Consider the following 576,716-nt stretch of genomic DNA (forward strand, 5'->3'; position numbering starts at 1 on the left):
CAAGAATATCATTTAAAATAGAAGGGGAAATAAAAATTTTTCCCAACAAACAAAAACTTAAAGAATACAGCAACACAAAACCCAGGTTCAAGGAAATATTGAAAGGGCTTCTCTAAACCAAAAAGAAAGGAAGGAAAGGGAAGAAAAAAGAAAAGGAAAAAAAAAAGAAGAACTAGGACTGAGGAAACCGCAATCAGAGAGCAGTCAATCAAATAAGCCAGCATACAGATTTAATCATGAACATGCTTCAAACAAAATAAAATTAAAATGAAAAAAAAAAGAGTCATCAAAATCATAAAATGTGGGCAAGGGGGGCAAGGGATGTTAGGAAATAAATAGAACCTTTTTTTTGTTTGTTTGTATGTTTCTCTTCTTAATTTTATTATAGTAATGGGGTGTTTGAACTTACAGGATCATAAGGCTAAAACACACAATTATAGGAAGGGGTTAGCATACTTAAAAAACAGGGCAACCACAAGCCAAAACAAAATATTGCATTCGCAAAAATGTAAAAAAAAAAAAAACCACTCAAGCAGATAATAACCAGAGACCATCCAACCAAAAAAAAAAAAAAAAAAAAAAAAAAACAAAGGAAGAATGGAGAACCATAGAATCAACTGGAACACAAGGTTCAAAATGGCAATAAATCATCATCTATCAATTATCACCTTAAACGTCAATGGACTGAAGGCCCCAATCAAAAATCACAGAAGGGCTGAGTCGATAAAACGGCAAAAACCTTCAATCTGCTGCCTACAAGAAACTCACCTTAGGAGAAAGGAGACATATATATTGAAAGTGAAAGGGTGGGGAAAAATATTTCACACCAATAGACATGACAGAAACGTAGGAGTCGCAACACTCATATCAGGCAAAATAGACTTTAAAAGACATAAAGAAAGACAAAGAAGGACACTACTTAATGATTAAGGGATCCATCCAAGGAGAGGATGTTACTATCGTCAACATATATGCCCCAAACACAGGAGCACCCAGATACATACAACAAATATTAACAGACATAAAGGGAGATATTGATGGGAATACAATCATAGTAGGAGACCTTAATACCCCCATCACATCAATGGACAGATCTTCTAGACAGAAAACCAATAAAGCAACAGAGAGCCTAAAGGAAACAATAGAAAAGTTAGACTTCATTGATATCTTCAGGACACTACATCCAAAAAAAGCAGAATACACATTCTTCTCAAACGCTCATGGAACATTCTCAAGAATCGACCCCATATTGGGACACAAAGCTAACCTCAATAAATTTAGGGGCATAGAAATTATCTCAAGTATCTTCTCTGACCACAATGCCATGAAATTAAAAATCAACCATGGGAAAAGGAAAGAGAAAAAACCTACTACATGGAGACTCAACAACATGCTACTAAAAAACCAATGGGTCAATGAGGAAATCAAGAAGGAAATTAAAAACTACCTTGAAACAAATGATAATGAAGACACGACCTCTCAAAATCTATGGGATGCCGCGAAAGCGGTGCTCAGAGGGAAATTTATTGCAATACAGGCCTTTCTCAAAAAAGAAGAAAGATCCCAAATTGACAACTTAACCCTCCACCTAAACAAACTATAAAAAGAAGAACAAAAAAGCCCTAAAGTCAAAAGAAGGAAGGAAATTATAAAGATCAAAGAAGACATCAATAAAAGAGAGATTCAAAAAACAGTAGAGGAAATTAATAAAACCAAGAGCTGGTTCTTTGAAAAGGTAAACAAAATTGACAAACCCCTGTCCAGACTCACTAAAAAGAGGAAAGAACCCAAACAACTGAAATTATAAGTGAAAAAGGAGAAATCACAACGGATACAGCGAAATACAAAAAAAAAAAAAAAAATAAGAGAATAGTATGAACAACTATATGGCAACAATTTTGACAATCTGAAGGAAATGCACAATTTTCTAGAATCTTACAGCCTTCCAAAACTGAATCAAAAAGGAAAAGACCAATTGAACAGACCGACCACTAGAAATGAAATTGAAGATGTCATAAAATCACTCCGTACAAATAAAAGTCCACGACCAGATGGCTTCACATGTGAATTCTATCAAACATATAAAGAGGAACTGGTGCCCATCCTCCTTAAACTCTTTCAAAAGGTTGAAGAAGGAATACTCCCAAAGACATTCTATGATGCCACCATCACACTCATTCCAAAACCAGACAGAGATACCACCAAAAAAGAAAACTATCACCCAATATCTTTGATGAATTACGATGCAAAAATTCACAAAAAAATCTTAGCCAACCAAATCCAACAACATATCAAAAAAATTATACATGATGACCAGATAGCGTTCATCCCAGGTTCACAAGGATGGTTCAACATACACAAATCAATCAATATCATACACCACATTAACAAAAAAAAAGTCAAAAATCATATGATCACCTCAATAGACGCAGAAAAAGCATTTGACAAAGTCCAACATCCATTCATGATCAAGATACTTGCCAAAGTGGGTATAGAAGGAACATTCCTGAACATAATCAAAGCCATTTATGATAAACCCACAGCAAATATAATACTCAATGGGGAAAAACTGAAAGCCTTCTCACTCAAATCTGGAACAAGACAGGGATGCCCACTCTCACCACTGCTCTTCAACATAGTTTTGGAAGTCCTAGCCACAGCAATTAGACAAACAAAAGAAATAAAAGGCATCCATATAGGAAGAGAAGTGATACAACTGTCACTGTGTGCAGATGACATGATACTATACATAGAAAACCCGAAGGACTCAACCCAAAAACTCCTTGAACTGATTAATCAATTCAGCAAAGTAGCAGGCCATAAGATTAACATTCAGAAGTCAGTTGCATTTCTGTATACCAGCAATGAAATATTAGGAAAAGAATACAAAAATACAATACCTTTTAACATTGGACCTCACAAAATCAAATACCTCAGAAAAGACCTGACCAAGGAGGTAAAGGACCTATATGCCGAGAAGTATAAAACTTTAATCAAAGAAATCAAAGATGATGTAAAGAAATGGAAAGATATTCCATGTTCCTGGATTGGAAAAATCAATATTGTAAAAATGGCCATACTACCCAAAGCAATCTACAGATTCAATGCAATCCCTATCAAATGACCCATGACATTTTTCACAACACTAGAACAAACAATCTAAACATTTATATGGAACCACTAAAGACCCAGAATTGCCAAAGCAATCCTGAGAAACAAAAACCAAGCAGGAGGCATAACTCTCCCAGAGTTCATGCAATATTACAAAGCCACAGTCATCAAAACAGTGTGGTACTGATATCAAAACAGACAGACAGACCAATGGAGCAGAATGGAGAACCCAGAAATAAACCCTGACGCCTATGGTCAATTAATCTTTGACAAGGGAGGCAAGAACATAAAATGGGAAAAGGAAAGTCTATTAGCAAGCATTGCTGGGAAACCTGGACAGCTGCATGCAAAGCAATGAAATTAGAACACACCCTCACACCATGCACAAAAATAAACTCCAAATGGCTGAAAGACTTAAATATATGACAGGACACCATCAAACTCCTAGAAGAAAACATAGGCAAAACACTCTCTGACATCAACATCATGAATATGTTCTCAGGTCAGTCTCCCAAAGCAATAGAAATTAGAGCAAAAATAAACCCATGGGACCTCATCAAACTGAAAAGCTTTTGCACAGCAAAGGAAACCAAAAAGAAAACAAAAAGACAACTTCCAGAATGGGAGAAAATAGTTTCAAATGATGCAACGTACAAGGGCTTAATGTCTAGAATATATAAACAACTTATACAACCCAACAGCAAAAAAGCCAATCAATCAATGGAAAAATGGGCAAAAGACCTGAATAGACATTTCTCCAAGGAAGATATACAGATGACCAACAAACACATGAAAAAATGTTCAACATCGCTGATCATAAGAGAAATGCAAATCAAAACTCCCACGAGATACCACCTCACACCAGTCAGAATGGCCATCATTAATAAATCCACAAATAACAAGTGCTGGAGGGGCTGTGGAGAAAAGTGAAGCCTCCTGCACTGCTGGTGGGAATGTAAACTGGTACAGCCACTATGGAGAACAGTTTGGAGATACCTTAGAAATCTATACATAGAACTTCCATATGACCCCGCAATCCCACTCTGGTCATCTATCCGGACAAAACTCTACTTAAAAGAGACACATGCACCCACATGTTCATTGCAGCACTATTCACAATAGCCAGGGCATGGAAACAACCCAAATGTCCATCGACAGATGATTGGATTCGGAAGAAGTGGTATATATACACAATGGAATACTACTCAGCCATAAAAAAGGATGACATCATGCCATTTGTAGCAACATGGATGGAACTAGAGAATCTCATCCTGAGTGAAATGAGCCAGAAAGACAAAGGCAAATACCATATGATATCCCTTATAACTGGAATCTAATATCCAAATGAACATCTCCTCAGAAAAGAAAATCATGGACTTGGAGAAGAGACTTGTGGTTGCCTGATGGGAGGGGGAGGGAGTGGGAGGGATCGGGAGCTTGGGCTTATCAGACACAACCTAGAATACATTTACAAGGAGATCCTGCTGAATAGCATTGAGAACTATGTCTAGATACTCATGTTGCAACAGAAGAAAGGGTGGGGGAAAAATGTAATTGTAATGTATACATGTAAGGATAACTTGACCCCCTTGCTGTACAGTGGGAAAATAAAAAAAAAATAAAGTCATTAAATTTGAAAAGGAAGAGGTAAAATTTTCTATGCTGATGACATGATCCTATATATAGATAATCTCAAAAAATTTACAAAAATAATACTAGAGTGAACAAATGAATTCTGCATAGATGAAAAAGTACAGTATTAATACAAAAATATTTTGTATTTCTGTATAGAAATGAGGAATAAACAATATGAAAAGATTAATAAAGATTAAGAAAGAAATTTTATTTACAATAGTATCCAAATAATAAAATACCAAGGAATAAATAAGATAACAACAAAGCGGAAATACTTGTGAACTGAAAATAAAGCATTGCTGAAAAAAAATTAAACCTATATAAACGGAAAGGCATGCTATGTTTATGAAATGGAAAACCTAATTCAGTTAATACGTCACTACTACCCAAAACAATGCACAGATTTACTGCAATCTGTGTCAAAAATCTCAATAGTTTTTTTTTCCATAATGTGAAAAGCTTTTAATAAAATGTCTATGGAAACACAAGCAAACCTGGATATTCAAAACAACTTTGAAAAAGAAGAACCAAAGTGGAACCTTCACAACTTAGAATGTCAAAATTACCTCAAGGCCATTATAATAAAAAAAATGTGGTATTGGCATTAGACCAGACGAATAGAATAGAATAGAATAGAAATGAGAGTCCAGAAATAAGCCCACCTATCAAATATATAGATATAAACCATAAAAATTTATTTATTTTATGGTATACTTTAAATTGTTATAAAATATACATAAACTTACAATTTTAACCATTTTAATTGTACAATTCAGTATCATTGAATACATTCAAAATGTGCAACCATCACCACTATACAACTCCAGAATAATTTTATTATCCTGAATTGGAATTACGTACAAATTAAAAGTAACTTCATATTATAATCTCTTCCTTCCAAACCCTGGTAACAATTATAATTAGTAACCAGATAATTCTCTTTTGTCTCTATGACTGACTCTTATACATATATCATATAGGTGAAAGAATAGCATATTTGTCTTTTAATGTCTAGGTTAGTTTTCTTAGCATTATTATTTTCAGAGTTCATCCATGTATGATGCACACAAATTTTATTCCTTTTTAAGACTAAAAGGTAATTTATTTATATATGTACCACATTGTTGTTTATCCATTATTTCATTGATTCAAAATTTGATTTAATAATATCCTGTTGTGCTTATAATAATTTTGCTATGAACATGGGTGGGTAATCATTTTTGTTCCCCCACTTTCAATTTTATTGGCTATCTATATAAATTCAAATATAATTGATGTATCATATGGTACTTTATGCCTTACTTTTTGAGGAACTCTTATACTGTTTTCCAGAAAAGCTGAACATTTTATATCCCCCTCAACACTGCATAAAACTTCTAATTTTCCACGTCATCAGTAACAGTTGCTATTTTCCATCATTTTTTTATAGTAGCTATACCATTGGTCATGAAGTGGTACCTCATTGTGGTATTAATTTACATTTCCCTAATGTCTGGTGATGTTCAGCATCTTTTCATGTTCTTATTGAATGTTTGTATATCTTCTTTGGAGAAATATATTTTCAAGTTCTTGTCCATTTAAAAACTTGTGTTGTATACTAGTTCACTAAGGATAACGTTACAAATACTGCAGACTGTGTGACTTAAACAATAAAATGCATTTTCTCACAGTTCTGGAGGATGGAAATCCAAGATCCAGTTATCAGTAGAGTTGATTTACTCGAGGCCTCTATTTTTAGTTTGTAGGTAGCTACCCTCTCTTACTCTCTTCACATTCACTTTTCTTTATGTGTCTTTTTTCTAATGTTATGTTTTATGAGTATATCAGTCCAAAAGCCTTCCTTTATCTTCATCCTTTTTAGTCCAAGCTGACAGTAATTATGCTAGTATAATTCCATTTTTGTTCTTGCCTTCTGCTGAAATGGATTTCATTCGTAAGTCTCAAGACTACAATCTCTTCAGCAAAGGTTGTGTGAGCAAAGCATTCTTTTTAATTTGTCTGCACTATATTGTAGGCTACAGGGAGGCTGAGCGATTTCCAAATTTTCATTTATGTTCCTTTTTGCTTAACAATTTCTCCCTGACTTTGGTTCTTTTCTCTTCCAGTTTGCTATAAGTACTAGGAAGGAGAAAGCAGGCCATACATATAACACGTTGCTCAGAAATGTTTTCAAACCAATGTCTAATTTTATCATTTAATGTTTAATGTCTTACAAATTAGAACACAATTTAGCCAAGTTATATTTGTCACTTTATAATAAGGATCAAGTTTCCTGGTTTCCATTAACATGTTCTTCATGTTTGTCTGAGATTTAACCAGAAGCATTTTCATTCCTCTTTTCCTTTCTGACCTTTCCAGAATCACCTAGAAAGTTCACACTTCTACCAATAGATCCTTCAAAGGCAATTATTTTACTTTAATTACCTCTTTAAAGGCCCTATTTGCAAATCCATTCTGAGGTAAGGGGGGCTAGGATTTCAATATATGAATTTAAGAGGGATATGATTCTTTATCCAATTTTGCGTGTTGTCTTTTTATTATGTTCACAGAATCCTCTTTGTACCAAAGTTTTAAATTTGTATAAAACCTATTTTTTTCCTTTTGTTGTATATGCTTTTATCATCATATACATAAAACCATCACCTAATCCAAAATTATGAAGATATACCCGCAAGTATTCCTTTGAGAATTTAAGAGTTTGAGCTTTTATGTTTTGTCTTTGATCTATACAGTATAAGAAAAGGGTCCAATTTTTGTGTTTTGCATGTGGACATCCAGTTTTCCAAGCACTATTTGTTGAAAGTATGGTCCTTTTCCTATTGAATGGTCTAAACACCCTAGGCAAATATTATTTAACCATATATGTGAAAGTCTTATCTCTAATCTCTAAACTATTGGTCTTTAAATAGTTCCTTTTTCCTGTGATACATTGTTTTGATTACTATACATTTGTAGTAAGATCTGAAATGTCTAAGTGTGAGTTCTACAACTTTTCTTTTTCAAGATTGTTCTGGACAATAAATGTCTCTTGAGATTGCATATGCATTTTAAGAGGGGTTTTTCTATTTCTGCCAAAAATTTTGGGATTTTGATTGAAGTTGAACCAACCTGAAAGTTGCTTGAATGATACTGACATTTAAAAAATATAGCCTTCCAGTGTATGATCATGGAATTTATCTTCATTTATGCATTCTGTAATTTCTTTCAAAAGTTTTGTACTATTCATGGTAGAGGTCGTTTGCTTCTATGGTTAAGTTTACTTGTAAGCACTGTATTGTTTTTTATATATTTCATTTTTTATTAAAATATGTTTGATTTGTAATGTGCTGTTTTCTACTGCACAGCAAAGTCACCCAGTCATATACATATATATAAATTACCCCTCTTACACTATCTTCCCTCAGGTTCTATCCAAAGAGAATGGACATAGTTCCCTGTGCTATACAGTAGGACATAACTGCCTATTCATTCTATTTTTAAAGTTTTTTTAAGTAACATTTATTTCTTAAAAGTTAACATGTGCATAATAGGAAACTGAAAAACACAAGCAAGTAGAAAATAGAAAGCATCCATAATCAAGCAGTTTGCCATTTGATGTTTCCTTCTAGATCCATTTGTGTCCAGTAAGATCACATTCATTCTAAATGTAATAGCTTGCTTCTACTAACCCCAAACTCACAATCCATCCCATCTCCCCCTTTGCAACCACAAGTATGTTCTCTGTGTCTATGGGTCTGTTTCTGTTTTGTAGGTAGGTTCATTTGTGCCATATTATAGATTCCACCTATAAGTGACAGCATATGGTATTTTGTCTTCCTCTGAGGTTACTTAGTATTAGACTCTAGTTGCATCCATGTTGCTGCATGTGCCATTATTTTATTCTTTTTATGGCTGAGTAGTATTCCACTGTATATTAATATCACATATTATTAATTCATTCATCTGCTGATGGACGTTTAGGTGGTTTTCATGTCTTGGCTATTGTGAAGTGTGCTGCTATGAACATACAGGTGCGTGTAATTTTCAATTGCAGTTTTGTACAGATATAGGCAAAAGAGTGTGATTGGTGGATCTATACTTGGTTTTCTGAGGAACATCCATATTATTTTCCATAGTGGCTATAATGTTTACATTCCTACTAACAGTGTAGGAGGATTTTCTTTTCTCAACATATACTTTAAGATTTGTTATTTGTAGAATTTTTGATGATGATCATTCTGACTTGTATGAGGTGGTAACTCATAGTTTTATTTTTCATTTCTCTAATAATTAGTGATGTTAAGTATTTTTTCATGTTTCCATTGGCCATCCATATGTCTTCTCTGGAGAAATGTTTATTTAAGTCTTCTGCCCATTTTTAAATTGGGTCATTTTGGTTTCTGGTTGTTGAGTTGCAGGAGTTGCTTGCATATCCTAAGCCACAATAAAGCTCTTGTGGTTTGCATTGTAGCAACTATTTTCTCCCATTCCATAGGTTGTCTTTTTTTATGATTTACATTTTGTGCAAAAGCTTGCAAGTTTGATTAGGTCCAATCTGTTTATTTTTTATTTTATTTCTATTGCTTAGGGAGACTGATCTAAGAAAACATTTGTACAGTTTATGTTTTCCTATGTTCTCTTATTGGAGTTTTATGGTATCATGTGTTATGTTTAAGTCTTAAGCCATTCTGAGTTTATATTTGTGTGTGGTGTGAAGGTGTGTTCTAGTTTCATTTATTTAAATGCAGCTGTACAGTTTTCCCAGAACCACTTGTTGAAGTGACTATCTTTTTCCTATTTTTTTTTTTTTGTCTTTTTGCCTTTTCTAGGGCCACTCCCATGGCATATGGAAGTTCCCAGGCTAGGGGTCCAATTGAAGCTGTAGCCGCTAGCCTACACCAGAGCCACAGCAACGTGGGATCCGAGCTGCATCTGCAACCTACACCACAGCTCATGGCAACACCAGATCCTTAACCCACTGAGCAAGGCCAGGGATCGAACCCACAACCTCATGGTTCCTAGTCGGATTCATTAACCACTGTGCCACGACAGGAACTCCCCAATCTTTTTCCTGTTTTATATTCTTGCCTCTTTTGTTGAAGATTAATTGACTATAGGTATCTGGGTTTATTTCTGGGCTCTCTATTCTGTTCTATTGATCTGTATGCTTTATTTTAGTACCACTGCCACAGCATCTTGATTACTGTATCTTTGTGATATTGTCTGAAGTCTGGGAGAGTTATGTCTGCTGTTTGGTTTTTTTTTTTTTTTTCCCCTCAGGATTGCTTTGTTAATTCTGGGCCTTTTATGGCTCCATATAAATTTTTGGATTATTTGTTTTAGTTCTGTGAAAACTGTCATGGGTAACGTTAAATCTGTAGATTTCTTTGGGTAGTATGTCCATTTTAACAATATAAATTCTTTCAATCGAGGAGCATGGAATATATTTTTATTATTTTGATCCTCTTTATTTTCCTTGTTTAGTATTTTATAATTCTCAGCATATAAATATTTCACCACTTTGGTCAGGTTTACTCCTAGGTATTTAATATTTGGGGGGTGATTTTAAAAAGCATTGTCTTTTTATATTCCTTTTCTAATGTTTCATTGTTTGTATACAGAAATGTAACTGGTTTCTGAATTTTGATCTTGTGTCTTGCTACTTTACTGAATTTGTATATCAGTTCAAGTAGTTTTTGTGTGGATTCCTTAGGATTTTCTAGGTATAGTATCATGTCATCTGCATATAGTGACAATTTTACCTCTTCTCTTCCAATTTTGATATGTTTTTTTTTTATGTTTAAGTGGTGTGGCCAGGACTTCCCATACTATTTTGAATAAACGTGATGAGACTGGGCATCCTTGTCCTTTTCCTGATTTTAGTGGGAAGGTTTTCAGTTTTTCTCCATTAAGTATTATATTGTCTGTGTATTTGTCATAAATGGCACTTATTATGTTGAAATATGTTCCCTCTATACCCACTTTGGTAATAAGAGTGTTTTTTTTTATCATAAATGGATGTTGAATTTTGTCAAATCGTATTCTTTTTCTATAAGTGAAGTTATTTTCTGAATTACCTTTTTGGAGTGGCAATTGTTACTATACAGTACCAAAAAAACACAATTACAAAAAAACACAAATATTTTTGAGAGTTAAATTTGTGTCATGTATCTTTGTTGAATTTGTTTCTTAGATTTTTTTTTGTCTTTTTGCCTTTTTTCTAGGGCTGCTCCAATGGCATATGGAGGTTCCCAGGCTAGGAGTCCAATCGGAGCTATAGTCACTGGCCCACACCACAGCCACAGCAATACCAGATCTGAGTCACGTCTGTGACCCATACTACAGCTCATGGCAATGCCAGATCCTCAGCCCACTGAGCAAGGCCAGGGATTGAACCCACAATCTCATGGTTCCTAGTTGGATTCGTTAACCACTGAGCCACAACCACAACTCCTATTTATTAGATCTAACAGATATGTGCCCCAATTTTTTAAGGTTTTCTTCATAAATATCAACAATTCTTTAACAAAGATAATTTAACTTCCTCCTTTCTAAACTATATGCCTTTATTTTATTTTCTTACCTAAATTCTGACTAGAATTTAAAAAAAAAATTTTTATGTAAGTAGTGAATCTGAATATTCTTGTCTTGTTCCTGATTCAGTGAAACAGCTTTTAGTCTTGCACCATTGAGTAGAATATTATATGAAGGTTTTTCTCACATGAGAAATTGTTGTACTATTCCTATGTTGTTAAGCATTTCTTTTTTATTTAGGGCCACAACCTTGTCATATAGAAGTTCCTAGGCTAGGGATCAAATTGCAGCCACAGTTGCTGGCCTATGCTACAGCCACAGAAACGCTGGATCTGAGCCACTGCTGCCACCTACACCAGAGCTCATGTCAATGCCAGATCCTTAACCCACTGAGCAAGGCCAGGGATTGAACCTGCATCCTCATGGATGAAAATGGGCTTTGTTAGCACTGAGCCACAATGGTAACTCCTGTCTGAAGCATTTTTTTTTATCATGACTGGGTATTCAATTTTGTCAAATGCTTTTTATACATCAACTGAAGTGATTTTTTTCATTCAGTTAATATTTGTACTTCATTGATTTATTTTCATATTTTGACCCCATCCTGTGTTCCAGAAACTAATCCCACTTGGTCACAATAGATAATACTTTTAATATATTTCTGAATTTAATGTGCTAGTATCATTTGATTGTCTTTGCATCAATATTGAATTGGACTATTTGTTTTTCTTGTAGTGTCTCTCTTGCTTTAGTATTGGGGTAAAGTGGGCATGATAGATGAAGACTTATTCCCTCTTCAAGTTTTTGGAGGAATTTGAAAATAGCTAATATTAATTCTACTTTTTATGTTTGGGACCACTTATCTGTGTAGCTATCTGGTTCTGGACATTTTTTCTGATTATTTATTCAAACTCGTTACTAGTTAAACATCTATTCAGATTTTCTACTCATGATCAGTCTTGGTAGGTTGTTTGTTTCTGAGTTTCTGTCTATTTGATCTAGGTTATCCAAACTGTCGATATATTTTTGTCCAAAGAACCCTCTAATAATCCTTGTCATTTTTTTAAGTTGCAGTTAATGAGAGCACATTAATTTCTAATTTTAGTTATTAATCCTTGTTTAATTTTTTCTTAGTCAATGTAGCTAAATTTTTGTCAATTTTATTTATCCATTCAAAAGACAGTATATATTTTTGTTGATTTGTTTATGTTATTTTCTATTACTTATTACTTTCTTCTGTTAGATTTGAGATTAGTTTGATCTATTTTTCCTAGTTCCACAAAACGTGTCTTAGTCAATTGGGGCTGCTATATTACAATACCATAGACCATGTGACTTATAAACAATATAAAATAATTTCTAACAGCATTGAAGTCTGTGAAGTCCAAGATCAAGTTGTGCACAGGATAGCATGTCTGAAAAGCTCCTGTTTATTGGTTCATAAAGAGTTAAATGTTAGCTGTGTCCTTACATGATGGAAGGCATTAGGGATCTTTGCAGTGTCTATTTTATAAAGATACTAATTCCATTCATGAAGGCTCCACATTTATGGACTAATCACCTACAAATATTCCACATCTTGCAACCATTGTATTTGGGGTTATAGCTCAACATATAAATTTTAGAAAAACACACAAATATTCAGTCAACAGAAAGTTATTAAAATTAGATTGTTCAATTGAGATATTAAATATTTTTAATTAAAGTTGATTTTCTCAGTTGTATAGTAAAACGATTCAGTAATGAATATATATATATATTCTTGTTTCAGGTTATTTTCCCTTATAGATTAATACAAATTACTGAGTATAGTTCTCTGTACTATACAGAAGGTCCTTTCTAGTGCCTATTTTATATTTAGTAGTGTATATATATTAATCACAAACTCCCAATTTATTCCTCTCCCCACCTTTCTCCTTGAATAACCATAAGTTTGTTTTCTGTTTGTGGATGTATTTCTGTATCCTATATAAGGTAATTTGTATCCTTTTTTAGATTCCACCTATAAGCCATATCATCTGATAATTTGTCTTCGTGTGGTAAAATTCACCTAGAATGATAATCTCTAGGTCCATCCATGTTGTTGTAAATGACATTATTTCATTCTTTTTTATGGAGTAATTCTCAGCCATAAAAAATATAAACATCATATGATATGCCTTATCCATTCTTCTGCTGATACACATTTAGGTTGTTTTGGTTATTTCTATGTCTTTGTTACTTGTAAATAGTGTTCCAGTGAATATTGTGGTGCATGTATCTTTTTGGTGTTTTTTTGGTTGTTTTTTTTATTGTTTTTTTTTTTGTTTGTTTGTTTGTTTTTTTTTTTACTTTCCCCCTGTACAGCAAGGGGATCAAGTTATACACATTATATTTTTTCCACACCCTTTGTTCTGTTGCAACATGAGTATCTACACATAGTCCTCAGTACTACTCAGCAGAATCTCCTTGTAAATCTATTCTAAGTTGTGTCTGCTAAGCCCAAGCTCCCGATCCCTCCCACTCCCTCCCCCTGACATCAGACAGCCACAAGTCTATTATCCAAGTTCATGATTTTCTTTTAAGTGGAGAGGTTCATTTGTGCTGGATATTAGATTCCAGTTATAAGTGATATCATATGGAATTTGCCTTTGTCTTTCTGGCTCATTTCACTCAGGATGAGATTCTCTAGTTCCATCCATGTTGCTACAAATGGCATTATGTCATCCTTTTTTATGGCTGAGTAGTATTCCATTGTGTATATATACCACTTCTTCTGAATCCAATCATCTGTCGATGGACATTTGGGTTGTTTCCACATCCTGGCTATTGTGAATAGTGCTGCAATGAACAAGCGGGTGCATGTGTCTCTTTTAAGTAGAGCTTTGTCCGGATAGATGCCCAAGAGTGGGATTGTGGGGTCATATGGAAGTTCTATGTATAGATTTCTAAGGTATCTCCAAACTGTTCCCCATAGTGGCTGTACCAGTTTACATTCCCACCAGCAGTGCAGGAGGGTTCCCTTTTCTCCACACCCCCTCCAGCATTTGTTATTTGTGACCTTCTTAATGATGGCCATTCTGACTGGTGTGAGGTGGTATCTCATGGTTGTTTTGATTTGCATTTCTCTTATAATCAACGATGTTGAGCATTTCTCCATGTGTTTGCTGGCCATCTGTATATCTTCCTTGGAGAAATGTCTCTTCAGCTCTTTTGCCCATTTTTCCTTTGCTTGACTGGCTTCTTTGCTGTTGGGTTGTATATGTTGTTTATATATTCTAGAGATTGAGCCCTTGTCAGTTGCATCATTTGAAACTATTTTCTCCCATTCTGGAAGTTGTCTTTTTGTTTTCTTTTTGGTTTCCTTTGCTGTGCAAAAGCTTTCCAGTTTGATGAGGTCCCATGGGTTTATTTTTTGCCCTAATTTATATTGCCTTGGGAGACTGATCTGACTGACCTGAGAAAATATTCATGATGTTGATGTCAGACAGTGTTTTGCCTATGTTCTCTTCTAGGAGTTTGATGGTGTCCTGTGGTATATTTAAGTCTTTCAGCCATTTGGAGTTTATTTGTGTGCATGGTGTGAGGGTATGTTCTAATTTCATTGCTTTGCATGCAGCTGTCCAGGTTTCCCAGCAATGCTTGCTGAATAGACTTTCCTTTTCCTATTTTATATTCTTGCCTCCCTTGTCAAAGATTAATTGACCATAGGTGTCAGGGTTTATTTCCAGATTCTCCTTTCTGTTCCATTGGTCTGTCCGTGTTTTGATACTAGTACCACACTGTTTTGATGACTGTGGCTTTGTAATATTGCTTGAAGTCTGGGAGAGTTATGCCTCCTGCTTGGTTTTTGTTTCTCAGGATTGCTTTGGCAGTTCTGGGTCTTTAGTGGTTCCATCTAAATATTTGGATTGTTTGTTCTAGTTCTGTGAAAAATGTCATGGGTCATTTGCTAGGGATTGCATTGAATCTGCAGATTGCTTTGGGTAGTATGGCCATTTTTACAATATTGATTTTCCAATCCATGAACATGGAATATCTTTCCATTTTGTTACATCTTCTTTTATTTCTTTGATTAACATTTTATAGTTCTCGTCATATAGGTCCTTTACCTCTTTGGTCAGGTGGATTCCGAAGTATTTGATTTTGTGAGGTACAATTTTAAAAGGTATTGTATTTTTGTATTCCTTTTCTAATATTTCATTGCTGGTATACAGAAATGCAACTGACTTCTGAATGTTAATCTTATATCCTGCTACTTTGCTGAATTGATTAATCAGTTCAAGGAGTTTTTGGGTTGAGTCCTTAGGGTTTTCTATGTATAGTATCATGTCATCTGCACACAGTGATAGTTGTATCACTTCTCTTCCTATATGGATGCCTTTTATTTCTTTTGTTTGCCTAATTGCTGTGGCTAGGACTTCCAAAACTATGTTGAAGAGCAGTGGTGAGAGTGGGCATCCCTGTCTTGTTCCAGATTTGAGTGAGAAGGCTTTCAGTTTTTCCCCATTGAGTATTATATTTGCTGTGGGTTTATCATAAATGACTTTGATTATGTTAAGGAGTGTTCCCTCTATACCCACTTTGGTGAGGGTCTTGTTCATGAATGGATGTTGGACTTTGTCAAATGCTTTTTCTGCGTCTATTGAGATGATCATATGATTTTTGACTTTTTTTTTGTTAATGTGGTGTATGATGTTGATTGATTTGCGTATGTTGAACCATCCTTGTGAACCTGGGATGAACCCTATCTGGTCATGGTGTATGATCTTTTTGGTATGTTGTTGGATTCGGTTGGCTAAGATTTTGTTGAGAATTTTTGCATCAATATTCTCTGTATATACACCCAGGAGTGGGATTGCAGGATCATATCATAACTCTAATTTTTATTTTAAGGAATATTCATACTGTTTTCCATAGTGGCTGTACCAATTTACATTCTCAATAAAAGTGTATGAGTGTTACTTTTTGTTCAAACACTCTCCAGCATTTATTATTTTTAGACATTTTGATGATTGCCATACTGACACCTGGGACATAACACCTCATTGTAGTTTTGATTTACATTTCTCTACTAATTAGTAATATTAGTATATTTTCATGTCTCTTTTGTCCACTAATATGTCTTCTTTAGAGAATTATCTATTAAGATCTTCAGCCCATTTTTTGATTGGGATGTTTGTTTCTTTGAAATCGAGGTGTATGAGTTGTTTATATTTTTTACATATTAATTTTTTGTCATTGTCATTGTTTGTGAGTTTATTTTTGTGCATGGTGTTAGGGAAGGTACCAATTTCCCTCTTTTTCATGTAGCTCTCAAGTTTTCACAGCACCACTTATTGAATAGACAGTCTTTTCCCTACCACGTATTCTTATTTCTCTTATTATAAATTTATTGACCATTGGTGTATGAGTGTATTTTTGAGCCTTTTATCCTCTTTCATTGATCTCTATTTCTGTTTATGTGCTAATACCACACTCTTTTGATTACTGTAGCTTTGTAGTAGAGTCTGAAATCAGGGAGCCTGATTCCTCAAATTCTGTTTTTCTCACTCAATACTGCTTTGGTTATTCAGAGTCTTTTGTATTTCTACACAAATTTTAATTTTTTTTTCTAGTTGAGTGAAGAATATTATTGGTAATTTGATAGTTTTTTCATTTGTTTTGTATATTGCCTTGGGTATTATACACATTTTGGTGATATTGATTCTTCTATTCCAAGGACACAGTGTATATTTCCATGTACTTGTCTCATCTTTGATTATTTTCACCATTCTTATATAATTTTTGGAGTACCATTCTTTTGTCTCCTTAGGTAGGTCTTTTATGCTTTTTGATACAAGGGTAAGTGGACTATTTCCTGTAATTTATTTTTCTGATGTTTGATTGTTAGTGTGTACAAATGCAACACATTTCTCTGTATTAATTTTGTATCATGAAACCATAAAATGCATTGATAAGCTTTAGTAGCTTTCTAGTGACAATTTTACTTCTTTTCTAATTTTCATCTCTGTTATTTTTTCCTTCTCTGATTGTCATGAGTACAACTTCCAAATTTATGTTGAATAAAAGTGGCAAGAGTGGACATCCCTGTCTTGTTTCTGAGTTTCGGAGAAATGCTTTCAGCTTTTCACAATTGAGTGTGATGGTAACTGTGAATTTGTCATATATGTCCGTTATTACGTTAAGGTAGTTTTCCTCTATTTCCACTTTCTGGAGTGTTTTTATCATGAAGGTTGTTGAATTTTAACAAAATATTTTTTGCATGTCTTTATATGACCAATTATTATTCATCAGTTTGCTAATAGGTGAATTATACTGATTTTGGATATTGAAAAAATCCTTGTATTCCTTGGATAAATACAACTTGATCTTCATGTATGATACTTGTAATGTATCATTGGATTAGTTTCTCTAGTATTTTGTTATGAAATTTTGCATCTATGTTCATCAGTGACCTTGGCTTGTAATTTTATTATCTCATGGTATTTTTGTATGGTTTTAGAATCAAAGTGATGGTGGCCTCCTAGAATGTGATTGGATGTGTGACTTACCCTGCCATTTGTTGGAAGAGTTCATGAAGAATAGGTGTTAACTCTTTTCTATATGTTTGTTAGAATTAATTTGTGAAGTCATTTCATCCCAGACGTTTGTTTCTTGGGAAATTTTAGTCATAATTTCATTTTCAGTACTTATATTTTTTCTGTTTTTATTTTCTATTTCATTGTACTTCAATTTTGGGAGATTGTACCTTTCTAAGAATGTGTTCATCTCTTCTGATTTGTTCATTTTATTGGTATTTACATGCTCTTAATAGTCTCTCATGCTTCTTTGTGTTTTTGTGGTGTTGGTTGTAATTTCTTATTTCATGTTCAATTTGGTTTCTTAGGCCCCCTCTATTTTTTTTTTTGATGTCTGGACAAATGTTTATAAATTTTGAGCATCTTTTCAAAGAATCAGCTCTTACTTTCATTGATATTTTCTATCATTTTGTTAGTCCCTATTTCATTTATTTCTGCTATGACTCTTTACTAACTTTGGGTTATGTTTGTTCTTTTATCTCTAGTTACTTTACTGGTAAGTTTAGGTTGTTTATTTGAGATTTTTTTTGTTTCCTGAGGTAAGCTTTTATTGCTATAAATTTCCTTCTTAGAAGTGCTTTTGCTGCATTCCATAAGTTTTGAATTATTATGTTTTCATTTTTATTTGTCCCTAGTTATATTTTGATTTTCTCTGATTTCTTGGGTGATCCACTTGTTGTTTAGTAGCATATCATCTATCATCCAGATATTTGTGGTTTTGCAGGTATTTTTTCTTACAGTTGATTTCTAATCTCATAGCATTGTGGTTAAAAAGTGCTTGATATTATTTCAATATTCTTAAATTTACCAGGCTTGCTTCGTGGTTCAGCATATGATCTATCCTTGAGAATGTTCCATGTGCACTTGAAAAGAAAATGTACTCTGCTCCTTTCAGGTGGAATGTTCTATAAATAAAAATTAAGTCTGTTTCACCTATTGTGTCACATAAGGCTACAATATATGTTTTCTTATTGATTTTGTCTTAATGACATGTCCATTGATGTGCAAGTGGGGTGTTGAAATCCTCACTTCTGTTGTCTAACTGCTAACTTGTCCTTTGAGGTCTGTTAACATGTGCCTTATATACTGAATTTCTCCTATGTTGGGAGCATATATATTTACAATTGTTTTGTGTTCTTGGATTGATCCCTTGATCAATATGTAGTGTCCTTCTTTGTCTCTTGTAATAGTATTTAAAGTTTATTTTATCTGGTATAAATATTGCTACTCAAACTCTCTTTTGATTTCCATTTGCATGGAATAATTTTGTCCACCCCTTTACTTTCAGTCTCTATGTTTCTTTAGATTTGAGTTGGGGCTTTTGTACACAGCATACACATGGATCTTGTTTTTGTATTCAGCTCATCTATGTCTTTTGGTTGATGCTTTTAATCTGGGACCTTGGTGTTAACGGATGCAAACTATTGCTCTTGCATTGTATTTACCATGAGATCCTACTGTGTAGCATTGAGAACTATGTCTAGATACTTACATTGCAACACAACAATGGGAGGAAAAAATTTAAAAAAAACTTTATTGGTATTCCCTTTTGTGTTATGTGTTGCTTTTAATATACTGTTTTAGCCTAATTTTATATTTTGATTTGAATACTCATAGTTTGCAAATTGTCTTTTTAATGTGTGCACTACAAATTTTACTAGTTATTACTCTGATTATTGGTTTACTTATATTATTTATGAACTTTTTTTTTTTGCTTTTTAGGGCCACATCTGCAGCTTATGGAAGTTCCCAGAATAGAGCTCAAATCAGAGCTACAGCTGTTGGCCTACACCGCTGCTCATGGCAATGCAAGATCCCTGACCCACTAAGTGAGGTCAGGGATCAAACACACATGCTCATGGATACTAATTGGATTTGTTTACATGGTGCCACAATGGAAACTCCTATTTATGAACTTTTGACATTTTATGGCATCAGAAGTGGAATCCAAAAGAGAGCCTCAGTGTTTCCAAGTACAGTGAGCAAAGATGCATAGTGATACAGGCATTCAGAGACCATTGAGATCACCGAACTTTATTTGAGAATAAATATCTTTGGATGTAAGCTCTTCTCATTGTGTTTGACTCTCTAATCTTATTGTTCATACCTGTATTTTCTTTGTTAAGTGTTATTGTTAAATCTTCCTATTCTACTAAAGGAGCAAAAATATGATTCCCTGTGTTTAGGCACAGCTGGTGGAAAACATATCCACTCATAACTAATATGTATTAGGAAATCTAAATGCAAAAATGGGTTCCAGCTTATCTATTCAAGAGAATGCTATGTCCTGTGGAAAATGGGTGAAAAAAATGAAATTATAGTGGTTATTTTGGGTAAATTTTAACTTAAGCCTACCTTAAGTGGCACCTAAATCATGAATATATTTATAAATCTTATAACTTAATAAGTACATTACTGTATGATAGAGAGTTCACAATTGACTCTTTCCTAGTTCCAGGAAGCTGGCAACAACACTGCCACTGTGACATCATAGGCAGCAGCCTCATGTACTGCCCACACAATCCAAAAGGCCAACACTAGCCTCATTCCCTAAAGCCCCTTAGCCAGATATCCCAGGACATAGCTGCACACACTGGTGAGATGGTACCAATCTAAGTTCAAAGAGACCCAACATCCAGCTACTCCTGGATCCAACCCTTCATACCATTAGACCAACACATGTACTAAGACCTACATATGCAGTGTAGTCAGCTACTCAAAGACTAATCTACACTGACAAGAAAAGCAGGACTATCCCTACTATGCCTAGATTGTTTAGCTAGCTCTTTTGAGACACATGCCCACCCTCTAGCAAAAAAGCTCCAGTCCTGGAACCCCATGGCCCTCATAGCCAGCCTTACCAGGACCCAGCCATATCCATGAGCAGGCAGGCAGCCACTGAAACAGGCAGGGCTTGGCTGTCAAAGGTACTACTGGTAACCAGTCCTGCCAGGTAGCATGCACAGTCAAACTCTACCACAACATAACACATAAAATCTACATTAGAGCACCACTAGACTATATAGCTCAGGTGATAAGAAATTAATGTACAACTGGGCTCCATAGAACATTTCCTAATATAGGGGAAATTTCCTAAGATTTTGAAATGTTAACCAACATACCTAATATATATATATCATTATAAAAAATGGAGTCAGATGAATATATTACAAGCAAAGAAATAAGACAATACTACCAAAAGCACTAAGAAATGTGCAATATACTTAATAAAGAGTACAAGATAATAATGTTCAGTAAGCTGAGGGGAAGAATGGATGAACACAGTGAGAATTTTAACAAAGGTTTAGAAAGTATAAATATAAGTCAAACAGAATGCAATAAGTGAAATAAAAGTACACTAGAAGGAATTGACAGTTATTACATAATATGGAGGACAGTTATTATATAATATGACAGTTATTACATAATATGAAGATTTGTCTGGAAAACAGTAGAAGAAATCACTCAAGCTGAACAGATAAAATAAAAATAAATTTTAAAATATGACAATATTATGAGTCCTATGAGACAATTGTAAGTTTAGAAAATACACATTTAAATGGTATTGGAAGGGTAATTGAGAAAGAAGGGGACAGAGAACTTTATTAAAGGTATAATAGCTGAAAACTTCCCTAATCTGAGAAAGGAAACAGACAACCAGGTATAGAAAAACAGAGAGTCCCAAAGGAGAGACAAACAAGTTCCACACAAAGACACATTTCAAGTAAATGGTAAAAAAAAATAAAAATATAAAATCTTAAAAGCACCAAGATGAAAGAAATGAATCACTTGCTCCCTTAAGACTATGAGCTGACTTCTCAGAAGAAATATTTCTAGCCAGAACAGAGTGATATCATATATTCAAAGTGATAAAAGGACAAAACATACAAACAGGAATATTTTACCCTGACAAGCTATGAGACAGATTTGGAAAATCTTTACAGACAAGTGAAAGCTCAAAGATCTTAGCATCACCAAACTGGCTTTATAAAATATATTAAAGTGAATTCTCTATTTGGGAAAGTAAAACACAATTAGAAATTTGAAAATGGTGAGAGGAAAATTTTCTCAAAGACAATCACACTGAAGAGATAAATTAATCATTTATAAATCTAGTAGGAACATTAAAGGAAAAATATAGTATATTTATATCCACAACAAATAGTTAAGAATACACAAAACAACAGGATCAAAAATATGATGTCAAAAATATTAAAAGTGTTGGGAGTGAGTAAAATACTGAGTTCTTAGTATGCATTCAAACTTGAAAATTTACCATTTTAACATAATTATATAGGTAGATAAATTATATATTATTTCATGGTAATTATAAACCACAGTTCTATAATAATACACAAACACACACATGTATACCAAAAAAAAAAAAATGGAAAGGAATACAAACCATAAAGATCGTGATCAAATCATAATGAAAGAAAATGAAGAAAAATAGGAACAACAAAAAACTACACAAACACTTAGAGAACAATTAAAAAGTAGCACTAAGCAGAGTTCCCATTGTGGCACAGTGGTTAACGAATCTGACTAGGAGCCATGAGGTTGCATGTTCGATCCCTGGCTTTGCTCGGTGGGTTAAGGATCTGGCATTGCTGTGAGCTATGGTGTAGGTCACAGACATGGCACATGCCCTGTGTTTCTGTGGCTGTGGTGTAGGCTGGCAGCAACAGCTCTGATTAGACCCTTAGCCTTGGAACCTCCATATGCCATGAGTGCAGCCCTAGAAAAAGCAAAAAGACAAAAAAATAGCACTAAGTACATACCTATTCATAATTACTTAAGTTGGCACAAATGCTCCAATAAAAAGACATGAAGTGAATGAATGTTTTTTTTTAAAGACAGATATATTTACTCCTTGCAAAAGACTCAATTCAAATCTAAAGACACACACAGACTGAAAGTGAGAAGATCAAATAAATATTTCATGTAAATTGAAACAGAAGGATGGGATAGCATTAGTGACAAAATATACTTTACAACGAAGACTATAACAAGAGACAAAGAAGAATATTACATAATAATAAAGTGATAAATTCAATAAGATGTAACAATTGTAAATATACATCCACTCAACTTTGGAATATGTGAACACATAAAATGAATTAAATAAACATAAAGTGATAAATTATTAGTAAAACAGTAATAGTAAGGAACTTTAATATCTAATTTACATCAATGGACAGATCATTCATACATAAATCAAAATGGAAATACTAGCTTTAAATAGCACATTAGCCCATAAAATCTTAATACATAAAGACCATTCCATCCAAAAGCATCCGAATACACATTATATTCAAGTGCATATGGAATTTGTTCCAGGAGAGATAACATGTTAGGCCACAAAACAAGTCTCAACAAATTTAAGAAGATTAAAATCTTATCAAGCATCTTTCCTAACAATAAGATTATGAGACTAGAAATCAACTACAAGAAAAAAAAAGAGCTGTAAAAGAACAGAAACATGTGCAGATGAAATGATATGCTACTAAACAATCAGTGGGTCAGTGAAATATCAAAAATGTCGAGAGACAAAGGAAATTGGAAAAAGAATATCTGTATCTAAGCGTTACACCAAAAACAGTTCTAAGAGAAAATTTTATGGCAATACAAGCCTACATCAGGAAAAAAGATAAAATTTGAAAAAAAACTAACCTTACACATAAAAATGTTTTTCTTTTTCTTTTTTTTTTTTTTTTTTTTTTGGTTTCCTTTGCTGTGCACAAACTTGTCAGTTTGATTAGGTCCCATCAGTTTATTTTTGCTTTTATTTCTGTTGCTTTGGGAGACTGACCTGAGAAATGATAATGTGAGAAAAAAGAATGTATACATGTATGTGTAACTGGGTCACCATGCTTTACAGTAGAAAAAATAATAATAATGTATTGGGGAAATAAAAAATAAAAATAAAAACATTTTTAAAAAGAACAAACAAATCTAAAGATAGTAAATAAAAAGAAAAAATAAAGATCAGAGCAGAAATAAACAGAGACTAAAAAGTCAATGAAAATGTCAATGAACTAAGGGCAGATTCTTTAAAAATTAAGACAAAATCCTTTTCTTTTTTTTAATGACCACTCCCATGGCATATGGAAATACCTGGGACAGGGATTGAATCTGAGCCACAGCTCTGACCTATGGCATAGTTTCAGCAATGCTGGATCATTTAATCCACTGTGTTGGGCCAGGGATTGAACATGTGCCTCTGCAGTGACTCAAGTTGCCGCAGTCAGATTCTTAACCCACTGCACCACAGGAGGAACTTCACACAATTAACAATTCTTTAGGCCAACATATCAAGAAAAAATAAGAAATGACACCAATCAATAAAATTAGAAACAGGAAAGAAAAAGTTACAACCAACACTACAGAAATAAAAATGATCTTAACATATGACTACAATTATAGGCCAACAAATTGAACAACCTACAACAAATGGATAAAATCTTAGAAACATACACTTTCCCAAGACAGAATCAGGAGGAAATTGAAAATTTGAACAGACCAATTACTAGTAATGAATTTTAATCAGTAACCAAATGTTGCCAACAAACAAAAGTCCAGAACAGGAGAGTTTTATGGATGAGTTCTACCTAATATTTAAAGGAGAATTAACACATATTTTTCCTCAGGCTAATCAAAAAAAAAAAAAAAGCAATGAGGAAGAAAAGCTTACAAACTCATTCTGTGAGGCCAGAATCACATTTATACCAAACTGTGACAAAGACACCAACAAACACACACAGAAATGTGCATGCCAGAGTTTTTGTAGTGCAGCAGAAAGGAATCTGACTACTATCCAAGAGGATGGGGGTTTGATCCCTGACCTCACTTAGTGGGTCAGGGATCTGGTGTTGCTGTGAGCTGTGGTGTAGGTTGCAGATGTGACTCAGATCACACATTGCTGTGGCTGTGGTGTAGGCTGGCATCTGTAACTTTGATTCAACCCCTAGCCTGAGGACCTTTATATGCCATGGGTGCAGCACTAAAAAGCAAAAGAAGAAAAAAAATTGCAGGCCAATATTACTGATGAACATAGATGCAAAAATCTGCAACAAAATTTTAGTGAACTGAAATCAAAAATATATTTAAAGAATCATACACCATGATGAAGTGGGATTTGTACTTATGATGTAAGAAAGTCAACTTTCTCAAATCAGTCAACAATTTACCGCATAAATTTTGAACAAAAAATGATCATCTCAATGAATGAAAATGAATATTCTGACAAATTTAAACTCAATTCATGATTAAAGAAACCTCTCAGTAAAGTTGATAAAAAGGGAACTTTATTTTACTTTTTATTTTTTATTATTCAATGAATTTATTACATTTATGGTTTTACAATGATCATCACAACCTAATTTTATAGGATTTCCAACCCACACCCCCAGCGCATGTTCCCACCCCCCCGTCTCCTTTGGTGACAATAAGTTTTTTCAAAGTCTATGAGTCAGTAACTATTCTGCAAAGAAGTTCATTGAGTCCTTTTTTTCAGATTCCACAAGTATGTGATAGCATTTGATGTTGGTGTCTCATTGTATGGCTGACTTCACTTAGCATGATAGTTTCTAGGTCCATTCATGTTGCTAAAAATGCCGGTATTTCGTTCCTTTTAATGGCTGAGTAATATTCCATTGTGTATATGTACCACACCTTCTTGATCCACTCCTCTGTTGATGGACATTTAGGTTGTTTCCATGTCTTGGCTATTGCAAATAGTGCTGCAATGAACATTGGAGTACATGTGTCTTTGTGAGCCATGGCTTTCTCTGGATATATGCCCAGGAGTGGGATTGCTGGATCAAATGGTAGCTCTATCTTTAGTTTTCTGAGGAATCTCCATACTGCTTTCCACAGTGGTTGCACCAATTTACAATCCCGCCAACAGTGTACTAGGGTTCCTTTTTCCCCATGCCCTCTCCAGCACTTCTTTTTTGTAGACTTTTGATGACAGCCAATCTGGCTGGTGTAATGTGGTACCTCATAGTGGTTTTAATTTGCATTTCTCTAATAATGGGTGATGTTGAACATCTTTTTATGACCATCTGTATGTCTTCTTTGGAGAACTGTCTGCTTAGATCTTCTGCCCATTTTTTAATGGGGCTGTTTTTTTTTTTTTTTTTTTTTGGTATTGAGCTGTAGGAGGTGTTTATAAATTTTGGTGATTAATCCCTTGTCAGTCGATTCACGTGCAAAGATTTTCTCCCATTCTGTGGATTGTCTTTTCATTTTGTTTAGGGTTTCCTTTGCTGTGCAGAAACTTTGAAGTTTGATTAGATCCAATTTTTTTATTTTTCTTTTTATTGTCATTACTCTAAGAGGTGAATCTGAGAAAATGTTGCTGCCATTTATGTCAGCGAGTGTTTGGCCTATGTTTTCCTCTAAGAGTTTTATAGTGTCTGGTATTATATCTAGGTCTTTAATCCATTTGGAGTTTATTTTTGTGTATGGTGTTAGGTAGTGTTCTAATTTCATTCTTTGCCATGTGGCTGTCCAGTTTTCCCAGCACCACTTATTGAACAATCTGTCCTTTCTCCCTTGTATACTCTTGCCTCCTTTGTCATAGATGAGTTGGCTGTAGGTGTGTGCATTTAATTCTGGGCTTTCTATCCTGTTCCACTGATCTATATCTCTGTCTTTGTGCCAGGACCATATGGTATTGATGATTGTTGCTTTGTAGTATAGTCTGAAGTCCGGGAGCCTGATTCCTCCAGTTCCGTTTTTCTTTTCAGGATGTCTTTGGCTATTCTGGGTCTTTTGTGCTTCCAAACAAACTTTAAAATATTTTGTTCTAGTTCTGTGAAAACAATCCTTGGTAATTTGATATGTTTTGCATTGAATCTGTAGATTGCCTTGGGTAATATAGAACTTTTGATAATGTTAACTCTTCCAATCCATGAGCATGGTATAGTTTTCCATCTATTTGTGTCATCTTTGATTTCTTTCATCAGTGTTTTAGATTTCAGAGTATAGGTCTTTTGTCCTTTGGTAGGTTTACTCCTAGGTATTTTATTCTTTTGGATGTGATGGTAAACAGGATTGCTTCTCTAATTTCTCTTTCCATTCTTTCATTGTTAGAGTATAGAAGTGAGTTTGATTTCTGTGTATTAATTTTGTATCCTGTGATTTTGCCAAATTCATAGATGAGCTCTAACAGTTTTCTGGTAGTCTTTAGGGTTCTATAGGTATAGTATCATGTCATCTGCAAATAGCAATAGTTTTACTTCTTCCTTTCTGATTTGGATTCCTTTTATTTCTTTAACTTCTCTGATTGCTGTGGCTAGGACTTCCAAAACTGTCTTGAATAGTAGTGGAGAGATTGGACATCCTTGTCTTGTTCCTGATCTCAGCAGGAATTTTTTCAGCTTTTCACCATTAAGAATGATGTTGGCTGTGTGTTTGTCATATATGGACTTTATTATGTTGAAGTAGGTTCCCTCCATTCCCCATTCCTGAGGGTTTTTATCAGAAATGGATGTTGGATTTTGTCAAATGCTTTTTCTGTGGCTGTTGAGAGGATCATGTGGTTTTTATTCTTCAGTTTGTTAATGTGGTGTATCACACTGGTTGATTTGTGGATATTGAAGAATCCTTGCATCCCTGGGATAAAACCCACTCGATCATGATGTACAATCCTTTTAATGTATTGTTGGATGCAGTTTGCTAGTATTTTGTTGAGGATTTTTCCATCTATGTTAATCAGTGAAACTGGCCTGTAGTTTTCTTCTTTTGTGGTATCTTTGGTTTGGGTATCAGGGTGATGGTGTCCTCATAGAATGAATTTTGGAGTATCCCTTCCTCTGCAATTTTTTGGAATAGTTTCAGGAGGATAGGTGTTAGCTCTTTTCTAAATGTTTGATAGAATTCTCATGTGAAGTCATCTGGTCCTGGAGTTTTGTATGTTTGAATTTTTTTAATCACAGTTTCAATTTTAGGACTTGTGATTGGTCCATTCGTCTTTTCTCTTTCATCTTGGTTTGGTCTTGGAAGATTGTAATTTTCTAAGAATTTGTCCTTTTCTTCTAGGTTTTACGTTTTATTGGCATATAGTTGCATATAGTAGCTTCTTATGATCCTTTGTATTTTGTGATGTCCATTGTTATTTCTCCTTTTTCATTACTAATTTTAGATATTAAAGTTCTGGGATCCTATGCAGAGGACGGAAGCCCTTTGGCTGGTTGGAGAACTCCTACCATGTATAGAACACTTGGGAAGCCTTAACTATGCTTCTGTGTAGTGGCTGGCCACCAAGGAAAGGCAGAGAGATGTTTGCTATAGGAACTACTGAGTATCCTATAACTAAGTCACTACAGGCTTCAGCCTGAACCAAGTGAATACTCCAAAACCACTCCATCTACGTTACAGTACATAACTACATAATGTGAGTTCATGACCTGGAAAAAGACTTGATCTTTGAATGTAGAAGCAATGTAGTCCTGGGCTGGATCCTGATGGGGCAACCACTGTTGGATGCTTCAGAAGCCATCCAGCTCTCTGACAGTAGCCACTCCACCACAGCTCAAAATATAATATATGCAGGTCCTGCCCATACTGTGCAGTGGCTACACAACGAGATGGGAGTGGTGAAGGCTGGGGAGAGTGGTCAGCTGTGATGGACAAAGTGAAATTTCACCTAAGGCTGAGTTTCATCAGAAACACAGCTATTTATTCAGGCAGCAAATTGGACTTCTGACTGTTCATGAATCCCACTGTCTTGAGAATTCTGCTCCACTTGGTTAAATGTCCCAGTGCAGGGAAAGGGAAAAACACACAAAGGAAACCGAATAGCTTAGGTCTGAACCTTGGGCTTTGGATCCAGCAGCTTGGGATCAGACCTAACTTCAACGGGTGGTGATGGCCACTGAGAAGGTGGGAAGTTTCACTTCACACAGAGTGCTGGATACAGCTCCTCCATATCTAGCCCTACCAAGGTGATAGCTGCCAGCACACACTGAGGAAAAACATGACTGCATCCATGTAAAATCCAGATCTCCCACCAAAGGCTTTTGACACACAAAACCTATAAAGGGATGTTCCCACATTAAAAACACCCTTTGGAACCCACAATAAGAAACTGTTTCACCTAAATTCATAGAGAAAAATAAGTTAAGCAAAATGAAAAGGAAGAGGACATATTCTCAATTAAAATAGAAAGAGAAAACACCTGCAAAAATTATTAATGAAACAGAAAAAAACACCAGATAAAGAATTAAAAACACTGGTAATAAAAATGTGAACTGAATATGGGAAAACAATCTAAACAATGATTTTTTTTTCAATTTTTAAAGGTATATTGAAATATAGTTGATTTACAATGCTGTGATAATTTCTGCTTCACAACAAATGATTCAGTTGTACATATACTCACATCTATTTTTTTCAGATTTTTTTCCAGTATAAGTTATGACAGAATCTTGAGTAGTGTTCTCTGTACTATAGAGCTGGACGCCACATGATGACCAGTTATTGATTTCCTTCAAGTCAAACCGGTGCACTTCATCACCTCTTCTTTTCTAGTACCACCTTTCTGCCTTTCTGGGAAACTGAGTAATAACCGGGTTCCTGGCAAAAACTTGAATTTTCCTCTGAAGATCAGAACAAGGTGCTTTATCTGTGTAGTGCATCCCTCTGGGTGTTCACATTCATATTTCCACATTTTCTTAGATGACCACCAGTTTTCTACTACCAGTACTGCTCTTTCCAGACCTGCTGTCTTTGTTCTTAGGGCAGCTTCAGTGCATATACCCTTTCTACCTCCATTTTTCCACCTTTTCAAAGTTTCCTCTTCCTGGACCATGCTTACCAACATATCCTCTCAGATGTCCACACTATTGGAACATTAAAGTCACTTATTCTTCACTGACCCACATTTCTCAAATATTTTTTATTTTATTTTATTTTATTTTTTTTTTGTCTTTTGTCTTTTGTTGTTGTTGTTGCTATCTCTTGGGCCGCTCCCGTGGCATATGGAGATTCCCAGGCTAGGAGTCGAATCAGAGCTGCAGCCACCGGCCTATGCCAGAGCCACAGCAACGCGGGATCCAAGCCGTGTCTGCAACCTACACCACAGCTCACGGCAACGCCGGATCGTTAACCCACTGAGCAAGGGCAGGGACCGAACCCGCAACCTCATGGTTCCTAGTCGGATTCGTTAACCACTGCGCCAGGACGGGAACTCCTCAAATATTTTTTATTGGTCACCAATTTCTTCCTCCATATAATGCAAAAGAAAATTACCTATCTCCCTATTTATTATTTAGAAATATTTGGGAGAATTTTCAGAATGTGAGAAGAAAGAAAATCCAGTAAACATAAGAGTGTACCTGAAGCTGAAGAATTATATTTTGATTTTATTTTTTTTTCCCTTATTGGGCTTGCATAAGTTTACTTTATTGGCAGTTTTTTTCTAGTGTGCTTAGACTACAGATTAAGGGATTCTTTTAACTAATGGTGAAGAGTTAATTTACAACATTGTGTAAATTTTTGCTGCATAGTGACACAGTTATATATATATATAACTATATTGGCTATTGCGAATAGTGCTGCAATGAACTTAGGGTTACATGTATCTTTTTGAGTGGAAATGTTATCCATATATATGACCAGAATGGGATGGCTGGATCATAGAGTAGTTCTATATTTAGTTTCCTGAGGAATCTCCATACTATTTTCCATAGTGGTTGTACCAATTTACATTCCCACCAACAGTAAATGAGGTTTCACTTTTCTCCACACTCTCTCCAGAATTTGATATTTGTTTACTTGTTAAAGATGGCCATTCTGACTGGTGTTATGGGGTCATTTAATGCAGTTTTAATTTGCATTTCTCTAATAATTAGTGATGTTGAGTACTTTTTCTTGTGCCTACTGGCCATCCATATATCTTTGGAGAGATTTCTATTGAGGTCTTCTGCCTATTTTTTGACTGCATTGTTTTGTTGTTGTTGTTGTTGTTGAATTGTATGAGTTTCTTGCATATATTGGAGATTAGGCTCTTGTTGGGTGCATCATTTGCAAAGATTTTCTTCCATTCTGTATATTGTGTTTCCATTTCTTTTATGGTTTACTTTGCCATGCAAAAGCTTTTGAGCTTAATTAGGTCCATTGGGTTTTTTATGTTTTTATTATCATTATTCTAGGAGATGAATCAAACAAGATGTTTCCTTGATTTGTGCCAAAGTATGTCTACCAAAGTTTTCTTTTAGAAGTTTTATAGTATTCAGCCTTGTATTTAGGTGTTTAATCTATTTTGTGCTTATCAAGTGATTAATATTTTGACAGGGAACAAGAAAATATGAAACAAAAGTCATAATTAGAAATGAAGAATTCAGGAATTCCCATATTGTCTCAGTGCAAATGAATCTGACTAGTAACCATGAGGTTGTGGGTTCATTCCCTGGCCTTGCTCAGTGGGTTAAGGATCTGGCATTGCCATAAGCTATGGTATAGCTCATAGATGCAACTTGCATATGGTGTTGCTGTGGCTTTGGTGTAGGTCAGAAGCTTTATCACTGATTCAAGCCCTAGCCTGGGAACTTCCACATGCCTCACCTGTGGCCTTAAAAAGCAAAAGAGTGGAAGAATTCAGCAGATTCCCAAATATGATGGAGTAGCAGGATGTGATGCTCACCTACTCCCACAAATACATTGAGAATACGACAATATGTGGAACTATTTTCACAGAAATTTTGTGAAAAAATGAAAAAATATCTCAACATTATGATAGAGAAAGGAACGCTTTACAAACCAGATAGACAAAATAAAGAAGAAATAAGAACGGGAGAAAAAAACAGCAAAAGAAATTGAGACAGGCCCTCAGGAAATGCACAGGAGGGAGCTGGAAAGAATAGCACCTACACCCCAGGGAGTTTCCCCATGGGTGACGTTTCCCCATGGGAGATAAGCCAAAAATGGAGGAGTAACTCTAGACAAACAGTGTGAAGTAGTTAAAAGGAGACAATTATATACAAACGATAAGTGCTACAGGCAACAGGCAATGGTAGGTGGGTTGCCAGAAAGTATTGGGAAGTAAAACTCTGGGCTTAGAGATCAGATCAAAGAGGGATCTGGGGCTGGATATGTGGTACAAAAACAGGGCTGACCATGTAGAAACAGCCTGGAGGTACTTGAGTATAGAGTGATCATAATTGAGAGCAGCTAACCTGGGACTTAATAGACTAGACACTGTTGTTTGGAGGTACTGGAAGGAAGGGGCAGGATCCTCCACCACAGCATGGATCCCTGTGTTCACTGTCTCAAGCACTGCCTGGTTCATCTCTGGGAACAGCAGCAGCAGCTGTCTACCAATGGCTGGGAAGCAGTCCCACCCTTATGTCTTCAGATTTCTTGGAGAAAGTGGAGTGACTGCCTGGAGGAATAACACAACTTTCTGGTTCCTACCAGTGGCCCCCACACTAGTGGAGCCCAAAATGTGCCAGAGGAGCTTCCAGAAATGACAGCCATTCCCCAAGAGATCAGGAAGCTGCTCAATCATGGAAAACACAGGCTCCTTGGCTCCATCCAGAGATTCTGCAGGAGCTCATGCTAGTGGCAACCAATTAGTGCCAGAAGACTTGCCAGCACCAGTTCCAATTCCCTGCAAGAGGTCCTCTGCTTTGCCCACTCTCTGCCAGAGCCTTTGGCTGTCCAACTGGAAAAAAAACACAAGATACAGGGCCCCTTTGAGTGGCCCTGTGAGAACCCATATTAGTGGCACTTATTCTATACCAAAGGAGCTGGGGGAGGCCCATTAACCCACATTCCAATACACAGTAGCTACAGAGAGCACTCCCACCAGCATCAAGGTTCGGGGGAGGGTACCACCAGAAACACACATACTTAACCTACAGAGAGAGCCTTTTAACAATAGGGAGAAGCCCCCCACCCATGGGACTTTAGAGTGGGATCCCTGCAGTGGCCAAGCAAGTAGAGTGCTGGCAGAAGAGCAACACCTACTCCTATAGACTGCTACAGATAGCAGTCCCTAGAGACTTCCTGGCAAAGGGAAGGGCAGCAGGAGAAACTGTTGACATTACAATCTACAGAAAATAGCCATGAAAACTACCTGGTAGCAGGTGGGGCTGCAGGAGACATTGCTAACTGCTTGAGCTACAAAAGCAATCCTATGAATGGTGAGTAACTGCCACCTGCCTCACAGACTCTACTCCTAGCAGTCACCCAGCTTCAGGAAAGGTAGTGTGATTCTACTATTTCCAATGTGCTCTGGGTACCCATGAACTTCTACCACCCCTGAAAACTCCAGGACTGGGACCATGCTTTGATATCTACATACTAACTGTCAAGGGCGTACTAAACAGAAAGGTACACACTATGAGATGACAAAGAAGCAGCTTTCAGACAAAGGAACAAGACAAAAACAACAAAAACAAGTAAATGATGGGGAGATAGGCAATCTACCTAAAGAAGAATTCATATCAGTAAAGATGATCCAAGATCTTGGTAAAAGAATGGAGACACAGATCAATAACTTCAAAGAAATGTTTAACACAGCTAGAGGATTTAAAGAGCAAGATGAACACATTAGGTGAAATGAAAAAAATAATCTAGAAGGAAACATTACAACGTTAATGGAGGCAGAAGAACAAATAGGTGAGGTGGAAGATGGAGTAGTAGAAATCACTGCTACAGAAAAGAATAAAGAAAAAAGAATAAAAAACTGATCAGAATCTAAGAGACCTTGGAAAATATTAAACATACCAACATTCACATTATAGGGGTCCCAGAAAGAGAAGAGAGAGAGAAAGGACCATGTAAATTATTTGAAGAGCTTATAATACAAAATCCCCCAAATATGAAAAAGGAAACACTCAAATTGAGGAATCATAGAGAATTCCATGCAAAATTAACCTAAGACAAACACAGAAAGACACATAATAATCAAGCTGACCAAAATTGAGCTCAAAGAAAAAATATTAAAAACACAAGGGAAAAACAAAAAATCACATATAAGGGAACACCCATAAGAATAACAGCTGATCATTCAGCATAAAATTTACAAGCCAGAAGGGAATGGCAAAATATATTTGAGGTGATTAAGAGGAGGAACTTAGAACCAAAAATATTCTACCCAGAAAAGCTCTCATTCAGATTTGATGGAGAGATCAAAAGCTTTATAGACAAGCAAAAGTTAAGAGAATACAGCACGTCCAAACCAGCTTCACATAAACTACTAAATGAAATTCTCTAATCAGAAGAGGAAAAGCAACAATTAGAAACAAGAATATTACAAATGAAAAATCTTGATAGTAAAGGCAAAGATAATACAGAATTAAGAAATCACCCACTGAGAAATATGATATATAAAATAATAAGTATAAGAAAGAATAGAGGACAAATGCAGAACACTGAAAATTCATTTGAAATTGAGACCAAAAAGCAGAAATAATGCTGCACACATATAGATGGATATATCAAAATATAATGGGAACTTAAAATCAAATAACTATAAAGGTCACACATATAAAAAAGAAAAAGCAAGTCAAACAAAACATTAAATATGGTCAGCAAGTCACAAGAGAAGACAACAAAAAGTGGAAGGGAAAAAAAAAAGATCCAAAATAGTAATCCAAAAAAAATTTAAGTAAATTAAGATAACTACAAACTTATCCATAATTATATTGAATGAAAAATGATTGCATGCTCCAACTAAAAGATACAGACTGGCTGAATGGATTAAAAAACAAGACCCATATATATGCTGCCTATAGGAAACCCACCTCAAATGTAAGGACAACTACAGGTTTAAAGTGAAATAGATGGAAGAAAATAGTACATGAAAATGGAAACTATAGAAAACAGGAGTAGCAATACTCACATCAGACAAAATAGATTTTAAAATAAAGGGGTCACAAGAGACAAGAAGGACATTACATAATGATAAACCCAAGAAGAAGAGATAACAATAGTAACTATATACACACCCAATATAGGAGCAGCACAATATATAAGGCAAATACTAACAGCCATAAAAGGAGAAATTGACTATAACACAATAATAGTGGGGGAATTTACCACTGCATTTATGGTAATGGACAGATTATCCAGAGAGAAAATCAACAATGAAACACAGGCATTAAATGATATAATAGACCAAATAAACTTAAGTGATACCTATAGAACTTTTCACCCCAAAGCAACATAATATAATTTCTTCTCAAGGGCACACAAAACATTCTCCAGGATATATCATATCTTGGGCCACAGATGAAGCTTTGGTATTTTTTTTAATTGAAATTATTTCAAGTATTTTCTCTGATCACAATGTTATGAGACTAGAAATCAACTACAATGGGAAAAAAGCAAAAAATAGAAGAAACTGAATGATATTCTACTAAACAACCAATGGATCATGGAAGAGATCAAAGAGGAAATTTAAAGACACATAGAGACAAATGGCAATGAAGATATAGCAATCCAAAACCCATGGGACAGAGCAAAAGCAGTTCTGAGAAGGAGGTTGATAGCAAAAGCAGTTCTGAGAAGGAGGTTGATAGCAATACAATCTTACCTCAGGAAAGAAGATAAAACTCAAATAAACAACCTAAACTTACACCTTGAAGATCTAGAGAAAGAAGAGACAAAGCTCAAATTAGTAGAAGGAAGGAAATAATAGAGATTAAAGCAGAAATTAAAATTTAGAGACAGGAGTTCAGGACATGGCGCAGTTGGAAATGAATACAACTGGGTGCCATGAGGTTGCAGGTTCAGTCGATGGCCTTGCTCAGAGGGTTAAGGATCTAGCATTGCCATGATCTGTGGTGTAGTTTGCAGGTGCAGCTCAGATCCTGCATTGTGGCTGTGGCATAGGCTTGTAGCTGTGGCTTTGATTTGACCTCTGGCCTGGGAACCTCCATATGCAACAAGTGTAGCCCTAAAAAGCAAAATAAATACAAACATGCTTATATACTTAGATACAAAGAAAACTATAGAGATGATCAATGAAACCAAAATTTGGTTCTTTGAAAAGAACAACAAAATTGATAAAACTTTAGCCAGACTTATCAAGAAAAGAAGGGGGAGGGTTCAAATCAATAAAATTAGTAATGAAAAAAGAGAAGTTACAACTGACACTGTAGAAATACCAAGGATCATGAAAGACTACTATAAGCAACTCTATGCCAATAAAATGGATAACTCAGAAGAAATGGACAGATCCTTACAAAGATACAACCTACCAAGACTGAACCAGGAAGAAACTGGTGATATGAATAGATGAATCATAAGTACTGAAACTGAAAATCTGATTTAAAAATTTCCAACAAAAACGAAAGTCTGGGGCCTGATGGCTTCTCAGCTGAGCTCTACCAAATATACAAAGAAGAATTAAAATCTCTTATGAAACTTTTCCATAAAATTTCAGAGCAATGAGCATTCCCCAGCTTTTTCTGTGAAGCCAAGATCACCTTGATACCAAAACCAGATGAAGCTACAAAAAAAGAAAATTAAAGGCCAATATCACTGATTAACATATATACAAAAATCATCAACAAAATATTAACAAACTGCACACATATATATATTAAAAAAGGCCATACACTATGATAAAGAAGTGTTTATCCCAGGAATGCAAGGATTCTTCAGTATCTGCAAATCTATCAATGTGATACACATCCACAAACTGAAAAATAAAGACCATATGATCATCTCAATAGATGCAGAAAAAGTTTTGACAAAATTCACACCCTTTCCTGATAAAAAAAATCTCCAGAGAGTGCATGGAGGGGAAGTACCTCAATATAATAAAACCCATTTTTGACAAACCCACAGCTAGCATCATTCTCACCTGAAAGCATTTTCACTAAGATCAGGAATGAGACAAGGCTGTCCTATTTTAAGAATGTTATTCAACATAGTCTTAGAAGTCCTAGCCATAGCCATTAGAGATGTAAAGGAAATTAAATGAATCCAAATTGGAAATGAAGAAGTGAAAGTATCACTATTTGAAGCTGACATGACACTATAAGTATAAAATCCTAAAGAGACTACTAGAAAACTATTAAAGCTCATCAATGAATTTGGTAACGCTGTAGGATACAAAATTAATGCACAGAAAATTGCATTTCTATATACCAATGAAAAATTAGTAGGAGAAACTAGGGAAACCATCCTTTTTAACCATTGCATGAAAAAGAATAAAATACCTAGGAATAAACATACCTGAAGAGACAAAAACATGCGCTCTGAAAAGTATAAGGCACTGATAAAAAAAATCAAAGAAGAAACAAATAGATGGAAAAATGTACAATACTCTTGGATTGGAAGAACCAATATAGACACAATGGCAATATTACCTAAGACAATCTACAGATTCAATGTAATCCCTATCAAATTACTAATGACATTCTTTATAGAACTAGAACAAAATATTTTAAAATTTGTATGGAAACACTAAAGACCTTGAATCACCAAAACTATATTGAAATGAAAAAAAAAAAGAACTGGAGGAATCAGGTTCCTGGATTCAGACTCTACTACAAAGCTGCAATCAGTAAAATAGGATGGTACTGGCACAAGAAAAAGAAATATAGATCAAGGGAACAGGATATAAAGCCCAGAGATAAACCCAAGCACCTATGGTCAGCTAATCTATGACAAATGAGGCAAGAAAATACAGTGGGGAAAAGATAGTCTCTCAGTAAATGGTGCTGGGAAAACTGGTCACCCAAATGTGAGAGAATGAAATTAGAACATTTTCTAATGCTACACACAAATATAAACTCAAAATGGATTAAAGACTTAAATATAAGGCAAGATACTATAAAACTCCTATAGGAAAACATAGGGAGAATACTCTTTGATAAATCACAGCAATATATTGTTTGACCCACCTCCTAGAATAAAGACAATAAAGACACAAATAAACCAATGGGGCCTAATTAAACTCAAAAGCCTCTATACAGCAAAGGATACTGCCAAGAAAACAAAAAGACAAACCAAGGAATGGGTGAAAATCTTTGCAAATGATTCAAGCGACAAAGGTTTAATCTCCAAAATGTACATACAACACATACAGCTCAACAAAAACAAAACACAACCCAATTAAAAATGGGCAGAAGATATAAATAGACATTTCTCCAAAGAAATACAGATGGTCCAAAGGCACATGAAAAAATGCTCATCATTAATTACTAGATACATGAAAATATAAATGGCAATGAGTTACCACCTCACACTGGTCAGAATGGCCATAATTAACAAGTGAACAAACAACAAGGGCTGGAGAGAATATGGAAAAAAAGGGAACCCTCCTTCTCTGTTGGTGAGAATGTAAATTGGTACAACCACTATGGAGGTTCTTCAGAAAACTAAATATAGAAATAACTTATGATCCAGCAATCCAACTCTTGGTCATATATCTGTCAAAAATTATACATGGCCCAGTATGTTCATCTCAGTTATTCACAATAGCCAAGACATGGAAACTACCTAAATGTCCATTGAAAGATGAATGGATTAAGAAGATGTGGTACATATATACAATTTAATATTATGCAGTCACAAAAAAGACAAAATAATGTCATTTGTAGAAACGTAGATGGAACTAGAGACTCTCATACCAAGTAAGAAAGAGAAAGACAGGTGCCATATATTATCACTTATATGTGGAGTCTGAAATATGTCACAAATGATCTAGTTATAAAACAGAAACAATCATGGACATGGAGGACAGACTTGTCTTTGCCAGGGGGAGGAGGAGGGAGTGAGATGGATTGCGAGTTTGGGTTAGTAGATGCATACTATTACATTTTGAGTGGACATACAATGAGATCCTGCTCTATAGCACAGGGATCTATATCTAATCACTTGTGATGGAACATGATGTAGGATAATGTGAATAAAAGAATATATATATATATATATATACACACACACATAAAACTTGGGTCACTTTGCTCTCTATCAGAAACTGACAGAATGTTGTGAATCAACTGTAACAAAAACCATAAAATAAAAATCAGGGAGCTGAAAAAAAAAGAAATGAAGATTACAAGAGCTGAGATAAAAACACCCGAAAAGGAATATATAGCAGACTAAAAAATACAGAAAAATACATAAATTATCTGGAAACAGAGTAATAGTAATCACACAATCATAACAACAGGAAGAAAAAGTACATTTAAAAATAAAAGCAAGCAGTGGAATACTACTCAGCCATAAAAAAGAGCAAAATAATGCCATTTGCAGCAACATGGATGATACTAGAGACTCTCAACCTGAGTGAAGTAAGTCAGAAAGAGAAAGACAAATACCCTATGATATCACATATCTGGAATCTAATATAGGGCAGAAATGAATCTTTCCACACAAAATAAGATCATGGATTTGGAGAATAGACTTGTGGTTGCCAAAGGGGAGGGGGAGGGAGTGGGGTGGTTGGGGAGCTTGGGGTTAATAGATATGAAGTACTGCCTTTGGAATGGATTAGCAATGAGATCCTGCTATGTGGCATTGGGAACTATGTCTAGTCACTTACGATGGGGTATGATAATGTGAGAAAAAGAATGTATGCATGTATGTGTAACTGGGTCACCATGCTGTATAGTAGAAAATTTACAGAACACTGTAAACCAGCTATAATGGAAAAAATTCAAAATCGTTAATATAAAAAAATAAAAGCAGGGAGTTCCCATCATCACTTAGCAGTTAATGAACCCAGTTAGGATCCATGAGAATGCAGGTTCAATCCCTGGCCTTGCTCAGTAGTTTGGGGATTCAGCATTGGTGTGAGCTGTGGTATAAGTCACAGACATGGCCTGAATCCAGCATTGCTGTGGCTGTGGTGTAGGCCAGGGTCTAGTTCTGATTCCACCCCTAGCATGGGAACTTCCATATGCTGCAGGTGCAGCTCTAAAAGCAAAAAATAAAAATAAAATAAAAAATAAAAGCAATTTAAAAGATTTATGGAATAACGAAGTGCTCCAGAATTCATATCATAGAGCTCTCAGAAAGAGGAGAGAAAGCAATCAAAAATGCATTTGAGGTATTTATGACTGTAGAATTCACAACCCCAAAGAAGGATACAAATATTCAGGTACAGCAAACTAAGTGGGTCCCAAACAAGATGAATCTAAACATGTCCACATCAAGATATATCATAAATAAAATTGCAAATATTAAAGAGATAATTCTAAAGACAATGAGAGAAAAAAAGCGTATATACAAGGGAACCCTCATAGAACTATCAGCTGATTTTTATGCAGAAACTTTGCAGGGCAGAAGGGAATGGAATGCTATATTCAAGGTGCTGAAAGGAAAAAAACCTGCAACCTAGAGTACTCTACCCAGAAATATTATCATTTAGAATAGAAAGAGAGATAAATAACATCTCAGATAAGCAAAAACTAATAGAATTCAAAGATATTAAATGAACTCTGAAATAAATTTTTGAAGTCTATTCTCCAATGCTGGAGGACAGCTCCAGCAGCCAGGGCATTCCTGCAGGGATGGATGGTGTCTGCATAAGAACATGGAGACAGCCTCTTTGTCTCTTTTTCAGAGTGCTGGACTGCTTGATTTTTATTGGCATAGGTGAGAGTTTATATAGACAGCTTAATTGTAACTCACATAACAGTGCTTAGATCATATCTTTAAAGGATAAACTTTTAGATTTTGTTCCCTGATTACACGGTACAGCAGATATACATTGTGTTCTAAGAATTTTAACTAAAAATAATGGGTACAACACATCATGTGAAACTATAATGGGTACAAAACATCATGTGGAAAAAACATCATGTGAAAACGAAGTGATTCAGTACAAAACGCTTTAGCAAGTACCACCCGCTATTGTTTTAAGCCAAGCTTTAATAGCTCTAAAGGTCACAAGTATAAGAATCTGACATTTACAAAAATTTGTTTTTTAGATCAAAGCCTAAAGTAATGATTTTAAAGTGTTATGGCCAAGGGATAGCATGAGAAAATATTTTTTATATCAAAGCAACTTAATCTGCTAAAACTTAAAAGCCTCCTACAAGATTTATTAAAAGCAAGATTATTATTTTATTTTTTCATCATGAATAATGTATGCCAAACCTATTTTAACCTATTGTACATTCCACAATTACCTAACTCTGAGACCTAATTTTACTTGTAACAAACTAATGAATACTTTATTTTTAACTAAATTAGATTTGAATGGGGGGGATTCCACCAAAGTGAAGCTCTTATTATTTTATTATTGTTCCAATTTTTTGCTGTTCTAATTTCATTGAGTCACAAATCAATATAGAGGAATAACAAAGAATAACAAACAAATAACAGGAAAGACTGAATAACAAGCAAATAACATATGGAAGCTCTATTTTTAGTATTTTGAAGAACCTCAATAATGTTTTCCATGGTGTCTGTACCAACTTACATTTCTACCAATAGTATAATGGGGTTCCTTTTTCACCACCCCTTCTCCAGCACTTATCATTAGTAGACTTTTTGTCTATGGCAACTCTGTTCAGTGTGAGGAAAACATAGGCAGAAAACTCTGGCTTAAATCAGAGGAATATCTTTTAGGATCCATCTCCTGCATCAGTGGGAATAAAAGCAAAAATAAACAAATTGGACCTAGGTAAACAAATGATTTTTCACAGAAAACAAAGAAAAAAGACAAAATTACAATGTTTGTAAATATTTTCACCCTACGGAATGGGAGAAAATATTTACAAATGATGTGACTAACAAGAGATTAATCTCCAAAATATATAAAAAGTGCTAAATATTAAAAAAATAAACAATCCAGAAAAAAAAAACAGGCAGAAGATCTAAATAGGGATTTCTCCAATAAGACATACAGATGGCCAATGGGTATATGGGAAAATGCTCAATATCACTAATTATTAGAGAATGTAAATCAAACCTACAGTATATTATGTTTTTGTTGACAATTTTTTAGTACTCTTTAGTTTCCACATTATTATAAACTTTCAAATTTTCTTTAATTTATAGTTTCTTACCATTGTGGTTGGAAAAAATAATTGCTATGACTCCAATAATTTTAATTTTGCTAAAGTGTGTTTTGTAGTCTGCCATTTTATCTATCTTTGAGAAAATTTCATCTGTTCTTGAGAATATTTAATATATTCCTTTAGGATAGGATGGCCTATAAATGTAATATTCAAGTAAAATATGTCCCAGTTGATTTTCTGTCTCAGGAAATCTATCCATTGTTTACAGTGGGGTATTTGTATGTACCACTATTATATTATTGTTAATTTCTCTTTTCTGTTGTGTTAATATTTGCTTAATGTATTTAGGTGATGTAACAGTGGATATATATATATATATATTAGGACCACAAATGTAGCATAAGGAAGTTCCCAGGCTAGGGGTCAAATAGAAGTTGCAACTTCTGGCCTTACACCACAGGCACAGAAACTTCAGATCCAAGACACATCTTACACTTGCATAGAAGCTTGCAGCAATGATAGGTCCTTAACCCACTAAGCAAGGTCAGGAATTGAGCCTGTATATTCATGGATACTAGTCAGATTCTCAACCTGCTGAGCCACAATGGGAATTCCTATATTTATAATTTTTAAATCATCTTTTATTAGTATTTCCATTTACTTTTAGTTTACACTTGCATTGAATATATTTTAATATCCCTCACTTTAAGCCTATGTGTGTCCTAAATCTGAGGTTATGCTTGTATAGACAGCATATTTGTGTCTTGTTTCTTTATCCATCTAGCTAAATTTGTGTCTTTTTATTTTCCACCTAGAGAAGTTCCTTTAGTATTTGTTGAAACCTGGTTTAGGGGTGCCGAATATCTTACCTTTTGCTTGTCGGTAAGGATTTTGAATTCTCCTTCAAATCTAAATGAGAGCATTGATGAGTAGAGTGTTTTTGGTTTGAGGATTTTTTCTTTCATCACTTTGAGTATATTGAGCCACTCCCTTCTGGCCTGGAGGGTTTCTACTGAAAAATCAGCTGATAATCTGATTGGGGTTCCCTTGTATATTATTCGTTGCTTTTCTCCAGCTGATTTTAATATTTTTTCTTTGTTTTAATTTTGAGCAACTTGATTAATATTGTCTTGGAGGGTTCCTCTTTGGGAGTATTTTTTGTGATGTTGGCTGTGCTTCTTGGTTTTGAGTGAGTGATTCCTTTCCCCTGGCAGGAAAGTTTTCAGCCATTAGCTCTTCAAATATTTTCTCCAAGCCTTTATATCTTCTCCTTCTGGCACCCCTATAATGTGAATATTGGTGACTTTAAGTTGTCCCAAAGTTCTCATAGACTGTCCTCATGGATTAGCAATGAGATACTGCTGTGTAGCACGGGAACTATGTCTAGTCACTTATGATGGAGCATGATAATGTGAGAAAATAGAACGTGTATATGTATGTGTAACAGGGTCACCATGCTGTACAGTGTAAAAAAAATCATATTGGGGAAATAACAATTTTAAAAAATAAAAAATAAAATAAAAAATAAAGCTTTAAAAAATTTTTTCTACTTTAGTTGATTCACAGTGATCTGTCAATTTCTACTGTACCAGCAAAGTGACCAAGTCATATGTATATATACAATTTTTCTCACATTATCCTCTATCATGCTCAAATGACAAGTGACTGGATTTAGTTCCCTTTGCTATACATCATGATCTAATTGTTTATCCACACCAAATGCAATAGTTTGCAACTATTAACCAAAGACTCCCAGTCCATCTCACTCCCTCACCATCTCCTTGGCAATTAGAAAGCTGTCCTCCATGTCCATGAGTTTCTTTTATGCGGAAAGGTTCATTTGTGCCATATATTAGATTCTGGATATGTGATATAATATGTTATTTGTCTTTCTCTTTCTGATTTACTTCACTTAGTATGAGAGTCCCTGGTTTCAGCCATGTTGCTATGAATGGCATTTTTTATGGCTGAGTAGTATTCCATTGTGTATATATACAAAATCTTAATCCATTCATCTGTCAATGGACATTATGTTTTTTCCATGTCTTGTCAATTGTGAATAGTGTGCAATGAACATGAGGGTGCATGTGTCTTTTTCAAGGAAAGTTTTCTCTGGATATATGCCCAAGAGTGAGGTTGCTGGATCATAACATAGTTCTGTATTTAGTTTTCTGAGGTACTTCCATACTGTTTTCCATGGTGGTTGTAGCAATTTACATTCCCACCAAGAGTCTAGGAGGATTCCATTTTCTCCACACTCTCTCCAGCCTTTGTTATTTGTTGACTTGTTAAAAATGGCCATTCTGACAGGTGTGAGGTGGTACCTCATTGTAGATTTGATTTGAATTTGTCTAATAATAAATGATGTTGAGCATTTTTTCATGTGCTTGTTGAACATCTGTATATCTTCTTTGGAGAAATGTCTATTCAGGTATTTTGCCCATTTTTCAATTGGGTGGTTGGGTTTTCTTGCTGTTGAATTGTACAAAAATATACATTGTCTGTATATTTTACAGATTTAGTCCTTGTTAGTTCCATCATTTGAAACAATTTTCTACCAGTGGGTAAGATGTGTTTTTGCTTTTGTTTTATGGTTTCTTTCTCTGTGCAAAATATTTTCAGTTTGATTATGTCTCATTTGTTTAATTTTGCTTTTATTTCTGTTGCCTTGGAAGACTGGCCTAAGAAAACTTTTGGATGGTTGATATCAGAGAATGTTTTGCATATGTTCTCTTCTGGATTTTGATGGTGTCTTGTCATATTAAAGTCTTTAAGCTATTTTGAGTTTATACGTGTGCAATCTGTGAGGGTATGTTCCAGTTTCATTCATGTACATGTGGCTGTCCTCTATTCCCAGCACCACTCGCTGAAGAGATTTTTTTCCCATTTAATATTCTTGTCCCCTTTGTCAAAGTTTAATTGACTGTAGGTGTCTGGGTTTATTTCTGTGTACCATATTCTATACCACTGTTCTGTATATCTGTTTTGGTAACAGTACCACACTGTCTTGAATACTGTAGTTTAGTAATATTACCTGAGGTCTGGAAGAGTTATGTCTCCTGCTTGGTGTTTGTTCCTCAGAATTGCTTTGGCAATTCTGGGTATTTATGGTTCATATAAATTTTTGGGTTGTTGTAGTTCTGTAAAAAATATCATGGGTATTTTGATAGGGAATGCATTGAAACTGGATGGCTTTGGATAATATGGCCATTTTTATTATATTAATTCATCCAACCCAGGAGCATAGAAGATCTATATAATTCTAGAATTCTATTTAATTTCCTTGATTAATGTTTTATAGTTCTCAGCATAAGTCTGTCACCACCATGGTCAGTTTTATTCCTAGAGATTTAATATTTTGGGGTGAGATTTTAAAAGTTTTTGTATTTGATATTCATTTTCAAATATTTCATTGTTAGTATTCAGAAATGCAACCATTTCTGAATGTTGATCTTGTATCATGCTAATTTGCTGAATTCGTCAGACAGTTCATGTAGTTTTTAGGTGAAGTCCTTTCAGTTTTTTATATATAGTATCATTTAATCTGGATACAATGACAGTCTTACCTCTTCTCTTCCAATTTGGATATTATTTATTTCTTATGTTTGTCTGACTACTGTGCCTAGGATTTCCAATATTATGTTGAATAAAAGTGGTGAGAGTGGGCATCCTTGTATTGTTCCAGTTTTTAGAGGGAAGGAGTTCAGCTTTTATCCATTAAGTATTATATGGGCTGTGGCTTGTCATAAATAGCTTTGATTATGGTAAGGTATGTTCCCTCTCTACCAACCTTGGTTACAGTTTTTATCATGAATAGATGTTGGAGTTTGTCAAATCCTTTTTCTGACTATTTCAATGACCATATGGTTTTTGAGATTTCTTTTGTTAATGTGGTATAAGACACTGCTTTGTGTATGTTGAACCATCCTTGTGAACCTGAGATGAATACCTCTTGGTCATGGTGTATGATCTTTTTATAGGCTGTTGAATTCTATTGGCTAAAATTTTTTGGATAATTTTTGTGTCTGTATTCATTGCAGATATTGTCCTATGATTTTCTTTTTTGGTAGTATCCTTGTCTGGTTTTGATATTTGGGTGATGGTGTCTTCATAGAACGTCTTTGGGTGTGTTCCTCCTTCTTCAAATTTTTGGAAAAGTTTAAGGAGGATGGGTATAAGTTCCTCTTTGAATGTTTGGTAGACTTCACTTGTGAAGCAATCTGGTTCTGAACACTTGTATGTAGGGAGTGTTTTTATTACATGTTCAATTTCATTTCTACTTATCAGTCTGCTCAGTTGATCTATATCATCTTGATTCAGATTTGGTGGGCTGTAAGTCTCTAGAAAGTTGTCAAATTTGTCAGTATATAATTGTTCATAATATTCTCTTATTTATTTTTGTATTTCTGCAGTATCCCTTGAGATTTCTCCTTTTTTATTTCTTATTTTGTTTATGTGGTTTTTTTCTCTCCTATTCTTGGTGATTTGGGGCAGAGGTTTGTCAATTTCATTTACCTTTCAAAGAACCAGATCTTGGTTTTATTGATTTTTTCTATTGTTTTTGAATCTCTATTTTACTGATTTCCCTCCTGATATTTATGATTTCCTTACTTCTGTTGACTTTAGGTTTTGTTTGTTCTTCCTTCTCTAATTTTTAGGTGGTTTAAGTTGTCGATTTGAGATTTTTCTTCTTTCTTGAGGAAGACCTCTATTGCTATGAATTTCCCTCTAAGCACTGTTTTTGCAGTGTCATGTAGAATTTAAATGGTTGTGTTTTCACTATCATTTGTACCTTTTTTAAAAAAATTTCTTTTTGATTTCCTCATTGACCCATGGATTTTTTAGTAGCTTGTTGTTTAGTCTCCATGTAGTCAGAATTTTTGCATTTCTTCTCCTGCAGTTGATTTCTAGTTTCATGCTATTGTGGGCAGAGAAGATACTTGAAATCATTTCTATAATCTTAAATTTGTTGAGGTTAGTTTTGTGCCCCAGTATGTGGTCAGTACTTGAGAATGTTCCATGTGCACTTGAAAAGAATGTATAGTCTGATTATTTTTGGATGTAATATCCTGAAAATGTCAATTAAGTCTAATTTTTCTATTGTGTCCTTTGGGACCTCTGCTGCCTTATTGATTTTCTAAGGGATCTGTTCATTGATGTGAATGGTTCATTAAAGCCTCCTACCATTATTGTATTCCTATTAGTTTCTCCCTTTATGTCTGTCAGTATTTGTTGTAGGTATCTGGGTGCTCCTATATTAGGGGCATATATATTGGTGATTGTAATTTCCCCTGCTTGAATGGATCCTTTAATCATGAAACAGTGTCCTTCTTTGTCTTTCTTTATGGCCTTCATTTTAAAGTCTATTTTGTCTGATATGAGTATTGCAACTCCTGCTTTCCTGTCTTGTCCATTGGCATGAAATATCTTTTCCCATACCCTCACTTTCAATCTAATGTGTCATTTGCCCTAAGTTGTGTCTCTTGTAGACAGCATATTTTAGGCTCTTGCTTTTTTATCCAATCTGCCACTCTGTGTCTTTTGATTAGTGTATTCATTCCATTGAGATTTAAAGTAATTATTGATAAATATTTATTTATTGCCATTTAAACATTGTTTTCCGGTTGATTCTATGTTTCTCCTTTGTTCCTTTCTTTTTTTTTTTTTTTTTTTTGGTTGGATGATTTCCATTTATTTTATGCTCGAGTACTTTTTAGTTTTTGTGAATGTAATCTTTGGTTTTGTTTTTTGGTTGCCTTTTTTTTTTTTTTTACTTTTTTTTTTTTTGGTCTTTTTGTCTTTTCTAGGGCTGCATCCGCGACATATGGAGGTTCACAGGCTAGGGGTCTAATCAGAGCTACAGCTGTTGGCCTAAACCAGAGCCACAGCAAAGAGGAATCCAAGCCATGTCTGTGAGCTATACCACAGCTCACAGCAATGCTGGGTCCTTAACCCACTGACCAAGGCCAGGGATCGAACCCACAACCTCCTGGTTTCTAGTTGGATTTGTTAACCACTGAGCCACAATTCGAACTCCCTGGTTGCCTTGTTTTTTAAGTATGGTAATCCCTTCCTATATCTGCTTGCTTTAGCCTGACAGTCATATAGGCTTGAACACACTATTGTAAAAAGAGTCAGGATTTTCTTACTCTCCTTTCACACATTCGAATATTTTCGATGTCCTTTTTTAACATCTTCGTATTTGTCCTTTTGCTGTCTCTTGTGTTTATCATCACTTTTATACAGATTATTTTTTCTTTTATATCACTATACTGGATTTTTAATTGATTACTTTCCAAGTGTGATTTCCTCCATGCTATTTCTTCTTAATTCTATTTAAATTAGAGATGCTCTTTCAGTATTTCCTTTAGGATTTATTTAGTATTGCCATACTCTTTTAGCTTTTGTTCGTTGGAGGATTTCTTTATTTCTCCTTCTATTTTAAATGATATTCTTCCTGGGTAAATGTTTTCCTTTTATAACTTTGAATGTATCTTGCCACTTTCTTCTGACCTATAGTGTTTCTGTAGAGAAATCAGCTGGTAGTCTTATAGGGGTTCCCTTATAATTAATGTTTTGTGTTTCTTTTGCTGCCTTTAGAATCCTCTCTTTATCTTTACCATTAGCCATTTTCATTATAACATGTATTGATGTGGGCCTGTTTGGGTTCACCTTATTTGGTGCCCTCTGTGCTTCCTGTATCTTGATATCAGTATCCTTTAGATTTGGAAAGTTTTCAGCTATAATTTCTTCAAATATATTTTCAATCCCCTTTTGTTTTTCATCTCCTTCTGGAATCCCTACTATGCATAGATGGCCCACTTTATACTATCCATATATCTCTTATATTGCTGTCATGTTTTTTATTTGGTTTTCTGCCTGCTATCCTGATTGTTTGATGTCCATTATTCTGTCTTTCAAGTCACTACTTCTTTCCTCTGCATTATTCACTGTGCTCTTCTGTGCCTTAACTTCATTTTGCATCACTGCAAATGAATTTTATATTTTTTCTTGGTTTTTCCTATTATATTCTACTTCCTTTCTAAAATAATCTGTTACTGTTTATATCTTCTCTTAATTACTTCATATCCACCCTTAATTCCTTCATATTTTCACTCTCTCCCTTTCAAACTCAGTGTCTGTTAGACTGCAGAGGTCTGTTACATGGTTTTCTGTTGCAGCTAAATTCTCCTGTTCTTTTAATTGGGAATGGTTCCTGAGCTTCTTCATTTCATTTATATTTTCCTTTTTCTGTGAATTTAGCAAAAGCAGCTACTGTGGTCTTTGAGTACTATTTCTATGCAAGAGCACCCATTCATATTTTGTGGGTGGGTACTATTTATTTTTGGCATGGGAGTTTTGTATTTATTGTCTCTTTCTTCAGTGTAAGCAGCATGTCTCCTTGATAGAGTTATGTGTCTTTACAGGGAGGAGGAGACAATGGGCAGGGTTAGTAGTCAATGGTTGCTGGGCTCCTGACAGTAGCAAAGATCTGCAGGAAGGTGACACTGACTACTCTAAGTTGCAGGGCCCTGGGAGCTGGTAATGAGCCTCAGGCAGATATAGGCAGTACCTGGAGCATTTGGAGTGGCAATGGCACTTTGTGTGAATTCCCAGGGAAGTGGGAGCAACAACAGGTCATTTTTGATCATAATTCCCTCCTCCATGGTGGCCTCTGATGTGATTGGGCCAAAAGTATGCCTGTTCATGGATCCCTAGTGGAGGCTGGTCATGCCCACCTCTAAGTCAGAGATAACTGCAGTGGTGTGTGCCCACCACCTATAGACAACACAAGAAGCACCCAATCCTGCTTAGCCCATGCATACGGTGCTGCACAGGCTGTTCTTAGTTGCAGGGTCCTGTGAAGTGACAGTGATCATGCATGTGTAGGCTCTGTCTGGAGCATTTGGCAGTGTCATCAGCAGGTCAGATGTGTTCCCAAGGGAGTGAGATCATCAATGGGTGGTGCTCATTTGCAGTTCCCTCTTTTTTTGCTGACATCCGAGGTGATTGGTGCCACAGGTAGAGCCTGTTCACAAACCACTTGTGGTAGCAGGCTACACCCTTCTCTGGTTTCTGAGATGACTGCTGTGGTATTTCCCACTGCTTGTAATTCATCCAAGAGGTGACTCATCCCTCTTACCTCCCCACCTCTGCTCTTAGCCCACCAAGAGTTTCCCAGTCTCCTGTAGCCTCCACAAGAGGTGCCCAGTCTCCAGTAGCCCAAGCAAGTGGTCTCTCACACCTGTAGCCTGCAGTACAGGTTCTCCTTCCTCAGACAGCCTGCACATGTGCAGAGAACGTGATTCCTATGGTGGTCCATCCCTCCTCTTCTTGCCCTCCCCCAAAATGGCACCTTGCTTCTCCTATAAGCCAAGACCTCCTCTCTGATCCCCTTGGCTGTGGTTTTCTGCTCCCCAGCCTGTTTCACACTGCTCCAGAGCCATTTCCCCCTTCTCTCTGAAAACACACTAGGCATCCTGGGGATAATAGCCTGCACACACCAAAGAAAGAGACAGCGAAGATTCAAACTCCCACACCAAAAAAATAAAAAGTAACCCCCCCAAAATATACAAAGGGGTAGTCTTGCATAGAAATAGACTTATAAGACCACAGTTTGCATTTGAAGAATTCACAGAAAAAAAAAACAAGCAAGATGAAGAAGCTCAGAAACCATTCCCAGTTAAAAAAACAGAAGAACTCACCTAAAGCAGTTAACAAAGAAACAGACCTCTGCAGTCTGACAGACTTTGAGTTCAAAAGGGAAATAGTGAAAATACTGAAGGAATTAAGAGAGGATATGTAGAGTAAGGCAGATTCCTTTATAAATGAACTAGAAAATATAAGGAGGAGCCAAGAAAAACTAGAAAATTCATTTGCAGAGATACAAACTGAGCTAAAGGAAATAATGACCAGAATGAATAATGTAGAGGAATGAATTAGTGACATTAAAGATAGAATAATGGAAATCACTCAAACAGTACAGCAGACAGAACCAAATGAAAAATAAAACAATATAAGAGACCTATGGGATAATATAAAGCAAGCCAATCAACACATAATAAGAATTCCAGAGGGAAAAGAAGAAGAAAAGGTGATTGAAAATATATTTGAAAAAATTATGGCTGAAAACTTTCAAAATCTAAAGGATACTCATATCAAGATACAGGAAGCACAGAGGCCCCCAAACAAGGTGAACCCAAATAGACCCACACCAAGACATATTATAATAAAAATGGCAAAAGTTAAAGAGAGGATTCTAAAGGCAGCAAGAGAAAAGCAAAGTGTTAATTATAATGGAACCCCCATAAGGCTATCAGCTGATTTCTCTATAGAAACACTCAGGCCAGGAGGGAGTGGAAAGATATATTTAAATTTCTGTAAGGAAAAAAATTTGCAGCCTAGAATACTCTATCAAGCAATAATATCATTTAAAATAGAAGGGAAAATAAAGAATTTATCTAACAAACAAAAGCTAAAAGAGTACAGCAATGCAAAACCCATTATAAAAGAAATACTGAAAGGGCTGCTCTAAATTAAAAAAAAAGGAATATCTAGGATGGAGGAAACCACAATTGTAAATCACAATTTAAATAAGCCAGCATACTGATCCAAACATGAAGATGTTAACATAAAAAGAAAAAAAAGACATCAAATTCATATAATGTGGGCAAGGGAAGTACAAAAAATTAGATTGTTTTTCATTTTTTTTTAAGGATGTGTTTGATCCTATATGATTATCAGGCTAAAGCAAGAAGATATCAGAAAGGGTTAACATACTTAAAAAACAGGGCAACCACAAATCAAAACCTAACATTACATTCACAAAACTGAAAAGAAAAGTATTCAAATATAAAATAATTACAAATAATCCAAGCAAAAAAAGAAAGGAAGAAAAGAGAAACAAGGAATCAACTGGAAAACAAAGTTTAAAAAGGCAATAAATACATATCTCTCAATAGTCGCCTTAAATATCAATGGACTGAATGCTCAAATTAAAAGACCCAGAGTGGCAAATTGGATAAAAAAGCAAAAACCTTCAATATGCTGCCTACAACAGACTCACCTTAGAGAAAATGACACTTATAGATTGAAAGAGAGGAGAGGGGAAAATGTATTTCATGACAATGGACAAGACAGGAAAGCAGGAGTTGCAATACTCATAACAGACAATATAGACTTTAAAACGAATGCCATAAAGAAAGACAAAGAAGGACACTATTTAATTGTTAAAGGATCCATTAAAGCAGAGGATATTACAATCATCAATATATATGCCACTAATTTAGGAGCAGCCAGATACCTACAACAAATACTAACAGGCATCAAAGGAGAAATTGATGGGAATACAATCATAGTAGTAGACATTAACACCCATATCCATGGACAGATCCTCTAGACAGAAAATCAATAAAGCAACAGAGATTCTAAAGGAAACAATAGAAAAGTTAGACTTAATTGACATTTTTAGGATATTACATCCAAAAAAATCAGAATATGCCTTCTTCTCAAGTGCACATGGAACATTCTCAAGAATTGATCACATACTGGGGCACAAAGCTAACCTCAATAAATTTAAGAGTATAGAAATGATTTCAAGTATCTTCTTTGGCCACAATGGCATGAAACTAGAAATCAACAACAGGAAAAGAAATGAGAAAAAACCTACTAACCAAAAAAAACCCATATCTTTGATCAATATAGATGGAGACTAACATGCTACTAAAAAACCCATGCGTCAATGAGGAAATCAAGAAAGAAATTAAAACATACCTCAAGACAAAAGATAATGAAGACAAAACCACTCAAAATCTATGGGATGCTGCAAAAGCAGTGCTCAGAAGGAAGTTCATAGCAATTCAGATCTTCCTCAAAAAAGAAAAAAGATCTAAAATCGACAACATAACCCAACACCTAAGTGAATTAGAGAGAGAAGAAGAAACAAAACCTAAAATCAGCAGAAAAATGGAAATCATAAAGATCAGAGAGGAAATCACTAAAATAGTGATTCAAAAATCAATAGACAAAATTAATCAAACCAGGTGCTGGTTCTTTGAAAAGGTAAACAAAATTGACAAACCTCTGACTAGATTCACCAAGAAGCAGAAAAAACCCAAATAAACAAAATAAGAAATGAAAAAGGAGAAATCACAATGGATACTAAGAAATACAAAAAAAAAAAAAAAACAGAGAATACTATGAACAATTGCATGCCAACAAATTTGACAACCTAGAAGAAATGGACAACTTTTTAGAGACTTGCAGCCTGCCAAAACTGAATCAAGAAATAGATCAACTGAACAGAACAATCACTAGAAATGATATAGATTATTTCATAAAAACTGTCCCTAGAAATAAAAGTCCAGGACCAGATGGCTTCATAGCCAAATTATACCAAACATGCAAAAAGGAGTTATACCCATCTTCCTTATACTTTTTCAGAAGTTTGAAGAAGGAACACTTCCAAAGACATTCTATGCCACCACATCACCCCACTTCCAAAACTAGACAAAGATACCACCAAAAAAAACCCATGTCTTTGATCAATATAGATGCAAAAATTCTTGACAGAATTTTAGCCAACCAAATCCAACAACATAAAATGTTCATACACCACCACTAGGTGGGATTCATCCCAGTTTCACAAGGATGTTTCAGCATGCACAAATGAATCTATGTCATATGCCACATCAAGAAACGAAAAGTCAAAAACCACATGATCATCTCAATAGATGCATAAAAACATTTGACAAAGTCCAACATCCATTCATGATCAAAACTCTTCCAAAGTGGGTATAGAGGTAATATTCCTTAACATAATTAAAGCCATTTATTACAAACCCACAGCAAATACAGTACTCAATGGAGAAAAGCTGAAAGCCTTCCCACTGAAATCAGGAACAGGACAAGGATGCCCAGTCTCACCACTCTTATTCAACATAGTATTGGCAGTCCTAGCCACAGCAATCAGACAAACACAAGAAATAAATGTCTTCCAAATAGGGAGAGTAGAGGTAAAATTGTCACTGTACACAGATGACATGATACTATGTATAGAAAACCCTAAGGATGCAACCCAAAAACTATTTGAACTGATCAGCAAATTCAGTAAAGTAGCAGGATATAAGATTAGCATTCAGAAATCAGTTGCATTTCTTTATACTAAAAAGAAGTGTTTTTCCTTCTATTTTAAATGATATTCTGCTGAGTATTCTCTGCTGCAATTTTTTCCCTTTTAGAAATTTGAAAATAATGTGTCATTGGAAAAAAATAAAATTTTTTATGATATATTTACTAGGTTTCCTAAATTTCTTTGGCAATTTACATCCTTAGAGTTGTGCAAAGTTAAATTAAATGATGGGAATTCAGTGAATGTCTAGGTCACTTCCAGATAAGGTAAAATAGTGAAATATTAATTGTTAAAAAAGTCTTAGTTTATATACTTTTTTTTTATTTACAGTATTTATTCCTTTCCAACGCTTTCTTTTCTTTCTTTTTTTTTTTTTATTTTCCCACTGTACAGCAAGGGGGTCAGGTTATCCTTACATGTATACATTGCAATTACAGTTTTTCCCCCACCCTTTCTTCTGTTGCAACATGAGTATCTAGACATAGTTCTCAATGCTATTCAGCGGGATCTCCTTGTAAATCTATTCTAGCTTGTGTCTGATAAGCCCAAGCTCCCGATCCCTCCCACTCCCTCCCCCTCCCATCAGGCAACCACAAGTCTCATCTCCAAGTCCATGATTTTCTTTTCTGAGGAGATGTTCATTTGTGCTGGATATTAGATTCCAGTTATAAGTGATATCATATGGAATTTGCCTTTGTCTTTCTGGCTCATTTCACTCAGTATGAGATTCTCTAGTTCCATCCATGTTGCTGCAAATGGCATTATGTCATTCTTTTTTTATGGCTGAGTAGTATTCCATTGTGTATATATACCACTTCTTCCTAATCCAATCCTCTGTCGATGGACATTTGGGTTGTTTCCATGTCCTGGCTATTGTGAATAGGGCTGCAATGAACATGCGGGTGCATGTGTCTCTTTTAAGTAGAGTTTTGTCCGGATAGATGCCCAAGAGTGGGATTGCAGGGTCATATGGAAGTTCTATGTGTAGATTTCTAAGGTATCTCCAAACTGTTCGCCATAGTGGCTGTACCAGTTTACATTCCCACCAGCAGTGCAGGAGGGTTCCCTTTTCTCCACACCCCCTCCAGCACTTGTTATTTGTGGATTTATGAATGATGGCCATTCTGACTGGTGTGAGGTGGTATCTCATGGTTGTTTTGATTTGCATTTCTCTTATAATCAGCGATGTTGAGCCTTTTTTCATGTGTTTGTTGGCCATCTGTATATCCTCTTTGGAGAAATGTCTATTCAGGTCTTTTGCCCATTCTTCCATTGATTGGCTTTTTTGCTGTTGGGTTGTATAAGTTGCTTATATATTCTAGAGATTAAGCCCTTGTACGTTGCATCATTTTAAACGATTTTCTCCCATTCTGTAAGTTGTCTTTTTGTTTTCTTTTTGGTTTCCTTTGCTGTGCAAAAGCTTTTCAGTTTGATGAAGTCCCATGGGTTTATTTTTGCTCTAATTTCTATTGCTTTGGGAGACTGACCTGAGAAAATATTCATGATGTTGATGTCAGAGAGTGTTTTGGCTATGTTTTCTTCTAGGAGTTTGATGGTGTCCTGTCTTATATTTAAGTCTTTCAGCCATTTGGAGTTTTTTTTTGTGCATGGTATAATTGTGTGTACTAGTGTCTTTGATTTCCCTGAGGATGTCCAGTTTTCCCAGCACCATTTTCTGAAAAGACTGTCTTTTTCCCATTTTATATTCTTGCCTCCTTTGTCACAGTTTAATTTACTGTAGATGTCTGGGTTTATTTCTGGTTCTCTATACTGTTCCATTATTCTGTATGTCAATTTTGGTACCAGTACCACACTGTCTTGATTACTGTGGCTTTGTAAAATTGCCTGAAGTCTTGGAGAGTTATGCTTCCTGTTTGCTTTTAGTTTGTCAGGATTGCTTTTGTAATTCTGGGTCTTTTATTATTCCATATAAATTTTTGGATTATCTTTTCAAGTTCTTTGAAAAAAGTCAGGGGTAATTTGATAGGGATTGCATTGAGTCTGTAGATCACTTTGGGTAGTGTTGCCATTTTTTAAATATTAATTTTTCCAACCCAGCAGCATGGAATATTCTCCTTCTTTGAATACATTTTAAATTCCTTGATTAATGTTTTATAGTTTTTAGCATATAAAACTTTCACCTCTTTGGTCAGGTGTATTCCCAGGTATTTAATTATTTTGTGTGTGATTTTAAAAGGTATGTTATTGTTTATTCCTTTTCTAATATTTTATTTTTTGTATAGGGTAATGAAACCAATTTCTCAATGTTAATCTTATATCCTGTGACTTCACTGAAATTATTAATCAGCTTGAGTAGTTTTTTGTGGAATCCTTAGGGTTTGCTATACATAGTATTGTGTCATCTGTATAGAGAGACAATTTTACCACCTCTTCCAATTTGGATATCTTTTATTTCTATTTTTTGTCTGATTGCTGTGGCGAGGACTGCCAATACTATGTTGAATAAGAGTGGTGAGACTGGGCATCCTTGTCTTGTTCCAGATTTTAGTGAGAAGGCTTTCAGCTTTTCTCCATTGAATATTATATTTGCTATGGGTTTATCATAAATGGCTTTGATTATGTTAAGAGATGTTCCCTCCATATCCACTTTGTAAGATTTTTGATCATGAATGGATGTTGGACTTGTCAAATGCTTTTTCAACATCTATTGAGATGATCATATGGTTTTTGACTTTCCTTTTGTTAATGTCGTGTATGACATTGATTGATTTGCATATGTTGAACCATCCATGTGAACCCGAGATTAATCACACCTGGTTTGCTGAAAGATAATTTTATACGTTGTTGGATTCAGTTGGCTAAAATTTTTGCATCTATATTCATCAATGATATTGGGCAATAGTTTTCTTTTTTGGTGGTATCATTGTCTGGTTTTGGAAGTAGGGTGATGGTGGCATCATAGAATGTCTTTGGGAGTTTTCCTTCTTCAACATTTTGAAAAAGTTTAAGGAGGCTGGGTTAAGTTCCTCTTTGTATGTTTGTTAGAATTCAGCTGTGAGGTCATCTGATCCTTGACTTTTGTTTGTAGGGAGTGTTTTTATGACATTTAATTTCTTTTTTTCTACATTTTTATTTTTTATTTTTTTATTTCTTTTATATATATATATATATACACATATATATATATATTTTATTTTCCCACTGTACAGCAAGGGGATCAGGTTATCCTTACATGTATACATTACATTTACATTTTTCCCCCACCCTTTCTTCTGTTGCAACATGAGTATCTAGACAAAGTTCTCAATGCTATTCAGCAGGATCTCCTTGTAAATCTATTCTAAGCTGTGTCTCATAAGCCCAAGCTCCCGATCCCTCCCACTCCCTCCCCCTCCCATCAGGCAACCACAAGTCTCTTCTCCAAGTCCATGATTTTCTTTTCTGAGGAGATGTTCATTTGTGCTGGATATTAGATTCCAGTTATAAGTGATATCATATGGTATTATTTGTCTTTGTCTTTCTGGCTCATTTCACTCAGTATGAGATTCTCTAGTTCCATCCATGTTGCTGCAAATGACATTAATGACATTTAATTTCATTTCAAATGATCAGTCTGTTCAGTTGATCCTTTTCCTCTTTATTCAGTTTTGGAAACTTACAGAATGGGAGAAAATAGTTTCAAATGATGCAAATGACAAGGGTATAATCTGTAAAATATACAAACAAGTTGTACAACTCATCAACAAAAAAGGTAACAACCCAATTAAAAAATGGGTAGAATACCTGAATAGACAATTTTCCAAGGAAGATATACAGATAGCCAACAAGCACATGAAAAAATGCTCAAAATCCCTGAATATTAGAGAGATGCAAATCAAAACCACGATGAGATACCACCTCATCTCAGTCAGAATGGCCATCATTCATACGTCCACAAATAAAAAATGCTCAAGAGGGTGTGGAGAAAAGGGAACCCTCCTGCACTGTTGGTGGAAATGTAAGCTGGTACAACCACTATGGAGAACACTATGGAGGTATCTTAGAAATCTATACATAGAACTACCATATGACCCAGCAATCCCACTCTTGGACATATATCTGGATGAAACTCTACTTAAAAAATACACCTGCTCCCATATGTTCATTGCAGCACTATTTACAATAGCCAAGTCATGGAAACAACCCAAATATCCATCAATAGATGATTGTATTAGGAAGAAGTGGTATATATACACAATGGAATACTACTCAGCCATAAAAAGAACAAAATAATGCCATTTGCAGCAACATGAATGGAACTAGAGAATCTCATCCTGAGTGAAGTAAGTCAGAAAGAGAAAGACTAATACCATATGATATCACATATCTGGAATCTAATATATGGCACAAATGAACCATTCCACAGAAAAGAAAATCATGGAGTTGGAAAATAAATGTGTGGTTGCCAATTCGACTGGAGGGGGACTGGGGTGTATTGGGAACTTGGGGTTAATAGATGCGGACTACTGCCTTTGGAATGGATTAGCAATGATATCCTGCTGTGTAGCACAGAGAACTAAGTCTGGTCACTCATAATGGTGCGTTATAATGTGAGAAAAAATGTGTACATGTGTGTGTAATTGGGTCACCATGCTGTACAGTAGGTAATTGACAGATCACTGTAAACCACTTCTAATGGAAAAAAATAAAAATCATTATACAAATAAATTTAAAAAATAAAAATTAACAACACTGAAATACATTTTGGTATAGTTCCAATGCCTGCCAATGCTCAATCTCCAGTATTGAACTCTTTTATGAATTCTGGTCCTGCATTTTTATTAACTTCCAAATTATTTCCTTCTTTCTATTTTTTTATGATCACCATCATTCTGTTTTGTCATCCAAGCTCAATATCAACAACTACTTATCTATAAACAGTCTCACAGATCCATTCTCACAGAGTGCTTCAATCCATACCCTCTTCTCCATTCCACCATTTCTTCCCTTTTCCAGACCCTTATTACTTCTCACATGCATAATTACTATTGTCTTCTAAGTAGTATTCTGGCTTCCAAGTTATTTCTACTTCAATCTATGCCATAATTTCCTGCAAATAAATTCTACTAATTAATTGCCTTAGTCATGTTTACTCTATTTTTATCTAAAGTCTCTCTGTGATTTTTTTCCTGCTTACTTAATAAAAACCTAAATTTTTATCAACTTTTGAAATTCTACAGAATATAAATTAACCTTGTTTTTTCTTTTCCAGTTTTATCTTCTACCACTTTCCTTCAGGTTTCCTCCACTCTAGCTCAATTGGAATACTTGCTATTTCCTGAATAGCCCCTAAGACAACATGGTCCCCTTCCAATTGAGTACTGTCTCTCCTATTTCCCTCATCTAAATGCTCTCAACTGTTAAAAGTTCATATCAAATGTCACTTTATTTACATTATTCTTCTATAGCCTAAGTAATTTATCTTGCCCCTGATTTCCCAGAATATTTTTTGTTTTGTTTTTACCTCTCTGTGTAATATATTACTTTTGTCACTGTGTTAATTATTTGCAAAATTTTCATGTTTTATTCTTCTAGTAGAAAGTAATATCCTTGAAGCAAGTGAACTCAATCTTACATGTATAGGTATATTTCACAGCAGAAATAATATTTTTATAATTAAGAAGATAGCATTTTAATTCCTAGTAAATAAATATTTATTAAATAATTTTGTTATTGATATGCATTAATAAATCATTTCAAATATTCTGTCTTTCTGTGTTGAGGTTTAACTGATGTCTATCAAAAATGTTTCTTTAATTGGGTTGTAATAAATCATACACTCAAAAATTATTAAAAGTTTGCTTACTCTGTCTCTTACTTTGAATTTCCCCTACTTTAAAATATTACCAATATAAATACCTTTTTTCTCCTTTTCCATGCATTTTCTATAAAACATTTATCTAAAATAAAAAAATAATTTGAATATCAAATAGAATTAAAGGCACAAATCCCCCTTTTTCTTAAGAAAAATGTTTTTTTCTTATATCAGAAAGTTGAGTGTAGAATATTAAATTTTAATTTTAGCTATCAATTTTTGTATTACTCCATTTCCCTAATTATCAAGTGTTATGTCAATATGTCAAGTCTTTATCATTGTAATTCATTTCAATAATAAATGAATTTCATGTTCTTGATCTTCCACCAAGATAAAAATTTATGTTGTTTTCTTAGTTGAGTGTGTACTTTATATTTTCATAAGTGTGCTTCTATTTCAATAAAAGTGGTAAATCCCACCATATAATTTCAACTGTTCAATTACTTTCTGTATTTTGTTCAGTGAAATCCAAATAAGTCTTCCCCATGTTGCATGTGCTTAATCTTCAGGGCCTATTTGCATTTCATTGCAGTGTGACAGCAGGAAAAATGCAGCCAAATGTAAAAACGCTAAGCCACATTGTCAAGCAGAAGGTTTAACTTAATTTTTTTAATCATAGGAAGAAAAAAAAAGAGCGGAAAAGGGAAATACAAAATATTTCTTCTTCCTAAATCAAGCAGAATTCTAATAGTTAATACTTTAAAGAATAAACTTGTGTACATATTCATTTATACAAAGCACAATCTTATTTTAAATTTAAAACCCTCAGAAACCCAGAGCACTGTGTTTATAACAGAAGAGTAGCAGACAGACTTGCCCTTCACTGGAGGGCATGTCGTATAGTCCTTGCCTTCTCTGCAAAGCCATCAGGCTGGCAGTAGTGACAGATGAACAGCTTACCATTAATTTTCCCTCTTTCATGCCTTCAATCCAAACTGCATATTCTCCACAGGGAGGAATCAAGGTCTTTGCCTTTACTTCTCTTGCATACTCACACTGACTTATAAATCAAGTGTAGATAAGAAAAAGAGCAAATATCAATCTTATTTTTTTTTCTATCTTGGCCTGTGCCCGCTGGCACACTACTGAGCTTTGACTGAAAGGTTCTTGAAATTGTCCTTTGATTTATAATCTAGGGAGTTCACAGTGATGACAATACAACAAAGGAAATATGGGAGAGAGAATTTGTAAATCTTGGCTTATAAATTAAGAGATTTGTGATTACTGTGTTTTAAAATTTAGTTACTTAAATTATGTGTCTAAGATGTTGTGATGGTGGGAAAATATGGAATATAAAACCATCTGCATTATTTTAGCATGACTAGGGAGCAGTATTCTGTAAAAAGTTTCTTTAGTCTTATTTTTCTCCTTCATTGTAAGGAGGTATTTCTACAAAAAACTTGAAAAATTATCCAAAAACAGACCCTCTGTTGTGATTGGTTTGCTATTTTTGATTGGTACGTTTTATAATAGCATTATGAGTGATGTGTTTCATAGAATATATTTGAAGTTTATGGTTATATATACTGATGACTTAGCATATGACTGCTCATCATTTGTATAGCTTTTTCAAATTGAGCATGTACCTAGTACAGAGTAAATACTTAATAAATATATTTTTGATGCTATAGTATTCCAAAATATTGGTTTGATTTTTAGTGATGGTTATTTTATACTAATATTTAAGGTGGTTGTTTATTTTTAATTTCCTTTGAATAAATTACACTCTACTTCCTTTGAAAGAAATATTTTCACAGCTTTGTTAGTATATTAAGAAGAGGGAATGTGCTTCTGAGGAAAGAGTGTGAAAATTCTTCGACTTGTAACAAATCAATCTTGTACTAAAAGTACGTTCAAAACCACTGGGTGATGCAATATGATTTTAAGCTACCAAAAGCTGATATTGTAATCATCTACAAATTATAATATTATTTTCTTGCTAAGCATGAAGTGTTAATGCTGTTAAATGACTGCAAATGTTGATGTTTAAGGTAGACTGCTGGCCTTTTGCAGGTGACATATCTAGGGATTCAGAGCTACTCCATCTTCTACCCTTTTTTACTTAAGGGTGCAGGCCCCATCTATAAATTATAACTGATGACAAAAGTGGAAGCTAACAGTGGCAAAATTAGGCCCAAAAGCAAAATAATTATATATACAGCCTTCAGCAGTGAGGGAGAGAGCCATCAATCAGCCCCCAATTATTCACTAGTTAATCAGCTCTGCCCTTCCTTTATTGAAGGGTTACAGTGTAATTAAGTTGGCAGCATCCTTTTAATTCATCAAACATACAACACATGGCAGTGTTTGCTGCAACTGAGGGGAAGCACCTTTGTTAGTTTGACCCCTAGCACTACTGCTTACAGATGAGAAAAACTTCAGAGGTAAGAGAGAATATTTATGCAATGGCATGACACTTGGGTGGTGGGTTGTAGGCTTAAAACAACTAAGAGGATGGACTCTTTGAGCACATTCAAATCTATAACACAAAGCTTAGATATGTAAATGAATGCACATGACTGTGTGTATTTATGGATGTGTGTGTAAATGGCATATATCAAAGATATGACAATTAAGAGAAAGAGCAGATTTCTAACACAAAACAATACTGACACCTTCATAATGCAAGCAGTGAAGGATACACTGTTATTCCAATGTGATTGTCAATTGCACAGACCATTTTGGAGGGGTATCTTATAAACTTTCTCTCAGAGCCAGTTCATATGGAACAACAGAAAATGAGATAAGTGGCATTATGATCACATATACTTAGTGTTTTGTTTTGATTTTTGTTCCTAAACATATTGTTACAAAGTAAACAATTTGTTTCCAAGTAAATTTAGTCTGTTTCCAAAAATGTATTCTTCCAAAACTTATTCCTATTGAGAATTTCTACAAAACCTGACAACAATCCCTAATGATTACAATGGCTATGTTATTGCTGTTCACATGGAGCCTCTTCCCTTGTGGATTATAAAGTGAATGGCATTTGGATATCAAGATATGATATGCTGTTTTTTACAGTTGCTACAGTTTTAGATTACTTTGCATCTGTTTCAAAAGCTGAAATTGAACATCTTTTATAAAGAGTAGTTCACAGATGTTTTATTTCATAACATTTTCTAAAATATCTATTCATGTATATATATATTTGTAACCCAACCATATTGAGTATAGAAAATATTTAATATGAAATGACTCAATGAAATATCAGGAAAACTGACATATATCATAAAGTGGGAATCTTGCAAAGTACACATAAAGCATGCACACACACACGCAATGGGAAAATACTTAAAATTGCTAATAAAATAGCTAAATTTAATACCAAGTTTAAATTATCCATGCCACTGTGTTATGAAACATGAACATTTTAGGATCTTAAAATCAAAGATCAATTGTCTTTAAAAAGGTATTCTAAGTCCTCACCTTGTATTTAATTTGGGTATTGCTATTTGACTGCCCCTATGTTACTCTATTAACTACACTGTAAAAAATTTGAAGACAAGGATTTTTATGATGCTCCCGTCCTAATCTCTGGTATTAGCATGATATCTTGCACATAATATGCAAGCCAAAATCTTTCATGAATGCACGAATATAGAGAATGTGTGTGAAACAACTGTTTCAGCAGCTACTAATAATAATGTAAGGATTCACTTAGATTGATGATTACATTGCTGATGTACACACTCTAAAAAAGATTAAACTTCAGAATTCAACAAAATTAATCATGCAAGAGGAAGAGATGGAAAATAAGCCTCAAATTTTTTTCCTGTCCAAAAAATATGTTACATATAGATCAAAAATTTAAATTCATAGCAGAATTTTATTCCTAAATTATCTCACCTTAGTCCCTATGATTTAATTGAATTTTGCCTATTTGGCCAATAATATTTCTTTCTTTTTTTTTTCCTTTTAATTTTATTTTCCCACTGTACAGCAAGGAGATCAGGTTATCCTTACATGTATACATTACAATTACATTTTTCCCCCCACCCTTTGTTCTATTGCAACATGAGTATCTAGACATAGTTCTCAATGCTACTCAGGAAGATCTCCTTGTAAATCTATTCTAAGTTGTGTCTGATAAGCCCAAGCTCCCGATCCCTCCCACTCCCTCCCCCTCCCATCAGGCAACCACAAGTCTCTTCTCCAAGTCCATGATTTTCTTTTCTGAGGAGATGTTCATTTGTGCTGGATATTAGATTCCAGTTATAAGGGATATCATATGGTATTTGCCTTTGTCTTTCTGGCTCATTTCACTCAGTATGAGATTCTCTAGTTCCATCCATGTTGCTGCAAATGGCATTATGTCATTCTTTTTTTATGGCTGAGTAGTATTCCATTGTGTATATATACCACTTCTTCCTAATCCAATCCTCTGTCGATGGACATTTGGGTTGTTTCCATGTCCTGGCTATTGTGAATAGGGCTGCAATGAACATGCGGGCGCATGTGTCTCTTTTAAGTAGAGTTTTGTCCGGATAGATGCCCAAGAGTGGGATTGCGGGGTCATATGGAAGTTCTATGTGTAGATTTCTAAGGTATCTCCAAACTGTTCGCCATAGTGGCTGTACCAGTTTACATTCTCACCAAGAGTGCAGGAGGGTTCCCTTTTCTCCACACCCCCTCCAGCACTTGTTATTTGTGGATGTATTAATGATGGCTATTCTGACTGGTGTGAGGTGGTATCTTGTGGTAGCATTTGACAAAGTCCAACATCCATTCGTGATCAAAACTCTTATCAAAGTGGATATAGAGGTGACATTCCTTAACATAATTAAAGCCATTTATGATAAGCCCACAGCAAATATACTACTCAATATGGAAAAACTGAAAGCCTCTCACTCAAATCTGGAACAAGACAGGGATGCCCACTCTCACCACTGCTATTCAACGTAGTACTGGAAGTCCTAGCCACAGCAACTAGGCAAACAAAATAAATAAAAGGCATCCATATAGGAAGAGAAGTGATACAACTGTCACTGTGTGCAGATGACATTATACTATACCTAGAAAACCCTAAGGACTCAACCCAAAAACTACTTGAACTGATTATAAATTCAGCAAAGTAGCAGGCTATAAGATTAACATTCAGAAGTCAGTCGCATTTCTGTATACCAGCAATGAAATATTAGAAAAGGAATACAGAAATACAATACCTTTTAAAATTGCGCCTCACAAAATCAAATACCTGGGAATACACCCGACCAAAGAGGTAAAGGACCTATATGACGAGAACTATAAAACGTTAATCAAAGAAATAAAAGAAGATGTAACAAAATGGAAAGATATTCCATGTTCATGGATTGGAAAAATCAATATTGTAAAAATGGCCATACTACCCAAAGCAATCTACAGATTCAATGCAATCCCTAGCAAATGACCCATGACATTTTTCACAGAACTAGAACAAACAATCCAAACATTTAGATGGAACCACTAAAGAGCCAGAATCGCCAAAGCAATCCTGAGAAACAAAAACCAAGCAGGAGGCATAACTCTCCCAGACTTCAAGCAATACTACAAAGCCACAGTCATCAAAACAGTGTGGTACTGGTATCAAAACAGACAGACAGACCAATGGAACTGAATAGAGAACCTGGAAATAAACCCTGACACCTATGGTCCATTAATCTTTGACAAGGGAGGCAAGAACATCAAATGGGAAAAAGAAAGTCTATTCAGCAAGCATTGCTGGGAAACCTGGACAGCTGCATGCAAAGCAATGAAACTAGAACACACCCTCACACCATGCACAAAAAGAAACTCCAAATGGCTGAAAGACTTAAATATACGACAGGACACCATCAAACTCCTAGAAGAAAACATAGCCAAAACTCTCTCTGACATCAACATCACGAATATTTTCTCGGGTCAGTCTCCCAAAGCAATAGAAATTAGAGCAAAAATAAACCCATGGGACCTCATCAAACTGAAAAGCTTTGACACAGCAAAGGAAACCAAAAAAAAAAAAAAAAAAAAAAACACACAAAGACAACTTCCAGAATGGGAGAAAATAGTTTCAAATGATGCAATGGACAAGGGCTTAATCTCTAGAATATATAAGCAACTTATACAACCCAACAGCAAAAAAGCCAATCAATCAATGGAAAAACGGGCAAAAGACCTAACAGACTGTTCTCCAAGGAAGATATACAGATGGACAGCAAACACATGGAGAAATGCTCAACATCATTGATTATAAGAGAAATGCAAATCAAAACTACCAATAATATTTCTATTATTTCCTCCTAATTTAATGAATCAATTTTTCTAATACTTCATGGATATTCAAATTAATCCTACAGTTTCCTGGTTATTAATCCAGATGATTAAATAGATGATATTCAGTTTGTATTTTCAGCTTATTTAAGTAATTATTTCTCATGTCTTCCCCTTCTTTATCCTGCATTTTCCTGTTTTTAAATTGCCTCTTATGATAGGTGGTTTACTTTTTTTTCTTTTTTTTTTTTTTTTTTGCTATTTCTTGGGCCGCTCCCGCAGCATATTGAGGTTCCCAGGCTAGGGGTCGAATTGGAGCTGTAGCCACTGGCCTACACCAGAGCCACATCAACGCAGGATCCGAGCCACGTCTGCAACCTACACCACAGCTCATGGCAACGCCGGATCATTAACCCACTGAGCAAGGGCCGGGACCGAACCCGCAACCTCATGGTTCCTAGTCGGATTTGTTAACCACTGCGCCACGACGGGAACTCCTACTTCTTTTTTATATGTAGAAAGAGAGATTCTTAAAATAAGCATTAAGAACCATTTAATTTTAGGAATCACAAAACTGATTGAAGGTATGATTTCATGGAAAACATTTCCCCTAATATTTTCCTTAGTCCTAGTAAATTTCAGGAAATGCTTCTCCTAATGACTTTCACAAGTTGATTTCTTATATCTGGTTTTGACTATTTGATAATTGCCTTCACTGAATTTCATGGTAGATTAGATGAACTGTCCTACTTGTAATTTTTTTTTTTAATTTTCTATTTATTTTAGTTTCCTGTCTCTTTCTGAATGGAGTTCAGTTGACAAATCATTGTCAAGTTATTGTCATTATTTTATAATATATTGTTCAGAATATATGTGAAAAGTAACACATTGATCTCGTTTTTTAATGTCTTGGTCACCATGAGATGGAGTTTATAGTTAAAAACTACATAATTTTTTTTCTAAATTCTGAATGGAAGCATTTCAATTTTTTGTATAGAACATTTTTTCCATTTTTTGTCCAAAAATGTATACCTCCTGAATCCAATGTAACTTCTAAAAACTTATAAGGTTGACTTAAAACTGTCTTAAAAAGCTAAACAAAAAAAATCACCATAAAGTGGAGTGCTTAAATATAAATATGTCTCAAGAAAATATAATAAAATAGGATTTAATTTTTCCTGGGTAATTCAAAATAAGGCAGACTTTCTTTTTGATCAGTTTTTCTTTCTTGAGCAGACTCACTTGGAAGGCCACAGTTTCTTGCTTTACTTAGAAGTTAACTAAATCAAGGCTAAACGTTTTGTATGAAGTCCCATGAGAAACCAAGACCATGTATTAAATGTGGTTGCCAAGAGTAGAGTTATTTATAAATGGACATTAATGAGGACATGGTCTACCATATTCTGCCAAATATCATGACTCATTCATTAACTTACAAATATTGGCTTCTTTTATTTTTTTAATTTTTTTTTTATTTTTTGGTCTTTTTGTCTTTTCTAGGGCTGCACCCATGGCATATGGAGGTTACCAGGCTAGGGACATAATTGGACTTGTGGCAGCTGGCCTATGCCAGAGCCACACCAACTCAGGATCCAAGCCACATCTGCAACCTATACCACAGCTCACAGCAATGCCGGATCCCCAACCCACTGAGTGAGGCCAGAGGTCAAACCCACAACCTCATGGTTCTTAGTCTGATTCGTTAACCACTGAGCCATGATGTGAACTCCAATATTGGCTTCTTTTATACAAAAGAAACTGTAGAACACACTCCACAGGATTTCCATCTCCATGCTTCAAAATAAGTTTCATGATTGAAACACTTTATGTATTTAATTTAATAAAGTGTAGTTGATTTACTATGTGCCTTCAATTTCTGCTGTACAACAGCGACCCAGCCACCCATACACAAACATTCTCTTTGTTTTATCCTCCATCATGTTCTAATCCAAGAGGCCAGCCACAGTTCCCTGTGTGGTACAGAAGCAGCCCATTACCCATCCAATCTAAATGTAACAGTCTCTATCTATGAACAGAAAACTCCTCATGCATTCCCCTCTCTCCCCCCTCCCCCCTAGAAAACATAAGTCTGCCCTCCATGTCCATGGTCTGGTTCTGTTTTGTAGATAGATCATTTGTGCCACATTTTAGACTCCACATATGAATAATATCATATGTGTTTTCTTTCTCTTTCTCACTTCACTTGGTAAGAGAATTTATAATTCCATCCATATTGCTGCAAATGGCATTATTTTGTTCTTTTTTATGGCTGAGTAGCATTCTGTCATATATATGCACTTCTTCTTAACCAATTCATCTGAACATGGACATTCGTGTTGTTTCCATGCCTTGGCTATTGTGAACAGTGCTGCAGTGAACATAGGGGTGCATGTATCTTTGTCAAAGAAATTTTTGTATTAGTATATGCCCAGGAGTGGGATTGCTGGATCAGCAATATGGTAGTTCTATATTTAGTTTTCTGAGGTAACTCCATACTGTTTTCCATAGTGGTTGTACCAATTTACATTCCCACCAACATTGAAGGAGCATTCCTTTTTCTCAACAGTCTCTCCAGAATTTGTTGTTTAGTGACTTGTTAATGAAGGTCACTCTAACTGGTGTGAGGTGATACCTGACTGTAGTTTTGATTTGCATTTCTATATTAATTACTGATGTTGAGCATTTTTTCATGTGCCTGCTTGCCATCTGTATATCTTCTTTGAAGAAATGTCTATTGAGGCATTCTGCCCATTTTTTGATTGGGTTGTTTGTTTTTTGTGATTGAGTTGTTTTTATATTTTGGAGATTAAGCCTTTGTCTGGTGCATCATATGCAAAAATATGCTCCCATTCTGTGGGTTGTATTTTCATTTTTTTAATGGTTTCCTTTGCTGTGCAAAAGGTTTTGAGTTTAATTGTGTCCTGTTGGTTTATTTTTGTCTTTATTGTCCTTATTTTAGGTGGATCAAACAAGATGTTGCAGGGATTTATATCAAAGAGCATTTTGCCTATGTTCTCATCTAGGAGTTTATAGTATCTGGCACTACATTTAAGTATTTAATCCATTTTAATTTTTTTTTGTGTGTATGGTGTTAGAGGATGTTCTAAAATCATCATTTGACATGTAGCTGTTCAGTTTTCCCAGCACCACTTATTGAATATACTATCTTTCCTCCACTGTGTTCTTGCTTTCTTTGTCATAGATTAGTTGACCATATGTGCTTGGGTTTATTACTGGGTTTTCTGTCCTGCTCCATTGGTCTGTAATTCTGTTTTTGTGACAGTACCAGCCTGTTTTTATGACAGTAGCTTTAACTATATTCTGAAGTCAGGGAGCCTGATTCTTCCAGGTTTGTTGTTTTTTTTTCTTTTTTTTTTCTTTTTTTTTCTTTTTGCTTTTCAGGGCTGCACCTGTGGCATATGGAAGTTCCCAGGCTAGGGGTCAAATTGGAGCTATAGCTGCCAGCCTGTCCCACATCACAACAACAGCCACAGCAATGTGGAAACCAATCTGTGTATGCAACCTATACCACAGATGATGGCAATGCTGGATCTCTGACCCACTGAACAAGGCTGGGGATCAAACCCACATTCTCATGGACACTAGTCAGATTCATTTCAATTGCACCACAATGGGAACTCCATCATTTTTTTCTTTTCATTATTGCTTCGACTACTCAGGGTCTTTTGTATTTCCATAAAAATTTTAAAGTTATTTCTTCTAGTTCTGTAAAGAATGTCATTGGTAATGTGAATGGGAATGGTATGGCACTGAATCTGTTGATTGCTTTAGGTAGTATTGTCATTTTGACTATATTGATTTTTCCAATCCAAGAGCATGGTATATCGTTCCATCAACTTGTGCCTTCTTTGATTTCTTTCATCAGTGTCTTATAGTTTTCAGAATATAGGTCTTTTGTTTCTTTGGGTAGGTTTATTCCTAGGTATTTTAATCATTTTGATGCAATGCTAAATGGGATGGTTTCCCTAATTACTTTATCTGAATGTTCATTGTTTGTACACAGAAATGCAATTGATTTCTGTGTATTAATTTTGTATCCTGAAAAAATTTTCAAATTCATGGGTGAGATCTAACAGTTTTATGGTATTTAATTTAGGATTTTCTAGGTAGAGTATGATGTTGTCTGCAAACTAAGACAATATCTGAAAACTATTTCATGATAGTTTTAATTCTTCATTTCCAATTTGGATTCCATTTTTTTTTTCTTCTCTGGTGGTTATGGCCAAGATTTCCAAACCTATGTTGAATAATAGGGATAAAAGTGGAAAACATTGCTTTGCTCCTGATCTTAGTGTAAATGCTTTCAGGTTTTCACCATTGAGAATAGGGATAAAAGTGGACAACATTGCTTTGTTCATGATCTTAGTGGAAATTGTTTCAGGTTTTCACCATTGAGAATGATATTACCTGTAGGTTTGTCATAAATAGCTTTTATTATATTGAGGTAGTTCCCCTCTGTGCCCCATCTGTAGAGATTTTTTTTAATCAGGAATGGGTATTGATTTTGTTGAAAGCTTTTTTCTGCATCGATTGAGATGATCATATGGTTTTTATTTTTCAGTTTGTTGAAGTGGTGGATCACACTGAAAGATTTGCAGATTTTGAAGAATCCTTGAATCCCTGGAATAAATCCTATTTTATCATGGTGTATGATCTTTTTAATATATATTTTGTACAGTTGGCTAATATTTTGTTGAGGAATTTTGCATCTATGTTCACCAGTGATATAGGTCTGCCATTTCTATTTTGTGGTATTTTGTCTGGATTTGTTATCAGGGTGATCATGGCTTCATAGAATGATCTTGGGAGTGTTCCTCCCTTTGCAATTTTTTGGAAGAGTTTAAGAAGAAACAGTGTTAGTTATTTTCTGAATGTTTGATAAAATTCACCTGTGAAGCCATCAGGTCCTGGACTTTTTTGGGGAAAGTTTTTTATAATAACATTTTCAATTTCAGCATTTGTGATTGGTTTATTCATATTTTTATTTCCTCCTGCTTTAACCTTCTTATGTTGTGCCTTTGTAAGAATTTGTCCACTTCTTTTTGTTTGTCCATTTTATTGGCATACAATTGCTCATAGTGGTCTCCAATGCTCCTTTGTATTTCTGTGTGTCAGTTGAAAATTCTTTTGAATTTCTAACCCTATTTTTTTGAAACTTCTCCTTTTTCTTGATGAGTCTGGCTAAAGGTTTGTCAATCTTGTTGGTCTTTTCAAAGAGTCAAATTTGTGTTTCATTTACCTCTTTTGTTTTCTTTGTCTTTATGTTTATTTTTATAATATCTGTTATAATTTTTATGATTTATTTCCTTCTACTAATTTTAGGCTTTTTCTGTTTTTCCTTCTCTAGATGTTTAAGGTGTAAATTTAGGTTGTTTATTTGAGGTTTTTCTTCTTTCCTGAGATAAGTGTGTATTGCTGTAAACTTCCCTCTCAGAACTGCTTTTGTTGTGTCCGTAGGTTTTGGATTGTTGTATCTTCATTTTCATTTGTCTCTAGTATCTTTTAATTTCTCCTTTGATTTATTCAGTGTTACATTTGCTGTTTAGTAGATATTGTTTACCTTCCAGGACTTTGTGTTTTTTGCTGTTTTTTTTTTTTCCTCGTAGTTGATGTCTAGTCTCATTGCATAGTCTTCAGAGAAAATGCTTGAAATAATTTCAATATTTTTAAAGTTTACCAAGACTTGATCTATGGCCCAAGACATGATCTATCACAGAGAATTTTCCTTGTACACTTGAGAAGAAAGTATATTCCACCTATTTGGGGTGAAAAATTCTATAGATATGAGTTAAGTCTATTTGGTCTAGTGTATCATTTAAGGCCTGTGTTTCCTTGGACACTTTCTCTCTGGATTTTCCGTCCATTGCTGTAAGTGGGGTGTGCCAAACATTGGGTCCTAGCCTCTAATCCAAACTGGGTTTCCTCTGCTTACACCCTCAATGGGGTCTGCCTTTACTCTAGTCACTGCAGCCTGTTTGCAACCCCATTTTTTTCCTGTGTAGTCAGCACCTGTCTCTCTTTGAGTGTGAGTTCTAAAGACAAATTTTTGTTTCCTACTCCTGCTGACACCCACATATGATTGCCTATAGCACTGACCATTTGTGGAGTATTGTTTTTAACTGCTTCACACTGGGTGCCTAGAGTTCCTCCTTTATCTTGCCTGATCTCCTCACTGGTGGGGAGAACCTTCCAGGGTGCAGGAGCTTTTCGTCTTTCCATCTCCCTCCTAAGGGTGTCTCTCTTCCTTTCATTTCTCTTTTTTTTTCTTCTTTCTCTTGTTGTATCTGGTTTCATGAGATTTTTCCTGCCCTACCATAATCCTGAGGTCTTTTGTTAGTTTTTAGCAAATTATCTGTGTGAATAGTTCCACAGATAAAGGCATTCTCAATGTACTGGTGGGGAGTAGTTGAGCCTCATGTCCTACTACTCTGCCATCTTACTCATCCCCCAATTGATATACATTAATTGCACTTTTTGCACAAGAACTACTGATACTCTCTTGAAACTCAAGAAGTTTTTGATCCCTGAAAACAGTATGTTAAGGGAAATAATCCAGACACAAAACAATACATATTTATGAGTCTGTATAAATGAAATATCCATTATAGGTAAATAAATAGAGATAAAATACAGATTAGTGGTTGCCAGGGACTGGGGAATGAGAAAAATAAATCACTGACTAATGCATTTGAAATTTACTTTTAATGTTTGTGAATGAGTGCTTGACTTCCACAGTCATGCAGGGCAATGCAAAGAGATTCACTTCTTTCTTCTTCCCATAATATTGAGGTACACTCCACAACTGAAACCAGGGATGGTTTGAGAGAATAGAAGTCGTGAATTAAAACTGAATGTGTCAAAGTGATGTGGATCCTATTGATCACCTTGAGGACTCCATCAAGAAACCTACCAATGAACCAATGAATGCTTCACTTGGGGATACTCAACACTACCTCACAGGTACCCCAGACCTCCACATGCCTCACCCACACACACCACCCCATGGCCACCTCTCAGTGTGCCCGAAGGTAGAAAGTGTGAGTCTTTACAGCTGAATAGTTACCACTTACAGAAAACCAACACAACTCTGTAGGATTGGAAAAGATTACACAACTTCAGCACTGCTCTAGAGAAAGCAATTGTGACATGGTCAGTTCCTAGCCTGCCTTTGAAGGATAAGGAGAAGGCATAACATCTTAAGAAATAACTTTCAAAATGGAAGAAGTAGTGTGGACCAGGCATATTGATAGAGAATTTTTAAGGAGCCTCAGAATCCCTAGAAGGGTAGAAAGTTTTTTTCTCCTGAAGCCAGCCAACAAAGACTGGAGGCTGTGATTTCTCCTTCAAATGCAAAGAGAGCCCACACATGACTTCAAGAAACATGAAAAATCAAAGAGACATAATACCACAAAAGACACAAAATAAGTTTTCAGGAACCAACCCCCCAAAAATTATGATATGTAATTCATGCAATAAGGAATCCCAAATATTTTTTAAAAATAATGTCTGTGAGCTACAGGAAAGTACAAAGAGAATTCAATGAAAGCAGGAAAATAGTACAAAACAAAATGAAAAGTTTAGAAGAGAGATGGAAGTGATAAAAAACCAAACAGAAATTATGTAATTGAAGAATTAAAATGAATGAAATTAAAAAATTAATAGAGATCATCAACAGCAGACTGAATCAAGAAGAAGAAATAATCTGAGATTAGAACATAGAAAACTTGAAATTATTCATCAGAGGAGAACAAAACAACACAAAATGTATGAAATAAAATTAGGAGAATCTGAGTGAATTATGGGATGTCATTAGAGAGAACAATTTATGCATAATTGGGGTTCCAAAATTGAAAGAAAAGGAGAAAAGGATAGAAAGCTTATTTAAAAAAATAATAGCTAAGAACTTCCAAAATCTTTGTGGAGACATTTGAAAATTGAAGTTTACGGAGCTCATAGATCCCCAAAGAAAATCAACTCAAAAAGATACAATCGGAGTTCCCGTCGTGGCGCAGTGGTTAACGAATCCGACTAGGAACCATGAGGTTGCGGGTTCGGTCCCTGCCCTTGCTCAGTGGGTTAACGATCCGGCGTTGCCGTGAGCTGTGGTGTAGGTTGCAGACGCGGCTCGGATCCCGCGTTGCTGTGGCTCTGGCGTAGGCCCGTGGCTACAGCTCCGATTCAACCCCTAGCCAGGGAACCTCCATATGCCGTGGGAGCGGCCCAAGAAATAGCCACAACAACAACAACAAAAGACCAAAGACAAAAAAAAAAAAAAAAAAGATACAATCATAGACACATGATAATAAAGCTGTCTAAAATCAGAGACACAAAATGACATTATAAAAGAAAAAAAAATGCCTCACATAAAAGGGACACTCCATAATGTTGCCAGATGATTTCTCAGCAGGGGCATAATACGATGATATATTCAAAGTACTGAAAGAAGAAAGCTGCCGACCAAGGATACATTATTTGGCAGAGATGTCCTTTAGAAAAGAAGGACAGGTAAAGACTTTCCCAGAAAACCAAAAGCTAACTTGTACACTTTAAATGATTTAAATGATGAAGTTTATGTCTTGTGAATTTCAATGATAATTAAAAATAAATGCACAGTTAAATCTTTCTCAATGGTGAAAAGCTGAATACATTGCTGCTAAGATCAGGAACAAGATAAGTTACCATAATTTTGCAAGCCTTGGCTATGGAAAACAGAGAAAAAAAGGGAAAAAAAGAATATAAATTGGAAAGGAAGGAAAACTATCACTGTTTGCAGAGGATAAGATACTGTACCTAGAAAATCCTAAACACACTACAGGAAAACTATGAGAGCTCATCGATTAATTTGATAAAGTTGCAGGATACAAAATACACAGAAATATATTACATTTCTTTATACTAAAAATGAAATCTCAGAAAGAGAAATTAATGAAACAACACCATTCACTGTCACATCAAAAGAATAAAGTACCTAGGAATAAAACTAAGGAGGTAAAAACTTTACTCTGAAAGCTATAAGACACTTTTGAAATAAACCAAGATGACACAACTGCAAAGATATATCATGCTCTTGGATTGGAAGAATCAGTCTTCTCAAAATGACTATACTACCCAAGGCAATCTACCCAATTCAGTGCAATTCTTATCGTTATCAATGATGTTGTTCACATAACAAGAACAAAATATTTAAAATTTATATGGATACACAAAAGACCCTGAATAGTCAAAGTAATATTGAAAAGGAAAAATAGAACTGATGGAATCAGGCTCCCTGATTTCAGTCTATACTAAAAAGCTACAGTCATTAAGAGAGTATGGTCTAGGCACAAAAACAAAAAGACACATCAGTGGAACAGGATAGAAAACCCCAAAATAAACCCAGTTATCTCTGGTAAACTAATCTATTACAAAGGGGCAAGAACATAGAGTGGAGGAAAGACAGTTTTTTCAATAAGTGATGCTGGGAAAACTGGACAGCTACAAGTAAAAAAATGGAATTACAACATTTTTAATAGCCTACATAAAAATAAACTCAAAATGAATTAAGGACCTAAATATAAGACTGGATACTATAAAAGTCCTAGAGGAAAATATAGGTAGAATACACTGTGACATAAGTCACAGCAATACCTTTTCGGAATCCAGCACATAGAGTAATGCAAATAAAAACAAAAATAAACCAATGGGACCTAATTAAATTTAAAAGCTTTTTCACTACAAAGAAAACCATAAAGAAAATGAAAAGACAACCCACAGAATGGTAGAAAATATTTGCAAATGAAGCAGCCAACCTGACATTAATCTCCAAAATATATAAAGATTTATATCAAAAAACAAAAATCCCAATTAAAAAAATAGGCAGAATATCTCAATATATATTTCTCCAAAGAAGACAGATGATAAAAAAACATGAAAAAGTGCTCAAAATTAATGCATGTCAAAATTACAATGAGGTATCACCTTACAGGAGTCAGAATGGCCATCAGTAAAAATTCTACAAAATTAAATGCTGAAAAGCATGTGAAGAAGAGGGAACACCCCTATACTCAGTGGAAATATGACTTGGTGAAACCACTGTGGAGGACAGTATGGAGGTTCCTTAAAAAACTAAATACAGAACTGCCACATGATTCAGCAATCCCTCTTCTGGACATATATCTGGAAAAATCATAATTTGAAAATTTTGATATTCATTGCACCACAATTTACAGTAGTCAAGACATAGAAGCAACATAAATGTCCATTGATAGAGAAGTGGAAAAAGATGATGTGAATTAATGTGAATGAACGTGAAGAATGAAACAATGCCATTTGTAGCAACATGCTAGAATCTAGAGATTATCATACTGAATCAACTAAGTCAAACAGAGAAAGACAATTATTCGATGATATCAACCATATGTGGGATCTTATAATGATACAAAAAATTATTTATAAAATAGAAACAAACTGACAGATTTCAGAACCAATCTTCTGGTTACCATAGGTGAAAACGTTGGGAGTAGGGAAGAACTGGGATGGTGGGGATAACATATACACACTACTGTATAAAATAGATGATTAAAGAGAATCTACTGTTTAACACATGAAAATCTACTCAAAGTTTTTAAATAAGCTATATGGGAAAAAAAAGAATTTATATATTTGTTGCAAGACATGTTTCCTTGAAAACTCCATCTTGTCCTTCTTTACTTTATCCCATCTTCTTGTCTTACTTTATCCCATCTTCCTTCTTGGAAAAACAGTCACAGTGCTGGTAAATGACTTAAGCTTAAGAGCAAAGACCTAAAGGCATAAGTGACTTAAGTTTAAGAACTGTTATGTGCCTAGAGGTCAAAGTAAGAGCTTAACCCTTTACCACCTAAGTGGCTTTCTAAACAAACCCTGTATCATCCACCCATAGCCACTCCTCACTTAATGTCACAATAAAAGCAGTGTGGTTTCTTGAGGCAGTGCTCTTGGTCCCTGAGATCTGGAGTTCCCCAGTGCTCTTGGTCCCTGAGACCTTGAGTCCCGGCTCCCACCTTTACTTAAGATAAATGTCTCTGTGTCTTGTTTTATGTTAACTATTTTTCCTTAAGTTCCACAGCACCCGTTCTTCCCCATCCTGCTGAGCTGGCCCCGGCAAGTGGCGCCCAACGTGGGGCAGGCTCACAAACAGGCAGGCACGAGGAACGAAGGACCGCGACTACAGTGGAAATTTTATTCACTGGAAGTGCTGTGGAGCCCTGAGAAGAAGGGAGGAATTTTGTGTGGCCACGCTAGAGAAATCCTGCAGATAAGTTCCCTTTCTCAGGTATTTACGGGGTAAAATGGGAAACTATAATCCTTACATTTGTTTGTTTGGACAACTCCTTAAAAAGGGGGGTGCAAAAACAAGTGAAAGTAAGCTTTTGGAACTTTTTCAGACTATTGAGAGACATTGTGATTGGCTTTTTACATCAGAAACATTATATTTAAAGATATGGGAAATGGTAGGAATGGAACTTAGGATATTGCAGGATGAGGGCATTCAAATTCCTGTGTCCATTTGGAGTACTTGGAACTTAATTAAATCAGTTTTAGAACTTCCAGAGACCACAGAGGACTTAGAGGAAGAAAGGGAGTTTACACCTTTGTTGGAAGAATCTAAATATGCAGTCCCTGAACAAAATTATCATAAAGAATATTTGGCTCCTGAGCCTTTGGCTCCAATTGTTGATTCTGATATTCCTCAATCACCTCCTATTAGGAGTAAGGTGACGAGGACTCTTCAAGCCTCTACTTCCAGGGTTGTAAAGAAAGTGAGCGCTATCCCTGAACACCACCTATCATCCATTCAACAGGGAATTTTACAGGCTCAAAGGGAAGGTGATTTGGATGCCATACATTTAGCCTTTCCAGTAACTGTCAGGGAGACAGTGGCTCCAGGCATTGATCCCACCAACCCTGATGGAGTTTACGAGTTCATTCATGAGCCCTTTCCTTTTAAAATTCTTAAAGAATTAAAACAGGCCGTTCAAAACTATGGTGTTAATTCTCCCTTTACAAAAGGAATTGTGCAGGGAGTAGCTGAAGGAAATCGTATGATTCCTGCTGATTGGCATAGCTTAACCCGTGCTGTGCTATCACCTAGTGAATATTTACAATTTAAGTCTTGGTGGCAAGATCATGCCAAAATTACTGCTAATCGTAATCAGGTTCGAAATCTTCCAAATACAATGGAACAATTGTTAGGGATTGGTCCTTGGCGTAATCTTCAAGATCAATTAAGAATGAATGATTTGGCTATTGAACAGATTAGACAATGTTGCTTAACGGCATGGGATAAAATTGAATCTATGGGTCAAATAAATATTTCTTCTCAAAAGATCCTACAAGGCCCTAAGAAACCTTATACTGAATTTCTAGCTCATTTACAAGAGGCATTAAAACGACAAGTTACTAACTCTGAGGTGTCTGATACTATTTCAATTGTTAGCATATGAAAACGCAAACACTGATTGCAAAAAGGCCATAGGATTTTTAAAAGGACAAGCTAACATAGCCGAATATATTAAAGCCTGTCAGGGAGTGGGGACGGAGTCCTTTAAGGCCTCAATGCTAGCCCAAGCAATGGCTAATTTAAAAGTTAAAGACAAATTTTCAGGAAAATGTTTTAATTGTGGTAAGACAGGACATATTAAAAAACAATGTCGCGCTCTTCCACGAGCCCGACCTTTCTTTCACGGAGCTTCAGCACCTTCTAGCAACAATAATAAACAGCCCAGACTATGTCCAAGATGTAATAAAGGAAATCACTGGGCTAACAAGTGCCGGTCCATCTTTCATAAAGATGGAACCCCCTTGTTGGGAAACTACCCTCGGGGCAAGCTTCCAGCCCCGTCAACCAAGGAAGCATTCCCCATTCAGAACAAGAGCCAGATTCCCTGGAACTACGCTCTGCACCAAAGTTCGACATCACAGTAGATCTCCCTAGTTTACAGGATTTAATTCTCCTTCCTAGCGAAACTCCTACTTCTATTACAACCAAGTTGGAAAATCCATTACCATCAGATACAATAGGATTGATAATAGGAAGGGCAGAGCTAACAGAACAAGGAGTTCGAGTTCATACCAGGATATTGGATAATAACGGGGATGATAAAGTACAAGTGATGGTTTCCACTGTGATTCCTTGGAAAATTAAAAAAGGGGATCGGATTGCTCAAATCTTAATTTTACCTAGAGTCCAGAAGAAAAAAGACAGGAATAATTTTAGACAGAAGAGATTCAATACCACAGGAGGGGCAGGAGTGTTTTTATCAGAAAAAGTCCTAGAGGAACGACCCACTTGTCAAGTTATCATAAATGGGAAGTCTTTTAGAGGATTGATTGATACTGGTGCTGATGTTTCAATCATTAGCCATTTACATTGGCCAGACACCTGGCCTCTTCAGCCAGCTGATATTGAAGTCACTGGGTTAGGAAAAGCAGAGGGTCTCAAAAAGAGTGCCCAATGGCTTAATTGTGAAGGACCAGATGGGCAGCCAGCTAGATTGAGACCTTATGTTGCTCAACTCCCTATCAATCTATGGGGAAGAGATTTATTACAACAGTGGCGTGCAGAAATTTACTTACCGCCAGTAGATCTATATAGTCATCAAAGCCAAAAAATGTTGCAGAAACAGGGTTACATTCCCGGATTGGGATTAGGAAGACATCATCAGGGGAGAGTGGAACCTATTGAATCTGAGATTAAAATGGACAAATCTGGTTTGGGATATCGGCCTTTTCATTAGTGGCCACTGCTTGTAAAAATAATTATGTTTCTCCTGAACCTATTCGACTGAAATGGACTACAGAAAAACCAGTTTGAGTTGAGCAGTGGCCTCTTTCTTCAGAAAAATTAAAGGTTTTAAGTGATCTTGTCCAAGAACAATTAGAGAAGGGCCATATAGAAGAATCAAACCATATCATGAGCAAGCTTGTGAAGGATCCCTTGACTCCAGACCCCAGAAGGAGGATGATGAGGGCTCATCTTCCTCATCTTCCCACTTGAGGTCAGATCAAACATCTAACCCGAGAAGCTGAAAATCTACTAAGAAAAGGAAAGCCTCTCACTCCAAATAATTTGGTCCTAGCTCTCTTTACTTTAGTTTCCTTCGCAGTGAGTATTCTTACAACTGGCATAGAAATCATTTTATTACTTGTATAGTACAGGAATTAAAAGCCTCATGAGTAAAACCCATTAAAAACTATTGAAGGTTTAACAAGAGAGTCCATCAGCTTTCTTAGCAAGACTCAGAAGGGCATTGAGAAAACATACAAAGGGACCCAGAAACAATGGAGGGCCAAATAATTCTTAAGGATAAATTCATAGCTCAGCCAGTGCCAGATATATGGAGAAAGCTCCAAAAAATTGGCTTTTGGCTGTGATCAGGATCTGGAGCACCTCCTCAGAGTATGTTATAATCGGGGCCAGGAAGAATGAAAGGAGAACAAGAAGAGAGACTGAGAAAAGGCTGAGGCTCTAGTTATGGCGCTACAGGGAGTCAACCTGGGAGTTTCAAAGGTGAGAGGACTAGGGCAGAGACCTATGCCCGAAGTCTGTTTCCTCTGAGGAAAAAAGGGACCCTTTAAATGGGAATGCCCCAAGACTCAGATCACTGGAAGAGGGATTGCCCCTGAAGACGAAGGTCTCTGTGGTTGACCCCTCAGGCCCAGGATCAAGACTGATGGAACATTTCCATAATGGCTCCTGTCCTTATCACCACTCAGCCCTGGGTGACTCTAAATGTAGGAATACAGAGCCACTTTTCAGTCCTCCTCTCCAATCCTGGGCCCCTCCCTCATGAATCTGCCACATTTATATTTCTGGCAAGCCGGTTACAAAAATTCTTTACACAACCTTTGAGTTGTGACATGGAATCTGTTTTCTTTTCTCAATACCTTTCTGATTGTTTCAGAGTCCAGATCCTCTTTTAGAAATTCTTAAAATATGGAAGGTAACTACATACACATTGTTACAGTTGTCAACATTAGGTATAATATCTTATCATACCTAGGTTTAACAGAAGTCAAATGAGACACTGAAACATCAGCTACTAAACAGAAACTAAAGGTCTTTAGAATGATGAAACAATATGATCAGTGCCACCTTGAAATGGTCTCTATAAGAAAAACTTGTTTTTAGAAATTATAAAAGTCAGTCCGTGGTTGCTTTAGAAAAGTAGGATATGAGTGTTTTCAATATAGAAGAAATGAGGAATGGAATTGCATCTTATTAAGGCAGAAGAAAGATAGTCTGTCTTCAGCTGATTGCTCTACTTGGAAAATAAGGGACAGACTAATATGGATACAGAAAGTGATACAAGGTGTGTGGCAAGTGGACATTGAGAAGAGAATTTTGAACATGGTGGGGACCGTTTAGAATATATCTGAGTATGTTACCTGTGCTACATAAGGTAGCTGTCCATTGCATGCTGACCAAGGCATACAAATGTTTCATAACCAGACAGAGAAATCAGAAGAATCATATGAGTTACCTGTGTTATTATAAAATCTAAATGTTGTATTCCTGATTGTTCACAGAATGTGTCTAATTCCCTGCTAGATCATCACCAATAGATCCATGAGCTGTCCAATCCAGCTCCAGTTTTTGGAGCTGCCCTGTGGAACCAGCTGACCTCCTCCTCCTGGTGAAAATATTTCTTTGAGATATCCAAAGCAATGTATCAAAGCTCACTTGACCATTCCATGAGTGGAGACCTAACTGCTTTCCCTAACGACGCCCCTTTTCAGCAGGAAGAAGTTAGAGCGGTCGTCGCCCCTTTTCCCACAGTTAGAGTCTCCAACTCAAAGGGGGGAATTAAGGTAGATTTTTAACTCAGGTAGTCAGTGTAGGGATATGGGCTTTGATACATTCTTTGTGGCTATTTATTAACATTTGTAAACTGAGGGTCGCATAGCAAGCCCAACTGCTATAAAAGTTGCGGGTATTGCCCCATGGATCCATCACATCAGAGTGAAGAAGGTTGCATCCGCTGCTGACATGGACACCAGGGAGGCTGTACAGCACCTCGAGAATCTTCATGGTCAAGTTCCAGAGACTCCTTTTGCCATCATCAGTGCTAAGCCCTGCTCTGGCCACCCGTGGAAGCTGGTCAGTCTATGCACAGCAGAAGCCCAAGGAGTTCCACGTGAGACTTAAAACTTGAACTCTGAGACTTAACTTGGACTGTGTTCTAAGCGAATAATTCAAGAAGAAGTGAAAAAAGTTTCAAGAACTATTTTTGTCTTCCCACAAAAACAAAAAGGGGGAGATGTTGCAAGACATGTTTCCTTGAAAACTCCATCTTGTCCTTCTTTACTTTATCCCATCTTCTTGTCTTACTTTATCCCATCTTCCTTCTTGGAGAAACAGTCACAGTGCTGGTAAATGACTTAAGCTTAAGAGCAAAGACCTAAAGGCATAAGTGACTTAAGCTTAAGAACTGTTATGTGCCTAGAGGTCAGAGTAAGAGCTTAACCCTTTACCACCTAAGTGGCTTTCTAAACAAACCCTGTATCATCCACCCATAGCCACTCCTCACTTAATGTCACAATAAAAGCAGTGTGGTTTCTTGAGGCAGTGCTCTTGGTCCCTGAGACCTTGAGTCCCTGGCTCCCACCTTTACTTAAGATAAATGTCTCTGTGTCTTGTTTTATGTTAACTATTTTTCCTTAAGTTCCACAGCACCCGTTCTTCCCCATCCTGCTGAGCTGCCGTATTTATATGTAAGACAGATCCACTTTGCTGTACATCTGAAATAAATATAATATTTTAAATCAAGTATACTTCAATAAAATTAAATATTAAAAGAGAATAAAGTGACATACAGGAATCTTTATAAATTCACTATCAGGAATAATAAAACTCATTTCAATTTTTTTCCATTCATTTCAGTATCAGTCTTCTTTACAATAAAATAATAAAAGGAAAACTAAGGTAATAAAATATATGTAAAAGAGATTCAAAACAGTTTTTTCCACAAATTCTCATTCAAAAACATGTGTGTGTGTGTGTGTGTTAAACTTAGAGAAATTATTCTTAAGGAGTCATTGAAAGTGTATCATTAAACTCCCCTGATACTATAACTCTAACACAATTTTGGGAAAGTTTTAAAAAGAACAATGCTTGGTATGATTGATATTGTCTATTTTTTTTTGAATCTATATTTTATTGATTTCCTCTTTGATCTTTATGATTTCCTTCCTTCTGCTGACTTTAGGTTATGTTTATTCTTCTTTTTCTAATTCATTTAGGTGGTGGGTTAAGTTGTTGACTTGAGATTTTTCTTCTTTTTTGAGGAAGGTCTGTAGAGCTTGTTCTATGAAAAGGTAAACAAAATTGACAAACCTCTGGCTGGACTCACTAAGAAGAGGAGAGAAAAAAACCAAAAAAAACAAAATAAGAAATGAAAAAGGAGAAGTCACAACAGATACTACAGAAATACAAAAAACCATAAGAGAAAACTATTAACAACTATATGCCAACAAATTCGACAATTAGAAGACATGGACAACTTTCTAGAGACTTATAGCCTGCCCAAAACTGAATCAAGAAGAAATGGATCAACTGAACAGAACAATCACTAGAAATGAAATTGAGTATGTCATAAAAATAATCCCTACAAACAAAAGTCAAGGACCAGTTGGCTTCACAGGCAAATTCTAGAAAATATACAAAAAGGAATTTATACCCATCCCCCTTAAAATTTTTCAAAAGGTTGAAGAAGAATGAACACTCCCAAAGACATTCTATGATGCCAACATCACCCTCATTCCAAAAACAGACAAAGATTCCACCAAAAAAGGATACTATAGGCCAATATTTTTGATCAATAAAGATGTAAAAATTCTCAACAGAATTTTAGCCAACCAAATCCAACAACATATAAAGATCATACACCACGACCAGGTGGGATTCATTCCAGGTTCACAAGGATGGTTCAACATAGGCAAATCAATCAACATCATACACCACATTAAAAAAGTCAAAAACCACCTGATCATCTCAATAGAGGCATAAAAAGCATTTGACAAAGTCCAACATCCATTCATGATCAAAACTCTTATCAAAGTGGATATAGAGGCAACATTCCTTAACATAATTAAAGCCATTTATGACAAACCCACAGCAAATATAATACTCAATGGAGAAAAACTGAAAGCCTTCCCACTAAAATTGGGAACAAGACAAGGATGCCCACTCTCACCACTCTTATTCAACATAGTACTGGAAGCCCTAGCCAGAACAATTGGACAAACAAAAGAAATAAAAGTCATCCAAATAGGAAGAGAAGAGGTCAAACTGTCACTGTATGCAGATGACATGATACTATATATAGAAGACCCTGAGGACTCAACCCAAAAACTATCTGAACTTATCAACAAATTCAGAATAGTAGCAGGATATAAGATCAGTATTCAGAAATCAGTCACATTTCTATATACTAACAATGACATATCGAAAAGAAATACAAAAATAGAATACCTTTTAAAATTGCACCCCTAAAAATAAAATACCTTGGAATAAACCTGACCATGGAAGTGAAAGACTTATGTACTAACAACTATCAAGGAAATTAAAGAAGCCATGAAGAAATGGAACAATATTCCATGCTCCTGGTTTGGAAAAATAAATATTTTGAAAATGGCCATACTACCCAGAGCAATCTACAGATTCAATGCAATCCTTATCAAATTACCCAGGACATTTTTCACAGAACAAGAACAAACAATGCAAAAATCTGACTGGGAACCATGAGGTTGCACGTTCACTCCCTGGCCTTGTTTAGTTAGTTAAGGATCCAGTATTGCCGTAAGCTCTGGTGTAGTTCACAGATTTGTCTCAGAGCAGGTGTTGCTGTGGCTCTAGCATAGGCCATCAGCAAATGCTCCGATTAGACCCCTACCCTAGGAACATCCATATGCCACAGATGTGGCCTTAAAAAAAGGACAATGAATGAAGTATATATATATATATCTCCACTAAAAAAAAAAATTACAATAGCAATATGAGGCAGCATTGGCATGTTCTAGATCCAGACAGTCACAAGAAATAAATGGAAGCTCCAGTGGGCTACATTACATGTAGAATTGTAAGTCCAAATATTTTCATGGGAAAACTGGCAAAATAATAAAGACAAACATCATACAGCAGAGAATGATGGACAAATATCATATAGAAGACACTAGTGTTTTTGTTTTGTTTTGTTTTGTTTTTTTGCCAGTCTCTAGTGCAGAAACTTCCAAGAGCTAGAAAGTTTTACAAGCTTTATTCTAAGCTCTTCTGGTGGATTTTATCATGAATGTGCACTATATTTAACTGAATATGTTTTCTCATTAATTTATATTTTCATTTTGTTTTTCTTCTTTAGGCTGTGGATCTGCTCTATTACATTGATTAATTTTAAAATGTTGAGCCATCTTTGAATACCTGGAATAAATCCTACATGATTGTGGTATATTATTCTTTTTTATGTATCATTGCATTCAATTTCCAAATATTTTGTAAATAGCTTTTGCTTCTCAATTTGTTAGATATATTGGTCTATATTTTGCTTTGTTTGGCTTGTTTTGTATTTGTCTTGTTTTCACATCAAGGTATTAGCTTTATAAAGTGAGTCAGACAATATTCCTTTTTCTTTTCTTCAAGTAATTGTGTAAAATTCATGTTTATTCTTGAAATGCTTGACAGAGTCCTCCAATAAAATCATTTGGACATAGATATTTCTTTCAGGGTAGATTTTTTTTTAGGTTATAAGTGCAATTTTTTCAGTAGCTTCAGGATTATTCAGATTATTTCATCTTGATGAGTTTTGACAATCTGTGCTTTTTTTGTCTTTTGTCTTTTTTTAGGGCTGCACCCACAGTATATGGAGGTTCTCAGGCCAGGGATCCAACTGGAGCTGTAGCTGATGGCTGCTGTGGCCACAGCCACAGCAACATGCTATCCTAGTCACATCTGTGACCTACACCACAGCTCACAGAAACACCAGATCCTTAACCCACTGAGCGGGGCCAGGGATCAAATCCGTGTCCTCATGGATACTTGTGGGGTTCATTAACTGCTGAGCCATGATGAGAACTCCTGACAGTCTGTGCTTTTTAAGGAATTGGTCTATTTCTTCTATGTTGTCATATTTATGAATAAAAAGTTTTTGTAGTATTCCCTTATTTATTTAATGGTTATAGGATCCTCAGTAATAATTCCTATTGCAGTCCCTATATTAGTAACTTTTCCCTCTCTTTTCACTTTATCAATTTTCTAGAGTTTTATCAATTTTATTGTTTAAATACCACCATTTGTTTAATCAATTTTTATTTTCTTACTATAACTTTCTTGTTTCTAGTTTTATTAATTTCTGCTCTTATACCTATTAGTTCTCTATTTATGCTTTTGTCTACATTTCTTTTATTGTTCTACTTCCCAAAGGTAGATAATTGATTTGAAATTTTTCCACTTTTTTTAATATAATGTTGGTCATATGAATTTTCCTTTTAGAATAGCCTTTGATATGTTTTATTTTCATATTCTTTCAGTTGTATGTATGTTTTAAGTTTTTTGAGACTTATTCTTGACACAAGAGTTATTTTGAAATGTACTGTTTAGTTTCCAAGTGTTTGGAGATATTTCTGTTTTCTTTCTCTTACTAATTTGTCATTTGATTCTATCATGGTAATAAAACACACACGTATAATGTCAATTCTTTTCAATTTTTGAGATTTGTTTTATGGTTAGTTATGGTTGATCTTCTTGGATGTTTCAAGGATACACATGTAAAAATGCATATTCAGCTGTTATTGAATATGATGGTCTATAAATGTTGATTTGTTCCTGTTGTTTGATTGTATTATTAAATCCTTCTCTGTTGAAAATTTTTCTGTCTGGCAATCCTATCAGTTTTAGTGAGTGAGGTGTTGAAGTTCTCAAGTGTAATTAGATCTATGAATCTATTATATCCATTTTTGCTTCATGACCTGAAGACAATTTTGTACTTTTGTGACACAGGATCATTAAATTTTCCTACAGCATATTTGAAGTTTCTCCAATTATTCATAATACAGATCCACAAGTTTTTAGAAATATATAGGAACACTATCAACTTGAAAAAGAGTATCTACAAAGAAACTTTAGCTGATACCGTAATTACTGGTGAATGTCTGAATACTTTTCCTAAGTTTGAGAGCAGGTTATATAATAATATACTACTATTTTCAGTGTTTTAGGGGATGGCATAGTGACAATAAGACATCAAGAAATAAAGAAATTTCCTATCACACAAATTGATAGGAAAGCAATAAAACTAACTTTATTTTCAGATAACATGATTGCCTACATAAAACACTCCTGAGAAATCTATAAATAAAACTCATGCTTGAGATGTAAGTTTAAGATGGTCACAGGATACAAGATCAACACAAAAATAAATTATATTTCTATGTACTAGTGATGAACATGCAGAAATTGAGACTAAAACCAAGATATCATTTAAAATTATTCCAAGACAGCCACAAAGATAAAGAAATACTTAGGTATACAATTAACACAAAATGAAATAACATGTTTATTAAAAATTGAAAATTCTGGGAGTTCCCTTCATGGCTCACTGGTTAATGAATCCAACTAGGAACCATGAGGTTGCAGGTTCAATCCCTGGTTTCACTCAGTGGGTTAAGGATCCAGCATAGCCATGAACTGTAGTGTAGGTTGCAGATGTAGCTCAGATCCCATGTTGCTGTGTCTATGGGGTAGGTCAAAGGCTACAGCTCCAATTGGACCCCTAGCCTGGGAACCTTCATGTGCTGTGGGCGTGGCCCTAGAAAAGACAAAAAAAAGAAAAAGAAATACAAATTCAGTTGAAATTTAAAATAAAGACCTGCATAAGTAAAGAGACAAACCAAGCATATGGATTAAAAGATTCAAAATAGTGTAGATATCAATTAACCACAAATTAATTATAGGTTTAGTTTAATTCCTATCACAATATATGCATTTTTTTCTTATAGACATAGACAATCATAAAAATTTATGTGGACAGGGGCTCCTGCTGTGACTCAACAGGATTGGTGGCATTTTGGAAGCACTGGAATGCAGGTTTGATACCCGGAATGGCACAGTGGGTTAAGGATCCAGCATTGCTGCAGCTGAGGTTTACATCATGACTGTGGCTTAGGTCTGAATCCTGGCCCAGGAGCTCCATATGCCATGCAGCAGCCAAAATGAAAAAAAATATATGTGGACAAACACATAAGTAAGAACAGCTGAAATAGTCTTTTTGCAAAAAATTAGATTGAAGGAACTATTATATCAATATAAAATCAAGTAACTATTAGGCCTTAATATCTAACTATAGTGATCAAAGAGTGCTGCATTCTTAGAGGAGTAGACAAATAAATCAATGGAAAGAATAGAGATCCCAGATAATGACCCACATAAATATACCCAAATGATTCTTTTTCTGGTTTTATTGATACATATTTGACATACATCACTGTAGAAGTTTAAGATATAGGTGACAGTGTAATGATTTGACTTGCTTATATGGATGAATAATTGCTGCTATAAGTTTAGTTAAATTAGCATAATTTCTTTCATATTTATACAGTAAAAATAAATCAAAACAACAGAAAAACCTGTTTTCCCTTGTTGTGAGGAGAACTCTTAGGATTTACTCTCTTAACCATTTTCATATATATCATGCATCATTATTAAAATTGTATCCCTAGTACTTAGGTAGCTTTTAACTGAAAGACTGTAACTTTTGACTAATTTTCTCCTATTTCCCCCTCTCTCCCATTTGTGGTAACCACAAATTTAATGAATTTTTCTATTAGTGTGTTTGTTCATTTGCTTTTAGATTCTACATATAAGTGAGATCATACAGTATTTGTATTTCTCTGTCTATTCACTTAGCACACCTTCTAGGTCCATCCATGTTGAAAATGGCTGAATAATAATCTTTTATATATATATATATATATATATATATATATATATATATACCATTAGTATCTACACCAATATTGCTGATAATGTAGATGCAAAAGTTCTCAATAAAATACTATGTAATATACATAGGCATATACATATATAAATGTATATATAATATATATATGTAATATGTATATGTAATATATATATATATATGTAATATATGTGTATATGTTTACTATATAGTATATATATGTTATAGCTTGTATATAAATATATAATATATATGTAATATGTAATATACATAATATATGTTATATATGTGTGCATGTAAAGTATATATACACATATATACATATACTATAGCTTATGTATTCATTTCTCAATGGGTTCAGGTTTATTCCATGTTTTGGCTATTTTAACTAATGCTGCAATAAACATGGGGGTACAGATATCTTTTTGAATTAGTGTTTTTATTTCATTTTGGATATATGTTAGAAGTTGAATTACTGGATGATATATCATTTCCTTTGTTAATATTTTGAGGATCATCAATAGTATTTTTCATGGTGACTATACCAGTTTGTTTTTTTTTATTTACCTGTTTTTATTATGATTTTTTTCATTGTTATTTCCCCAATACATTTTTTTTTCAACTGTACAGCATGGTGACCCAGTTACATATACATGTATACATTCTTTTTTCTCCCATTATCATGCTCCATCATAAGTGTCTAGACATAGTTCTCAATGCCACATAGCAAAATCCATTCCAAAAACAGTGTGCATCCATTAACTCCAAACTCCCAATCCATCCCACTCCCTCCCCCCTAGGCAACCACAAGTCTATTCTTCAAGTAAGTCCATGATTTTCTTCTCTGTGGAAAGGTTCATTTGTGCCATATATTAGATTCCAGATATGTGATATCATATGGTATTTGTCTTCCTCTTTCTGACTTACTTCACTCAGGGTGAAAGTCTCTAGTCCCATCCATGTTGCTGCAAGTGGCATTATTTTGTTCTTTTCTATGGCTAAGTAGTATTTCATTGTGTATATATACCATGCCTTCCTAATCCAATCATGTGTTGATGGACATTTGGGTTGTTTCCATGTCTTGGCTATTGTGAATAGTGCTACAATGAAGATGCAGGTGCAGGTGCCATTTTTAAGGAAAGTTTTGTCTGGATATATGCCCAAGAGTGTATTTTTCATTTAGGCCTGCACCTAGGCAATATGGAAGTTCCCAGGCTGGTGGTTGAATTGGAACTACAGCCACAGCAACAACAGATTTGAGCCGTATCTATGACGTGTGCCACAGCTTACAGCAATGCTGGATCCTTAACCCACTGAGCAAGGCCAGGGATTGAACCCTTATCCTCTGTATATCAGTCAGGTTCTTAACCTTCAGAGCCATAATGGGAACTCCCAAGTACCAGTTTATAATCTCAACAATAGTGTAGAAGGGTTCCTTTTTTTTTATTTTCCCATTGTATAGCAAAGGGATCAAGTTATCCTTTATCCTTACATGTATACATTTTTTTCCCCACTCTTTGTTCTGTTGCAGCATGGGTATCTAGACATAGTTCTCAATGCTACTCAGCAGGATCTCTTTGTAAATCTATTCTAAGTTGTATCTGATAACCCCAAGCTCCTGATCCCTCCCACTTCCTCCCTCTCCCATCAGGCAGCCACAAGTCTATTCCCTTTTTCTTTATATCCATACCAACATTTGTTATCTATTGTGTACTTCATGAGGGTCATTCTAAAAGCTTGATGAAACATTTCATTGTGATTTTAATTTGAATTTTCCTAATAATTAGAGATGCTGAGCATCTTTGCATGTATCTATTGGCCTTTCATATATATTCTTTGAAGAAAGATTTTTTTCAGGCTGTTTGCCTATTTTTAATTGGATTATTTTGCTATTGTACTATATGAGTTCTTTATATATTTTATATTTTTATCCCTTATTGGATTTATTTTTTGCAAATATTTTTCTGTTCTTTCAATTATTTTTTCACTTATTGATTATTTCTTTTTTTTTTGCAGAAGATTTTTAATTTTATTAGTCCTACTTATTTACTTGTGATTTTGATGCTTGTGTTTTAGGTATAATACCCCAAAAAATATTGTCAAGATTTATTTCAACATTTTTTTTCTATATGTCCTTCAAGGAATTTCCTGTTTTATTCAACATAATAGTGAAAGTCCACAGAACTTATAGAAGATAAAGAAATAAAAGGAATCCAATTGGAAAAGAATCAGTAAAACCATCAGTTTGCAGATGACATGATACTAAACTTAGAAAATCCTGAAGATTCTCCCCCAAAACTACTAGAACTCATCAATGAAATTGGTAAAGTTGTGGGATATAAAATTAGCACACAGAGACCTGTTGCATTCTATAAACTTACAATGAAATATCCAAAAAAGAAATTAAGGAAACTACCCATTTACTATCACACCAAAATTAATAAAATACCTAAAATTAAACCTACCTAAATAGGCAAAATACCTGTACTCTGAAAACTACAAGACACTGATGAAAGAAATTGAAGACTACGCAAACAGATGGAAAGATGTCCTATGGTTCTGGATTGGAAGAATCAATATTGTCAAAATGACTATACTACCCAAGGGTATCTGTGGATTTAATGCAATCCCCATCAAATTACCAATGAAATATTGATAGGAATTGCATTGAATTTATAGATGTTTTTTGGCAGTATGGACATTTTAACAGTACTAATTCTAATCCATGAACACATCTTTCCATTTACTTGTGTCTTCTTCAATTCCTTTCATCAAAGGCTGTTAGTTTGCAGAGTAAAGACCTTTTACTTACTTGGCTAAGTTTATTCCTAATTATTTTTATTGTTTTTGATGTTATTGTAAAATGATTTTTAAATTTTGTAAAGTTTATTTTCTGTATATAAAAAACTAATTTTTATGTTGATTTTGCATCCTGTAAACTTATTTGTTGATTAAATCTCGCAATTTCTTGGTGCAGTGTTTAGGATTTTACATATATAATTATGGTATTTGCAAATAAAGAACTTTTTACTTTTTTCCCAATTCTGATATATTTTATTTTTTTCTGGTTTGATATCTCTGGCAAGGACTTTGAATACTATGTTGAATAATAGTAGTTAAAGTAGATACCCTTGTCTTGTGACTGATCTAAGAGGAAATGCTTCCAAAATTTCACCACTGAGTATATTAACTGTTGGTTTATCATGCATGGCCTTCCTTGTGTTGAGATATATTTCTTCTATACTTATTTTTTTAGAATTTTTATCACAAACAGATGTTAAATTTTGTCAGATGCATTTTCTGTATCTATTGAGATGATCTTAAGATTTTCTTCATCTTATTAAAGTGACATATGACATAGATTGATTTGGATATGTTGAACAATCCTTTCATCCCACTTGATCTCTCTTGATCTTGGTGAAGGATTTTTTTAATGTGTTACTGAATTTAATTTGCTAGTATTTTACTGGGAATTTTTATATTTACCTTCATCATGGATATTGGTGTGGATATTTTTATCTGATAGTATTATTTTCTGGCTTTTGTATCAGTTTGATACTGGCTTCACATAAATAATATGGGTAGGTTCCCCCATTTTTTATTTTTAGGAAGAATTTGAGTCGGATTGACATCAAATATTTACAGATTTGATAAAATTTAGACAAATTTTAAGTCTTCTGGTTCTGGGTTTTCTTTGGGAATATTTTAATTCATAATTCAATCTTATTATTAGAAATTAATCTTCTCAAACTTTCCATTTCTTCCTTATTTAGTCTTTGTAGTTTGTATGTTAAGAATGTTTTTATTTTTATTTATTTATTTTTATTTTTGTCTTTTTGTCTTTTTAGGGCCACACCTGTAGCATATGGAGGTTCCCAGGATAGGGGTCTAATCAGAGCTACAGCTGCCGGCCTATGCCAGAGCTACAGCAACACAGGATCCAAGCCACATCTGTGACCTACACCACAGCTCATGGCAATGGCAGATCCTTAACCCTCTGAGCAAGGCCAGGGATCAAACCCACAAACTCATGGTTCCTAGTCAGATTCGTTAACCACTGAGTCACGATGGGAACTCCAAGAATGTTTTTATTTTTCTATGTTTTTCACTTTGTTGGCATATAGTTGTTCATAGTAACCTCTTATGAGTCTGTGTATTTCTGTGGTATAAGTTGTAATGTCTCTTGTTTAATTTCTAATTTTGATTTTGAATTTTTCCTTTTTTCCTTGGTTCAGCTGAATAAATGTTTGTAAATACTGTTTTTCTTTTCAAATAATCAACTCAGTTTGGTAAATATTTTCTATTGTTTTCTGTTCTCTATTTCATTTATTTTTGCTAGAATATTACTACTTCCTTCCGCTAACTTGGAGTTTAGTTTGTTCTCATTATTTGATCTCCTCAAGGTGGGTATTTTTTGTCCTCATGTAGGTTTTTATGTTATTAACCTTGCTCTTAAAACTATTTTTTCATTTGTAAAATTTTATTGAAGTACAGTTGATATACAATGTTTATAATTTTTGCTGTATAACAAAGTTATTCAGTTATACATATGCACACATACATTAGTTTTAAGATTCTTTCCCCAAATAGATTATCACAGAATATTGGTTAGTGTTCCCTGTGCTATATAGCAGGTCCCCATTGGCCTGTCATTCCATTTACCACAGTGTGCATATGCTAATCCCAAATCCCCAATTCATCCCTTGCCGAACCTATTCCTTTTGGTAACAGTAATTTTGTTTTCAAAATCTGTGAGTCTGTTTCTCTTCTACAAATAAATTCATTTATATCACATTTTTAGATTCCACATGTAAGTGATATCATATATTTGTCTTTCACTGTCTAACTTCACTTATTATAATAATCTCTGGGTCCATGCATGTTCTTGAAAATTGATTATTTCATGTTTTTTTATGGCTAAAATATTCCACTCTTTATATGTACCACATCTTCTTTATCCATATCTTTGTTGATGGACATCTAGGTTGCTTCCAAGTCTTGGCTATTGTAAATAGTGCTAATATGAATATTGGGATGGACTTATTTGTTTCATCCCATAAATTTTAGTATGTTGTTTTCATTTTTGTTTGTCTCAAGATACTTTTCAAATATCCTTTTGAATTCTTCTTTAACCTTTTGATTGTTCAGAAGAGTATCATTTAATATTTATGTGTTCATGAATTTTCCAGTTTTCCTATTGTTTGAATTTCTAGTTTCATACATTTATGATCAAGGAAAATCCTTGGTATAACTCTTCTTGAATTTGACATCATTCTATTTTTTGTGGCCTAATATATAGTCTATTCTAGAAAATTGCCATGTTCATTTGAGAAGAAACATAGTCTGCTGTTGTCAAGTGTAGTTTTCTAGCCTTCAAATTCCTTGCAGAGCAATCAGCCAATAGCCTTATGAGAGGTCCCTTGTAAGTAACTCTTTTCTCTTGAAATCTTTAGAATTCTCTTTTTCTCTAACTTTTGTGATGTTAATTATGATATGTCTTAGTTTATGTCTGTTTGAGGCCCTCTGCTTTTTCTTTACTGGATATCTCTTTCCTTCTTTAGGTTTTAGAGGTTTTCAGCTGTAATTTTCTCAAAAAGATTTTTGATCCTCTTCTTTCTTCTCCTGGAAATATGCATCAGTTGTCACATTTTATGTTATCCCATAGATCTCCTGACCCCTTCTCTGTCTCTTGCTTTCTTTTTTATTTCTTTTTTTCTACCAAATTGTGTGGAGAGTTTCTTGCCCTTTTTGGAGTTTTAAGATCTTCTGCCAGCATTGAGATGTTCTGTACAAATCATTCTACATGTAAATGGCTTTTTTAATGTTTGTAGTAGAAGGTGAGTGCCCCGTCTTACTTCTCCACCATCTTGATCCCTCACTCCCATAACTTTGTTTTCTATGAGAGTCTGTTTCTCTTTTATAAATAAGTTCATTTATATCATATTTTAGATTCCACATATTTGTGATATATATTTGTCTTTTTCTGACCTACTTCACTATGTATGATGATTTCTTGTTGCATCATGTTGCTGCAAATGACATTATTTTGTTATTTCTTTATTGGTGAATTGTGTATATGTATCTCACATTTTCTTTATCCATTTATTTGTTTTTGGACATTTGGATTTCTTCCATCTCTTGGCTATTGTAAATTTTAGCCACTCTGTCTTTTGATTAGTGAATTCAATATATTTATATTTTGGGTCATTACTGATATATGATAACTTAGTACTATGATTTTATCTGTTGTTTTCTGGTGGTCCTATATATTCATTGTTCTATTTTTGTGTTTCTTTCTGTCCTTTTAGTTTGTTAACTTTCCATGATGTTTTTCTCAGTTTCCTCTTCTTTTTTTGTTTTGTGTCTCTGCTCTAGATTGTTTTTGATAGTATACATGAGTTATGTATAAAATGTCTCATAGATAAAATAGCCCTTTCCACTGATATGTTTTTTTTATATACCTACACAGATTCTTTCATTTTTATCTTCTAATTTTTATGTTTTTGCTATCACAAATCCCTTTTTACATTGTGAATTTGTTATCAAGTAGATGTATGTATAATCATTTTAATGCATTTTCTTGTTCTGTTTGTCACCTTATTCAAAGTTTTGTGTACAATTGCTTTTGTTTCTAGTAAGAGAACTCTTTTCAGCATTTTTTGTAAGGCAAGTGTAAAGATGATAAGCCCCCTCAGCATTGATTTGTCTGAGAAAAAAAAATTTTTTTCATATCTGAAGAATAACTTTTCTGGATAGATAATTTTTGGCTGTCAGTTTTTATCTTTCAATATTTTGAGTATGTCAGTTCATTCTCTCCTGATTTATGTAGTTTCTACTTGCAAATCTGCTAAGAGCCTAATGGGGCTATCTTTAGAGATTATTGTCATTTTCCTCTGCTACCTTTATAATTCTTTCTTTATCATTGCCTTTCAGTAGTTTTATTAGTGTCTTGGAGAAGGTCTTTTTGTTTTGAGGTGATCATATATTCTCTTAGCTTCATGGACTTCTATATTCAGTTTCTTCCTCAGGTCTCAGAAGTTTGCTGCTTTTATTTCTTTAAGCTTACTGCTCACCTTTTCCTCATTTGTCATTCTGGCATAACCATTGGCCTTATGTTTCTTCTTGTGTTGGAGTTGAATAGTTTTGTAGACTTCCTTTATTATAAAAAAAATCTTTCCTTGTCTAACTGATTTATTTCTAGATTTCTATATTTGAGCTCACTAATTTTCTTTTCCAAATAATCTGCTATATTTCGAATACTTTCTAATGCATTCTTCATTTATTTAGTTCTTCACCTCCAGAATTTGATTTTTTTGGTATTTATATGTCTTTGATAAAGTATTCCTTCTGTTCATTAATTTTATTCCTGAGACCACTGAAGTGCCTTTCTTAGTTTTCTTGTAGCTCATTAAATTTCTTCATCACAGCTATTTTGGATTCCCTATCAGTTATATCATAATCTTCCATTTGTTTCAATTTGGTTTATGGATAATTCTTATTTTCCCTTCATTGATATTGTATTACCATGGTTATTCATGGTGCTTGATGAATTTTTCTCCTTCCAGAATATTTCCTATTTAGGTAAAATTTTTGTTTAATTTTAACAATTGAAGAGGCTTGTAATTAGAGTTCTTCCTTTTATTTTATATTCAGTGGTAATATAGCAAGTGTTTGCTTTTCTCTTATATGAACTGCCTCTGCCTATATTTGAGAATTGTCACTTTTTACCCTACACTATCTCTGCCAGAGATATTGCTGATGCCCTTGTAATCTCCACTTGTTTGGTCAGGTGCCTTTTTCACTGCTGCCTTGCTGCTGACAATGTCACTGCTATTGCTGGTTTTACCACAAGGGTCAGAGGCACTATGACAGTAGGTATTTCTGCCATATCTAGGGTTGTCTGGGTCAGACTTACTTCCATTACGACAAGGAGAATAAGAAGATGGTATCAGAACTTGGGTATAGATACATCCATGGTGTTTGAGGTGTTAGCTTTGTGGGGACTGCGCCAAAGTCAGGCAGATCAGAGTTTCAGGTGCTGCTGAAGCTGGGAGGGATATGTCTGTGGAGTCTTCCAACATAGTTTTCCATTTCCCTATGGGCTTAGATACCACCCTTACCAGAAGGCTGGTACCATATGTGCTGCCTCATCCACTGCTTCCAGGTTCTCTGGGACTGCAGACTTAGCCACAGACTGCAGTCTGTGGCCAGTATTGCAAGCACTGCTTCCCATGCTTCCTTAGTTACACCTCCTCTATATGTTCCAATCCACATACCTTCAGATATACAGATATGTGAATTTCTCTGGCATTTTCATTTTCTTAGTATATATATATTTTAATTGAGGTATGGGTGTTTACTAGTTGTACACTGAAGGGAGAGAAAAAGAAAAAGTTTCAAGCCACAATGATGCCAATGCCACTATTCATTAGAGGGTTTAATTATTTGACATTTAAGGTTGTTAAGTATATGGTTAGATTTATATCTGTCACATGTTTTATGTATGTCTCAAATATTTTTTTGTTCTTTTTTTGTCTTACTTTGTAATTGGTAGACTTTTTTAGGTAACATTTACTTCCCTTAATAATTTTAATTATATTTTTATTTTATTTCATTTTATTTGTTGTTTTTAGAGCTGCACCTGTGGCATATGGAATTTCCTAGGCTAAGCGTCAAATCAAAGCTGTAGCCGTCAGCCTACACAATAGCCAGAACAATGCCAGATCTGAGCTGACTGTGTCCTAGACTTCAGCTCATGGCAATGCCAAATCCCTAATCCACTGAGCAGGGCCAGGGAATCAAATGCATGTCCTCACAGATACTATTCGGGTTCATTACTGCTGAGCCACAACAGGAACTCCTCAATCACATTTTTAGATTGTAAACTGAGTGTGTCCGTGGTTGCTTTAAGGCTTACAATATAACATCTTGACATTTCAAAACATATTTCAGATTTAAACTGACTCAGTTCCAGTAAAATATGAATACATCAAACGTAACAAGGTCTGCTTTATCCTTATTTTTTGTGCTATTGTGCAAATAAAATGCTCGTGATGTTATACAATGGTATAACTATTGATATAATTTTATGTATTTAAACAAAAAAGGCAATTAAATATATATTTATAGAGTTCTTTCTATTAAAATTCTTATTTACCTTTTTGCATATTTTAAAAGTTTTTCCTCATAATTTCAGTTACCACCTGGTCTCATTTCATTTCTCCAATATATCTTTGTTCCCAATGTCATATTTTGTGATGTTATTGACAAGTATATTACAATTCTTTTACTTATAAATCATCAAAATTATTATGTTCATATCATTTTAAGAAATTGCTTTCTTAAGCCGGTCAAACAAGAAATATGCAATTGTATTTATTTAATTATTTCTACATAATTAACATTTACTACCATGTTTATTTCTATTAGTGTATGGATTTGAATAACTGCTGTCATTTGTTTTCAGCCTGAGGAACTTCCTTAACTATTTCTTATATGGTGAGTCTCTTAGTAAATAATACTCTTTTTTAAAAAATAAATATTTAGAAATGTCTTTACTTTCATTTTTGAAAGTTAGTTTTTCTGGGTATAAGATTCTTGATGTACATTTTTGGTGTTGTTTTGTTTTGATAGTCAGTATTTTAACTGGGTCATTCTACTTCCTTCTGGCCTTTGGTTTTTGACATCAAGATATCTGTTACACTTATTTTGTCCATTTATTTGTGACAAGTCACTTCTCTTAGTGTTTTCAGGATATTCTCTTTGTCTTTGATTTTCAATGTTTTTGTCCTTGTGTCTCTGGGTATATATGCTTTGTGTTCACCCTAATGGAGAGCTGTGTAAATTCTTGGATGTATAATTTTTTATATCAAATTTGTTTAAGTTTTTAGTCATTTTCTTTTCCAATATATTTTCTAACATTTTGTCTCTGCTTCTTCAGGAACTTCTTAAATGTAACTTGGTGCAGTTAATGGTGCTCATCATTTCTCTGAGACTTAATTTTTCATTTATTTCTATTTTTTAGATTGAATAATATCTATCAATTTGACTTTCCTAGATTGGATTATTTTTTTCTGCAAGATAAAATTTAGTGTTCACCCTCCTTGTAGTAAATTCTACATTTTTTTTTGTTATTTTACTTTTAAACTCAAGGTTTTTCATTTGGCTCATTTGATATTTTTACATGATAATACAATGTCTTCATACTTTCAGTTAATTATTTAGGCATTTTTAAAGTTATTTGGATATATTAATCATAAATGCTTTTCATTCTTTTTTTACAGACTTTACCATCTAAGCCCTTTCAAGTGCACTTTCTATTACTTGATTTTTTCTTGTGATTTAGTAATACTTTTCTGTTTCTGTGAATGCCATGGTATTTGGCCAAAATTTTGACATTTAAAATAATGCACTGTAAATAATTCTAGATTTCCATTTACCTCCCCCCCCCAGGATTTTGTTTTTGTTGTTTGCTTTGTCATTTATTTATTTGTTTTATGACCTGAATGAAGTAATTATTTTCCTCCATTAATTTGCAGACTCACATTCTTGCTTATATGTATTTCCCCATTTTTTTTATCTTTTAGATTTTTTAGCTGAAGGTTGCCCCTGTGTTGGCATAATTGACTTAGTGGTGAGTTTTTCCTAAGTCCTATGTTTCAGTGACATTTTTATTCTTTACCATTGGATGAATGCATAGATTTAAATTTGTGGTGCAGTTCAAGAAGTTGATATATTTTTGTTTTACATTCATCTAGTCACTAGTGGCTTGTAAATTCTTTATTTCAACACTTCTAAGAGAGTGAATGTTCAAACAAGTGTCCAGTCTTCCAGATTTTCAGTAATTACTGTAATATTATATTTGAGACTGGCTTATTAGGAGTTGGAATTGGCTCAGAGTATTTTACTGTTCAGTCAAACGTTTTGTTTAAACTCATTTTGCCAATGAAGTTACAATTCTGTGCTAATGGGTGTGCTAGGCTTAGGGAATGCTCTCAGCTCTGCCCCATAGCTTCCTTTGATTTCATTTGAGTGGGTGTACCCATAATTGACTGAGCTCCCAGGAAGACACTTTTTGATTGTCTTTTTTTCTCTGATTATTCGGAATATATTTTTGATGATTTGTCATTTTATTTGTATCATAGTTGCTGGCTTCTTTTTAATTCTTCTTAACCAAGATCTCTATTGATATTCATAACAGAATTAGGCATGGAATTCTCCACTCAATTCCAAATAATTTCAGTTCTTTCAGAAAAATATGTAGAGCTTCCCATCCTTATGAACAAGCTTTCCTCATGGCAAAATGTCAGGATCATCACATGGTATCTGTGGTGGCAACCTATTTTTCTGAATAATACCCCCACTTTATGAGTAGGTATTGAGGGGAAATGAAAGTACATGTTCCTCTTGACTTTCTCTTCCACCATAAGATAGGGTGAAACTGTCACCCTATGATTTATCAGAGGCATGAATGATAAGAGCTACAGTAATCTCAGCCTTCAGCATTAAGTGTAGACCATCAACCCTATGAAATATTGGAGTAAGAGATATCCAGCCATCTCAATGTGATTGTCAGGAACAGAGCTTTTATAATACAGGACTGGGAGAATATAACAAATGCTATCTGTCTGCCTCTCTTAGGAGAAAACTGTAGCCCAGATATGGATCCAGAAGAAAAAAAAAAAAGGGACAGTCTTATTGACTGCATAAACCTGGAGTATAGCTTCTTTAATATAATGTTTTTTGGGGAGAGGCTTAAGTGCTACTATATCTTGCTATTCTTATAGAGATTTAATAAATGTTCTTAAATGAATAGTTCTATTTTTGCTATATTCCTTTAGGACAACCTATAAAGATTTGAAATGATTGATTTTTAAATTACTTTCACAAGTTAAATTGTTGTTATACTAAGAAGAAGGTTTGTTGAACTTCTTATTCTATCATTACAAAAGTCTCAATTCTAGTTTTCCCATTTCTTATAAAGCTATAGTATTAACATACCATCAAGCAATCAATGGTGTTAGATATTTATTCAACTTTCTTGAAAATGTATACCCATTTAAAACACTGCACCAAAATTCTTATAGCAACTTTATTTAAAATTGCCAAAAAAATGGCAATATAAAATAGATCCTTCAATAGGTGAACAAACAGATAAACTGGAGGCAAACAAGATGTACTTAAATGGGTGAATAAGCAATAGAACATAAATCTGCGCTTTAACAAATGAAATATCAGTTCATGCAACAAAATGGATTAATCTTAAAAGCACATGGGTAAGTGTGGAAAGCCAGACTTAAAGCTAAATATTGTGTGATTCCATGAATATAATATTTTGAAATAGACAAAACTACAGAGAGAATAACTAGATTAGTGATTGCCAGGAGACTTAGAAAGGGGAATAGTTGACTAGGTGAAGTGCAGAATATTTTTTAAAGAAAGTAAAAGTATTTTGTATTATACTGTGATGGAGACCTGACACTATGCATCTGTGAGAACCTGTAGAATATTCAAGCACAAAGAGTGAAGTAAGATATGTAAGTTAAAAAAAATTAAAAGTCCAGAATATTATAGAATTAAATGGATATTGCAACAGAATAATCCAACTGTGTTACAAATTATGAAATATCCTGATTGAAGGGGATGGGGGAAAATTATGTTGATCTAAGTAACTAGGTAACAGTTAAAGTAAAATAAATTATACTTAAACACTGTACCTTAGCTAAGAACTTAATTTGTCTTGAAAGTATCAATAAAAAAATTTAAAACACTATACATGTATACTGTAATCAAACAATTAAGTAAATGGATGGTGGATAATGAATGTTAGAAGCTAGATCTTTAAATGTTGGAGTGGAAACTTCACATGAGCAAACAGAGAAGTCTAGAATGGTACATCTGGTGATGGATTAGAGTAGCAGATATATAAACTTGTTTTTAGCTTAAGATACATACAGATGGCTATGCATATAAATATTTACAAATATGTAACATATATAAGTTAATGTAAGAAAATAATAAGGAGAAACCACAATTAATTAGAATTGCAATACCAGAAAGGGGAGGACTCACACCCTGTGATGATTATCGGAGAACCACCAGAAGATCCCTCTTTTTTCCCCCTGACAAGGACTGAGCCAATAAAAGACCTTGGACTCTTGGTATACTATAACACTCCCAATTTTCTTTACCCACTCTAAGAGCATTCTTCTTCTCTTGCTATGTGGGAACTTGCCCATGGTTCACCACTGAATTGCAATTCTCTGTTGATCCCAAATAAACCTATCTTTGCTGTAAAAATATCTACATTTTGTGTATTTTCAGGTCAACATGTTGGTGCCCCATTGTGGGAACCAGAGAGGACTCATAACATCTCTGGAGCTGGTGAGAAAAAATGAATGATATCTATATCCGTCAACACCAACTGCTTTTCTTGCTGACCCTGGAGTGTGAAGTTACATTTTTCTTCTGTATATGCGCTCATACCCTCCTTGTGTTTTAAATGATTCAAGCTTAATTATATTTAAAGATTTTGTCTTTGTGGTTAAGCCATTGCTCCACATGCAAGTACTCATTTGGCACTTCAGTCTGATCTTGAGATCAGACTATTTCAACTAAAGCTTGCTGAAAATGCCTTCAGACCAATTCCTTTGGGAAGGTTGTGCTTCAAATAAAACTGTGCTGGTTTTTAGCTTTCAGTCAATTCCTTTTGAAGGCCTGTCCTCTGGAGATTGGTTAAAAATAAGAAAAAAAAAAAAAAAAAAAAAAAAAAAAAGGCCTTCAGCCTGGTTCCTCTGGAACCAAGCTCTTTTCTTAGTACTGGCTGATATTGCTTTGTAAGATGTTTGAATTGAGTCATTTGTGCTATAAGCTATATAAACTGTTTGAAAATTTTTCTTTATTATAGGAGAAAAACCTCTCAGAATACGGATCCCAGTCACCTAAGTATATTGAAGGTGCCCTCCCCATAGGTACTTTGCTCAAGTCTATGGGTAAAAACAGCAGTCTTACATCATGTGCATTTCTAACTAAATGGACTGACCAAACCAAAGGCAATTCAGAATATCAATAGCCATTATGAGGAACTTTTTGAAATCGTCAACCCAAGTTTCCTTAAAACCGATTTTCCTTAAAACTGAATTTGACTAAAATATTTCAAATATATCCAGAACTGAATGACTGAATGAAATGCTTATTTTGATTGGTATTTTGAGACTTCACAATGTAATCAGGACTTTAACTCCCTGCAAAACAAAATTTTAAGATTAGATGAAGAAAATTAAAAATAAAAAGACCGATGGAGGCAAATAAAAGGATTCATGAAACCTCAAGCTCTCCTTTCTTGGATTCTGTCTCAGGCTCCACCTTTAGCGGCATTGTGTCTCTCTCACAGACTCCACAGGCTCCATTTCCAGTGTTATTTTCCTTCTCTTTTCTGAGTCACCTATGTTTCCTCTATACCCTATATTTCTCATAATAATTATGTCACTGAATTTTCCTTTTTCCCTGAAACTTACCCCACTCCCTTTTCATGTGCATTTGTCAGAAACTGTACCTTTAAAATGAAGCCCTTGTGGCACAGTGGGATAAGGATATGGCATTGTCATTGCAGGGGCTTGGGCTGACACTGTGGCTTGGGTGCAATCCCTGGCCCAGGAATTTCCATATGCTGTGGGCACAGAAAAATAAAAATAAATGAATAAATAAATAAATAAAATTATATCTTCTGATTATCCAGTGGCTAAATTCTTAACATTTAAATTCCTGAACTAAAGTTAATCTGTGAACTATAGCCAAAGATTTTCTCAACGTAAACAAAGATCCTCACAGATTTGCTGAATAATTTAATATAGTCATTCAAACTCATCAACCTTGTTTCTCTGACTTATATCAATCAGTTTATATTTTTGTCAATGAAGGCCAGGCCCAGCATTGGATGAAAACTGTTCTTTAGTAAAGTTCTGAAAGTTCTCTAGAATTACAAGCGTTATACCATTCCACTAAATTACCTTATAATCAAGATTAAGAAACCACTAAGCAACTTCACTAAAAATTCCAGAGCTTTTTCTTTTTTTGTTATTTTTCTTTTTTGTCTTTTGTCCTTTTAGGGCCACACCTGCAACATGTGGATGTTCCCAGGCTAGGGGTCTAATCAGAGCTGTTGCTGCCAGCCCACACCACAGCCACAGCGACACCAGATCTGAGCTGTGTCTGTGACCTACACCACAGCTCATAGCAGCACTGGATCCTTAACCCCCTGAGAGAGGCCATGGATTGAACTTGTTTCCTCATGGATGCTAGTCAGATTCATTTCCACTGAGCCACAGTGGGAACCCAGGGCTTTTCAAGGCCTGCTGATTGGAACAAAATTCAAGCTTCATACAAAAATCTGAGAGACCTGTTAATGAATATTACAAGGCCTTTTTTTCTTTTTATGGCCAAACATGTGGCATATGGATGATTTTGGGCCAGGAGTCCAATCAGAGCTGCAGCTCTATACCACAGCCTTGGTAACACTGGATTCATGTCACATCTGCAACTTACACCACAGTTGAAATGCCAAAACCTTAACCCGTTGAGTGAGGCCAAGGATGGAATCAATCCTCACAGATAATTTGGGGTACTTAACCCATTGAGTCATGACTGAACTCTCTTAAAAATGTTTTTAAAGAAAATTCTTGTGTTCCTTTAGATGTGAATTCCACCTGAGTAGTTTTGAACTTTATTTTTATTAATGGACTGAATCGGGATTTATCATTTCCAGTAAAATATACTCAGATGAAATGGAAAAATATGTTCACTATAGATTTAATTAGTCTAGCAAATCAGCACACTTTATTTGTGAGATTTTTATTTTTATTTTTTGTTCATAGTTGATTTACAATGTTCTGTCATTTTCTTCTTACAGCAAAATGACTAAGGCATATAGATAGATAGATAGACAGATATATACATAGATATAGATATATATACTTTTTTTCACATTATCCTCCTTCATGTACCATCACGAGTGACTAGATATAATGCTATACAGCAGGATCTCATTGCTTATCCACTCCAAATGCAATACTTTGCATCTGCTAACCCCAAATTCCCAGTCAATCACGCTCCCCCCACCTGGTTTCTTTTGTGTAGATAGGTGGATTTGTGCCATATATTTGATTCTAGATATGTGATATCATACGGTATTTGTCTTTCTCTTTCTAACTTATTTCACTTAATATGAGAGTCTCTAGTTGCATCCATGTTGCTGCAAATGACATTATTTTGTTCTTTTTTATGGAATAGTGCTGCAATGAACATAGGGGTGCATGTATCTTTTTCAATGAAAGTTTCTTCTGGATATATGCACAGGAGTGGGATTGCTGAATCATAGGGTAGTTCTATATTTATTATTTTGAGGTACCTCCATACTGTTTTCCATAGTGGCTTTAGCAATTTACATTCCCACCAACAGTGAAGGAGGGTACCCTTAAATCCACACCCTTTACAATATTTGTCATTTGTTGACTTGTTAATGATGGCCATTCTGACAGGGGTGAGGTGGTTACTCATTGCAGTTTTGGTTTGCATTTCTCTAATAATTAGTGGTGTTTTTCATGTGCCTGTTGGTCATCTGTATATCTTTGGAGAAATTTCTATTTAGGTCTTCTGCCCATTTTTCAATGTATTTTTTCTCCTTTTTTTTTTTTTTTTTTTGCTGTTGAGTTGTATAAATTGTTTGCATATTTTGGAGATTAAACACTTGTTGGTTGCATCATTTGAAATTATTTTCTCCTATTCCACATTTTGTGTTTTTGCATTTTTTATGGTTCCCTTTGTTATATAAAATATTGTAAGTTTGATTAGGTCCCTTTTGTTTATTTTTTATTTTATTTCTTAGGGAGACTGACCTAAGAAAATATTTGTATGGTTGATGTCAGTGAATGTCTTGCCTATGTTCTCTTCTTCATACCAAGTTTTATGGTAGCTTGTCTTATGAATAAGTCTTTAAGTAAAGTGGGCATAGAAGTAACATACCTTAACATATTCAAATCAATTTATGACAAACCCATAGCAAATATAATACTCAAAGAGAAAAGCTGAAATCCTCTCCACTAAAATCTGGAACAAGACGAGGATGCCCACTCTCACCACTTTTATTCAGCAGAGTATTAGAAATCCCAGCCACAACAATAAGACAAAAATAAAGTGTATCCAAATAGGAAGAGAAGAGGTAAAATTGTCACTCTATACAGATGACGTGATACTATATATATAGAAAACCCTAAGGAATCCCCACAAAAACTGTTCAAACTGAACAATGAATTCAGCAAAGTAGCAAGATACAAGATCAACATTCAGAAATTTGTTGCATTTCTGTATATCAACAATGAAATATTAGAAAAGTAATATAAAAACACAATACCTTTTAAAATCACACCCCAAAAATTAAATACCTATGAATAAACCTAATTTGGTGAAAGAGTTATACGATGAGAATAATAAAATATTAATCAAGGAAATTAAAGAGAATTTAAAGAAATGGAAATATATTCCATGCTCCTGGATTGGAATAATTAATACCATTAAAATGACAATACTACACAAAGCAATATACCGATTCAATGTAATCTCTATCAAATTACCTATGACATTTTTCACAGAACTTGAACAAACTATTGAAAAATTTATATGGAACCATAAAAGACCCAGAATTGCCAAAGGAATTCTGAGGAACAAACACCTAGCAGGAGTGATAACTCTCCCAGACTTCATACAATATTACAAGGCTACAGTAATCAAGACAGTGTGGTACTGTTACAAAATCAAACAGAGACCAATGGAAGAGAATAGAGAACCAAGAAATATACCCAGGCACACCTATGGTCAATTAATCTTTGACAAAGGAGGCAAGAATATAAAATGGGAAAAAAATCTCTTCAGCAAGTGGTGCTGGTAAATATGGACAGCTGGATGTAAATCCATGAAAGTAGAGCACATCCTGGCACTGTGCACAAATCACCTCCAAGAAGACTGTCAAAATTTTCAGTCTTCAGCTCTATCAAATGATGTTTCCAAATGAATGCAAAGTCCCCCAGTTTTCTATTATTGCAAAAAGCTATGATATTGGAAAATAGATTGTTACAATTTTAGTATTTTAGGCACAGTTAACCTTGCAATAAGCCTTTCCAACTTTTTTCCAATTCTCAATGATGGGGCTTCAAGGAACTTGGGCTCTTACAAATTATCTCTCTTAACTGTGTTGGAGAAATATTTCTCCAGATTAGGGATGAATCTCTCTTTGACCTAAGTGATACCAGAGCCTCAATCTATTTGCTGAACTCTGCTACTATTAAGCAGCCTCTGCCTTGAAGTTCTGAAACAGTTCAAAAATGAGGCTTTCTAATGCACTTCAAGAATTCCTGTTCATAAACCTATTCATATTTTTTTAGGTTCTTTGAAACTTTTCTCCTTAGTTCCTCTCCCTTTATCCATTTATTACAGCAAGACTTAGAAAATTATTGTTCTGTAATTGATTTCTCCCAAAAGGAGAAACTACTTTTAGAATATGACAGTAGTCATTAAAGTAACTGACCAGAATAATTAAGTGATTTTTTGGCATCTTTTATTTGTTTAGTCTCTGATAGTACATGAGAAAATTCTGGAAACACTGATCATTTATCCATATTGAATCAGCTACCACTTTCTTATGGGAAAAATTTCCAACTTATGTTGATAAAATTTCCAGGACACCTCCCATAAAGTAAAACCTCCAAAATATCTTCACAGAATAATCTACACCCTATAAGAAAAGAAGTCCATTAAGGCCTAAATACTGTAATAGAAGATTGCAAGTCTGGAGACCTTCTTATCCCTTGCACTAACCCCTGTAACATTCCCATTTTATCATTGCAAAAGCCTAAAGGCTGAGGTTAGAGGTTTGTTGAGGACATATGAACACAATAAATTCTATCTTTATTCAACACCTTGTCCCTAAATTTCCTATGATACTAACATCGATTCCCAACAAAATAAAGTAATTGATGAATGTAATGCAGTCTTTAGCATTCCAGTTGAAGAAGCTAGCCAATACCTTTTTACTTTTACTGAGGAAGAAAACAATCCACTTGGACAATAATACCTCATGGTTTTACTGGAAGTTGTCTTTATTTCTCAAAAATTCCTGAAGGCAGAGCTAATGACATAAAGTACTCCAATGTTTCTACTTTGTGTCAATGTATGAAAATTTTTCTTCTTTGCTCTTCTTTTCAAGCCTTCTTTCAGGCAGACAGAATCTACTTGCTATTGCTTTTAGCCTTAAAGGGACACACCATCATGAAAAAAATAATTGGTTACCCAAATTGAGTTTTGGTATTTAAGATATCTGCTATCAGAACAAGGGCTATACCTAGACCCAGATAGATTTCATGGTGTCATAATTTTCCCAACACCCAAAAGTTTTCTCAGGCTAGGTGGCTACTACCAAAATTGAGTTCCAAATTTCTCTCCTATAACTAAACCTCTATATGTTTTACTCAACATTAATAACACTGACCCAATTTTATAAGATGAACTTGACAACATATCCTTCACAATTTTAAAGGAGAGTTTAATGAACCCACCTGCCTTGGGCATCCCAATTATCAGATTTCCTTTTTTTATTTTTATTTAATGAAAAGGAAAGAAATGCCCTTTGTGTGCTTACTCAAAGAAATAGGAAAAGGAAAAGAAAAGCCCTTCAGGTTGGGTGTTCACTCAAAAAAAATGGGAACTATCATTGATCCATAGTTATCCATAGCCAATAACTGCATCCTGTGGCATGAAGATACCTTCCTTGTCTTAGAGTCATTATGGCTACTTCAATTTTCATTAAGACCACAAAGATAGCTGCTGTGGAATCCATTTAAAAATTCATGTACCTCATGCTGTAGAAGCTCTCCTATATTCTCATCACATTCAATATTGCTCATCCAGCTGCTTCATTTCTGGACACCCTTTTGTTAACTGTCCCTCAAATAATCCTTTTACGTTGTAATAGGCTTAACCTGGCTACTTTTTTCCCTTCTGTCACCAACAAGGTCCCTCACAGCTTGTAATGCTGGCAGATTGCTTCCTGACTCTTCATGTTGATCCATGGAAAATTCCACTGGGTAACATTGTTTTTTCATGGTTCACTTATAGTTCTGATGTAAAAAGTGACAATAACAAATGTTCTAAGTATGCTATTATAACCTCTACTTATATTGTTGAGGTGGAATTTTATCTATGGCTACTTCAGCCCATCAGGCTAAATTTTAGTTTGCATTTTAGCTAAGGGAAAAACTGCCAATAATCATGCTGACAGTAGATATGCTCTCAGAGTAGCTCAAGATTTTGGAATATTGAGAAAACAACATGGTTTTCTTACTTCCAGTGGGAATTAAATTTAAAACACCTCTGTATTCTAAAATTATTGAATGCAATACTTTTAATTGCCATATTTTCTATCATTAAGATGTTGGTATGTTCTAAATTCCTTTCTCTGGAAGTTGGGGAAATCTCCTTGCTGATAATTTTTAAAGTGACCAACTGCTCTAATGGTCCAAAGTGATATTTCCTTAAGGGATAATTGCCGAGGTCCAGCCTCAGCAGCCAGGGAGTGTCGAAGGAGAGGATGGGCTACAAACGGCGCGGAAAGAATTGGAGCCAACTCCTCAGCTGCATGCTGCAGATGACCCAATTTATTAAATAAAAATCATCAGTTTTTATACCATTTCACAATCAGATTTCATGTAAGATTTAACATTAACATTTGATTTAAAGCCTTTTTGTTTCCTCCACCCGAGATACAAAAAAGAAGGTTAGTTAAAACATGTTCCTTTCAACTTCAGATTTTCCTTCAAGATTACAAACTTAAAGTTTCACACTGTATTTTTCTTAAAAGGGCAACAACAGTAGCTATTCTATTCTATATTAAGAACAAAGCTTTAATAAGTAATAAACTATGATACCTAACATTCTTTAACTAAAGGTGTATGTGGTTAACAAAACGCATGAAAGCCTTGGGCTCATGGCATTCTTAAAACCACGATTTATTTGGCACCAGCAAGCTAAGCATTTAACCTATTGTGCTGATTTACGTAAGTTCCAAACCACCAATTTCAATAGAAAGGAGTATTATACCCAAAAATTAACAAATGCCCCCATAAGGGATGAAAGTTACAAGTGACACTGTTAAAAAATATATCTATTATAGAAAATAGCAATTTATAGGCCAAACAACATTTTCCCAGCCCCAAACTTCTTTTTAAGTAAAGGGAATGAAATCATAAGTTTCCCCTGTATACTCTCACAAAATAGGTGCCATAAATTGTTACTCCAAAACAAAGGCTTTTTCCATTACATTGTTTAAACAACTTCATTCTGTTTTGGTTCAAGTGTTTTATGTACCCAGGGCAAATCTTTAGCAGTAAGAAAGCTGTGAATAGAGATAGAAAAGGAAAGATAAACACAGAAAAATAGATTAACATATTTTTTAGGGGATATCATTTTTATTTTCCTGGAACCGATGTCTTTCAAGGGATTGCTCTGCAATCCTTCTTCTTTCTTCAGCTTGTCTGTAGCTCTGCTAACCAGACAAGCCCCATGCATCCGCAATCCTTCTTCTTTCTTCAGCTTGTCTGTAGCTCTGCTAACCAGACAAGCCTCATGCAGGTGCTGACTGTGGCTTTGCTTTCTTTACTGGAGCAGCCTTATGGCTCCTGACAGATAATATATATATTTTTTTTGTTTAGGACCCACCCTACATACAGCATATGGAATTCCCAGGCTAGGATTTGAATCAGAGCTATAGCTACTGGCATACACCACAGTTATAGCAACACCAGATTCAAGAAATGTCTGTGACCTATAACAGAGCTCATGGCAATGTCATATCCTTAACTCACTGAATTAGGCTAGGGATCAAAAGAACGTCCTCATGGATACTAGTTGGGTTTGTTTCCACTGAGTCACAATATGATCTCCTTTATTTATTTCTTTGTTTATTTTTTCAATTTATTATTTATTTATTTATTATTAAGCATTTTTTATTACTCAAATGAATTTATCACATCTGTAGTTGTATAATGATCATAACAATCTGATTTCACAGGATTTCCATCCTATAACCCAAGCATATGCCCCCACCCCCCAAACTGTCTCCTCTGGAGACCAAAAGTTTTTCAATGTCTGAGAGTCAGCACCTGTTCTGCAAAGAAGATCCGTCTGTCCTTTTTTCAGATTCCACATGTCAATGAAAGCATTGGATGTTGGTGTTTCATTGTACAGCTGACTTCACTTAGCATGATAGTTTCTAGGTCCATCCATGTTGCAAAAAATGCTGGTATTTCGTTCCTTTTAAAGGCTGAGTAATATTCCATTGTGTATATGTACCACCTCTTCCGGATCCACTCCTCTGTCGATGGACATTTTGGTTGTTTCCATGTCTTGGCTATTGTAAATAGTGCTGCAATGAACATCAGAGTACATGTGTCTTTGTGAGTTGTGGTTTTCTCTGGATAGATGCCCAGGAGTGGGATTGCTGGATCAAATGTTAGTTCTATGTTTAGTTTTCTGAGGAATCTCCACACTGCTTTCCACAGTGGTTGCACAAATTTACAATCCCACCAACAGTGTAACAGGGTTCCTTTTTCTCCACACCCTCTCCAGCACTTCTTTTTTGTAGGCTTTTGGATGATGGCCATTCTGGCTGGTTTAGGGTGGTGCCTCAGAGTGGTTTTGATTTGCATGTCTCTAATAAGGAGTGATGTTGAACATCTTTTCATGTGTGTGTTGGCCATCTGTGTGTCTTCTTTGGAGAACTGTCTGTTTAGATCTTCTGCCCATTTTTGGATGGGGTTGTTTGTTTTTTTGGTATGGAGCTGCAGAAGCTATTTATAAATTCTGGAGATTAATCCCATGTCAGTCAATTCATTTGCAAATATTTTATCCCATTCTGTGGGTTGTCTTTTCATTTTGTTTAGGGTTTCCTTTGCTGTGCAGAAACTTTGAAGTTTGATTAGGTCCCATTTGTTTATTTTTGTTTTTACTTTCATTACTTTAAGAGATGGATCTGAGGAGATGTCGCTGTCATTTCTGTCAGAGAGTGTTTAGCCTGTTTTCCTCTGGGAGTTTTAGAGTGTCTGGTCTTATATCTAGGTCTTTCATCCATTTGGAGTTTATTTTTGTGTATGGTGTTAGGGAGTATTCTAATTTCATTCTTTGCCATGTGGCTGTACAGTTTTCCCAGTACCACTTATTGAACAAGCTGTCCTTTCTCCATTGTATATTCTTGCTACTTTTGTCATAGATGAGTTGGCTGTAGGAGCATGGGTTGAATTCTGGGCTTTCTATCCTGTTCCACTGATCTATATCTCTGTCTTTGTGCCAGGACCATATGGTATTGATGACTGTTGCTTTGTAGTATCATCTGAAGTCCGGGAGCCTGATTCCTCCAACTCCAGTTTTCATTTTCAAGATGTCTTTGCCTATTCTGGGTTTTTTGTGCTTCCAAACAAACTTTAAAATATTTTGTTCGAGTTCTGTAAAAAAATGTCCTTGATAATTTGATAAGGTTTGCATTGAATCTGTACATTGCCTTGGGTAGTATAGTCATTTTGATAATATTAACTCTTCCAATCCACGAGCATGGTATAGCGTTCCATCTATTTGTGTCATCTTTGATTTCTTTCATCAGTGGCTTGTAGTTTTCAGAGTACAGGTCTTTTGTCTCTTTAGGTAGGTTTACTCCTAGATATTTTATTCTTTTGGATGCGATGGTAAATGGGATTGCTTCCCTAATTTCCTTTTCTGCTCTTTCATTGTTAGTGTATAGAAATGCCATCAATTTCTGTGTATTGATTTTGTATCCTGAGACATTGCCAAATTCGTGGTTGAGCTCTAACAGTTTTCTGGTAGAGTCTTTAGGGTTCTCTAGGTATAGTATCATGTCATCTGCAAATAGGGATAGTTTTACTTCTTCCTTTCTGATCTGTATTCCTTTTATTTCTTTACCTTCTCTGATTGCTGTGGCTAGGACTTTCAAAACTATGTTGAAGAGTAGTGGGGAGAGTGGACATCCTTGTCTTGTTCCTGATCTCAGCAGGAATTCCTTCAGCTTTTCACCACTGAGAATGATGTTTGCTGTGGGTTTTTCCTATATGGCCTTTGTTATGTTGAAGTAGTTTCCCGCTATGCCCACTTTCTGAAGGGTTTTGATCAGAAATGGGTGTTGGATTTTGTCAAATGCTTTTTCTGCGTCTATCGAGAGGACAATATGGTTTTTATTTTTCAGTTTGTTAATGTGGTGTATCACACTGATGGATTTAGGGATATTGAAGAACCCTTGCATCCCTAGGATAAATCCTACTTGATCATGATGTCCAATCCTTTTAATGTATTGTTGGATGCGGTTTGCTAGGATTTTGTTGAGGATTTTTGCATCGATGTTCATCAGTGAAACTGGCCTGTAGTTTTCTTTTGTTGTGGTATCTTTGTCTGGTTTTGGTACCAGGGTGATGGTGGCCTCATAGAATGAGTTTGGGAGTGTCCCTTCCTCTGCAATTTTTTGAAATAGTTTCAGAAGGAGAGGTGTTAGCTCTTCTCTAAATGTTGGATAGAATTCACCTGTGAATCCATCTGGTCCTGGACTTTTGTTTGCTGGAAGGTTTTTAATCACAGTTTCAATTTCAGTTCTTGTGATTGGCCCATTCATCTTTTCTATTTCTTTTTGGTTTAGTCTTGGAAGATTGTACTTTTCTAAGAATTTTTCCATTTCTTCTAGGTTTTCCATTTTATTGGCATATAGTTGCATATAGTAGTCTCTTATGATCCTTTGTAATTCTGTGATGCTCATTGTTACTTCCCCTTTTTCATTTCTAATTTATTGATTTGAGACCTCTCTCTTTTTTTCTTTATAAGTCTGGCTAGGGGGTTATCAATTTTGTTGATTTCTCAAAGAACCAGCTTTTTGTTTCATTGATCTTTTCTATGGTCTTCTTCATTTCTATTTCATTGATTTCTGCTCTAATCCTTATGATTTTTTTCCTTCTACTAACTTTAGGTCTTGTGTGTTCTCTCTTGAGCTGCTTTAGATGTAAAGTTAGCTTGTTTATTTGAGCTTTTGCTTGTTTGCTGAGGTGGGCTTGTATTGTTATAAACTTCCCTCTTAGAATGGTTTTTGCTGCATCCCATTGGTTTTGGAGTGTTGTATCTTTGTTGTCATTTGCTTCTGGGTATTTTTTAATTTCCTCTTTGATTTCTCCAGTTATTCCTTGGTGGTTTAGTAGCATGTTGTTTACTCTCCACGTGTTTGTGTTTTTTGCAGTTATTTTCTTGTTGTTGATTTCTGGTCATGTAGTGTTGTGGTCGGAAAAGATGCTTGATATGATTTCAATTTTCTTAAAGTTACCGAGGTTGGATTTGTAGCCCAGGATGTGATCAATCTTAGAGAATGTTCCATGTGCACTTGGGGAGAATGTGTACTCTGTTGCTTTTGAGTGGATTGTCCTATAAATATCTATTAGGTCCATCTGGTTTAATGCTTCATTCAGGGCCTGTGTTTCCTTATTGATTTTCTGTCTGTTTGATCTGTCCATTTCTGTTTGTGGGGTGTTAAAGTCCCCCACTGTTATTGTTTTACTGTTGATTTCTCCTTTTAAGGTTGTTAGCAGTTGCCTTATATATGGTGGTAAACCTGTGTTGGGTGTGGATTGATACTTTGATGATTATGTAATGTCCTTCTTTGTCCCTTGAAATATTTTTCACTTTAAATTCTATTTTGTCTGATATGAGTATTGCTACTCCAGCTATCTTTTGATCCCCGTTTGCATGAAATATTTTCTTCCATCCTCTCACTTTCAATTTTTGTGTGTCCCTAGAAGTGAAGTAGGTCTCTTGAAGACAGCATATATATGGGTCTTGTTTTTGTATCCATTCAGCAAATCTATGTCTTTTGGTTGTGACGTTTAGTCCATTCACATTGAAGGTAATTATTGATATGTATATTCTTATTGCCATATTATGAATTGCTTTGGATTTGTTTTTGTTGCTCTTTTTTCTTTCCTTCTTCTCTTGATCCTTTCTGTCTATAGAAGTTCCTTTAGTATTTGTTGTATGGCTGGTTTAGTGTCGCTGAATTCTCTCAGCTTTTGCTTATCTGTGAAGGTTTTGATTTCCCCTTCAAATCTGAAGGAGAGCCTTGCTGGGTAGAGTAATCTTTGTTGGAGGTTTTTTTCCTTTCATCACGTTAAGTATATCATGCCAATCCCTTCTGGCCTGCAGAGCTTCTGGTGAAAAATCTGCTGATAACCTTATTGGGATCCCCTTGTATGTTACTTGTTTCTTTTCCCTAGCTGCTTTCAAGATTTTCTCTTTGTCTTTAATTTTGGTCGGTTGGATTAATATGTTTCTCCGGGTGTTCCTTCTTGGGTTTATTTTATATGGTACTCGTTGTGCTTCCTGGATTTGAATGAGTGATTCCTTCCTCATGTTAGGGAAGTTTTCGGCTATTATCTCTTGGAATATTTTTTTCTGTCCCCTTCTCTCTCTCTTCTCCTTCTGTCACCCCTATAATACAGATGTTGGTGCGTTTAATGTTGTCCCAGAGTTCTCTGAGACTCTCTTCATTTCTTTTCAGTCTTTTTTCTCTTTTCTGTTCTGCATCCGTAATTTCCACTAATCTGTCCTCCACCTCAACTATTCATTCTTCTGCCTCCTGTATTCTGCTGTTGGCTGCTTCTAGTGAATTTTTTATTTCATTTATTTTATTTTGCATCTCTTCTTGTTTCAGTTTTATATCTTGTATCTCTTTGCTCATTGTTTTCTGTAAGTTATCCATCTTTGCCTTCAGTTTATTTCCAATGTCTTGCATCATCTTCAGCATCAACCATCTAAAGTCTTTTTCCTGGAGGCTGAGAATATCTTCTCACTTAGCTGTTTTTCTGGGTTTTTTTTCTTTCTCCCTCATCTGAGTTACAGTTCTCTGTCTTTTCATTTGTATAGGTTTTTGGTGTGGTGACCTTTTTACAGATACTAGAGTTGTAGCCTCTCTTACTTCTGATATCTGCTCCCCTGTGGCTGAATTCAGTATGGGGGGTTTGCTGTAGGCTTCCTGATGGGAGGGGTTGATGCCTGCCCACTGGTATGTGGAGCTGATTCTAATCCTTTTGGTGGGTGGGGTTTAGTCTCTGGATGGGATTAGAGGAGTGTGCCTGAGGCAACTTTAGGTAGCCTTTTTGCTGAGGGGTGGTGCTGTGATCCCACCTCAGTTGTTGTTTGCCCTGGGGCTTCTCAGCACTGACAGATGGGTGTGGCCATATTTTCCCAAAATGGCCACTTCCAGAGAAAGGCAGCTGCTGAATATTCCTGAGAGCTTTGCCTTCAATGTCCTTCCCTCACAACAAGCCATGTTCACCCCTGTTTTCCCAGGATGCCCTCCAAGTTCTGCAGTCAGGTTTGACCCAGATTCCCATGGAGACTTTGCTTTGCCCTGGGACCCAGTGCACGTGAAAGTCTGTCTGTGCCTTTTAAGAATGGGGTCTCTGTTTCCCCAAATCCCATGGAGCTCCTGCACACAAGCCCCACTGGCCTTCAATGCCAGATGCTCTAGGGCTCTTTCTCCCCGTGCCAGATCCCCACATGTGAGAGTTTTATGTTTGGCTCAGAGCTCTCACTCCTGTAGGTGAGTCTCTGTGAACCAGTTAGTTTCCAGCCTGTGGAGCTTCCCACCTAGGAGGTATGGGGTTGTTTATGTCACAAAATCGCCCCTCCTACCTCTTGATGTGTCCTCCTCTTTTTCTTCTAGAGTGGGATATCTTTTTTAAGGTTTCTGGTCCATTTGGGTGAAGAGTGCTCAGTCTTTAGTTGTGAATTTTGTTATTTTTAGGAGAGAAGTTGATCTCCAGTCCTCCTATTCTGCCATCTTCTGTTTATTTATTTAATTATTTTCCCAGATGATAATTTAGGGGAGAAAAGTCTAATGAAATAAAAATTGGCCTCATAAAAGGGTAAACATGATTGAAATTTTGACAATTAATGGCTACATTAAAGATTAAATCTCTGATTTTGACCACATAATAACCCAGGCAAAAATTCTCACTTTTCACCACTGAACATGTATTAAGGTATTGATATAGTAGTAAAATGATAGCCTTCATGAATCAGTACTGGTGGGGAAACGTTAAACCTTTAAAAGTATATAACTCACTTGTCCCAGTTATCCAAAGTAAACCCAAGGAATTCTGTTCAAATTGCTCCTAAACATTTTAAATTGCCTAGTGGACTATACAAGTTCTGTCTAATGGTTTTTGTACAACTTTTGTCTCATAGATATAAATATGTTTTAATTGTGCTCTGTATGTTTTAACACTGCACTAAGACCTTTCCTTAAGGACAGGATACTGTCTCTTCTGTGGCTAAAGTTTTTTGAAAAAAATATATTTGGAGAACTCCTCTTGAACCCTATAGTGATTGTGGAACCCATTTTAATGTCCAGGTACTTTGAAAAGTCTACATTTGGGGGCTGGTTTTATAACACTTTCACCATGCTGAACACCTTAAATCCTCTAGTGTAGTCCAATGAATTGACAGAATTATTAATACTCAATTGAAAAAAAATTTGAAGAGTCCTCCAAATGTCTTGGCCAAAAGCATTGCCATTTTTCCTTCTGTATTTCAGATATATCCCTTTTGGAACTCACAAATGTTCACACTTTGAGACAGTCAGATGATGCCCAATACTCTAGTCTCTGGCTTATTTTGACTGACAAATTCTAAAAGGTAAGACACTCCAATACTGTACATGCCTACTTGTCCCTATTTAAAAAATAATCATTGTTTTTGTAGACCAGTCTCTTAAAATATTCAAGAGACAAAGTTATTGAACATCAAACCTTGCAACACAGAGGTTTTGTTTATTGGTAAAGATATCTACAGAAAAAACTTTTTTTCCACCTCACTGGAAATGCTTCTATCAAGTATTGCTTATCCAAAATTTCTACCACCAACCTCTAAGGAATTGAGGATTGAATACTCACAACTTATCTAAAAAAAATTCTGAACACTGACTGCAGCTGCATCTCATCTGGTGAAGTTAAAATAAAGATTTCTTGGAATTGAAACAGAGGATATCTGATGAGACAACTTTGCAAAATATCCTGATGAGGCCTGCTGGAGGTTATTTATTTTTTTCTGAACCTTTGATGACATAATGCTTCAGATGATTTCCAATGTCTATAATCATGATAAAATATTGGCTTTAGGTAAGAAGTGACCGAACGTTTTCCCTCCTACTCCTATCTTTAACTAGAATGTAACCTTAATCAATTTCCAATCTGTACATCTTCTCTCCAATGTTAGACTTGATACCCAGGAAAGGTTTTTCCTGACATTGATGGACAAAAACCCCTGACACTAGAAAACCTGACTCCTTTTTGCATTTTTTTAAATTAAATTTTACTACAGTATAGTTTATTTACAATGTTGTATTAATTTCAGGTGTACAGCAACATGAATAATTTTTACAAACACATATATCACTTTCTTTTCAGATTCTTTTCCCTTATAGGTAACTACAGAGTATTGAGAAGATTTCCCTGTGCTGTATAGTAGGTCTTTGTTACTCATCTATGCCATATATGGTAGTGTATATATATCAATCACAACTTCCCATTTTATCCACTCCCCCAGTGTTGGTAATCATAACAATAAGTTTGGTTTCAATAAATTTGAATCTGATTCTGTTTGTTAGAAAATTCCATGTATTATTCTTTATTAGATTCCACATATTAGTGATTTCATATATATTTGTCTTTATCTGTCTGAATTAACTTAGTATAATAATTTCTAGGTCCAGCATATTGCTGCAAATGGCATTATTCCATTCTTTTTTATGACTGAGTAATATTCCATTGTATATATGTACCACGTCTTCTTTATCTATTGCTCTGTTGATGAACATTTAAATTGCTTCCATGCCTTGGCTATTGTAAATAGCACTGTAATGAACGTTGGAGTGCACATATATTTTAAAATTATGATTTTCTTGAGATATATGCTTATAGCGTTTTACAATACCATGCATAAAATTAAACTCAAAATGGATTAAAGACCTAAATTTGAGGTTGGATACTATAAAATTATTTGAGAAAAATATAGGCAGAGCACTCTTTGACACAAATTACAATATTTTCGGGAGGGTCCATGGCCTAGGGTACTGATAATAAAAACATAAATAAACAAATGAATTCTAATCAAACTTAAAAGCTTTTCCATCACAAAGGAAGCCATAAACAAAATGAAAAGAAAATGGGAGAAAAATCTTCTCAAATAAAGCAACTGACAAAGGATTAATTTCCAAAATAAAAAAAAAATGCTCATGAAGCTCTATAGTAAAAAAATAATAATAACACAAAACACAAACAACCCAATCAAAAAATGGGTGGTACATCTAAACCCATATTTCTACAAAGAAGATAGACAGATGGCCAAATGCCCGTTAAAAGATGCTCAACATTGTTAATTATTAGAGAAATGCAAATCTAAACTACAATGAGGTACCATCTCATACCAGTCAGAATAGCCACCATAAAAAGTCTACACAATAAATGCTGGAGAGGCTGTGAAGAAATGGGAACCCTCCTAAATATTGGTGGGTATGTGAACTGGTGTCACCACCAAGGGGAACAATATGAAGTCTCTTTTAAAAGCTAAAATTAGAACTACCATATGATGCAACAATCCCACTCCTTGGCATCTACTTAGAGACAACCATAATATGAAAAGATATGTACACCCCAATGTTCATTGTAGCACTATTTACAATGGCCAAGACATGGAGGCAATCTAAATGCCCATTGACAGAGGAAAGGATAAAGATATTTTACAATATATACAATGGATTATTATTCAGCCACCAAAACACATGAAATAATGCCACTTGCAGCAACATGGAAGGAACTAGGGATTATCATACTAAGTTAAAGTAAGTCAGAGAAATAAAAATATCATATGAGAATATATGAGCATATATCAGTAGAAAACCTGACTCCTCATTAGTGATACTTTCAGGCAAAAATCTTGATCTAAAGGGGGGAGTATAAAAAATTAATAAACAGAAGCCTCAGTTAAATTGAGAGATCACAAGAGGGAACTCTTAAACCCTGTGACGTTTGCAGAGCCCAACCCAAAGTTTAATGACTCCTCTTTGTTCCTGGCAAGGACTTAGGCTATAAAAATCTACAGAGTCTTTGTTTATTAAAGACTTCCACATGTTCAGTTCTTCTCTATAAAATATTCTCCTTCCCTTGTCGTTCAGGGACTTGCATTTAGATCACCATACTTGTAGATTCCAAGATGCAATTATCTACTCATTCTGAATAAACCCATCTTTGCTGGAGAAATATCTGGAAGTCTATTTGTTTTCAAGATGACATTATACAAATTTATATTTTCTTGCTCTCTCAGCAGAGAGGGCCTAGAAAAAAATGATACTTCAGTAGAAATATTCATACTAATCAATAAATTTTATGTTCTAATATCATGCTCCAGTTAAAAAAAACAAGGAGTCCTTAGACAAAGGACTGATTCAGAATTTAAAGTTAAGGCAGGAAATATGGAAGATAAGCCTGAATATTTTTTATAAAATATAGAATTAGAAACTAAGAAAAATAAATAAATATAGAAATAAAATATTCCTATATTTATTTATTTCTAAATAAATATAGAAAGAAGCTAAAACATAAAAAAATTGTATATATGTGTTTTACTATAGAATTATAATTTTATGTTTATATATCATAGATAAAATTTAAGCTTATATTATATATTTATATATAATTAAAACAGATCTTTTATATTTATCTATCTACATGCATGATGATGGGGATATGTTAATTGGACACATGAGCCACCTGAAAGACTTCCCAGTGGACAAATCTGGGAGAATTTAGGCAGTAAAAACATAACATACTACTTTACTGTAACTCAAAATATAAAATAAATATCCATGAAAGATAAGCCTCCAGAAATAATGGCTTTGAAAGCTAGTGGGATTTATACTTGAGAGAGCCAGAGGTCTGTGGGAAATAGACTTGACACTTAATGGGTGTATGAAAAATCTTATACACTCCAGGAACAAGGACAAAAGCAAGAAATAAATATGGAAAAAAACTGAGTCAGACACATACTTATCTTGGAAAGCCTCCAGGAGAGGCAGGAGGAAACTGGAGATCACCCTGAGGACATTGACACTGATGACAGCAATTTTGAGTATCATGTTCTACCACAAAGATGCTGGTGTTGGAAAGCAGAATTTTGAAACACTCCCTGAAGTTTATTAGTGAAGGAACCTAACCTATCTAACAGGCCTGTTGAAACAAATACTTGGAAGCCTCAGGCCAAACAGTTAGCTGGTTGGGGACATAGCCCCACATGCTATCATGCTAGCTACCTTAAGACCTCCTGAGCCCATATCTACCCCAGGACACATCCCTTTCCACCAGATGGCAAGAACTAGACCTGGGTCCCTCAAAAGTCCCACAACCAGCTGTTAGTTCTTAGCCCAAAATATCACCAGCTATGGGACTCTCAGAGGTCTGCAGCCAGAGATCCCAGCACACAGCTCTGCCTAAAAGTTAGCCATAAAATATCTCCAAGACACCTGGGCCTTGGTCCCACCAATAAGTGGGCCAAAACCAGATTCAGGAACCCTGGATCCTACACCCAGAAACCACAAGACCTGGTTCCACCCACTGTTTGGCCAGAAAAACCACAGGACATGACCTCCCTCACCAGTGGGTAGGCACAAGTCTTAGGATCCTCTGAACCTTGGCTCAGCCCACCACTGAACAGATGATATCCCCAGGACCACTTCAGAAATTCAGCCTGCTATGTCATGACACAGCTCATTCACAAAGAGGCCAGCATTAAACCTCAACCCCATGGGGCTTGGAACTGCCCGCTAGCATGCTGATAACAGCTCCAGGGAACTTTGGGCCCCTCAGCCAGCTCCTCCAGAATCCAGTTACACACACCAGGAGGCCAACATCAGATTCTAAACCCATTGCACCACTCAGCCAACCACTCTGGGATCCAGTTCCAGTCACCAGAGGGTGGCCATCAGTTCTTAGACAGCCCAGATTCAGCAGCTTATCATACCAGAAACTAGCCTCATCTACCAGCTAGCCAACACTATATCTAGATGGCCAGCCTTAAAACCACCCATGCTGAAACAGGCCTCAATCCACCAGTAGACCAGCAGTAGCCCCAGGACCCTGCACTCAGCCACCTCATGACACAACTCTGACCAAAAGCAACAGTCTTCATACAAAGGAAGCCCTGACAATCAACCATATTAAGGACCAGCCATGCCTGCTAGACTATCCACAGTAGTCACCTAGCAAAAACAGAAGGTCATAAGAATCCAACATAGGGTACAAAACTAGACAACATAGCTCTGTTGTCCAGAGATGAAAGCACTTCTAGGATGTGTAGGATATCTCCTACAACAGGCATCTTCATCAAGGTCAGTATACATAATCAACACACCAAATACACAGAAATATAAAGAGCAATAACAGTATAATGAGGCAATAACAGTATATATTCAAAATGAAGGCAATAACAGTATATATTCAAATGAGGCAATAACAGTATATATTCAAAATGAAGGAACAAGATAAAATCCAAGAAAAAGAACCAAGTTATGTGGGATAAGCAATGTACCTGATAAAGAGTTCAAGGTAAAGATCATAAAGATGGTCAAAGAACTTGAAAAGACATTATATACACAGAGTAAGGAGTTAAAATTTTTAAACGAAGAGATAATACAAATAAGACTTAACAGAAATGAAGACTACAATAATTGAAAATAAATATTACATTAGGAAGAATCAACAATAGATTAGATATAGAGGAATGAATTAGCAAGGTGGAAGACAAAATATAAATAACATTAGCTGATTATGAAAAATAAAAAATAAAATGAAGATGGCTTAAGAGACTTGTGGGACAACATCAAGCACATTAACATTTGCCTAATAGGAGTCTTAGAAGGAGAAGAGAGACAGAAAGTGACATAGAATATATTTAATAATATAAAAGCTCTACATTTTTCTGAAATCGAGAAAGGAAACAGACATGCAGTTATAGGAAGAACAGAAAGCCCAAATAAGATCAACCCAAAGAGAAACTCACCAAGACATATTATAATTATTAAAATGATAAAATTTAAAGATAAGTATGGAACATTAAAAGCAGCAAGGGAAAAGCAACACATTACGTACAAGGAAACTCCCATAAGGCTATCAACTGACTTTTCAATAGAAACTCTGCAGGTAAAAACATATATTTATGTGATGAATGAAATTTAATATGATATATTTAATGTGATGAAAGAAAACAAAACTACAACCTACCTGACAATGTTTCATTCAGACTTGATGAAGATATCAAAAAATTTAGAGATAAGCAAAAACTAAAAGAGTTCAGCATCAACAAAGTACATTTAAAAAACTGATAAAAGGACTTCACTTATTTAAAAAAAAGGGCTACTACAAGAAATATGAAGCTCAAAAAAGGGAAAATCTCATGGGCTATGGCTAATATACCATAAAGGTAGGAAATAAACCACATATAAACCTAGTAGAAAATTTAAAAGGTAAAAGTATAAAATTATCTGTAAGTACAATAAGTAATTATGGAATACACAAAACAAAAAATGTAACATGCAATGTCAAGTACAATGAACATGAGAAGAAATTACAAGTGCAGGGTTATTAAAATGCATTTGAATTTAAAAGATCAGCAACTTAAAGTAATTATACCATGTAATAACTACTAATCAAAGAGATATATTAGATACACACTGAAAAAAGTGAATGGAATCAAAATATAATCATAATTATAAAATCACATGGAAGGGGAGCAAAATAAGAAAGATAAAAAAAAGTGCTACAAAACCAAACCCAAAACAATTAACTAAATGGCAATAAATACATTGCAAGCAATAGTTACATTAAATGTAAATGGAATAAATGTTCCAATCGAAGTGGCAGAAAGGATACAAAACAAGACCATGTACATACTGTCTACATAAGACTCATTTCAGCTCTAAAGAAAAACATGACTGAAAGTGATGGGATGGAAAAAGGTTTTCTATGCAAATGGACAGAAAAAGAAACCCAGGATAGCAATACTTATGACAGACAAAATAGACTTTAAAACAAACACTGTATTAAGAGACAAAGAAGGACAATACATAAGAATCAAGGGATAAATCCAAGAAGAATATATAAAAACTGTGTATGCATGTATATAAACATATATATTTCTAAACGAGGAAAACATAGATACAAAAAAACTATGAATAGAGATAAAGGTGCAAATTAACAATCACACAATAATAGTAGTGGACATTATGCCTCGTTTTCATTAATGGAGAAATCACCCAGACAGAAAAGTGTGTTAAAGGACATATTAGAAAAGCAGCAGACTATAGATTCTATCTATCACATAGCAGCAGAATATACATTATTTTAAGTGCACATGGATCATTCTTCAGGATAGGTCACATGATGCTAAGCCACAATTTAAAAATTGTAAATTTAAAAAATCAGTAAATTTAAAAAATCGAAATCAAATCAACTAAATTCTCTGACCAAATGCTGTGAGATGTGAAATCAAAACAATATGCTAGTAAATAACAAATGGCTTATGGAATAAAATTTAAATGAAATCAAAAAAACACTTGACAAATGAAAACAAAAATGCAAATATCTGTTATGATCATTAAAAAAACAATAATAATAATAACAAAATAAATAAATAAAATAAAATAAAATTAAAATATAGGGCATCCAGAAAAGGTAGTTCTAAGAAGGAAGTTTAAAGTAATACAAGCCTACCACAGGAAACAAGAAAAAAATATCAAATAAATAATATTAGGTAGCACAAACAAATGAGATAATGAGTAACAAAGAAAGGAGTAATAGATCAGAAGAGAAACAAATAGAGACTAAAAAATAGGAAAAGTAAATATTAATACAACTAAGAGCTGGTTTTTGAAACCATAACAGAATTGAAAATCCTTAGCCAGACTCAACAAGAAGAAAAAAAAAAAGAGAGGGCCTAAATCAATAAAATCAATTATGACAAACAAGATAAAACAACATTACAGGAATAAAAAGGATTATAAGATATTACTATGAATAAATATATACCTTATTTGGTATTTTATTTAATGGATAACATAGAAGAAATGGAAAAACTCCTAGAAATATACAATCATCAAAGAACAAACAGGGAAGAAATAGAAAATATGAATAGACCAACTACCAGTAATAAAATTGAATCAGGAATGAAAAAAAATAACCTCAACAAACAAAAATCCATGACCAGATGGAATCACAGGTGAATTCTAACAAATATTTAGAGAAAATATAACACCTATCCTCTGAATATTCAAAAAACTATAGAGGAGGGGCCACATCAAAGTTGCAGCTTTAGGCCTAGGTCACATCATAGCAACAGCCAGATTTGAGTCACATCTGCAACCTAGACCACAGCTCACAGCAACACCAGATCCTTAACCCACTGAGGGGTGTCAGGGATGAAACCCACATCCATATGTATACTAGTCAGGTTATTCACCTACTGAGCCACAGCAGGAACTCTATTTCTTAACTCAATCTATGAAAGCAACATCATAATGATATCGAAATCAAAGATATGACAGGAAAAAGAAAATTTCAGGTCAGTATACTAATGAACATAGATGCCAAAATCCTCACCTTAACATTAACAACAGGAATTTCACAATACATTAAAAGGATCATGCACCATAATCATGTGGGATTTATCCCAGGAATGTGAAGACAGTTCAATAGCTGCAAATTAATGTGATATTCCACCTTGACATAATGAAGAGTAAAAATTACATCAACATCTCAATAGATGCAGAAAAAGCTTTTGACAAGATTCCACTTCCATTTATGATAACATCTCAAAACTAATTGAGTATAGAGAACATACTTCAATATAATAAAGGCTATATATAACAGGCTCACAGCTAATATCATCCTCATTATTGAAAAGATAAATATATTTCTTTTAAGATCAGGAGCAAGACAAGGATGCCTGTTTTAACAACTTTTATTCAGAGTAAAATTGGTAGCTCCAGATACAGCAATGAGACAAGAAAAAGAGGATCTGGTTTGAGCCACTAATTGAGGGCACCAATCCTGGTGTATTGCAAAGGATGGTAAATAGTATTGGTTGGTTGGCGGTCTGTTGGTGCTAACAGGATGGTTCTGGGAAGCCAGACTCTGATTCTGAGAATGTAAATGCTTGCTTGCTCCTGAAGCTGGGTGGAAAGGGTGGATTAAATCCATGCATGGGCCAACTTGTTTCCTGCTACCACCCCTGTTTACATTCCAGGCAAAGCCAAGTGAGCCCTCAAAATGTTTGAGGCAACATTTGCCTCAAATCGCAGCTCCACAATAGAGCAATGGTAACCACAACTGAGGAAGAAGTTCAGCTGTGAGAGGCTATGAAACCTCACACTCTAAATAGCATCTGAGCATGGATAGGGCAGCCATTTCTGGTGATTGTAAATATGACCCATTAGAGGCATATTAGATGTCTGACAGCATCCAGCTGGACACACACAATGCTCTGACCCTTGGTGAATTCCCACACCAGCCCCTCTTGCTCTAGGATTGCTCCCCTCTGGGGCTGAGTGTGCAAGTGCTATATGGGGAAGAGCACACAAATAAAGGGAGCTGAGCCAGTTTTAATGCAACTCTCACGGATTTTACTATAGGAACTTTTGGTCTGTCCCCACCCATAATGAGGAACTGACAGTTACTAAGCATAGGGGAAGCCTAGCCTAATACTCAGCTCTGGATCTACACCCTCCTCTCCCAGCCCCATCTCCTTCAAAGGTGATAGCTACAAACAAACTCTGAGAATGCCAACATTCACATTACAGAGGTCCCAGAAAATGAAGAAGAAAGAGAAGGGTGTCAAAATATATTAAATTAAATTTGGCTGAAAACTTCCCAAGCCTGAAGAAGGAAACAGATATTTGGGTAGAGGAAACATAAAGGGTCCCAAACAAAATGAACACAAAGACCCACACCTAGACATATCATAATTTAAATAACAAAATTTGAAAATAAAGTTAATTCTAAGAGTAGAAAGAAAAAACGGAGTCATATAAAAGAGAACCCACTAAGGCTAACATGATTTTTCTACAGAAATATTGAAGGCCATATTTAAACTGCTGGAAGTTTATTTTTATTGTCTGATTTCTTTGATTAGGACTTCAAATACTATGCTAAATAGAAATATGAGTGTGGACATCTGTTTTGTTTCTGATCTTAGGAGAAAAGCTTTAAAATTTTTACTGTTGCATATTATATTATTATATTTTTACCATTGCATATTATATTATTATATTTATATTAGCTGTGGGGTTGTCATACACAAACTTTATGGCTTGTATGTTCCCTCTGTATCAACTTTCTTGAGTTTTCATCATGAATGGAATGTGTGCTTTTGCCAAATGTTTCTTCTGAATTTATTGAGATGATCTTGTGTTTTTTATTTTTCATTTTGTGAATGGGGTGTATTACATTGTTTGACTTGCATATATTGAAACATCCTTGTATCTGTGGGATAAATCCTACTTGATCATGGTATGTAATTCTTTTAATGTATTGTCAAATACATTGCTAATATTTTCTTGCAAATGTTTGCATTTATCTTCATCATGGATATTAGCTTGTAATTTTCATTTTTTTGGGGGGAAGCTAATGTCTTGTTGGGTGTTAGTATCAAGATAAGCCTAGACTCAGAATGCATTCGGGAGTTTTTCTCCTCTTCAGTGTTTCTGGATCATTCTAGAAGAATAGATATTAATTCTTCTTTAAATGTTTGGTAGAATTCTCCTATGTAGCCATCTGGTCTTGGACTTTAACTTCTTGGAGATTTTTTTTGTTATTGATTCAATTTCAATACTTGTAATTGATCTTCTCAGATTATCTATTTCTTCCTGATTCAGTCTTGGAAGATTGTATGTTTGCGTGAATTTGTCTATTTCTTCTAGTATGTATAAGTTGTTGGCTTTTAACTGTTCTATTCTCTTATGAGTGTTTCTATTTCTGTGATATTGATTTTAGCTCTTTCATTTCTAATTTTGTGTATTAGGGTTCTCTCTTTACTTTTAAATGAACATGACTAAAAACTTATTGTTTCTTTCAAAAAAACAGTTGTTGGTTTTATTTATATTTTCAGATTGATTTCTTCAGTTCCTATTTTATTGATTTCTGCTCTGATCTCCATTATTTCCTTCTTTCTTCTGACCAAGCTTTGTCAGTTCAGCTTTTTCTAATTTCTTGTGGTTTATATTAGGTTTATTATATGATAATTTTCTAATTTCTTGAAGTAGGCCTATAACACTATAAACATCCCTCTTAGAAATGCTTTTGCTGTATCCCATAGAATTTGGAATGCTCTTCATTAATTTTCACATTTTGAATACTCTTCTTAATCAATGTTTATTTATTTGTCCCATTAGGTATTAATAGCATCTTGTTTAGTTTTCATAAATTTGTATTTTTTCACATTTTATTCCTATAATTGATTTCTATTTTTATAACCAATATACTTTAAAAAGTTGCTCATAAAATTTATATCTTCTTAATTTTTGAGACTTGATGTGTGGCTTAGCATGTGACATATGCTGGAGAATGTTCTATGTTCACTAGAAAAGAATGTGTATCATGTTGTTTCTGGATGGAATTTCCTATAGATAACTTGAATCCATCTGGTCTAATGTGTCAATTATGGTCAGAGTTTCATTATTGAATTTCAATTTTGATGATATAATATTTTATTAAGTTGGGTGTTAAAGTTCCATGCTATTATTATACTACTGTCCATTTCTCCCTTTACCTGTTAATATTTTCCTTATATATTTAAGTGTTCTTCAGCAAAAGAAACAATAAAAAAAAGACAACCTACAGAATGGGAGAAAATAATTTCAAATGATGCAACTGACAAGGGCTTAACCTCTAAAATATAAAAACAACTTATATATCTCAACAGCAAAAAAACCCAACAACCCAATTGAAATGAATAGACATTTCTCCAAAGAAGACATACAGATGGCTAACAAGCACATGAAAAAAATGCTCATCACTGATTATTAGAGAAATGCAAATCAAAACTACTATGAGTTAACACCTCACAACTGTCAGAATGGTCATCATTAACAAGTCAACAAATTACAAATTCTGGAGAGGGTGTGGAGAAAAGGGAACCCTCCTACACTGATGGTGGGAATATAAATTGGTACAACCACTAAGAAAAACAGTATGAAGGTACCTCAGAAAACTAAATATAGAATTACCATATGATTCAGCATTCCCACTCTTGGGCATATATCCAGACAAAACTTTCCTTGAAAAAGACACATGTACTTCTATGCTCATTGAAACACTGTTCATAATAGCCAAGACATGGAAACAAATGTCCATCAACATATGAGTGGATTAAGAAGATTTGGTACATATAAGCAGTGGAACACTACTCAGCCATACAAAAGAACAAAATAATGTCATTTGCAGCAACATGGATAGAACTAGAGACTCTCATACTGAGTGAAGTAATTAAGAAAGAGAAAGACAAATACCATATGATTTCACTTATACGTGGAATCTCATATATGGCACAAATGAATCTTCCCACAGAAAAGAAACTCATGGACATGGAGGACAGATTTGTGGTTGCCAATGGGGAGAGTGATGGAGTGGGATGGACTGGGAGTCTGGGATTAATAATTGCAAACTCTTATATTGAAATTTATAAGCAATGAGATCCTACTGTATAGCACTGGGAACTATATCTAGTCACTGGTGATGGAACCTGATGGAGGATAACGTGAGAAAAAGAATGTATATATATGTATGTATGACTGGGTCACTTTGCTGTACAGCAGAAATTGTACATATATGTGTGTGTGTTTGTGTGACGAAGTCACTCTGCCGTACAGTAGAAAATTGACAGAAAACTGTAAACCAACCATAATGGAAAAAAATAGTCATTAAAAAATTTAAATCCTGTTACATTAGTGCAATGTATTTTCACAAATGATATATCCTCCTCTTACATTGATCCTTTCATCATTATTAGTGCCTTTATCTTTTATTATATACCTCCTTTTAAAATATTCTTTGTCTGATATGAGTATTATTACCCCAGTTTAATTATCATTTTACTTTGCATGGAATAGCTTTTCCATCCCTTCACATTTATTCTGTGTCTGTGTCTTTAGCTCTGAAGTATGTATTTTGGAGGTAGCATATACAGGGGTTTTGTTTTTCTTATCCAATCACCCATTGTATGACTTTTGATATGAGCATTTATTCCTTTAATACTTAAAGTGATTATTGATACATAATCACTTGTGCTTATTGCCATTTTGTTACTTGTTTCCTTGTTATTTTTGTAGTTATTCTCTCTTCTTTTAGTCTCTTGCCTTGTGATTTGATGAACTTCTTTAGTGTCATGTTGGGTTCCTTTCTCTCTAGTGTTTGTTTTTCTATTATAGGATTTTAATTTATAAATTATTATTGTTATTGTTGAGCTAATATATATTGACTTATAACTATATCTATTTTTATTAAACTGATAAGTCATTTACATTCACATTCTAAAAGATGTGATTTTTTATAATGATTTTTATTTTTTCTGCTATATCTGGCTTACAGTGTTCTGTCAATTTTCTACTGTACAGCAAAGTGATCCAGTTATACATACATGTACACATGTTTTTTCTCACATTATCATGCTCCTTCATAAGTGACTAGACATAGTTTCTAATGCTATACAGCAGGATCTCATTGCTTATCCATTCCAACTATTTCCTTTGGAAGATGTGCATTTTTAATCCACCCCAGCATTTTGTGTTTTTGATGTTATTTTTTACACCTGTGTTCATATCCCTTAATTGTTTATTTTATTTATAGTTGATTTTACAATTTTTATATTTTAACCTTGGTATTTTAACCTTTACTATATATTTACCTTTTCCTGTAGGATTTTTCCTTTCCTATATTTTCTTAATTCTTGCTGTAGCCTTTTCTTTTTCACTTAAATAAGACCCTTTCATAGTTCTTGTAATGTTAGTTTAGCAGTGGTGAACTCTCAGTTTTGGCTTACCTAGAAATCTCTTTAGCTCTCAGTCAACTCTGAATGATAACCTCTGTGTAGAGTATCCTAGATTGGATTTTTCTTTCATTATTTTAAATATTTCATATCACTCCCGTTTGGCCCACAAGTTTTCTGCTGAAATGCTAGGTGATAGTGTTAATGGAGTTCCCTGATATGTGAATGTTTCTCTCTTACTGCCTTGAAATGTTATTTTTTTAATCTTTAACATTTCCAATTTTAACTATCATATATCTTGGTGAAGATCTATTTGGTTTTGCTTGTTTGGGACTTTCTGTGATCCCTGTACCTAGATATGTTTATTTTTTCAGATTATGGAAATTTTCAGCCATAATTTAACCAAATTCACTTTGTATCACATTCTCTTTCTTTTTTATTTCTGGGATACTTATAAGGAAAATGTTAGTAAGCTTGATGTTGTCCCTGAAGTAACTTAAAATATCCTCATTTATTTTTCTTTTTGCTGTTCTGAATAAGTAACTTCTACTATTCTAGCTTCTAGATATATTAAGTATTCTTCTGTATCATCTAATCTACTGTTAATTCCTGTTAGTGTATGTTTTTATTTCAGTCATTGTGTTCTTAAGCTTTTACTGATTCTTTTTTAGATTTTCTAGTTCAGTGTTAATGTTCTCATTCTGTTTATCTACTTCAGTTATGTTAGCATTTTTACTACAAGTGCTTTGGACTCTTTGTCAGATAAATTATTTATTTTTATTTTTTCTGGTTTTTAGCTTTGTTCATTGGTTTGAAACGTAATCTTCTGTTTTCTCATTTTGCTTAAATGTCTTGGTTTCTTTCTATAAAATTAGGTGAAACATTTACCTATCCCTGTTTTGAAAGCAGCTCCTTATGTGGGAGAATTTGTATACAGTCTACATGTGCCAAGTGGCTTTCATGCTAGAGCTGGGTTCAAAGCAAGCATAGCCTACATTTTCCCCTGGGATGCATAGGCAGCTATTGCCTTGGGATGTAGGCCTGGATTTGTAGTGCCTGGATCCAGGACAACATGTTTTCCAGAGTTTTTCCTAGGCACAATGGTGGTTGCTTCCCTAGTGAGTGTTTGGCCAGGGCCAAAGGAGCAGGAGCATGAGCCCTGAAGGAGTTGGGTTTCCTTCTGATGTGATGGCAGTCTTTGCCATAGTTGGGTTGCGACCTGGGTCCAAGAGCCTGGGGATGAACTTCTGAGCTGGTTCTCCCCTATCCCTGATGCCTTGTTTAGGTGCCCTATTTATGGCAGAAATGTTGTAGCTGCATTATTGAGCTCCTTCCCTAGGGTACATGCACACTCGCAATGGTGTATCCACCTTGGCTATAGGCAGAGCTTGAGCTGACTCTGCTCCATTTAAATGCATACTCATTGGCAATTGTGGTCTTTTCCTTAGTGGGAAGCAGTACTAGAACAGGAAGTGCTAGAGTAAGAGACTGGTGAGGGCGGAAATGTATTCTAAGTCAGTCCTGGCAAGACAGCCAGAGCACCTAGCAGTTTTCAATCTGTTATGTCCATTTTGAGACTGAGAGCAAATCTGTGCATGTACTCTTCAAGAGTGGAGTCTTGGTTTCTTACAGCCATACAATAAACTGCACTCATTTTCAAACTAGATAAGGGAGCTTATCCTCCCAGTTGTGGAACCCAGGGCAAGGATATCCCTGTGATATCCCCCTCCTCTTCTGAATAACTCTCTAGTAGTGTGGGTATTGACCAGATATTCTTCTTACCTTCCTACTACTCTACCTGTGTTTCTTTATAGCCTTAATTATAAAAGAGCCATTCTTCTGGAAATTAGGTCATTCTTAGTGAGAGTTTCTGCATATGTAGTTGTAGTTTTGATGTATTTGTGAAATGATGTAGGCTCAGGGTCTTGATACTTTACCACCTTGACCCTGCCTCTAGAGATGTTATTTTAAAAGACTCAGGAGTTCCATTTTAGGACTTATCCTAAAGAAATGATCAGAGTTGTACACAAGTACCTATGTATTGATAATCATTGCAGCATTATTTATAATTATACAATAGTGGAAATACCCTGAGGGTATCAAATTATGTTTTTATTTAATGAATGATGCAAAATCATGATAGAACACTGTGTGGTCATTTTATATCATATTTTATGATATTATGATATTTGAAATTCTTATGATAAATCATTAAGTGGAATATCAAGATCAAATATGACACATACAAAATTACCTCCTTATTTTTTAAGGGGGAAAAGATGCAACCTATAACAGTGCCATAGTCAAAAACTTAGTATTTTAGAAACAGAAATATCAGGGACTAAAATTTTGTGCCACTTTGGGGCCTAGATAAATCATATTTTCTCTGAGCTTCATTTCCTTACATGTAGAATGGAGATAAGAATATTTACTCCTTATTTTACAAAGATTGATGCTAGTTAATGTATAAAGCACAGCACAACCTTAGGGGTTCAAAAGTGACATTTGAATTAATGTTTGTGAAATGTTCCTTTGTCAAATAAAGAGTAACCAAGGTTGTTTTTAGTAGAATTAGTGCCATCCAGTTTTACATAACACACATATTTTCTAAATCATTTTACATGTTGCAGCTAATTCTTGCTGACATGATTTCTGTCTAATGTTTCTATAAGATAATTTTGTAAGACACACATTATCACATCACAGATGAAAATAATGCCACTTATGTTTTGATATCACAGACTTCCTGATTTGAAAAAAAAGCAGGAACTCCAAAGAGTATCCCCAAATATTATAACAGCTGCTTGAACACAAATGTGTAGCTTAATCTGTTATTTAGTAGGAATTAATGTAAAACTTTATTTTTAGGTAATGTCTTTGGTTCAACCTTTGACAAGTATCAAGAACACAAATGCCTCTTTTTCTTTCTCAAATATTGTTATATATCTTATGTATAAAATTGACTCAAAATTTGCTTCATCCGGAAAGAGTGTATGATTAATTCAAGTTTATTGTTGACAATGGCCATTACCATGGAGTGTGTTGGGGAGGGCACAGGCTTCCATTGAAAATGTAGAAGAAATACATATCAGAAGAACTGTACTTAATGGCAAAACCACATGCAGCCTCTTCTTGGAGCATAAAGCCTACTGTCAGCTCTTCAAAATCTCAACTTGCTACACTTTTTAGAGACTCACAGTGCAGAGTTGTCAGGCAGAATTTGGCCTAGAGTATTTGGATTAGTAGTAAATCTACTAACCCAACTTAATATCCAAAGGGCTATTGCTAAATCTGAGGGGTCATAAATTTGCATCATCCTTTCATCATTTGGGCCTCAGATGGCCTTAAATGGGCATGAGGCACAATTCAATCTAGGAAGACATTATTATATTCTTAGGTCAAATTTTCAGCCAAATCTTTTTTTTTTTTTTTCAGGCTGTAAGGGATGATTCCCTTGAAGTGCTAATATTCACCATTGATTGACTCTGCAGACTTCTTTGAAAGCTCACAGTATTTACTTTAGATATGAATAATGTTTTTGATAGCCATTCATGTGGAAATTCACCTCAGTTTTTGCAATAAAGATAATGTCTACTTTTACCACAGTTTATATTTAAAAATATATTTAACAATGAGAAGACAAAATATAAACTATATCACAATGGTCACTGAGTGTTGTCAATGCAACCTTAAATTATGAGTTTTATAAATGGTCCTTTTGAAGCCAGAAAATTTTAAGAAAACAAAATAGAACAAAGTTTGAAATGTGTGCTTGGTTTATACCCCTTCCACCATATCTAGCTGAGGATACAGGTGGCTGAACACAAGAGTTCCTGCCAATTTCTAAAGTTACACTTTTATCCACTAAACAAGCATCCTGATCTGGGTTACCAAAGAGGGCACTCAACAGGAGTCCCTAAGTGAGCATATTAAATGTCACTTATGCCTCTACTTTGGCAATCCACTTTAAGAAATATTTGATCTCAGTCTGCTTTGTCATTTTCCTGCACTTTCTGGCTTTGGGTAGTGAACTTTCCCTAGAGACGTTTCTCAGAAACGATTTTCATGTAAAAGAGTTTATGCACATGCTTCTATTTTAAAAACCACATGTTTAGCATGTTTGCTTTGTGAAATGGAATATGGTTTAACTTTGTTACAATAAAAAAGAGAGTTTGGCTGGAAGGACTTATGTCAAAGGGCATACGGTTTTATACACAATATTTTTTTTCCTTATTCTTCCTCATAACTGAGAGGGAGAAAATAATAAAATTTAGTCTTTGCCATAAGAGAAATTTCTTTCTTATATATGGATGAATTTACAAGGCAGTTTGTTATGAAAGCATCATCCTTTCATTCATTTTGGTTTCAGCTGATTTATTGTAAGAATCCCATCAAGAAAATCAGCTCTTGCCTCTACTATGAAACTTAGTATACATTCACATTAAACAAGCTCAATATGTGAATTTAATTGATCATATTAAAGGCTAGATCTTGGAATAAATGTCCTGTTATATCAGCATAGTAACCAAGGAGTTCTACTTTAAAAAAATAATTCACCTCACTATTCATAGTCAATGACATGTACATCTGAATATGGAAAAACAATGTCAAAAATAATATATGATATAATTAAGATTTAATAGTTTATTTCTAAATCATACTATTAAATCATGGTCAATAACAGCCTAAGAACCCTTGTCTCTGACATTGTTTTATAAAATTTACATTACTCAATGCCAGCTTTAAGTGTTGAAGATTGACTTCTTAAGGAAAATAAATAATTCTGACTCTTTAGATTCAAGAATCATGAGTCAATATTCATAAATGTTTGTTGATTTCTTTTGTTTTATTTAAAACTTCATCAAAGTAGTTTGTCTTCATTTCTTTGCCTTTAATAAAATAAAAATAATGTATTGAGTATTCACCTTATTCAAGGTATAATAGTGAAATCTGTGAATGGTATAAAAGAAACAGACATATCTTCATATTCTTGAAGTTTTCTTTACAATTTAGTTAGGAAGACAAGAGAAGACACATGTAATAAGCAGTTATAAATAAATATAAAGTGATATATTATAAGATATCCTTGTGCAAGGACCCAAGTGTTATAAGCTGTAATAGTAGAATTGTTGTTTACAAATTATTAATTTATCAATTGTTTGAGTACTTTTTTTTTGCTTTTTGCTTTTTAGGGCTGCACCTGTGGTATAAGGAAGTTGCAGTCAAAAAGGAGCTGCAGCTGCTGGCCTATGCCACAGCCACAGCAATGTAGGATACTTAACCCATTGAGTGAAGCCAGGGATCCAAACCACATCCTCAGGTATACTAGTTGGGTTCATTTCCACTGAGCCATGATAGGAACCCCCACTGAGTACGTCTTAATCTCCCAGACACTGCCAAGAACAGACCTTGGGGAAACTTAATAATAATAATAATAATAATAATAATAATAATAACTTGCTCTGCCTCCTTTATGGGCTACTTGTGAAGTATCAGTGAGGAAATAGTTTTAATTACACAAATACATAATGAACAATTGCAAAAAAAAGTGAAGTGGCAGATTTAGGCCAGGTTTATATTTTATAGTCCCAAGCTGATTTATATATGAAAATAATTTCTCACAAATCTTTCAGAAGTTATTACTATAATCCACCAATTGTTATATTTTGTAGCTATTTATTTTCAATTTCTATCTTAGTTAACATACCATAGACTGGGTGATTTCAACAAACATTTGTTGTGCATAGTTCTGGGGGCTGGGAAGTCCAAAATCAAGGTGCCAGCAGATTCAGTTTTTTGGTGAGAAACCTCTTCCTGCCTTGTAGATGACTATATTCATATAATGTCCTCAAATGGTAGAGCAAGAAAAGAATAGCACTCTTCCTCTTCCTATGGATACTAAGCCCATTATATATTACCTCCCAAATATTCTGGCTCCAAAAACCATCACATTAGAGCTTCAACATACAAATTTGTGGAGTACACAAATACTTAGCCCATAGAAATGAGTGATATTTTGCAGTATCTGTCAGCCTACTGAATGCCAGAATTAAGGTGGATGTCCCCTTTCTCATTATATCAAAAATATATCTTGGTGAATTGATATTGCTTTCTTATAAGGTAAAACATTTCATAATACAGTCCATACATTCTGTTCTCTTCCCTTCTGCTCTTTATATTTTCTTTCTTCTTCTTGTATAGAAGATTTTTCAGTCACCATTGTTAGTGCTATAGCAGTAGTTAAAACTGTCTTGTTATTTTGTCTGTGGTATTTTCCAAACAAATAATAAATCACACCCACCTAGACTAAAAGTAGTAAAGGTTACAAGGGGAAGTAATTAGATTCAATCTTTCTAACTTAAGATTACACTGGCATCAAAAGATTTTCTTGCACACTTGGGAGTGCATTTCGTTGCTTTGATAGGCATTTTCTGCTTATAAAAATAATACCATGTGATAAGGAAAGAAAATATAAATCATGTTACAGAGGTCATCAAAAGTCTTTCATAAAAAAACACATCTAAAATTTGGGAATAGATTTTGAATCTTTAATAAAAATACTTAGAGTACACTAATTATGTGCACCAAATATGTTGTTTTCCTAGACCATCAACCCTGCTGCCATATGATAGGTTTGGGGTTGTGAGAGTTTGAGTGCTAAAGAGCATCAAGCCAGTAATTGGTAATTTTAAATATATTTAGAGCATTTTGGGAAAGGATTAGCAATGAGATTCTGCTGTGTAGCACTGGAAACTATGTCTGGTCACTTATGGAGCATGATAATGTGATAAAAAGGAATGTATACATGTATGTGTAACTGGGTCACCATGCCATACAGTAGAAAATTGACAGAACACTGTAAACCAGCTATAATGAAAAAAAATCATTGAAAATATTTTAAAAAATTTTGAGGAGAGTGAGATGGAGGTGTCACCAAAATCTATAAGATTCTCGAAAAGGCATGACATTTTCTCCAGAAAAGCATAAATACAGACATATTATATACAAATATAGGGTGCCATAGAGGAAGATAATAGAGCAATTAAAGTCTCTTGCTATTCCTGTATTTTACTTTTTTATTTTTTTATTTTAGTTTCCCACTGTACAGCAAAGGGGTCAAGTTATCCTTACATGTATACATTACAATTACATTTTTCCCCACCCTTTGTTCTGTTGCAACATGAGTATCTAGACAAAGTTCTCAATGCTATTCAGCAGGATCTCCTTGTAAATCTATTCTAAGTTGTGTCTGATAAGCCCAAGCTCCCGATCCCTCCCACTCCCCTCCCCCTCCCATCAGGCAACCACAAGTCTCTTCTCCAAGTCCAGGATTTTCTTTTCTGAGGAGATGTTCATTTGTGCTGGATATTCGATTCCAGTTATAAGTGATATCATATGGTATTTGTCTTTGTCTTTCTGGCTCATTTCACTCAGTATGAGAGTCTCTAGTTCCATCCATGTTGCTGCAAATGGCATTATGCCATTCTTTTTTATGGCTGAGTAGTATTCCATTGTGTATATATACCACCTCTTCCGAATCCAATCATCTGTTGATGGACATTTGGGTTGTTTCCATGTCCTGGCTATTGTGAATAGTGCTGCAATGAACATGCGGGTGCATGTCTTTTTTAAGGAAAGTTTTGTCCGGATAGATGCCCAAGAGTGGGATTGCGGGGTCATATGGAAGTTCTATGTATAGATTTCTAAGGTATCTCCAAACTGTTCTCCATAGTGGCTGTACCAGTTCACATTCCCACCAACAGTGCAGGAGGCTTCCCTTTTCTCCACAGCCCCTCCAGCACTTGTTATTTGTGGATTTATTACTGATGGCCATTCTGACTGGTGTGAGGTGGTCTCTCGTGGGAGTTTTGATTTGCATTTCTCTTATGATCAGTGATGTTGAGCATTTTTTCATGTGTTTGTTGGCCATCTGTATATCTTCTTGGAGAAATGTCTATTCAGGTCTTTTGCCCATTTTTCCATTGGGTGATTGGCTTTTTTGCTGTTGGGTTGTATAAGTTGCTTATATATTCTAGAGATTAAGCCCTTGTACGTTGCATCATTTGAAACTATTTTCTCCCATTCTGGAAGTTGTCTTTTTGTTTTCTTTTGGGTTTCCTTTGCTGTGCAAAAGCTTTTCAGTTTGATGAGGTCCCATGGGTTTATTTTTGCTCTAATTGCTATTGCTTAGGGAGACTGACCCGAGAAAATAATCATGATGTTGATGTCAGAGAGTATTTTGCCTATGTTCTCTTCTAGGAGTTTGATGGTGTCCTTCTTATATTTAAGTCTTTCAGCCATTTGGAGTTTATTTTTTTGCATGGTGTGAGGGTGTGTTCTAGTTTCATTGCTTTGTCTGTGGCTGTCCAGGTTTCTCAGCAATGCTTGCTGAATAGACTGTCTTTTTCCCATTTGATGTTCTTGCCTCCCTTGTCAAAGATTAATGGCCATAGGTGCCAGGGTTTATTTCTGGGTTCTCTATTCTGTTCCATTGGTCTGTCTGTCTGTTTTGGTACCAGTACCACACTGTTTTGATGACTTTGGCTTTGTAGTATTTCTTGAAGTCTGGGAGAGTTATGCCTCCTGCTTGGGTTTTGTTCCTCAGGATTGCTTTGGCAGTTCTGGGTCTTTAGTGGTTCCATCTCAATATTTGGATTGTTTGTTCTAGTTCTGTGAAAAATGTCATGGGTCATTTGCTAGGGATTGCATTGAGTTTGTAGATTGCTTTGGTTGAGTCCTTAAGCTTTTCTATGTATAGTATCATGTCATCTGCATACAGTGACAGTTTTATCTCTTCCTATATGGATGCCTTTTATTTCTTTTGTTTGTCTGATTGCTGTGACTAGGACTTCCAAAATTATGTTGAAGAGCAGTGGTGAGAGTGGGCATCCCTGTCTTGTTCCAGATTTGAGTGAGAAGGCTTTCAGTTTTTCCCCATTGAGGATTATATTTGCTGTGGGTTTATCATAAATGGCTTTGATTATATTCAGGAATGTTCCCTCTATACCCACTTTGGCGAGGGTCTTGATCATGAATGGATGTTGGACTTTGTCAAATGCTTTTTCTACATCTATTGAGATGATCATATGATTTTTGACTTTTTTTTGTTAATGTGGTGTATGCTGCTGATTGATTTGCGTATGTTGAACCATCCTTGTGAACCTGGGATGAACCCAACCTGGTCATGGTGTATAATTTTTTTGGTGTGTTGTTGGATTCGGTTGGCTAAGATTTTGTTGAGAATTTTTGCATCTGTATTCATCAGTGTTATTGGGCGATAGTTTTCTTTTTTGGTGGTATCTCTGTCTGGTTTTGGAATGAGTGTGATGGTGGCATCATAGAATGTCTTTGGGAGTATTCCTTCTTCTTCAACCTTTTGAAAGAGTTTCAGGAGGATGGGCACCAATTCCTCTTTATATGTTTGATAAAATTCACCTGTGAAGACAACTGGTCCTGGACTTTTATTTGTAGGGAGTGTTTTTATGACCTCTTCAATTTCATTTCTAGTGATGGGTCTGTTCAGTTGGTCTCTTTCTTTTTGATTCAGTTTTGGCAGGCTGTAAGATTCTAGAAAATTGTCCATTTCTTCCAGATTGTCAAACTTGTTGCCATATAGTTGTTCATAGTATTCTCTTATGGTTTTTTGTATTTCTGCTGTGTCCGTTGTGATTTCTCCTTTTTCATTTCTTATTTTAGTTATTTGGGTTCTTTCTTTCCTCTTTTTAGTGAGTCTGGACAGGGGTTTGTCAATTTTGTTTACCTTTTCAAAGAACCAGCTCTTGGTTTTATTGATTTCCTCTCTTGTTTTTTGAGTCTCTATTTATTGATTTCTTCTTTGATCTTTATAATTGCCTTCCTTCTGCTGACTTTAGGTCGTTTGGTTCTTCTTTTTCTAATTCGTTTAGGTGGAGGGTTAAGTTGTCAATTTGGGATCTTTCTTCTTTTTTGAGAAAGGCCTGTATTGCTATAAATTTCCCTCTGAGCACTGCTTCCGCAGCATCCCATATATTTTGAGAGGTTGTGTCTTCATTATCATTTGTTTCAAGGTAGTTTTTAATTTCCTTCTTGATTTCCTCATTGACCTATTGGTTTTTTAGTAGCATGTTGTTTAGTCTCCATGTAGTAGGTTTTTTCTCTTTCCTTTTCTCATGGTTGATTTTTAGTTTCATACCATCGTGGTCAGAGAAGATACTTGAGATAATTTCTACGCTCCTAAATTTATTGAGATTCGCTTTGTGTCCCAATAGGTGGTCGTTTCTTGAGAATGTTCCATGTGCACTTGAGAAGTATGTGTATTCTGATTTTTTTGGATGTAGTGTCCTGAAGATATTAATTAAGTCTAACTTTTCTATTGTTTCCTTTAGGATCTCTGTTGCTTTATTGGTTTTTTGTCTAGAAGATCTGTCCATTGATGTGAGGGGGGTATTAAGGTCTCCCACTATCATTGTATTCTCTTCAATATCTCCCTTTATGTCTGTTAATATTTGTTGTATGTATCTGGCTGCTCCTATATTTGGGGCATATATGTTGACGATAGTAATATCCTCTCCTTGGATGGATCCCTTAATCATTAAGTATTGTCCTTCTTTGTCTTTCTTTATGTCTTTTGTTTTAAAGTCTATTTTGTCTGATATGAGTGTTGCGACTCCTGCTTTTCTGTCACGTCTATTGGTGTGAAATATTTTTCCCCACCCTTTCACTTTCAATCTATATGTATCCTTTGTCCTAAGATGAGTTTCTTGCAGGCAGCAGATTGAAGGTTTTTGCCTTTTTATCCACTCAGCCAGTCTGTGTCTTTTGATTGGGGCCTTCAGTCCATTGACATTTAAGGTGATAATTGATAGATGATGATTTATTGCCATTTTGAACCTCGTGTTCCAGTTGATTCTATGGTTCTCCATTCTTCCTTTGTTTTTTTTTTTTTTTGTTTTTTTTTTTTTTTTTTTTTTTTTTTTTTGGTTGGATGGTCTCCTGTTATTATCTCCTTGATTATTTTTTTTTTCATTTTTTGCAAATGCATTATTTGGTTTTGGTTTGTGGTTGCCCTGTTTTTTAAGTATGCTTACCCCTTCCTATAATTGTGTGTTTTAGCCTGATGGTCCTGTAGGTTCAAATACCCCATTACTATATTAAAATTAAGAAGAGAATCATACAAACAAACAAACAAAAAGGGTCTATTTATTTCCTAACATCCCTTGCCCACATTTTATGGTTTTGATGACTCTTTTTTTCTTTTTTCTTTTTAATTTTATTTTGTTTGAAGCATGTTCATGATTAAATCTGTATGCTGGCTTATTTGAGGGACTGCTCTCTGATTGTAGTTTCCTCAGTCCTAGTTCTTCCTCTTCTTCTTCTTTTTCTTTTCTTTTCTTTTTTCTTCCCTTTCCTTCCTTTCTTTTTGGTTTAGAGAAGCCCTTTCAGTATTTCCTTAACCTGGGTTTTGTGTTGCTGTATTCTTTTAGTTTTTGTTTGCGGGAAAAAAAGTTTTATTTCCGTTTCTATTTTAAATGATATTCTTGCTGGATAGAGTAGTCTAGGTTGTATAATTCTTCCTTTCAGCACTTTAAATATATCTTGCCATTCCCTCCTGGCCTGTAGTGTTTCTGTAGAGAAATCAGCTGATATTCTTATGGGGGTTCCTTGTAGGTAACATTCTGCTTTTCTCTTGCTGCCTTTAGGATCTCTCTTTATCACTAACTTTTGCCATTTTTATTATGATGTGTCTTGGTGTGGGTCTATTTGGGTTCAATTTGTTTGGGGACCTCTGTGCTTCCTGTATCTTGAACCCAGTATCCTTTAGATTTGGGAAGTTTCCAGTGATAATTTCTTCAAATATATTTTCCATTCCCTTATCTTTTTCTACTCCTTCTGGAATTCCTATCATGTGTAGATTGGCCTGCTTTATATTATCCCATAGGTCTCTTATATTGCTTTCCTCTTTTTTGATTTGGTTTTCTGTCTGCTGACCTGATTGGGTGATTTCCATTATTCTATCTTCCATATCACTGATTCATTCTTATGCATTATTCATTCTGGTTTTTACTGCCCCTAGTTCAGTTTGCATCTCTGCAAATGAATGTTCTAGTTTTTACTGGCTCCTCCTTATATTTTCTAGTTCCTTTCTGACGGTATCTGCACAACTGTTCCTATCTTCTCTTCATTCCTTCAGTATTTTCACTACTTCTCTTTTGAACTCCAGGTCTGTCAGACTGCAGAGATCTGTTTCACTGTTGACTGTTTCGGGGGAGTTCTCCTATTGGTTTGACTGGGGGTGGTTCCTCAGCTTCTTCATCTTGCTTCTTGTTTTCTTTCTCCTGAGGGAGTTGTACTCTCCGTTATCGGGCAGTGTTTGCCTTGTCACTGCCATGGAATGTTTCCTGAGGGCTGGCATTGTTGGTCAGTCTTTTTTGAGGCAGTGTGGCTTTTCTGGAGTGTTGATGGGGCTAACAGGGTCTCTTTGAAACAAAGGAGGTCTTCCTGAGGGCAGACAGGACTGGGAGGTCCACACCATGATGGTAGCAGACTTCACTCGGTCAGGCAGCGCTTGCTCTGGTGTTTCTAGGCTGTGGGGTTCTTGCAGGGGGTTGGCAGTGTTGGGCAGCTGTTCCTCAGGAGTGCAGCACCCCATGGGGGCTGGAGCACCTATTTGGGTCATTGAGAACCTAAGAGGCTCTTCCCTAGGGCAGCCCAACTCAGATGGGCGACCTGAGAATATAGGCAAATCTTTTCACAGCCTGGCCAAGCTTGTTGTAGCTTTTCTGGGCTGAAGGGGGTCCTGCCTAGAGCTGGCAGTCCTATGCAGCTGATCCGTTATAGCTCGGCACCCCCTGGGGGCTTGGGCAGCTAGCAGGGCCGCTGGAAACCCAAGAGGCTCCTCCCCAGGGCAGCCCAACTCAGAAAGACCGTCTCAGAATTAGGCTGATCTTTTCACGGCCTGGCTAGGCTTGTTCTAGCTTTTCTGGGCTGCAGGACTTTTCTCGGGGGCTGGTGGTGTTTGGTGCTGCTCTGCGGAGGTGTAGCCCCTCCAAAGGGCAAGCAGACCTACGCAGGGACAGTCCCTGTAGTGGTAGGCTTCAGGCAATTGTTGCGGCCAGCCCTCCTGGATGGCAGGCAGCCCCAGGTCCAGCAGGAGCATAGGGGGTGGCGGGGGTGGGGAGAGGGGGTGAAGTGGGAAGTACAGCTTTCTGCTAGCTAGTGGTCCTATAAGCTTGCTGTGGCATGGGGGGTATTCTATGGGGACCCACCACTTCTTCTCTCCCCTCAGCACGGGTGCAGACCAGGCTGCTCTTCTCCCAGGTTCCCTCTGATGTGGCTTTCCACTTCCCCACCCCTAGACTATTGCTCCCTTCCTCTGCGACAGCTTTGTTTTCTAGTCTCCCAGGCAGTCTCTGCCCCATCAAACTTGACAGGTTTCTAGACCTCCCAAGCAGTCTTCACTCCACCCGGCCCCCCAGCCCTTCCTGGGAACTAACCTCCGGAGCCGAGGTCTCAGTGCCCAGCCCCCACCCAGGCATCTCAATTTTTGGTGACTGTGCCTGTAGTTCAGATCGTCCATTCAGTTCTTGATCAGCTTTCCGTACTCCAACTTACTGCTACACTCTTCTCTGCATCTGGAGATTCCTCCGTTTGTTTGATCTTTCCCATGTAGTGACTTCCAGGTGCGGATCCTTCTCCTCCGCAGTTCCTTTGGAGCGCCCGTCCCGCTTGGATTCACCTTCTCTCACTCTCCTCTTTTCTCCCATTCTTCCCAGTAATGTCACGAACTTCTTGCCATTATTGGAGTTTAGGTTCTTCTGCCAGCGATTGGTTGCTGTTCTGTGCAAGTTATTTGTTCTGTAGATGTGCTTTTTTTGTTGTATTTGTGGGAGAGGGTGAGCATGTCCCCCTACTCTTCCGCCATCTTGTCCACCTCCTTCTTAGGTGATTCTATCCAATTTCATGACTTTTAAACTCTGCTTAGACATTAATGAGTCCAAAATTTATATTTTCAGTTTCAACTTTCCCTTGACCTTATTTCAAATACTATTTGACATTTCCATCTGAATGAGTAATAAGCCTCAAATTTAGCATGTTCAAAAGTAAACTCTTGACTCATACTTCACCTATAATAAAAACTCCCATATCTGTTCTAGTCTTCCCCATTTCAGTAATATTGCCATTCACCAATGGCTTAGGTCCAAAACCTAATAAGCCTTCTTGACTTCTCTTTGTCTCTCAGATCATTTATCTAGTCTGTTAGTAAATTACGTTGGCTCTAACTTCAATTAGACCATTCAACACTTCTATTGTCACTACCTCGTTAAAACCACCATCCTCTTTTGCCTAGACTACTGTAATATCCTCTTAATTAGTCTTGCTGAAAATTATTTTACTTTCCTGCTTAAAATTTGCATGATATTCTACCACTTTTAGAACATTATACAGAGTAAATGCCATAATATTTCTTACACCATCTGGACTATGGCTACATTAGTGCAAATTTCTTCAGAAATACTGTAATTAAGAAATTTTGTTAACTTGTATAATTTAGCACATCTAATATTTACTTCACCATAAAATAAATTTTCTACCCCAAGAATACTTATTAACATACTACAGAACTATTTTTCTGTGAAAATTTGGAGAACTCCATTTATGTTGTATTGGAATTAGAAATATGGGATACATTCTTTGGGTGAATTGTCTTTTATAATCTGATTTTCTACTATTTTGTTACTGTATCATTTACATACAATTTAGAATATGTATGAAGTATCAAATTTCAACAAATTAAAATTTGGTTTTGACAATTTAAATATTTGCCATAAATTATGTTTCAATGGTTAATGCACATGCCAAACAGACATATATCTCAGAAAAGAAGAAATACAACTTTACCTCAGTTTCAAAGTAGGTTGCTATGTCCACCAAGGTAGTTGTAAAACATGTGCTAAATAGAATTTGTTTTAAACATACATATTTTTTCCTACTTCAAGAAATAACTTATGTAATCCAAAGTTTTAATTAGTTAGCTATTATGAAGTTCAAGAAATTATGATATAACATGACAGTAGGAAGGCAGAATAATAAGAATTAGAGATACCTACAGCAGGTGTGGGTGAGATTTAAGATTTGGACCTAGCTCTGTCATTCAAAAACCATGAACTTTTCAATTCCTCTCTCAAGCCCTCAGTTTTGGTAATGTAATAAACAAATTTGAGGTGTAGAGCTGGGCTTCAAGTCTCATTTTCCCTGAAATTTAAAGGATTCTAGCTAAAAGAAGTAGAATTCCTCATATTCCTGTTTGTAAGATAGAATTAACAAAGGTTTATAAAATTTCTCAATGGAGCAACTATAACAACAAAAGTCTCCTTGACATTATGGAAAATTTCACTGGGCATCATACAATGCATTTATTTGATTTTACATATATATCAGTTTTCCTTTTGTTATGTCCTTTATATATTACTTGCTAAGTCCAGCAATAATAATGTAGTTAACCCTAGTCCACTGTTACCACATATCACACACGGCAGTTTTATTATTCCATCAATTATGGTTGAATGCAGAGTCAATCTGGCTGAGACATCTGTCACCACATTGATCCCCCAGAGGTGATTTGAATGATCAGATTGGTGAAGCAGTTTGCCTCTTCCTATTTTACTGTCTTATGTATATAAGCTCTCAAAGCTTCCATTGTTGGAAGGGGATGGCCAACATTGATAGAGGAGGGGTCAATGTCTGGTCAGGGGTAGAGGAATAGAGGTACGTAGTTATGGGTTTATTTCCTTCTCCAATCTCTAAACAAGCTCTTTTTTTTTTTTTTTTTTTTTTTTTTTTTTTAAACAAGCTCTTGAGTTCAATTACCCATGACTGCTATTTACTTTACATTCAGTCACCCTCTCTCTCTGTAGTCTGAGGTAGTCTCAGAATAAATGGGAAGAAGAAGTAAATAGGGCTTCTCAGAAATATGGAAAAATATATTTATTGGTCCTTGCCTACATTTTTGATAATTAATTAGATATGCAACTAAAAACCACATTAAACTAAGCTGCCTGTGTTAACTTTGAACTATCCTGTTAAATATTTGGTCAATTTTTCATCTAAATGCCAGATTGATTTGAACACTGATGTATTAATTCAGCCAGAAATCAAACTAATGTATTCATGTAGACCAATATTGAAATAAATCATCAAATAATTCAAACAATTCAATAAACATACTAGTTTTTTTTTTCCTATGACATGACTTATTTTTTGACTCTATTGATAAAATTAACCCAGCTTTTGGAAGGCATATATTGTAAATGTGGGATTTACCAAGTAGCTTATGCATAAGTAAATAAGTAAATGATGCTATATGCCATAGAATTCAACTCATGTGAGTGACATTAATTTTTGTCAGAACTTTTAAAGGGGTGTGACGTCCTTAATGGTAAGGAGCATAGCTGGTGTATATATTTAATAAAAGGAGAGGTTAGAAATATTATTGATGACCTGGGAGAATTTATTATTTTTAAGAAGATATGTAAGAGAAGATCTTTAGAACTTTGGATTACCCAAAGGTTAGACACAACATCAAAAGAAGAATCTATAAAAGAAAAAATTAGCAGGACTTCAAATATTTTATTCTGTGAAATACACTAAGAGTATGAAAAGACAAGCTTCAGACTTGGAGAAAATATTAACAAACATATTTTACAAAGTGCATGCATCCAAAACATAACTAAAATACTCAAAAACCAATAATAAGAAAACAAAGTACCAAATTTATTTTTTTAAAGTGAGAGGAAATTCATAAGACACTTCTCCAAAAAGGAAATAAAGATCCCAAATAATCACATTAAACTGTGTTTGACAACTTAATCACCAAGGATATTCAAGTTAAAACCACAATGATATACTTATAAATACCTAATAGAATGGACACAATTCTTTAAAAAAATCTCAAAAAAACATGTTCTGACAAGAATGCAGAAAAACTAGAACTCTAAAACATTGCCAAAGAAAATTAAAATTAGTAAGTCACTTTGGAGTGTCACTTGGACATTTGTATAACCTTAAAGACAAACTGTACATATAACTTTGCAAATATATGCCTAGATATATACTCAGGTAAATAAATTACTTATGTTCATGTGAATATCTATACATCAAAATAGCATCTCTATAATTACCATAAATTGTGTGTGTACATGGATAACTGAATCACTTTTTGTACAACAGGAATTATCACAACATTGTAAATCAACTATACTTCAATAAAACTTTAAAAAATAAAAAAAAAATAAAGTATTCTGAAACAAGACAAGGATGCCCACTCTCACCACTGTTATTCAACATAGTACTGGAAGTCCTAGCCACAGCAATCAGAAAAACAAAAGAAATAAAAGGCATCCAAAGAGGAAGAGAAGAGATACAACTGTCACTGTATGCAGATGACATGATACTATATATAGAAAACCCTAAGAACTCAACCCAAAAAATACTTGAACTGAAAAACAAATTCAGCAATATAGCAGGATATAAGATTAATATTCAGAAATCAGTATCACTTCTGTACACTAATAATGAAATTTTAGCAAAGGAATACAGAAATGAATACCTTTTAAAATTTAAAAATCAAATATCTGGGAATACAGCTGACCAAGGAGGTAAAGGATTTATATGCTGAGAATTATAAAACATTAATCAAGGAAATTAAAGAAGATGCAAAGAAATGGAAAGATACCCCTTACTCCTGGGTTGGAAGAATTAATTTTGTAAAAAAGGCTATACTACCTAAAGCAATCTACAGATTCAATGCAATCCTTATCAAATTATCACTTTTTCTCAGAACTATAACAAACAATCCAAAAATTTATATGGAACCACAAAAGACCCAGAATTGCCAAAGAAATTCTGAAGAACAAAAACCAAGCAGGAGGCATAACTCTCCCAGACTTCAGGCACTTTTACAAAGCCGCAGTCATCAAGACAGTGTGGTACTGGTACCAATACAGACATACGGACCAATGGAACAGAAAAGAGAAGCCAGAAATAAACACAGACACCTATGTTCAATTAATCTTTGACAAAGGAGGCAAGAACATAACATGGGAAAAAGTTTTTTCAGCAAGTATTGCTGGGAAACCTGGACAGCTACATGCAAAACAATGAAACTAAAACACATCCTCACACCACGCATAAAAATAAACTCAAAATGGCTTAAAGACTTAAACATAAGACAAGACACCATCAAACTCCTAGAAGAGAACATAGGCAAAACATTCTCTGACATCAGCCTTACAAATGTTTTCTCAGGTCAGTCTCCCAAAGCAACAGAAATACAAGCAAAAATAAACCAATGGGACCAAATGAAACTGACAAGCTTTTGCAAAGCAAGGGAAACCAAAAAGAAAACAAAAAGACAACTTACAGAATGAGAGGAAATCATTTCAAATGATACAACTGACAAGGACCTAATCTCTAAAATATGCAAACAACATATACTGCTCAACAGCCAAAAAGCCAACAACCAAATGGAAAATTTGGCAGAGGACCTGAATAGACATTTCTCCCAGGAAGATATACAGATGGCCAACAAACCCATGGAACAATGCTAAACATCACTGATTCTTTACTAATTTTATTACCTGGCATTTTGTGGACATGTCATAAATTATTATTGAATGAAAGATGATATAACACTTTGGGTCCTTTTCTCTTACTAAATTGCATTGTTTTATTTAAGATGTGTCTTCCAGCTACATCATATAATCACAAAATGGTTATTCAGTGCCAATATATAAACTCAGTGATGAATATGTGTACATAAGTTAATTCACATTCTGTCTCCAAGAGCTCACAGTCTAGTTAAAGAAGAGATTACAATAATAAAAGTAATAACTACTCAACACTTTTTGTGCCAGAAATCATTTTCTTAAAAAAGATTTTAAGGAAAGTTCTGTCCAGATGTACACCCAAGAGTGGGGTTGCTGTGTAAAATGGTAGTTCTGTATACAGTTTCTAAAGTACCTCCATACTGTTCTCCATAGTGGTTGTACCAGCTTACATTCCCACCAACATGGCAGGAGGGTTCCCTTTTCTCCACACCCTCTCCAGCATTTGTTATTTGTGGGCTTATTAATGATGGCCATTCTGACTGGAGTGAGGTGGTATCTCATCATAGTTTTGATTTGCATTTCTCTAATAATCAGTGATGTTGAGCATTTTCTCATGTGATTATGTAGCACTGAGCTATGTCTATTCACTTATGATGGTGGATTATAATGGGAGAAAAAAGAATGTATGTGTAACTGAGTCACCATGCTGTATAGTAGAAAAAATTATATTGGAGAAATAACAATAAAAAATTATGTATTAGTTAATTTAATCATGCCAACAATCTTTTAAATTTTCAGGACTATTTTAAAGATGAGGAAATTTATTTATTTATTTTGACTTTTTAAGCCAACTTTAATATTTGAGTGAAGGAGAAAAAGATACCTTTTATTGCTTTGCCAGGCTTGCATTGTTTCTCAAAGCTGGTGTTAGTTGCCCATGGGCTGGTTCTGGTGGTCCTCCTTTCTGGAATGGAGAATGGTTCATGAAGTAGTTAACATCTTCCATTTCTTGAGGTTTTAATTATTGAGAAGGATTCAAATATATTGTTTATATATATATACCTTGAGAAAGAGCCAGGACCCTGCCCCAAGGGTGTACTATTTTATTTTCTCAATGATTTTTAAATGTGTTTATTACTAATTGAACTTCAGTGAGAATTGATCAAGACTGGTGAGCATCAAAGAGGTGGGAAACAGCTGACCTTCTAGTCTCAGACCTCTTACTGTGACAATTCCTTCCTAACAACTAAAGAATATATATAATATAAAATAATGTTTTATATGAATTATTTAAGGAGAGAGTATGTACTATTGAGAATTGTATTTTAAATGGAAATCATTCAAGATAAAACTCAAAACCAGAATTTTTAAAATAAATCTGTCTCTGAATTTCCATTATATAATTTTCAGTGCATTTGAGTAAAAGAAATCTGATTAACACTATAATTTACTTAAAAGAGCTGTAATACTCAAACTATTGTTAGAAGGAGATTTATTCACAGAAGTAAATAAAATAATTATGAACCTGATGAAATGACTACATAAACCATTTTACAAGAGGGATATATTTTTCCTTCTTTTCAATGAATGTTTAAAGCTTTCCTTCAAGTTCTTGGTAAAACTTTTTTTTTAAGTTTTTGTTATTGTTTTTTAATAGTTATTTCCCCAATACATTTTTTTCTACTGTACAGCATGGTGACACAGTTACATATACATGCACACATTCTATTTTCACACATTATCATGCTCCATCATAAGTGACTAGATCTAGTTCCCAGTGCTACACAGCAGGATCTCATTGCTAATCCATTCCAAAAGCAATAGTTCATAACTATTAACCCCAAGCTCCCCAACCAACCCACTCCCTCCCCCTCCCCCTTGGCAGCCACGAGTCTATTCTCAAAGTCCATGATTTTCTTTTCTGTGGAAAGGTTCATTTGTGCCGTATATTAGATTCCAGATATAAGTGATACAATATGGTGTATGTCTTTCTCTTTCTGACTTACTTCACTCACTATGAGAGTCTAGTTCTATCCATGTTGCTGCAAATATCATTATTTCATTCTTTTTTATGTTTGAGTAGTATTTCATTTTGTCTTTGCATCCCCTCCCTTCCTTGATTAACAACTGTTTGAACCTGCCCTTTGGAACACAGGACAGGCCATAGAGGCTGAAGCTTACTTCCTAAAAAAAAAAAAAATGGAGGACACAGGAAGGGATGTGTGCCCAGGAGCCCCACAGGGCCCTATCTCAGTTACATTATCTTCCATCATGGTCTATCAAAGAGATTGGATATAGTTCCATGTGCTATAGTGTAGAACCTCTATGCTTATCCATTCTAAATGTGATAAGATTGCTTTTTAAATCTGTACTGACTTCCTAGATTATGTTAATACAATATATAGTGGTAAATAGAGCATATTTTGAAGTCAGAAAAACTTTAAGTCTGCATTGACCACATGAAGACAACCTTATGAAAACCATTTTACCTTTTTACATCTTTGATTCTCATTCACAAAAGGAGGATAGTAACAGTACATATACATAAAAAAGATAAATATAAAAAACAATAAAAATCCTGGTAAAATAAATTTTAAAACTGATGATGATAATGATACCTTTGTAGTTTTTGCTACTAGGTGACTGTGTCACATAATATAATTCTAAATCTTCCTAATCCTCCTTCTTCCAAAGCTGGTGGTTGAGAGACACTTCACTGTCACATTGAGAAAATATGACTCTCTGGGAATGCTTTAACTCATTAAGCCAATTTTTTTTAGGCCCTCATCAGTTAGCATGTTTTTTTGCAAAAACTGTCACTAAATTTTATTTTAATTTTTATTACATTATAGTTGATTTACAATGTTCCTTCAGTTTCTGTTGTATAGCAAAATGACCTAGTCATCCATACACTTTTTTTTGTTTGTCTGTTTGTTTTTTCTTTTTCATCTGGTTCTTACCCAAGAGACTGGATACAGTTCCCTGTGCTGTATCACAGGACCCCATTGCCCATCCATCCCAAATGTAAAGTCTAAAGCTACCAATCCCAAACTCCCTGTCAGTCTGCTTATCTCCCCCCTACCCCCTGGCAAACACAAGTCTGTCTTCTGTGTCCATGATCTGTATCTGTTTTGTAGATAGGTCATTTGTGCCATATTTTAGACTGGACATATAAGTGATATCATATGGTCTTTGTCTTCCTCTTTGTGACTTACTTCACTCAGTATGAGAGTACGTAGTTCCATCCACGTTGCTGCAAATGGCATTATTTTGTCCTTCTCATGGCTAAGTAATATTCTACTGTATATATGTACAGTATCTTAACCCATTCATCTGTTGATGAACATTTACATTGTTTCAATGTCTTGGCTATTGTAAATAGTGCTGCGATTAACACAGAGGTGCATGTCTTTTTCAATGACAGTTTTTTTTTTCTTGAATATATGCCCAGGAGTGTGATTTCTGGATCATATATTAGTTATATATTTAGTTTTCTGAAGAACTTCCTCAGGGTTTTCCATAGTGGTTGTACCAATTTACTTTCCCACCAACAGAAAAGGAAAGTTCCCTTTTCTTCATATCTTCTCTAGCATTAGTTGTTTGTTGGCTTCTTAGTGATGGCCACTCTAACTGGTATGAGGTGGTACCTCATTGAAGTTTTGATTTGCATTTCTCTAAAAATTACTGAGGTTGAGCATTATTTCTTGTTCCTGCTGGCCATCTGTATGTCTTCTTTGGGGAAATGTCTATTGAAGTCTTCATCCCATTTTTCAATTGGGTTGTTTTTTGTTGTTGTTGTTAAGTTGTATGAGTTTTTTTCTGTATTTTGGAGATTAAAACTTCCTTTTTTTATTTTTTTTTACCTTTCTTATTACTCAAATGAATTTTTCACATCTGCAGTTGTATAATGATCATAACAATCTAATTTCACAAGATTTCCTTTCCACAGCCCAAGCACATCCCCCCACCCCCCAAACTGTCTCCTCCAGATACCATAAGTTTTTCAATGCCTGTGAGTCAGCATCTGTTCTGCAAAGTTCAGTCTGTCCTTTTTTCAGATTCCACAAACTTTCTTGGTCAAATCATTTTCAAAGATTTTCTCCCATTCTGTGGGTTGTCATTTCTAATGTTTATTAGTTTCCTTTGCTATGCAGAAGCTTTTGAGTTTAATTAGCTCCCATTAGTTTGTGTCTTTTTTTTTTTGTCTTTTGTCATTTTAGGGCTGCACCCGTGTAAGGCATATGGACGTTCCCAGGCTAGGGGTCTAATAGGAGCTGTTGCTGCTGGCATACACCAGAGCCACAGCAATGCCAGATTCCAGCCCCATCTGCAACCTACACCACAACTCACAGCAATGCTGGATCCTTAACCCACTATGCAAGGCCAGGGATTGAACCCACAACATCATGGTTCCTAGTCAGAATCATTTCTGCTGCACCATGATGGGGACTCCTATTTGTGTCTTTTTCATCATTATTCTAGGAGGTGGGTCAAACAAGATGTTGCTGTGATTTATGTCAAAGAGCATCCTGCCTCTGTTTTCCTCTAGGGGTTTTATAGTATTGGGCCTTACATTTAGGTATTTAATCCATTTTGAATTTATTTTCATGTATGGTATTAAGAAATTTCGTAATTTCATTCTCTTACATGTGGTTATACAGTTTTCCAAGTATCATTTCTTTATTTTTTCCTTTTTATTATTATTGATTTATAGTGTTCTGACAATTTCTGCTGTACAGCAAAGTGACCTAGTAATATATAATATATATATATTATTTTTCTCATATTATCCTCCATCACATAGAGACTATCCTTCCTCCATTGTACGTTCTTGCCTTCTTTGTCATAGATTATTTGACCATAGGTGCTTGGGTATCTTTCTGGGCTTTCTATCTTGTTCCACTGATCTATCTTTCTGTTTTTCTGCCAGTACCATCCTGTTTTGATGATTGTGTCTGTGTAGTAGAGTCTGAAGTCATGAAGCCTGATTCCTCCAGATCCGTTTTTTCTTTCCAATATTTCTTTGGCTATTCAAGGTCTTTTGTGTTTCCATACAAATTTTAAAATATTTTTTCTAGTTCTATAAAGAATGTCATTGGTAATATGATAGGGATTGCATTGAATATGTAGATTGCCCTATGTAATATTGTTATTTTGACTATATTGATTTTTCAAATCCAAGAGCATGGTATATCTTTCCATCTACTTGTGTCTTCTTTAATTTCTTAAATTAGCATTTTACCTATTTCAGTGTATAATTCTTTTGTCTCTTTAGGTAGGTTTATTCCTTTATATTTTATTAGTTTCGATGTGATGGTAAATGGGATGATTTCCCTAATTTGTTCCTCTGATTTTTCATTGTTAGCATATAGAAATTCAGTACATTTCTGTGTATTAAGTTTATATCCTATGAGTTTACCAAATTCATTTATGAGCTCTAATAGTTTTCTGGTAGTGTCATTAGGATTTTCTAGATATAGTATCATGTCATCTGCAAACAGTGATAGTTTTACTTCTTCTTTTCCCATTTGGATTCCTTTTATTTTTTTTTTCTCTGATTGCCATCACTCAGACTTCCAAGACTATGTTGAATAACACTGGTGAAAGTGGATACTTGTTCTTAATCTTAGTGGAAATACTTTAAGTTTTTCACCATTGAGAATGATGTTAGCTGTAGGTTTGTCATGAACAGCTTTTATGATATTCAAGTAGTTCCACTCTAAGCCCACTCTCTGGAGAGTTTTTATCAGGAATGGGTGTTGAATTGTGTCAAAGCTTTTTCTGCATCTATTAAGATGATCATTTTTTTTTTAGTTTGTTGAAGTGGTGTATCACATTGTAGATTTACACATATTAAAGAACACTTGCATCCCTGGAGTAAATCTTACTTGATCATGGAGTATGATCTTTTTAATATATATTTGCATGTGTTTTGCTAGTACTTAGTTGAGGGTTTGGCACCTATGTTCATCAGCAATAATGGCCTTTAATTTTTGTTTTTGTGGTATCTTTTTCTGGTTTTGGTATCACTGTGATGGTGGCTTCAGAGAATGAGCTTGGGAGTGTTCCTTCCTCTGTGATTTTTTGGAAAAGTTATAGAAGAGGCTTTAACTCTTCTCTGAATGTTTGGTAGCTCTCAGATGAGAAGTCATCACTTCCTGGACTTTTACTTTTTGAAATTTTTTTAGAGCACATTTTCAATTTTAGCACTTGTGATTGGTCTTGGCAAGTTTTCTATTTCTTCCTGGTTCAATCTTGTTAGGTTGTACCTTTGTAAGAATTTGTCCATTTCTTCCAGGTTTTCCATTTTGTTGGCATACAGTTGCTCATAGTAGTTTTCATGGTTCTTCATATTACTGCTGTATCATTTTTACCTTCTCCTTTTTTCATTTCTAATATCATGGATTTGAACCTGCTCCAATTTTTTGATTAGTCTTCCTAATGTTTATCAATTGTTTGTTCTTTTCAAAGAAGCAACTTTTTGTTTCAGTGATCTCTATTGTTTTTTCTCTATGTTTTTAATTTCTGATATAATCTTCAGGATTTCCTCCCTTTTACTAATTTAGGGCTTTTTCTGTTCTTCCTTCTCTAGATGTTTAAGGTATAAGGTTAGGTTTTTATTTGAGTTTTTTCTTCTTTCCTGAGATAACATCATATTGAAATAAACTTCCCTCTCAGAACAGCTTATGCTCTGTCCCATAAGTTTTGGATTGTTGTATGTTCATTTTCATTTGTCTCTAAGTATCTTTTAATTTTATCTTTTATTTCTTCAATTATATATTGGTTCTTTAGTAGGCTATTGTTTGGATTCCAGGAATTTGTGTATTTTTTGCTGTTTTTTTTTTCTTGTATTTGATTTCTTGTCTCATAGCATTGTGATCAGAGAAAATGCTTGAAATAATTTCAATTTAAAAAAAATTACCAAGGCTTGATCTGTGGCCCAAGTTGTGGCCTATCCTGGAGAATGTTCCTTGTGCCCTTGAGAATAAAGTATATCCTGCTGGTTTCAGTTGAAAAGTTCTAGAGATATCTGTTAAGTCACTTTGGTATAGTTTATGATTTAAGGCCAGTCTTTCCCTGTAGAATTTTTGTCTAGATTATCTGTTCATTGCTGTAAGCATGTTGCTAAAGTCCTCCACTATTATTGTGTTACAGTCAATTTCTCCTTTTATGGCTCTTCATAATTGCCTTATATATTGTGCTGCTCCTATGTTGGGTGCATATATATCTACAATTGTTATTTCTTCTGTATCGATCCTTTAATCATTATGTAATGTCCTTTTTCTCTTGTAACCTTGCTTATTTTAAAATCCATTTTATCTTTTTTTTTGTCTTTTTGCTATTTCTTGGGCTGCCCCTGCAGCATGTGGAGGTTCCCAGGCTAGGGGTCGAATGGGAGCCATAGCCACAGCAACGCAGGATCCAAGCCGCATCTGCAACCTACACCATAGCTCACAGCAACACCAGATCGTTAACCCACTGAGCAAGGGGAGGGACCGAACCCGCAACCTCATGTTTCCTAGTCGGATTCGTTAACCACTGCGCCACGACGGGAACTCCAAAATCTATTTTATCTAATATGACTATTTCTACTCCTGCTTTTCTATAATTTCCTTATTCCTGTAACATTTTCTTCCATCCCTTCACTTTAATCTGTATGTGTCCTTAGATACAAAGTGGGTCATTTGCTCTATACAATAGCCAAGACATGAAAACAACCTAAATGTCCATCAACAGAGGAGTGGATAAGAAAATATGGTACATATGCACAATGGAATATTACTCAGCCATTAAAATTAAAGAAATTACAGCATTTATAGAAACATGGATGAACCTAGAAATTATCATGCTAAGTAAAATCAGACAGTGAGACACCAACATCATATGCTATCACTTACATGTGGAATCTAAAAAAAGGACCCAATGAACTTCTTTGCAGAACAGATACTGACTCACAGACTTTGAAAACTTATATTTTCCAAATGAGACAGGTTGGGGGATGCACTGGATGTTTGGAATGGAAATGCTACAAAATGTGTTCATAATACTCACTGTACAACTATAAATGTAATAAAATTCATTGAGTAATAAAAAAATAAAACCTGGGTCTTTTGTAGGCCTCATGTGTATGGGTCTTGCTTTTGAATCCATTCAGCCTGCCTGTATCTTTTAGTTGTAGCATTTAATCCATTTACATTCAGTGTAATTATGTAGAAGAATGTACTTATTGTCATTTACTTAGTTTTTTTGGATGGCTATTTTTGTTCTTTTTCTTCACTTCCTCTTTTGTTGTATACTCTTGTGATTTGCTGATCATCTTTAATTTTATGTTTGGCTTGCTTTTTCTTTTTTATGAGTGTGAGCTTTATAGTTATTTGGTTTTTGATTCCCACTATATTTTGATATATCCATCTATATGTGTGAAGAATTTTTCTGCTTGCCGGTCTCTTCATTTCCAGTGCAAGTTCAATGTTCTGCCTCTGTCCTCTCCTCTTCTCATTCTTCCTAGTTTTGATATCATATTTGTCAATTGGTAATGTCTTACTTTTATATTATTCTTGCCTTTACCAGGGAGCTTTTCCATTTGTAATATTCTTGTTTGTAATTTTGACTTTTATTTTTGTGCTTAGAGAAGTTCCTTTAGTAGTTGATGGAGAGCTGGTTTGGAGGTACTGAATTCTTAGTTTTTTGTGTCTATAAAGCTTTTGATCTCTCCATCAAATTTGAATGATAACTTTGCTGGGTAGAGTATTCCTGGTTCTAGGTTCCTCCTCTTCTTCACCCCAAATATATTTTGCCACTCCCTCCTGACTTTTAGAGTTTCTGCTGAAAAGTCAGCTGTTATCTTTATGTGTTCCCTTATATGTGATTTGTTGCTTTCCCCTTGTGTCTTCTAATATTTTTTCTTTGAACTTAATTTTTGTCATTCTGATTAATATGTATCTTTAGGTGTTTCTTCTTGGGTTTATTTTATTTTATTTTATTTTATTTTATTTTATTTTATTTTATTTTATTTGCTTTATAGGGTTCTACTCTCAGCATATGGAGTTTCCCAGGCCAGGGATCCAAATTGAAGCTACAGCTTCTGGCCTACACCACAAGCATAGCAATGCCAGATCTGAGCCACATCTGTGATCTACACCACATATCACAGCAACAGTGGATCTTCAACCCACTGAGCAAGGCCAGGGATCAAACCTGCACCCTCATAGTTCCTATTGAAATTTGTTTCCACTGTGTCATGATGGGAACACCCTTGGGCTTATTTTATATGGAATTATCTGTGCTTTCTCCACCTCAGTGAATGTTTCCTTTCCCATATTTGAGCAATTTTAGTTATAATCTCTTCAAATATTTTCTCTGGCACTTTCTCTCACTCTTATCCTTCTGGAACCCCTATGAATGTTGGTATATTTAATGTTGTTCCAGAAGTCTTTTAGACTCTTCTCAGTTTTTTCACTCCTTATTCTTTATTATTTTCTGTAGCAGTGATTTCCACCACTCTGTCTTCCACCTCACTTATTAGTTCTTCTGCCTCCATTAACCTACTATTAATTCCTTCTAGATTATTTTTTATTTCAGCTATTGTGCTATTCATCTTGCTCTTTAAATTCTCTAGTTCTTTCTTAATTTTTTTAAAGTTCTTATTTGTGTCTCTCCATTCTTTTTCTAAGACTGTGGATCATCTTTACTATCATCACTCTAAATTCTATTCCAGGTAGATTGCCTATCTCCTCATCATATAGTGGTTTTTGTGTGTTTTTGTCTTGTTCCATTGTCTGAAATATGCTTCTTTGTCTTCTCACAGTTTCTACTTTTCTGTTTGTCATCCCCTTGATGGTTGGTATGTAGTAATAAAGCAGATTCCAATCCTGGTGTTCTCAGGTGTAGTAGAAATTTCTGTGTACCTAGAGCCCATTTTGGAGCAGTGTTATCACACTTCTCCTGGAGCTGGGTGGCTGCTAGGGATGTGGTCTGTGAAGCAGGTGGTAGTTATTCACCATTCATAGGATTGCTTTTGTAGCTTGCACAGTTATCAGTGTCTCTTGCAAACACTCCTGCTACCAGATAGCTTTCAGAGGTATTACCTGTAGCTTGCAATATCAGTGTTTGTCCTGCCACCCCTCCCTTTGCCAGGAAGGCTGTAAGGTCTGCTCTTTGTAACCATAGTGGTAGGTGCCATCATTCTTCCAGCACTCCCCTTTCTTGGTCACTCTAAGGATCTCTCTCTAAAGCTCCAGGGGTGGGAGGCTTCTCCCCACTTGTTGCCAAAATGCTCTCTCTGTAGCTGGAATATATGTGTTTCTAGTGCTTCCTCCCTCTGTCTGGCTGCTAGTAGGAGTGCAGACTGTAGCCACTGAAGATGGGAATGTGGGTTAATGGTCTTCCCATGCCTCCCTTGGTGTGGAATGAGTGCCACTGATGTGGGCCTTTGCAGGGCCACTAGCAGGGCCCTGTAGCTTGTGCTTTTCTCCAGTGGTTCAAACCACAGCTCTTGCAGGGAATGAGCACCAGAAGTCCTCTCTTGTCTCTTTTTGGTGCAGGTTGGGCACTGCTCATGTGAGCCCCTGCAGACCTTCTGAGTGGAGCCGTGGTGCCTGTGTTTTCCCTAACTGAGCATGTTTCTGATCTTGCAAGGAATGGGAACCACTCTCAGAAGCTCTTCTGGTATAGGTGGGCAACACTAGCACAGAGACCACTGGCAGAAACCAGGAACTTGTGTTATTCTCACAGGAGGTTATACCACCTGCTCCAAGAATTCTATATCCCTAAGAGTGTGGCTGCTTCCCAGCTGTTTCTAGGCTGCTTCTGCTGCCAAGTGGTTCCCAGAGCTGAAGCAGGGAATGTCCTGCAGCTTGAGACAGTGCACTCAGGAAACAAGTCTATAGTGTTGGATCCAGCCCCTTCCTTCCAGCACCCCCAAACAGTTGCATCTATTCTCTAAGCCCCACTGGGTTTCCCCCATTTAGATTCTCTCAGTAGTGGACATCCTGTACTCTAGTACCACCAGGCTATTTCCACATGGCCAAGCATGTTTTTTTTTTCCACATAGCCAGTCCCAGCTCTCTTCTTGGGTCTGATCTCTAAGGCCAGAGTTTTAGTACTCAACATCTGCTAGTACCTGCAATTAGTACTGACAGTTTTTGGAGGATTGTTTCTATTTAACTGCTTCACACCATTTGTCTAGAGTTCTTGCTACATTTGTGGCTGATCTCCTCACTGGTGGGTGAACTTCCTCGTTCTAGCTCCCTCCTGGGAAAACAGGTCTCATCTCTCTTCCTTCTGCTTTTACTCTTGTTCTTTTTATTCTCCTATCTTGTTTTGTGAAGCTTTTCTCAGTCTATCAATATCCTGAGTTCTTTTGTTAGTTTTTCACAAATTTTCTGTGTGAATAATTCCACATATAGGTGTATTTTCAATGTATTTGTGGGAATAGGTTAGCCTCATGTACTGCTACACCACCATCTTAGACCTCCTCCTCAGAAATATTTTTTTTTAAAAATGGATACCACCCACATTAAGCAGTAGCATTGATAAAGGAATCTTAGTATACCTGATTCAAACACTCCAGGGAAGCATATTCTGTGGTTTTAGTTTCTACTACTAGCCCTTGGTACTCTGTGGATTTTAGTTCATATGTCTGCTTATAAGGAAATAGGCACAAGTATTAAAATGCAGTATGTGAATAGTTTGGGAATTGATTTTCACTGCCATGCCTAAGCATTATGATTCATTATAATTTTGTTTTATGCCCTAGTCTCTAAACATGTTAATTTAATACTAAGAAAAACAGAGGACAGAGATTTCCATTTCTCAATATGATTGAAAACTGTGTATGAGGACAACACTTCTAATTAGAATAAGCACAGAATTTGGAAAAAAAAGCCATCTGTTCAATATAATCAGAGAGCAAACAATGCAACCAAAACATGAGATACAAGGATCCCAAGACAAGGAGAAAACAAATAAAAGACTCTGATATTTTATCAATTTTCCCTTCAGGGAATTTACTGATTTCTAGGTGGGCATGAACTGAAAGATGAATAGAGGGACACATCTTGAAGTTTTGACATTTTCAGATGGTTTAGGAGACAAAAAAAAATTAGAACAATGAAAGTAGCCAAAATTTGAAGCACACTATTTTAAGATATTAAGTATTTATTAGATGGTTGCACAGGAAATTATCAAAACATACATCAAGATTCATGTCGTGGAAGATAAGTCACTACATCAGGTTTTAGTGTACATATTAAAACACAAAGATCATGAAAAATACCAAAACCATGTTAGAGTAATATGGGAAATGGTAGAGAACAAAAGTAATATATAAGTAATTGGACTGCAAGCAGAAGGAAACTGTGAAGTTGAATTATTACAGGAAGTTAATTTCTAAGTACATATGTAAATGAGAAATTTTCAAAATTAAAAAAAGAAAAATATCAAGCCACACATTAAAGAAGCATTTCAAAGAACAATCAAGAGAAATATGAAAAACAAAACAAAAAACACATTAAAACCTCTTAGTAAAACTGATGAAAAACTAAATAAAATACAAAAATTGATAAAAAACGATCAGAATATTAAACATATTATTTCGAAAGGAGAAAAAACAATAAGAAATTTCAGAATGAATGATCAAGATGGAAGATCAATAAGATGTCATGCTCACCTTCTCCCACAAGCATATCAAAAAAATACAACTACAAGTAGCATGATTCACACACAACATTTACTGAACGCTGGCAGAAGGACTCCAAAAAGGGCAAGAAACCTCCACATAACTGGGTAGAATAAAAGAAAAAAGAGAGAAAGAAGAGGAATAAGGACAGGACTAGCACTCTTTAGAGGGAGCTGTTAATGAGAAAAGTAACCTACACCCTGAGAAGCCACCTGACAGGGAGATCAGTTGAGACAAAGGGACTTCAGAGTTTCTAAGAAAAGCACAGCAGCTGGACTGAGGAGGGCAAAGCAGTGTGAGACCTGCACAAATAATCTGCATCACTGCCACTAGACACCACATCCTGAGATGTTCTGCTCAGAGAGGGGCTGTGAACTGAGACTCAAGCTCCAAGGGCAATTCTGGGGTGACAACTAGGATTGGCTGTGTGGAGATAGACTGAGGGGACAGGGAGCAGTGTGCAATAGTTTGGGGAGTGGAATACCAGAGCTGACAGTACACAGGAGGAGGTCCAGACCCTCAGGAGAAGCAAGGAGCCACTTTTAGGGAGGGTGAGAGGAGGAGGGGTGGACCACCATAGCAATCTCTTTCCCTGAGCAGGTGATGACTCTCAGAGGACTCGGCATCACTGGTGCAGGCTACGGGTGGCAAGAGGCCACTTGCTGGGGCTACAGGATACTGGATGCCTCCTATACAGGCTAAGGGCAGTGGGCACTAAGTACAACACATGAATCTTGTGTGATTTACAGGCAACAGGAAGAAAACACAGCAGTCATCTCAGAAACCAGAGGGGGGTGGCATAGTCTGCCACCACAAGGATTCTGTTAATACTCTCCAATGAGGCCCCTTTCACCTCAGAGGTAGGCAAAAAAGAGCATTCAACCCAACACTACCCATTGAGCTCTCACTCCCCTGAGAACACACCACCCTGTTGCTGCTGTGACCCAACATTCCAGGCAATTGCCACATATTGCCTGATCACTGTCACTTACCAGGGCCCTGCTATTAGGAGGACCCTGTGCATCACCTTCTGCATGGACCAAGTGGGACAGGGTGCATCATGCATGGCCTACAGGTGATGGGGGCAAACCACCACAGTTATCTTGACTCCAGAGGTGGGTGTGGTCCACCACAACTAGGGGTCCATGAACAGGTACCATTTGCAGCCCCAAATCAACTCAGAGGGCACCACAGAGGAGGGCATTATAAATGAGCACCACCTGTTATTGCTTTCAATCCCCTGTGAATTCACACACATTGCCACTGCCACTGCCAGTGCAAATGATCCAGGAACTGTATAAATCTGCCTGAGGCTCATTACCACTTTCTAGGGCACTGCTAATAAGAGTAACCTATGCCATCTTCCTGCAGGTCCTTGCTACTGTCAAGAATGCAGCAAACAGGCCCTGACTACTAGCCCTGCCCATTGCCTCTTTCTCCCTGGAAACATACTCAAGTGTTTAACAATCTGCTCACACTGAAGAAAGAGACAGCAAATATCCACACACCCATGCCAAATATAAACAGTAACACCCCACAAAATACAAAGGGGTACTATTGCATAGAAATAGCCACCCAAGACTACAGCAGTTGGTTTCCTTAAGTTCACAAAAAAAGAAAAATATAAGTGAAATGAAGAAGCTCAGAAACCATTCTAGTGTAAAAGAACAGGAGAATTCACCTGAAGCAGTAAACAATTAAACAGACCTCTGCATTCAAATATACACTGAATTAAAAAGATAGATCTTGAAAAAAATGTAGGAAATAAGGCTGAATATGAAGAAATTAAGAGAGGATATTAACAGTAGTGCAGATTACATTAGAAAGGAACTAGAAAATATAACAAGGAACCAAGAAAAATTAGAAAAATCATTTGAAGAGATGCATACTGAGATAAAGGGACTAAAAAGCAGAATAAATAATGCAGAAGAATGAATTAATGACTTGGAAATGAGAATAATAGAAATCAAATCATGCAATCAGGACAGCAGATACAAACCAAATGAAAACACATGAAAGGTATATAAGAGGTCCATTGGATAATATAAAGCAGGCCAATCTACTCATAATAGGAATTCCAGAAGGAGAAGAAAAAGAAAAGGGGATTGAAAATATATTTGAAGAAATTATGTCTGATAACATTCCAAATCTAAAGGAAACAGATGTCAAGATTCATGAAGCACAGAAGACCCAAACAAGGTAAACCCAAATAGGCCCACAAAAAGTCATATTATAATAAAAAGCACAAAAGTTAAAGATAGAGGATTCTAAAGTCAAGAAAAGAAACATGAAGCATTAATTATAAGGGAACTCCCATAAAGCTATTAGCTGATTTATCTACAGAACACTACAGGCCAGAAGAGAGTGGCAAAATATATTCCAAGTTTTGAAGAGAAAATTTTGCAGCCTAGTATACACTACCCATCAAGAATATCATTTACAATAGAAGGAGAAATAAAGAATTTCTCCAACAAACAAAATCTAAAAGAGTACAGCAGTACTAAAACATTCTAAAACAAATAATGGAAGGGCTTCTCTAAATAAAAAAGTAAGAAATAAGATGGAGGAAATCACACTTGGAAAAAAATCACATACATAAGCCAGTATACAGATATAAAAGCAAAAAAATGTAATAGTGATGATAAGCACAAGGAACAGAAAAGGAAAAACATGAAGATGTTAAAAAAGGACTTCAACATCATAGAATGTGGGGAAGGAATGTAAGAATATCGGGACTCCTTTTTTAAATAATGTGTTTGAAACAATATGAATATCAGGCTAAAGTAAGCAAATATAGTAAGTTGTTAAAATACTTCAAAAACAGGGTAACATCAAATCTAAAGCAAACATTACATTCACAAAAATTAAAAAGAAAAGGACAAAAAAGAAAACCATCCAATGACAAAAAAGAAAGGAACAAAGGAGAAGCATAGAATCACCTCAAAAACAAAGTTTAAAATGGCAATAAATACATATTTATCAATAATTACCATAAATGTCAATGGATAGAATGCTCCACTAAAAAGACACAGAGTGGCATATTTGATAAAAAAGCAAGAACCTACAATATCGTCTCTACAAGAGACTCACCTTAGGGCAAAGAATATACACAGATTTAAAGTGAGAGGATAGGAAAAGATATTTCATGCCAATGGACGAGACAAGAAAGCAGGAGTTGCAATACTCAAAGCAGATAAAATAGACTTTTAAAAAAGGCCATAAGGAAAGACAAAGAAGGACACTTTAATGATAAAAGGATATGTTCAAGAAGAGGATATTACAATCATCAATATAAATGTCCCTAATATAGGAGCACCCAGATACCTAAAATAATACTAACGAATATGAAAGGAGAAATTGATGGGAATACAATCATAGTAGGAGACTTTAACAACCCACTCACATCAATGGACAGATCATCTGGACAGATAATCAATAAGGCAAAAGAGATCCTAAATGACAGTTTAGAAAAGTTCCACTTCATTCACATTTTCAGGATAATACATCCAAAGAAATCAGAATAAGCATTCTTTTCAAGTGCACATGGCACATTCTCAAGGATTAACTACATACTGGGGCACAAAACTATCCTCAACTCATTTAAGAGTATAGAAATTAATTCAAGTATCTTATCTAAAAAAATGGCATGAAACTAGAAATCAACCACAGGAAAAGAAATAAGAGAAACTGGCTACATAGAGACTCAACAATGTACAACTGAAAAAATAATGGGTCAATGGGGAAATCAAAAAGGAACTTAAATAATACTTGGAGACAAATGATAATGAAAACAAGATCATTCAAAATCTATGGGATTCTACAAAAAGCAGTGCTTAGAGGTAAATTCATAGCAATACAGGCCTTCCTCCAAAAAGAAGAAAAATCTCAAATTAAAAACTTAAACCAACACCTAAATGAATTAGAAAAAGAAGAACAAACAAAATCTAAGTCAGAATAAAGAAGGAAATCATAAGATCAGAGAGGAGATCAATAAAATATAGATTCAAAAAACAATAGAAAAAAATCAAGAAAATCAAGATCTGGTTCTTAGAAAAGGTAAACAACAATGAAAGACCTCTGGCCAGACTAGCACAATGAGGAGAGAAAAAATCCAAGGCAACAAAAGAAGAAGTGAAAAAGGAGAAATCTCAGCAGATACTGCAGAAATACAAAAAAAAGAGAGAGAGAGAGAGAGAGAGAATACTATGAATAATTATATGCCAGCAAATATGACAACCTCGAAGAAATGGACAAGTTTTGAGAGAATTACAGCCTGCCAAAATCTGATCATGAATAAATAGATCATCTGAACAGAACGATAACTAGAAATGATATTGAATATGTAATAAAAACACTCCCCACAAACAAAAGTCCAGGACAAGATGGCTTTATGAGTGAATTCTACCAAACATACAGATAGGAACTTATACTCATTCTTCTTAAATTTTTCCAAAAGTTTGAAGAAGAAGGAATACCCCAAAGACATTTGATGAAGCCACCATCACTCTAACAATAAAACCAGAAAAAGATACTACCAAAAAAGTAAAATTATAGGCCAATATATTTGATGAATATAGATGCAAAAATTCTCAACCAAATTTTATCCAACAAAACCAACAACATATAAAAAAGATCATACACCATGGCCAGGAGGGATTCATCCCCAGTGTACAAGTATGGTTCAACATCTACCAATCAATCAACATCATATGCCACATTAACAAAAGGAAAGTCAAAACCAGATGATCACCTCTATAGATGCAAAAGAAGCATTTGACAAATTCCATCATGCATTCATGAAAAAGACTCTTACCAAAGTGGGTATAGAGGGAACATACCTTAGCATAATAAAAGCCATTTATGAAAAATCCACAGCAACTATAATAGTCAATGGAGAAAAGCTGAAAGCCTACACACTAAAATCTGGAACAAGGCAAGTATGCCTACTCTTACAACATTTATTCAGCATACTATTGGAAATCCTAGCCACAGGAATCAGAGAAACAAAAGAAATAAAATTATCCAAATTTTAAGAGTAAAACTGTCACTGTATGCAGATGACATGATGCTATATATAGTAAACTCTAAGGACTCCACACAAAAACTACTCGAACTGATCCATCAAATTCAGGAAAGCAGTAGGATACAATATGAATATTCAGAAATTTGTTTCAATTCTGTATAATAACAATGAAATATTAGAAAATACAAAAATATAATACTTTTTAAAATCTCACCCCCAAAAAATAAATACTTAGGAATAACCCTAACCAAGTATATGAAATACTTATATGCTGAGAACTCTAAAACAAATAATCGAGGAAATTAAAGAGGTTTCAAATAAATGGAAAGATATTCCATGCTCCTATATTAGAATAATTAATACTGTTAAAATGGCCTTACTACCCCCAAAAATATACTGATTCAATGAAATCCATATCAAATTACCTATGACATTTTTCACAGAAATAGGAAAAACTATCAAAAAATTTACGTGGAACTACAAAAGAACTGGAATTGCCAAATAATTCCTGAATAACAAAAACCAAGCAGGAGGAGCAACTCTCTCAGACTTCAGGAAAGATTACAGAGCTATGGTAATCAAAACAGTGTGGTACTAGTACTAAAGCAGACATACAGACCACTGGAATAGAATAGAGAACCCAGAAATAAACCCAGGCACCTCTGATCAATTAATCTTCAACAAAGGAGGCAAGAATACAAAATGAGAAAAAGACTCTCTTTTCAGCAAGTGATGCTGGGAAAACTGGACAGCTGCATGTAAATTAATTAAACTGGAGTACACCCTCACACCATGCACAGAAATAAATTAAAAATGTCCTATAGAATTAAAGGTATGACAAGACACCATCAAACTCCTAGAAGAGAACATAGGCAAAACATTCCCTGACATGAACATTACAAACATTGTCTTATTTTAGGCTCCCAAGGCAATGGACATAGAAGCAAAAATAAACCAATGGGACCTAATCAAACTTACAAGCTTTTGCACAGCAAAGGAAATTATAAAAAAGACAACCTATGGAATAGGATAAAATGATTTCAAATGATGCACCTGACAAGGGCTTAATCTCTAAATTATACAAACAACTTATACAACTCCACAGCAAAAAGACAGTGATGCAATGGAAAAATGTGCAAAAGACCTGAATAGACATTTCTCCAAAGAAGATATGCATATGGCCAATTGGCATAAGAAAAAATGCTCAACATCACTAATTATTAGTGAAATGCCGATCAAAACTACCATGAGGTACCACCTCACACCAGTCAGAATGGCCATCATTAACAAGTCAACAAATAAGAAATGCTGGAGGGGTTTTGGAGAAAATACTGTTGGTGGGAATGTAAATTGGTACAACCACTATGCAAAACAGTATGGAGGTACCTCAGAAAACTATAGAACTACCATAAGATCCAGCAATTCCACTCTTGGGCATATAACTAAACAAAACTTTTCTTAAAAAATATACATTCACCCATATGTTTATAACAGCACTATTCACATTATCCAAGACATGGAAACAACCTAAATATCCAATGACAGATGATTGGATTAAGAAGATGCAGTATATATACACAATGGAATACTATTAAGCCATAAAAAAACAAAATAATATCTTTGCAGCCACATGGATGGAACTAGAGACTCTCATACTAAGTGAAGTAAGTTAGAAAGAGAAAGAAAAATACCATATGATGTCACTTATATCTGATATCTAATATATATGGCAGAAATTAACCTTTCCACAGCAATGAAACTCATGGATTTGGAGACGAGACTTGTGGTTGCCAAAGTGGAGGGGGAGTGAATGGGATGGTCTGGGAGTCTGGGGTTAACAGATGCAAACTATAGCATTTGGAATGGATATACAATGTGATTAGGCTCTATAGCATAGGGAACTATATCTAGTCACTTATAATGGAACATGATGGAGGATAATGTGAGAAAAAGAATATATATATACATATATTTATATATATATATATATGTATATATATGTGACTGTGTCACTTTGTTCTACAGTTGAAATTGACATAACACTGTAACCCAACTATAATGGAAAAAATAAAAATCATAAAAAATAAAAAGAAATTTCAAAGACAATAATGGAAGACAGAATGGCTTCTTTAAAGAGCTAAAAAGAAAAAGCCACCTAAAAATTCCACATCCTTCAGAAATATTTTTAAAATAAAGATTATTTTGAAATATATAAAACTGACTTAATATATTGCCTATGACACATGGAAAACTAAAAAATTTCCTCAAATAGTATAGCCAGGAAAACTGTCCCAACACCCCTTAGTCATAGACAGGAAAAATACGCAGAGTGCTGACTTGGCAAGGAACCTACAGAGGAGAAAAACTCTTAAAATCCAGTCTTTCTAAGGGAATATTTCAGCATGACGGTGGATTTAAAAAAAGTGTGAAAACACTGGACAGGGTAAGAGAAATTTTGCCAACACTGGCCATTTCCTAAGGTGACAAAATGTAGGGTTGTAATAGGTAGCAACAACCTATACAAAGTGGAAAATAAGAGTGATGGTTGAGTACCAAGTTACCCTAGCTGTGTGGGAGGCTGCTGGAAAAACCTATTTCACTCCACCACAATCCAGAGTACTGAATTGATACTTTGAAGACTAGGAAAAATGAGGCAATTGGGAAAGTGGCAGATAAGAATATCAAAAGTACGTAAAAGGATGTGGTTACTGCTCACACTATCAAATTCAAATGGACTGTTTTATCTGTAATATTTTTCATGTAAGCCTAATGATAACCACAAAGTAAAATCCTAGAGTAGATTCTAAAAAATAAGGTAATCAGAGTATACCATACTTAAAAAAAAAATCAGTATACAAAGAGAGGCAGTTACAGAAAAAAAGAAACAGAAATATGAAACTATCAGACCTAGAAATTAATAGGATGGCATTAGTAGGTCCTTATATATAAATAAGTACTCTAAATATAAATGTATTTAATTCACCATTTGAAATGTACAATTGCTAGATGGATTAATAAAAGTCTCAACGATATGCTGCCTACAAGATACTCACTTCCAATTTAAGTGCATTCAGGCTCAAATGGATGGAAAATATATCCTACTCAAGTGGAAATATAAAGAAAGCAGAGGTATCTGTTATTATATCATACAAAATATACTTTGAGCAAAAAACAGAAACAAGAGAAAAAGATAGTAATTATATAATTATTAAGAGGTCAATTCATCAAGAATATATAAAAATTATAAATATATATACACTCAACATAAGAACACCTCAAAATATTAAGCAAATACTAACAAGTCTGAAGGGAGAAATAGACAACAATATATCAGTAGTAGGGGACTTAAATAGAGTAGTTTCAGCAATGATAGCTCATCCAGGGAGAAATCGAAAAGAGCATGTTTTACCTGAAACACATAGACAAATTAGATCTAGCAACCATTTATAGAAAATTTCATCCAACAGTAGAATACACATTCCTCTATAGTGCACATGGAACAGTCTCCAGGATTGATCATATGAGATGCCACAAAACAAGTCTTAGCAACTGAGGAAAATTTAAATCATACTAAGTAACTTTCTGATCACAATGGTATGAAATAGAAATCAACAAGAGAAAAACCGGAAATTTTAATAGCTTATGGAAACTATACAATACACTCCTGAACAAAGAATGTATCATAAAATCAAAAATTGAATAAAAATATATTTCTAAGGAGATGATTATTGAAGCACAACACACCAAAACCCATGGGATATTGCAAAAGCAGTTCTCAAAGGGAAGGTTGCAACAGTAAACAGCTACATAATATCTTGAATAAAGAACCTAACTTTTCACCCCAAGGAACTAGAAAAAAAATAAAATAATGCCCAAAGTTAATATAAGGACTTAAATAACAAATATAAAAAGAGACATAAATAATAAAAAGATGAGAAAAAAACAATAAAAAGGTTTCATAAAGTTGAGGTGGCATTCTGAAAAGATCAACAAACTTGACAAAATTTTAGCTATTCTAAGAAACAAAAAAGAAAGAGAGAAGACTCAAAGTCAGAAATAAAATGGAGACATTACAACTGATACTACAGAAATACATAGGGTCATATAAGACTACTATGAGCAATTATCTGTCTTATATGCCAACAAATTGGATGACCTAGAATAAATGGATAAATTCCTAGAAATTGACAACAAAGCAAAAAGAAACTAGAAAGCCAGAATGCACCAATAACAAGTTGGGAATCGAATCAGTAATCAAAAAGCTATCAACACAGAAAAATCCAGAACTAGATGGCTTCACTGCCGAATTTTACCAAACATTTAAAAAGAATTAATACCAGTCCTTCTCAAACTCTTCCAAAATTTTGAAAAGAAAAAAGCATTTACAAACTCATTTTACAAAACCAGCATTACCATGATACCAAACCATATAAGGACACTGAAAACAGGAATAACAATAAAAAAACCCTTAAACCTATAGACCAATATGCCTGATGAAAATAGATGAAAACTTTTAAACAGAGTTTTAGCAACCTTAATTCAGAATATATTAAGAGAATTATACACCATAACCAAGTGGGGTTTATCCCTGGGATGCAAGGGTGACTTGACATATACAGATAAATGAATTTTATACACCAAATTAATAGATTAAAAATTATATGATTATTACAATAGATAAAAAAAAGCATTTCACAAAAATAGCTTCCTTTCATGATAAAATCTCTCAACAAATTTTGAGTAACAGGAGCACTCAACATAAAATAAAGTCATATATGATCTCAACCCAGAGCTGACATCTTAGTTAATGATGAAAAACTAAACCTTTTCCCTAATATGAGGAAAAACACAAGGATGTTCTCTCTCACCACTTATTCAACAAAGTACTGATAGTTCTATCATGGCAAGTAGACAAGACAAAAAGTCCTCCAAATTGGAAAGGATAAAGTAAAATAGTTATTTGCTAATGACATGACCTTATATATAGAAAATTCTAAAAACTCAACTAGAAGCTGTTGCAATTAATCAATGAATTCAGGAAAGTTGAAGGAAGTAAAATGAACATACAGAAATCAGTTGTGTTTCTATATACCAACAATAAAATACCTAAAAAATAAATTAAGAAAAGTATCTCAGTCACAAGAGCATCAAAAAACTAACAAACAAAAATACTGAGAAATAAATTAAATCAAATAAGTTAAGGAACTTTAAATAAAAACTCCAAAACTTTGATGAATGAAATTGAAAAAGACACACACAAATGGAAATTTATCTGAGTTTATTGATTAGAATAATTTCTTTTATCGAAGTGTCCATACAACTCAAAGCCATCTATGAATTCAATGCAATCTCTATACTAATTTTATTGATTTTTCACAGAGGTTGAAAACTACAATCCTAAAATTTGTATGGAACTTCAAATTATGCCACATAGCCAAACAAATCATAATAAAAGTAAAGCCAGAGGCATCACAATTCCTGATTTCAAACTATACTACAAAGCAATAATAATTAAAACAGTATGGTACTGGCATGAAAATAAAAACAGACAACAATACAACAGAATAGAGGGACTGGAAATAGTATTCTAAATATAAGGTTAACTCATATTTTGACAAACTAGTCAAGAATACTCAATGTGGAAATGATCATCTCTTCAACAAATGGTCCTGGGAAAACTGGATAACTGCAGAAAGAAAAAGAAAGGAAGGAAGGAAGGAAGGAAGGAAGGAAGGAAGGAAGGAAGGAAGGAGAAGAGAAGAGAAAAGAAAAAAGAAAAGAAAAGAAAAGAAAGGAAAAGAAAGAGAGGGAGGGAGGAAGGAAAGAAGAAAGGAAGAAAGGAATTTATATCCCAATATTGTACTGCTCACAAAAATTGACTTGAAATGAATTAAAAACTTAAACATGAGAGTAGACATTGCATAAGAGTAGATATTTCTACTCCTAAAGAAAATATATGAAAGAGGCTTATTGACATTGATGGTAATGCTTATTTGGATATGACACCAAAAGCACAGCAACAAAAGCAAAAAAAAAAACAAAAAAAAAATCAATGGAACTACTTCAAACTTAGAAGCTTCTGTTCAGCCAAATAAATGATAAGAAAAAGAAAAGTCAACTGTAATATTGTAATTCATTTTAAGAAATGTATGCTTGCATTTAGTCCCTATTTCTGGCACAGAGTTCCTAAAACCCTTGGAATTTCCTATGTGATTAGAGCCATGTCATTTGTTGTATTAACAAGGTAAGTTTTGGGGACCACTTTATATTCAGAGGAAATGAAAACAGGATATTGAAAAGATATTTGCACTCCCATGTTTATTGCAGCATTATTCACAATAGGAAAACTATGGAAACAACCTAAGTTTCTGCAAATTGATGAATGGATAAAGACAATGTAATACACACACACACACACACACACACACACACACACACACACATCATTACACAATAGAATATTGTTCAGCTTTGAAAAATAAGGAAATCTTGCCATTTGGGACAACATGGATAGACCTTGATGACGTTATGCTTAGTGAGATAAGTCAGACAGAGAAGAACAAATATTGTAAGATATAACTTATATGTAGGATCTAGAATAGCCAACCTCAGAGAAACAGAGAGTAGAATGGTGATTACCCCCAAATATACGCTGCTTCTTGAGTTACATATTTAATAATGGACACAGAAACTTTGAAAATAGTGTGTAAAAAAACTATATACCATGCAAACACTAGCTAGATGAAAGCTGGAATAGTTTTCCTGCACACAAGAAAAAAAATTTGTACTCAAGAACTATGACTAGAAAAAAAGAAAAATACCTTATAAAAATAAATGGATCACTCCACCAGGGAGGTAAAATAATTTTAATTTGAATTATTCTCATTCCATAGCTTCAACATCTCTAAAATAACAGTTGCGAGAATTCGAAAGAGAAATAGACAAATAGATTTTAAACACTTTATCTCAGTATGTGATAAATCAAACAGACCAAAATTCAATAATAGACATTTCAAATTACATGAAAAACTTGGGGTGTATAAAAATAAACTTAATACCCAACATCTGATAAACTTGATCATATTCTGGATATTAAAAAAATAAGCCAATTTCAAGTTACAGAAACCATAAAAATTATATTCTATTACTTCAGAATAATTAAGATAGAATCAATAATTTTAAAAAGTGATTAGAAAATGTCGTATTACTGTAAATGAAGAGATATGATTCTAAATAATTCATAGGTTAAAAAATAAATTACACGGAAATTTTAAAACAGAGCTGATAAGCCCCTAGCAAAACTGATCAAGAAAACAGTAACAGTACCAACAATAGCATCTATGATGTTAGTTAATGCCCCTGAACATATTAAGCATTTAATATACGCTAGGTTCTATACTAAAGCCTTTATGTGTATTATCTCAGAATTTCTCAACACTGGATACCCATTAGAATCACGTAGAGAGCTTTTTTAAAGTAATGTTCAGACTACATTTAGACTAATTAAAAATATCTGTGAGTAGGTAGCTGTCATTGACATTTTTTGTAAAAGGTCCTTAGGTGATTTTAATATGCAGTGTGGATGAAGAGCTATTGCATTTTGCATTACATCATTCAATCATTGCAGCAACCTTATGAGATATTACTATTATCATTGCTCTCATTTCATAATGGAAAACTGAGATTAAAAGAGGCCAAATCACATATTCTGTGTCACACAGCTAGATAAGGTAATTAGTTAGCCAATTATTTTTCCCCAAATTGTTAGGAAATGCTGTGGTCTCTCCACCCTCTGATAGTCACATAGCATTGGAATCACGATTTTGAGCTGCCTTATTCTTGAGTTACACCTGGAATTCCACTGAGTGACACCTAAAACTTCTCTGGAGTTTAGGATAAAGGCCAGAATTTTAATAAAATCAAGCCATAACATACATCTAACTAACTTCTCACCAATCTCTGTTCTCTGTACATTTTTGCCAGAATGAAAATTCCCTCCAGCTTAATGAAAACTTTTCTGAAAATGTCCCAGTTTTAACCACACACTCTCTCATTTGGTGCACTGTATAGTTAAGACTTCTGTGATATAAGCTCCTTGAGGACAGATACTACATGACATTTGCTTTACTATCCCCAAAAGTTTGTTCAATGTTTGCCACACAGTAGGTGCTTAGTAATGGTGAATGAATGAATAGATGAATGTGAAGGGAGCTTCCCCTACAATTAATTATCAATGGCATGAGTCTTACAGCTTCCAACAGATTTCTCTCTTCATCTTTGACAAATGACAAATAAAGCCACCCTACAATATTCTCAAACTCAAAGTGAAGGAATATTGCGTTAAGGTAAAGTTGTGTTAAGACTAAGTGTGATATTGTGTTAAAATTTGTTATTGTGTTAAAGTAAAGTGAAGGGATAGTGTTATAAGGTAAAGTTGTCCTCCTTGATATAAATCTCAAATTTAGGAATGTTTCCCAAACTTCTTCAGTTGGCTGCTGGCTTCCTATAGCAGCTAACATTTATTTGACTTACTATATTCTGGGTTATTTTTATTTGAATTCAGCCTCAGAACAACTTCATAAGTAGTTACTATTAATATCCTCATTTTATAGATGAGAAAACTGAATTTAAGAGGCTAAATTATTTGCCCAATGTTACCTAAGGGTGCAGCCATATTTATTTCTATTTGAGCATTCCATTATATTTCTATTTGATTATAAGATGTAACTCATTAAAAAAGTTGTTCCTGTTGAGGCACAGTGGAAACAAATCCAAATAGTATCCACGAGTATGTGGGATCCATCCTTGGCCTTGCTCATTGGGTTAAGGATCCAGCATTGCCATGAACTGTGGTGTAGTTTGCAGAAGCAGCTGAGATCCTGCATTGCTGTGGCTGTGGCTGCAATTCAACCTCTAGCCTGGGGACTTCCATATGCCATGGGTGTGGCCATATAAAGAAACAAAACAAAACAAAAACACTAAGGAAGTATAGGCTTCATTGCTTCTCAAATATTACTAAGAACTAAATCTAACATATCTTGAGAACACATCTGCCTGGCACTCTAAACGGTGATCACATATATGATTTCACTTACTTCTCACAAAAAAAAATAATATGTACTGTTATTATCACCAATTTTTACTACTTACAAATCTAAGTTTTAAAGTTACTAAATAAGTTTTCCAAATTCACCCAGACCACTTTTGCATACTCGTCTCATTTCATTCTCCTTTTTCACTAACCTCAAACTGCAGTGATAGTATAGTAAGTACCACGGGTCCGGGTACAAGAAGTTTTAATTATTGTCCTATATAGAGTGCCTAGCAAGTAGAAGTCAGTCAGAAAATACATGTTGAGGCTTTAAATTATAAATTCCCAAACACTGAACATGAACTCCCAATCACTAGTTAACTAGTGCCTCTGTAAATTATCTTCTCAGCCTAAGTTTACATCTCAAGGCAATGGGTCTCATAAGATTTATTTATTAGATCAAAAAATATTTATTTTCATTTTCCCTAGTTACCATATTTTCAAACAGCAAAGGAAGCTTCTTTATTCTACTTTATCAGACTTAGTTGGGGGAAATAATCTATTTTTCCTCTCTGTATCCTTTGCAGGTTTGTGGATCTGGTAACTTTTCTTATCAGTACTCATATTTCCAGATGGGAGAATTCAAATTATTTAAATTTGTCCTGCTTAAGTTTGCCCCTCAGCTTTCTGTTTCTGATTATTTTAGAGTGGTATTTTATTTTGGACTGTCTTAAGAGATGAACTCAATGACTAAAATGACATTCCAATAAATGTTATCAAAAGTAGAATACTTAGATAATAGTAAAAAATTAGAAAATAATACACCTTGACTAGAATATACATATTAATTTGTAGCCTTGGTTAGTGTTCCTTTATGAGTATGCCATGTCAGTTATCAAAATAAATTTAACATTTATACATTTAACAACATTTATAATACAGTTGTTAGCCCATTCTTTTGTAAACCATCACTTTCAGTATTTAATATAGTTTGGAATTTATCAATAAACCTTCATTGCTTCTAAAGTTTACTTACTTTACTTTCCAAAAAGATGCTAAATAAGAATTTTTAAGAGACATATAAGCATCATCTGCTAAGAACAAAGAGATTTGGTTCATTGCATTCTAAACAAGGAAAGGCCATTTTAGTTGGAATTACTGTTTCTTGGTGTTTCAAAGAAAATGTGAAGCTAAGATGACATTGACAAATTGCCACTATTTATTTTAATGGTGTAATGCAATCTACTAGTAGTTCTACAATCTGAGTTTTCAGTCAGTTGACATAACCAACTAATGCAAACAAATTAGCCTCTTGGGAGCTACTTGTATTCTATAGGCAATTAAATATAATAATCTAACACTATTTGATATACAAAGTCTACTATTTTTAAGCATCTTACTGAATGTGAATGGTAAACTTATAACATGTCTTTGTGAAGTTCAGTGGCAATAATTTCTATAAAATTCATGCTCCAAATATGTTTAAATTTCAAACCAAAAAAAAAAATGTGTAAGCATCATAATGATTCCCCTGGATAATTATCAAAGTCCTTTTCACTGCTTCAAAAGAGTTTACTTTTGAAGCTCAAATATGAGTCATTGATCTCCATTGACATATATATTTATGTTTCTATTTTATAAATTAAGTTCAATTCTAAGAAGAAAATCAGTAACCTAACAAGAGGCCATGAGTGATAACCATTCTTTACTTGTAAGGATTATTTAAAATTGGGACTAAAGCTTTTCTATCTAGCATGCTAAAGTGAACAAAATCAATTTACATGTATGCATTTTTTCCTTCCTGATTGTCAAAAGGCCAATTACCAAGCAGTAGCTTGTCCACTGAAGAGTCAATTCCATTCAGTCCCAGTTACATTTGGCTTCTCAGCGATCAACCTACAAATGATTGATGGAAATGATAATGATGAAATCTGAAAATCAATTTTTCAAAGGTCCAGTTTTCAGAATATTTATATAACTACGGCTCAGGTAGAGAACATGTATTTAACAAAGCTGTTAAGGCCTCTAGATGAATAGCTTATGAGGAAAAAAGAAAAGTACTTTATGAGGAAAAAAGGAAAGTTTATTGCTTGTATAAATCCAACAATATGAATAAACATGTTGTTTGAACATATTTTTTCTTGAAAACTTTTTTTGCAGAAAAATGTGATTATTGTTAAATATAATTATCCTTTATTTATTTTAATAGAAATTTTGTATGTTGGTAGAGTTTTTTCTTTTGGAATAATAATTGTATTTTCCAAAGCAATTGAATGCTATAAGATTTTATCACTTCCACCATGACATAAATTTCAAATTTGTTTCAACCTGTAATTTAACTCAGCACACTTATTAAACACATATTATATACAAATGATTGTATTAGGACTGATGGAGGATAACTTCTCAATTTCTACCCAGCAAGAATTTACAAATATTGGGGATGTGGAAAAGTATATGTACATATGTTTATATACAACTATAATATATGGCTATCTAAAATGTTAAACAAATAGCCAAAAGGTTTTATTATTTATTATAAAAGGCTTCTATGTACCAAATGCATTGCTAAGGTTTTATGTTAATGTCTTCACTTTATTCTCACAATTATCCTATAAAAGTCAGACTAATTTTGAGAATAAACATAGAAAATTATATCCAAATCTTAATTATTCATGATTTTTATAAAAGCAAGGGAGGAAAGTGGCACAATTCAAGTATCAAAAATTGTCAGTTTTGAGAAGAGACTTGAAGAAACAATTTATTTTCTCTACAGGAGGGTATTGTGAAGATGGAAAATCAAGAAAATTTATGGTATTTTTCAGAATGCCATATATAGAGAGAGTGACTAAGAATATGGGCTCTGGAATAAGAGTGACAGGATTGGAAATCTTGCCATTATCTTTGTGACCTTGGGAAAGTTACTTAACTTTTCTGGATATCATCTGATTCATCTGTAAATGAAACTTGTTCCCCCACAAACCCAAGGAAGCATTATCTGACACCTTAAGGCTTGGGTAGGTGCCCTGTCTGTGTTTCACTTACTGGAATTTTTAAAAGTTTTATTTTATTCAAGCTTAGTAGATTTACAATGTTGTCTTATTTTCTGCTGCAAAGCGAAGTGATTTTGTTATACATATATATTCATTTTCTTATTCTGTTCCACTATGGTTTATTACAAGATATTGAATATTGTTCCCTGTTCTATGTAGTAGGACCTTGTTGTTTATCCATCCTATATATTCTAGTATGTATCCACTAAATCCCAAACTCCCAATCCATCCCTTCAACCCCTTTTCCTGCTTTTCAACCACAACTGTCTTCTTTATGTCTGAGTCAGTTTCTGTTTTATAGCTATGTTCATTTTGTGATGTTTTAGATTACATATAAGCAATATATGATGTTTTTCTTTCTCTGTCAGACTTACTTCACTTAGTAGGATAATCTCTAGGTCCATCCATGTTGCTTCAAATAACATTATTTTGTTCTTTTTTGTGGCCAAGTAATATTCCATTATATATTGTTATCACATATTATTTATCTATTCCTCTGCTTATGGACATTTAGCTTGCTTCCATATCTTGGATATTGTAAATAGTATTAAAATACACATTAAGATGCATATGTCTTTTCAAGTTATGCTTTTCTTCAGATATATGCCCAGGAGTGGGATAGCTGGATTGTATAGTAGTCCTACTGTTAGTTTTTTAAGGAATCTCCAAACACTTTTACAAATTTACATTCCCAACATTATAGGAGGGTTCCTTTTTCTCTACAATATCTCCAGCATTTACTATTTGTAGACTTTTTGATGATGGCCATCCTGATTGCTATGAGATGAAACTTCATTGCAGTTTTGACTTGCATTTCTCTAATAATCAGTGATGGTGAGCATCTTTTCATGTGTTTTTTTTTTGCCATCTGTTTGTTTCTTCAGAGAAATGTCTATTTAGATCTTCTGGCAATTTTTTGCCTTTTTTTTTTAATATTGAGCTGCATGATCTCTTGTATATATTGGAGATTAATCCCTTGTTAGTCACTTTGTTTGCAATTTTTTTCCCCATTCTGTGGATTGTCTTTGGTTTGTTATGGTTTCCTTTGCTATGCAAAAGCTTTTAAATCTAATGGAGTCCCATTTTTTGTTTGTTTTTATTTTCATTACTCTAGGAGGGGGATCAAAGAAGATATTGCTGCAGAGTGTTCTGCCTATGTTTTCCCCTAGTAATTTTATAGTTTCCAGCCCTACACTTAGGTCTTTAATCCATTTTGAATTTTATTTTTGTGTATGGTATTAGAGAATGTCCTAATTGCATTAAGTTAAATGTAGCTGTCCAGTTTTCCTAGCACCACTTATTCAAGAGACTATCTTTCCTCCAATATATTTTTTGCCTCTTTTGTCATAGATTAGTTGACCATAGGTTTTTGGGTTTATTTCTGGAGTTTCTATCCTGTTCCACTGATCTATATTTCTGTTTTTGTGCCAGTACCATACTGTTCTAATGATTTTGGCTTCATAGTATATTCTGATGTCAAGAAGCTTCATTCTTCAACTTTTTTTTTTCTCAAGATTGCTTTGGATAGTTTCCATATAAATTATTTTTTCTACTTCTGTAAAAAATGTTATTAGTACTTCAATAGGGATTGAATTGAATCTCTATATTGCCTTGTGTAGTATAGTCATTCTGACAATATTGGTTTTTCCAGTTCAAGAACATTGTATATCTTTCCATCTGTTTTTGTCATCCTTGATTGCTTTTATCAATTTTCAAAGTGCAGGAATTTTGTCTCTGTAGGTAAATTTATTCATAGGCATTTTTTTTGTGTGTGTGAATGGAATCATTTCTTTAATATATTTCAGATCTTTCATTTATAGTGTATAGGAATTCAAGAGATTTCAGTGTTTTAATTTTGTATCCTGAAACTTTACTGAAATTATTGATGAGCTCTAGTAGTTTTCTGATGGTTCTTTTAGAAGTTTCTTTTTTTTTCTTTATTTAATTTAATTTTATTTCATTTTTATTTTTAGGGCCATACTTGTAGCCTATGGAAGTTACCAGATGAGGTGTTAAATTGGAGCTGCAGCTGCTGGCCTACACCACAGACATGTCAATGTCAGATCTGAGCCATGTCTGTGAACCACATCACAGCTCATGACAATGTTGGATATTTAACCCACTGAGCAAGGCACCCTCGTGGATACTATTCGGGTTCATAACCCACTGAACCACACCAGTAACTCCAGAATTTTCTATGTATAGTGTCATGTAATCTGCAAACAGTGATAGTTTTATTCTTTTTTTCCAATTTGTATTCCTTTTATTTATTTTTATTCTCTGGTTGTTATGGCTAGATCTTTCCAAACTATGTTGAACAAGAGTAATGAGAGTAAATATTCTTTTCTTGTTCCTGATCTTAGCATAAATTCTGCTGATTTTTAATATACTTTGTCTTTAATTTTTATCAGTTTGATTTATGTATGTCTCAGTGTGTTCCTCTTAGAGTTGTCCTATATGGGATTCTCTGACCTTCCTGGATTATTTCCATTCCCACATTTTGGAAATTTTTGGCTATACTCTTTTGAAATATTTTCTTATGATCTTTATCTCTCTTTTCTTCTGGGGCCATTATAATGCTTTTTTGGTGTGTCTAATGTGGTTTCAGAGATGTATTCTCATTTCTTTTCATTCCTTTTTTATTTTTTTTTCTCTTCCATGGCAGTGATTTCCACCACTGTCTTCCAACTCACTTTTTTGTTCTTCTGCTTCATTTATTTTACTATTGATCCCTTCTAGTGTATATTTCCTTTGTTATTGCATTGTTCATCTTTTTTTGTTTGTTCTCTAAATTTCTTATAACTGAGTCTGTGCCTCCATTCTTTTTCTGAGATCTTGCATTATCCTCACTATAGTTATTCTGAAAAACTTTTTCAGGTAGACTATCTCCTTTTCATTTAGCTGTTTTTGTGGGCTCTTATCTTGTACCTTCTTCTGAAATATATTTCTCTGTCATTTCATTTTGTCTAACTTTCTGTGTTTTTTATCTCCATTATGCAGGCTTCAGGATTGCAGTTCATGTTGCTTCTGGTGTCTGCCCCATGATGGATAGTGGTGGTTAAGGGGTTTGTGCAGGCTTCCTGGTAGGAGGGACTACTGTCATTACACTGGTGGGTGGATATGTGTCTTGTTCTTCTGGTGTGTAGGCCACTGTCAAATATTGTCTTTAGATGTTGCTGTGAGCCTGGTACAAATTTAGGTGGTCTTTCAGTGTTTAACTTGTGTGTATGTGTGTGTGTGTGTTGGCTAGATTTAGAGTGGATGTGCTTTCCACCTCTTTCTTCAGTGTATGCTGGCCATTATCCCCTTTTTAGGAGATCTGAGTGATGTATTATGACCAGAACCTGCACTGGATATTGAGCGAGGCCTCCTCTTTGGTCTGTAGCTGTCACTGCCCTGTCTGGGTCAGGGTCTGCTCCCTATATATGGAGTAGGAGCCCCTATATCTGTTTCTGAGCTGTTTATCTGATCTGTGGTGTGAGGCAGGCAGGATTGGATTTCTTCAACTAAGAGAGGAGCCACTGAGTATTCCTTTGCTGCAGATGTTTGTCTCCTAGTGTGACCTGTTGTGTTACCATTCACCTGTTGGGTAGACTCATAAAGTACATTGTTGTTGACAATTCTCTCAGCCCTTTCTTAACAGTGAATATGCCAGCAATTGGTCCTGGTGTCTCTTGATATTGTTTTCAATAGGTCACCAGCACAGTTCCACTGAGGTCAGGACCCAGTACTACAATAGTCATATATCTGGACCCACTGTGGAGCCATGAAGGCAGCTCAGACTCTTACCTGATCCAACCCCCATGCATATGTGACTGCAAAGCCCACAGCTGCCAAAGTCAGACAAGTCTCAGCTGCAGGAGCATTTGTTCATTTCAATGTTCCACAGTAACTGAATTTACAAAGCTGGTAGTGGAAGTGTAAATTGTGGCTTTCAGATACAGGAGGGAATATTTCAGCTCTTCTTCCTTAATCTCAGGACCCCTGGGGCTTATTTGTGATTTCAACCCCATTTCTGTATGTGGAAAACCCACTGGCATCTTCTTCAAAGGCAGCAGGAGTATAGGAGCCTATACAGATGGGAGAGAGGTGGATGGAGGTTGAGCTGTGAGAATTTTAATTGTGCATTCCATACATGGTCTTTTTTGAAGTAAAGGAAATTAATTCATATAAAATTATTAAAATAGGCATTGGCACAGAGTAAGTAATTAAATATCATTTTATTAGTATCAGAGGTGCTGAGTATCCTAAAGGGTAAGCATAAAAATATAGAAAAAAATCTACTAAGTTGTAAGTGTACTTTCTACTGTATGCCCTTTTATGCTCTAGCACAGAGTTGATGTAGAACTACATTGACCTGTTCTCCCTTGGAACCCCTATTGCTTGATTTTTCCACATAAGATACCCTCCAAATACTTATTTTTTCCACAGTCCCTCCATTTAAAATTGTCCTCCCCTCTATGAAATCTTATTCTATGAAATAACTTGGGCCAATTTTTAAGACTTATCAAGTTTTCTTTTTTTTGCTTTGTACATTAGTTATTACTCCAAAGAGACCTGTAACTCCTAGACACTAGAGAATATGTCTTATCTAACTGCAGAGTTCCTCCAGCACTCAACATGTTATATAGTCAGAGTTATTTCTTAAGCATACTAGTTTCCCATGGGTAAATTTTATAGTTTATTGGTAACACTTTATTTTTAAAATACTGGTAGTTTCCATTTATTAGGTACATGCTATATACATGTTAAGCACTGTACTTTATTCCCATATATCACCAATTTTCACAACAATCATAAAAATCTAGATGATGGTAATAGATGGTAAATTGGAATAAACTTAAAAGCAAAAAGAGGTAACTGTAATATGGAGAATTATCTGAAATAAATCTATGTTCATATCATGAAGGGACAATCATTACAAGATTAGTGCTTCTTAATATTATATATCCACCCAAGATTGTCTTGGTTCATATTCATCTTTTATGGACTGTCTTTGTTATTGACAATTCTTTTCCCAACCTCAAACAGACTCCTTAATCTACACAGAACTTACAAATTTTTAGTACCTATTAACTAACTCTGTTAATATTAGTTCTAGTCTTAAGTTGAAATATTCTATCTCATTTACATAACTCTTTATATGAACACTTCGCTGTTTATTCTAAGTGTCTGTACATCTTTTTTACTGAAATATAATTTACAATATTATGTTAGTTTCATGTACACAGCATAGTAATTTGACATTTAAATACATTACAAAATGATCACTATTCTAAGTCTATTAAACATCCATCCACATGCAAAGTTTTAAAATATTATTTGCATATTTCTAATAGTATTAAGACTTACATCACCATGCCTTATTTGTTTTATAACTGGAAGTTTATACCTCTTAATCTACTTCACCAATTTTACCTTACCCCCAATCCCCTTACCTCAGAAAAATACCTGTTATTTCTCTCTATGAGTCTATCTTCATCTTATTTTGCTTGTTTTTTTTTTTTGTTGTTGTTGTTGTTGTTCTTTAGATTCAACACGAAAGTGAAATAAGGCAATATTTGTATTTCTCTGTCTAATTTCACATAACATGATACCATCTAATACATGATTGTTATTGCAAGTGGCTAGATTTTATATTTTTTATGGCTGCAAAATAGTCATATATGTGTATATATATTTTCCCACACACTTATTGTTGGAAACTTAGATTGTTTCCATTATCTTAGCTATCATAATAAGGATGCAATGAATATATGGGTGAATATATCTTTTTGAATTAGCAGTTTTTATTTCTTTCAGGAAAACTCCCAGAAGTAAAATTCTAGGATCATATAGTATTTCTATTTAAACTTTTTTGAGGAGCATCCATACAGTTTTCCATAGTGGCTGCACCAAGTTGCAATCCTAACTACATCAAAATTCTCCACATACCTATCAGCACTTTCTTGTTTTATTTTATTTATTTTTTTATTTTTTGTTTTATTTTTGATAATAGCCATTCTGAAAGGTATGAGGGGATATCTCATTTTATTTTTGATTCACATTTTCGTAATGATGAGTGATATTGAAACTTTTCATGTCTGTTGATCTTCCTTATGTCTTCTTTGTAAAAAATATCCTTTATGTCCTATGCCATTCTTTAATAGGGTTATTTGGTTTTTGGTAGGGAGTTGTATGAGTTCTTTAATATTAACCTCTTATTGTACATATTGTTTGCAAATATCTTCTCCCATTCAGTAGGCTGCTTTTTCATTTTGTTGATGATCTCCTTCACTATGCAAAACCTTTTCAGCTTGATGTAGTCCCATTTGTTTGTTTTTGCTCGTTTGCCTTGATCTTGAGACATATCTAAAAAAAAATTGCTAGGACAGATGTCCAAGAGTGTAGTGACTGTTTTTTTTTGGAAGTTTATGGCTTCAGGTTTTATATTTAAGTCTTTAATTAATTTCAAGTTTATTTTTCCATACAACATGAAGAGTTAGTCCACTTTCACAATCTTTCATGTTATTGATCAGTTTTCCTAACACCATTTATTGAAGGGACTCTCTCTTCTATGTTGTATATATATTCTTTCTTCCTTTGCCATAGGTTAATTGATCATATATATATTGGTTTGTTTCTGGGTGCTTTACTTTTTCCCATTGATCTATGAGCTTTTGTTTCAGTATGAAACTGTTTTGCTTACTATAGATTTTTAGTATACTTTGAAATCAAGATATTTGATATTTAATTATTTTTATTCTCATGATTGCTTCAGTTACTAGGGATCTTTCATGGTTCCAGACAAATGTTAGGATTATTTGTCCTAGTTCTCTGAAAAATATCATTAGTATTGTGATAGGGATTTCTCTAAGTCTGTAGATACACTTAGGTAGTATAGACATTTTAAAAAGTTTTCTTATCAATGATCATAGTATATTTTATAATTTGTGTTGTCTTTGATCATTTTTGCCAACGTCTTATAGTTTTCAAGGTGGAGATCTTTCACATCCTTTGTTATACTTATTCATAGATATTTTATTCTTTTTGATGCAATTGCAAGTGGTATTATTCCTTAATTTTTTTCTGATAATTACTTGGAAGTGTATATACATACAATAGATTTATATATTTTAATTTTGGGCCCTGCAGCTTTAATAAGTTCATTTATTAGGTCTAGTAGTATTTTGATGAAATCTTTAAAATTTTGTATACAGTATGTCATGTGCAAACAGTGACAGTTTACCTCTTCCTTTATAATTTGGTTTCCTTTTATTTATTTTTACTTGTTTGTTGAAACTAGTGCTTCCAATATTGTGTCAAATAAAATTGGCAAGAATGGACATATTGGTCTTAGAAAAAAGCTTTCAACTTTTCACTGTTTAATAAGATGTGGGATATAGATTTGTCATTTATGGCCTTTAGTATACTTAGGTATATTCCCTCTATATCTATTTGGTTGAGAAGTTTGTCATGGATAGATGTTGAAATTTATCAAAAACTTTTCTACATCTATTGAGCTGATCATGTGATTTTTGTCATCATTTTTGTTAACATCGTGTATCCCACTGATTGATTCACAAATATTGAATCATTCTTTCATCAATGGTATAAATCCTATCCCCTAAAATGTGAGTGCTACTTTTAACATATTGTTGAATTTGTTTTAATATTTTTTGAGAATTTTTTCATCTATATTCATCAGTGATATTGCTCTGTAATTTTTGTTTATTGTGTGGTGCCTTTGGTTTTGGTATTAGGGCAATGCTGGCCTTGTAGAATAAGTTCAGAAGCGTTCTTTTCTGTTCAAATTTTTGTACTAGCTTGGGAAGAATGGGTGTTAACTCTTTTTAAAATGATTAGTATAATTCACCTTGGAAGCCAATTGGTCCTATATTTTGGTTTGTTGGTAATTTTTCTTTTTATTATGTATTACTAAATCAATTGTATTACTGGAATTGGTCTGTTCATATTTTCTATTTCTTCCTTTTTCAATTTGCTCTTTAATTTCCTTTATTAATGTATTATAGTTCAGCATATGCTACCTCCTTGGTCAGTTTTATTCCTAGATGATTAACTTTTTGGTGTAATTTTAAAATGTATTATGTTTTTATTATATTCCTCTTCTAATATTTCATTGTCAATATAGAGAAATGCAACCAAATTCTGTTTTTTTTTTTGTTTGTTTTTTTAGGGCAGCACCCACACCATATGGAAGTACCCAGGCTAGGGGTCGAATTGGAGCTACAGCTGCCATGCTATTCTGGAGTCACATCAGTACTGGATCTGAGCTGTGTCTGCAACCTACACCACAGTTCATGGCAATGCTGGATCCTTAACCCACTGAGCAGGTCCAGGGATCGAACCTGCATCCTCATGGATCCTGGTGAGGTATGTTAACCGCTGAGCGAAGAAAACAACTCCCTAGAAATACAAACAATTTCTGAACGTCAATCTTGTATCCTGCTATTTTGCTCAATTTATCAGTCTGAGTAGTTTTTGTGATTAATCCTTAGGACTTTCTACATAAAGTGTCATGTTTTCTGCATATAGTGATAACTTTACTTCTTCTCTTTCAATTTAGATACATTCTTTTCCTTTTGTTTGTCTGATTGCTGCGGCTAGGATTTCCAATACTATGTTTAATAAAAGTGGTGAGAGTGGACATCCTTGTCTTGCTCCATATTTTAGTGGGAAGGCGTTCATCTTTTCCCTGATGCATAATATGTTGGCTGTGTTTTTGTCATAAATGGCTTTTATTATGTTCAGGTACATTTCCTATGCCTGCTTTCTAAGAGTTGTTACCATGAATGTATGTTGAATTTTATTCCTGCATTTATTGAGACAATTGTGGTTTTAGACTTTTGTTTAACATGGTGTATTGATTATATTGATTGATTGGTGTATGTTGAACAAGCCTTGTGAAACTGGGATCATTCCCACTTCATCATGCTTAAAATAATTTCTATACTTAAAATTCCATGAGGTTAATTTTGTGCCACAGTTTGTGATCCATCCTGGAGAATGTTTCATGTGCACTTGAAAAAAAAAATGTGTTTCTGTTTATTTTTGGATGTAATGCCTTGAAAATATCAATTAAGTCTGTTCTATTGTGTCATTTTAGGGCCTCTATTGCCTTATTGGTTTTGTCTATAAGAACTGTCCATTGATGTGAGTGGGGTGGCAAAGTCTCCTACTATTATTATAGTGCTATCAATTCCTCCCTTTATGTCTGTTAAGCATTTGTTTTACTTATTTGAATGCTCCTTTTTTAGGGGCATATATATCAATGAGTGTAATATCCTCTCCCTGAATTGATCCTTTTATCATTAAATAGTGCCCTTCTTTGTCTTTCTTTATGGCCTTTGTTTTAAAGTCTATTTTGTCTAATATTAATATTGAGACTCCCACTTTCCTTCCTTTTCCATTGTCATGAAATATCTTTTCCATCCCATCACTTTCAATATATGTATGTCCTTTGCTTTAAAGTGGGTTTCTTTTAGGCAGAATATTGTAGGTTCTTTTTTAATACAGTCTGCCACTCTAAGTCTTGATTGAAATATTCAATCAATTGACACTTAAGGGAGTGAGTGGAGGTAGAGCAAGATGGCACAGAAGTAAGAGGTCACGCTCACCTTCTCCCACAAACACATCAAAAAAACACATCTGCATGTAAAATGACTCACACAGAACATCAACTGAATGCTGGCAGAAGAATTTAAACCTCTAAAAAGGGCAAGAAACTCTTGACATAACTGGGTGAACAAAAGAAAAAAGAGATAGAGTAAAGGAATCAGGATGGGACTAGCATTCCTGAGAGGGAGCTGTGAAGGAGAAGAGGAACCCATATCCAGGGAAGCCACCTAATTGGCGGAAAGATCAGCCAGGTCAGCAGGAACTCAAAGTCGCTGAGAAAATCACAGAAGCTGGACTGAGGACAGCAAAGCAGAGTGAGAGCTGCACAGATCATCTGAACCAGAAGCCTGGACACCACAGCTTGAAATGCTTGGGTGGGGACTGGCACTGAGACTCAGGCTACAGAGATCAGTCCTGGGGAGAGGACTGGGGCTAGCTGTGTGGGGACAGCCTGAGGGGCTAAGGAGCAGTGTGACACGGGTGGAGAAATTGTACACCATGGGATGGGAAGGGGAATGCCACAGCAGAGGGAACTTGGGAGAACTTCCGAACCTGCAGGAGAGCCAAGGCATCATTGCTGGGGAGGGCAAGAGGAGGAGAGGTGGACCTCCATAGGAAAATCCCTGTGCCTGAGTGTGTGCATGCCCACAGGCTCTCAGAGCACAGTGCAGCTCTGACACAGTCTATGGGTGGCAAGAATTTTCTTGCTAGTTTAGCACAGATTGGGTTCTTCTTGTGCAAGCTACTGCTGGCAAGGCATCTCTTGTGTGGGCCAAGGGTATCAGGGGGCTAAGTGCAATGTGGTGCCTCTTGCATGGCAGGGAAAGATTGTGGTGGTAATCTCAGAGGCCAAAGGGAGGTGTGGCTTGGAACCATTGGGGTCCTGTGAGTGGGCCCCACCTGTGACCTCAATCACCTCAGGGGTTGGCAAAATGAAAAAAAGAGGGCACTGCAACAAAGCACCATATGCTGTTGCTCTTGCTCCCCTTGGAAAACACCCATCTGACAGGTGCCACTGCCAAACACTCTGGACAGCACCCAGACAATTGGTCACTGTCCCTTCCCAAGAATCTACAACTAGAAGCAGATAGTGCAGTCATGGTATGCAGGCAGCAGGGGCAAACTGCTACAATTATCCCTAATTCCAGAGGTGGGCATGGCTCAATGCCACTGGGATACCTGAACGAAAATCACTTGCAGCCCCATTCACCTCAAGGGTGCCACAGAGGAGGGCATTGTGATTGAACACCATCTGTTGGTGCTTCCGCACCCCTGGGAAAACACCTGCGTCATGGCTGCCACTGCCAAATTTTCTGGGAAGTACCCACATGCCTGATCTCTGTCACTTCCCAGGATCCTACAACTAGGAACACCCTGTACAGCACCTCCTATGTGGGCTAAGTGACATGGGTTGATTCATGCATGGTCTAGAGATGGTGGGAGAAAACCACTGAAGTTATCACTGACTCTAGAGATGGTCATGGCCCACTCCCAATAGGGTCCCTGAACAGGAACCACCTGTGGTTCCCATCTCCTCAGAGGAGGGCATTGTAATTGAACACAAGCTGTTGTTGCTCTCACTACCCTGGGAACTCATGCACCCTGCTGATGCTACTGCCAAATGCTCTGGTCATCTTGAAGATCTGCCTAGAGCTTATTACCACATCCCATAGCCATGCAACTAGGAGTATCCTGTGCCACCATCCTGCAGGTCTTTGATTCTGTTGAGAACCCAATGACCAGACACTGACTGCTGGCCCTACCCATTGACTTCTTCTCCCTAAAAACACACTGAGCATCCTGGGGAAAACAGCCTGCTCACCCCAAAGAAAGAGACAGCAAAGATTCAAACTCCCACACCAAAAAAAAACCAAAATAGTAACCTCCCCCAAAATACAAATGGGTATTCTTGCATAGAAGTAGCTTTACAAGACTAGAGTTTGGTTTCCCAAAAGTCACAGAAGGGAAAAATAGAAGTAGGATGAAGAATCTCAGAAGCCATTCTCAGTTAAAGGAAAAGGAGAATTCACCTAAAACAGTAAACAATGAAACAGACCTCTGCAGTCTGATAGATATTGAGTTCAAAAGGGTGATAGTGAAAATACTGAAGGAATTAAGAAAGGATATGAACAGTAATGCAAATTCCTTTAGAAAGGAATTAGAAAATATAAGGAGGAGCCAAGAAACACTAGAAAATTCATTTGCAGAGGTACAAGCTGAGCTAAAGGCAATAGAGCAGAATGAGTAATGTAGAGGAACAAATTAGTGACATGGAAGATAAAATGATGTAAATCACACAACCAGAACAGCAGACAGAAAACCAAATGAAAAAAAAAATGAAAGTAATATGAGACCTATGGGATAATATAAAGTGGGCCAATCTACACATAATAGGAATTCCAGATGGAAAAGAAGAAGAAAAGGGGATTGAAAATATATTTCAAGAAATTATGGCTGAAAACTTTCCAAATCTAAAGGATACAGGAAGCACAGAGAGCCCCAAACAAGTTGAACCCAAATGGGCCCACACCAAGACATATTGTAGTAAAAATGGCAATGTTAAAAATAAAGAGAAGATTGTAAAATCAAAAGAGAAAAGCAAAGCATTAATTATAAGGGAACCTCAATAAGGCTATCAGCTGATTTCTCTACAATAATGCAACAGGCCAGAAGGGAGTGCCAAGATATATTTAAAGTGCTGAAAGGAAAAAAATTTTACAACCTAAAATACACTATTCAGCAAGAATATCATTTAAAATAGAAGGGGAAATAAAGAATTCCTCCAACAAACAAAAGCTAAAAGAGTACAGCAATACTAAACCCATTCTAAAAGAAATACTGAAAGGGCTTTCCTATATTAAAAAGAGAGAGAGAGAGCAAAAGAAAAAAAGAGTTAGGATGTAGGAAACCACAATTGGAAAGAAGTCACTTAAATAAGCCATCATACACATCTAAAAATGAAGACGTTAAAAAAAAAACATCGAAATCATAAAATTTGGGCAAGGGAAGTAAGAAAATATAGATTATTTTTTTTATTTTAATGATGTCTTTCAGCCTATATAACTATCAGGCTAAAGCAAGGAGATATAGGAAGGGGTTAAGATACTTAAAAAACAAGGCAACACAAATCAAAACTGAACATTACATTCACAGAACCAGAAAAGAGAAGTACTCAAGCATAAAATAAATGAAAACCACCCAACCAAAAAAGAAAAGAAGAAAGAAGAAACATAGAATCAACTGGAAAACAATGTTTAAAATGAAAATAAATACATATATATAAATCATCACCTTAAATGTCAATGGATGGAATGCTCCAATCAAAAGACGCAGAGTAGCAGATTGGATAAAAAAGCAAAAACCTTCAATATGCTGTATACAAGAAACTCACCTTAGGGCAAAGGACACATATAGATTGAATGTGAGGGGATGGGAAAAGATATTTCATGCCAATGGACAAGACAGGAAAGCAGGAGTTGCAATACTCATATCAGACAAAATAGACTTTAAAATGAAGGCCATAAAGAAAGACAAAGAAGGACACTATTTAATGGTTAAAGGATCCATTCAACCAGAGGATATTACAATCACCAATATATATGCCCCTAATATAGGAGCACCCAGATACCTCCAACAAATACTAACAGACATAAAAGGAGAAACTGATGGGAATACAATCATAGTAGGAGCCTTTCACATCCCACTCACATCAATGGATAGAAACCTCTTGACAGAAAATCAATGAGGCAACAGAGATCCCAAAGGACACAATAGGAAAGTTAGACTTAATCAACATTTTCAGGACATTACATATAAAAAAATCAGAATATACTTTCTTCTCAAGTGCACATGGAACATTCTCAAGAATTGATCACGTACTGGGGCACAAAGCTAACCTCAACAAATTTAAGAGTATAGAAATTATTTCAAGTATCTTCTCTGACCACAATGGCAGAAAACAAGAAATCAACCACAGGAAGAGAAATGAGAAAAAAACTGACTACATGGAGACTAAACAACATGCTACTAAAAAACCCATGGGTCAGTGAGGAAACCAAGAAGGAAATTTAAAAATACCTCAAGACAAATGATAATAAATACACAACCACTCAAAATCTATGGGATGCCACAAAAGCAGTGCTCAGAGAGACATTCAAAGCAATAGAGGCCTTCCTCAGAAAAGAAAAATCTCGATTCGACAACATAACACAACACATAAATGAATTAGAAAATGAAGAACAAACAAAACCTAAAATCAGCATAAGGAAGGAAATAATAAAGATCAAGAGGAAATCAATAAAATATAAATTAAAAAATAAATTAAAAAATTGATAAAACCAAGAAAAACTTTGAAAGGTAAACAAAATTAACAAACCTCTGTCCAGACTCACCAAGAAGAGGAAAGAAAAAACCCAAATAAATAAAATAAGAAATGACAAAGGAGAAGACACAACTGATACTACAGAAATACAAAAAAAATATGAGAGAATACTATGAACAATTGTATGCCAAAAAATTTTATGACCTAGAAGAAATGAACAATGTTCTAGAATCATACAGCCTGCCAAAATTGAATCAAGAAGAAATAGATCAACTGAACAGACTGATCACTAGAAATTGAATAGGTCAAAAAAACACTCCCTACAAATAAAAGCCCAGGACCAGTTGGCTTCATAAGTGAATTCCAACAAAATACAAAGAGGAAGTTATAACCCATCCTCCTTCAAATTTTTCAAAAGGTGGAAGAAGTAGAAAAACTCCCAAAGACATTCTATGACACCACCATCACCCTAACTCCGAAACCAGACAAAAATACCACCAAAAAAGAAAACTATAGGCCAATGTTTTTAATGAACTTAGACACAAAAATTCTCAACAAAATTTTAACCAACCAAATCAAAAAATATATCAAAAAAATCATACACCACGACAAGGTGGGATTCATCTCAGGTGCACAAGGATGATTCAACATAAGCAAATAGATCAACGTCATACACCACATTCACAAAAGAAAAGTCAAAGACCACATGATCACCTCAATAGAAGCAGAAAAAGCATTCAAAAAAATTAAACATACATTCATGATAAAAACTTTTGCCAAAGTGGGTATAGAGTTAATATGGATTATCATAATAAAAGCCATTTACAACAAACTTGCAGCAAATATAAGACCGAATGGAAAAAAGCTGAAAGCCTTCCCACTAAAATATGGAAGAAGACAAGGATGCCCACTCTCAACACTGTTATTCAACCTAGTATTGGAAGTCCCAGCTACAGCATTCAGGCAAACAAAAGAAATAAAAGACATCAAAATAGGAAGAGAGGAGGTAAAACTGTCATTATATGCAGATTCCAGGATACTATATGTAGAAAACACCAAAGACTCAACCCAAAAACTACTTTAACAGATCAACAAATTCAGCAACGCAGCAGGATGTAAGATTAACATTCAGAAATCAGTCACATTTCTGTATACTAACAATTAAATCTTAGAAAGGGAATACAAAAACACAATACCCTTTAATACCACACCCCAAAAAATCAAATACCTGGGAATACACCTGACCAAAGAGGTCAAGGACTTATATACCAAGAACTATAAAACATTAATCAAGGAAATTAAATAAGATATAAAGAAATGGAAAGACATTCCATGCTCCTGGGTTGGAAAAATTAACCTTGTAAAAATGGCCATACTACCCAAAGCAATCTACAGATTCAATGCAATCCAAATCAAATTGTGAATGACGTATTTCACAGAACTTGAACAGAGAATCCAAAAATTTATATGGAACCACAAAAGAAACAGAATTGCCAAAGCAATTCTAAGGATCAATACCCAAGCAGGAAATGTAACTCTCCCAGACTTCAGGCAATATTACAAAGCCATAGTCATCAAGACAGTGTGGTACTGGTACCAAAACAGACAGACAGACCAATGGAACATAATAGAGAACCCAGAAATAAACCCAGACACCTATGTTCAATTAATCTTTGACAAAGGAGGCAAGAACATAACATGGGAAATAGAGTCTTTTCAGCAAGATTTGCTGGGAACCCTGGGCAGCTGCATGCAAAGCAATGAAATTAGAATACACCCTCACTCCATGCAAAAAAGTAAATTCAAAATGGCTTAAAGACTTAAATATAAGACAAGACAACATCAAACTCCTGGAAAAGAACACAGGCATAACATTCTCTGACATCCACCTTACAAATGTTTTCTCAGGTCAGTCTCCCAAAGCAACAGAAATACAAGCAAAAATAAACCAATGTGACCTAATCAAACTGACAGGCTTTTGCACAGCAAAGGAAACCATAAAATAAATAAAAAGACAACCTAAGGAATGGGATAAAATAGTTCCACATTATGCACCTGACAAGGGCTTAATCTATAAAATATATGAAAAAGTTGTACAACTCAACAGCAAAAAAGTCAACAATCCAATTGAAAAATGGGCAAAAGACCTGAATAGACATTTCTCCAAGGAAGATATACAGAGGGCCAACAAGCTCATGAAAAAAATGCTCAGCATCACTGATTATTACAGAAATGCAAATCAAAACTACCAGGAGACACCACCTCATAGCAGTCAGAATAGCCATCATTAATAAGTCCACAAATAACAAAAGCTGGAGGGGGTATGGAGAAAATGGAACACTCTGTACTCTTGATGGGAATGTAAGTTGGTACAAACACTATGGAGAACAGTATGGAGGTACCTTAGATGTCTATGCATAGAAGTACCATATGACCCAGCAAACCTGCTCTTGGGCATATATCTGGATAAAACTTTCCTTGAAAAGACACATACACCTGCATGTACACTGCAGCACTATTCACAATAGCCAAGACATGGAAACAACCCAATGTCCATCAACAGTCAACTGGGTTAGGAAGATGTGGTATATATACACAATGGGATACTACTCAGCCATAAAAAAGAACAAACTAAATCCATTTGCAGCAACATGAATGGAACTAGAGACTCTCATAGTGAGTGAATTAAGTCCAAAAGAGAAAGACAAATACCATATGATATCACTTTTATCTGGAATCTAATATAGGGCACAAATGAACCTTTCCACAGAAGAGAAAATCATGGACTTGGAGAATAGACTTGTGGTTGCCAAGGGGGGAGGGGGAAGGATTTGAATGGATTGGGAACTTGGGGTTAATAGATGCAAACTGTTGCCTTTGGAATGGATTAGCAATGAGATCCTGCTGTGCAGCACTGGGAACTCTGTCTAGGCACTTATGATGGAGCATGATTATGTTCAAAAATAGAATGTATGCATGTACATGTAACACCATGCTGTACAGTAAAAAAAAATGTATTGGGGAAATAGCAATTAGAAACATTTTTAAGAAATGTGAGTGAGTGATATATATGTATTTATTGCCATTTTAACATTTCTTTTTTCCAGTTGATTGTGTCTCTGTTTCTTTCTTTTTCTTTTTTTTGATTGAATTGTTTCCTTTTATTTTACATTTATTTCCTGTTTTTGTTTTTTGTGAAACTATCATTTGCTTTTGTTGGGGTTGTTCTGTTATTCAAGTATCTAAACCCCATACTATAACTGCTTGCTTTGGACTGATTTGCATATAGTTTCAAACATATTTTAAAAAGTAGTCAGTATTTTCTTAGTCTCCTTCCCCATATTTTATGAATTTGATGTCCTTTTTACATCTTCATATTTATCCTTTTGCTGTTCCTTGTTTTTATCATTGCTTTCATTTTTCTGTTGTTTGTTTTAATATTATACTGGCTTATTAAAGTGATTACTTCCCAATTTTGATTTCCTCCATGCTGTATCTTCTTAATTCTTTCTTTTTTAGAGGAGACCTTTCAATATATCTTTTAGGATAATTAATATTCCTGTATTCTTTTAGTTTTGCTTGCCTGAGAAGTTATCTCTATCTCCTTCTTTTTCAAATAATGATCTTGCTGGGTAAAATATTTTTCCCTTTTAGAACTTTGAATATATCTTGCCACTCTCTTCTGCCTGTAGTGTTTCTGTAGAGAAATCAGCTTTTAGCCTTATGGGGGTTCCTTTAAAATAACTCTCTGTTTTTCTCTTGCTGCCATTAGAATCCTCCCCTTATCTTTTCTTTTGCCATTTTCATTGTAATATATATTGGTGTAGGTCTGTTTGGCTTCAGATTTTTTGATCCTCTGTGTTTTCTGTATCTTGGTATCTGTATCCATTTTTAGATTTGCACAATTTTTTATGTGTAATTTCTTTTTTTTCATTTTTTTATTACTCAAATGAATTTATCACATCTGTAGTTGTATAATGATCATAACAATCTGATTTCACAGGATTTCCATCCCACTCATGTGTAATTTCTTCAAATATATTTTTAAGCCCCTTTTCTTTTTTTTTCCCTCCTTCTAGATTCCCTCTTATGTGTTCATTGCCACACTTTATATTATCCCATATGTCTCCTATATTGCTTTCATTGTTTTTAATTTGGTTTTTTGTCTGCTGTACTATTGAGTGATTTTCATTATTCTATCTTCCAAATCACTTATTTGTTCCTCTGCATTACTCATTCTACTTTTCAATGCCTTTAACTTAGCTGAGATGAAAGCTAAGTCATGAGAGTGGGCACCAGTTGACAAAAAAACATCCAAACATGATAAAAACTCTTACCAAAGTGGGTATAGAGGGAAAAATCCAAAATTAATAAAATCTATTTATGACAAACCCATAGCCAATATAATACTCAGTGGTAAAAAGCTGAAAGGGGTCCCACTAAAATCTGGAACAAGACAAGTATGCTCACTCTCACCACTTTTATTCAACAAAGTATTGGAAATCATAGCCATAGCAATCATACAAGAAAAAGAAATACAATATATCCAAATTGGATGATAACTGGTAAAATTGGTAAAATTGTTGCTATGGATAGATGACATGGTACTATATGTAGGAAAGCCTAAAAAAACTCCACCTCAAAACTACTAGCACTGATAAACAAATTCAGCAAGGTAGTAGGATACAAGATTAAAATTCAGAAATTAGTTGCATGTCTTTAAACTAATAATGAAATATCACAAAGGAAATGTAAAAAATATGCAATATACTTAGGAATAAACCTGACCAGGGAGGTTAAAGACATATGGTGAGAAGTATAAAACATTAATAAAGAAAATTAAAGATGATTCAAAAAATGGAAAGATATTACATGGATATCACATGGATTGGAGGAATTAATACCATTAAATGGCCATACTAACCAAAGCAATCTATGTGTTTAATGTGATACCTATCAAATTACCCATTACATTTTTCACAGAACTAGAACTAATAATCCAAAAATTATATGGAACCATAAAAGTACCACAATTATCAAACCAATTGCCAAAAAACAAAGCAGGGTGCATAAACCTTATAGATTTCAGACAATAATACAAAAATACTGTATTCAAAATAACATGGTAATGGCACAACATGTATGGATCACTGGAACAGAATCTAGAGCCCATAAAGAAACCCATACAACTACTGTCAATCAATCTTGGACAAAGGTGGCAAGAATATAAAATGGCAAAAAATACAGACTCTTCAGCAAATGGTTTTGTGTAAAGCTCAACAGCTGCATGTAAATGAAGTTATAACTATGAGATTATAATGCACCCTCACACCATTCAAAAAATAAACTAAAATAGCTAAAATATTTAAATGTAAGACATGATACCATAAAATTCCCACAAGAGATCATTGACAAAGTCTATGATATAAATCTTACCAAAGTTTTTTTTTTTTAGGCCAGTCTCCCAAGGCAATAGAAATTACAACAAAAACAAATAAATTGGATATAATAAAACTTACAAGCTTTTGCACAGCAAAGGAAACTGTAAACAAAATAAAAAGACAACTTAGAGAATGGGAGAAAAAAAGAATGGGAGAAATTACTTGCAATATTGCCAACAAGGGATTAATTTTCAAAATATAAAACAGCTCATACAACTCAACAAAAACAAAAGACAACAAAACCCAATCAAAAAATGGGAAAACACCTAAATGGAAATTTCTCCAAAGAGGACATACAGATGGCCAATAGGCACATGAAGAGATGTGCAACGTTGTTAATCACTAGGGAAATTCAGTTTGATACCACAATGAGGTACTGCCTCACACCAGTCAGTCTGGCTATCATTCTACAAATAACAAATGCTGGAGAGTGTGTGAGAAAAGGGAACCCTCCTACACTGTTGGTGAGAATGTAATTTGGTGCAGCCACTCTGGAAAACAGTAAGGAGTTTCCTCAGAAAACTAAAAATAGAGTTACCATATGATTCAGTAATCCCACTTCCAAGCATATATCCAGACAAAATTTTAATTCAAAAAGATACATGGGCACATATGTTCATAGAAGCACTATTAATAATAGCCAAGACATGGAAACAACCTAAATTTCAATTGACAGATAATGTACAGAGATGTGGTACATATATAAAATGGAATACTACTCTACTATAAAAAGAACAAAATAATGCTATTTGCAGCAACATGGATGCAAATAGGGATATTTTTACTAAGTGAAGAAAGTCAAAGATAAATACCATATGATATCACCATAGGTAGAAGCTAACATATGACATAAATGAATTTTTCTATTCAAGAGAAACAGATTCACAAACTTAGAGAACAGACTTGTGGTTGCCAAAGAATGTGGGTGAGGGGAGGACTGGACCAAGATGTTAGGGTTAAAGATATGCTATTATATATAGAATGGATTAAAATAAGATACTACTGTATAGCACAGGGAACTATATTCAATATCCTATGATAAACCATAATGGGAAAGAATTTTTAAAAAGAATCTATATTTATGTAAAGGTGCATCATTTTGCTTTACAGCAGAATTTAACACAACATTGTAAATCAACTCTACTTCAATAAAAATAAATAAATAAAGCCCATAAAAAAAGAAGCAAATCTACACTAACTGGAGTGATACCATTTCAGATTATGAGTGATCTCATTTAATGAGATTTAATTAAAATTTATTAAAGTGATCATATGTTAAATATGTATTCCTTACATTAGACCACTAATAGTTTTTTAAAAGTGCATCAAGTATAGAAATTTGTTTGTCATGATCTTCCCAGAAGAAGGCATAGGCTGTGTTAAGAATTATGATTAAGATTAAAATAACACTAAAGTTGTGGCCTAAGGTAATCCAATCCTTTCTATTCTATTCACAAAGCAAATATCACCCTCTATTTCAGAATTATAAAATGAAACAACTGCATCCTAGCTATTTGGGGTTTTTTTGTGTGTGTGTCTTTTTTTAAAATTGTTATTTCCCCAATGCAATTTTTTTTTCTATTGTACAGCATGGTGACCCAGTTACATATACATTTATACATTCTTTTTTCTCACATTATCAGGCTCCATCATAAGTGACTAGACATAGTTCCCAGTGCTACACAGCAGGAACTCATTGCTAATCCATTCCAAAGGCAATAGTGTGCATCTATTAACCCTAAGCTCCCAATCCACCCCACTCCCTCATTCTAGCTATTTGTAAACTCCTTACGGTTCTTGTTTCCATGCGGACCCTCAGAATACTTGAAAAAATTAAAACATGCTCTGAACTGTGTTTTCCTCACTGCTGGAAAGATAGAACCATTCTTGGAATAAGTGAGACACATAAAATTTGATGACTGAACCTTTGTTCCTTCTTTTGGTCTTGTATTTTACCTTCCATCATCTCCTCAACACATTTTGTTTCAAGTGATCAGAATCATTAATAATTTGTTTCCCATCTCTCTAAGCTATATTCATGGTAAGCACCTTCATTTATATTAAGGTTACAAGGAAATGCAAACTATGTGACTGATATTTAAATGGGAATTCTCTTAAACTAAAATATTGCTGGTAGCATTAAACTATTAATCAATACAAGTAGTAAGAAGTTGGTATTGGTAGACTCATTATTGCCCTTCAAATAGCACTAATCATGTCATTGGATACTCATACTGTCATGGGAGGGATTTCTTTCAAACTAGACTGTTTTTGAAATTTTTAGGTGCTTAAGATTCTGAAAAATAGGCATTCTATTCCAAGCAAACTCAATTTTACTCTATTAATTTCACAAAACAAATTTATAATTCTTAGATCTGAAGATTGGAGTTAACACTTGTAACAGAGTTCCCCACTGGGTCAATATCAGCTGTTTATATATAAGAATCCTACTGTAGCAGTGCAGGTTGCTGTAGGGGCACAGGTTTGATCCTTGGGCTGGCACAGTGGATTAAAGACCCTGCACTCCTGTGGCTGTGGCATAGGTCAGCAGCTATGGCTCAGATTTTAATCCCTGGCCTGAGAACTTCCATATGCTATGGTGCAGCCATAAAAAAAGTTTTTTTCAAATTCTTATATATAAACAACTGATATTTATTTTATAAGGTTATAATGAGGAAATTATTTTTGCTAATTTCCCATCCTTTTTATTCCTTTTTTCTTCTTTTCTCTCTCTCTTCCTTTACGGCCCACCTTTCTCCTTTCCTTCTTTCCTTCTTTCTGTCTTCCTTTCCTTCTTTGTTTCCTTCCTTTCCTCAGCCAGTAAACATTTATTGAACATCTATAACATACCCAACAATGTGCCAGATGCAACATAGGAATGGGACACATGAGAGACACAAAATGAATAGATGCAAAATTGCAAAGTAGTGATATTAAATACTATTTGAAAGAAATAATCAGTGAAACTACAAATTACCATTTCTACATTAGGAAATCAGAACCTCAGGTTACCATGACAAGAATATGATATCATTCTCAAATATAGAAAGTAGCTAAAAAGTATTTTAGATACAATAAATTTCATACACTTAGCACATTAATTTTGAGGTTTTTTAACCATTCTGGAAGGGTCTGCATTTACTGAATATTGACTGTATGAAATGGCACTCTTTGCACAATTTAGTACATGGAAACAATTTTCAGGAGTATCTCTATTTCCATTGTCTGTGCGTTTTGATAACTCCCCTCTATATGCAAAGCAAACATCTCACCTCACTGAATTCTAACCATATGCAGCCCAAAGGTGGCTACCAAATCCAGAGAATAAATAAGGAAGAAAAATCATGCACTTCAATGTAATGAAATCATAATAATAAAGACTTTTACATAGGAATGTGCAAAATGTCTATAGCTCAGAGCAGTAGTAAAATAAGCACTAAATTTGCATGCATTTTATGAAACTATTTATTTGACTCTTTTACTCATTAAAAATGGAAGTACTTACTATTACAACTGTCATCATTACCTTATGCTAAAATTGTGATTAACCCTAAGACTTTCAGTCTTTTTGAAAAGAAAAATATTCAAGCACCAAGTGGATCATGTTCGTTTAAATTCCAAGGCCCTGGTGAAAACAGCATCTTAAAGACACCCTGGCCAAATTCTGGCATAGCAGTGCCAACAATAGTTTACTTTGTGAATGCATAAAACTGGTGAAAGGTGACACAATACAGCACACTCACCAGCAGAGAAATAATCATGGTCTCCTCTCCTACTTAGAGAAGTCCAATCCTACTAATTCACACTACAGAGCAGAAACACACCTCAAAAACAGATATGGTTGCTCCTACCCCAACAACTAGGGAGGTGACCCTGACCCTGACAGGTTAGTGACAACCACAGAGCAAAGAGGAGGCCCCACTCAATATCCAGTGAAGGCTTTGATCAAGTGGAAAAAAGGTCAGAGTACACTGAGGAAAGAAGTGGCAGGCATCTATATTTAAAACAGACCTTTTGTCAAAAAATAGTACACACAGACAAAAAGCCTAAAGTCATCCTGAATTCACAGCCACCTCTAAACACACTCATTGACATGACTCTATCAGTGAGACAAGACTCAGTTCTATCCACCAGTAAATCAAAATTGTCTTCTCCAAAGAGGAAGCCATACAATGCCCTGGATCAGCTTCAACCACCAGGGAGCAGACACTAGATTCAAGAGGAAATATAATCCTGTATCCTGTGGAAAGAAGACCACAAACACTGAAAGGTAAACAAAATTAAATGACAGAAAAATATGCTTGAAATGAAAGAACAAGATAAAAACCCACAAAATCCACTGAATGAAGAGGAGACAGACAATCTACCTGAAAAAATTCAGAGTAATTATAGTAAGTATGATTGAAATTCATGGTAAAATACTTGAGACAGAAATTGAGAATCTATAAGAAATATTTAACAAAGATCTATACTATTTTAAAAAAAGCAAATAAATAAGCATAACACCATATATAAAATGAAAAATACACTAGAAGGAAACAAGAGCAGGATATCTGAGGCAGAAGAATGAATAAGTGAGTTGGAAGACAGAGTGGTGGAAATCACCACTACAGAAACAAAAAAAAGAAGGAAGCATGAAAAGAATTGAGAACAGTCTAAGAGACCTCTGGGACAATATTAAATGCATCAGTATTCACATCACAGGGATCCCAGAAGGATAAGTGTTGCGAGACATGTTTTTATTATATTTTCTTAGCCTCTTTGCAGAAAACTCCATCTTGTCCTTCCTTACTTTGTCCTGTCTTCCTGCTTGAGAAACAGTCAAAGTGATGGTAAATGACTTGAGGATTCTCCAAAATGCTATGCATAAATGGCTAACTCAAATGCTAATGATTCTTAAATGCCTATAGTTTAGAGTAAAAAGTTTAACCATTTACCAGCTAAGTGACTTTTAAAATAAATAATAAAAATCCTATATCCTGCACCTACAACCCCCTTTTCGCTTGACGTAATCCTCAAGAGCACAATAAAAGCAGTGTGGTTTCTTGAGGCAGGGCTCTTGGTCCCTGAGACCTTGAGTCACCCGGTTCCCACCTTTACTTAAGATAAATGTCTCTGTGTCTTGTTTTATGTTAACTTTTTTTTCCTTAAGTTCCATTAGCACACATTCTTCAGCCCCATCCTGCTGAACTGGTCTTGGCAGATAAGACAGAATGAAAGTGCAAGAGAAAATATTTGAAAAGACTATAGCTAATATGGGAAGGAAACACTCCCTCAAATTAAGAAGGCATAAAGAATATGATACAGGATAAACCTAAGGAGAACACACTGAGACACACAGTAAAAATGAACAAAAAGTAAATACATACAGAAAATATTAAAAGCAAGACAAGAGAAGCAACAAATAACATACAAGGGAAACCCCATAAGGATATAAGCTTATTTTTCAGCAAACCAGAAGGAATGGCATGATACATTTAAGGTGATGAAGGGGAGGAATGTAGAACCAAGAGTGACCAGAAAATCTCATTCAGAATTGACAGAGAGATCAAAAGCTTTTCAGACAAGCAAAGGCTAAGTGAATTCAGCACCACCAAATCAGCTTTACAAAAACAAATAAAAGTACATTTTAGAGAGAAGAGAAAATGCCACAAATAGAAACAATAAATTATAAATAGGAAACCTCAAAGATAAAAGCAAACATAAAATAAAAAGTAGGAAATCACACAATGACAACTATGACATCAAAAGTAGCAAGTGTGAGAAGAAGACAAATGCAGAAGTTTGAAAATGTATTTGAAATTAAGAGATCAGCAATGAAAATCAATTCTGTACATATATAGAATGCTATATCAAAACCTAATGGGAACTGCAAACCAAAAACTACAATAGATATACATATTAAAAAATCAAACCAAATATAACACTAAAGATATCAGCAAATAAAAAGAGAAGAGAACCAAAGAAAAAGGGAAGAAAAATACTAAAAATAACTATTCTGAAACAATTAATAAAAAGGCAATAAGCACATAGATATTCATAATTACATTGAATATAAATGGATTAAGTGTTCCAGCCAAAAGGCATAGAATTGCTGAATGCCCCTCCCTTCTGGCCTGCAGTGTTTTTGTAGAGAAAGCAGCTGATAGACTTATGGGGGTTCCCTTATAATTAACACTTTGCTTTTCTCTTCCTACCTTTAGAATCCTCTCTTTATCTTAAATTTTTGCCATTTTTATTATAATACTTCTTGGAGTGGGCCTATATGAGTTCAACATGTTTGGGGCCCTCTGTGATTCCTGTATCTTGATATTAGTATCCTTAGATTTGGAAAGTTTTCAGCTAAAATTTCTCCAAATTTTATTTTCAGTCATTGTTTCTTTTCTTTTCCTTCTGGAATTCCTATTATGCATAGATTGACCTGCTTTGTATTATCTCAAAAGTCTCTTATATTGTTTTCATGTTTTTTTCATTTGGTATTCTGTCAGATGTCCTGATTGTGTTTTTTCCATTATTCTATCTTGAACATCACTAATTCATTCCTCTGCATTACTCATTCTGCTCATTATTGCCTTTAGCTCACTTTGCATCTTGGCAAATTAATTTTCTAGTTTATTCTCTGACATCAATCTTGCGAATGTTTGCTCAAGTCAGTCTCCCAAAGCAACAGAAATAAAAGAAAAAATAAACCAATGGGACCTAATTAAACTGACAAGCTTTGGCACAGCAAAGGAAACCAAAAAGAAAACAAAAAGACAACTTACAGAATGGGAAAAAATAGTTTCAAGGATGCAACTGAAAAGGGCTTAATCTTTAGAATATAAAAGCAACTTATACAACTGAACAGCAAAAAGCCAACAACACAATGGAAAAATGGGCAAAACACCTGAATAGATATTTCTCCAAGGAAGATATACCAATGGCCAATAAGCACAAGAAAAAAATGCTCAACATCACTGATCATAAGAGAGATGCAAATCAAAACAACCATGAGATACCACCTCACACCAGTCAGAATGGCCATCATTAATAAGTCCACAAATAACAAATGCTGGAGGGGGTATGGTGAAAACAGAACCCTCCTGCACTATTGGTGGGAATATCAGCTCATATGACTCCTATGGAGAACAGTATGGAGGTACTTTAGAAATCTAAACTTAGAATTAACATATGACCAAGGAATCCCACTTTGGGGCATATATCCAGGCAGAAATTTCTTTAAAAAAGACACATGCCCCCAAATGTTTTTTGCAGCTCTATTCACAGTAGCCAAGACGTGGATACAACCCAAATGTCCATCAGCACGTGATTGGATTAGGAGGATGTGGTATATATACACAATGGGATACTACTCAGCCATAAAAAAGAACAAACTAATTCCATTTGCAGCAACATGAATGGAACTAGAGACTCTCATAGTGAGTGAATTAAGTCAGAAAGAGATAGACAAATACCATATGATATTACTTATATCTGGAATCTAATATACGGAACAAATGAACCTTTTCACAGAAAAGATAATCATGAACTTGGAGAATAGACTTGTGGTTGCTAAGGGGGAGGGGGTGGGAGTGGGATGGACTGGGAACTTGGGGTTAATAGATGCAGGCTATTACCTTTGGAATGGATTAGCAATGAGATCCAGCTGTGTAGCACAGGGAACTATATCTGGTCACTTATGATGGAGCATAATAATGTGAGAAAAACATTTATACATGTATGCATAACTGGGTTGCCATGCTGTACAGCAGAAAATTGACAGAACAGTATAAACCAGCTATAATGGAAAAATATAAAAATCATTATATAAAAAAAGAAGGGTGAATGGATACAAAAACACGGCCCATATATATGCTGTTTACCAGAGACCCACTTCAGTCCTAAGGACACATAGAGACTGAAGTGAGGGGATGTAAGACAGTATTACATGGAAACAGAAATCCAGAGAAATTTGTAAAAGAAATATTCATATCACACACAATAGAATTTAAAATAGAGACAGTCACAGGAGACAAAGAAGATCACTATATAATGATCAAAGGATCAATCCAAGAAGATGATAAAACATGCACCCAACATAGGAGCAATGCAATATATGTCAACCGCTAACAGCCATAAAAGGAGAAATTGGCAGTAACTCAAAATAGTTGCAGACTTTAACACCACACTTATATCACTGTACAGATCATCCAGACAGAAAAAAAAAAAAATAACAAGAAAACCTAGTCCTTTAATGACATCTTAGACCAGATAGAATTAATTGATATGTATAGAATATTCCATTCTGATATGCAGCAGAATATACATTCTTCTCAAGTTACCATGGAAAATTCTGCAGGATCAATCACATATTGGGCCAAAGATCAAGCATCTGTAAAATTTAAAAAAAATGAAATTATATCAAGCATCTTTTCTGAACACAGTGCTTTGAAACTAAAAATCAACTAAAAGAACAAAAGCAAAAAATACCAACTCCTGGAAGCTAAACAATATAACACTAAACAACAAAAAGGCCACTGTAGAAATCAGGAGGAAATAAAAAAAATAGAGAAAAATGACAATGAAGACATGATAATCCAAAAGCTAAGAGACACAGCAAAAGCAATTCTGAGGGTAATTTATAGCAATACAATTTTATCTCAGAAAAACAAAACATGTAAATAAACAACTCAAACTTACATCTAAAACAATTAGAGAAAGAACAAAGACCAAAGTTAGCAGAAGAAAATAAATCATAAAAATAAGAGCAGAAATAAATGAAATAGACAAGGAAAATATAGAAGATCAATGAAACCAAAGATTGATTCTTCAAAAAGATCAACAAAATCGATAAACCTTTAGCCAGACTCATCAAGAAAAAAATGAAGAATACTCAAATCAGTAAAATTAGAAATGAAAAATAAGTTACAGCTGACACCACAGAAATCAAAGGATCATAAGATACTACTATAATTAAATTTATGCCAATAAAACAGACAACCTAGGAGAAATGAACAGATTTTTACAAAGATATAACCTTCCCAGACTGAACCAGGAAGAAATATAAAAGATGAATGAAGAAAACACAAGTACTGAAATTGAAACTATGATTTAAAGACTTCTGAAAAATAAAAGTCCAGGACAGGATGGTTTCACAGGCATATTCTATCAAACATTTTGAGAAGAGTTAACACCTATTCTGAAACTATTCCAAAACATTGCAGAGGAGGGAACAGTCCCAAGCTCATTCCATGAGGCCACCATCACCAAATACCAAACTAGACAAAGATACTACAAAAAAAAAAAAATACAGGCCAATATCACTGATGAGCATAGATGAAAACATCCTCAACAAAATATTAGAAATCCAAATGCAACTATAAATTAAGAGCATGATACACTATGATCAAGTGGGATTTATGCCATGAATACAAGGATTATTCAATATCTGCAAATCAACCAGTGTGATGCACCACATCAAAAAACTGAAAAATAAAAACCATATGATCATCAAAAAATATGCAGAAAAAATTTTTTACAAAAATCAATACCCATTTATGATAAACTACCCAGGAAGCTGGCATAGAGAGAATCTACCTCAACATAATAAAGGCCATACAAGATAAACACACAGCTAACATCATTCTCTCTTTTTTTAAATTATCTATTCCTCCTTGTGTGAATTTTGGTATATTTTTATAGTATTTTTATTACTCAATTACATTTATAGTTGTACAACAATCATCACAACCAAATTTTATAGCATTTCCAACCCAAACCCCCAACACATTCCCCCCACACTCCAAACTGTCTCATTTGGAAACCATAAATTTTTCAAAGTCTGTGAGTTAGTCACTGTTCTGCAAAGAAGTTCAGTCTGTCCTTTTTTTTTTAAATTACACATATGTGATAGCATTTGATGTTGGTGTCTCACTGTCTGACTGACTTCACTTAGCATGATAATTTCTAAGTCCATCCATGTTGCTGCAAATGCTGTTATTTCTTTCCTTTTAATGGCTGAGTAATATTCCATCATGTATATGTACCACATCTTCTTGATCCACTTCTCTGTTGATGGGAATTTAGGTTGTTTCCATGTCTTAGCTATTGTATATAGTGCTGCTGTGAACATTGGAGTACACGTATCTTTTCAATTCTTAATGATGAAAAACTGAAAACATCTCCACTAAGATCAGGAACAAGACAAGGATAACCATTCCAAACACTGTTATTCAACACTGTTACTAGGTTTTGAAAGACCTAGTCATGACCTTTAGTTTAGATAAAGACATATAATGAATCCAAATTGGAAAAGAAGTAAAATTAGCACTCTGCAGATGACCTGATACAATACATAGAAATTCCTAAAGATACTATCAGAAAAATATGAGAGTTCTTCAATGTATTCAGTAAAGTTCCTGGATACAAAATTGATACATAGAAATCTATTGCATTTATATATAGTAACAATGAAGTATCAGAAAGAGAATTTGGGAAAACAATCACATTTACCATTGCATCAAAAATAATAAAATACCTAGGAATAAACCTACATAAAGATACAAAGTTCCTGCACTCTGAAAACTGTAAGATGATGACGAAAAACTCAAAGATGACACAAGCAGATGTAAAGATATACCATGTTCTTGGGTTGGAATAATTAATATTGTCCAAATGTCTATATCATAAAAGACAATCTACAGATTCAGTGCAATCCCTATGAAATTACTAATGGCATTTTTTACAGAAATAGAGCAAAAATATTGTAATTTGTTTGGAAACCCTAAAGACCCTGAATAGTTAAAATAATATTGAAAAAAGAAAAATGGAACTGGAAAAATCAAGCTCCCTAATTTCAATCTATACCTCAAAGCTACAGTCATCAGAACAGCATTGCACTGACACAAAAAAGGAATACAGATCAATGGAACAGGATAGAAATCCCAGAAATAAAGTGAAGCACCTATGGTCAACTAATCTATGACAAAGGAGGCAAGAATATATAGTGGAGGAAAGACAGTCTTTTCAATATGTGGTACTGGGAAAACTGGACAGCTACATGTAAAATAATGAAATTAGTACATTCTCTAATACCATATGCAACAATAAACTCAAAATGTACTAAGGAGTTAAAAACGGCCAGAATCTCTAAGAATCTTAGAAGAAAACACAGGCAATACACACTTTGACATAGATTGAAACAATATCTTCTTTGATTCATCTACAAGAATAGTGAAAAGAAAAATAAGTTGAACCTAATTAAACTTTAAAAGCTTTGGATAGCAAAGGAAACCATAAATAAAACAAAAAGACAACCCACAGATTAGGAGAAACTCTTTGCAAATGAAGTGACCAACAAAGATTAATCCCCAAAATATACAAATATCTTATATAGCTTTATGTCAAAACCTCAAAAATCCAATAAAAAAATGGGCAAAAGATATAAATTGACATTTCTCCAAAGAAGACAGTCAGCAAAACAAACAAACAAAAAACACATGAAAAAGATGTTCAACATTGCTAATTATTAGAGAAATGCAAGTCAAAACTACAATGATGTATTACCACATACCAGTCAGAATGGACATCATCAAACTTTCTACAAACAATAAGTGCTAAAGAGGGTGTGTGCAAAAGGGAAACCTCCTGCTGTATTGGCGCAAATATAAATCGGTGCAACCACTATGGAGGACATTATGGAGGTTCCTTAAAACATAAATATAGAACCACCATATAATACAGCAATCGCACTTCTGGGCATACAACTGGAGAAAACATAGTTCAAAAATATATATGTTCCTTAAGGTGCATTGGAACACTATTACAATAGCCAAGACACGGAAGTCACTCAAATGCCCTTCAACAGAGGAATGGATAAAGAAAATGTGGAATAATATTCCATATAGTGAAATAATACAATTTCCAGCAACATGGATGGGCCTAGAGATTATCATAATGAGTGTCTTGAATTCAGTTTTAAGTTACTTGCTATATTTCATTAAATATGCTTCTCACTCACAGTTTGTGTAATATTTTATTAGGAAGTGAAAGGAATTAAGATGAAATCTAACATGGCACTGTATTGCACATAAAAGGGTCAACACACTAAGAACTGAGAGTCTCTGTAAATTGAACATAATCGGCACAATCAGGAATTCAGGGTATATAGTCCTGATGCATGGCACACTAGGCTATTGATGGTATTTGAATTTCTTTGTGCTCCTTAAATCTCATTATCTATAAGTCACTGTGTCCTCTGTCCATGTGGAAGACCTCAGACTATAAGAAAAACAGATATTAAGCCTTATTGAATTTCCCTGATGGAGAGAAGTGATTCCCTGCTTCTCATTTGTCCTCTCAAGAGGCAACTGCAGCATTCTAATCAAACTCTATATGGTATTTGGGCAACACTGGTCCAGGGCTATGACATTTTATAGCTCTGCCTCTAGATCCTGAATGATGAGGAATATGAGGTCACAATTGGGCTAAGAACTTTCTGAAAAAATTGCCGTTTTTCCTATTGTTTGGAATCAGGGAAAATGCAATCTGTAGTTTTTGCTTATAAGAAAATCCTAATCTAATAGTATGATAGATTGATTCCAAAAAAATAAAAGCTCACTTATTCAGCTCTCTCTATATTCCTGCCCTTGGCAGTTAATTTTGCCTTAGTTTTCCTCTAATGATGAAACCTATTTTTCCATTCATTAATCTGAGTTGGCCTTCTGACTTAACTTTGGTCAACAGAATGAAACAGATAGAGCAAAGTGTCAATTCAGAGCCTAGGCTTTTTGTACACTTATTTTCTCTATCTTGAAACCATGAATTTTCAGGAGAACATAGCCAGGGTAATCTGATAGATATTGAGAGACCATGTGAAGGTCTCTAGACAAGAACAAAAGTGACCTGCATGATGACTGAAGACATAGGATCAAAGCCAACTGAGATCACTGAAATCTGTCCCTGAACTACCTAGCCAATCTATAGACCAATGAAAAGTAATACTTTTTTATTGCTTTAAATCACTAAGTTTTAGGATATTTTCTTATGAAGCAATAGCAAACTGATGCAAATATCTTGACCATTATTAAAACCATTTTACCCAGGAAAGATAAAACATGTGCACAAAGTGAGAAATATACAATCACTGAGAAGTTGCTTTATTTCCAGTTCTTTCTTCCACAGGTGCTAGAAATAGTCAGTTGAATAATTTTTTCTTTATTACTCTCTTGTGACTCAAAGGAAAATAATCAGAATTAGAAATTGATTTTTTTTTTACTCATCTTCAATAATTGGTTCCCTGGAAAAGAAAGAAAGGAATCCACATTATACAGTAAATGGCTCTCTATAGTTCTTGGCATAAAATAGGTGCTCAATAGATCTTTAAATGTGTGAATGAATGAACAGATGGAGTAACAAGTATCTGAAAACAGAAGTGTCGGAATAAATTGGTAATGTTCAGAATAAAGGATATAATATTGGGGGATAGCAATAATTTCCTGAAAATATTTTCCAGATTTCCATGGGAAAACTCATATAAGTTCTTGGTAGCAAGGAGTTAATAAGTGGTAAGCTCATTACTATTACTATTAGGTGTATCAAGCAGAAACTCAGCCATCATCCACTAGAGCTTCTGTTAAATATCTTCATTGGATTGAAGGTTTAATTTCAGAGGATATTTCCCACTTGAAGGTGCCAGTCCTCTGTTAGGAACACCATATTCAGTACCTAGTGCTCGAATTAGAATGTGTGAAAGACTTTTTGCCTTGCTGGCTGCAGCATTATGAGAAGCAGTTCAATGCATCATGATAAAGCCCAATAGGGTTTGATTTAAGATAAACCTGGGCTCAATTTCTGGTATCCTACTTTAAAATAACTTAGACTATTTAACCTCTCAGAAATCATTTGTCACATCTATAAAATGGCTATGATAGAAATTGAACTTATGACAAAGGATTATTAAATGTATAAAACATTATTCTCAAATAATAAAAGCTCAATAAATATTAGCACAAATTCTATTACATGTATTTTGATTATCATCATAGCCTGCACATTAAGAAAGACCAAGTAAAGAGAATAGGGTGAGAGACATTGGGGCATCTATTTTCCAATTTGATGTGGATTGCCTCTATTCACATAAAGGCACCTGTACATGCCTTTGTGGACTTGATTGTGCATAAATTTCCCTTAAATACTTTATAGTTTATCATGTCTCATAAGAATGGAACTATCTGTTTTGAAGAGTGGCTTCAAGAGTATGGGGGAAGTGTTGATGAGAATCTCATTTAGCCTCATTAGAGGTGAGTTTGTTCTGTTCATTGATTGTGAGACAGGGATCCCCAGCTTACCTGGGTTATACAGAAGTCATGTGGTAATTTTGGTCAATAGTGACTACTATCTGACAAGTCATCTAAACATCTTCGTAGGTTTTATGAGCAATAGACTGACATTGGCTTTTTTGTTTGTTTGTTTTTGTAAAAAGGACTGAAAGACCTACACTGAGATTCCTAGCCTCTACTCACCATCAACTCTGCATTAGGGAAAAACCCTACAGAAAAAATATGTCAAATAGAAGTGTCTTTACCAAGACACATTATGCCCCCCCTTTTCTCTCATATTCCTTGTTTTCTACACACACCATCTCTTATTTCTGCAACATTTCCATTATGTCTTGCCTTAAGCATACTGGCAACAATTCAAAAAAATGTAAAAGAGCACAAATTTCCAATATCATAGCGTTATAGTAAGAGGTTTTGCTGATATAACTCCTCAAGCCTGGAGATCTTAAGTCGATCAGAGATGGGAGGGGCTTGAGAGATTTTATTCAGGTGCCTCAAGGTATCATAATTGCAGGAAGATGGTAGAGTGTGACCTAAGAAAAATAGTGTAGATAACTGGAGAATGTATATCTTGTCAAATAACATTCACTTGTTTAAAAAAAAAAACTAGTAAGACCAAATGAAATTCTTCCGAAATCTAGATTCTACTTGCTTGGCCCTGGCTTGTGGTGCTGCAAAGCCCAAATGAAAGTCTCTCTAATATTGCAGCCCTAGAGCCTGTGATAGCTACTGTTAGGATAACTTGGGACTGAAGGATCATTTGGACTCACTTTGAAGACTCCTCAAAATTTTACCATTGGACCTGGATATCATATTCCAAGAATTGTATTAGAGATCATCATAGTTGGATCATGATTAAATACAATTTTCTAAGGGATTTCCTTTTTGTGTGTGTCTTTTTTGCCTTTTCTAGGGCCACTCCCATGGCATATGGAGGTTCCCAGGCTAGGGGTCTAATTGGACCCATAACTGCCAGCCTACACCGGAGACACAGTAATGAGGGATCTGAGGTGTGTCTGCGACCTACACCACAGCTCATGGCAATGCCAGATCCTTAACCCAGTGAGCAAGGCCAGGGATAGAACCTACAACCTAATGGTTCTTATTTGGATTCGTTAACCACTGAGCCATGTCGGGAACTCTTCCAAGGGACTTCTTAAAGACTCTCCCTTCCTTGCCATTTCCAAATTCATTGCTGATTCCCAATACTCCACACAAATGTAATTTATTTATTAATCTTGATTGCAGAGTATAATGTGAAACTCTTCAGGGAGGTGACTGACATCAGTTAGGCCTCCAGCTGCTTCCTTCAGAACCATGCCCTTTGAAGCTCTAATTTAAATAAACTGATGGGGACTTGTTTCTCACTGATGCCTAGATGCACTGCTTCTTGACCTCTCTGACCCCTGCAAAGCCTTCTTGTGTGGATGTGTAGGAGTAGACAGAGGGGAGATTAAAAATTAAATACTTTAATTTTGCTTTTGGTAAGATAGCAGTCAGAGCCATTGTCTTCTGTCATGCAGAAATGCACATTTCTCTGGAGTTTTCTTATAGCACAGTGAGTTAAGGATCCTACATTGTCACTGCAGTGGCTCTGGTTGCTGCTGTGGTGCAGGTTCAGTCCCTGCCCCAGGAACATCTATATGTCACAGGCGCAGCCAAGAAAGCAAGAAAGATTCACATTTTCATAATGCCTGAGTCCTTAAAAACTGGGCCAGGGACAGCATAAAAACTAAAATTCAAGGAGATATAATGCAATTGCACTGGGATTCAACATTTTTTAAAATGCCACTAATAAAGACTGGATTTCAGAAAAAATAGAAAGGCCCAGATGTTTTTCATCAGCCCAGAGACACAGCTGGTTACAAATTGGCACTTTGTCTCATTTGGGGACAGAGACCTTTGTAAACTGATTTGTAATGATCTTGCTTCCATCCTACTAAGCTAAATCTGTCAGTCAACATGAGTTCACTGCATTCCTATTGCATTTCCTGTCCTGAGTTTAGTGGTGGGGAGAATACCAAATAGAGAAGATAAACTTGTCATTCTTGTGAAGGTCACAACCAGGGAAGTAGACAAGAATAATGCACAACGAAAGATAATTTTCACTCCTATTCCAATGGAGTTCTACATTTTTTTTTGTCTTTTGTCTTTTCAGGGCTACACCTGTGGCATATGGAGGTTCCCAGGCTAGGGGTTTAATCAGAGCTGTAGCCACCAGCCTCCACCACAACCACAGCAACACAGGATCCAAGCTGCATCTGTGACCTACACCACAGCTCATGGCAATGCCAGATCCTTAACCCACTGAGAAAAGCCAGGGATCGAATCCACAACCTCATGGCTCCTAGCTGGATTTTTTTCCACTGTGCCAGGATGGGAACTCCTGGAGTTCTACATCTGACAATGCTTCTATTAATGTATAGATTCATTAGATTTTCCAGAGACCCTAGGGTGGGGGCATGTCCTAATTTAGTGATGCAGGTTATCAATAAATGTTATAGAAGAATCTGTTACAGTGGTGTTTCTGGATCTCTCCAAAGAATGTGCTCTATTATAATGAACCCAAAGAGTGTTAGTGTGCAAAGCCAATGACAGTGCTTGAAGTAAAATCTGGTCATCTGTGTGCTTTCCTACCAGGCATCAGTATAGCTGACAATCTATACAGAAAGAGATGTCAGGAACATTTATATGGTAGCTGCATTCCCTCCAGCTCCACTGATGCTCTTATTTCAAGAAAGTGTCAATGCATGAGCATCAGTTTTAGGGCTACATTTTCTCGTGTGTAAGTACTGGCTAAAATAGAACCATAAAAAGGATGAAGGCTCACATTCTTCAGAAAGAATTTGAGTTTTGCCTTCTAGATTTAGAAGGGCCACTTTACTTTTATAAGATTCAACTTTGCATACAAGTTAATTTGATGGTTAACTGTTTGGCCTGATTGGAGATAGAACAAGAAATCACTCTTCATTCCTAAAGGCTTGAAATGTTGTCACTAGCAAGTTTTTCTTCTCTATTCCTTTTGTAACATTGTGACTCTCCTGTGTTTAAGTTTTCCCCATTACCAAAATCAGGACAGGATATATGGTAGGATTGCAGTGAATCCATATTGTTTGACTGATATTGCTCAGTGGAATGCAAGGGAGAATATTACACATCAGTATAAGAAGATCTGTGGCCCCAAGTCAGATAAAACACAAAACATCAATTAATTGCAAGCTGTGTTTCTGGGCTGATGATGAACATCAGACTTTTTCTAATATTCCTTGGATTTAGTGCTGGTTAAAAGTCATTGAATGGTATCCAAAGATAAATTTAGCTGAGTTCTTTGTCTTTATTTTTAAACATTTCACTGACTAGGAGAGGAGAAAATTATTGAAATAACTACAACTCAATCAATCTGATAACTTTTTCAAAAGTCATAAATAATACTCTCAAAGGCCAGACATGTAAGGTAAGCTAATTAGTAATAAAATGATAGAGAGCTGTGGGGATTGTGACCAAACATAAGTCCTATCTGAAGGCTTCAAATTTATAATTATTTTAATATGCTCTACCTACCAGTATATTGCTTTCACCTGCCCAGGACATCAGGACACTACCTCCTTAGAAGAAATGAGTCTATAAGCACTAGGGACAGAGATGGATACACAGAAAAGTAACACCATGTTGATAGCTGCACCAAGCCAAATCAAATTGAGTTTGTAAGAAATAAATGTATTTACAATAGATCTGAATATTTATATAATGGGAATAGATACTATGTATTTACTAAAATTATGTTTTTAAAGAATATTTAATAACCTGGGAAAATTATCATATGATGAAGATTGAAAAGGTCCTGATAAAACTCGATATGTTATAATCCCAATACATGGACACACTCATAGAAAGTGAAAGACTTAGGAAATATACTAAAATATTTTCATTAGTTTATTCTCGGTGGTAGGTTAACTAATGTTATTTTGTTTTTTATGTTCTTTCACAGGTCTGCAATAATCTATATTTTGATCAAAATTAGTAATTATACCAAAGTGGGCATGCGAAATCTGAAGAATAAATAAAGGGATTTTAATAAAAGTAGGGGAATAGACAGACTACTATCAATTGTGAGCCCATTCTAGGTGGCTTATGCTAAAATGTATGGCAACTACCAGAACTTAAACCCAGTTTTATTGTCAAAGAATGTAATCCAATTTTACCTAATGATTTGCCAAGGCTCTCCCCTCTCAGTGCACTGGTACACCTAGCTTCAATTAGAAGTGTATTCTTGGAGTTCTTGTCGTGGCGCAGTGGTTAACGAATCTGACTAGGCACCATGAGGTTGCGGGTACGATCCCTGCCCTTGCTTAGTGGGTTAACGATCTGGCATTGCCGTGAGCTGTGGTGTGGGTCGCAGACATGGCTAGGATCCTGCATTGCTGTGGCTCTAGAGTAGGCTTGCAGCTACAGCTCCAATTAGACCCCTAGCCTGGGAAACTCCATGCTGCAGGAGAGGCTCAAGAAATGGCAAAAAGACAAAAAGACCAAAAAAAAAAAAAAAACAAAAAAAGAAGTGTATTCTTGATGACGTGTGTGTGTATGCATTGTAGACTGTTCTGTAGGTATAATACTATATTTAGTTGAGTACCTCCTATGCCAAATACTATGCTAAGTGTTTTCCACAGTTTCACTTAATCTATACGACAGATTAGAAAAGTATGTACTGTGTTTTATGTTTTACAGGTAAGAAAACTGAGACTCTAGGACCTTAAATTAACTGCTCAAAGATGTTTATATAGTTTAGGAGTGGCAGAGTTGAATCTCAAATTCACCACATTCTGGCCAAAATATGTTCTTATTTCACTATGTACAATTGGCCTAAGTTTTGTCACCCAACCTCTGAAACTTGGTTTCTTTATATTTAATATGAAGAGATGACAAGATAAAAACATAGAACCTTTCGGGCCTAACATTTTATGAATTTGCAATTACAACCAGTTTCATAGATTTGTTGCGTGAATTTTGTGCAAGTTCCATAAAAAAGGACAAGAGTATGATACAAAGTCAAGGTGATCTTTTGTTAAATCGATTCCCATTTTCCCATCAACTCATATTAAAATATCAGAGCTGCTTTATTATTATTGCCAACAGTTTATTCCTAAAACTCATGCTCTAATTTTCTCAGGATCCGGATAAGCACTGAAGCTGTATGTGTGGGATGTGTATGTATTGAAAGATGTGAGGTACTTTAGGAAATGGAATAATCTTTTTGTAGTGTGAATAATCAGCATCTAATTCAATTTTGGTAGATGATGCATTTTTGTAGTTTCATTTGTTTTTCTAAATAGAGCCTACTTGAAGTAGCATGGAATACAAATAGATAAATCAACCAGAAGTAAATGAAATGTTACTTTTCTTTGTAAAGATTCTTTAAGATATCTTTAAAGTATTACCATTGACATAGTGCTATAAGGAATTTACATTCACTTTGTGCTTCCATCTGGACTTTGAAGCAGATTTTCAATGAGTTAATTAAAAATGGATATCCTTTTCATAGGTATTTCCTACCTTTCCCCAAACTCAACCTCCCTACGGTGTTAACCAAATTGTAGAATACCAAAAGCCTTTCATTACTGAATTTCTTGTACTAATTGGGCACAGAATGCTTTCTTGCCTGTGTAAATGGCTTACATATATAAACTCTGATTCAGCAAGGTTTAATTAAAGACCACATACAAAAACATAAGATGGTCTTCTGCATTGTGGGCTACATTTTTTATTCTTTAAAAAATATATATTTAAATACACATACAATGTATACTTTATATAAATTATATATATATCTATGCATATACATATATGTGTATAAATATATGCATTTGTTTGGAGTAACCATATTTTACATATTTGGGGAAGAGGAGGAGGCAGGTGTGCTCTTATGGACATTCTAGGAAAATCACTTTGAACTATTCATTACTTAAATCATATAAAAATATTTGTTGTAACAGAATTTTGAAAAATCAAAGAAATATCCTGACAAGAAGTTTCAGCATGAGAAATTGGAAATAAGTAATCTCTAAAATAAATACTAGTTCAAAAAATAGGATGGCTGTGGCACATGTTCTTTGTTAAATTGAATGGATTTGATTAATGATATTTTAGGGTAAGTTTAAATCATGTATTATGATGATGTCATCAACTGTTATCTTTTAAATCAGCAAATGTATAATTTTACATGAGCAAGAATATTTTTTATTTCACTTTGTTTTAGTTTGCTGCTAAAAGCAATATAAAGAGTTTAGATGAAATAAATTTGAGTACATAATTATATTCCTAGAAGTAACTGATTAAAACATGTTTAGGATTTAGGATAATATCTTTTTTCTAAGCTATTGATCCATACTAATCATATTTTTAAGAAAAGTAATGAGTTGTCCACATAAATGTCTCTGCTACTCTTACATAGATTTTCTAATGCTAATATCTGAAAATTTTGTTAGTTTCATATAAGGAATGGTGAAATTTACTAACATTTGTTTTGAAGGACAAGGATGGAAATTGCTCTTCTTTCAGCCATTGTGCAAACTATTTGATATCTTTTCAATTCAAAAATTCAAGTATTGTCAAAGAAGAGGACTTTGTTCAAATTCATATTAAAGGCATCTGAAATTTTCAAAATTGTAGTCTATAGTCAGTAATACCAACTGAAGGTAAACATAGCTAAGCTCAGTTCCTTGGAAAACAAGTCATTTGTGTATTGGCACTGCATTATTTTAAGTCTCACCACAGATACTCTGAGGGACTTTTATGGCTCTATTATATCTTGTCACTATGACCTGACAAAAATAGCAAGTAGTAAATAGACAAATAAAAATAAAAGTTCTTAACATACTTGGACATTTGCAGTTATTTAATTTCATGTTTCCATTTGTTTTAATTGTATATACAATTTTTTGGTCTAATGGATTGGGAGAAAACTGCCATAGAAAGTAAGGGTTGTGTTCAGTTTATGTGGCTCTCTTTAGATTAACTATATAGTAACTAGTTTACTTTTTACTTTCTTTCACAGCTAAACAGTGTAACTGTCCTTTTGAAATGATGCAGTACATTTCAGAAATCCAGAAACCACAAATATTTTCCTAGCCAAGTTATATTAATTGTGATAATACCATAAATCTGTTACTGTCACATTCTTTAATTGTAGCAGTTGTCTTAAAAATGTATTAGGCAGAAAGAGAAAGACAAATACCATATGATATCACTCATATCTAGTATCTAATATACAGCACAAATGAAACTTTTCACAGAACAGAAAATCATGGACTTGGAGAATAGACTTGAGGTTGCCTGGGGGGAGGGGAGGGACTGGAGGGGATTGGGAGTTTGAGGTTAAGGGATGTAAACTATTGCTTTTGGAATGGATTAACAATGAGATCCTGCTGTGTAGCACTGAGAACTACGTCTAGACACTTACAACAGAGCCCAACAATGGGAGAAAAATTGTGTATATATGTATGTGTAATTGAGTCCCCATGCTGTACAGTGGGGAAAAAAGTGTGTTGGGGGAAATAACAATAAAAAATAAATGGAAAAAAATTGTATTATAGGGAAAAAGTAAATAAATAGAAACTACTAAACCAAAAAAAACCACACACAAACATTTTCGATAATTTGATTTGTTTTAATATTAACTACTTAAAAATAATTGATTACTTTAAGAGAAGCATCCTGATCAGTTCCCCTTGGATTGCAAAATACAGCTCAACTACTACTTGAGGAAATAAAGTACAGATGCTCTGTAACAAAGGGAGCTGGGATCATAATCAGCTTTGTGACCTCTTACAAGGTAAGTCATTTATGTGAGACATACACCTGGTAGTAATGATGAAAATGTGCTGGAATATTTAAGATCTCATCATGCTGACATTCTCAGCAGAAAGTGTACAACATACCCTGGGATTGAGGATAAAAGAATTGCTACATTTGAGTTCCAGGTGTGAAGGAGATTTATGACACTCTATTGTTTGCAATTTTTAAGGCCTATAATCCCTACAATAATTCATCTGAAGGACCTAATAGCACAGTGATAGTTTACTGATATACAAGAAAACTTTGTTTCTGAGTGCATTAACTGTACAGATAACTGTAGTTATTAAGTTGTATGTCATGCTTATGTTTGGGGATAAGGCTAAATGACTGCTTCTCTGCTTCATGTTCTCTGATCCCTCCTACTTCCTTAATTTTTGTTAGAAATAAAAGAGAGGTGGCTTATTATTTCAATTCACCTTTTATACCCCCCCATTCTCTCTTAAGGTTAATATATATGCATCAAACATGCACATTCAGAGCCCATCAGACTATGTTGTTTTAAAGATGTATAAGCACAATTTATCTGTTTGTATTTTGAATTTAGCATTGGAAAGCTTCCATCTCCAGATAAATGTTAAGTCCAATTTTCTTGAATTCTAAGTAGAATATTATTTTGCTTATATAAAACACTTAGGGAAAATTCTTCTGACTACAACACTGGTACTCCCTTCATTATACCTTCTGATCTCAAATGAAGAGTGTATTCATTAAAGGGATACTAAGTCTGCTATAAATTAATCACCAATTTTAAGAGAGAATACAGAATTATAGATGTTATGATCATAAAAATATTTTAACAACTCAGCCTCCCTCCCTTTGCTCATGTATTCTAAACATCTAAAATCTCGTCTTCTCTTTCTTATGCAAATTCTACCCATCAATTGAGAATCTCAAGTTCTACTTATCCTTTGAATATTTTTGGCTCTTTCACTTTAAAATAGTATTTATTTTAAAGAAATATTGCCTATATAATGTTATGCATTACCTTATTACATCTCTATTGCTATCTTGAACCATTGATTCAAATTCTGTGTTATGTAAAATTTTACTTGTTTGTCTTCTGCCCCCATTACACTGTGAACTTTTTTTTGGTAAAGGGATATATTATTATGAAACTTAGTGAGATTTGAACATTTAAGGAATGCACACTCTGTGCCAGGTACTTTGCTGGGGGTTTTCCAAGCATTAACTCATCTTATTAAAATGCTTAGTCTAGTATATGAAACTCACATACTTAGTATATCATAGGAAGTACTAGATACCTATACTACTATAGAGTGATGATTAAGAGTCAGCATTTTTAGTCAGACATTCCTAAGAACAAATTCTGGTTCTGCTATTTGTTTGATCAAGTAATTTACACTTACAGGTATGTTAAATTGTGTAATGCATTTCAAGAGATTAGCAGATTGGTATAAATATCCTATGGGCTTAAGAAATAGTAGCTTCTTATTAAAATTATGTTTTAGCCAGTGCAAAACTCAGACCACCACTCTGAGCATCAATTCTCAAAGGGCAGAGTTCCCATTATGGCACAGTGGTTAACAAATCTGACTAGGAACCATGAGGTTGCAGGTTCAATCCCTGGCCTTGCTCAGTGGGTTGGGGATCCAGCGTTGCCATGAGCTGTGGTGTAGGTTGCAGACGAGGCTCGGAACCCACATTGCTGTGGCTCTGATTAGACCCCTAGACTAGGAACCTCCACATGCCGTGGGAGCGGCCCTAGAAAAGGCAGGGAGACAAAAAATAAATAAATAAATAAATAAATTCTCAAAGGGCAATTTTAAAAAATTGAGATGAGTTATTATTTTAGTAGCTTCTTGCTGGTGGTGTTCATGAAACTTGGCCTTTATCCTCCAGTGCTGAATAAAAACGCAGAAACAGAACTTTGAGTGAAGCAATAAAACACAGCTTTTATTACTTTGCCAAGTAAAGGAAGCCACAGCGGGCTAATGACTCAAAGAATGTACTCTCCCTTGGAGAAGAATTTTCTGGAGTTTTATAGTCTAAAAGGAGAAAAACAGGGTTTCAGATAAGAATCAGGGTTGGAGCAAACATGCATTCTTCTTTCTTTTGGGGAATCTTAGCCCTATAAACTGGTGTCAAGATGATGGAGCATGATAATGTGAGAAAAATGAATGTATACATGTATGGGTAAATGGATCACCATGTTGTACAGTAGAAAATTGACAGAACATTGTAAACCAGCTGTAATGGAAAAAATAAAAAATATAAAAAAAATTTTAAAAAAGAGATCTCAGCATGATCTTGGTGGTGGTCTTCTAGGTTATGGCATCTTGACTTTTCCTAGAATAACTATACTTGGGCACATTGATCCAAGATTAGATCAAACTAGGAAAGTTCCTGAAAAACATCAGGTGCTTAGCACAATCTTTAAATCACAGTCAAATATGCTCAGGGTACATAGTCTTTAGCTCACAGAGGATTGTGTTTAGGGTGCAATCAAGTGAGGGATAAACACAGTAAGGGCTCCAAGCTATTCAATTCTAAACTATTCATTTTTAAGTTGTTCATTTCTAAAAGAAGTGTATGGAGTATAACTTTTCATTTAGGTGTATAACATGCATACATCATTATGTGTATCCATTGATGGGGAACAAGGACCCTGCCCCAAGGCTGCAGTATAATTTCTTGACTTTCCCTCTCTCATCTTTTTATCCCTGCCCTTCTTCATCAGCAACTGTCCAAACCTGTCCTTTGGAAGTCAGGGAAGGCAATGGAGGGTGAATGAGGATTTTTTTCCTAAAAATAAGGAATGGGAGACTCAGAAAAGTCTTTTGTGCCCAGGAGCCCCATAGGGCCCTGGCTCAGTTTCAGTGGTATGAAAATATGAATCCTGAAGATAGTTTTCATATATGTGTTTATCTCTTTCTCACAAAACAACATATTTGAGTGTTAAATTTAAAAAAAATTTCTCCCTCAAGGAAGGCATTACTGGCATCAGAAATATTTTTGAGCTCTAATTTTAAAAGGTACCTCAGATTTGCAGACATATCTGCAGTATTATTGCAAAACACCACATTTCCCTACATCACTGAGCACAGGGAACCAAGAAAAGTTCAAGATTCTGAAAGTAACATATAGGTAATTTGATTATTAATAAAAACAATAAAGTGAAAAGAATTAGCAGGCTGGTAAACTTTCAGGTTCTGAACATTATTTAGTTAAACTCTCATTCCTCCCCCTTAAAAAAATTGTCATCATGATGCATGTCACCTATAAGACTTCTACATTTCAAGTGTATGTGTGGGTGTGAGAGAAAGACAGAGAGAGGATCCTTCTACATAGTTTACTTTACTACTTAATGACTTAGCTTTAACCTATGAAGACAAGTAACACCAAAGTATTTCTGGTTGCTTGGCAGATCAAAGAAAAGAAAAACAATGCAAGACTGAAATGTCAAATCTCTGTTTTTTTTCCCTTCACATGTGTGTTTCAAAACAAAAACTGGGCTTCCAAAATAGGGGGATTTTGTAAGTTTCCTGTGTGCTGCCATTGTCCTGTTTCAGGCATGTGTTTAGATTGGTTCCAAATGCTTCACTGACAGATATGGGGCACATCAAAATTGTTGCTTCTGGATAAAGTTATTTACATTGATGTTTAACCCACAAGGGCAACAGAGAAGCTAAGTACCCTGTGTAATACTAACAGGCAAATCTACTTTGCTCCTGGTCATTTAGATTTTTTAAAAAAAATGTTCTGATAACTTCAACATTCCTTCACCCAGCATGAATGCTAGTTTCCATGAAAATAGAAACATGAAACATATCTTTTATATCAAAACATAAAGAAAGAGGACCTTAGCATTTGGTCTCTGTCTCAAAAACTTTCAACAAAATTGGCCACATAACATTATGTAATATAGTTTTAGGCCAACAAGGTCACCCAATATGCAGGAAGCAGAATCATTATTTCATTGGTAAGCTCAGTTTTAAAAAGAAATTTTGGAATTAGGCTGCAGGGCGGAAGGATTTGATTTGGTCAGCCATATGTGTGCTCATCAAATAGAAATAAGCTTGTGTAACATGTATTATACTATATGTGTTTGTTCCCAATCCCTTACACATTGTGGTGCAGAAAGTATCTGGATTGTGAGAATATTTTCTCAGTTTTTCTTGGTTTTATTTATTTACAACTTTTGAATTAACCATAGGTTTAAATTCTTAATATTTTAACAAAAGTTTTAGGAAGGGGTGGTAGTTGAGGGGAGATCTTTTTTTTCTTAGTTGTTGATATAATGTGAGATTTTAGAGAAAGGCTTCATGGAGCATGGGGCATTTAAAAAATACCATATAATTATTTATATTTCAATACAATAAGATATCATACAAGTCCAATAATATGTGAAGAAAGGAAAGACCATTTAAAAATAATATTCAGGATACCTTCCTTGTGCACGAAAAGAATTAGCCTCCTGTAGTTAAACAGTAACACAGAACTCTTTTCCATTCATCATTTCATAGTAAAATTGTTCTTGTTGTTATTCAAATGGAAAAAGACAGCCTTGAAATCTGAAGGACAGCCCTCCCAAATATATACACTTTTGCAAATGAGCCTTCATACTGCTGCAGTGAATAAATGCTTGCCTTTGATGCTATACATGTGATTCAAATTATTTGACAGAAAATGTGTTTTAACAGTTGTCAGTTATCTACAATGAGTACCTCCTTACTAAAGACAAACCTATAATTTGGTAGTAGGAGATATGTTAATATTATAAACCATGATGTTCCCTTTGTTTACCTGTGGTGGCAATAATCTTTGAATTATAGCTGTGCCATTGATCTGAATTGCTGCTCATTTTACCAAGGAAATTAGTGTTTATAGGAACTTAATACTAATGTGAAGTTCAATCTGAGACAAATCAGAGAAAGTTTATAAAATGAGGTAAATTGATGCTAATTTTTTATTGGGGGTTTTGAAGGAGAAGAAATATTATTATATATTTGAAACAGGAAAGAGGGAAGAGACAGGATTTCTTCGCATAGCCAGAAGCAGAGAAACAACTTCATTCCAAGCCCAGTGCCCTTTCCAGTGCACTGTAGTTGTCTAACAAGTATGTGAGGAGAGTGACTGAGGAAGGAAAGTATTCCTTCTTGCTTGGTAGAATAATATGTTGCATAAATTTCTTTCTTAAGGAGACCAAGACAAAGAAGAATGCACAACTAAAATAACATTAAAGAAACATTTAAAACAATTAAATTCTTTTTCTTTTACTTCATTAAGTGTTGTCATTCTTTACCAACATGGAAAATTTATCTTCTTGGCTAGGAGGCAAGATGGTGGAAGAGTAGGGGGACACGCTCGCCCTCTCCCACAAACACAACAAAAAAAACACATCTACAGGATAAATGACTTGCACAGAACAGCAACCAATCGCTGGCAGAAGAACCTAAACTCCAATAATGGCAAGAATTTCATGACATTACCAGGTAAAACATGAGAAAAGAGGAGAGTGAGAGAAGGGGAATCCGATCTGGACGGACACTCCTGAAAGGGAACTGTGGTGGAAAGTCACCTAGATTGACGGAAAGATCAACCAAACCAGAGGAATCTCCAGATGCAGAGAAGAGTGTAGCAGTAAGTTGGAGTTCTGAAAAGCAGAGGAAGAACCAAACAGATCATCTGAACTATGGGCACAGTCACCAAAAATTGAGACACCTGGGTGGGGGCTGGGCACCGATACCTTAGCTCCAGAGGTTAGTCCCCAGGAAAGGGCTGGGGAGGGCATGGAGCAGAGACTGCTTGGGAGGTCTAGAAACCAGTCTGTCAAGTTTGATGGGGCAGAGCCTGCCTGGGAGACTAGAAAGCAGAGCATCACAGGGGGAGGGAGCAATACACTAAGGGTGGGGAAGTGGAAAGCCACATCAGAGGGAACTTGGGAGAAGAGCCATGTCTGCGCCAGTATTGGGGAGGGGAGAGAAGAAGGGGTGGGCCCCCATAGAATACTCCCCACACCACAGCGAGCTTACCAGCCCCACTATCTATCAGAAAGTTGTGCTTTCCAGTGCATTCTCCCCCACCCCCACCACACCCCATTACGTAGATGTCAGACCTGGGGCTGCCTGCCATCCAGGAGGGCTGGCCTCAACAATTGCCAGATGCCTACAACTGCAGGGGCTGTCCCTGCCCTGGGGCTGTCACTGCCATGGCCTTCTTGCCCTTTGGAGGGGCTACACCCCCATGGAGTAGCACCAAACACCGCCAGCCCCTGAGAAAAGGCCTGAAGCCCAGAAAAGCTAGAAAAGGCTTGGCCAGGCTGTGAAAAGGTCTGCCTAATTCTCGGCCAGTCCTTCCAAGTCAGGCTGCCCTGGAGAAGAGCCTCTTGGGTTCTCAGTGACCCAGAATCTGCTCCAACCCTGGGGGAGTACTGCACTCCTGTGGAACAGCTGGCCAGCACCACCAGCCCCCTGCAAGACCCACAGCCCAAAAACACCAGAGCAAGCTCTGCCCAGCTGAGTGAAATCTGCTCCCATTGTAGTGTGGATCTCCCAGTCCCATCTGCCCTTAGGAAGTCCTCCTTTGCTTCAGAGAGGCCGTGTTAACTCCGTCAACACTCCAGAAAAGCTGCACTGCCTCAAAAAAGACTGACCAACAATGCCAGCCCTCAGGAAACATTCCACGGCAATGACAAGGCAAACCCTGCCTGGTCACAGAGAGTACAACTCCACCAGGAAAAAGAAAACAACAAGCAAGATGAAGAAGCTGAGAAACCACCCCCAGTTAAACCAACAGGAGAACTCACCTAAAACAGTCAACAATGAAACAGACCTCTGCAGTCTGACAGACCAGGAGTTCAAAAGAGAAATAGTGAAAATATTGAAGGAATTAAGAGAAGATATGAACAATAATGCAGACACACTCAAGAAGGAACTAGAAAATATAAGGAGGAGCCAAGAAAAACTAGAACATTCATTTGCAGAGATGCAAACTGAACTAAGGGCAGTAAAAACCAGAATGAATAATGCAGAAGAACAAATCAGTGATATGGAAGACAGAATAATGGAAATCACCCAATCAGGTCAACAGACAAAACCAAAAGAAAAAACATGAAAACAATATAAGAGACCTATGGGATAATATAAAGCAGGCCAATCTATGCATAATAGGAATTCCAGAAGGAGTAGAAAAAGATAAGGGAATGGAAAATATATATGAAGAACTTATCGCTGGAAGCTTCCCAAATCTAAAGGATAATGAGTTCAAGATACAGGAAGCACAGAGGGCCCCAAACAAATTAAACCCAAACAGACCCACACCAAGACATATTATCATAAAAATGGCAAAAGTTAGTGATAAAGAGAGGATCCTAAAGGCAGCAAGAGAAAAGCAGAACCCCCATAAGAATATCAGCTGATATCTCTACAGAAACACTACAGGCCAGGAGGGAATGGAAAGAGATATTTAAAGTGCTAAAAGGAAAAAATATGCAACCTAGAATACTCTATCCAGCAAGAATATCATTTAAAATAGAAGGGGAAATAAAAATTTTCTCCAACAAACAAAAGCTAAAACAATACAGCAATACAAAACCCAGGCTAAAAGAAATACTGAAATGGCTTCTCTAAACCAAAAAGAAAGGAAGGAAAGAAAGGGAGGAAAAAGGAAAAAAAAAAAAAGAGGAAGAGGAAGAACTAGGATTGAGGAAACCGCAATCGGAAAGCAGTCACTCAAATAAGCCAGCATACGGATTTAATCATGAACATGCTTCAAACAAAACAAAAAAAAAAAAAAAAAAAAAAAAAAAAAAAATTAAAAAGCAAAAAAAAAGATAACAATGCAAAAAAAAAAAAAAAAAAAAAAAAAAAAAAGAAAAAAAAAGAGTCATCAAAATCATAAAATGTGGGCAAGGGATGTTAGGAAATACATAGACCCTTTTTTTATTTGTTTGTTCGTTTCTCTTCTTAATTTTAATATAGTAATGAAGTGTTTGAGCATACAGGACCATCAGGCTAAAACATACAATTATAAGAAGGGGTTAGCATACTTAAAAAACAGGGCGACCACAAATTGAAAGCAAACATTGCATTCGAAAAAATGAAAAAAAAAATACTCAAACAGATAATAAACAGAGACCATCCAACCGAAAAAAAGAAAGGAAGAATGGAGAACCATAGAATCAACTGGAACCCGAGGTTCAAATGGCAATAAATAATCATCTATCACTTATCACCTTAAATGTCAATGGACTGAAGGCCCCAATCAAAAGACACAGAGAGGCTGAATGGATAAAAAAGCAAAAACCTTCAGTAAGCTGCCTACAAGAAACTCACCTCAGGACAAAGTATACATATAGATTGAAAGCGAAGGGGTGGGGAAAAATATTTCATGCCAATAGACGTGAGAGGAAAGCAGGAGTTGCAATACTCGTATCAGACAAAATACTTTAAAACAAAAGACATAAAGAAAGACAAAGAAGGACACTATTTAATGATTAAGGGATCCATCCAAGGAGAGGATGTTACTATCATCAACATATATGCCCCAAACACAGGAGCACCCAGATACATACAACAAATATTAATAGACATAAAAAGAGAAATGAATGGGAATGCAATCATAGTAGGAGAATTTAATACCCCACTCACAACAATGGAAAAATCCTCTAGAAAGAAAACCAATAAAGCAACAGAGATCCTAAAGGAAACAATGGAAAAGTTAGACTTAATTGATATCTTCAGGACACTACATCCAAAAAAAAATACACATTCTTCTCAAGTGCACATGGAACATTCTCAAGAATCAACCACATATTGGGACACAAAGCTAACCTCAATAAATTTAGGAGCATAGAAATTATCTCAAGTATCTTCTCTGACCACAATGTCATGAAACTAGAAATCAACCACAGGAAAAAAAATGAGAAAAAACCTACTACAAGTAGACAAAACAACATGCTACTAAAAAAACCAATGGGTCAATGAAGAAATCAAGAAGGAAATTAAAAAATATCTTGAAACAAATGATAATGAAGACACAACCTCTCAAAATCTATGGGATGCTGCAAAAGCAGTGCTCAGAGGGAAATTTATAGTGATAAAGGCCTTTCTCAAAAAAGAAGAAAGATCCCAAATGGACAACTTAACCCTCCATCTAAACGAACTAGAAAAAGAAGAACAAAAAAAGACCTAAGTCAGCAGAAGGAAGGAAATCATAAAGCTCAATGAGCAAATCAATAAAACAAAGATTCAAAAAAACAACAGAAAAAATCAGGAAAACTAAGAGCAGATTCTTTGAAAAGGTAAACAAAATTGACAAATCACTGGCTAGACTCACCAAGAAAAGGAGAGAAAGAACTGAAATAAACAAAATTAAAAATTAAAAAGGAGAAATCACAGAAGATACTGCTGAAATACAAAAAAAAATATGAGAACACTATGAAGAACTATATGCCAACAAATTTGACAATCTGGAAGAAATGGACAATTTTCTAGAATCTTACAGCCTGCCAAAACTGAATCAAAAAGAAACAGACCAACTGAACAGACCGATCACTAGAAATGAAATTGAAGATGTCAAAGAAACACTCCCTACAAATAAAGTCCAGGACCAGATGGCTTCACAGGTGAATTTTATCAAACATATAAAGAGGAATTGGTGCCCATCCTCCTTAAACTCTTTCAAAAGGTTGAAGAAGAAGGAATACTCCCAAAGATATTCTATGATGCCACCATCACCCTCATTTCAAAACCAGGCAGAGATACCACCAAAAAAGAAAACTATCGCTCAATATCATTGATGAATATAGATGCAAAAATTCTCAACAAAATCTTAGCCAACCGAATCCAACAACATATCAAAAAAATTATACACCATGACCAGGTAGGGTTCATCCCAGGTTCACAAGGATGGTTCAACATATGCTAATCAGTCAATCTCAAACACCATATTAACAAAAGAAAAGTCAAAATCTAAAAGACAATCTCAATAGATGCAGAAAAAGCATTTGACAAAGTCCAACATCCATTCATGATAAAAAATCTTACCGAAGTGTGTATAGAGGGAACATTCCTGAACATAATCAAAGCCATTTATGATAAACCCACAGCAAATATAATCCTCAATGGGGAAAAACTGAAAGCCTTCTCACTCAAATCTGGAACAAGACAGGGATGCCCACTCTCACCACTGTTATTCAACATAGTACTGGAAGTCCTAGCCACAGCAATCAGACAAACAAAAGAAATAAAAGGCACCCATATAGGAAGAGAAGAGATACAAATGTCACTGTATGCAGTGACATAGAAAAGCCTAAGGACTAAACCCCAAAACTCCTTGAACTGATTAATAAATTCAGCAAAGTAGCAGGATATAAGATTAACATTCAGAAGTCAGTTGCATTTCTGTATACCAGCAATGAAATATTAGAAAAGGAATACAAACATGCGATACCTTTTAAAATTGCACCTCACAAAATCAAATACCTTGGAATACACCTGACCAAGGAGGTAAAGGACCTATATGCTGAGAACTATAAAACTTTAATCAAAGAAATAAAAGAAGATGTAAAGAAGTGGAAAGATATTCCATGTTCATGCATTAGAAAAATCAATATTGTAAAAATGGCCATACTACCCAAAGCAATTCACAGATTCAGTGCAATCCCTATCAATTACCCAGTACATTCTTCACAGAACTAGAACAAACAATCCAAAAATTTAGATGGAACAACAAAAGTCCCAGAATTGCCAAAGCAATCCTGAGAAACAAAAACCCAGCAGGGGGCATAACTCTCCCAGACTTCAAGAAATACTACAAAGCCACAGTCATCAAAACAGTGTGGTATTGGTACCAAAACAGACAGACAGACCAATGGAAGAGAATAGAGAATCCGGAAATAAACCCTGACACCTATGGTCCATTAATCTTTGACAAGGGAGGCAAGAACATCAAATGGGAAAAAGAAAGTCTATCAGCAAGCATTGCTGGGAAACCTGGACAGCTGCATGCAAAGCAATGAAACTAGAACACACCCTCACACCATGCACAAAAATAAATGCAAAATGGCTGAAAGACTTAAATATACGACAGGACACCATCAAACTCCTAGAAGAAACATAGGCAAAACACTCTCTGACATCCACCTCATGAATATTTTCTCAGGTCAGTCTCCCAAAGCAACAGAAATAAGAGCACAAATAAACCCATGGGACCTAATCAAACTGACAAGCTTTGACACAGCAAAGGAAACCAAAAATAAAACAAAAAGACAACTTACAGAATGGGAGAAAATAGGTTCAAATGATGCAACCCACAAGAGCTTAATCTCTAGAATATAAAACAACTTATACAACTCAACAGAAAAAAGCCAATCAATCAATGGAAAAATGGGCAAAAGACCTGAATAGACATTTCTCCAAGGAAGATATACAGATGGCCAGCAAACACATGTGAAAATGCTCAACATCGTTGATTATAAGAGAAATGCAAATCAAAACAACCATGAGATACCACCTCACACCAGTCAGAATGGCCATCATTAAGAAGTCCACAAATAACAAGTGCTGGGGGGCTGTGGAGAAAAGGGAACCCTCCTGCACTCTTGGTGGGCATGTAAACTGGTACAGCCACTATGGAGAACAGTTTGGAGATACCTTAGAAATCTATCCATAGAACTTCCATATGACCCCACAATCCCACTCTTGGGCATCTATCCGGACAAAACTCTACTTAAAAGAGACACATGCACCTGCATGTTCGTTGCAGCCCTATTCACAATAGCCAGGACATGGAAACAACCCAAATGTCCATCAACAGATGATTGGATTCGGAAGATGTGGTGTATATATGGATACTGAATACTTCTCAGCCATAAAAAGGAATGACATCATGCCCTTTGCAGCAACATGGATGGAACTAGAGACTCTCATCCTGAGTGAAATGAGCCAGAAAGACAAAGACAAATACCATACGATATCACTTATAACTGGAATCTAATATCCAGCACAAATGAACATCTCCACAGAAGAGAAAATCATGGGCTTGGAAAACAGACTTGTGGCTGCCTGATGGGAGAGGGAGGGAGTGGGAGGTATCGGGAGCTTGAGCTTATCAGACACAACTTAGAATAGATTTACAAGGAGATCCTTCTGAGTAGCACTGAGAACTATGTCTAGATACTCATTTTGCAACAGAACAAAGGGTGGTGAAAAAAATGTATACATGTAAGGATAACTTGATCCCCTTGCTGTACAGTGGTAAAAAATATATTAAAAAAATTATCTTCCTAAACTGACAAGCTTTTGCATAGCAAAGGAAAACAAAACAAAAACAAAAACATACAAACAAACAAAAAAGAACAACTTACAGAATGGGAGAAAACAGTTTCAAATGATGCAATAATAGATGAGGGATTAATCTCTAGCATATACAAGCAGCATATATAACTCTGCAGCAAAAAAGCCAATAACCCAATGGAAAAATAGGCAAAGGACCTGAATAGACATTTTTCCAAGGAAGGTATACAGATGGCCAACAAACACATGAAAAAATGCTCAACATCCCTGATTCTTAGAGAAATGCAAATAAGAGCTAGCATGAGATACCACCTCATGCCAGTCAGAATGGCCATCATTAATAAGTCCACAAATAACAAATGCTGGAGGGGGTATGGAGAAAACGTAACCCTCCTGCACTGTTGGTGAGATTGTCAGCTGATGCAACACCTATGGAGAACTGTATGGAGGTACCTTAGAAATCTAAACTTAGAATTAACATATGACCCAGGAATCCCACTTTTCGGCATATATCCAGACAAATTTTTCCTTTAAAAAGATACATGCACCCACATGTATATTGCAACATTATTCACAATAGCCAAGAGATGGAAACAACCCACATGTCTATTGACAGATGAGTGGATTACAGAGATGTGGTATATATACACAATGGGATACTACTCAGCCATAAAAAGAATGAAGCAATGACATTTGCAGCAACATGGATGGAACTAGAGACTCTCATCGTGAGTGAAGTAAGTCAGAAAGAGAAAGACAAATACCATACGATATCACTTATAACTGGAATCTAATATCCAGCACAAAGGAACATCTCCTCAGAAAAGAAACTCATGGACTTGGATAATAGCCTTGTGGTTGCTAAGGGGGAGGCGGATGGAGGGGGGCATATTGGGAACTTGGGGTTAATGCAAACTATTGCCTTTGGAATGGATTAGCAATGAGATCCTGCTGTGTAGCACTGGAGACTCTGACTAGTTACTTATGATGGAGCATGATAATGTGAGAAAATAGAATGTGTACATGTAAAAAAAAAAAGAGAATTTGAGTAGCTATTTACAGGTATCTTCAAGTTCTTGAAATAATCTCAGTGCAATACAACTTCTTGCTTAATAAAGCAACACTTTTTGTTCAAATGTTAGTAGACTTAGATAAGTAAATATTGAAAACTCTCAATCTAAGAACTAAAAAAAAAGAAATAGCAACATAATACAAATGCTACTGTACATTTCAAGTATCCCTGAGAAACCAGATAATGTCAATCTTCTCAAATTTTGAGATTGTTTTTTCCATTCCTGTGGGGTATTGAAATATTTAAATACTTTCTTCACCAGAAATAGTAACAGGAAATATAACTTTCTGTCCTTTCTCCTCTGAAGATCTAATTTATTTCAGTAAAAAGTAGTAAGCAGATTTATATGTGAGTATAAGAATATGTTTATTATATTTCTCGTTGCAAACTCAGAAAACCCTAGATCCACTAAAAGTCATAACCAAATAGTAAATCCATAGAGAGAGACAATTTATTCCACTTAGAATAGAAGAGAGATTTCTGAGGATTTTCATCTCAAAGCTAATGCCTACACATATGAAAATAAAAAGATTTTAGAAGGTTAGACAACAAAATATTGACACTAAATACTTTTATATACTTCTTTGTACTTGGTACTTACCTAAATTTCCTACATTTTCTACAATACATTAGTAGCATAAGCAAAAGTTTTATTTTATTTTATTTTTATTTTTGTCTTTTCTAGGGCCACACCCATGGCATATGGAGGTTCCCGGGCTAGGGGTCAAATCAGAACTACAGCTGCTGGACTACACCACAGCAAAACAGGATCTGAGCCACATCTGTGACCTACACCACAGCCCATGGCAACACCTGATCCTTGACCCACTGAGTGATGCCAGGGATTGAACCCACAACCTCATGGTTCCTAGTCATATTTGTTTCCACTGTGGTACAATGGTAATTCCAGCCAAAGTTATATTTTAAATTGTTGGTCTGGTATTACCATATGTTCATTTTCTTTCTTTATATAGGCATCCCTTGATCCTTTTAAAATTTATCATTCTGATTTACAATTTTTAAAATAGTGAAACAGTAAGTAGAAGAGAATCTTTAGGTATTCTTCCATATTTCATTCTAAAACACATCACTATGTTAGCTGCAGAGTGAAGTCTAAAGTTGAAAACAGCATAGTTTCTTACCTTGAGGAACCAAAAATGCTAAATGATTTTATAAATAACTGTAATAGTCATATGTGATGAGCTGTTGTGCTGCTTAGTGTTATAAAAAAGTCCATGAATAGCATGTGAGAAATTTGGTTTTTATCTTATAAGTAAAGAGGAGAGACTGAAGTTTTTTAAGTGAAGGATATGATAAAAATTATGCCTTAAAATTATAAAATGTCTGGCCATATTGTGCTGCATTAAAATAGGTATAATCTAAACGCAAATGGCTACACAGAAGGCTATTGCAATATGAGGAACCAGAATTACAAAAGTGCTGTCAGTGGGAAAACACTGAGAAAAAAAAATCTATCAATTTCAGTGCTTGATAGCATTGTAGGGTAAGACTGCAGTAAGGAAGGAGTGGGGGTACTGGCTGGCCACAGAAACAAAATCATCTCTGAAGTTTTTAACCTTGAAAGACTAGAGAAATATTGTTAATTGATAACAACTAAAATTCAATGCACCCATAGATGCATAGGGCTGCTGATGTGTCTCAGTCTTAGGAAATTTTACAATTAAAGAAAGTTAAAACAAATTCCACAAATTCTATCACTTGTTGATGTAGTTTAACAAAAGGACCCAGGCTAAGGGATTAGGAGCTTAGGGTCATATTTGTAGCCCTATCACCAGCTACTTCTCTATGCCTCCTTTTCTCTCTCAGTGGACTGAGTGTAACCAAGCTTCTCTCACAGGGATATTCACTAAGAGGTGGGAGCAAGTGATTAGGGATCCTTAGAAGGAAACAGACATAGAAATCCTAGCTTCATTATGTTCTCCTCGATAATAACCGACTCACAGGGAAACAATGACAATGGTTGAAATATCTGGGAATCAGTGCCTGGAAGAAACAGAACAAGGCTCTTTTGTGAGAAAAAAAAAAAACTGGTCTTTTGAAGAGGAGAGAAGAGTAAAATCAAAAGGCCTTCTTAGTGCCCTCTTGGAGATCTCAAGTTCAAAAATAGTTAATGCCATGTCTGTAAGCATCTTTTTTTTTCTTTCTTTTCACTCCCTAGACTGGTTAGACCCATAGAAATATTACGGGAGGTGACCTGATATTCAGAGGTACCTGGAGCATGGGGGGTGGGGTGATGAAAGAAAGAAGAAAAATCTAATTACATAATCCTTGCAAATAGACTTCTAGAAGAACTGCTTGAACTTTTATCTTTAATAAAATTAAGCCTATATTTTTCTCTATTGATAATCCCTTTTAAATTTTTTAGTTGGTAAAAAGAAAAAATAATTTTTTATCTTCTAAAATGTAATTTAGAATTTACATTAAATTTTAAATAGCAAAATCGAGTGGGAAGTAAAATTTTTTTGTACAAGGACCAAATGAGGCACTAAGATTGGAGACTTTTCCACATTCCTCTTGTCATATATTTATATTCAGTTATTGATTTTTATAAAGCAAAAGTAAGCTGCTGCAATTATATACCCAATCAAAAGTATAAAAAAGTCAGATTTGATCCAAAAGATGCCTTTTTAACTGAAGTGTTTATTTTTAAAATAGATGCCAGGTTAGACTCATATTCTATATTTTAATCACCAAATAACTCAACATTGTTACAATTTACCAAAATAGAACTAAAAGTATATGTGATTTCCAAATAAGAGCTGTCAAGTCAAAGTGACTGAGAAATCCAGATGAAATCTGTTTTCATCAACTTGTTTCTCATGATGATGAGGAAAATGGAGGATGGAAACTTACAATTTTATGACTGGTTTATCAGATCATAAACCAATTTAAAACTCAAAAATAAATCCACAACATAAATTGAGGGAAACTAAAGCTTATTCACTTTAAAAACCAAAAAAATTGTGAGTAATATATGAAAATTGAAATGGAAAATACCTGAGAGAGGATTAAGATTGTGGAATAGAAGGACTGGAGCTCAACTTCTCTCCTAAAAACAGCAAAATTCACAACTAAAGTCTGAGCAGTCTCCACCCAAATGGACCAGAAACCTTAAAAAAGATACTCTAATCCAGAAGAAAAAGAGGAGGGCACATCAATAGGTAGGAGGGGCAATTTCACCATATAAACAACCCCATACCTCCTGGGTGGGAAGCTCCACAGACTGGAAACTAACTGGTTCACTGGGAGTCACCTACATCAGTGAGAGTTCTGAGCCCCACATCAAACCCCCACATCCGGGGATCTGGCACTGGGAGAAAGAGCCCCTGGAGCATCTGGCATTGAAGGCCAGCGGGGCTTGTGCGCAGGAACTCCACGGGACTTAGGGAAATGGAGACTCCATTCTTAAAAGGCGCACAAGGACTTTCACGTGCACTGGGACCCAGGGCAGAGTGAGGTCTCCATAGGAATGTGGGTCAAACCTGACCACAGTTCTTGGAGGACATCCTGGGAAAACAGGGGTGAACATGGCTTGTTGTGACAGAGGGAAATTGAAGGCAAAGCTCTCAGGAATATTCAGCAGCTGCCTTTCTCTGGAGGTGGCCATTTTGGGAAAATCTGGCCCCACCTGTTGGTCAGCCTGAGAAGCCCCAGGGCAAACAACAACCCAGGTGGGATCACAGCCCTGCCCCTCAGGAAACAGGCTACCTAAAGAGCCTCAGGCACACAGCTGCCTCTAATCCCATCCAGAGACTAAGCCCCACCCACCAGAGGGATTAGAATCAGCTCCACCTACCAGTGGGCAGGCATCAGCCCCTCCCATAAGGAAGCCTACAGCAAGCCCCCATACTGACTTCAGCCACAAGGGGGGGCAGACACCAGAAGCAAGAGAGGCTACAACTCTAGTATCTGTAAGAAGGTCACCACACCAAAAACCTATACAAATGAAAAGACAGACAACTATAACTCAGATGAGGGAGAAAGGAAAAACCCCAGAAAATCAGCTAAGCAAGGAGGAGATTCTCATCCTCCAGGAAAAAGACTTTAGACTGTCGATGCTGAAGATGATGCAAGACATTGGAAATAAACTGGAAGCAAAGACGGATAACTTACAGAAAACACTGACCAAAGAGATGCAAGATGTAAAACTGAAACAAGAAGAGATGCAAAATACAATAACTGAAATAAAACATTCACTAGAAGCAGCCAACAGCAGAATACAGGAGGCAGAACAATGAATAAGCGAGGTGGAGGACAGACTACTGGAAATTAAGGATGCAGAACATAAAAGAGAAAACAGATTGAAAACAAATGAAGAGAGTCTCAGAGAAATCTGGGACAATGTTAAACACACCAACATCCATATTATAGGGGTGCCAGAAGGAGAAGAGAGAGAGAAGGGGACAGAAAAAAATATTCCAAGAGATAATAGCCAAAAACTTCCCTAACATGGGAAAGGAATCACTCACTCAAATCCAGGAAGCACAACAAGTACCATATAAAATAAACCCAAGGAGGAACACCCCAGTACACATATTAATCAAACTGACCAAAATTAAAGACAAAGAAAAAATCTTGAAAGCAGCTAGGGAAAAGAAACAAGTAACATACAAGGGAACCCCAATAAGGTTGTTGGCAGATTTTTCAACAGAAACTCTACAGGCCAGAAGGGAGTGGCATGATATACTTAATGTGATGAAAGGAAAAAACTTCCAACCAAGATTACTTTACCCAGCAAGGCTCTCATTCAGATTTGAAGGAGAAAGCAAAACCTTCACAGATAAGCAAAAGTTGAGAGAATTCAGCAACACTAAACCAGCCTTACAACAAATACTCAAGGAACTTCTCTAGGCAGGAAAGAAAAGACAGCAACAGGAAACAAAAATTCCACACATGACAAGGCTCATCAGTAAAGGTATATATACAGTAAATATATGAAATCATCCATGCACGATTATACCACCAAAATCAGAAATCATGAGAAGGGTGGGTACAATTGCAGGACACTGGAGATGAACTTGCAATTAAGAGAACAACAACTTAAAACAATCTCATATACATATAGACTCATATCAAAACTTCAGAATAACTGCAAACCAAAAATCTACCATTGATACACAAACCAGGACTCTCTGGAGAATAAATATATCTTATAGTAAATAAGTGCATAATCCACCATGAAGGGGGTCATTTAACATCATGCTTGAAATGCTGAAGTCCCCTTAGATCTTATTCTGATTTCCTCTCCATCAAAGAATTTATGATAATTATAATTCCATAATACAACTGTACAATTAAATAATACAGTTCTACAATTGTATTATTAACAATCATTTCTCTCCATGGTACAATGTAAGGTCTGTAATGTCTTGTTTATCACATCACTTAGAATGGTGTAATGCCTATAGTGAAGAATCAATAAGATGTAACAAATTGTGAGGACATGTTTACATAGTTACACTGTTTTTTAGCCAATTTATGCATTTTATATTTTACTTATTTTCAGGGGGTGTATTATTTTTGTTATTCTTACCAGTTAAGTTATTCTTTTTATTATGCTATATAAGATATTTAATGGTATATAAGGCTTTCTTCTTTATAAATTTTAGTTTCATAATATACACAATTTTAATATAATGCTAATTTTTAAAGAAAAATTGAAATGTAATGGATAATACTAAATGGTAAAGATGAAAGCCACACAAAATGGGATAAAGTATAGAATAAACTTCCTATTTGTCTCAGCATATTTTCCATTCCACTTCTCCAGAGGAAGTCACTTAATCTGTTTCTCAAAATCCATGATACCATAATCTATTGAATGTAATTGTGTTTAAATATATGTATTTTATTCTGTAAAAAAATAAAAATAAAATTTAAAAACAAAAACAAAACAACAAAAAAAGAATTGGAAAATACCTGAAGAGTCAAAATGAGAAGACAAATCAGAAAAAAATTCAATTTAAAGCATTAAAATTAGTGTTAGAGTAGATAATTTGCACAAAGTAGTAAAAAAAGAAAATACACTATTTGAGGTTTTGAAAGTGTTAATGCATATAAGAAGGGAACTAGAAATCACTCATCAACAACAACAAATCTGTTTATATGTTATAACAGGTTTGTTTCTCTTTATTTCTCTCTTCCTCTCTTTCTTTCTCTCTCTCTCTCTTTCCTTCCTCCCTTTATTCCTTCCTTCTTTCTTTCCTCCCTTCCTTCCTCCCTCCCTCCTTTCTTCTTTCCTTCCTCCTTCCTTCCTTTCTTCTTTTTCTTTCTTTCTTTCTTTCTTTCTTTCTTTCTTTCTTTCTTTCTTTCTTTCTTTCTTTCTTTCTTCCTTCCTCCCTTCCTTCCTTTGATCTTAGAAGTAACCAAATTGAATCTTCCTTAGAATAATGAATAATGTAACACAACTAAGAAAAATATGAACATGGAAATACATTTTGGGAGAACATTTTATTTTGGTCGGTTGGACTGGATTCAAGAAGGAAAAGTCACTCAGACCATTGTTGCCATTGTTGAGACTCATTTCATTACCTAAATAAAAACACCTCTAGATTCAAAAGACTCAATTATAATGTCTGAGATAAGGCTGATCATAAGGGTGATAACGATTAAAATATTCTCTCTGGATATTACTTCCCCTTACCAAAAAATACATGATTCTATTTCTCTGAGAAAATGGTACACATGCATTGCAAAAGAAATAGCTTTTTATTTCATAGGGAGTCAGTCAAAATGAGCTCTGATTGCACAGCTGCTTGTTAGAGCAACCAAAGTAGTGTTTCAGGGACTAAGGAAGTTAGGCTCATTTCTTTAAATCACACTGTCCTTTCCACATCTCAAAATAGCATCTAGGGTTCAAGGTGTTCCATTTAGCAGTATTGCTAAATCATTTCCTTTTCTCTATGCTCCCACTTAACAAATGTGGAAAATAGTAAACCAGTTTAAAAAGTGACCTAAGCTACAGATATTTTAGAAGGCATTTAAATAGAAAGTATTTTTTAAGTGCTAGTGGTGACTAAATAAGTGGAATCTAATGCTAAAGAGAATGTTTATTTTATCTGGTGGCAGTTTCTGTGTGTGGTGAGTGGTGACTAAACATTCCTGCACCCCTGAGTAGAGGCAGAGTGGACTTACTTTAGGGGACTTTGGACTTATTTTAGGGGACTTTTACTTAGGCCAAGGGAATGCAGTCCACTTCTACCCAGATAATTTCCCAGGACCCATTGGCACTCAAAATCTTGATCATGAACAGCAAAGTTTTGGTGACTGTTGTGGCTGGTGTGTGTGTGTGTGTGTGTACATGCACATGCATGCATGTGCACATGCATGCACATGCACACAAGCACATGTGTGTGCTCACAGACATGCAGTAGGTTGTGTGCCCATTTCACCTTGGAGCCAGGCAATCATTAGGCAATGATGAGAACCAAGGAAGGAGAGAGGGACACTCATTTATTCTATATAGCCCAGTGGACTTCTGATTTATCAACAGTGTTCCAACCAAAAGTCAGAATCAGTAGGAGAGCTATTCTCTCTAGGACTTTGTTTCTCTGAGTTTAGCAAAGTATAGGAAGTACAAGTGAGAGACATAATTTTTCTGTTTCCTTAGAGCACTGCTGCATGATGAAGCAAAATATGTTTTGATTTTTTTTTGAGATTCTTAGCCTCTGATTTAAATGTTTCTTCATTTCTTACAGAGCTTTCGTTCCTCTTACCTAATCCATGTTGCCCTTATTTCCTGTTGCTTCTCAATTAATTTCTATTAAAGGAGTATCTGATAATGAGGAGTTATTGGTTACTAAATATGATCCTTTCTAGAGTAAAATAGGAAAGTGGAGGTAATTAAGGCCTAAACAATGAGGTAGTTATTATTTGAGGGCCCTCAAAAATTACTTCTCATAGGCATAAATGCCTGATTGATCCATATGCAAGATAGGACTTAAAATAATCTCTTTTGATGGGGCAGACTGCTACAGCTTGTAGATAAAAAGAGAGATGAATGAATTCTTGCTGACTTGAATTGACTTTGCCACAGACCAAAATAAAAAGTAGTAGCCTTCTTAAGATTAGCTGTAATTTACAGAGTAAAACTCATGTTATGACTGATTTCTAGACATCGGCCTTAAGGACATAAAGACACCATGCAATACACACAAATTAATCCATATAGCTATCCTCATGGCAGGGGCCCCATTTTGACATATTTTTGACATGGTTTGATGATTAGGCAGTGCCCCAAATCACCAAATTTTTATCTATGTCTCTGGTCAATGGTTCTACAAAAGCAAAATTATTTCTATTAATTTCTATTATCTGGAATTTTGGCCATCTTTATTGGAATTTTTTAAATTTCTCTATTTTTTCTTATCTAAATAGTTAAAGGGCAAAAGAAAGGATGGGTAAAAGGATGAACTAGTTACAAAATTTTTTTTCTAGTATGTTCAGTACCAGCATTCAAATGTTGCCCAGAAATTTTGAGAGAACTGAGGAGATGGAGGTCAAGAAAATTATTTGGATTCTGCTCTATGTGAATATCTATCATCTATCTATCTATCTATCTATCTATCTATCTATCTATCTATCTATCTATCTATCACCTAACCTCCTTAATAGATATGCTCTTTCCATCATTTATGTTTCCAAAAGATTTTTTAAAAGTATGAAAATTGATTTGTATAATCTATTTAAAGCCTATTAAATAAGTTCAGTGCTTTAAAAAAGAATAAATCAAGTCACATACCATCATTTGAGAAAGTGCCTAATTAGGTCATTCATTGGCTCTCATATAATTTGCTTTTCAAGTATCCAGAAGAAATGAAAATGAAAAGCAAGAAGACATAGGCTGAAGCCTCATGCCCATGGCAAATTTATTTATATACAAGAATTTTCTTTGATACAATTGTATTCCTCACATCAAACCACAATAAAATATCAGTCTGCAGACTGAGAGGGAATGTTAAAAGAGTAAAGACAACAATGACAAATAGGGTGAAATGCAATAAATAAATAATTTGACTGTTATCAAAATGGGTTATGTGTTTAGGGAATATTATTTATCTCCAAATAGAGGAGACTTGGCTTGAACTTCCACTGTCCATATTTAGTCATTCTCTCCTTGGACACTCAAGGGTCAGTCAATCCAAATTACTCATCTTAAAACGGCTCTCTCTCAGTTCCCGGCTTTTTGTTAGCCTATTCATTTCTTATACAAAGACCAGCCTATAGAAGGAGTGGCTTGATGGTGCCTGGAGGCATCTCATAACAATGGCTTTGAGTCCTCCATTTAACTCTTCAACTGATTAGTATTCTGTGTAGCCAGAAGCCAGCCTGACTCAGGGCCTTGGCTTACAGAGCAGATGGATTATGGCCACTGCTCCTCAATTGATTCATTCTTTAGGCCATTAATTTTCTCTTCACTGAAAACATCTGGCGTCTGATGCTTGGGGATAAACAGATATTAGCTGCAAGCAAGTTTAATAACAGGTTCATCATCTAAGATTGCAGGTTAGATTGCATCTAAGATTTCTATAGATACGAGTTCAGAAAGTTTGCAACTAATTCAAAAGAACGGACACTGTACAAGCTGCTTTGTTAAGTAACCTTCTCAGACAAAAGATTAATTTTGTTTTATTATTTTAAATAAAACTCTATTCACTTTTTGGCAATGTATCATTGCCAATCTTATTAAATGAAAGAATAAATATTAAAGAACTTTGCATAATGTGAAGTATGACAAAATATTAATTTGAATTATAATTGTTATTCCTGACTTAAATTACATTTTATACAAGGTGGTAATAGAAAAGAATATCATTATTATTTTTAGACTATAGTATTACTAATAATAGATTAAATATATTTAATTTTTATATCCTATAATATTCCATGTTTATTGTTCAGATTCTTTCTACATCTAGATACTAGGAAATCATATTTTTATCATTAACTTGACCCTACCAAAATAGCTGGAGAGTTCCTACTACAACTCTATTACCCTTTCTTTACATTTTTCTTTCTGAGACTAAAACAACTCCCTTTTTAATATCTCAACAGTTTTACCTATCAAAAACCCATCCTGGGGAAAGTTTCTACTGTTAGTCATTTATGTCTTAGTATAAATGTGTTCTCTCTTCTTTAAGGGATTTGCAATAAAGACTAATATGTCAGAGTGAAGTGAAAGGACTCCGGCAAAAGAGCTTGATTGTAAAAAGATAAATACACATGTATACACACATATGTGTATATTTATTCATTCATTACTTCTAATCATCCCTGAAAACGCACTTTTACAGGGTGGCTTGTTATTCTGCTTCTGTGACTAGTTGCCTGTATAGCTGCAGGCATGTGTTTGGCACCAATCTATAGGAAGTCAAATGCCCATACTTGTTGCCAAAAACAACCGGTTGTGTGGGTAGGCCAAGCAAGACATTCACAACAGACATCTGGTTTGGACCATCCCTGTGGGCTATAGCTTCAGTATGTTTCCTTATACCACTCCTCTGTCCCATGTAATGTCTGGTGGAAAGCTGCCAGAAGATGAATTTGCTAAGATGGATGAATGAGGCTTCAGTGATCAGCCTCAGATCTGTAAATCATCACTTCCCTCAACTGCTAATTCAGTGGAAGCTGTGAGTCAATGATAGGAGCTATTTACTAAGCTAGTAAAGCCCTAATAGAAATGACTAGTTACTTTAAAATGTCTGAATTCAGAGCACATAGAAAAAGGTATTTCAATTTAATCAAAGCCAAATGGACCTTTATCTCAAATCTCTTTGTGCAGAGATAAAGGGGTTTTTGCTTTCCCCATCTCCCCACAGTTTCTTTCCTTCTCTCTTATGCTTTATGTTGCGATAGATTTTTTTCTTCTCAAGAAGAAAATAGACCAACATATATAATCCTTTACCATGCATGATGCAAGTTAGGGTTGAGAACTACATTTGGCTTTCAGGGCTAATGTCCAAAGACAGATATTTTAATGACCTTTCAAAGACTGTAACAACCAAGGTGATTTTCTGAGGTACAAGTTCAGTTATTTGGCCATTCCAGTAGTTTTCCTTCCCCAGTCCTTTAGTCCACTGTCTACCACTCAACACCTGATTCCCAACCCTACCACCACTTATGAAATTTTCAGACTTGATGAATTGCTTTAGAATTGTGGAGAAGATGGGGTTCCCATCGTGGCACAGTGGTTAACGAATCCAACTAGGAACCATGAGGTTGGGGGTTCGGTCCCTGCCCTTGCTTAGTGGCTTAACGATCCAGCGTTGCCGTGAGCTGTGGTGTAGGTTGCAGACGCGGCTTGGATCCCGCGTTGCTGTGGCTCTGGCGTAGGCCAGTGGCTACAGCTCTGATTCGACCCCTAGCCTGGGAACTCCATATGCTGCAGGAGCAGCCCAAAGAAATAGCAAAAAGACCAAAAAAAAAAAAAAAAAGAATTGTGGAGAAGAGTGGTTCTTAGATTTAGCAATTTCATGGACTGTTCAGCTGCAATAAAGATTATCTCACCAGCGCAAACCTGAAATGCTGCCAATTTTTTCATTCTACCAAAAACTTACACATTTAAAGCTATATTGTTACTTGATATAAGAAACATTATTTTAACACAAACAAAATGTAATATGTACAAAATTCAAAGTTTAAGAAAGTGTATTTATTTGCTTAATTATTTTTATTTTTATTTTTATTTTTTGTCTTTTTGTCTTTTCTAGGGCAACACCCATGGCATATGGAGGTTCCCAGGCTAGGGGTCTAATCAGAGCTGAAGCCATCAGCCTATGCCAGAGCCACAACAACACCAGATCTGAGCCATGTTTGTGACCTACAACACAGGTCATGGCAATGCCAGATTCTTAACCCACTGAGCAAGGCCAGGGATCAAACCTGCAACTTCATCGTTCCTAGTTGGATTTGTTAACCACTGAGCCATGATGGGAACTCTCAATTACTTATATTTTTAATTGCACTGTAACATATGTCTTTTGTTATTGTGATGAGAATTGGCATTTGGAACCACTTTTGTAGACATTACCTGGATTATCAGTGGGCAGATACATATAAGTCATGAAATCTATGCCTATTATTTTTACATTCACTGTTTGCTTAAAAAAATGCTGTATTGGCAGCTAAACTCAAAAGGACTTAGCACATGTAATTATTATTAACAAGATTGATTTTGCTCATGAAACTTCATAAACTTGTATGTTTTGTGATTTAAGGAGTATTGTGGAAACTTTTCTATTCTTGATTACAAAGTGTCCTTATTTAAATTCTTCCATTAAGCATTCAATTCTTGGTGCTAAAATGTATTAAGTAAATATTCAAGTACCTCTGAAAAGCCAATCTTATACTGTATATTGTTATCAATTGCTTGTACTTTTACATCAAATGCTTAAATTCTTTCCTGCTAAAAATTGCTTTGCTTAAAGACATTGAAAGAACAAAAGATTTAAAAGGCAAGATCTTATTGTATGAGTTAACATCAGTTCCTATCATTTATTTAGCCATAATAAATAAATAATCAACTTATTAAAAGTAAATTCTATGTCTCACGTGAAAAAAAACTCTAAGGATAAAGTTGAAGGACTGAATGGTAATTATGGAACATGGAAGAGAGGGGCAGAGTTATGAACAAGATATCCTTAAAATTTAAGTATTCTAAGCACCTAGAAGGAAAATTATAAGAGGTATCAGAAATGGGAAAGTTTTTATCTAAATTATAATTTTGCCTATAGCACTACAACTAGGTTAAATGTTAAATTCCTCATTTTTAGAGTATTCCACTCCCATTATTCATTCTATTTGTCATACTCATACTCAAATATTCACTGAATATGTGATACTAATGAGTAGTATTCTTTGTGGTAAAATAATGGTTCTCTACCTACAATATAAGGAGATATGCATAGTTAATTTCAGTTCTATTTAACGAACCTGAATGAGGATTAGCCTAATTTTGGATATGATAGCTCTTAAGGTCACCAAATACTTCTGTGTCCCATGTTAGTTTTCATTTGTATAGAGATACACAACAAATATGTTATAACACTGGAAGGGAGGGATTGAATTTCTTGTTAAATTTAACCTCTTTTATCTGCTAGACTTTACGGTGGGAGAACATGTATTGCTCTCTAGCCAAGATCAGTGAATGCAGTATGCCTTGTACCTGGCTTTAGCTTCTTGATATTTGGCCATATGTATTACTATGAAAAATGACTGTTCACCAAGATGAGAAACACACTTTTAGGTCTCTCAAATGTTCCCTTTTTATTCTTCCCAGAAATTTAAGAACCTGTGGATTTCCATGACTTCTTGGTTTCCTGAGATGAATAAGTATATTAAATCACACTATGACCCCTGGTTGTATTCATTAAGTCTTATTGGGCACAGGGAATATCTTAATATATTATCTATTATAATTAGTACCTAACATATTGTTGACACTCATTATATGTCTGACACATAAGATGAAAATAAAGATTACACTCATTTTGGTCTGAGGCAATACCCTATGCAGTTGGAAAGAGAAAACATAGTCACCTAGATACTATGTGGTATAGTAGTCACTTGCACTTAGTACAAAATGAAGCATTGCTTATCACATTATTACTTCATAGTCTTCAGATTTTACTCAATAATCTGACAAAAAAAAAGAGAAAGGGATGTTCCTTTTCTGGTTGAAGTTGACTCTCCAAAAAATGTGGAAAAATAACCTGATAGAACAAAAGTTGCAATCATTGTTTATCCTCAAAATACTTTTCATGAGCTTCATCATTACTTCACTGTCCATCAAGGACTATGGTTGAGCTCTCAATTTCCAATTCTCAAACTAAAATATGATCTAATTTTCAGAAATGAAAAGACAACAAACAGAAGGGGAGAAAATCCTTGCAAATGAGGCAACTAACAAGGGCTTAATTGCCAAGATATAGAAACAACCCATACAACTCAATAACAACAACAACAACAAAATACCCAATCAAAAAATGGGCAGAAGATCTAAATAAATATTTATCCAAAGAAGACAAGTAGATGGTTAATAGGCACATGAAGAAATGCTTAATTTCATTAATTATTGTAGAAATGCAAACCAAAACTACAATGAGGTACCACCCCACACTGGTGAGAATGGCCATCAATAAATCTACAAATAACAAATGCTAGAAAGGGTATGAAAAAGAGGGAACACTCCTTCACTGTTGGTAGGAATATATATTGGTACAACCACTATGGAAAACAGTATGGAACTTCCTCAGAAAACTAAATATAGAGCTATCATATGATCCAGCAATCCCACTCCTGGACATATATCCAGATAAAGTTATAGTTTAAAAAGATATTTGCATCCCTATGTTCATTACAGCACTATTCACAATAGCCAAGACATGGAAACAACCAAAATGTCCATCCCTAGATGAATGGATTAAGAAGATGGTACATACAATATATGTATACAATGGAATACTACTAAGCCATATAAAATAATGTAATGTCATTTGCAGCAATATGGATTCAACTAGAGATTCTCATACTAAGAGAAGTCAGAAAAATAAAAATACCATGTGATATAACTTATGTGTGGAATCTAAAATATGACAATCTACAAAACAATCTATAAAACAAACATAGACTCACAGACACGTGGAAGAGTCTTGGGTGCTGGAGGCAAGCTCCGGTGGCCAGGGAGTATACACTTTCCTGATAGGAGATGGACAGCATCGGTGAATGTACATATGGAGACAGCCTCTTTGTCCCTTCTTTCAGGGCGCTGGACTGCTCAAACTTTATTGGCATAAGTGGTTGATATTATATAGACAGCTTTTTACTACAGATTACATCACAGTGTTAAAAGTACATTGGTTAACTATTACATGGTATAGCAGCTATACATCCTGTTTTAAGATCTCTACCTTAACTAAACTTAGTGAGTACAATTTAAGGGCAATTAGGTACAATACATCATGTGGAAAGGAGGAGACTCAGTACAAATCATCCCATGGCCAGCCAGTCTTTACAATTTGAAGAAGTCACAGACACAAGAATTTGGCATTCACAAATCTTGTTTTTAGACTGGTGCTTATCTTTAAAGCATTATGGCAGGGAGACAGTGTAACAAAATATAAACCAACTTAACTATCTTTCACTTAAAAGTTTTTAAAATCAGGGACTGCGGGGAGTTGAGAAAATGCAGGGACTCAAAAAAAGGACCTTGTCTGATGGCAGAAAAACCTAAAGACAGGTCCTAACCAGGGAAGGGAGCTCACCTGAATGGTACAAGACGAAGGTGGGCCTCTGGACAGGAAAAAAGCCTGCCTGAAACCTACATGCTGAAGGTGGGCATCTGGTCAGGATAAAAGCCTGCCTGCATGGTACAAGCCAAGGGCAGGCCTCAGGTTACACAGCTCTCATTTTGATGTTGATGGGGAAGAATTGGGGCTTTCCTGGGAAAACAATTTTCATGTTTGCATCAGAGAACATGGATTGTTTCTCCAGTGACCTAGTCTTTCCTGTTGTTTTCTTATTCAGTTTTCCTCAGTCTGTCCTGATTATTTACTTATTATTCTTATTTCCCATTCTTATTTTCCTGTGGTGATTTGTGATTTAACAAAGTTACAACAATAATATAATAAGAATTTCATCCTGAAAGACTTTCCCCTATTTAAATCCAACTTAGTTAAAACATAGTGTTTATCTATTAACTAGTTATATAGTAAACATTAGAGTTAGGAGCTTAATGAGGTCCATAGAAGTTAGCCATATCTTATCCAAAATACCTAGCTGTGAGTTTTGTCTTTGATTTTAAAAGCTTTTTAGTGATAGCTAGTTTAATTAAGTTGGTTTATATTTACTTACACTGTCTCCCTGCCATAACACTTTGAAGATGAGCATCAGTCTACAAACAAAGTTTGTAAATGCCAAATTCTTGTGTTTTATGGCCTCTTCAAAGTACTCACTAAGTTTAGTTAAGGTAGAGATCTTAAAACAGGATGTATAGCTGCTATACCATGTAATAGTTAACCAATGTACTTTTAACACTGTGATGTAATCTGTAGTAAAAAGCTGTCTATATAATATCAACCACTTATGCCAATAAAGTTTGAGCAGTCCAGCGCCCTGAAAGAAGGGACAAAGAGGCTGTCTCCTTGTTGTACATTCGCTGACGCACGTCCCTCTCCAAATGGGATGTGTACTCCCTGGCCACCGGAGCTGGCCTCTGGTGACAAAGGACAAAACTCACAGCTAGGTTTCTTGGATAATATATGTCTAACATCTATGAACCTCATTAAAATCCTAACTCTAATGTTTACTATACAATTAGTTAGTAGATAAGCACTATGTTTTAACTAAGTTGGATTTAAATAGGGGAAAGTCTTTCAGGATGAAATTCTTATTATATTATTGTTGTAACTTTGTTAAATCACAAATCACCACAGGAAAATAAGAATGGGAAATAAGAATAATAAGTAAATAATCAGGACAGACTGAGGAAAACTGAATAAGAAAACAACAGGAAAGACTAGGTCACTGGAGAAACAATCCATGTTCTCTGATGCAAACATGAAAATTGTTTTCCCAGGAAAGCCCCAATTCTTCCCCATCAACATCAAAATGAGAGCTGTGTAACCTGAGGCCTGCCCTTGGCTTGTACCATGCAGGCAGGCTTTTATCCTGACCAGAAGCCCACCTTTGGCAAGCACCATTCAGTCAGGCTTTTTAACCTGACCAGGAGCCCACCTTCGTCTTGTACTGTTCAGGTGAGCTCCCTTCCTTGGTTAGGACCTGCCTTCAGGTTTTTCTGCCATCAGGCAAGGTCGTTTTTTCGAGTCCCTGCATCTCCTCGGCTCCCTGCACTGGGGGTTGCCAAAGTGAAGGGGGGAGGAATTGGGATGGACTGGGAGTTTGGAGTTAGTAGATGCAAAGTATTATATTTAGAATGGATAAGTAGTGAGATCTTATGTACAGCACAAGGAAGTATATTCAATCTATTTGGATAAAACATAATGGAAGATAATATAAGAAAAAGAATGTTTATGTATACATATGACTCAGTTACTTTTCTGTACAGCAGAAATTGGCACAACTTTTTAAATTATATATAGTCTTCTTTTATATAATCCAAAAAACAAGTCTTGTAACAATAAACTCATTAGTCTAGTTAGGATTGCCAGACAAAATACAGGACATTATGTACTTTTATTTGCTAAATATGGCCACTGTAAAAAGGAAAAATATGTGGTAGTGTAGCATAACATTTAAGAATATAGGTTTCAGTGTCTGACAAACTCCTGTTCATACCCTAGCTTTGATATAGAGTAGTTACATAATCTTAGTAAAAATCACTTAATTTCTCTAAGATTCATATCTTCAACTATAAATGGAAATGATGATTATATTTAGTTCATTGGATTTTCTTATTTAGATCATCCATGTAAATTGTTTGGTCCAATGTACAATAACTTTTTTTTTGTTTTATTTTCATTGAATGTGTTGCCTCATAATAACTGGTTTAGGAGTTCCCATCATGGCTCAGCAGTAATTGAACCCAACTAGTATACATGAAGTCACAGGTTCAATCCTTGGACTTGCTTAGTAGGTTAAGGATCTGGCATTGCCATGAGCTGTGGTGTACGTCACAGATGAAGCTCAGATCTGGCATTTCTGTGGCTGAGATTTAGGCTGGCATTTACAGCTCTGATTCAACCTCTAGCCTGGGAACTTACATATGCTGCATATGTTGATGTGTGGTCCTTAAAAGCAGAAAAAAAATCAGGTAAATAACTAGTTTAGAGGGCCATTCCAAAAAACAAACAAACAAAAAACCAAAAATAATAATCCTGAAATAAATGAGACAAAAAGAATTGAGGAACCTTAAGAAAGAATTCAGTGATTGCTGCTCTTGGAATGGCTCTGCTAACTGGCTAACTGAGTTTATAACAAAGGAAGGGTAACAGTGTTTATTCAGTCTTAAGGACAGTTTTTAAGCATGTGAATTAGCCAAGTACAGGTATACCTGGGAGATATTGTGGTTTCAGTTGCTGACTACTGCAATAAAGCAAATATTATAATAATGTGAGTCACATGAATTTTTAAATTTCTCAGTGCATATAAAAATTATGTTTACACCATACTATACTATGTTAAGTATGTAATAGTATTAGGTCTAACAAAACAATGTACATACATTAATTAAAAAGAGTTTAAGAGTAAACCAAAATGGCAGCATAGCAGGATGTGCTCACCTGCCCCCACAAACACATAAAAAATATAGCTACATATGTAGCAATTTTCACTGAAAACAAACTGGAGACTGACAGAAAGACTCCTATACATTTAAGACTTAGAAATATTCAATTGGAATTGGGTAGAAATGGAAGAGAGAAAAACAGGCTGGGACCTGTACCCCCTGGATGGGAATTACATGGACTTGAAGATTGTCCTTGGGGAGTGAGCAGTTCAAACATGTTGGACACATCAGCCATGGGGATCCCCACCAGAAAGGGTAGTCCACTTAGCTGGTTTGAAAAACACTTGGGCTAATATCAGGGTTGTAAGAAACTTAGACTCTGCTCATGAAGAATGTATACATATTACTCAGGCTGCCTCAGCTCACCTCAGTGATACCTTCTCCTCCCACCTAGCCCCAGCACCAGTCCCCAACCCAATGAGACAAGATGGAAGAGTAGAAGGACTCGAGTTCACCTCCTTTCAGGAGAAAAAAACAAAATTACAACCAACTACAGAACAACCATAAATAAAATAGACTGAAAGCTACAAAAAAGATATCTTACACCCAAATAAAAGAAGTCACACTGAGATTGTAGGAGAGACAGTGTCACAGTATAAGCAATCCTATACCCACCATGTGGCTAATCTACAGACTGGAAAATAGCTATATTGTAGAAGCTCTCCCACAGGAGTGAGAGTTCCAAACTGCATATCAGGATCCACAGCCTATGGGCCTCATTTTGGGAGTAGACGCCCTCAGAGCATTTAGCTTTGAAGTCCAGCAGGCCTTGAGCACACAAGATCCATAGTACTTGGGGAAACAGATACTCTACTCCTGAAGGGTGAACACATGGTTTCAATTGCACTGGATCCCAGGATGGAATCCATAAGAATTTTGTCCAGGCCTACCTGTGGGTCTTAGAGGTAGGGAAAGAAGGGGTTAGCTATGGCTCACTGTGGGTACAGGATATTGGGAACAGAAGTACCAGGGAATAATTATCTTCATGAGCACCCCTGAAGGTCACAATTTTGGAAAACAGCACCCTACCCATCAGGGCTGAGAAGCCCAGGCCAAACAATAGAGTGGGAACACAAAACCATCCATCAGCAAGCAGCCTGCCTAAAGTCCTCCCAGGCAAACAGCAGCCTTTAATCACACCAAGAGACAAAGCCCCACCCAAAAGCTGGACAAGACTCAGCTCCACCTACCAGTCCCTCCCATCAGGGAGCCTGCCACAAGCCCCTGTATCACCTTCAGCCACAAGGTGGCAGACACCAGAAGCAAGAGTGGCTACAACCTGCAGACTGCAAAAAGGAGACCACAGAAAAAGCTGTACAAAATGTAAAGACAGAGAAATATGAGCCAGCTGAAGGAACAGGAAAAAAACCCATAAGAAAATAAGTTAAATAAAGATAAGAAACCTGCACGAAAAAATACTAAGAGTAATGATAGCAAGGGTGATCCAATCTCTTGGGAAAAAAAGGGGGGGGAGGCAAAGATCAGTAAATCACAAAAGCTTTTAACAAGTAAAATATTTAAAGAATAAACAAGCAGAAATGAACACAATAACCAAAATGAAAAATTCAATAGAAGGAAACAATAACAGAATACAGGGGGCAGAAGAACAAATAAATGAGGTGGAAGATAGACTGGCAGAAGTAACTAATGTAGAACACAATAAAGAATAAAGAATGAAAAGAAATGAGGACAATCTAAGAGAATTCTAGAACAACATTGAATGCAACAGAGCCAGAAGGAGTAGAAAGATAAAAAGTAGTGGAGAAAATATTTGAAGAGATAATAGACAAAAACTTCCCAAACATGGGAAACACTCCACATACAAATCCAGGAAGCATAATGAATAGCAAAAATAATAAATCCAAGGAGGAACATCCCAAGACATAAGTTATTCAAACTGACCAGAATTAAAGTCCAAAACTTGAAAACCACTAGTGAAAACAGCAAATTACATACAAGGGAAGCCTAATAAGATTATCAACTGATTTTTCATCAGAAACTGCAGGCCAAAGTGAGCAGCACAATATACTGAAAGTCTTGAAAGAAAAACACCTACAATCAAGAATACTTTACCCAGCAAAGCTCTCATGAAGATTTGAAGGAGAAATCCAAAATTTACAGATAAGCAAAGACTAAAAGAATTCAGCACAACCAAAACAGCTTTACAACAAATACTAAAGGACCTTCCCTAGGCAGAAAAGAAAAAGCCATAACTAGAAACAAGAAAATTAAAAATGAGAAGATCAAATGGTAAAGCAAACATATAATAAATGTACAAAATCATCCACACACTGATATTATATTAAAGCCAGAAATCATGAGAAGAGGATCATAAAAATACATGATACTGTAAATTAATTTGTAATTAAGAGATCAGCAACTTAAAAAAAATCTTGTGTATATAGAGACTCCTTTATCAGGACCTCATGGTAACCACAGACTAAAAACCCACATAGATACACAAATAAGAGAAATCAATCCAAGTACAACAATAAAAGAGAACAAAAGAAGGGAAGAAAAAAGCCCAACACAAACAAATCAAAAACAAGTCACAATAAAAGAGAACAAAAGAAGGGAAGAAAAAAGCCCAACACAAACAAATCAAAAACAATGAAGAAAATTACAATAAGAACATACATAAAATAAACATACATAACATCATAAAATAAAACTGGACAACTGAATGGAAATCAATGAAACAGAAACACGCCCTCAAGCCATGCACAAAAATAAACACAAAATCGCTTAAAGACTTAAACATAAGACAAGTCACCATCAAACTCCTGGAAGAGAACATAGGAAAAACATTCTCTGACATCAACTTTACAAATATTTCCTCAGGTCAATCTCCCAAGGCAACAAAAATAAAAGCAAAAATAGACCAATCGGACCTAGTCAAATTGACAAGCTTTTGCACAGCAAAGGAAACCAAAAAGAAAACAGAAAAGCAACTTACAGAATGGGAGAAAATAGTTTCAAATGATGCAATGGACAAGGGCTTAATCTCTAGGATATGCAAGCAACATATACAACTCAACAGCAAAAAGCCAACAACCCAATGGAAAAATGGGCAAAAGACCTGAACAGACATTTCTGCAAGGAAGATGTATAGATGGCCAAAAACACATGAAAAAATGTCAAAATCACTGATTATTAGAGAAATGAAAATCAAAACTAAAATGAGGTACCACCTCACATCAGTCAGAATGGCCATACTTATAAAATAATATTTCATGAGAAAAGAAATGACAAGAAACCTGGGGTAGAAATACAATAATTATATCAAGAAAATAGTAGATTTTAAAACAAGTTTATGACAAAATGCAAACAAGACATAATATAATGATATAGGGATCAATACAGAAAGATTATACCAGGAATTCCTGTGTGGCTCAGTGGTAACAAATCTGACTAGTATCCATGAAGACCCAGGTTCAATCGCTGGCCCTACTCAATGCGCTAAGAATCTGGCATTGCTGTGAACCATGGTGTAGGTGGCAGACAAGGCTTGGATCTAAGAAACTAAAAATCAATTACCTGAATAAAAATGCTAAAACCCCAAACATGTGGAGAAATGCTACTAAAACATAAATGGGCCAACGAAGAAATCAAAAGAAATCAGAAAATGTCTCTACAAGATGAAAATAAAAACACAAATTTCCACATTCTGAGGGACACTGAAAAAGCAGTTCCAAGAGGGAAGTATATAGCAATACATGCCTACCTCAACAAAAAAACAAATCTCAAATAAATTAACTTACCATCTAAAAGAGTTAGAGAAAGAACAAAGACCAAATTCACCAGAAGGGTGGAAACAATAAACATCAGAGAGTAAAGAAATAAAACAGCCAAAATAGAAAAGATCCATGATACTAAAAGCCAGTTTTTTGAAAAAATAAAAAAAAATTAAAAAACCTTTAAGTAGTCTCACCAAGTGAAAAAGAGAGAGAAGCCATATAAACAAAATTTAAAAATGAAAGAGGAGAAATTACAAGAAAAGTACCAGAGATATAAAAAGTCATAAGAGAATAATATAAACAGTCATGTGCCAATAAATTGGAAACCTAGAGGAAATGGATACATTTCTAGAAACATACAACCTGCCAATATTTAATCAGGAGGGAATAAAAAATACAACTAGAATGATCACTTGTAGTAAAATAGAATTTGTAAAAAACAAAAAACAAAAATAAAAACAAAAAAAATCCCAGCAAACAAAATCCAGGAGGGCTGGACAGCTTCACAGAAAAATTCTACCTAACACATAAAGAAGTGCTAATGCTACCTTTCTCAAAGTGTTACAAAAATTTTAAGAGGAGGGAACATTCCCCAAATCATTCTGAGGCCACTATTACCATTATTCCCAAACCAGACAAAAACACTAAAATAATACAAATTACAAGCTAATATCTCTAATGTATATAGATGCAAAAATCCTCAAAAAATAATAGCAAACTGAATTTAACAATATATAAAAATGCCATGTGCTCTGATCAAGTGGGATTTATTCTAAAGAGGCAAGAATAATTTGATATCTGCAAATCAATCAATGCAATACAGCATATTAACAAAAAGAAGAAAAAATCACTTGTTCATCTCAACAGATGTGTGGAAACATTTTGACAAAATTCAAGAGATTTTATGATAAAAATTCTCAACAAACTTGGTATAGAGGGGATATAAATTAATATAAAAATGGTCATATGTGACAAAACTATAGCTAACATGTTCAAGAGTAGAAAGCTACTGACACCCTGCTGTATAGCACTGGGAACTATATCTAGTCTCTTATGATGGAGCATGATGGAGGATAATGTGAGAAAAAGAATGTATATATGTATGCGTGGCTGGGTCACTTTGCTGTACACTAGAAAATCGACAGAACACTGTAAACCAGCTATGATGGAAAAAATAAGAATCATTTAAAAAACAGTAGAAAGCTGAAAACATTTTCTCTAAGTTCGAGAATAAGACAAGGATGCCCATTCTTGCCAATTTGATTCAAAATAGTATTGGAATTTCTAGCCACAGTAATCAAAGAAAAACAAATAAGTGACATCCAAATTGGAAAGGAAGAATTAAACTGGTCACTATTTGCAAATGATATGATACTATATATAGAAAACCTAAAATCACCATCAAAAACTATTGGCACTAATAATGAACTCAGTAAAGTTTCAGGATACAAGATGAATATATAGATATCTGTTGCTTTTCTGTACACTAATGATGAACTATCAGAAAGAGAAACAAGAAAACAATATTGCTTAAAATTGCTTCAAATATAATAAAGTACTTAGGAATAAACTCAACCAAGGAAGTCAAAGGCCTGTACTGTGAACTATAAACTACTGATAAAAAAATCAAGATGATATAAAGAAATGGAAAGATATCCCATGTTCATGAATTGGAAGACTGAATACTGTTAAAACGTCCACACTACTCAAACAACCTACAGATATAATGAAATCCCTATCAAAATAACCATGACAATTTTCAAAGAACTAGAAAAAATAATCCTAGAATTTATATAAAACCACCAAAAAACCCAGAATTTAATCTTGAGAAACAAGAACACAGATTGAGTTATCTTACTCCTTGACTTCAGAGTACATGAGAAAACTACAACATTCAAAACAGTTTGATACTTGCACAAAATGGACACATAAATAAATGAAACAACTTAGAGTCTGGTGATAAATCCACACAGTTATGTTTGACTAATATCTGATGGAGGCAAAAAAATATACAAAGGAGGAAAAAGTATCTCTTCAATATATGGCCCTGGGAAAACTGGACAGCTACATATAAAATAATAAAATTAGAACATTTTCCTACTGCATACAAAAATAAATTCAAAATGGATTAAAGACTTAAGACTGGAAACCATAAAACTACTAGAAGAAAAAAAAGACAGAACATTCTTTAACATAAATTTTTGTATTTTTTTGTTTGGTGTTCTGTCTTAAGACAAAGAAAGCAAAAGCAAAATTAAACAAATGGTAACTAACTAAACCTAAATTTTTGCACAGCATATGTAACCATCAACAAAATGAAAAAAGCATCATACTGAATTGAATAAAATATTTTCAAATATATTACTGATAAGTGGGTAATATCAAAAATATATAAACAGCCCATGCAGCTCAATATGAAAAATAAACAGTCCAAATAAAATATGAATAGAAGACTCAAGTAATCATTTTTGTGAAGAAGATAACAGCAAACAGGTACATTAAGAGATACTTCACATCTCTAGGCATTAGAGATATGCAAATAAAAACCACAATGAATATCGCTTCATAGCTGTTAGAATGACTATTATCAAAAAGAAAATAACAAGTGTTGGTAAGGATGTATAAAAAAGGAAACCATTGTACACTGTTGGTAGGAATATAAATTGGTGCAGCCACTATGGAAATGTCATGCTGGATCCTGGAAAAATTAAAAATATAACTAGCATATGATTTAGTAACTCCACTTCTGGGTATATACCTGAAGAAAACTAAAACATTAATTTGAAAAAATATATGCACCCTAATGTTCACAGCAGCATTATTTACATTAGCCAAGATATGGAAGAAACCTAAGTACCCACCAGCAGATGAAAAGATAAAGAAAATATGGTACACACACACACACATAATGGAATGTTACTCAGCATTAGAAAATAATTAAAATTTGCCCTTTGCAAGAACATATATTTGCACCTGGAGGGCATTGTGCTTAGTGAAATGTCAAACAGAAATACAAACACTGTATGTTACCACTTATATATGGAATTAAAAATGAAACAAATGAATGAATACAGCAACACTGAAGCAGACTCATTGATAGAGAGGACAAATTATTATTGTTTCTATATGGGGAGAAGAAAGAAAATAGGGGCAAGATAGGGGTAGATGATTGAGAGGCACTCATTGCTATATATAAAATAATAAGCTACAAGGGCATATTATATGGCCCAGGATATATAGCTAATATTTTATAAATTTAAATGGAGTACAGTCTATAAAAATATTGTTGTACACCATTATAGTAAATCAACTATGCTTTAAAATTTAGTTTTTTTAATAATAAATACTCATTGCTAGAAAATGCTATCACCAGAGCTTTCAGTGAGTGTAAACTCTTTGCTGGTGGAGAGTCTTGCCTCAGTGTTGAGGGCTGCTGACTGATCAGGGTATTGGTTGCTGAAGGTTGGGAGGATTGTAGCAATTTCTTTTTTTTTTTTTTTTTTTTTTTTTTTTTTGTCCTTTTGCCTTTTCTAGGGCTGCTCCTGCAGCATATGGAAGTTCCATGGCTGGGGGTCTAATCGAAGCTGTTGCTGCCAGCCTACACCACAGCCACAGCAACATGGGATCCAAGCCACATCTGCGACCTACACCACAGCTCATGGCATCGCTGGATCCTTAACCCACTGAGCAAGGCCTGGGATCAAACCAGCAACCTCATTGTTCCTAGTCGGATTCATTAACTGCTGTGCCACGACAGGAACTTCCGCAATTTCTTAAGATAAGAAAAAATTGAAGTTTGCCTCATCAGTTGACTCTCTTTCATGAACTTTTTTTTCTGTAGTATGTTGGACTATTTGATAGCATTTTATCTACAGTAGAAATTCTTACAAAATTGGAGTCAATCCTTTCGAACCCTGCTACCACTTTATCAACTAAGTTTACATAATATTCCAAATATTTTTTGTCTTCTCAACAATCTTCGTAGTATCTTCACCAGAAGTAATTTCCATTTCATGAAAATACATCCTTTGCTCATCCATAAGAAGCAACTTCTTATCCATTAAAATATATCATACAATTACAGCAATTTAATCACATCTTTAAGCTCCACTGCTAATTCTAGTTCTCTTAATATTTCCACTACATCTACAGTTACTTCCTTCATTAAAGTTCAAACCCCTCAAAATCATCCATAAAGGTTGCAATCACCTTCTTCCAAACTCCTGTTTAATGTTGATATTTTGACCTCTTCCTATGAATCACAAAAGTTTTTAATTTCCTGTGCTAAGATCGTTCAGAGGAAACACTATGTATGGCAACTGTAGCCTACAAAATGTCTTTCTTTTTTTTTGTATTTTTGTCATTTTAGGGCCACATCCATGGCATATGGAGATTCCCAGGCTAGGGATTGAATTGGAGCTGTAGCCATTGGCCTATGCCACAGCCATAGCAGCCCCAGATCCAAGCTACATCTGTGACCTACACCACAGGTCGTGGCAATGCCAGATCTTTAACCCATTGAGCAAGACCAAGGATTGAACCTGAGTCCTCACAGATACTAGTCAGATTTGTCTCCACTGAGCCACTGCAGGAACTCCCAAAATTTATTTCTTAAATAAGACTTGAAAGTCAAAATTACTCCTTGATCCATGAGCTATAGAATTGATGTTGTTTTAGCAGGACGAAAAGCAATATTAATGTTGCTGTACATCTTCATCAGAGTTCTGGGGTGACCAGGTGCCTGCATTGTTAACTAGAAGTAATATTTTGAAAAGAATATTTGCTGAGCAGTTAGTCTTAAAAATTGGCCAAAAATATTCAGTAAACCATGTTGTAAATAAATGAGCTGTCATCTGGGGTTTATTTTTCCATTTATAGAGCATAGATAGAGTAGATTTATCATAATTCTTGAGCCCTAGGGCTTTCAGAATGGTAAATGAATACTGACTTCAACTTTAAATCACCAGCTGCCTTAGCCCCTAATAAGAGTCAGCCTGTGAAACTTTGAAACCAGGCATTGACTTCTCTTCTCTAGCTATGAAAGTCCTAGATGTCGTCTTCTTCCCAAAAGACTTTTGTCTACATTGAATATTTATTTTTCAATGTGCTACATAATTAATTACCTTAGCTAGATCTTCTGGATAACTTGCTATAGCTTCTACATAAGGACTTGCTGCCTCATTTTTCCTTTTTATGTTATGGGGATGGCATCTCCTTAAACCTCATGAGCCAACCTCAGCTAACATCAAATTTTTTCTTCAATATCTGAGATTTCACAGAATTTATGGGAGTTATGGTTCTGCTCTGGATTAGGCTTTGGCTTGAGGAAGTTTTTGCTGATTTGATTTCCTATCCAAACAGCTAAATCTTTATATCAGCAATAAGTCCATTTCACTTTCTTATTCATACGTTCACTAGAGTGCAATTTTAACTCCCATCAAGAACTTTTCCTTTGCATTCACAACTTGGTTACTTGTTTTACACAGGAGACCTAGCTTTTGACCTATCTTGACTAAACCTGCCTTCTTCAAAAGTCTTAACCTTTTCTAGCTTTTGCTGTAAAGTGAGAGATGTGCAGCTCTTCCTTTCACTTGAATACTTAGAGACTATTTTAATGTTATTACTTAGCCTTATTTAAATATTTTTGTTTCCCAGGTAATAGGAAGGCTTTAGAAGAGGAAGAGAGATGGGAGATTGATCTGTTGGGGGAGCAGTTGGAACAAAAACAATTATCAAGTAATGAAAACTATATGGGCATAGTTTGCATCACTGGAAAACAATTACAATAGTGGCAACAAAGATCACTTATCATAGATCATCATAACAAAGGTAATGATAATAATGAAAGAGATTAAAGTATTGTGAGAATTAACAAAATGTGACAAAGTGACACTGAGTAAGCAAATGCTGTTGGAAAAAGTGATGCTGATAGAATTATTTAATGTATATTTGCCACAAAGCTTCAATTTGTAAACAACAACAAAAACAACATATGAACACACATGATATTTACAAGTGCAACAAAACCAAATATGTCTTTTATTGAATCTTACTAAAATGTACTTTGGAATTCAACTCTGGTAACAATGTGGCCATGTGTTTGTGAACTTTTCCTAAACTGCAATGCAACTCTCCAGAATTCAATATTGTCTCTTCTCTACAAAAATAACTTACACCTCTATTTCTCAACACTCTCCTTCATGTACTTATACATACCTGATCATTTCAATAATGCTGTATTTTTTACCAGTGCTCCCATAACAAAATACTAGAAACTGGGTAACTTAAAAAACAGAAAATTGTTTTTTTTCCAGTTCTCGAGGCTAGACGTCCAATATCAAATTGCCAACAGGTTTGTTTTCTTCTGAAGTCTCTTTCCTTGGCTGGTAGGTGGCCACCTTATTGCTGTGTCCTCATATGATTATTTTCCTGTGTGTGTGTGTGTTGTGTGTGTGTGTGTGTGTGTGTGTGTGTGTGTGTGTGTGTGTGTCTTTACTTTCTCTGTTTATGGACAAATTTCCTCTGCTTATAAGGACAGCAGTCAGATTGGGTTAGGGATGATTTTAGCCTCATTTTTAACTTAATCATCATTTTAGGGGCCTTATCTCCAGAAACAGTCACATCCTGAGGTATTGGGAATTAAGGCTTCGATATATGAATTGTGGAAAGACACAACAGCCTCTAACAACCACCAAAAATATAATTCATTGGTTCATGCTTCACATTGCTTTTCATTGCTAAGAAGATAAGAATATAGTCTACATGGAGGAGGCTATTTTGCTTCTTGTAAAAAACATATACTATCCTTTCCAAATACAGTATTAGTTACTACTGAATGGAAGCAGCCACTAAGCTGGGAAATTAGTGCCAGAATAAATAATCCACATTTGATTTGTTCTAGGAGGACATTGACCAAATCATATTTTTATATATTTTTTTCTGCTTTGATTTATTTTAAATTGATTTGAATTTTTGAGCAGTTTTAGTTTAATAGTAAAATTGAGTGAAAAGTACAGTTTCCACATATCCCTCTCCACCCCCACACACATAGCCTCACCCACTATCAACATCCTGCATCAGAATGATACAGTTTCTACAATCAATCAGCCTATGTGGACACTTCATTGTCACCCCAAATCCAAAGTTTTCATTAGAGTTCACACTTATTGTTACACAGTCTTTTTTTAAAAAAAATGCATAATATCATGTATCCACAATTATAGTATCATGCAGAATAGTTTCACTACCCTAAAATTCCTCTTCCCTAAAAATCATACCCTCTCTCCCTAACCACTGACAACCACTGATCTTTTTACTGTCTCCATAATTTGGCCTCTTCCAGAATGTTATATAGTTGGTATCATACTTTCCTTTTTTTCACACATTAGTAGGTATATGTTTTCAACTCATTTTCTTAATTAACTTTAAGTACAATTACCAGATTGTATAGTAAGAGTATGTTAAGTTTTATAAGAGAATATCAAACACTCATATTCTTTATGGTTTATTTTTTTAATAAAGAAACATTGGATTATAAATATAACCTATGAAATCCTAAACGCCATGCTAAAAATGCAACTATATTATATGTGGGTCTAGAGTTATAAAATCATTGTCTAAAATCTGAACAAAACAATATTTTATATTATTTCATCATAAACAACCACAGTTAACTTTGCTGATAAAAAGAGACAATAATAATTTGTGTAGGATGAGTTGATAAAATTATGTGTGTTAAAATAATTTTAAAGTTAAACTTAACATTGTGCTGAAGTAATTTAGGCAATTTAAATTATTAATATAAACATCTTTATTCATGTTAGTTTGAAAATTTTCAAATTCTTTCTTTTTGGGTCTCGCATCTTTAATAGCTAAAGGAATTTATAGAGAAGTTAAGTCATCTTTTTTTTCCTAAGATAACACCAAAGGCCAAACTTGGGCTAGAATCCAGATCCCTTGACAAGTCATTCCTATCTTCCTTAAAGTCTCACTGATTTCATTATTATGAGAAAACTTAATTCCCAAGAACTCTCTTAGCAGATTTTTTCATTGTTAAATTCATGCAACATACAAGGAAAATATATGATTTTATCCTGGACATATAGCTCATACAGGAAAACAAATGTATTTGTGGAGCTTATCTCTATCTTTCTCTCTCTTTTTTTTTTTGTTGTACATATGAATTTAAAAAATTTTTTTATTGTTTTTCCCAATACAATTTTTTTCTACTGTACAGCATGGTGACCTAGTTACACATACATTTATACATTCTTTTTCTATTTTCTTTTTCTTTCTCCCATTATCATATGGAGCTCATCTTTTTATGGAAGACAAATAAATTATTTTACAATACAAGGAAGCAATGATATATTACTTTGAATTAATGTGAAATGTTTTTATTGCTGTATAGTTGATTTACACTATATTATCAATTTCAGGTTAACAGCTTAGTTATTAAGTTATTTTTTCTGATTATACTCCATTATATGTTATTATAAGATATTGAATATAAATACCCATGCTATACAGTAAATCCTTGTTCCTTATCTATTTTATGTATAGTGGTTTGTATCTGTTAATTTCATATTCCTAATTTGTCCCTCCTCCAACTCTCTCACCAGTTTGATAAAATGTTTATTTTCTATGTCTGTGAATCTATTTCTTATTTGTATATAAATTCATTCTTTTTTTTTTTGATTCCACATATAAGTGATGTCATATAGTACATATAGTACATGTCATTCTCTGACTGGCTTCAGTAAGTATAATATTCTCTAGTGCATCCATGATCTTAATTCATTAGTTTGCTTGTTTTCTATGTCAAAAATATAGAAATTATTGGTATGTAATTGAAGCACTTTGAAAAAGCATTAGTTTTGAAACTTAGTAAATGGAAGATTTTTAGTGCCAATATTATGTGAACTAGCTCACTTTCTTAAAACTTCAGATCCTCTATTAAAAACCCCTATTAGAGTCACTAATTGGCAGATTGATTTCCCACAAAGAAAATATTTTAAAAAATTTGGAATTAGACCATGATGAGGAAAATGATGATGGCCCTATCATTTTCACTATAGCAGTAAAATTGTCCACAATACAGGATGAATCGGATGATAAAATAATTATCATTAGTAGACTATTGCTTATATGAAAGATGTGCTATTAAAAGTTTATAATTAATTTAAAATGAAACAGATAAATGCCTCATTTCTGTGCAGGTACATAAGGGGCATAAAAATTGTTTTAACCTCAGTGTGTTATTCTTTATTTCCTGATTTTGAGCATGCACTCATGTAAATGTACACACACACACACACACACAAACACACACATGCACACATACTCATGCTGTCACTAAGACACATACATTGGAGAACAAATACATTCACACACACACCTAAAATATAGGAAACAGATGAGACTATTTGGAACTCAATAGTTTAATTCTTTTTTAAAACTTAAATCTGATGAGTAGATAAATAAAATTTCCTTTTGGAAATTACAAATGAGAGGACATTTACTGTTAATAGGGTGTTTTGTTCAATTCCTATTAATGTTGAGAAAGGATTCATTAGAATCATAAAAGATTCTATCATGAGAATGATGTAGATTTTTTTTTTCTTGGCCAACACTTTCTTAATATTTCAACATGTTCTTAGAGAACAGCTTCAGAAATGTAACAGATGATTTAATTTTTCTCAACCTAAGTAAATATGTATTTTAGAAATATAATCCATTTTTTAAAGTAATGGGACTAGAGATCTTTTGTAGAGGTAATTATTATATACTTTTGTTTATTTTGTTTTACCTTGAGCTTGACCTTCAGTCTAGGTCATTTTATTTCTATGGGTTCTAAGGACCATCTAAGGCAACAATGATATAGAAGAAACTGGATTAGGGAGCAGTTGCTAGTTTTCACACCACTTTTGAGATTTACATGACAAATAAACTTTGGAAGTTACTTTGATTCTGAGTCTCTTTTCATTTATATATCAATGATCATAATATCTACCCACAGAACTATTGTAAGAATATGATAAGATTCAAAACTTAAGTGTATACACATGAAAGGCTTCAGTTTTTATAACAATCAGTCCAGGTTTTGTAAAGTTAGTATCTATATGACTAAGTTTCTGAGCCTCAAATTAACTTACTTCTCAATTAAGTAATAAATTTAGCAGAGCAATTCAATTTATTTCAGACTAAGTCCACAGAAAGTCTACCTTGCCAACAACCTTGAGTTATCTATCCCAGTGTAAACACTTCTCTTAGCAATCACTATCTTCCTATTTCAACAAGCTTTGAGAATATATTTATTTATAGCATGAAAACATTTGCAAGTTCATAGAAAAACACACAACAATTGAAAACAAGTTACAAAATAAAAGGCAAATTGTATGAATTTTCTCTGTCTACCTGCTTAACATTAGCTTTACTATTAGATAAATAGGAACTAGATCTGAAGTCCAGATCTCTACTAAGATCATGACCAATCCATTGGAGAAGGACTTTTTTTCCTCCATACATGTTTATAATTCTGCTAATTGTTTTAAGGGTGTGTATGTGTACATGCATGCAGATACATATTTTTTTTCTTTTTTTTGGTTGTAATTTCAAGTTCTAAAATCAGCTTAAAATATTTAGATCAAGTTCACAACTTATAAGGTATTTTTAAGTCAGTAGAAGGGAAAAGTTGAAATTGGTCACCACTAATTATGTAAAAAATTGAGCAGATGCCTTTGCCCTACAGCCATGGGCATGTTCACATCAAATGAGGGGAAGGGAGAAACTTTTAAACTTTAGAATGTGAAGCCAACTTCCTCTCTTAGCAGGCTACTGCAAGCTCTCCAAAGGACCAAAGAGCATATCTTAAGTTATAGTTTCATTAGGTAAAATTGGATTGGTTGACTATTTGCTTCAATAATAACTAGCCTCAATTCCTCTGGACATTATTACTATAAGAGATTATGTAGAAAAAAATAAACTTTACGAAGATTCCATTAAATAAACACTGAACCAAAGATATGTCAGAATCATGAAGAAATCTGTCTTATCTTCCACGCCTTTCTCTTGTGCTTCTGTTCCACTAGTGCAGTACTTAGGTATAAACCAGTTTACCAGCAAAGAGCTGTTACCTTAATTATAACATGAAACAACCTTGGTAATATAGTCTGAAAGCCTCATTAGTTCACACACAGACATGTATTCTGAATGGGCTCCAAATTCAAATACTTAGAAAAGCTGCTGCTCTCTGATTGTAAAGTAAAGGCTTGAAACAACTTTCAACTACATTCTACTGATTCAAGTCACCCTGGTTTTATTATTGCATTTTATTTATTTATTTATTTGTAACTTCAGACTTTGCCCTTGGGGTGCAGATAAAAAGCTAACCCTCCTTAGAACTCCAGCAGCATGCAGTTTTGAATAGTTCATTCAAGGGGATCCATTTGTTTGAGGAGGCTTTTTGTCTGATTATTGGCCCTGGTTGTTAGGGCTCAGGCAGAGATGTGATGAGCCTTGCAGGAAAAATTAAAGGAGATGTAAACAGTAAATGTAGGCATTTTGCAACATAGCTAAAAATAAATTGCACTACAGGCAATTATGCAAGTTTTACTGGATACATTAAAAAGACATTAAATGCACAGCTGTTTTAAGTGTCTTTTAAGCTGATAAATTAACTGTCTAATAAATTGTAAGATTTGTCAGCTAATAATGCTATTTTATCTGCCTTAACATATGCCTTCCTAGTTCATGAAGCATTATTGTAAGTGCCAAAAGGAGATAATGTGCATTTTACAGTGTTATGTCTTAAGTAGAATGGATCATTGGCCATGAAGAAGTGTGTTAATAAATCTCCTAGGCTTTGTTAATTGCACTCAATGAAGTGTCACTGTTAAAACACAAAAGATGTGATAGAGAAAGCTGAACATAATGTCTTTCAGTTTTACAATTAACAGTTCAGTAGGCAAATCGACCAAAAAGACCATAATTTGTTGAAGCCTTATTATCTTACATTTTCCTAGTCAAGGTCATAATTGTGGATGGCTTAAAGCTATCTTTTAATACTCATTGCAAAGAATAACCTTGCTGGAGAGAAGAAATATTTTTTTTTCTCCAAATGGCATGAGATACCTACCAAGTTCAAGAAAAATAAAACAGCATGGGATCAAACAATGGACTTTCAGAATCATTCACCACTAAGCACATGTGTTTTTCCCTGACTTGAAAAAAACTGCTGCATTTTATTTCTTGTCCTAAGGTAGTAAGTAAAGGATGATAGTTCACAGAATAGGAAATTAAAAGACACTACTTCAGAGGCCATTAAATACAAACACTTGGCTATTAAAATAAGCAATAACATGTAAAAGTTTAGTTTATGTGAAATCGATATAGTCTTTCCTTTTAAATTCAGAAATGTATATCAGTATGCTCAAATTGAAAATTTAATATGAAAATATTTCCTATAGATTTTGAGAAATTTACAAATCATGTTGTTTAAATGTTAGAGAAAAAGGGTTGTTTTGCCTTATGCTATTGAAAATTTATCCTTTATCAATTTTGAATTCCATGTCAGGTTGGAACTGGCCATGCAAACGCATGAGTTGCATTTTTAGTAATACTGTGGCTTTAATAATAACTTTCACAAGAAATGTGTGGGTAAAGCAAAGTGGAAAAAATGAAACTGCATAATACTTTTATATTTGGGGCCACTTATTATAAGATTCACCAAAACAGTTAACAATTGAAAAGAAAATTTGAAGAAAATACAGAAATCCTGCATTAGTATCTTGCCTCAATTCCTGACTAGCCCAGTAATGCACTGAACTCCTGTTTATTTATCTATAAAACAAAATGAAAACACCCACATCATAAGGCTGTGAGAATCAACAGAGAAAATTTGTGAAAGTACTTTATTTTTTTAAACTTTTTAATTTTAATTTTTTATTGAAATATAGTTGATTTACAAAGCTGTGTTAGTTTCAGTTGTACAGTGAATTATTATGTATTTATATATATATATATATTTATGTATATCTACAATTTTAACATTCTCTTCCATTATAGATTCTTACAAGATGTTGAGTAGAGTTCCCTGTGCTATACACTAGGTCTTTTTTGGTTATCTATTTTATATATAGAGTGTGTATATTTCATCCCAAGCTCCTAATTTATCCCTCTCCACCCTCCCATTTGGTAAGAATAAATTTGTGTGAAAGTACTTTAAAAAGCCAAATTAATATTATTTATTATAAATTTTAAGTTAAAATATCAATAATATAATTCTTTTTTTCATGTCCTTTCAATTTTATTTATTTATTTATTTATTTTCCCACTGTACAGAAAGGGGTTCAAGTTATCCTTACATGTATACATTACAACTAAATTTTTTTCCCCACCATTTGTTCTGTTGCAACATGAGTATCTAGACATAGTTCTCAGTGCTGTTCAGCAGGATCTCCTTGTAAATCTATTCTAAATTGTGTCTGATAAGCCCAAGCTCCTGATCCCTCCCACTCCCTCTCCCTCCCATCAGGCAGCCACAAGTCTGTTCTCCAAGTCCATGATTTTCTTTTCCGAGGAGATGTTCATTTGTGCTGGATATTAGATTCCAGTTATAAGTGATATCATATGGTATTTGTCTTTGTCTTTCTGGCTCATTTCACTCAGGATGAGAGTCTCTAGTTCCATCCATGGTGCTGCAAATGGCATTATGTCATTCTTTTTTATGGCTGCGTAGTATTCCATTGTGTATATATACCATCTCTTCCTAATCCAATCATCTGTCAATGGACATTTGGGTTGTTTCCATGTCCTGGCTATTGTGAATAGGGCTGCAATGAATATGCAGGTGCATGTGTCTCTTTTAAGTAGAGTTTTGTCCGGATAGATGCCCAAGAGTGGGATTGCTGGGTCATATGGAAGTTCTACATACAGAATTCTAAGGTATCTCCAAACTGTTCTCCATAGTGGCTGTACAAGTTTACATTCCCACCAGCAGTGCAGGAGGGTTCCCTTTTCTCCACACCCCCTCCAGCAGTTGTTATTTGTGGATTTATTAATGATGGCCATTCTGACTGGTGTGAGGTGGTATCTCATGGTTGTTTTGATTTGCCTTTCTCTTATAATCAACGATGTTGAGCATTTTTTCATGTGTTTGCTGGCCATCTGTATATCTTCTTTGGAGAAATGTCTATTCAGGTCTTTTGCCCATTTTTCCATTGGGTGATTGGCTTTTTTGTTGTTGGGTTGTATAAGTTGTTTATATATTCTAGAGATTAAGCCCTTGTGGGTTGCATCATTTGAACCTATTTTCTCCCATTCTGTAAGTTGTCTTTTTGTTTTATTTTTGGTTTCCTTTGCTGTGTCAAAGCTTGTCAGTTTGATTAGGTCCCATGGGTTTATTCGTGCTCTTATTTCTGTTGCTTTGGGAGACTGACCTGAGAAAATATTCATGAGGTGGATGTCAGAGAGTGTTTTGCCTATGTTCTCTTCTAGGAGTTTGATGGTGTCCTGTGGTATATTTAAGTCTTTCAGCCATTTGGAGTGTATTTGTGTGCATGGTGTGAGGGTGTGTTCTAGTTTCATTGCTTTGCATGCAGCTGTCCAGGTTTCCCAGCAATGCTTGCTGAATAGACTGTCTTTTTCCCATTTTATGTTCTTGCCTCCCTTGTCAAAGATTAATGGACCATAGGTGTCAGGGTTTATTTCCAGGTTCTCTATTCTGTTCCATTGGTGTGTCTGTCTGTTTTGATACCAGTACCACACTGTTTTGATGACTGTGGCTTTGTAGTATTTCTTGAAGTCTGGGAGAGTTATGCCTCCTGCTGGGTTTTAGTTTCTCAGGATTGCTTTGGCGATTCTGGGTCTTTTGTTGTTCCATATAAATGTTTGGCTTTTTTGTCCTAGTTTTGTGAAAAATGTCATCGATAATTTGATAGGGATTGCATTGAATCTGTAGATTGCTTTGGGTAGTATGGCCATTTTCACAATATTGATTTTTCCAATCCAGGAACATGGAATATTTTTCCATTTTGTTACATCTTCTTTGATTTCTTTGATTAAAGTTTTATATTTCTCAGCATATAGGTCCTTTACCTCCTTGGTCAGGTGTATTCCGAGGTATTTGATTTTGTGAGGTGCAATTTTAAAAGGTATCGCATGTTTGTATTCCTTTTCTAATATTTCATTGCTGGTATACAGAAATGCAACTGACTTCTGAATGTTAATCTTATATCTTGCTACTCTGCTGAATTGATTAATCAGTTCAAGGAGTTTTGGGGTTGAGTCCTTAGGCTTTTCTATGTATAGTATCATGTCATCTGCATACAGTGACATTTGTATCTCTTCTCTTCCTATATGGGTGCCTTTTATTTCTTTTGTTTGTCTGATTGCTGTGGCTAGGACTTCCAGTACTATGTTGAATAACAGTGGTGAGAGTGGGCATCCCTGTCTTGTTCCAGATTTGAGTGAGAAGGCTTTCAGTTTTTCCCCATTGAGGATTATATTTGCTGTGGGTTTATCATAAATGGCTTTGATTATGTTCAGGAATGTTCCCTGTATACCCACTTTGGCGAGGGTCTTCTTCATGAATGGATGTTGGACTTTGTCAAATGCTTTTTCTGCGTCTATTGAGATGATCATATGATTTTTGACATTTTTTTTTGTTAATGTGGTGTATGATGCTGATTGATTTGCGTATGTTGAACCATCCTTGTGAACCTGGGATGAACCCTACCTGGTCATGGTGTATAATTTTTTTGATATGTTGTAGGATTTGGTTGGCTAAGATTTTGTTGAGAATTTTTGCATCTATATTCATCAATGATATTGGGCGATAGTTTTCTTTTATGCTGGTATCTCTGGTTTTGGAATGAGTGTGATGGTGGCATCATAGAATGTCTTTGGGAGTATTCCTTCTTCTTCAACCTTTTGAAAGAGTTTCAGGAGGATGGGCACCAATTCCTCTTTATATGTTTGGTAAAATTCACCTGTGAAGCCATCTGGTCCTGGACTTTTATTGTAGGGAGTGATTTTATGACCTCTTCAATTGCATTTCTAGCGATTGGTTTGTTCAGTTGGTCTGTTTCTTGTTGATTCAGTTTTGGCAGGCTGTAAGATTCTAGAAAATTGTCCATTTCTTCCAGATTGTCCAACTTGTTGCCATATAGTTGTTCATAGTATTCTCTTATGGTTTTTTTATTTCTGCTGTATCCGTTGTGATTTCTCCTTTTTCATTTATAATTTTGGTTATTTGGGTTCTTTCTCTCCTCTTTTTAGTGAGTCTGGCCAGGGGTTTGTCAATTTTGTTCACCTTTTCAAAGAACCAGCTCTTGGTTTTATTAATTTTCTCTACTGTTTTTTGAATCTCTATTTTATTGATGTCTTCTTTGATCTTTATAATTTCCTTCCTTCTTTTGACTTTAGGTCTTTTTTGTTCTTCTTTTTCTAATTCGTTTAGGTGGAGGGTTAAGTTGTCAATTTGGGATCTTTCTTCTTTTTTGAGAAAGGCCTGTATTGCTATAAATTTCCCTCTGAGCACTGCTTTTTGCAGCATCCCATAGATTTTGAGAGGTTGTGTCTTCATTATCATTTGTTTCAAGGTTTTTTTTAATTTGCTTCTTGATTTCCACATTGACCCATTGGTTTTTTAGTAGCATGTTGTTTAGTCTCCATGTAGTAGGTTTTTTCTCTTTCCTTTTCCCATGGTTGATTTCTAATTTCATGGCATTGTGGTCAGAGAAGATACTTGAGATAATTTCTATGCTCCTAAATTTATTGAGGTTAGCTTTGTGTCTCAATATGTGGAAATATTCAAAACAGATTCAAACTTAGTATCTTTTTTTAAAATCTTTTTTTGTCTTTTCTAGGGCCACACCTATGGCATATGGAGTTTCACAGGCTAGGGGTCAAATCAGAGCTACAGCTGCCAACCTATGCCAGTGCAACAGCAAAGTGGGATCTGAGCTGCATCTGCACCCTACACTAAAGCTCACAGCAATGCTGGATTCTTAACCCACTGAGCAAGGCCAGGGATTGAACCTGCAACCTCATGGTTCCTAGTCAGATTAATTAGCCACTGTAACATACAGGAACTTCCATACTTAGTATCTTGATTATTCCTTATAACAATCTTTTGAGGAAGGTAAAATTATTTCTAAAAACAAAAGTTTCTGATGGACTGCTGAGTATAAGGTGCTTATAATTCAATAAAAAAAGTATGATAAAGAGTTCTCTAAAAGGTTATGTAGTTGTGCAGTCATTCTGGTATTGTGGTAGAGGCCATTGAATCTTAGGGAAGTAAAGTTACCTTCCTAAGGCTACAGAGTAAGGTCAGGGGGAAATATTAAGCCTTAAGGTACATTTCAACTTTAAAAACCCATTGAGGTTGTGACAAAGCCCCTGTCAGCCTAATGTTCTTTAACATGCTAACACTGCTTCACTTAGACCACACAGAAAATGAAAAAAAAATAGGTCAAATATTAGAAACCATTGAGGCAATTGTAAATGTCATACTGATATTTGGACTTGGTGGGTGGAAAGAATAAAGTGAAAGAATGTCAAATCTTTTATGCTATTTTCAGTAAACTATTTGAGGATGGTCCTCAGATGACCTTATTTCTGGCAAGAGTACCAGAAAGGATTATGAAGTCCCAATTTTCCTCAACACCAATCTTTATTTTGATTGAGTTTATATGAGATGATTTGATCTTAAATGGAACTTATATATTTTCTAAGCTGGTCCATTTTCAAATGTCCTTAAAAGAAGATTTTATACAACTCAACAGCAAACAAGCCAGTAACCCCTTGGAAAAATGGGCAAAAGACCAGCATAGACATTTCTCCAAGGAAGATATACAGATGGCCAACAAGCACATGACAAAATGCTCAACATCCGTGATTATTAGAGAAATGCAAATCAAAACTACTATGAGGTACCACCTCACACCAGTCAGAATGGCCATCATTAATATGTCCACAAATAACAAATGCTGGAGGGGGTGTGGAGAAAAGGGAACCCTCCTGCACTCTTGGTGGGAATATAAGCTGGTACAACCACTGTGGAGAACAGTATGGAGGTATCTTAGAAAACTATACATAGAACTACCATATGACCCAGAAATCCCACTCTTGGACATATATCTGGATACCATATGATATCACTTATATCTGGAATCTAATATAAGGCACAAAGGATCCTTTCCACAGAAAAGAAAATCATGGACTTGGAGAATAGACCTGTGGTTGCCAAGGGGGTGGGGGAGGGAGTGGGGTGGTTGGGGAGCTTGGGGTTAATAGATATGAACTACTACCTTTGGAATGGATTAGCAATGTGATCCTACTGTGTAGCACTGGGAACTATGTCTAGTCACTTATGGTGGAGCCTGATAAAGTGACAAAAAAGAATGTATATATGTACGTGTAACTGGATCACCATGCTGTACAGTAGAAAATTGATAGAACACTGCAAACCAGCTATAAGGGAAACAATAAAAATCATTGTATAAAAAAAGATTTTAAAGGGTATAAGTCATCATTAAAGAAAATGTGATTGGGAGTATTTTATTCCTTAAACTCAAAAATATGTTGATCATTTTTTCTCTTCAAATTGCTGCTTCAACTTAAGGTTAGAAATTTCAAGGAAAGAAGTACCATCAGCTCTTTTATTGATGATTTGTCATGCATGCATACCACAGTTGAGCAAATCAGAAGTACTTAAACTTCTGAATACAGTTAAGTAAAAAAAAAAATGTACCACATTGATCTCAATAGAAGAAATAAGTTTTTAAAAAATAAACTAGAAAGGAATTAATCTCTGATTGCTGTGTGCATATTCAAAACTATGTGGAATAAAAGTAGTGAGAGTGGCATCCTTGTTCCTGATCTTAGAGGCAATGTTTTCAGCTTTTCATTTTCTGAATATGATGTTAGACGTCGGCTTGCCATATATGGCCTTTTTTGATGTTGAGGTGGATATCGTTCATGCTCACATTTTGGAGAGTTTTTATCATAAAAGGATGTTGAATTTTATCAAAAGCTTTTTATGCATTGATTAAGATGGCCATATGTTTTTTATTCTTAGAATTTTTAATGTGTTGTAGCACAGTAATTGATTTGCAGATAGTGAAAGTTTTTTGCAATCCTGGGATAAATCCCATGTGATTGTGACACATGATCCTTTTAAAAATATTTATTTATTAATTTTTTAAAATCATTGGAGTATAGTTAACTTACAATATTGTATTAATTTCAGATATACAGCAGAGTGAATCAGTTATAAATATACATATATTCATCTTTTTGTGATTCTTTTCCCATACAGGTTATTACAGAATATTGAGTAGATTTAATTGCCTAAACAATGGGTCCTTGTTAGTTAATCTATTTTATACATAGGAGTATATATATGTTAATCCCAAGCTCCTAATTTATCCCTCCCTCCAATCGTATCCACTTTGGTAACTACAAATTTGATTTTTTTTGGTCTTTTTGTCTTTTCTAGGGCTGCACCCAGAGCATATGGATGTTCCCAGGCTAGGGGTCCAATCAGAGCTGTAGCTGCTGGCCTATGCCAGAGCCACAGCAACATGGGATCCAAGCTGCATCTGTGACATACACCACAGTTCATGACAATGCCAGATCCTTAACCCACTGAGTGAGGCCAGGGATCGTACCCACAAACTCATGGTCGCTAGTTGGGTTCATTAACCACTGAGCAACAATGGGAACTCCATATGTATGATTTTGAAATCTGTGAATTTTTTTGTTTTACAGAAAATTCTTTTGTATAATTTTTACAAGATTCTACATATAAGTGATAGCATATGATATTTTTCTTTCTCTGACTTCATTTAGTATGAAAATTTCTAGGTCCATTGCTATTGCTGCAAATGGTGATATTTCATTCTTTTTTACAATTGAGAAATATTCTATTGAATATATGTACCACATCTTCTTTATCAATTCCTCTGTTGATGGCCATTTAAGTTATTTCTATATGTTAGCTACTGTAAATAGTTGTATAATGAATATTGTTGTACATGTATCTTTTTGAATGATATATGCTCAGGAGTGGTATTTCTGGATCATATGGTAGTTCTGTTTTTAGTTTTCAAAGGAACCTTCATACTGTTTTCCATAGGGTCTGTACTAATTTACATTCCTACCAACAGTTTAGGAGGGTTCCCTTTCCTCCACTCAATCTCCAGCATTTTTTTATTTATAGATTTTTAATGATGGCCATTCAGACCAGTGTGAGTGGGCACCTCATTGTATTTATGATTTGCATTTTCTCTAAAAATTAGTGATTTTAAACATTGTCTTCTTTGGAAAAAAGGCTATTTATATCTTTTAAAAATTTTTGATCTGGTTTTTTGTCTTTTTTTCCCTTTCCTTTCTTTGCCTTTTATTTTCTTCTTTTATATTTTAATCATTATTTCCCCAGTCCAATTTTTTTTTCTACTGTAGAGCATGGTGACCTAGTTACACATACAAGTACACATTCTATTTTCTCACATGACATTATTATTTGTATTTTGCTACAAATCTGCATGAGATGTTTGTATATTATGGTGATTAAACCCTTGTCTGTCACTTTGCATATATTTTCTCCCATTCTGTGTGCTGTCTTTTTATTTTTTTATGGTCTCCTTTGCTGTGCAAAATCCTTTTGCTGTATTATTGGGTTTGGCATTCTTGTATTTTTTTTTGAGATTTTTGTGTCTATGCCCACCAGTTTAGCCTGTAATATTCTTTTTTTGTAGTATCTTTGTCTGGTTTTGGTATCATAATTATGGTGGCCTCATAGAATGAGTTCAGAAGTGTTCCTCCTTCTGTAACTTTTTTGAACAATTTCAGAGGATTAATGTTTTCTCTAAATATTTGTTAGAATTCACCTTTGAAGCCATCTGGTCCCGAACTTTTGCTTTTTGGAAGCTTTTAAATCATAGTTTCAATTTCAGATTTTGTGATCTATGTGTTCATATTTTCTATTTCTTCCTAGTTCACATCTTGGGAGACTGGACCTTTCTAAGAATATGTCCATTTCTTCCATGTTGTCTAGTTTATTGGCATACATTTGCTTGTAGGAGTCACGTTCCTTTGTATTTTTGCAGTGTTTTTTGTAACTTCTCCTTTTACATTTACAATTTTATTGATTTAGAACCTATCTCTCCTGTTTTTCTTGATGACTGCTTAAAGATTTATCAATTGTTTTTCAAATAACAAGGTTTTAGTTTCATTGATCTTTTCTATTGTTTTCTTAATCTCTATTTCATTGATTTCTGCTCTGACCTTTACTACTAAATTTACTACTAAATTTGGGTTTTTTTCTTCTTTCTCTAGTTGCTTTAGGTATAAAGTTAGGTAATTTACTTGAGAATTTTCTTGATTCCTGAGGTAAGCTTTTATTGCTATAAACTTCCCTCTTAGAACTGCTTTTGCTACATTCTATAGGTTTCAGATCATCATGTATTCATTTTCATTTGTCTCTAGGGTTCTTTTTTTATTTTCTCTTAGATTTCTTCAGTTATCTATTGCTTGTTTACTAGCATATTGTTTAGCCTCCATGTGTTTGTGTTTTTTGCAGCTTTTTTCTTGTAGTTGATCTCTAATATCATAGTATTGTGGTTTGAAAAGATGCTCGGTATGATTTCAGTTTTCTTAAATTTAATGATATTTGCATTGTGGCCCAACATGTGATCTATCATGGAGAATTTTCCATATGCACTTGGAAAGAATGTGTATTCTGCTGTTTTCAGATGAATGCTCTATAAATATACATTAAGTCCATCTCCTCAGACTTGTCATTTAAGGACTGTGTTTCATTATTAATCCAAGGCCAGGGATCAAACCCAAGACACAGCAGGGACCCCTGCCATTGCAGTGACAATACCACATCATTAAATTGCTGCATTAAAAAGTAACTCCTGTTTAGATGTTATTTATATTTTTAACTGTTTGTTAAAATTTATTATAACTTCTTGCTCTGTGCATTCTTTTCCAGATTTGTTTGGTCATCTTTACAATCATTTCTCTGAAAATTTTTTGAGTAGATTACCCATCTCCACATCACTTAGTTATTCTTCTCTGATTTTATCTTGTTTTTTGTCTGAAATATATTCCATTGCTGTCTCATTTTGTCTATATTTCTATTTGCATTTATATATATGTGAAAAGTTAGTTATGTTTCTAAACCTTAGAGAAGTGGCCCCTATATGGGATCTCCTCTGTATCATAGCAGCACACTCTACTCTTACCACCCATCTGACCCTAGGGTAGGATCTGACCTGTGTTTGTAGACTTAATTCTTCAGGCTTCAAGATCATAGTTTTCTTGCTTCTGGTGTCTGCCTCCTGATGGGTGAGGTTGTTCTATAGGCTTGCACAATCTTCCTGGCAAAAGGGGCTTTTGCTGGTCTACTGATGAGTAGAACTGGGTTTTGGCCCTCTGGTGAGCAGGATAGTGTCAAGGGGCATGTCTAGAAGTGGCTGCAGGCTCATAAGGTCTTTATGCAATCTGTTGCTGTAGTGTGGGGCTGTGTTCCCACTTTGTTGGTTGTTTAGCCTGAGGCACCCCAGAACTGGAGCCTTTAGGCTGTTGGGTGGGACCATGTCTTAATGTTAATGACTGAAGCAAGATGTCTGACTCCAGGAAGTATTCACATAAATTATCACTTGTCTATGTGCCTGAAATCAGCTTTTATGAACCCAGAGAAAAACACAGTCCCCCCCTGCCTTCAGAGGAGACCCTCCAAGTCTATCAGGTAGGGCCAGCCAAGGCTCCTGTGAAGTTACTGCTTTTGCCCTGGGTCCCAGTTTGTGCAACACCTTGTGTCCACCTTCCATGAGTGGACTGTTTCCTTTAGTCCTGTTGAGCTCATTAAATCATGCTCTATGGGCCTTCAATTCCAAATGCTCTGAGAGATCCTCCTACTGTTACCATACCCCTAGACTGAGGAGTCTTATATGGGCCATGGAGCTCTGACTCCTGTCAGTGAACTTCTGAAATATACTAATTCTCCAGTTTGTGAGTTGCTCAGCTGAGTGGTATGGGATTTGATTATATCACACATGTGACCCTCCTACTATCTCACTATGGTTTATTCTTTGTGTCTTTGGATGTAGAATACCTTTTTTTGGTAGGTTCCCAATTTTTTTATTGATGGTTTTTCAGCAGTTGAGATTTTGGTGTGTTTATGTAAGGAGGTGAGCTCAAAGTCCTTCTACTCTGCCATCTTGTTTCCAACCATATATTGATTATTTTCAGATCATTTTTTTGAGGATTATTTTATGTTTTGGAAAGATCAGTCAATATATTGCTGAATTCATTAACTAAGTTTAACTCTTACTATTTATCTCTCCTCACCTTCCAACCATTGCAGAAAGTCTTCTATTCTGGATATTGAAACATACCATCTAGAAGTCCTAGCTACATTAATCAGAAAAGTAAGAGCAATAAAATGAATACAAATTTGAAAATAAAATTTTAGACAGTCATTGTTTGCAAATTACTTGATACCATAGATAGAAAATCTAAAGACACTACCAGAAAATACTAGAGCTTAACAATGAATTTGGTAAATTGCAGGATTAAAAAATTAATATGCAGAGATCATTTGCTTTTTATACATTAATAGCAAAATATCAGAAAGAGAAATTAAGGAAAACATATGCTTTACTGTTGCTCAAAAATGAATAAAATACCTAGAAATAAACCTACCAAAGGAGGCATTACCTATAAATAAACCTACCAAAGGAGGCAAAAGACCTATTCTCTAAAATCTATAAGATGCTATAGAAAGAACTTGAAGATAACACAAACATATGGAAATATATGTCATGTTTTTAGATTGGAAGAGTCAATACTATTTAAATGACCACTGTTCCCAAGTAAATATACAGATTCAATGAAATCCCTATCACATTGCCAATGATAGTTTTCAAAGAACTAGTAAATTTTTTTAAAATTTGTATAGAAAGACAAAAACATCCTGAGTGGCCAAAGCAATTTTGGGAAAGAAAAGCAGCACTGAGGGAACATACTCCCTGACTTCAGACTATACAACAAAACTAGTCACAAAGACAGTATGGTATTGGAATTTTAAAAAGACATACAGGACAATGTAAAAAGATCAAAATCCCAGAAATAAATATAGGAACCTATTGTCAATTAATTTATGATAAAGGAAGAAACAATGGAGAAAAAAGTCAATTCAAAATATGGTGCTGTGAAACCTGAACAGTTATATGTAAAAGAATAAGTTTAAAACATGTAACATGACACACAAAAACAAACTCAAAAGGATTAAATACCTAAATCTAAGACCAGACACTATAAAACTCCTAGGGGAAAACATAGGCAGTATAGTCCAATATAAATTGCAGCAATACTTGTTTGACTCACCTCCTAGAATAATGCAAAGAAATAAATGAAATAGAATAAAGGAATGGGACCTAATCAAACTTAAAAGCTTTTGCACAGCAAAGGAAACCATAAACAAAATGAAAAGATAACCTTTAGAATGGGAGAAAATATTTTCAAATGATGTGACTGACAAGGAATTAATTTCCAAAATACGTGAACAACTCACACAGCTCAATTAAAAAAAAATCTGACCAAAAAATTGGCAAACTATATAAATAGACATTTCTCAAAAAAAATATGGCCAGCAGGCACATGAAAAAATCCTCAACATTGCTAATTTTTAGAGAAATGTCAATCAAAATAAAATGAGGTATCCCCTCACACCAGTCAGAATGGCCTACATCAAAAAGTCTATAAATAATATATGCTGGAGGGTGTGTGGAGAAAAAGGAATATTCTTACACTGCTTTGGGGATGCAAATTGGCATAGCCTTAATGGAGAATGGTGTTGATGTCCCTTACAAAACTAAAAATAGGGTTATCATATCATTCTTCAGTCCCACTCCTGGGAGTACATCCAGAGAAAACTATAATTTGAAAAAAATATAGATAACCTCATGTTCACTGCATCCCCATTCATAATAGCCTAGACATGGAAGGAACATAAATGTCCATCAACAGATGTTCCATAAACAGATGAATGGATAAAGAAAATGTGGTATATATACATACAATTGAGTATCAGCCACAAAAAAGAATGAAATAATGTCATTTGCTGTAATATGGACATACCTAAAGATTATAATACTAAGCGAAGTAAACTAGACAGAAAAAGACAAATATCATATGATATCACTTAAATATTAAGTCTAAAATATCATACATATGAACTTATTGACAAAAAAGAAATAGACCCACAGACATAGAAAACAAATATATGAATGTATGGCTGCCAAAGGGGAAAGCTGGGGGAGGGATAAATTAGGCGGATTGGATTAACACAAACACATTAGTATTTATTAAATAAATAACAACTGTGACCTATTGTTTAGCAGAGGGAATTATACTCAATATTTTGTAACAACCTATAAGGGAAAATATCACACACATATATATATATAAATGAAAAAATGAAAGTAACAAAATAAATTGTGAAACTGAGACAGATTAAAAGAGGAGGATAGATAGGGAGAGGAAGAGAGAAAGTGCAAAATTTAATAAACAGACCTCATTCAGGAGGCCATTAACAAGGAGAAATCATGCACTATAATAATAGCAGGACCCAGTAGGATGAAGAAAGACTCTCTCTTTTTGCCTGGCAAAAATTCTCCAATGACAGTGACAGCTCAATCATGGAAAACCATGGACTCTTCTTTTACTCACACTCCAATTTTCTTTTCTTTTCTTTTTTTTTTTTTTTTTTTTTGCCATTTCTTGGGCTGCTCCCACAGCATATGGACGTTCCCAGGCTAGGGGTCTAATCAGAGCTGTAGCCGCCAGCCTCTGCCAGAGTCACAGCAGTGTGGGATCTGAGCCATGTCTGTGACCTACACCATAGCTCATGGCAATGCCGGATCCTTAACCCACTGAGCAAGGCCAGGGATTGAACTCACAACCTCATGGTCCCTAGTTGGATTAGTTGACCACTGAGCCACGACGGGAACTCCAATTTTCTTTTCTTATTTAAAAGTGTTCTCCTCTCCCTGATGCATGAGTTTGCAGACCATAAATTTCAGTACTTTGTTGCTCTCAGATAAATCCATTTTTTTTCTGTGGAAATACTTGGCAGTCTATTTGTTTTAGTTCAATATATTCATGGCCCATACAAGGGTCCAGAGAAGATTGCTGATGACACTATTGTTGGTGAGCAAAAGGGTGTCATATAGACATGACCCCATTGTTTCTCACTGCTTTTGTAACTGACCCTGAAAATTAAAAGTAAGTTATTTTTTCTCCTGAACCTGAGCACATGCCCTATTTGCATTTTGAAGCTCTCCATGTTTTATTATGGGTGTATTTTAAGGCTTGGTCCTTGTTACTTAAGTTCTTAATCTCTATGCAATTTCTTGTTTGGCATTTTTACCCTATATTTTTAATAAGACTCTTTCAACTGAAACTGGATAACCTTCAGTCCATTCCTTCAGGAATAGCAGATGGTACATTGGAACTATGCTGGTTCAGCCTTTGGCCCATTCCTTTAGAATAGAAGCTGTTCTCTAGGATCTGTTCTGAATAGCTTCCAGCCTGGCTCCTTTAAGACCAGGCAGTTCCATTCTAATGGACTGGTCTGTAGGCTATTTATGCTGTTTGAGATATTTGAGGTTTTGGAGCTGTTTGAGTTGTTTAGGCTGCTTGAAGATTATTCTTACTTGCTGAGACTTTCAATCTTAGTTATCTAAATATTTTGAAGGTGCCCCTTAAAAGGACCCCAGCAGATTTTATGTTTAAAAAGAGTGGTCCTTCCTTACGTTCATTTCTTACTAAATTGGGCCAACCTAACCAAAGTTACTTTAGAAAGTCAATGACCATTTTGGGAGGTCCTCAAACTAATTTTTCTTAAAATTATTTGAAAAACCATAGAGCTAAATTTTCCAAAGCTTAGGAATAGAATGCTTCTTTCAACTGGTATTTTGAGGCTTTAAAATGTTATAAGGAGCCTAAAATTATCTCTCTGACATACAAGATTTTAAGATTAACTGAAACAAACACTTGAAGAAAGATATAATGATGTCCAAAACCACATACTCTTCTTAGCTTCTTTGGCTCAGGGTCTCACTCTGGGACTAATTTGTCTTTCTCCTTCAGGTACCTGTGCTCAGAATCCAGCTGTGGTGCTATCTTCCTCCTTCCTTTATACACTACCTACATCTCCACTATAACCTTAGTCCCTACATGCTAACTTCCATTTATTCCCTGAAACTCTCTTCTCTCCTTTATCCTCTGAACTTATCAGAATATTTCCCTGTAAAATTAAGCATTCTGAGGATCCACAGATTAAACACTTAATTTCTTATATTTCCTATACTAAAACTGAAATGCAAGCCATAGTCAAAGACCTTTCTTAAGTAAAGGGCCTTAAAAAATGCTGATGAACTTAATATAGTCATTCCAAGTTATCAAACTGTTGGTAAAGTTTCAAAATTAATTCACAGAAATAGACTCCATTTCTATATACTAACAATGAAAGATCATAAAGAAAATTAGGGAAACAATTCCACTCACCATTGCATCAAAAATAGTAAAATACCTAGGAATAAGTCTACTTAAGGAGACAAAAGACCTTTACTCTGGAAACTATAAGATGATGAAAACAATCAAAGATTACACATAGAGATGGAAAGATATACCATGATCTTGGATTGGAAGAATAAATATTGTCAAAATGACTACACTACCAAAGGCAATCTGCAGATTCAATGTAATCCCTATCAAATTACCAAGGACATTTTCCACAGAGCTAGAACAAAATATTTTAAAGTTTGTTTGTAAACACAAAAGACCCAGCATACCCAAAGACATTCAGAGAAAGAAAAATGGAGCTAGACGAATCAGGCTCCCTGACTTCAGACTATACTGAAAGCTATAGTCATCAAAACAGTATGGTACCAGTACAAAAACAGAAATATAGATCAGTGGAACAGGATAGAAATTCCAGAATTAATCCCATGCACCTAAAGCCAATTAATCTATGACAAATGAGACAAGAATATATAATGTAGAAAAGACAGAACCTTCAGTAAGTGGTGCTTGGAAAATGTGACGCTATATGTAAAAGAATGAAGCTAGAACACTTCCTAATACCATACACCAAAATAAAATCAAAATGGATTAAAGACCTAAATATATGACTGGATACTATAAAACTCATAGAGAAAAACATAAGCCTAACACTCTCTGACATAAACCACAGAAATATCTTCCCAAATACATCTTCTATAGTAATGACAATAAAAACTAAAATAAACAAATGGGACCTAAATAAACTTAAAAGTTTTTGAACAGCAAAGGGAACCATAAACAAAATGAAAATATAACCCACAGAATGGGAGAAAATATTTACAGATGAAGTGACTGACAAGGGATTAATCTCCAAAATATATAAACACCTCTTGCAACTCAATACCAAAAAAATAAAAAAAAACATTAAAAGTGGGCAGAAGATCTAAACAATTATCCAAAGAAGACATACAAATGCCAAAAAGACACATGAAAAGATGGTCAGTATCACTAATTATTACAGTAATTCAAATCAAAACAACTATGAGGTACCATCTTACGCTAGTCAGAATGGCCATTATTAAAATGTCTACAAACAATAAATGCTCCATAGGGTGTGGAAAAAAGGGAACCCTCTTACACAGATGGTGGAAATGTAAATTGGTACAACCACTATGGACAACACTATGGACATTCCTCAAAAAACTGAAAATAGAATTATCATTTGATCCTGCAACCCTAGTACTGGGTACCTCTCCAAACAAAAACATGACTTGAAAAGATATATGTACTCCAATGTTCATTGCAGCACTACATGCAATAGCCAAGACATGGAAGCAACTGAAATGTTCATCAATAGAGGAGAGGATAAAGAAGATGTGTACATATACACAATGGACTATTACTCAGCCTTAAAAAAGAATGAAATAATGGCATTTGCAGCATCATGTATGGACCTAGACATTATCATGCTAAGTGAAGTTAGACAGTAAGACACAAATTTCATATGCTATCACTTATATGTTTAATCTTAAAAAAATATGCAATGAACTTCTTTGCAGAAAAGACACTGCCTCACAGACATTGAAAACAAACTTATGGTTACCAAAGGAGACAGGTTGGGGGAAGGGCATGGGAATTTGGGGTGGAAATACTGTAAAATTGGGCTATGGTGATCAACTATACATATAATATACAACTATACATATAATAAAATTCATTAAAACATTTTGTCAAACTGGTTTTTCTGACTTATGCCAACTAATTCATACAATTGTCAGTGAAGGCCAGGATCAGCATTGGGTAAAAACTGCTAATTGGGAAGAAAAAAGACTTGAAAGATTTCTAGAATTACAAATAAGAAACTAGACAGCTAACTTGTTAAATGATTAGACTTGAGCAATCTCTAGGTGATTTGAACAATTACTAGGACTTTTCCAAAGCCTGTTGAATGAAACAAAAGTAAGGCTTACACACAAAAATTGATGAAGCTGTTCATGACTATTAAAGTTGACTTTGGATTATTTTTCTTTTCTTTTCTTTTTATTTTTAAAGAAAATTCAGATCTTCCTTAAGACGTTGATTTTACCTGAGTAGCCTTTAGCTCCATTTCCACTAATGGGTTGAAACAGGACCTTTCCCTACTACTAAGAAGAACCAGGATGGGATGGGAAACTATGTCCTCTCCAGATTTAGTTAATCTGGCAAAAACTCTCTCCCATTCAGATGAGTCACCTAAAAGGAAGCCCACTAAAATTCTTATTTTTTTACTTCAGCCAATGAAGTCTCCTAAATGAAATCAAAATCCTCCTGGTTTCTTCTATTATTGCAAAAAAGACAGGAAACTGGAAAAGATATTGGTACAAATTCCAGTGCTTTAGGTGTCTTCAGCTCGCTAAACAGCCTTTCCAACCTTCTCTTAATTCTCAGTAATCAGGCTCCAATTAACTTTAGGATCTCTTCCAAATCTTCACTCTTAATCAGTTTAGGGAAATATTTCTCTGTGTCATGGATGAATTTTTTTTAAGTCCTAACTGACACTGGAGCTATACTCTAAGTACTCAAACCCAGTACTATAAAACAGTGAGTACTAAAATAGTTGAAACTGTGAGGATCTCTAATGAGTTTTCAAGAGGTTTCTGTCTCTGAACCTATTTCCTTTTGTTTAGACTCTTTGAGAGATACACACATTTTACTCCCTAGTTCCTCCACCCACATTCATTTATTAGTCTGGGACTTCTTAGAGAATCATTATGTTGATTTCTTCCAAAAGGGGGAGATAATTCTAGACTTGACGGTAGTCCTCAAAGCTGCCAAACAAAGAGAATAAATTAACCTGTGATTTTCAAAAAAAATTATTTCTCTGAAAATGCTAAAGCAGATTCTGGAAACACCTATCATTTTTTTCCCTATTGAATCACCTACCACACTCCTTATGGGCAAAATTTCCAAATAAAATTGGCAAAATTTATAACACACCTCCCCAGAAAGATCCAAATAGATAAGTCAAAACTTCTTTCCAGAATTAATCAATATCCCATGAGTAAATACTTTTTTCAAGATATAAATTTCATAATAGATTAAAAGGCTCAAGACCTCATTATCCCTTCTTCTAGTCCTTGTAATACACTTATTTTACTGGTCAGAATGCCTAAAGGATGAGGGTGGAGGTTTGTTCAAGTCCTCTGATCAATAAACAAAGTGGTTATCCCTTGATATCCTATTGTCCCTAAACATCATATTTTGCTAACAATTATTCCAAACAGAAGCAAATTTTGACTGTAATTGATTTATGCAGTGCATTCGTTAGTATTCCAGTCGATGAAGCTAGCCATACCTTTTTACCTTCATCTAGGAAGGAAAATGATTCACCTGGCCACTATTGCCTCAGGGTTATACAGAGTATTTTTCATGAATCCTGATGTTTGATCTGGATGATATAAAGTTTCATATGGATTCTGCTTTGTTGCAATATGCAGATGATAATATTCTTTGCTTTTCTTCTCAAGCCACTTCATAAGAAGACAGTATCCACTTGATAAAGATTTTAACCTTAATGAGACATAAGGTCAACAAGAGAAAAAAATGCAGTTTGTCCAAAACTAGGTGTGGTATTTAAGGCATCTGATTTCAGAACAAGTACTTCACCCAGGCCCAGATAAACCTTATTGGCATATTAAGTTACCCCAAACTGAATAATAAGTGCCAGCTGCAAGGTTTGTTAGGATTAGTTGTTTATTCAGAAATTATATTTCAGATTTCTCTTTTATGGTCAAACCTCTATAAATTTTCTAAAAAATAACAACCTGGAATTTCCTGCTATGCACAGTGAGTTAAAAATCTGGTATAACTGCAACTGTGGCATAGGTTGAAGCTATGGCTTTGTTTCAATCTCTGGCCCATAAATTTTCACTTGCCACATGCACAGCAAAATAACAAAAAAAAAAACAGAAAACAAAAGCAATAACAGAAAAAAGACCCAATTTTATGCGAAGAACTGTAAAATATAGCATTTAAAGTCTTAAAAATGTTTGATAAAATCACTTTTCCTTGAGCATCTCAATCTTCAGGTTATTTTTTATTTATTTTTGCATATGCCCTTGGGGTACTTACCTACAACTGTGAGGTCAGCCCTCTCCCCATAGATTATTATAGTCAGAAACTGGACCCTATGGCACAGGGAAACCCACTTTGCCTTGGAGGCCATAATACCATTGTTCTTTTGGCTATGATCACTTAGAAAATCATTCTGGGGCTTCATTTACATATTTTTGTACTTAAAAACATTAGAAACCACAGCCATAGGGTCCAACACTGAGAAGAGGAACTTCCTGAGCTGGTTTGAAAACCAGTGGGGCTTATTGGAGGGCTGTGAAAACCTGAGATTTAGTTCTTAAAGAGTTCACATAGACTTGCTACCTCCAAGACCCAGTGAGTAGACAGTAGATTGAAAACTTCTGGGTGTACAGTGGCATCTTGGACTATCCCAGTGTAGCTCCCAGCTTGTACTGGGACCCTGCTCCAGCACTTCCTGCTCCAGTGTTTCTCCCCAGTAAGGCAAAAACTGCAATTGCCAATGAGTATACACACACTTAGAGGGAAGAAAGTCAACTTGGACAATAACCTTGCCTTTGGCCAAGGCAGGGACAAAACTTTTCCATCTTGCACATGAATGTACACTTGGGGAGGAGAAGAATGGGCTAATCAGTGTATCTCCAATCCCTATGGATCTGACCCAGCCACTAACCAAATCACACACAAAAGAGAAAAAGAGGAATCAGCTCAGAAGTGCATACTAAAACTGTTGGGCCATGGCCACCCCCACAAATAATGTACAGACTGTCATAACACTAAGGGGAAGCCCAACTCCATCAGAGATCTTACTACAACCCTTTGGTCCCTGGCCCTGCCTCCAACAGAATGTTGACTGCCTTTGAGCCTAGGAAAAGCTCTGGCTTGAATATATCTCTGGCTATACCCCCTCCAAACTCATGGCTAACTTCCACAAAGGAGGTTGCTGCTAGCAGATCCTGAAAAAAGATAAGGCCTGTGCTCTATTCAGATACAGCTCTCCCATGAAAGGTCCTGGGCACATTCAGACCACATAGAGACACTCTCACAAATGACACCCCCTCAAGACAAGGATAGGTAAATGTTTCATGTAATTTTATATGGGATAAGTTAAACAAGTGAGAAGCATGAGGAGTATGCTTCAAACAAAGAACAAGAAAAAAATCAAACAAAAGATCTAATGAACCCAGAGATAAATTAATTACCTGATAAAAAGCTCAAAATAATAATAATAAGAATGCTAACTGGACTTGGGAAAATAAGAGATGAACATAGTGAGAATGTCAAAAAAATTAGAAAATATAAAAATGAACCAATTAGAACTGAAGAGCACAATAAACTGAGATGAAAAATACACTAGATGGAAATAAGGTCAGAATAGGTGATAAAGAAGAATTATAAGTGATATAGAAGATATAATTTCTACTGTAGAAATCACTGAATAAAAATAGCAAAAACTTTACAAATGGTTTAGTTTAAGGGACTGGGGATCATAAAACATATTATAATTGTATTATAGTGGGAAAGGATCTTGAAACTATATTCAAGAAAATTATGGTTGAAAATTTCTCAAACCTAAAGAAGGAAACTTATATCAATGTAGAGAAAGCACAGAGGGTCCCAAGCAAGACAAATCCAAAATGACCCACACCAAGACATATCATAATTAACATGGCAAAAGTTAGAGAATTTTGAAAGTAACATGAGAAAAACAAAGAGGCACATACAAGGGAAATCCCATACATCTCTTAGCTGGTTCATTGTCAAAAATTCTGCAGGCCAGAAGGAAGAGACATGATACAGTCAAATACTGAAAGGAAAAACCCTAAAATCTATGATAATCTGTACAGCAAGGTTATAAATCAAAATTGAAGAAAAGATAAATGGTTTTTCAGACAACGAGTTCATAAACCCTAAACCAACTTTATAAGAAATGTGAAAAGTTATTACTAAGTTAAAAAGAAAAGGCTATATCAAGAAATAAGAAAATATGGGAAAAGAAAAATCCCACTGTCAAAGAAAAGTAGGTAGTGAAGACATTGGATCAACCCCTTAAACAAGCTAGCACAAAAGTTAAAATAAAAAAAAATTGTAAACATAGCACAAAATAAGAAAATTACAGGTCAATATCTCCAAAGAACACAGATGCAAAACACTTTACAAATATTAACAAACTGAATTGAACAATATACAGAAATGATTGTTAACCATAATCAAATGGGATTTATCCCTAGGATGCAAGGGTGATTCATATCTGCAAATCATTCAATGTGATACACCACATTAACAAAACAAGGAATCAATATCACATAATCTTCTCCTAGATATAGAAAGTCATTTGACAAAATTCAACATAAGTTCATGATAAAATCTCTCAACAAAGTGGGTATAGAGAGACCATAGCTCAACATAATAAAGGCCATTTGTGACAAAACCATCATACTCAATTGTGAAAAACTGATAGGTTTTCCTCTAAGACAAAGAAAAAACAAGGATGCCCACTCACACCATTTCTATCTAGCATAGTATTGGAAATCCTAACCATAGTAATGAGACAAGAAAAAGAAATAAAACTTATTCAAATTGTAAGGAAATAAATCAAACTGTCATTATTTGTAGATGACAGGATACTGCATATAGAAAATCTTTAAATATCCACCAAAAATCTTGGAACTAATGAATGAATTCAGTAAAGTTACAGGATACAAAATTAATATGCATAAATCTGTTGTTTTTTCTATACATTAATGAACTATTAGAGAAGTCAGGAAAACCACCCCATTTACAATCACATCAGAAATAAAATAAAATACCAAGTAATAAATTTAACCAAGGAGGTTAAAACCTGTATTTTGAAAATTATGAGATTGATGAAGCAAAATGCAGACAACACAAACAAATGGAAATGTATCTTGTGTTTATGGATTAGTAAAATTAATATTGTTAAAATGATCAGAATACCCAAAGCAATGTACAGATTTAATACAATCCTTATCAATATACCAATGTTATTTTTCACAGAACTGCAGTAAGTATGCCTAAAATTGTATGGAACCACAAATGACCTAAATTGTCAAAGAAATCTTCAGCTAGAACAAAATTATTATGCTCCCCGACTTCCAACTATAAACCTACAGTATTATACTGGCACAAACAAACACACATGGATCAACGGAAGAAAATAGAGAACCCAGAAGTAAAACATTAGGGGCAATTGACACATGATAAAAGAGGCAAGAGTATAAAATGGGCAAAGACAGTTTTCTTCAGTAAGTGATATTGGGAAAACTGGAGGGCTACATGTAAAAAATTAAATTAGAACACTTTACATACTATATACAAAATAAACTCAAAGTGAGTTAAATATAAAAATGTGATATCAGAAATAATAAAGTTCCCAAAATAAAAATATAGACCATACACAGTTTGGCACGGCATTAGCAAAAAATTTCTTTTGGATCTGTCTTTCCGGGCAAGGGAAAAAACTGCAAAAATAAACAAATGGTAACTAATCGAACTTAAAAGATTTTGCTCAGTGAAGGCAACCAAGAGAAAAACGAAGACAACTTACTGAAGGGGAAAAGATATTTACAAATAATAAGTCTGAAAGAGGTTAATATTAAATAAATATAACAAACATAACACAATATCAAAAAATCTAAACAACCCGATTAAAAAATAACCAGAGGATGTGAGTGGGCATTTTTTTCCAAAGAAGATGTACAGATGCCCAGAAGGAACATGGAAAGATGATCAATATCACCAACCATCAAGGAAATTCCAATCAAAACCACAATTAAATATCACCTCAGATCTATCAGAATGGCTATTATGAAAAAACAAATAACAAGTGTTGGTGAAGATGTGGAGAAAAGGGAACTATAGTACACTGTAAGTGGAGATGTAATGTGGTGCAGCCACTATGGGAACTGTTACAGAAGTTACTAAAAAAATTAGTAATAGAACTATTGTATAATCCATCTGTTCTACTCCTGGATATAGATCTAAAGAAACGAAAACACTAATATGAAAAGATATATGCACCCCAATGTTTATACCATTTTTTTACAATAGCCAAGGTATGAAAGCAAGCAACATAAGTTTTTGATAAACATATAAATTAAATTATATATATAAATGAATTGCATGTGTATATACATATATATATTTAATATACTATTCAGGCATAAACAAAAATGATTTTTTTCCTATTTACAGTAACATGGATGGATCTTGAGTTTATTATGTTTAGCCAGACAGATAAAGACAAGAACCATATGTTTTCATTTACATGTGTATTCTAAAATTTAAAGCAAACAGACAAACATAACAAAGCATAAATAGATTCACAACTACAGAGTACAAACTGGTCATCACCAATGGGGAAAGGGGTGAGGCAATAGGCAAGATAGTGAAAAGGCATTAAGAGATATAAAATACAAGATATAAAATAAATAAAATACAGGTGTATAATATGCAACATAAGGAATACAACCAATATTTTATAATAATTTTATATGGGGCATAATCCATAAATACATCAAATAATTATATTGTACACCTGAAAGTAATGTATATTGTAAACCAACTATAATTCAGTAATAACATTTAAGAAGAATAGGAAAAATCCAGCATAATATAGGATTGAAAAATAATGTCAAATTAGGGAGAATTGATAGATCTTTAAATATTGAGTTGTCCAAGTGATTGAATTTGTCTTCAGATAGCTGAAGAACTGTTATATGTAATAGCAATAAAAGTTGTATTACTATATAAACCAAATTTAGAGAAAAATTTTCAGGGTGTTCCCTGGTGGTCTAGTGGTTTGGATTTAGCTCTTTCACTGCTGTGGCTGAGTTTCAGTCCCTAGTGTGTGAACTGAGATCTGACATCAAGCTGCTGAATGCTGTGGTTAAGAGAGAGAGAGAGAGAGAGAGGGGGAGAGAGAGAGAGAGAGAGAGAGAGAATTTTCCAACATTCATGAAGAAAATAAAGTTAGAATTGATTGCCTGGCAAATTAGTGAGTTATCTGTCAATAAAGTTCATTGAGCAAAGATAATACACATTCATTTATTTAAAATATTATAGAGGGGATTAAAATTTTGGAGGAAAGCAGTGAAGGGTCTTGTCTTAATCCAATTCCAGCTTCTATAAAAAAATTCCATAGACTGGGTAATTAAAAAATATATCTCTCATCATTCTAGTGGCTCTAAGTCCAAGATTATGGCTCCAGCATATTTGCTATCTAATGACCAACTTTTTTGTTCTTTGATGGTTCACCCTTACTGTATTCATACAAAGATGAATGGGGGCTCTCTGGGTCTCTTTTATAAAGATAATCAATCCCATTCATGAGAACTCTACCCTAATGATATAATTAACTTCCAAAAACCCCACCTCCAAATACCAAAACTTATTTTAAAAAATGAGTTTAAAGAATGTATACATGTATGTGTAACTGGGTTACCATGCTGTACAGTAGAAAAAATATATATATCAAGGAAATAAAAAAGTAAAAATAAATAAACAATACAGAAAAATGAGTTTTTGGAAGAAACAAATGTCCAATACGTAACAGGTGTCAAAAGCCTCCCTCTTACTCTGAATCTATACACAGGTTCCTCCAGGCATTCAAAGACTGGAAACTTAGATGTGACCTTGGACAAAATTGTGAAGATAATCCATCTTATTTTTCAATAATCCATTCCTTTACTGGGGTATTTTACTGTTACTTCTGGCTGCCCAATAAACCCTACCCTTTCTTCATCCACCACGTCTTTTCCTGGAAGGCCAAATTCTTTGTTTATTTCTTACACTTCTCCATAGTTTTCTTTCCTATTCTATTTGGTGCTTGCAATTTATACAGTAATCCAAGCAAAGTGGGTCATGATAGGTTAATAGTTTCACCCAAAGAGGTAAAAATATTTGCATTCTGTAAGTGACTTACACCAGGCGGTTGAAAAATTGAGGGATGTAAGGCAGTTCAGAATGAAATATAAGACAAATGTTTAGTTGAAGTCCCCAAAAGAGAGATGAGAAGTAATAAAAAAGTAGGCCACAGGATGAGAGCTGTGGAAAGGGTATACTGCCTGGAACATATTCCTTTGAGCAGGGAGTCATAACTGAAATGGAAGTCTAGAGACAGCCTCAAAATATATAGGGTTGGGGTATATAATTTTCATAATCAGAGATCTATAAAAAGACCTCAAATTAAGCTTTCAGCCATGATAAAATTCCTTTTGGTATTATAGTACTCAAGGCCCTTACATGTGCATAATCTCATATCAGTCTTTCAAGTCTCCTTGAAGAAAGTGAAATGGAAATAGTTATTCTAATTTTACAAATAAGAAACTTGAGAATCTTTAAATAAGTTGTTTATATCATGTATGTCTAGTAGGGATAGAACCAAGAAAAAATTAATTCACATATTCTACAGTCATGTTCAATGATATTTTTCATTATGATTATTTATTTATTCATTCATTTATTTTTTTTGCTTTTTATGGCCACACCTGTGGCATATGGAAGTTCGCAGTCTAGGGTTCAAATCAGAGCTGCAGCTGCAGGCCTACACCACGGCCGCAGCAACATGGGATGCAAGCTGTGTCTGTGATCTACACCACAGCTTGCAGAAATGCCAGATTCTTAATTCACTGAGAAAGGCCAAGGATTGAATCTGCATTGTCATGTATACTAGTCAGTTTCATTTTCATTGTAATTTAAAAAGTTACAGGTGAACATTTATTGAGCGCTTACTACACAACAAGCCCAGTATTGGGCAATTTACACATATTGTCTCATTGAATCCTTTGGGACATACTATAACATAGGCATTATCATGCCAATGTTACAGATGTGGAAACTGAGGTTCATATTATTTAGCGACTTTCTCAGAATACATAATTGGTAAATTATAGAGCTAGGATATTAGATTATATTTGTTTGATTATTAAGTCCATGTTATTTTCCCTTCAAAGCCGCAGTCAGAACATCATATTAGCTATAGACTGTTACTTTTAAGCTATGAATTTCCAATTTGACCTTCTCTTTTAAATCACTTGTTAAATTCAAACACAGGATCCATTTATTAGTTTAGAAGCTCAGATATCCAGGTACCAAAAATAGACACTTTGGTTTTTTAAAATATTTAAAGCAGAAGATATAAATACAAAAGCTATAATTCAATATATAACAATATATAACACATCTGATAAAATCAATGAATACAAAAGGGTATAGAGTGAAAAGGATGTTTATCTTTCTTTTGCTAAATCTTGCTAAAGTACAGTTGATTTATAATACTATGCTAATTTCTTTTGAGAATGCATATAACCCCCTGCGCTATAGAGTAAGACCTCACAAACAATGAGGAAATTGTTTATCCATTCTACACCAAATTCCCAGTCCATCCCACTCCCTCCTCCTGACCCCTTGGCAACCACAAGTCTCTTCTCTATTACTCTGTTTCTGTTTTGCAGAGAGGTTCATTCTTGCTATATATTAGATTCCACATATAAGTGATAGAATGTGGTGTATGTCTTTCTTTTTTTTTTACATGAAATTCAATTTATTTATTCATTGGAACACAACCACACCAATTTGTTTATGAATTATATATTGCTAATGTCATGTTACAATAGCAGAATTGAAAAGTTGCAGAAAAGACTAGGTATAGCCCTCAAAGCCCAAAATATTTACTATTTGGATCATTACAGAAAAAGTACGCCAACACTTGGGCTAATTATTAATTTTTTAAATTAATTAATTAATTTTTAATTGTTATTTCCCCAATACAATTTTTTTCTACTGTACAGCATGGTAACCCAGTTACACATACATGTACACATTCTATTTTCTCAAAATATCATGCTCCATCATAAGTGACTATACATAGTTTCCCGTGCTACACAGCAGGATCTCATTGCTAATCCATTCCAAAGGCAATAGTTTGCACCTCTTTCTGAGTTACTTAACTTAGCATGATAAACTCTAGTTGTATCCATGTTGTTGCCAAAGTCATTATAACATTCTTTTTATGGCTGAGTAATATTCCATTGTATATATGTATATACATGCCATACCTTCTTAATCCATTCATCTGGCCATGAACATTTGTTTCCACGTATTGGCTATTGTAAATTGTGCTGAGGTGTATGGATCTTTTCAAACTACAGGGTTTTTTTTTCTAGATATATGCCCAGGAGTGAGGTTGCTGGACCATATGCTAATTCTATTTTTTGTTTTCATATTGTTTTTCATAGTGGTTGTACCAATTTAATTCCTCAAAACAGTGTAGGAGGGTTCCCTTTTCTCCACACTCTCTCCAGGATTTGTTATTTGTAGACTGATGTGAGGTGGTACCTCATAGTTTTGATTTGCATTACTCTATTAATTAGTGATGTTGAGCATCTTTTCATGTGCTTACTAGACATTTGTATGTCTTTGAAGAAATCTATTTAGGTCTCCTGCCTGTTTTAATTTGGGTTGTTTTTTCTAATGTTCACTTGTGTGAGTTCTTGGTATATTTTGGAGATTAACCTCTTGTCAGTTGCATCATTTTCAAGTATTTTCTCCCATTCTGTAAGTTGTCTTTTTTGTTTATGGTTTCCTTTGCTGTGCAAAAGCTTGTAAGTTTGATTGGATCCAATTTGTTTATTTTGTTTTAATTTCTCTTGCTTTGGGAGACTGATCTAAGAAAACATTGGAAAGATTTATATCAGAGGATGTTTTTCAAATGGTCTCCTATAGGAGTTTTATGGTGTCATGTTTTATGTATAAGTCTTTAAGCCATTTGAGTTTATTTTTGTCCATAGTGTGAAGTTGTATTCTAGTTTCATTGACTTACATGTGACTGTCTATAACTTTCACAGCACCACTTGATAAAAAGATTTTTCCCATTTTATATTCTTTCTTCCTTTGTCAAAGATTAATTGACAATAAGTGTATGGACTTATTTCTGATCTCTGTATTCTGTTCCATCAATATGTATGTCTGCTTCTGTACCAATTCCACACTTTTGATTACTGTAGCTGTGTAGCATTACCTGAAGTCTAGGAGAATTATGCCTCCTGCTTTTTTTCGCCTCAAATTTGTTTTGGTAATTCTGGGTCTTTCAATGTTCCATATAAAGTTTTGGTAGATTTGTTCTAGTGTATGGTAAATGCCATGGGTAATTTTCTGGGGACCATACAAAATCTGTAAATTATGTTGGGTAGCATGGGAATTTTAACCACATTAATAATTCTGATCCAAGATCATGGGGTATCTTTCCATTTCTTTGAAACCTCTTTAATTTCCTTTATTAATATTTTATAGTTCTTAGTATAAAAGTCTGTCACCTCCTTGGTCAGGTTTATTCCTACATATTTTTGGTGTAATTTTAAAAGGTATTGTATCTCACATTCCTTTTCTGATATTTCATTGTTAGTGTAAGAAAATACAACTGATTTCTCTATGTTTTTATTTTTATATTATTTTGTTTTATTTTTGTGATTTATTTATTTTTAATTTTATTTTTTAATGATTTTTATTGTTTCCATTATAGTTGGTTTACAGTGCTCTGTCACTTTTCTACTGTATAGCAAATTAAACCAGTCACACACACACACACACACATATTCTTTTTCTCACATTATCCTCCATCATGTTCCATCACTAGTGACTAGATATAGTTCCCTGTGCTATACAGCAGGATCTCATTGCTTATTAACTCCAAATGCAATAGTTTGCATCTACGAACATGACTCCCAGTCCATCCAACTCCCTCCCCCTCCCCCTTGGCAACCATGACTCTCTTCTCCAAGTCCATGAGTTTCTTTTCTGTGGAAAGGTTCATTTGTGCTGTATATTAGATTCCAGATATAAGTAATACTGTATGGTATTTGTCTTTCTCTTTCTGACTTACTTCACTTAGTATTGATATCTGTATGTTAATCTTGTATCCTGCTACTTTGCTGAATTTGTTTATCAGATCTAGCAGGTTTTGTGTTGAGTCCTTAGGGTTTCCTATATATATTATCATGTCATCTGCATATAGTGGCAATTTTCCTTCCTCCCTTCTAGTTTGAATATATTTTATGCCTTTTTTTCTGATTACTATCCCTAGGACATCCAATATTTTATTGAATAAAAGAAGTGAGAATGGGCATCCTTGTCTTGTTGCAGATTTTAGTGAGGAAGTTATCAGTTTTGCTCCATTGGATATTGTATTGACTGGGGTTTGTCATAAAAAGCTTTTATTATGTTGAGGTATGTTCCCTCTATACATAATGTGTTAAGAATTTTTATCATGAACAGATGTTGAATTTGTCCAAATCCTTTTTCTGGATTTATTGAGATGACCGCGCAGTTTATGACTTTTCTTTGGTTAATGTAGCATATGACATTGATTTGAATATGATGAACCATCCTAGTGAACTTCCAATGAATCCCACTGGTCATGGTCTATTTTTTTTGACTGCACCCATGACTTATGGAAGATCTCAGGCGAGGGACTGTATAAAACCTGCAGCTGTGACCTGTGCCATAGCTTTGGCAATGCTGGCTACTTTAATCCACTGAGCTGGGCAAAGGATCAAACTTGTGCCTCTACAGTGACCCAAGCCAATGCAGTTGAATTCTTAATACACTGAACAACTGTGGGAACTCTGGTTTATGATATTTTTCATGTGTTGTTGAATTTAGTTTGCTAATATTTTACTGAGAAATTTTGTCCCTATAAATGAAAGATGACATATATCTTTGTCTAGTTTTGGTATCAGGGTGCAATGAATGTCTCTGGGAGAGTTCCCTCTTCTATCTTTTTGAAGAGTTTGAGCAATATCAGTATGTGTTCTATTATATGTTTGATGGAATTTGCTGATGAAGCCATCCAGTCCTGGATTTTGCTCCGAGGGATTTTTTTTCTTTAATTACAGATTCTATTTCAATTTTAGGGATTTGATCTGTTCAAATTATCTATTTCTTCTTGATTCAGTTTTGGTAGGCCGTATGTTTCTAGAAAGTTGTCCATTTCTTGTAGGTTGTCAAATTCATTGTCATAAAATTGTTCTCAGTATTCTCTTATGTTTGCTTTATATTTTTTTGTATTTCTGTGGCATCAGTCAAGAATATCCTTTTTTAATTTTTATTTTATTGATTTCAGTTCTCTCCTTTTTCTTCTTGGTGAAGCTTGCCAGAAGTTTGTCAATTTTATTTACTCTTTCAAATAAACTGTTATCAGCTTTAACTTTTCAGTTGTTAATCTATTTTCCTATTTTCTCTCTAACTTTTATTATTTCTTTCTTCTGCTGACTTTAGGTTTTGTTTGTCCTTTTTTCTCTAATTCTTTTAAGTGATAGTTTCGGTTATTTGAGACTTGATATTTGAGGAAGGCCTGTGTCACTATGAACTTCCCTCTAAGAACTGCTTTTGCTGCATCCAATAGATTTTGTATGGATGTGATCTCATGGTCAATTGTCTGAAGGTATTTTTTAATTTCATTTTTGATTTCCTCATTGACCCATTTTTTTTTGGTAGCATGCTGTTTAGTCTCCAGTTAGTCAAATTTTTCTTATTCATTTTCCTGTGTTTGATTCCTAATTTCATGCCATTTTTGTCAGAAAAGATATTTGAAATAACTTTCATACTCTTACATTTATTGAGGTTAGTTTTGTGCCCTAGTATGTGGTCAATTCTGGAGAATTTTCCATGTGCACTTCAAAAAGTGTATATTTTTTTGATGTAATATCCTGAAAATGTCAAATCCAACTGTGTTATTGTGTCATATAGGTTCTCTGTTGTCTTATTTGTTTTCTGTCTAGAAGATCTGTCCACTTATGTGAATGGGATGGTAAAGTATCCTACTATTATTTTATTCCCATCAATTTCTCCTCTAGTGTCTTTTAGCATTTGTTTCATGTATTTGAGTTCTCATATATTATGCACATATATGTTGACAAGTTAATTGCTCCTTTTATCATTAAAGAGTGTCTTTATTTTTCTATAAGGACTTTGTTTTAAAGTTGATTTTGTGTGAAATGAGTATTGCAGTTCTCACAATCTTGTCATTTCCATTTGTATGAAAAATAGTTTTCCCTTCACTCACTTTCAATCTACACACGTTCTTTGTTCTAAAGTGGGTCTCTGTTAGGAAGCATATTGTAGGCTCTTGTTTGTTTTATTCAGTCTTCTGCTCGCTGATTTTATTGGAGCCTTCAGTCCATTGACATGTAAGGTAATGATTGATAAATATGTATTTACTGCCATTTAAAACACTGTTTTCCAGTTGATTCTCTATTTCTTTTGTTGTCTTTCTTTTGCTGTTTTTGGCTGGGTGATTTCCTTCTGTATTTCTGCAGTACCCATTGAGATTTCTCATTTTTCATTCCCTTTTTTAAATCTATATTTTTATTTTTTATTTTTTGACTTTTTAGGGTCACACCCATGGCATATGGAGGTTCCCAGGAAAGGGTTTGAATCAGAGATGTAGCTCCTGGTCTACACCACAGCCACAGCAACACCAGATCCAACCTGCATCAGCAACCTACACCACGGCTCACAGCAATGCCGGATCCTTAACCCATTGAGTTAGGCCAAGGATTGAACCTGCATGCTCATAGATGCTAGTCAGATTCATTTCTGCTGAGCCACAATGAGAACTCCTCCTTTTTCATTTCTTATTTTATTTATTTGGTTTTTTTTTTTGTCTCCTTTTCTGGGTGAGTCCAGCCAGAGGTTTGTCAATTTTGTTTACCTTTTCGAAGAGCCATATCTTGGTTTTATTGATTTTTTTCTATTGTTTTTTGAATCTGTATTTTATTGATTTCCTCTCTGATCTTTATGACTTTGTTCCTTCTGCTGACTTTAGGTTTTGTTTGTTCTTTTCCAATTCATTTAGGTGGTGGCTTAAGCTATTGATTTGAGATTTTTCTTCTTTTTTGAGGAAGGCCTGTATCATTATGAATTTCCTTCTAAGCATTGCTTTTGCAGCATCCCATAGATTTTGAATGGATGTGTCTTCATTATCATTGTTCTTAAGTTATTTCTTAATTTCCATTTTGATTTCCTTATTGACCAATTTAAATATATATATATATGTATGTATATGTGTGTGTGTGTGTGTATATATATATATATATATATATATATATATATATATATAGTGTGTGTGTGTGTGTTGTTTAGTCTCCATGTAGTCAGTTTTTCTCATTTATTTTCCTGTGGTTGACTTCTAGTTTCATGACATTGTTGTCAGAGAAGATACTTTAAATAATTTCTATATTCTTAAATTTATTGAGGTTAGCTTTGTGCCCCAGTGTGTGTTCAATCCTTAAGAATTTTCCATGTGCACTTGAAAAGAATGTATATTCTGATTTCTTTGGATGTAATATACTGAAAATGTCAATGAAGTCTAACTTTTCTATTGTGCCATTTAGGACCTCTGTTTCCTTATTGATCTTCTCTCTAAAAGATCTGTCCATTTATGTGAGTGGGGTTAAAAACACCTACTATTACTGTATTCCCATCAGTTTCTCCTTTTATGTCTGTTAGTGATTGTGTGTATCTGGGTGCTTCTATATTAGGGGCATATATATTGATGACTGCAATATTCTCTTCTTGAATGGATCCTTTTATCTTTAAATAGTGTCCTTCTTTGTCTTTTTATGGCCATAATTTTAAAGTCTGTTTTGTCTGATATAAGTATTCCAGCTCTTGCTTTCCTGCCTTTTCCATTGTCATGAAATATCTTTTCCCATCCCCTCACTTTCAATCTATATGTGTCCTTTGTCCTAAGGAAAGTCTCTTGTAGACAACAAAAGCTAAAAGAGTATGGCAATAATAAACCTATTCTAAAAGAAATATTGAAAGGGCTTCTCTTAATAAACAAGAAGAAATAGGATGGAGGAAATCACAATTGGAAAGCAGTCATTAAAATAAGCCAGTATATATATCTAAAAGGAAAAAAAAGTTATCATTGTAAAAGTAACTATAAACACAAGTAACAGCAAAAGGACAAACAGGAAGATGTAAAAAAAATGCCTTCGAAATCATAGAATGTGTGGAAGGAAAGTAAGAAAATCTAGACTCTTTTTTTATATTATGTTTGAACCTATATGAATATCAGGCTAAAGTAAGTAGATATAGGAAGGGTTTAACATACTTAAAAAAACAGGAAACAGGGCAACAACAAGTCAATAACAAACATTACTTTCATAAAAACTAAAAAGAAGAGGGACCAAGCATAAAATAAAAGGAAATCATCCAAACAAAAAAAGAGAAAGAAACAAAGGACAACCATAGAATCAACTGGAAAACAAGGTTTAAAATGACAATAAGTTCATATTTATCAATAATTACCTTAAATGTCAGTGGACTGAATGCTCCAATCTTTTGATACAGAATGGCAGATTGGATAAAAAAGCAAGAGTCTGCAATAAGTTGTCTATGAGAGACTCGATTATGCACAAGTCCACGTATAGCTTTTCTTTTATCCTAAGCTGTGTCTGCTTTTGTATGTGTGTGAATGTATTGCTTGTTTGGATTTGTGTTGGCCCTTTTTTTCAAGTTTATTAACCACTTCCTATATCTGCTTGCTTTAGATTGATTGTCATATAGGCTCAAACACATTCTAAAAAAAGTTTTGATTTTTCTTAGTCTACTTCCAAACTTTTTATGATTTTGATGTCATTTTTTCACATCTTCATGTTTATCCTTTTTCTGTTCCTTGTATTTATCATCATTTTCACAAATTATATTTTTGTTCTTTTTGCTTCTTTCTTATTTAGAGGCAACCTTTCAATATTTCTTTTAGGATAGTTTTAGTATTGCTATATTTAGACTTTGCTTTTCTGAGAAATTATTTTTTCTTCTATTTTAAATGATAATCTTGTTGTCTAGCATATTCTAGGTTTTGAAATTTTCCCTTCTAGAACTTTTGATAAGAAAGTTAAAAGGACAGGAGAAAAAAATAAAACAAGCCTGTTTTATTTTGGTGTCTGTTACATTACCCAGGTTTTTTTTTTTTATTTTTTGCCTCTCTTTTCTGGCATGCAGTGTTTCTGTAGAGAAATCAGCTGTTAGCCTTTGGGGATTTCCCTGTAATTTACTATTTGTTTTTCCCCTCTAAAATTCTCTCCTTATATTTAACTTTAGGCCATTTTTATTATAATAAGTCTTGGTATAGATATATTTGTGTTAATCTTGTTGGGAAACCTCTGTGATCCCTGTATTGGAATATCTGTTTCCTTCTATAGATTTGGAAAATTTTCATCCATAATTTATTTCAATACATTTTAAATATATTTTTTTTCTTTTTTTCTCCGTCCAGGATCCCTATTATGTATAGATCAGCAGGCTTTATATTATCCCGTGGATGTCTTATACTGCTTTAATTTTTTTTTTTGCATTTGGTTATCTGGCAGCTTTCTTGATTGTTTGATTTCCATTATTCTGATTTCCAAGTCACTTATTTATTCCTCTGAATTGTTCAATGCCTTTAACTCAGCTCTTATCTCAGCAAATGAATTTTCTAATTTTTCTTGAATCCTATTCATAATTTCTAGTTCCCTTTTAAGGTAATTGTCATTCCTGTAGCCATTCCTAATTCCTTCAGTATTTCCTTTACCCCCTAATTAAACTTGGTGTCTGTTACACTACATAAGTTTGTTTTATTTTTTGCTCCTTTGGGGGAATTCTCCTGTCCTTTTAACTGAGAATTTTTCCTTTGCTTCTTCATTTTTCTTATTTATTTCTTAATCTGTGAGTTTAGGGACAAACAATTATCTATTGTACTCTTTGAGGACTACATATATGGGTGAGCATCCGTGGGTAACTTTTGTGGGGTTACTTTTTTTGGCTTGAGGGTGCTTTTGGTTTGGATGTTTGCTGTCTCCTTCCTCATTGTATGCAGGATGTTAGCCAGTGATATGGGGTATGCAATTTCATAGCCTAGGTGTGTTTCCAGGGAAGTAGGGATAATAGGTGGCACCTAGTTGCCAGTTCCTAGCATGGAAATTACCTCCACAGGGTTGGGCCCACATCCTGGGTCCATGGTAGCAGCAATGATATGGTGTGTGTGTTCCCAGGGAGGTGAGGGCAATGGGTGGTGCTTGGTCTGGAGTCTGGAGTCTGAAGTGGCTGTGGCAGTTTGCACTACCCCTGTAGTCTGTGCAAGAAGTAACTTGCTGCCTGAAGTCCCACTTATGTGCAGAGATAGATAGCCCAATGATGCCCCTCCCACTCCCTAACAATGCTATGTTGCTTTCCTGGTGGTCTTAGTCCTCCTCCCACAAACCCTCAGCCATGGTGCCCTACTTGCTAAACCTCTCAGGCTGTTTCCACACAGCCAACCCCTGTCCTATCCATGGAACTGACCTCTGAAGCCCAAATCTCAGCTCCCAGCCCCTGCCCAAGGGTCTCAGGCTGTTGTGCACTGGACAGTGTTACCAATCATCTGTACAACTCCCTCTCTCTACTTTGCTCTCCTTTGATAGACTCCTGTGCTTTTCTTTGAGTCTTTGAGTCAGCTTGTCCTGGCTGGTCTCCTCATCAGTTAGGGACCTCCCAGTGTGCAGTTTCCTTTTCTCTTTCACAGCTCCCTCTCAGGAATGGTAGCCCATTTTTTTTTCTCTCCTGATCTCTCTGATTTTTTTCTTTTGTTCTACCCAGTTTTTTGGAGGTTTTCTTGTGCTTTTTGAAGTCTGAGGTCTTCTGCAAGTGTCCAGTAGATGTTCTGTGTGAATTGTTCTATATATATTTTTTGATGTGCTTGTGGAAAGAGGTGAGGTTCATATCCTGCTCCTCCACCATCTTGATCCTAGATCATTCACATATTTCTGAGCCTCAAATCAAAACTCAATTCATGTTATTTTTATTATTATTAGTTGATACATTACATTGGCATTAACATCACCTTTAAATAGCAATTCCTCTCCTCCAGTGTGGATCCAAATGGAAAAAATGACTATCTATAGTCTCCATAAATCTGGTAGAGTACATCTCAACTAAAGCACAGATATCAGATATCAGATCTATCACTGTGCATGCAGATACATTTCCTGAAGCCCTTCACAAGGAGTTTTGTAATATTGAACTTTCAAATCATGGTAAATAGTTTTCATGATGATTATCATAAATAAAAATTTGATCTACAAAGATAAGAGCATTTTTAATGCTAATAAGATTTGTTTCAAACATTCCTTATAACCTAAGATTCTTATACAAATATGGCAGTATATACTATCCAACAAAATCATGTAGCAAAAGGACCTGTCTTTCTGCCTTGGCATAGGTCAAAATCTAATTGTATTTTAAAACACATGCATTTCTATTTATGTTGTCTGAATGCCAAATGTCTTTCAGAAAAACGTTAACTCAGTAAAACTGTACAGTAATCTTAGTGCTCTTGAATCTCATACCTATCTGTGCTTTATGGCATGCACTTATTGGATTTCCTTCTCAAAAAACTCTATATTCTGCATACTTTTGTGTGAATATTTTGTTTCTCAAAGACATACAATTCCATGTTTTTCATAATTAGAACTGTCGTGTCAATAATCACAAGTTTTGTCAAAACTAGAAACTCCCCTCTGTCCCCTTAGCAAATAAAATGTGATTAAATAGTGAGATCCAGACAAAAATGATAAATGCCTAATTTCAGACATTGTTACTCTGTCAGTTTAACCAAAAGACAGGGAATCAATCATCGTATTTTTCTGCATTGATCCAATAAAATTATGCTGGATCATAATCCTATTTGTGTCTACAAATGTCACTGAAATAAATATTTGTAGATAAGAACAGCACAGTATTTAAGTGCACAGCTTCTTCATAATGTGCTCATGCCATTATTGAAGCGATTCTGCAACTTAATGAGTTCTTTAATAAATATTTTCTTCTACCTTCCCAAACACTTCTTCTGTAGTAGACCTTGAGGATAGACACATAGGGATGAAAAAATAAATATATTATCCCTGCCCTAAAGTACCCTAGAATCTGGTTAATTAAGCTGATTTGTTAACAAATGTAAAAATGTAGAAGTAATATGTAAAGTATTATAATGGTGTTATGTCTCAAGTGGAACTCCAGAGGAGGAAATTTTTTTGCTTTGTTGAAACTTCTTAAAAGAAATGGGAAAGATGCATTATACTCAAAAGCAGAGTATATGAGTAAGAAATGAATGGGGATGTTCAAGAAACTCTAAATCATTTTGGAGTGGCTGAAATCAGGGCCATTTTCATGTACATCTGATCTGTGTAGCTGCACATGACTCCCTACTGAGAAGGGCCACATACTTTATTTAATAATCTCTCATCATCATTTTGAAATTGTTAATAACTTTCAAGAAAGAGTTTTGCACTGGCACAAACATTACATTGCTAGATCTGAGTGCAGTGAAGTGTCACTATGGGGAGAGAGTTGAAAATATAGGCTGGCACTCATTCATAATGTTTTCTAGATGTTCTGCCAAGGAGTCTGGACTTTACTTATACAGATGGTAAAGACCCACCAAAGATTTATAAACAGCTTTTTCTGCAACTATTGTTCAGTAGAAAATTGACAGAACACTGTAAACCAGCTATAATGGGAAAAAATAAAAATCATTATATAAAAAATAAAGCTTATTTTAATTGGCACATGTAAAAAATAAATTTATTGGTTTTGAAAAAAAGAATTTTAAACAGGATATTGGCATAAGATTTTAATATTTCCAAATAAATTTCTTGTGATCATATATATAGAGAATAAGAGGATCGAGTGAGGATCAAAGCTGTTTAAAAATAGTAAATAAAATACTCAAGTTGAAAGATAATTGGGTAATAGAAAGGCAAGATGGCGAAAGAGTAGGGGAACATGCTCGCCCTCTCCCACAAACACACACACAAAAAACACATCTACAGGTTAAACGACTTGTACAGAACAGCAATTAATCACTGGCAGGAGAATCTAAACTCCAATAATGGCAAGAATTTCGTGACATAACTGGGTAAAACAAGAGAAAAGAGGAGAGTAAGAGAATGGGAATTGGAGCTGGATGGGTGCTCCCAAAAGGGAACTGTGGAGGAGAAAGGGATCCCACACCCTGGAAAGTCACCCACTCAACAGAAAGATCAACCAAATCAGAGGGATCTCCAGATGCAGAGAAGTGTGCAGCAGTAAGTCTGAGTTCCAAAGAGCAGAGTGAGAACTGAACAGATCATCTGAACTACTGGCACAGTCACCAAAAAACAAGATGCTGGGGCAGGGGCTGGGCGCTGAGACCTCGGCTCCAGAGGTTAGTCCCTGGGAATGGGAATGGGCTGGGGTGGGTGGTGCTGACACTGCTTGGGAGCCAGGAACAGGTCTGTCCAGTTCTCAGGACAGAGACTGCCTGGGAGACTAGGAAGCTGCGTGTTGCGGGTGCAGGGCACAATACGCTAAGGACTGGGGGGTGGAAAGCCACATCAGAGGAAACCTGGGAGAAGAGCTGGATCTGCAGGAGAGACAGGGCACCAGTGTTGCAGAGGGGAGAGGAGGAGGGGTGAGCTGCCATAGAATACTCCCCACACCACAGTGAGCTCACGTGACCACCAGCTATCAGAAAGCTGTGCTTCCCAGTGCATCCCCCCTCCCCCTACCCTGTGCACACATGCTGGACCTGAGGCTGCCTACCATCCTAGAGGGCTGGCCTCACCAACTGCAGGAAGCTGACCATGCAGGGGCTTTCACTGCCCTAGCCTGCCTGCCCTCTGTAGAAGCTACATCCCCGCAGAGCAGCACCTAGCACTGCCAGCCCCCAGGAAAAGGCCTGCAGCCCAGAAAACTAGTGCAAGCTTGGCCTGGCGATGCAAATCTGCCTCCATTTCCATGTGATCCTGCCAATCCCTGCTGCCCTGGGGAAGAGCCCCTGGGGTTCTCAGCAGCCCAGCTGGCTGGTCCCGCCCTTGGGGGGTGCTGTACTCCCATGGAAGAGCTGACCAGCACCACCAGCCCCCTAGAAGAGCCCGACAGCCCAGTAAACCAGAGAAAGCTCTGCCCAGCCATGTGAAATCTGCTTCTATCTTAGTGAGGACCTCCCAGTCCTGTCTGCACTCAGGAACTCCTCCTTTGCTTCAGAGAGACCCTGTCAGCCCTGCCCACCACCAAGAAAACCCATGCCGCCTCAGAATGTAACCAAAAATGCCAGGCCCCAGGAAACATTCCATGGCAGTGCCAAGGCAAATCCTGCCCAGCCACGGAGAGTACTACTCCACCAGGAAAAAGAAAACAACAAGCAAGATGAAGAGGCTGAGAAACCACCCCCAGTTAAACCAACAGTAGAACTCACCTAAAGCAGTCAACAATGAAACAGACCTCTGCAGTCTGACAGATCTGGAGTTCAAAAGAGAAATACTGAAAATACTGAAGGAATTAAGAGAAGATATGAACAGTAATGCAGACACTCTCAGAAAGGAACTAGAAAATATAAGGAAGAGTCAAGAAAAACTAGAAAATTCATTTGCACAGATACAAACTGAGCTATGGGCAGTAAAAACCAGAATGAATGATGCAGAAGAACGAATTACTGATGTGGAAGATAGAACAATGGAAATCACCCAAACAGGACAGCATACAGAAAACCAAATGAAAAAGCATGAAAGAAGTATAAGAGACATATGGTATAATCTATGCTTAATAAGAATTCCAGAAGGAGTAGAAAAAGACAAGGGGATGGAAAATATATTTGAAGAAATTATCACTGGGAACTTCCCAAAACTAAAGCATACTGAGTTCAGGACACAGGAAGCACAGAGGGCCCCAAACAAGTTGAATCCAAATAGACCCACACCAAGACACATTATCATAAAAATGGCAAAAGTTAATAATAAAGAGAGGATCCTAAAGGCAGTAAGAGAAAAGCAGAATGTTACCTATAAGGGAACCCCCATAAGTTATCAGCTGATTTCCCTTCAGAAACTCTATAGGCCAGGAGGGAATGGCAAGAGATATTTAAAGTGCTAAAAGGAAAAAAATATGCAACCTAGAATACTCTATCCAGCAAGAATATCATTAAAAATAGAAGGGGACATAAAATTTTTTTCCAACAAACAAAAGCTAAAAGAATACAGCAACACAAAACCCAGGCTAAAAGAAATATTGAAAGGGCTTCTCTAAACCAAAAAGAAAGGATTGAGAAAGCCACAATCAGAGAGCAGTCACTTAGATAAGCCAGCATACAGATTTAATCATGAACGTGTTTAAAACAAAATAAAATTAAAAAGAAAAAAAAGAGTCATCAAAATTATAAAATGTGGGCAAGGGATGTGAGGAAATAAATTCTCTTTTTTTTAATTTTTTCCTTTTATTTCATTTTTTTCTGTCTGTATCTCTTCTTAATTTTAGTAGAGTAATGAATTGTTTGAACCTACAGGACTATCAGGCTAAAACACAAAATTATAGGAAGGGGCTAGCATACTTAAAAAACAGGGGGACCACAAATCAAAACCAAACATTGCATTCACAAAAAAAATGAAAAGAAAAACACTCAAACAGAAAATAACCAGAGACCATCCCACCGAAAAAAAGAAAGGAAGAATGGAGAATCATAGAATCAACTGGAACATGAGGTTTAAAATGGCAATAAATAATCATCTATCAATTATCACCTTAAATGTCAATGGACTGAATGCTCCACAGAGTGGCTGAGTGGATAAAAAAGCAAAAATCTTCAATCTGCTGCCTACAAGAAACTCACCTTAGGACAAAGGATATATATAGATTGAAAGAGAGGGGTGGTAAAAAATATTTCATGCCAACAGACATGACAGGAAAGCAGGAGTTGCAATACTCATATCAGACAAAATAGACTGTAAAACAAAAGACATAAAGAAAGACAAAGAAGGACACTATTTAATGATTAAAGGATCCATCCAAGAAGAGGATATTACTATCATCAACATATATGCCCCAAACACAGGAGCACCCAGATATGTACAACAAATGTTAACAGACATAAAAGAAGAAATTGATGGGAATACAATCATAGTAGGAGACTTTAATACCCCACTCACATCAATGGACAGATCCTCTAGACAGAAAACCAATAAAGCAACAGAGATCCTAAAGGAAACAATAGAAAAGTTAGACTTAATTGCCATCTTCAGGACACTACATCCAAAAAAATCAGAATACACATTCTTCTCAAGTGCACATGGAACATTCTCAAGAATCAACCACCTATTTTGACACAAAGCTAACCTCAACAAATTTAGGAGCATAGAAATTATTTCAAGTATCATCTCTGACCACAATGTCATGATACTAGAAATCAACCACAGGAAAAGAAATGAGGAAAAACCTACTACAAGCAGAATAAACAACATGCTACTAAAAAAACCAATGGGTCAATGAGGAAATCAAGAAGGAAATTAAAAATACCTGGGGACAAATGATAATGAAGACACAATGTCTCAAAATCTATGGGATGCAGCAGAAGCAGTGCTCAGAGGGAAATTCATAGCAATGCAGGCCTTCCTCAAAAAAGAAGATCTAAAATTGACACTTAACCCTCCACCTAAACTAACTAGAAAAAGAAGAACAAAAAAGACCTAAAGTCAGCAGAAGGAAGGAAATTATAAAGATCAAAGAGGAAATCAATAAAATGGATATTCAAAAATCAATAGAGAAAATTAATAAATCCAAGAGATGGTTCTTTGAAAAGGTAAACCAAATTGACAAATCACTGGCTAGACTCACCAAGAAGAGGAGAAAAACAACCCAAATAACCAAAATTATAAATGAAAAAGGAGAAATCACAACGGATACAGCAGAAATACAAAAAAAAAAAAAAAATAAGAGAATACTATGAACAACTATATGCCAACAAATTTGACAATCTGGAGGAAATGGACAGTTTTCTAGAATCTTACAGCCTGCCAAAATAGAATCAAGAAGAAACAGACCAACTGAACAGACCGATCACTAGAAATGAAATTGAAGATGTCATAAAAACACTCCCTACCAATAAAAGTCCAGGAACAGATGGCTTCACAGGCAAATTCTATCAAACATATAAAGAGGGTCTAGTGCCCATCCTCCTTAAACTTTTTCAAAAGGTTGAAGAAGAAGGAACACTACCAAAGACATTCTGTGACACCACCATCACCCTCATTCCAAAAACCAGACAGAGATACCACCAAAAAAGAAAACTATCGCCCAATAACACTGATGACTATAGATGCAAAAATCCCCAACAAAATATTAGCCAAAGGAGGAGTTCACATCGTGGCTCAGTGGTTAACGAATCCAAATAGGAACCATGAGGTTGCAGGTTTGATCCCTCGCCTTGCTCAATGGGTAAAGGATATGGCATTGCCAAGAGCTGTGGTGTAGGTTGCAGATTTGGCTTGAATCCCATGTTGCTGTGCCTCTGGCATAGGCCAACAGCTACAGCTCTGATTCGACCCCTAGCCAGGGAACCTCCATATGCCACATGAGAGGCTCAAGAAATGGCAAAAAGACAAAAAAAAAAAAAATTAGCCAACCGAATCCAACAATGTATCAAAATGATCATACACCGTAAAAAGGTGGGATTCATCCAAGTTTCACAAGGATGGTTCAGAATAAGCAAAAAAAAAAAAAAGAAAGTTATACACCACATTAACAAAAGAAAAGACAAAAACCATATGATCATCTCAATAGATGCAGAAAAAGCATTTGACAACGTCCAACATCCATTCATGATCAAGTATCTCGACAAAGTGGGTATAGAGGGAACATGCCTGAACATAATCGAAGCCATTTCTGACAAACTTGCAGCAACTATAATACTCAATGCGGAAAAACAGAAAGCCTTCTCACTCAAATCTGGAACAAGACAGGGATGCCCACTCTCACCACTGCTCTTCAACATAGTTTTGGAAGTCCTAGCCACAGCAATTAGACAAACAAAAGAAATAAAAGGCATTCATATAGGAAGAGAAGAGATACAAATGTCACTGTATGCAGATGACATGATACTATACATAGAAAACCCGAAGGACTCAACCCAAACACTGCTTGAATTGATTAATAAATTCAGCACAGTAGCCGGATATAAGATTAACATTCAGAAATCAGTCACATTTCTGTATACAAACAATGAAATATTAGAAAAGGAATACAAACATACGATACCTTTTAAAATTGCACCTCACAAAATCAAACACCTCGGAATACACCTGACCAAGGAGGTAATGGACCTATATGCCGAGAACTATAAAACTTTAATCAAAGAAATAAAAGAAGATGTAAAGAAGTGGAAAGATATTCCATGTTCATGCATTGGAAAAATCAACATTGTAAAAATGGCCATACTACCCAAAGCAATCTACAGATTCAATGCAATCCCTATCAATTACCCAGGACATTCTTCACAGAACTAGAACAAACAATCCAAAAATTTAGATGGAACAACAAAAGTCCCAGAATTGCCAAAGCAATCCTGAGAAACAAAAACCCAGCAGGGGGCATAACTCTCCCAGACTTCAAGAAATATTACAAAGCCACAGTCATTAAAACAGTGTGGTACTGGTATCAAAACAGACACACAGACCAATGGAATAGAATAGAGGACACAGAAATAAACCCTGACACCTATGGTCAATTAATCTTTGACAAGGGGGGCAAGAACATAAAATGGGAAAAAGAAAGTCTATTCAGCAAGCATTGCTGGGAATCCTGGACAGCTGCATGCAAAGCAATGAAACTAGAACACACCCTCATACCATGCACAAAAATAAACTCAAAATGGCTGAAAGACTTAAACATAAGACAAGACACCATCAAACTCCTAGAAGAGAACATAGGCAAAACACTCTCTGACATCAACATCATGAATATTTTCTCAGGTCAGTCTCCCAAAGCAACAGAAATAAGAGCACAAATAAGCCCATGGGACCTAATCAAACTGAAAAGCTTTTGCATAGCAAAGGAAACCCAAAATAAAACAAAAAGACAACTTACAGAATGGGAGAAAATAGTTTCAAATGATGCAACTGACAGGGCTTAATCTCTAGAATATACAAGCAACTTATACAACTCAACAGCAAAAAAGCCAACCACCCAATGGAAAAATGGGCAAAATACCTGAATAGACATTTCTCCAAAGAAGATATATAGATGGCCAGCAAACACATGAAAAAATGCTCAACATCGCTGATTATAAGAGAGATGCAAATGAAAACAACCACAAGATACCACCTCACACCAGTCAGAATGGCCATCATTAATAAGTCCACAAATAACAAGTGCTGGGTGGGCTGTGGAGAAAAGGGAACCCTCCTGCACTGTTGGTGGGAATGTGAACTGGTACAGCCACTATGGAGAACATTTTGGAGATACCTTAGAAATCTATACGTAGAACTTCCATATGACCCCACAATCCCACTCTTGGGTATTATCCCGTCAAAATTTCCTTGAAAAAGACACATGCACTTGCATATTCCTTGTAGCACTATTCACAATAGCCAAGACATGGAAACAACCTAAATGTCCCTCAACAGATGATTGGATTCGGAAGAGGTGGTATATATACACAATGGAATACTACTCAGCCATAAGAATGACATCATGCCCTTTGCAGCAACATGGATTGAACTAGAGTCTCTTGTACTGAGTGAAATAAGTCAGAAAGACAAAGACAAATACCATAAGATTTCACTTATAACTTGAATCTAATATCCAGCACAAATGAACATCTCCACAGAAAAGAAAATCATGGACTTGGAGAATAGACTTGTGGATCCTGGGAGGGAGTGGGAGGGATCAGGGGCTTGAGGTTATCAGATGCAAACTATTGGTCTTGGAATGGTTTTACAATGAGATCCTGCTGAGTAGTATTGAGAACTATGTCTAGATACTTATATCGCAACAGAACAAAGGGTGGAAAAAAATGTATACATGTAAGTGTAACATGGTCCTCATGCTGTACCGTGGGAAAAAAATTAAAAAAATAAAAAAATCATAAAATATGGGTAAGAAAATAAGGAAAAAATAATTTTTATTTAAATGATGTATTTGAGCCTATATGATTATTAGACTAAAGTAAGCAGATATAGGATGGGGTTAACATATTTAAAAAACAGGGCAAACACAAATCAAAACCTAACATTACATTCACCAAAACTGAAAAGTACTCAAGCATATAATAAATGGAAACCCTCCAACCAAGAAAAGAAAAGAAGCAAAGATAAACACAGAGTCAAGTGCAAAACAAGTTTTAAAATGGCAATAAATACATATCTATCAATAAATACATATCTATCAATAATCACTTTAATGTCAATGGACTGAAAGCTCCAATCAAAAGACACAGAGTGGCAGATTGGATAACAAAGCAAAAACCTTCAATCTGCTGCCTCCAAGAAACTCACCTTAGGAGAAAGGACACATGTAGATTGAAAGTGAGGGGATGGGAAAAGGTATTTCATGCCAATGGACAAGACAGGAAACAGAAGTAGCAATAATCATTTCAGAAAAAATAGACTTTAAAAAGAAGGCCACAAAGAAAGATGAAGAAGGACACTATTTAATGGTTAAAGGATACATTCAAGCAGAGGATATTACAATCACCAATATAGATGCCCCTAACATAGGAGCACCCAGATACTGCCAACAAATACTAACAGACATAAAGGGAGAAATTGATGGGAATACAATCATAGTAAGAGATTTTCCCACCACACACACATCAATGGACAGATCATCTAGACAGAAAACCAATAAAGCAAGAGAAAACCCAAAGGAAAAAGACAGGACATTACATCCAAAAAAAATCAGAATATACATTCTTCTCAAGTGCACATGGAACATTCTCAGTAATTGATCCCATTTTGGGGCACAAAGCTAACCTCAACAAATTTAAGAACAGGGAAATTATTTCAAGTCTCTTCCCTGACAAAAAGGGCATGAAACTAGAAATCAACTACAGAGAATGAAATGAGAAAAAAACCTACTACAAGGAGATGAAAAAACATGCTACTGAAAAACCATTGGGTCAATGATGAAATCAAGAAGAAAATTAAAAAATACCTTGAGAACAATGGTAATGAAGATGCAACCAGTCAATATCTATGGGACGCTGCAAAAGCAGTGCTCAGATGGAAGTTCATAGTAATACAGGCCTTGCGCAAAAAATATGAAAAATCTCAAGTGGACAACTTAACCCACCGCCTAAATGAATTACAAAAAGATAGAAGAAGAAAAACCTAAAGTCAGCAAAAGGAAGGAATTCACAAAGATCAAAGATGATATCAATAAATTAGAGAAAAAAATCAATCGAACCAAGAGCTGGTTCTTTAAAAAGGTAAACAAAATTGACAAACCTCTGGCTAGACTCAGCAAGAAGAGGAGAGAAAAAAACCCTCCAAAAAACAAAATAAGAAATGAAAAGGGAAAATATCAATGGATAAAGCTCAAAATACATCAAACCATGAGAGAATACTATCAACAATTATATGCTAAAAAAAATTGACAACCTAGAAGAAATGGAAAACTTTCTAGAGACTTACAGTATGCCAAAACTGAATGAAGAAGAAATAGATCAAATGAACAGATCAATTACTAGAGATGAAATTGAATATGTCATAAAAACACTCTCTACAAATAAAGTCCAGGACCAGATGGCTTCACAGGCAAATTCTACCAAACATTCAAAGTGGAATTTATACCCATCCTCCTTAAACTTTTCCAAAGGTTAAAGAAGAAGGAACACACCCAAAGACATTCTATGATGTCACCATCACACTAACTCCAAAACCAGAAAAAGAAACCACCAAAAAAGAAAACTATTGAAGATCCCTTCATGGCTGAGTGGTTAATGAATCTGACTAGGAACCGTGAGGTTGTGGGTTCGATCCCTGACCTTTCTCAGGGGGTTAAGGATCCAGCATTGACATGAGCTGTGGTGTAGGTCACAGATAGGGCTGGGATCTGGCACTGCTGTGGCTCTGGCATAGGCCAGCAGCAACAGCTCCGATTAGACCCCTAGCCTGGGAACCTCCATATGCCATGGGTGCAGCCCTGGAAAAGACAAAAAAAAAAAAAGACAAAAAAAGAGAAAACTGTAGAAAAATATATTTGAAGAATATAGAGACAAAAGTTCTCAAAAAATTTAGCCAACAGAATCCAACAACTTATATAAAGATGATACACCTCAACTAGGTGGGATTCTTCCCAGGTTCACAAGGATGGTTCAACATATACAAATCAATCAACATCATACACCACATTAACAAAAGAAAGGTCAAAAACCACATGATCATCTCAATAGATGCAGAAAAAGCTTTTGACCAAGTTCAACATCCATTAATGATAAAAATTCCTACCTAAATGGGTATAGAGGGAACATTCCTTAATATAATTAAAGCCATTTACAACAAATAAACAGCAAATATAATAGTCAATGGAGAAAAGCTGAAAGCCTTCCCACCAAAATCTGGAACAAGACAGGGATGCCAACTCTCACTGCTGTTATTAAATGTAGTATTGGAAGGCCTAGCCACAGCAATCAGACAAACAAAAGAAGTAAAAGGTATCCAAACTGGAAAAGAAGAGGTAAAATTGTCACTCTATGCAGATGACATGATACTATATATAGTAAACCCTAAGGACTCAGCCCAAAAACTAATTGAAATGATCAACAAATTCAGCAAAATAGCAGGATATAACATTAACATTCAGAAATCAGTCGCATTTCTGCATACTAACAATGAAATACTAGAAAAGGAATACAAAAATACAATACCCTTTAAAATTGCACCCCAAAAATCAAATACCTGGGAATACACCTGACCAAGGAGGTAAAGGACTTATATGCCAAGAACTATAAAACTTTAATCAAGGAAATTAAAGAAGCCATGAAGAAATGGAACAATATTCCATGCTCCTGGGTTGGAAAAAATAATATTGTAAAAATGGCCATACTACCCAAAGCAATCTAAAGATTCAATGAAATCCCTATCAAATCACCCATGAGATTTTTCACAGAACTAGAACAAACAATCCAAAAATTTAGATGGATCCACAAAAGACCCAGAATTGCCAAGCAATTCTAAAGAACAAATATCAAGCAGGCAACATCTCTCTCCTAGACTTCAGGCAATATTCCAAAGCCACAGTCATCAAGGCAGTGTGGTACTTGTACCAAAACAGACATACAGACAAATGGAAGAGAATAGAGAACCCAAAAATAAACCCAGACACCTATGGTCAATTCATCTTTGACAAAGGAGGCAAGAACATAAAATGCAAAAAAGACAGTGTTTTCAGCAAGAATTGCTGGGAAACCTGGACAGCTACATGCACATCAATGAAACTAAAACACACCTTCACACCATGCACCAAAATAAACTCAAAATGGCTGAAAGACTTAAATATAAGGCAAGACACCATCAAACTCCTGGAAGAGAACATAGGCAATCCATTCTCTGACATCCACCTTACAAATGTATTCTCAGATTAGTCTCCCAAAGGAACAGAAATAAAAGCAAAAATAAACCAATGGGATCTAATCAAACTGACAAGATTTGCACAGAAATGGAAACCAAATAGAAAACAAAAACACCACTTACAGAATGGGAGAAAATAGGTTCAAATTATACAACGGACAAGGGATTAAACTCTAAAATATACAAGCTTCTTATACAATTTAACAGCAAAAAGCCAACAATCTAATGGAAAAATGGGCAAAAGACCTGAATAGACCACTCTCCAAGGAAGATATACAGATGTCCAACAAGCACATGAAAAAAATGCTCAACATCCCTGATTATTAGAGAAATGCAAATCAAAACTGCCATGAAATACTAGCTCACATCAATCAGATTGGCATCATTAATATGTCCACTAATAACAAATGCTAGAGAGGGTGTGGAGAAAAGGGAACTGTACTGTTGGTGGGAATGTAAGCTGGTACAACTACTATGGAGAACAGTATGGAGGTAACTTAGAAAACTCTACATTGAACTGCCATATGACCCAGCAACCCTGCTCTTGTGCATATATCCAGACAAAACTTTCTTTAAAAAAGCCACACCAACATGTTCATTGCAGCACTATTCACAATAGCCAAAACATGGAAACAACCCAAATGTGTATAAACTGATGATCGGATTAGGATGATGTGGTATGTATACACAATGGAATATTACTCAGCCATGAAAAGGAACAAAATAATTCCATTTGAAGCAACATGAATGGAACTATAAACTCTCCCCCTGAGTGAATTAAGTCAGAAAGTGAAAGACAAAAACCATATGATATGACTGATATCTGGAATCTAATGTATGGCACAAATGAACCTTTCCACAGAAAGGAAAATTATGGATTGGGAGAATAGTGTTGTTGCCTAGGGGGATGAGGAGGGACTGTTACAGATTGGGAGCTTGGGGTTAATGGATTCAGACTGTTGCTTTTGGAGTGGATTAGCAATGAGATCCTTCCCTTGAGCACTGAGTACTATGTCTAGTCACTTATGATGGAGTTTGATAATTGAAGAAAAAGTTATACATACATCTATATTTTCCTGGGTCAATATGCTGTACAGTAAGAAAAAGATTGTATTGGGGAAACAACAATAAAAAATAAATATTCCAAACTTGTGCTTTAATTTCTTATCCAATAGCTTATTCTTCAAACACAAGCCAGGCTATTATAAAACAGAAAACATGCACGGAGATGAGTATAATCAGCTACTTTGCCTAGTGTATTTCATATTTTACCTTTTAGGGATACACCTATGGCATATGGAAGATTCTAGACCAGAGGTTGAATTGGAAACAGAGCTGTAGCTGCCAACCTGCACCACAAATTGGAGCAATGCTGGATACTTAAACCATTGGGTGAGGCCAGGGATCAAACCCACAACTTCTTGGATACTATTCAGAATCATTACCTCCAAACCACAATGGGAACTCCCAATTTTGCCTATTTTAATTTTGCTTATTAATTAGAAACAAGTCCTATTTCTTTTTTTTTCATTTTGGGTCTGTGACATTGGAACATGTAATTTCCAAGGATGGTGATCAAATTGGAGCTGTATGTTTTTTGTTTCTCAGAATTGCTTTGGCAATTCTGGGTCTTTTGTGGTTCCATATAAATGCTTGGATTATTTGTTCTAATTATGTGAAAAATGTCATAGGTAATTAGATAGGGATTGCAATGAATCTTTAGATTGCTTTGGGTAGTATGGCCATTTTTACAATTTTATTTTTTCCAACCCAGGAGCATGGATTATCTTTCCATTTATTACATCATCTTTAATTCCTTGATTAATGTTTTATAGTTCTCAGCATATAAGCCTTTCACCTCCTTGGTGAAGTGTATTACAAGGTACTTGATTTTTGGGGTGCAATTTTAAAAGATATTGTATTTGTGTGTTCCTTTTCTAATATTTCATTGTTAGTATACAGAAATGTGATTGATTTCTTATATGGAACAACAAAAGAACCATATTTGCCAAAGCAAAACTGAGGAATAAAAAGTAAGCAGAGGACAAAACCTCTGAGACTTCAGGCAATATTCCAAAGCCACAGTCATCAAGGCAGTGTGGTACTTGTACCAAAACAGACATACAGACAAATGGAAGAGAATAGAGAACCCAAAAATAAACCCAGACACCTATGGTCAATTCATCTTTGACAAAGGAGGCAAGAACATAAAATGCAAAAAAGACAGTGTTTTCAGCAAGAATTGCTGGGAAACCTGGACAGCTACATGCACATCAATGAAACTAAAACACACCCTCACACCATGAACCAAAATAAACTCAAAATGACTGAAAGATGTAATGGAAGACAAGACACCATCAATCTTCTGGAAGAGAACATAGGCAATCCATTCTCTGACATCCACCTTACAAATGTATTCTCAGATTAGTCTCCCAAAGGAAAATAAATAAAAGCAAAAATAAACCAATGGGATCTAATCAAACTGACAAGATTTGCACAGCCAAGGAATCCAAAAAGAAAAAAAAAGACAACTTACAGAATGGGAAAAAATAGGTTCAAATGATGCAACTGACAGGGGCTTAATCTCTAGAATACACAAACAGCTAATACAACTTAACCACCAAAAAGCCAACGACCCAATGGAAAAATGGGCAAAACACCTGAACAGACATTTCTCCAAGGAAGATATACAGGTGGCCAACAAACACATGAAAAAATGCTCAGAATCTCTTAATATTAGAGAAATGGAAATCAAAACTACCAAGAGATACCACCTCACACCAGTCAGAATGGCCATCATTAAAAAGTGCACTAATAACAAATGCTGGAGATGGTGTGGAGAAAAGGGAACCCTTCTGCACTATTGGTGAGAATGTAAACTGGTACCACCACTATGGAGGACAGTATGGAGGTAAATTAGAAAACTATACATAGAACTACCATATCCCCCAGGAATCCCATTCTTTGGCATATATCTGGACAAAATTTTCCTTGAAAATGACACATAAACCAGCTTGTTCATGGCAGAAATATTCACAATAACCAAGATATGGAAACAACCCAAATGCCTATTGATGGATGATTGGATTAGGAAGATGTGGTATATACACAATGGAATACTACTCAGCCATAAAACGAATGACATAATGCCACTTGAAGCAACATGGATGGAACTTGAGACTCTAATCTTGAGTGAAGTAAGTCAGAAAGAGATACAAATACCATATGATATCACTTATATCTGGAATCTAATATATGACACAAATGAACCTTTCCACAGAAAGGAAAATCATGGACTTGGAGAATACACTTGTGGTTGACAAGGGGGAGGCAGAGGTAGTGTGATGGATGGGAGCTTGGTGATAATAGCTGTAGATTATTGCCTTTGGAGTGGATTAGCAATGAAATACTGCTATGTAGTACTGGGAACTCTGTCTAGTCACTTATGCTGGATCATGATAATGTGAGAAAAATGAATGTACACATATAGGTGTAACTGGGTCACCATGGTGTACAGTTTAAAAAAAATACAGGAGTTCCCTCGTGGCGCAGTGGTTAATGAATCCGACTAGGAACCATGAGGTTGCGGGTTCGGTCCCTGCCCTTGCTCAGTGGGTTAACGATCCGGCGTTGCCGTGAGCTGTGGTGTAGGTTGCAGACGCGGCTCGGATCCTGTGTTGCTATGGCTCTGGCATAGGCCGGTGGCTGCAGCTCTGATTCGACTCCTAGCCTGGGAACCTCCATATGCCGCAGGAGCGGCCCAAGAAACAAGAAATAGTAACAACAACAACAACAACAAATAAATAAATTAAAAAAATACAAAAGGTGAAAAAAAATGGATCTGCAGTTTCATGCCTAAACCACAGCCACCTCTATGCTTGATCCAAGATGCATATATAACCTATGCCTCATCCTGCAGCTTTGCCAGCACCCTAACCTCATGAGCAAGGCCAAGGATGGAACCTGCATCATCACAGACAAAATGTCCAGTTGCCAACTGGCTTAGCCCAATCGGAACTCCAAAACAAGTCTGAATTTAAACTAAGAAATTATGAAAATAATGAATCAGGGTAGTGTTTTTTACTAAATAAGAGGCCACCTCATGCAAATAAATAATTATATTAAATATATCCAAGAATTTCAGAAAATAATATTATAATTAAAATTAATACTTAGATTGGAATGTATGTATGACTCCATTATAATCCAATATATGATATTGCCACAAACTTGCTATCGATATGGGTCAATCAGGGATATGGCTACAATACCCTGAAATTTTAAAATTCTAATATCTACTACTGAAGTGCAGAGAAAAGAGAACTGCATAGTAACAATAAGATATTATTTAACATACTTAGATCTTTGGCCCTAATAGATCTTATATATTTTTAGGTGAATATACAAATTAAAATAGAGAGAGATGAAAATTTAATCACTATTAAAGATATTACAAATTTCTTATTATTTTTAGGAATTAACTAAAATGTCATAGAATATAAAGACTTGAAGAATTCAAAAAATACTTGTTAATAATGGAGAAAAAAGTATTTAAATATAATGAGTAAAGCCCATTAAAAACTATCAGAGGGGATGGAGCTGGAGGACAGGATTAAGATGGCAGAATAGAAGGGCTGGAGCCCAACTTCTCTCCTAAAAACAACAAAATTCACAACTAAAGACTGAGCATTCTTCCTGCAAATGGACCAGAAACCTTAAAAAGGATACCCTACTCCAGAAAAAAAAGAGGACGCCACATCAAGAGGTAGGAGGGGCGATTTCATGATACAAATAACCCCATATCTCCCAGGTAGGAAGCCCCATATACTGAAAACTAACTTGTTCACAGAGACTCACCTACAGGAGTGAGACTTCTGAGCCACACATCAAACGCTCATGTGAGGGGATCTGGCACAGGGGGAAAGAGCTCCTGGAGCATCTGGCATTGAAGACCAGTGGGGCTTGTGCACAGGAGCTCCACAAGAATGGGGTAAATGGAGACCCCATTCTTAAAAGGCACACACAAACATTCACATGCACTGGGTCCCAGGGCAAAGCAGGTCTCCAAGGGAATCTGGGTCAAAACTGACCACAGTTCTTAGAGGACATCCTGGGAAAACAGGGGTGAACGTGGCTTGTTGTGAGGGAAGGACAATGAAAGCAAAGCTCTCAGGAATATTTAGCAGCAGCGCCTTTCTCTGGAGGTGGCCATTTTGGGAAAATCTGGCCACAACTGTTGGTCAGCTGCTGAGAAGCCCCAGGGCAAATAACAACCCAGGTGGGATCACAGCCCTGCCCCTCAGGAAACAGGCTACCAAAAGACCCTCAGGCACACAGCTGCCTCTAATCCCATCCAGAGACTAAGCCCACCCACCAGAGGGATTAGAATCGGCTCCACCTATCAGGGACCAGGCATTGGCCCCTCCCAACAGGAAGCCTACAGCAAGCCCCCCATACTGAATTCAGCCACAGGGGAGCAGACATCAGAAGTAAGAGAGGCTACAACTCTAGTATCTGTAAGAAGGTCAACACACGAAAAAACCTATACAAATGAAAAGACAGAGCACTATAACTCAGATGAGGGAGACAGAAAAAAAACCCAGAAAAACAGCTAAGTGAGAAGGATATTCTCAGCCTCCGGGAAAAAGACTTTAGATGGTTGATGCTGAAGATGATGAAGGACATTGGAAATAAACTGGAGGCAAAGATGGATAACTTAGAGGAAACACTGAGCGAAGGGATACAAGATATAAAACTTAAACAAGAAGAGATGCAAAATAAAATAACTGAAATAAAAAATTCACTAGAAGCAGCTAACAGCAGAATACAAGAGGCAGAAGAACGAATAAGTGAGGTGGAGGACAGATTAAGGGAAATTATAGATGCAGAATAGAAAAGAGAAAAAAGATTGAAAATAAATGAAGAGAGTCTCAGAAAACTCTGGGACAAAGTTAAATGCACCAATATTTGTATTATAGGGGTGCCAGAAGGAGAAGGGAGAGAGAAGGGGACAGAAAAACTATTCCAAGAGATAATAGCCAAAAACTTCCCTCACATGGGAAATAAACCACTCACTCAAATCCAGGAAGCACAACAAGTACCATATAAAATAAACCCAAGGAGGAATACCCTGAGACACATACTAATCAAACTGACAAAAATTAAAGACAAAGAGAACGTCTTGAAAGCAGCTAGTGATAAGAAACAACATACAAGGGAACCCCGATAAGGTTAGCAGAAACTCTGAAGGCCAGAGGGAGTGGCATGATATACTTAATGTGAGGAAAGGAAAAAAACTCCCACCAAGATTTCTCCACCCAGCAAGGCTCTCCTTCAGATTTGAAGGAGAAACAAAACCTTCACAGATAAGCAAAAGCTAACAAATTCAGCAACATAAATCAGCCTTACAACAAATACTAAAGGAACATTTCTAGCAAGAAAAGAACAAAAGAGGAAGGAAAGAAAAAAAGAGCAGCAAAAGCAAATCCAAAGCAATTAATAAAATGGAAATAAGAAAATATATATCAATAATTACCTTAAATGTTAATGGACTAAATGCCCCAACCAAAAGACATAGACTTGCTGAATGGAGACTAAAAGAAGACCCATATATATATGCTGTCTTCAAGAGACCCACTTGACTTCTAGGGACACATACAAATTGAAAGTGAGAGGATGGAAGAAAATATTTCATGTAAATGGGGATCAAAAGAAAGCTGATAACACTCATATCAGACAAAATAGCATTTAAAATGAAGAATATTTTAAGTGACAAAGAAGGACATTACATAATGATCAAAGGATCAATCCAAGAAGATGATATAACAATTTTAAATATGTACGCACCCAACATAGGTTCACAACAATATATACGGCAACTGCTAACAACTTAAAAGGAGAAATCGACAATAACACAATAATAGTGGGAGACTTTAACACCCCACTTACAGCAATGGTCAGATCAACCACACAGAAAATCAATAATGAAACACAGGCCCTGAATGAAGCATTAAACCAGATGGATACAATAGATGTTTATAGGACATTTCATCCAAAAGCAACAGAAACATTCCTCCTCAAGTGCACATGCAACATTCTCTAAGATTGATCATACCCTGGGCTACAAATCCAACCTCAGTAACTTTAAGAAAATTGAAATCATATCAAGCATCTTTTCCAACCACAATGCTATACGACCAGAAATCAACAACAAGAAAAAAACTGCAAAAAACACAAACACGTGGAGACTAAACAACATGCCACTAAACAACCAATGCATCACTGAAGAAATCAAAGAGAAAATTGAAAAATACCTGGCAGCAAATGACAAGGAAGATACGACACTCCAAAACCTATGGGATGAAGCAAAAGCCATTCTAAGAAGAAAGTTTATAGCAATACAAGCCCACCTCAGGAAACAAGAAAAAGCTCAAATAAACAAGATAACTTTACATCTAAAGCAGCTCGAGGGAGAAGAACACACAAGACCTAAATTTAGCTGAAGGAAAGAAATCATAAAGATCAGAGCAGAAATCAATGAAATAGAAACCAAGAAAAACATAGAAAAGATCAATGAAAAAAAAATCTGGTTCTTTGAAAAGATCAACAAAATTGATAACCCCCTAGACAGACTTATCAAGCAAAAAAGAGAGAGGACTCAAATCAATAAAATTAAAAATGAAAAAGAAGAAGTATCAATGGACATCACAGAAATACAAAGGATCATAAGAGACTACTATATGCAACTATATGCCAATAAAATGGAAAACCTAGAAGAAATGGACAAATTCTTAGAAAAGTACAATCTTCCAGGACAAAACCAAGATGAAATAGAAAAGATGAATGGACCAATCACAAGAACTGAAATTGAAACTGTGATTAACAAATATCCAACAAACAAAAGTCTAGGACCAGATGGCTTCACAGGTGAATTTAGCCCATATTTAGAGAATAGCTAACACCTCTCCTTCTGAAGCTATTTCAAACAATTGCAGAGTAAGGGATACTCCCAAACTCATTCCATGAGGCCACCATCACCCTGGTATGAAAACCAGACAAAGATACCACAACAAAAGAAAACTACAGGCCAGTTTTACTGATGAACATTGATGCAAAAATCCTCAACAAAATTCTAGCAAACTGCATCCAACAATACATTAAAAGGATTGTACATCATGATCGAGTGGGATTTATCCCAGGGATGCAAGCGTTCTTAAATATCCCTAAATCCATCAATGTGATACACCACATTAACACACTGAAGAATAAAAACCATGTGATCCTCTCAATAGACATGGAAAAAGCTTTCAAAAAAACCCAACACCCATTTCTGATAAAAACCCTTCAGAAAGTGGGCATAGCAGGAACCTACCTCAACATTATAAAGGCCATATATGACAAACCCACAGCAAACATCATTCTCAATGGTGAAATGCTGAAAGAATTCCCACTGAGATCAGGAACAAGACAAGGATGTCCGCTCTCCCCACTACTCTTCAACATAGTTCTGGAAGTCCTAGCCACAGCAATCAGAGAAGTAAAAGAAATAAAAGGAATCCAAATTGGAAAGGAAGAAGTAAAACTGTCACTATTTGCAGATGACATGATACTATACCTAGAGAATCCTAAAGACTCTACCAGAAAACTGTTAGAGCTCATCCATGAATTTGGCAAAATCGCAGGATACAAAATCAATACACAGAAAGCAACGTCATTTCTACACACTAACAATGAAAGATCAGAAAGAGAAATTAGGGAAGCAATCCCATTTACCATCACATCCAAAAAATGAAATACATAGGAGGAAACCTACCTAAAGAGACCAAAGACCTGCTCTCTGAAAGCTATAAGACACTGATGAAAGAAATCAAAGATGACACAAATGGATGGAACAATATACCATGCTCGTGGATTGGAAGAGTTAATATTATCAAAATGATGATACTACCCAAGGCAAACTACAGATTCAATGCAATCCCTATCAAATTTCCAAGGACATTTTTCACAGAAATCAGACAAAATATTTTAAAGTTTGTTTGGAAGCACAAATGACCCAGAATAGCCAGAGACATCCTGAAAAAGAAAAATGAGCTGGAGGAATCAGGCTCCTGGACTTCAGACTATACTACAAAGCAACAATCATCAAAACTGCATGGTACTTGCACAAAGACAGAAATATAAATCAGTGGAACAGGAGAGAAAGGTCAGATTTCAACCCATGTACCTACAGCAAACTAATCTATGACAAAGGAGGCAAGAATATAAAATGGAGAAAGGACAGCCTGTTCAACAAGTTGTGCTGGGAAAACTGGACAGCCCCATGGAAAAGAATGAAATTAGAGCACTCCCTAACACCATACACAAAAATAAATTCAAAATGGATGAAAGACCTAGATATTAGACCAGACACTATAAAACCCTTAGAGGAAAACAGAGACCAAACACTCTCTGACATAAACCACATCAACATCTTCTCAGAACCACTTCTTGGAGTATGGACAATAAAAAGAAAAATAAACAAATGGTACCTAATCAAAGTTCAATGTTTCTGCACAGCAAAGGAAACCCTAAACAAAATGAAAAGACAACCCACAGAATGGGAGAACATCTTTGCAAGTGAATCAACGGACAAGGGATTGATCTCCAAAATTTATAAACACCTTCTGCAGCTCCATACCAAAACAAACAAAAAACCCCATCAAGAAATGGGCAGAAGATCTGAACATACAATTCTCCAAAGACATACAAATGGCCAAAAAACTCATGAAAAGATGTTCAACATCAGTCATTATTAGAGAGATGCAAATCAAAACCACTCTGAGGTACCACCTTCCACCAGCCAGAATGGCCATCATCCAAAAGTCTACAAACAATAAGTGCTAGAGAGGGTGTGGAGAAAAAGGAACACTAGTGCACTGTTGGTGGGATTGTAAATTGGTGCAACCACTGTGGAAAACACTATGGAGATTCCTCAGAAAACTAAACATAGAACTCCCATTTGATCCAGCAGTCCCACTCCTGGGCATCTATCCAGAGAAAATCATGACTCGCAAAGACACATGTACTCCAATGTTCATTGCAGCACTATTTACAATAGCCAAGACATGGAAACAAACGAAATGTCCATCGACAGAGGACTGGATCCGGAAGAGGTGGTACATATACACAATGGAATATTACTCACCCAGTAAAAAGAATGAAATACCATCATTTTTAGCAACATGGATGGACCTAGAAACTTTCATGCTAAGTGAAGTCAGCCATACAATTAGACACCAACATCCAATGCTTTCACTGACCTGTGGAATCTGAAGAAGGACAGACTGAACTTCTTTGCAGAACAGATGCTGACTCGCAGACATTGAAAAACTTATGGTCTCCAGAGGAGAGAGTTTTGGGGGGTGGGGGGATGTGTCTGTGCTGTGCTGTGGGATGGAAATCCTGTGAAATCAGATTGTTATGATCATTATACAACTACAGATGTGATAAATTCATTTGGGTAATGTAAAAAGTATTTCAATATAAAACTCAATAGAAATATATAAAGTATTAAAAATGAATATTGCACAAAGACATAGTTTGTTCTTAATAAATTTCATGGAAAAGTGTCAGAAAATAACTGCTTGTTAGAAAATCTGGAGTTCCCATAATGGCACAGTGGTTAACAAATCTGACTAGGAACCATGAGCTTGCAGGTCTGATCCCTGGCCTTGCTCATTGGGTTAATGATCTGGCATTGCCATGAGCTGTGGTGTAGGTTGCAGACATGGCTCGGATCTCACCTTGCTGTGGCTCTCGCTTAGGCCAATGGTTACGGCTCCAGGTTCTGATTAGACCCCTAGCCTGGGAATCTCTGCAGGAGCGGCCCTAGAAAAGGCAAAAAGACAAAAAAAGAAAAAGAAAAAAAGAAAATCACATTCAAAACAAGAAAAAAATTGTTGGAGTCCTGACCATATTGAAAATTCAAGTAATGTGTTGGTAACATAAAGTGAAGATTAGATTACTTAAATTCAACTTTGCCAATGGTGTAATATATTATAGAGCTATATATGCAGATGGGTGCACACACACACCTAGAAAAATTATACAAGAATGGAAAATGAAAATAACCAGTTTAAAATATTTGACAAAGTCCAACGTCCATATATGATAAAATTCATACCAAAGTGGGTATAGAGAGAGCATAACTTAACATAATAAAAGCCATTTACAACAAAACCACAGCAAATATAATACTCAATGGAGAAAATCTCAAAGCCTTCCCACTAAAATCTGGAACAAGACAGGGAAGACCAATCTCACCACTGTTAAATAACATAGTATTGGAAGTCCTAGCCACAGCAATCAGACAAACAAAAGAAGTAAAAGGTATCCAAACTGGAAAAGAAGAGGTAAAATTGTCACTCTATGCAGATGACATGATACTAGATATAGAAAAACCTAAGGACTCAGCCCAAAAACTGCTTGAACTGGTCAACAAATTCAGCAAAGTAGCAGGAAATAAGATAAACATTCAAAAATCTATAACATTTCTGTGTACTGAAAATGAAATATTAGAAAAGGAATACAGATATACAATACCTTTTAAAATTGCACCTCAAAAAATAAAATACCTCAGAATACACCTGACCAAGCAGGTAAAGGACTTATATGCCAAGAACTATAAAACCTTAATCAAGGCAATTTTTGAGGATTCAAAGAAATGGAAAGATATTCCATGTTCCTGGGTTGGAGAAATTAATCTTGTAAAAATGGCCATACTACCCAAAGCAATCTACAGATTCAATGCAATCCCTATCAAATTACCCATGACATTTTTCACAGAACTAGAACAAACAATCCAAAAATTTATATGGAACCACAAAAGACCCAGAATTGCCAAAGCAACTCTGAGGAACAAAAACCAGGCAAGAAGCATAACTCTCCCAGACTTCAGGCAATATTCCAAAGCCACAGTCATCAAGACAGTGTGGTACTGCTACCAAATCAGACATACAGACCAGTGGAAAAGGATAGAGAACCCAGAAATAAACCCAAACAGCCACAGTCAATTAATCTTTGACAAGGTAGGCAAGAACATAACATGGAAAAAGACAGTCTCTTCAGCAAATGTTCCTGGGCAAACTGGACAGATGCATGTAAATCAATGAAACTGGAACACACCCTCACATCATGCACAAAAATAAACTCTAAATGGCTTAAAGATTTAGACATTAGATAAGACACCATCAAACTCCTGGAAGAGAACATAGGCAAAACATTCTGACATCAACTTTCAGAAATATTTTCTCCAGTCTCTCTCCCAAAGCAATAGAAATAAGAAGAAAAATAAACCAATGGGACCTAATAAGACTGACCAGCTTTTGCACAGCAAAGGGACCAACAAAAAAAAGACAGCTTACAGAATGGGATAAAATAGTTTCAAACAATGCACTGACAAGGGATTAATCTCTCAAATATACGAGCAACTTATACAACTCAGCAGCAAAAAAAGCCAACAACCCAATTTAAAAATGGGTAAAAGACCTGAATAGACATTTCCCCAAAGAAGATATACAGACGGCCAAAAAGAACATGAAAAAAATGCTCAACATCTCTGATTATTAGAGAAATTCAAATGAAAATTACTATGAGATACCAGCTTGCACCAGTCAGAATGGCCATCATTAATCAGTCTACAAATAACAAATGCTGGAGGGGGTGTGGAGAAAAGGAATTCCACTGTTGGTGGAAATGTAAATTGGTATAACCACTATGGAAAACAGTATTGAAGTACCTTAGAAAACTATACATAGAACTACCATATAATTCAGCAATCCCACTCTTGGTCATAAATCCAGATGAATCTTTCCTTGAAGAAGACACACATACCCACATGTTCATTGCAGCACTATCCACAATAGCCAAGACATGGAATCAACCTAAATGTCCATTGATAGATGAATGGATTAAGAAGATGTGGTACATATACCCAATGGAATACTACTCTGCCATGAAAAATAACAAAATAATGCCATTTGCAGCAACATGGATGGAACTAGATACTCTTATACTAAATGAAGTGAGTCAGAAAGAGAATGACAAATGCCATATGTTATCACTTAAATCTGGAATCCAGTATATAGCACAAATGAAACTTTCCACAGAAAAGAAACTCATGGACTTGGAGAACAGCCTCATGGTTGCCAAGGGTGAGGGAGAGGGATTGGGATAGATTGGGAATTGGGGTTAATAGATGCAACCTATTGCCTTCAGAATGGATAAGTAATATGATCCTGCTGTATACCATTGAGAACTATGTCTAGTTAATTTTGATGGAGCATGATAATGCAAGAAAAAAGAATGTATACATGTAAGTGTGACTAGGTCACATTGCTGTACAGTAGAAAATTGACAGAACACTCTAAACCAGCTATAATGGAAAAATAAAAATCATTATAAATTAAAAAACAAAGTAGTCAGTTTACATGATTAGATAGATATCCACAATCAGATAATTATTGCCAAATCAGAACACTAACTATAAAACAATTAAATATAATTACAAAGAATCAGAACATGGAATTTTTACACATGCAAGTATGAAATAAACAGACACTAGATATCATACTTTTAGTGAAATCAATATTTTATTGACTATAACTAAGTAAAATTTTGGAGCTGAAAATACCTACTGTAATAACAACTTTTACTTTCTCAATTTTTCAAATTTCATAATCCTTTTTAAATCTCCCATATAATTAAATCCTCACAAGAACCCTATAAGACAGGCAGAGTTGCAATCATTATATTCATTGACCATAATTTACATATCCCCAAAATGCTGATTTTTAATTAGAAAACTTAAAGGCACAATATAAATATCAGAAATATTCAGGAAACATATAATCACGGTTTTAAAATAACATGTCGTGAAACTGCTTTAGAAGAGTACAATAAAATGATGGGAAACTATGATATCATTATGTAGGTGGAGTAAGATTAAATTGTGTTTGGATTCTGCCTCTGCTACTTTCTTGCTATGTGACATTAGAGAAGACACTTGATCTGAGCCACATCTGCCACATATGTGGCAGCTTGTAGCAGTACGTATCCTTAACCCACTGAGAAAGACCAGGGATTAAGTCCATATTCTCAGAGATAATGTTGTATCCTTAACCCACTGAGCCATAATGGGAATTCCTCTTGTTATTATTAGCCACTTGAAAAACCCTTCATTATTAAAACTCATCTACTCTGTGAACTTTTTCCTGAATCATCCTCCACACAAAATTTTGTTCCCTTCTTCTTGTCTTTCCATTACACAGTTCTACTCCTTTATTATGAGACAACATGGCTTTTTATCATCATTTTCGGGGGGGTAATCTGCTTTTGTCACTAATACTCATCTCTTATGATCAGGGATTTTGTTGTACTTCATTTATTTTTCAGCATATAGTAGTGATTGGCACATGGTAGATGTTCATATTCATTCAATAAAGAAAATGAAATAACTGTTTACAGCAACTTCTAGGATATGTTTAAGTGCCTTTGGGATCTTAGAAATGTACTCAAGACTGTGTGGTGTTGTCACAAAAATTTAGGAGTATATAAATAACAACCACAACAAATTTGTATAGTGTTATTCATATACCTAAAATCACAGGGAATTTTTAATGTTTAACATGACACTACATATAATTTATGCTCCAGAAGTATTTGATATAATAATGAAAAGGAGAAATAACAAATTCTGAAAAAAAAGAGCTCAAAGAGGGCACATATTTGCATTTTTAACACTCTGTTCCATTACTAAGATACAAAGTTATGAGGATGTAGGAAAGTAGTGTATGGAGAATACTTTAACACAATTCCTGAAGCATATCAAGAAGTTAATAAAAAAAAGTTTACCAAGAGAAAGAATGGAGAGAGAGAGAAGAAAGAAAAAGATAAATAAAAATTAGGAGAAGGAGAAGGTAATGAGAAAGAAATGTGTTTGATGGATGGGAAAAGAAGAATTAAATATCAGTCTCATCTAGAGTGACTGCTGTTAGCACTTTCTCTGCCTTCCTCAAAGGAATTTTAAAATAAAGTAGAAGCAGTTCATAAATATGAGGAATTGTGGAAGTTTCCATTGTGGCTTATTACTAGTAATGAGTCTTACTAGTATCCATGAGGATGTGGGTTTGATCTCTGGCTTACTCAGTGGGTTAAGGATCTGGTGTTGCTGTGATCTGTGGTGTAGGGTTCAGACAAGGGTAGGATACCACATTGCTGTGGCTGTGGTGTAGGCCAGCAGCTGTAGCTCTTGATTTGATCCCTAGCCTGGGAACCTCCCTATGCCACAGGTGTGGACATAGCATAAAATGAACAAAGAAATTAATAAAAAGGAATCATGATGGTTACTATTAGAAATGTCATTTTATTGAAGATTGGGTTTTTGAATTGAAAGTAAAATGAAAAAATGTATTTCTTGTTAATTAAATACAGTGAAGGAAAAAATGAAGTTTTATAAGGGTTAAAAGTTGGCAGATGACACAAATTGTTCTGAAAGGAAATATTGGTACAATTGTGAAAATCTTTAAACAAATGTATGAAAAATGCATCAACCTCTAATGAGAGTTTTATGCATTGTAAGTTGAGAAGTTATTTAATTTATATTTTATCCTTCTTTACTTTTCATATCAAGGAAGCATTCATTGCTGTATGAGCAAGAAAGCCTTGCTGAATATATCTAGGGTAGGTGGGATTCTGATGCACAACCTAACATAACATTTATTTGTTCTGCCCACTGCTCTGTTTACTGCAGATTGCCCAAAGAGAGAAAGCTACAAAATGGAAACTGCATTCTAGTAAAAATGTCAAATTTGAAATGATCACTACAAATATTCTTCTATAGTTAGTAAAAATCAAGTTAAGTATCTTTTGGTTTATGGGACTTTCATCTTTTTCATGATGTGCAGGACTCTAATTAGCCACTTCTCTATGTAAAATCATTACAGTCGTCCCAGATCCTTGGACTGACATCTCCTTTCCCTATAGCTTTACTCAAAATCATTATTTAAATTAATTCCATAACCATTTACCTTGTATCATTAACACATCCTTAGGTTTATCTAAGCTGTCTCTATGGGAGATACTACATTGTTACAAGGAAGTTGTCTGGTTTGGGGGAAGAAAAACATTGAGACTCCTAATTCATAGAGAACTTTCACAACCCCTTAGAGGTCTAATAACGTTTGAGCCTTCTTTCACTTTGATATGTAAATGAAGATATTGCTTTCTCCTAGGGGACCCTGGAGGTCTGCCAAAATACATTGGGTAAGATATCCTCCAGGATAGAGGCTGAGTTGCCCAAAACAGCAGAAAATGTCAACTTTGTGTTTTGGGTTCACAATAAAGTACTTCTTTTAGTAGTTTTTACATCCAATATAAATGTTTTTATATTTACTCAGCTTAGTCATCTTAGGCAATAGTTAGAAAACAAAAGTTTTGCTTTTTTTTTCTGGCAATTTGTTACTAAAATTATCATCTGCCTTTGAATATATTACTTATGCTTCCTTTGACATATTCCATAAAAATCCCTGTTCTTTAAATAATATTTATCTTAGCTGGAAATTGGAATATATTTTCAGCTAATCATTTCAATAAAAATAAGTATTAAAATGGTAAAATTGCTAATATATAGGAAGAAAGGATGATTTCCAACTAGATGTTATGCACATCAAATTTAGAAGGGAGGCTGAAAATCTCAGTTATGTTATTCCTTTAAATATACTTATCTTTTACAAATTCCATTATGGTTATTTCTGTCCATGTGACACAAAATACATAAATTAAAAGACCCATTTATTCTAGTGATTTTTTTTTTGTTTGTTTGTTTTTTGTTTTTTAGGCTCATACCCACGGCATATGGAGGTTCCCAGGATAGGGGTCAAATCAGAGCTGTAGCCACTGGCCTATGCCACAGCCACAGCAACACAGGATCTGAGCAGCATATGAAACCTACACCACAGCTCACAGCAATGCCAGATCCTTAACCTACAGAGCAAGGCTAGAGATTGAACCTGCAACCTCATGGTTCCTAGTCAGATTTGTTTCCACTGTGCCATGATGGGAACTCTTATTTGACAATTTTATGTTAGAATTAGATGCATAGCTTAATGGGGTGAAAAACAAAGTTATCCATTAATTTATTCTTCCTCCCCTCCAGGTTTTCTTTCTTTCTTTTTCTTTCTTTCTTTCTTTCTTTCTTTCTTTCTTTCTTTCTTTCTTTCTTTCTTTCTTTCTTTCTTTCTTTCTTTCTTTTTCTTTCTTTCTTTCTTTCTTTCTTTCTTTCTTTCTTTCTTTCTTTCTTTCTTTTTCTTTCTTTCTTTCTTTCTTTCTTTCTTTCTTCTTTCTTTTTCTTTCTTTCTTTCTTTCTTTCTTTCTTTCTTTCTTTCTTTCTTTCTCTTTCTTTCTTCTTTCCTTTCTTTCTTCCTTTCTTCCAACTTTATTCCTTCTTTCCTTCCTTCCATCCTTCCTTCCTCTTTCTTACTTCCTTTTTTCTGATTTTCTTCCTTCCTTCCTACATCCTGTTTTTTAGTTTCCGCTTATCACTACCACTATTTCTTTACTCTATATTTCAATTAGTTCTCTATATCTATATTTTTCTTTTGTTCTATAGTTACCCTTTCCTCTTAATCTTGCAAATTGTAATCATCCCCTCTGTTATTTTATTTGTGAAAACCACTTTTAAAGTGGTTTTAATTTTAAAATTGCTTTATTCAAATTAAATGAAATTACAGACTTTTACATACTTACAGACTTTTTCAACTCTAAAATTTATAAAATCATGAAACAATACAGATAAAACTAGCAATACCATATGCCTTCCCAATTCTAAAATAATACACTCTGACATATAGGGAAACCTCTTCTTTTGGGAAATGTTCTGAATTATAAGCTGAAATGACCAGAACAAGGAGTATGAAAATTACAAGTTTAAAAAACCTCATTGTTTATAATTTATAAGTGAAAAGCTCAAGTTTTGTGACTATAGTTTGATGATTCCTGGACAAAGTAAATTTTTTTTACAACACATAGAAGAAATAAAAACAATTCAGGTTAAGAATAGACATATTACTAAATTTAGAAATGCATGATGCAAAGATGATTTCACTGCCTTTGAATTTGTAAAATAAAAATCAATTTCAAAAAAATGATATCAATGAAAAACTCCCTCCAAATTGATGTCTATATAAATTTAGTGTCTAATTCAAAATTATACTATCATTTTTAAAAATATTGCAATATTTACTGAGGAACTAACAATGTGGCCTCTAGTTTTTGAAATGGGTCTAGCTCTAGACACTTGTAAGCAAAGAGAAACTGAGAGAAAAATGTAGAAGCCTAAAGAATCACAGAAGGAAATTCATTTGGTTATAATTATTTTGATTATTTTACTTTTCTATATCATCCTTCATTCACAAAGTTTCAGTTTCAGTTTCACCTGAAAATTACAAGAAAAAAAGAGATGTTACTTTATTTTCTAGGAAGAAAGAATGAAGAGTATATAAAAGTAGAAATTATTTTAAAATGCTACAAATAGTTAACTGAGAACATACAGGCACCAGGATATTAAAGCATTATTTCTGAGTAGTGTTTGCATCAGAAATATCTTGAAATTTTGGCTTAGATGCCAATGTTTATAGATGAATGTTTATAGATGTAACATTCTCAATGGATTAATTTTATTAGTCATTTATATATAAAATTTTTTCTCCTTGGAATTTGTTGAATTTCACATTGTTTTAAAAATAAACATTTTAATTTTGTTTTTAACATCTTCATATTTATCCTTTTGCCATTGTTTGTGTTAATAATCACTTTTAAAATAGGTTTTTTTATTTTAGATCTGTATACTGTCTTATTTAAGGGATTACATTCCAATTGTGATTTACTCTATCCTACTTCTTCTCACTCTTTTTATTTTATTTAAAGGGGACCTTCATTATTTCTATTAGAATGGGTTTAGTATTGCAGAATTCTCTAGTTTTTATTTGTTGGAGAAATTATATGTTCTCCTATTCTAAATGATAGTCCTGTGGGTTAGAGAATAGCAGGCTACAAATGTAGGGAAACAAAGGAAGAAAACCTAGATTCTTTTTTTTTAAATGTGTTTGAGCCTATCAGGCTAAAGCAAGCAGGTATAGGAAGGCATTAAAAAACTTGAAAAAAAGGACAAACATAAATCAAAACCAAACACTGCATTCACAAAAACTAAAATGGAGACACAAACATACAATAAAAGTTATTTCCAACTGAAAAAAAATAAAGGAATTAAGGAGAAACAGCATCAACTGGAAAACAAGGTTTAAAATGACAGTAGGGAGTTCCTTCATGTCTCAGTGGTTAACGAATCCAAGTAGGAACAATGAGGTTGTGAGTTCAATCCCTGGCCTCACTCAGTGGGTTAAGGATCTGGCATTGCTGTGAGCTGTGGTATAGGTCACAGATGTGGCTCAGATCCTGGGCTATTGTGGCTTTGCCATAGGCCAGGAGCTACAACTCCAATGAGACCCCTAGCCTAGGAACCTGTACATGCTGCAGGTGCAGCCCTAGAAAAGACAAAAAGACAAAAATAAATAAATTAAATTAAATTAAAATAAATATATAGTTATAAAAATATCCTTAAATGCCAATGAATTGAATGCTCCAATCAAAAGACTCAGAGTGGCAGATTGGATAAAAGGGCAAGAGCATATAATAAGTTGTCTACAAGAGACTCACCTTAGGGCAAAGGGCACATATAGATTGAAAGTGAGGGGATGGGGAAAGATATTTCATGTCAATGGACAAGACAGGAAAGCAGGATTTGCAATACTCATATAAGAAAAATATTATTTAAAATGAATGCCATAAAGAAAGACAAAGAGGGACACTATTTAATAATAAAAGGATATATTCAAGAAGAGGATACTACAGTCATCAATATATATACCCCAATATAGGTGCACTCAGATACATAGAACAACTCTAACAGGCATAAAGGGAAAAATTAATGGGAATACAATAACAGTTGGAGACTTTAACACCCCACTCACATCAATGGACAGATCCTCTAGAATGAAAATCATATAGTGTTTTTTTATTTTAATGATGTGTTTGAGCCCATATGACTATCAGGCTAAATCAAGCAGATATAATAAGGGGTTAATATAATTAAAAACACGTTGACCACATATAAAAACCGAGCATTACATTCACAAAAACTGAAAGTACTCAAGAATAAAATAAATGGAAACCATCCAACCAAAAAAAAAAAAAAGAAAAGATAAACAAAGAATCAACTGGAAAACAAGGTTGAAAATAGAAATAAACAAACATTTATTAACAATCACCATAAATGTCAATGGACTAAATGCTCCAATTCAAAGACACAGAGTGGCAGATTTGATATAAAGGCAAAAACCTTACATCTGCTGCCTACAAGAAACTCACCTTAGCACAAAGGACACATATAGACTGAAAGTGAGGGGATGGGAAAAGATATTTCATGCCAATGGACAAGACAGGAAAGCAGGAATTGCAATACTCATATCAGACAAAATATACTTTAAAATGAAGGCCATAAAGAAAGATAAAGAAGGACACTATTTAATGGTTAAAGGATCCATTAAAGCAAAGGATATTACAATCATCAACATAGATGCCCTAATATAGAAGCAGCCAGATACCTCCAACAAATACTAACAGACATAAAAGGAGAAATTGATGGGAATACAATCTTAGTAGGAGAGTTTAACACCCCACTCACATCAATAGAAAGTCCTCTAGACAGAAAATCAATAAGGAAACAGAGATCCTAAGTCGCACAAAAGAAAAGTTAGACTTAACTGACATTTTCAGGACATGGCATACAAAAAAATCAGAATATACATTCCTCTCAAGTGCACATGGAACATTCTCAAGAATTGATCACATATTGGGGCACAAAGTTAAACTCAACAAATTTAAGAGTGTAGAAATGATTTCAAGTCTTTTCTCTGACACAGTGGCATGAATCTAGAAATCAACCACAGGAAAAGGAATGAGAAAAAACTGACTACATGGAGACTAAGCAACGTGCTACTAAAAAACCATGGGTCAATGAGGAAATCAAGCAGGAACTTAAAAAATACTTTTGCACAAATGGTAATGAAGACATAACCACTCAAAATCTAAGAGGTGCTGAAAAATCAGTGCTCAGAGGGAAATTCATAACAATACAGCCCTTCCTCAAAAAAGAAGAAAAATCTCAAATCGATAACCTTACCTACCACCTAAATGAATTAGAAAACGAAGAAAAATAAAAACCTAAAATCAGCATAAGGAAGAAAATCATAAAAATCAAAGAGGAAATCAATAAAATAAAGATTCAAAAAACAATTGAAGAAATAAATCAAACCAAGAGTTGGTTCTTTGAAAAGTTAAAAAAAAATTTGACATACCTCTGGCTAGACTCACCAAGAAATGAAAGAAAAATCCCAAATAAGCAAAATAAGAAATGAAAAGGGAGAAGTCATAACTGATACTACAGAAATACAAAAAACATGAGAAAGTACTATGAAAAACTGTATTATGTGAATTTTAAAATGTAGAAGAAATGGACAATTTTCTAGAAACTTATAGACTGACAAAACTAAATCAAGAAGAAATAGATCAACTGAACAGACTGCTCACTAGAAATGAAATTGAATATCTCGTAAAAACACTCCCTACAAATAAAAGTCCAGGATCAGATGGTTTAATGGGTGACTTCTAACAAACATACAAAGAGGAAATTATACCCATCCTCCTTAAACTTTTTCAAAATGTTGAAGAAGCAGGGATACTCTCCAAGGCATTCCATGATGCCACCATCACCCTAAACCAAAACCAGACAAAGATACCACCAAAAAAGAAAACTATAGGCCAATATCTTTGAGGAATATAGACACAAAAGTTCTCAACAAGATTTTAGCCAACCAAATCCAACAACATATGAAAAAGATCATACACCATGACCAGGTGGGATTCATCCCAGGTGCACAAGGATGGTTCATCATATGGAAATCAATCAATGTCATATACCACATCAAGAAAAGAAAAGTCAAAAAGCACATGATCATCTCAATAGATGCAGAAAAAGCACTTGACAAAGTCCAACATGCATTCATGATCAATACTCTTACAAAAGTCAGTACAGAGGGAACATACCTTAACATAAACCATTTATGAGAAACCCACAGCTAATAAAATACTCAATGGAGAAAGGCTGAAATCCTCCCCATTAAAAATCTAACAAGACAAGGATGCCAACTCTCAACACTGTTATTCCACATAGTACTTAAAGTCCTAGCCACAGCAATCAGACAAACAAAAGAAATAAAAGGCATCCAAATAGGAAGAGAAGTGGTAAAACTGTCACTGTATGCAGATGACATGATACTATACATAGAAAACCCTAAGAACTCAACCCAAAAACTGCTTGAACTGATCCACAAATTTAGAAAAGTAGCAGGATATAAGATTAACACTCTGAAATTACTTGTATTTCTGTATACTAACAATGAAATATTTGAAAAGGAATACAGAAATACAATACCTTTTAAAATTGCACCGCAAAAATTCAAATAGCTGGGAATAAACCTAACCAAGGTGGTAAAGTACTTGTATGCCAAAAACTGTAAAAGAATAATCAAGGAAATTAAAGAAGATGTAAAAAAATGGAAAGATAGTCCATGCTCCTGGTTTAGAAAAATTAATCTTGTAAAATTGACCATACTACCCAAAGCAATCTACAGATTCAATGCAATCCCTATCAAATGACCCATGACATTTTTCTCAGAACTAGAACACACATCCCAAAATTTATATGGAACCACAAACGACCAAGAACTGCCAAAGCAATTCTGAGGAACAAAAACCAAGCAAGAGGCATAACTATCCCAGACTTCAGGCAATATTACAAAGCCACAGTCATCAATACAGTGTGGCACTGGTACCATAACAGACATACAGAAGAATGGAACAGAATAGAGAACACAGAAATAAATCTAGACAGCTATGGTCAATTAATCTGTTACAAAGGAGCCAAGATTACAAAATGGGAAAAAGACAGTCTTTTCAGAAAGTTTTGATGGGAAACCTGGACAGCTGCATGCACATCAATGAATCTAGAACACACCCTCACAGCATGCATGAAAATAAATTCAAAATGGCTGAAAGACTTAAATATAAAACAAGACACCTTCAAACTCCTGGAAGAGAACATAGACAAAACATTCTCCAACGTCAATCTTACAAATATATTCTCAGGTCAGTATCCCAAAGCAATAGAAATAAAAGCAAAAATAAACCTAATCAAACTGACAAGCTTTTTTACAGCAAAGGAAACCAAAAAGACAACTTACAGAATGGGAGAAAATAGTTTCAAATGATGCAAATGTCAAGGGCTTAATCTCTAGAATATACAAGAAAATTATACCACTCAACAGCCAAGAGGCCAAAAACCCAATGGAAAAATGGGCAAAACACCTGAACAGACATTTCTCCAAGGAAGATATACAGATGTCCAACAAGCACATGAAAAAATGCTCAGCATCCCTGATTATTAGAGAAATGTAAATCAAAACTACTATGAGATACCACCCCACACCAATCAGAATGGCCATCATAAATAAGTTCGCAAGTAACAAATGCTGTATAGGCTGTAGAGAAAACCAAACCCTCTTATACTGTTGGTGGGAATGTAAGTTGGTACAACCATTACAGAGAATAGTATGGAGATACCTTAGAAAGCTATACATAAAATTACCATTTGACCCAGCAATCCCACTCTTGGGCATATATCTGGACAAAATTTTCCTTGAAAAAATACACGCACTCGCATGTGCTTTGCTGCACTATTCACAATAGCCAAGACATGGAAACAACCCAAATGTCCATTGATGGATGATTGGATTAGGAAGATGTGGTATATATACACAATGGAATACTACTCAGCCTTAAAAAAGAAGAATATTGCCATTTGTAGCAACATGGATGGAACTAGAGATTTTCATACTGAGTGAAATGTCAGAAATTGAATGATAAATACCATATCATATCACATATCTGGGATCTAATATATGGCACATATGAACCTTTCCACAGAAAAGAAAATTATAGACTTAGAGAAAAAACTTGTTGCCAAGGGGGAGGGGAAGGGAGTGGGATGGATTGGGAGATTGGGGTTAATAGATGCAAAGTATTTCTTTTGGAATGGATAAGCAATGAGGTCTGCTGTGAAGCCCTGAGAACTCTGTCTATTCTCTTATGATGGAGCATGATAATGTGAGAAAAAAGAATGTATGCCGATATGTTTAACTGGGTCACCATGCTATAACAGTACAAAAAAATCGTTTGGGGAAATAACAATAAAAAATTTTTAAAAATGACAGTTCCCATCTTGGCTCAGCAGAAACAAATATGACTAGTATCCATGAGTACATGGATTCAATTCCCTGCCTCAATCAGTTGGTTGAGGATTTGGCATTGCCATGAGCTGTGGTATAGTTGGCAGATGTGGCTTGGGCCTGACATTGCTGTGGCTGTGGCATAGGCCAGCAGCTATAGCTCTGATTTTACCCTTAGCATGGGAACCTGCATATACTCTGGATGCAGCCCTAAAAAGACAAAAAAATAAAAAAGAACAGTGGCATACTGGATAAAAAAGCAAGAGCCTACAATATGCTGTCTACAAGAGACTCAACGTAGGCCATTGACACATGCAAATTGAATGTGAGGGGATGGAAAAAGTTATTTCATGCAAAAGGAAAAGCCTGAAAAACATGAGATGCAATACTCTTATCAGACAAAATAAACTTTAAAACTGAGGCCATTAAGAATAAGGACACTATTTCATGATAAAAGGATCCATTGAGGAAAGTGATATTGCTATCTATAGTGAAATTATACCCCAATATAGGAGCACCCATATACAAACAACAAATACTAACAGACATAAAAGAAGAAATTGATGGGAATATAATAATAGTAGGAGACTTAAACACACCACTCACATTAATGGACAGATCCTTTAGACAGAACATCAAATAAGGCAACAGAGATCATAAATGACACAACAGAAAATTAGACTTAATTGACATTTTCAGGACATTGCATCTAAAAAAAATCAGAATATACATTTTTTCAATTGCACATGGGAAATTCTCAAGCATAGACCACAATAGGACACAAAAATGTCCTCAACAAATATTAGACTACAAATTATTTAAAGTACCTTCTCTGACCACTATGAAAAGCAATGAGAAAAAACTGACTACATGGAAACTAAAAAACATGATACCGAAACTAAATGGGTGACTGAGGAAATCAAAAGGAAATTAAGAAATACTCAAGACAAATAATAATTAAAATGGAACCATTCAAAATCTATGGGATGGCACAAAAGAAGTACTTAGAAGGAAGTTCATAGCAGTACAAGCTTTCTTCAGAAAAGAAAAATCTCAAATTGACTAAATAACCCACCACATAAAAAAATTAGAAAAAGAATAAACAAACTAAAGTCTGCAGAAGGTAGGAAATCATAAATATCTGAGAGGAATCAATAACATAGAGATTAAAAAAAGAAAAGAAAATAATAAAACTGAAAGCTTGTTCTTTGAAAGTGTAAACCAAATTGAAAAATGTCTGGTCAGACTCACCAAAAAGAGGAGAGAAAAAACTCAAATAAAGAAAATAAGAAATGAAAAAGGAGAAGTCTCAATAGATACTGCAGAAATACAAAAAAAAAAAAAAAAAAGAGAATACTATGAGCAATTATGTGTCAACAAATTTGTGAACCTTTAAGAAATGGAAAAATCTCTAGAGACATACTTCCCACCAAAACTGAATCACAATGAAATAAATCAACTGAACAGACCAATCATTAGAAATGAAATTGAATACGTAATACAAACACTCCCTACAAACAAAAGTTCAGGACCAGATGGCTGCACATCTGAATTCTACCAAACATACAAAGAAGAACTTACACCCACCCTTCTTAAAAGTTTCCAAAAACTTGAAGAAGGAACATTCTGAAGACATTCTATGAGGCCACCATCATTCTAATACAAAAACCAGACATAGATACTACCACAAAAGAAAATTATAGGCCAATAACTTTGATGAATATAGATACAAAAATTATTAAAAAATGTAGCCAATGTAATCCAAAAACAAACAAAAAAGATGATACATCATGATTTAGTGGGATTCATCTCAATTCCACAAGGATGGTTCAACATTTGCAAGTCAATCAACATCATATAGTACATTAAAAAAAAGTAAAAAAACGCATGATCCTCTCAATAGATGCAGAAAAATCTTTTGACACAATCCAACATCTATTCATGATAAAAACTCTCAACAAAGTGTATAGAGAGTGAACATATCTTAAGATAATCAATACCATTTATGAAAAACCTACACCCAATGTAATACTCAATGGAGAAAAGCTGAAAGCCAACCCACTAAAATATGGCATATGACAAGTTTACCCACTCTCACCATTTTTATTCAACATATTATTGGAAGTCTTAGCCACAGCAATGAGACAAACAAAATAAATAAAAACTGTCTAAATTGGAAGAGAAGAAGTATAATTGTCACTCTATACAGATGACGTGATACTGTATATAGAAAACCCCAAGAAATTCACACAAAAACAACTCACACAGATCAATGAATTCAGCAAAGTAGCAAGATACAATATCAACATTCAGAAATTGGTTGCATTTCTGTATACTAGCAATGAAATATTATAAAAAGAATATAAAAATACAATGCCTTTTAAAATTACATCTCAGGGGGATGTGCTTGGGCTCTGGGATGGAAATCCTGTGAAATCATATTGTTATGATCATTATACAACTACAGATGTGATAAATTCATTTGAGTAATTAAAAAAATGAAAAAAAAGATAACGTAAAAAAGAAACTGATATTTTTACAGGTAAAATAATTCATGCATTGATGACAAAGAAGCACTGAGCTTATAGGCTAATGAAGGAATCATGATAAAATTTTATGGCATAAAAAATTAAAAAAATAAAATAAAATTACATCCCAAAAAGTAAATATGTAGGAATAAATCTGACCAATGATGTGAAATAATTATATGCTGAAGAGTATAAAACATTAATCAAGGAAATTAAAGAGGATTCCAAGAAATGGAAAGATATTTCATGCACCCAGATTGGAATAATTAATATTTTTTAAATGACCATACTACCCAAGGCAATCTACAGACTCAATTCAATCACCATCAAATAACCCATGCCTTTTTTTCACAAAAACAGAGAAAACAATCCAAAAATTTGTATGGAATTATAAAAGACCAAAAATTGCCAAAGCAATCCTGAGGAACAAACACCAAGCAAGAGGCATAATTCTTCCAGACTTCAGACAATATTACAAAGCTACAGTAATTAAGACAGTGCGGTACTGGTACAAAAACATGCTTACAGATAAATGGAAAAGAATAGAGAGCCCAGAAATGAACCCAGAAAGCTGTGTTCAATTAATCTTTGACAAAGGAGGCAAGAATATAAAATGGGGAAAAGACTTAATCTTTTCAGGAAGTATTTTTGGGAAACCTGAAAGCTGCATGCAAATCAATGAAACTAGAACACATCCTCACAACATTCACCAAGAAAAAAAAAAAAAACCTCAAAAGGGCTTAAAAATTTAAACATAAGAAAAGACACATTAAATGTCCTAGAAGAGAACATAGGAAAAATACTCTCTGACACCAACCATACAAATGTTTTCTTAGGTCAATCTCACAAAGAAACATAAAAACAAAATTAACCAATGGGATTTAATCAAACTTATAAGCTTTGAACAGCAAAGGAAACCATATTAAAAAACAAAAAGACAACCTATGTAATGGGAGAAAATAGTTTCAATTGATGCAAAAGACAAGGGCTTAATCTCCAAAATGTGAAAATAACTTATAAAACTTAACAGCAAAAACAAAACAAAACAAAACAAAACAAAAAACTACCCAATGAAAAATGGGCAGAAGACCTGAATTGACATTTCTCCAAAGAGGATGTATGGATGGCCAACAGGCACATGAAAAAATGCATAACATCACTAATTATTGGAGAAATGCAAATCAAAACTACATTTGGGTACCACCTATCACCAGTCAGAATGGCCATTATTAACAAGCCAACAAATAACAAATGCTGGAGAGAGTTTGGAGAAGAGTGTAACCTCCTTCACTGTTGGTGGGAATGTAAACTGGTAGAACCACTATGGAAAACATTATGGAAGTACCTCAGAATACTAAATATAGAACTACCATATGACCCAGCAGTCCCATTCCTGGGCATAAATGCAGACAAAACTTCCATTGAAAAAGATATATGCACCCCTATATTCATTTGGACACTTTTCACAATAGCCAAGATTTGGAAAAACCTTAATGTTCATCAACGGATGAATTGATTAAGAAGATGTGGTATATTATATACAATGTAATACTACTCAGGCATAAAAAGAACAGAATAATGCAATTTGCAGCAACAAGTATGGAACTAGAGACTCTCATACTAACTGAAGCAAGTCAGAAAGAAAAAGACAAATACCATATGATATCACTTATATATAGAATCTAATATACAGCACAAAATAACCTATCTACAGAAAAAAAAAACAAACTCGTGGACTTGGAAAACAGACTTCTGGTCACTTAGAGGGATGAGGGGAGTGGGATGCCCTGTGAATTTGGGGTTAGTTGATGCAAACTATTGTATTTGAAGTGTACAAGCAATTAATGCCTGCTCTATAGCACAGGAATTATATATAGTCACTTGTGATGGAACATGATGGAGGATAATATGACAAAAAGAGTATATATATATATATATATATATATATGTATATACACACATATATATATATGTATGTATGACTGGGTCAGATTGTTGTACATCAGAAATTGACAGGACATTATAAATCAACTAAAATAGGAAAAATAAAAATCTTAAAGGAAAGTGAAATGATTGAAACAGGTATCCATGCAAGTGAAAATGAAAAGAAAGTTAGGGTAGTTATTTTATATCATACAAAATAGGCCTTAAGACTGTAAGAAGAGACAAACAAGGCCAATCCTTACTGTTAAAGGGGTTAATCTCTCAAGAAGAAAACAATTATAAATTTGTACAAAGATATATGCCCAACATATATCCCCTATGTTTCCCCAACATAGGGGAGACTAAATGCATGTAGAAAATATTAACAAACATAAAGAAGGAAATTAATAGTAACATGATTATAATGTCATTTTACACACCACTTATATCAAAAGAGATATTATCCGGACAGAAAATCAATAAGGAAAGACTGACTTTAAGTGACACATTAAAACATACAGCCCAAAAGCAGCAGAATGCACATTCTTTTCAAGAGCACATTGAATATTGTTCAGGATAGATCACACACTAGGCCATAAATCAATCTCAATAAATATAATAAGTTTTAAATCATACCAAGCACTCTATCAGATCAAAACAGAACAAAACTAGAAATAAAGTACAAGAAACAAAATCTGAAAAACACAAAAATGTAAAGACTAAATTATATGCTACTAAATGATAAATGATTCACTGAAGAAATCAAGTAGAAAATTAAATAAACAAATAAACCTGGACACAAATGTAAACACAAAAATCCAAATCTATGGAAACCTTCTGAAGCAGTTCTAAGAAGTTTTTAATGATATGAGTTTACTTCAGGAAACAAGAATAATCTCAAATAATCAATCTAACCTCACACCTAAAAGAAGTAGAAGAAATTTGCAAGCAATATATCTAAGTGATTAATATCCAAATAGTCAAAGAACTCAGAGCTCAATGTTAAAAACAATCAAATATTGCATTTATAAAATGACAGAAGACCTAAATAGATATTTATCTGAAATATACAGATGGCCAACAGGCACATGAAAAAATGCATAACATCACTAATCATTAGGGAAATGCAAATCAAAACCACAAAAAAAAAAACACAATGAGATACCACCTCACATTTCTCAGAATGGTTATCTTCAAATAGACAACAAATACATGTTAATGAAAATACATGAAAATGTAGAGAAAAGGGAAACCTTGTGCATTGTTAGTTGAATTTGATATTGGTGCAGCCACAATGAAAAAATTATGGAGTTTCTTCAAAAAAATTAAATAGGTATATCAGCCATATGATCCATAAATTTCAATTTTGTGTATTTACCTGTTTAAAACATAAACACACACTTTAAAAAGTATATACCCTCCCAATACATTATTTTTTTCTACTGCACAGCATGATGACCCAGTTATACATACATATATACATTCTTTTTTCTCATATTATCATGATCCAAAAAATAAAAAAGTAATAAAAAGAAGAAAAAAAATAGTATATACCCTCCAATGCTCATTGAAGTTTTGTTTATAATAGTCAAAATATGGAAGCAACCTAAGTTCTATCATTATATGAATTGATACAAAAGATGTCGTATTGTATATACAATGGATTTTTAGTCATAAAAAAGACATCTGGCCATTTGTGACAACATAGGAGAATCTAGAGGGCATAATAAATGAATTAATCAAAGGAAGACAAACACCTTATGATCTCATGTATATGTGGAATCTAAAAAAAGGAGAAAAAATTAAAACTGCCTAAAAATAAAGGAATAAATGAGCATCAGAAGGGAGGTGAATTGAGATTATCAGCAAAATAGGTTAAAGGGATTAAGAGGTATAATCCTCCACTTTTAAAATAAATCAACAGAAATGAAACATATAGCTTAGGTAATATGGTCAATAATATTTAATAAATTTTATGGGCATATATAATAACTAGATGTATCATGGTGATCATTTCCTAATATATGAAAATGCCATATCATTATGTAGTAGACTTGAAACTAACATAATACTGTGCATCAACTATATTTCAGTAAAAGACATTATTTTAGAGTTAATAAGTAAGTCGTATGCAGGGAAGAATCCAGTACATGCATAATTGAGTGAAGACATGGCTACTGGTATTTACTATGAGCCTAGCACTGGATTTTTCAAGTCTTACTGGTCCACCTGGCCAGTGGATAATTGACTCAGATTGTTTTGATCTGCCTGGAGAAAGAATAAAGGTAATGGCAGAAAAGTGAGAATAATCCAAGAAGGCCATATCTAGTCACTTGTGGTAGAACATGATGGTGGATAATATGAGGAAAAGAAATATATATATATATATATACATATATATATATTTATAAATATACACATATATATGACTAGGTCACTTTGCTGTACAACAGAAATTGACAACATTGTAAATCAAATATAATAGAAAATTTAAAAAAAAATATGTACTGGGGTTTGTAGACCTGGTAGGATAAAGGATGTAAAATATCATCTCATAATTTTTAAATTGTTCGCATATTATAAGTACCATGTTTTGGCTAAAAACAAAACAAAATGAAACAAAACAAAGAAGGCCAGGTTTTGCTATCAGTATTTTTAGCTTTTCTCTAAGGTAGAAATGTAACCAAAGAAACTGATAATGTTCTCTCTCTCAAGTGTCAAAGTAAGTTCTTAACACAACCTGCAATGGTGTTTTAGCATTGAGATTTCCATAGCTGACCCCAAATAACTTTTGAAGTGAATGGATTTTAGAAATGAATAAGTTTGCTACATTTTTGTCTTACAAAATTCTTAAAGTATAAATTTCTTAAGTCTATTCTAAACTCTCTGCATGTGTTTTAAGACATATTTTATTAACTCAAGCTAAAGCAATATAAATTGGGTCACTGTAGCATTTAACTTAAACTTACTTACTGATCTTACCCTGAAAGAAATAGCACTACAGCAATGCTACTGTTTGAAAATCCAAATTCTTCATTTCCGATAACCATAGCCCTGCCCTTTTGTGACCACATCCCCTGCCTGCTTCTGCTGATGTTTTCATTTACCCTTCTAGAAACAAAGGAAATTAACAATAGATAAAGAGAGGTGCCTTGGATCATTTGCACTGAAATTCCTCTTTCCTTCTTTTGTGATAAGAAGAACTGAAAAGAACTGAAAAGGAAAAGAACAAGTGGCCAGCACTAAAAAATATGCTAAAATGTATCTATTAATGCTCCACCAAGACCTATTCTTGTCAAATGAAGGGAATCTTTCTTTTCTCCAAAAAGAAGAAAACTCCCTTTATGCTATTCTTAGACTCTTGGAGATTCTTATCTGGAAAGATAGCCTAAGTTCAGGAGAATTATTTGAGATAGAAGATAAAAACACAGAGAAACTACCACTGGCATCAAGTTTCCAAGTGTTTGATTCCACATAGTTCATTCCCCTTTAATATCATATAGTGTGTTACAGTTACTAAATGCTTTACAAAATATGTTAAATGCATTATTTTATTTACTCCTAACTAAAGTACTGTTTAGTAAATATGGATTTATATTCCTACATAGACATGATTTTAAAAAGTTATTTTAACATTTTCTGAGGGAGAGTGATCTTCCCCCAGATAGAACTGTGTTTACTTCCTTTTGGGTTTACTGATAGAAAGTAAAAACTTAAAGAGAAATAAGGGAAAATAGTGAATTGGTTTTCTCAAAATATTAACAGTATGTTTGGTTAAGGAGACGAGATGGAATGATTCAGTGAGGACAGAAATGAAACTAGGTAATAGAGTTAAAGACTGAGTGCAAAAAAAGAAACAAAATGTCCATTGAGTAATTGCTACTACTGTAATGACCGAAGATTTGGTAAAAGTACAAAAATCTTTTTCCCTTATATTTATTTACTTATTTATTTATTTAAATTTTATTTTATTGGAGTATATTTGACTTACAATGTTGTACTAGTTTCAGGTGCACAGCAAATTGAATAAGTCATATATATAAATATATAATTTTTTTGGTTTTTTAGGGCCACACCCATGGCATATGGAGGTTCCCAGGCTAGGGGTCAAATTGGAGTTACAGCTGCTGGCTTACACCACAGCCACAGAGATCCGAGCCCTGTCTGTGACCTACACCATGGCTCATGGCAATGCCAGATCCCTAACCCACTGAGTAAGGCCAGGGATCAAACCCGCAACCTCATGGTTCCTGGTCAGATTCGTTAACCACTGAGCCATGACGGGAACTCTGACATTCTTATTTTTCCATGTACATTATTAAAAACTATTGAGTAGATTTTCCTGTGCTATACAGTAGATTTTTGTTAATCATGTTTATACAGTAGTGAACATACCTTATTCCCCACTCCAATTATTCCTCCTTCCAGTGTTATCATGATTATCATAAGATTGGTTTTGAAATATGTAAGTTTGTTTCTGTTTTATAAATAAGTTCACTTATATCATTTATTAGATTCCACATATAGGTGATATCTCATGATATTTGTCTTTATCTGACTTACTTGACTGGCATGAAAACTGAAATATAGATCACTGGAACAGGATAGAAATCCCAGAAAAAAACCAAGCACCTATGGTCATCTAATCAATGACAAAGGAAGCGAAAACATATGGTGGAGGAAAGACAGTGCTGGGAAAACTGGATGGCTACATGTGGAAGAATGAAATTAGAATATTCCCTAACACCATACACAAAAATAAACACAAAATGGACTATAGACCTATAAAAGTAAGGCCGGATAATATAAAACTTATAAAGGAAAACAAGCAGAACACTCTTAACATAAATTGAGGTGGTATCTTCTTTGATACACCTCCTAGAATAATGAAAATAGAAACAAAAATAAACAAATGGAACCCAATTAAACTTAAAGCTTTTGCACAACAAAGGAAACCTTAAAAATTTTAAAGACATCTTGCAGAATAGGAGAAATATCTCTGCAAACAAAGTGACTAATAAGTGATTAATATCCAAAATATATAAAAAACTCATGGGGCTTTATATAAAAAACCCCAAAATCCAAATCAAAAATTGCAGAAGAGGAATTCCCATTGTGGCTCTGTAGTTAATGAATCCAACTAGGAACCATGAAGTCACAGGTTCAATCCCTGGACTCACTCAGTGGGTTAAGGATCCAGCATTGCCATGAGCTGTGGTGTAGGTTGCAGTTGTGGCTCGGATCCTGCATTGCTGTGGCTCTGGCGTAGGCTGGCAGCTACAGCTCCGATTAGACCCCTAGCCTGGGAACATCCATATGCCATGGGAGCAGCCCTAGAAAAGGCAAAAAGAAAAAATAAATAAATACAAATAAAATATGCAGATCTAAATAAACTATTATTTTTTAAAGTTATTTTGTATCATTATTTACCCAACACACTTTTTTCCACCGTACAGTATTTTATTTTAAATAGACAATTCTTAAAAAAATACAGTTGGCTAAAAATCACATGAAAACCTGTTGAACTCTTTAATTATTAGAGGAATGAAAATCAAACTACAATGATGTAACATCTCAAGCCACCCAGAATAGCCATCATCAAAATGTCTACAAACAATAAATACTAGAAAGGGTGTGAAGAAAAGGGAACCCTCCTACACTGTTGGTGGGAATGTAAATTGGTGCAACCACTATGGAGTACAGCATGGAGAGTTCTTAAACACCTAAATACAGAACTGCCATATGATTCAGCAATCCCAGTCCTGAGCATCTATCCAGAGAAAACCATACTTTGAAGACATGTATGCATCCCAAAGTTCACTTTAGTGCTATTTACAATAGCCAAGACATGGAAGCAACCAAAATATCCTTTGATAGAGGAATGGATAAAGAAGATGTGGTACATATTTACAATGAAATATTACTCAGCCATACAAAATGAAATAAATAATGCTATTTCCAGCAACATGTTTGGACCTAGAGATTATCATACTAAGTACTTTCAATTCAATTTTAACCTGCTTGATACACTTCATTAAATATGCTTCTCACTTGAATAATTGTGTAAGAATATATTAGGGAGTAAAAGGAATTAAGATAATTCCTTGCAACATGTTGCATAGCAATTTGTCTACACATTTAGAAAACTGAGAGTCTCTGTAAATTGAAAAAATTCAACAAAATAAGGAATTCAGAGGCAGGGATGAGTGATAGAAACTTAAGAAAGATGAGAGCACTTAGAGCTGTGGAAAAAAAAATGATGGAAAACCTGTATGGAATTGGAGTCAGTGTTATCTAATTTTAAATAAATTTTGAGTAGAGCTGTTACATGTGAGAAAATTTAGACAATCAGTTTAATAAATGTGTCTACGATTATACAAGGAGCAAGAGTTGGTACTCATATTTGAACTCAGGTCTTTCTAATTCTGTATTTCTTATTATAGTGTACCAAAAATCTTCCACAACATGCTACTGAACATAACAGACTAAGTATATCATCACAAAAAACCTGTGTTCCTTATTGTTTATTTCTTTTTGAATATTCTTTATTGATAGTTTCTTTTTTGAATATTTGATCAGAAAATGCCAGAAAAAAATGAGAAAATAAAACTAGTATCAGATTTAATTAAAATTAAAATGTCATGGAAACAAAACAAGTTTAAGCAAGCTGTGATGGCTAAAATTATATCAGACTTTAATACAAACACTGTAATAATAAATGGAAGAGGTTATGCCATAATAATAAAGAGGCCAATTCAACAAAATTGTATAACATTTGTAAACATTTATTCACCCAACATTGGAGAACCTAAATATACAAAGCAAATATTAACATACTTAAACGGGGATATAGGAGGTCCTGTTGTGGTTCAGTGGTATCAAACCTGATTAGTAAGTATGAGGACACAGGTTCAATGCATGACCTCACTGAGTGTGTTAAGAATCCAAATTGCTGCAAGCTGCAGTGTATGTCATAGATGTGGCTCAGATCCTGCATTGATGTGGCTGTGGTGTAGGTCAGCAGCTGCAGCTGTGATTTGACCTCTGGCTTGGGAACCTCCATATGCTGATGGTGCAACCCCCCCCCAAAAAAAAGGGGAGCTATAGACAGCACCACAATAGTAATAAGGGACTTTACTATCACACATTCAGGGAGTTCCTGTTGTGGCTCCACAGGTTATGAATCCAACTAGTATCCTTGAGAATGGGGGTTTGATCCCTGGCCATGCTCAGTGGGCTGAGGACCTGGGGTTGCCATGAGCTGTAGCACAGTTTGCAGACATGACTTGGATCCCATATTGCTGTTGCTGTGACATAAGCCACAGCTCTGATTTTATCCCTATCCTGGGGATTTTCCTATGCCACAGGTGTGGCACTAAAAAGCACACACACACACACACACACACACACACACACACACACACACACACACACACATTACCACTTCCATTAATGGATATGCCATCCATAAAGAAAAAAACAAACTTGGACTTAAATGACACACTAGATCAGATAGACTTAAAGGACATATATAGAGCATTAAAGTCCAAAACAATAAAATGCACATTTTCCTCAAGTGAACAGAGAACACTTTCCAGGAAAGATATAACTTAAACAAAAAACAAGTTTTAAGGAAGATTGAAGTCATATCAAGCATATTTTTTTTCTGGAGTTCCTGTCATGGCTCAGTGGAAACAAATCAGACTAGTATCCATGAGGATATAGGTTTGATCCCTGGCCTCACTCAGTGGGTTAAGGATCTAGCATTGCTGTGAGCTGTAATATATTGATCCCTATCCTGGGAACCTCCATATGATGAGGGTTCAGGACTAAAAATAAAAAAGACAAAAAAGGAATTTTTTGTAACCATAATGAAATGAAACCAGAACCCACTTATAAGACAAAAACTGGAAAATTCACAAATATGTGGATATTAAACAACATGCTACTGAACAAACAATGGGTCAAATGATGGACAAAAATAAAAAATTTGAAAAGAAATAAATTCAGAGAGATAAAAATGGAATTGTAAAATACCAAAACTTATGAGATATTGAAAAAATAGTTCTAAGAGAGAGGTTGATGGTGAGAAATGCCTGTTTTAAGAATAAACATGTATATTAAAAACATTGACACCTCAAAAAAAAATTTACACCTCAAAAAAAAAAAATAAAAAAAAAAAAAAAAAGGAGTTCCCATCGTGGCGCAGTGGTTAACGAATCCGACTAGGAACCATGAGGTTGCGGGTTTGGTCCCTGCCCTTGCTCAGTGGGTTAAGGATCCGGCGTTGCCGTGAGCTGTGGTGTAGGTTGCAGACGCAGCTCGGATCCGCGTTGCTGTGGCTCTGGCGTAGGCCAGTGGCTACAGCTCCGATTGGACCCCTAGCCTGGGAACCTCCATATGCCACGGGAGCAGCCCAAGAAATAGCAACAACAACAACAACAACAAAATTTACACCTCAAGAACCTAGAAATAAAAGCCTAAAATGAGTAGATGCACAAAAATAACAAACAGAGTAGAAATGAATAACAGAGATCAGAGCAGAAATAAATAAAATAAAGGTTAAAAAAACAACAGAAATTATTAATGAAACAAATAAATTTTTCCTTGAAAAAAAAAGATGGACAAATCCTTAGCTAAACTCACTAAGATAAGAACAATAGAGTATTCAAATAAATAAAATCAAAAAAAGGCCAATGACATAGGTAATTTGATAGGTGTTGAATTGAATTTGTAGATTGCCTTGAGTTGTATATTCATTTTAGAAATACGGACTTTTCCACTCCAAGTACAAGATATATCTTTCCATCTGTTTGTTTCATCTTTAATTTATTTCATTAACATAATATCATTTTTGGAGTAGAAGTATTTTGCCTCTTTAGGTAGGTTTATACCTAGGCATTCTATTCTTTTTGATGCAGTGTAAATGGTACTGTTTCCTTAATTTCTTTCTGACCTTTCCTTGCTTGTATATATAAATGAAACAGATTTCTGTATATTAATTTGTGCCCTGCAACTTTACCAAATTCAGTAATGAGCTCTTGTAGTTTTCTGATAGTGTCTTTAGGATTTTCTACAAATGGTATTCTGTCATCTGAAAACATTAACAATTTTACTTATTTTCCAATTTGAATTCTTTTTTTTTCTTCTTCTCTTATTGCTGTGGCTAAGACTTTCAAATCTATGTTAAATAAAAGTGGTGAGAGTGGATATCTTTGTTTTGTTCCTGATCTTAGAGGAAAAACTTTCAGCTTTTCACCACTGAGTATGATGTTAGCTGTGGATTTGTGACACATGGCCTTTATTATTTTGAGACGTCACCCATCTATGATTACCAATGGATTTTTTCACAGAACTAGAACATTTTTTTAAAAATTTGCATGTAAACACAAAAGAGCATGGGTAGCCAAACCAATCTTGAGAAAGGAAAACGGATTTCAAAGAAACAGGCTCCCTTGCTTCATACTATACTACAGATCAACAATAATCCAAACCATACGGTATTGGCTCAAACACAGAAATATAGACCAATGGAACAGGATAGAAATCCAAGAAGCCCACACACCTCTGGTAAATTAATCCCTGACAAAGGAGGCAAGAATATAAAGTGGAAAAAAGACAGTCTCTTCAAGAAGTGGTACTGGGCAGACAGAATAGCTCTATGTAAAAAAAAAAAATGAAATCAGAACATTCTCAAATATCATACACAAAAAGAAGCTCAAAGTGGACTAAACACGTAAATGTAAGATGATACAATAAAACCCCTAGAGGAAAACATAAACAGAACACCCTTTGACATAGAGAGCAGCTATGACTTATTGTATCTATCTCCTAGAGTAATAAAAATAAAAGTAAATAGGGCCTAATTAAGCTTAAACAATTTGGCACAACAAAGGATACCATAAACAAAATGAAAAGACAACTTATTAAATAGGGGTAAATATTTGCAAATGATGCAATTGACAAGGGATGGATTTCCAAAATATGCAAAAAATGGATAGAACACTCTTACATTGTTCATGGGAATGTAAATTGATATAACCTCTATAGAGAACAGTATGGAGATTCTTTTAAAAAAATATGAGTTAACATATGGTACTCCAATTCAACTCCAGAGAATATATCCAGAGAAAGGCATAAATCAAAAAACATGCATGTGACCAGCGTTTACTGTAGTACTGTTTAAAATAACCCAGACATTGGTGCAACCTGAATGCGCATCAACAGATTAATAGATAAAGAAGGTGTGATTATATATATATATATACAATATATATGTATATATATATATATATCATTGTGCTCTATACCTGAAACTAACACAATATTATAAATCCACTATTAATCAATTCAAAAAAGAAAAGAAATAAATTATAATATATATATAACATAAATACAAAGAATCACTTGCGCTTACTTGGAAGAAATATATTCCAAAAAATTGGACAACCCAAAAGAAACAGATAAGTTCCTAAATACATATACATATAGCCTACCAAGAGATAATCATGAAAATAGAAAATAGGAACAGACTGATTACTAGAAAGGAAAGTGAATCAGTAGCCACACACACACACACACACACACAATCTTCTGAATAAACATAAGATGAGCACCAGATAGCTTCACTGGTGATTTCTATGAAATATTTTTATTTATTTATTTATTTATTTATTATTTTTTGTCTTTTTAGGGCCATGACCATGGCATATAGAGGTTCCCAAGGCCAAAATGTATTTAAATAACAATTAATACCAAAATTTCTTAAAGGTTTCCAAAAAATTAAAGAGAAGGAAATATTTCCTAATTCATTTTATATCACCAGCATTATCCTCATAACAAAAAGGCAACAATTATCAACAAAATATTTGCAAACTGGTTTCAACAATGCATTTAAAGAATCATAAAATATGCTGAAATGAGATTCATGTCAGGAATTCAAGGATGGTCCAGAATTCAAAATCAATTGGTATAATTCATCACATTAACAAAATGAAGGGTAAAAATCATGTGATAATATCAACACATGTACATGAGGCATTTGAAAAAATTCAACATACATTTATGATAAAAAATCTAAAAAAGTGAGTATAAAATTAGCATATTTCAACATAATAGAGTCCATATATGACAGCTTTCAACAGTAAAAAACTGAAAGCTTTTCTATGATAAGGAATAAGCCAAGGATATTCACTCATATCATTTTTATCCAAAATATTTCTGGAAGTCCTAGGCAGAGAAATAAGGTAAGAAAAATAAATAAAAACAATCCAAATTGCAAAGAAGTAAAGTGTCACTATTTTAAAATGACATATTATATATAGAGAATCCTAAACTCTCCACCAAAATCAGTCAGACTACTAAAGATATTCAGCAAAGTTCCATGATACCAAATTAATATTAAGAAAATAAGTTGTGTTTCTCTAAACTAATAACAAACCATAAGAAAGAGAAAGTAAGACAATGACTTCATTTACAACTGCCTAAAAAAGCAAAAATAAAGAAAAAAAGGAATAAATCTAAAAGAGGAAATAAAAATTGCACACAGGAAAACCATGAGATAGTGATGAAATAAATTGAAGACACAAATAAAAGGAAAAATTATTTTGTGCTATGGAATGGAAAAGATAATATTTTGTTTTTATTATGATTTTTATTTTTTCCATTATAGATGATTTACAGTGTTTTGTCAATTTCTACTGTACAACATATACATACATATATATATGTGTGTGTGTATATATATATATATATAATTTTTCTCAAATAATCCACCATCATTATTCATCACAAGTGACTGGATATACTTCCTGGTGCTATACAGCGGGATCTCATAACATCCACTCCAAATGCATTGGTTTTCAGCTATTAACACCAGACTCCCAGTCCATCCCACTCCCTTCCCCCACCTTGACAACCGCAAGTCTCTCTCCAAGTCTATGAGTTTCTTTTTTGTGGAAAGGTTCATTTCTGTCATATATTAGATTGCAGTTATAAGTGATCTCAAATGGTATTTGTCTTTCTCTTTCTGACATACTTAACTTAGAATGAGAGTCTCTAGTTCCATCTATGTTGCTGCAAATGGCATTATTTTGTTCCTTTTTATGGCTGAGTGGCATTCCATTGTGTATACATACATCTTATTACTTCATTCATCTGTCAATGTACATTTAGATTGTTTCCCTGTCTTGGCTACTGTGAGTAATGCTGGGATGACCATACAGGTGTATGTATCTTTTTCAAGGAAAGTTTCATCTGGATATATGCCCAAGAGTGGGATAGTGCTGTGTCATATGGTAGTTCTATATTTAGTTTTCTGATGTACTTCCATAGAGTTTTCCACAGTGGTAGTACCAGTTTCATTTTCACCCACAGTGAAGGAGGGTACCCTCTTCACCAAACCCTCTCCAGCATTTGTTGTTTGTTGAATTGTTAATGATGGCAATTCTGACAGGTGTGAGATGGTACCTCACAGTAGTTTTGATTTTCATGTCTCTCAAAATCAGTGATGTTGAGCATTTTTTCATGTGCTTGTTGGCCATCTGTATGTCTTCTTTAGAGAAAGGTCTCCAGGTATTTTGACCACTTTTCAGTTGGGTTGTTGGTTTTTCTGCTGTTGAGTTGTATAAGCAGTTTGTATATTTCAAAGATTAAGCCCTGGTCAGTTGCATCATTTGAAACTATTTTGTCCTATTCCATAGGTTGTCTTTCTGTTTTTGTTTTATGGTTTCCTTTGCTGTGCAAAACTTGTCAGTTTAATAAGGTCCCATTGGTTTATTTTTGCTCTTATTTCTGTTGCCTTGGGAGACTGACCTGAGAAAACATTTGTATGGTTGATGTCAGAGAATGTACTGCCTATGTTCTCTTCCAGGAGTTTGATGGTGTCTTGTCTTATGTTTAAGTCTTTAAGCCATTTTTAGTTTACATTTGTGCCTGGTGTAAGGGTGTGTTCTAGTTTCATTGATATGCATGTGGCTGTCCTGTTTTCCCAGCACCACTTGCTGAAAATGCTGCCTTTTTATCATTTTATATTCTTGCCTCCTTTGTTGAAAATTAATTGACCATAGGTGTCTGGGTTTATTTCTGGGTTCTATATTCTGTTCCATTAGTCTGCATGTCTGTTTTAATACCAGTACCACACTGTCTTGATTACTGTTGCTTTATAATATTGCCTGAAGACTGGCTGAGTTATGCCTCCTGCTTGGTTTTTGTTTCTCAGGATTGCTTTGGCAATTCTGGGACTTTCGTGGTTCCACATAAATTTTTTGATTGTGTGTTCTAGTTCTGTGAAAAATGTCATGGGCATTTTGATAGAGATTGCATTGAACCTGTAGATTTCCTTTGGGTAGAATGAATATTTTTGTGATATTAATTCTTCTAACCCAGGCACATGGAATATATTTCCATTTTTTTAATTCTCTTTAATTTCCTTGATTAAGGTTTTTTACTTTTTAGCAAACAAATTTTTCACCTCCATGGTCAGATTTATTCTTATGTATTTAAATTTTTTGGGTGTGATTTTAAAATGTCCTTTTTCCTTTGCTAATATTTTATTGTTAGTATTCATAATTGCAAACTATTTCTGAATGTTAACCTTGTATCCTACTAATTCACTGTGGTCCTTGATCAACATGAATATTTTTTTTTGTGGAGTCCTTAGGGTTTCTGTTTATAGTATCATGTCATCTGCACACAGTGACAATTTTACATCTTTTCTTCCATTTTGTATACAATTTATTTATTATGTTTTTATGATTGCTGTGGATAGGACTTCCAAAAATATGTTGAATAAAAGTGGTGAGAGTGGGCATCCTTGTCTTGTTCCAGATATTAGTGGGAAGGCTTTCAGCTTTTCTTCACTGAGTATTATATTTGTCATGGTTTGTTACCAATGGCTTTTATTACCCACTTTGGTAAGAATTTTTATCATGAATGGATGTTGGACTTTGTCAAATGTTTTTTCAGCGTCTATTGAGATGATCATATAGTTTTTGACTTTTCTTTGTTAATGTGGGGTATGATGTTGATTGATTCATATGGTTGAACCATCCTTGTGAACCTGGGATGAATCCAACTAGGTCGTGATCTATCACCTCCATTATATGTTGTTGGATTTGGTTGACTAAAAATTTTTTGAGAATTTTTGCATCTATATTCATTGAAGATATAGGCCTATAATTTTCTTTTTTGGTAGTATCTTTAGTTTTGATATCATTGTGATTGTGGTTTCATAGAATGTCTTTGGGAGTGTTCAGTCTTCTTCAAGATTTTGGAAAAGTTTAAGGAGGATGGATTTAAGTTCCACTTTGTACATTTGGTAGAATTTGCCCTTGAATCCATGTGGTCCTGGACTTTTGTTTGGAGAAAATGTTTTTATTACATATTCAATTTCATTTCTCATGTCCAGTCTGTTCAGTTGATCTATTTCTTCTTGATTCAGTTTTGGGAGCCCATAAATTTCTAGAAAGTTGTCCATTTTTTCTAAGTTGTCAAATTCATTGGCATATAATTGTTCATAATATTCTCTTACTTTTTTTTGTATTTATGCAGTATCCCCTTTGCTTTCTCCTTTTTCAGTTCTTAGTTTTTTAATTGTTTTTTTCTCCTCTTCTTGAGGAGAGTGAGTCTGCCCTGAAGTTTGTCAATTTTCTGTACCCTTTCAAAGAACCAGCACATGGATTTATTGCTTTTTTCTACAGTTTTTTGAATCTCTATTTTATTGATTTCCTCTCTGATATTTATGATTTCCTACCTTTGGCTACCTTTATGCTTTGTTTGTTCTTTAATTCATTTAGGTGGTGGGTTAATTTGTCAATTTGAGATTTTCCTTTTTTGAGGATGGCCTGTATCACTACTAACTTGCCTCTAAGCACTGTTTTTGCAGCATCCCATAGATTTTGAACACTTGTGTCTTCATTATCATTTGTCTTGAGGTATTTTTAATTTACTTCTTGACTTCCTCATTGACCCATTGGTGTTTAGCAGCTTGTTGTTTAGTCTCTATATAGTCTGCTTTTTCTCATTTCTTTTCCTGTGGTTGATTTCTAGTTTCATGCCATTGTGGTCAGAGAAGATACTTGAAATAATATCTATACTTGTAAATTTGTTGAGGTTAGTTTTGGTCCCAGTATGTGGCCAATCTTTGAGAATGTTCCATGGGCACCTAAAAATAATGTATATTCTGAGCTTTTATTTTTAATATAATATCCTGAAAATATCAATCAAGTATAAATTTTCTGTTTTGTTATTTAGGAACTCTGTTGCCTATTGATTTACTTTCTACCCCTCATATGTCCACTGATATGTCTTACTATTATTGTTTTCCCATCAATTTCTCCTTTTCTGTCTATTAGTATTTCTTGTATGTATTTGGGTGCTCCTATATTATGGGCATATATATTGATGATTGTAATATTCTCTGCTTGAATGGATCCTTTCATCATGAAATAGTGTCTTTTTGTTTTTTTATGGCCTTCATTTTAAATTCTAATTTGTGTGATATGAGAATTGCAACTCCTGCTTTCCTGTCTTTTCCTTTGGCATGAAATATCTTTTCCCATCCCCTTACTTTCAATCTATATGTATCCTTAGCCTTAAGGTGAATCTCTTGTTGATAGCATATTGTAAGTTTTTGCTTTTTTATCCAATCTTCTACTCTGTGTCTTTTGATTGGAAATTCAGTCCATTGACATTTAAGGTAATCATTGATAAATTTGTACTTATCGACATTTTAAACATTGTTTTCCAGTTGAGTATATGTTTATCCTTTTTTTCCTTTCTTTATTTTTAATTTGATGATTTCCCTTTATTTTATGCTTATGTCCTTTTCTTTTTAGTTGTTGTGAATGTAGTGTTTGGTTTTGATTGTGGTTGCCTTGTTTTTCAAGTATGTTAGCACATTCCTGTATCTGCTTGCATTAGCCTGATAGTCATATAGTCTCAAACACACTCTTAAAAAAAGGACTCTAGATTTTACTTTCCTTCCCCACATTCTATAATTTTGAAATACTTTTTAAATATCTTCATCTCGTGTTTTTCCTGTTCCTTTTGTTTATCATCATTTTTACAATATTTTTCTCTTTTAGATTTGTGTACTGGCTTATTTAAGTTATTGCTTTACAATTTTGATTTCCTATTTCTTCTTACTTATTTTTTATTTAGAGAAGCCTGTTCAGTATTTCTTTCAGAATGGCTTTAGTATTTCTGTACTCTTTTAGCTTTTGTTTGTTGGAGAAGTTCTTTATTTCTCCTTCTATTTTAAAAGATATTCTGGCTGGGTAGAGTATTATAGGCTGCAAGTTCTTCCCTTTTAGAATTTTGAATATATCTTGCCACTCTCTTCTGGCCTGTAATGTTTCTGTAGAGAAATCAGCTGATGGCTTATCAGGATTCCCATACAATTAATGGTTTATTTTTCTCTTGCTGCCTTTGAAATTAGTCTTTATCTTTTACTTTTGCCATTTTTTAGTATGTCTTAATATGGGCTTGTTTTGGTTCAATTTGTTTGGGGCCCTCTCTGCTTCCTGTATCTTGATGTCTTTTTGCTTTAGATTTGGAAAGTTTTCAGCCATAATTTCATCAAATATATTTTCAAACGCCTTTTCTTTTTCTACTCCTGGAATCCCTATTATGCATAGATTGGCCCACTTTATATTATCCCATAAATCTCTTATATTGCTTTCACATTTGTGTTTTCTGTCTGCTGTCCTGATTGTGTAATTTCCATTATTATATCTTCCAAGTCACAAATTCTTTCCTCTGCATTATTCATTCTGCTCTTTAGTGCCTTTAACTCATTTTGCATCTCTTCAAATGAATTTTCTAATTTTTCTTGTCTCCTCCTTATGTTTTCTAGTTCTTTTCTAAAATAATCTGCATTACGTTTTATATCTGCTTTTAATTCCTTCATATCCACCCCTAATTCCCCCTTATTTTCACTATCTCCCTTTTGAACTTAATGTGTATTAGACTGCAGAGGTCTGTTTCATTGTTTGCTGTTTCAGGTGAAATCTCCTGTTGTATTAACTGGGAATGCTTCCCAAGCTCCTTCATTTCACTTATGTTTTTCTTTTTCTGTGAGTTTAGGGAAACCAACTACTGTAGTCTTGGAGGGCTATTTCTATGCAAGAGGGCCCCTATGTGTTTTGTCGAGGGTTACTATTTATTTTTGGCATGGGTGTTTGGATATTTGTTGTGTTTTTCTTTGGAGTAAATAGGCTGTTATCCCCATGGTGCTGAGTGTGTTTCCAGGGGGAAAGAGACAATGTGTAGGGCTAGTAGTTAGTGCCTATTTGCTGGAATCTTTGCAGTAGCAAAGATCTGCCAAGAAGTGGCACAGACTACTTCTAGAGCAGTCACCTGGGAAGTGGTAATGAGCCTCAGACAGATTTTGTTAGTGCCTAGAACTTTTGGCAGTGGCAGTGACAGTGTGTGTTCCCAGGGGCATGAGAGCTATAATGGTTGGTGTTTGGTTGCAATGCCCTCCTCTGTGGTGCTCGCTGAGGTGATTGGGGCCACATTCACAGACCTCTAGTGGTGGTGGGCCATGTACACCATTGGAGTCAGAGATAATTGCAGTGGTTTTTGCCAACCACTGTAGACCATGCAAGAAGCACTTAGACCATGAAGAAGTTACTGCAGAGACTGCTCCTAGTTGCAGGGTCATGGGAAGTGAAACTGATAAAGCATGTTTGGGTGCTGCCCAGAGCATTTGGCAGTGGCAGCAGCAGGGCCTGTGTGTTCCCAAGGGAGTGAAAGCATCAAAGGTTGGTGCTTTGTTGCAGTGCCCTCTTTCTTGCCAACCTCTATGGTGACAGGGGCTGCAGGTGGAACGTATTCTCAGACTCCTAGTGGTGGTGGGCCATGCCTCATTTTGATTTTTGAGATGACTGCTGTGGTTTGTTTCCACCAACTGTAGATCACGCAAGAGGTGTCATGTAGCACTTAGCCCTCACTGCCCTTAGCCCATACAAGTGGTGCCCAGCCATCAGTAGCCTCCACTAGATGCACCTAGTCTACTGTAGCCATAGCAATTTGCCTCTAGCCATCTGCAGCCTGCACCAGAAGTCCCTCACCCTCTGAGATTCAGTGTATATTCAAGGAAAGAGATTCCTAGGGCAGTCTGCCCCTCCTCCCCTCACCCTCCTCAACAATGGCACCTTGCTTCTCTTGAGGGCCAAGACCTCCTCCTGGGATCCCTTGACTGTGGGATTTTTTTTCCCAAGCCCATGGCACACAATTCTCTAGGCCCTCAGGCTGTCTCCACATATCCAAACCTAGTCCTGTCCCTAGAACTGATCTCCACAGCCTTAGTCTCAGCACCTAGCCCCCACTCAAGCATCTTAGGCTAAGGTGGTTGGGGCAGTGGTGCAGATAAGCTGCGTGGCTATCACTCTGCTTTGCACTCTTCAATCCAGCTTCTATGCTTTTCTTGGCATCTTTGAAGTCCCTCCATCTTGGCTGATCTCCCTGTTGGTTGGGTGGCTTCCTAGGTTGTGGGTTCCTTTTCTCTTTCACAGGTCCCTCTCATAGTGCTAGTCCCATGTTGATTCCTCTTCTCTCTATCTTTTTTTTTTTTTGTTATTCTACCAAGTTATGTGGAGGATTTCTTGCCCTTCTTGGAGGTTTAAGTTTTTCTGCCACTGTTCAGTAGATGTTCTGTGCGAATCACTCTACATGTAGATGTTTTTTTGATGTGTTTGTGAGAGAGGTTGAACATGACATCTTACTCCCCCACCATCTTGATACTTCTTTTGAAAGTTAATATTTTGAAGTGTTCATGTTGTCTGATGCCATCTACAGATTCAATACAAATGTAATAACTACCTAAAATCCAGACATTTTTTCACAGAAAAAATTCTATGATTTGTATGGAAACAAAAAAGATCCCAAATGGCAGAGCAATTTTGTTAAAGCATAACAAATCTGGAGGTGTAATATTCTATGATTTCAATCTATTGCAAAGCCATTAATCAAAATAGTATGGCACAGCCATAAAAATGTACACATAAATCAATAGAAAATACAGAAATCTCAGAAACCCACATATACCATTAACATACAGTAAAGGACAAATCACATACAATAAGGAAAAACAGTCTCTTTGGTATATGATATTGTGAAAACTGGAAATTCACATGCAAAATAATGAAATTGGACTAATATACAAAATTACTAAAAAGAGATGAGATACTTGAAGATAAGGCCTGAGGCCACATGTCTTCAATAGGAAAAGATAGATGGTAATTTTGAATTTGACACAAAAAGCCAAAGCAACAAAATAAAAAGTAAACAAATGAAACTATATCTTTTACACAGCAGAGGAAATCATCAACAAAAAGAAAAGAGATCTTATTAGATATTAGGAAATAATTGCAAATTATATACATGCAAAATATATAAAGAACACATACAATGTAATAAGAACAAATACAAATATTTTGATTAAAAATTCTCAGAAGAGATCAGTAGACATTTTTCCACAGAATATATACAGATGGCCAATAACTATATGAAATGTTGCTCAACATCAGTAATCACCTGGGCAGTGGGAATCAAAACCACAATTAGACTGCCTAAACTTCCTAAAAATACATTTTCAAAAAATAAATAAACATCAAGTTTTGACAAGATTGTTGAGAAACACTTGAGAACTGCTGGTATGAATTTAAATCGGTGCAGTAACTAAAGAAAAATGTATGGAGGTTTTTTAATTTTTTTTTTTGTCTTTTGTTGTTGTTGTTGCTATTTCTTGGGCCGCTCCCGCGGCATATGGAGGTTCCCAGGCTAGGGGTTGAATCGGAGCTGTAGCCACCGGCCTACGCCAGAGCCACAGCAACACGTGATCCGAGCCGCGTCTGCAACCTACACCACAGCTCACGGCAACGCCGAATCCTTAACCCACTGAGCAAGGGCAGGGACCGAACCCGCAACCTCATGGTTCCTAGTCGGATTCGTTAACCACTGCGCCACGACGGGAACTCCCAATGGAGGTTTTTTTAAAACTCAGAATATAAGTACCATATAATTCAGCAATTCCAGTTCTGATCTTTATTGAAGGGAAATGAAAACACAAACTCAAAAACATATCTTCAATGCCATTTTTATTGCAGCATTTTCTATAATATCTAAGAAGTCAAAGTGATGTAAGAATCCAAAAATGTATTAAAGTATGAACAGATAAAGAATGTGTGATATATATATATATCATATGTGTATATATACATGATGTGTATATATGTGTGCTTGTGTATGATTTTGCCCTAACAACATAGGAAATCTTGCTATTTGTGAGAATATTATGAATTATCCTTGATATCATCTCAGTAAGTGAAATAAGTCTGGCAGAGAAAGACAAATACCATATGATCTCACTAACATGTAGAATATAAAAACAAAGGAAATAAAAGAAAAAATAAATGAATTGAACCTAATTTGACTTAAAAGATTTTGCACCGCAAATGAAATTATTGACAAAATGAGAAGACAACCTATTCAATGAGAGAAAATATTTGCAAATGATATGACCAGTAAGAAATTAATATCCAACATATATAAACATTTCATAAAACTCAACATCAAAAAGAGAAAAAAAAACTATTTTAAACATTGGCAGGAAAACTTAATAGACTTTCTTCCAAAGAGGAAGTTCAGATGGCTGACAGGCACATGAAAAGATGCTCAACATATCCAATCATCATGAAAATGAAATTCAAAACCACAATGAGGTCTCATACCTGTCAGTATGACTAATCATCAAAAAAAAAAAATCACAGATGACAAATGTTGGTGTGGGTATGGAGAAAAGAGAATACTGTTGATGCAAATGTAAATTGGTGTAGCCATGTGGGAAATAGTACAGAAGTTACTCAAAAAAAAAAAAAATAGAAGTACGACATGACCCAGAATTTCCACACTTGGGTAGATATCTAAAAACAAAACAAAACAAAAATACTAATTTGAAAAGATACATGCACCCCAATGTTCATAGCAGCATTATTTATAATTGCCAAGATATGGAATCCACCTAAGTATCCATCAACAGATGTGTGGTTAAAGATGTGATATACACACACAAACACAATGGAATACTTCTCAGCTATAGAATGAAATTTTGACATTTGCTGAAATATGGATTGACTTTGAGGGCGTTATGCTATGTGAAATATCTAAAAGAGAAAGGCAAATACTGCATGGTGTCATATGTGGAATCTTAAAAATACAATAAAGTAGTGAATATAACAAAAAGAAGCAGATGCTCAGGTATAGAGACTGAACTAAAGGCTCCAAGTGGGGAGGAGGGGCAATATAGGCATAGGGCATGGGAGGTACAAACTATTGGATGTATTATAGGCTGCAATGATGTATTGTACAAGACTTGGAATACAGCCAATGTTTTCTAATACTTTTAAATGTAATATAATTTTTAAAAGTTGTATTAAAAGTATCTGAATATTTGGTGATTATAAGAGGCAATGGTGGTGAGTGGGAGAAATAATTGAAGGTGGCCAAAAGATACACATTTACAGTTACAAAATAAATAAACTATGGGGATCTAATGTAGAATAAGGTGAACATAATTAATAAAATATGACTGTATATTTGAAAGTTGCTAAGATAGTAAACTGTAAAAATTGTCATCTCATGGAAAAAATAAAGAATAAAGTATGTATTGTGATGGATGGTAACTAGAGTTATTGTGGTGGTTATTGTGTGATATACACAAATATCAAATTATTACATTGTATGCCTGAAACTAATATAATGCTGTATGTCTATTATATCTAATTTTAAAAATTCTAAAATATATTATTTACTTTTCTATTAAAAATCAAATATTTAAATGGTACAATATGCTATTTTATTATTTGAATGACCATATAATATATAACGTGCCTTTTTTACAGATTTTCCAACCATACCAACACAATTCAAAAAGAAACAATAGCAGGGAACTAACAAACAAAACCCTCTGAAGCTTTACTGTACCACTTCTTTATGTGACTTAAGCATGGCATAGAGTAGTATATAAAGATGTGAAAGCAATGACATAAAAAATTTGTTCCTCAAAATAAGTATCACTTTAATACTTGGTCATCAGTCAAGGGCTTCATTTGTTTGTTCTCTCTGTACAATGCTGGGAGCCACAAAGTGGCTAAGAAGAATAATCCTGAGTGAGGCCTAACTGTAAGCAAAGCTACAGCAGAGGCTGAAGAAACTGAAGCTGCAAAGCAGTTTCGAAGAATCCCCCAGCTGATCCTGTTTAGTAAAAATTCCTGAAATATGATTTCCTCTTCTATTCTTGTGCTTCTTTCCTGTCTGACCTTTATGTGTGTTGTGAGTCATTCTTGGCTCATAATATGGGAACCTTCTCAAATTCCTGCGCTTCCACCCAAGTATGGGCCATTACCTACTTATAAACCTAAGCCCTTGTCAAATAGGTTGAAAACAATTGAACTATGCATAAAGAACTTTCCTAAGAATGGGAAGTTTCCCTTCAGAGGAGTAATAGTAAATATTACGCAGAACTGCCACGTAAGCCTGGAGATCTTTGTTGGACTTTGGTCCTTCCCCATGGAGACAGATTAGGGGGTGGTTTGGGTATTGCCCATGGCCCAACAATTGTGAATATTATAAGGCAAGATATTTTTTTCTACAATAAATGCTACCTGTTGGGACCCAGCAGGTGGAAATTATTATTATAATTGGCAAGATTCTTTTGATATATAGATTTTATAATTAATAAATATTTTTATAATAGATAAGGTTTATTTAAGACAGTTTATGTTCCCACAACCTGCTAATGGTCTGAGGGCAGCCTGACCTCGAAAGCAAGCCACGTGTGAATACCCCACTCCCCATCAATGGCTGTTCATGCCTGCTATAGGAGCACAATAGGTAGCTTGAGGCAAGAATATCTATCACCTTATGCCAAATCATTGTTAAAGTAAAAATTAGATACCTATTATTCTGCTTGCTATTTACTTATTTTCTAAGAATAAAAGTACAGTTTGTACATAATCTTTATTTAAAATCTAAAACTAAAAGAATAGTTTGGAATAATAAATTAGCACATATTGTTGTTTTGTATAATCATGCACAAGAGTAAATTGTATAAAAGCTGATGCTCTCCTTTCAATAAGCGGGTCATCTGCAGCACTTGCTGAGGGAGTTGGCTCCAATTCTTTCCGCACCTGTTTGTAGCCCCTCCTCCTGTTCCTCGTCTCCTGGCTGCTGGGGCTGGACCCTGGCAGTACAAGTTATAGCTGCTTTCATTTCTTTAGCCTCTTAATTATAAAGAATAAGTTTTTTGGTTGACTTTGAAACAATGTATTAATTAGCTATCCTGAATTTTCACCAGAACTTTTCATTATTTGTACTAGCTTGTATTTTCTTATAAGTGGGATTAAATAAGCTTTAGAAAAATTTAATAGCTTAGACAAAATATATTGATATATAGCCTCCTTATTTTATAAATAAAATAGAGAAGTAATTTGTTTAATATTACTCAAAATTTGTTAAAAAAAAAAAAGTTTAAAGGTAGCTGCAAATGCATACCTTAAAGAAAAATAAAGTTGTTGGGGGGTGTGATATTTAGTTTTATGTGTCAAATTGGCTAGGTTTTTAGTACTAAGTTATTTAATCAAATACTAATCTAAGTGTTGGTATGAAGATATTTTGTATGTGTGGTTAACACAAACATCATCACTTTACATAAAGGAGATTACCTTGGGTAATGTGGATGCATCACTTCCACTCAGTTGAAAGGCCTTAAGAACAAAAGAGGTGTTTTCCAAAGAAGAAATTCTGTCTCATTCTGCAGCATCAACTCTAGTCTGAGTTTCCAGCCAACCAGGCCCACAAATTTCTTTATCTACCTCTCTAGCTAGTTAGATAGCTATCTATCATCTATCATCTATCTATCCTCTTTATATCCAACATTGTCTCTTTTATTCTAGATAACTTTGAGTGATTGATACAGTGAGTTATAAACAAATTATGAAAGCTCTGAGTTGGCCTATACATTAATACCTAATTTAGTAACTATGCTATTGTTTGGATCAAATTGTTATGTAAAGTGTTAGTGCAGGTAATTGCAGTCATTCAACAAGGTCTCAGACTTGGAAAGTCATTTTAGCTTAAGCCTTCATTTGGGTCTGTAATTAACTTGCTTTCCTTGTTAAGTATAGGCTACAGCAACAAACCAACCCTCAAATTTCATTGATTTAATGAAACAATTTATTTCTCCTTCACATTAGATGAAGAGGCTCTCTTGCTCCACTCTCCTTCAATATTTGTTTCTGAGATTGTCTTTCCAGCTCATGGATTCATCCATTTTGAATACAATAGTCCCCTTATCTGCAAGGGATACATTTCAAGACTCCCAGAAGAGCCTGACATTTGCAAATATATAAGGCACATCAGTTGTGTATCCCAGCAGAATGCAATTCAAGTGCTTTTTAATCTGGGTCTGGCCTGTAGTCCTCAATTTGGCTCAAATCTACTCCTATATATATTGCTTATTGATCATTTTCATCAATAATTTCATAGGCCAAATGTTTGTCACATTACCTCAACCTAACTACAAGTGAAACTGAGAGATACCATCTTCCTGTGCCGAGCAGGAGAATACAGGATTTTTGAGAATTTAGCCAGTTTTTCTAGGACGATTTATCCATTTTTGGATGGAGTAAATTTACAGGTGGCATAAACATTTTATGGCTATCTGAAAAATAGAATCCTTTAATGCCCAAATTTTCTGACTTGGAAATTCAAGCCTTTGAAATCAGAAAGCACACCAAGGAGTATTGTGTCTGATATTTTTTGCTGTGTCCTACACTGCAGGTCAAAGGGAGATCCTGAAAGAAGGAAGGTGCAGCATAAAAAACACACAAGACTCTTTTACATTTTAAAAGTGGGGGACCAGGAGGCTCTCTGTTTCTCTGAACAAAGGCCCCTAGGCTTTAGCCCACAAGACTTTTATTAGGGAAATTGATGTGTTTAGATTAGTGAGCAAGAGTAGGCATAGGGAATGTTGAAGCTCTCTTAGATTTAGGGAAACTACTAGCAATAAAATCATAGGTATATACATCTATGATATAGTGTAGCTGTCTAAGGAACAACATTGTTAATGTATAAGCCCCTCATTTTATTTTGACAGGATACTCTGCACTTTAGGACTCTGCATCGGCAAACAGGCTTACCTGTCTTTTGCTATCACAAGCATTCTTGACTTAATCATGATTTTGCACTAAGAAGTTTGCTTTCTGCAGAATTCAGCAGTTCAGTGGTCTCCAACACTTTGTGTCCATAAGATTCTGTACAGGCTGCCACTACATCTTTCAAAAGTTTTGCCTTACTTCCATAATGCATTTAGTTTACTTTTTTTTCCTTTTTAGGGCTGCACCCACAGCATATGGAGGTTCCCAGGCCATAGCCACAGCCACAGCAACACCAGATCCGAGCCACATCTGTTATCTCCACCATAGCTCATGGCAAATTGGGATCCTTAACCCACTGAGTGAGTCCAGGGATCAAAATTGCAACCTCATCATTCCTAGTCAGATTTGTTTCTGTTGTGCCACGATACAAACTTCCTAGTTTATTTTTATATGTATGTTTTTGGAAGCAACAAAGATAATTAAATCAAATTAACTAAGTGTGTCTATCTAGACATCAGACTATATATATATGTATGTATGTGTGTGTGTGTGTGTGTGTGTGTGTGTGTGTATATATATAAAACATTATAGATATTGCATAGATTTTCCAGGTAATATATAAAATATGTGCATTAGACTACGTCAAAGGAAGTATCTTAATTTCAGACTTACATATTTTTATTTATTTATTTATTATTACTTTTTTAATCATTTTTTATTTTATCCTCAGCACCATTATAATTACCTTGCCCAGATGTTAATGTTAGAAATGACGTATGGAAACCACCTGGAACAGTTTCTACCCCATATTAGGAGTTTCTAAAGATTAACTGTGATTAATTTTTTATGACCTTGGAGTTCCTGTTGTGGCTTAGGGGGTTAAGAACCTGACTAGTATCCACGAGGATACAGGTTTGATACCTGGCCTCACTCAGTGGATTAAGGATCTGGCATTGCCACAAACTGTGACGTAGGCCACAGATGTGGCTCAGATCCTGTGCTGCTGTGGCTGTGGTGTAGGCCCACAGCTGCAGCTCTGACTCAATCCATAGCCTGGGAACTTCCATGTGCCACAGGTGCGGCCCTAAAAAAAAATTGTCATTTTTTCTTTTTTTTTTTGTCTTTTTTTTAACCATTTCTTGGGCCACTCCCATGGCATATGGAGGTTCCCAGGCTAGGGGTCTAATCAGAGCTGTAGCCACTGTCCTACGCCACAGCCACAGCAATGTGGGATCCAAGCCACGTCTGTGACCTACACCACAGCTCACGGCAATGCCAGATCCCTAACCCACTGAGCAAGGCCAGGGATCAAATCAGCAACCTCATGGTTCGTAGTCATTACATATATTTAAAGTTCAACATTTTTGTTATTAGGAAAAAAGGAAAAAAAATTGTAGGCTTAAAAGCTTTATAATATTTTTCCAACAAATAATAAAATAGATGTCTATTTGATTGCTAAATGGAATATATTGCTTGAAATAATATATTAGTAAACAAACTCCCACTGCCTAAAACTGTCACCCAGAATTGCATTAGTAATGCCATTCTTTTCTGTGCTAGACAAAAAGATAAAATCTATACATTTCATGTGTCTTAATGCCTGGGCTCAAGGAAAGATTAATTCCATATTTTCATTACTTAAATGCCAGCCTAGACTTCACTGATCTCACATGTAAGATGAGAAAATAGTTACAGAATATGTCAAAAAGCCTTGGTAAGTTAATATAATTATGACAGAGTTTTTAGGGTCATTGGATTTTAGCATCTTCTTTCTGTGGACATTTTTCCCTAGGAAACACTCAAATGTTGTTTGTATTTGTTTCTTGGGATCCTTTTGGCAGAACAGTGGAATTAAAAGGCTTCATTTCTAAAATATGATTTCTTGGGAGGGAGCAATCCCTTTGATGCTGGTTCACACAGGAGCTAGTTTAAGGTAATTTGTGGCCTCAAGGCACCACATAGCACTAAAAGTTTAACTCTGGTTTAAGTGTATATAAGAACACATTTTCATTCATGAAATCATTTCATTAGGACACAAAATACCTTGACTTCATTTTTTAGATTGCAGGCAAAAGCCAAACACCGGAGCTAACATTTTAAGTCTTCAGAAAAGGCCCCAAGTATGATTCCAATAGTACTTAGAATGTCTCCTGCTCCATAATATTTCCTTCATTCATCTCTCACAGGGACCAAAGTGCCATTATGTTATATTTCTTCCTTTAGGATCTGAAAGTTTAGCCCTTCAGAGTCTTCAATGATATTAGAGTCTCCAAGAAGAGGGACCAGCTTTCTTAGTTGACTTCTTTGGAAGCCTAGTGTGTCAATTTATCCTCTGTCAAAAGGGGATTCCATGGGCAAATAAGATTGAAGTTATTGCTCACTATTTGCCATTTCCCATCCTCCCACCATGATTTATAAAATATCTTAGCATATTAAATCCCTTGAGAGCTCTTATCAATTTTTTTAAAAAATATATTACCAGTTTTAATAATTAAGCCTTTCCCAAACTTAATCTTAAAACTTTTTTTTTCATGAAACGCCCACTAACAACAACCTGATGACTAACGTTTTGAAGAAAACACTTGAGAGACTCAAACATAAAGCATAATTTTATGTATGCTTCCTTTTGTTAGAATATTCACAGAATTATATAACCATCACCACAATCTAAATTCATTACATTTGCATCGCTCTCCACACCAAAAAGTATGTGCCCATTAGCAGTTAGGAAAACTAAGATACAGAAAATTAATGGAATAAATCAAGTTTGGTGCAGAATCAGGTTTAGAAGCCAATTCAGGAACATATTTTCCAGTTCAATACCTACTAATCCTAGTGTGCTATAGAAGAATCAGGCAGTGTTACCAGAAAAAGAAATGATAGGTGAGGGGAGTTCCCATCGTGGTGCAGTGGTTAACGAATCTGACTAGGAACCATGAGGTTGTAAGTTCAATCCCTGGCCTTGCTCAGTGGGTTAAGGATCTGGCATTGCCATGAGCTGTGGTGTAGGTGGCAGATGCAGCTTGGATCCTGCATTGCTATGGCTCTGGCGTAGGCCAGCAGCAACAGTTCCAATTAGACCCCTAGCCTGGGAACCTCCATATGCCATGGGAGCAGCCCTAGAAAAGGAAAAAAGACAAAAAGACAAAAAAAAAAGAAATGATAGGTGAGGAAAGAAAGTTGGCAAAATTAAAGAAAGTGAAAGGAGGCTCTAAATGAAATGACATTTGGATTCAATAAGACTTACAGAAAAGAAAAGGTGATAGAGAACGGTGATAGAGAACTTTATTCCACTATTATTTTTTTCTAGATCACTGCTATTCTGTCACTAGTGAGAGTACAAAAGGAACAAAACAGGATTTCTAATGTTAAAAACTTATAATATACATATGGATTATGTCCACAGCTGCGAAACCTCAAGGGGGGACTGTTTCAGAGCCATTTTAATATTTTTGATGCCAAATGGTATAGTTGGCATTTGATAAGTACTCAGTGATTACTAAGGAAATGAATATATACAAAATAAACAGTTAACATGACAGAAGCTTATCCAGAGGAAAACTCACTTCAGGCTGCAGTACTCAGGAAATACTTCATGGAGGAGGTATTTAAGTCAACATCTGAGAGTAAGAAAATTTTGCAGATAATCAGGAGAAGAAAACATGGAAAAGTATATACTAAGAGAATTATGGCATGGATAATTGGCATAGAGGAGATTGACTGGAAAAGAGTTTGAGGATTAGAAAAAAAAATCTACTGGTGTCAGAATGTGGAAACTTTAAATGGTGCTCAATTGAGTATTAGATCCTGAGGATAGAGGGCAAACATTAGTAATTTTTTAATAGACAGATGATCTAATGAAAGTGGCATCATAAGATAATAGAAGAATGTCTCCTACACATTGGGACTTTATGATTCTCTTCTACTGAGAAAGGATTTTGAACTAGACCAGCTCTACTTACCTGCAGAAGAAGAAAAATACTGCTGGCGAGGAGTAGAGCTCATAACTTCCAATACATTTAAAAAAAAGTTACATTTTTAAATAGAGGATTACTGCTAAGTATCATACTTGCACTTTTATAAAGTAGCGTGCACAAGAGATTGTTAAATGTGGTCAATTATATTTTGGCTTTAGGAAATAGATTTTTAGAACTAAAACACAATATAGAGCAACAAGTGACTAAATCAGTAGCTTTTTTGATTATCACTTTCATCTTTTGAAGAAGGTAAATAAGTTTCTTTTTAGAAACTTAGGCCAGTTCTTAAAAATACCAGTATTCTCATCATGATGTTTTCTTGAACTTGAGCTACTTATAACACATTTGAAGATGGAAACATGGGATATTACTAAATTATCTGACACTAGAGAGATATTACAAGAATATTCTGATATTTCACTGAGAAATATTGCCAATTATGGAAGCTGTCAATTTAACAATAGGCTTATGCACTATGGTGTTTGATTAATGTGAAATTATTCAGTTGGCTACCTTGTAGCTGGCCTATTTTTGTGTCCAATTAGTATGCTAATAATGGTAATTATGTTCTATTCTGCATGTCTTATCACCTAGAGGATTTTTAAAATGATAAAATAATGAGAATAAACAAGCTGATGCTGACATTCAGTGGGCCATTTTAATTACATACTGAGAGCACGCTGGGGAATCAACTCTCAACCAGAGAAAATTATTCTTGCTTACTTTGTTAAAACTACTCTTTCTAAAGAGCAATAAGAATTTGCTGCTGTTCTCTTTGCAATGGAGATATTTTATATCCCACCTGTGATTTATTTTCTATTTGTATTTTATTCATTTATTAAAAAGAAGATACTTAAATTATATTCATCTTTTGTTACTGGAATTTGTAGTAAGAGGTCAGAAAAACAAAGAACAGATGATTGTTTACTTGTGTACCTTTGACCTGATAACTGTTATTTATTTTTTCTCCACTCTGAAAAAGAACAAACTAAAAACAAAACAAAAAATCCTTCTACAGACAACTCTTCTTGTACCTGGAGGAATACTGTGAGAGGGGATGACTTTTGATGAGCCCTCAACAAGATAGCCAAACACAGTAGTACACAGGAGTTATATCCTCTCAAAAACATAAAACAAAAGCTTCTTTTGTTTGGTTAATAAGCTCTTATTTTAAGGATAGCTATGATTCATTTGCAATAGGTATGGAGTTATATATAAAACTATTATGATAATTTATAATTATATTATTATAAAATGTATTCTATAATTCAAATTATATAAAATGTGAATGTATAATTGTTAGCTTTTTGGCTTTCAAGAAAGATCTGCAGTAGATCTTGGAATGTGTCCTCTGAATCATTTAAATTTGTGGTTTGAACTTTCACAAAGCACCTCAAAATTTTGCACAATCTCTTTCCTACTGCTCATAAGAGAGTATAGCAAGTAGATTTCCATTCCTTGGAAGCTTCATGTTGAGGTAGAATAAGCACTGGAATGAACTTCTAATCCCTCCCACCTGAGGAAAAAATATAATATTAAACAAATTTGTTGTTATTTGATGTTTAGATATTTCAACTGCAAGGTAAGAATGTTGAATTAGAACAAATTTTCTGAAATTTTATTCCATGAGTCTATTATAGCCTGTGTGATATTAACAAATTTTGATTGAAAAAGGGTTTCTATGATCAAATACATTTTGGAAATGCTAGATAAAACCAAGGTAAACAGATTTGTTTACCTCAGGACTTCTCAGAATATTTAACATACTACTTTACCTTATGGATATTCAGTTAGGGTGATATAACACATTTCTCAATTTGATAATTAAAACATTTATTTATCAAACAACCATTTTAATCTTATGGGGCACAAGGATTTTGTGAAGTATAGTTTGGAAAATATTGGACTGGGCAAATCTAAAATTTTCCCTCAGACCTATTGTGTGACTGCTACAGACTGGGTGTTCATATAAAGCATAATACTTGCACATATTACATGCTTAATAACTAGTGCTGAATCAATTAAATAAAAGAACCAGCACATGCATACACACATACATTCATACATACATATATGCATTGTTTGTATAAGTTGAGCACATAATGGGTAGGGAATGATTTTAAGGTCCTGCTACTTTCTCTTGTAAGCTGTCATTTCCAATTTTATGTGTCCTAATGCCTATGCCTTTAACCTGTAGTTAAAGAAAAATAACAATCTCTTTGTATCATCATTTTAAATCCCATTACTTATGGACTGCATAGGAATAATATAGACACTACTTATTGAGAGTGACTAAATGTTTTGCACTGCGCAAAATGCTATGCCTGTATTAACAGTTTGAATCCTTTTGACAATCGTATGTGAAATACATCATTTTATCTCTTTTACTGAGTTAAGTAAAGGTCCCACAGCAAACAGTACTTCTAGAATTTGAATAAATGTTAACTCTTAATTGTTATAATATACCTTTTACTATAATGTCATTTGACCTGTGCAATGTCCTAGCACTTGTTGATGAAAAAATTTTGTTATAATAACTTGAACCTAACTCTAGTCTGGTATATCTATAGTCTATCAGATTGATTACCATGTACTTGACCTCTCATAATCCTCAGTGCTCATCAGTACTAAGTGAACTACCATATTACAACATGTAAGTCAACCTCCCAAATTGACTCATTCCACACTTTTTTACTTTGATTGCTTCCAAGCCCTACATACTACCCTACCTGGTAATGCTAGTATTATCCATATTTTTACTAATGAGAAAATTGAAAAAATTTTCTATTACCATTCTGTTTGATAAGGTAAAGATCATTTTTTAAAATCTATATCTATCTATATGTATACAAAACAGATATCTTCAACTAATATTTCATATGAATCTTATTTCCTCTTGGGAGCAGAAACCATTGTTATTAATCATATGTAATATTAAGTGTGACATGGTTACATGGGAATGTCCAGAAATACAAATTAATAATATTGAATGATATAGAAAATGTGTTATGACTTTATTAAATTAAATTTTTCTAAGGGGAGAACAGGTTGCCAGAAGGTGAGCCACAATTCAGCAAAAGAAAACAGTAGAAATGTAAATACATAAATTTATTACTCTCAAGTCCTGGAGGAAGTACAAGCCCCTCAAGGGGCAACAAGAGGAGGTCAGGGCAGGGTGCAGGAAGAGAGAGAGGTAGGACCTCAGGCATATGTCTTTACTAGGATACATGGATGAAGTTCTTTGTGGTTCCTGGAATAAGGCCAGATGGTATCCAAACTGGAAGAGAAGAGATAAAATTTTCATTCTGTGCAGATGGCATGTTACTGTATATATAGTAAATCCTGAGGATTCCACACAAAAACTTCTCAAACTGATAAATAAATACAGCAAAGTAGCAAGATACAAGATTAACATTCAGAAATCAATTGCATTCTGTATACTAACAATGAAATGTTTGAAAAGGAATATAAAAATGTGATACCTTTTAAAATCACACCCCCAAATACCAAGGAATAAGCCTAAGGACGTGAAAGACTTGTATGCTGAGAAATATGAAACATTTATCAAGGAAATGAAAGAAGATTCAGAGAAATGGAAAGATATCATGCTCCTGGACTGGAAGAATAAATATTGTTCAAATGGCCATACTACCTACAGTAATCTACAGATTCAATGCAATCCCTATCAAATTACCCATGGCATTTTTAACAGCACTAGATGTAAAAAATTCACATGTTTTGGATTTTAGCCATGTGTGTGGTGGAATCTCATTTATGTTTTAAGTTGCAATTATCTGGTAACATAAGATATTAACCATTTTCTTATGTTTACTTGCCATTCATATATCTTCTTTTTGATTTTTTATATTTTGCCCATTTTTATTTAATTTTATTTATTTATTTACTTATTTATTCATTTATTTTCCTTATTTTTAGGGCTGTACCTGTGGCATGTGGAAGTTTCCCAGCCAGGGGTTGAATCAGAGCTTCAGCTGCAGCCTACATCACAGTCACAGCAATGACAGATCAGAGATGTATCTCCAACCTACACTGCAGCTCATGGAAATGCTGGATACTTAACCCACTGAGGGAGGCCACAGATTGAACTTCCATCTTCATGGATACTAGTCTGATTCTTGACCCACCAGCGACAATGGGAACTCCCTTTTGGCCATTTTTAAATAGGCTCATTTGTTTTTTAGTTTTGAGGTTTAAGAATTTTTGCATGTTTTTGAGATCAGTCATATGTACTCTAGAAATTTTTTTCTCCAGGTTCGTGTCTTGTATTACATTCTCTTAACTGTGTTTTGAACAGTATATTTTTTTTAATGATGTCGACTTTATTATCAATTACTATTTATCATATTTTTCTTTTTTATATCATGCTTCTGGTGCTGTACCTGAAAGTCAGTGTCAAATTCAAGGGTAGCTGTATTTTCTCCTATATTATTTCTGGTTCTGCATTTAACATTTACATCTATAATCTATATTGAATTAATTTTTGTGGCACTATAAGTCCATTTCTAGATTCATTTTCTGCATTTTTCTGCCCAGTTGCTCTATCGCCATTTTTGAAAAGACTTTCTTTCCTCACCAAACTTTCTTTTTTTTCCCTTGAAAAAGGTCAATTGAATTGTTTTTTCTGGGCCTATTTCTGCGCTTTATATTCTATTATATTGATCTACTTGCCTATTTTCTGACCGAGACTACACTTTCTTTTGTAATTTTATATTTTGTAGTCTTGAAATAAGGTAATGCCCATCTTCCAACTTTATTTTTCTTCAATATTATGCTGAACATTCTGTGTCTTTTGACTCTCCCTATGAACTTTGGAATCAGTTCATCAATGTCCACAAAATAAGTTGCTAGGATTTTGGTTGGAATTTATTATATCTATAAATCAAGTTGGAAAGAATTGACATTTTGAAAATATTGAGTCTTCAAACTCATGAGCATGGAAGATCTCTCCATTAATTTAGCTTTTCTTTTATTTTGTTCATCAGAGTTTTGTTATTTTTGTCATATAGCTTTTATATGTTTTTGATAGATTTATAACAAAGTATTTCATTTTGACAGTATTAATATCAATGGCATTGTGTTTTTAATTTCAAATTTCATTTTTTCATTGCTAGCATATAGGAAAACATTTGCTTTCTGTATATCCACTTTGTGACCTGCAGAGTTACAAACATTTCTTAATATTTCTGGAGTCTTTTTCTTGATCCTTTGGTAATATCTACATAGATTACCATGTCATCTGTAAATTACCACAGTTTTATTTTTTCTGCCAAATTTATATAACTTCTATTTCCTTTTCTGACTTAATGCACTAGCTATGACTCCTAGTACAGTCCTAAATGAACATGGTAAGTGGGGATGTTATTGTCTTTTCCTGATCTTAGTTGGACAGCGTCTACTTTCTCACCTCTAAATATTATGTTAACTAGATATTTTATAGATATTCTTTATCATGTTGAGGAGGTTCACCTCCATTCCTAGTTTGCTGCCTTTTTAAAAAATATGGGTGGATATTAGATTTTGCCATTTTTTTCTGTAATAATTAATATAATATGAATTTTCCTCTTTAGCTAGTTAATATGATATATTAAATTAGTTGATTTCAGAATATTAAACCAGCTTTACACATCTGTATTATATCCTGCTGGGTTGCAGTTTTTAAAAAGAAAATAATTCTTTCAAATAATTTGCATATATTCTGTTGATGATTTTTGCATCTATGTTAATGAAAGATACTGATCTGTAGTTTACTTTTCTTGTAATGTCTTTGGTTTTGGTATTGGGTTAATGCTAATCTTATACAATGAGTTATAATGTGTTCATTCTACTTTTATCTTCTGCACAGAGTATTAGACTAATATATTCCTTGGAAGTTTGGTGGTATTCACTAATGAATCTATCTGGGCCTGGAGATTTAAGTTACAGAGGTTATTGTTGATTTAACATAATAGATATAGTCTTAGTCAGTGGATTTTTTTTTCTTGAGCTTTGGTAGATTGTATCTTTCAAGGAATTGGTCCAGTTCCTTAATTATCAAATGAGTGGGCAGAGAGTGTTTCATGGTATTTTTAAAAAATTTCCTTTTGATGTCCATGTAATTAATTACGATATCCACTCTTTTGTTTCTTATAATGTAGCAATTTTCATCATCTCTCTATTTTTATTAGTCAGCTTATTGATTTTGTTGGTCTTGTCAATTATCCAATATATCCAGGTGTGGTATTTCTATTTTTAATATTTTAGGGAGTCTCCATACTGATTTCCAGAGTGGGTGCACCAGTGTACATACCCACCAATATTATATGAGGGTTTCTTTTTCTCCACATCCTTGCCAACATTTCTTATTTGTAGACTTTTCGATGACAGCCATTCTGACAGGTGTGAGAAGATACTTCATTGTTGTTTTGATCTTTATTTCTCAAATATTTAGTACCTTGAGCATCTTTTCATGTGCCTGTTAGTCATCTGTATGTCTTTCTTGGAAAAATATATGAGTCTTCTGGTCATTTTTTTGATGAAGTTTGTTGTTTTTATGCTATTGAATTGTGAGATCTTTGCATCTTTTTTTATTAACCACTTATAAGTCACATCATTGGCAAATATTTTCTTTCACTCTGTAGTTTTTTTTCATTTTTTTGATTTCCTTTGCTGCACAAAACAATTAGGTCTGGATCATTTATTTTTTGGTTTTATTTCTGATGACTTAGGAAACTGATCCAAAGAGTGTTGCCCTTGTAATTTATTTTAAAGAGTGTTCCCACTATGTTCCATGGAGTTTTATGGTTTCTTAAATTACATTTAGGTCTTTAAACCATTTTCAGTTAATTTTTTATATGTGTGAGGGAATGTTCTAATCCTGTAACTTCACACATGGTTGTCCAGTTTTCCAGTGCCACTTGTTGAAGAGATGATCTTCTCTGTTGTGTAGTGTCATTTTTTGTCATAGATTAATTGATTATAGGCTCGTGGGTTTATTTGTGGGCTCTCAGTGTTCTGTTTCTTCAATCTATATCTCTGTTTTTGCACCAGTATGATGCTATTTTGATTATTGTACCTTTGTAATATAGTCTGAAATCTAGGGGGGTTATCCCTCTGAGATTGTTTTTTTTTTCCCTCAGGACTGGTTTGGAAATCTGGGGTCTTATTTTGCATATGTATTTTCAGATTATTGTTCTATTTCTGTGAAAAATGTAGTGGGTATTTGGATAAGTATTGTATGAAATCTGTAGATTGCTTTGTGTAGTATGGCCATTTTAACAATATAAATTCTTCCAATCCAAGAGCATGGGATATCTTTCCAATTCTTTGAATCAACTTCAATTTCCTTCATCAATCTTTCATAGTATTCAAGGTATAAGTCTTTCACATCATTGTTTAAGTATATTTCTAGGTATTTTATTTTTTGATGTGATTTTAAATGGGCTTTTAAAATTTCTCTTTCTGATATGTCCTTATTAATGTATAAAAACACAACAAATTTCTGTATTTTAATCTCATACCCTGAAACTTTGCTGAAATCATTTATTCTGATAGTTTTCAGTGGGGGAATTTAGGGTACTCTATATAGTGTATCATGTATTCTGCAGATAGTGACAGTTTTATCTCCTCCCTTCCAATTTGTGTACATTTTATTTATTTATTTTTTCATCTGATTGCTTTGCCTAGGACTGGAAATTGTATGGTAAATAGAAGTTGCAAGAGTGTTTGTCTTGTTCCTAAATTTAGTGGGGTGGCTTTCAGGTTTTTATCATTGAGCAGTATGAATTTGTCATAAATGGCCTTTATTATATTGAGATATGTCCCCTCTATATCAACTTTTATGAGAGTTTTTATCATGAATGGATCTTGAGTTATTTTAATTTTTTCTGCATCTATTGAGTTGATCATATGATGCTTGCCTTTCCTTTGTTAATGGAGTGTCTCACATTGATTCATATATGTTGAACCACACCTGTGACCCTGAAATAAAAACAACTTTGTTATGGTGTATGATCCTTTTTATATATTGTTGGCTAATATTTTGCTGATGATTTTTACATCTATATTCATCAAATATATTTCCTATAATTTTCTTCTACTGTATTGCTTTCAGTTTGGTATCAGTGTAATGGTGGTCTTATAGTATTAATTTGGGTGTTCCCTCCTCTACAATTGTTTGAAATAGTTTGAAAAGGATAGGTATAAGTTATTTATCTGTGTCATAGAATTCTCCTGTATAGTTATCCAGTCCTGGGCTTTTATTTGCTGGACAGTCATTACAGACTCAATTTCACTTCTACAGATTGCTTTGTTGAAATTTTCTGTTTCTTCTTGATTTAGTCTTGCCAGGCTGTATGTTTCTAGAAATTTTTGTTTTTCTTTTAGGTTGTCCAAATTTTTGGCATATAATTTTCTATAGTATTATCTTACAATTTTTTGTATCCTGTGGAATCAGTGGTTATTTCTCCTCTTTTTTATTTTTTAATATTTTGTTTATTTGGGCACTCTGTCTTTTCTTCTTGGTGAGCCTGGCTAAATATTTATCAATTTTGTTTATCTTTTCAAACATAGCTCTTGTTTTAATTAACCTTTTCTGTTGTTTTTTACTATTTTATTTATTTATATTCTGATCTCAATTACTTTCTTCCTTCTGATGACTTTGGCCTTTGCTCTAATTTTTCAAATTCTTGTAGGTGATAGGGTAGACTTTTTATTGCAGATTTTTTCGTATGTCTTGAGAAAGGCTTGTATTGCTAAGATTGCACCCTTTAGAATTGTTTTGTTACAGCCTACATATATGTAATATTGTGTTTTCCTTTTCATTTTTGTCAAGGTATTTTTTGCTTTTATCACATCAATGACTGATTTTTAAATTTTTAAAAACTTTTTGTTTTTAGACTTTTTTCCGTTTTTATTTTTTTCTTTTTTTAAATTTTTATTGAAGTACAGTTGATTTAAAATATTGAGATAATTTCTTTGGTACAACACAGTGACTCAGTTATACATGTACATACATCAATTCTTTTTCAGATTCTTTTCCCACATAGATTATCACAGAATATTGAGTAGAGTTACCTGTACTATACAGAGGATCCATTTTTTAATAACATTTTTTATTCTCCATGTGTTTTTTTCCCATTTTTTCTGCAGTTTATTCCTTGTTTTATAGAGTTATGGTAGAAAAAAAGTTTGATATAATGTCTATCCTCTTAAATTTGTTAAGGATTGTTTTTTGATCTTTTATGTAATCCATCCTAGAGAATGTTCTGTATGAACTTGAATAGAATGCATATTCTATTTCATCTGAATGTATTGTCTTGCAGATATCAAGTCCAACTGGAATATTGTGTCATTTAAGAATTTTGTTGCCCTATTAATTTTCTATCTAGATAAGCTATCTATTGATGTCAGTCAAATGTTAGCCTCCTATTGTATTATTGGCAATTTCTTGCTTTGCTCTGTTAGTATGTGCTTCATATGTTTAAGTTCACCTATATTGGGTACATATATTTTATCAATTGTAATATCCTCTTTTGCATTAATCCTTTTAAAATTATATGATGCTATTCTTTGACTTTTGTTTTAAAGTTATTTTTTTCAAATATGAGTATTCCTACCCCCAATCTCTTGTCATTTCTATTTGCATAAAATATATTTTGCAATTCCCTCACTTTTGGTATGTTTGTGTCTTTGGCCCTGAAAAGTCTCTTGTAGGCAGCATATTGACAGGTCTTGATTTTTATTCAATGGACCATGCTAAATGTTTTGATTGGGCATTTAATCCATTGACATTAAGAGTAAATAGTGATAGGTATGTACTTATTACCAATTTATTCCTTGTATTTCAGGTTTTTGGTAGTACTTTCTTCATTTCTTTTTTCTGTTACTCCTATTGTTGTCTGATGGTTTCTTTAGTGTACTGAAGTTCCTTTATTTTCAGGTTTTGTGAATCTACTGTATGTTTTTGATTTGTGGGACTATACGTTTTGTATATGGTTACTCATAATTAAATCTATGTGATAAATTTTTTAAGCTTAAACAATTTTAAATATTCTAAATTTTTTAATCACTTCTCTCAAATTTTGTGTTTTTGATGTCATATTTTATATCATGCTAATCTGTTAACTTTTTATTGGATTTTTGTTGTTTTTACATTTTTGCTTTTTAATTTACATGTTGGTTTATTTTAATTTTTAATTTTTTAATTTTTTGTCATTTATATATATATATATATATATATATATATATATATATATATATATATTTAATGCTGTATAGCGTGGTGACCCAGTTACACTTACATGTATACATTCTTTTTTCTCACATTACGTGTTCCCTCCAGTGACTAATAGATTTCCCAGTGCTACACAGAAGGATCCCATTGCTAATCAATGGGATTAGTAATGGCATTGCTTTCCTCTTGCTGCCTTTAGAATCCTCTATTTAACTTTTGCCATTTTTATTATAATATATCTTGGTGTGGGTCTGTTTGTGTTCAGCTTGTTTGGGGCTGACTGTGCTTCCTTTATCTTGATATCAGTATCCTTTAGACTTGTAAAATTTTCAGCCATAATTTCTTCAAATGTATTTTTAATCCTCTTTTCTCCTTCATCTCTTTCTGGAATTCTTATTATGAATAGATTGACCCACTTTATATTATCCCATAAGTCTCTTTTATTGCTTTTATGTTTTTTGATTTGGTTTTCTGTCTGCTGTACTTTTTGGGTGATTTCTATTATTCTCTCTTCCACATCACTAATTCTTTCCTCTGCATTATTTGTTCTGGTCTTTATTGCCTTTAGCACAGTTTGTATCTCTGCAAATGAATTTTATAGTTTTTCTTGGCTCCTCCTTTTATTTTCTTGATCCTTTCTGAAGGAATCTGCATTACTGTCCTTATCCTCTCAATTCCTTTGGTATTTTCACTATCTCACTTTTGAACTCAAAGTCTGTTGGACTGCAGAATTCTGTTTCATTGTTGACTGCTTTATGTGAGTTCCCCTGTTGTTTTAACTGGGAACGGTTTCTGAGCTTCTTCATCTTGCTTGTATTTTTTTTTCTGTTAATGTGGCGAAGCCAAACTGTAGTCTTGTAAGACTATTGCTATGCAAGAATACCCCCTTGTATTTTTGAGGGGGGTTACTATTTATTTTTGGTGTGGGAGTTTGAATCTTTGCTGTCTCTTTCTCTGGTGTGAGCAGTCTGTTATCCCCAGAATGCTCAGTGTGTTTTCAGGGAGAAGGGGGCAATGGGTAGGGCCAGCATCGAGTACCTTGTCATTGGTCTCTCAACAGAAGCAGAGACCTGCACGAAGGTAGCACAGGTTACTCCTATTTGCAGGGCACTGGGGAGTGGTAATGAGCTCTAGAAGAATCTACAAGGTGACCAGAGAATTTGGCTGTAGCTGCAGCAGGGCGTGTGAGTCCCAGGGGGTGAGAGCACCAACAGCTTGTGTTTGATTACAATGTCCCCCTTTGAGGTGATTTGAACCACAGGTGATTCCTGTTCAGAGACCCCTAGTAGGAGTGGGTCATGACTGTCTCTAGCTTCTGTGATCACTGCAGTGGTTTGCCTCCACCACCTGTAGACCATGTATGAAGTGATCTGTCTTACTTAGCCTACATAGGAGGTTCTGAACAGGCTGTTCCTAGTTGTAGGATCCTGGAAAGTGACAGAGATCTGGCATGGGTATTGCCCTAAATATTCATCAGTGGCGGCAGCAGGGCTAGTGTGTTCGCAGGGTGCACAAGCACCAATTGTTGATTCGGTCACAATGCCTTTCTCTGTGATGCTCTTGAGGTGAATGGGGCTGCAAGTGGTGCCTCTTCACTGACCCCTAGTGTTATCAGGCCACTGACACCTCTGGAGTCAGATATAACTGTAGTGGTTTGTCCCCATCACCCATAAATCATGCAAGAAGAACCTGATCCTGCTTAGCCCCCACAGGATGTACTGAATAAAGTGCTCTTAGTTGCAGGTTCCTAGGAAGGGACAGTGGTCAAGCATCTGGGCCCCTTCTAGAACATTTGACAGTGGCAGCTTCAGTGCATGTGTGCCCCTCGGGGATTGAGAGTGACATCAGGTGGTGTTCCATTGTAGTGTCCTTCTCTGTGATGCCCTCTGATGTGGTTGGGGCTGCAAGTGACTTTTGTTCAGATAGCCCTAGCTGTGGTAGGCAATGCCGACTTCTGGAGGCAGAGATAATTGTGGTGGTTTGCTCCTGCCACCTGTATGTCCAGTCCGCCATGGGCTAGCAAGGGGCTTCCCATTGTTGGAGACACCAGGTCTATGGTGGGCTAGCAAGCAAATTCTGGTCATGAGGGGCTGCACCTGAGAGGCACAATCTAGGGTGGGTAGCACAGCTTCCTGTGGGTCATGGCGGCCAAAGTGCTGTGGAGCAGCCAGAGTGCTGTGGAGCATAATGTGCCTTCCCATGGGGTGGGGAGAGGTGCCCTGGAGTGATGTGGATCAGTGCATGGCTTCTTCTGAGATGGGGTGGGGCCAAGAGCACTGCAAAGTGGAACACAGCTTCTCACAGGATGGGGTGAGGCAGCCCAGAGTGCTGTGGAGGGGTGCATGGCTTCCCATGGGGTGGGCGAGGTGGGCTGGAGCAATGTGGAGCAGTGTGCAGCTTCCCATGGGATGGGGGGCCCAGAGTGCCATGGAGCACTGTGGGAAGTGTTCTCTGCCAGGGACACTCCACCCTCTGTGATCTGGTGGGCAAGTGCATGCATGCTGTGGCACAAGGAATTTCTGATGGTGGTGGCCTGCCCCTTCTCCTCTCCCCTCCCCAACAATGGTGCCTTATCTCTTCCGTGGGTCTGGACCTTCTGCCAGGTTCCCTCTGCTGTGGCTTTCCACTCTCCAGCCCTTAGTGTACCACTTCCCCCACCCACAGTGCACCTCTACCTAGTCCCTTAGGCTGTCTCCACACTGCCAACCACAGCCTGCTCCCATGGACTGACCCCTAGAGTCTAAGTCTCAGTGCCAAGCCCCCACCTGAGCTTCTCAGGATGTGGTGTCTGTGCCCTGGTTCAGATGATCTGTGCATCTCTTCACTCTGCTTTTCAGTTCTTAGACCTGCTGCTGTGCTTTCCTCAGCATCTTGGAGATCTCTCCAACTTTACTGATCCTTACATCAGTTAGATGGCTTCCCAGTGTGTGGGTTCCCTTTCTCATTCACAGCTCCCTCTCAGGAATGCTTGTCCTGTCCTGATTTCTTTTCTCACTATCTTTTTCGTTTGTTCTACCTAGTTATGTCAAGAGTTTCTTGCCCTTTTTGGAGGTTTAAGTTCTTCTGCCAACATTCGTTTTCTGTTCTGTGTGAGTCATTTTACATGTAGATGTTTTTTTTTTTTTTTTTTGATGTGTTTGTGGGAGATGGTGAGTGTGTCCTCTTACTCTTCTACCATCTTGCCTCCTCTCCTCCATGTTGGTTTATTTAATGACCTTAAATCTTCTTAAATATTTACTATACATATGCCTTTTGTATTGGTATTTTCCCTTTCCTATAGAATCTTCTTTTCAATTTATAGAAAGCCCTTCAACATTCCTTTTTAGGGAAGTTTTAGTATTGTTAAATTCTTCTTGTTTTTGCTTGTCTGAGAAATTCTTTATATCTCCTTCTATCTTAAATGATAATCTTGCTGGGTAGAATATCCTAAGTTGCAAGTTTTTTTTTTCCTTTCAGGATTTTGAATATATCATGCCACTCCCTTATGACCTCCAAAGTTTCTGCATATAAATCAGCTAATAGCATTATGGGGATTTTCTTTTATATGACTCTTTTTATTCCATTTCTGACTTTAGAATCCTCTTTTTATTTTTAACTTTTGCTATTTTAATTATGATATGTTTTGTCATAGGTATGTTTGGATTCATTCTGTTTTGTACCTTCCGTGCTTCCCATATGGTGATATATATTTCCTTCTTTAGGTTTTAGAAACAGCCATAATTTTTTCAATCACATTGTTGATCCCCTTTTTTCTCTCTTCTCCTGGAACCCTATAATGTGAATTTTGGTATGATTCATGTTATCCAATGTATCTCATATGTTGTTTTATTTTTGTTTTTCCTGTCTGTGCTTCTAAATGACTTATTTACACTCTTCTATTTTCCAAATCACTTGAGCATTATTTTTTGTCATTTAACCTGCTATTCATTGCTAATCAATTGATTTTTAAATCAGAAATTGAATTATTTATTTTCAATTGGGTCAAATTTATGAATTCTAGGTCCTTGTTAAAATTTATATGGAACCACAAAAGACCCAGAATTGCTAAAGTAATCCTGAGGAACAAAAACCAAGCAGGAGGCATTAATCTCCCAGACTTCAAACAATATTCCAAAGCCACAGTCATCAAAACAGTGTGCTACTGGTACCAAAACGGACAGATAAAACAATGGCACAGAGTAGAGAATGCAGAAATAAACCCAGACACCTATGGTCAATTAATCTTTGACAAAGGTGGCAAGAATATAAAATGGAGAAAGAGTCTTTTCAGCAGGTGTTACTGGGAAAGCTGGACAGCTGCCTGTGAATCAATGAAACTAGAACACATCCTCACACTGTTCACAAAAATTAGCTCAAAATGGCTTAGACTCTTAAATGTAAGACAAGACACCCTCAAAATCCTGGAAGAGAACATAGGCAAAACATTCTCTGACATCCACCTTACAAATGTTTTCTCAGGTCAGTCTCCCAAAGCAACAGAAATAAAAGCAAAAATAAACCAATATTACCTAATCAAACTGACAATTCTAATATTATTGTTTTGAACCCTCTCTCTTTTTTTTTTGGATGAATCTGACTAAAGGTTTACCAATTTTATTGGTCTTTTTAAAGAACCAACTTTTTGTGTCATTGATCTTGTCTGTTATTTCCCTTGTTTCAATTTCATTTGTTTTTGCTCTAATTTTTATGATTTATTTATTTCTCCTAATTTGGGCTTAGTCTGTTCTTCCATCTCTAATTGCTTTAAGTGTAAGTTTAGGTTGTTTACTTGAGATATTTCTTGTTTCCTGAGATAAGATTCTATTGCAATAAACTTCCCTCTCAACTGCTTTTTCTGTGTCTCTTAGCTTTTGTATGCTTGTGTCTTCATTGTCATTTGTCTCAAAGTGTCTTTTGATTTCCTCTTTGATTTCTTCAGTGATTCATTTGTTGTTTAGTAGAATATTGTTTAGCATCAATGAGTTTGTGTTTTTTGCTTTTATTTCTTGGAGTTGATTTCTATTCTCATAATATTGTGTCAGATAAAGTGGTTGACATAATTTCAATTTTTTTTTTATTTTCCATGGCTTGATCCGTGGCCCAATATGTGATCTATCATGGGGAATGTTTCATTATGCATTTAAGAAAAATGCATATTCTACTGCATTGAGATGGAATATTATACATAAATAGCAATTAAATCTGTCTTATCTAGGGTGTCATTTAAGGCTTTGGTTTCACTGATGATTTTCTGTCTGGATGATTTGTCCAATGATGTAAGTGTGATGGTAAAATCTCCCACTATTATTGTGTTGCTGTCAATTTCTCCTTTTATTGATGTTAGCAGATGCATTATATAATGTGGAGCTTCTATGTTGGGTACATATTTATTTACAATTGTTTTATATTCTTGGATTTATCTTTTGATCATTATGTAATGCCCTTCTTTATTTCTTGTGACCCTTTTAATTTTAAAGCCCATTCTTTCTGAAATAACTATTACTATTCCAGATTTCCTTTGATTTCCTCTTACATGTAATATCTTTTTCCATCCCTTCTCTTTCAGTCTGGATGTGTCTTTATATCTGAAGTGGGCCTCTCTTGTAAACAGTATATATACATGTATGTTTTTATATCCATTCATCCATGATATATATTTTAGCTGGAGTATTTAATCCATTTTCATCCAATGTAAGTATGGATATATATGTAGTATGGATATATATGTACTTTTATCCAATTACTTTTATCCAATGTAAATCTATCTATCTTTCCATTATATCAATTGTTTAGGATTTGCTATTTTAAATATTTTTCCTTCCTTTCCTTTTGTCTCTTTTATTGTGATTTGCTGACTAACCTCAGTGTTGTGGTTGGTTTCCTTTTTCGTTTTTATGTGTCTATTGTGGGCGTTTTAGTTTGATGTTTAAGTTAGATTTTTTTTGCATTTATTTATTTATTTACTTATTTGCTTTTTAAGGATGCATCCACAGCATAAGGAAGTTCTCAGGCTAGGGGTGAAATTGGAACTATAGCTGCCAACCTGTGCCATGGCCACAGCAGTATGGGATCTGAGTTGTGTCTGAGACCTACACCACAGCTCAAAGCAATGCCACATCATTGACTCACTGAAAGAGGCAATGGATCACACTCACATCCTCATGGATACTAGTTGAATTCATTTCCACTGCATCACAATGGGAACTCCCTATGTTAGATTTTGATATAACAATCTATGTAAGTGCAGAATTGTTTTTGGTTTCCAGTTCTGTTAATTTCAAATGTATTTTTATGTGCTGCATTTGTCCTCTTTCTTGTGCTTACTCATTTCAATGGTCATATATTTATGTCATATATGTTATTGACATATATGTCAATGTGTGATTCCCTATTTTTATATAGTGAAGTTCCCTGTGTAGTTTTTTCAAAGCTGGTTGTGGTGTCAAATTCTCTATGGTTTTGCTTACCTTAAAAGGTTTTGATCTCTCTGTCAAATTTAAATGAGAACCTTGCTGCATGGAGTATTCTTGGTTCTATGTTCCTCCCTTCAATACCTTAAATATATCTTCCTCTCCCTGCTAGTTTTATAGTTTCTGCTGAAAAATCAGGTGCTATCTATATGGGGGTTCCCTTGTATATTATTTGCTGATTTTCCCTTGTGGCTTTTAATATTTTTCTTTGTATTTAATTTTTGTCAGTTTTATTAATATATATCTTGCTGTGTTTCTCTGGTTTATCCTGTATGGGATTCTCTGTGCTTTTTCAAATTGAGTGACTATTTCCTTTCACTTATTAGGGAAGTTTTCGGTTATAATCCCTTTGAATTTTCTCTGGAACTCTTGCTCTCCCTTCTCCTCCTGGAATCTCTATTACACAAATGTTTGTGTGTTTAATGTTGTCCCAGAGATCTCTTATACACTACTCACCTATTTTCATTATTTTTTCTTCATTGTTTTCTGTGGCAGTCATTTCCACCCCTCTGCCTTCCACCTCACTTATTCGTTCTTCTTCCTTAATTATCCTGCTATAGATTATTTATAGTTTAGTTTTCATTTCATATATTGTCCTATTCATCTTAGTTTGTTCTTTAAATCTTCTGGTTCTTTGCTAAATATTTCTTGTAACTTCTCGATCTGTGCCTTCATTATTTTTCTGATATCTTGGAGTCTCTTTAGCATCTTCCCTCTGAATTATTTTTAGTTAGAATGCCTATCTCCTCTAAATTTATTTGTTTTTAGTTTTTTTAAACTCGTTCCTTTATCTGAAAGCTATTAATTTGTTTCCTCATATTGTCTAACTTACTAGATTTGTAGTACTCTTAATAGCAACTGTTTGATGGAGAAACTTGTGCCCAGTCCTGAAGATCTTGGGTGTGGTAACATCTCATGTGTACCCAGAGCATGTGATGGGAGCAATACTATCATGTTATCTTTCCTTGAGCTGGGTGGCTGCTAGGGATGGTGTTTGTGATTGATGTGGCATTGATTCATGGTTCACAGTACTACTCTTGTAGCAGGGGTTGTGGCACTACCTCCCATGACCCCTACCACTAACAGACAGCTCTCAGAATCATCTTCTGTAGCTGGCAAAGTCAGCAGCCACTTCTGTGATCCTTCCCTTTGCCAAGCAGGGTCTAAAGACTGTTCTCAGTTATGGCAATGTATGCTGTTCCTTTGGTATCTCCCTTTGTTGGGCTTCTCATGGGAGTGCTCTCTTTAGCCATAGGTTAAGCTCAATTCTGCAGTCATTCCCTTTGCTGGGTCACTTGCAGGAGTGGTCTTAGCATTAACAGCCAGGGCTGCTCCCTAGCTGTTTCTAGGCAGCACTCTCCTTAGCCAAGTTTGGGAGTTCACCATTCCTATGGTTACTCATTCTGCTGTGCCACTCTTGGGAGTACTCACTGTGGCTCCAAGGTTGGGAGCTGTTCTCCAGCTATTGATAGGCAGAAGCTGCTCACACTAAGGCTCCTGGAGCTGGGGGAAGTGTTGACCTGGTGCCTGATTTTGAGTAAGAGTAATAAGACCATAGGGATTAATCCCACCCCTTCTCTCCAGAATCCCAAACAATGGCAACAATGGCACCCATCTTCCAAGTCCATCTTGGCTTTCCTGGCTTACACTCTCAAATACATTTATCCTTGACTCTAGTCACCCAGGCTTCTTCTTCTCAGCCAACCAGAATTTCCTCACAGGTAGCCAGCTCCATCTCTTTCTCAGAGTTTTATTTCCCACCCCCTCCCTGTGCCAGTGGACAGTTGGGAAGTGAAGGGCTATAGCACTGGCCATTTGTGCAGGACTGTTTCCATTTTAATTGATTAGAACCAATTGCTGTGTTTTCATCCAAGACTTCAAAATTCTTCCCCTGTGCTGGCTCATTTCCCCACTGGTGGGGGCACTTTCCAGGGTGTAGGAGCTTTTCTTATTTACACCTCCTTCCTAGGAGTACAGGTCCTGTTCCATTTACTTTCTCATTTGCTCTATTTCTTTGTTCTTTTGTCCTACCCAGTTTCATGAAGACTGTCTTGTCCTATCAGAATCCTGATGCCTTTTGTCAGTATTTAGCAAATTTTCTATTTAAATCATTCCACATAAAAATGTACTTTTGACATATTTTCGGGAGTAGATGAGCCTGATATCTACTAATCTGTCATATTTCCTCTGTCTCCCATTAAGCCATTTTCAATAATACCTCTCCTCAGAGATTGTGTATCATATTGGGAAAAACAATTAAAATAATACAAAAAAAGCTAGTCACCAGTTCTAATCTGAAATCTCACTCAAACCGTAGAGATATAGACCAGTAGAGGCAATTAAGGAATTTAATAAGGAGAAACACTATCTTCTAGCAATATGTTCATTCATTTTAAAATTTATTTCATAGTATTATGAGGTTATTTGCAATACGTCATCTATGAGTAAATGCAAAAATGTATCCTGAGTCATCTCTCTTCATTACAAATTATGAAACAGAACTGATATCTCTAAAGACAGACTTGTTGAAAGTGTGTTATGATGGACTATTTCGGGGCCAATAATTTAAGGTTTTAGGCTTTGCTTTCACTATCCTCTATTTTTTTTTTAATGGGCCAAAGTTTTCTCATAGGTGATATTGAAGTGTTAACCAGATGAATATAAATTTATCTTCAGCATCAAATTTCACATAATGGTTCAAGGAAGTTACTAATTTCAAAAGGAAATTTTCATTTGTCTAAAATTTCATGTCTAAAATTGAATGATATTTTCCTGTCTTTAAACTGTCCTTCTGCTATATTCAATAGCCCAAGGAAACTGAGAAGTCATCTCTGACTCTTCCTTTCTCTAACTTACCAAATCTAGTTAACCATTGTGTTATGTAAACTCTACATTCATAAAATCTTTTAAATCTATCCTTAAAATGACTTCCTTATTTAAAACCATCTTTATCGCAATTCCAGATTATTACATTAGCTCCCTAAATAATCCTTTCATATATAATCTTGACTTCTTCCAATCCACTCACAGTGCTGCCACAGTGATTTTTTAAAGATATAAATCTGACCAGATAACCTCTTTAATTTAAATACTTCAATTGGGAGTTCCCATCATGGTGCAGTGGTTAACGAATCCAACTAGGAACCATGAGGTTGCAAGTTTGATCCCTGGCCTTGCTCAGTGGGTTAAGGATCCGGTGTTGCCATGAGCTGTGGTGTAGTTTGCAGACACGGCTTGAATCCCAAGTTGCTGTGACTATGGCATAGGCTGGTGGCTACAGCTCCAATTGGACCCCTAGCCTGGGAATCTCCATTTGCAGTGGGAGTGGCCTAAGAAATGGAAAAAAGAAAAAGAAATACTTCAATAGATCCTCATAGACTAGGGCATAAATTTAATGTCCTTATTATAGCATGCAAGCTTCTCCTTGACCTACATTGTGTATCTCTCAAACGTTAGTCCACTTTTCCTTCTCAAGGTATTTTATTTTAAATTACTCACTATAAGCTATATGAAGACAAAAACTCTTGATTACTGCTATATCCTTTGTACATAGATTACATTCTATTATTAATTAGTGGCTCAATATTTTTGTGTATTATTTTCTGTCTCTCCAACATCATTGAATGTTTCACCTCATTGGGTGTACACATAGGAATACAAATGTACCCCAATATTCCCATCTTTCAAAAGATCATCAATTCACACATTATATTTTTCTGTCATTACTTAATTCTCTTATTAAATAGTTTTCTACAATATATTTATTTATTTATTTATTTATTTTTTTTTTTATTAAATTTTATTTTCCCACTGTACAGCAAGGGGGTCAGGTTATCCTTACATGTATACATTACAATTACAGTTTTTCCCCCACCATTTCTTCTGTTGCAACATGAGTATCTAGACATAGTTCTCAATGCTATTCAGCGGGATCTCCTTGTAAATCTATTCTAGGTTGTGACTGATAAGCCCAAGCTCCCGATCCCTCCCACTCCCTCCCCCTCCCATCAGGCAGCCACAAGTCTCTTCTCCAAGTCCATGATTGATTTTCTTTTCTGAGGAGATGTTCATTTGTGCTGGATATTAGATTCCAGTTATAAGTGATGTCATATGGTATTTGCCTTTGTCTTTCTGGCTCATTTCACTCAGTATGAGATTCTCTAGTTCCATCCATGTTGCTGCAAATGGCATGATGTCATCCTTTTTTATGGCTGAGTAGTATTCCATCGTGTATATATACCACATCTTCCGAATCCAATCCTCTGTCGATGGACATTTGGATTGTTTCCATGTCCTGGCTATTGTGAATAGTGCTGCAATGAACATGCGGGTGCATGTGTCTCTTTTAAGTAGAGCTTTGTCCGGATAGATGCCCAAGAGTGGGATTGCAGGGTCATATGGAAGTTCTATGTATAGATTTCTAAGGTATCTCCAAACTGTTCTCCATAGTGGCTGTACCAGTTTACATTCCCACCAGCAGTGCAGGAGGGTTCCCTTTTCTCCACAGCCCCTCCAGCACTTGATATTTGTGGATTTATTAATGATGGCCATTCTGACTGGTGTGAGGTGGTATCTCATGGTAGTTTTGATTTGCATTTCTCTTATAATCAGCGATGTTGAGCATTTTTTCATGTGTTTGTTGGCCATCTGTATATCTTCCTTGGAGAAATGTCTATTCAGGTCTTTTGCCCATTTTTCCATTGATTGATTGGCTTTTTTGCTGTTGAGTTGTATAAGTTGCTTGTATATTCTAGAGATTAAGCCCTTGTCAGTTGCATCATTTGAAACTATTTTCTCCCATTCTGTAAGTTGTCTTTTTGTTTTCTTTTGGGTTTCCTTTGCTGTGCAAAAGCTTTTCAGTTTGATGAGGTCCCATGGGTTTATTTTTGCTCTAGTTTCTATTGCTTTGGGAGACGGACCTGAGAAAATATTCATGATGTTGATGTCAGAGAGTGTTTTGCCTATGTTTTCTTCTAGGAGTTTGATGGTGTCCTGTCGTATATTTAAGTCTTTCAGCCATTTGGAGTTTATTTTTGTGCATGGTGTGAGGGTGTGTTCTAGTTTCATTGCTTTGCATACAGCTGTCCAGGTTTCCCAGCAATGCTTGCTGAATAGACTTTCCTTTTCCCATTTGATGTTCTTGCCTCCCTTGTCAAAGATTAATTGACCATAGGTGTCAGGGTTAATTTCCAGATTCTCTATTCTGTTCCATTGGTCTGTCTGTCTGTTTTGATACCAGTACCACACTGTTTTGATGACTGTGGCTTTGTAGTATTTCTTGAAGTCTGGGAGAGTTATGCCTCCTGCTTGGTTTTTGTTTCTCAGGATTGCTTTGGCGATTCTGGGTCTTTTGTTGTTCCATATAAATGTTTGGATTGTTTGTTCTAGTTCTGTGAAAAATGTCATGGGTAATTTGATAGGGATTGCATTGAATCTGTAGATTGCTTTGGGTAGGATGGCCATTTTCACAATATTGATTTTTCCAATCCAGGAACATGGAATATCTTTCCATTTTTTTACATCTACAATATATTTAAACCATTGTCTAATTTCCTTTGTTATTCTTTATCACACTCCTAAAATTCTATCTGAATCACTTTACTAAAATGGCTATAATCAAGGTCATCAACCACTTCTTTTACTGCCAGGTCCAAAAGACACGATTTGTTCTCAAGTTATTTGACTTCACAGCATTTAACACAATTTGTTTTTTAAATGCATATTTATCTTAAAACTTTCCTTTTTTATTTTCAGTTTATATTTGTTGAATTAAAATATTGTTAATCTTTTCCATACCACAAATTCATTCAGTTATACAAATATATACATTATTTTAAAAAATATTGTTTTCCATGTGGTTTATTACAGGACATTGAATATAGTTATCTGTGCTATACATTAGAACCTTGTTTTTCTCCTCCATGTATAATAGCTTACATCTGCTAACCCCAGCTTCCCGCTCCATCCCTCTTCCAAGCTTGTCCCCTTGGGCTACCGCAAGTCTGTTCTTGTCCATGAGTCTGTTTATGTTTTGTAGATAGGTTCATTTGAGTCATATTTTAGATTCCACATACAAATGATATCATGTAATATTTGTCTTTCTCTGGCTGAGTTATTTCCTTAGTAGGATCATCTCTAGTTCCATACATGTTGCTGCAAATGACATTATTTCATTCTTTTTTATAGCTGAGTATTATTCCATTATATATATGTACCACATCTTCTGTATCCATTCATCTGTCAATGGACATTTAGTTTGTTTCCATGTCTTGGCTATTGTTCAATACACTGCTATGAACATAGGAGTGCATTTATTTTGTTGAATTATTGTTGTCTGTATATAGGTCCAGGAGTGATATTTCTGGATCATATGGTAACTCTATATTTAGTTTTCTGAGGGACCTCCCTACTGTTTTCCATAGTGACTTTAGCAATTTACATCCCCACCAACAGTGTTCCCTTTTCTCCACACCCTCTCTAGCATTTGTTATTTGTAGAGCATTTTTAGTTTCTAATCTCAGAAATCCCAATAGCAACACACAGCTGGGAAAATAATACAATGTCAGTGTTACAGAACACTTAGTTTTAACAGGTCTGAGCATTACTACAAAAGGACATACAATTTCATTCACAGCAAACATTAGAATGTGATGGCCCTGGGTGCCATCACTGTTGTCAAAATAGGACTAGGTGTGCTGAATGCAGGATATAGAGTGCTGAGATGCTCTGAAGGGAGCAAAACTTCACAGGGGCATTTAATAACACTCTTTAATGACAGTAGGCAAGAGATCAAAGGTTAGTTGGATCAAGGCAACTTTCTTATTTTTCTTTTCCAACAAATATTTTAGGGAGAGATGCCCAGATTATTTCATAATTTTTAAAGTTTTCCTGAAGTGTAATTGATTTACAATGTCATGAAATATTCTTCTGTACAAAAAAAAACTGATTTAATTTACATTTACATATATCCATTATTTTTCAGATTATTTTCCCATAAAGATCATCACAGAAAAATAGTTAGATTTCCCTGTGTTATACTGCAGGTCACTTTGGGCTAATTATTTCATATGCCACAGTGTACATATGCCAGTCCCAAACCCCCAGTCCATACCTCCAGTTTACCTGTCCACTTTGGTAACCATAAGTTTGTGTTCAAAGTCTGCAAGTCTGTTTCTCTTCTGCAAATAGGCTCATTCGTGTTTGACTGCATTTTAGTATGATCACCTCTATGTCCATCCATGCTGCTGCAAGTGGCATCATTTCATGTTTTCTTGTGGCCGAGTAATATTTCCTTTCATATATGTACATCTTCTTTATCCATTCCTCTATTGATGAATATTTAGGTTGCTCCCATGTTTTGGCTATTGTAAATAGTACTAAATGAACATTGGGGTGCATGTATCTTTTTGTTTGTTTTATATGCAACATTTTATTTGTAGAAGTACAGTATTAATTTAGTAACATGATTTAGGACACAATAGAAAAGTTAGACTTCATTGACATCTTCAGGATATTACATCCGAAAAAATTGGAATATACATTCTTTTCAAGTGCATATGGAACATTCTCAAGGAATGACCACATACTGGAGCACAAAACTAACCTCAAAAAATTTAAGACTATAGAAATTACTTCAAGTATCTTCTCTGACCACAATGGTATGAAAATAGAAATCAACCACAAGAAAAGAAATGAGAAAAAACTGTCTTTTTGAATTATGATTTTTTTCCAGATATTTACCCAGGGGTGGGATTGCTGGATTACATGTAGTTCTGTTTTTATTTTTTGAAGGACCTCCATAATGTATTTCATAGTGGTTGTACTAATTCACATTCCCACCAACGGTGTAAGAGTATTCCCTTTTCTTCACACCCTAGCCAGCATTTATTGTTTGTAGAATTTTTGATGGTGGTCGTCTGGCTGGAGTAAGATATTTTTCAAAGTATAAATATAATAGTTGAGCATGTTTTAGTTATTGCACATCATATGTAACCATAAAAAATGTTATCTTTATTTATTAAAGTTTAAAATATAATACAGTAAAATTTCCCCACAGCCAAATTTGCTTGAAAAGTCACAATCAAATTATAGAAATTCAAGAGACAGTTCTTAAAAAGCTCATGTGGACCCATCATGGCTATTCCTGCAGGGACCAACAGAGGCAGCTGGCTTAAATGAAGTCTTTACTTGGAAAAGTCTTCTTTCTTCATCTTAAAACTTAATTCCTGACAGGCTTTTAATTTAACAAAAATCAAGAGGATGACTGCAAAACTCTTTATAGCATGAAGAGTCTCGTGGAAGCAAATTTTATCCTCTCCCTTTACCTTGCTCCAGGTCACTTGTTTGTTCTAGAAAGGAACTTGTGTACACATCTCAAAGCACAGTTTTGGGGGATGCTGCCAAAATAATAACCCTTGTTTGTCTGACCCTGTTGCAAATGGGACTTAAACTGCAGGTCCCAAAGTACTGTAAAGTTGAAATAATAATTTTCTTTTAATTCAGGTATAGTTGATATGAATTGAAATATTATTTGTTTAAGGTGTATAACATAGTGATACATAAATTTTAAATATTATATTCCAAATTAATCTATTATAAAATTTTAGCTATATTCCCTGTTATATATATTTACAACTTATTTATTTTATACATAGTAGATTGTACCTTTTAATCCCATACCTTTATTGGATCCTCCCCTCTTTTCCTATCCTCACTGGTAACTGCTAATTTTTTCTCTATATTAGTGAGTCTGTTTCTTTTCTATTATATTCCCTACCTTTTTTGTAATTTTTAGATTCCACATATAAGTGATATCATATACTCTTTGCCTTTCTATTTGGGACTATTTCACTCAGCATACCATTCTCCAAGACCATCCATATTGTTAGAAATGAAAAAAAAATTATTTGTTGAGGATGAATAGTTCTTTTATAGGTATGTAACTATATCTATATCTATATCTGTAACACATATTTATACATTTCTCTGTTAATGGACACTGAGTTTCCTTCCATATCTTGGCCATTATAACTAATGCTGTTATGAACATTGGCATGCCTATATCTTTTCAAAATAGTGTTACTGTTTTATTCAGATATATATACTCTAGTGGGAATGCTGGTTCATATGGTGGTTATATTCATAGATTTTTTTTTTTTAGAAAATCGAATACAGATTTCTCCTGTGGCTGTACAAATTTACATTCTCATTAGCAGTGTAAAAGTATTCCTTTTCTCCACATCCTCTCTAGCATTATTATTTGTAATTTTTTTCTTAATGATGGACTTTATAAGTGGTGTGAGGTGATACCTAATTGAATATTTGATTTGAATTTCTCTAGTAATTAGTGATGTTGAACATTTTTTAATGTGCCTAATGGCCATTATCATGTCTTCTTTGGAGAAATGTCTATTTAGGTTTTGGCCCCTTATTTATTTATTTTTGTCATTGGGTTGTATAAGTGGTTTGTATATTTTGGAAATTAATCCCTTGTCAGTCACATCATTTGCAAATTATTTTCTCTCTGTCTGCAGGGTATCTTTTATTTTGTTTATGATTTCCTTTGCTTTGCAAATTCTTATAAGTTGATTAGGTCCCATTTGTTTATTTTTGCTCTTGTTTTTTCTGCCTTCAAATACAAACATAAGGAAATATTGCTACAATTTGCCTATATTCAGTTACAGGAATTTCAGGGCTTCATATCTTGTATTTTAGTCTTTAAGCCATTTGGGGTTCATTTTTGTGCCTGGTATGAGGGAGTGTTCTAACTGCATTTATTTACATGAAGCTGTTCAGCTTTCCCAACACAACTTGCTGAAGGAACTATCTGTTCCCCAATGTATATTCTTGCCTCCTTTGTCAAAGTTTAATTGACTGTAGATGTGCTGGCTTATTTCTGAGCTTTCTATTCTGATCCATTGATCTATATATCTGTTTTTTGTCAGTACAACACTCTTTAGGTTTCTGTAGCTTTTTACTATTGTCTGAAGACTTGAAATATAATACCTCCAGTTTTCTGTTTGTTAAGAGAGCTTTGTCAATTTGCTGTCTCTGTTGTTCCATGTGCATTTTAGGAGTACTTTTTATAGATTTGTAAAAATGTAATGAGTATTTTGATGGAGATTATTTTATTGTCCTCTTAGGGCTGCACCCATGACATATGGAGGTTCCCAGGCTAGGGTTCAAATTGGAACTGCAGCTGCCAGCCTGTGCCACAACCACAGCAATGCCAGATCCAAGCCACATCTGCAACCTATACCACAACTCATGGTAATGCCAGATCCTTGACCCACTGAGTGGGGCCAGAGATCAAACTTACATCTTCATGGTTCCTAGTCAGATATATTACCACTGTGCCGTGATGGGAACGCCAGGCTTTATTAAATATGTAATTTCTTTAGGTAGTTTGGCTTTTATAGTAATATTAACCCTTCCAATCAAAGATTATGGATATATTTCCATTTTTTTGTCTTATCTTCAACTTTCTTGATCAATGTATTATACTTTTTAGAGTATAACTATTTCTTCTTATTGGCTAAATTTATTCCTAGGTATGTCATGCCTTATGGTACAATTTTAAATGGAATTGTTTTGTATTCTTTATGACAGTTTATTGTTAGTGAATGTCAAAGCAATAGATTATTATATATTAACACTGTGTCTTGCAACTATGCTGAATTTATTTTTTAGTACTAATAGTTTTTTTGTGGAGATTTCAGGATTTTCTATATATGGTATTATCATCTATAAATTACGACATTATTACTTTTCTTTCCAATTGTTATGCCTTTTATTTCTTTTGTTAGATTGCTGTTGATAGGACTCCCAATATATTGGTAAATAGATGTGGCCAAAGTGGGCCTGTTTGACTTGTCCCTGATTTTAGAGGAAAGGCTTTCAACTCTGAGAGTGGTAGTAGCTGTTAGTTTGTCGTAATTGACCTTTAGTAGACCTTTAGTAGATTGAACTGTTCCCTCTATAATAACTTTGATGAGAGTTTTTAACATGAATGGATGTAGAATTTTGATAAATATTTTTTCTGCATCTATTGAGATTATCATGTGATTTTTATTCTTCCCTTTGTCCTTTTGTTAATATGGTGCAGATCTTTGAGTAGTAAATATTGAAATATCCTTGCAACCTTGGAATAAATCAAATTTGGTTATTTTAATCTATTATTACATTCAGTTTGCTTATATTTTGTTAAGGATTTTTCATCTATGTTCACCAGTGGCATTGGCCTGTAATTTTATATTTTTAAGCATCTTCATTATTGTTATCAGTGTAATGAAGGTCTTATAGAATGAATTTGGGCATATCACCTTTTTTTCCATTGTATGAAACAGTTGGATAAGTATGAGCATGATTTATTTATAATTTCATAAATATCCTCTAGGAAGACAACTAGTCCTGGAATTTTGTTTTGTAGCATATTTTTATTACAAGTACAATTTCACAAATAGTGCCTAACATATTCAAATTTTATGCTTATTATTGATTCAGTCTCAGAAGCCAGATAATCAAAAGAGTAAACATAGGAATTCCCCTGTGGATAAGTGGGTTAATGATCTGGCACTGTCAATGCAGAGAGTTGGGTAACTGTTGTGGCACAGGATCCTGGCCCAGGAAATTTTGTTTGCCATAAGTGTGGCCAAAAATTTATAAAAAGCAAACAGAAAATATAATGAAAAAATAATAGAGGAGTTTATGAGACTTTGGGGGTAATATGAGAAATACATATATTTGTTTTATACAGGTCTCAGAGGGAGATGAAAGGAAGGAGTGGAAAATATATTTGATTAAATTATGGCTGAAACATTTTCTAAACCTAGAGAAGAAAGTAGATAATCATGGTGAAAAAAACACAAAAAAGTCCCAAACAAGATATAGCTAAACAGACCCACACGGAGACATATAATTAAAATGACAAAAGTAAAGGAGGTAATTCTAAAGGTATCAAGAAGGAAAAAAGGAATCATATAGAAGGGAACCCTCATGAGACTATCAGATAAATTTTCTGCAAAAACTTTGCAGACCTGAAGACAATGTCATGAGGTATATAAATATATTTGAAAAGAAAAAAACAATCCTTAAGCTTAGGATACTCTACACAGGAGGATTATCATTTAGAATCAAAAGAGAGATAACAAACTTCTCATATAATCAAAAGTAAAAGAGTTCATAAATACTAAATCTACCTTAAAAATATTAAAGTGCCTTTTCTAAGTGAAAAAGAAACTCCTATAACAAGAAGAAATAATAGAAAGGAAAACAAAAATTGTATAAAATTATATATAATTTCTACTATATATAATGTATGTATATATAGTAAAGCCTGTGGATTGGACACTGAAATAATAGTGCAAATATTGAAAGGAAAAAATATTGTAAAACCAGTTATAAATACAATAATCTGTGAGGATAATAATGAAGTTTTAAAACATGACAGACAAAAGATAAAATGTGAGGGAGGGGAGTATAAATTAAGATTTTTTATAAAGTGTTTTAACTTAAAGGACTACCAGTTTAAAATAAGTCAGTATAGTTATAGATCAATATATTTGAACTCCACTGTAACTACAAATCAAAAACATACAGGACATACAAAAAGCTAGAGAAAAAATAACACAAGTGTACTGCTGAAGAAAATCATCAAATTACAATAGAGTAAACAAAAGAATTAATTAACAGAAAACTACAAAGACAAGTGAAAAACAAGTAACAGAATGGCAATAAGTATATACTTATTGGTAATTACTTTAAATGTCAATGGACTAAATGTCCCAATTAAAAGAATAAATATCAATACCCTTCAATATATTGCCTAAAGGAGACTCACTTCAGGGCCAAAGAAACACACATACTGAAAATGAGTGAATGGAAAAATATTTTTCATGCAAATGGAAATTACAAGAAAGTTGGGGTAGTGTATTATCAGGTCATTCAAAATGGCTGATGTCATGCTCTCCACGCATCCCCTGCTTGATGAGTTCCTACTTCAACTACAACTTATTCATATAATTTACTTTCCCTCTTAATCATAAAACTTAATCAGTAATTGCTGATGTTTGTCCCCCAGGTCCAGCTGGTAATTGTTCTCATATTTAGATTAGAATTGCTCCACTATTCTAGGTTATCAAAGCAAAATGCCTGCCCCAGAATGGTTAATAACCATAAAGGCTATAAGGAAGGTGCTCCTCTTCTGGTTTTCCTGTTAAGGAATGTCAACCTGATGTCAATTCTCCCTATAACAGGTAATTTCCTTTTCCCTTCCAGTAGCAAAGACTGTGGTGTGTCCTTCCTACTGTCTGCCAACATGGTAGGGTATAGCTCCAGGGCCTTGTTTCAAAAGGGTAAGATTCCCCTATACAACAAACCATTTTTGCAGATAGGCAATTACAGGACTTGCAGGACTCTAGGGTGTAGCCAAACAAGTAACAATACTCATATGAGAAAATATGAATTACAAACAAAAGTTTATAATACAAAACAAAGAAAATAATTATATAATGATAGAGGAAACAACACAAGATAAGGAATTAACACTCACCACATATGCACATAATGTGGGACAAAGTAGATACAAAAAGCAAATAATAACAGATGTAATAGGAGAAAATGATAATGAAATAATAGAGGACTTTATCACCTTACTTAAATCAGTGTTTAAATGATCAGTACAGAAAATCAATAAGGAAACAGTAGTGTTGAATAACACATAGACTAGTTGGACTTAATAGATATCTAATGGACATTCCATTAAAAAACAGGAAATATACAAACTTTTCAGGTGTACTTGGAATGTTCACCAGGATAGATCACTTGCTAGGCCACAAAACAAATCTCAACAAGTTTAAGAGACAAGAAATCATTTCAAGCATTTTTCTGACAACAACAGATTGAAACTGGTAATGAATTAAAGGATAAAATGGAAAACATATAACCACGTTTGAATCAATAACATACTACTAAAAACAATTGTGTCAAAGAAGAAATCAAATAGAAAATCAGAAAATACTTTGAGACTAATGAAAATAGAAACACAATGTTCCAAAAATCTATGGGATGCAGCAAAAGTTTTTATAAGATGGAATTTTATAGTGATGTGGGCCTTCCTTAAAAAGAAGGAAAAATCTCAAATGAACATGCTAACCTACAATATAAAATAATTAGGAAAATATAAGAGGAGGTCCCATCACAGCTCAGTTGTTAATGAACCAAATAGCATTCATGATGATGCAGGTTCAATCCCTGGCCTTGGTTAGTGAGCTGTGGTGTAGGTTACAGATGTGGCTCAGATCCCACATTGCTGTGGGTCTGACATAGGCCAGTGACTACAGCTCTGATTCAACCCCAAGCCTAGGAATCTCCATATGCCTCCATGTGCCCCTAAAAAAAAAGAAAGAAGAATATGAGAAAAACTAAGCTCCAAGTCAACAAATTTAGAAAATAATTATGATTATAGTGAGATAAATAAAATATATCCCCCCTAAAGTCCATAGAGAAGATTAATGAAGATTTTTTTTCTGAAAAGATATACAAAAATTATCAAGATTTACCCAGGTTGACCAAGAATAAAAAGATAGGACCCAAATAAACAAAATCAGAAATGAAGGAGGGTAAATAGCAACTTATACCACAGAGATAAAAAAAATAATACAATACTAAAAGAATTAAAGGCCACTGATTGGATAACCTAGAATAAACGAGCAAGTTTCTAGAAAAATACAACATACTAAGTCTTAATTAAGAGGACATAGAAAATGAGAACAGACCAATCACTAGTAATAAAATTGATTGAAATTTTTTTAAAAAAGTTCAGTTCTAGAGGACTCTACTATAAGGCTATACAGGGGAATTCCAAACATATAAATAACTAATACCTTCTCAAACTATTTCAAAACTTTGATGAGAGCAGAATATTGTCAATTCATTCTGAGGCCAGTATTACCCTAATAACAAAACCAGACAAAGACATTAATAACAGAAAGTTACAGGCTTATATATTTGATGAATATATATGCAAAAACTTTAACAAAATATTAGCAAACTAAATTCAAAAATATATAAGAATTATCAATACACCATGCTCAAATTGGACTTACTCCAGGGACACAAGGATACTTCATCATTTCAAAATCAGTCCAATGTGGTACATCACATTAATAAAAGTAAGGATAAAAATCACATGATCTCAATAGGTGTAGAAAAAACATTTGATGAAGTTCAACATTCATTCATGGCAAAAACTCATCAAAGTGCTCATAGAGGAAATATAATAAAAGCCATTTAGTACAAATGCACCAATAAAAATCATCAATAATGAAAAGCTCAAAGCCTTTCCTTTAAACTTAAGAATAAGAAGAGGATTATTTCCATTTCCACATTTTATTTAAAGCCACAGCCACAGCAAAGAGACAAGAAAAATAAATAAATACATACAAATTGGAAAAGAGGAATTAAATCTGTCATTATTTGAAGACAACAAATAGTATATTTAAAACTCTAAATTCTCCACCAAAAAATATTAGGACTGACAAATTAATTCAGTAATTCAGAAGTCTGTCACCTGTCTATACACAAATAATTGAGTAACATAAAGAAAAATCAATAAAACAATTCAGTGTCAAATTGCATCAGAAAAATGTAATACCTGGGAATAAATTTAACCAAGGAGAATGAAAGATCTATACTACTGTGGAAAACTGGAAAATATTGATGAAGGTATTCAAAAATGATAGAAATAAATGTAAAGATATATAGTGTTCTTGATATTGCTAAATCTCCATACTCCTGAAGAAATCTGAAGATTTAATGCCATAACCATCAAAATACCAATGTCATTTTACAGAGAACTAGAATAAATAATTCTAATATCTATATAAAACTACAAAATACCCAAATTGCCAAATTAATCTTAAAACAACAAAAACAACAACAACAAAAAACAACCCAGTGGTATCATGCTTCAAGATTTCAGACCTTACCATAAAGTTATAGCAATCAAAATGTATTGTACTGGCACAAAAACAGATACATAAATCAATGGAAGAGAATAGAGGGCCTAGAAACAAATCCACATACGTATGATAAATTAACCTTTGACAAAGGAGACAGGAATATACAATGAAGAAGAGACAGTCTCTTCAGTAAGTGGTATTGGGAAAACTGTACAGCTATATATAAAATAACTGAATGAGAATATTTCTTCATCATATAAAAATATACTGAAGATGGCTGAGAATCAAAATTTAAAATATGCAAAATTAAACCCCTAGAAGAGAACATAGGCAAAATACTTTTTTGATATAAAGTTTGCAATGTTTTTTGGATCTGTCACTTAAGGTAAAATAAAACAAAAAATAAGCAAATGAGACTAATTAAACTTAAGAGCTTTTGCATAGAAAATGATTCTATTAACAACAACAAAAAGCCAAATTATTAGAGAGGAGTATTTGTAAGTGATATGACTGATGGGTATTATTATGAAAATGCATAAATGTCTTATGCAACTCTATATCAAAATGCACAATCCAATTAATATGGGGAGAAGCTCTGAATATACATTTTCTAAAGAATATTTGCAGAAAGCTAACAAGCACATAAACAGATGTTCAGTATCACTTTTAATTAGGGAAATGAAATAAAAACCACAATGAGATATCACCTCCACCTGTCAGAATGATTATCATTGAAAAGTCTACAAATAATGAAAGTCGGTGAAGATGTGGAAAGAAAACCCTTGTAATACTGCTTGTGGGAATTTAATGTGGTGCAGCCACTATGGAAAACATTATGGAATTTTCCTCAAAATGAAATATAGAACTAAATTCCAGAACTAAAATTTGGAAAGATACATGTACACAATTTGTATAGCAGCATTATTTACAATAGCCAAGATAATTATACAACCTAAGTGCCCATTTGTAGATACATTTGAGTCCCTTGTGGTTCTGCCAGTTAAGGATCCAACTTTGTCACCGCTGTGACTCTGGTTACAGTTGTGGTATGATTTCCATTCCTGAAAATGGAACTTCTGCATGCCAGGTTATGCCCCCAAAATTGATAAATGTAATACATATATAATAATATATAATAATCAAAAATTATATTTTATTTATATATTATTATATAAATACATATTATTTATTCTAATATATAATATATATTAATTATTATATATATATTATATATATATAATTTAGCCATTAAAAAGAATGAAATTCTGTCATTGCAGCAATGTGGATGGGCCTAGATAATATTATGATTAATGAAATGTCAGGCCATGATAGACAAATACTGTATGCTATCCTCTGTATATAGAATCTAAAAATAAAACAAACAATGATATAAGAAAACAGTAACCATTTAACAGATATAGAGAACAAACTAAGATTTAACAGTGGGGAGAAGCTTGTGGGACAAGATAGGGTTATGGGATTAAGAGATATAAACTACTGTGTAAAAAAAATAGATAAGCAAGTAGAGTAAAAATGATGGTGGAGGAGTAGAATATGGAATGCATATCTTCCAAAAAACACATCACGCATACATCTACAAACAGAGAAATTCTCACAGAATACATACTGAGCACTAGCAGAAGACGTCAAAGACCTGAAAGGACAAGAAAGATCTCCATATGACCAAGTAGGTTGAAATGAAAAAAAGAGGAAGACAGGAAGTAAATGGACTTGTGCACCTGGGATAGAACTGAAGGAAGAAGTTTCCACACACTGAGAGACCTCTTTACTGTGAGAGATAAGCTAAGACTGAAAGGACTTTCAGAGGCTTATAAAGAGCAAAACAGCTGGATCATGGCAGGCAGGAGAGAGTGGTACCTACACAGAAGGTCCACACCATTTCCCTGTGTATCCCAGCTGGGATATCCCAGCTCAGGCTGTGATGCTCATCTGCTGGTATGGGTGGTGCTAGGAGCTGGAATGTGGGGCTTGGAGAACAGACCTGGGAGAGGACTACCATTGGGTTGGGAATGTGGAGCATTACAGCAGGAATGTTCACAGAGGGCTACCACTGTTGAGGGCCTGCAGGAAGTAGACTGCTATTACTGGCTCTTTGCCCATGCATCTGCTGCAGCTTCTGCAGGTTCTTGGAGAGGCTCCAAACTAGGCATGACCATGTGCCTCTTGGCTGATGCTCCACCATAAATCTGCTGGACAGGCTAATATGCTCAAAGCTGCCTAGGAATAGACATTTTTGGGGTTGCTCATGCACAGAGGTGGAACTGAAATCACAAATGAGACTTAGGGGCCATGGAACTTAGGAAGAAGAGCTAAAATTTCTTCTTGTGAATGCGAGAACAGAGGACTTATGCCTCCACTTATGTCTTGGTAAATTCAGCAACTGTGGATCATCTGAATAAGACAACAGATATGGGGTCAGGCATTAGCATCTGTGGGATTTGTGGGAATGTACATGCAGAGGCTGGGACAGGCCAGGGTCTGAGCTCCCTCCATAGATCCTACAGTGGGTCCAGGTGCAGACTACTGCAGGACTAGTACCTGATTAAGTGGATATGAACTAATGACCTGGTGAAGACAATGACTGAGAGACAACAGGGCCAATTGTTGGTATATTCACAGTTGAGGTGGGGCTGAGAGCAGTGCAACAAAAATGTACCTGTGAACACATACAATGAGGGAAAAGTCAAACAACAGAGTGCACTCACAGGCGAACATCTCCAGTGGAGGAATACTCAGTGGCTCTTCTGCTAGTGGGAATGCTCCATTATAGCTTGCTCACACTGCAAATCAGAAACAGCTCAGAAACAGACCTGGGGGCTTCTATTCCAAAGACTAGGGAGAAGACCCACCCCTGACATTATGAAGATTCCTTAAAAAAACTAAAAATAGAACTACCATATGGTCTAGCAATTCCATGCTTTGGCATTTATCTGGTGAAAACCATAATTGAAAAGATACATGCACCCCAGTTTTCATTGCAGCATTATTTACAATATCCAAGATATTGAATCAACCTAAATGTGCATGGAAAGAGGAATTGTTAAGAAAATATGGTACATATATATGATGTGATATTACTTATTCATAAAAAAATTTAAAATGCCATTTCCAGCAACATGGATAGAAGTGGAGATTATCATACTAAGTGAAGTACATCATACATAGTCAAATATCACATGGTATCTTATATGTGGAGTCTAAAAAAATTATACAAGAGAACATATTCACAAAACAGAAACAGACTCAGATTTCAAAATCAAACTTACAGTTACTAAAAGGAGACGTGGGGAAGGAGTTGGGGATTAACACATACATACTACTAAAATATAAATAGATAACAAAGACCTAGTGTATAGCACAGAGAAATTTACACAATATTTTGTAATAGCCTAAATGTGAAAATAATCTGAAAAAGAAAGGATATATGTACATTTATACCTGATTTGCTTTTTGGTACATATGAAACTAACAGAACATTGTAAGTCAACTTTACTCCAATAAAGTTTAAAAAATAAAAAATAAAAATAAAAAAAACTGTCACTGTATGCAGATGACATGATACTATACATAGAAAACCCTAAGGACTCAACACAAAAACTGCTTGAATTGATTAATAAATTGAGCAAAGTAGCAGAATATAAGATTAATATTCAGAAGTCAGTCACATTTCTGTATACCAGCAATGAAATATTAGAAAAGGAATGCAAAATATGATACCTTTTAAAATTGCACCTCACAAAATCAAATACTCGGAATACACCTGACCAAGGAGGTAATGGACCTATATGCTGAGAACTATAAAACTTTAATCAAGAAATCAAAGAAGATGTAAAGAAATGGAAAGATATTCCATGTTCCTGGATTGGGAAAATCAATATTGTGAAAATGGCCATACTACCCAAAGCAATCTACAGATTCAATGCAATCCCTATCAAATGACCCATGACATTTTCACAGAATTACAACAAACAATCCAAACATTTAGATGGAACCACTAAAGACACAGAATTGCCAATGCAATCCTGAGAAACAAAACCCAGCAGGGGGCATAACTCTCCCAGACTTCAAGAAATACTACAAAGCCACAGTCATCAAAACAGTGTGGTACTGGTATCAAAACAGACACACAGACCAATGGAAGAGAATAGAGAATCCAGAAATAAACCCTGACACCTATGGTCCATTAATCTTTGACAAGGGAGGCCAGAACATAAATGGGAAAAAGACAGTCTATTCAGCAAGCATTGCTGGGAAACCTGGACAGCCGCAGGCAAAGCAATGAATTAGTACACACCTTCACAACATGCACAAAATAAACTCCAAATGGCTGAAAGACTTAAATATACGACGGACACCATCAAACTCCTAGAAGAGAACATAGGCAAAACACTCTCTGACATCACATCGTGAATAATTTCTCAGGTCAGTCTCCCAAAGCAATAGCAATGAGAGCAAAATAAACCCATGGGACCTCATCAAACTGACAAGCTTTTGCACAGCAAAGGAAACCAAAAGAAAACAAAAAGACAACTTTCAGAATGGGAGAAAATAGGTTCAAATGATGCAACCCACAAGGGCTTAATCTGTAGAATATAAACAACTTATACAACCCAACAGCAAAAAAGCCAATCAAGCAATGGAAAAATGGGCAAAAGACCTGAAGAGACATTTCTCCGAGGAAGATATACAGGTGGCCAGCAAACACATGAAAAATGCTCAGGGATCGGGAGCTTGGGCTCATCAGACACAACCTAGAATAGATTTATAAGGAGATCCTGCTGAATAGCATTGAGAACTATGTCTAGATACTCATGTCGCAACAGAAGAAAGGGTGGGGGAAAAAACTGTAACTGCAATGTATACATCTAAGGATGACCTGACCCCTTGCTGTACAGTGGGAAAATAATAAAAAAAAATGCTCAACATCGCTGATCATAAGAGAAATGCAAGTCAAAACTACAAGATACCACCTCACACCAGTCAGAATGGCCATCATTAAGAAGTCCACAAATAACAAGTGCTGGAGGGGCTGTGGAGAAAAGGGAACCCTCCTGCATTGCTGGTGGGAATGTCAACTGGTACAGCCACTATGGAGAACAGTCTAGAGATACCTTAGAAACCTACACATAGAACTTCCATATGACCCCACAATCCACTCTTGGGCATCTATCCGGACAAAACTCTACTTGAAAGAGACACATGCACCCGCTTGTTCATTGCAGCACTATTCACAATAGCCAGGACGTGGAAACAACCCAAATGTCCATCAATGGATGATTGGATTAGGAAGAAGTGGTATATATACACAATGGAATACTTCTCAGCCATAAGAAAGAATGACATCATGCCCTTTGCAGCAACATGGATGGAACTAGAGACTCTCATACTGAGTGAAATGAGTCAGAAAGACAAAGACAAATACCATATGATATCAGTTAAAATTGAATCTAATATCCCGCACAAATGAACCTCTCCAGTGAAAAGAAAATCATGGACTTGGAGAAAGACTTGTGGCTGCCTGATGGTAAGGGGAGGGAGTGGGAGGGATCGGGAGCTTGGGCTTATCAGACACAACTTAGAATAGATTTACAAGGAGATCCTGCTGAGTAGCATTGAGAACTATGTCTAGATACTCATGTTGCAACAGAACAAAGGGTGGGGAAAAAAATGTAATGTGTACATGTAAGGATAACTTGATCCCTTGCTGCACAGTGGAAAAATAAAAAAAATTGTCAATTCCAAAAAGTGCATAAGCAACAATTGTATATTGTACAGATTAGAGAAATGTAGTCATTGTTTGTTGATAACTGTAAATTGAATATTATCCATAAAATTATATGTGTTGAGGCCTTCCCATTGCGGCTCAGTGGTTAATGAACCCTAGTAGTATCCATGAAGATGCGGGTTTGATCCCTGGCCTTGCTCAGTGATTTAAGGATTTGGTGTTGCCATGAGCTTCAGTGTAGGTTACAGAAGTGGTTTGGATCCTGCTTTGCTGTGGCTGTGGTATAGGGTGGCAGCTATAGCTCCAATTCAACCCTTAGCCTGGAAACTCCATATGCCATGGGTGTGGCCCAAAGAGACAAAAGAAAAAAAATTAAATATGTTGAATCACTATCTTTTATAGCTGAAACTAATATGGTATTGTAAATCAACTTTATTTCAATTAAATATACTTGCTACAATAATTCATAATCATCCTCCCCATGGATTAGAATACCAACCTTTCCCTTCTCAGATTCCATGTACAATATGGTAAGCTACTAGATAAATGGAAATATAAATTTTTCTCCTTTCTGTGAACTCTAACTTCTTTCATTCATCATCTTCCCTCCAGGAAGTAGAGACCAAAACTTGTTCCTAAAGTCTGTATTCCTTCTCTTTCTCCTCCCAGTTTATTTCCGTTCATTCTCATGTCCAACTCCTGACCATGGTGTAATATTCTAAGGTTTCTAGATAATTAAGATAGAATTGCCTTGATATTCCCTGAGATAGTTAAGTTTGTAAGTTAGATAAGACAGAAGTGGACTCATCCATGGGACAGAAACCCAACTTCAAAAAGAGGAGAATGATAGGACTTGTAGTTTCCTTGAGTAGCAGCACCATGCCCAACTTAAATGCAGCAGCCTCATAAGAGATGGCTAGGCAATGGCTGTGACACTGGACACCAAGTGCTAAAAAAAAAAAAAAAAAGAGAATATCAAATCTCAAGACCCAATCACATCAATCCTAATTAGGATAGGGAAATGAGTTTGTTTCAGTTCTTCCTCTAATTTATTTTTCTCAGATTTTATTACCCTCTTTCTCAATTTACCTTTACAAAAGCTAATCTTGTAAAAGAGTTGATTAAAATATTCCATATTAAGATGTAGATATGGAGAGTGTCATAATATATAATTTGCATCAGTTTAACTTAAATTTTGAGAGAAATGAATATATTCCTAAAGCTAGTATTTCAAGGATATTTAGAATATATATTTCCATAAAAGCATTCCCCAGTGCTTATCACATTGCATCTACACATCCTAAGTCCAACTTCCATCTTTCCATAAATTTTCTTCATTTTTACTGTAGTACCTTTCACCTATAAAATAGTATATATTGTATATACTAAATCAAATTCACATAATGATGTCTAAGCTAGTAAATATGGCCGTGATTGTGATTATCCTGATTAAAACTATGTTGTCTTTCTAAATGCCACATATTTTTTCCTAGGAATTGTTCACAGATTTTCTTTACTTTTTAAAAACATTTATTATAGTTGATTTACAATATTTGTCCAATTTTAGCTGTACAACAGTGACCAGATATATATATATATATATATATATATATATATATATATATATACTTTCTTTTTCTCACATTATCCTGTATCATGTTCCATCACAAGGGATTATAATTCCCTGTACTACACAGAAGGAGCTCATTTTTTATCCATTCCAAATGCTATAGTTTGCATCTACTAATCCTTAAATCCCAGTCCATTCCACTCCCTTCCTCTCCCCTTGGCAATCACAAGTTCATGTCTGTGAGTTTGTTTCTTTTATGTAGACAGGGTCATTTGTGCCATATATTAGATTCCAGATATGAGTGATATAATATGGTATTTGTCTTTCTCATTTGGACTTACTTCACTTAGTATGAGTCTCCAGTTCCATTCATGTTGGTGTAAATGGCATTATTATGTTATTTTTTTTTTACAGCTGAGTAGTATGCCATTATGTATATGTACCACATCTTCTTAATCCATGATTTTCTTAATAATATTTTAAAATCTCATTTTCATAACTTCTCCTTGAGTTTCTGGTTTATATCTTATATTTGCTTTAGGACACAGCTACTCATACAGTATATAATTAGTAGATATTTGCTCAATGAGCAAGAAAACAAAATTATTAAAATGCATTTCAGCCACTTAAAATATAAAAATTGTTCTAGATTAAATAAAGCTTCTAAATATTTTGTAATTATCATTATTTACTTTTATCCTTAATATACTAGGTTTTTAAATGAATTACAACTTTTTATTTAGCAATCTCTATTACCAAATGCTATTGCCAGGATGCTGGAAATCCAATTACTTTTGATGGTTGTCTGGTAATTCCATCGCTGAGGGAAAATTGACTTTCAGAGGCATTGATTCTTGACAAAGTAACAGAGCCAACAGGCCTCTGATCATGTTTTCCCTCACTCCAAAATTTTCACTGAGAGCCCTGGACTCAGTTAAGAGAAGTCTTCAGTTTTGGTAAATTATTAAATTGCTCTCTTAATAAAAGAATGTACTTGAAATGATAGTTTCTAATATCCATATATAAGGAATTACTTTTTTTGAAGGATGTCATCTCAAGTCTATGAAATTCATAATAAAGATTTACAGAAATATTGTCTATTTTTATTTTATCACCCAGGTAATAATATTTTAATGCCATTATTTTCAATCAATTGTTCAAGAGTGATCTAATAGAACCAAGATATAAAACTCAATCTTGTCTTCTGTTTAATGTAAAATTATTTCTGGCACAAAATATATTAATACATTTCTTGCAGGCCAGAACATCTAGAGGCACTCAATAATATTTAGCTACATGAAATATAACATTTAGGTACATGAAACCCTCTGTAATCTGACATGCTTGGGAACAAGTTTTGTTTAACTAAATATTCCTGCTAATATAGAGTTACCATATATAACAATGATTCAATATTTCAGAAGACTCTTGAAATGACATCATTATGAATATCATTTTCAGTTGGGCTGTGGATGTGCAGAAGAGATGTTCAATAGAGAGTATTATGCCAGCTGAGAGAATTTACTGTTTTTTAAAATGTGAGCTACTAATTCTTAATGATCTTTTTATTACTGATGTAGAAAAGATCTGGATCCATACAAAACATATAATCCCAGAATATGATATAATTCTGAACATTATTCCTTTTTCATATTTTCCTTTGTGACATGAGCAAGAAAGGTTGTCAAGGAACATGCCAAATACAAGACAAGGGTTTTATCTCAAAAGAAAAGGGAGGAAATAATTCTTTTTACATTCCCCCCCCCTGGGTTCAGACATTTTATTTTTAAATATTTAAGTTTGGTTGGCATTTATTGATTTCCTATTGAGTTAAATTATTGATAATTAAATAGACCACAATATGTGGAATTAGATAGACTGATTCAATTCCACAAATACTTATTTTGTGAAAGAATCCTTTTTAATGTAAGATATTAAAATGAATGTGGTAGCATTCTTTATCACTTAGCAGCTTCCATTTTGACTTATACAGCTAAATTTCATCATGGTACTTCAAATTTCACTCAGAAATTTTAATACTTAATATGGAACAATTGATCCACTCTGCTTCCTGGGAGAATATATATTTTTTCTTAAGGAATGTAGGGGAGGAAATTAAAACAGGCATTACTCATTTATATGGAATTCTGATGCTTCTTAAATTGAAATGTTCAAAAGTATCACTAATTGTTAAAAAAAGGATTATTCTAGAATTCAAAGAGACTATTTCAATAAAATTCTATTAGAAAAAAGAAATAGCTTCTGAAAAGAAAGCTATATAGACAATCCATACAATGGAGAAAATATTTGCAAATTTTGTGCCCAAAAAAGGACTAGTAGTCAGAATACATAATAAACACATAAAGTCCAGAAATAAACCCACAGACTTACAATTAATTAATCTTAAACACAGGAGGCAAGCACATACAATGGACAAAAAAAATCTCTTCAGCAAGTGGTGTTGGGAGAACTGGACAGCCGAAAGTAAATAAACAAATTTAGAACACTCTTTCACACCATACACAAAATAAACTCAAAATGACTTAAAGAGTTAAATATGAGACATGACAACATAAATTATGAGAAAAGAATATAGGCAAAATATTCATGGACATAAATTTTCATATTTTTTTAGGTCAGTCTCCCAAAGCAAAAGAAACAAAAACAAAAATAAAAAATATGGGACCTAATAAAGTTTATAAACTTTTTTCTGCACAGCAAACAAAGCATAAACAAGGTGAAAGACACTCTACTAACTGGGCTAAAATATGTACAAATGGAGTTCCATCATGGCTCAGTGGTTAACGAATATGACTAGTATCTGTGAGGACAAGGGTGCTGCTCAGTGGGTTAAGGATCCAGCATTCCCAAGAGCTGTGGTGTAGGTTGCAGACATGGCTTGGATCCTGAGTTGCTATGGCTGGGGCATAGGCTGGCAGCTATAGCTCTTATGCAACTCTAGCCTGTGAACCTCCATAAGCCCTGGGTACAGCCCCAAAAAGATAAAAAAATATGCAAATGACATGAATGATAAGGGATTAATTTATAAAATATACAAACAGCTCATATGACTCCATAGCAAAAAAGCAAATAATCTAATAAAAAATGTTTAAAAGAGCTAAATAGTCATTTTTGCAAGGATATATAAGGCCAAAAATCACATGAAATGATGGTCAACACTGATAATTATTAGATGAATGCAAGTCAAAAAAACTATGAAGTACCTCTTTACACCAGCCATAATGGCCATCATTATAAAGTCTAAACACAGGAGAGAAGAGGAAGATGGTGGAGTAGTAGCACATAAGGCTCATCTACTCTAATAAACATTTTGAGAATGCACCATCAGGTGGAACTATTTGCACAGAAAAATTGCTAAACAGTAACAAAAGACCACAGGATTTTTCTAGAGCAAGAAAAACTTCACAAAACCAGATAGGAAAAAATAAAGGTGACAGAAGAAAAAGAGAGAAGAGAAAATAAGCAAGATGGGACCTATACCACTAGGAGGGAGGTGGAAAGCAGAAAATCTCCCGTACCATGGGATGTACCCCAACAGTGAGGAGATCAGCGAGCAATTGGTGTGAGGCAGTTAAAACTGAAGCAATCCTCCATAAATGCTCAGTGCTATGGCAACCATATTTTGGGAGCTAAAACTTTGGTCTTAGAAATCAGGCTTAAAGAGAAATCTGGGGTTGACTAAGTGAAAAAAAAAAACTGGTTGGCCACACTGAAACAGCTTGGAGGGATGAGAATATAGACTGACCGCATTTGAGGGCATAAGCTGAGGCAACACAGTCAGGCTTAGAGACTAGGTGCCATTGTTTCTGGGTGCTGGAGGGAAAGGGCAGTATCCACCACTATAGCCTTGTTCCACGTTCATGCTCTCTGGCTGCAGGACACGGTCAGTTTCATCTCTAGGAGCCACCTGGCAGCATCTGGTGCCTAGCAACAGCTGAAGAGAAGCCACACCTTTATGGCTACAGAGAACTTGGAGCAGATGGAGTAACTTCCTAGGGGAATAACAAAAGTTCTGAGGCTCCTGTTAGTGTATCTGCAGGGGTCCACACTAGAGGCACATTTTCCCAGCCAAATAAGAGTTATAAGAGGTGCAGTGGTTCACATTTGCTGCAAGAGCCACAAATGGACCAACCAGAAAAAGGACCCACTTCAGATCTAAAGACGTAAATACTTTAAGTGAGGGGATGGAAGAAAATATTACATGCAAATGGAAATGATAGAAAAGCAGTAGTAACCATACTCATATCAGACAAAATATATTTTAAAATAAAGAAGATCACAAGAGACAAAGAAGGACATTACATAATGACCAAAAAATATATAACAATGCAAAAATATATGCACCTAACAGGAGCATCAAAATATACATGGCAACTGCTAACAGCTATATAAGGAGAAATCAACAGCAACACAATAACATTGGGGGGCTTTAACACCCTACATATATCAATGGACAGATCACCTAGATAGAAAACCAACAAGTACACACAGGCATTAAATGGCATAGTACACCAGATAGACTTAACTGATATATATATATATATAGAATATTCCATCCCGAAGAGAAGAATACACATTCTTCTCAAGTGCACATAAAACTTTCTCTAGGATGTATCACATCCTGGCCAACAGATGGCAAATTTTAAAAAATGGAAATTATTTCAAGCACCACAATGCTATGATACTAGATACCAACTATAATAAAGAAAAAAGGCAAAAAACATAAACTACTGGGAGCTAAACAATATGCTACTTAACAACCAATGGATCGTTGGGGAAACCAAATAGGAAGTCAAAAGATACTTATAGACACCTGACAATGAAGACACAATATTCCAAAACTATGGGACACAGAAAAAGAAGTTCTGAGAGACAATTTTATATCTATACACTCTTATATCAGGAAATAAGAAAACTCAAATAAACACTCTAACCTTACACTTAAACATCTATAGAAGAAAGAAGAAAGCCCCAAATTAGTAGAAGGAATGAAATCATAAAACATAGAGCAGAAATGAATGCCATAGAAACAAAGAAAACAAGTAAGTTCAATAAAACCAAGAGCTTGTTCTTTTAAAATATAAAAAAAGATAAAACTTTAGCCAGACTCATTAAGAAAAAATGGAGAATTAATTTATTTCAATAAATGTAGAAATGAAAAATGAGAAATCACAACTGATACACAGAAATACAAAGAATCATAAGAAACTACTATGAGCAACAGTAAGCCAATAAAATAGAAAACCTAGAAGAAATGGACAGATTCTTACAAAGATAAAATCTACAAAGACTGAACCAGGAGGAAAAAATTATGAATAGACAAATCACAAGAACTGAAATTTAAAATGTAATTTAAAAGCTTCAAAAAAAATTCTAGGACCTTGGAGTTCCCGTCATGGTGCAGTGGTTAACGAATCCGACTAGGAACCATGAGGTTGTGGGTTCGGTCCCTGCCCTCGCTCAGTGGGTTAATGATCCGGTGTTGCCGTGAGCTGTGGTGTAGGTCGCAGACGCGGCTCAGATCCCACGTTGCTGTGGCTCTGGTGTAGGCCAGTGGCTATAGCTCTGATTCGACCCCTAGCCTGGGAACCTCCATATGCCATGGGAAGCGGCCCAAGAAATGGCAAAAAGACAAAAAAAAAAAAAAAATTCTAGGACCTGATGGCCTCATGGGTAAATTGCATCAAATATTCAGAGAAGAGCAAACACCAATTCTTATGAAAACCTTCCAAAAAATTTCAGAGGAAAGAACACTCCTAAAATAATTCCATGAAGTCACCATCATTGTGATATAGAAACTAGACAAAGATACCACAAAAAAGAAAGATATTGGCCAATATCATTGATTAATACAGATGAAAACATCCTCAACAAAATATTAGCAAACCACATCCAAATATATATTAAAAAGATCATACACCATGATGAAGTGGAATTTATCCCAGGGATACAAGTATTCTTCAGTAACCACAAATCTATCAGTGTAATACACCACATTAATAAACATGAATATAAAACCATATGATCATCCCAACAGATGCAGAAAAAGTTTTTGAGAAAATGCAACACCAATTTCTGATAAAAACTCTCTGGAAACTGGGAATAGAGAGGAACAACCTAAACATAATAAAAAGCATATGTGACAAACACACAGCTAACATCATTCTCAATGGTGAAAAACTGAAAGCATTTCCACTAAGATCAGGAACAAGACAAGGATGTCTTCTTTCATGACTGGTCTTCAACATAGTTTTGGAAGTCGTAGCCATTGACAATAAGAGAAGAAAAAGAAATAAATGGAAGTCAAATTGGAAAAGAAAAAAAACTGTCACTGTTTGCAAATGACATGATACTATATCTAGAAAATGCCAAAGACAGTACCAGAAAACTCTTACAATTCATCAATTAACTTGGTAAAGGTGTAGGATACAAAATTAATACATATAAATTTATTGCATTTCCATATACTAACAATGAAAAATCAGATCGAAATTAAGGAAAAATCCCATTTACCATTGCATCAAAAATAACAAAATACTAAGGAATGACTGTACCTAAATGGGCAAAAGTCATGTAATCTGACAACTATAAGATGCTGATAAAAGAAATAAAAAATGACATAAACAGAAAGATATACCATGCTCTTGGATTGGAAGAATCTATATTGTAAAAATGACTACATTACCTAAGGCAATCTACAAATTCAAGGCAAATCCCCATCAGATTACCAAGGATGGTCTTCACAGAACTAGAAAAAATATTTTAAAATTTGTATGAAAACACAAAAGACTCCAAATAGCCAAAGCAATATTGAAAAGAAAAAAATAAAATTGGAGGAATCAAGCACCCGGACTTCAGAGTGTACTACAAAGCTACCATCATCAAAAAAAGTATGGTGTTGGTACAAAAATGGAATTATAGATCAGTGGAACAGGAAAAACAGCCCATAAATAAATTCAAGCATCTATGGTCAACTAATCTATGACAGAGGAAGCAAGAACATACAGTGAATGAAAGATAGTCTCTGCAATAAGTGGTGTTGGGAAAACTGGAAAGATACAAGTAAAACAATGAAATGTTAATACTACCTAACAACATACACAAAAATAAAATCAAAATGGATTTAAGACATAAACATAAGGGCAGATACTATAATGCACCTAGAGGAAAACATAGGTATAACGCTCTTTGATATAAATCACAGCAACATTTTGTTTGTTCCACCCCTAGAATCATGACAATTAGGAAAAAATAAACCAATGGGAGTGAATTTAACTCAAAAGTTTTTGTACAGTAAAGAAAACCACTTAAAAAATGAAAAGACAACACACAGAATTGGAGAAAATCTCTACAAATGATGCAACTGTCAAGGGCTTAATCTCTAAAATATTCAAACAACATATACAACTCAACAACAACAACAACAAAAAAACACGTATCGAAAAATGGACAGAGGACATAAATAGACATTTCTCCAAAGAAGATATAAGGTTATCCAGTAGGCACATGAAAACAATTCTTAACATCACTAATTATTAGACAAATGCAAACCTAAACTACAATGAGGTACCATCTCACACCAGTAAGAATGACCATAATTATCAAGTCAACCAATTACAAATGCTGGAGAGGATGAGGAGAAAAGTAAAACCTCCTTCACTCTTGGTGGGAGTGTAAGTTGGTAAAACCACTATGGAAAACATTATGGAGGCTCCTCAGAAAAGTAAAAATAGAACTACCATGTGATTTAGCAACCTCAATCCTCGGCATATATCTGGACAAACTTTCGTTCAAAAATATACATACACCCCTGTGTTCATTGGAGCACTGCTCATACTATCCAAGACATGGAAAAAACCCAAATTTCCACTAATGTATGGATTATGAAGATGTGGTGTATATATATATATATATACATATATACATATATATGTATATATATATATATACACAATGGAATAATATTTAGCCTAAAAATGACAAAATAATATCATTTGTTGCAACTCAGATGTTACCAGAGATTCTCATACTTAGTAAAGATAAAGACAAATACCATATGATATCACTTTTATGTGGAATCTAAAATATGGCAAAAATATTTCTACCTACAAAAAAGAAACAGGTCTTGGACATAGAGAGAAAACATGTGTTTGCCAGGGGTGAGTAGGGAGAATATGGGATTGACAGGGAGTTTGGAGTTGGTAGATGCAAACTATTATATTTAGAACAGATAAGTATTGGGGTCATGTTGTACAGCACAAGGAACTGTGTCTAGTCTCTTGGGTTTGAACATGATATGAGATAATGTGGAAAAAACAAAAAGAATGTATGCCTATTTCTGACCGTGTCACTTTGCTGTACAGCAGATAGTAATGGACACTATAAATCAACTATACTTAAATAATACAGCAATCCCTCTCATGGGCATATATCCAGACAAAACGTTCCTTAAAAAAGAAACATGCACCCACATGTTCATGGTGACACTATTCACAATAGCCAAGACATGGAAACAACACAAATGTCCATAGACAGATAATTGGATTAGGAAGAGGTGGTATATATACACAATGGAATACTACTCAGCCATAAAAAGAATGACATAATGCCATTTGAAGCAACATGGATGGAACTAGACACCATCATCCTGAGTGAAGTTAAGTCAGAAAGAGAAAGACACAGACCATATGATATCACTTATATCTGGTATCTAATGTGCAGCACAAATGAACCTTTGTTCACAGAAAAGAAAATCATGGGCTTGGAGAATAGACTTGTGGTTGCCTGGAGGGAGGGGGTGGTAGGGATTAGGAGCTTGGGGATAATGTATGCAAACTATTGCTTTTGGAATGGATTAACAATGAGATCCTGCTGTGTAGCACTAAGAACTTTGTCCAGATACTTATAGTAGAGCATGACAATGGGAGAAAAAATTACTTATACATGTATGTGTAACTGGGTCCCCATGCTGTAGAGTGGGAATAAAAAAGTGTGTTGGGGGAAATAACAATAAAAATAAAAAAGTTATAGCACACAGAGAGCTATATTCAATGTCTTGTAATAACCTACAATGAAAAATAGTATTATATAAATATATTCTATATATACTATAGAACTGACACTCTATCCTTTAATTAAAATATATGGCTTTTGCTAGTACATTTCACCTCAAAATTACATTACAGACATATAAAAGCACTTAAAAAGATGGAGAAACAAGATGGTGGAGTAGAAGTTCTGGAGTTTACTTCCTCTCATGAAAACAAAAAATTACAACTAACTTCTGAGAAAACATAAAAATACAGAAAGGAAGCTACCATAAAAGATATCCTACAACCAAAGAAAATGAAGAAGCCACATAAAGATGTTAGGAGAGGCACTTTTATGAAAAAAAGCAATCCCATGCCCACTGGGTTATCCACAGACTAGAAAACAACTATATTACAGATGGTTGCCAACAGGAGTCAGAGTTCTGAACTCCATGTCATGTTCCCTAGCCTGAAGTTCTGGTATTGGGAGGAGGAGCCCCCAGAGCATTTGGGATGGAAGCCCAATGGGTCTTGAGTGCAAGACTTCCAACAGACTGGGGGTAACCAGACTCCACTTTTGGAGGACACACACAAGGTTTAATGTGCACTAGGTCACAGAGAAAAGCATGAACTCCATAAGAATCTGGGTGAGACCTACCTGTGGGTCTTGGAGGGTCTTCTGGTAAGCATGGGTTGGCTGTGGCTCACTTTGGAGGCAAAATATTGGAAGTTGTGGTATGAACTCACTGGAGGCCATAATTTTGGAAAAATCTTGCCCCACACATCAAAGCTGAGAGGCTTCAGGCCAAAAAACAAACATTAAGTGAATACAGCCCCACCCATCAGTATACATGGTGTTAAGTCCTCTCATGATCACAGCCATCTCAAAACACACCCAAAGTCCCACCCACTAGAAAAACAAGATTCAGCTCCATCTACCAGGGAAAGGCACAAGTCACTCCCATTAGGAAGCTGGTCACAGGCTCCTGTATAAACTTCAACCATAAGGGGGCAGACACCAGAAGCAGGAGAGGCTACAAAAATGTAGCCTGCAAAAAATAGACCACACAGAAAGCTAGACAAAATACAGTGGCAGAGAAATATGAGCCAGATGAAGGAACAAGATCAAACCCCAGAAGAACAGCTAAGTGAAATGTAGATAACAAACTAAATAAAAAATGCTTTAGAGTAATGAGAGCAGGGATGATCCAATATCTTGGGAAAAAAAACTGAAAGTAAAAATTGAGAAATTACAAGAAATGTTTAATGAAGAAAGAAATAGAACATACAAAGAATAAAGAATTCAGGAGTTCCCATCGTGGTGCAGCAGAAACAAATCTGACTAGGAACCATGAGGTTGTGCGTTCAATCTCTGGCCTTGTTTAGTGGGTTAAGGATCTGGCATTGCCATGAGCTGTTGTGTAGGTTGCAGATGGGGCTCGGATCTGGTGTTGTGGCTCTGGCATAGGCTGGAGGCAACAGCTCTAATTAGACCCCTAGCCTGGGAACCTCCACATGCTGCTAGTATGGCCTTAAAATACAAAAAGACAAAAAAAAGAATAAAGAATTCAAGCTAAAAAGTGCAATAACTGAAGGAGAAATTTACTAGAAGGAAAAAAAATAGCAGAATACAAGAGGGAGAACAAGGAATAAGCAAGGTGGAAGACAGGCTGGTGGGAATCAATGATGTTGAATAGAATAAATATAAAAGAATGAAAAGACAATAGTCTGCATCTATTAACCCCAAGCTCCCAATCCCTATCACTCCCTCCCCCTCCCCCTTGGCAACCACAAGTCTATTCTCCAAGTCCATGATTTTCTTTTCTGTGGAAAGGTTCATTTGTGCTGTATGTTAGAATGGATTAGCAATGAGATCCTGCTGTGAATCACTGGGAACTATGTCTAGTCACTTATGATGGAGCATGATAATGTGAGAGAAAAGAATGTATACATGTATGTGTAACTGGGTCACCATGCTGTATAGTAGAAAATTGGCAGAACACTGTGAACCACCTATAATGGAAAAAAATCATTATATAAAGACAAAAATAAAAAGGAATGAAAAGAAACAAGGATAATCTAAGAGAATTCTATGATAATATTAAAAACACCAACATTCACAGTATTCTATTGCCAGAAGGAGAAAAGAGGTAGGGACTGAGAAAAGATTTGAAGAGAAAATAGCTGAAAACCTCCCTAACATGCAAAAGTAATAACTCATTCAATTCTAGGAAGCACATCAAATATGATATAGAATAAAGCCAAGAAAGAATATTCTGAGACATATATTAATCAAACTGATCAAAACTAAAGACAAAAAATATTGAAAACAGTTTGAGCAACAAAATAAGAATTGTTTTATTATAATGAAAGTAAAATTATTGGGGAGTCCGTGTTGATATAAATAAATGAAGTATAGTAGACAACGTTCCCATTGAAAACACTAGGCAGACACTCTTGGGGGGGGGGCGCTCTGAGGAGCTTAGGAACCGAATGTTTCAGGACAGAAAGAATTCAGTGAGAGGCAATGTTATATATTAGAAGCAATGTATTAGACATGACCCCATGTGAGAAACACAAATGGGCAGGTATAGAAGTCTTTAACCTCTTGGTCAGGTATATTCCCAGGTAGTTAATTTTTTGGCAGCAGTTTTAAAATTTATTGTATTTTTGTATTCCTTTTCTAATATTTCAATGTTACTATACAGAAACGTGACTGATTTCTGAATGCTAAATCTTATATCCTGCTACTTGGCTGAAATTATTGATCAGTTTGAGTAATTTTGGGGTTGAGTCCTTAGGGTTTTCTATATACAGTATCATGTCATCTGCATAAAGTGACAGTATACCTCTTCTCTTCCTATATGGATATCTTTTATTTCTTTGATGAATATAGATGCAAGAATTCTCAACAAAATTTTAGCCAATGGAATCCAACAACATACAAAAGGTCATACACCATGACAAAGTGGGATTCATCCCAGGTTCATAAGGATGGTATGCAAATCAATCAATATCATACACCACATTAAATAAAAGTCAAAAACCGTATGATCATCTCATTAGATGCAGAAAAAGAATTTGACAATATCCAATATCCATTCATGATAAAAACTCTTACCAAAATGGGTATGGAGGGAACATAATATAATAAAAGCCATTTATGACAAATCCACAGCAAATATAATACCCAATGGAGAAAAGTTGACAGCCTTCCCACTAAAATCTGGAACAAGACAAGGATGCCCACACTCACTAATTTATTCAACATAGTATTGGAAGTCCTGGCTACAGAAATCACACAAACAAAATAAATAAATGGTATCTAAATTATCTAAATTGGCAGAGAAGAGGTAAAATTGTCACTTTGTGCAGATGACATGATACTATATATAAAAAACCCTAAGGACTCAACCCCAAAATTACTCAAACTGATCAACAATTTCAGCCAAGTTGCAATATATGATTAGCATTCAGAAATCAGTCATGTTTCTGTATAGTAACATTGAAATATTAGAAAAGGAATACAAAAATACAATAAATTTTAAAACTGCTGCCAAAAAATTAACTACCTGGGAATATACCTGACCAAGAGGTTAAAGACTTCTATGCTGGGAACTATAAAACATTTATCAAGGAAATTAAAGAGGATTCAAAAAAAACAAACACTGCCTGGCAATGGAGAGTACAACTCCACCAGGAAAAAGAAAACAACAAGCAAGATGAAGAAGCTGAGAAACCACCCCCAGTCAAACCAACAGGAGGACTCACCTAAAACAGTCAACAATGAAACAGATCTCTGCAGTCTGTGTTTGCCTTTTCACTGCCGTGGAATGTTCCCTGAGTGCTGGCCTTGTTGGTAAGTCTTCTTTGAGGCAGTGTGCCTTTTCCATTGGGTGGGCAGTGCTGACAGGGTCTCTTTGAAGCAAAGGAGGACTTCCTGAGGGCAGACAGGACTGAGAGGTGCACATTGTGATGGAAGAAGATTTCACTCAGCCGGGCAGAGCTTGCTCTGGTGTTTTTGGCTATGGTGCTCTTGCAGGGGACTGGCAGTGCTGGGCAGCTGTTCCACAGGAGTGCAGAACCCCCCAAGAGCTGGAGCAGCTAGCTGGGCCACTGAGAACCCAAGAGGCTCTTCTCCGGGGCAGTCCAACTTGGAAGGACTGCCTGAAAATGGAGGCATATTTTTCACAGCCCAGCCGAGCTTGTTCTAGGTTTTCTTGGCTGTGGGGGCTCTTGCAGGGTACTGGTGGTGTTGAGCAGCTGTTCCAGAGGAGTGCAGCACCCTCCGAGTGCTGTAGCAGATAGCTGGGCCACTGAGAACCTGATTCTCTTTCCCGGGGAAGCCAGACTTGGAATGACTGCCTGAGAATGGAGGCATATTTTTCACAGCCCAGCCAAGCTTGTTCTAGCTTCTGGGTTGCAGGCCTTTTCCCAGGGGCTGGCAGTGTTGTGTGCTGCTCTGTGGGGGTATAGCCCCTCCAGAGGGCAAGCAAGCCAGGGCAGGGAAAGCCTCTGTGAGTCCCAGGGAATGGGAATGGTTGGGGGGAGGGCATGCTGAGACTGCTTGTGGGGGCTAGGAACCAGTCTGTCAAGTTTGATGGGACAGAGAATGCCTGGGAGACTAGAAAGCAGAGCATCAAGGGGGGAGGGAGCAATATGCTAAGGGCTGGGAAGTGGAAAGCCACATCAGAGGGAACCTAGGAGAAGAGCTGGATCTGCAAGAGAGACAAGGTGCCAGTGTTGGGGAGGGGAGAGAAGAAGGGGTGGGCCACCATAGAATACTCCCCACGCCACAGTGTGCTCACTGGCCTGCCAGCTATCAGAAACCGATGCTTCCCAGTGCTTCCCCCCTCCCCCTACCCCTCATGCACATGCTGGACTTAGGGCTGCCTGCCATCCCAGATGGCTGGCCTAGATATTTTCTGGATGCCTACCACCACAGAGGCTTTCCCTGCCCTGGCTTGCTTGCCCTCTGGAGGGGCTATACCCCCACAGAGCAGCACACAACACTGCCAGCCCCTGGGAAAAGGCCTGCAACCCAGAAGCTAGAACAAGCTTGGCTGGGCTGTGAAAAATATGCCTCCATTCTCAGGCAGTCATTCCAAGTCTGGCTTCCCCGGGAAAGAGAATCAGGTTCTCAGTGGCCCAGCTATCTGCTACAGCACTCGGAGGGTGCTGCACTCCTCTGGAACAGCTGCTCAACACCACCAGTACCCTGCAAGAGCCCCCACAGCCAAGAAAACCTAGAACAAGCTCGGCTGGGCTGTGAAAAATATGCCTCCATTTTCAGGCAGTCCTTCCAAGTTGGACTGCCCCAGAGAAGAGCCTCTTGGGTTCTCAGTGGCCCAGCTAGCTGCTCCAGCTCTTGGGGGGTTCTGCACTCCTGTGGAACAGCTGCCCAGCACTGCCAGTCCCCTGCAAGAGCACCATAGCCAAAAACACCAGAGCAAGCTCTGCCCGGCTGAGTGAAATCTTCTTCCATCACAATGTGCACCTCTCAGTCCTGTCTGCCCTCAGGAAGTCCTCCTTTGCTTCAAAGAGACCCTGTCAGCACTGCCCACCCAATGGAAAAGGCACACTGCCTCAAAGAAGACTTACCAACAAGGCCAGCACTCAGGAAACATTCCACGGCAGTGAAAAGGCAAACACTGCCTGGCAATGGAGAGTACAACTCCACCAGGAAAAAGAAAACAACAAGCAAGATGAAGAAGCTGAGAAACCACCCCCAGTCAAACCAACAGGAGGACTCACCTAAAACAGTCAACAATGAAACAGATCTCTGCAGTCTGACAGACCTGGAGTTCAAAAGAGATATTGTGAATACTGAAGGAATGAAGAGAAGATATGAACAGTAATGCAGATACCCTCAGAAAGGAACTAGAAAATATAAGGAGGAGCCAAGAAACACTGGAAAATTCATTTGCAGAGATACAAACAGAACGAAGGGCAGTAAAAACAGGAATGAATAATGCAGAAGAACAAATTAGTGATGTGGAAGATAGAATAATGGAAATCACTGAATCAGGTCAGCAGACAGAAAACCAAATCAAAAAACAGGAAAGCAATATAAGATACCTATGGGATAATATAAAGCAGGCCAATGTACACATAATACAGATTCCAGAAGGAGTAGAAAAAGATAAGGGGAACGAAAATATATTTGAAGAAATTATCGCTGGAAACTTCCCAAATCTAAAGGATACTGAGTTCAAGATGCAGGAAGTACAGAGGGCCCCAAACAAATTGAACACAAATACACCCACACCAAGACACATCATAATAAAAATGGAAAAAGTTAGTGATAAAGAGAGGATCCTAAGGGCAGCAAGAGAAAAGCAGAATGTTACCTATAAGGGAACCCCCGTAAGGTTATCAGCTGATTTCTCCTCAGAAACTATACAGACCAGGAGGGAATGGCAAGAGATATTTAAAGTTCTAAGAGGAAAAAATATGCAACTTAAAACACTCTATCCAGCAAGAATATCATTTAAAATAGAAGGGGATATAAAAAATTTTTTCCAACAAACAAAAGCTAAAAGAATACAGCAATACAAAACTCAGGCTAAAAGAAACATTGAAAGGGCTTCTTTAAATCAAAAAAAAAAAAAAGGAAATAAAGGGAGGAAAAAGAAAAATAAAAAGGAGGAAGAACTAGGATTGTGGAAACCACAATTAGAGAGCAGTCACTCAAATAAGACAGCATACAAATTTAATCATGAACATGTTTCAAACAAACTAAAATTAAAAAGAAAAAAAAGAGCTATAAAATCATAAAATGTTGTCCAGAGAAGTAAGGAAATAAATAGACCTTTTATATTTGTTTCTTTCTCATCTTAATTTTAGCATAGTAATGAAGTGTTTGAACTTACAGAACCATCAGGCTAAAACACACAATTATAGGAAGTGGTTAGCATACTTAAAAAAACAGGGAAACCACAAGCCAAAACCAAACATTGCATTCACAAAAAATGAAAGAAAAAAAAACACTCAAGCAGAAAATAACTGGAGATCATCCAAACAAAAAAAGAAAGAATGGAGAACCATAGAATCAACTGGAACACGAGGTTTAAAGTTACAATAAATAATCAAATATCAATTATCACCTTAAATGAAAATGGACTGAATGTTTTGATGAAAAGATACAGAGTGGCTGAGTGGATAAAAAAGCAAAAAACTTCAATATGCTGCCTTCAAGAAACTCACCTTAGGTCAAAGGATACATATAGACTGAAAGTGAAGGGGTGGGAAAAAATATTTCATGCCAATAGACATGACAGGAAAGCAGGAGTTGCAACACTCATATCAGACAAAATAGACTTTAAAACAAAAGGCATAAAGAAAGACAAAGAAGGAGACTATTTAATGATTAAGGGATCCATCCAAGGAGAGGATGTTACTATCATCAACATATATGCCCCAAACATAGGAGCACCCAGATACGTACAACAAATATTAACAGATATAAAGGGAGATATTGATGGGGATACAATCATAGCAGGAGACTTAATTACCCCACTCACACCAATGGAAAAGTCCTCTAGACAGAAAACCAATAAAGCAACAGAGATCCTAAAGGAAAAAATAGAAAAGTTAGACTTAATTGCCATCTTCAGGACACTACATCCAAAAAAATTAGAATACGCATTCTTCTCAAGTGCATATGGAACATTCCCAAGAATCTACCACCTATTGGGACACAAAGGTAACCTTAATAAATTTAGGAGCATAGAAATTATCTCAAGTATCTTCTCTGACCATGATGGCATGAAACTAGAAATCAACCACAGGAAAAGAAATGAGAACAAACCTACTACATGGAGATTAAATAACATGCTACTAAAAAGCCAATGGGTCAATGAGGAAATCAAGACGGAAATTTAAAAATACCTTGAGACAAACGATAATGAAGACACAACCCCTCAAAATCTATGGGATGCCGCAAAAGCAGTGCTCAGAGGGAAATGTATAGCAATACAGGCCTTTCTCAAAAAAGAAGAAAGATCTCAAATTGACAGCTGAACCCTCCACCTAAACGAATTAGAAAATGAAGAACAAAAAAGACCTAAAGTCAGCAGAAGGAAGGAAATTATAAAGATCAAAGAGGAAATCAATAAAATAGAGATTCAAATAACAGTAGAGAAAATTAATAAAACCAAGAGCTGGTTCTTTGAAAAGGTGAACAAAATTGACAAATCACTGGCTAGACTCACTAAGAAGAGAAGAGAAAGAACCCGAATAACCAAAATTATAAATGAAAAAGGATAAATCACAATGGATTCTGCAGAAATACAAAAAACCATAAGAGAATGCTATGAACAACTATATGCCAACAAGTTTGACAATCTGGAAGAAATGGACAATTTTCTAGAATCTTACAGCCTGCCAAAACTGAATCAAAAAGAAACAGACCAACTGAACAAACCGATCACTAGAAATGAAATTGAAGATGTCATAAAAACACTCCTTACAAATAAAGTACAGGACCAGATGGCTTCACAGGCGAATTCTATAAAACATATAAAGCAGAATTGGTGCCCATCCTCCTTAAACTCTTTCAAAAGGTTGAAGAAGAAGGAATACTCCCAAAGACATTCTATGATGCCACCATCACCCTCATTCCAAAACCAGACAGAGATACCACCAAAAAAGAAAACTATCGCCCAATATCATTGATGAATATCAATGCAAAAATTCTCAACAAAATCTTAGCCAACCGAATGAAACAACACACCAAGAAAATCATACACTATGACCAGGTAGGGTTCATCCCAGGTTCACAAGGATGGTTTGACATACGCAAATTAATCAATGTCATACACGACATTCACAAAAGAAAAGTCAAAAATCATATGATCATCTCAATAGATGCAGAAAAAGCATTTGACAAAGTCCAACATCCATTCATGATCAAGACCCTCGCCAAAGTGGGTATAGAGGGAACACTCCTGAACATGATCATAGTAACTTAGGACAAACCCACATCAAAGATAATCCTCAATGGGGAAAAACTGAAAGCCTTCTCACTCAAATCTGGAACAAGACAGGGATGCCCACTCTCACCACTACTATTCAACGTAGTACTGGAAGTCCTAGCCACAGCAATTAGACAAACAAAAGAAATCAAAGGCACCCATATAGGAAAAGAAGAGGTACAAATGTCACTGTATGCAGATGACATGATGCTATACATAGAAAACCCTAAGGACTCAACCCAAACACTGCTTGAATTGATTAATCAATTCAGCAAAGCAGCAGGATATAAGATTAACATTCAGAGGTCAGTCGCATTTCTGTATACCAGCAATGAAATATTAGAAAAGGAATACAAACATACGATACCTTTTAAAATTGCACCTCACAAAATCAAATACCTCAGAATACACCTGACCAAGGAGGTAATGGACCTATATGCTGAGAACTATAAAACTTAATCAAAGAAATTAAAGAAGATGTAAAGAAATGGAAAGATATTCCATGTTCATGCATTGGAAAAATCAATATTGTAAAAATGGCCATAATACCCAAAGCAATCTACAGATTCAATGCAATCCCTACCAAATGACCCGTGACATTTTTCACAGAATTAGAACAAATAATCCAAACATTTATATGGAACAACAAAAGACCCAGAACTGCCAAAGCAATCCTGAGAAACAAAACCCAAGCAGGGGGCATAACTCTCCCAGACTTCAAGCAATATTACAAAGCCACAGTCATCAAAACAGTGTGGTACTGGTATCAAAACAGACACACAGACCAATGGAAGAGAATAGAGAATCCAGAAATAAACCCTGACACCTATGGTCCATTAATCTTTGACAAGGGGGGCAAGAACATAAAATGGGAAAAAGACAGTCTATTCAGCAAGCATTGCTGGGAAACCTGGGCAGCTGCAGGCAAAGCAATGAATTAGTACACACCTTCACAACATGCACAAAAATAAACTCCAAATGGCTGAAAGACTTAAATATACGACAGGACACCATCAAACTCCTAGAAGAGAACATAGGCAAAACACTCTCTGACATCAACCTCATGAATATTTTTTCAGGTCAGTCTCCCAAGGCAACAGAAATAAGAGCAAAAATAAACCCATGGGACCTCATCAAACTGACAAGCTTTTGCACAGCAAAGGAAACCCAAAAGAAAACAAAAAGACAATTTTCAAAAAAAAAAAAAGACAACTTTCAGAATGGAAGAAAATAGGTTCAAATGATGCAACCCACAAGGGCTTAATCTCTAGAATATAAAAGCAACTTATACAACTCAACAGCAAAAAGCCAATCAAGCAATGGAAAAATGGGCAAAAGACCTGAAGAGACTGTTCTCCAAGGAAGATATACAGGTGGCCAGCAAACACATGGAAAAATGCTCAACATCGGTGGTTATAAGAGAAATGCAAATCAAAACTACCATGAGATATCACCTCACACCAGTCAGAATGGCCATGATTAAGAAGTCCACAAATAACAAGTGCTGGAGGGGCTGTGGAGAAAAGGGAACCCTCCTGCACTCTTGGTGGGAATGTAAACTGGTACAGCCACTATGGAGAACAGTTTGTAGATACCTCAGAAATCTATACATAGAACTTCCATATGACCCCACAATCCCACTCTTGGGCATATATCTGGACAAAACTCTACTTGAAAGAGACACATGCACCCGCATATTCATTGCAGCCCTATTCACAATAGCCAGGACATGGAAACAACCGAAATGTCCATCAACGGATGATTGGATTCAGAAGATGTGGTATATATACACAATGGAATACTACTCAGCCATAAGAAAGAATGACATCATGCCATTTGCAGCAACATGGATGGAACTAGAGTCTCTTATACTGAGTGAAATGAGCCAGAAAGACAAAGACAAATACCACATGATATCACTTATAACTGGAATCTAATATCCAGCACAAATTAACCTCTCCACTGAAAAGAAAATCATGGACCTGGAGAATAGTCTTGTGGCCCCCTGGCAGGAGAGGGAGGGAGTGGGAGGGATAGGGAGCTTGGGGTTATCAGACACAACTTAGAATAGATTTACAAGGAGATCCTTCTGAGTAGCATTGAGAACTATGTCTAGATACTCATGTTGCAACAGAAGAAAAGGTTGGAAAATATATGTATATATGTAAGAGCAACTTGATCCCCCTACTGTACAGCAGGAAAAAAAACAAATTAAAAAAATTTATTTTTGATGAGAGGAGAAAGATTGAAGCATAACATACACTCAATTTAATCTGGACAAAGTAGAAAATAGTCAAAAATTTAAAAAAATCATGAGTACAATATAGAATAGTTTAACAAATATGACAAAATTTATATATTATCATAGTAAATATCTATAATCACTTTAAATGTCAAGGGATAAATACACCAATTAAAAGACAGAGATTTTGAGGGTTGAATTAAAAAAAGAAACTATAAGTCATTGGCTAGAAACTCACTTTAAATGTAAACGTAAAGATAGACTATAGGGAGAATGAAGAGGAGAGTCATTATAAGAGTAGGGGATTAAAAGGTACAGATGATTATGTATGAAATAAGCTACAAAGATATATTATACATTACAGGTAATAAAGCCATTATTTTATAATAACTTTAAATTGAATATAACATTTAAAAATTTTTAATCACTATGTTTTACAATGGTACTTTATGTAATATTGTATGTCAACTATATCACAATTAAAAAGTTACAACAAAATAAAGGGATAGAGGAAAATACACATAGCTAATACCATAAATAAAGAGAGTAGGAGTATCTCTATTAATTTCTGACAGAGAAGACCTTAGAACAGAAAAAATTTTCAGGGATAAAAAGAGGTATATTGCTGGAGGCCAGCTCCGGTGGCCAGGGAGTATACATCCTGATCGGAGATGGACAGCATAGGTGAAAGAACGGAGACAGCCTCTTTGTCCCTTCTTTCAGGGTGCTCGGCTGCTCAAATTTTATCAGCATAAGTGGTTGATTATATAGACAGTTTTTCACTACAGATTACATCATAGTGTTAAAAGTACATTGGTTAGCTATTAGACTTTGTTTTTTGATCACATGGTACAGTAGCAATATGTCATGTTTTAAAATCTAACTAAATTTAGTGAGTACAATTCAAGGACAAACAGGCACAGCATATCATGTGGGAAAGAGGAGACCCAGCACAAACCATCTCATGGCCAGCTAATTCCCACAAGCTGAAGAAGTTACAAACACAAAAAATCCTGTCTTTAGACTAGTGTCTATCTTCAAAGTGTCCTTGGCAGGGAGACAGTGTGAGAAAATACAAATCAATTTAGCTAACTACTGCTAAAAGTTTCTAAAATCAAGGACAGAACTCACAGCTGGTTTTCTTTTGATCAAGAATAATATATGTCTAACTTCTATGAACCTCATTAAAATCCTAACTCTAAAGTTTACTGTATAACTACTTAGTAGATAAACACTATGTTTTAATTAAGTTGGATTTAAATAGGGGAAATTCCTTCAGGATGAAATTCTTATTATATTATTGTTGTAACTTTGTTAAGTCACAAATCACCACAGGAAAATAAGAATGGGTAATAAGAATAATAAGTAAATAATCAGGACAGACTGAGGAAAACTGAATAACAAATAAAACAACAGGAAAGACTAGGTCACCCGAGAAACAATCCATGTTCTCTGGCACAAACATGGAAATTGTTTTCCCAGGAAAGCCCCAATTCTTCCCCATAAACATCAAAATGAGAGCTGTATATCCTGAGGCCTGCCCTCAGCTTGTACTGTACAGGCAGGCTTTTATCTGACCAGAAGCCCACCTTCAGCTTGTACCATTCAGGCAAGCTTTTATCCTGTCCAGAGGCCCAGCTTCGGCATGTACCGTTCAGGTGAGCTCCCTTCCTTGGTTAGGAACCTGCCTTCAGGTTTTTCTGCCATCAGGTAAGGTCATTTTTTTGAGTCCCTCAGCTCCCCAGAGTATATATCAATGATGAAAATAATGATTTCTTAAAGGAGACATACAAATACTAAACAATAATGTACATATCAAATGAGGAACAAAATACATAAGGAAAAATCTGATAGAATTGAGAGGATAAATAGACATACCTAATATTGTATTTGGTGACATCAATATCCATCTTTCAGCTATTAGCAATTTCATCAGGCAAAAAATTTGTAAATTATAATTGATCCAAAACTCAATCAAATTGGATGTAACTGATATGTGGTGAATGATTTATCTAACAATGGCAGAATATACATTTTGATTAACTTGGAATATTTACCAAGAAGATAAAATGCACTTTAATAAATGCCAAGGATTACAAAACATACAAAGTTTCATACCACAGTAGAATCAAACTAGAAACCAATAACAGAAAGAAAAATAACACTTTTAAATAACACATAGGTCAAATAGAAGTCTCAAGAGATATTTCATTTTTTTAATAACATGAAAGTTAGAGAAGACAGTACACAGGAAGATCACTGCATGCCAATGCCCAGTGTGAAACACCATGAAAATATTGCCATTAACAACTTTTGGTGCAAGCAGGCCATCCAGACCCTTTCACTGAGCCTCAAAAGGGCCTTATGCATCATAACCTGACACCAAGACTCTATTCTCACTCCAGCAACAGTTTTGCCATCCCACTCACTCAGTCTCCTGAAAGCCCTCAGCCTCTGCCTTTCAACCGCCAGTCCTCAACATCCCTTTAACCAAAGGTAAGCATAAGGAAAGCAAAGGCCATTCTGGCAGAGGGACTCTGTTAGCAGAATTGTCTTTGGGCTTCTGTGAAGCTGTAGGCCTCACCCATATGCACACCACAGTGATATGGGGACATGAGGGGACCCAGGCCCTAGAGAGACACATTCTCCCCCTGTTCTCCAGAGAGCCCACCTCCACCATGGTGTGAGCTCCTTGAAGCCTCAACTACCTCCTTTAAGAAGTCTCCAACAGTCTTCACTCTAAGGAATTGCTTCCCTCAGCTCACCTGCCTCAGAGCCATCCATCCACGCCCATCCATATTGGTTTGAACCTTGGTGAGTTTGGAGTGTCAGTGATGCCTCAAGGCCTCCACCAATTTCCCAGAGTGGGAAGCAACTTCCATGTGGCTCAAGACCAGCATGTTGGTGACTGGGAAGGGCCCCATGTCCTGAGGAGACAGGATTCCTTCATTGAAATGAACATGCAGACTTGGCCAAAATGTCAGAGAAGTGGAATCCAGAGGAAGGTTCTGCATCTGCTTCCTTCCAAAGATGTGAACCAACAGAAATTCATCTATGGAATATCAAAATGATAGACTTGGAGGAGGATATAAGGCTCAACTTTTCACACAAATATATCAGGAATACATTTACTAATGGAAAAAAAACGTTACAAGACACCTACTTAAAACTGGAAGAAGAACTCAAACACCTGAAAGAACAAGACCAATCCCCAAATAATGGGTGGGATAAAGAGGAAAAAAGAAAATAAAGAAGCAGATGGAGGTAAGAACCAAAACCACTAGGAGGGAGCTGAAGGGAAGAAGAGGTTCCTGTATCCAGAGCTGTCCACTTACCAGTAGAGAGAAAGGATGGGACAGGAGCTGGTCTGTAGCAGGAGACAGAATGAGACCTACACAGATGTTCTGTGATATTGTTCTACACATGACCACAAATATAAGTGGGGGCTTGGTGCTACAAATTGGGGTGTATAGAACAGACCTATAGATAAAACTTCAGTTGGATGTGCAGAGGTAGCCAGAGAGACTGGAGGGCAGAGCACCACAAATGGAAATGCTCGGGGAGGAGGTCTATGCCATCCATGAGGCTAAGTAAAGGAGCAGAACCACCATTGCCACCTCTTTTCCCATGCAGGCCCCTCCCTCTGTAGACCCTGAGAGAGACTCCCATCTGGCTGGGCTGCTTCAGCCTGACCTGTATTCATCCCACTCCTGCTGGAATGAGCCTGTGTGCTTGATCACTGCCCACTAAATTCCCTTATGGACAGATTTCTGTGCTCCTGCTGGCTCAGAATCAGCCCCCAGCGGGTTGTCCACATGCAGAGGTGGGGCTAAAACCATATCTTATCCTAAGGGGCCCTATGAGAAAGGAGGAAGAGCTGAAATCTCTCTTCCCACGTGTAAGAACCATAGATTTACACCTCAGCCATTTTTATAAATGTAGTAGCTGTGGAACTATCTCAAAGTGTAATAAGTACTCCCACAACTGAGATGGGTCTGCCTTTAGCAGCTATGGGATTTGGGGGCATGTAGACATGGTGATTGACCCAGGCCAGAGTTTTTGTGCCTCCATAGCTCCTACAGTGGACCCAGATAGACAAATACTACCATCATGGGAACTGACCTAAATAGATGATAGTGGTCTGGTGAAGACAATATCTAAGTAATACCAAGGCCAATTTCCTGCATGCACATGTTAATGTGAGACAAAGAGCATCTCCAACAATGGTGTATTTTGTAAACATACACAACGGGTAAAAGGTGACTCAACAGAGCCCACTCACAGGTAAACATCTACAAAGGAGTAATACTCAGTGTATCCTATCCTAATGGGAGAGCTCCAATCACACATACCTCATCCCACAGGTCAGAATCAAAGCTCAGAAGCAGATCTGAAGTCTCCTACTCCAACAACTAAGGAACGGACCATGCCCCTCACAGTGGAGTGATAATCACATAGCAAAGAGGAAGACCCACTTAATATCCAGTGCAGGCTGGTCGCCACAACATCAGTTATATCTTCTCTCAAAGGGATAATGGCCAACATATACTGAGGACATAGGCATCATGTATCCAAAGTAAAAACTGCTTTCACACCAAAAAACTAAACCCAGACAACTACCTAAAATTATCTTGAGCTCACAGCCACCTCTAAACACACCACTTTACATGGCTGACCACCAGAGGGAAAGGCCTAGCTCCATCACCAGTGGGCAACACCATTCCTTCCCACAAGAAAGGCTGCACAAGCCCCATGGACCGTATTTACCCAACAGGGAGCAATCACAAAAATCAAGAGGAGATATAATTCTGTACTCTGTGGCAAGGAAAGCAAAAAAAAAAATAGAAAGTGAGGCACAATGAGATATCATAAAAAATGTTTCTGACAAAAGAACAAGATAAAAATCCACAAAACAACTAAATTAAGAGGAGATAGGAAATATCCCTGAAAGAGAATTCAGAGTAATGATAGTAGGGATGATCCAAGATCTTGCAAAAGAATGGAGATACAGATGAAGAAGTTACATAAATGTTTAAGAAAGAACTGGATGACTTAAAGAACAAAGAATAACAATAAAATAACAAATAAAAATACTCTAGAAGGAATCAATAGTAAAATAACAGGCATAAGAATGGATAAATGAGCTGGAAGACAGAGTGGTAAAAAATCACTGTCACAGAATTGAAGAAAAAGAAAGAAAAGAAATGAAGACAGATTAAGAGATCCCTCAACAACATTAAACTTTAACAGCATTCAGATTACAGGGGTCACAGGAGGACAAGAAAGAAAGAAACTGACAGAAAATATTTGAAGAGATAATAGCTGTAAACTTCCCTAACATGGGAAAAGAAAAATTCAGTCTAGTCAAGGAAGTACAGAGAGTCTCATACAGGATTAAACCAAAGTGGAATATGGTGAGACACACATTAAACAAACTGAGAAAAAAGGAAAAATTTGGTCTTCTGCTCATTTTTTGGCTGGGTTGTTTTTCATTGTTGATTTGTATGAGTTTTTTTTATATTTTGGAGATTAGGCAGTTGTTGGTTGCCTCATTTGCAAAGATTTTCTCCCTTTCTCTGTATTATCTTTTCATTTTTTTAAATGGTTTCCTTTGCTGTTCAAAAACTTTTGAGTTTAATTAGGTCCCGTTGTTTATTTTTGTTTCTAGTGTTCTTATTCTAGTAGGTGAATCAAACAAAATGTTGATGTAATTTATGTCAAAGAGTGTTCTACCTACATTTTTACCTATGTGTTTTATAGTGCCTTGGATCTTTAATCAATTTTGAGTTTATTTTTGTGTATGGTGTTAGAGAATGTCCAAATTTCATTCACTTTTGTGTAGCTGTCCAGTTTTCCCAGCACCACTTACTGAAGAGACTATCTTTCCTCCAGTGTATGTTCTTGCCTCCTTTGTTATAGATTAGATGACCATAGGTGGTTGAGTTTATATCTGAATTCTCTGCACTGTTCCATTTTGTGGAGCAAAAGCAAACTTTCTTCACTTGATGGGAAGGTAAATTGGTAGAACCCCTATGGGAAACAGTATAGAGGTTTCTAAGAAAACCAAATATAGAACTATCATATGATCCAGCAATCCCATTCCTGGGTATATATCCAGATAAAAATTTCATTCAAACAGATACATGCATATGATATATATATATTATATGCATGGGTTATTACGATGTATAGCAGAAATTGGTCCAAAATAGTAAATCAATTACACTCTAATAAAAATAAAATTAAAAAAGAAAAAATAGGAGTTCCCGTCGTGGTGCAGTGGTTAAGGAATCCGACTAGGAACCATGAGGTTGCGGGTTCGGTCCCTGCCCTTGCTCAGTGGGTTAACGATCCGGCGTTGCCGTGAGCTGTGGTGTAGGTCGCAGACGCGGCTTGGATCCCGCGTTGATGTGGCTCTGGCGTAGGCTGGTGGCTACAGCTCCGATTCAACCCCTAGCCTGGGAACCTCCATATGCCGTGGGAGCAGCCCAAGAAATAGCAACAACAACAACAACAAAAAGACAAAAGACAAAAAAAAAAAGAAAAAATATCAAAAGCAACTATTGAAAAGCAACAAATAACATGTAATTGAACTCTCATAAGGTTATTAGCAGATATTTCAGCAGCAAATCTGCCATTCAGAAAATAGTGACATGTTATATTTAAAGTGAAAAAAGAGAAAATTCCATTGAAGAATATTCTACTTAGCAAAGCTCTCTTTCAGATTTGACAGAGAAAAAGCTGTACAGAAAAGCAAAAACTAAGAACTTAGCACCACAAAACCAGATTTACAGCAAATGCTAAAGGAACTCCTCTATGCAGAAAATGAAAAGTCCACAACCAGAAACAATAAAATACAAAGGGGAAAGCTTGCCAGAAAAGCAAACATAAAAAAAATTATACAAAATAGATAAAAAAATACCTATTGTATAGCACAAGAAAAACTATTCTATATTCTATAATAATCTTTATGGGAAAAAACAATGGATTATATCAACATGTAAGACTAATTCACTTTGCTGTACACCTGAAACTAACACAACACTGTTAGTCAACTATACTCCAATAAATTTTTTTAAATAAAAATTAAAATGCAAATCAAAGATGACACAAATAGATGAAAAGACATACCATGCTCTTGGATTGGAAGAATCAATATTATCAAAATGACTATATTACCCAAGTCAATATACAGATTCAATGCAATCCCTATCAAATTTCCAAGGACATTCTTCACAGAAATAGAACAGAATATTTTAAAATTTGTATGAAAACACAAAAGAACTGAAAGAGCAAAACCAATATTGAAAAGAAAAAACAGAATTGGAGGAATCAGGCTCCCTGACCAGACAACACTACAAAGCTACTGTTATCTAAACAATATGGAACTGTCACTAAAACAGAAATACAGATCAATGGGAGAAAATAGAAAGCCCAGAAATAAACCAAAGCACCTGTGGTCAACTAATCTATGATGAAGGAGGAAAGAACATACAGTGGAGGAAAAATAGTCTCTTCAATAAGCAGTGCTGGGAAAACTGGAAAACTACATGTAAAAGAATGAAATTAGAACACTCTCTAGCACCATACACAAAAATAAAATCAAGATGGATCAAAGACCTAAATATAAGGCCAGATACTATAGAAATACTAGAGGAAAACAGGCAGAATGATCTTTGACATGAATCACAGTAACATCTTTGATCCACCTCCTAGAATAATGACAATAAAAACAAAAATGAACCCATGGGACCTAATTGAACTCAAAATGTTTTGCACAAAAGTGAAAACCATTAAAAAAATGAAAAGACAACACACATAATGGGACAAAAGCAATTAGATAATACATCTTACGCAGTAATTTGTCCATAGTATACTAATATCTTTTTTCATAAGTAGAGATTGAGATTTCTATAATACCTGTATAGCAAAAATAATTCCTGACAAAATTTGGCCTCAAATCTAGCCAAATTTTCCAGACCCAAGGAATTTATTTTTAAGGAGAGCCTAAAATGGATGTATAGTAGAAGACTGTGAATGCTATTGGAAGATTTAAAGAAGATGAAACAAAAGCATCAATTTGTGATATTTGGGAAACTTTAAGGTGCATAAGGCCAAATGATTATGATGGGTTAAATTATATAGCAAAATACATAAAGTTATATGACAGCATTGAGCATAATCTACAAGACAAAACTACAAAGATATTTTATTTAATATTAAAAAAATAGAAAAAGTAATTTATATGGATGTATAGCTGGTTCACCTTTTTGTGCAGAGAGAAAACTATAAATCTAATATAATAAAATGTTTTCAAAAGATTAAAAAAATAAACACTCCAAAATTGAAATATTTTTCTACTTTAAAATTTCTCATAGTATAAATAAAAATATTTAAGGTTAAGAGTAATTTTTTATTTATTTTAGAGTAAAACACACTTACTAGACTTGCTCTTTTGGGAGATGTGGGAGAGTTAAACAATCATTCCTCTTATCTGAGTTTTAATTAAAGAAATAGAAAACTGAGCTGTGTGTGTGATACTCAGCAAAGCCAGTCATAGACATCATCTGGAGGTGCATGATAAATTTGAACAGGACAATACAATAGAGGCAAGGGGCAGAGGAGTAATAGAAAAGTGCTCAAGTCAAATGAATGTATTCTCATGGGTTATGCACACTTTATAGAAATAATTACAATTGAGAGCATGGGGAGTGGTGAGTTTTATTTTGTTTATTTTTTTTTTGGTCTTTTTGCCTTTTCTAGGGCCACTCCCATGGCATATGGGGCATATGGAGGTTCCCAGGCTAGGGGTCCAATTGGAACTGTAGCTGCTGGCCTACACCAGAGCCAAAGTAATGCCAGAATCTGAGCCATGTCTGTGACATACACCACAGCTCATGGCAATTCTGGATCCTTAACCCACTGAGCAAGCCCAGGGATTGAACCTGCAACCTCATGGTTACTAGTCAGATTCATTAACCACTGAGCCATGATGGGAACTCTGAGTGGTGGATTTTAAAGGCCAGCATAGAGGAAAAGAAAAATCCTAAAGGTAATCAAGCTAGTGGAAAGAGCATCCATAGGTTACAATACATCAAATAGAGAGACCAATTCCAATGATAGCTTAATGAAGTTTAAAGGGGCATGAAATGTGATTTCATATACAAAGGTAAGAAATGAAAATATATTTCACAAGAATCTGAGATTAAATAATAGAAAGGTTTTCAGGGCCTAAATATCCACATCAAGTAGTAGAGGAAGAAGACTGATTCACAGGACTAGTGAAAGATGGAGTTGGTTCCTTTTCCAATATTAAAAGAGAATAGAGGGTGAAGAAGGAGGAAAGAAAAATCTGTGATCTTGTTTTTCTCAAATAGAAAGACAACATTTTGGGAGATACTCTGCCAACAAGATAAATGAGCAAAATACCAAGTATAATGAAACTCTGACTTTTTGGAAATAGCTGGCAATTCTTTACTATGCTTAAAGTAGAAATGACCACTTCTGCCACATTGTGTGTAGTCCTTGATAACATTGTATTCTTTCCTGAATACAGAATAGGGGGCAATTGCTGGGCTTCTACATGTAAAGAAAATTTGGGGCACCAAGATATCATAAATGTTGATATTTTCTTTAACAGAGCTTGAATAAGTAGAGTTACATTATTTGTCCCTGGGGCACCAATGTGAGCTCCACTGATTTGGTAGTTTGTCAATAGATTACCCCAGTATGTACTTCAGTAATTTGGTATCTATGTCCATGATGTATCAAGATAGTTGTTTCACAAAGATGCCTGACCCATTGTATTTTCTTACCCTCAGTTTATGAAAGCTATTACTTAATCCTTGGGAAAAGTTGTTACATAAATTTGAATAATCGTTTTCAGGTTGTAATTAACAAATTTCTTAGGTCTGAGGTCAATTATACTTCACACCTAAGTGAATATTTGATTGTGGCTCTCTTTTTATATATGACAGATTATGTGGGTTTTTTTCTGATGTTTAAGAAACATTTTTATTTATAAACAGAGATCAAGCTGCATAACACCTCCATAAGCAAAACCCACCAATTGACTCGGGAAGGGTTTAGTTCACAGGCCACCCACATGAGGCTCTGTACTGTATCCTACTTCACTCTGAGTGTGTTTAACTCTCTTTTAGTGCAACCTCCTGCTGTCTAACATTTTTCTACTGCTTCTAGTGCTTGCATTTCATAAAGTAGTTTTCCCTCATTGTCAGAAAATCCTGCATCACCCTCCATCTTAAATGTACTAGAGGTTTCTATGGCCAACTTTCACCCCATTAGCCATCTGGATTTGGCTTCATCTACTCATTCAGAAATCTACTGAATTCCTTTTTTATATCAGTTACCAATTTAGGTACTAGGCACACAATAGTGAAAAAAGTAGACTGGGAGAATTGTATGTTCCAATAAGTGGAGTAAAACAATAAGCAAGTAAATAAATACAATTTCTGGGTACAATATTTACTATGAAGAAAATAAGGAGGATACTATGATATAGAGCTATAGGGGATAGTTTAGTAGTGTGGCCTAGTAAGTGTTACTTGAAGGAGTGATATTTTGTTTGTGGCTTGAAGGAGGAGAAGAAGCCATGTGAAACAATATGAATTTCCCTTCAAAAATACACATACTTGTTTGTTGTATTTTAACATTCTGAATAAATCCAGATCCAAGATATCATTATATTATTATCGGATGACCTGACTTGCAGTTTATGCATGCACTGTCCGTCAAATGCCTGAACATCAAAATCTCAGTATAAAATTTAGAGCACACCAAAGACATTTCATCTCAAAACTGCCAACCACACTTGTGCATCTTAATACTGATATACCCTAAGTGAATTTCTCTCCATGCCTACCCCTGACTCTAATTGGCACTGGAAATCTTGATAAGCCCTTAGTCTTTCTCCATCTTAATTTCCTAATCTTTAAAATAAGAAAATCAGATTGCATGTTATTTATTTATTTATTTATTTATATCTATCTATCTATCTATCTATCTATCTATCTATCTATCTATCTATCTATTTAGTCTTTCTCTTTTTTTAGGGCTGCATATGGAGGTTCCCAGGCTAGGAGTTGACTCTGAGCTACAGCTGCCAGCCTACAGCAGAGCCACAGAAACACCAGATCTGAGCCGCATCTGCAACCTACACCACAGCTCATAGCAACACCAGATACTTAACCCACTGAGAGAGGTCAGGGATAGAACCATTAACCTCATGATTCCTAGTCACATTCATTTCTGGTGCACCATGATGGGAACTCCAGATTGCATGTTTTATTAGGACTTATTCAGTCTGAAATTCTACAGTGGAAATATTCCTTCATGAGCTAAGGATAACTCCTTGGAAAGAGCACTGTGAAAGCATTATATAAGCAGAATAAAAAGAAAAATGAAGACACAGGATTAAAGCTATTACAGTGCATTTATCTTGTTCTACAGAGTATCTACAAATATACAAAGTTTAGGAGTTCCCATCATGGAGCAGCTGTATATATACAAAGTTTAGAACATTAAAGCATGTCGACCCCTCCCCCAATTTTGCTGGTTTATCAAATAAATTTTTATTTGTCTTTTTGCCATTTCTTGGACAACTCTTGCAGCATATGGAGGTTCCCAGGCTAGAGGTCTACTCAGAGCTGTAGCTGCCAGCCTACGCCACAGCCACAGCAATGCGGGATCCGAGCTGCATCTGCGACCTACACCACAGCTCATGGCAACACCGGATCATTAACCCACTGAACCCGCAACCTCATTGTTCCTAGTCGGATTCGTTAACCACTGTGCCATGACGGGAACTCCCATAAAATAAATTTTGATATAACATTGTCTTAGGCTAGTGTATGCCTTCATATTGTAGCAAAATATACATAACATCATATTTATAATATTAATAATTTGTTAGTGTACAATTTGATGACATTGAATACTTGCACATTCAATACATTCCCAGTGCTGTGTAACCATCACCACTAGCTATATTCAAATCTTTTTCATCATTCCTCCCTCACAAAAACTCTGTACCCACTAAGCAATTACTCTCCATTGTTCCTTCTCCCATCCCTGGTAACTTGCATTCTACTTTTTTATTTGTGAATTTGTCTATTCTGGTACTTCACCTAAGTGCAATCATACAAAATTTGCTTTATCTATCTGGCTAATTATTATACTAAGCAGAATATTTTAAGGTCCATTCATGTTGCAACATATGTGAAAATTTCACTTCTTTTTATCGATAATATTCCATGGTGTGTGTGTGTGTGTGTATATAACATTTCATTAATCCATTCATCTATCAATGTATATTTGTGTTTTTTCCACCTTTTGGCTAAAGGTTAAAAATATTGTTATGAATATTAGTGTACACATATATCTTTTCAGTTCTTTTGTATTTAAACCTAGGAGTGGAACCACTGAGTTCTGTTTAAACTACTGAGAAACTGTCCAACTCTTTTCCACATGTCTATGCCATTTTACATTCCCACTAACAAAACACAAGGGCTCCAATTATACCACATCTGTGCTGACACTATGTTTCATTTAATTGATTATATCCATCATAGTGGGTTATGTTGTGGTTTTGATTTGCACTTCCCTCATGACTAATGTTATTGAGTACTTTTCTATGCATTTATTAGTTAGTTGTGTATCTTCTTTGGAGAAATGCCTATTGAAGTACTTTTCCAACTTTAATTATATTGTTTTGGTTTTGTTGTCATAGAGTTGCATGAGATATTCTGAATATTAATCTTCTTTAGATATATAATTTGAAGTTTTTTTTCTCATTCTATGGTTACCTTTTCATTCTGCTGATTGTGTCTTCAGATGACGGAAAGTATAATTACAATGAAGTCTAAGTTATCTATTTTTTCCTTTTGTTTCCTATGCTTTCATTGTCATATCCAAAAATCATTGTCAAATCTAATATTATGAAAGTTTTTCCTATATTTTATGAGTTTTTTTTGTTTTAGATCTTAAGTTTAAGTCATTTACCCATTCTGAGTTAATTTTAATTTATGGCATAATGTTAGGGTCCAATTTCATTCTTTTGGATTGGCTATCCATTTTTCCCAGCATCATTTTTTGCAAAGACTGTCCTTTCCCTATTGAATGGTCTTGGTACCCTTGTTGAAAATCAGTTCACCATATATATGAAGACTTATTTCTGGACTATCCATTTTAGTTATAAGTCCTATAGGGGATATGAAGATGTTTGAAAGAGACTCTACCATTATAATTTCATTGGATAGTTAAAACATATTTGCATATAAATAGCTCAATATAGCTTAACTAAAGGAGAATTGAATGTGGGAGCCATAGTGAGCTAAAGGATGGATGTTTGACAAGGATGATAAGGAGTTGGAAGAGAAGAACAGTGACTGGGACTTTATAAATACATAGAGGTAGCCAAAGCTGAGAAAAGGAGAGATGGCTGCTCAGGAAGATGAAGAATGAAAATAAAAACAAGAAGATTCATAGCAATTTCTGTTATGGTAAATAAGAAACTTGTCTTTATAGTCAACTAAGAGTGAATAGTATGTCCTATTTCAGTAAAGGTAGATAAAGCATTAAAGAAAACTCATTGTTTTAGTCCCTGAAAATGGGTAATCTATATTCTTCCAATTTACAAACTGTCTTTTTTTTAATGCATAGATATATTTTGAAGGCCTCCATTAGCAATTACTAACACTTTGCATAGCAATCTCACTAGATTCACACTTTATACTGGTGAAAGTATTAGAAATTTTCTTTCTTATAGTTTTCCCTTGCAGCCACTAGAAGGAGAAAGCCATTTATTGGAGCTTGGCACTTTTAATGGCCTATCTTTGGCAGATTGGTTTATAAGTGTGATGGAGAAAAAGGGAGTGGTTTTAGATGTTCAAAATAAAACATTCACATGGAAAAACAATTTCTTAATATTTAGAAAAAACATTTACTAAAAATACATTTTGCTTCTCTAATCTGCAGATGTGAATAAAGGTATTTTTAATTTTATAGTTGATATTGGGTCTTGCACACAAAAACACTCTCTTTACAATCATTCCCATAGTATCTAAGGTGATACTTTAATAGAAAGTAAACACAGTAGTGATTACTGACACATAAATATTGGGTGGTTTATAGATGCTCATACTAATTTTGAGGAAAAAATCAATTAATAAATACTCTTCATTCATTCTCTGATACTGTAATTTAACCAGTAAAACCATTCAGAATTGTTTTTCAGTGTCTCATATTTCTAGTCTTAACTATTTCTTTTTTTTTTTTTTTTTTTTTTTTTTTTTTGTCTTTTGTCTTTTTGTTGTTGTTGTTGCTGCTATTTCTTGGGCCGCTCCCACGGCATATGGAGGTTCCCAGGCTAGGGGTTGAATCAGAGCTATAGCCGCCGGCCTACGCCAGAGCCACAGCAACGCGGGATCCGAGCCGCGTCTGCAACCTACACCGCAGCTCACGGCAACGCCGGATCGTTAACCCACTGAGCAAGGGCAGGGACTGAACCCGCAACCTCATGGTTCCTAGTCGGATTCGTTAACCACTGCGCCACGACGGGAACTCCAGTCTTAACTATTTCAATGAGCTATTTAGATTTATGTTTATGTTAAAAAGAAAATAGCTATATTTTCTTTAATTTGGAAAGTCAGTTAAGGAGAGATGGGATAGGTTAAAATACTTTCACAAAACTGAATAGGAACAATATTAGTAACATTGCATTAAATCAATGGCCAATAAACTTAACCATATTTTTAGACTTCTTTCCTAACAATTGGGAGCAAAAGACTATAATACTTTCCAATAGCTTATTTTCAATAAATAAAAATGAGATGTCAGAGATGCAATGAATCTGTTGACTATATAAACCACCCAGATAAAAAGCATATTTGTCTTTTCTGGTGATAATGATGAAGGTGCTATCACTTCAAAAAAAATAAATGTTTGAAAAAGGAAATTAATTTTATGTTGATAATATCTATTTAAAGTCCAGTTGAAACCCTACATAAATTCACCTTTTAATGAGTCTTTACATTTTAAAGGAATAACAGACATGAAAAAGCCTTGTCCCTGTAGGCAAATAGACAGCCACAACTGCTGGTGTGGCTAGTCTCAACCATAGAATTCTTTTCCTCTGTTTCTTGCCCACACACTCATTGTCTGACTTGCAATAAGCCAGAAATAGGAGTTAATCACTGCCAAAGCCAGGTGTTCTCTTCACAAGTATATATGATGCAAGGTTTTTAGTGTCCCAAATCCAATACATGGTGAAAATATATAGAAACACTTTTTCCTCACAACACAGCAAGAGCTAGGAGAATTAGAAGTAGGGTCTAAAATAGAAAGAATTTTATGACCACAGGAGGGCAGGTTTGATTTTAATTAATCAGAAGAAAAGGCACCCTTTTCATGCAAAGCCTCAATTTCATTTGCAGTAAAGGAGCATTTAAAAGGCAGTGGCCTGGCACATTTCTCTCACATTTCAGTCCCACAATAGCAGCCTTACTGGAACAAGCAACCACAGGAGTATTGGGTATGTTAGAATTGATATATATAGCCTGGGCCATTTATGTGTATTTTGTTTGTGTCAATTTCTTTCAAAGAGGATGGCCAGTGCTTTGTGCCAAAATAATCAAGCATGTTTTCCCTGCCTATCACATGATGGAGTGACACAAAACATTTTCCCCCCTTTTTAAGTGTAGTTTTCTGCTAAGGTCAATACAGGAAAATAAAGATAATGGAGGGTAGTTGTGTCCCATAAGGGAGGAAACCAAGTAACTTGAGCCCCTAAATTTCTTCCAGATGTCATAACCACTGTTGCTACCTAAAATTGCTCCTAGCTCCCTGGCCAGAATGTCTAGAGACCTGAGGTGTAAAGTCAAAGTCATGTATTCATACTGATCATACTAACTGGTCTTACTAACTGGTTCACCTGAGACTGATCTGAAGGGCTTCTTTTTGTAATAGAGTCAGGAAGACACTGAGAAAGGTCAAGTTTTTTTGGACAGAATATGCATTTCCCCTAAAATTCTTATGTTGAAATCTGGATTCCAATGTAATAGTATTAAGGGGTGAGACATTTGGGATATGATTAAGTCATGAAGTGGAGTTCTCATGAATAGAATTAGTGCCCTTATAAAAGAGACCAGAGAACACTCTCTCCTCTTCTGACACGTGAAGGCACAATAAGAAGATGGGTTTCTATGAATCAGGAAAAGGGCATTCACTAGAGCCAAAGTCTGCCCTCACTTTGATCTTGTATTTTGTAGCCCTCGAAACTGAAAGAAATCAATGTTTGTTGTTTAAGCCCCTCAGTCTATGGTATTTTTACTATAGTAGACCAATGGAAACAAGATGCCAAGTAAAAAGTATGAAGAGGCTTTTAGCAGGATATGAGAAGAATGGTAGCAGAGACCATAGTTCCAAGTGGCAGGTTCCACCTATCTATATTGGGGTAGGGATGGGTAGGAGAGGCTTTACCCCTCTTTCAGAAGCTTCCCCAAAATCAGTGGGCATTGTATTGCAGCAACAATTTCTTATTGTTTAAACCTGGTTCTCTCATTTTATTATTTTCCATCACCATTCACAGGCTTATGGCCCCAATGACACAGATGCTCCTTTCTTTTTGGGAGAGTGAAATAAGTGAGTATAAGAAAATTATCTTCTGTTTTTAGCTTTAATACTGTTGTAGCCTCTACATGAAAAATGGCCTTTATCTTCCAAAGCTTCTAGTCAAGGCTAATCACATATAAAGAGCTACATACAAAGTCTGAGTGGAGAAGGATCATCCATATGGGGCTGATCCTTTATATAGGGCTGTCATTTTCTTTCTGTTAAACAGAAACTTTGAAAACAAAAACAACAAACAGCTATATAACATCACAAGTTTTATGCCAAATAAAATTAACACCGAGAGAGAGAGACAAGATGGTGGAGGAATAGGGGGACACGCTCGCCCTCTCCCACAAACAACAAAAAAAGCACATCTACAGAATAAATGACTCACACAGAACAGCAACCAATCACTGGCAGAAGAACCTAAACTCCAATAATGGCAAGAAGTTTGTGACATTACTAGGCAAAACAAGAGAAAAGAGGAGAGTGAGAGTAGGTGAATCCGAGCGGGACGGGCACTCCCGAAAGGGAACTGAGGAGGAGAAACGGATCCCGCACCCTGGAAAGTCACCTACTCAGGGGAAAGATCAAACGAACTGGAGGAATCTCCAGATGCAGAGAAGAGTGTAGCAGTAAGTTGGAGTACGGAAAAGCCGATCAAGAACTGAATGGACTGTCAGAACTACGGGCACAGTCACCAAAAATTGAGATGCCTGGGTGGGGGCTGAGCACCGAGTCCTTGGCTCCAGAGGTTAGTCCCCAGGAAAGGTCTGGGGGGCGGGGTGGAGCAGAGACTGCTTTGGAGGTCTAGAAACCTGTCTGTCAAGTTTGATGGGGCAGAGACTACCTGGGAGACTAGAAAACAAAGCTGTCACAGAGGAAGGGAGCAATACTCTAGGGGTGGGGAAGTGGAAAGTCACATCAGAGGGAACCAGGGAGAAGAGCCTGGTCTGTGCCCATGCTGAGAAGGGGACAAAAGAAGGGGTGGGTCCCCATAGAATACTCCCCATGCCACAGCAAGCTTACCAGCCCGCTGGCTAGCAGAAAGCTGTGCTTCCCAGTGCATCCCCTCCCCCCACCCCCACCATTCCCTATGCACTCACTGGACCTGGGGCTGCCTGCCATCCAGGAGGGCTGTCCTCAAAAATTGACTGAAGCCTAACACTGTAGGGGCTGTCCCTGCACAGGCCTGCTTGCCCGTTGGAGGGGCTACACCTCCACAGAGCAGCACCAAACACCACCAGCCCCCGAGAAAAGGCCTGCAGCCTGGAAAAGCTACAACAAGCTTAGCCAGGCTGTGAAAAGATGTGGCTAATTCTCGGACGGTCTTTCTGAGTTGGGCTTCCCTGGGGAGGAGCCTCTTGGGTTTTCAGAGGCCCTGCTACTCGCCCAAGTCCCCAGGGGGTGCTGAGCCCTAGCAGATCAGCTGCATAGGACTGCCAGCTCCAGGCAGGATCCCCTGCAGCCCAGAAAAGCTTCAACAAGCCTGGCCGAGTCAGGAAAAGATCTCAGACAGTCTTTCTGAGTCAGGCTGCCCTGGGGCGGAGCCTCTTGGGTTTTCAGCAGCCCTGCTAGACACGCAAGTGCTCAGGGGGTGCCCCACTCCCACAGAATAGCTGCGCAGCACCACCAGCCCCCTGGAGGACCCCCTGCAGCCCAGAAAAGCTGCAACAAGCTTGGCCAGACTGTGAAAAAATCTGCCTACATTCTCAGGCCATCCTTCTGAGTTGGGCTGCCCTAGGGAACAGCCTCTTAGGTTCTCAGTGACCCAGATAGCTGCTCCAGCCCCCAGGGGGTGCTGCACTCCTGAGGAACAGCTGCCCAACACTGCCAACCCCCTGCAAGAACCCCACAGCTTAAAAAAACCAGAGCAGCCCTGCCTGGCCGAGTGAAATCTGCTACCATCGTGGTGTGGACCTCCCAGTCCTGTCTGCCCTCAGGAAGACCTCCTTTGCTTCAAAGAAACCCTTTTATCCCCATCAACACTCCAGAAAAGCCACACTGCCTCAAGAAAGATTGACCAACAACACCAGCCCTCAGGAAATATTCCACGGCAGTGACAAGGCAAACACTGCCCGGCCACAGAGAGTACAACTCCCTCAGGAGAAAGAAAACAACAAGCAAGATGAAGAAGCTGAGAAACCACCCCCAGTCAAACTAACAGGAGAACTCACCTAAAGCAGTCAACAATGAAACAGATCTCTGCAGTCTGACAGACCTGGAGTTCAAAAGAGAAGTAGTGAAAATACTGAAAGAATGAAGAGAAGATAGGAACAGTAATGCAGATACCCTCAGAAAGGAACTAGAAAATATAAGGAGGAGCCAAGAAAAACTAGAAAATTCATTTGCAGAGATACAAACTGAACTAAGGGCAGTAAAAACCAGAAAGAATAATGCAGAAGAACGAATCAGTGATATGGAAGATAGAATAATGGAAACCACCCAATCAGGTCAGCAGACAGAAAACCGAATCAAAAAAAAAACAGGAAAGCAATATAAGAGACCTATGGTATAATATAAAGTGGGCCAATCTACACATAAGAGGAATTCCAGAAGGAGCAGAAAAAGATAAGGGAATGGAAAATATATTTGAAGAGATTATCACTGGAAACTTCCCAAATCTAAAGGATACTGGATTCAAGATACAAGAAGCACAGAGGGCCCCAAACAAACTGAACCCAAATAGACCCACACCAAGACACATCATAATAAAAATGGCAAAAGTTAGTGATAAAGAGGATCTGAAAGGCAGCAAGAGAAAAGCAGAATGTTACCTACAGGGGAACCCCCATAAGATTATCAGCTTATTTCTCTACAGAAACATTACAGGCCAGGAGGGAATGGCAAGAGATATTTAAAGGGCTAAATGGAAAAAATATGCAACCTAGAATACTCTATCCAGCAAGAATATCATTTAAAATGGAAGGGGAAATAAAAATTTTTTCCAACAAAAAAAACTTAAGGAATACAGCAACACAAAACCCAGGTTAAAGGAAATATTGAAAGGGCTGCTCTAAACCAAAAAGAAAGGAAGGAAAGGGAAGAAAGAAGAAAAAAGAAAAGAAAAAAAAAGAAGAAGAAGAGGAAGAACTAGGACTGAGGAAATCGCAATCAGAGAGCAGTCACTCAAATAAGCCAGCATACAGATTTAATCATGAACATGTTTCAAACAAAATAAAATTAAAAAGAAAAAAATAAAAAAGAGTCATCAAAATCATAAAATGTGGGCAAGGGATTTTAGGAAATAAATAACCCTTTTCGTTTATTTGTTTGTATGTTTCTCTTCTTAATTTTAATATAGTAATGAAGTGTTTGAACTTACAGGACAATCAAGCTAAAACACGCAATTTAGGAAGAGGTTAGCATACTTAAAAAACAGGGCAACCACAAGCCAAAACCAAATATTGCATTTGCAAAAAATGAAAAAAAAAAAAAAACACTCAAGCAGATAATAACAGGAGACCATCCAACCAAAAAAAAAGAAAGGAAGAATGGAGAACCATAGAATCAACTGGAACACAAGGTTCAAAATGGCAATAAATAATAATCTATCAATTATCATCTTAAATGTCACTGGACTGAATGCCCCAATCAAAAGACACAGAGACGCTGAGTGGATAAAAAGGCAAAAACCTTCAATATGCTGCCTACAAGAAACTCACCTTAGCTCAAAGGATACATATAGACTGAAAGTGAAGGGTGGGGAAAAATATTTCACGCCAATAGACATGACAGAAAAGCAGGAGTTGCAACGCTCATATCAGACAAAATAGACTTTAAAACAAAAGACATAAAGAAAGACAAAGAAGGACACTACTTAATGATTAAGGGATCCATCCAAGGAGAGGATGTTACTATCGTCAACATATATGCCCTAAATATAAGAGCACCCAGATACATACAACAAATATTAATAGACATAAAGGGAGATATTGAAGAGAATACAATCATAGTAGGAGACTTTAATACCCCCTCACATCAATGGACAGATCCTCTAGACAGAAAACCAATAAAGCAACAGAGATCTTGAAGGAAATGATAGAAAATTTAGACTTAATTGATATCTTCAGGACACTACATCCAAAAAAAATCAGAATACACATTCTTCTCAAATGCTCATGGAACATTCTCAAGAATCGACCCCATATTGGGACACAAAGATAACCTTAATAAATTTAGGAGCATAGAAATTATCTCAAGTATCTTTTCAATGGCATGAAACTAGAAATCAACCATGGGAAAAGGAAAGAGAAAAAACCTACTACATGGAGACTAATCAACATACTACAAAAAAAACCAATGGGTCAATGAGGAAATCAAGAAGGAAATTAAAAACTACCTTGAAACAAATGATAATGAAGACACAACCTCTCAAATTCAATGGGATGCTGCAAAAGCAGTGCTCAGAGGGAAATTAATAGCAATCCAGGCCTTTCTCAAAAAAGAAGAAAGATCTCAAATTGACAGCTGAACCCTCCACCTAAACGAATTAGAAAAAGAAGAAAAAAAAGACCTAAAGTCAGCAGAAGGAAGGAAATTATAAACATCAAAGAGGAAATCAATAAAATAGAGATTCAAAAAACAATAGAGAAAATTAATAAAACCAAGAGCTGGTTCTTTGAAAAGGTGAAAAAAATTGACAAACCCCTGGCCAGACTCACTAAAAAGAGGAGAGGAAGAACCCAAATAACTAAAATAAGAAATGAAAAAGGAGAAATCACAACGGATTCTGCAGAAATACAAAAACCCATAAGAGAATACTATGAACAACTATATGCCAACAAGTTTGACAATCTGGAAGAAATGGACAATTTTCTAGAATCTTACAGCCTGCCAAAACTGAATCAAGCAGAAACAGACCACCTGAACAGACCGATCACTAGAAATGAAATTGAAGAGGTCATAAAATCACTCCCTACAAATAAAAGTCCAGGACCAGATGGCTTCACAGGCAAATTCTATCAAACATATAAAGAGGAATTGGTGCCCATCCTCCATAAACTCTTTCAAAAGGTTGAAGAAGAAGGAATACTCCCAAAGACATTCTATGATGCCACCATCACCCTCATTCCAAAACCAGACAGAGATAACACTAAAAAGGAAAACTATCGCCCAATATCATTGATGAATATAGATGCAAAAATTCTCAACAAAATCTTAGCCAACCAAATCCAACAACATACCAAAAAAATTATACACCATGACCAGGTAGAGTTCATCCTAGGTTCACAAAGATGGTTCTACATACGCAAATCAATCAGCATCATTCACCACATTAACAAAAAAAAAGGCAAAAATCATATGATCATCTCAATAGACGCAGAAAAAGCATTTGACAAAGTCCAACATCCATTCATGATCAAGACCCTCGCCAAAGTGGGTATAGAGGGAACATTCCTGAATATAATCAAAGTCATTTATGATAAACCCACAGCAAAGATAATCCTCAATGGGGAAAAACTGAAAGCCTTCTCACTCAAATCTGGAACAAGACAGGGATGCCCACTCTCACCACTACTATTCAACGTAGTACTGGAAGTCCTAGCCACAGCAATTAGACAAACAAAAGAAATAAAAGGCACCCATATAGGAAGAGAAGAGGTACAAATGTCACTGTATGCAGATGACATGATACTATACATAGAAAACCCTAAGGACTCAACCCAAACACTGCTTGAATTGATTAATCAATTCAGCAAAGCAGCAGGATATAAGATTAACATTCAGAAGTCAGTCGCATTTCTGTATACCAGCAATGAAATATTAGAAAAGGAATACAAACATACGATACCTTTTAAAATTGCACCTCACAAAATCAAATACCTCAGAATACACCTGACCAAGGAGGTAATGGACCTATATGCTGAGAACTATAAAACTTAATCAAAGAAATTAAAGAAGATGTAAAGAAATGGAAAGATATTCCATGTTCCTGAATTGGGAAAATCAATATTGTAAAAATGGCCATACTCCCCAAAGCAATCTACAGATTCAATGCAACCCCTATCAAATGACCCATGACATTTTTCACAGAAGTAGAACAAACAATCCAAACATTTATATGGAACAACAAAAGACCCAGAACTGCCAAAGCATTCCTGAGAAACAAAACCCAAGCAGGAGGCATAACTCTCCCAGACTTCAAGAAATACTACAAAGCCACAGTCATCAAAACAGTGTGGTACTGGTATCAAAACAGACACACAGACCAATGGAAGAGAATAGAGAATCCTGAAATAAACCCTGACACCTATGGTCCATTAATCTTTGACAAGGGAGGCCAGAACATCAAATGGGAAAAAGACAGTCTATTCAGCAAGCATTGCTGGGAAACCTGGACAGCTGCAGGCAAAGCAATGAATTAGTACACACCTTCACAACATGCACAAAAATAAACTCCAAATGGCTGAAAGACTTAAACATACGACAGGACACCATCAAACTCCTAGAAGAGAACATAGGCAAAACACTCTCTGACATCAACCTCATGAATATTTTCTCAGGTCAGTCTCCCAAGGCAACAGAAATAAGAGCAAAAATAAACCCATGGGACCTAATCAAAGTGACAAGCTTTTGCACAGCAAAGGAAACCCAAAAGAAAACAAAAAGACACCTTACAGAATGGGAGAACATTGTTTCAAAAGATCCAATGGACAAGGGCTTAATCTCTAGAATATAAAAGCAACTTATACAACTCAACAGCAAAAAGGCCAATCAAGCAATGGAAAAATGGGCAAAAGACCTGAAGAGACTGTTCTCCAAGGAAGATATACAGGTGGCCAGCAAACACATGGAAAAATGCTCAACATCGGTGGTTATAAGAGAAATGCAAATCAAAACTACCACGAGAGACCACCTCATACCAGTCAGAATGGCCATGATTAAGAAGTCCACAAATAACAAGTGCTGGAGGGGCTGTGGAGAAAAGGGAACCCTCCTGCACTCTTGGTGGGAATGTAAACTGGTACAGCCACTATGGAGAACAGTTTGTAGATACCTCAGAAATCTATACATAGAACTTCCATATGACCCTGCAATCCCACTCTTGGGCATATATTTGGACAAGACTCTACTTAAAAGAAACACATGCACCCGCATGTTCATTGCAGCTCTATTCACAATAGCCATGACATGGAAACAACCCAAATTTCAATCAACAGATGATTGGATTCAGAAGAGGTGATATATATACACAATGGAATACTACGCAGCCATAAAAAGGAATGACATCATGCACTTTGCAGCAACATGGATGGAACTAGAGACTCTCATCCTGAGTGAAATGAGCCAGAAGCACAAAGACAAATACCATCAGATATTACTTATAACTGCAATCGAATATCCAGCACAAATGAACATCTCCACAGAAAAGAAAATCATGGACTTGGAGAAAAGACTTGTGGCTGCCTGATGGGAGGGAGAGGGAGTGGGAGGTATCGGGAGCTTGGGCTTATCAGACACAACTTAGAATAGATTTACAAGGAGATCCTGCTGAATAGCATTGAGAACTATGTCTAGATACTCATGTTGCAACAGAACAAAGGGTGGGGGAAAAAATGTAATTGTAATGTATACATGTAAGGATAACTTGATCCCCTTGCTGTACCGTGGGAAAAATATATTAACACCAAAAGCAGGAAAGGGAAACATTCATTGTAAAACAGGGAAAAATCCAATTCCATGACATTTATTTTTCTCATTTAACTTTTCTCTTTTATAAGACTAGTAAAAACTTAATCACAGATCAACACTGGTCCATGATAAAATGTATTTCCCATTCTTCTCTCACATGATATATATGTATCCATGTGTAGACCTATAAATATATATGTTTATATTCACACATATATGTACCTATATTTATTATATATGAACATATAGGTCTATATATACATAGAAAATGTAAATATGATCCTTAATCAACAAATACATATGTATGGTATTGTAAATGGCCTACACTTTCTATTGATGGATACTTTATTTATGGAATCACATGGACTGGGATATAAACAATGTACTTTTAATAAATTTTATTGGAGTATAGTTGACTTACAAAATTGTGTTAGATTGAGGTGCATGACAAGTATATCCATTTTATATATATATATATATATATATATACATATATATACATATATACATACATTTTTGCTCTTTTACCATATTGGTTATTACACAATATTGAGAAGATTTCCCTGTGCTATACAGTAGGTCCTTATAACCTATTTTATATAGTAGTACGTACATGTCAATCCCAACCCCATAATTCATCCCTCCCCCAACAAGTTTCCACATTGGTAGCCATAAATTTGGTTTTAAAATCTTTGAGACTATTTCTGTTTTGTAAGTTTTTTGCTCTATCTCTGTCTGACTTACCTCACTTGATATGATAATTCCTAGGTCCATCCATATTGTTGCAAATGGCATTATTTCATACTTTTCATGGATGAGTAATATTCTATTGTATATATGTAGCACATCTTTCTTATCCAATCCTCTGTTGATGGACATTTAGATTGCTTTCAGGTTTTGGCTGTTGTACATAATGTTGTGATGTACATTGAGGTGATGCATTTTTTCAAATTATGGTTTTCTCCTGACAGGTGCCCAAGAGTGGGATTGCTGGATTATATGGTAGTTCTTTTTTTTTTCACTTTTACTTATATAGATTTGTTCAACTTCAAAATGAAGAAAGGATTCAGGGAGAAAAACAATACACTTATGAAAGTCTATGGCTGCAAATTACCAGTTTCCTTTTTAAGATTTTTTATTAAAGCATAGTTGAATTACACTGTTCCTTTAATTCCCACTGCACACTGTACAGACAAGTGACCCAGCCAAATATATATATTTGCACGTTCCTTATTTTATACTGTCTAAATGTAATAGTTTGCATCTACCAACCCCAAACATCCTATCCATACCTTTCTTTCCCTCCACCCCACAAGCAAACACATGCCTGCTATACATGTCTATAATATGTTTCTGTTTTGTATATAGGATCATTTTGTCATATTTTAGATTCCACGAATAATTGATATCATATGATATTTGTCTTTTTAAGTATGGCTTACTTCACTTAGTATGAGAATCTGTAGATTTTTTTTTGTTTTTTTGTTTTTTTTTTTTTTTAATTTCCCAAAGCTTTATCTGTGGCCTAAGATCTATCCTAGAGAATGTTCCATATGAACTTGAGAAGAATGTATTTTCTGCTGATTTGGGATGGAATGTTCTATAAACATCACTTAAGTCTATCTGGTCTAGTGTGTCGTTAAGGCCTGTGTTTCCTTGTTTATTTTCTGTTTGGATGATCTGTCCATTGCTATAAGTGGGATGTTAAAGTCCCCCATTATTATTGTCACGATTGATTTCTCCTTTTACAATTGCCTTATATATTTTGGTCCTTTTTGGGTGTGTATATATTTATAATTCTTATAATTTTTGACATTATATTTTATTAACATTTCTTTTTGAAATTTTTTTAATTGATATTTCCCAAATACAATCTTTTTTCTACTGTACAACATGGTGACCCAGTTACACGTTCTATTTTCTCACATTATCATGCTACATCATAAGTGACAAGACATAGTTCCCAGTGCTACACAGCAGGATCTAATTGCTAATCCATTCCAAAGCCAAAAGTTTGCATCTATTAACCCCAAGCTCCCCATCCACCCCAACCAGGCAAACACAAGTATATTCTCCAAGTCCATGATTTTCTTTTCTGTGGAAAGGTTCATTTGTGCCATATATTAGATTCCAGATATGTGATATCATATGGTATTTCTCTTTCTGATTTACCTCACTCAGTATGAGAGACTCTAGTTCCATCCATGTTGCTGCAAATGGCATCAGTTTGTTCTTTTTTTGTGGCTAATATTCCATTGAGTATACATACCACATCTTCCTAATCCAATCATCTGTCGATGGACATTTGGGTTGTTTCCATGTCTTGGCTATTGTGAATAGTGCTAAAATGAACATGGGGGTGCATGTGTATTTTTTAAGGAAAGTTTTGTCTGGATATATGCCCAAGAGTGGGATGGCTGGGTCATATAGCAGTTATATATATAGCTTTTTAAGGTACCTCCATACTGTTGTCCATAGTGGTTGTACCAGCATGTATTCCCACCAACAGTGCAGGAGGGTTCCCTTTTCTCCACACTCCCTCCAGAATTTGTTATTTGTGGACTTATTAATGATGGCCATTCTGACTGGTGTGAGGTTATATCTCATGGGAGTTTTGATTTGAATTTCTCTAATAATCAGGGATGTTGAGCAGTTTTTCATGTGCTTGATGACCATCAGTACATCTTCCTTGGAAAAATGTCTATTCAGGTCTTTTTCCCATTTTTCAACTAGGTTGTTGGATATTTTGCTGTTGAGTTATATAAATTCTTTGTATATTCTAGAGATTAAGCCCTTGTCAGTTGCATCATTGAAATGATTTTCTCCCATTCTGTAAGTTGTCTTTTTGTTTTCTTTTTCATTTCCTTTGCTGTGCAAAAGCTTGTCAGTTTGATGAGGTCCCATTGGTTTATTTTTGCTTTTATTTCTGTTGCTTTGGGAGGCTGACCTCAGAATACATTTGTAAGGTGGATACCAGATAGTGTTTTTCCTATGTTCTCTTCCAGGAGTTTGACGGTGTCTTGTCTTATATTTAAGTCTTTCAGCCATTTTGAGTTTATTTTTGTGCATGGTGTGAGGGTGTGTTCTAGTTTGATTCACATGCCACTGTACAGGTTTCCCAGCAATGCTTGCAGAAAAGACTTTTTTTCCATTTTATTTTCTTGCCTCCTTTGTCAAAGATTAATTGACTGTGGCTGTCTGGGTTTATTTCCGGGTTCTCTATTCTGTTCCATTGGTCTGTCTGTCTGTTTTGATACCAGTACCACACTCTCTTGATGACTGTGGCTTTGGAATATTGCCTGAAGTCTAGGAGAGAAATGTCTCCTGCTTGGTTTTTGTTCTTTAGAATTTCTTGGCAATTCTGGGTCTTTGGTGGTTCCATATAAATGTTTGGATTGTTTGTTGTAGTTCTGTGAAAAAATGTCATGAGTAATTTGATAGGGATTGCATTGAATCTGTAGATTGCTTTGGGTAGTATGGCCATTTTTATAAGATTAATTTGTCCAAACCAGGAGCATGGAATATCTTTACATTTTGTTACATCTTCTTTAATTTCCTTGATGAATGTTTTATAGTTCTTGCCATATAATTCCTTTTCCTCCTTGTTCAGGTGTATTCCCAGGTATTTGATTTTTGAGGATGCAATTTTAAAGGGTATTGTTTTTTTTTAATTCCGTTTCTAATATTTCTTTTTTAGTATACAGAAATGTGACTGATTTCTGAATGGTACTCATATTCTGCTACGTTGCTGAATTTGTTGATCAGTTTGAGTAGTTTTGGTGTTGAGTCCTCATGGTTTTGTATATATAGTACCATGTCACCTGTATACAGTGACAGTTGTACCTCTTCTCTTCCTGTTTGGATGCCTTTTATTTCTTTTGTTTGTCTGACTGCTGTGGCTAAGATTTCCAGTACTATATCGAATAACAGTGCTGAGAAAGGACATCTTTTCCTTGTTCCAGATTTTAGTGGGAAAGCTTTCAGCTTTTCTCCATTGAGTGTTATATTTGCTGTGGATTTGTCATAAATGGCTTTGGTTATGTTAAGGAATGTTCCCTCTATACACACTTCGGTAAGAGTTTTTATCATGAATGGATGTTGGACTTTGTCAAATGTTTTCTCTGCATCTATTGAGATGATCATGTGGTTTTTGACTTTCTTTTGTTGAAGTGGTGTATGACGTTGATTGATCCGTGTGTGTGGAACCATCCTTGTGATCACGGGATGAATCCCACCTGGTCATGGTGTCTTATCTTTTTGATATATTATTGGATTCAGTTGGCTAACATTTAGTTGTGAATTTTTGCGTCTAAATTCATCAAAGATATTGGGCGATAGTTTTCTTTTTTGGTGGCATCTTTGTCTGGTTTTGGCATTAGGGTGATGGAGGCATCATAGAATGACTTTGGGAGTATTCTTTCTTCAACCTTTTGAAAATGTTTCAGGAGGATGGGCACCAATTCCTCTTTATATGTTTGATAGAATTTGCCTGTGAAGCCATCTGGTCCTGGACTTTTATTTGTAGGGAGTGTTTTTATGAGATATTCAAATTTATTTCTAGTGGTATGTCTGTTCTGTTGATCTATTTCTTCTTGATTCAGTTTTGGAAGGGTGTAAGTGTCTAGAAGTTTGTTCATTTCTTTTAGTTTGTCAAATTTGTTGGCATACAATTGTTCTTAGTATTCTCTATGGTTTTTTGTATTTCTGTAGTACCCGTTGTGACTTCATTTTCATTACTTATTTTGTTTATTTGGGTATTTTCTCTCCTCTTCTTGGTGAGTCCAGCCAGAGGTTCGTCAATTTTCTTTACCTTTTTCAAAGAACCAGCTCTTGGTTTTATTGATTTCTTCAATTGATTTTTTTAATTTCTATTTTATTGATTTCCTCTTTGACCTTTATGATTTCCTTCCTTCTGCTGAGTTTAGTTTTTTCTTGTTCTTTTTCTAATGCATTTATGTGGTGGGTTAGGTTGTTGATTTGAGATCTTTCTTCTCTTTTGAGGAAGGCCTGTATTGCTATGAATTTCCCTCTGAGCACTGGTTTTGTGTCATCCCATGATTTTGAGTGGTTGTGTATTCATTATCATTTGTCTCAAGGTATTTTTCAAGTTCCTTCTTGATTTCCTCATTGACACATGGGATTTTTAGTAGCATGTTTTTTAGTCTCCATGTAGTAAGTTTTTTCTCATTTCTTTTCCTGTGGTTGATTTCTAGTTTCATGCCATTGTTGTCAGAGGAGATACTTCAAATCATTTCCATACATTTAAATTTGTTGAGGTTAGCTTTGTGCCCCAGTACGTGATCAAATCTTGAGTATGCTCCATGTGCACTTGAGAAGAATGTATATTTTGATTTTTTTGGATATAATGTCCTGAAAATTTCGATTGGGTCTACCCTTTCTATTGTGCCATTTAGGATCTCTGTTCCTTATATATTTTCTGTCTAGAGGATGTGCCCATTGCTGTGAGTGGGGTGTGAAAGTCTCCTAATATGATTATATTCCCATCAATTTCTCCTTTTATGGCTGTTGATATTTATTGGAGTTATCTGGGTGCTTCTATATTAGGGGCATATATAGTGATGATTTTAATATCTTCTTCTTGAATGTATCCTTTAACCATTAAATAGAGGCCTTCTTTGTCTTTCTTTATGACCTTCATTTTAAAGTCTCTTTGGTCTGATATGAGTATTGTAACTCCTGCTTTCCTGTCTTGTTCGTTGGCACGAAATATCTTTTCCCATCCCCTCACTTTCAATCTACATGTGTCCTTTGCCCTAAGATGAGTCTCTTATAGAGAGAAGATTGTAGGATTTTGCTTTTTTATCCAATCAGCCACTCTGTGTCTTTTTATTGGATTATTCATTCCATTGACATTTAAGGTGATTATTAAGAGATACATATTTATTGCCATTTTAAACCTTGTTTTCTGGTTGATTCTATGTTTCTCTTTTCTTCTTCTTCCTCTTTTTTTTTTTTGGTTGGGTGGTTTCCATTTATTTTATGCTTGAGTGCTTTTCTTTTGTTTTTGTGAGTTTAATGTTCTGTTTGGATATGTGGCCACCCTGTCTTTTAAGCATGGTTAAGCCCTTCCTTTATCTGCTTGCTTTTCCATGATAGTCATATAGGCTCAAACATATCAGTAAAATAAAAAAATCTATATTTTCTTACTTTCATTCCCCACATTGTATGATTTTGACGCCTTTAAAAAAATCTTTGTATTTAGTTCTGTTGCTGGCTTATTCAAGTGACTGCTTTCCAATTGTGGTTTCCTCCATCCTAATTCTTCTTTTCCTCATTTTTTCTCTCTTTTTTTTTAATATAGAAAAGCCCTTTCAGTATTTCTTTTAGAATGTGTTTAGTATTTCTGTACTCTTTTAGCTTCTGTTTTTTTTTTCCCCCTTCTATTTTAAATGATAATCTTGCTGGATAGAGTATTCTAGGTTGCAAATTTTTTCACTTCATCATTTTAAATATATCTTGCCACTCCCTTCTGGCCTGTATTGTTTCTGTAGAGATATTAGCTGATAGCCTTATGGGGATTCCCTATAATTCATGCTTTGCTTTTCTCTTGCTGCCTTTAGAATACTCCCTTTATCATTAAATTTTGCCATTTTTATTATAATATGTCTTGGTGTGGACCTGTTTTTGTTCAGCTTGTTTGGGGCCCTCTGTACTTCCTGTATCTTGATATCAGTACCCTTCAGATTTGGAAAGTTTTCAGCCGTAATTTCTTCAAATATATTTTCAATTCCCTATTATTTTTCTTCTCCTTCTGTAATTCCTATTATGCATAGATTGGCCTGCTTTATATTATCCCATAGGTCTCTTATATTGCTTTCATGTTTTTTTTTTTTTTATTTGGTTTTCTGTCTGCTATCCTGATTGGGTGATTTCCATTATTTTATCTTCCATGTCACTAATTCATTCCTCTGCATTATTCATTCTGCTCTTTATTGCCTTTAGCTCAGTTTGCATCTCTGCTGCAAATGAATTTTCTAGTTTTTCTTGGCTCCTCCCTATATTTTATAGTTCCTTTCAAAGGATTCTGCATTACTGTTCATATCCTCTTTTAATTCCTTCAGTATTTTCACTATCTTCCTTTTGACCTCCAAGTCTATCACACTGCAGAGGTCTGTTTCATTGTTGACTGCTTTAGGTGAGTTATCCTGTTGGTTTAACTGGGAATGGTTTCTGTGCTTCTTTATCTTGCTTGTGTTTTTCTTTTTCTGTGAATTTTGGGAAGCCAAACAGTAGTCTTGCAAGGCTACTTCTATGTAAGAATACCCCTTTGTATTTTTTGGGGGGTTACTATTTATTTTTGGTGTGGGAGTTTGAATATTTGCTTCCTCTTTCTTTGGTGTGAGCAGTATGTTATTCTCAGGAGGTTCAGTGTGTTTTCAGGGAAAAGTAGGCAGTGGGTAGGGCCAGCAGTCAGTGCCTGGCCATTGGGCTCTCAACAGCAGCAAGGAAGGTGGCACAGGCTACTCCTAGTTACAGGGACCTGGGAAGTGGTAGTAAGATTTAGGGCATATCTTCAAGGTGACCAGAGCATTTGGCAGTAGCAACAGTAGGGTGCATGTGTTACCAGGGCAGTGAGAGCAACTACAGCTTGTGTTTTATGCAATGCCCTCCTCTGAGGTGAATGGAACTGCAGGTGGTGCCTGATCAGGGTCCCCTATTGGTAGCAGACCATGACAATGTCTAGAGTCAGTGATAGCTGTGGTCGTTTGCCCCTGCCACCTGTAGACCATGCATGAAGCAACCTGCCTCACTTAGCCCACATAAGAGGTGCTATACAGGGTGTTCCTAGTGGCAGGATCCTGGGAAGTGACAGAAATCAGGTGTGTGGGTACTGCCCAGAACGTTTGGCAGTGGCATCAGCAGGGCAGTGTGTTCCTGTGGGTGTAAGACCACCAACAGGTGGTGTTTGGTCAGTGCCCTTCTCTGTGGTGCCCTTTAGGTTAATGGGGTTGCAAGTGATTTTTGTTTAGGTAGCTCCAATGGCAGTGGGCCATGCCCACTTCTGGAATCAGGGATAACTGTGGCAGTTTGCTCCTCCACCTGCAGACCATGCAAGAAGCACCCTGTCCCACTTAGCCCACACAGGAGGTGCTGGACCAGTTGCTCCTAGTTGTAGGATCTTGGGAAGAGATATTGTCCAAGTGTCTGGGCTCTCCCCAGAGATTTTGTCAGTGGCAGCTGCAGGGTGGGCATGTTCCCAGGGGAGTGAGAGCAACAGTGTATGGTTCTTGGTTGCAATGCCCTTCTTTTTTTTTTTTGTTTTTGCCAACCCCTGAGTTTACCGGGGTCACAGGAGGAGCCCACTCACAGGACCTAAGTGATGGTAAGCCAGGACTCCCTCTGGCCTCTGAGATGACCATCACAGTCTGTCCCTGCCAACTGTATATCTTGCAAGAGCCACCACATTGAACTTAGCCCCCTTATGCCCTTAGCCCACACAAGAGGTGCCTGGCCACTGATAGCCTGCACAAGAAGCACCTAATCTCCCCTAAATGAACAAGAGGCTTCTTGCCATCATAGTCTCTTCAGAGCTGCCCTGCCCTCTAAGCCTGTGGGCATGTACACACCCCAGAGCAGAGAGTTTCTTATGGCAGACCACTCCTCCTCCTCTCCCTTCCCCATCAATGATGCCTTGCCTCTCCTGCAGGTCTGGACTTTCTCCCGTGTTCCCACTGCAGTGGCATTCCCCTCCTTAGCCCCTGGCACACTGCTCCTTAGCCCCTCATTCCATCCCCAGGTCTCTCTCCAGGACTGACCTCAAGCCTGAGTCTCAGCGCCCAGCCCCCACCCAAGCATCTCAAGCTGTGGTGTCCAGCCCACTGGTTCTGATGATCTGTGCAGCTCTCACTCTGCTTTGCTGTCCTTGATTCAGCTGCTGTGCTTATCCGGTGACTTTGAGGTCCTGCTGACTTTGCTGATCTTTCATCAGTTAGGTGGCTTCCCAGCAAGCAGGTGGTTTCCTTTTCTCCTTCACCTTTCCCTTTCAGGAAGGCTAGTCCCATCCTAATTCCTTTTCTCTCTCTCTCTTTTCTTTTGTTCTACCCAGTTATGTTGAGAGTTTCTTGCCCTTTTTGGAGGTTTAAGTTCTTCCTCCAGCATTCAGTTGATATTCTGTGCAAGTCATTTTACATATGGATGTGTTTTTTTGATGTATGTAGTTTGTGGGAGAAGGTGTGTCTCACCTCTTACTCCTCCACTATCTTAAGTTATAATTTTTATTGGATTGATCCTTTGGTCATTAAGTAATGTCCTTCTTGTGACCTTTATTTTAAAATGTATTATAATTCTTTATAATTAAATTATTATAAAATCTGAGTATTGCTACTCCCACTTTTCTATGATTTCCATATGCATGTCATAATTTCTTCCATCCCCTCACTTTAAGTCTGCATGTGTTTTTAGATCTGAAGTAGGTCTGTTGTAAACAGCATATATGTGGGTCCTTTTTTTTTTGCATCCATTAGCCATTCTGTGACTTTTAGTTGGAGCATTTAATCCCTTTACATTCAATGTGATTATGGATAACTATGTACGTATTGCTATTTTCTTATTTTCTAGGGTCTTTTTCCCCCTTCCTTTTTTATAGTCTCCTGTTGTAATTTACTGACCATCTTTAATGTTATGTTTGGATTGTTTTTTCTTTTTTATGGGTGTGTACTTTATCATTTTTTTTATTTTTGGTTCCCATTATATTTTGATATAACCAACTACATGTGTGCAGAATTGTTTCTGGTTTCTTAATTTCAAATGCACATACCATGTTCTGCTTTTTTCCTTTTCTTTTTTCATGCTTGCTAGTATTGATATCATATTTGTTAATGGGTGATTTCCTACTTTGTATTATCTTTTCCTTTACCAGCAAGCTTTTTTATTTGTTATATTCTTGTTTCTAATTGTGGCTTTTCCTTTTCTTCCTAGAGAATGTGCTTTAGTAGGTGTTGTAGTTCTGGTTTGGAGATGCTGAATTCTCTTAGCTTTTTGTCTGAATATTTTTTTATCACTTCATCAAATCTGAATGAATCATTTTCTAGGTAGATTATTCTTGGCTCTAGTTTCTTCCTCTTCATCACATCAAATATATCTTGTCACTTGCTTCTGGCTTGTAGATTGTCTGTTTACAAATCAGCTGTTATCTTTATGGGACTTTATTTTATGTTATTTATGGATTTTCCCTTGTGGCTTTTAATATATTTTTCTTTGTATTTAATTGTGTCTTTGCTTAGCATCTGTCTCGCTGTTTCACTTGGTTTTATCCTCTATGGGATTCTCTGCATTTCCTCAACTTGAGTGTTTCCTTTCCCATATTAGGGAAAATTTGGGCTATAATCTCTTTAAATATTTTCTCTGGCCCTTTGTCTCTCTCTTCTCCTTCTGGAACCACTACGATGTGACTGTTGGTATGTTTAAGATTTCTCTTATATGCTCATCAGTTGTTTTCACTCTTTTTTCTTTATTCCTTTTTGCATCAGTGAATTCCACCACTCTGTCTTCCACCTCATTTCCTTGTACTTCTGCCTCCATTATCCTGATATTTATTCCTTCTACTGTATTTTTCATTTCAGATATTGTGAAATGCATCTTAGATTGCTTTCTCTTTAAATCCCCTAGCTCTTTAATAAACATTTCTTGTAACATCTCGATCTGGGTCTCCATTTCATTCCAATATGTTGGATCATCTTTAATATCATCACTTTGAATTCTTTTTCAGTAGATTGCCTATCATTTAGTTGTTTTTTTGTGTGTTTTTGTCTTGTTCCTTTGACTGAAAGTTACTTCATTTTCATTTCATAATGTGTACATTTCTGTTTATCATCCCCTTGGAAGCAGATATGTAGATACAGCAGCAGGTACCCAGTCCTGGTGTTCTCAGTTCATATGTACATAGAGGATGTGATGGAATCAGCAGTATCACACTACCTCTCCTGGGACTGCATGGCTTCTAGGGATGGAGTCTGAGTGGATGTTGGCAGCAATTCACAGTTCACAGGATTGTTTTTGTAGCTACACATGCAGCATTGGCTCCAGTGATCCTCCTGCTACCTGGTAGCTATCAGGACTATTTCTTATAGCTGGCATTGTCAGCAGCCACTTCTGAATTCCCTCCCTTTTCCACAAATGCTCTTGGGCTTGCTCTCTCTAGCAGTAGGGCCAGGTGCTGTTCTGAAGTCACTCCCATTGTTTGGCAACTCTATGGATCTCTCTCTGTAACCCCAAAGGTGGGGGCTGATCCCTAACTACTAAAATGCTCCTACTGTAGCTGCATAAGGTGCACTTCTGGCAGTCCCTCTCCCCATTTTCCTGCTAGTAGGAGTGCTCTCTATAGCTGTCATGGATGGGAATGTGGACCAGTCAGCCTCCTGTGGTTCCCTTCATATGGAAGGAATGCCATTGGCACAAGCCCTTGCAGGGCACTGGCAGGAGCTTTGAAGCTTGTGCTTTTCTCCAGCCAGGCAGCCTGTTCTTCCCACATGAAACGTGCCCTGGCAGCCCTCTCTTGGCTCTTTTAGTGCAGAATGGGAACCACGAGTGTGAGTCCCTCAGGGCCAATATGGGAAGCCATGGAACTTGTGATTTTCCTATTCAGGCAGCTTGTGCATCTCACAGGGACCATGTACCTGTGGCCCCATCCTGGCTCTTTAGGTGAGGAACAGGTGCCTAGTGTTGGAGCCACTGAAATGAGCTTGAGATCTTATGTTATTCCCCTGGAGGGGTTACTAATTCTGTTCTCTGTAGCCCTAAGTCTCCCAAGATGTTGTTAGGCAGCAGTTGCTGAAGGGTGGCCCCCCAGAACTGAAGCAGACAGTGTCCTGCAGCCTTAGCACATGCACAGGGAGCAAGACTACAGTGGTGGATCCCACCCCTTCCATCCAGCACCCCCAAACAATGGCACTTAGTGTCCAAGCCTGACTGGATTGCCTCAATTTATGACCTCCAATGTGGTTGCCGTATACTCTAGTCCATCCAGGGTGTTTCCATGTGAACAACCCCAGTTTTTACCCATGTAGCCAGCCCCAGCTCTCTCTTTGAGCCTGATTTATAAGGCCAGAATTTTATTTCTCAATACTTGCTGGCACCAGAATACAGTTGTCAGTTTCCATAGCACTGACCTTGCTATAACACTGACAATTTTTGAAGGATTGTTTCTGTTTTGACTGCTTCATACCAATTGCTGTGTTCTCTAATACTCTAATATTTCTCCTCTGTTCCAGCTGACCTTCTCTATGGTGGGGGAACTTACCAGAATGCAAGAGCTTTTCTTCTCTCCAGCTCCCTCCTAGGGGTGTGGGTCCCACCTTTCTTCTTTTCTCCTGCTTTTTTCTTTATTTTGTCCTATATGATTTCATGAAATTTTTTTTCTCTATAATAATCCTAAGGTCTTTAGTTAGTGTTTAGTAAATTTCTACATGAATATATCCACTTGTGGATATATTCTCAAAGTATTTGTGGGGATAGTTGAGCCTCACATACTACCATTCCACCAACTTACTCCAGACCCATATAGTAGTTCAATAATTTTTTTTTTATGGAACAACCATACTGTTCTCCATAGTGGTTGCACCAGATTATGTTTCCACACCCTCCCAGCATTTATTGAAATAATATGTTTTAACATTATAAAAATGACCAAAAGGCTAGATAAGTAGTTAGTAAAGTGATATATTTTAGAGATGGAGCAAGATGCACACTATATAAACCACTTTTCTCTGTCCCTTATTGTTGTTCTGGGCTTAACTAGGCTGAAGTTCTTGTAGAATTTATATTTTTATTTAAAAATATATAAAATTTTGTATAGACATTTGGCAAAATGTAGAAAAACCCCAAATGGGGAAAATGAATCAAATTTTACCACTCTAAGATGACAACTTAACAATTTTGATACATTTCTATTATTTTTTCAATTTTCTTTTGGCCACCCTGCAGCTTATGGAATTCCCAGGCCAGAGATCATATCTGAGTCACAGTTGTTACCAATACCATAGCTGTGGCAACCCAGGATCCTTAACCAAGCCAGGGATCAAACCTGTATCCCAGAGCTCCAGAGTCCCCACCAACCCATTGTGCCACAGAAGGTATGCCATACTTCTATATTTTTTTAAATAAATCTATTTAGAATACTATTATACATACTCTTAGTGCTATATTAGAACTTGTTTTTATTTTATGAAACTAAAAATCATTATATTAACTGCATTGTTTACATAATAATAAAATATATAAAATGGATGTACTATAATTTACTTTAATAAATATAACTTGCTTATGATCTATTGCTAGTGTTAATACTACTACTTTGAATAGTTTTATGTTTAAAGTTTGGTTAGATTTGACATTATTTTCTTAATCTATATTCCTCAAGTTGAAGTTACTTCAATTGAAGGATATAAATATTGTATACTCCCTTAGCAAATGTTGCCAATTTTTCTTAAAATCATTTTAGATTATTTTAACTTGGCTTCATACAGAGTTAGAGAAGGCTGTGTCTGAGCAGATGAGAATTGTGATGTTTCTCGATCATGTCTCCCATTTATACAGAAATCCAGAAAATTGGCATCTCTATGTTTATTAGCTAGGTAAAAAAATTCATAAAAGGAACTTAGGCTCCCTCTTTAAATAAAGGCTACAGTGGTGATGAATTCTTATTATTGTTTGGTACTTCCAAACATGAATGAAGGAGAACCTTCTACTCCATGTGGTAGACAATTTTGTTTACTGGTAAGATTCAGTTTCATTTCAGTAATAATTTTCCCTTTCATTTACCTGTACAGTTGCTTTCGATGCTCTGCATCAGACAAATGTAGTAAAAGCTATGATCATTTTAACACTCTGTGACTAAAAGGGAGTGACAGTGATTTTTAAAATATAACTGTAGGGAGAGATGGATTAAGATGGCAGAATAGAAGGACTGGAGCTCAACTTCTCTCCTAAAAACAACAAAATTCACAACTAAAGACTGAGCACTCTTCACCCAAATGGACGGAAACCTTAAAAAAGATACCCTACTCCAGAAGAAAAAGAGGAGGCCACAACGAGAGGTAGGAGGGGCGATTTCATAATATAAACAACCCCATACTTCCTGGGTGGGAAGCTCCACAGACTGGAAACTAATTGGTTTACAGAGACTCACCTACAGGAGTGAGAGTTCTGAGCCACACATTAAACTTTCACGTGTGGGGATCTGGCACTGGGAGAAAGCACTGGAGCATCTGTCCTTGAAGGCCAGTGGGGCTTGTGTGCAGGAGCTCCATAGGAATGGGGGAAATTGAGACCCCATTCTTAAAAGGCACACACAAATTTTCATGTGCACTGAGTCCCAGGGCAAACCAAAGTCTCCATGGGAATCTGGGTCAAATCTGACTGCAGTTTTGGAGGACATCAAGGGAAAACAGGGGTGAATGTGGCTTGTTGTGAGGGAAGGAAATTTAAAGCAAAGCTCTTGGGAATATTCAGCAGCAGTGCCTTTCTCTGGAGGTGGCCATTTTGGGAAAATCTGGCCGCATTCCCATCAGTCAGCTACTGAGAAGCCACAGGGCAAGCAACAACCCAGGTGGGATCACAGCCCTGCCCCTCAGGAAACAGGCTGCCTAAAGACTGCTCAGGCACACAGCTGCCTCTAATCCCATACAGAGACTAAGCCCCACCCACCAGAGGGATTAGAATCGGCTCCACCTACCAGTGGGCAGGCATCAGCCCCTCCCAGCAGGAAGGCTACAGCAAGCCCCCACACTGAATTCAGCCATAAGGGGGGCAGACAACAGAAATAAGAGAGGCTACAACTCTACTATCTATAAAAAGATCACCACACCAAAAACCTATAAAAATGAAAAGACAGAGGACTATAATACAGATGAGGGAGAAAGGAAAAACCCCAGAAAATCAGCAAAGTCATGAGCAGATTCTCAGCATCCAGGAAAAAGACTTTAGACTGTTGGTGTTGAAGATGATGCAAAACAGTGGAAATAAACTGGAAGCAAAGATGGATAACTTACAGGAAACACTAACCAAAGAGATATAAGATATAAAGCTGACACAAAAAGAGATGCAAAATACAATAACTGAAATAAAAAATTCACTAGAAGCAGCTAACCTCAGAATACAAGAAGCAGAAGAACGAATAAGTGATGTGGAGGACAGATTAGTGGAAATTACGGATGCAGAAAAGAAAAGAGAAAACTGATTGAAAACAAATGAAGATAGTCTCAGAAAACTCTGGGACAACGTTAAATGCACCAACATCCCTATTATAGGGGTGCCAGAAGGAGAAGAGAGAGAGAAGGAGACAGAAAAAATATTCAAAGAGATAATACCTGAAAACTTCCTTAACATGGGGAAGGAATCACTCACTCAAATCCAGGAAGCACAACGAGTACCATATAAAATAAACCCAAGGAGGAATACACCAAGACACATGTTAATCAAACTGACCAAAATTAAAGACAAAGAGAATGTCTTGAAAGCAGCTAGGGAAAAGAAACAAACAACATACAAGAGAACCCTGATAAGGTTATTGGCAGATTTTTCAACCGAAACTCTGCAGGCCAGAAGGGAGTTGCATGATATACTTAATGTGATGAAAGGAAAAAACCTCCCACCAAGGTTACTCTACCCAGCAAGGCTCTCCTTCAGATTTGAAGGAGAAATCAAAATCTTCACAGGAGTTCCTGTCGTGGCACAGTGGTTAACCAATCTGACTAGGAACCGTAAGGTTGTGGGTTCGATCCCTGGCCTTGCTCAGTGGGTTAAGGATCTGGTGTTGCCATGAGCTTGTGGTGTAGGTTACAGAGGTGGCTCAGATCCTGTGTTGCTATGGCTCTGGTGTAGGCTGGTGGCTACAGCTCTGATTCAACCCCTAGCCTGGAAACCTCCATATGCTGTGGGAACAGCCCAAGAAATGGCAAAAAAAAAAAAAAAAAAAAAAAAAAAAAACCTTCACAGATAAGCAAAGGCTGAGAGAATTCAGCAACACTAAACCAGCCTTACAACAAATACTCAAAGAACTTCTCTAGCACAAGAGAAGAAGGAAAGAAAAAAGAGCAGAAAAAGCAAATCCAAAGTAATTAATAAAATGGTAATAAGAGCATATATATCAATAATTACCTTAAATGTTAATGGACTAAATGCCCCAACCAAAAGACATAGTCTGGCTGAATGGATACAAAAACAAGACCCATATATATGCTGTCTTCAAGAGACCCACTTCATTTCTAGGGACAGATACAAATTGAAAGTGAGAGGATGGAAGAAAATCTTTCATGCAAATGGGGATCAAAAGAAAGGTGGAGTACCAACACTCATATCAGACAAAATAGACTTTAAAATGAAGAATATTTTAAGGGAAAAAAAGGACATTACATAATGATCAAAGGATCAATCCAAAAAGATGATGTAACAATTTTAAATATCTACGCACCCAACATAGGTTCACCACAATATATAAGGCAACTGCTAACAACCTTAAAAGGACAAATCAACAGTAACATGATCATAATCAGGGATTTTAACACCCCACTTGCAGCAATGGACAGATCAACCAGACACAAAATCAATAAGGAAACACAGGCCCTGAATGAAGCATTAAACCAGATGGACACAATAGATGTTTATAGGACATTCCATCCATAGAAACAGAATACACATTCTTCTCAAGTGCACATGGAACATTCTCTAAGATTGATCATATCCTGGGCTACAAATCCAACCTCAGTAACTTTAAGAAAATTGAAGTCATATCAAGCATCTTTTCCGAGCACAACACTATATGACCAGAAATCAGCAACAAGAAAAAAACTGCAAAAAACACAAACATGTGGAGATGAAACAACATGCTACCTAACCACCAATGGATCACTGAAGAAATCAAAGAGGAAATTAAACAATACCCAGAAGCAAATGACAACAAAGATAAGGCACTCCAAAACCTATGGGATGCAGCAAATGCCATTCTAAGAGGAAAGTTTATAGCAATACAAGCCCACCTCAGGAAACAAGAAAAAGCTCAAATAAACAAGATAACTTTACATCGAAAGCAGCTCGAGGGAGAAGAACACACAAGACCTGAATTTGGCTGAAGGAAAGAAATCATAAAGATCAGAGCAGAAATCAATGAAATAGAAACCAAGAAAACCACAGAAAGGATCAATGTAACAAAAAGCCAGTTCTTTGAAAAGATCAACAAAATTGATAACCCCCTAGCCAGACTTATCAAGCAAAAAAGAGAGAGGACTCAAATCAATAAAATTAGAAATGAATAAGGATTTATTAATGATGGCCATTCTGACTGGTGTGAGGTGGTATCTCATGGTAGTTTTGATTTGCATTTCTCTTATAATCAGCGATGTTGCCTGATGGGAGGGGGAGGGAGTGGGAGGGATCGGGAGCTTGGGCTTATCAGACACAACCTAGAATAGATTTACAAGGAGATCCTGCTGAATAGCATTGAGAACTATGTCTAGATACTCATGTTGCAACAGAAGAAAGGGTGGGGAAAAAAACTGTAACTGCAATGTATACATCTAAGGATAACCTGACCCCCTTGCTGTACAGTGGGAAAATAAAAAAAAAAAAGAAATGAATAAGGAGAAGAAACAAGGGACATCACAGTAATACAAAGGATCATAAGGGACTACTATATGTCAATAAAATGAAAAACCTAGAAGAAATGGACAAATTCTTAGAAAAGTACAATCTTCCAAGACTAAGCCAAGATGAAATAGAAAAGATGAATGGACCCATCACAAGAACTGAAATTGAAACTGTGATTAACAAACATCCAACAAACAAAAGTCTAGGACAAGATGGCTTCACAGGTGAATTCTATCCAACATTTAGAGAAGAGATAACACCTCTCCTTCTGAAACTATTTCAAACAATTGCAGAGGAAGGGATACTCCCAAACTCATTCTATGAGGCCACCATCGCCGTGATACAAAAAACCAGATAATGATTCCACAAAAAAAGAAAACTACAGGCCAATTTCACTGATGAACATCGATGCAAAAATCCTCAACAAAATCCTAGCAAACCACATCCAACAATACATTAAAAGGATTGGATATCATGATCAGGTGGGATTTATCCCAGGGATGCAAAGGTTCTTCAATATCCTCAAATCCATCACTGTGATACACCACATTAACAAACTGAATACGAAAAACCATATGACCTTCTCAATAAACGCAGAAAAAGCTTTTGACAAAATCCACACTGATTTCTGATAAAAACCCCTCAGAAAATGGGCATAGCAGGAACCTTCCTCAACATGATAAAGGCCATATATGACAAACCCACAGCAAACTCATTCTCAATGGGGAAAAGCTGAAAGAATTCCCACTGAGATCAGGAACAAGACAAGGATGTCTGCTCTTACCACTGCTTTTCAACATAGTTCTGGAAGTCCTAGCCAAAGCAATCAGAGAGGAAAAGTAATAAAAGGAATCCAAATTGGAAAGGAAGAAGTAAAATTATCCCTATTTGCAGAACACATGATACTATACCTAGAGAATCCTGAAGACTCTACCAGAAAACTGTTAGAGCTCATCCACGAATTTGGCACAGTCACAGGATACAAAATCAATACACAGAAAGCAACAGCATTTCTATACACTAAAAATGAAAGAGCAGAAAGAGAAATTAGGGACGCAATACTGTTTGCCATCGTATCCAAAAGAATAAAATACCTAGGAGTAAACCTACCTAAAGAGACAAAAGACCTGTACTCTGAAAACTATAAGACACTGATGAAAGAAATCAAAGATGACACAAATAGATGGAACAATATACCATGCTCATGGATTGGAAGAGTTAGTATTATCAAAACGACTGTACTACCTAAGGCAATCTACAGATTCAATGCAATAGCCCCATCAAATTACAAAGGACATTTTTCACAGAAATCAAACAAAATATTATAAAGTTTGTTTGGAAGCACAAATGACCCAGAATAGCCAAAGACGTCCTGAAAAAGAAAAATGGAGCTGGAGGCATCAGGCTCCTGGACTTCAGACTATACTACAAAGCAACAGTCATCAAAACCGTATTGTACTGGCACAAAACAGAAATATAGATCAGTGGAACAGGATAGAAAGGCCAGATTTCAACCCATGCACCTACAGCCAACTCATCTATGACAAAGGAGGCAGGAATATACAATGGAGAAAGGACAGCTTGTTCAATAAGTGGTGCTGGGAAAACTGGACAGCCACATGGAAAATAATGAAATTAGAACACTCCCTAACACCATACACAAAAATAAACTCCAAAGGGATTAAAGACCTAGATAGAAGACCAGACACTATAAAACTCTTAGAGGAAAACATAGGTGAAACACTCTCTGACATAAACCACATCAACATCTTCTCAGATCCACCTCTTAGAGCATGGACAATAAAAACAAAAATAACAAATGGGACCTATTCAAACTTAAAAGTTTCTGCACAGCAAAGGAAAATGTAAACAACACAAAAAGACAACCCACAGAATGGGAGAAAATCTTTGCAAGTGAATCAGCTGACAAGGGATTCATCTCCAAAATTTATAAACACCTCCTACAGCCCAATACCAAAAAAGCAAACAACCCATCCAAAAATGGGCAGAAGATCTAAGCAGACAGGTCTCCAAAGAATACATAGAGATGGCCAAGAAACACATGAAAAGATGTTCAACATCACTCATTATTAGAGAGATGCAAATCAAAACCACTCTGAGGTACTACCTTACACCAGCCAGAATGGCCATCATCCAAAAGTCTACAAACAATAAGTGCTGGAGAGGGTGTGGAGAAAAAGGAACCCTGTTACACTGTTGGTGGGATTGTAAATTTGTGCAACCACTGTGGAAAGCAGTGTGGAGATTCCTCAGAAAACTAAACATAGGACTACTATTTGATCCAGCAATCCCACTCCTGGGCATCTACCCAGATAAAACCATGACTTGCAAAGACACATGTACTCCAATGTTCATTGCAGCACTATTTACAATAGCCAAGACATGGAAACAAACGAAATGTCCACCGACAGAGGAGTGGATCCAGAAGAGGTGGTACATATACACAATGGAATATTACTCACCCAGTAAAAAGAATGAAATACTGGCATTTTTAGCAACATAGATGGACCTAGAAACTATCATGCTAAGTGAAGTCAGTTGTACAATGAGATGCCAACATCCAATGCTTTCACTGACATGTGGAATCTGAAGAAGGACAGATGGAACTTCTTTGCAGAACAGATGCTGACTCGCAGACATTGAAAAACTTATGGTCTCCAGAGGAGAGAGTTTTGGGGGGTGGGGGGATGTGCCTGTGCTGTGGGATGGAAATCCTGTGAAATCAGATTGTTATGATCATTATACAACTACAGATGTGATAAATTCATTTGAGTAATAAAAAATTTATATATATATATATATATATATATATATAACTGTAGGAGTTCACAGTGTAGTGCAGTGGAAACAAATGCAACTAGTATCCATGAGGATGTGGTTTGATACCTGGTCTTGCTCAGGGGGTTAAAGATCCAGCATTGATGTGAGCTGTGGTATAGGTTGCAAAGAATATGACTTGGATCCCTCATTGCTGTGGCTGTGGCTCTGATTAGACTCCTAACCTCAGGACTCCCATATGCTACAGGTGCAGCACAATTAAGCAAATATATATATATATATATATATATATATATATATATATATATATGAACCATATACCAGATGATGAATATTATCCTTCAAATAAATTAAATTTACTGGTTATACATATTATAAAATTATGCTATCAATACTCTGAACATTCGTTGAAATCCTACATTTGAAGGGCTTTTAGAGTCATGTCTAAAGTCAATGTTTTAATATCCCAACATTTTTGTAAGCTGTTTTTAACTCATCTATCTAAAGTCAGTATCAGTTTCTATAAGCTGTTTTATAACAAACAATACCAAAATCTCAGTGCCTTAAAGTAAAAAAAGTATATTACAAATTCTTGTGTGGTCTTAGTCATCTCTTCAGGATAATTGTCTTCCCTATGATGGCTTAGTCATATAGGATGCTTTGATTTTGTAGCACCACTTTCTCATTACTAGCCATCAGAGTTTAAATCAGCAGGGGAAAAGATATTAGAATTTTATGACTGTAAATTTTTCTATCTGCAAATAACTCATGAAGCATATAACATCTTTCAGTGGCTATAAAAGGATGCAAGGAGATTCAATATTCCAATGTATCCAGAAAAAAAAAAAAACTAACTAAAGTATTGGTAAGCAATAGTATTTTCTACCATGGCTTATCGCCTGCTACATTCCTATGCATACAACATGCAGAAATTTCAATGAACACTTTGCTTTTCTCTTGCTGCCTTTAGAATCCTCTCTTTGTCTTTAATTTTGCCATTTTTGTTATAATATGTCTTGGTGTGGGCCTGTTTGGGTTCAACTTATTTGGGGCCCTCTGTGCTTCCTGTGTCTTGACATCAGTATCCTTTGGATATGGAAAGTTTTCAGCCATAATTTCTTCAAATATATTTTCAATCCCCTTTCCTTTTTCTTCTCTTTCTGGAATGCCTCTTATGCATAGATTGGCCCACTTTACTGTAGAAAAAATTGTATTGAGGAAATAACAATAAAAATGAAAAAGAAGGAAAGAAGATTGCAATAGAAAGTCTAAGGGGAAAAAAAAGAAATTTCAATGAAGACACTATTGGTATTTGCAAGATTGTGTGCATTTAGAGTGTACACATTTTTGAAACAATCAAAATTGCCCTCATTATTTTCTAAACATTAGAGCAGTACTATCATATTTCAGTTCCATTAATCTGAAACTTTCTTAATCATTAAAATATATACTATGATTTTCTTTCTGCATGCTTTTTCTCATGTCTAAAGCCTCTGTCTTTTCGTATCCACCTATTAAAAATCTATCAATTTTTAATACTCCAACTTAAATGTTATTTTCATCTTGAAATTTTCTCTCCTCCTTCTGAATTCATCTTAAAGCACTTAATATGACATGCCTAATATTATTCTTATTTGAATCTATTTTGTAGAGTAGAAGGAACAAAAATTTTGAAGCCAGAAATCCTGGATCTGAATCCTGGATTTGCTATTTACTATCTGTGTGACTGCATGAAAGTTATAAAATATCTCTGGAAAATTTTTCTTCAATTTATAAAAAAAGGATAAAATAATCATATGAGTTTATTCAAACTTCTGTGAAAAAATGTCATAGACTTGGTAGCTTATGAACAATAGAAGTTTATTTCTCACACACCTAGAGACTAGAAAGCCAAGATCAAGTCACTTGATGATTCAGTGTCTAGTGAATGCTTGCTGTATATGTTTGTATGTGGATACTTTGAGTAATGAAGTCTCTTTCATGATAATCATGTATTTTGTTCTTTTAAAATCCAAGGAGTTTATGGTGTCTCCTCTATGGTATATATCAATATTAGTGTGTATTTATTGCCTGCAGTTATTTTTTCCTTCCAAGGCTTCTCCATTATATATTTCCCAAAAACCTGAGACATGAGAAAAATAAATCTGAAGTCTGAAACATGAATTGGTATCATCAGCATGAAATCATTTAATTTTTCACTTGTATCATATTCTATCTTATGGACAAATTATTCAATGATGCCACCATATACACAGTTATGTTAATGCATTACCACTTTCATGAATTACTTTCAATCCATTAAAAGTATGAATGGATTAGCAATTCATCCTGCTGTGTAGCACTGGAAACTATGTCTAGTCACTTATGATGAAGCATGATAATGTGAGAAAAAAGAATGTATACATGTATGTGTAACTGGGTCACCATGCTCTACAGCAGAAAAAAAAAATGTATTGGGGAAATAAAAAAATAAATAAGAAAAAAATTATTAGTATGTATTTCAGTGGATCACTATCCCAGTTATCTGTTGTTTTTAGGGTGTTAAAAAAGCATAGCAGTGAATTCATAAGACACAATTAACATTTTAATATCTGACAATATTGCAGAGAGAAGGCATTTAAGTAAGTGAGCATGGTACTTAAGAAAAGCATTTGTTTTAATGCTATAAAAACAAATTTAGTGAATTGTAAGTGATGTACTTGTTTTTATTATATGAAACTTGACCTGGTACTAAACAAAAATAAGAATGATTTTTGCTTTTTATCACATTTTTTCTTTATTTTAGAAGAAGCTTTTCTTGTGGTCTTGATTTTGCAAGTTTAATGCTAAGAATGGATTTTCTATCTTACCAGAACCGCTTGAAAATAATATGAAATGGAAAGACTAGCTGGGCGGAAAGTAAACGTAGGGTATAGAAAGGAGGAATGAAGAGAATGACAAATCAGTGTTCACTATTATTCAGGCTATAGTAACATATAGTTTCTTTCTATTCAGTTGCCTATATCCAGTTTTCATCAGTTTTTCTCCCCTCCCTCCAAACTGGAAAACTATTGGAAAAATAGGCTAACCAAGTACTTATGTTTCTTGTAATTCCAATAATCTATGTAAAATAAATTTTCCAAAATATCTTATGTATTTTAATCATTTCTCATATTTCTATAGGTTTCCTTTATTTACTCACATCTACAATGGACCATTAGACTTGAGAGCAAAGTCTCATTCTCCCCTAGTTTTGTCAGTCTACCTATTATGATGCACTAATTACTACTGAGGATTTGAAAATTATTACAATCCTAAAGTCAGATTGAAATCCTTCTAGCACTTAGCACTTTAATGTTATCTTCAGTTATTACCACAAATAATAGATTCCTGGCTTTGGCAGTGCAGTTAGAGATTAAAGTTAGTTATCTAATAATATGGCTGACTGGTCACATGGTCTGGCATTATTTGTTGCTGTCATCAAGGCATAAAGTCACACTCAGCTTTATACAATTTGGCAGAAACTACCAGTTCATTACTAAAACCACTCTTCTTCTGAGTACACAGTTAAACTAAGTGTCTAAGTTTCTTTTAAATTTATATTTAGCTATGTGGTGGATTTTAGTCAATGGAATAAGAGCAGAAGATATACTGTCTTCTGGTAAGGCTTATAAATAGAGATTTCATCTTTCCCCACAATTTTCTCTTAAACTGAATGTGGATGACAATAAGGCTATACAAGATGATGCATACACAAAATAGAAAAACAAAACAAAACAAAACAAACAGGTCCCTGAATCACAACTTGGAGGAGAGTGTCCTGCCAGCAAAAACTCCCAATTTGGTCTGTTGGTTTTGTAATGAATAAACTTGTGTTTGAGTTTGGGTCATTATACTTTTTATCCTACTTCTTACAATAGTTTAGCTTACCTCACAAAATACACAGGCCCATATGCTCCTTTTTCTCTATGCACAGAGGTGATAATCACTTAACAGGTTTCACATGAACTTTTTCAGAAGTAGTAGATGAATATACCAGAATGCCAATTTTTACACTTACAATGGGAGATATCTCAATCTAAGAGGAAAAAGGAAAATGTGCCTGTCATTAAAGTACTTGGTAAACTGAAGGTAGTCATGAGACTAGTTAACAAGAAATCTCAATGTGACAAGAATTGAGAAGCATGAAATCTAGACCATTTATGATTTAATATTAATTGTAAACAAAGGAGATATTTATAGTGACAGAAAACTTACATTCACCAGATGCAGTGTATCTCTTCATTGCATTGTACTGAATAAACAAGTCTACAATTAGAGTAGATCATAAAATATCTCATCATAGGTAAAAATATTGTTTTTTTGTTTTCCTTTTTTATAACTATATGAGATGATGGATGTTCACTAAACTTATTGTGGTAATCATTTGTCAATATAAATCAAGTCATTATGTTACACATCTTAACAGTGCTATATATCAATTACATTACAATAAAACTAAAATAAAAAGCAAGGCTAAATTCTTATTATTTTCTTTTGTGTAGAATTTGGCAAAACACCTCCAGCTACTTAGCATTCTTTCTTCAGAGTACCAATCCCTGATCAAGTTACATCTTTACTTTTGGTAACAACATGACAGACCTTTATTATAGGAGACACACTATCTCTTAATAACCACAATGATATATGGTCCTGTAAGATGAATGATGATAATGTTTGGAAGATGGCTAATTTTAATCATTGTGTGTTTTACTATTTATTTATCTGTTTGTTTATGGCTCCTGTGGCATATGGAAGTTCCTGTGCCAGGGATAAAATCTAAGCTACAGCTGCAAACTCTGCCACGTCTGTGACAATGCCAGATTGTAGTCCACTGTGCTGGGCTGTGGATCAAACCTGCACCTCCACAGATATCAGATCCTTAACCCAGTGTGCCAGAGTGGGAACTCCCTGTTTTACCACTTTTGTCTCCAAGTTCATGAGGTGTTTACATACTACATACCTAGCTTAGAATTTTGCAGAGTGTTTTGTTCTTAGAAAATTAGCAATTTTAGTATATATGCCAGTAGTGTTTTCTCATTTACAAACTATTAATTTTTTTAAAAAATAGAGTGACTTATTTACAAACTATTCACTTGTTTTTAAAGAATAGAGTTAAACTGTCAAAATGTCACCATATAAAGCAAAAAATAAAATAAATAAAATCTCAAAAATCTGAATTGTATGCCTATACTCCTCTTTAATTTTACATTCTCTAGCTTTCACTCAGCTTTCAGCATCTAAGTGTTTAAACATTTATTTGTACTTGCTAAATCATATGTTGACAGAGCTAACTCTTTTGCAATTTTTATTTGTTTTTTTCCAATCATTTATTTACTTTCAAGGTAGGTATCCATTCTCTGTTTTTCCACCTCTTTTTATTTCTTCATGAGTTGCTTCCTCTCCTTTTAGAACAATTTCTTGATTTGCTGTGAAAACACTTTTTTTATTGCCTTTTTCTTAATTGAGGCCCATTCTAGTACTTTGCCTACTCTAGTGATTCCCTATTGTCCTCTCCACAGCTATCTTGACAAGAAAAATTCAATGACCAGGCCATTCAAGTGGCCTAAACTATCTTTTCACTAAGCTAAAATAGTGTAAGAAAGGTAGACCATTTAACCAAACAGGTATACATTAAACACAGACAGATATCTTCATAATTCTAAATACTATGCATTAGAATTCCAGGAAGAGATTTGGAATAATCTATCTGTATGAACTCCAAATAAGTGAGGATTTCAAATAAACTTAGCCCTCTGTGGAGTAATAGGATAGGTGACTTCTCTGCAGTGTCAGAATGAAGGTTTGATCCTCCACCTGGCACAGTGGGTTAAAGGATCCAGTGTTGCCACAGCTGCAGAGTAGGTTACAACTGCATCAGATCTGATCCCTGGCCTGGGAACTCCATATGCTTTTGCAGTGACCAAAATGAACAAACAACTCTCTCTCTCCATATATATGTGTTTGTATATATATGTGTTTGTGTGTGTGTGTGTGTGTGTTTGTGTGTGTGTGTGTGGAATATTTTTACTGAGCTACCAAATGGAACCAAAATTAAAAACAAAAATGTAAATTGATATTGGTTCAGACCAATATATTCTCTTGCTCTATTGAAAAGAATCAAGGATGAATGCCAAAATATCCCCAAATTAAAATGAACTGATTGAATATTTTAATTTGCTCAGATCCCTAGGAACAATAGCATTAGATTTCCAAATAGACACAAAATTTTCTTAAGTAGCTCATTCCTGAGACAAGTCTTACAGTGTGAATTATTTGTTTCTTAAATATTAAAGATAAGAATCATCTACTAAATAGAATGGGTAGTTGTTTTCTTCCCCTTTATAAACTTGTACTCACTAATAGGACTTTGTTTGCTTCTATGTTCACCAGATATACAGCTGCAGCTCTCTTGTGATATATTTCTCTCCATTACAGTATCTTTTTTCTTCAATTATCTTTGACATTCAACATTCTAAAATAGTCTTCCTGTAGTCTTCCTTTTAAAATTGTACCTCACAAAATCAAATACCTCGGAATACACCTGACCAAGGAGGTAAAGGACCTATATGCTGAGAACTATAAAACTTTAATCAGAGAAATCAAAGAAGAAGTAAAGAAATGGAAAGATATTCCATGTTCATGGATTGGAAAAATTAATATTGTAAAAATGGCCATACTACCCAAAGCAATCTACAGATTCAATGCAATCCCTACCAAATGACCCAGGACATTGTTCACAGAACTAGAACAAACAATCCAAACATTTAGATGGAACAACAAAAGACCCAGAATCGCCAAAGCAATCCTGAGAAACAAAAACCAAGCAGGAGGCATAACTCTCCCAGACTTCAAGAAATACTACAAAGCCACAGTCATCAAAACAGTGTGGTATTGGTACCAAAACAGACAGACAGACCAATGGAAGAGAATAGAGAATCCGGAAATAAACCCTGACACATATGGTCCATTAATCTTTGACAAGGGAGGCCAGAACATCAAATGGGAAAAAGAAAGTCTATCAGCAAGCATTGCTGGGAAACCTGGACAGCTGCATGCAAAGCAATGAAACTAGAACACACCCTCACACCATGCACAAAAAGAAACTCCAAATGGCTGAAAGACTTAAATATACGACAGGACACCATCAAACTCCTAGAAGAGAACATAGGCAAAACACTCTCTGACATCAACCTCATGAATATTTCTCAGGTCAGTCTCCCAAAGCAATAGAAATTAGAGCAAAAATAAACCCATGGGACCTCATCAAACTGAAAAGCTTTGGCACAGCAAAGAAAACCAAAAAGAAAACAAAAAGACAACTTACAGAATGGGAGAAAATAGTTTCAAATGATGCAACTGACAAGGGCTTAATCTCTAGAATATATAAGCAACTTATACAACCCAACAGCAAAAAAACCAATCACCCAATGGAAAAATGGGCAAAAGACCTGAATAGACATTTCTCCAAAGAGGATATACAGATGGCCAACAAACACATGAAAAAATGCTCAACATCGCTGGTTATAAGAGAAATGCAAATCAAAACTACCTTGAGATATCACCTCACACCAGTCAGAATGGCCATCATTAAGAAATCCACAAATAAGAAGTGCTGGAGGGGGTGTGGAGAAAAGGGAACCCTCCTGCACTGCTGGTGGGAATGTAAACTGGTACAGCCACTATGGAGAACAGTTTGGAGATACCTTAGAAATCTATACATAGAACTTCCATATGACCCTGCAATCCCACTCTTGGGCATCTATCCAGACAAAACTCTACTTGAAAGAGACACATGCACCCGCATATACATTGCAGCCCTATTCACAATAGCCAGGACATGGAAACAATCCAAATGTCCATCGACAGATGATTGGATTCGGAAGAGGTGGTATATATACACAATGGAATACTACTCAGCCATAACAAACAATGACATAATGCTATTTGCAGCAACATGGATGGAACTAGAGACTCTCATACTGAGTTAAATGAGCCAGAAAGACAAAGACAAATACCATATGATATCACTTATAATATGGTATAATTAGATTACAGAATGGGAGAAAATAGTTTCAAATGATGCATATCTAATATCCAGCACAAATGAACATCTCCTCAGAAAAGAAATCATGGACTTGGAGAAGAGACTTGTGGCTGCCTGATGGGAGGGGGAGGGAGTGGGAGGGATCGGGAGTTTGGGCTTATCAGACACAACTTAGAATAGATTTACAAGGAGATCCTGCTGAATAGCATTGAGAACTATGTCTAGATACTCATGTTGCAACAGAAGAAATGGTGGGGGAAAAACTGTAATTGTAATGTATACATGTAAGGATAACCTGACCCCCTTGCTGTACAGTGGGAAAATTAAAATAAAATAAAATAAAATAAAATAAAATAAGTCTTCCTGATTTTGTCAGTTCTGAATTGTTGATACATGTAAAAGTTTTTTTAAAAAATCATGGTTTAAGATTACTTATCTTCTAGAAATCAACTTTTATAAAATGCCCAGCTAACTTAAACCCATAACATTTAGGTTTTCTATAATTACAGATAATTATTTACCCTCTAAACTATTTGTAAAATTCATATCTCTGTATAAGTTGAATAACATTTATTTACCAAATTCAAATGTCAGAAAAATTCCTGCCTTTTCACATCTGATATAGGTGACACAATGCTGCTCAAATACCACCATCCCACACATTAAGTCAAGATAAAAGTCCTATATACTCTTCACTTAGCCTGAAACATGAATGATGTACTTCCTAGTTGTTCATCATGGCCCTTGGTCCAACTGGCATATTTAACTCAGAGCTCAAGAAACAGAAAAAGGAAAGTAAAAAAGGAACACTTAGAAATCTTCCATGTCCAAATATCCTGCACCTTAGTTTCCTTATATGTAAAATGGAAATAATAGTAATTCCTCCCTAATAGAGCTATTGTGATTATTAAATGAATTTACATGCAGAAAGTTTACAAGAACATCAAGGAGTAGTATGCACTCAAAAAATGGTAAGCAATATCTTATAATTTTCATATATTTTTTCATAAATGCCAAAATAAGGACATGAAGCTGAAACTTGAGGTCAAACTTTTGTGTAATGCTTAGGATCAACTCAGTGTACCTCCTTCCATCCCTCAAAAGCCTCACAGTAAAATTAAAAAAAAAAAGCTCTCTGATGTTCATTAAATTCTTATTTTAAAACTAGAAATAAGACCTCATAAGTGCAGTTCTCATTCAAATCACAAATACACTCTAACTTATTTACTGGGTTCATAAAATTTGAAGTCACTCAATAAAATCAATTGCAAAATAAAATAAACTGGAATTTTAACACATTTAAAATTCTCACAAGTATAAATTAAGACTACTTTGAAATAATTTTAGTACAGAGGTACTCTGCCTTACTGGTGGCAAACAAGTGGTTAATGTTTGATTACTGATTTTTTAATCAAACTTTTCAATAATGAGCACAAAGACAATTTAATGGGAGTAAAAATTGGATTTATATTCTCTGTAAGATGGCACAATACAATTCACTTCATTATGATTCCCCTCCCAATCTTCCTCATATATTCATATGCACAAATAACTTAAACTATATTTAGGGAGTCAGTAAAGCTTAGTGATTAAGGGCCCATGCTCTGGAGACAGATTGCAAGAGTTTATTATTTATTTATTTATTTATTTTATATAATGAGTTTTATCTTTTTCCATTATAGCTGGTTTGGGGTGTTCTCTCAATTTTCTACTGTACAGCATGTTGACCCAATTACACATACATGTATACATTCTTTTTCCTCACATTATCATGTTTCATCATAAGTGACCAGACATAGTTCCCAGTGCTACACAGCAGGATCTCATTGCTAATCCATTCCAAAGGCAATAGTCTGTGTCTATTAACCCCAAGCTCCACATCCATCCCACTCCCTCCCTCTCCCCCTTGGCAACCACAAGTCTATTCTCCAAGTCCATGATTTTCTTTTCTGTGGAAAGGTTCATTTGTGCCATATATTAGATTCCAGATATAAGTGATATCATATGTCCATTGACAGATGTTTGGATTAGGAAAATGTTATATATATACACAATGGAATACTACTTAGCCATAAAAAAGAACAAAATAATGCCATTTGCAGTAACATGGATGGAACTAGGGACTCTCATACTGAATGAAGTCAGTCAGAAAGAGAAAGGCAAGAGTTTAATTACTGATTCTAACACCTATCACATATCTGACTTTCAGTAAATTGATTAGATTATTTCAAATCACCTCATTTCTGAAAATAAATGACAGTAGTAGTGCCTTCCTAAAATGATAATGAGATTGTTGCGAATGTTAACAAATTAATGCACCTAAATAATATGGAACACAACTCAGATCAACAGTTTAGCAGTTAATATTTTAGTAGAAACATGCACCATAACAACAGAAATTCTCCTCTGATTTTGTCTAAATGGAGCAAAGTTTGGAGGAGTAGCCCTTCTCCTACTGTTTTGGTACATGTCTCAGTGTGTATTCTAATACCAATCAATACTGGAACAATAAAGTATTGGGGTATTTTTTTAGTTCTTTCTCTGCTAAAGCATTATAAATGGGGCCATCCAATCAAAGCAGTATAAGTAGGCTCAACTTCAAGATTTTCCTTATAATCAAAGTTTACATGTAAAATATATTTTATATATTTATAAAAAATTATTTTTGTCCACTCTCTCATATAGAAAATGAGAAAAAAACATTTTAAAATCATATCTGGGGTTAATATATGAAAACTATTGCCTTTGGAAAGGATAAGCGATAAGATCCTGCTGTATAGTACTGGAAACTATATCTAGTCATTTATGATAGTGCATGATAATGTGAGAAAAAATGTATACATACATGTGTGACTGAGTCACCTTGCTGTACAGTAGAAAATTGACAGGAGTTCCCATCGTGGCTCGGTGGTTAATGAATCCGACTAGGAACCAAGAGGTTGTGGTTTCGATCTCTGGCCTCACTCAGTAGGTTAAGGATCTGGCATTTCCATGAGCTGTGGTGTAGGTCACAGACTTGGCTCAGATCCTGCATTGCTGTGTCTGTGGCAAAGGCCAGTGGCTATGGCTCCAATTAGACCCCTAGCTTGGGAACCTCCTTATGCCATGGGTGTGATCCTAGAAAAAAATACAACAACAACAAAAAGAGAATTGACAGAACATTTTAAGCCAGCTATAATGGAAAAAAAATGAAAATAATTATAAAAAATAAATAAAATTATACCTGAACACTAAGTTCTACTATCTCCCTTCCAGAGATTTTGGCAATTATCAGGATACCCATTAGAAGTATGTAGGGATCAAAATACATCTCCATTCTACAGAAAAGAAACTTATGCTACAGAAGAACTATATGAAATGCTTAGTGTAAAACAACTAAAATCCATTTGATTTTTCTTTGCCTGGTGAATGGGGATAAATAAGTCAGTTACCACATTTATGGTGTGGTTTTAACAAAAGCACTTGGTAAGTTCAAGTGAATAAAGTGCTCTCTAGGATCTCCCATGGGAATTTTTGGAAACCTGGAGGATGGGGAAAGATGTTAATTAAAGCTATTCATTAAAGGGATGGACTGGGGTAAGGGTGTGATGGTATTTGTCATGGAATAGATGGGAACACTTCATTCTTTTACTGTTTTTTAGATTGTCAATAATTGGTAATAATCCTACCTCAAATAATTTTTATAATTATATAGCAGAAGAACCAACTGTTCCTGGGCTTTTTAAAAATAGGTATATTTTTATTACTAATTCAGTATCTTGTCATACTTTTTTATTTTTTGCTTTTTTGGGCCACAACTACAGCATATGGAAGTTCCCAGGCCACACTTTGAATCAGAGCTGCAGGAACACAGCCGCAAAAACATAGGATCCAAGCTGCATCTGCAACCTACACCACAGCTCTCAGCAACACCAGATCCTGAATCCACTGAGTGAGGCCAGAGATCAAACTTGCATCATCATGGATATTAGTAGTGTTTGTAACCTGCCACAATGGGAACTCCTTGTATTCATAATTTCTATTTCATCATTTAAGATGAATTTTGATAGATTGTTTCTTTAAAGGATTTTTTAAAAGTTTCATCTAGGTTACCTAATTTGTTTCATACAGTCATGCATAGTACTGCCTTAATTTATTTTATTTTTTTGCTTTATTTCTGTGAAGTTTACAGTAATGTACTTCCATTCCTTTCTGATGTTAGTAATTTGACTTTTTTCTTGGTCAATCTATCTAAAGATGTTTCACTGTCATTGATTTTTCCCAAATTTTTTTTGACAATGAATTTTCTTATTTTGAGTAATTCCTCATTTCACTACATTCTACTCCAATCTTTTTATTGATTATTTTTATGTACAATATTTTATTAGTTTCAAGTGTACAACATAGCAATTCAATATTTTGAAAGATTATACTCCCTATAAAGTTATAAAATAATGGCTACATTTCCTGTGCTCTACATTACATCTTTCAATCGTATTTATTTTATATCAAGTAGTTTGAACCTCTTAATCTCCTCCCCTTATCTTGTCCCTTCCCTTACTCTTATCCCCACTGGTAACGACTAGTTTGTTTTCTGTACCTGTTAGTCTGGTATTTTGTTGTTGTTGTATTAATTTTTTATTATTCCTTTATTATGCTAATTATGGGTTTAGTTTTTTTTTCTATTTTATAAGTTTTAAGATGAGAGATTATTGACTTTATAACTTTCTTCATTTTGAATAAGGTATTTACAGTGATAAGTATCCTTTTAAACACTATCAGAGCTGTGTTCCGTATTTTGGTTTGTTGTGTTTTAATTTTAATTAAATTTAAAAATACTTTCTAATTTACATTATTATTTATTCTTTAACCCATTGATTAAGTATTGTGTTATAAAATTTCCATGTATTTTTGAATTATATAAATTTCATTCAGTTATCGATTTCTAATTTCTTTCCATTGTGATTAGAGAATAAACTTTATATGATTTTAATCCTTTCAAATGTATTGAGAATTTTTATATCCCAATGTATAGGTATATTTTGGAGAATGTTTCTGTACACATGTGAAAAATGTGTATTCTCTTATCATTGCATAATATTCTATAAATATGTCAAATTTTTAAATAGTTGTTCAAGTCTTTATTTTCATATGAAAGTATATATTTTCTTGTCCTATCCATTACAGAAGTTGTAGTATTATATTATTTCTGTTTTATTCCATATTTTTTTCATTGTGTAAATTTTTAAAATCATTTATTGTAAGGCTTTGTTGTTTGGTGCGTATGTGTTTATTTATGTATATCTTCATGACAGATTGACACTTTTATCATCGTATATTGTCCTCTTTGTCTTGTTCTAAAATCTGTTTTGTTTAATATTAGTATAGCCACTCCATCTCTTTTTGAGTTACTGTTTTAATTGAATATTTTTCCATAGTTTTACTTTAAATCTATGTGTAACTTTGAATCTAAAATATATCCTTTAGGGAAAGTATATAGTAGGATTATTGCCCTTTTCCATATTCTGACAATTTCTGCATCTTAATCACAGCTTTTAATAAATTTTTATGTATTATATCTTGTTTTTCCCAGCTTTATTGAGATATAATTGGCATAGAGCACTGTGTAAGTCTAAGGAGTACAAGATACTGATTTGACTTATACCTTGAAATGATTGTCACAATAAGATTAGAAATTATATCATTTCATACAGACATATAAAGGAAAAAATGTCTTGTGGTGAGAATTCTTATGATCTACACTCTTTACAACTTTAAAATATACCATAAAGCAGTATTATTTTATTCCCTTAAAATAATTTTATTTTTAAAACATTTTTAATGATTTTTATTTTTTCCATTATATTTGGAACATCCACAAATCAATCTGTGTGAAAGTGTTCTGTCAATTTTCTACTGTACATCAAAGTGAACAAGTCACACACACAAACACACACATATATATATTCTTTTTCTCACTTTATCCTCCACCATGCTCCATCACAATTGACTAGATATAGTTCCCTGTTTTATACAGCAGGATCTCATTGTTTATCCATTCCAAATGTCATAGCTTGCATCTATTAAACCCAGAATCCCAGTCTACCCACTCCCTCCCCCACCCCTTGGCAACAACAAGTCTGTTTTCCAAGTCCATGAGTTTCTTTTTTGTGGAAAGGTTCATTTGTGCCATATATTAGATAACAGATACGTGATATCATAGGGTATTTGTCTTTCTCTTTCTGACTTACTTCACTTAGTATAAGAGTCTCTAGTTCCACCCATATTGCTGCAAATGGCATTATTTTGTTCCTTTTTATGGCTGAGTGGTGTTCCATTGTGTATATGTACCTAATCATCTTAATCCATTCATCTGTTGGTAGACTTTTACATTGCTGCCATATCTTGGCTATTGCGAATAGTGCTGAAGTGAACATAGGGGTGAATGTATCTTTTACAGGGAAAGATTTGTCCAGATATATGCCAAAGAGTAGAATTGCTGGATCCTATGTTAGTTCTATATTTAGTTTTATGAGGTACCTCCATACTGTTTTCCATAGTGGTTGTACCAATTTACATTCCCACCAAAAGTGTAGGAGGGTCCTATTTTCTCCACACCCTCTCCAGCATTTAATATTTGTGCACTTATTAATGATGGCCATTCTGAATTGTGTGAGGTGATAGTGTAGTTTTGATCTGCATTTCTCTAATAAGTAGTAATGTTGAATTTTTTTATGGGCTTTTTGGCCATCTGTATATCTTTTTAGAGAAATGTCTATTCAGGTCTTTTGTATATTTTTCAATTGGGTTGTTTTTTTTTTCTGAGTTGTATATGTTGTTTATATATTTTAGATACAAAGCCCTTGTCAGTTGCATTGTTTGAAACTATTTTCTCCCATTCTGTAGGTTGCCTTTTTTTATGGTTTCCTCTGCTGTGCAAAAGCTTGTCAGTTTGAATAGGACCCATGGGTTTATTTTTGCTTTTATTTCTGTTGCCTTGGGAAACTGACTTCAGAAAACATTTGTAAGGTTGATGCCAGAGAATGTTTTGCCTATATTCTCTTCTAGGAGTTTGATGGTGTCTTGCCTTTTGAGTATATTTTTGTGCATTGTGTGAGGTTGTGTTCATTTCATTGATTTACCTGTGGCAGTTCATTTTTTCTGGCACCACTTGCTGAAGAGACTTTTTTTCCCACTTGATATTCTTGCCTCTTTTGTTAAAGATTAATTGACCATAGGTGTGTGGGTCAATTTCTGTGTTCTCTGATCTGTTCTATTGGTCTTTACATCTGTTTTTGTACCAGTACCACACTATCTTAATTACCATGACTCTGTAATATTGCCTGAAGTCTGGGAGAGTTATGCTTCCTGCTTCTTGTTTTTTTGTTCCCCAGGATTGCTTTGGCAATTCTGGGTCTTTTCTGATTCCATATATATTTTTGGATTGTTTGTTCTAGTTCTGTGAAAAATGTCATGGTTAATTTGAGAGAGATTGCGTTGAATTTGTAGATTGCTTTGGGTGGTATGGCCATTTTTGTGACATTAATTTTTCCAATCATGCTAAGTGGTCAGTCAGAGGGTGAGACATCAACATCGAATGCTATCACTTACTTGTGGAATCTAGAAAAAAGGCACAATGAACTTCTTTGCAGAACAGATACTGACTCCGAGACTTTGAGAAACTTACGGTTTCCAAATGAGACAGATTGGGGGGTGGGGTGATGCCCTGGGGTTTTGGCATAGAAACGCTATAAAATTTGGTTGTGATGATTGTTGTACAATTATGAATGTAATAAAATTCATTGGGTGATAATTTTTTTTCCAACTCAGGTGCTTGGTCCACAAGGATGGTTCAACATCCACAAATCAATCAATGTCATACACCTCATTAACAAAAGGAAAGTCAAAAACCACATGATCATTCTCAATACATGTAGAAAAAGCATTTGACAAATTCCAATATCCATTAATGATAAAAACTCTTACCAAAGTAGTTATAGAAGGAACATAACTTAACATAATAAAAGCCATTTATGTCAAAGCCACAGCAAAATATAATACTTAATGGAGAAAAGATGAAAACCTTCTCACTAAAATCTGGACCAAGACAAGAATGCCCAGTCTCACCACTTTCATTCAACATAATATTGGAAGTCCTAGGCATGCCAATCGGACAAACAAAAAAATAAAATATATCCAAATTGGGAGAGAAGAGGTAAAATTGTCACTCTATGCCCATGACATCACAGTATATATAGAAAAACCCAAGGACACCATACAAAAAGTACTCAAACTGATCAATGAATTCAACAAAGCAGCAGGACACAAGATTAACATTCAGATTTTGGTTGCATTGCTATATACTAACTATTAAATATTAGGAAATGTATAAAAAATACCATGCCTTTAAAATCACACCCCTCAAAAAATACCTTGGAATAAACCTGACCAAGGAGGTAAAAGCCTTATATGCTAAGAAGTATAAAATATTAATTAAAGAAATGAAAAAGATTCAAAGAAATGGAAAGATATTCCAGCAGTGTTAAATACACTTCACATTTACATCTTCTGCATTAGATCTTCAGTCCTTATTTATTTTATAACTGTATGTTTGTACATTTTGACCACCTTTATCCATTTACCATACTTTCTCTTCCCCAGTTCTGGTAATCAAAAATCTGATCTTTTTTATGACATATTTTATATTATACACATAAGTGAAATTATACACTGTTTGTCTATGACTTACTAAATTTATCATGTCCTCAATGTCCATATATGTTGCATAAATGATGGTATTTTTGTTCCCATACTTAAATTATATATATATATGTATATATATTCAGAAAGTTTTTTATCCATTCATTTTTTAATGGACACAGGTTCTTTCCAAGTCTTGTCTTTTGAAAATGATACTGCAATGAGATTATAGAGCTGAAAATATGTCTTTGACACAGTGTTTTAGTAACTCTCATATATATTCCCAAATGTGGAAATGCTGGATTCAATTTCCACATTTTTTAAACTGTTTGAAAAACCTTCATAGTGCTTTCTGTAATAGCTGTACCAATTTGCAATACCATAAACAGTGTAATATTTTCCCTGTTCTCCATATCCTTGCTGGCATTTTTTTAAATCTCTTGTCTCTATGATTAATTTCATTTTAAAAACCATGTGTTGAAACTTCATTGTGGTTTTGATTTGCATTTCCCTAATGATTAGTGATGTTGAGCACTTCTTCATGTACCAGTTGAGAGTCACATATCTCTTTTGAAAAAAATTTCTATTCAAGTCATTTTCTCCATTTTAAAAGGAATTATTAGGTTGTTTGCTATTAAGATGTATGAGTTCTTTATTTAATTTGGAAATTAACCTCCTACCTGGTATATATTTTGCAAATATCTTTATTTTTGTGCAGAATTTTTTTAGTTTGATGTAGTCCCATTTTTTTATTATTTGTATTTTGTTGCTAGTATTTTAAGTGTCATATACAAAAAGCCTTTACCAAGATGCATGCCAAGGAATGTTTATCTTATTTATTTTTATTTTAATTTTTAATTATTTTTATTAAATGTTTGAAATTTTATTGGAATATAGTCTTGAAAGTTTTTTATTCATTTGAGGCATATATAGAGCAAAGTAAATCAGTTATACATATATCCATTCCCTTTCAGTTTTACTTTCTAATATAAGTTTGGTTTTTAAGCAGTATTTAGTGCATTTCCATGTGCTACATAATAGCTCCTTATTATCCATCCATTTTGTATATAATAGTGTGTATGTATCAATTACAACCCCCTAAATTATCCCTGCCTCTCCCATATGCTTTCTTTTTCATAAATATAAGTTTGGTTTTGAAATCTTTGAGTCTTTTTTTTTGTTGTACAAGTTCTATTGTATCATTTTTATTATATTCCACATATTAGTGATCTCATATATTTGTCTTTCTCTGTCTGAATAACTTCACCTAGTATGATAATTTCTAGGTTCATCCATGTTGCTACAATTGGCATTATTTTATGCTTATTAAAGTTGAGTAATATTCCATTATATATGTATATGTATATATATACACACACACATATATATATATGTATATATATACATCTTTATCCAAGACTCTGTTGATTGATATTTAGGCTGCATCCATGTCTCAGCTATTGCAAATAATGTTGCTATGAACATTGAGGTGCATATATATTTTTGAATTATGGTTTTCTCCAGATAAATGCCCAGGAGTGTGTTTGCTAGATCATATTGTGGTTCTATATTTAGTTTTTTAAGTAACCTCCATACCATTCCCCATAGTGGCTGGATCAGCTTACATTCCTACCAATAGTGTATGAGGGTTTTTCTTTCTTCAGAGCCTCTCCAGCATTTATTTATTTATTTATTTATTTTTATTTTATTTTTTAATTTATTTTTTATTATCAAATAATTTATCACATCTGTAGTTGTATAATGATCATAACAATCCAATTTCACATGATTTCCATCCCACAGCCCAAGCACATACCCCCACCCCCAAAATTATCTCCTCCAGAGACCATAAGTTTTTCAATGTCTGTGAGTCAGCATCTGCTCTGCAAAGAAGTTCAGCCTGTCCTTTTTTCAGATTCCACATGTCAGTGAAAGCATTGGATGTTGGTGTCTCATTGTATGGCTGACTTCACTTAATATGATAATTTCTAGGTCCATCCATGTCACTAAAAATTCTGGTATTTCATTCATTTTAATGGCTGAGTAATATTCCATTGTGTATATGTACCACATCTTCTTGATTCACTCCTCTGTCGATGGACATTTAGGTTGTTTCCATGTCTTGGCTATTGTAAATAGTGCTGCAATGAACATCAGAGTACATGTGTCTTTGCCAGTTGTGGAATGACAGCAACATCTTCTCAGAGAATACTGTGAACAACTATATGCCAACTCATCTATGACAAAGGAGGCAAGAGTATACAAGGGAGAAAGGACAGCTTGTTCAAGAAGTGGTGCTGGGAAAACTGGACAGCCACAGGGAAAAGAATGAAATTAGAACACTCCCTAACACCATACACAGAAATAACCTCAAAATGGATTAAAGACCTAGATATAAGACCAGACACTAACAAACTCCTAGAGGAAAACATAGGCCAAACACTCTCTGACATAAATGACAGCAACATCTTCTCAGATCCACCTATCAGAGTATGGACAATAAAAACAAAAATAAACAAATGGGACCTAATCAAACTTCAAAGTTTCTGCACAGCAAAAGAAACCCTAAACAAATGAAAACACAACCCACAGAATGGGAGAAAATCTTTGCAAGTGATTCAACTGACAAGGGATTAATCGCCAAAATTTATAAACACCTTCTGCAGCTCCATACCAAAAACAAACAAAAAAAAAACCATCAAATAATGGGCAGAAGATCTAAACAGACAATTCTCCAAAGTCATACAAATGGCCAAAAAACTCATGAAAAGATGTTCAACATCAGTCATTATTAGAAAAATGCAAATCAAAACCGTGATGAGGTACCATGTTCCACCAGCCAGAATGGCCATCATCCAAAAGTCTACAAACAATAAGTGCTGGAGAGGGTGTGGAGAAAAAGGAACCCTAGTACACTGTTGGTGGGATTGTCAATTGGTGCAACCACTGTGGAAAACAGTATGGAGATGCCCCAGAAAACTAAAAATAGAACTACCATTTCATCCAGCAATCCCACTCCTGGGCATCTATCCAGAGAAAACCACAACTCTCCAGCATTTATTGTTTGTAGATTTTTTGACAATGGTCATTCTGGCTGGTGTGAGGTGATACTTTATTGTAGTTTTGATTTACAACTCTTTAATAATTAGTGGTACCTACTCTACTCTCACCACTTATATTCAACATAATTTTGAAAGTCCTAACTACAGAAATAAGAGAAGAAACAAAATAAAAGGAATCCAAATTAGAAAAGGAGAATACAATTGTCACTGTTTGCATATGATATGATGCTATACATATAAAACCCTAAGGAAGCTACCAGAAAACTACTAGAGCATATCAATGAATTCAGTTTGCAGGATACAAAATTAATACAGAAAAATATCTTATATTTCTATTTGATAATAATGAAAAATCAGGAAAAATAAGTTAAGGAAACAATCCCATTTACCATTGCATCAAAAAGAATGAAATACCTGGTAACAAATCTACCTAAAGGGTCAAAAAAAAACCTGTACACTGAAAAATTAAAGATGCTGTTGAAAGAAATCAAAGATGGCACAAAAGGAAAGATATACCATGTTTTTCAATTGAAAAATCACTACCATCAAAATGACTATAATACCCAAGGCAATCTACAGAGTAAGTACAGTTCCTATTAAATTACCAATGGCATGTTTCCCTGAACAGGACAAAAATTTGTAAAATTTTTTGTGGAAACCAATTATCCAAATCAATCCTGAGGAAGAAAAATGGAGCTGGAGGAATAAGCCTCCTTGTCTTCAAACTCTACTACAAAGACATGGTCATCAAAACATTTTGGTTCTTGCACAAAAACAGAGATATAGGTCAGTGGAACAGGATTAAACCCTAAAAATAAACCCACGCACCTATGGTCAATTTATCTACAACAACGGAGGCAAGAATATACAATGGAGAAAAGACAGTTTCTTTAATAAGTGGTGCTGGGAAAACTGGACAGCTACATGTAAGAAAATAAAACTAGAACACACTCTAACACCATACAAAAAATTGACTCAAAATGGATTATACTTGGGAGTTCCCATCATGGCAAAGTGGTTAACAAATCTGACTAGGAACCATGAGGTTGTGGGTTCAATCCCTGGCCTTTCTCAGTAGGTTAAGGATCCAGTGTTGCCATGATCCTTGGTGTGGGTCACGGATGTGGCTCAGATCCCACATTGCTGTGGCTGTGGTGTAGGTCACTGGCTACAGCTCTGATTAGACCCGTAGCCTGGGATCCTCCATATGCTGTGGGAGTGACTCAAGAAAATGCAAAAAGACAAAAAAAATGACTATACCCAAATGTAAGACAATATAGTGTAAAATTACTAGAGGAATACACAGGCAGAACACTTTTTGAAATAAACTGCAGCAATATATTCTCAGATCCACTTTGTAGAATAATGACAATAACAGCAAAAATAAAAAATGGAAGCTAACCAAATTTAAATGCTTTTGCACAGTAAAGAAAACCATTACCAAAATGAAAAGACAACCCAGAGAATGGGAGAAAAATTTGCAAACAAAGCAATCAACAATGGATTAAAAAATATAAACATCTCATACAGCTTTATGTAAAGAAACAACCTAATTTACTTATTTATTTATTTTTATTTCCACACTGTACAGCAAGGGGATCAAGTTATCTTTACATGTCTACATTACATTTTTTCCCCCACCCTTTGTTCTGTTGCAATATGAGAATCTAGACATAGTTCTCAATGTTACTCAGCAGGATCTCTTGTAAATCTTTTCTTTTTTCTTTTTTTTTTTTTCTGCTATTTCTTGGGCTGCTTCTGCAGCATATGGAGATTCCCAGGCTAGGGGTCTAATTGGATTTCTAGCTGCCAGTCTATGCCAGAGCCACAGCAACGAGGGATCCGAGCCACGTCTGCAACCTACACCACAGCTCACGGCAATGCCGGATGGATAACCCACTGAGCAAGGGCAGGGACCGAACCCGCAAACTCATCGTTCCTAGTTGGATTCGTTAACCACTGCACCACGATGGGAACTCCGTAAATCTATTCTAAGTTATGTCTGATAAACCCAAGTTCCCAATCCCTCCCACACCCTCCCTCTCCCATCAGGCAGCCACAAGTCTTTTCTCCAAGTCCATGATTTTCATTTAACTGGAGATGTTCATTTGTGCTGGATATTAGATTCCAGTTATAAGTGATATCATATGGTATTTGTCTTTGTGCTTCTGGCTCATTTCACTCAGGATGAGATTCTCTAGTTCCATCCATGTTGCTGCAAACGGCATGATGTCATTCCTTTTTATGGCTGGGTATTATTCTATTGTGTATATATACCACTTCTTCCGAATCCAATCATCTGTTGATGGAAATTTGGGTTGTTTCCATGTCCTGGCTATTGTGAATAGGGCTGCAATGAACATGCGGGTGCATGTGTCTCTTTTAAGTAGAGTTTTGTCCGGATAGATGCCCAAGAGTGGGATTGCAGGGTCATATGGAAGTTCTATGTATAGATTTCTAAGGTATCTCCAAACTGTTCTCCATAGTGGCTGTACCAGTTTACATTCCCACCAAGGAGGGAGGGTTCCCTTTTCTCCACACCCCCTCCAGCAGTTGTTATTTGTGGACTTCTTAATCATGGCCATTCTGACTGGTATGAGGCGGTATCTTGTGGTAGTTTTGACTTGCATTTTTCTGATGATCAGCGATGTTGAGCATTTTTTCATGTGTTTGCTGGCCACCTGTATATCTTCCTTGGAGAACAGTCTCTTCAGGTCTTTTGCCCATTTTTCCATTGATTTATTGGCTTTTTTGCTGTGGAGTTGTATAAGCTGCTTTTATATTCTAGAGATTAAGCCCTTGTCCATTGCATCATTTGAAACTATTTTCTCCCATTCTGGAAGGTGTCATTTTGTTTTCTTTTTGGTTTCTTTTGCTGTGCAGAAGCTTGTCAGTTTGATTAGGTCCCATGGGTTTATTTTTGCTCTTATTTCTGTTGCCTTGGGAGACTGACCTGAGAAAATATTCATGAGGTTGATGTCAGAGAGTGTTTTGCCTATGTTTTCTTCTAGGAGTTTGATAGTATCCTGTCGTATATTTAAGTCTTTCAGCCATTTGGAGTTTATTTTTGTGCATGGTATGAGGGTGTGTTCTAGTTTCATTGCTTTGCATGCAGCTGTCCAGGTTTCCCAGCAATGCTTGCTGATAGACTTTCTTTTTCCCATTTGATGTTCTGGCCTCCCTTGTCAAAGATTAATGGACCATATGTGTCAGGGTTTATTTCCAGTTCTCTATTCTGTTCCATTGGTGTGTCTGTCTGTTCTGATACCAGTACCACACTGTTTTGATGACTGTGGCTTTGTAGTATTGCTTGAGGTCTGGGAGAGTTATGCCTCCTGTTTGGTTTTTGTTTCTCAGGATGGCTTCGGCGATTCTGGGTCTTTTGTTGTTTCATCTAAATGTTTGGATTGTTTGTTCTAGTTCTGTGAAAAATGTCATGGGTCTTTTGATAGGGATTGCATTGAATCTGTAGATTGCTTTGGGTAGTATGGCAATTTTTCTAATGTTGATTTTTCCAATCCATTAATATGGAATATGTTTCCACTTCTTTACATCTTCTTTGATTTCTTTGATTAACATTTTATAGTTCTCGGCATATAGGTCCTTTACCTCTTTAGTCAGGTGTATTCCAAGGTATTTGATTTTGTGAGGTGCAATTTTAAAAGGTATTTTATTTTTGTATTCCTTTTCTAATATTTCATTGCTGTTGTACAGAAATGCGACTGACTTCTGAATGTTAATCTTATATCATGCTACTTTGCTGAATTGATTAATCAGTTCAAGTCGTCTTTGGGTTGAGTCCTTAGGGTTTTCTATATATAGTATCATGTCATCTGCATACAGTGACTGTTTTATCTCTTCTCTTCCTATATGGGTGCCTTTTATTTCTTTTGTTTGTCTAATTGCTGTGGCTAGGACTTCCAAAACTATGTTGAAGAGCAGTGGTGAGAGTGGGCATCCCTGTCTTGTTCCAGATTTGAGTGAGAAGGCTTTCAGTTTTTCCCCATTGAGGATTATCTTTGCTGTGGGTTTATCATAAATGGCTTTGATTATATTCAGGAATGTTCCCTCTATACCCACTTTGGTGAGGGTCTTGATCATGAATGGATGTTGGACTTTGTCAAATGTTTTTCTGCATCTATTGAGATGATCATATGATTTTTGACTTTTCTTTTGTTAATGTGGTGTAGGATGCTGATTGATTTGCATATGTCAAACCATCCTTGTGAACCTCGGATGAACCCTACCTTGTCATAGTGTATAATTTTTTTGATATGTTGTTGGATTCGGTTGGCTAAGATTTTGTTGAGAATTTTTGCATCTATAGTCATCAAAGATATTGGGAGATAGTTTTCTTTTTTGGTGGTATCTCTGCCTGGTTTTGGAATGAGTGTGATGGTGGCATCATAGAATGTCTTTGGGAGTATTCCTTCTTCTTCAACCTTTTGAAAGAGTTTAAGGAGGATGGGCACCAATTCCTCTTTATATGTTTGATAAAATTCACCTGTGAAGCCATCTGGTCCTGGACTTTTAATTTGTAGGTAGTGTTTTCATGACTTCTTCAATTTCACGTCTACTGATTGGTCTGTTCAGTTGGTCTGTTTCTACTTGATTCAGTTTTGGCAGGCTGTAAGATTCTAGAAAACTGTCCCTTTCTTCCAGATTGTCAAACTTGTTGCCATATAGTTGTTCATAGTATTCTCTTATGTTTTTTTTTTTTTTTTTGTATTTCTGCTGTATCCGTTGTGATTTCTCCTTTTCCATTTATAATTTTGGTTATTTGGGTTCTTTCTCTCCTCCTTTTAGTGAGTCTGGCCAGGGGTTTTTCAATTTTGTTTACCTTTTCAAAGAACCTGCTCTTGGTTTTATTAATTTTCTCTATTGATTTTTGAATCTCTATTTTATTGATTTCTTCTTTGATCTTTATAATTTCCTTCCTTCTGCTGACTTTAGGACTTTTTTGTTCTTCTTTTTCTAATTCGTTTAGGTGGAGGGTTCAGCTGTCAATTTGGGATCTCTCTTCTTTTTTGAGAAAGGCCTGTATTGCTATTAATTTCCCTCTGAGCACTGCTTTTGCGGCATCCCATAGATTTTGAGGGGTTGTGTCTTCATTATCGTATGTCTGAAGGTATATTTAAATTTCCGTCTTGATTTCCTCATTGACCCATTGATTTTTTAGTAGCATGTTGTTTAATCTCCATGTAGTCGGTTTGTTCTCATTTCTTTTCCTGTGGTTGATTTCTAGTTTCATGCCATCGTGGTCAGAGAAGATACTTGAGATAATTTCTATGCTCCTAATTTTATTGAGGTTAGCTCTTTGTCCCAATATGTGGTTGATTCTTGGGAATGTTCCATGAGCATTTGAGAAGAATGTGTATTCTGATTTTTTTGGATGTAGTGTCCTGATGATATCAATTATGTCTATCTTTTCTATTGTTTCCTTTAGGATCTCTGTTGCTTTATTGGTTTTCTTTCTAGAGGATTTTTCCATTGGTGTGAGTGGGGTAAAAAATCTCCTACTATGATTGTATTCCCATTGATTTCTCTCTTTATGTCTGTTAATATTTGTTATATGTATCTAGGTGTTCCTGTATTTGGGGCATATATGTTGAAGATAGTAATATACTCTCATTGGATAGATAGTAATATACTCTCATTGGATAGATCCCTTAATCATTAAGTAGTGTCCTTCTTTGTCTTTCTTTATGTCTTTTTTTTATAATCTATTTTGTCTGATGTGAGTATTGCAACTACTGCTTTCCTGTCATGTCTATTGGCATGAAATATTTTTCCCCACCCTTTCACTTTCAGTCTATATGTATCCTTTGTCCTGAAGTGCGTTTCTTGCAGGCAGCATATTGAAGTTTTTGCTTTTTATCCCCTCAGCCACTCTGTGTCTTTTGATTGGAGCATTCAATCCATTGACATTTAAGGTGATAATTGATAGATGATTATTTATTGCCATTTTGAACCTCGTGTTCCAGTTGATTCTATGGTTCTCCATTCTTCCTTTTGTTTTTGTTGTTGTTGTTGTTTGTTTGTTTGTTTGTTTGTTTTGGTTGGATGGTCTCCGGTTTTTGTCTGCTTGAGTGTTTTTTTTTCCTTCATTTTTTGTGAATGCAATGTTTGGTTTTGACTTGTGATTGCCCTGTTTTTTAAGTATGCTAACCCCTTCCTATAATTCTGTGTTTTAGCCTCATGGTTCTGTAGGTTCAAACACTTCATTACTATATTAATATTAAGAAGAGAATCAAACAAACCAGCAAAAAGGGTATATTTATTTCCTAACATCCTTTTCCCACATGTTATGATTTTGAGGAATCTTTTATTTTCTTTTTAATTTTATTTTGTTTGGAACATGTTCATGATTAAATCCGTATGCTGGCTTATTTGAGTGACTGCTCTCTGATTGTGGTTTCCTCAATCCTAGTTCTTCTTCTTCTTTTTTTTGTTTCTTTTTCCTCACATTCTTTCCTTCCCTTCTTTTTGGTTTAGAGAAGCCCTTTCAATATTTCTTTTAGCCTGGGTTTTGTATTGCTGTATTCTTTTAGCTTTTGTTTGCTGGAAAAAAAATATTTCTCCTTCTATTTTAAATGATATTCTTGCTGGATAGAGTATTCTAGGTTGCATATTTTGAATTTTTTGAGGTTAGCTTTGTGTCCCAATATGTGGTTGATTCTTGAGAATGTTCCATGAGCATTTGAGAAGAATGTGTATTCTGATATTTTTTGGATGTAGTGTCCTGAAGATATCAATTAAGTCTAAATTTTCTATCGTTTCCTTCAAGATCTCTGTTGCTTTATTGGTTTTCTGTCTAGAGGATCTGTCCATTGATGTGAGGGGGTATTAAAGTCTCCTACTATGATTGTATTCCCATCAATTTCTCCCTTTATGTCTGTTAATATTTGTTGTATGTATCTGGGTGCTCCTGTACTTGGAGCATATATGTTGATGATAGTAACATCCTCTACTTGGATGGATCCCTTAATCATTAAATAGTCTCCTTCTTTGTCTTCCTTTGTCTTTTGTTTTAAAGTCAATTTTGTCTGATGTGAGTATTGCAACTCCTGCTTTCCTGTCATGACTATTGGCATGAAATATTTTTTCCCACCCCTTCACTTTCAGTCTATATGTATCCTTTGTCCTAAGGTGAGTTTCTTGTAGACAGCATATTGAAAGTTGTTGCCTTTTTTTCCACTCAGCCACTCTGTGTCTTTTCATCACAACATTCAGTCCATTTTCATTTATGGTGATAATTGATAGATGATTATTTATTGTAACTTTAAACCTCGTGTTCTAGTTGATTCTATGGTTTTCCATTCTTCCTTTCTTTTTTTGGTTGGATGGTCTCCAGTTATTATGCGCTTGAGTGTTTTTTTTTTTTTTCATTTTTTGTGAATGCAATGTTTGGTTTTGATTTGTGATCGCACTTTTTTTTTAAGTATGCTAACCCCTGATGGTGCTGTAGGTTCAGTTACTTCAAAACAAACAAACAGAAAAACGGTCTATTTATTTCCTAACATCCTTTGCCAGCATTCTATGATTTTGAGGACTCTTTTTTTCTTTTTAATTTTATTTTGTTTGAAACATGTTCATGATTAAATTTGTATGCTGGCTTATTTAAGTGACTTCTCTCTGATTGTGGTTTCCTCAATCCTAATTCTTCCTCTTCTTTTTTTTTTTTTTGTTTCTTTTTACTCACATTCTTTCCTTCCTTTCTTTTTGGTTTAGAGAAGCCCTTTCAATATTTCTTTTAGCCTGGGTTTTGTATTGCTGTATTCTTTTAGCTTCTCTTTGCTGGAAAAAAAAATTTCTCCTTCTATTTTAAATGATAGTCTTGCTGGATAGAGTATTCTAGGTTGCATATTTTTTCCTATTAGCACTTTAAATATCTCTTGCCATTCCCTCCTGGCCTGCAATGTTTCTGTAGAGAAATCAGCCGATAATCGTATGGGGGTTCCCTTGTAAGTAACATTCTGCTTTTCTCTTGCTGCCTTTAGGATCCTCTCTTTATCACTAACTTTTGCCATTTTTATTATGATGTGTCTTGGTGTGTGTCTATTTGTGTTCAACTTGTTTGGGTCCCTCTGTATCCTTTAGATTTGGGAAGTTTCCAGTGATAATTTGTGAAGTTTCCAGCAATAATTTCTTCAAATATATTTTCCATCCCCTTATCTTTTTCTACTCCTTCTGGATTATGTGTAGATTGGCCTGCTTTATATTATCCCATAAGTCTCTTATATTGCTTTCCTGTTTTTACATTTGGTTTTCTATCTGCTGACTGGATTGGGTGATTTCCATTATTCTATCTTCCATATCACTGATTCGTTCCTCTGCATTATTCATTCTGGTTTTTACTGCCCTTAGTTCAGTTTGTATCTCTGCAAATGAATGTTCTAGTTTTTCTTGGCTCCTCCTTATATTTTCTAGTTCCTTTCTGAGGGTATCTGCATTACTGTTCCTATCTTCTCTTAATTCCTTCAGTATCTTCACTATTTCTCTTTTGAACTCTAGGTCTGTCAGACTGCAGAGATCTGTTTCATTGTTGACTGCTTTAGGTGAGTTCTCCTGTTGGTTTGACTGGGGGTGGTTTCTCAGCTTCTTCATCTTGCTTATTGTTTTCTTTTTCCTGAGGGAGTTGTACTCTCCGTGGCTGGGCAGTGTTTGCCTTGTCACTGCCATGGAATATTTCCTAAGGGATTGAGTTTTTGGTCAATCTTTTTTGAGGCAGTGTGGCTTTTCTGGAGTGTTGATGGGGCTAACAGGGTCTCTTTGAAGCAAAGGAGGACTTCCTGAGGGCAGACAGGACTGGGAGGTCCACCCCTCGATGGTAGCAGATTTCACTCGGCCAGGCAGAGCTTGCTCTGTTGTGTTTAAGCTGCGGGGTTTTTGCAGGTAGCTGGCAGTCCTGTGCAGCTGTTCTGTGAAAGTGAGGCACCCATCAAGGGCTGGAGGAGGTAGCTGGGCCACTGTGAAACCAAGAGGCTCTTCCCCAGGACAGCCCAACTCAGAAGGACTGTCAGAGTATTAGGCAGATCTTTTCACAGCCTGACCAGGCTTGTTGTAGATTTTCTGGTCTGTGGGGACTCGTGCAGAGAGCTGGCAGTGGTGTGCAGTTGTTACATGGGTGTGCGGCACCCCCTGAGAGCTATAGCAGCTAGCTGGGCCGGTGTGAAGCCAAGAGGCTCTTCCCCAGGGCAGCCCAACTTATAAAGACTGTCCAAGAATTAGGGAGATCTTTTCACAGCCTGACCAAGCTTGTTCTAGCTTTTCTGGGCTGCAGGCCTTTTCCTGGGGGCTGGTGGTGTTTGTCCCTGCTCCATGGGGTGTAGCACCTGCAAAGTGCAAGCAGGCCAGTGCAGGGACAGCCCCTGTGGTGGTAGGTTTGCATCAATTGTTGAGGCCAGCCCCCTAGGATGGGAGGCAGCCCCAGGTTGGGCATGTGTGTATAGGGTGGCGGGGGCGGGGGGAGGGGATGCACTGGGAAGCACAGCTTTCTGCTAGCTAGCAGGCCTGTAAGCTTGCTGTGGCATGGGGATTATTCTATGTGGACCCACCCCTTCTTCTCTCCCCTCCCCAACACTGGCACAGACCCAGCTCTTCTCCCAGGTTCCCTCTGATGTGGCTTTCCACTTCCCCACACTTAGCATATTGCTTTCTCCCCCTGCGATGCTCTGCTTTCTAGTCTTCCAGGGAGTCCCTGCCCCGTCAAACTTGACAGACTGGTTTCTAGACCTCCAAAGCCGTCTCTGCTCCACACCCCCCCCAGCCCTTTCCCAGGGACTAACCTCTGGAGCCAAGGTCTCAGTGCCCAGCCCACACCCAGGAGTCTCAATTTTTGGTGACTGTGCCCATAGTTCAGATGATCTGTTCAGTTCTCAATCTGCTTTTCAGAACTCTGACTTACTGCTACATTCTTCTCTGCCTCTGGAGATTCCTCTGGTTTGGTTGATCTTTCCCTCGAGTAGTTGACTTTCCAGGGTGCAGGATCCCTTTCTCCTCTGCAGTTCCCTTTCAGGAGTCCCCGTCCAGCTTGGATTCACCTTCTCTCACTCTCCTTTTTTCCCTTGTTTTACCTAGTAATGTCACAAAATTCTTGCCGTCATTGGAGTTTAGTTTCTTCTGCCAGTGATTGGTTGCTGTTCTGTGAGAGTCGTTTATCCTGTAGATGTGTTTTTTGTTGTTGTGTTTGTGGGAGAGGGCGGGCGTGTCCCCTTACTCTTCTGCCATCTTGTCTCTCCAAAACAACCTAATTTAAAAATAATCAGAAGGTCTTGATCGGAACGGATATTTCTTCAAAGATGATAGATTGCCCAAAAAAAGCACATGAAATTATGCTTAACATCTTATGTTTTCTTCTAAGATTTTATACTATACAGTTTTACATATAAGCATTTAATCCATTTTAAGCTAATTATAATTGGTGTAAAATAGGAGAATTTCCACTCTTTTACATGTGAATCAGTAATTTTCCCAGCACCATTTATTGAAGAGACTGTTTTTTCTCTATTGATTATTATTGACTCTCTTGTCAAATATTAAATGACCATATATACCTTGGCTCAATTCTGGGGTTTCAGATCTGTTCCATTGGAGCTATGTGTCTGTTTTTGTGCTTGTACTATACAGTTTTGAAACTACAACTTTATAATATAGCTTAAAATCAGGAATTAATATGCCACTCAATTTATTCTTTTTCAGTATTGCTTTGGCTAGTCAGGGTATTTTATGCATCAAATATACAGTTTATGATTGTTCTACTTCAATAAAAATGCTATTGGAATGCATTAACTCTATAGATAGATTTGGAAAGTATAAGCATTTTAGTCTTAATAATTATTACAATAAATGAACATGAGACATTTTTCCATTTATCCATGTATTCTTTGATTGTTTAGATCAAATTTTTCTGGTTTTGGGTATAGCAATTATTTAATTCCCTGGATAAATTTATCCTTAATTATTGTTAGAGTGTTTGGTGCTATTGTAAATGTGATTGTTTTATTTATTTCCCTTTCAGATAATTTGTTGTTATTGTATAGAATACTATTGATTTTGTATGTTAATTTTTCATCTTCCAACTTTAAATTTGTTGACTATATCAGATAGTTTTTCTTGTGGTAGTTTTTAAGATGTTCAGATAGAGACAGGTGTGCTTATTTCTTTCAAATTCTGGTGATTTTATATTTTTCTCCCAATCACTCTGGCTAGAACTTACAGTATAATTTTAAATAGGAGTGGTGAGAGTGAGCACCATAGTATTGTTCTTGATCTTAGAAGAAAGTTTTGAATTACGCTATTTTTTAATTTATTTTTTAATTGTTATTTCCCCCAATGGACTTTTGTTTTCCAATGTACAGCATGGGGACCCAGTTAAACATACATGCATATGTAATTTTTCTCCTATTGTCATGCTCCACTGTAAGTATCTAGACATAGTTTTCAGCACTACAGAGCATCATCTCATTGGTAATCTGTTCCATGAGCAATAGTTTGCATCTGTTTACCCAAGCTCCCAATCCCTCGCACTCCCTCCCCCTGGGAAACCACAAATCTTTTCTCCAAGTCCATGATTTTCTTTTCTGTGGAAAGGTTAATTTGTGCTATATATTAGATTCCAGATATGAGTGATGTCATATGATATTTGTCTTTCTCTTTCTGACCTACTTCACTCAGTGTGAGAGTCTCTAGTTCCATCCATGTTGCAGAAAATGGCATTATGTTGTTATTTTTTATGGCTAAGTAGTATTCCATTGTGTATTATACTACATCTTCTTAATCCAATCATCTGTTGATGGACATTTGAGTTGTTTCCATGTCTTGGCTATTGTGAATAGAGCTGCAATGAACATGGTGTTGCACGTGTCTTTTTGAAGGAAATTTTGGTCCGGATATATGCCCAAGAGTGGGATTTTTGGGTCATATGGTATTTCTATGTATAGATTTCTGAGGTACCTCCATACTGTTCTCCATAGTGGTTGTATCAGCTTACATACACACCAACAGTGCAGGAGGGTTCCCTTTTCTCCACACCCTCTCCAGCACTTGTTATGTGTGGAATTATTAATGATGGCCATTCTGACTGGTATGAGGTGGTATCTCATGGTTGTTTTGATTTGCATTTCTCTAATAATACGGGATGTGGGGCATTTTTTCATGTGCTTATTGGACATCTGTATATATTCCTTGGAGAAATGTCTGTTCATGTCCTTTGCCCATTTTTCCATTGGGTGGTTGGCTTTTTTTCTGTTGAGTTGAATAAGTTGCTTCTATATTCTAGAGATTAAGCCCTTGTCAGTTGCATCAGTTGAACCTATTTTCTCACATTCTGTAAGATGTCCTTTTGTTTTTATTTTGGCTTCCTTTGCTGTGTCAAAGCTTGTCAGTTTGATTAGGTCCCATTGGTTTATTTTTTCTTTTACTTCTGTTACTTTGGGAGAATGACCTGAGAAAACATTTGTAAGGTCGATGTCAGAGAATGCTTTGCCTATGTTCTCTTCCAGAAGTTTGAGGGTGTCCTGTCTTATATCTTTAAGCCACTTTAAGTTTATTTTGGTGCATGGTGTGAGGGAGTGTTCTAGTTTCTTTGATTTTCATGGAGCGCTACAGTTTTCCCAGCAATACTTGCTGAAAAGACTGTCTTTTTCCCATTTTTGTTCTTTCCTCCTTTGTCAAAGATTAATTGAGCATAGGTGTCAGGGTTTATTTCTGGGTTCTCTATTCTGTTGCATTGGTCTGTATGTCTGTTTTGGTACCAGTATCACACTGTCTTGATGACTGTGGCTTTAGAATATTGCCTGAAGTCTAGGAGAGAGATGTTTCCTGCTTGGTTTTTGTTCTTTAGAATTGCTTGGCAATTCTTGGTCTTTTGTGGTTCCACATAAATGTTTGGATTGTTTGTTGTAGTTCTGTGAAAAATGTCATGAGTAATTTGATAGGGATTGCATTGAATCTGTAGATTGCTTTGGGTAGTATGGTGATTTGTACAATATTAAATTTTCCAACCCAGCAACATGGAATATCTTTCCATTTCTTACTTCTTCTTTATTTTCCTTGATTAATGTTTTATAGTCTTTGAATGTAAATCCTTTACCTCCTTGGTCAGGTGTATTCGAAGGTATTTGATTTTTTTTTTTAAATTTTATTTTCCCACTGTACAGCAAGGGGGTCAGGTTATCCTTACATGTATACATTACAATTACAGTTTTTCCCCCACCATTTCTTCTGTTGCAACATAGTATCTAGACATAGTTCTCAATGCTATTCAGCGGGATCTCCTTGTAAATCTATTCTAGGTTGTGACTGATAAGCCCAAGCTCCCGATCCCTTCCACTCCCTCCCCCTCCCATCAGGCAACCACAAGTCTCTTCTCCAAGTCCATGATTTTCTTTTCTGAGGAGATGTTCATTTGTGCTGGATATTAGATTCCAGTTATAAGTGATATCATATGGTATTTGTCTTTGTCTTTCTGGCTCATTTCACTCAGGATGAGATTCTCTAGTTCCATCCATGTTGCTGCAAATGGCATGATGTCATCCTTTTTTATGGCTGAGTAGTATTCCATCGTGTATATATACCACATCTCCCGAATCCAATCATCTGTTGATGGACATTTGGATTGTTTCCATGTCCTGGCTATTGTGAATAGTGCTGCAATGAACATGCGGGTGCATGTGTCTCTTTTAAGTAGAGTCCTGTCCAGATATATGCCCAAGAGTGAGATTGCAGGGTCATATGGAAGTTCTATGTATAGATGTCTAAGGTATCTCCAAACTGTTCTCCATAGTGGCTGTACCAGTTTACATTCCCACCAACAGTGCAGTGCAGGAGGGTTCCCTTTTCTCCACAGCCCCTCCAGCACTTGTTATTTGTGGATTTATTAATGATGGCCATTCTGACTGGTGTGAGGTGGTATCTCATGGTCGTTTTGATTTGCATTTCTCTTATAATCAGGGATGTGGAGCATTTTTTCATGTGTTTGTTGGCCATCTGTATATCTTCTTTGGAGAAATGTCTATTCAGGTCTTTTGCCCATTTTTCCATTGATTGATTGGTTTTTTTGCTGTTGAGTTGTATAAGTTGCTTATATATTCTAGAGATTAAGCCCTTGTCAGTTGCATCATTTGAAACTATTTTCTCCCATTCTGAAAGTTGTCCTTTTGTTTTATTTTTGGTTTCCTTTGCTGTGCAAAAGCTTGTCAGTTTGATGAGGTCCCATGGGTTTATTTTTGCTCTAATTTCTATTGCTTTGGGAGACGGACCTGAGAAAATATTCATGATGTTGATGTCAGAGAGTGTTTTGCCTATGTTCTCTTCTAGGAGTTTGATGGTGTCCTGTCGTATGTTTAAGTCTTTTAGCCATTTGGAGTTTATTTTTGTGCATGGTGTGAGGGTGTGTTCTAATTTCATTGCTTTGCATGCAGCTGTCCAGGTTTCCCAGCAATGCTTGCTGAATAGACTTTCCTTTTCCCATTTTATTTTCTTGCATCCCTTGTCAAAGATTAATTGACCATAGGTGTCAGGGTTAATTTCCGGATTCTCTATTCTGTTCCATTGGTCTGTCTGTCTGTTTTGATACCAGTACCACACTGTTTTGATGACTGTGGCTTTGTAGTATTTCTTGAAGTCTGGGAGAGTTATGCCTCCTGCTTGGTTTTTGTTTCTCAGGATTGCTTTGGCGATTCTGGGTCTTTTGTTGTTCCATATAAATGTTTGGATTGTTTGTTCTACTTCTGTGAAAAATGTCATGGGTAATTTGATAGAGATTGCATTGAATCTGTAGATTGCTTTGGGTAGGATGGCCATTTTCACAATATTGATTTTCCCAATCCAGGAACATGGAATATCTTTCCATTTCTTTACATCTTCTTTGATTTCTTTGATTAAGGTTTTATAGTTCTCGGCATATAGGTCCTTTACCTCCTTGGTCAGGTGTATTCCGAGGTATTTGATTTTGTGAGGTACAATTTTAAAAGGTATCATATTTTTGTATTCCTTTTCTAATGTTTCATTGCTGGTATACAGAAATGCAACTGACTTCTGAATGTTAATCTTATATCCTGCTACTTTGCTGAATTTATTAATCAGTTCAAGGAGTTTTGGGGTTGAGTCCTTAGGGTTTTCTAGGTATAGTATCACATCATCTGCATACAGTGACAGTTTGATCTCTTCTCTTCCTATATGGATGCCGTTGATTTCTTTTGTTTGTCTAATTGCTGTGGCTAAGACTTCCAAAACGATGTTGAAGAGCAGTGGTGAGAGTGGGCATCCCTGTCTTGTTCCAGATTTGAGTGAGAAGGCTTTCCGTTTTTCCCCATTGAGGATTATATTTGCTGTGGGTTTATCATAAATGGCTTTGATTATATTCAGGAATGTTCCCTCTATACCCACTTTGGCGAGGGTCTTGATCATGAATGGATGTTGAACTTTGTCAAATGCTTTTTCTGCGTCTATTGAGATGATCATATGATTTTTGACCTTTTTTTTGTTAATGTGGTGTATGATGCTGATTGATTTGCGTATGTTGAACCATCCTTGTGAACCTGGGATGAACCCAACCTGGTCATGGTGTATAATTTTTTTGATATGTTGTTGGATTCCGTTGGCTAAGATTTTGTTGAGAATTTTTGCATCTATATTCATCAATGATATTGGGCGATAGTTTTCTTTTTTGGTGGTATCTCTGCCTGGTTTTGGAATGAGGGTGATGGTGGCCTCATAGAATGTCTTTGGGAGTATTCCTTCTTCTTCAACCTTTTGAAAGAGTTTAAGGAGGATGGGCACCAATTCCTCTTTATATGTTTGGTAAAATTCACCTGTGAAGCCATCTGGTCCTGGACCTTTATTTGTAGGGAGTGATTTTATGACCTCTTCAATTTCATTTCTAGTGATGGGTCTGTTCAGTTGGTCTGTTTCTGCTTGATTCAGTTTTGGCAGGCTGGAAGATTCTAGAAAATTGTCCATTTCTTCCAGATTGTCAAACTTATTGCCATATAGTTGTTCATAGTATTCTCTTATGGTTTTTTGTATTTCTGCTGTATCCGTTGTGATTTCTCCTTTTTCATTTATAATTTTGGTGATTTGGGTTCTTTCTCTCCTCTTTTTAGTGAGTCTGGCCAGGGGTTTATCAATTTTGTTCACCTTTTCAAAGAACCAGCTCTTGGTTTTATTAATTTTCTCTATTGTTTTTTGAGTCTCTATTTTATTGATTTCTTCTTTGATCTTTATAATTTCCTTCCTTCTGCTGACTTAGGTCTTTTTGTTCTTTTTCTAATTCATTTAGGTGGAGGGTTCAGCTGTCAATTTGGGATCTTTCTTCTTTTTTGAGAAAGGTCTGGATTGCTATAAATTTCCCTCTGAGCACTGTTTTCGCAGCATCCCATAGATTTTGAGAGGTTGTGTCTTATTATCATTTGTTTCAAGGTAGTTTTTAATTTCCTTCTTGATTTCCTCATTGACCCATTGGTTTTTTAGTAGCATGTTGTTTAGTCTCCATGGAGTAGGTTTTTTCTCTTTGCTTTTCCCATGGTTGATTTCTAATTTCATGGCATTGTGGTCAGAGAAGATACTTGAGATAATTTCTATGCTCCTAAATTTATTGAGATTCGCTTTATGTCCCAATATGTGGTCGATTCTTGAGAATGTTCCGTGAGCATTTGAGAAGAATGTGTATTCTGATTTTTTTGGATGTAGTGTCCTGAAGATATCAATTAAGTCTAAATTTTCTATTGTTTCCTTTAGGATCTCTGTTGCTTTATTGGTTTTCTCTCTAGAGGATCTGTCCATTGATGTGAGGGGGTATTTAGGTCTCCTACTATGATTTTATTCCCATCAATATCTCCCTTTATGTCTGTTAATATTTGTTGTATGTATCTGGTTGCTCCTATGTTTGGGGCATATATGTTGATGATAGCAACATCCTCTCCTTGGATGGATCCCTTAATCATTAAATAGTGTCCTTCTTTGTCTTTCTTTATGTCTTTTGTTTTAAAGTCTATTTTGTCTGATATGAGCGTTGCAACTCCTGCTTTTCTGTCATGTCTATTGGCATGAAATACTTTTCCCCAGCCTTTCACTTTCAATCTATATGTATCTTTTGTCCTAAAGTGAGTTTCTTGTAGGCAGCACATTGAAGGTTTTTGCCTTTTTATCCACTCAGCCATTCTGTGTCTTTTGATTGGGGCATTCAGTCCATTGACATTTAAGGTGATAATTGATAGATGATTATTTATTGCCATTTGATCCTCGTCTTCCAGTTGATTCTATGGTTCTCCATTCTTCTTTTTTTTTTTTTTTATTTTTTATTTTTGGTTGGATGGTCTCCTGTTATTATCTGCTTGAGTGTATTTTTTTTTCATTTTTTGCAAATGCAATATTTGGTTTTGGCTTGTGGTTGCCCTGTTTTTTAAGTATGCTAACCCCTTTCCATAATTGTGTGTTTTAGCCTGATGGTCCTGTAAGTTCAAACACTTCATTATTATATTAAAATTAAGAAGAGAGACATACATACAAACAAAAAGGATTATTTACCTCCTAACATCCCTTGCCCACATTTTATGGTTTTGATGAATCTTTTATTTTTTTCTTTTTCATTTTACTTTGTTTGAAGCATGTTCATGATTAAATCTGTATGCTGGCTTATTTGAGTGACTGCTCTCTGATTACGGTTTCCTCAGTCCTAGTTCTTCCTCTTCTTCTTCTTCTTTTTTTTTTTTCTTTTCATTTTTCTTCCCTTTCCTTCCTTTCTTTTTGGTTTAGAGAAGCCCTTTCAATATTTCCTTTAACCTGGGTTTTGTGTTGCTGTATTCTTTAAGTTTTTGTTTGTTGGGAAAAATTTTTATTTCCCCTTCTATTTTAAATGATATTCTTGCTGGATAAAGTATTCTAGGTTGCATATTTTTTCCTTTGAGCACTTTAAATATCTCTTGCCATTCCCTCCTGGCCTGTAGTGTTTCTGTAGAGAAATCAGCTGATATTCTTATGGGGGTTCCCTTGTAGGTAACATTCTAGTTTTCTCTTGCTGACTTTAGGATCCTCTCTTTATCACTAACTTTTGCCATTTTTATTATGATGTGTCTTGGTGTGGGTCTGTTTGGGTTCAGTTTGTTTGGGGCCCTCTGTGCTTCTTGTATCTTGAATCCAGTATCCTTTAGATTTGGGAAGTTTCCAGCGATAATTTCTTCAAATATATTTTCCATTCCCTTATCTTTTTCTACTCCTTCTGGAATTCCTATTATGCATAGATTGGCCCATTTTATATTATCCCATAGATCTCTTATATTGCTTTCCAGTTTTTTGATTCGGTTTTCTGTCTGTTGACCAGATTGAGTGATTTCCATTATTCTATCTTCCATATCACTGATTCGTTCTTCTGCATTATTCATTCTGGTTTTTACTGCCCCTAGTTCAGTTTGCATCTCTGCAAATGAATGTTCTAGTTTTTCTTGGCTCCTCCTTATATTTTCTAGTTCCTTTCTGAGGGAGTCTGTATTACTGTTCATATCTTCTCTTAATTCCTTCAGTATTTTCAGTATTTCTCTTTTGAATTCCAGGTCTGTCTGACTGCAGAGATCTGTTTCATTGTTGACTGTTTTAGGTGAGTTCTCCTGTTGGTTTGACTGGGAGTGGTTTCTCAGCTTCTTCATCTTGCTTGTTGTCTTCTTTCTCCTGAGGGAGCTGTACTCTCCATTATCGGGTAGTGTTTGCCTTGTCACTGCCGTGGAATATTTCCTGAAGGCTGGCGTTGTTGGTCAATCTTTTTTGAGGCAGTGTGGCTTTTCTGGAGTGTTGATGGGACTAACAGTGTTTCTTTGAAGCAAAGGAGGACTTCCTGAGGGCAGACAGGACTGGGAGGTCCACCCCACGATGGTAGCAGATTTCACTTGGTTCTCAGCACCCCCTGGGGTCTTGGGCGGGTAGCAGGGCCCTTGGAGACTCAAGAGGCTCCTCCCCAGGGCAGCCCGATTCAGCAAGACCGTCTGAGATCTTTTCCCGATTCTGCCAGGCTTGTTGCAGCTTTTCTGGGCTGCAGGGGGTCCTGCCTGGAGCTGGCAGTCCTATGCAGCTGGTCCACGAGGTCTTAGCACCCCTTGGGGTCTTGGGCGGGTAGCAAGGCCCTTGGAGACCCAAGAGTCTCCTCCCTGGGGCAACCAGACTCAGAAAAACCGTCCGAGAATTAGGCCGATCCATTCACTGCCTGGCTAGGCTTGTTCTAGCTTTTCTGGGCTGCAAGCCTTTTCTAGGGGGCTGGTGGTGTTTGGTGCTGCTCTGTGGAAATGTAGCCCCTCCAAAGGGCAAGCAGGCCTGTGCAGGGACAGTCCCTGCGGTGGTAGGCTTCAGGCAATTGTTGAGGCCAGCCCTCCTGGATGGCAGGCAGCCCCAGGTTCCGCGAGAGCGTAGGGGGTGGCGGGGTGGGGGGAGGGAATGCACTGGGAAGCACAGCTTTCTGCTAGCTAGCGGGCCTGTAAGCTTGCTGTGGCGTGGGGGGTATTCTATGGGAACCCACCCCTTCTTCTCTCCGCTCCCCAGCACGGGCGCAGACCAGGCTCTTCTCCCAGGTTCCCTCTGAGGCGGCTTTCCACTTCCCCGCCCCTTGAGTATTGCTCCCTTCCTCTGTGACAGCTTTGTTTTCTAGTCTCCCAGGCAGTCTCTGCCCCGTCAAATGGTTTCGAGACCTCCCAAGCAGTTTCCGCTCTTCCCCGCCCCCCTAGCCCGGGGACTAATCTCTGGAGCTGAGGTCTCGGTGCCCAGCCCCCACCCAGGCGTCCCCCGGCCCTTTCTTGGGGACTAACCTTCGGAGGCGAGGTCTCAGTGCCCAGCCCCCACCCAGGTGACCCCCAGCCCTTTCCCGGGGACTAACCTCTGGAGCCGAGGATTCGGTGCCCAGCCCCCACCCAGGCGTCTCAATTTTTGGTGACTGTGCCCGTAGTTCAGATGGTCCGTTGGGTTCTTGATCCGTTTTTCCGTACTCCGACTTACTGCTACACTCTTCTCTGCATCTGGGGATTCCTCCACTTCATTTGATCTTTCGCCTGGTAGGAGACTTTCCAGGGTGCGGGATCCCTTTCTCCTCCACAGTTCCCTTTCAGGAGCGCCCGTCCCGCTGGGATTCACCTTCTCTCACTCTCCTCTTTTCTCCCGTTCTGCCCAATAATGTCACGAACTTCTTGCCGTTATTGGAGTTTAGGTTCCTCTGCCAGCGATTGGTTGCTGTTCTGTGTGAGTCATTTCTTCTGTAGATGTGCTTTTTTTGTTGTGTTTGTGGGAGAGGGCGAGCGTGTCCCCCTACTCCTCCGCCATCTTGTCCACTGTCAGTATTTGATTTTTTGGCATGCAATTTTAAAGGGTATTGTATTTTTGTATTCCTTTTCTAATATTTCATTGTTAGTATACAAAAATGTGACTGATTTCTCAATGTTAATCTTATATCCTGATACTTTGCTGAATTTGTTGATAAATTCAAGTAGTTACTGGGTTGAATCATTAGGGTTTTATATGTATAGGATTGTGTCATCTGCATATAGTGACAGTTTTATCTCCTCTTTTTATTTGGATGCATTTAATTTCTTTTGTATTTCTGATTGCTTTTGCTAGGACTTGCAATACTATGTTGAACAGCAGTGGTGAGAGAAGGCATTTCTGTCTTGTTCCAGATTTTAGTGGAAAGGCTTTCAATTTTTCTCCATTGAGTATTATATTTGCTGTGGGTTTGTCATAAATGGCTTTGATTATGTTTAGGAATATTCCATCGATACCCACTTTGGTGGGAGTTTTTATCATAAGTGGATGTTCGAATTTGTCAAGTGATTTTTCTGTGTCTATTGAGATGATCATGCGGTTTTTGATTTTCTTTTGTTAATGCGGTATATGACATTGATTGATTTGCATGTGTTGAACCAGACTTATGAACATGAGATGAATCCCACCTATTAGTTGTGTATGATCTTTTTGATATATTGTTGGATTTGGCTGGCTAAAATTTCATTGAGAATTTTTCCTTCTATATTCATCAAATATGTGACCTATAGTTTTCTTTTTTGGTGGTATCTTTGGTTTTCCAAAGTAGGTGATAGTGCCTTCATAGAATATCTTTGGGAGTGTTCCTTCTTCTTCAACCTTTTGAAAAATTTTAAGGAGGATGGGCACCAGTTCCTCTTTGTATGTTTGGTAGAATTCTCCTGTGAAGCCATCTGGCCCTGGACTTTTATTTTGTAGGGATTGTTTTTATGACATATTCAATTTCATTTCTAGTGATCGGTCTGTTCAGTTGGTCTGTTTCTTCTTGATTCAGTTTTGGCAGTCTTTAAGACTCTATAAAGTTGTCCATTACTTCCAGGTTGTCAAATTCGTTAGCATGTAACTTTTCATAGTATTCTTGCATGGATTTTTGTATATCTGCAGTACCCATTGTGATTTCTCCTTTTTCATTTCTTATTTTGTTTATTTGGGTTTTTTGTATATCTGCAGTACCCATTGTGATTTCTCCTTTTTCATTTCTTATTTTGTTTATTTGGGTTTTTGTTTATTTGGGGTTTTTCTGCTTCTTGGTGAGTCTATCCAGAGGTTTGTCAATTTTGTTTAGCTTTTCAAAGAAACATCTCTTGGTTTTATTGATTTTTTCTATTGTTTTTTGAATCTCTATTTTATTGATTTCCTCTTTGATTTTTGTGATTTCCTTCCTTCTGATAACTTTAGGTTTTGTTTGTTCTTATTTTTCTAATTCATTTAGGTTGTGGGTTAGGTTGGTGATTTGAGATCTTTCTTCCTTTTTGAGGAAGGCCTGTATTGCTATAAATTTCCCTCTGAGTACTTCTTTTGCAACATCCCATAGATTTTAAGAGGTTGTGCCTTCATCATCATTTGTCTCAAGGTATATTTTAATTTCCTTCTTGATTTCCTCATAGACCCATTGGTTTTTTATTAGCATGTTGTTTAGTCTCCATGTAGTAAGTTTTTTCTCATTTCTTTTCCTGTGGTTGATTTCTAGTTTCTGGATGTAATGTCCTGAAAATGTCAATTAAGTCTAACTTTTCTATTGTTTCCTTTAGTATCTCTGTTGCTTTATTGGTTTTCTGTCTAGAGGATCTGTCCATTGATGTGAGTGGGGTGTGAAAGTCTCTTACTACGATTGTATTCCCATCAGTTTGACCTTTTATATCTGTTAATATTTTTTGTCTGTATCTGGGTGCTCCTATAATTGGGGCATATATGTTGACAATTGTAATATTCTTTTTTTGAATCAATCCTTTAACCATTAAATAGTGTCCTTCTTTGTCTTTCTTTATGGCCTTCGTTTTAAAGTCTATTTGGTCTGATATATGTATGGCAACTCCTGATTTCCTGCCTTGTCCATAGGCATGAAATACCTTTTCCCACCCCCTCACTTTCAATCTATATGTGTCCTTTGTCCTAAGGTGAGTTTTTTGTGGGCGGAAGATTGAAGGTTTTTGTTTTTTGCATCCAATCTGCCACTCTGTGTCTTTTGATTGGAGCATTCAGTCCATTAATATTTAAGGTGATAATTGATAGATGTTTATTGACTGCCATTTTAAACCTTGATATCCAGTTGCTTCTATGATTCTCCATTCTTCCTTTTTTTTTTTTTGTTGCATTGTCTCCAATTATTTTTTGCCTGAGTACTTGCTTTTGATTTTTTGTGAATATAATGTTTTGTTTTGTTTTGTTTTGTGCTTGTCCTGTTAATTATGTATGTTAACCCCTTCCTATTATTGTGTGTTTTAGCCCGATAGACCTGTAGGTTAAAACATTTCATTACCATAATAAAATTTAAAGAAACAAAAAAGAAAAAAAAGAATGTATTCATTTACTTCCTTCCCTTGCCCACGTTTTATGATTTTTACATCTTTTTTAATTAATTTTTATTTTAAACATCTTCATGATTAGAACTGTATGATGGTTTATTTTAGCAACTGCTCTCTGATTGTGGTTTCTTACATCCTAGTTCTTCCTCTTTTCTTTTTTTATTTATAGAAAAAAAACAGTATTTCTTCTAGAAAGGGTTTTGTATTGCTGTATTCTTTTAGCTTTATTTTGTTAGAGATGTTCTTTATTTCCCCTTATATTCTAAATGATATTCTTGCTGGATAGAGTATTCTAGGTTGCATTTTTTTTCCTTTCATTGCTTTAAATATCTTTTGCCATTCCCTCCTGGCCTGTAGAGTTTCCATAGAGAAATCAGCTGATAGCCTTATGGGGGTTCCCTTATAATTGACACTTTGCTTTTCTCTTGTTGCCTTTAGGATCCTCTCTTTATTATTAACTTTTGCCAGTTTATCATAATATGTCTTCGTGTGGGTCTATTTGGGTTCAGCTTGTTTGAGGCCATCTGTGCTTCCTGTATCTTGACATCAGTATCTTTTAGCTTTGGAAATTTTCCGGGGATAATTTCTTCAAATATATTTTCCATCCCCTTTTCTTTTTCTTCTCCTTCTGGAATTCCTATTATGCATAGATTGGCCTGCTTTATATTATCACATAGGTCTCTTACATTGCTTTCATCTTTTTTTTTCATTTGGTTTTGTATCTGCTGTTCTGATTGTGTGATTTCCATTATTCTACCTTCCATGCCACTAATTCATTCCTCTGCATTATTCATTCTGGTTTTTACTGCCCTTAGCTCAGTTTGTATCTCTGCAAATGAATTTTCTAGTTGTTCTTGGCTTCTCCTTATATTTTCTAGTTCCTTTCTGAGGGAGTCTGTATTACTGTTCATATCTTCTCTTAATTCCTTCAGTAGTTTCACTATCTCCCTTTTGAACTGCAAGTCTGTCATACTGCAGAGGTCTGTTTCATTGTTGACTGCTTTAGGTGAGTTCTCCTGTTGGTTTAACTGGGAATGGTTTCTGAGCTTCTTTATCTTGCTTTGGATTTCCTTTTTTTGGGGTGGAGTTGCACTCCCTATGGCCAGGCAAGGTTTGCCCTGGCACTGCTGCAGAATGCTTCCTGATTGTGGATGGCTGGCCTGCTTTGAGGCAGTGTGGAGTTTCCCAAAGGCATGCAGGCCTAGCCAGCTTGCTCTGAGGCAATGGAACACTTCCTGAGGGTGAGCAGGACTGGCAAGGGTGTCCTATGGTGTGGGCGTGCTTCCTGTGGCCATGCAGGGCTTGCCCTGGTGCTCCTGGGCCATGGAGCTCTTCCTGAGGGCAGGCAGTGCTGGGAGGCTTGCTCTGTGGGATTGCAGCACTTCTTGAGGACTGGTGGGACTAACCTGCTCTCTCTGAGGCAAAGTAGTGCTTCCCAAGGGCATTCAGGACTGGTAAGTGTGCACTGCAGTGTAGGTGCACTTCCCAGGGCCCATCATGGGTGGCCCTGGTGCTCCTGGGCCATGGAGCTCTTCCTGAGTGCGAGTGGTGCTGTTTGGCTTGCTCTGAAGGAGTGAGGTGCTTCCTCTGTGTGGGCAGGCCAACCAGGGAAAGCCACAGTGGGGGATTGCTTCCTGAGTGTGGTGAAGCCAGTCTGCTGAGGTGGCAGGCAGCTTCTGGCCAGGCACGTGCTGGGTGGGGGAGGGGGATGTGCTGGGAAGCTCTGCACTCTGCTAGCTGGTGGGAAATTCTGCTTGCTGGGGTGCAAGGAGTATTCTATGGTGGCCAACCCCTCCTCCTCTCTCCAAGCCAACCCTGGTGCCTTGTCTCTCCTGCTGGTCCAGACCTTCTCCCAGGTTCCCTCTGTTGTGGTTTTCCACTCCCCAGCCCTTAGCCTATTGCTGTCTCCACCTATGGCTCACCACTTCCTAATTCCTCAGGCTATCTCCACACTGTCAACCCCAGCCTGCTCCCACGGCCTAGGTCTCATTGTCCAGCCCCCACCCAAGTGTCTTGGTTTTTGGTGTTTTTGCCAGTGGTTCAGATGATCTATGTGGCTCTCACTTTGCTTTTTAGATCCAAGACCTTCTGTTGCACTTTTTTCAGAGTCTGGAGATCCCTCCGACTCAGTTGATCTTTCCATCAGTTAGGTGACTTTCCAGGGTGTGGGTTCCTTTCTCCTTCACAGTTCCCTCTCGGGAGTGCCAGTCCAGTCCAGATTACCCTTCTCTCTCTCTCCTCTTTTCTCTTGTTTTACCCAGTTATGTCAAGAGATTCTTGCCCTTTTTGGAGGTTTAAGTTCTTCTGCCAGCAATCAGTTGTTCTGTGTGATTCATTTTACGTGTAGATGTGTTTTTTGTTGTGTTTGTGGGAGAGGGTGAGCATGTCCCCCTACTCTTCTGCTATCTTGCCTCATCTGAATTTCACTATTAAATATGATGTTAGCTATCATCTTATTATATACAAACTTTAATGTGCTGAAGTACATTCTTTTTATACCTCTTTGTTATGAGTTTTTTATTTTTCATGGACAGATATTGATTTTTTAAAATGCTTTCCCTGCATCTATTGAGATGGTCATATGCTTATTTTTCATCCAGTTAATGTAGTGTATTTCATTTTCATTTTTTGTTGTTAGATTATTCTTGTTTCTTTTTTCCCTTTTTATTTATTTACATTTATTAATCTGACACTATCTTTAGTCATAGTTTTTTTGCCTTTTTGTTATTTCTCCAATACAATTTTTTTCCTACTGTACAACATGCTGACCCAGTTACACATACATGTACACATTCTATTTTCGCACATTAACATGCTCCATCATAAGTGACTAGACATAGTTCCCAGTGCTACAGAGCAGAAGCTCATTGCTAATCCATTCCAAAGGCAATAGTTTGCATCTATTAACCCCAAGCTCCCAATTCAACCCACTCCCTCCCCCTCCCCTTTGACAACCAAAAGTTTATTATTAGAGACTATTATTGCCTCATCTCTGTGAGATATCCTTTAATATGTTTCAGAGTATGGTTTGCTAGTATTTTGTTGAGAATTTTTGCATCTATATGCATTGAGAATAGTGTTTTTTACTTTATTTTTCAGTGTTCTTTTCCAGCTTTGGTGTCAGGGTAATGTTGGACTTGATAAATGAGTTTGAGAGTATTTTCTCCCACTTTGATTTTTTTTATTTTTTTGAAAATTTTGAGAAGTATCAGTTTTAATTCTTTTTAAATATTGATAAAATTTATAAATGAAGCAATCTGGTCCTAGGCTTTTCTTCACCAGGATGTTTGATTACTGATTCAATCTTATTAATTGGTTTGTTCAGACGTTCTACTTCTTCAGGATTCAATTTAAGTAAGTTCTACATTTCTAAGATTTTTTCAATTTCTTCTAGGTTGCCCAATATTTTGTTATATTTGCTAATATTAGCTCCTTATAATCCTTTGCATTTCTCTGTTTTCAGTTGTAAGACTCCTCTTGCCTTTGTAGTTTTGTTAACTTAGTCTTCTCTTTTTTCCTCGCTTATCCTAGCTAAAAGTTTGCTGATTTTATTTATTTTTTTATAAGACTAAATTATTTTGATAATCTTTTCTATTGTTTCTCATTTGTTAATGTTATAATCTTTATTTCCTTCCTTCTGCTAACTGTATGCAGACTGTTTTTTATAGCTCCTCAAAGCATAGAGTTTGATCGTTGGAGATATTCCATTCTTTTTAATGTAGAGATTTATGGCTTTGAAATTCTCTCTCAGAACTGTTTTTGCTAAATCTCATAAGTTGATAATTATGTTTCCATCTTCATTTGTATATGGATAAATTTTAAATTCCTCTTTAATTTCTTCTTTGATGCATAGTTATTTCAAGAGATTGTCCTTTAATTCCCCTGTATTTATGAGTTTTCTGATTTTCTTCATGTTGATTTCTTTTTCTTTTTTTCTTTTTTTTTTTTTTTTGTCTTTTTGCCATTTCTTGGGCCACTCCCGCAGCATATGGAGGTTCCCAGGCTAGGGGTCGAATCGGAGCTGTAGCTGCCAGCCTATGCCACAGGCACAGCAATGCAGGATCCGAGCCACGTCTGTGACCTACACCACAGCTCATGGCAACGCCGGATCATTAACCCACTGAGCAAGGGCAGGGGTTGAACCCGCAACCTCATGGTTCCTAGTCGGATTCGTTAACCACTGCGCCACGACAGGAACTCCTTCATGTTGATTTCTAATTTCATACTATAATAGTCAGAGAAGGTATTTGGTATTACTTAAATCTGCTTGTAAGAAATGACTTGTTTTGTGGCTTAACATATGATATTTCCTAGAAAATGTCCCCTGTGTTTGCAAGAACAATGTGTATTATGCGGTTGTCAGGTAGAATTGTCTACATATAGCAGGTCTATTTGGTCTACAGTGTTGTTGGTGTTTCTTATTTCTCCATTAATTCTCTGGATAAACTACTCATTGTTGAGAATGGAATATTAATATCCCCAACTATTATTGTATTTCTATTTATTTTTTCCTTTAGCTCTGCTAATTTTTCCATAATGTATTTAGGTGCTCTATTCTTGGTGCATAAATATCTATGATTGTTATACATTCTTGACAGATTGACTTTATTATTTTAAAATGAACTTATTTCTCCCATTTTACCATTTTTAATTCCAAGTCTATTTTGTCTCTTATAGATACCCCGCTTTGGGGGGGTTATTATTTCCTCAAAATATTTTCTATGCCTTCATTCTTAGTCTATGTGTGTCATTAAGGCTAAAGTGACTCTACTGTTGGCAGAATAATTTCTGATAATATTTTATTATCCATTCAGCAATTCTGTGTCTTCCAATTGCAGAATTTAATACATTTACATTTTAAGTAGTTATTTATTAATAGTTAAGAACACACTTTCCATTTTGTAACTGTTTCCTGCTTCACAGTTTTGTAAATCCACTGTTTCTTGCTTATTTTGTGTTTTTTTTTTTAATGTTTTGCTAACTTTTGGTATCAGTATTCTTTGACTTATTTATCATTTTCTTTGTAATTAGTACATGCTTTTCCCCTTGTGGTTAACATTAAACGTACATAAAACATCTTAAAATTAGAGCTCCCTGTTTTCAATTGATAAAAATTGCCTTTAAGTTCAGAATTTCTAAAATTTACACCTTTACTCCTCCTCCTCATATTTTACACATTTTAGGTTACCAATGTTAAAGGTCATATATTTTATATATCCAATATCAGATTATTGTAGTTATGTATATTTTACTACATTTGTTTAACTTGCGAATATAAGTTGCTAGTGAATTATGCACCACAGTAATCATATTATAGAATCAACCTTTGACTAAATATTTACCAAACCCAATAAGTTATATGTTAACGTGTATTTATATGATGCTAATTAGCATCATTTAACTTAAACCCAAAGAGCTCCCTTTTTTCTTTTTCGTATGGCAGATCTATGGTGACAACTTTCTAAGGTTATTTTTTAAGACTTTGTATATTCTTTATTTCTGAAGAACAATTTTGTCATGTATAGAATTATTTGTAGACAGTTTATTTTTGTCATTCATTTTATTCTGCCATGAAAAGTATTTTTTATTAAAGAATAGTTGATTTACAGTGTTGTGCCAGTTTCTGATGTACAGTATAATTACTCATTCATACACACACACACACACACACACAAACACACACACATTCTTTTATTCAAACTATCTTTCATCATGTTTTATATCAAGAGATTTGATATAGTTTCCCATACTGTAGAGTAACATCTCATTGTTTATCTGTTCCAAATATAATAATTTGCATCTATCAAACCAAATTCCCCTTCCATCCCATTCCCTCACCCATACCCCTTGGCAATCATAAGCCTATTCTCTATGTCTGTGTGTCTGTCTCTGTTTTGTTGATAGGATAATGTGTGCCATATTTTAGACTCCACATATAAGTGCTATCATATGGAATCTTTTCCTTTCTGACTTACCTCACTTAGTATGAGAATGTTTAGCTGAATCCATGTTGCTGCAAATGGCATTACTTTGCTTTTCTATGACTAACATTTCATTGTATATGTGTAACACATATCCTTAATCCATTTATCTATTGATCAACATTTAGATTGTTTCTATGTCTTGGCTATTGTGAATAGTAATGCAATGAACATAGGGGTACATATACATTTTTGAATTATAGTTCTCTCCTGATGGATGCCCAGGAGTGCGATTGATGAATCATATTGAAATTCTATACTTATATTTCTGAGGAAGCTCTATAGTGTTTTCCAAAGTAGTTGCACCAATTTGCATTCCCATCAACAGTGAAGAAGGGTACCCTTTTCTCCACATCCTCTCCATCATTTTTTATTAGTAGACCTCAAAATATGGTCATTCTAATCACTGTAAGGTGGTACCTAATTTTAGTTTTTATTTGCATTTCTCTAGTAATTAGTGATGTTGAGCATCTTTTCATGTACCTGTGGCTATGGTATGCCTTTGAAGAAATATCTGTTTAGGTCTTCCCATTTTTTGATTTGGATGTTTGTTTTATTGTGTTGTTGTTGAGTTGTATGAATTGTTCGAATATTTTAGAAATTATGTCGCTTATGGTTGCATCAATTGCAAAGATTGTCTCTCATTCTATGCGTTGTATTTTTATATTTTTTTATGATTTCATTTTCTGTGCAAAATCTTTTGAGTTTAATTAGGTCCCATTGGTTTATTGTTTTTATTGTCATTGTTCAAGGAAGATCAAGCGAGATGTTGCTGTTGAGGTAGTTTTGCTCTATGCTCACATTCTTGATTTTTTTTTTAAACAGAAATAGCTGTTGAAATTTTTTCAAAAGTCTTTTTTGCATCTATTGAAATAACCATAGGGTCTTATGTTTCAGTTCATTGATGCAGTGTATCATACTGATTGATTTGCAGATATTGAAGAGTCCTTGCAACACCATGATAAATCCCACTTTATCATGGGCATGACCTTTTAATATATATTTGGATTTGGTTTGTTAGTATTTTGTTTAGGATTTCTGCATCTATGTTCTTGAGTGTAATCAGGCTGTAATTTTATTTTTTTGTGCTATCCTTGTCTGGTTTTGGTATCAGGGTGATGGTGGCCTCATAGAATGAGCTTGAGAGTGTTACTTCCTCGGCTATTTTTTGGAAGAGTTTCAGAAGAATAGATGTTAACTCTTCTTTGAATGTTGATAGAATTTGCCTGTGTAGCCATTAGGTCCTGGGCTTTTGTTTTTTGGAAGTTTTAAAAACACATTTTCAATTAGAGTACTCGTGATTGGTCTGTTCATATCTTCAATTTCTTCCTGGTTCAGTCTTTGTAGGTTGTACCTTTCTAAGAATCCATTCATTTCTTCTAGATTGTCCATTTTATTGACAAATAGTGGCTTAATCTCAGGATCCCTTGTATTTCTGTGGAGTCAGTTGTAAATTCTCATTTTTCATTTCTAATTTTTTGATTTGAGATCTCTCACTTTTTCCAGGAGTTTGTGTCTTTTTTTCTTTTTTCTTTCTAGTAGATGCTAGATGCTGCTTTGAGATAGTCCATCATGGTAGGATGCCATTTAAGGCTAGTGTTTGTGTGTTGCTATTATATCTGATGATGTGTCCATTGATGTAAGTGGGGTATTAAAGTCCACCACTATTATTGTGTTGCTTTTAATTTCTACTTTTATGGCTGTTACATTTTGCCTTATATTGTGTTGCTTCTATGTTGGGTGCATATATATTTACAATTGTTATATCTTTTTCTTTGATTTATCTTTTGCTCATTATGTAGTGTCCTTTGTCTCTTATGACCATCTTTACTTTAAAGTCTATTTTGTCTGATATGAGTATTTCTACTCCAGCTTTACTTTCATTTCCATTTTCATGGAATACCTTCAACCATTCTCTTACTCTCAGTTTGTCCTTAGGTTTGATGTGGGTCTCTTGCAAACAACATATATAAGGTTTTATTTTTGTGTCCATTCTGTGTCATTTGTGTAGTCAATTTAGTCCATTTACATTCAATGTAATTATGGATATGTAAGTACTTATTGCCATTTTCCTAATTGTTTTGGATATGTTATTGTAGGTCTTTTGTCTTCCCTTCCTCTTTTGTCATCATCTCTTGTGATTTGCTATTTTTAATGCTGGGTTTTGATTGCTTTTTCTTTTTTTTATGTGTGGGTCTATTGAAATTTTTTGGCTTGTGGTTCCTATTATATTTTGATATAACCATCTATATATTTACAGAAATTTTTGGTTCCTGATCTCTTAATTTCAAATGTAATTTCAGTGTTCTGCATTACCAGTTCCTCTTCTTATGCTTGCTAGTTTTTATATCATATTGTAATGTATTATTTGCTACTTTTATGTTATTTTTGGCTTTAACAGTGAGCTTTTCCATGTGTACTTTTCTTGTTTCTAATTGCGGCTTTTTGTTTTCTGCCTGGTGTCTTTTAGGTTTTTTTTTTTTTTTTTTTTTTTTTTTTTTTTTTTTGTAGAGTTGGTTTGGGGGTGCTGAATTATTTTAGTTTCTCCTTGACTAAAAACATTTGATCTCTCCGCAAAATATGAGTGGGAGCCTTACTGGGTAGACTATGCATGATTCTATGTTCCTCCCCTTCATCACCTTAAATATATCTTGGCACTTCCTCCTAGCTTGCAGTGTTTCTCCTGAAAAATCAGCTGTTATCATTATGGGGCTTCCCTTGTAGGTTATTTGTTGTTTTTCTTTGTGGTTTTTAATATTTTTCTTTGTATTTAAGTTTTCAGTTTGATTAGTATGTGCTTCACTGTGTTTCCCCTTGGGTTTATCCTGTTATAGAATTCTCTGTGCTTCCTTAACATGAGTGAGTTTTTCCTTTCTAATATTAGGGAATTTTTCATCTACAATTTTTTCAAATATATTCTCTGGCTCTTTCTCTCTCGTCTCCTTCTGGAACCCCTATGACATGAATTTTGGTATATTAATATTGTTCCAGAGGTCTCTTAAACTCTCTTCAGTTCTTTTTATTCTTTTCTGAGGCACTGATTTCCATCACTCTGCCTTCTACCTCACTTATCATTCTGCCTCCATTATCTTGCTATTGATTTGTTCTAGTGTATTTTTCCTTTCATATAGTGTGCTGTTTATCTTAGTTTGCTTGTTATTTAAATCTTCTAGCTCTTTGTTAAACATATCTTGTAACTTCTTAATCTGTGTATCCATTCTTTTTCTGATACCTTGAATCATCTTTATTATCATCATTCTGAATTTGTTTTCAGGTAGATTGTCTATTTTATCTTCATTTAGTTATTTGTGTGTATTCATCTTGTTCATTTGTCTGATAGCTATTTCTTTGTGGTCTCATATTGTCTAACTTTGAATGTTCACATTGTCCTTGTCAGCAGGTATGGAGATGCAGCAGATTCTGCCTGTCCTGGAGTTCTCATGGTTGGTGGTGGCTCAATTGTACTCAGAGTATGCAATGGAAGCAGCAGTATCACACTTCCTCTTCTGAAGCTGGGTGGCTGTTCTTGATGGGGTCCATGAGGGAGGTGGCAGTGTTTTATAGTTCGTGGGAATGCTCTTATAGCAGGGGGGGCAGAAGAGGCTCCTTGCGACCTTCCTGCTACCATATAGACCTAAGGACAATTTTCTGTAGCTGACAACATCAACAGCTGCTCATGCTGTCCCTCTCTTTGGGATGGAGGCACTTGAGACTTCTCTCTGTAGCCACAGGGGCAGTTACTCTTCTCAAAGTCAGTCCCTTTTTTTTGGCCACTCTAGGGAGTACTCTCCGTAGCCCCAAGGAAGGTGATGCTCCCTAGCAGTTGCTAAAAGTATCTCAGTAGCTGCCATATGTATGCTATCTCACTGGTCACTTCTCCTGTTGGTCTGCTTTCTAGAATATCTCTGTAGCTCTGGACCTTTTGCTATTCCTGTGGTCATCCTACCACTTGCTGGGTCACACATACATCTGTGACCAGCCACACAATTTGAGCCACTTGTGTTCTTCCTGCTAATATATGTGGAGCATGGTGGACCATGTACTTCTCCTGCAGTACCATGTAGGGTCATTGGCTGCAGTGCTCTATGTAGCCACAAAGCTTGAGCTGAGTGACCCACATTCACTCTGCCTGCTTTTGTGTACTCTGTATCCCTAAGAGAGGAGGATATTGCCCAGCTGCTGCTAGACAGAAACTACTCCCAGTAGTTCCCATAGCCTTAGAGTGCATGTAGGGAAAAAGGCTGCAGTGCTGGATCCTGGTCCTTCCCTCAGCATTCCCAAACAATAGTACCTGGCCTCCAGGCCTTTCTGGGTTTCCTCAACTGACAACCCTCAAATAAGATTGCCCTGAAGTCTAGACCCTCCAGGCTGTTTCCATGATGCCAACCCTATGTTCCTCACACAGCCAGCACCAGCTCTCTCTCTGAGTTTGCTCTCCTAAGTCAGAGCTTCTGTTCCTAACCCCTGCACATACCAGCATCATTTTACCTGTTTCATACCTATTTATGTGTTCTCCTCCAATGCTATAAAGCTTTCTCCTCTGTCCTGGCTGATCTCCTCACTGTTGGAGTTATTTCCTAGGTTTCAGGAGTTTTCCTCTTTCCAATTCCCTCCTAAGAGTGCAGGTCCCATACAGCTTCTTTTCTCATTTTCTCTCTTTTTCTTCTTTCTATTGTCCTACCTGCTTTCATGAAGATTTTCATGCTCTATCAGAATCGTGAGGTCTTTTGCAAGTGTTCATCAAATTTTCTGTGTCAATAAATCTATATGGAGATTCATTCTTGATGTATTTGTGGAAATAGGTGAACTTCATGGCCTACTTCTCTGTCATCTTCCATGAATCAACCACTGGCCTGAAAAGTTTTTGTTGACTATTCCATCTACAGTCTTTGTGGGGGTCCCTTATATGCAACTTCTCTCTTTTCTCTTACTGATTCAAAAGTTATTTATTTTATTTGACTTTTGAGTATTATAATTTTTTTTCATTGTAGCTCTATTCGGTTTCAGACTATTTGGAATACTTCAGGCCTCGGGATCTGTATGTTCAATTCTCTCCTCTGGTTTGGGAAGTTTACACTTCTTATTGCTATAAATACACTTTCCCCCTTGTCTCTCTCTATTCTGCTTCTGGAATTCCCGTAATGTGGATAACGTTTCTTTGGGTTGTATTCCATAAGTAATGTAGTCTTTCTTCACTCTTTTAATACTTTTTTTCTTTTTCTGTATAATTTCAAAAATTATATCTTGTAGATCACTGACTTATTTTTTCTTCTGATTGCTTGGGTCTGCTTCTGAAGCTCTCCATTAAATGTTTCAGTTTAATCATTGCATTTTTCAGCCCTAGGATTTCTGTTTTCCTTTAATGGTTCCTGTTTCTTTGTTCAGCTTCTAGTCTCTGTGGTCCTATTGTTCAACTTCTTTTCATGGATCATTTTGAATTCTTTTATAGCACTCCATTTCTTTAAGATAAATTATTGGAGCTTTATTTATTTCCTTTGGTGATTTCCCATTTATCCGATTTTTTTAAGATTCTTGATATTTTGATATCTGTGCATTTGTATAAAGACTCTCCACCTCCAGACTTTACAGATTTGTCTTGGTATAGACAATACTTCACTAATCGGCTCAATTTGTGTTTCTTGATGTTTTAGCTGGTAATGTTCTTGAGCATGGTATATATATAGTTTTATATATGGTCAAGACTACTGATAAAGTTCTAATGTAGAAAAGGGTACCATTGTTTAAGAAAAGTTAGATAGAACTCTTGACTTGGTTGACTACCCATTCAATGCTGTAGAATAGACTTCAATTTTCTAGTTTTTCTCTTCAGGTTTTCTATAGTATCACAACTTGAAACTATACTCAAAGATAGCCATGGATATTAATTAACTTCCTTTGCCTGTCAGGATATCAGATTGATACCCAAGGCCTGAATGGTTTATTATTCATGGACCTGAATCAGGCAAAACTTTGTGCTAAATTCCCCAGGCAAAGAAATCTATCAGTTTTTCTCAGCAGATAGGGAAATCTATGGATTATGCTCTCTGTTCAAGTGCCACTATAATCAAGGCTGTTGGAAGGGCTCTGACACTTCCTACATGTTCTGGTTAGGTTCCCTGGTCAGGCTCACTGAAGGCTATACATGGCAATCAATGAGGCTCTGAATAAAGTTCCCTGCCCAGATTGAGAAGAAAAATTAATTCCAATGATGAAAAAAACTGTATGTGATCTTGTCTCAAGCCAAATTACACCTCATGTTTCCTTACTTATCAGGGCCATTAATTTTGCTATTCAGACAATCAGTGATGCCTGACCCACTTTCCACTTAAGTGTCATTGGGTTATGCAGATATCCAAGTGTTCTGGCAAAGATTTCTGGGAGACTGGGCCAAAATCTACACTAAGCAGTGATTGAGGCTCTGCATTACCTCCATTGCCTGGCTCAAGCTATAAAGCCAGTTCCAAGCAACCTCTCAAGTGCTCCCAGTCAGTCTTCCTTGTTGAAAAGGGACAGGAGCTGCACTGAGCAAAAGGAAGGGCTACAAATAAGCTCACCTACTTGGGAAAATGAGAAAATCTATCTCTATGCAGACTTCCAGTTGTTTCCAGTCAAGATTTCTGGTTGGGAGGGGCTTGGGGCTACAATCAGCAGTGGATGAGGTTATAAATTAACTCCCTTGCCTGGCTATTGTGGTAGCTGGGGGGGGGACTAGTTACAAACTCAAAAAGACTCTTTGCTTGTGACCTTGACACAAGCTCACCCACACCAAATTTTCCTGGATGCAGGGTGACATGAGATTTTCCCAGCGGATGATCAGATTTTCTTGCTGTAGTCTTTGCTCAAGTGTTACTTGGAAACTCAACCTCCGAGTGGTCCAAGCAGGCTTTATGGTCAGGTAGCAACAGGATTTAAACTCAGCAGTTGGCTATGCTCAGCTCACCTCTCTGTACAGAAGGAAGGATGAAGATAGAGTAGGCTTAGGGCTGGCAAACTTCATTTGTAGAGACAAATCAGGAATACCTGTATCCTGATGAATTCCATGGTCATACTGCACCACTGTCTTGGCTCTGAAGATAAGCAAAGCCACTGGCTGAGAATACTACTTTGGTGATACAAGTAGGAACTCTGTTGGCCAAGATAAGATAATTGCTTCTTGCAAGTCCCTTTCATTCTCCATTACATTAAGATTCTCAGTGGTCAAACCCCACGGAATCCCCTACCTTCCTTGTGAAGTGAGACCAGATTGAGGATTCTTAAGAAGCAACATAAAATGCTAGAGGAGCTAAATGTCGGTCCTGAAGGAATCATAGTTTCAAGGAAGAACTTTGTGTGTCCTGCTATGTTGTCATAAGGGAAGGGCAATTCAGTCAATGCATAGCCACTCCTCTTACCCTTTTAATGCACTCTATCTTGGTCTCTGTGGTGCAGGGGCTGCCTCGTGCTCATCCCCAAGTTCTAGTATTTTCTCAGTGAAGTCTTATACATGAATAGTTATTAAAAATTATTGTGAAGTGAAGCAAAGTCTGCAATCATCTTTGCCATAATCTTAGTAATGTCATTCTCTAGTCCATTATTTAATGTAATTTCTCACAAAGTAAAATGTATATATGCCATTTTGCATGTATTTTCTGTACATCTTATATACTTTTTTCTTAATTCCTTCAGTTCTGCCTTTGTATAAATTAGATTATTTTCTAGCATACCATTTTAATGATTTTGTCCTCCTTTTAGAACATTTTTGGAAATATTTTCTTAGTTTAACATAAGATTGGAATGAACATCTTAATTTATAATAATTTAGATGAATAAAAACTACATGAACTGTTTACAATAACATTTCTTCTCTACAGCTCCATTCCTTCTCCTGCAGCATTGTTCTATTAACATACCAATTTTATCTATAAAGATATGTTTTACATACATTTATATACATCATAATTTCATAATTATTGTTTTAAGTTTTTTAATTAGGTAGAAAGAAATAATGTACAAAAAAAGTACATTTATACTCTTAAAACTCATCTATGTATTTATATTTACCTCTGATTATAGTGAGGATCCAGTGTAGTGATGAATTACTTCTCTCTCGAAACTTTGAATATTTATTTATATTTAGCTTTCAAAAACATATTAGTCAGAGTTATCCAGAGAAATAGAACCAGTAGGATATATAAATTGATGTAAAATTATATTTAACATGAGGAGTTGGTTCACATGATTATAGTGATTAAAAAGACCCATGATCTACAGTCTACAGGCTGGGGACCCATGACAATCGGTAATATAATTTCAGTCCAAATGCAAAGGTATGAGAAGCAGGGAAGTCAATGATGTAAATCTCAGTCTGAGTCTGAAAGCCTGAGAACCAAGAGCATTAATGTCCAAAGTTAGTAAAAAGAAGGATGTCTAACTTAAGCTGAGAGTAAATTCACTTTTCTTCCCTTTCTATTTTATTCAGTCACTCAATAGATTAGATGATGTTCCCTGGTGAGGGTGATTTTTACTCAGTCTACCAATAAAAAAATTAATCTCTTCCAGAAATAACCTCACAGATATACCTAGAAATGTTTTTACTAGCTATCTGGGCATCCTTTACCCCAGTCAAATTGACCCATAAAATTAGCAACCACAAATAACTTTATTACTTGTCTGTGTAGTTTTGGATCTCTAATTTGTACTACTTGTGTTCACTGTGGTTCTTGGATGTGTATATCAACAGTTTTCATGAGATTTGAGATGTTTTCAATTATTATTTTATATATATTCTTTCTGCACTATTTACTTTCTCCTATCCTTTGGAAATGTTTTCATTGTATGTTGATAAGTAAGATGGTGTCTCAGAGCTTTCTGAAAGTGTTTATTCTATTCTTTTTTTCTTGTCAATATGTCAACAGGATAATCTCTATAGCTCTATAATCAGATTCTCTGATTTTTTTCTTTCACCTATGAAAATCTGCATTTGAGTCTCTCTAGGATGTTTTGTTTTGTTTTCTTTGTTTGGTTTTTTTTATTAGGACCACACCCAAGGCATATGGAGGTTCCCAGACAATGGGTCTAATCAGAGCTACAGCTGTCAGCCTACACCACAGCCACAGCAATGGAGGATCTGAGCTGTGTCATATCAGCTCATGGCAGTACCAGATCCTTAACCCACTGAGTGAGGCCAGAGATTGAACCCACAACCTCATGGTTCCTAGTCAGATTAATTTCCACTCTACCAAGATGGGAATTCATAGGGTGTTTTTTAAATTTCAATCATTTTACTTTTCAACTACAGAAGTTTTATTCAATTATTTTTTTATAATTTTATCTCTATGTAGATCTCTTATCTATTTGGTGAGATGTTCTTATATGTCTTTTAATTGTATAAAACATTTTTCCTTAGTTCTTTAAAAATACATTCAATAGCCAATTAAAATTATTTTGAGTAAATCATTCTTTAGGCTTTCCAGGGAAAGTTTTTATTGGTTGCCTTTTAATACATGTTTGGGCTATATTTTCATTTTTCTTTGAATGGTGTGAATTTTTTTGTTGCTTAAAACTCTATATTTTAAACAATTAAATGTGTTAATCATATAAATCAGATTTTACCTGTACAGTATTTTTTTTTATTCTTTGTTGTTTGGTGGCAGTGTTTGCTGTTTAGTGACGTTTTTTAACACATTTTGTAAAGTCTTTATTCTTTGGCCTGTTTAGTCAATGAAATATCTTCTCAGTTAGGTCAATGTTCAGCTAATGATTACACATATAATTCCTTAAATGTCTGGGGAAAAAAGTCACTCAGTTATTTCCTAGGTACTCTCTGTGTGTGAAGGCATATCTTCAACACTTACTGAAGCAGTTTATAACTGCCTTAGACTTCCTTTCCTGCTTGTGCAGAGTCTTGAGTTCAACAGCAATGAGGGTTTAGGGCCTTCTAGTTTTAGCAAGCACAAAGCCCTTTTAATACTTCTTCTATATTTGCAAGACTATGCTAACCATTTTAAAGGCCCTCAGGTGCATCTATTTCCTCAGATTTTTATGTTTAGCCTTTTAGTTAGCCTATATTTGTCCCAACGAATATAGTCTATCCCATGTCATCTTAAAAGTAAACAATTTCCTGTAAATATTTTGAATATATGCCCCATAGAGAAGAATTTTCACAGTTGATGAACTCCTAGTCATTTCAAATAAACACAGCTTTTCAAGCTGTGTCTTTCATGGAAACTTGAGGCAGGCTGTATAATGACAATTCCCTGAAATGAGGTTTAGAATTAATTCTAACTCTGTTTTACCCTTGTTTGATGCAAGATTTGTATATTTAATTTTTAATCTTGGGCTGTAGAATTGGAACACTAACATGCAGCTATAACGGAGGAGATAGGAATAGGCCAAGTTACAATGTGTAGAAGTTCACTAATATTATCAAGAAAAATCATTTTTTCTTGAATAAAAGTGTAGCAAGCCTTAGATTAATTTCTAAAATTCTGAAAAAATTGATTTTTACCTATTTAATCTTTTCTTGTCCAAGATTTTTACTTTATCATTTCATTAACATCACCTCCAGGAGTTCCCATTATGGCACAGCAGAAATGAATTTGACTAGTAACCATGAAGACACAGGTTTGATCCCTGGCCTTGCTCAGTGGGTTAAGGATCTGGTATTTCCCTGAACTATGGTGTAGTTTGCAAATGCATATCAGATTTGGCATTGCTGTGGCTGAGGCATAGGCTAGTGAGTAGAACTCTGATTTGACCTCTAGTCTGAGAATCACCTTATGACACAGGCACGGCCCTAAAAAGACCAAAAAATCACCTCCAAATTAAGTTTATATGAGCTATCATTGATTTCCTTTCAGATTCATTTTATTCATTCTTAATATTATTCAAAGTAAAAAAATTCCATTTGAGAAGGACCCCACTGAAGAAAAGAACTGTCATAGTTTACTCTCTATGTGTTTCTTATAGAAGAAACATAATGCCAGTATACAAAAGTTATAAGGTAGACTATAAGAAATTGCATAAGAAAAATGTTGAGAAAGTGTTATGGGAAACTCTCAGGGAATATCACTTCAGGGAATCAGCAAAAATTTCCTGAATAAGATGAAAACACTTATCTTTCCAAATCCTCATTATATTTTGTACCTTTGTATGTTTCCTGCAGAATTTTTCTTGTTCATTGTTATTTATAATTCTTACAATCCTTCTATCCACCAATCACATCACTCTAGCCTGCAAGCTCCTTAGAGACAAAGGCTATATCTCAGTACAGCTTACAATATAACATCATTTGGAAACAAGCATCACATTTGGTATTAAATTTATCTGTTTGAAACAGTGTTTAATTAGCTATGAGATCCTACTGTGTAGCACTGGGAGTTATGTCTAGTCACTTATGATGGAGCATGATAATGTGAGAAAAAAGAATGTATACATGTATACATCATGGGTCACCATCATGTACAGTAGAAAAAAATTGTATTGGGGAAATAACAAAAATATTTAAAGGAAAATTCTGTGCAGAAATTGAGTTATTGATTTATAAGCAAATACACATATCCTTTGTGACCTTATGGATCAACTTCACCTGTCTCATGCAAAATTATTGGCAAGAAATCACCTTCAAAGTACTGAAATGAGTCCATACAGATATACTACCTTAATTGTGGTAAATATCCTCTGCTGGTAATGTCAGATTGTTCAGAATCTTAGATTAGAATTCAGAATTTCTGTCTGTAGTAAGCCTAAAAATGTTATAAAAATAAGGTATCATGTGAGAACTTGTGTAGAAGTTAGCCTAGAGCTATCATACCCCAGCACAGACCAACATTCCTCACCCCACTATAGCTGTATGGAGCCAAACATGGGGTTAGGAAATCAGTCCAACATGCTGTACTCAAGGAACTAACACAGAATAGATTATTCCATATGCTATTCAGCCTGACTCTATTGCCTAAATTTTAAATATTAGTTCATTAACAAACTCTAATTTTAATTTTTTGTGAATATATGAATTTCTCATAAAATTGTGGACTGTTTTAACTATGGATACTAGTTAAAATTCTCCATCAACCTATGACTGAAACTTTGGTCTAGTTACTCCTTTATTTGTCATAATTTTCATCTTCTTTAAAATTAGGAAATTAGGAGTTCCCATTATGGCACAGGGTAAATGAACCAAATGAGGAACCATGAAGTTGTGGGTTTGATCCCTGGCCTTGCTCAGTGGGTTAAGGATCCAGCACTGCCATGAGCTGTGGTGTATGTCACAGACATGGCTCAGATATCATGTTGCTGTGGCTGTGGCATAGGCCAGCAACTTTAGCTCCAATTTGACTCCTATCCTGGGAAGCTCCATGTGCTGTGGGTATGGCCCAAAAGGATAAATAAATAAAAATGAAAAAAAAATAAAATTAGGAAATTAGATTTTTTTTGCTGTGCCCATGGCATGTGGAAATTCCCAAGCCAGGGATTGAACCCCTACCACAATAGTGGCCCATGCTGCTACAGTGACAATGCTGAATCCTTAACCCACTGTGCCACAATGGAATTACTGGATCAAGTAATTTCTAGTGTTAGTGAATATTGGAATGCAGATATTGTCACAAGAAGGGGTAATTTTGTCTAGTAATTTATATATTTCTCACAACCTGGACATATAAAATATAAAAGGAATTACAATTTGTTTAAGAAAATATTAAAAATAACTATTAACTTTTTAATTCCTTTTCAACCTTAGAGACACTTGGGGAAATTGAAATTTAATCTGGTTTGGAAAAGTATATTTTGAAAACAAAATGTTATTTATTTTTAAAATTCAATTTCTACATCCTTTTTCTGGACATATTGGAACAAAATAATTCGTGTTCCACAATGAAGTAAATTAACTATATTTACTTCCTACATTAATAATGCACTAAAAACAATTTATTAAACACTATTATTTGAATTCTGACTTAATATAAATTACTGTTGTAGATGATGGGGAAAAGCAAAGATCAGAGACACATAGTCTGCCCTGAAGGAGTTTGCAATCTATTAAGTGATAGATTTGTAAGCAAGTACATAGAGCACAAGGCATAAAGAAAATAGAGTCATAATAGAAGTATAAGAATTTTGTTATGATATGATAAAGCAATCAATTAATTCTAAATCTGGTATACCAGAAAATATGGTGAAACACCTTTGGTTTATATATGTAATAGATTAATTTTAAATGTATGTTAGGTTTGTGATACTGTTATGTCATTGATCTTATGTGTAAAAGCAATGATCAATTGTTTAAATGCGGCAATTTTTAGTGTCAAATATAATTCAAAGAAGAAACATCCCTCAGAATCCAAACACCAGAATTGTAAGGAAAATGCCTTATCAAAACTACAGTGTAAGAAATGGAGTCTTCTGTCTTGGCCTACTCAAAAGATAAACTCTAAGTTCTACATAATCAATGAAACATAGAATTTCAATACTTGATATAATGTTTCTATTAAATGCTATCCATATGTACAAAAAGTAATATAAAATAAAATTTACTGTAGCATTGTTTGCTATACTGAAAAAAAATCTTTAAAGTGCATCAATACAGGGATAATAAATTCTGGTAGGTTCTTGACAAATAATATTCAAGGGCGGTTAAAATGACTTAAATCCAATGACATTCTTCAACATAAAATTATTATAAAATCAAATTTTATTTCTTAAAATAAAATTGCAGAAGGATAAGAATAAAGTCACCATTTACTTAAAGTTTGAGCTGAAAAAATATTATTATGAATATACACATACATAACAAAACCTGGAAAGGAATTATAACTGCCAATTTCAGGATGGTGGTTTTTTATGGAGAGGAAAGAGATGTTATGGAAACAAAAAGTAACATATAGTGGTCTTCAATTAATGATAATGCTTTATTTCTCAAAGAAAAATGCTGAATAAAATATGATAAAAATAAGATTAAGTACAAATGGTTGTCAAATAGAGAGATGTCAATTATATTATTCTGTAGACATATCTATATTCATGAAATTAATAACAATAATTGAAAATTAAAACAATAAATAGAATCTGCAAGAAAGAGAATTTGGGCAGAATAAATTTTTTGTTTTGCTCACCTGTGGAATATGGAAGTTCCCTAGCTAGGGGTCAAATAGGAGCTACAACTGCCAGCCTACATCACAGCAACAGCAACACAGGATCTGAGCCACATCTGTGACTTGTACAGCAACTCACAGCAAAGATGGATCCTTAAACCACTAGGACAGGCCAGGGATTAAACTGCATCCTCATGGATACTAGTTGGGTTTGTTTCCTCTGAGCCCCCATGAGAACTCCAGAGAAGAATAATATTTATGGATAAAATAGTAAATACAAAGGCCAAGAGATGGGCTAGGGCATGCTTTGTATAGAGATACACTAAAGGCTAGGCTGTATAGAGAGATATCATGGGTGACAAAAGTGTGAAGAGTGACTGATTCTAGGTTGTGAAACAAAATCAGATCTTGTTATTTTGTGCAAAAATGAATTATTCCATCCAGAAGAGATAGATTCTAAAAATTCCTATATCGAAGGTCCCCATATTATCCAAAAAGAATATAATCCTTTTGTGGTTCCTTTTACATTTAAGCTCCTGAATGAAAGTCCATGATTTCATGCATGCACGTGATTACACTAATTCACAGTACAGCCAGAATCGTGTAACCTTATCACCTATTACATAACTTTCTTGCAGGATTTAAACAGTCATTTTACCTCAGAAAAGAAAACATATGAAATTGTTTAGGCACCAGTCTTCTTCAAAATGCCTTGAAAGTGTGACTTAGTTTTATTGAAGAAATAAATGTAGCAGTCATAGATTTGAGCTTTGATTTTTAAAAATTGTGTATAATCCTTCCAGACTAAATTTACTGCCTTGTGTTTCTCTAAGAATTGCTATTCTTAGACACTAATTTTTTTTAAAAGCCCACAATTTTGCTGCCACCACACTCAGTAATTGTTGCTTTGAAACTGAGGTCAAAAGAAGTTATTATCCTTTCAAATAGAGAACAATTGAAACAACCACAATTAGAGTCCCAGTGATGAACAGTCATAGTGATACAGTGAAATTGATCCAGCTGTTTCTATTGGCTACTCAATGGTTCTTGAAAACAAATAGAAGAGAGAGGTAGATCAAATATGTATGATATTTTCTGGAAAACAGGTGTGATCAAGTATCAAGCCAGAATCCGTCTGTACTACACCTCACCCCAAATGTACATTGGCAATCCCCTTTTATATTCCCATAACCTTAAACATTTGGTTTTGAATTTTTTTTAATAAGTCAGTCTCTTTGTCCCTATAAAATAAGAAAGAAAATTTGAATATCTTGAAGGAATCAAGTGAGTTTGGTTTTGTGTGTTTGATTTTTAAATCTCTGAATTCCCAAAATTTCTCAATGTACCTGGTACATAGTGAAATATGTTTGTTGAGAAATTAAATGAAAATGACTACTGTGTAAGATAATTATTGGTAATAATATCACAAGATACAAATTGTTAAAATGCAAACAGACTCCAGAAAGATATAAAACAATGGAAGACAAAGTAGAAAGTGGATATCAAAACAGAAAAATTTAATAAATGAGAAGGACACACAGGAATATTGCAGAATAGAAGGACTGGAGCTCAACTTCTCTCCTAAAAACAACAAAATTCACAACTAAAGACTGAGCACTCTTCACCCAAATGGACCAAAAGCCTTAAAAAAGATATCCTATTCCAGAAGAAAAAGAGGAGGACACAACAAGAGGTAGGAGGGGTGATTTAGTGATATAAACAACCCCAAACCTCCCAGGTGGGAAGATCTACAGACTGGAAAACAACAACTTCAAAGAGACTCACCTACAGGAGTAAGAGTTTTGTGCCCCACATCAAATTCTCTCATGTGGGGATCTGGCACAGGGAGAAAGAGCCCTGGAACATCCGGCATTGAAGGCCAGTGGGGCTTTTGTGCAGGAGCTTCATGGGAATGGGAAAAACAGAGACCCCATTCTTAAAAGCTGCACATGGAATTTCACGTGCATTGGATACCAGGGCAAAGCAAAGTCTCCATGGGAAATTGAGTCAAACCTGACTGCAGAACTTGGAGGACATCCTGGAAAAACAGGGGTGAATGGGGCTTGTTGTGAGGGAAGGACAGTGAAGGCAAAGCTATCGGTCATATTCAGCAGCAGTGCCTCTCTCAGGAGGTGGCCATTTTGGGAAAATCTGGCCCCACCCATCAGTCAGTACTGAGAAGCCCCAGAGAAAACAACAACCCAGGTGGGATCAGAGTCCTGCCCCTCAGGAAACAGGCTACCTAAAGAGCCTCAGGCACACAGCTGACTCAAATCCCATCCAGAGACTAAGCCCCACCCACCAGAGGGATTAGAATCAGCTCCACCTACAAGTGGGCAGGCATCAGACCTTCCTATCAGGAAGCCTACAGCAAGCCCCCATAACGACTTCAGCCATGAGGGGGGCAGACATCAGAAGTAAGAGAGGCTACAACTCTAGTATCTGTAAAAGGTCACCACACCAAAAACCTATACAAATGAAAAGACAGAGAACTATACCTCAGATTAAGAAGAAAGAAAAAAAACCCAGAAAATCAGCAAAGCCATGAGCAGATTCTCAGCTTCCAGGAAAAAGACTTTAGACTGTTGGTGTTGAAGATGATGCAAGACATTGGAAGTAAACTGGAGGCAAAGATGGATAATTTACAGGAAACACTGACCAAAGGGATACACGATAAAAAACTGAAACAAGAAGAGATGCAAAATACAATAACTGAAATAAAAAATTCACTAGAAGCAGCTAACAGCAGAATACAGGAGGCAGAAGAATGAATAGTTGAAGTGGAGGACAGATTAGTGGAAATTACGGATGCAGAACAGAAAAGAGAAAACAGATTGAAAACAAATGAAGAGTCTCAGAGAACTCTGGGACAAAAGTTAAACACAACAACATCCATATTATAGGGGTGCCAGAAGGAGAAGAGAGAGAGAAGGAGACAGAGAAAATATTCCAGGAGATAATAGCCAAAAACTTCCCTAACATGGGGAAGGAATCACTCACTCAAATCCAGGAAGCACAACGAGTACCATATAAAATAAACCCAAGGAGGAACACCCCAAGACACATCTTAATCATACTGACCAAAATTAAAGACAAAGAGAAAATCTTGAAATCAGCTAGGGAAAAGAAACAAGTAACATATAAGGGAACCCCAATAAGGTTATCAGAAGATTTTTCAGCTGAAACTCTGCTGGCCAGAAGGAAGTGGCATGATATACTTCATGTGATGAAAGGAAAAAACCTCCAACCAAGATTACTCTACCCAGCAAGGCTCTCCTTCAGATTTGAAGGAGAAATCAAAACCTTCTCAGATAAGCAAAAGCTGAGAGAATTCAGCAACATTAAACCAGCCTTACAACAAATACTCAAAGAACTTCTCTAGCACAAGAGAAGGAAAGAAAAAAGAGCAGAAAAAGCAAATCCAAAGTAATTAATAAAATGGTAATAAGAGCATACATATCAATAATTACCTTAAATGTTAATGGACTAAATGCCCCAACCAAAAGACATAGTCTGGCTGAATGGATACAAAAACAAGACCCATATATACGCTGTCTTCAAGAGACCCACTTCATTTCTAGGGACAGATACAAATTGAAAGTGAGAGGATGGAAGAAAATCTTTCATGCAAATGGAGATCAAAAGAAAGGTGGAGTACCAACACTCATATCAGACAAAATAGACTTTAAAATGAAGAATATTTTAAGGGAAAAAAAGGACATTACATAATGATCAAAGGATCGATCCAAAAAGATGATGTAACAATTTTAAATATCTACGCACCCAACATAGGTTCACCACAATATATAAGGCAACTGCTAACAACCTTAAAAGGACAAATCAACAGTAACATGATCATAATCAGGGATTTTAACACCCCACTTGCAGCAATGGACAGATCAACCAGACACAAAATCAATAAGGAAACACAGGCCCTGAATGAAGCATTAAACCAGATGGACACAATAGATGTTTATAGGACATTCCATCCATAGAAACAGAATACACATTCTTCTCAAGTGCACATGGAACATTCTCTAAGATTGATCATATCCTGGGCTACAAATCCAACCTCAGTAACTTTAAGAAAATTGAAGTCATATCAAGCATCTTTTCCGAGCACAACACTATATGACCAGAAATCAGCAACAAGAAAAAAACTGCAAAAAACACAAACATGTGGAGATGAAACAACATGCTACCTAACCACCAATGGATCACTGAAGAAATCAAAGAGGAAATTAAACAATACCCAGAAGCAAATGACAACAAAGATAAGGCACTCCAAAACCTATGGGATGCAGCAAATGCCATTCTAAGAGGAAAGTTTATAGCAATACAAGCCCACCTCAGGAAACAAGAAAAAGCTCAAATAAACAAGATAACTTTACATCTAAAGCAGCTCGAGGGAGAAGAACACACAAGACCTGAATTTGGCTGAAGGAAAGAAATCATAAAGATCAGAGCAGAAATCAATGAAATAGAAACCAAGAAAACCACAGAAAAGATCAATGTAACAAAAAGCCAGTTCTTTGAAAAGATCAACAAAATTGATAACCCCCTAGAAACTGAGAAACTGTATGGTGGTCAATGGAACCCTAACAATCTCATAGAAGTGAATCTTGCTTTCTTATTGAAGTAGCTGTGGACCAAAAATTATGGGGGAAAGCCCAATTGTCTTTTACTATCTATCCTCTTATTGCTTGGCTCTGAATGTGAATACAGATATATAAAGAAAACAGGGTAAATTAAGTCCCAAATTTCTGCCTGGAAAACCAAAATTGGGAGGCTCTGGGAACCATAAAGTACCAGCAATATCACAGGGAAAGGATAGTTATTAAACCAACCATATGAAGTTTTGTATAGATTCCTAGGCTCACCACAGAGATATCACATGCTTGTACTTGATTATTTTCAACATAACAAGGGCATTGAGAACATAGTAATAGCTTTGTGATCACTCCCCATTCATCTAGTGCCAGTGGAAAGGTATATATATATGGGAGAGTTCTAAATAACACTGTAAATGATATTCAAATTGAATTGATATTGAAACTGATGCCCACAGAATGTGAGGTTTTAACCCAAAAGTCCATTGCATGGTAAAAACAGTAATTAAATAAAACAAAATATCTAATAATATTCAAATATTTCATAATACAATCTAAAATCATTGTACATATAAGAACAAGAAAACTGTCAGTTTATATAGAGAAAGACAATCTGCACATATCAACAGTGTAAAGCCACAAATATCAGAAGTGCCTGAAAAATATTTTAAAGCAGCTATCCTAAAAAAAAAAAACAAGAAATAATGGCTCTTAAAAAAATTAAACATAGAAAATCTAAACTCAAATGTAGAAAATATAAAAAAAACTAAATTTACATAGGAACTAAAAATTACAAAATCTAAAATTTAAGATTCACTAGAAGATTTCATAGAAAATGCTGTAGTAAGGAACTCTGAATTTTGCCACTCCAAAAAAATATCAAAGAAACAACTACCAATTTTTCAGGAATTAAATTTTTTGGACTTGTAGAAATTAACAAAAATGTTCCAGAAACACAATGATTGCTTATTCAAGAAAATAGGTGAATCCCAGTAATAGATGAGAGCTTTGTGGCATTTTTTTTTGTCTTTTTGCTAATTCTTTGGGCCGCTCCCATGGCATATGGAGGTTCCCAGGCTAGGGGTTGAATCGGAGCTGTAGCCACTGGCCTACGCCAGAGCCACAGCAACACGGGATCCGAGCCGTGTCTGCAACCTACACCACAGCTCACGGCACCGCCGGATCGTTAACCCACTGAGCAAGGGCAGGGACTGAACCCGCAACCTCATGGTTCCTAGTCGGATTCGTTAACCACTGCACCACGACGGGAACTCCTTTGTGGCATTTTAAATTATCCCAGTCCTTGGAGTTCCCATAATGGTTCAGCCGTTACCAAGCCTGACAAGCACCCATGAGGTCATGGGTTCAATCCCTGGCCTTTTTCATTGGGTAAAAGGATTCAGGATTACTCTGAGCTGTGGTGTAGGTCACAGACATGGCTCAGATCCTGTGTTGCTATGGCTCTTGGGTAGTTTGGCAGCCACAGCTCTGATTTGACTCCTAGCTTGGGAACTTCCATATGCCATAGGTTTGGCCCCCAAAAGACAAAAATAATAATAAATAAATTATCCAAGTCCTATTCCCCAGTCCCCAGTGCAATAACATCCTTGAAAATAAGAGTCCACATTCCTGGTTCAGAAATTTGTACAACAGACTTCATTCACAAATTGTCACTTATTATTTTGAACTCACTTTCAGCTTCTTAGGAGAAGGAATTGAGAATATTTTCTTCACATCACTAGTGCTAAAGATGTGATTGCATGTGAGAGAATTTGTCCAAAAAAATTTTGGCATATCACTATGGTAAGTCAACAAATCAAAAAGGAAGACAGCCGGAGAGGAAGAAATGAACTAAAAAACAGCCAAATATAATGTGGCAATAGTAGGTAAATAATTTATCAATAATTACTTTTAAATATAAAGGTACTAAATTCCTTAATTGAAAGAGGGGGTGGATGAATGGATAAAAAAATATACCTAACTATATGCTGCTTAAATGAGACTCACTCCAGCTTTAGGCAACAGACTAAAAGTGAAAAAATGAAGGGATGGGAAAAGATCCTTCACAAAAGGAATAACTACAAATATATGAGACAAAAATAGACTTTAAGTAAAAACAGTAACAGAAGAAAAAGGAGGTCATTTTATAATGATAGAGGGGTCAATTTATCAAAAGACTACAACACAGTATTGGAGGATTTAAACATATTGAGCAAAGGTTAACAACACTGAAGAGAGAAAAAGAAATCAATTTGATAATGATAGATTTATTTATTTTTTTAATTTTTTTTTTCTTTTTTGTCTTTTGATCTGTTGTTGTTGTTGCTGTTGTTGCTATTTCTTGGGCCGCTCCTGCGGCATATGGAGGTTCCCAGGCTAGGGGTTGAATCAGAGCTGTAGCCACCAGCCTACGCCAGAGCCACAGCAATGCGGGATCCGAGCCGCGTCTGCAACCTACACCACAGCTCACAACAACGCGGGATCGTTAACCCACTGAGCAAGTGCAGGGACTGAACCCGCAACCTCATGGTTCCTAGTCGGATTCGTTAACCACTGCACCATGATGGGAACTCCTTTAAAATTTTTTTTTCTTTTTATAATGATAGATTTAAATACCCTATTTTCAACAATAGATAGATCACATTGAAAATTAATAAGAAGAGGGGAAGGATCAAAATGGTGGAGAGGAAGACATGGCACTCACCTTCTCCCACAAACATATCCAAAGAAACACATCTACATGTAAAATGATTTGCATAGAACATCTACTGAACACTGGCAAAATAACTTAAACCTCCAAAAAGGGCAAGAGGGAGAGGACAAGATGGCGGAGGAATAGGGGAACACGCTCGGCTTGCCCTCTCCCACAAACACAACAAAAAAAGCACATCTACAGAATAAATGACTCGCACAGAACAGCAACCAATCGCTGGCAGAGGAACCTGAACTCCAATAATGGCAAGAAGTTTGTGACATTACTGGACAGAATGGGAGAAAAGAGGAGAGTGAGAGAAGGTGAATCCGAGCGGGACAGGCGCTCCGAAAGGGAACTGCGGAGGAGAAAGGGATCCCACACCCTGGAAAGTCACCTAAACGGGGGAAAGATCAAAGGAACTGGAGGAATCTCCAGATGCAGAGAAGAGTGTAGCAGTAAGTTGGAGTACAGAAAAGCTGATCAAGAACCGAATGGACCATCTGAACTACGGGCACAGTCACCAAAAATTGAGACACCTGAGTGGGGGCTGGGCACCGAGTCCTCGCCTAAGAAGCTTAGTCCCTGAGAAGGCCCGGGGATGCCTGGGTGGCGGCTGGGCACCGAGACCTCGGCTCCAGAGGCTAGTCCCCAGGAAAGGGATGGGGGACGCCTGGATGGGGGCTGGGCACGAGACCTCAGCTCCAGAGGTTAGTCCCCGAGAACAGGCTGGGGGAGCAGGGCAGAGCGGAAACTGCTTGGGAGGTCTAGAAATCATTTGACGGGGCAGAGACTGCCTGGGAGACTAGAAAACAAAGCTGTCACAGAGGAAGGGAGCAATACTCTAGGGGCAGGGAAGTGGAAAGCCGCATCAGAGTGAACCTGGGAGAAGAGACTGGTCTGGGCCCATCATGGGGAGGGGAGAGAAGAAAGGGTGGGTCCCCATAGAATACCCCCCATGCCACAGCAAGCTTACAGGCCCGCTAGCTAGCAGAAAGCTGTGCTTACCAGTGCATCCCCTCCCCCCACCCCCACCACCCCCTATGCTCTCGCTGAACCTGGGGCTGCCTGCCATCCAGGAGGGCTGGCCTCAACAATTGCCTGAAGCCTACCACCGCAGGGACTGTCCCTGCACAGGCCTGCTTGCCCTTTGGAGGGGCTACACTTCCACAGAGCAGCACCAAACACCACCAGCCCCCGAGAAAAAGCCTGTAGCCCAGAATAGCTAGAACAAGCCTAGCCAGGCTGTGAATACATCTGCCTAATTCTCGGATGGTTTTTCTGAGTCAGGCTGCCCCGGGGAGGAGCCTCTTGGGTTTCCAACAGCACTGCTACACACAAGAGCCCCCAGGGGGTGCCCCACTCCTGCGGAATAGCTACTCAGCACCACCAGCCCCCTGGAGGACCCCCTGCAGCCCAGAAAAGCTGCAACAAGCTTGGCCAGACTGTGAAAAGATCTGCCTACATTCGCAGGCTGTCCCTCTGAGTTGGGCTGCCCTAGGGAAGAGGCTCTTAGGTTCTCAGTGACCCAGATAGCTGCTCCAGCCCCCAGGGGGTGCTGCACTCCTGAGGAACAGCTGCCCAACACCGCCAACCCCCTGCAAGAACCCCACAGCTTAAAAAAACCAGAGCAAGCTCTGCCTGGCCGAGTGAAATCTGCTACCATCGTGGTGTGGGCCTGCCAGTCCTGTCTGCCTTCAGGAAGACCTCCTTTGCTTCAAAGAAACACTGTTAGCCCCATCAACACTCCAGAAAAGCCACACTGCCTCAAAAAAAGACTGACCAAAAATGACAGCCCTCAGGATATATTCCATGGCAGTGACAAGGCAAACACTGCCCGGCCACAGAGAGTACAACTCCCTCAGGAGAAAGAAAACAACAAGCAAGATGAAGAAGCTGAGAAACCACCCCCAGTCAAACCAACAGGAGGACTCACCTAAAACAGTCAACAATGAAACAGATCTCGGCAGTCTGACAGACCTGGAGTTCAAAAGAGATATTGTGAATACTGAAGGAATGAAGAGAAGATATGAACAGTAATGCAGATACCCTCAGAAAGGAACTAGAAAATATAAGGAGGAGCCAAGAAAAACTAGAACATTCATTTGCAGAGATGCAAACTGAACTAAGGGCAGTAAAAACCAGAATGAATAATGCAGAAGAACGAATCAGTGATACGGAAGATAGAATAATGGAAATCACTCACTCCGGTGAACAGACAGAAAACCGAATCAAAAAACAGGAAAGCAATATAAGAGACCTATGGGGTAATATAACATGGACCAAACTATGCATAATAGGAATTCCAGAAGGAATAGAAAATGATAAGGGGATGGAAAATATATTTGAAGAAATTATCAATGGAAACTTCCCAAATCTAAAGGATACTGGGTTCAAGATACAAGAAGCACAGAGGGCCCCAAACAAACTGAACCCAAATAGACCCACACCAAGACACATCATAATAAAAATGGCAAAAGTTAGCGATAAAGAGAGGATCCTAAAGGCAGCAAGACAAAAACAGAATGTTACCTACAAGGGAACCCCCATAAGAATATCAGCTGATTTCTCTGCAGAAACACTACAGGCCAGGAGGGAATGGCAAGAGATATTTAAAGTGCTCAAAGGAAAAAATATGCAACCTAGAATACTTTATCCAGCAAGAATATCATTTAAAATAGAAGGGGAAATAAAAATTTTTTCCAACAAACAAAAACTTAAAGAATACAGCATCACAAAACCCAGGTTAAAGGAAATACTGAAAGGGCTTCTCTAAACCAAAAAGAAAGGAAGGAAAGGGAAGAAAAAAGAAAAGAAAAAAAAAAGAAGAGGAAGAACTAGGACTGAAGAAACCGCAATCAGAGAGCAGTCCCTCAAATAAGCCAGCATACAGATTTAATCATGAACATGCTTCAAACAAAATAAAATTAAAAAGAAAAAAATAAAAAAGAGTCATCAAAACCATAAAATGTGGGCAAGGGATGTTAGGAAGTAAATAGCCCTTTTTGTTTGTTTGTTTGTATGATTCTCTTCTTAATTTTAATATAGTAATGAAGTGTTTGAGCATACAGGACCATCAGGCTAAAACACACAATTATGGGAAGGGTTTAGCATACTTAAAAAACAGGGAAACCACAAGCCAAAACCAAATATTGCATTTGCAAAAAATGAAAAAAAAAAAAAACACTCAAGCAGATAATAACAGGAGACCATCCAACCAAAAAAAAAAAAAAAAAAAGAAAGGAAGAATGGAGAACCATAAAATCATCTGAAACACGAGGTTCAAATGGCAATAAATAATCATCTATCAATTATCACCTTAAATGTCAATGGACTGAACGCTCCAATCAAAAGACACAGGGTGGCTGAGTGGATAAAAAGGCAAAAACCTTCAATCTGTTGCCTACAAAAACTCACCTTAGGACAAAAGATACATATAGATTGAAAGTGAAAGGGTGGGGAAAAATATTTCACGCCAATAGACATGACAGAAAAGCAGGAGTCGCAACACTCATATCAGACAAAATAGACTTTAAAACAAAAGACATAAAGAAAGACAAAGAAGGACACTACTTAATGATTAAGGGATCCATCCAAGGAGAGGATGTTACTATCATCAACATATATGCCCTAAATACAGGAGCACTAAGATACATACATCAAATATTAACAGACATAAAGGGAGATATTGATGAGAATACAATCATAGTAGGAGACCTTAATTACCCCCTCACATCAATGGACAGATCCTCTAGAAAGAAAACCAAAAAGCAACAGAGATCCTAAAGGAAAAATAGAAAAGTTAGACTTCATTGATATCTTGAGGACACTACATCCAAAAAAATCAGAATACACATTCTTCTCCAATGCTCATGGAACATTCTCAAGAATCGACCCCATATTGGGACACAAAACTAATCTCAATAAATTTAGGAGCATAGAAATTATCTCAAGTATCTTCTCTGGCCACAATGCCATGAAATTAGAAATCAACCATGGGAAAAGCAAAGAGAAAAAACCTACTCCATGGAGACTCAACAACATGCTACTAAAAAACCAATGGGTCAATGAGGAAATCAAGAAGGAAATTAAAAACTACCTTGAAACAAATGATAATAAAGACACAACCTCTCAAAATCTATGGGATGCTGCAAAAGCAGTGCTCAGAGGGAAATTTATAGCAATACAGGCCTTTCTCAAAAAAGAAGAAAGATCCCAAATTGACAGCTGAACCCTCCACCTAAATGAATTAGAAAAAGAAGAAAAAAAATGTCCTAAAGTCAGCAGAAGGAAGGAAATTATAAAGATCAAAGAAGAAATCAATAAAATAGAGACTCAAAAAACAATAGAGAAAATTAATAAAACCAAGAGCTGGTTCTTTGAAAAGGTCAACAAAATTGACAAACCCCTGGCCAGACTCACTAAAAAGAGGAGGTAAAGAACCCAAATAAACAAAAGTATAAATGAAAAAGGAGAAATCACAACGGATACAGCAGAAATACAAAAAACCATAAGAGAATACTATGAACAACTATATGGCCACAAGTTTGACAATCTGGAAGAAATGGACAATTTTCTAGAATCTTACAGCCTGCCAAAACTGAATCAAGTAGAAACAGACAAACTAAACAGACCGATCACTAGAAATGAAATTGAAGAGGTCATAAAATCACTCCCTACAAATAAAAATCCAGGACCAGATGGCTTCACAGGTGAATTTTATCAAACATATAAAGAGAAATTGGTGCCCATCCTCCTTAAACTCTTTCAAAAGGTTGAAGAAGAAGGAATACTCCCAAAGACATTCTATGATGCCACCATCACCCTCATTCCAAAACCAGGCAGAGATACCACCCAAATAGAAAACTATCGCCCAATATCATTGATGAATATAGATGCAAAAATTCTCAACAAAATCTTAGCCAACCGAATCCAACAACATACCAAAAAAATTATACACCATGACCAGGTTGGGGTCATCCCAGGTTCACAAGGATGGTTCAACATACGCAAATCAATCAGCATCATACACCACATTAACAAAAAAAAAGGCAAAAATCATATAATCATCTCAATAGACGCAGAAAAAGCATTTGACAAAGTTCAACATCCATTCATGATCAAGACCCTCGCCAGAGTGTGTATAGAGGGAACATTCCTGAATATAATCAAAGCCATTTATGATAAACCCACAGCAAAGATAATCCTCAATGGGGAAATACTGAAAGCCTTCTCACTCAAATCTGGAACAAGACAGGGATGCCCACTCTCACCACTGCTCTTCAACATCGTTTTGGAAGTCCTAGCCACAGCAATTAGACAAACAAAAGAAATAAAAGGCACCCATATAGGAAGAGAAGAGGTACAAATGTCACTGCATGCAGATGACATGATACTATACATAGAAAAGCCTAAGGACTCAACCCAAAAGCTACTTGAACTGATTAATAAATTCAGCAAAGTAGCAGGATATAAGATTAACATTCAGAAGTCAGTCGCATTTCTGTATACCAGCAATGAAATATTAGAAAAGGAATGCAAACATACGATACCTTTTAAAATTGCACCTCACAAAATCAAATACCTTGGAATACACCTGACCAAGGAGGTAAAGGACCTATATGCTGAAAACTATAAAACTTTAATCAAAGAAATCAAAGAAGATGTAGAGAAATGGAAAGTTATTCCATGTTCCTGGATTGGGAAAATCGATATTGTGGAAATGGCCATACTCCCCAAAGCAATCTACAAATTCAATGCAATCCGTATCAAATGACCCATGACATTTTTCACAGAACAAGAACTAACAATCCAAACATTTATATGGAACAACAAAAGACCCAGAATTGCCAAAGCAATCCTGAGAAACAAAAACCAAGCAGGAGGCATAACTCTCCCAGACTTCAAGAAATACTACAAAGTCACAGTCATCAAAACAGTGTGGTACTGGTATCAAAACAGACAGACAGACCAATGGAACAGAATACAGAACCTGGAAATAAACCCTGACACCTATGTTACATTAATCTTTGACAAGGGTGGCAAGAACATAAAATGGGAAATAGAATGTCTTTTCAGCAAGGATTGCTGGAAAACCTGGACAGCTGCATGCAAAGCGATGAAACTAGAACACACCCTCATACCATGCACAAAAATAAACTTGAAATGGCTGAAAGACTTAAATATGTGACAGGACACCATCAAACTCCTAGAAGAAAACATAGGCAAAACACTCGCTGACATCAACATCATGAATATTTTCTCAGGTCAATCTCCCAAAGCAATAGAAATTAGAGCAAAAATAAACCCATGGGACCTCATCAAACTGAAAAGCTTTTGCACAGCAAAGGAAACCCAAAAGAAAACAAAAAGACAACTTTCAGAATGGGAGAAAACAGTTTCAAATGATGCAATGGACAAGGGCTTAATCTCTAGAATATATAAACAACTTCTACAACCCAAGAGCAAAAAAGCCAATCAATCAATGGAAAAATGTGCAAAAGACCTGAATAGACATTTCTCCAAAGAGGATATACAGATGGCCAACCAACACATGAAAAAAGGCTCAACATCGCTGATTATAAGAGAAATGCAAATCAAAACTACCATGAATATCACCTCACACCAGTCAGAATGGCCATCATTAATAAGTCCACAAATAACAAGTGCTGGAGGGGGTGTGGAGAAAAGGGAACCCTCCTTCACTGTTGGTGGAAATGTATACTGGTACAGCCACTATGGAGAACAGTTTGGAGATACCTTAAAAATCTACACATAGAACTTCCATATGACCCTGCAATCCCACTCTTGGGCATCTATCCGGACAAAACATGCACCCGCATGTTCATTGCAGCCCTATTCACAATAGCCAGGACGTGGAAACAACCCAAATGTCCATCGACAGATGATTGGATTCGGAAGAAGTGTTATATATACACAATGGAATACTACTCAGCCATAACAAACAATGACATAATGCCATTTGCAGCAACATGGATGGAACTAGAGAATCTCATACTGAGTGAAATGAGCCAGAAAGACAAAGACAAATACCATATGATATCACTTATAACTGGAATCTAATATCCAGCACAAATGAACATCTCCTAAGAAAAGAAAATCATGGACTTGGAGAAGAGACTTGTGACTGCCTGATGGGAGGGGGAGGGAGTGGGAGGGATCGGGAGTTTGGGCTTCTCAGACACAACTTTGAATAGATTTACAAGGAGATCCTGCTGAATAGCATTGAGAACTTGTCTAGATACTCATGTTGCAACAGAAGAAAGGGTGGGGGAAAACATGTAATTGTAATGTATACATGTAAGGATAACCTGATCCCCTTGCTGTACAGTGGGGAAATAAAAAAAATTATAAAAAAACCAAACAAAAATACAAAACAAAAAACAAAAAGGGCAAGAAACCCTTAACATAATGGAGATGAACCAATGAAAAAGGAAGAGTTAAAGAGAAAACAATGAATCAGGTCCAGACTAGCTTTCATGGGATAGAGCTATGACAGAGAAAAGGAACCCACAAACTGGGAAGCCACCTAAAACAAGGGGAAGTCAGCTGAGATGGAGGTACTTCAAAGTTGCCTAGAAACACACAGCAGCTTGGCTGAGGAAGGCAAAGCAGAGCAAGAGCCACCCAGATCATCTGCAGCACCTCCCTCAACACCACAGCCTGAGGTGCTCTGGCAGGGCCTGGGTGCTGAGACTCAGGCTCTGTAGGTCAGTTCCAGGGAGAGGACTATAGTTGGCTGTGTGCAGACATCCTGAGGTGCTAAGTAGTGGTATTCCATGGGCTGGGAAGCAGAATGCCAGAGCAGAGGGAACCCGGGAGGAGGTCTGGGTCCACAGGAGATGCAAAGCACCATTGTTGGGGAAGGTGAGAGGAGGAGGGCTGTACAGCCACAGAAATCTCCTTGCATATGTGCAGGCTCTCAGAGGGTGGGGCGCCTCTGGCACAGGCTACAAGTGATGAGAGGCCAATTGCTCAAGATATGAGAGACCAGGTGCCTCTTGTGCAGGCTACAGCTGGCTGGGCACCTCTTGTGTGGGTTAAGGGAAGTGGGGGGCTAAGCATGATGTCATGTCTCTTGCATGATCTACAGGTGGCAGAAACGAACTACAGAAGTCATTTCAGAAACCAGACTCTAGCTGCATCCCCAATCACCTCAGAGGTTGGCAGAAAAGACGGCACTGCAATTGAACACCACCCATTGTTGCGCTCACTCCCCACTGTTGAACACACCCACCCTGCTGCTGCCACTGCCAAATGCTCCAGGGAGCGTCCAGACACAATAACTGTCCCTTCCCAAGACCCTGCAACTAGGAGCAGCCTGTGCAGCACCTCCTACATGGGCTAAGTGGGACAGGGTGATTATTACATGGTCTATAGGTTGCAGGGGCAAACCACTGCAGTTATCTCTGACTCCAGAGGTGGGTGTTGCCCAATACCACTAGGGGTTTTTGAACAGGTACCACTTGCAGCCCCAATCGCATCACAGGTCACCAAAGAGGAGGACATCATGACTGAATACAACCTGTTGTTGCTCTCATACCCCTGGAAACACACCAGCCTAGCTGCTGCCACTGCCAAATGATCCAGAAAGTGACCACATGATTGATCACTGTCCCTTACCAGAAATCTGTAACTGGGAGGAGTCTGCACAAACCTCCTGTGTGGGTTGAGTGGGATGGGGTGATTTTTGCATTATATACAGGTGGTGGGGAAATACCACTGCAGTTATCTCAGACTCCAGAGGTAGGCATGACCCTCCACAACTAATGGTCCATGAACCGCACCACTTGTGGCCCCAATATCCTCAGAGTGTAACACAGAGGAGGGCATTGCGACTGAACACTACCTGTTGATCTTACTCCCCTGGGAACATACCTGCCCTGCTGCCACTGCCAAATGCTCTGGGCCACACCCACACACTTGATCACTGTCACTTCCAAGACACTGCAACTAGGAGAAGCATGGCAGCACCTCCTGGGTGGACTAAGTAGGATGGTGTGATTCTTGCATGGTCTACAGGTGGTGGGGGTAAATCACTTCAGTTATCTCTGACACCAGAGGTGGGCATAACCTGTCACCATAGGGGACTGTGAACAGGCTTGTGGCCTCAATATCCTCAGAGGACACCACAGAGGAGGGAATTTTGACTAAACACCACCTGTTGTTGCTCTCACTCCCCAAGGAACTCACAAACCATGCCACTGCCCCTACCAAAGGCTCTGGGCACCTCCTAAATCTTCCTAAGGCTCATTACCACTACCCAGAGCCCTGCAACTAGCAGTAGCCTGAGACACTTTCCTGCAGGTCCTTGCTACTGTCAAGAGCCCAGCAACCAGGAACTACTAGCTCTAATCATTGTCTCCTTCTCCCTGGAAACACACTCAGTTCACTGGGGATAATAGCTTGCTCACACTGAAGAAAGAGAGAGCAAATATCCAAACTCCCATGCCAAAAATAATAGTAACACCTCACAAAATACAAAGGAGTGCTCTTGCATAGAAGTAGCTCTCAAAGACTACAGTTTGGCTTCCCTAAACTCACAGAAAAAGAAAAACATAAGCAGGATGAGGAAGCTAAGGAACCAATCTAAGTTAAAAAACAGGAGAATGCACCTGAGGCAACAAATGGTGAAGGAAACTGCAGCAGTCTGATAGACACTGATAGCGATATAGTGAAAATACTAAAGGAATTAAAGGAGAATATGAAGGAATTACGAGCAGATATAAAGAGTAATGCTGATTATTTAGAAAGGAAATAGAAAATATAAGTAGGAATCAAGAAAAATTAGAAAATTCATTTGCACAGACATAAACTGAGCTAAAAGCAATAAAAAGCAGAATGAATAATGCAGAAATAGTGACTTGTAAGAGAATAATAGAAATCACTCAATCAGGAGAGCAGACATAAACATAAATGAAAAAAACATGAAAACAATATGAGATCTATGGGATAGTATAAAGAGGGCAAATATATGCATAACCAGAATGAGAAGAACAATAAAAGGGTTTGAAAAAATATTTGAAGAAATTATGTCTGAAATCTTTCCAAATATAAAGAAAAACAGATATCAAGATACAGGAAGCACAGAGAAATCCAAAAAAATTAAAACCAACAAGACCCACACCAAACCATATTATAAAAAATGGAAAATGTTAAATACAAAGAGAGGATTCTAAAAGCACCAAGAGAAACACAAAGCATTAATTATGACAGACTGTCCCCAAGTCTATAATCTGATTTATCTACAGAAATGTTACAGGGTATAAGAGAGTGACAAGATATATTCAAAGATCTAAAAGGGAAAAAATTTGTAGCTACAATACTCCACCCATCAAGAACATCATTTAAAATAGAAGGAGAAATAAAGAAATTCTCCAACAAACAAAAGCTATATGAGTACAGCAAAACTAAACCCATTATAAAAGAAGCAATAAGAGGGCTTCTCTAAATAAATAAGAAGAAAGAAGAAATAGATTAGAGGAAATCATAATTGGAAAGGAATCACTTAAATAATCCCGTGTACAGATCTAAAAGAGAAAAAAGAAACTATTGTAAAAGTGACAAGAAACACGATGAACAGCAAAAGACAGACATAAAAATGTCAAAAAAGGGCTTCAAGATCATTGAATGTGGGGAAGGAAAGGAAAAAAATCTAGACTCTTTTTTTGTTAATAATGTGTTTGAGCCTATATGACTATCAGGCTAAAGCAAGCAGTTATAGGAAGGGGTTAACATACTTAAAAAACAGGGCAACCACAAATCAAAACCAAATATTACATTCAAAACAACTTAAGAAACGTACACAAGCATAAAATATGTGGAAATCATCCAACGAAAAATAGAAAGGAACAAAGAATAAACAAATAATCTGCTAGAAAACACGATTTAAAGTGGCAATAATTACCTTAAATGTCAATGGGCTGAGTGCTTCAATCAAAAGACACAGAGTGGCAGATTGGATAAAAAAGCAGGAGCCTACAAGATGCTGTCTACAAGAGACTGACAGTAGGGCAAAGGACACATATAGATTGAAAGTGAGGGGATGGGTAAAGATATTTCATTCCAATGTACAAGACAGGAAAGTAGGAGTTGTAGTACTAATATCAGACAAAATAGACTTTACAATGAATGCCATAAAGAAAGACAAGAAGGACACTATTTAACAGTAAAAGGATCCATTCAAGAAAAGGATATTACAGTTGTCAATATATACACAACTAATATAGGAGCATCCAGATATATACAACAAATACTACCAGACATAAAAGGAGAAATGGATGGGAATACCATAATAGTAGGAGTAACAGTCAACTCACATCAATGGTCAGATCCTCTAGACAGAAAATCCATAAGGCAACAGAGATCCTAAATGACAAAATCAAAAGTTAGATGTAATTTGCATTTCCATGTCATTAATCCAAAAATATCAGAACATACATTCTTCTCAAGTGCACATGAAACATTGTCAAGGATAGATCACATACTGGGACACAATGCTAAACTCAACAAAATTAATAGTAGAGAAATTACTTCAAGTGTCCTGACTGGCCACAATGGTATGATACTAGAAATCAACCACAGGAAAAAAAAATGGGAAAAATCTAACTACATGGAAACTAAACAATATGCTAATGAAAGACCAATGGTTCAATGACCTATCACTAGGAATGAAAGTGAATATGCAATAGCAACACTCCCTACAAACCAATGTCCAGACCAGATGGCTTCAGAGGTGAATTCTACCAAACACACAAAGAAGTTATACCTATTCTTCATAAACTTTTCCAAAAGAATGGAGAAGGAGGAAAACTACCAAAAACATTCTATGAATTTGCCATCACCCTAATAGCAAAACTAAAGATACTACCAAACAAAGGAAATTATTGGCCAATATCTTTGATGAATATAAATGCAAAAATCCTAAACAAAATTTTAGCCAACCGAATACAACATATAAAAAAGATCATACACCACGACCAAGTGGGATTAAATCACAGGTGACAAGGATGGTTCAACATATGCAAATAAAACATTATGCACCACATTAACAAAAGTCAAAATTCACATGATCATCTCAATAGATGCATAAAAAGCATTTGACAAAGTCCAATATCGATTCACGGTAAAAAACTCTCACCAATGTGGGAGTAGAGGGAACATAACATCATAATATAATCCATTTATATTAAACCTACAGCAAATAAAATACTCAATGCTGAAAAGCTAAAAGCCTTCCCACTAAAATCTGGTACAACAAGCATGACCACTTTCACCACCTTTATTACATAGAATATTGGAAGTCCTAGCCACAGCAATCAGAAAAACAAAAGAAATAAAATATATCCAAATTGGAAGTGAAGGGAAAAATCATCACTGTATGCAGAGGATATGATACTATATAAAGAAAACCCTAAGGACTGAACAGATAAACTACTCAAAGTTATCAACAAATTCAGAAAAGTAGCAGAATACAAGATTAACATTCAGAAATCAGTTGCATTTCTGTATGCTAACAAGGAAATATTAGAAAAGGAATACAAAAATACAATACTCTTTAAAATTGCATCCCCCCAAATTAAATAGGTGGGAATAATAAACCTGAGCAAAGAGGTGATAGTTTTATATGCTGAAAACTATAAAACATAAATCAAGGCAATTAAAGAGGATTTAAAGAAATGGAAAGATATTCCATGCTCCTAGGTTGGAAAAATTAATATTGTAAAAATGGCCATACTACCCAAAGCAGTCTACAGATTCAATGAAATCCCTATCAGATTACCCATGCCATTTTTACAGATAGAACAAACAATCCAAAAATTTTATGGGACCATAAAAGACCCAGAATTGTCAAAGCAATACTGAGGAAGAAAATCCAAGCAGGAGGCATAACTCTCCCAGCCTTCAGGCAATATTACAAAGCTGCAGTAATCAAGACAGTGTGGTACCAGTACCAAACAAGACATACAGACCAATGGAACAGAATAGAGAATCCAGAAATAAACCCAGACACGTACAATCAATTAATCTTTGACAAAGGTGGAAATATATAAAATGGGAAAAAGTCCTTTCAGCAAGTGTTGCTGTAAAAACTAGACAGCCAAATATAAATCAATAAAACTGAAAAACACCCTAACACCATGCACAAAAATATACCCCAAATGGCTGAAAGACTCAAACATAATTCGAGACACCATCAAAATCCTAGAAGAAAACATAGGCAAAATATTCTCTGACATAAACCTTAGAAATGTTTTCTCAGGTCAGTCTTCTAAGGCAACAGAAATAAAAGCAAAAATAAACCATTGGGACCTAATCAAACTGACAAGCTTTTGCACAGCAAAGTAAACATTAAAAACAATGAAAGAAAACTTACAGGATGGGAGAAAATAATTACAAATGATGCACCTGACAAGGGATTAATCTCTAAAATATACAAACAACTTGTACAACTCCACAGCAAAAAAGCCAATAACCCAATTGGAAAAGGCACTAAAGACCTGAAGAGCCATTTCTCCAAAGAAGATATACAGATGGCCAACAAGCACATGAGAAAATGTTCAACATCACTGATTATTAGAGAAATGCACATCAAAACTACTATGAGGTACCACCTCACACCAGTTAGAAATGTTGTCTTTAGTAAGTCCACAAGCAAAAAATCCTGGAGAGGGTGTGGAGAGAAGGGAACCCTCCTACATTCTTGGTGGGAATGGAAATTAGTACAAACAGTATGGAAAGTAGTATGAAGGTACCTCAGAAAACTAAATATAGAACTACAATATGGCCCAGCAATCTCACTCTTGGGCATATATCTAGACATAATTTCCTTGAAAAAAAAACACGTACTTGCATGTTCTTTGCAGCACATTTCACAATAGCCAAGACAAACAAACTACCTAAATGTCCATTGACAGATTAATGGATTAAGATGATGTGGTGTGTATACACAATAGAATACTATTCAGCCATAAAAAACAAAAAATAATGCCATTTGCAGCAACATGAATGGAACTAGAGACTCTCGTACTGAGTGAAATAAGTCAGAAAGAGAAAGACAAATACCATATGATATGATTTATATCTGGAATCTAATATACGGCACAAATGAACTTTTCTGCAGAAAAGAAACTCATGGACTTGGAGAATAGACTTGTGTTTGCCAAGTGGGACAGGGATAGAGTGGGATGGACTGGAAATCTGGGCTTAATAGATGCAACCTATTACCTATGGAATGGATAAGCAATGAGATCCTGCTCATAGCACTGGGAAGTATATCTAGTCACTTATGATGGAGCATGGTGGAGGATGATGTGGAAAAAATAATGTATATATGTATGTGTGACCAGGTCACTTTGCTGTACAGTAGAAAATTGATAGAACTCTGTAAACCACCTATAATGGGAAAAAATATTAAAAAAGAAAATTAAGAAAAAATTGATTCAGACTACATTTTTAAGCAAAAAGATCTAATAGAGTTATACAGAATATTACATCAAATAGTAGTACAATACACATTCTCTCAAAGGCACAAAGAGTATTCTCCAGGATAAAGCATATGTTTGCTCACAAAACAAATCTTACCAAATTTAAGAACATTGAGGACTTCTCTTGTTGTTCAGTAGGTTAAGGACATGACAATATCTCTGTTAATATGTGGGGTCAATCCCTGGCCTTTCTCAATGGATTATAGCTGTGGCATAGTTCACAGAGGTGGTTCAGATGTGTTGCTGCTTTGGCTGTGGCATAGGCCTCATTTGCAGCTCTGATTCAAGCCTTAGCCCAGGATCTTCCAGATGCCACATGTGACCATTAAAAAAAACAACATTGAAATTATAGAAATAACTTTTCTGATCACAATCATGTGAAACGAGAGATCAAAAACAGTAGGAAAACTGGAAAATTTACAATATTTATAAACTAAATACAGTATTAAATAATCAATGGGTCAAATTAAAATTTAAAAATATCTTGACACAAATGAAAATGGAAACACCTCAATCAAATCTTATGAAACACAGTAAAAGCAGTTTTAAGAGGAAAAGTTTGCAGCAGTATATTAAGAAAAAAATAAAGATCTCAATGACACAATCTAATTTTACAACCTAAGGAACTAGATGAAGAAGAAAAATCTAAGTCCAAAATTAGAAGGAAAGAAAAAAATCATGAACAGAAATAAATAAAATAAAGACTATAAAAAGATCAATAAATCTAGGAATTAGTTTTTTTGAAAAGATAAAAAATTGATGAGCATTTAGCTACAAAATAAAAGAAAAAAGAAGACAAAGAAATAAAATCAGAAATGAAAGAAGAAACATTACAACTGATATAAAAGGCTATGTAAGAAACCTATGAATAATTGCACATCAACAAATTGGGCAAACTGAAAAAAAATCAATACATTTCTAAAAATTTATAACTTAAAAATTGTGAAGTAATGAGGAAATAGAAAATCTGAATATACCTATAATAAGTAATAAAATTGACTCACTAATCCAAGAACTCCAAACAAAAAATACCCAGGACCATGTGTATTCATGGGTAAATTCAAATAAATACTTAAAGTATAATAAACATCAATATTTCTCAACTCTCCAAAAAATATTGAGGAGGAGGAAATAGTTTCAAAATTATTCTGTGAAGTCACTATTACTCTGATACCAAAGCCAGATAAGGACAATAGAAGCAAACAGAAATATAAGTCAATAACACTAATAGATACAAATGCAAAGATCCTCAGCAAAATACTAATAAAATGAATTCAAAACCAAATGTAACATCATATAACTTGATCAATTAGAATTTGTTCCTAGGGGTGTTAGAATGGATCGAAATATGCAAATGAGTACATGTGGTGCACCACACTAACAGAATAAAAGACAAATTATATATGATCATCTCAAATATATATAGAAAAATAATAAATATTCAATAACCTTTTATAATAAATACGCTGAACAAAGTAAATATAATGGGATGTACCACAACATATTAAAGGTTATATATGGAAAGCCCACATGTAATAACATATTCAATATTGATAAAATGAAAGTATGTCCTTTAAGATCAGGAACAATGTGATGATTCTCATCTTCACCACTCCTACTCAACAAGACTGGAAGTCCTGGCCAGATTAATTAGGTGAGAAAAGAAATAGAAGAAAAACAAATTAAAAAAACTAGGGGTAAAAATGTCTCTGTTTGCAGATAGCATAATCTTATATTTAGAAAACCCTAAAATCTTCATCAAAAACCACTTAGGGTAAATTCTTCAATACTTTGTAATAACCTATATTGGAAATGAATCTGAAAAGGAAAAGATATATGTATGTGTACACTGATTTACTTTGTTGTATATCTGAAACTAACATAACTTTGTAAGTCAACTATACTCAAATAAAATATATTTTAAAAAACATTAAAACTAAAAACATATTCAAAAAAATTTCAAAATACAAAATCAACATAAAATTGTATTTATATACCAACAGAAATTAATATAGAAATTAAGAAAATGATACAATTTACAATAGCATAAAAATGTAAAATACCTAGGAATAAATGTAACCAAGTAGGTGAAAGATCTACACATTACAAACTATAGTACATTGATAAAAGAAATTAAATAAGAAAAAAATAGGTGGAAAGATAGTTGGCATTCATGGTTTGAAATATTGTTAAAATGTCCATACAACACAAAGAAATCTATAGATTTATTGTGATTCCTATTAAAATTCCAATGGCATTTTTCACTGAAATAGTAAAAAGCTATCCTAAAATTTGTATAGAAAAGCAAAGAGATCACCAATTGTTACAACAATTTAGAGCAAGAGTAAGAAAACTAGAAATACTCTGGTTTCTGATTGCAAACTATTCTAAAGCTATAGGGATCAGAAAGCTTGGTACATGCATAAAACCCAACATGTAGACTGATGCAAGAGCATAGAGTTTCTAGAAACAAAATCATGCAAATATAGCAAAGCAATTTTTGAAAAGGGTGCTGAGAATGCACAATAGGGAAAGGATAGTCTCTTCAATAAATGGTGTTAGGAACAGGTGTAAAAGAATGAGACTAGATCCCAAACTTACACCATTCACAAAATTTAAAATGAATGGATTAAATTTAAGAACAGAAATCATAAAACAAAAATAAAACTACTTGACATTTGTCTTGGCAATTTTTGGAGGAGGGGGCATGAAGGCAAAAAGCACAGGGAACAAAACTAAAAGTAAGCAACTGGGACTACATAAAACTAAAAGTCTCCCACACAGCAAAAGTAATAATTAACAAAGTGAAAAAGCAGACTGGGAGAAAATATTTACAAACCATGTATCAGTTAAGGGATTATATGCTGAAATATATAAGGATCTCATACTACTTTAATAAAAAAATAAATAGACAAAATAACTTTTACTAATGAAGACATAAATGACTTACATGTGAATGAAAGATGTTCAACTGCATCACCAATCATCAGGAAAATGAAAAACAAAGCTTGCTCATATATGTTAAGATGGCTAGCAGCAAAAGGTAACTAGTGTTGGCAAGGATGTTGACCAAAAGGAATATTTTTACATCATTGATAAAAATGTAAATTGCTGCAGCCATTGTGGAAAACTGTATAGAAGTTCCTCAAAACATAAAAATAGAATTACCTATTGTCTGGATCAAGATGGTGGAGGACTGGATGTGGAGCTCACCTCCTCCCACAAAATCATTAAAAATACATCTATAAGTGGAAAAATTCAAGTAGAACATCTACTGAACACCGACAGAAGACATCAGACTTTTGAAAAGTCAAGAAAACTCCCAGGATGCTTAGTAAGATAAGAGGGAAAAGAAAGGATAAAAGAAAAAGGAGAGAGAGGCAGAGGAATTGGGATAGGACCTGCACCCCAGGGAGGGAGCTGGGAGAGAGAACATGTTCCCCATTTCTGATAAGTCTTCTCACTAGCAGATAAATCAGACTGGTTGGAGTGGGTTTTACAGTCTAGGAGGAAAGAGCAGCAAACTGTTTGCAAAAAGAAAAATGGAAAGTAAACTGCCAAGAAGATAAGCATTGCTGGGCTGTGCATCCCAGCTTCATCTCCCAGAAACTGAGACTCCAAAAGGCATACCCAAGTAGGTGATTGGGTTTGTCTTCACAGAGACAGACTGATCAGGCTGGACTGTGACACCAAAGAGTGTGCTAAGGAGAAACCACGTTCTGCCATAGAGGCAAGATGCCACTGATGGGGAGGGGGCCTGCAAGGAGAAAGGCAGGGCTGCAATTAGAGCTTCCTGCCCTGTGAGCACTCTTAGGCAACAGGAAACTGCCTACTAGAGTATGGGGGCAGATACAATCCTCTGACGCTATTGTGAGTTCCAGGGGTGGGTGGCTACTAGAAGACCAGCAAGCAGGAGCTAATCCCTGCCTCCAAGATCTCTGACATGTGTGTGCCCTAGATAATAAACCCACTGTCCTGAAAGCTCTTTAGTGCCAGTCATCCCTGTGAAAACTGCAAGCTGGTGCCTGGCTCTGCCCCAGTTGTACCAGGAATGCAGTGAATCCTATATACCCTGTGAAAAAGATGAGTGGGTGCCAGACTCTGCCGCTGCTATCCTAGGAGTGCAGAAAGCTCCAGATAGCCTGTGAAACCTGTGAGCAAGCAAAAGACTCTGCCATTACTGTCCTGAGAGTGCAGAGTGAACCCAGTGCACTTGATAACTGTCCCACCTGCCACCCTTCTGGATAGGTTCCTACCTAAGGAGCAGTTTCTCATGGGTTTCTCACAATCAGAGGGAGGGATAAAACCTCAGCTGACTCCCAAGGGCTCTGTAGCTAAGAAAAAAAAATGCTGACATTGCTCCTCCCAGCTGTGGGAGCTGCAGATTTACACCTCTGCTGCCAATGTTGTAAATCCAGCACCTGTGAAACATCCCAACAGGCAACAAATGTTTCTATATCTGAGACATATCTAGTTTTAGCATCTGTGGGCACATCCATGTAGGGACTGGAGCAGGCCAGAGTCTGAGCTATCTCCCATAGCTCAAACAGTGGGCCCAGGGACACAACCACCTCAGTCCTGGGACCTGACCTCATCAGGTTGTGCTGATGACTTGCAAACATGGCCTGAGAGACATCAAGGACAATTACTAGCATAACAGTGACAAGAGTAATGTACTATGAGAACCAACACAACTGGTTAAAGTGACACAACGGAGCACACTCACAGGTGAACAGCTCCAGTGGAATACTCAGGGGATCTACTCTTAGTAAGAGCACTCCAATCCTGCCTATCTCACACCACAGAGCAAACACAGCTCAGAAAAAGAGCTCAACAATTATGGAGCAGACCCTGAACCTGACAGGGCAGTAACAACCACAGAGCAAAGGGAAGGCCCCAATCAATATCCAATGCAAATCCTAGACACAACATCAGTCATTACTCCAATGAAGGAGATAATTGTCAGAAATAACAGAGGAAAGAGGTTGCAGGCATTCATATTAGAAATAGCCATCATAACAGATAGGCAACCAAAGTCACCCTGAACTAACAGACACCTCCAAGCCAACACATTGACACAGTCCCTCCTCTCAGAGAGATAAGATCCAGTTCCACCTGGCAGTGAACAGGTACTAGTCCCTCCCACCAGGAAACCTGCACAAGCCACTGGACCAATCTTCCCCTCTAGGGGGGAAGACTACAGAAGCAAGAGGAACAAATACCCTGCAGCCTGTGGAAAGGAAAACACAAACACACAAAGAGAGATTAGAGAAAAAATTTTAATCTTGTACCTTCATACAAAGGTACAAGATTTAAAACCCAAATAAACAACTAAATGTAGAGGAGATAGACAATATACCTGAAAAATAATTCAAAGTAATGGTAGTAAGAGTGATCCAATATCTCAGAAAAAAAAAATGGATACAAATACTGAAAGTTTTTAAGAAATTATTAGCAAAGACCTAGTAGATTTAAAGAACAAAACAAAACAAAAAAAAAACCAAGGTGAATAACATACCATCTGAAATGAAATATACACTAGAAGGAATTAATTGCAGGACAACTGAAGCTGAAGAATAAGTGAGGTAGCAAATAGAGTGGTGGAAATCACTACCACAGACAAGAATAAAGGATGAAAAGAGTTGAGGACAGTCTAAGAGACTGCTGAAACCATATTAAAAATACCAACATTCATATTACAGTGGTCACAAAAGGAGAAAGGAGAGAAGGCCAGATAAATTATTGGAAGAATTATAGCTAAAAACTTCCCTAATATGGAAAAGGAAACACTCACTCAAGTTGAGGAAGCATAGACAATCCCTTACAAGATAAATCCAAGGAGAAAGAGAGTGAGACACATACTAATTAAAACTGACAAAAATTAAATACAAAGAAACAAAAAAATATGAAGAACAAGAATTAAAAAACACAAGGGAAAACCAAGAAATAACACACATTACCTCTAATAAAGATAAGAGCTGATTTTTCAGCAGAAACTGAAAGCTGGAAGAGAGTGGCAAGATATATTAAGGATGATGAAGGGGAAGAACCTACAACCAAGAATACTCCACCCAGAAAGGCTTTCATTCAGATTTGATGGAGAAATAAAAAGATTTTTAGACAAGCAATAGCTACAAGAATTCAGCATTGCAAAACCAGTTTAACAACAATGAATAAAGGAATTTTTCTAGGGAAAGAAAAAAGGTCACAACAAGAAACAATGAAATTAAAAATGGGAAATATCACTACTAAAAGTAGATGTAAAAATAAAAGTAAGAAATTACCCATTGACAAATATATCAAAACTAGCAATCCTGAGAAGAGGAGAGTACAGATGCATCATATTTAAAAAGCACTTGAAATTTATGGACCAGTAACCTAAAACAACTCTGTACATATAAAGATTGCTATATCAAAATCTAATGAGATCTGAAACCAAAATCTACAATAGAGACACATATAAAAAAGAAAAATTAAACTGAATACAACTCTAAATATTGTTATCAAACCACAAGAGAGGGAACAAAAGAAGAAGGAAAGTAAAAGTATTAATTCATTGTAGTATGTTTTTCATTTCAGGTATTGTATTCTTTTGTTTCCATTCTGTATTCTCTGATTAGTTCTTTTTATATTTTCTAGGTTCTTTTTAAAAAAAAAATCTTACTTTGTTAATCTATGATTCTTCCTAATTCGGTTAACATACTTTTTACTGATGCTTTGAACTCTTTATCTGGTAATTTATTTGTCTTCTGTAACATTACTTATTTTTTCAGAGGCTTTCCCCCTTGTTATTTTATTTGAAACATATTCCTCTGTCTTATTTTGCTTACCTTTCTCTGCCTCTATGAAATTAGGTGATGCAGTTACCTATCTCTATCCCATTCTTGAAGGGATGGTATCCTTTTGTGGGAGGATCCCTGTGCCCTATGTGCTTGCCTGGTGAATTTAGTTGAAGAGCTGCATCTGAGGTGATCATGAGTCATGTCTTCCATTGGAGTTTTCTGGTAGCTATCATCTTAGTGGGAAGTGGAGCTAGAGAGTGAGAAACTAAAGTTACAGTTAGATGTGAGCCTGGGTTTTTCCTCTGCTCAGTGGCCAATACCACACTACTGAGGTGGAATCAGTTCTCAAGTTGCTAGAGCATAAGCCCTGAGGTTTGGGTATTAGGTGCCTCCATTCCCACTGAGTGTGTGCTTTCCCATCTTCCAGCATGAGCAATCTCAACACAGAGGAAAACAGTGCTGGAGCAAGAGGGACTGGAGTGGACACTCATCATAATTCAGGGTGTGAGACTTAGGGTTCCCATCACACTCAGGGTTATATACCACTCTGATCCGCTGCCTTCATGTGTACCAACAAAGGCCACCATCACCTTGTTCACATGCCATGCCAAGTCTGAACTTGATCTGTCCCCCACAACTACACACTCCCTGGCCATGGCAGTTTTTGTCTCAATGTTGAGCTGCACTGCAGAGTAATCCAGGCCAGACTGTGTGCTAGGTTAGTGCTGGTGCAGTTGTAGGATACTGGTCATTTTCAGAGGCAGTTTCAATCTGCTTCCTTCACCTAGTTTTATGCACAGAGCCTAGTTTCTTATAGTCCTTTCAATCACACTGGTTTCAAATCAGCCAAGGAAACTTATCCTCTTGTTAGACCCCAGAGGAAGGACACCCAATATGTGGTTAGAACTACTCACTCCCCAGGGAAGGTCTCCAAGACCATGTACTTCCCCTCCTCTTATTTGATGCCTTCTGTAAGTGCAGGTCCCAACTTGATTGTTTCTCTTCCCTTTTTACCTAATTCCGTGTGAATCCTTTTTACAGTCTTTGTTGTATTAAAGTCTTTCTACCACTCTCCATTTTTGTTTTCTTTTCATTAATAATTGCTCTACATGTAATTTTTGTTGTGTTCACAGGGAGGTGAGCACTGTATTCTCCTAATATGCTATCATGATAGCCCTCTCTTTGTCAGACTTTTACATAAAGATATTTTTGGAATATATAGTTATTCAATGGCTTTGGGAAAGAACCGTAGCTTTCCATTTCTCCTTCATTGGACGCTAAATCTATTTGACATTATTTTAATGTGGTTTATTAACTTTAAATGATCATCAATTAGAAAACTATTTTAATCTATGTGAATTGCTAACTAAACATGGTTTCCAAAAACCAATTCCAGTTTATAAATTCAGTTTTGCTACACTAACCAACTATTTTTTTGTATCCTGAATTTATTCTCAAAAATGGTGCTGTTTTTCAGAACTAGGTTTATATTCCTGTTTGTAGACAATAAAAGTGTGCAACAGAGTAGTTAACTACATTGAATGAGGCTCAGATTAAACCTAGATGCCAAAACTGATTATTCATAATCCAATAAATTCTCTATGGTATATATCTGTTCTATTGTTTTTACTTTGAAGCTAACATAGATCACTCTCAACAGTTTGTCTTGTGTAGAGAGGTAAAACTCCACCTATTACTTATGGACATGTCTTATATTACTTTGTAAATTTAAAGTTGTTTAAGAAGACATCCAGAAGACAGGGGTTTCAGACCTAGGTTCACAATTTAAGAGCCATCAATAAGATGCTGTACAAGTAGCTGCATATCTCCTAAGCTTCATTCTCTATTTTTCATAGTGAGAATTATAATTATTTCCCTGTCTACCTCAAATAATAATAGTGAGTACTAAAATCTCACAAACTTATAATATCTCTCCATTTTCACCATATCACCTTAGTTCATACCACCAACATCTCTCACTTGTACTACAATAGTAATGACCTGTTTGTCTTCCATTTTTTACCATTTATCCCATTCAAGTTGAATCCAGAGTGACAGTTTCAAGCTGTAGATCTAATATACTACTTCCCTGCCTATAATCCATTCAAAAGATGTCCCTTCTCTTGGTATAAAGACAATTACCCTTCCACAGTCTACGAAAGTCTTACCTTACAGCATGCCCCTCTTAACTACAGGATATTTGTACACACTACCCCCCCTTTTCTTTCCCTTCCATTCCCCCAAAGCCAGGTAGTCACATAATTTAACCTTTAGACATTGGTTCACTTTAATTTTTCAGAGAAGCCTTTCCTGATGTTCTATAAGCAAAAATTAATTTGGACTCCCATTATATACTATTATAATACTCAGGTTTTCTTTAATAGTACTTATCACAGTTTATGATTATATAGGTATATATAATATCTTGTGTATGTATATATATATATATATATATATATATTGGCAGCACCCATGGCATATGGAAGTTTCTGGGCCAGGGATCGAATTCAAGCCATAGCTGCAAACTGCACCACAGAGGTGGCAACACTGGATCCTTAACCCACTGCACCATAGCAGGAATTCCCTATAATTATATATTTATGTCTATGATTATTTGACTAATGTATATGTCACCCACTGAAACTTTATGATTTATACAAAACTGCTTTGTCCAAGACTGTATCTTTCAACATCATGCATAATACCTGAAATATAGTAGGATGGTGAATAAATATTTGTTGAATAACTGAAGTGATATAATGAATATGAAAACTCTTTTACAATATGAAATATTGTATATAAATCAAGTATGACTATTATGTTTATCATCATTAATATAATTATTACATAATCTTTAGGAGTATATTTTTGATTCTTAGCATAGTGCTCATAATACATATTCAATAAATGTTTGTTCAAGAAGTGAATTATGGCATGAGAGAAAATCAACTAATTGGTGACACAATGAATTAATACCAAAGTATAAGTAACAAGAAATTTAACAGGAGTTTGGAGATAAAGAGAAACACATGGATAGCATTTCAGCCAGATGCCAGTGAAGTTTTAACTTCCAAAATGTGGGGCTCCTTGGTCTAGAAAAATTCAGAAAAACAGTGCAAATAAGAGGACATTAAGATCTAGACACACAAAAATGTAGAATACTAATCCCTGGGAACCATGGATCTCATTATCTACACTGAAGTTTTATCCCAAGTGTGGTGTTATCATTTACTTATGCCTAAGTTTGAATTTGTTGAATTGCTTTGTTATAATGCTATCCAGTCACAAAATGAGGCTCTAGCATTAAAGCCAGGCAAAGTCCTTGTTAAAAAGAAATCAAGATCCAGAGAAACAATATATGCTTATAGATATTTGGTTTAAGACCCTACCCTGTGGAACCCTGACAATAAAGGAACAGTATGGGGCCATTTTATTGCTTGTGATTGTAGGAGAGCATATAAAGGCAGAAGAGGACATAAGAAGGGTAATGGTAGGAGGGAAATAAAAAAGTTCAGGACAAACTTATCTTACAGTTTTGCCAAGGCTAATCAGTTCAAATCATACCACTGGATAAAACTACTGCACAGAAATATATATTTTCAAGGAAATCAAAACTCATTAGGACTTCACATCTAATCAAGTCTCTTCTATAATACAAGAAATTGTTATCCTGGGGGCTTAGAAACAAGCCCCTGTGCGTTACCTCTCTAAATCAGACCTAAAATTGTGCCACTGAAAGAGTACAAAACAAGAAAGGCTTATAAGGCTATAGAACACATGGAACTTATGCAATTAGAAGATGTCAGAGAGAACTGTTTTTTCAAATGGTATTTCACTTTATTTTTTTTAACCACATTACTGTGTACATATAAAAAGGTCCTCAGATAAGGCTTAAAATTCTTTCTTCCCATTCTAACACAATAACCCTATGAGGTAAATATTAATTTCTCTATTTTTATAGGTAAGAAAAAACTCAGAGATTATGAGAGTTGTTCATTTACTTTAGGTACACTATTTATTCATTTGCATTTAGGATTTAGTCAATTAAAGATCCAGAAATAATGAACCCACTCCTCGGACTACATTAAGTTATTGACCATTAAATAAGACCTGCTTCTCCGGTTTTGACTTCCACTTTTTTTAAATGATTTTTATTTTTTTTTTTTACATTATACCTGGTTTAGAGTCTTCCGTCAATTTTCTATTGTACAGCATGGTGACCCAGTTACACATACAAGTATACATTCTTTTTTTCTTGCATTATCATCCTCCATCATAAGTGACTAGGCAGAGTTCCCAGTGCTACACAGCAGGATCTCATAGCTAATCCATTCCAAAGATAATAGTCTTCATCTATTAACCCCAAACTCCTAATACATCCCATTCCCTCCCCACCCCTTGGCAACCACAAGTGTATTCTCCAAGTCCATAATTTTCTTTTCTGTAGAAAAATTCATTTGTGCCATATATTAGATACTAGATATGAGTGATGTCATATGGTATTTGTCTTTCTCTTTCAGACTTACTTCATTCAGTATGAGAGTCTCTAGTTCCATCCATGTTGGTCCAAATGGCATTATGTCATTATTTTTATCGCTGAGTAGTATTCCATTGTGTATATGTTCCACATCTTCCTAATCCAGTCTTCTGTGCATTTGGGTTGTTTCCATGTCTTGGCTATGTGAATAGTCCTACAATGAACATGCGGGTGCATGTGTCTTTTTTTAGGGAAAGTTTTGTCCGGATATATGCCCAAGAGCAGGATTGCTGGGACATATGGTAGTTCTATGTATAGTTTTCTAAGGTACATCCATACTGTTCTCCATAGTGGCTGTACCAGTTTACATTCCCACCAGCAGTGAAGGAGGGTTCCCTTTTCTCCACACCCTCTCCAGCACTTGTTATTTGTGGACTTCTTAATGATGGCCATTCTGACTGGTGTGAGGTGGTATCTTGTGATAGTTTTGACTTTCATTTCTCTAATAATCAGGGATGTTGAGCACTTTTTTCATGTGCTTGTTGGCCATCTGTATATATCTTCCTTGGAAAAAATGTCTATTCAGGACTTTTGCAATTTATATAAGCATTATGTATATATGTTTGTAATAACTATCTCTGAGTTTGACAT

The sequence above is a fragment of the Sus scrofa genome, chromosome X, assembly GCF_000003025.6.
Source record: "Sus scrofa isolate TJ Tabasco breed Duroc chromosome X, Sscrofa11.1, whole genome shotgun sequence".
Taxonomy (NCBI): domain Eukaryota; kingdom Metazoa; phylum Chordata; class Mammalia; order Artiodactyla; family Suidae; genus Sus; species Sus scrofa.